Source organism: Pholcus phalangioides, unplaced genomic scaffold, assembly GCF_987345545.1.
Source record: "Pholcus phalangioides strain wild (caught in Gottingen) unplaced genomic scaffold, Ppha-v1.0 ptg000004l_1, whole genome shotgun sequence".
NCBI lineage: Eukaryota > Metazoa > Arthropoda > Arachnida > Araneae > Pholcidae > Pholcus > Pholcus phalangioides.
This window is the reverse complement of record NW_028301597.1, coordinates 28,740,839-29,317,554: the sequence shown is the minus strand read 5'-3', so window position 1 is coordinate 29,317,554 and position 576,716 is coordinate 28,740,839. Positions and strand designations below refer to the sequence as shown.

The following is a 576,716-nucleotide window of genomic DNA, read 5'->3' as shown; positions in this document are numbered from 1 at the left end:
CCAGTCAGCCAAGGGCTTGCTGCAGAACAATGCAAAACATTCTGCTTTGGTCTTCTCATATGCTTTTCTCACACATGCAGATGGACAAGATAAGCTCCTAGAATGTCCAGTTTGATGCAGGCACATGGTAAGCATCTTGTATTGAAAAAAAGCTGCCTATTAGCTGTCTTTCATTTTACATGAAATGATTCAAAAACTTTCAGAAAGCAAAGTGTGGGCCCAAATCAAAATGTTTTGAATTGTTCTGCAGTAAACTGATTATTTTATGACGTACATCACAGATTTCAGCATATTCTGCTTTGGGGGAGTGAGGTAAATCTGAAAAAAAATTTGGAAATGGATATGAGTTGATTGGGCTCGAGTGCTGTTTTTTAAAATTCTGATGATGTACAAATTATAAGAGGCACCTCATTATATCTATGGTCTGTATTTGCACTGTTAAATGTGCTACCATTGGAATGATGACTTATATCTAAGGTTGCATATATGATTTCATTTTTGCTCAATGTTTAGGGCTATTGATGGCTTAGCAACATTGGACGAGTTGGAAAAGCTGCAAGTGAATCCAAAGAACTTCAGGCCTTTGAAAGACATAAAACTGAATTATGTGACCATACATGCAAATCCCTTAGCAAAGTAGTCATTTGTTCTTAGAAAATGTAAATAAAAGTTTATTTTAATCATATGCATGTCATGAAATTGTTTCAGTTACAAAAAAATACAATTTGTGTTAATTAAACAGTGGCACCTCAAATTACTTGTATTTCAAAGCAAAATTTTCCCAATCTGAAATTATTGGGAATATAATTTTTTTCATATCCTAACAATACTACAGCTGTTCATGTACTGGAAGCTACCATGGTTGATAGGAAGTCACAAAGTGTAGTCATTAAAAATTTCTGTCGGGATAGAAAAATAATTTTGTATTTACTACTTCTCATAGTCTTGTACATTGCACAGTAACTAGCATTCATCATTCAAAATTATAGTGCACATTTTGTGTAACAAAGCAGTTGGATACATAGAATTCCCAAACCCAGAATAGGTCTAACTCTACAAAATAGCATTCAATAGTCTTCTGTATTTTTAGGACATGCAGAGGCATAAACAATATTTACAAGCCTCTGCAAAGAGCTAGAAATGAATGTGTTTCAGTAGTCAAAAACGATGACACTGGCATTGAACAGTAAAATGTAAACAAATCCCTTAAAAAAAGGATGGACGGCAGTAAAACCATCCGGTTGACCTTGACTTATTTTCATTCCACCTTGGAGTTGACGTTGACATACTGGACTTTGGAAGACTACAAAAAAGAATAAAATATTTTGAGAATAGACGTAACAGAATTATCTGTGGTTGCTAGTACAATGTTTTTGTTACCAAGTTGTTGTTTTTCTGCATAGGCGGAGATAGACTTGAAAGTCTGGGGTGGGCACGACACGATGATGATCTCAATTCATATATACATTAGATCAGATGATGTAACCTTTGACGCTGCAGGGCAATAGCCCTCCTCTGCCCATGTTTTCCTGTCATTTTGTTGTGGCTTGAATCAATCTTATAGGATATTGAAATAGTGCTATATATATATATATATATATATATATATATATATATATATATATATATAAAATTTAAATTAATTTTTTTGAAGGATTTAAATATGCCATGATTATGTTGTCTAATGGAGGTACCCCCCATCCTAACTTTTTGATTGGGAGCCCTATATAGATAATAGCTGATGACTGCTATAATATTCGGCACGTTTTGCTCAGATTATAGAAAAATCAGTGTAATGTATTAGATTCCAAATAAAAAAAGTGTTGTCCTCTGAGCTTCTCTTGATTTCCTTCCCATCATTAATTAATCAAAAGTTTTAGGAACTGTCAGTTGTAGAACAAGTTAAAAAGACTGATTTCAAGTTGATTTTTACTGATCCAACTGATTTCACCTTTCATTTTAAAACTGGATTTTTAAAAACCCACTGTATATTTGCAATTCTGCAATTTTAATTCATATTTTTTTAAAATTTTGAATCACTTTAAAATTATATAATTTTCACAATATTGTGCATTAAAACCGATGCTGCTTTGCTTATGCCATCATAATTTCTCGATAATGTGAGTCACAACGTAACAAGGTTTTATTGTACATCATTATACAGTGGCACTTGGTTAATTCGAATTTAGGATTATTCGGTTTTTATGAACACCCCTTGAGTTTTCTAATTTAATGTTAAAATTTGTTTAATTCAAATTTTTTTCAAATATTTTGGATAATTCAAAATTGGCAGGCAGAAAAAAGTTCACGATTTTAATTTGAGTAAGTTATACAGTTGGGGTAAAATTCACAAGAGCAGAGGTTCCTTCTCTCAATTAATTTGTTCCATTTTTATTATCCAGGGCTATTAGCTGCTGACAAATTTGTTAAATAGTAAATCGTTAGAAATAAAAGTTAAAAATTGTGATGTTTCTGAATTGAGACCTTCAATATAGGTGTCATTTTTTCTACCACCTTTCTCGAACAGCCATGTTAATTAGCATTCTGTTTGCTGAGTAACACCCAAGGAATCGTCGAGCCAGTTCTAAAGATAACCCTAGGCTTTGACAACTTGTAATAAAAAAACTAGCACTTCTTCCTTTGAAAACAGCAACCTTTGTATGCCAAAATGCCGTAATTCAATTTGCTTTTCAAGTTGGATTTATTATTTAGCAACCCAGTTCTCGAAATTTTTTTTTAAAAATGACTGGTTTCGATTAGAAACTGGTGAAAAAAACTACAATCTAAATTCGTAAAAAAATTATCCAGTCTGAATCTACCAAAAGGGTTTAGGATGACCAGTGGGCGATTTCAGAAATGACTTTAAATGCTAATTTGTAAATTTTTAGTTTGTTTTAATTTGATGCCTATTTCAACGTTTTTCAGTCAAAATGCATTAAAATTGTGTACCGCTTGATACGAGTTATGTTGTTTAACACCTGAAAATCTATTTCTTCCATAAAATTCTAATGAAAATAGATTTCCCTAATACACCATATAAATGATCAACATTTTGGAAACATTTTTGTAACTGGTGATCAGTAACTATTTCAGTAAATCCGGTTTTGATCATGATCAAGAAATTGTACAATGATGCTGATTCTGGAATAATGTAGTAGCTAAAATTAATTATTCAGCCTATTGTTGATTAATTTTGCAATTTGTAGCTAGTTTACATATCCAGTATAGATTAATTGGATAATTTGAACTTTTTTGCCTTTTCCTAAACCAGGGGTTTCCAACGTAGAGTTTCTCGTAACCCTTGATGGTTAAAAGGCTGTTTAGCCCAACCCTTGATGATAATGAGGCAGAGTTCTACGAAACTCAAGTTTTTGAATATTTATCCCAAAAAAGCGTTTCCCTGTACTGCTGTCTAAACAGCATCGTAGCCCCCAAAGCAGAATGAAAGAGGGCTTTGTCACCACCACCTCTTAATCAGGATCGACCTTTGGAGGGGAGAGGTGCACAAAAGGCATAGAGGGATACAAAAATTACTTTCCCTAGAAAATTTGAGAAATCAAAAACTCGCCCTTAAAAAATTAAAATTAACAGAAATTGCCAAAATATATAAAATATAAAAGGTTTTTACATTATAAATTCACTATAGAAAAAAATCCACTAAAGATCTAAGGGGAATCCTTGTTCCAGTATTGGGGGAGAGGGCATGATGAGCACCAAGATGCTCGTGGGGAAAGGAAAAATATTATTCCTGCATAAAAATGTGTTTTCTCTTTCAGATGGGAGGGGGTGCACATTGTGCTTTATTTCACATGCACTGATCTGTTTCTCTGATCACAAAATTTTGATATCTATGAAAAATGACAAAAAATAACATGCCTTATATAATGTAGGGAATCTTTTTCTACGCTGCAATAAACTATGCACACTGAAACATTCTCAAACCCTAAATGTGTAATTTGTAAACTTATTAACTATGAAAAAATTGCGAGTTATGAACAGAAATAACTAAAACTAACGGGTGAAAATATTTTCTCAGCCAAAAACACCCTTTTAGAAAAATACTATACAGTACAGGATGCATTATATATTGAGAAACAATTTAAACTAGATCCCCTTCTGCCACCTATCGAATAAAAAAACTATTACGATTCTTCAAAGAGAATCGGCGACTGGTTTTTGATTAGTGTGCCCCATAAAAAAATTATATTAGTAAATAACTTTTGAGTAATATAGATTTTGAATTAAGTTTGCTGCAATATTTAAACAGTTGATACTTGCATATAGTAAATATTAACTTCCTGTCATTGTAATCAAATTGATTCCAGTTGTGATTTTTCATTACAATGATAGGATGCTAAGAATGTCACTCTGTGAGTGTTACTAACATTATTCTACTACACACAAATCAACTGTTAAAACTTTTCAGGAAACTAATTTATATTGCTCAAAAATATATTTACTAATGTACTATATTTTTTTCCATGTGGCATACTAATCAAAAACCGATCACCAATCACAGAATCATAACAGCCATGTTTTTTATTGGATATGTGGCAGAAGGGGGTTCTAGTTAAATGTTTCTAAAAAAATCCGATGCATCCTGTACTGTATTTTCTAAAAGGCGTTTTGGTGGATAATTTTTTTTTTCAATTTTATCTTGTTTTTATAGCCATTTGTTTTGACGCAGTTTGACCTAATTGGTCCTCGTGTCAATAGAGCCAAAATCCAATCAAAAAAATTTTTTAAGAGACAATTTTTTCATGGTTAATAAGTTTACAAATTACACGTTTAAGAATGACTGAGAATGTTCCTGTGTGTACAGAGTTTTCTACTACACAAAAAAAATTACCTACATTGTATAAGGTAGCACATTATTTTTGTCATTCTTCTCAGACATCGAAATTCTGAGAGCAGAGAAACATCAGGGATGTGTAGGTGAAATTAAAGAGAATGTGCCCACTATCTAGAGAATAAAAAGGATCCTTAGTATCGCGCGCGCCGAAAAAAAAAAGTATTCAGCTCAGCAGGATTTTTTAAACTGGCAGGGGTTTCAATGCGTAGCCAGACCAGGCGTAACCAGACCAGACCAGACTTAGAATTTTTCGGTGGTGACTGGCCCTTAAAGCGGGCCATTAGCCATCATAAAGGCTGGGGCCCCTTGGGGACCCCCGGTGAAGGGAAAGACAAGTGAGTAATGTATGTGTAGTTGTGAAAGTGCATGTATGAGAAGGGAAGGTTTGGGAAAAAAATTCCTCTTTTCGAAAATTTATGGTCACTAATGGTCTGTCGACTATTAAAAAAATTTTTACGTTGAAAAAATGCCGCCACTGCCTTACGTTATTAGTATTATTATTATTAGCTTCGCTTGTGAAGAAGCCCGGTCGGGCGACGCTTTGATGTCGTCCTTGGCGTTTCTCATTGGTTGAGACGCTAACTCAGTTCCCTATTGGCTGGAACCTGTAAAAATACATATTTCATGCACAAAAATAAATGTTAGAAGGCAATGATGAAAAAAAGAGAAAGTATTAGTACGGTTATGCATGAAAGCTGGGAAAAAATATAGAAACAACGATTAAGAGAAGAAAAATTTACGAACACGATTTTTTTTTTTTTTTTTTTTTGAAGTCACGAAAACATTTTTAAAAGTTTTTTTGAAGAACGATTTTTTGGTTTTTTGGACAGAACAAAAAGATGGGGAAAGGAAAAAGAAAAAAGATCAAGAAAAACCCGATTAAATAGTGAATTTACGAGAAATTCAGAAGGAGGCCTAATCTTTTTTTTCTAGAATATTTCCTGCTTCCGCGAGAAATCTCTCAAAGACGGCTTGCCCCTCTTTTTTTTTTTTCAGTTTTAAAATGTCCTCGAAGCATATTTTCGCGAATTCGAAGACGTAATATGTCGAATTTGAGCATTCTGCCGAGTCATCCGTCGAAGGTCCAGAAAGTTCAGCGCGGCTGATCGCTGATGGTGCCGGCGAGGGTGCGGCATCTCTTGACTGCTGCTCGGTGACTGGGCTGCTTTCGGCTATAGGCTTCGGGAAATTTTCTAAGTTTTTTCGTAAGTCCGTAGATCGAGTAGGTGAGCGGAAGTCCGTAGAGATTGGACTTGTGTTTCTGCTGGGCCCACTTTTCACGTTGGACTTGTCGATTTTCGCCGGTGTTGTTTGGCTCGATTTTTCAAAGTTCGGTTGATTTATCGATGGAGCTGATATTCTTTTCCGCGGGGTTGATTTTACACCAGTACTGCTGTCTTTATTCAGGACACTCCTGGGGATGAAGTCGGTGCTTTTTGCCGTCGGCTTTGCGTTCTGTGGTGACGAACGGTTTATTGAACGGGTGGTGTTCAATTTTTCCGGGCTTGTGTTTCCCGATTTTAATTTCCGGAGTTCGGCTAAAAATGCACTGCATTTTTTAAAATTCGCTGGGTGTCCTTCTGAATTGCAATTTACGCAGAATGGCTGATCTTTTCCGCGAACTTTCGGGCACGGCTGACCATTATGTTGTCCCGTACATTTGATGCACCTTTCTTCGAACGTGCAGGTGTCCGCTCGGTGAGTCCAGCGCTGGCATCGGGTACACCTTTTGGGGTTCGGCCGATTTGGGTTTCGTCTAAAGGGTGCGAAACTTACTGAGATGTATTTCAGCACTTTGAGATCGGTGATTTGGCGGGACGAATGGTCACGGGGGAGAGTGATTTTTCCAGAGCGGAATTTTCTTTCCTCGCGCCGATTTTCGCCTTGATTTGAGTTGGGAGATGCCAACGACGTTGTATCCGAGTTTTTCGAGTTCGGTTTGTATGTCTTTTGTCGGCGTATGGGTGCTAAGGCCTTTTAGCACGACACTAAAGTTCTCGTTATTGCGGTTGGAGAAATGCACAATTTCGACTTGTTGTTTGCGAAGAAAATTTACGGCTAGGTCGTAATCCGTTTTGCTGTGAAACTTAATCTTGTAGGATTCGCCTTCAAGTTTCACTGAAAAATTTTCCGCACAAATTTCGCGAAGGGGATCCGCGATCTGAAACCATCGGTCGTTGCCCGAAGCGCATACGGCTAGGCAGAGCGTTTCCTCCGTCGGCACCGGCTGGCTGTCACTCACCATGGGAGGCGTGGTGGCTTGCTCTGGGACGCTTTTTGATTGGTCCTTTTTCGCCGTTTCGTTTGAAGGAACGCTGCCTGTCGCGGTGGATTCTGGGTCTTTTCCTGAAGTTGAATTTGTGAATACGACCGTTGGGATAAATTCTTGAGCAATTCCGGAATCCACTTTTCCTGGAGAAATCTTGGGGGTTGAGATTCCCGATTCAGTTCTGGATGAATAAGTTTCGTCAAGTGTTACGAATCCAGCTGGGTTATTTGGGCCAGTGGTGTTTTGGCTTTCGCTGTACGAGGTGAATGACAGCTTTTTTGTCCCAAGGTTTTCCAGGTTTTTCCTGATTTCGTTTCTTTTCATCTTAGCCAGTCCAGGGTACTCATCGTAGAAACATGGGCTTGGGAAGTTGATGAGATATTTTATACCTCCTTCCGTGAGATACTGCAGTCGTTTGATCTCTTTTGGCTCCGCTGTTTCCTTGATTTTCCCGAAGTCAATGAAGGCGTTCTGAAAGGTTAGACCCTTGTTACACGCTTTGGATGACGTGTTGTTAGCTTTTAGTAGAGAGCTATAGTCGTCTCCGATGCTTTCGAAGAAATTTTTCATTGACTGGACATGTTCTGCTATGGTCTTCTGCGATTTGAATTCCTCCACCAGTTTGTCTGGTTTTGCCACTATATCGTGAAAGAAACAAACTGGGATAATATCCATATCGTTTGAGTGGGCCATAACGCGAAAAAGTTAAGAACTGCTAAAGTTGAGGGTAGAAAAATTTACATGGGTCCGACTGGGTACGGCCCGTAGAGCTAGGGTTGTGCTAGCATGGGGAGCAAAAGATTTGCGTGACCGTCACCATGGGTGTCTGGCGGCGTCTGATTGAGATGATGACCAGGCGTAACGAGATTTACGTACTTAGTTATACGAGAGAAAGCATTACCAGGTTCCTAAACTTGGACGTGAGGTCGCATGCGCGCGCTGCATCTTTGCTTTACATACGTTTACTAGAGATGGCGCCACTACAACAAAGAACAATTATTTTCGAACCAAAACACCTCCAGCGCTTTTCGACTCAGGGTATTATCGAGCAACCCGAGCGCCGTTTCACTCATTTTGTTTGTATCTGAATTGAAGATATTGCCCGATTCTTTAATAAAGTGCCTAGGCATGGCCCGGAGGAGACACTGGTGCATAGGAGGTACTCCACGGTAAAGGGATCAGGTGCTACGATAAGTAGCAGGGCCATTTGGGCAAATGCCTCATTTTTCCACGTGGAAATTTGAGCAATTTACAGAGATCACAATTTTTAGGGCTCTCCGATAAAATCTTTTTCGGCCCCCCCCCCCCCTGATGCGGATTCATCATCTTATGGCCTGTGGACTATTCAAATTTTGCCGCCATTCACCCACATTCTAGCCTAGTTTTCTTGACTACTCATTCCTCAAAATCAGCCACCCTGGACCACAGCCCGCTTAGTCTTCCCCCACCGTAAAAAATATGCCTGTGTCTACGTCAAGCTTTTGTCATCATTCTCATGCTTTCATACCCTCTAGGTCGCTGTTTTCGTCCCTCGCTCACATGCTTGCACACTAAGTGGTCTAGATCTTTTTCAAACGACGCTACCTCGTTAACCCATTCACGATCAGGGACGCCAGTGGAATAAATTCCATGGAGCTGACTCTTTCTTCCTGATTGTGAAGGTATATGTATTAGTTTTAACCCTACGAAAAAGTATTTTCTCCCACCACAACAGTGATATCTCAACGCGATAACGATGGTGCCGGTTCTCCTCAGCTTTATCCCTCCACCACAGACACAGATAATGTATCTTCTCAGAACTAATCCGTCCATTATATACTGTACACAGAAGGGAACACAAAAAAAAAAAAGTTAAGAAAACTACAAAACAAGTTTGTAGGTGTGGGCGAAAAAGCAATGTAGTGTGTACTGACTTATTCAATATCTCTACTGTTCTCCTCTCTCTCCACCCTTATTTTTCTTTATTTCCTTCAACGTAGAACAAGGCTTCTCTCTATCGCCTATACAGGTCATTCAAATTTACCGCCAACAGCTTGCACTCCAAATGGTTAAAATTCAAAATAAAAAGTATCAGAAATAAAGTTTTCTTTGAAAGCTTTTTCCGGAATCCGTGATTTTTAAGAGTTCCGTGGCGTTTGAGCATGTGGAACCCCCAAAAAGCTGTCATGGAAAGCCAGAGTTCCGCGGAACACCAGTTGGAAACCCGTGTCCTAGACAGACCCACCTGACAAGTACGGTGGCACCGGACCCCCGTACTTAGTAATCATGAATTATGGAATCCCGCATTATTTCTGCAACTATTTCTTGCATCCACTCTGAATTTCAATTGGCACGCTGGAATTATTTCTTCCATTTATTCTGAATTTTCACGATTTCCATTTCTGAATTTTCGATTCTCCTCACAGAATATTCTCCCGATATATAATTCGGGGCCAAGGCCCCCGAAATGATCAAGACGTCTCTAGCCCCGCTATTTCTTTCGCACCGGGTCTCGCGTCTCGAAAAAGCGTCCCTGGAGCTTTGAATTAACAAGTTCGACTGTATTGGTTAACATATGTAGTTATCTTGATATTAAACACCTTCAAAAGCATTCAAAGCATTTCCCAATGTGTGACAGCACCATGAGATTATTGCATTACTAGGATTTTAGGTCTAATCTTCAGCGAATAATTTTGGTTTCATTCGAACAAAAAACAAATTCCATCAGATATAAGTTGGTATAACACATTGAACTTTATTTCATCTCAAACATGAGGATAAACACCAGCAAGCAAGAAAAGCATTAAAAATGTTAAAACGGCAATTTATACATTGCAAAAAGGGGGGGAAAAAAACTTGATTTAAAGTCTTTTGGCAAAATATTTACATACACAGTGGACGAAAAAGCCAGGGAGGGAATCGAGCTTTTTTTGGTATGTGGACTAGATATGAACGCATCACATTAAATGCATGCGTTGTGATGTTATTTTTGAGGATGGCTACGTCGAATACAAAGACAATGCCTGAACAATCTTTGGATCCTGTTTGGAACCTTCCTTGAACTCTTCGAGTGTAAGCTTGTTATCATGGTTCTACGAGAGAAATCATTGCATAATTAGTATAGGGCTATGATTTTCATGCTCTAAAATTCATTTATGCTCTATAAAACGAAAAAAATATGCCCTAAAATTTTTTTTCATTCCTTTCTTAAATAACATTAGTTTTAGCAAAATAATATGGAAATGAGAAGTGTTGATGCTGTCTAAACTATTTTGAACCATTACTTATTGTATGAACAGAAATTCTTGGTTTTACTAACTGATCTCATCGAGCCAAAATTTCCCTTTTGAGCAAGTTTTTCCAAATCCATAATGTGCTGCCATCTATAGGTAAAAATACCTAGCCAAGTAGTGTATTCAGCTTTAAAAAAGTACAAATTTAATAATTATTTTTATTTGATAAAAACTCAATTTTCCGCAAACGTTAAAAAACTTCCTTCACTAATTTTAGCCAATTTTTCCCACGAGTCACCGATTCAGATGATTAATCTATTTACAGCCACACTCCAGTGTCGTTGAAGGGCTAGTACTTTTATGCTGTAACAATTCAATGTCATTGCCGATTGAAAAACCTGAATTACGATTTTTACCAATCGGCAACGACGTTCCATTTTTAGTGCATAAAAATAGCCCTATAACAGCTCTCGCCAGAGTCGAGAACCGCAACCGTATATAGCGAGAAAAAAATTAAATTTTTTATCGAAAATCATTGAAGTATGCAAAATTTGCCTTAAATTTTGGAAATATGTTCTATCACGTGAAAATAGCGAAATATGCAAAAAAATATGCAGACAAATCCGAGCGCTAATAATTAGGATTTAAAATTCACAGTAAACTTACAAGCCAGTGTATGTTATAGCCAAAGCTCGAAATTCGCGAAATGGTCGGTTAGTTAGTGAATTGTCCAATTGTGTTGTGAATTGACCCGGCCAATGCCCGAATTTCGTGCTTTGGCCAGCCAGTTCGCGAAATAGCTGTAGATGATCTCTGGCCGAAGTCGGTAAATGAAAAAGCATGATTTGGGGGTCATAGCCGTTAGACGAATTTTGTGATAATTTGTGTCCACGCATCATCCCAATTCGGTAATAACTTTCAAAATTTGACAAAAACTTTTATCAAGTTTCTTTTCTCCCAAATTTCTTTTCTTTCTCGCGTCACATGGAGCTAATCCAATACAGGTACTATACATGGTATCCCGTAAGTGCTAATGCGGCCTTTTTCTTACCAACCGCCCACTGCAGACGTACGATTCCAATTTAAAAAATCCAAAAAGACGTTCAAAAATTACTCCGTACCCAGTGTCCCAAAATATAAAAATCTAAATTTTTATACGGTACCCCTGTCCTCTAACCTCCAATTAGAAAATTTTTGCTCCGTCTTTTCTGAGGCCCCAACAAAAGAAATCCTATGTTTCTAAGGGCAATATTCGGTAAGCTATTTGAATTCAAAAATCACAGAAAAGTTATAAAAGAACCGCAAAAACTAACGGACACGCTCCTTTCCCAACATTTCTCAGATTTTTCAATTCGAATATCTCAGCGAATATTCCATTTAGATAGTTTTTTTTTTTTTTTTGGCCTCAGGAGACAGAGCAACAACTTTCTAATTGGAAGTTACAAAGGAACCATATAAAAGTTTAAACTTTATTTTATGACACAATGTATTTTCAATCTGAAAACTGGTGCAGGGTACATTTTCAACGCCTTTTGAACATTTTTTAAATTGGAATCGTACCTCTACGACGGACAGTTGATGAGATGGCAGCATTAGCACTTACAGGACACCCTGTATATGACCATGTATCTCGTTGGCGATGAAAAAGTCGATTTGGGCCCACCAAACCATCTTTCATCAGTACATCGAATCTTCAAGCCATTTCGCGAATTTACCGGCCAAAACCCGAATCATTTCTGCAAATCAGTCTTTGATCAAAACTCTCAGCAAATTCGTGACTCGGCCTCACTTCGTGCGCTTTGGCAGTAACATATACACTGAAAGCGGAAAATTATATCGGTATAGGAATTAATACCTTGTCAAGTTGTTGGAATATTTTGTCCACACGCTCCTGTGGAGTATCGCCACCTTCACTCACTTCGCTACTCTGATTGCCCTGCATTAAAATTACACGAATCAGAATTTTATAGGAAAATGTTAAAATGATTCATATTACTCTGTAATCTCTACAAATCCAAATATAAATTAGTCTAATTAATACGCAAAAGATTCAACAAATAATTAGGAAAAAGTAAAAGTAATCTTACTAGCATCTGATAAATAGAATCCACTATGCTATACATCTCTTCTCTAGTGATGTAGCCATCATTATCGACATCATACAACTTGAATGCCCCTGTACACAAGAAAATTATTAACAGTCGTAGAATTTCAATATTTTTACTGTTCGAAATAAGAGGCTCCAGAGAAAAATATATAAACGTTTTTACGGATTCGGATTGATTTTCATTAGTTCTGCTGATCTTTTGACTCATTTGAGTACAGCATAACAAGAAAACGTATGTGTTGCAATTTTTTTAGGGGACGGGGAGTTCATGGACACCCAAATTGGTTATATTGGTATATAAACGAATATATTTCAGCTAAGTTTGAATTATCACATTTTAATAGGGGGAAAAACAATTATATGTGCTTTCAGTAACGAAATATATTTTTTCTTAAGCAATAGAACTGACGGGGTTCCAAATTGGAAACGTTAATAATGTTCAGTCTTGCTCATTGACATAACCCCAAAAACGGAACATTCCCGTAATTTCGCCCTACCCGAAGTGTTTGTAAAAATGCCTCGTTTTATTCATCAAAACTTAGTTTAATCCACAATTTACCTAACTTGTTCAATCTCGCTCCCTTCTTTAAATTTTTTCCCTTCTCATCAGCAAGCTCAAGACAGCCCATTAGGTCTTGCTAAACCTATACTTAATCCAAAGCTGCTACCGGACCCTTCTATTGCCCCCTGCCAGGGGGCGATATTGCTCACTTTTTTAGAAACATTCCATCTTTAGTAGAATCAGGAATGAAGACAATTTTAATAATTTTCAAATTGAATATTTGTACTTACAAGACATTACCACAACACATTTCACATGTTAAAAATGCATTTCATGGAAAAAATAAATATTGCAGGCAGGCTTGCTGGAGCAATGTTTCTCGTCAAGTTATTTATAAACATTATTTTGGCAATTTCGCCAACAGCTCGCAGCGTTTTTATTGCTAATTCTCAATGTCATGTATATATGAAGGGCTGCGGTAGCCCAGGTTGATGAGATACTCGCCTAAAGTATGAAATATATGTTTAGGTGTCGCGAGATATCCGAATTCGTCCCTATCAGAAACTTTCCTCAGCGGGGGTACGACAGAAACGGTAACATGACCACAGAAAACGATTGCTACCGCAGGGTGTCCCACACTGAGAGGTTAGCCCACCAACCTGTCAGTGTATAAAAATGCCAAATGCCGCCGTTCAGCATCGGCAATAAATGGTAGGTCCGGTCCAATTAGCCCTCGTGTGCTGAAAATGATCGTGGTACGACAAATGAATGCGCAGGACCACCACCAGATGCTTGTTCAGCCTAGGAAAGTACGCATTTTGGGGAGAGGTTAAAGGGTGAAATTTGCACCCTTTTGTCCGGCGCTCGGGTCACGAGACCCACCTGCTTCCCCAGTTGCGGCTCTGTATACACGATTCTGGCCACCTTAACCAGTATTGACGAGATAACTTGTCTCTTTAAAGATCTTATTTTGTCAATGGCATGCTCAGATATTTTACGAAATTTATCAATGAAACACTTTTTCCTTATTCAGTTTGCATTGGCAGACAATAGGAAGAAAGCCTATTAAATTGAAAAAAGACATTTTAAAAAGGGCTGTAGTAATTTATACTATGCCGTGGAAAGGGTAAATCAAATAAATAAATCTATGCATAGCGTTTAATTGCATCTGATGAAAATTTCATGAACGTTGAATTTCATGAAAAAATGTTAAAGAATGTCAATCTTGGTTATAACCAACATCTAAATGCGTATTGATGAACACTGGACCGCACAATTAAAAAACCTTTACACACAAAAATAAACGAAGCACGGCATCCTTAAGGGAATTGCGAAGTACAGAATGATTTTTGCATCGTCAAAAACAAAGACCAGCCACAAAAGTATGATGAAATCGCTCAGATCCCCGTGGAAACGCTAGTTCATCTTGTTCGTTTCTTCCATCAATTTATTGCATCTGCAAAGCCCTAGGCGACGTCTAATTCAGCTGCATATAAATCTGTTGCCGTCCCTTCCCCAGGATAGGTACCTCTATACTACGATAACGAGTTCTTCAACCAGGCGAAATTCGAGATACACAGTATACGTATATCAATATACAAAAACCCATCACCTTCCCACATCACCAAAACAGTTCTCGGATCGATCACCAGACACACACAATACACGAGCTCATGCTAAAGAAAGCCTCGACAAGATGCAATATGCTAATCAACCATTCATGAAAGATATCGATCAGCGTCGGTATTTCGAAGACATTGAACTTCCTTGGCAGTAATAACACAGAAAGCTCTATCCAACATCTTTGATATGAAAAATAAAAAATCCTGAACGTGATTTGAAAGAACCAGTGAAGAATAAAATAAAATTCTTCTATAAAAGCAGTGCCCGTTTTCTTCATGGGAAGTACAAAGTGAAAATGCCAGAAGCCATTCCTCCAATCGATGGGCCGTATATACACGACGGGAACTATTCTCTCCCAGAGGTTTCATCGAAGCCTCGGGGAGAAAGAACAGAAAATATATATATCTCCAAAAAACTAGAAGAGATGACATAGGGTTCGAGGCTACCACCAGCTGAAAGAAGCGATTTCAATTTTTCATGAAATCGGATCCACAGTAGGCGAGAGATGGTGTTAGGATAGGAAATGAAAAATGGATATATAAAAAAAGAATACGGAGTGGACGCTGGGAACCATTTCCTATTCTCTCCCGACGTACATCTCCTCTGGGTGTAAACAAGCTCTGTATTCCTTACTTGCCTAGTGAGATGAAACACGATGTATCAAATCTGTTCTAGAACCATTTTGAAGGAGGGAAAGGAAATAAACCAGAGTCGATTGAAATTGTTTTTATTTTAGAAACTCCAAAGCAATTGAATTTTGTGGATTTAGAGAAACAAAAGACTTTCCAGGAAAAAAAAAATGAATTGGACCAGTTTTAAAAACCCTACTTTGATGCATTGGGGAAAAATAAGGCCAGTTTTAGTATTTAGCTCGATTCTTCTATTGAATAGCTCATTTGAAATATTCCAAAATATCTTTGAAATTTTGGAAAAAGTTTTTGGAATTTTGTTTCGCGAAACGATATTATCTTAGCGTGATATTTTCAGACTTTCAATCAATGTGTTTTAGAAAATATGAATTTTTTTCTTGGCCTATTGAAAAGTCATTTTTTAGTAAATGAAATATCGCAACGAAATAAGCATGATGAAACGTTGAATCACAGGAAAGTTCGCCAAAACCTTTAAAATTAATTAGGAATAAAAATTTTTAATTTATACGAATGGGATGAAAGGAGATCGGCTTTGAGGACACGTTTTCCTTAAAAAACGATAAAAGATGACACTTATATGCAATTTTTCAAACAGACTATGAAGCGCGGTAGCCCATTTCAATGAGGTACTCACCTAAAGTACCTTTGAAGACCGGCTACACCCCGCTTCCCATCTCATAGATATCGAAGCGTTCCCGAAGGATGGGTGTATCCGGAAAGTTTTATTATAAACAACATTATCAGATGAAGGCAACAAAAAAAAAAAAAAATATATATATATATATATATATAAAATTTTTTTTTTTTTTTTTTTTTTTTGTTGCCTTCATCTGACAATGTTGACATTGTCAATCATCTGACATCTAGCAATCGTCAGTTAATCGAATGATTGTCAATAATAAATATAAAATTTAGAATCGCAGTGAATTGACTAATCACAGTCAAATGTTTTTACATTGTCCAGCTTCCAGATATCAGTACGATTGTCGACATCGGTTTTCAGTAGTCGTAGGTCCACCATCGTCTAGGCCGCAAGTTGTATATCCTCGCCCGACTGCTGCACTCTCGCGAGACCATAAGTACCAAAGGACGTTAAGGTGGCACGAGTTCGATATCCGATTTGTTAGAAACTTTTCTGACACGGATACAATAGAGACTGCAATATGCCGCAGGAAAAGATTGCTACCTAATTAGCACGGAAATAAATTGAAAAGATTGCTACCGCAGTAAGGCCTACACCGAGAGAGGTTGGTGCGCTTCTCGATCTACCACTAATACCATTCGTGCAAACCACAATATGAACATTTATTACACGGACAAATGGCAAAAAGTTTTATTGAACTTTTGACGGACCCTGTATTGTTTCACGAACCTAAAAGGTAACTACTGTATTGAAATTTTCATACTTTAGAAACTCAAAAGCAATTGAATTTTGTGGATTTAGAGAAACGAAAGACTACTGACAAAGAAAACAGAAAAACGATTACAAAAACCCTACTTTGATGCATCGAATAAAGCCAGTTTTTTTCGGTGTTTGACTCAATTCTTTTAGTTAGTAGCTCATTTGAAATATTGCACATATCCCTTTGAAATTTTGGAAAAGATTTGAATCTGAATTTTTTTTTCGAAACGATATCTTTGTGTGATACAGTATCTGTATTTTAAGGCTTTCAAATGGGTTTTCTACGAAAAGATAAAATTTTTCTTGGCTTTTGAAATTATTTTCTTAGTGAATAACATATGGCAAAAAAATAAACAAGCTTGATAAAACGCCACATTAAAGGGTGCGTCAAAAGCTCGTTAAAACCTTGAAAAACAAATATGCGGCAAAAAAAAAAATTAATTTGCACGAATGGGATGAAAAGAAATCCGGCTTTTTGAAGTTCCGAAAAACGACAAAAGATGCCACTAATACGCAATTTTTCAAGCAGTTTATGCAAATTTGTTTTTATGCAGTTTATGCAAGCTGCCGGCACCGAATGAAGAATGCACGTCCATCCAAATCGACGGCCTTATGTGTGTGAAAGTTGAAGTTAGAGTTTAATCTCAGCTTCATCTATTAGTGACTTCTGAAAGTAATTTTTTTGGTTAAAAAAATTCCATCTTTTTATCTACAAACTTTCTATTTCCCCCTAGATTAATAGAGTTTAATATTACCCATATTGGGTTATATTAAACTCTAAGTAGTTTAAAAATAAAACATATACAACCATGGCGAAAATCGCACTACTAGTCCAGGATGGCTAAGAAATGACTCAGGGGTATGCACTGTGTGCCAATTTCAGTCGGAACCCACAGGCCACTGTCATATTTAGGATTATCTACAACAACATTCGGGCAAACCACAATTTTTTATCGTTCTTTCAAGAAATTGTAAAATTAATCAACTTTTGTTGCACCCTGTATTGTTTTTTTCGAACGAAAAAGACAACGTATTGAAATTTTCATAATTTAGGAATTCAAAAGTAGACTACTAACTATATATCAGTAAACTAATATTGTATTGTAGTAGTGAGAATATTTTATGAAGGGTTTAAAAAAATTCGCCGATGTTTTAAAGCAACCATTTTGCCATTGTGTGTGTGACTATAATTATCTCTACCTAGTAGAGAAACGAAGACGATGAGAGCTCAGCGCTCGATACTTCGCACCAACTAGCAACGGCAACGAATTCAAAAGCAAATGAATTTTGCGGATTTAAAAGAAACGAAATAAGACTTTCTAAAAAAATAAATCGATTTCAAAAGCCTTACTTTGTTTGATACACGGAAAAAAGCCAATTGTTTCAGTATTTGGCTCAATTCCTTTATTGATTAGCTCATTTGAAAAATATTCCACATCATAACTTTAATATTTTGGGAATGTTTTGAATTTGAAATATTTTTTCGAAACATCTTTGTTTATTAATATATTTCGCTTCATACAAAACACATTTGAAAGTCTATACAAAATTTTTCTAGGCTTTTGAAAGTTATTTTTAGTGAATAAAATATGGCAACGAAATAAACAGGCACGGAAGGTCTTATTACAAGGGTGCGTCTACAAGTTCGCTAAAACTTTAGTCAATTTTTAACGATTAGGGAAAAAGAATTGTTTGCATGAATAGGATAAGACGGAGTTTGAAACTTTATTCCTTATAAAAAAGAGCCGAACAACGACAAAATATGGCACTAGTTTGCAATTTTCGAAGCAGGTTATGCTAATCAGTGTTATGGCACCGAATGAAGAATGCACGTGCATCGATAATTGGCAGAATGATTTGCATAAATCTTCGAATTTAATTTTAGTTCCATCTGTAGGTGGTTTTTGAAAGTTTTATTAGAAAAATTCTACCTGAATTGATCCCATTCGTGCAAACTAATTTTTTGTCATTTGTTCCTTTTTAACAAATTTTTGAAGTTTAATGAATTTTTGATACTTGTTTTTGTTTTGAGGACAAAAATATTACATTGTGACCACCAGATGCCACTATGTGCGTAAAAATGAAAAGTTCAAAATATTGAGAAAATACTCTTTGTAAAAATTTACATATGCGTAGTTTGCCAATGTACGTAGCGCTATCACGAAAACGTTATTTTCACTTCCTTGGTTATAAATGGAACCAGACGTTACGTCAATGTTTCTCAAAGTGTGAGCCACGGTTCCTAGGGGCGTCTCCACGAGTTGGAGATACTGATTTACATGCCTATTTATGCTTTGAAGTGGTTTTTTTATAAGAGCAAATATCTTAAACTATTTTAGGGAGACGTGGGTGAATCATGAATTGGACAAAGGAAGTCATGTGTGACAAAAAATTTGAGAACTACCACGTTGTGTCATTCGTGTCCGTGCTTATTTCGTTGCTATGTTTATTGAAACACTTTTTAATTGGCTACTTCTGGTACACGTATATTTCCCCGAGTGGGAAAAAAAATTGGATATTTAGGCATAATCCTCATAGTGCGGTTGCATTTCTTATACAAGTTGAGTCCTCATCGGGTTACGAAATATTAAGGGTATAAACAGGATTAAAATGCATTGATTACGAGCTTCATCTTGCTTTTACACTAGAACGGCAGAAACGGTCATTTTGATCGAAAAGCTACTCTGACATACGATTACATCCAGATGGTTTATTTCAGGTTGCTGAAATTTTATGACTTTTCTCATCTTGTTATAAGGCTGCTAAATTCTTAAAATACAAAATGCTCTAGGTTTCTTAGTTTAGTGGTAAAATGAAGATCTACTTAGAACGACGGTAGAGTTTATTTTGACAGCTATAGAGATATTTAATTCTATTAAAAATCGTGCTTAAATGGACAGCCTTATGTGAACAGAAGGTCATCCCTCGTACGTTATTCTACTCATTTAGCGTTTCTATGGATCTTTGTACCAGCAAATGCAATGCAATAAAAGCACGATGTCGCACGACAAAAAGAATTTTTCACGAATTTACCCATGGACAGGGCTGAAACCCAGGGTCCGACATGATTATCATTGTTTCTTTACACTACAACTACTGAACCAGACATGAACCTCGTCCGTATTCCTCTGCAGAACTTCTAACGAATTGGTACATGTTGGAATGTGTGTGCATGTGTAGTGACATGACGAAGTTTGTTTTTGTGTAAATGCTTGTTATGAGTAGTGCTGCCATCTGCCATCATTTTTTTCTATGGGTGAAGTGTAATGATTAAATAATTTTATTGTTGTTGGCCTGTTGCTCTCTGTGGCGAGACTTTACCGTTCAAAATCAATGGAATCAAACGGGGCTTAAAATAAGAGCCTAATTTTTCGGGGTTTCTAAGCTGCAGTGGGAGCAGAAACTGCTTTTGGGCAACTTCAGAATGGAAACGATTCATCCCCGGTAGATTTCGCCTGCCCTGACCGAGTGACTATATGAGAGAGTGACCGTATGAGCGAGTACACTCACTTGGTTTCATACTGTCACTCACCCTTCAATCGGTCACTCATCATAAACATTTGGTCAGTCTTACTATCATTCATTCATCCATATGTAACACTGACCGAGTGAGTAACCAGTCTTTCATTCACTCGCACTCATTTTCTCACTCACGTTGTCAGGGCAAGTGAAATTTCCGGGAGCGAAATGTCGGAGACGAAATTTCAGTAAACCTGGGGGAGTTATCTCCCATGAATTTTTTATATCTCATCTAAAAGATGAATGACCTAAAACCCATGTTCATTACCTAGGGTCACAGGAGCCGAGATGGGTCATTCAAATCCACTCACAGGGTCTCTTGAGCTATGGGTCCCGACCCAAACTTGATTCACAGGCGCTTCCAAGGGTCGTACGAATTCCATTACACTCCTGTTATAAATGAATGTGCTTATCGCATCACTGATTTCGAAAAACAGTGTCCCATGGGTCGCGGAGCTGATTATTTTGAGCTGAAAAAGGTTAAGAACCCCTGCCCTAAGAGATCGTAGGTTGATTTAAAGAATCTAGTTTATTGTAATGAAACCACTGTAAACAAATTTTTATTAGTATAACATTTGCAATAATTTAAATTTGCTCTAATGATTCATGCTAATAATATTTGCATGGATCGTTAAAACAAGCCTTTAAAATATCCGGCCGATTAGAAAGTGCTAGATAATTTTACCCAATTAGTAGAGCGCGTTGAAAAATTACCACGTTATTTCCTTTAAGCCGGATTTTCCAATTAGTCCACGATAGATAAACACAATACAAACTAATAAATAATAATTAGTGTGGAAAATAATTTCCACAATGCAAACCACCCCTGAACTAATGTTGGAATTATTGAAGAGCTAATGCCAATTTAATTTCCCCGACAACCCAATTCATTTCTGATCAATGCGAATCCCTGTATTTAAAATTCAAGCATTCACAGGTATTTAACGGAATTTGAGTAGACGATCTAGCAAACAGAGGATGGGGATGCCTCGCTCAGGGGTGCACAATCTTTTCAATCCGCGCGGGCCAGAAACAGCCAGGGTGAGCATTTGACCCCGCATTTTACGGGGAATACCTCTAATTTTTGTCGTCCTAAATTTTTCATTATATGTCCCGTTTTTCCTTTTAGAATAAGCCTCGTTGGAAATAAGTTTTCAAATCAAGAATTGAAACTACGTTGACTTATAAATTATTGCCAATTTTTTTGGACGTAATTGGCTACTTTACGCATACTTTAATTTTTTTTTTGTCAAATAAAGCCAAAAAATGTTGTGAAAGGTAAATTAACATGCCCTTGAAAACATTTTTCGCTGCATCCGGCACGTTTATTTGCATTTTACAAATTTTTAACTTAAATTGACAACTTTGTACTTGCCCATGACAATTTTTTTTTGGCTGTAATTAACAACTTTATTTGCCTTTGACAATGTTTTGGCTGAACTTGGCTATTTTTTGTGATATGTGGAGATATACCGTATGGATTCTGATTTCATGCATTTTTATGAATGAACTGTGGTTAGCCTAGGCATGTAGTGTGTGTGTGTTGTCAGTTTTGTACCGGAATACTTTTCGCAGGCCGGATGGAACTTCTTGGGGGGCAGGTTGTTCACCTATGACCTAGCCCATTAGTTAAAAAATTTGCTATTGCGTTGAAATAGATGTAATACTATGGCTACCAGAGATTAACTGAATTTTTCTTGAACCGCTATTGACAGACAAACCATGTATTGATGGCAGCACTATAACAAGCATTACACAGAAACAAACCTCACATTAGGTTCACAACACGTACCAATTTCGTTGGAAATTCCGCAGAGGAATGAAGAGGTGCATGTGTAATTTAGTAGTTGACAAAACATGTGAATGCACTTTGTAGCCAGTCCATATCTCCAAGGGGAAGTAGGATTGCATGCAGGGTGCCCAATAAATTCGTAAAGTTTAAAAATTCATAAAAATGGAAGGAATTTGTATATTTTAATGCGGTTTGCAAAAGAGTAATTCTCAGCAGGGGGCGATTCCTTTTCGGAATAGAAAAAAACATTAGTTCAAATTTCGTTGATAGAGGGTGCTTCACGAAAGCAAATCGCCCGAAATATGAAAGTTCTACAAAACGCAGGGTGCACGAAACGGCTCATTTCTTAATTTTCCTGTTACTGACATTTACATTATGATGTTGAGATTGGTGATTAAAACAATATTGGTGAAGTTGTTTTATCTCAGCCACGAATCACTGGCTGAAGCTTTACGAACATTTAGGACACAGAAGAGATTGAATTAAGCTTCAGATCCAACTACTCCGGTGGGACTGCCAGCACCCTCTATCACCGGAAATTTGAACTAAAAATATTTTTCTACACCATAAAATCCCTCTCCGTGAGATTTTTTTTCGCAAACCGCATTGAAAATCAAAGGAATCGTTACATTTCAAACTATTTACAAATTTATTAGACACCCTTTACTAATGTGATCAAATTTTCTCGTGCATTCCTGGCAAAATACTATGATCAGTCTATCAGAAATTAACCGGATTTTGCGTGGACCTCTGCGGGTGTCAGACAAAATATCTGCATGAACCTTGTAGATTGAGCTCATTTTAATCCACTAAAGCAAAACCCAAAATAGAGGATTGCAAACTTCAAAGCGCTTCAGAACTAAAATCCTCGATATACTTCAATAATTTGAAACCGACTTGATTAAACAGGATTAAGGACTACCCAAATATTTGACGCACCGACATGATTTAATACGCATGCATAAAATTAATACTTAAGAGAAATATTGATTTTATATTAAAAAAAAAAAAAAAAAGCACTAAACTTTGAAGGGAGAAAAATTAAAATTTGCGTAACTTTTTCAAAAACTATTCAAACACCTGAGATCCCATCATAAATACACATTATCCCGACAGAGAAAAATTATTGATTGCATGCATATGCGAAAGTGTTTGCGTTTTGAGTTCAAGTGTTAGAACATGAATTTTTAAAGGTAATAACATGCCGTGGAGAAGTAAAAAGAAAAATGCCAACGGTGGGCGAAATGCCAAAATGAGAAGAGAGAGAATTAAACTTAATTTGATGCCCTGGGAGCAGATGTTCGAAGTGGAAATATTGCAGCTCATCATTTAGAAAAGAATTCAATGTTTTTCTTCCTTTTATCTTAAATAAGCCTTTTAAATATTCACGAGCTCATGTCGAATGAAAAACAAAAAAAAAAAAGCCAAAATGTGACGCCAAATACATGTAACTATAGTTTTAAAAGATATTAAATGCACTTTCAGCTCAGAAAAAAAATGCTTGGAAAAATGCCAGAATAATTATTTTTGTGACTTAAAAACAGCAATATGAATTATTTCTCACCTGAATAAAAAATAGTCATTATTCATTCACATTTAGGCGTAACTCAGGAAAATATTTTGACATTACGTTATTGACTTTTTGTTTCACATTTTGTATTAAAAGGCATTTTGATTGACAACTGGAGCTGGATGCCAATCAAGGACAAGCTCAAACAGGAATTCAACGATGGAAATGACTCGATAAATAATGCTATCGTTTTTAAGTTAAAATGCACTTACAGTTCAGTTTTTCATCGACGTTGCCTTTAGACGTGACTGACAAAGCTCTGATGAATTCTTCAAACTCAATAGCACCATCCTATAATACAGAATTATACAAACATATATTTTTTATCGAGTTCATTTTCTTTCACTGTGCACTTGAGAGAAGCTATAATCGAAAGCAGTTAAATCTTGAACTTGATAAATTAAGTAAATTTAATTTCCGCTATTAATTACTGCATCGACGTACAGGGTGGATGAGAAGTCCTGGAAATCTCATCGTTCCACTTAAAAAAATTTCTAAGAAAATTCATTAAACAGAAATTTGTGAAATTCACACACAGTCAGTGCCCCGTATTCGCGGTTTTTCCCCTTAATTGGAATTTTTTTTGCAACTCAGAAATTGCCATTCAAGTGTTTTGTTAACCAAATTTGAGTTGTGCATGTATATATATAGAATGGCTCGCTAATGACATTACTATCATCACTAGAGCAGTGGCAGCTCCCAAGAGAAAGTTACCTCGGGTTGGATTGACCTTTGGCCATAATGCCGCTAAAGGACAAATATTTCTACAAATCCAACTGAAGAGACTTAAACCACACGCACCTCGTCCATATTCCTCTGCTGAACCTCTAACGAATTAGTACATGTTGGAATGTACGTGTAGTGAAACTCGATGTGTAGTTTGTTTCTGTGTAATGCTGCCATCTGCCACCGATTTTTCTAACTATGCGTGAAATGTAATAATTGAATAATTTATCGTTGTAGGCCTGTTGCTCTGTGGCGAGACTTTTAATGGGGAAATCGGCTCGCATTTTCAGAAGTGGCAATGGTTTGCCACTTCAATTCTGCCAGTATTATGTATAATATGTAGCCCTCTGGTGGCTCGTCGTCCATGAGCTATTAGCTGATCGGTTTCACCGTCCATTGCACGGTTCCGTTCGGCATATATACGCTCTAGCGAAGGGAAATCTCTATCTTCTCTGTAGCTTAGTGGTCAGAGCACTCGTCCGGCAATCGAGGGACCCGGATTCGACTTCCGGTAGAGGCAGAGATGAGTTTTTTCCTTCCTTAAAAAATTAACATCTCAAATAATAAATATCTTCACAACATCCAGTCTTCTGTATATCTTGTATTATGTATAATATGTTATTTATTTATAATGGTTTGTCACTTTTTCAATTCTCAGTAAATCGAGAAAACTCAACTAGCGATAATACTCAGCGCTGCCCAAGTTATAAACACGAAACATTCGCTCGAATGTAGCCGATGCGCTCATTAGTTGAATTTTTTAAGTTTTATAAAAGAACTTTTATCAAACTTTTCCAGTTTAACTCCGGCCTTAAGAAAATAGTCTTAAGGCCGTGGCTTAAAAACGTGGCAATTTTTGTATAAATTAAAACCAGTTACTCAGTTTTGTGATGAAATAGTTCTATTGTGCTGAAAACTCACCTTATTTTCATCGAATACCCTGAAGAGCAGTGAAGTGAATTTAGATGGATCTCCCTGCGGAAAGAACAACTTGTAGATTCGGAGGAAACCTTCCTCGGTTAAGCGGCCATTCGGACAATCTTTACGAAAACCCTTGTACCTAGTCAAAGTATTCAATATTTGTCGTCACTTCTTTGAAACTCGAATATATATCACTTTTACCGGCGAATATGCATGATATCTAAACATCGTTGGTAAATTTGATAATTGAAATTTACTGCCTTTATTTTTGATTACGCATAATACGCTAATTGGTGAATACTTGATGAATTATTATGTATAGTATATCATAGTACGATTAATTATGTTTGCAAACGACGCGACGCTTGAGTATGCATAACCAACGGCGAAAATAAATCCAGGGAAATTTATCAAACTTGCCAAAATTTTCGGCGAATATGCATAATATCCTATAAGCATAATATCCTTGCATAATATCCTTGTATTACGTATTATAACCACATTAATCACATTTAGCGCAATATATATATCTTTTAGATTCAATCCTGAGAGAGATAAAAAGTATTTGCTTATAATACCTACAGTGAAACCTGTAAGAGAAGCAACTTTTTTTAAGAAAACCGACCCCTCAGAGAGAGTCGTCCCTTTAATAAGGTACTAATATTTGTGTAAAAGGGAAGGTATTCCAGACAAGAAAAAATTGGAAAGAGGCGACCTCTACGTGTTCAATTAAAGCACCAATAAAGGAGAGCGGGCTCGCCATCTATGTTCAAGATAATAGCAAGTTTGTCACTCTTGAAAATCGTTTGAAAAAAAGCAGGATAGGGAACAGTGATTGGACGTCAAACTTTTGCTCAATGGTAACACATACGTCAGCCTAGTATTTCAAGCAACTTTAGGTGTCAATAACGCGTGATTAATGGGTTCGCATCCGTATTCTGCTCCAATACAGTAGTCGATGTATAAGGCAACCTACTTTGAATCAGGAAACTGATTTCTATCAGCACCTTTTAAAATAAAGATTTAATATTTGTATCCAGAAAAAAATTCCCGACTGGAAATTGGTTCATCTCCGAAGAGTAGCAACTCTTTCAGAGAGGTTTCACTATAATTCACAAAAAGAATTCGTTACTGAAGTTATTCTGTTCTCTGCTATCTAGAGCTTTCTTACAAGTGCGCCCCCCTCACCCATTTGTATCTATTGTATAATTTTATTTTATCTGCATACTTTGGTGTCATCCCCCATCATGCATTGGTATGTTCTACTTCTATAGTCACTATCTGTGTGCGTTGTTTCATTTTATTTCGTATTTTGTATTATTTTCGCTACGGTCCAGCCCCATCAGGGATATGCTAAAATTGCCCGACGGTGATAGAGCACGTTCAGTGTTCGGTTTGAAAGAAAACTAGAGCAGTGACTATCAAAAAGGCTAAAAAACGTGTGAAATATCTTTATGAAAGGGGTGAGAAGGCATCGAGAAAGAAAAGCTGTTCATTCACCACCATGGGGATGTCAATGTAAATCGTACTGCACATGCTGAAAAAAAACGACCAAACTGCTGAAGTTTCACGCGGCAGAGAATTATTTCTATCATACACTTCGGTGAAGAAAATAGGAAAGTCCTTTCAAGAACCTACTTTGCGGGTGAAATTATTTTACGAGCTGCTGGTTCTGCACAAAAGATATGCAGAGATTTTTGATCTTTGAAGAGTATCAAAAAAAATTTCCCACATCCCTGATCGTCGGGACATTCCTAAATTTTCACAATTTTCTGATGGAAATTTGTGATTTCTTGCAGAAAGCCTGGAAATAGAACTTTGCTTATGTACCTAGGTATATCCTGTAAATGACAAAGAATGAAAATGTTATTGATCTGCACATGTGCCGATCGGGGTTGGCAATACAAAAAAACTGTTTGGAAAGGTTTTCACACGAGGAAAAATAAACACACATACCATAACTCGAAGAGGAAACGGAGGAACGAAAAATACTAGAATAGGAAAAAAAAGGGGTGGAACCAGATAAATATAGGTAACGAATTTAAGCACCAAACTTTAATTTTAGGATATACATTGAATGAGACTTATGATCTCGGATGTATCTTCGGCGAACTAATAGTTCTTTTTTTCACACTAATAATTTTTGTCACACCACTGCCATTTTCTGCACATGAGGGCCAATTAGACCGGGACCTACAATTTATCGCCAATTTCGAACGGCAGCGTTCGATATTTTGCCTTTTTTAATACTCACCGAGGGGGTTGGCATGCCAACTCCTTGGCGTTGAACTCCCAGCGGTACTAATCGTTTCTCGGCCACGTTATTACCGTTTGTTGTGTCGCGGCGTCAGGAAAGTTTCTGACAAGAACAAACCGGCTATCGAAGTCGCGACGCCTCTAAACATCCTTTGGTACTTTAGGAAAGTATCTTAACCTGGGCTACCGCACCCGCGAATACAGAGCGAAGCATAATTTTTCTGTGGGGTTCTTGAGCGAAGAGGGCAAAGTTGTTTGAGCAGAATTTGAGTAGGAATTTTGACTGATATTTGTGTGTCTGGAGAGTAAGAAAGGCGCACTCCAAGATAATGTGGAAAAGGTCATTTCTGCTATTACTACTTCAAACACAAACTTTGGCTATATTGCAATTCACTGCCATTAATGAGATGGGTTGGAAATGAACGCTGTCTATCGGTGGTGCCTCAAGCTCGTTAGGGAAAATATCTACATCCTACCACGGGTTTGAACCGGGGACCGTGACAGCAACATTCACGGTGGTAGAAGAGCATCTTACCACAACGCCACTAGGGCGCTTTCTGCTATTACTGGAGTTGAAGTAAAAGAACCACGATATATCTCGTGAGAATTTGAACAAATCGGTACTATTGGAATGCAAGATAGATTGGTATCGACGCAGTCTGGTCATATTTTCTCCGACTGGAATGTTGTACAAAATGTACGGTTAAACCAGGATACTGAAATCAAAGTTACATGAGTATTTGGAGGAGGACGTTACACACGTGGGTTATGTCATGCTGCAATACATTATATAAAGTATAAAACTTACCACTGCTTGATTTCTTTCTCGCTAACTGAAAAAAGGAAAGAAAAATGTAAATGTATCAAGAGATGACATATCACAACATTATTGCATTTAAGTAACCGCTAGAACATGGGAAAAAATCCAAAAATAGTTAATATATTCCAAAATTCAGGGCATCTCAAATTCGGAAATTGGAAAATTTTAATGTGGTTTGCAAAAAGTTATTTTTATTAAGAGGGATTTTTTTGGTTAGAAAAAACTTAATATTTTGTCGATATAGGCATGCTACATGCTAGTTCAGCCGGATCTGAACCTTTCTTCAATCACTTGTGTTTGAAACTTTCGTAAGGCTTCAGCCGGCGATTCTTGGAGATGAAACAGCACTAATAGTGCGTTTTCCACCGATGTTATATTGAAAACCTCATGTAAGCGCCAGTAACAGGGCAATTCAGACACGAGCTGTTAATTACACAACCCTGCATCTTATAAAACTACATATTTCCAGTGATTTGCTTTCCTGCAGCGCCCTTCACTTTTATTTCTGCGCCAAAAAAAAGCATTCCCCTCCGCGATAATAACTTTTTTGCAAACCGATACACCAATTCCTTCAATTTTTATGAATTTTTTAACTATTTACAACTTTATTGGACATCCTGTACACAATTCATCAAAAAATGATAGTCTAATTACGGCATGTTCACGATCCTACTTAGTCATTGAGTATCTTGAACGCATAGCTCCGTTCTTCGCATTCACTAGCAACGGCACAACACAAATTGGAATACCGACACACACCCCTGTTGTTTAGTTTCTTTACAGTAATACTATATATGCCAAGAAACAACTTTCAAGAAAGGTCTGAGTGGCCTTTATCGTTGGTTTTGGAATTGACATGCTTTCTTTATGAGCCCTGAATTATGTTATTCGTGACAGGAACCAACTTATGAGAAATGTAATTAGGGAATTTCAGAAGAAACATGTTTTACGTGCATCCATATTGAAATAGCTTGTCATTTATTTCATGAGAAAACGAAATCTTTCGAGAAAATCGACGTTTGACGTCATTCTGGAACATTAAATTTTCAGAGATGAGGCATAATTTTCCAGCATTCACGGTCATTTCTGGGTTTTATTTATTCAGTCTTATATATTCATGAACTGAACCAATATTTGTATTGAGTGTAAATATACTCTAGTGAGTGGCACGGTAAGGTATATTTTACGAGACGAAAAATGGCAAACGTTCACAAGAATTGAGATAATTTCTTCGTTTTATCAGCGAGGATACCGCGCGTGTTTGCGGCTCATTATTTTCTCATGACACCGCCAACTGATGAATGAGGCTAGCGTCAATGGATTCGGAGGTCTATTTTGGGCAACATATGATGCCCTATTAAAACGGCAATCGATAGGATGTTGGGATTGCCTCGTTCCTTATACTTCTCCTGGCTCCTTGGCATTTCTTAGGTGAACATCTGTTAGTGACGGGCATAAGATATTTTAGGAAATTTCTATAAGCGAGTTATTTCATGACAACGCACGAAACTGACATTTATAGTCCCATTTACTGGGAAGTGCATGTTGTACTAATTTCATTTATAATATTAAGCTTTACAGCTCTTTCGGGTACATTAAAACATTTCTCACAATTTCGGGTGCAAATTATTCCATATATATACGTATTAGAGTTGTACTTAACATTTCCCGTAATGTATTTATATAAAGTACTCTTAGTCTAACTGATAAGTTAAAATTTCGGCAACATAAAATACAACATTCTTATTCTTGTTATTCGTCCGATGTTTATAAGTTATTCGTGTAAGGCATGCATACTCGGCCCGCGGGTCAAATGTGGCCCTTGGAGTCATTGTACGTAGCCTGCGACCTCAAATGTAATTTTGTAAAACTAAGCGGCACATTTAACAAATTACTTAAACAACCCACTGTGCAGTTCCACTCTGAGTGGTCAGTGAACACAGTTCTAGAGCATTAAATAACTTATGAATGCACCGGGAGCCACTGAGGTGATCTGCGCTGTAATTCAACATCACTTAAGTGACACGTAGCACATTCTAGATCATTTGAGTAACGTGCGACACATTAACAGATCACTTGAGTGACCTGCGCTTCAGATCACTTGAGTGACCTGCTGTGCTGCTTCAGATCACTTGAGTGGCCCTCAACGTTTTCAAACCAATGAAGTGGTCCGCACTCTTCTAAATGTTTAGCACCCTTAGTGTAAAACAATATATGTATGAATTAAGATTTTTCGCTCTATATAATATAATTTCCCCACTGGTTATATTTGATTTCCACAAGTACTGATTTTCGGGCTTTGTTAGTACAGATAAGAAGTTCTGCTGTAGTGCCGCGTTGGGCTGGAAAGCTGCGATGCGTTCCAATAAGTATATTTTCTAATTAAAGAATTAAAGAGTTTACTAAAACGAAAAATCTCAGTAAATGGCATCAGAAATTAAATTAAAAACATGGAGGTCCATGTCAGGGCTGGACTAATTGATTGCCCAAAGCATGTAAAAATGTTGAATGGACATGCATTCTTTTCAATCACAATCCCGATGTTCGTATTATAAAATACGGATTCGGGCATATGCTATTTCAAGTTTCTCGAACGGGCATGTAAAGTCCTCCTCACACGGCGATATTGAACTCTGGCGACTGATACGAGAGACTGTACCAAAGTAATCAAACATGGATATTGCTATGGTGCTCCTTTTCGTGAGGATATTAGTGTATTCGCGATGAGACATCCTACGCGACTTGGCGTGCTAGTCGAACGAAGCCTACCAGACCATCTTACATCAGCACATCGAACTTTGGCCAGTTATCTTCAGCCGCTTTACGAATTGGATGGCCAAAGCTTGAATCATTTCTAAAAGTCGGACTGCAGCAAAACTCTGCTACTTCACGAATTAGCCGCACTTCGGCCCTAAGTAAGCGATGTGAAAGGAATGGGTAAGCATTTTTGAAACCAGAAAACTCAATCACATAAATATATCGAAATTTAAAATTTAATTTTTTTTCAGATAATGTTTTGAGATTTGAACACGAAACGTTAAGTATGCCTGCTTCGAAAGCTTGTAAAATTCACGCATGATTATGAACTGTCATGCATACGAATTTCTGCATATTAAAGTAGAAAACAAGTTAGACTGGAATTCGTCGAGACATTGAACAGAATGATGCTTTTACGCCTCTCGAGGGTGTACTTTGTATGATCCGTGACCATGCAATAAAACTGAAATGATCGATTCTCTTTCCCCTTAGACTTTTAGTCAACGTATATACTGTGCAAGAGAAATCGATCCTCAACACAAGAGAGTAAAACACGCATGGCACACCTATTCTTCCACATCCCTAATTCAATAGCAAACGTAAAAATTTGCATTGGAAATGTAATTGAGGACAAGGCTTCTCTTCAAAAACTCTAAATCTTCGAAATAAACAAAAATTGCAATATTCAATTACAATGGGGTATTCGAGAATGTTTTATTTTGGAAAATTGAAGATAGTTTGAATACGTATTCGATGACGTCTACAAAAAATTAAAAAGGAAAAAAAATTCAAAGTGTGATTTAAAATATGCAAATTATAAGTGAAAAAGTTAACTTCATATTTGATATTCTTCATTCTTTAAAAGCTAATGATGATTCTTGAATATTAATAACAGTTTCAAGGCTGATCGAAATTAAACTTATTTCAAAATTGAAGATGTGTAATGGCGAGAATGTGTAAAACACATCGATTGGATATTCTTAAGTTAACGTAACTTCATCCCGAAGAGAAAAACAGAAGATTAAAAAATTTTAAACCAGAAGGAGACAAGGTGTTTAACCCTTTCAGCGGCGCCGCATAAATCAATGAATTCCCCTTAAAAAATACATCTTTTTCAATGAAGGCTTTCTTTTGATCTTCAGCAACTGTAGACTAAGGGGTACACAGGAAGTGTCTTCATTGAGATATCGACAAAATATCTCTGCCTGTTAATAGTAAAATAAAATGCTTCTAAAGAGATGAATCGCAACAATGTCTCTTAAAAGGGTTAATCACGGCCGAAAATAATGCAAAAAAGTTAAAACAGAAATGACTGAATTTTAATCATCATGAATTTTTTCTCAAAGTCCTCCGATTTCCGATAACGTATGTTTTGGCCTAACCGTTATGGCGATTAAATTTCAACCTTTTCGGCTTTCGAGGTGGACTCGACATAGGTCCGCATTAGTCGTCATAAAGCAACGATTTTTCTACAAGTATTGTTCGGTACGCAGCTACGTGACGGTTCATTTTACGTTGAATAAACTTTCTTATACCGATATACTTTTTCAGATTGCAGTGTTTAGATTATACGAGCAATACTATATTAGCATTTGCGAAAGAAATCTGGGTGTTTCTGTTAGTGCAACGAATGTAGTTGGTACGGATTCTGAAATTTAGCGTAAATTCTCTTTATTGAAAATTTCTTACTCACGTTTTATTATAAATACTCAAAGTTTTTGGGGGAAAAAAAAATCAAATATTCTAAATTAAATTATTTCCACTAGTACAAAAGTCTATTACATCACGAGCTATCACTGAAAATTAAAAACATTAATAACCACCCACATAATTTTGAAAAATAACCCTGAATTTAGATCAATATTATTCAGAATGAATTTAATCATTCCATATGGAAAGAATGGAAGTTAATTCCTTTTTTGAATGCAGTAGTTCGCTAGTCGTTTAGGATTGTTATGAGAAAACAGAAATCTAGTCTAAAGAATATTTAAAACTACCAGACATCATAGTTCTACAAAATTCTCTCGGTGACATTTTAAAACTCCGAAACTTTTGCAGTTCAAACACATAATGCCGTATTTTAGTTCCGCGAGTTTTCTCGTGGAAAATATTTCTGAAAGGATGGACACACAACCCGTACAATACAAGGTAATGTTAGCATCCTTTCATCGGCGAGTTTTATCTCACAACCCGTTATATCTTACTTTTACGACTGCTGTTAGTCCATAAATATTGTTAGTGAACAGAAAGCGGCTTTTATTCGGATATTTATGGTACCGGAGTAATAATTGAGTTTTTACGACTTACTTAGGCAGCATTGGTCGTTTTCCCGAGACGGATTCGCTATAATGATATTGTTTGTACGTAATGCTTAACTGTGATCCCTATTTCTGAAGGTTCTCGCTTTATTTTAGCGCAAAGGTTCGCAGATTACTTATAACAAAACAAAGCAAGCTATGGATCCAGTAATGTTCAACTTTTCGATTTTTACGGAATTGTTAACGAGTCGGATTTCTTTACTTGCTATAGAGAGTAGCACCTCAATCAAGGAAGATTCGTTAAAAAGCTGGTAAAATATGAACGTATAATATTTCACTTCATGATCTTGGTTCTGACAAAGATGTGTCACTGATATTCTGGGGGGGGGGCGTGATTAATGTAGTGCTGGTTTAGGCGGACGTATTTCGTTGAAACTTGGTATATAGGTTATAATATATGTACCACGGGGGAAAATAAGCTACAGTTAAAAAAAATAGTTCAACTTTCAAACATCAGGTGAAAAATTAGCGCTTTTTATTGCAGTTTTCTTTTTCTCCATGGTCCTTATAGCGTATATATCTAGTTTCAACGAAATACGTCCGCCTGAACAGGCGCTACATTGGTCTGAGTAATGTGTTTATAATTATATCCCCCCTCTGTATGTACTATATAGTGTCTCCCATAAATTTGTAAATACAGTAGTTTAAAAATTAAGAAAATGGAGGAATAGTGTTAGTTATAGAGAAATTCGAACTAATTTTTGTCGATAGAAGGCTTGCTATAAAAGTCCGACAGGAGTGATTGAACTTAAACGTCTCTTCGGAGTCCGAATCGTTCGTGAAGCTTCAATCAACTATTTGTGGCTGAGGTATAACTTCATCAATAGTGCTTTACTCAACATCACTATGAAACCCTTATTTAGGCGCCAGTAACAGGAAAATTTACAAATTAACTGTTAATTGTACACCTTTAATTTTATGGGACTGACTTGTATATTTCCAGCGATTTACTTTTTGTAAGTTGCCCTCTATTGACAAAAGCTAGAATTTTTTCTGCGCCAAAAAGAACATCGAGAAAAACTTTTTCGCAAACTGCACTCAAACATACCAATTCCTTCAGTTTTTATGAATTTTCAAACTTTACGAATTTGTGGGACACCCTGTATAATAAAGGATAGCATATATATTTTCAGGGTTGATCGTTACTGAAAGGGTTGAGGAGCACTCGCACCTGCGCAAAACTGGAAGAAAGTAAAATGACGCGTTTTTCGAGCCTTTGATTTCTACTATGAATCTATCCTGGCAAAGACGCCTTGAACAATCAAAAGCGGACGCTTCGAGGGTGGAAAAGCTAAATTTTCTATTCAATGTGACGCCTAATCATTAAAAAAAAAACTACATAGGGACATCTATTGACTGCAGTGATAAAACTAATGTCACGATGCGCATTAAATGGAAGACTCGTTGGCCTGGTTTTATCCAGTGGATGTAATCCATGCCATTCCTACTGCGAATCAGTAAAATGAATTGTTCCTCTTAAAAAGAGTTTAAAAAGCACCCGATAGTTTTCTTTAAGCACAGAAATAGAATAAAATATACAATTTCATATTCCGTAACTTTCAGCGAACTACTCAATGTTTGCTATTGAACATTTATGCCATCTGAATGCGATCAACTGTATGCTCAATCGTGCACAGGGAGTGATCAACAGTCGATGTTTTGCACGTGTGATACAATGTTTTAGTTCTTCGGATATAGCAATTGTTCCACGATACACATCTTGTCGGCATATCCAATGGCCAAATGTAACATTGATGAATGGAGGAAATGCAACCGATTACTCAATCATTAGTCAGATGTTGACTCAAAACTTTTCCCAACATCATGACGTCAAGCACCATCCTGCATTTAAAAAAAGGTAGGATCGAGGCACCTAGCTGAGATGGCGAGAAAGTTTCAGCGCATGTTACGATTCTTGCTGTAGTCGCACGACTGAAGACCACTGACAGCAATTTCTTCTAGAAAATATTAGATTCCAGGATAGATGTAGATAATTCACAGGCATAAAATTCTCTCAATCTATTTTTATAGCAGAATCGATGAACCCATCTTGTGTACTTATTTAGGTATCTATCCGACTATTGGTATAGGAGCTGTGCAGTGCTTTAAACCCTTCACGTACAAGGTTTTGGCACAAAATTTGTGATTTCTATTTTACGAATCGGTGATAAATCTGATAACTTTCTCCTAACCTAACCACACGAAGAAAAGGGGGAAAGGAAAAACAGCATAATAGATAAGCGTATGAAGATTTCTTTTCACCCTAGATGTTATTTCGCTTTTACACAGATGTGTATAGTAGAAAGATACATTATATTTAGCGGAGAGGATCACTAACAGCAGTATAGAAAACACGAGACGGAAAAACATTGGCTCATAGGGGTTACAACAAGGCTTCGCGATGAGGAGAGGAAATAAAACAAAAAACTGGATTGGATTGAATTTATACCACGCGCGTTTGGACGAAATATTTCGTCCGTGATCGTAAAGGGGCTGAATAAATAGATAGCTTCATCTTATGCATTCCTTGAACTGTACTTAATGATAATTACCAGTAAACTTTTGTAAACTATTTGACGTCTGAGACACTAACGATGTTGTGAACTATTTGCTTGAATCGATGTTCCGCTTAAAGCGGTAGATATACGATGTTGGGATATACGATGCTTTTGGGTTTATTATTCGGGATCATCGGTTTCGGTTACTTGCATCGCGTTACTCCTCAGTTTGGATGACAGTGATGTTCCGCGACAATTACATTAGAGTTAATGAACCTGAATCAACTTGACGATTTATGTGTCTAACATTAGATAAGCGCACGTATTACAAAAATTATCTTTGCGCCGAGTAATTCAGCAAAGCATTGGAATTTGTGCTGCTGTATGTTTTGTGGAAATATATTTACTTTAATACGGCTATAACGTCACTAATTGGTGGTTCAGGCAGATCCCTAGAGAATAATGTTAATGGTTTTATCATTTGATCATTTTTGTCACACCACGGTCATTTTCTGCACACCAGGGCTAATTAGAACGGGACCTACAATTTTTTGCCGATTCCGAACGGCAGGCTTATTTTTTATACTCATCGAGAGGTTGGTGCGCTAACCCTTCGATGGAGGACTTCCTGCGGCAGCAATTTTTTCTGTAGTCATGTCGCCGTTTCTGTTGTATTCCTGTGTCAGGAAAGTTTTCTGACAAGTACAAACCGGGTATCGAACTCGCGACACCTCTAAACATCGTTTGGTACTTTAGGCGAGTATCTTATCGACCTGGGCTACCGCGCCCCATAATGTTAATGGACCTATAGATTATAACATAGATGAAAATGCTATCATCTCGGATATAACAGAATTTTCTTCACTTGTTTCCGTTTCGAGACGTTTTCCCCAAGGAATTCTCAAGCCTAGAGCTAATCACATTCAGAGAATACTCTGTCGTTCTGTTTATACCATAACGTTGAAGAGAGAAAATACTACATGTGTGACACGCGGACTTAATCATTGACACGACCAATACACAAAACATTCCAGTATATATGTTACCGCTAAAGTATACAGAAATCAGTTATTCTACAGATTATTTAGGTATCAAATCAGTTAATCTGCAGATTAGCTAGGTTAACGGCTTTCGAGCTTTAGCAGTTTTTTTTCAGTGAACCCCCCACCAAAATTCCTAATCTTCAATAGAATCTGAGATGAAATTTGAAAAATTTCTAAATTGTGCAATAATGAATATATATGGCGATAGATGAATATGGCGTCTACCATCGTGAAGGTTGTTGTCAGGGTCCCGGGTTCAAACCCAAGGGAGGATATAGATAAGATATTTTCCCTAACGAACTCGAGGCGACCACCGATAGACAGCGCCTTCACTTCCAACCCATCTCACTAATGGCAGTAAATTGCAATATAGCGATATGGCCAGAATTGGTGTTTGGTGAAGTAGTAGATGAATTTCCCATTTTTGACATGTAAATTTTTTTCCCGTGAAATACATTTTAGCAGACTTACTGCAACACTATATTTTTCACCAATTCTTATTTATAAGCAATGTTCGTCAACTTCGCCAACAAGTTTGGTGAGAATCGGCGATGACATTAAATCTCAATTTTCAGTTTGTTTTCGATCAAATACGAGATATATATTTTTCGTTAATAAAGGCGTAATACTACAATGCAAAACACAAACTCGATCACATCATTACTTAATTGTATCGCATCAGATTCCAAGAAATTGTTAGTTATTACCACGAGGCTAACCTTTTTAAAACCATTATTAACGAAAAATATCTCGTATTTGAACGAGAAAACACTGAAAATTGAGATTTAATGTCATCGCCGATTCTCAAACTTGTTGTCAATTGTTGGCGAAGTTGACAAACATTGCTTATAAATAAGAATTGGTGAAAAATAGTGTTGCAGTAAGTCTGCTAAAATGTATTTCACGGGAAAAGAATACACATGTCAAAAATGTTTGCGTAATAACGAACAATTTCGTAGAATCTGATGTGATCCAATCGAGTAATGATGTGATCGAGTTTGACTGTGTTTGGCATTGCAGCATACGCATTTTCAGGCCAAACTTTATCACCAGTTTTCAGTTAAACGACGAACATCTGAGGTAGGACCAGAAGTCAACCTACCCAATCAAGTATGGTCCAGGGTAAAAACTCTCCCACAGAACACGGCCCACTGTTAATATATCTGAAAAAGATTTCACATCACCAAAAATAAATTTAGCAGTTGTGGCGAGGGTTTTTGGTGATCTTTTACATTACTTCGTCAGGTGTGCCAATACACTCATCATTTCGCATCGATAGATCCCAATCTGAAAAATACTTGGAAGAAACGAATTATCCGTTCCCAATTTCTGTCAATTCAAGCGAAAACGATCATCAGAACACTTGAGAAAGGACTACACCATTAGCACAACAAGCATCAGACTCAATTAGCGTTAACTAATGATTCAACATTCACGACAGACATTGATTCAGATTCCTCGCTAGTTACTCGCAGTAATAGTCAAAATCAATAACTATTATACTAGAAACATGAACAGGGGCACTCTTACCCCCGCGTCTGGTAAGGGCGTCATGATAAATTCCGGGGGCCCCCTACAACCACAACTTTATATATTCTGTGGAACCGGCGAATCAGCATCCAAAAATTCACACATTAAAAATATACAGGTGCTGAAAACATCCATACAAAAAAAAACAATTAAATTGAAATTTTCGTTACTTTTGTTAATTTACAACTGAAATTTTTTTTAAATTGGTGGTAGAAATAATTTTAAAACCAATTAAAATCAGGACCTTATGAAATAAATTTTCTGAGAACTAATAAAAAATCAGATTCGATGAACGAAAAATAATTAACGGATAGTTCCAGATAAAGGTGCCGAAATGGAGAAAATATCGAGGGAACTGAAGGTTGTCCCGTATATACGGGATTCAAGCCCTTACGCAAGAGGTGCGTTACATTATTTGGGGGGCTCAGCCCTCGTAAAGTCTATTTGGGGAGAGTGGCTCAAACAGCTTCAGCCCCCCCCGGTTCTAGAATTTTTGAATCTACTAAAATTTTGAATTTACGAAAGAAATAATATAAGAATATTATTTCTTTCTCTATGAAAATGCCACGCAGTCATGTGGAAATTGAGCCCGTGGAATTCTGAGGATATATCTGCTCTCGTCATGGCAAAGTCAGTGGGATGGAAATATGAGCAAGGATGCCACGCCTATAAGCTCCAACGGCAAATACGTTGGGCAAGTTTGGTAGAGAGAAAAATATTACATTAACAGAACATGGCCCTTTTCCTAGGTACGTATTTAGGTTTGGAATACCATTCTCAGAATGACCGTTATCTTTGCAGTTGTAAAGGTTCGCTATGGCATTTTGTCACTATCTGCCCTCAAATAATCATGTATATTTCGGACTAGTGGCGGAAGTTCACATTAATCTTTTGAAGAAAGAAACGCCGAAAAGCCCTGTCAACGTCAAATTGAAAAAGCTTGTGTGTTTAATTGAAAAGAACCTACACCTATTTCATAACAAGCAGATCATGGTTGTCGGAAGTTAATGGAGCAAAAAACCAGTCGGATCCTGACTGTACATCCGCAAATGAGGCGGGGGCAGCCACGTGAGTGGGGGAGCTTCTCCATAGACGCGATCATGATCGCAAAGAAATCGAGAACGATACACGAACACCCTAGCAGTTAATAGTGACTCTAAGAAGATAAACTCAGCTACGCATAAGTGACTCTTTTCCTCAACGTTGAAAAGTATTGGAATAGAAAAAGTGATTTTCGACAAATGATGTCATGCGCCGTTTCTCATAGATCCGATCAATGGCGTGAATTCATGGAATTCATTCACATCACCATAAGCAGTGAATATTCTGTTAATCTGTCTAGCGAGATGAGTGGAGAGCTGAGATTCATGTACTACTAACATTGTCAATAAAAGGAGAAGATGTTCCGCCAATGTGCTTATTGATTGATAATTCAAAATCGGTAAAAATGTGAATTATTGACGATTTCTAAATTTTTCATGATTTATATATTGATGATTCAAAATGATTTATTAATTATTATCCCCTGGAATATAGACTGGGTCTCCGTTCGGTTACTTTCCAGTCTAATATTTTATGCGCTCTAACGCCAACCCAATATGAGGGAGGTTCAAGTTAAGGTAACCTATATTTTCATCAGAAAGCTTACGCTTACCCTCAAAATTTACCACCCCGTGTTTCATGGCATACACACGCACACTCACGTAAATGAAACCATTAGGTTTATTAGTTGAAGTGAAATTTCTTTAGCGACATAAGAGTGAAATTTTGGGAGAGGGGGGGGGGAATCCGTCACAAAGTGTGTGGAACGCTTTCTTTTTAATCAAAACGTGTTCCGTATAATGACTGATGAAGAAACGAAAGATGGGTTCCTGGGAGGATGCCAAAAGAGATTCTGCCGTGTAAGAAAAAATTGGGTGGGAAAGGGGGGGGGGTTGCTTTCGATGCTTTGTCGGACAAAGACAGTTTATTATATTTCCCTATTACATTACTGTTAACATGTTGCATCACCAGCATCTTATGGCGACTATCATTTCATATTACATCATATTATCTGACATTTTATATGGTCATCAATATATGATATCCATTAGTTCCTTTGTAAGTGTCCGGTAACACTCAGGGTAAAAAGATGTGCTTCCAGCCACATTTCCAAGTTTTTTCGTCATTTTAGAGATGGTTTGAGATGACTTAAAATTGTTATCCCTATTCTCTTATACCAACCATGGCTTCAATGCACTGCTGCATTAAATTGGCAAAGCGATTAGGGGGTTATGAGCTGTTGAAGTCTCATCTACGGCACCCCGATATACAAGTGAAGCTTCAAGGTTTGGAAAAGAAAATTAGGTTATGGTGGAGTGGGAAGGAGTATGTTCCTACACTATTCCCACAGCTCTAGGGTTAAATCTAGAAATTTCACTTCTATATATCAAGCGAGATTCTCACTCATATTTTCAAATTTTGTAAAACATATTTTATCAAACTTTTATAGTGTAATCCCGGCTTATTTACCGGTACTATCGGGTGAATTCAAAATTATTTATGTATCGAATGAGTTCAATATCCTGCTGTTATTTAGATATCGATTACTTACGACTTCTGATCTGAAGCGGATCTTTCAATCTAAAAATAAAACTTTTGATTTGATGGCTATACGATGAGTATCTTTGAACACGTCTTAGGAATGCTCGAGTAGATTGAATTTCTCTTAAAAGTGGAGGATTCTGGCTCTACTAGAACGCTCTATGGATGGAGGTCAATTTCTTTAAAAATTTACCGACGGGTAGAACGTGAAATCGCTGTTAGTATGCGATATCTCGTTCCGTGACATCGTTTGGAATATCTCTTCGTGGCTTTATAGATAGCTACACGCGGAAAAGACATCGAGACGAAAGGAATGACTGGTTTTAGTATTTATATGCAGGAAAAATTGCTACGACTATACAGTAGTCAGATTCAGAAAGTCTCAGTTATAAGGTTGAAATATCACTAATGCGAACGAAATTTCCATATTACAGCTGAGGGTTCAAGTTATATAGCCGGATATTTTTTGAGTGATTGATTCCATGATCAAAAGGAATATACAGATGATCATTGCTGGTACAGTCGACGCACACGCCACTTATTAAAATCATGGATAATGTTATGATTTGGGTATTATCACTTTTTCCAAGAACGGAATGGGCCAATATAATATGGAAAAAATGCGTTTGTAGTTATCGGGACTTCGGATAAGAATTTTTTTTTTGCTCATATTTTGAAGCTAAGGTTTATCCAAACTTTTTTCCCGCGAGGTAATCTCATCAGGCTTCAAGACTGTAGGAGGCTAGATTTTCTCTCCTCCCTCCCTTATTGACCAAGATTTCCGTGCTCCATAATCGGTTCGTGGTAATTCATGTACGTGTGAAGCTGCTCTTTTGCAATAGCCTTCCTATACTGAAGGCAAATGTATGAAGAAAAATTAAGCCCTTTCCTCCAGTTCTTGATCAGTTCCAGACTATGCTACAATCTTGCTGCGGAAATATTCATTCAATAGCTTTGAAGACAAATGAAACTGTAGATCATGTTCATTTGTTTGCTCTGATGAATTGAGTCGTATACTAATTCATTTTTGAGAACATAGTATACCTGAAAATCTACATCAATAAATCCTAAATATTTAATAAAATCCAAAATTTGATATGCTATTGTAATTTATTGTGCTATAAATTCGAGACTGCGACTCACTTTAGAATAAATATTATTCATGCGCCAGTGGTCAATTTCTAAAGTATGTGTGGGTTTTTTTCATTTTTGGTGCATTCTATCAATACATTTGTCATACTATGTTAAATGGTATTGCTCTTTCAAATAAATTGACCCGTTATACAAATAGATTCGAGAGAGAGCTTGCTATTCTTATTTCCTGCATTTAATTTGCGAATATATTTAGAAGGCAATATTAAACATCTGATTTTGAAATGTAAAAGGTGGTGCTAGCTAGACTGCGTTTTATCTATTTATAGCGAGACAGACTGCCAAGTAACGTTAGTTTCAAATTGCAATTGCCCTCTATTCCGTAGCACAGTTGTTTCCAATCTTGAGACCACGGCGATGTTGATTAAATTTCCGAGTCGAGCGCCCGGTCTCGTTAAAGCTTACTTCAGTTCATAAGCGAAATAAACACAATTAACTGTTTAAATGTTAGTAAATAGAACTGATCAACTAATGGAATGTATTACTATGCAACGGGTTCTAGTTATTAATAAAAATGAAGTTTAGTTATCGCTAAAATCTGTAGCATAAATGGAATTTATTATCGTAACATCTTCGTACCTTCAAAACTGATTAGAAGACATTTTAATTGATTTGTGTTCATTGTATGTCCAGATGCTTTTTAAAAAGGAAAAAATATATTAGGGTTGATGTCAGTACTAGGTTGATATCAGTGAGGTACACATTTAAGCACCTCAGGTCTTAACTTGAGAAAATAACCATTTAAACCCATTGAAAATGAACTGCACACATGGGTGTCTCTGGAGCGAAGAGGATAATACGTATTTTTATCGATTAATACATTGAATTTCTGCTACGATTTTTAATGTTCCATGGGTTATAACGCGCAGCAATCAAAACATAGCAAGGCGTTTTACCTGTAACTGCGGCAACATCATTAGAGAATATAATTTATCACGTATCAAAAACTTATTCAAATGCTACAGAATATTATTGCATAGTTTTTATAAATGCGAAGCTTTTGGTCAAAGTGGGCGAAACAAATCTTAGCATAATATACCGTAAATAAACGCAATTAAATACTTATATTAATTTTATAGATAGTTATATTGGGCTGAGAAAAACCGTCTATCAAGGAACCATATTTCCTGGATATCATGCCGAAAGAACTTGGAAAGAGTCATCTGGTCTCCACTGGGACTCTAAACAAGGCTCTTGCATTTCGGGTAAGCACGCTACCATCCACACCACTGAAGACACGACCCTGCCTTTCTTATTTCACGCACTGTGCCGTGACGACTTTTCTTTCAGAGTTCACCTCAGCATAATATCCAAAAAATGTGTTTCCCTTCATGTATTGGGCTGAGAAAAATCCATCTATTCCGTCCAACCAAAAGTTGAGAGGCTACTAATGATTGTCACAGTGCATGAAATAAGGAAGGCAGGGTCGTGTCACCAGTGGTGTAGATGGTAGAACGCTTGCCCCGAATGCAAGAGGACCTGGCTTCGAGTCTCAGTGAAGACCAGATGAATTTTCTTTCCGAGTTCAACCTCGACATAATATCCAGAAAATATATTTCCATGATTATTAATTTATGTTACTTTAAAATCTTGACGCAACTCATTCCGATCATCGAAAGTCAATGTAAAATTTATTTTATCATTTAGTTTTTAGTCTTAAGCTGGGATTACAGTATGAAAGTTTTATCAAAGTTCTTTTATAAACTTTTATTGGGTAATACCGGCCTTAGGCTAGAAAAAAGCTTGGTTCTAGGGCACTAAAATAGTAAGAGAAAATAAACTTCCTAATCCTTAAAATCACTAAATTATTTCATTTGGCATAAAAAGGCAACTCAAAATGATCACCAAGACAAAAGAAAGGATTATGAATAATATAATCTCGTAGCTCGACAGTTGACGAAAAACACTGGTATAATACAGGGTGATTCAAAAGTCAATCAACATTAGAAAGTTCAGTAATTCACGTAGAGGGATAAAAATTGATACATATGCTGGAAACACGTTTTATTGAAACCTTACAATAATTACAAAAACAGCCAACAGGGGCGATACTAGACAGATTTTCAATCTATCTTTGATTAATACGTTGATTAATAATTGTTAACAGATACATCGTAATGTTATTTTTCGTTTTTGTTAGATGAAGAGTCATCTGTTGGTCATTATTGTAGCTATTTTTGGAGGGTTCAATAAAATCCCCATATCGTTTCCAGCATGTGCCAATTGTTTTAATAAAATTATCCTCACGTATCCAGAAGACATCTGTATGGGAGCTCATGTTGAAGTATGGTAGTTTTATGTAACGCAAATTATAATAAACATTAAAATTATGTTACAAACATTAATTATACATGGCGTTGTATTTTATGTGTTATGTCGAATTTTTCATGTTACAGCTTCACCCACGAGCGAAAAATTTAACATTTTAATGTATTTAAAAAAAACTCGGCCATGATAAATATTTAGTGAATACCCCACTTTTCATGTCATTGATTTGCTACTAGTTTTAAAAATGTGTGACGAGGATTTCTCGTTCAACTTTTAAAACTGACTTTTTTGCACAATGAAATTTCCCTTTGCGTTGAATTTATGAATATCGAGGATATTCGAAGGTTTCAACAGCTGGCTGATGCGAAAATGGGTTTAGGAGAAAGAAAATTCAACTGTCTGCGGAGAATGAACCCACTTGCCGGGTGAACGCCCTTGAACAGTGGTACGAAAACTGTGGGTAGCGACCCCACGGGAGATCGCGAGAGTCCCCAAAATCTTATTTGGGAATTTTTTAATTCATTTTTATTTAAAGATATGTCAACATTGAACAATGCCTTTATTCAGCTGAGCTGAAAACCACGTATCGCACAATGATTATTGTACAAATTCGTTAAAATTAGAATGCTTTCGGCTCCGTCATGCCAGAATCACGAATGTGCAATGCCCTTGTAAAAAAGAGAAATGGCGTTGGAATGTTTTCTCTACTCACGTTAATCCACGGAAGTTATTTTCCTAAAATGTTTTGTAACGTGTTTCAATAGGGTATTATTGAAACACGTGTTACATTCGCGTTTCAGGCACAACTTCGATAGCAAAACAAGATGCCCAAACAGCTGATAAAAAAAAAAGCAAAATTTGTACATTCGTGCTTCTGGCATGCGGCGGACGATATAAAGTTACTTTTACAGGGTGATTTGAAGAGAATAACTCGTTTTCGAAATTGTATATTTCTTAAAAATACAGAAAAACAATAGAATAAGTGATATTTGCGGGGGAAAATGTGTCTACATTGTATGACAAAAAATTTTGGTCGTTTCAAGTGTAGAATCATTTTGAAATCTGATTATTCTTAATCACACTGTATACGAAAATCAAGGACCATACACCTCGCTACACTTCGATCTTGCATAAGGGACACTGAGTACATTAAAAACAAAGTAAATATTTATACGATATTAAAAAAATTGAATATCTTTGGAAGTTAATATCGCCTAATTATAAATCGAAACAAGCATTCCGAAAAGCTTTCAGGACAGTACATTTACGGGCCAAAAATTGGGATGTAGCGGAAAACCGGTTTATATGGTCAGCCCATGTAGGGGTCGCATATAAATTTTTTGGTCAAAAGGGGGGGGGGTCACGCTTCAAAAAGATTACGCACCTCTGCCCTTGACTAAAAAGACAACGAATACCTCAATCTGTCTGAAAGGACGTGGGTTGGATTCCTCGCAAGAGCAGTTGAATTTTCTATCCTGAATTCATCTTCGCATCAACCAGCTGTTAAAAATCTTCGTATGATTGACCACCGCATGAGAAACATTCGTATGAATAGCGGAGACACACATCAGTCCCACTGTTTATCAAATGTAAAATCTGAAATCATTTCACATCTCGTAAGAGATTTTTCAAAGAACATTAAATCAACTAAAATGTGTCTCTGCATTTAGAAAGAATAAACAAAAGCACGGCATGCAAACGTACCCTTTGCTTTGCTATTGAAAAGGAGGGAAAAAAAAAACTCATTAAAAGCTTGTGAAGAGGGAAAAACAAGTCAAGAGCAAAACTGATTTTAATCTCGTAAAGAAACTCTTAATCTTTTTTTCCCCTCTTGATTCTCGCAGTTCAAAAGACCAAATGAATTACCGGCGAGTTGCTTGGAGGACGGAACGTTAATTTACTTGGCGATGGACGTGAAGTGCATTAGTGGCGAATCCAACGGATGTCTCGACGGGTAATTTCATTAATTTACTTGAAGGACTTGTTCAAGCAAAATCTGTCAATAAAAACTTGTGTTGAAACATCGTATTTTGGCATGGAGGGAAGTGGAGAGAGAGAAAAAACCGTAGAAAGTCTAGCTTGGAAAATTTCCATCATCGCAAGCTGTCGCTTCGACATGGGAGGAGAAAAAAATATTTCGTGCTTGGAGGATATAATATACATAGGGAAATATTTCCTGAATTTCGCTTCTGCGAAAACTAGAACGAACATTAAAAAAAAAAAATTGATTTTTCTTCTTTGGAAAAAAAACACGAAAAAAATCTCATTTAATGCTAATATCCTGGAATATAGCAAGTGCATTTCCATATCTCTTGTAGAGCGCCGATTTTTTTTTTTGAAAGTGACAATTTTGGAACTTGAATATTTAGCGGAAGGTACAAAATATATATTCAAGTACAGATATTTACAAAATTCCAACGTCAATGTTTATTTTGACACAAAAAATCCTGAACAATTCTGTTACATTGCATTTCTCTCACCTGGCATAAGAACTTATGTATTTTTTATCTAAAAATTCTTCTACCAAATTATCTTCCGCATTTGAATCGAACGTATTTTCCAGCACCTAAAAAATGAAAACGCTTCAAGCAAGAATACGTTAGTGACACATTCCGCTAAATTCTTAAAGCAACTACGTGGTTAATAAGCAGCACTTTAAGTAGTGAAGTTGCTTTAAAAATTTGTTAATACGAAAAAAATTGTTCACACGTGTTTGTATTTAGTCTTCTAAAAACGCGTTTAGGTTGTTTTTATACAAATACAATGCCACAACAGGCAAAATGCCAAACGAGGTGACTGAGAAAAAGATGCCCATAAAAATATGGATGTCATTTCAAAAAAACAGCAACCCAATTAAAAGTGCAATTAATAAAAATTATAAATATATACACGTGATAAAATATTACACAATGCCCATAAAGAATACTTATGGTTGTCTTATTCTAAGAATGGATAGCTTCTCGATTTACCCCAACATGTTTATCGTACTTCTTTTTAAACGTGTCAATTGTGTTACAATTAACCTCCGGGGGTAAGCTATTCCATTTATTAACAACCCTATTAGAGAAAAATTCCCTGCGACACCATAGCCTTGCATTGTCCCTCACCAATCGATACTGGTGTCCCCTTTAGCAGTCGATTGGCGGTGTATTAAAAGTTCATGGTCCATCTTATCCATCCCATTGAAAATTTTGAACACTTCGATCATATTTTTTTACTGTAAAACATGTTTCCCATCTCCCCCTCCCCATCAATAAACTGTCAGTAGGCGGAGTCAGCTCTTGTTCAAGGTTAGATAAGAGGAAAGTAGTATATGCTTAGTGTGTAAATACGAAACGATTTTTTTTCCGAAAAAGTAATATCTTCCTAGAAAGCCCCACACGTCATGGCAGGTGTTTTTGTATCATAATGAAGGAAATAAAAGCAATGGGCGGAGTAAATTTTACTGTTGGTGTGGCAGGAGCAGTTATCAACTCGCAATCCGAAAAAAAAAGAATTCTGGAAAATAGATGGCAAATTGTGGAATGTTTCGTCATTTCTAGTGTGACAGTTGTAATGTGGATCAAGAAAATTTTATAAATCTCTTGAAGGGTTAAAAACATGGGACAATGAAAATATTAATAACAGAATAATATGCCAGAACGATAAATTATGTTGCCTAGAACATTGATGAATGAGCACGAATTTTATTCGCTTTCCCGTTCCGATATTTTTGTACAGAATAGAAATGAACATAAACATTGAAATACAGAAACTTTGCATTGGAACCTCTGCTGCCCCCTATTAAATAACAAATTCTCAGTAAAATTTACTGTTAGCGTGATACCGTGTTCAGTGTAAAAATAAATAGTACATCGTATGATTCTTATATTGCTTATCTTTATGCTGCATACCGACGTAAATCTGACGCATCACAACACCGGTTACTATATTTTTGTTTGTCCCAACATTTTGGGGTAAACAAAAATATTAACCGGTTTTTGGTGCACGGGATATTTACACCGGTATGCACAAAATAAGGAAAAATAACAGCAGAAAAATAAGTGCAGGGTATTGTACCACATGTACGACCTATTTTCATGCTGCACACCGGTTTAAAAAAACCAACGACCAATTTCACTTGAAGTAAAAAAAAAAACTTGTTTGACAGGTGGCAGCAGGGGTCCCAACCGAACGATTTTTCTCAAAATATATGTTAATAGGAGTACAAATTTCCTTATCTTTGTTTCTTCGCCAGTTCGAAAATTATTTCTCCTGTTTATGCCGGTTCACGCAATTGCGAATTACTTTCAATCGAAATTCACGAAATTTAAATTCCTTAATTTCACTAGTCCGCAAATAGAGATTGAAAAAAGAGGGGAGTGGGATATATAATCTTCGGGAAATTATGTACAGTTAGTACTGCCAATCATCGATCGGTAGGATGGTAAAAAGGTATTTAAAATAGAAAATTAGGTCACATACTCTCTACAACAAATTTTTATTCAATGGAGCACTTGGTCACAGGAAAAGTCGGCAATTATTGGATCATATTTTAAGTACACGCTGCACTTTTTGTTTTGAACCAAGATTTTTCTTGTCTCTCCTGAAGTCTATGCCGATAACATGGTTGAGAATGTTATGGTTTTTGGTTCATGATATGTGGTCACGCACCGAAGTCATTTACGAATTCGAATATATTACCGAACAAGGTATAATCATTGCTGGTAATAGTATTAAAAACATTTGATACTATATTGATTAATCGAAGTACAGATCAAAACAAGATTCTTATAAAATTTGACATACATCAGCGTTTCCTTAACCTGGGGCCATATAGCCGCTGCCCTCCGTGCTTCCAGGATATTCTAAGGGGCCACATGTGAAAATCAAATGAAAGTAACCATGACAGGTGTACAAGGAGGGTGCTGTACACAGCCGTGAAAAGAAAATGCAGAAGTTTAGAATTTTCATCGAGATGGACCACGAGTAATTAGTATACCGTCAATCGACTGCTTCGACACAGACGTCAATACCGTTTAATAAGGGGACAACTCCAGCTTGTGGTGTGTCGCAAAGAGGTTTTCCTCTAGCAGGGTTGTGAGTAAACGGGAATAAAGCAAAACCTGCATTTAACGGAACCTGTATTAAGGTATCCGACTACGTTGAAAACATCATTTTGGAAGAAAATATAGAATTTAATTTTTTTACTTTTTTATAAAAGTCCTATTTGTTGCGATTCTAAAACAGTCCTTGTTTTGTTTATATGACGCTTGAAATCAAAGTTACGTTCACTTTAGTGCTGCGTTTTTACATACAACTAATACCCAAATAAAGACTAAACGTGCTATTTTTGACATTTTACTTGAGTTTGTGACATGATTTGTAAAAATTGATTCATTGCATCCTTACGAAATTTTAATGTGATATTTTTCTATAAATTGTTGAAGTTATGAACCAAAATCTAAGGTCTACCACACATATTTTTCGAATTATAGTGTTTTATAGACAAAATGTAGGATGAAATTTCAAAAAATTCAAACATACATAAACATATTTTGGTGTAACTTATCAGCATATCGTGCAATCCTTTAAATTTTGGTTCATGACCTGCAACATTACAAGATAAATTTACTGTGAAAATTATAAAGCATTTCATTAAAAAAATTTTTGCAATCGTGTTTTGAGTATCACATGAATTATGCGTAAAATTTGACATAAAAACGACTTTTTCATAGAAAATGTAATAGGTAGACCAATATTTATCACTGTTTTCACCATTTTGAGACACTTTCTATCAAAAAATGTTATTAAAGTTCACTCTAGTACTATTTGGAAGGAAAGTGACAAGAAAGGTAGTGGGATACCTTAAGCGGGAACCTGTCTTCAACGGAAAACAATCGTGGTTCGTGATTTCAATGCCAAAATACACACTGAAAAACCTGAATTAAACGGGACCTGTTTAAAACGGAAATTGTACACTATAACGGGGAATTTCACACAAATGCTGCGAGGTTTGGTGACCAATAGACCAAAGGATCATACAAAATTTTTAAGGTGTCCATGAAATTTTGTACGCAATCTACGCTCGCAAATGAGAGTTCGTTTCTGAGCTTGATGCCGTGGATTTGATAAACCAAATGTAGTAAAGCAATTGCTTTCTGAAATTGTAACAATTTTTTCAGAAAAGCAGGCTTTTCCACGGGAGAAATCAGTATAACAGTTGAATTTTAAAATGATATGCAAGAGTTACAAAATTGTATGCATGCTGTGTACATTTCGTGATAGCAAGGCTGAGCCAGGCCAGGATTAATTAGAAAGGCAACGGACAACTGTCCTGGTTACAAAAATGTTAGGTGGTGACAAAGTTATAAAATCATCGCATTTTACAGTGGTAGGGGCGGCTAAATCATGTTTCCCTCACAAAATCCTAGTTACGGCTCTGATGTTGAGGATTACATAGACGATAATGTACAAACCGCTCCCGACACGACAGATATTGGCACCTTTATAGAAAATTTGAAGTTAGAACGTAAATGTCATTATTTCAGAAGAAAAACAGTGTAGGGCGAAATTTTGTAGAGATGCTGTTGAAACTTAGTCTATAATTACTAAATACTGTATTTATTTTTAAATTATTTACTTTATCTTCAATTAATTTTTAGTTTATTTCAATCACACGAGATCGTTACATAATTTTACACATTATATCAAGTGAACCTTTATTAAGCGGAAACCTGTGTTCAACGGAAAATAATCTCGGTCCCTTGCGATTCCATTTAAGACAGGTTTTACTGTAGCCCACAATCGGGTGTCGCGAGTTCTACAATTGACACGTTTAAAAAAAAGAAATAAGATGTCAATATCGGGAAGAATCGAAAATCTATTCATATTTAGATGAACGAAACTGATTTCAGTTCAGTTTTTTTCTGAAGTGTTTCTATTTTGGGTTTTAATTTTTATTTGACATCCGTACTTTTTTTTAATGGGCATCTATTTCAGTCAGCTCGTTGAGAAGTTTTCTTGAAGTTATCAACATACTTGTGATATTCCAGCTAAGTATGAGGCTCGATTGTCTATGACAGCGATTCCCAACGTGGGCGATGGAATGTTCCAGGGGGCGGTAGAAGCACACACACAGCTAGTATAACATAAGATCTTATAGGTTAGATTGCTTTGGGGGGCGATGGGACAAAAAAAGATTGGGGAAACTATGGTCTATGATGTTGAAAACGCCCTGCATAGAACCCCTACTATGCAGGGGATCGGGGGAGATTGTGAACAAAATTCTTTTTTAAGCAATGCCAAAGATTCTACTCTAAAATGTTTAAGTGGATAGAGCGTCCCTCATAATACACTTAGGTCACGAAAAGGAAATGTGGTCCAAAGGCGGCTATGGATGAAAAGACTTGATAAACACTTATGTATCTTAATATTTCTGAACTAAACGCTGACTATCTTGAATCTATAAGTAACCTACAGAATTTTAATTATCAAATTTGCCGAACCGAGTTACCTCCTGATAAGATCTGACACGTTTGAATATCTCACTGTATGCCAAGTACAGTTGAACCCCGATTTAACGCCACCATTTACTTTTCAGAATTCTGGCAATGAGTTGCGTCGTATCGAATCTCTAACTCGTGTAATCCCTGGAAATAGGATTTGTTCACTGAAACTTTCTGGCGCTAAACGGGTTTGGTGTGACATTGGGCGGGGGCGCACTGTAACGGGGTTCGACTGTACCGTTATATTTTGTTATTTAACAAATACAAGAAATGTTACATAAATATAATACACAAATACCAATGTACATAAAGCATGTTCTGATTCAACATCGCCGAGCCGAAAAACCACTGAAGCTATAAATATCAAATTTGGCCAATTTTATTGGTCAATTTATTTTTAATTTTCAGTTTATTTTTTATTTGATCAGTTTTATTTCACCACGTAAAAACTCACTAAGTTTTTTTGAAATTCTACCCTTAAGAGGGTGGTAATGATATTATAAGCGGGTTCAAAGGTGACAAATTACGCCGAGCCTGAAGCTACAAATATGAAATTTGGTCAGTATTTTTATATTTTAGTGTACACTCACTGAAAAGGGATTTTTCAAGTTGATTTTCAATGTGAAAAAATGTTTAACATATCAGGAACAATGTAGGCAAAGCTCTTTTTATACAATGTTTTATAGGTTTTGGATATATGATAAACTCGATTATATCTATTTGTGGCTCTATTTTGATTCTTCGTTAAATATTTTTCATTTAATTGCTAAAATTTAACTCCGTACAAAAAGTTTTATCTTAAGGATAATGACATAACTTTGGAACTACAGTAAAACCTCGATAAATCGTCTTTCCGGTCTCAGTTTCTTCCACCCATCCCATCTAGCTTTCATAGATAATGCTATTAAACCATCGTTGACTCGTCACTATCGTAAAGTTTTAAAAGAAAATAACAGATGATTTCTATGGTTCTCTTTAAAGAAAGAACTTGATTAAACGCATTGTTTTATGTTCCAAAGCAACCATTGATGCAAATGTATCAAAAAGGAAAAGCTCGAGTGATGAAAGATACAAAAGAAGTTCATTTACTGACTAAAAAACAAAAGTTCTTGAAGCGTTAGGGACTTTACAAGCTGGACATGATTTCTGCAAGGGTGGCATTTTCCAAAAGCCTAAACTTTTTTGGGGATTCAAATTTTAGCAAAATATATTTGACGACGAAACAGACATTTTTCCCCAAGTGGAGGAGACCTATGCTCCTGCTGCCGAATGTTTTCGTAATATGCTCATCCCCAAGCATTGATTGCATAATTAATGATTAATTTTACGTATGGATATATTCAATCTTTTAAAACCATTCCATCTGTCAAGTTTCATTTTAGAAAATATGCAGTGATGTATTTACAAACTCTTAATAAAAATATCGCACTGAGAGTTTCACATTTAATATCGACAATCCACAAGTCTTCAACTCTAGCGTTTGAAAATCAAGTTGATAAATGATGTTCTACGTACTTCACAGTAAATAAAAGTTAGCTTTTGACGTGTCACCGTTTCGAAAGTCTTTTCCAAACACGCAGCTGTTTATTTCCCAGAAAAACTATATGAAATAAACTCCATGGCCACACCGATTTCACGAATAGCACGCATTCTAGACACCTAAAAATAAAATTTTGATATTGATTTTAGAAGTTCTTAAAGAAAAGTTACGATGGAATTCCGAAACTTGGCGCGAGTTTACTTTATTGAACCAATTTTTCCTCAAAACTTTCCGTCAAACTTAAAATTCAGTTTTTCTTACTTATGAGAGAGAAAAAAATTCCGGAGAAAATTCATGCAAAACTCTTCCTTCTCAAGTTTCGAGAAAACTAATAAACTTTTTGATCAGAGATACCTGAGCTTCCCAGAGTTTTTATATGTAACAAACAAATATATGATTTTGTTTTCGATAGCAAAAATAAAATCCATCGCGCAACTTTTCTAAAAACATCTACACGCGATGCACCGAATGCATAATGTGATCTGGAAATTTCAGACGTTTTTCCAAGTAAAATAACTTTCGCTTAAAATATTTCTCTGAATAAATTTTTTGGGAGACGTTTACAAGGAGAAATTTCAAGGAAAGGTATTTCTCTCCATGAAGCTGCTGAAACCGAGAAATTATTCTGCAGATCGTCTTCGAATATTTCGAAAAATTTGAAGAATTTTGAATTAGACTTAGATATCTCCAGGTCTTGTCAGTATGTCAATCTTTGGCATCAAGAGTATACTACTATGCTATTAGCCGTCAAAAGAAAAATCTTTATATGGAGGACTACTATCCTATTAGCCATCAGCATACCGACTTTTACTAAGTTATTGTATATTCGCATTAGGGGTGCTATGCTATTAGCCAAGTATATCAATATTTGCATCAGAATGTGTGTAATTATTTGCCTATAAACCGCGGACTATATACTATAAGAAAATCTGAATTTCTACAAACACAGCTGCAGCTTTTGCAGTGGAATAAAAATATTAAAAAAATAATGTAATATAAAATAATTTTGAAAGATGAAAAAAGGGTGCGAGATGTGAAAAGTATAACATTTGTTCTTAACACTTGACCAATACCATTTTCCATTCCTTAGGCCGGTATTTTACACTATAGAAGTTTGATAAAATCCCTCTTATAAAACTTAAAATATCAAACCAATAAAGCGCATAGGTTACATTCGAGCAAATGTAATCGATAAGCTTATTAGTTTATTTTTTCATGTTTTATAAAATGGCTGTAATAAAACTTTTATACAGTAATCCCGGCCTTACACTAAATACCATAACTTGACGTGTCGATTACATGCCGCTAAGAATAATAGGATGCATTTTTTAACCCTGTAAGCGGCATCGACGAAATATCTCGTCTCCATAAGACAAGCTTTAGCATTAACAAGTCCAGATACAGTGTAAAGTTTATTTCTCAGTGGAACTCATTCTACAACACGATACTGACATAGCATGAAAAACTCAAGCATTCCCCTATCTTTACTTCAGAAAATGAAAGGCAGATGGCAGCATGAACGCGCAACTCAGCAACTTAAATACGTTAGGGTCACATACATGCCGGAATGTGTTCCGAGTGTAACGATTCGTTAGAAATTCCGTAGAGGAATGTGTACAAAGGTGCATGTACGGTTAAGTAGTAGTGGTGGAACACATTTTTCTGCTATCCTTTGAAAGCCAGAAGAAAGCCTACCTCATTGAAAAGATGACAGTTTAGAGGGGGGATTCAGGGATTTCTGCTACGCGGTTTAAAGGGTTAGAGCTAAATTTGCATGGCCAGCATATAGGCAAAAAACTTCGGTATATCGAAATTTAATAAGGACAAACTATAATAATTGACGATCTAAACTGCAATCCAATTCAATTTAAATCTTTATTCAAGTAAGAAAGCATTGGGACTTGGATTGCTGCTTATAGTTATTAAATTTTCGGAAATCACATTGTGGCATATTAGAAATAAATTTTTCATCAGAATGCTACTCTCATCATTAAAGGATGAAAGGAAATCCGGAAATTTGAAACAAATTATGTTCGGTTGAAGGAAAAATTTGAATAAGGTGGAAATCGTTAATAGAGACGTCGATTCTTCGATGGGCTTTTCTATTCACGAGAAAACGAGTTCGGGTATAATCACAGATGCCATAAAAACTGATATAAATTACTGTAAATGAAAAATATTTTCCCGAATTCCTTATTACCCTTAAAGAACGAATCGAACTAAATTACGCCACTAAATTACTTTCCTGGTGACAGAACAGCTCTTGCAGTTTCAATTTCAGCAGTTTGATCGAAGAAAAATTCATGAAATAATGGTTTAAGTTCGATCGTAAATACCCTAAAAAAATTCAACCTTTTTTCTAACAAAATTACAAGTATTAGAAAAACCGAAAGTAGTGGCATTTCTTCATTTTTAAGCTTTAATTTGCAATATTGATAAATTTAGATACTTTTATTCCGATTTATCGCTCAACTTTCTATGTTCCAGCGTAAATCTGAATATACACGGCAAATACATATGGTCATTATATAAATTTCTTTTCAATTTTTTTGGCGTTTTAGAAAGTACATCTTTTAGTGTCATTTCAGTACAAAATACGGCTATATCTCAGTGCAACTCTTCTTTTATATCTAAAAAGAGTCGATAAATTTTCGGTGTAATTTTTTTGAGAGCTCTTGAAATTTTAGGTGTTCAGAGATTAATAAAATAGCACCAAAGTGAAGGAAAGTGAAATAAAATTCAACTTTGCTAAGAGCAACATTGTGTTCAGAGACATCAGTAAAACGAAGTCAAACATTATATTTCGCTCTTAATTAACCGTTTCAGCTAATTGAAAATCCATTCAGTTAAATTGCTGTGCTGATACATTATTTGAATCTTAAATTGGTGTTACTGGCATATTTTTAACCTTTTTACCACAAAAAATATTTTTACTTTTTTCTGGGTGTGAACCAGACAATTGAGGATATAAGAATAACTTGAATTAAAAGATGGAAATTGTTAGTTTAGTGGATATTTCCGAGTAGTTTTTCAATTGGTGAGAAAATGAGTTCGAGCAGTCACAGATAATCCGTAAAAATTGACAAATTTCTTGAAATGATAAAAATAATTTTCCCGAATTTATTTCCTGTGAAGAACTGAACTTGATTACTCAGATAATGGAGAGATGATTACTTTTCTGGTGACAGCTTGTTAAGCGAAAATGTACAACAGCACATCTTTCGATTCCAGCAATGTAATGTAATCGACAAAAAAGATTCATAAAATGATTTAGATTTAATTTCGATCTTAAAATCGCCTAAAAATTCAGCCTTCCTTGTCAAGAATCAAATAAGAAAACAAACTGGTGGTATTTCTGCATTTTCTAGCTTAAATTTGAAAAATTGATCATTTAAGATAGTTTATTGGAATTTTTTCGCTCATCTGAAACTATCAATATTCCAAATTTAGGCTTAAAGAAAATCGAAAAATGTCACTAGTTTCTGTTCCATTTTTATTGATTTAGATTAAACTTTAATATAAATCAATCTAAATCACTTGCATGGAAATAACAATATAATGACGATAATAAAAGATAAAAGAAAACAAAAGTACCCACGAAATAAATACACCAACTTCAAAAGTTAATTTCTGAACCAGTTTCGAGAGTTTTTTCGATGGCTATCTCCGAATACGGTTGTCATCTACACGTGCTAAAATATTCAACATCTAGCTTCAAGGCTGAAAATATTATACAGAGCCAAATACTCACAGCACTTAAATGAGTACAGTGGGCTTTAATTGGTTTAAGAACGAAATTTAATCTAAACCACAACTTTGAATTTTTTTCGTCGATTATATTGCTGAAATCGAGACTAAGCTGTGCTCCGTCTCATGTTTTCACTTCTTTACTAGCTGTCATCAGGAAAGTAATTAACTCTGCATTAGCTGAGTAATTAAACTTGAAAACTGAATTTAATAAGAATCTCTGAATATATTTTTTTATTTCAAGAAATTTGCATCAATTTTCACAGTATCTGACTACCCGAGCCAGTTTTCCCATCAAATTGTGTTCGTAAATAAAATTCTTATTCGGAGCGATTAAATGTCAAATACAGTGAAATACCCTCTTAACCGACACCCCTATTTTACGGCCAAACAATAATTTCCCCTTGTATAATAAAAGTATACATTCCAAACCCCCCTCCATTAACGGTCATCATTCTTTTACGATTTTTTTTTTTCGTCCCACCGGTGTCCGCAAAATGTTTTACTGTATAAAGTTTTTTTTACTTAATTTTTGGCATTTAATCGCTCCGAATAAGAATTTTATCTGCAGTCAAGCCAATATGATGGAAAAACGAGCTCGGGTAGCCACATATACAGTGAAAATTGATACACATTTATTAAAATTTTAAAAAAAAGGTATTCTTAGGGATTTCTTATTAAACTTGTATAAAGAACCGAACTTAATTACTCTGCTAATGCAGAGTTAATTACTTTCCTGGTGACAGCTTGTAAAGAAGTGAAAACATGCGATAGCGTAGCTCTTGAAGTTTCAATTTCAGTAATATAATCGAAAAAATTCATAAAACAATGGTTCGATCTTGATAATATAAAAAATTCATTCCATCTAATCAAGGATCACAAATATTTAAAAGAAATCGAAACTGATGTCTGCGTAGAAATATGAAAATTACGATCTTAAAGTTAGTTAAAATAATTTTGAAAAATAAGCTTCCACACTAAAGAAATTATGAATTTTTAAACACTTCCTAACAAGCTGAAAAATCTTTGAACTATTTTGAAAGCTCTCAAATGTTACTTGTGGCCTCCTTCAAATACTCAGAAACGGTCATAAAAAAACTACTATCGAAGTTTTTCTTTGTTAATTTTCCGAAGATTGTTTCTTACTGGATGGCGTAACTACTTGGAATAAATTAGTACGTTATTAAAGAAAGTACTTGACGTTGAAGCTGGCATTTAAAACTCGTTAAAATTTTCTTTCGAAATTCCCTGGTTTGCAAGAGATCCTATCTGTTGAGTGAAAATTTATTATGTAATGCTATGGCTATAAATTTGTTATTAAAAGGTCGGTACCAAAAAATTCTAGTAATCAATGTCGAGAAGAGATAAGTTACTGCTTAAACTGGTATATTAAAATGGTTTACGGAAACATGGCGTCCCACTTTTCGACCAGGTACATTTCAGTCAGGACGGGGCCAAGGATCTCCAAAGATCAAATAAATGTGCCGACTGAATAAGGACTGAAAACAAAAACAACTCGGGGCCAAGACAGTAGGCGAGTGACCATTAAGCTTAACCAAATGAGTAGGAGAGTAACCAAGTGAGTAGGAGAGTTTCCGACCGAGTAGATGAGTTACAGACGGAGTGACTACATTAGTGAGTCAGCGTTTAGTGAGTGGCCTTTTGTGTTACCAAGTTAGTAACAGTTGAATGATTGTGAGATTCATTCCTCATATGAGTAACAGAATGACCGAGTATGCGATAGTGACTAGGTGTGTGAGTGACCGTTTAAGTGACCTTATGTGACCAAGTGAGTGATGGTATGAATGACCGATTGAGTGGGTGAGTTATTGATGAGAGCGGTTGAGAGGATGACTAATGAGACTAATCAGCCCATTCACGCGTAGTCATTCACACGATCACTAACTCAATTTTTAGTCATTAATGCTCTTCATTCAACTCATATGGTAACTCATCCACTCACCTGCCCATTCATACGGTCACTCGAACGTCCACACAACTTCATAGAACTGATACGATCACTCACCCACTCATTTGGCTCCCGGCGGGGACGATACGTCCAGGGGCAAAATGTACTTGGGGCGAAACAGGTGAATTTTCAAGATCCCATTAAATTCTACCAAGTTTCTAGATTGACTAGATGTAACTAAAATCTATGCGATAAAATAGGCATTTCCATGTGAACAGTCGATTAATTGCGAGAGCTTGAACAGACTTCCCAGAGAAAACAGGAAAATAATCTTCTTTGATTCTTTGCAGGACGTCCGTCCAATTACATTCTATTGGAAATAACGAATGTCAGACGCAATAACGTCAGCTATTCATTCGACGACAATAACGCGTGGACGCGGTTACGACACGAACAGCTGACGTAATTGAAGTCTTGGACACCAGTATAAGAAGCGAAAATACGATACGAGACAATGAAAAGCAGAGAGATTTAGTAACGTCTTTTCGGTGGCCATTCGTCTGGTCAATATTTGCAGCATCTCCTTCCGGTATCTTCCAAAGAAAGTCAACATATAATACTGTATACCATATGCAATATCGCATTCATACTCATATGCGAATATTTCACTATTAGAAAAATATCGCTAGATAAATCTTCAATCTAATTCACTTCCAAGAAAAACCATAATGAAATGACCACTGCTAAATCGTACATCGGGGGAAGGGGGGGGGGGTTATTAAAGTATGGGTCGCAGGGTTTTCGAGATGGGTCACACAAAATCCACTCGAATTCTTGAGCTATGGGTCACGATTTGATTCGTACAGGATTCTGAGATCGCTCGGTCTGGTTTCAGTTAATTCGAAAAACAAATATTTCCCCATGGGTCGCGAAATTGATCATCTTTGTTGATTTTGGGTCGCATCTGTAAGGGGTCATTAAAGTATTACGTCAGCATCGAGGGGGAAGGGGGTTTCGGATTTGCTGGCTTTTGATGACAAGGGGGAAGTGGGTTTTGAAGGTTGCTTACGTCATCAACCACCCCTTTTTGAAGATATAAAATATTCTAAGCTGCTGGCGAATTTTTGCTGACGGGGGGGGGGGAGGGGAGGGGGTTAGTGTTTCGCTGACAAGTGGGGGGAGGGGATCAAAAATGGCTGAAAATCTGCTTACGTAATACTTGAATGGCCCCCTAAAAGGTTAAGAACCCCCGTCGTACATGAACCTCGTAAACTTTCATTAAAAAGCATCGTGAACTTGAGGGATTTCTAACGACCAGTACAAGCTGGAATTTGTTGGGTGAATACGCGTGGCCCTAACGTATTTATGATGTCCGAGTTATCCCTGTTTCGTGTTGTAATGGTGCTGCCATCTGGCTTCTATATTTTGAATTGGACATGGCAAATGTCTGAATTTTGTGTTTTGCAAGTATGTATAGTATGCAGGTCTGCCTACTCGTTGTAGAGAGGCTTCATCGAATAAGGAAGCGGCTCGCATTCGCTTCTCGAAATTTGAAAACTACGAAAGCAAATACAGCAGACCACCACTGGTGCCACTTACGCAATTCACACCAAGATCATCACGATTGACTTGATCTTTTATTCTGAAGATATATATTTAGTCTTGTCCAAAAAGTTCACCGACAACAGGTCGGCAAGGGCGAATGAAAGAACGAACAACATTGAGCTTACGAATGTAAAAGCAATACTGAGGCAATGAGCTATGGTGAGCAAACGAGTGATCATACGAGAGTGGGTGAATGAGCAAATCACTAACCGAATGAGTAGGGGGAAAATGAGCAAATGAGTTGGTGAACGAGCAAATCAGCGACCAAATGAGTGGGTGAATAGGTCGCTTAGTGTTTGTCAAAAACTCATTAGATAGCTCACTCATATAGTCAATTGCTCATCCACAGACTTATTTGATAAATTCTCGCTTTCTAGTTGCCAAACTGTTGTCCGTGAATTATCCGTCAATGATTAGTTTGGCGGTGAATTTCATGAACGAGAATTTTTTGGAAGTGAAGTTCCAATTTCTGTGAATTGCATATATGGCGGTGAATTTTCTATAAATCATTTTACAGAAAAGGTACAGAGTTACCGTCACGTTCAACAATTCTCTTGATAGTAATCCTATTAGCATAGATGCATCCAACTCACAGATCAAATAACACGAGTAGTTAATGCAATAAGAGGATTGATTCCAAAGCTCCGAAAGTAGTATAGGAAAGGAAAATGAAAGACTTATTTATCTCTCATCACAAAGAAGTACCTTAAGCCTCAAACATCCATTGAGCAAGAATAACGAGATGGAAAACAAACAATAAGATGGAAAATAGATCCAAATTCTTTCCGATACCGTAACGCTAAGTAATATAATGCAGATGAAATAAGCGCCAGTTGTCATTTCTCCCATTGGCTTGTAACAGATAGTAGTTGCTTGTTCGCTCCGCTAACAAGAAAAAAAACAAAAGAAAGCACGAACGAAAACGTTTTGGAGCGGCATCCAACAAGAGAAGATACAAATGATCATGTGTCGAGGAGGAGAAAAGATAGTAAATGATGTTTGGCAAAAGAGAGAAAACGAATTTGATCCTTTGCAAAAGAAAACAAGCATCCGAAAGAGAGATGGAGGTGGTAGCTGGCTATTTGAGTTGAGAGTTGAAGATAATGGAGTTTCTGGAAAAGCATCGATATTTGATACTCGACATGACAAGAAAATTTTTTGTCGTCGTCGTCGTTGTTGCAGACAGCACTGATTTTCGTGCTACGGACGTGTTAACGTCGGCGTTTCGAAAAGAAATAGCTTCGGAAACACAAAATTGGCTCGACACCGACGTCACCAGATAAAGAGATCTTGTGTGAATTCGGGATAAAGTTTATATTTCTGTCAGTTTTGTATGTCTGAAAAGTGGTTGGAAAATTGTTTTATGGGTTTATTCAACACTAGGTTTACCAAGGGGTCATTCTGACCCTTCTGAGAACTTTTCGTTAATTTTCTTCAATTTGTAAAGCATGATTTACGTTAAAATATCAAAAATTATAACTGATGTAATTCAAAATCCGATCGTTTTTTCTACTTTAACTTCATAATAGATTAGGTCAATTTACATTTTTCTAATTAAATACCGAAAGGGGGTATTGACCCCTTTGGTAGAAATAGGTATATGTCAAATCATGGTAAACCTAGTGTTAAAATCTTCTCTTACTAGCTATTAATAAGAAATTCTGGTAATATATATTTGAGGAATCGGATATAAATATTATAACCTTGTCCTAGCCTAACTGCACGTTATAAAAATGAAAAGCGATAAAAAATGATAACCAATGAGAGGAAAACCAGCAATTTATAAGCAAATAATAGAGTATGTGTGCGAAGTTGATTTCTCTTTTCACTCAGTTTTCTTTTGCTCTTATGTATATAATAGGAGTATACATCAAATGTGAAAAAAAAATCACCAAGAGGAGTTTGAAAACAAACCGATAACAGGGTTGCAACAAAGCTTCGTGATGATGACGAAAGACGAAAGAAAACAATTTGAATTTATTTCACTGGTGTTTGGGCAATATTACGTCCTTGATCGTAAATTAGTTAAATTTAAAAAAAAAATTCGATTTCTAGACATTTTCATTCTAAGATTTTATATGGCATTCCATTTTGACATACCGGATACGCTGTTTGCTCCCTCAGACTATTCCAAATTCGATTGTTTCTGATAAGAAAAAGTCAAAATTCTCGCCTATAGGTGGCAATGTGCATAGCGTTTTTATTGATAAGCGATTTAAATGCCTTCGGAAGATGGGAATGAACAACTAGCCTATGAATGAGTCCTGCATATTGCGAGAATACGAATTGAATTACGGCTCTGTTGTACTGTCAGAGACTACAATGGTGGCACAGTTCAACACAGAGATAGAGGTGGTTGATAGCTGTTTGAGTTAAGATTTCAAGATAATGAAGTTTCTGGAGAGCATCGATATTTAATACTCGCATGAAAAGGAATTGTTTTTGTAGACAGCACCGATTTTCGTGCTAACGTCAGCGTTTCGTTAAAGAATAGCTTCGGAAACACAATTGACCTGACACCGACGTCACCAGATAAGATCTTTCATTCAGGAGAAAGATTATACAGTTGACGCTCGTTATAGCGACCGTATAATGACTGGTCCAAATATTTTCTTATTTCTGCCATGTTATTTTTTATCCAATATAACGACTAGTAAATATTCAATCCAATCGAAGTCATCTCTGCTTCCTGTTTTTTTTAATGGTTGTTTGTGAAGATATGAACAAAATACGTCGTTGAGTGTGTTTAACTTTGCACCATTTCTTAAAGAAATGGTGCGAAACAGATGATTTAAAAATAAAGCGTCACTTCTAGGGAAACCCGGTAGTTAATTAGCCCCATCACTGGAAACGGGATGAACCATAGCAAGGTGCAGTGCACTGGCACAAGTTGATTGAATGGTGCCGGTGTTTCTTCCCTTCTATTTTGCAGGCTTGCTAAATTTTGTCATGAATAAAATTATTCATTTAACATGACTGTCTTAAACGGAATGAAATATTTTTTGGGATCTGAAATTCAAAATTTTTTTAGCAAAAGTTGACAAGAAATTTGAAGTCGAAAGCTAAAATGGCCAAATTATTGAATATTTATGGCAACATTATAACAATGAAAAAGTTTTCGATCCCATCAATAAATACAATTTTCCATTAAAACGTCCTAAATAACATCCCAATATAATGTCTGTTTTCCGTGGAATGATGGGGGTCGTTATAACGAGTGTCAACTGTATTTCCATCCGTACTGTAAGTTTGAAAATTGGTGGGAAGGGTTTTTCTGAAGAACTTTAGATCACTTCATTCTGAAATTCGATTTTTTTTTTTCATTTTTAAATTTCGATAACAATCAGACCAGAATTAAATTTTGGCCGATTCCCAGCCCTATGGGCCGTCTGTCAGCATACAAGCTGGCCATGAAGGCCTATGAAACCGATAACAATTCTTAATATTGAATCGTATACTTTTAAATGTGTAAATGAACGTCATGAATTACAGGATGTCTTATACAGGTATAAATTCACAAAAATTGACGAATTTTGCACATTTGAATGGCTTACTAGAAAGTTATTCTTATCAGGAAAAGGTTTATTTTAATTTCTTTATATGAAAAAATAGTTCAAATTTTTGTCGATAGTAGGAACTGCGCAAAAGCAAATCAGTCCTAAAAAATACAAATCAATCATAAAATGCAGGGTGTTCAAATAACAGCTGTGTTTCTGAATTTTCTTGTTATTGGTAATTACTTAAGGTTTTCATTGGGATGTTGACATTGGTGAACGAGGCACTATAAGTGAAGTTTTACCTCAGCTACGAATCGTCGGCTTAAGCTGCACGAATGTTTCGGACACAGAAGGGACGGAAGGAAGTTTCGGGTCCAATCACTATTGCCGATCTGGTTTCCCGCACCCTCTGAACAATTTTTTTCTGTAGCAAAAAAAATTTCCCTTCGTGAGAATAACTTTCTCGCTAACCGCATTCAAATATACCAATATTCCTTCAATTTTTATGAATTTTTCACCTATTTACAAATTTCTGGGAAACCCTGTTTTGTGACGACGTACCAGAAATTTTTTCACGTACGTGCCTACTTTTCCACAAACTTATGAAGCATTGACGAGAATTTTTTTTGGAATATCGTATTTTTCTTGATAATAAGCAAATTAAAATGCCTTTAAATGACGATGGGAAATCAACTGGCTTATGGAAAAATTCCTGAATAATAGTGAATGCAAACTCAATTACGGCTTTGTTATACTGTTGTCCCTTTGAAAGACAGACAACACGACAGATGGAGGTGGTAACTGGCTATTTGAGTTGAGAGTTGAAGATAATGGAGTTTCTGTCAAAGCATCACGATACACGATTCGCCACATGACAAGAAACTTTTTGCAAACAGCAGTTATTTTCGTGCGATGGATGGTGTTAACGTCGGCGTTTCGAAAAAGAAATAGCTTTGGAAACAAAATTAACCCGATACCCACCGTCACCAGATAGAGATCTCTCTCAAAATTCGGAGCAAAGTTTATATTTCTATCCCTTTGTGTATGTCTGATAATTGTTGCAGCATCTCGGGGTTTAGTTGCGTCGTAGATTTAATTCCTACCTATATCAAGTCGAAAAATTGTGTAAATTAACACCAAATTACACGGCGTTCCATATACATACCATATATATATATATATATATATTCCTAAATAGTTTAAAAATTCATTAAATTTGGTGCATTTGAATGCAGGCGGCAAAAACGTTACTCTTACGAAGGGGTTTTTTTTTTCGTCAAGTAAAAATTAGTTGAAATTTTTGTCGATAGATGGTGTTGTGCGATTATTGCAAGCAGGAGCGATTGGCCGCGAATTTTTCTTCAATCAACTTCTGAAACTTATCAAGCTTTTCAAACACAGAAGGTATTCGTGGCTGAAGCAAAACAACTTCACGATTGTGCTTCATGTACTAACGCCAGCAGAGCAACGGAAACCTTATGCGAGTGCCAGTTACAAAACAAAGAATTGGGAAATGAGATGTTAATCGTACACCCTGTTCTATAAGTACAGTAAAACTTCGATTAACAGTCAGTTTGTTATCAGCCATCGTCTAAAAAAAATGCGAGCGCGCGAGAGTTTCTTGCTCAACTTTTCTTGCTTAATGCTTAACACACACACATCTTTAAAATTGCCCACGTGTTACTTTTACACGCTACTGTATGAAGCCATAAGTGACTCATCGTCGGTGGTGGAGGAGTTAGGTTTGTAGCACCCCAAATCAAGCTCATCAACTAATCACTATTGCCTTACATACTGGTATCAGTCGTTACAGAGTAGCCTGTGTGTTAGAAAGAATGTTTCGTTTCATAGTGCCCCGATTAACTTTTATGGCATAACGTTATGAGAGTGCTACTATTCTGTATTTTTAAGATGTGTTTCGATTTCGCCGCTTGTATGTAGGTATAAAAAGTAAGGCCTAATCTTTGATTTTATTCTGTGAAATTGTTTTAAAATGACGGAAACGTGTAGTGCTAGGTTTTAAGCAGGAACGTGAAGACCTAAAGCATTACAATACATTTCTGTACATTACTACTCTTATATTGCCGCTGTGGTGGTCGAGTGGTTATAGTGACGGACTCGCGATGCGAGGATCCGGGTTCGAACCCCACAGTGATGGTCGGCTGAAGTTGGCTTTCTGTGGTTCCCAACTTCAAGGCGCGAATGCGAGCCGATCTCCCCGTTAAAAAGTCGCCACAGAGAGCAACAGTCCTACAACGATAAATCATTCAATCATAACACTTCACTCATAGTTAGAAAAACTGGTGGCAGATGACAGCACTACACATAACAAGCATTACAGAGAAACAAAAACTTCACGTCAGGTTTCACTACACGTACATTCCCGCAAGCACCGATTCGTTGGGGGTTCCGCAGAGGGGTGTGGGCGGGGTGCATGTGTGGTGTAGCATTTCATTTCGTGCACCGCCCAGGCTCTATCGACCATTGTCAATTTTAGCCATTGCCCGGATGAGGGGCTGGGCGATGTCGGGTGCTTTATCTATTCTATAATATAAAATCACAAGAAAACTCGAAAAGGGCCTGTTGCTAAGCAACCGAGTGACGGAAGTGGGTGAAATTTTTGAGTGACGGAAATCTGTTACGGAAGTGGGTTCGATTCATATATCGATATTCACATTCACATATCGTACATTCATATTCATATATTCATATATCGATATTGGGTCGATATTCACATATCGGGACCCATTTGACCCATCGGGACCATGTTATGTGCATGTACCAATAGGCTCCTACATCCTACAGCACAGCCCTTAGGCTGGAATTTAGATTTCGAGCCCCCCCCCAAACCAGCTTTTCAGGGGCCCCTGTGATTAATTTATAGTGTGAAAAATCAAAAAGTGATAAGAATCGTTGTGGCCCCTGTCAGCCCTTCCTTTGTGGGGGGGGGGAGGTCCATGCCGAGAGGTATATATATGTATAATACACACACACAACAGCAGTGCTCCCAACACAGGGTCGGGGTACCCGCGGAAGATTTCACGTATAAGTAAAAAGTTTTCATTTCCAGGGGCCCTTGATGGATCTCATTGTTTTCTTGCTGCTTTAACGTTGAAAAATTTCGATAGCGGAAGCAAAAGATATATCCAGTCTGGGGCCCCACCAAAAGTATGCGAATTGGTGTCCCGGGTAATTGGTTGGGGGGCCCTGGATTTTATTCGTTGGTAAAACGAATACAAATGAAAATTTTTCATAGCACTCGCACCGGGGGATGACCGACAAGCTTCCAAGTCGGGGGCCCCATGTTTAAAGGTTTCATTTTGGGGCCCTGGACGAATCTCATTCTTTTCTGTTGTAGAATTCGCAACAGCGGAAGCCCGAGATAAAGCCAGTCTGGGGCCCCACCAAAAGTATGCGAATTGGTGTCCCGGGTAATTGTTTGGGGGCCCTGGATTTTATTCGTTCGTAAAACGAATACAAATGAAAATTTTTCATGGCACTCGCACCGGGGGATGACCGACAAGCTTCCAAGTCGGGGGCCCCATGTTTACAGGTTTGATTTTGGGGGCCCTGGGTGAATCTCATTCTTTTCTGTTGTAGAATTTGCCACAGCCGAAACCCGAGATATAGCCAGTCTGGGGCCCCACTAAAAATCTGCGTATTGTGTCCCCGCTACTGGATGTGGGGCCCTGGATTTCATCCGTTGTAAAATTGATAAAAATGAAAAATTCTCACAGGGGGGTGTCCGACAAGCTTGCAGGTCAGGGCTTCATGGAAATGTTGGCAGGTTGTAATTCGGTGCCCCTGAATGTATCTCATTGATTTTTGTGGTTTAACATTGTAAAATTTGCAACACAGCGGTAGCCCAAGATATCCAGTGTGGGGCCCCACTGAAATTCAGCGAATTGAATCTGGGGACCCCCATGGGGAAGTTTTCTGGGGATACTTGATGAATCTCATTTGTTTTTTGTTGCTTTATTATTATTTTCATTAAAATTCGCTTCTTCAGTAGGCTGGTGCTTTCACACGTCCCTTTCCCCTTTTCCATAGCACGCTGTTGAAGTGGGACGAAATAAACAAGATATGTCCGGGAGAGAAGTGGGGGGGGGGGGGTTGGCCGCCAAAGGCGGCAGGGGGGCAGAGCCCCCCTAGTTATGCATATAAAATACATGAACATTGAATATAAAAACACATTAAAGAAAAAAGTATATACAGATTTAAATATTTCTATTATACAATATACAATTTATTCCGATGAGCTCTTCTGATGTCCTCTTCTGAGGGCTCGGGGAGGGCCAGGCCAGGGCCTGGACCATGTCTTCCCTCGTTGGCTTGTTGGCTAGTGTGAGCCCTTCGTGTCACATTGGTCCGACCAGGTGCCAGGTCCTTCAGCATGAGGGGAGGGGGGTTGTTCGATTATTCAAAAGCTCCTCAGCTTTTGGTTGGGTGCTTCACAGTTTAAACACTGATCATTGGGACTTTGTTTCTTGATCACTCTTTCACTGGATCATCCTATTTGAAGTCAGTCAGAGTCTTCCCATATTTCGACCGCTTCTCTCTCTGATTGCTCTCCCTCTGTGTCGTATTCTTCGTCTTCTAATTCTTCTATTTCCTGGGAGAGTACCCTATCGACGCTGTCCTCGGCTTCTGCCCTTGCTCTCTTGTGTGGTGTAGCAGTAGTAGGTAGGGCCTCCAAAAAATGGCTCGGGGATCCATGATGTTCTTAAATCCACCACCTCGTTGGGCAATTTGCCTGTTGTGGCGTTGTATTTGTATATTGAAGTTTATATTGATCATTTTGTAAAATTTAATTACAATATGTATGCATTATTCACCTTTAAAGGATTTTATTTTCGTCCCAAGCCCGAAGTGAAATCACTTTCTGTACGTATGTATTAAAAGATTTTTGTTATTCGTTTATCCGTCACAGCCCTGGTCCGGACGGTGGCGATTAATAGTAGTTTTACTGTATCATAATTCCAGTGTAGTCTATTGCAAACATTTGAACTAAATTTTTTCTGTAATTAAAAAAATATCCTTTCGTGAGAACTTTTCGGGAAATTCAAATTTCCAAGAGTTCCTCAAATTTTTCTAAATTTTCACCGCATTAGCGAATTTATGGGATACCCTGTATATTCGGTGAACACGCACTTATTTAATGGTTTCTGACACGGCGCTGCCTGTTTTAAAAGAAATAGCTAATGTTATCTGGGATAAGAGCTTGGATTATGTTTGGAACACAATTACAGCCTTTTCACAACACTCCAAAACACTTATGTATTTTACCCCTTCACTTACAAGCTATGAGCATATTGACAAGAAATTCGGATTATCTTCATTTCACGAATCGGCGATAAATGTGGTAACCTTGTCCTTGTCTAACAGGACGTTAGAAAAAGCACAAGGGAAAAAAGTGGATGTCGATTTCTGGTAAAATGAAGTATATTATTAAACGTCAACAGAGGAAATATGTTGGGGGGAAAACAAGTCGCCAGAAAAACACGCGCATGCACGTTCTGACAATGTTCTGACAATACTTCAGCGAGCAGCTTCTAAAAGGTCTTATTTTTCTTAGGGTTACAATAAGGCTTCGCAATAAGAGAGGAAAGAAAACAGAACTTATTTAATTTATTCCACTGGCATTCAGACTCAATCATAATATTACGTCCTTGATCTTAAAGTGGTTAATGGATTGATTACTTTTTACTATCTTTACTGTTTCAAAAGCCTAAATTAATGTTTTGCATTTTTATAATTGATTTTCCTGACAATGATCAAATTCCTAAAATTCAAATTTTAATGAAGGTTTCAAAATCGGTATTCCGTGATGAAATGAGTTCCAACATTGATGTAGTCGAACGTTCGAAACGCATTTCATGAGAATTATAAATGTACATAACATACGAGTCACGAAGCATAAAGATGGAAATAAACCGAACAGTTCAATTAAGAATTCGATGTCTTCCGTGTCCGTGCTCCTTCCGTCTCGTTTCCAGCACATAAAGGGTTTCATTTTGATGCAATTTTATAAGTACATTCCTCCAGATGACGACTTCTTTGTGAAACGATGGTAAGCAACTTGCCTAGGAGAATTCATCCAAGCTTAATCATTTGCAATTAAGCATCCGAACGCCCTCTATACACAATCATCCTCTAGAATCTGAATTAATGAAAATGTGTCTGGCGCAGATTATATAATTCATACGCTTCACACGAGATTCAGGGATCGACTGAAAAGTACGGACTAATTCAATTCACGGTCTTAACGGCACAGACTGCGGAATAAAGCCAAAGACATGGCTTTTACACGCAAATCCGATTTCGGTTCCAAAGCATTCCAAAAAACACCAAAATTTGCTGAAATTTTGTAAGAATGTCATCTCATTCGTCCTTTGAGTATAAAAATAAATTTGCTGTATAATTATTGACCAATGGGATTTGATTCAAAAAATTTTAAAATTCATAAAATTAACAAATGCTCGGATATAAACAATAGAGATCCATTTTAGTGACATGCCAAATAAAAATTTATACAAAATTTCAATTTTTTTTTGTGATGCAGTTTCCGTTAAAACTTACCGATGCGCAGCAAAAGAAAATTGATCTGAGAAAAGCGCGTTCAAAGTTCGTTTCTCAGATACTTTCAAACTATCTCTCTATTTAAAAAAAACTACCAAACGAGTGACACGAAAATTTTTACATTTGATTTATAATTTAGTCGAATAGTTTGAGGATATTTTTGAAAAATTGACTTTTTGAAGTCTCTTAATGCCTTGATTGAAATAATGTTGAATCATAAGCTTTCATGCTGAAAAATGCAATAGCGTGATTTGTTAAAAACCAAATACCTACGTATTCTACAAAAGTGAAAAAAAAATTAGAATTGACGATCATAGTTTTTGCAATTTTATGCTCCTGACAGCTATGCTCATGGACATGTCAACAACACATCAAGATATTATGCCAAGGTAAGCCTGGAAAAGGCATCTGATCTCTTCAATTGAACCCAGGTCCTTTTTTAATCTTTATAAGTGCGCTACCATATGTACACCACTGCAGGCACGACACTGTCTTTCTTATTTAACGCACTGTGGCGTGAGGCGCTGAAATAGAAGCATTAGTAACCGTCTAAGTTTCAAACATTCAGAAAAGCATGCGTCGCATTGGAATTTGACTCAAACTTAAACTGGGGAATAATTGTTCAAACGGCTTGGCTGCATTAGTTATGAGAATTTGTACATTCGAGGCAATCATGAAGTATTAAAGATGAATTTGCTTCGATTGAAAAATTTGTGATCGTGAACAGTGATGCAGAACGCTAGACCAAATACAATTTTTTTTAAATAACGTAATCACTTATTCCCAAGGGATCAGCATGATCCGTCCAGGGATTAATTTAGGGTCACCATCTCTTTCATCATGGAGACCACTATTGGCGTGATCACTTAGAACTTTTAAAGGATGTCCCTCAATAATAAATAAATTTTGTTTTTCCAATTACTCTATTTTCTGCCATTTGCAGACTCCCAGGAAAAGAATGAAGTATTTATTATTTATCCTTATTTTCTGTGCTTTTATCCTCTTTTGATTTTTTGTTTTTCTCTTTGCACACTCAGTCATTACACGTAGAAAACCGATTTCATCCTTTCATTTTTCTGACTTTTGACAAATGCCCTATAACTCCATTTTTTTGGAAAGAATTTATTATTCTTATTCAACTTTTTTTCTCTCTGTATGTTTCTTTTTGATAACCACCACTTGTAAATTATCTTGTGAAAATGCAATTTTGCCTTTCCTAAAAAATTTTGCATTTCTCTCTTTACCACCCCTTACATATTGTTATTTTAGTAAATATTACAATATTCTATTTACAATCTTCCACTTTTATGATTAAATAGGTTCCAATATTCTATTTTCTCTAGAATCATTTCCCAATATAAAAACATATATAATGCATTCTTGCATTTTAAGATAAATACGAAAATTCGAAAATGAATGATAAATAGGTTCCAAGATTCTATTTTTCTATTTAGAATCAATTACAGTATAAGAATATGTTAATGCACTTTTGCATTTTTAGAAAAAATATATCAAAATACAAAAAAATTATAAATAGGTTGAAAAATTTGTAATTATATTTCCAGAAAAAAAATTGTGCTGCGGTTGGAAAAAATATTTTTATAGAGGAAATACACACGCATTACTTGAAATCAATAGTGAAAATATCCATGAAAATGAGATCCGATATGAAAAAAAGTGGGGCGGAAATTTGATCTAATATAGAAAACTTAATCTTAATGAAGTTCCCGTAACTTCAGCAAATGACAGACGTCTAACAGTTTCAAACATTCAGAAAAGCATGCTTTAATGCCTCTCACTGGAACTTGACCCAAACATTACCGAACTGGAAATAATTATGCCAACGATTTTGCTGTATTAGTTACGAGATTTCGTACATTCGACGTATTCGTGAAGTATTAACTTCACGAATACGTCGGTTACAAGCGATTGGCAGGAAGTTTGGATGCTCTCTATATGAAGATTAACTTTGTTCTCACCTAGCCACACGTTAAAAAAAATAAAAATAAAGACAGTATAATAGATAAGGTGATAAGAACGTAGGTGCAAAGTAGGTTTCTCTTTTCACCCCTCACCCAAACCGCTCTCTTTCAATCTTATAAGATACATCATATGTAAGGAAAAAATTATCGGTATACAAAAATACCAAGAGGAAAAAAAAACTAAGGTTGCAACAAAGCTTCAGGATGATCAGGAGAGAGGAAAGAAAACAGAACTTGTTTAAATTTATTCCCCTGGCCTTTGAACGCCATGTTAATAAAGATGAATTTGTTTCTATTGAAAAATTTGTAATGTCATAAAAATTGTGATATAACAATCATTGTTATATTTCCGGAGAAAAATGTAGTGAAGTGGTTAAAAAGTAATATTTTGATAGAGGAAATACGCATTATTCAGAATCAATAAAATTTGCATGAAATTTTGAGATCCGATATGGGAAAAAAGCATTGAAAATTCGATTCAATATAGAAAATTTAATCTTATACTGCTTTTCAAACGTCAGCGAACCATCGATCATGTTCATCCATCGATTTTCAGTCACCGAATATGATCAGAACGGAAGTAAAATGTTCCTCATTCGAGAACAGGAGAGAATGGCAAGTATTTCATGCCAAAAATTGTAATAGATCCGAAGAGTTTTTTTTTTACTAACCGTATTAAGAGAATTGCATCAGGGATTTCAATGGTTTCTTTCGTAGTTTCAGAAATTTAAGACCTGCGACTAAATGCATGGGATAAACTTTTAAGGTGTGATATAAGACTCCTAAAAAAATCACTTATGATTATAGAATGTGCGGCCGAATCACAATAGCGAAGGTGGTAGAGGGTGTTTTTTAGTGTATAGAACAGCACTTCACCAAAAGTAAACATTTTTCTGATGGATTTTCCGCGATAAGTGCAACCAACCATTCGCGGGTGCAGGGTGGTAGGCCCTCCGGCAGTAAAACTTGAGTAACGCAAGTCATTGTGCAACTTGATCATTGTTTGGCGATGCATAACCTTGATGGTGCTTGCGCCAAAATAAAAACTCCGATCCGAAGGCGCATATGCACCCTCGAATGGTTGATAGTACATATCGCAGCAAATCCGTTGAAAAAATATATTTGTAATTGGTAAAAAAGCCGTTGTGCACTCTAAAAACATCTTCCACCACCTTTGCTATTGCGATTTGACCGCACATTCAATGATCAAAAATGCTTGTTTAGGTGTCTTAAAGTTTGCTCCATGAATTTAGAATCACCCTGTATAAAACACTACAGAATAGGTTTTTTTTTTAAAAAAAATCTTATCTTGATTAAATAAAATTGGCATCTGAAGTTTTCTTTGTATAGTTACTAAATTGCAGGCTGAGAGCAGCACATGTTTGGAATTTACAGCAGCATATCTGCCAACATGAAAGAGGGTCACAGTATGCCCCCTGAAAAAGGCGAAAGCAGCATTTTGACCTTTTTCTTCGAATAATTTTTTTTGGCGCCTAAAAAAATTTTTCAGGTGCCTAGATTTTGCTGCGATTTGTCCAGCCCTGCCTATAAGGTCTTTCGAAAATCGAGATTAGTATATATTAGGACAACAGGGATTGTCTTGAACAAGAATGTTATATTGGATTACGAGTAGGTCATCGAGTCGAGAACTCCTCGGTAACATCACTATACGAGGTCTCGGTTGCAAGTTATCTCGAAATGATAATTTTCAGGATGTGCCGAGTCCAAGGAATACGGAAATAGGTTTCCTCCCTTATGGACTCGCGTTATGCTTCGCCTGGCGTGTATTGAATTGAAATGTGTAATCTCGTAATAATTGGATTTCTCTGCTTAGCTGATATTTCGCTCCACAGCAAGAGATTGCGGGATAAGTAACTAGCAGGATGCCACAGCTTAAGCCAATGGGGAAAATTACTGGAAAATTTAGAAATCTGCAGAATATTTTTACCACAACAGATAGAGGTCGAATTCGGTTATAACGAGGTGGAAGATTCTGCGAAATTTTGCCATTATAACCGAGTTCGACGTTTCTAAAACTTTATGTGTGCGAAATAGGAGTTCACGCTTTCAAGACTTGATGCAAAATGAGATTCAATCAAATACGAAATGATTTAGGTGTTCATGTTTGGAGAAAAAATAAGGGAAATATGAAAAGTAAATACGAGATGACAATTGTCGCCACAAAAATATTGAAACGTTGCCAATTGTCTGCGGAATTGCTAAATATTGCTTGTATAAATTACCCTTATGGCGAGGAATAGTTCTATAAGTCTGCAGTAAATTAAAGTGTTTTTACATGTTAGATACACGAAATGAATATGCATACAGAACGATTCCGTAACTCTGGTTGCTGCATTCGAGTTTAGTTAAACACGTTATTTGGATACTTTTTAAACGAAGTGTGTCTGAAATACGCCATTCATGTTGCAAGGGGTTGTTTTAGTTTTATATTAAGAGAAATTAACTATTTTATACGGGCACCGTCCTCACAACCCAATCAGAAAGTTTTTGCCGTGTCTCTCCTGAGGCCAAGAAAAAATACCTTCCACGTTTCTAACTGAAATGTTCAAATTGGGAACGAAGAGAAAAATTATGGGCAACGCTTCTCTCCCCGATTTATGCTGTTTTCCAAAACTTTCCTCCGATTTTGAATTTGAATATCTCAGCGAATGTTGCACTTAGAAACGTGGAATTTCCTCTGTTAGCCTCAGAGGAGACACACTGTAACAAATTTGTAATTGGATTTTTGAGGACAGGGTGTCCGTATTGAAATTAAAAAACTTTTTATAACTATACAATCTCTTGCATCATGAATGATGTATATCCGAGGTCCACACGTTATTTGAATATTTTTTCTAGCTAGACATGTGTCCAGGATCAACAGTCCACCAGTAAAATGCGACAACGGGAATTAAGTAATCACCCTGCATATTTGTAGTTATATTCATTAAAATTCATAAATTACGCAAATTATCTTCATTTCCGATTTTAGCAAAGATTGCAAATGAAGCAGATTCATTGTAGAAACAAAACATTTTTATAAAGTCGGGAAGAGCAAAATTATAAGAATGCCCTGAATACGTTGTGATATATGATCACCCATAAAGACCAGACAAAATAAACGACGACGTGTGACCGTTGAATCCGAGAGGTCACCGCGTTATAAGCAATGTTGATTAATATTTTCTATGGGAATCAGCCGGGATCGCCATTAACGTTAAAACGAATGTTTTATTATTAACAAGGTCATTAAAGACTTTCACGATCTTTCAAACCAAGCACAACTCCGGTCTAGGCAATTTGCTACCGAATGATTGTGTCGGAAGTTTGGACGTGTACCTAAGTGTTTGTGAATTACAGTGCTGCCATCTATTTATCAAACGTTTGTCAAATGTTTCGATGAATATTTGTACCGTTGTAGGTTTTTTGGCCTCTGGCGACACTAACGGTGAAATCGGCTCGTATTAATACCTTTATTTAAAATTTCTAAACTTCACCAATTCTTTCTTGTTGCAACATGGTTACTCGAACATAGACATTGAACTCTGTTTAGACAGATTCCAAATGGCTGTAGAACGATTTCCGTACTCCCAGACCTGCATAGATGAAACTAGGGTCTCAATCGTGTAGCATAGCTCACAATGCGTTTCGAAGTTTGTCATGCCCAAGTAGTGCGGTTAAGACGCCTTGAAAAAAAAGCAGCCCTAGCGTACTCGTCGAGGGTAGAAAACAAGTTTTCGGTTCAGTGTGACGTTTAGAAAAACAGGGGATGGCCATTGACTAACGGTATTACTGAGGTCACACAGCACATTAAAGGCGAATGAATGATGAAAGGCGTTCATTGATTCCAAGACCATCAGCGAACGCAATTTCTTGACTTCGTTCATCTGTTACCCGATTCCACAACTTGATAAATCTGATCCGGTTTTGTTCACAAAATATTGCATCAAAACCCTAATTTAAACCCAAGCGTATCAATTGTGGAGATTGTTATCGCGAAAAACTCAAATATAAAAATTTAATTTGCAGTTCAATACAAAAAAAAAATTTTGAAAAATGATTTTCTGCATGGAAATGAATATCAAACTAATGAAAATTGAACAAATTTCAAGAATTTTTCTCGCACGGGAATTAAATTTATTATTGAGATTTGAAAAGCAAAATAATTCAATAGATAAATTTAAACATGAAAAAAACCCCCATCATGATTACAATTAAACTTTGTTCAATTTAAAATTAATGTATTTTCTGTATGTATTAATAATTTCTCTTAATAATTAATATTTTTTTATAAAGGGTGGTATTCACCGACAGGGTTCAAAATGCAGTCAATATTTGCAAAGGAGATCGACACGGATTGGTTTAAAACATGAATTTGATCAATTCGTGTCTCGATCTCCTATCCAAAAATTGTGACTAGTTTAAACTATGCCAGTTAGCACCACCCTAAGTATCCAATATGACCGAAGTTCAGATGTACGCTAATTATAAAAACATTAAAGCTTTTCAATCGTCAAAAAAAGACCAGCCGATAAGGATTTCTGGAATATACAAGTTTTACTTAGTCACCTGAAAACCAGACATTTAAAACGCATGGGCACACGCGGGAATTGCCCCGGGAGCTTCTTAATACAAGGGGAGCCGTGATAATCTCTCATTGCAATCATCAATTATTGCGATAGGCTCGAAGGAAACAACCCTTTACTTTCCTGTGGCGCAGATTAGGACTACATTTCGGAAGAAAATGGTTTGCTGTCTGTCTGCCATGGAGTCCAATGTGGCAGTTAAAATTACCTTAACCCATTGCAGGCTCACCACCCATTACAAAAATAAAATTATAGCTGAATATACGTAATTGATATTAATATAGCTTCATACGATTAATATATATCGGTGGGATACGGGCTTCATCGAAATTCTCCATGTTGCCGCACTTGAAAGTTTGAGGACCCCTGATCCTCAACAGTGTTTTTTTTTCAAAAATTCAGAGAAAAATATCCTTTTGAAATTATTTATTCTTTACTGAGGCCTTAATAACGCTCCGAATACGATTTTAAGAATTCCCGGAAAGCACCGAACATTTATGAAAGTTTATTTAATAACCAAATAATTTTTAAACTTAAGAAAATTAATCTTGCATTCCAAAAAAAAAAAATCCTTCTGCTGAGGAGAAATGTGAAGAGGATGCTGAAATGCAGATTTTTCGTATTTTTCCAAACTTTTAACATCAGATTCATCTAAAATTTAACGTGCACGAATTTCATGCAATTATTTTTGCATTTCTATAAACACATTCAAACATAGACCATTTTGAAAATACATTTTGTGCATAGATGATCAACGGGGAAAAAAAAGTATAATAAAACAATTCTGTTAGAGAATTAGATTATTCAGGTAAGAAAAAAAAATCCGTATTAGATCGAATTAGAAGCAATTAATATATGAAAATATTCACAACTCACAATATGTTTCTTCAGTAAGTTTGGTAAGCGTTTCCTTCTTGAGTTTGCTGTTTCTTTTGCCCATCGTGATTATAGTTTGTTTTTTTCCCCTGTTATCAACCGAAGACAATAAATGATGAAATAACTTAGAGATATCTAATCCATACGATTCTAAAAAACAAACCTTAATAAAACAAGAGCCACAGGCAGCGAAAGAGACACTCAATGCATTCAAATGCAAAAAAAATAATATAAGGGCCGGGAGCCGCGGTTGAGCAACAACCTCTTCGCTGCGTGCGGATGGAAAACGGGAACTGATAAATTTTTAGCCCTAGTAAACGAGCAAAAAAAAAACCGCGTTGGTAGGTGGCGCAGCAAACTTCGCATGTGTGAGAGATCCCGGTTAAATTGAGGGGGGGGGGATGCGAGGTGAGAGAGAGAGACCAAACGGTGGCCGTGGAAACTGGTTAAAGAGATATACCGAAAAAGCTTAACATTAAATTTTCCTTATATACTGGGTGTCCCATAAATACAGTCAAATCTCGATAAGTCGAATGAATTCGAACAAGAAAACTTCGAGTTATCGAATTAATATAAATAATTAATTAATTAGTAATGATAAATGAATAAATAATTATAAATTCCACTTATCGGAAATTCCGGTTTCAGAGTGGGGGGGGGGGAAGGAAAAATTCATTAAAATAACAGCGCTGTATTCGAATATCGTTTTAGTAAACCATGTCAAACTACTGTAAATTCGAAAAGATAAGAAGCTCTACTATAATTTTGATCCGTGTCCGGAAAATTCATCACTACGAAAATTCACCGACTAACAATTTACCGACAACAGTTCGATGCGAGTCAGTTAGCGTGGGAGTGAGCGATTGAGTGACTGAGTCAGTGAGAGAGGAGTGAGTGAGTGACCTAGTGAGTATATGAGTGAGTGAGTGACCTAGTGAGTATGTGAGTGAGTGAGTGATCTAGTGAGTATGTGAGTGAGTGAGTGATCTAGTGAGTATGTGAGTGAGTGAGTGATTAAGTGAGTGATTAAGTGAGTGATTAAGTGATTGAGCGAGTGACCTAGTGAGTATGTGAGTGAGTGATTAAGTGATTGAGCGAGTGACCTAGTGAGTATGTGAGTGAGTGAGTGATTAAGTGAGTGATTAAGTGATTGAGCGAGTGACCTAGTGAGTATGTGAGTGAGTGAATTAGTTAGTTTTAATCTAGTAGTGTCACAAATGATTAAAAAATCGGATTGTTCTATCTTATATTGTATATATTACAATATCGACCTAATGGCATATTTATAGCTTCAGCGGTTTCGGCTCGGCGTGATTCCAACATATGACCCCTTCCATTATTGAACCCCCCTTAGGAGTCGAATATGGAAAAACCTTTCTTAGTCAGTTCACGTCGTGAAACAAAACTATTCACAAAATTTGATATCAGCGGTTTTGGTTCGGCGATGACGACTCAGTCAGGACATTTTATTTTATATACAGTATATAGATGTAGACACGCACTAAAACGGGATTTCTGAAAGTTCATCACCCATGGGGATCCTGAGGTGTTAAAGTAGTATGGGGGGGGGGAATCTTTGCTGAGTAAATCTGAGATTGCAGAATCCACACCAATGAAGTCGCTGGTAACAGCTAGTTCATCATGAAAAAATAATCCATTGCTTACTGATGATCAACAATGTTTATTATAATATCAAAGTGATAACAGCAGATGATTTTAAGCATTTTAGGAGGTTAATTCATCGCGCGTATCCACTTACTTTATTATCTTTTAATTCTCTGTTATTATTCCTTTAAAAGTTTCGTTAGAAGATTCTGAGTAAAATATACAGTTAATGGAATTATTGAATATATTCTCTTGTGCAACAACAATTTGTAATTTCTTCCGTATCATCTCAATTTCTTCTAATAAAGTCATTATTAAAACTTTCCGCCATATCTTTAGCATCCCTGACTAGGTCACTCACTCACTTACTCACTGGGTCACTCGTCCACTCAGTAGCTCACTCACTCACTGGGTCACTCATCCACTCAGTAGCTCACTCACTCACTCAAGAATTCAGTAGCTCACTCACTCACTCAAGGATTCAGTAGCTCGCTCACTCATTCACTCAAGGATTCAGTAGCTCACTCACTCACCCACTCAGTAGCTCGCTCACTGACTCAGTAATTCAATTTCTCACTCCCTCGCTCACTGACTCAGTAACTCAATCGCTCACTCACTCGCTTTCTGACTCTCATCGAACTGTTGTACATGAATTTTCCGGCGGTGAATTTTCCTAGCGATGAATTTTCCTCGTGGTGAATTGCATGGCGGTGAATTCTTGTCGGTGAATTTTCCGTAAATCATTTTGATCATACTCAATTATTGAATGAGAATATTTAGAAATTAGATGCACATACTGTATTATGGACGGACGCATACATGATACTCGTATGAATGAAACGAACGATAAATAAATTGTATGGAAAATGTGTAATATTTATTTATAATTCTGTTATTTATAATTCTATTATGTGTCGAAAAATTGCAGTAATTTTTGATTGTGTCTCTGTTTTCTTTGTCCTTCTTCCGTGAGAAAGTTATTCACATTTTGCAAGCGGACAAATGTGTGAATCCGCTAAAGGAATCCGCTAATTCTATTGTTAAATGCTGTGAATTCTGTTGGTAAAATATTAAATTCTGATGCTTTTATATATCTAGAATTTATAATTGCTGTAAATGCTAATTGTTAAATTATATTTCAAAACGCTAAATTATATTTCAAACTGCTAAATTATATTTTAAAATGATAAATTATATATACATATTGCTGAATGCTAAATTCTATCTCTAATTGCTAAATTTTATTCCAAAATTATATTTTGTCAGATTTCTGTCATTCCGGAAAGCTTCGACTTAGAAGAAGAAAACTTCGAGTTACGGGGAAGTTTTAGCACTAAAATATGGAAAAAGTTGTGGGGCTGAATGAAAACTTCGACTTTAACAGATATCTGAGTTATCGGAGTTCGACTTACCGTGAATTGACTGTACATTGAAATGTTCGCTACAACGATAAATCACTCTACAACATACATGTTCGCCGCATGGTGCACAGGACAAACGTTACACTCGGAGTCATCAAATGTGACCAAGTGATGGGTACGGCCAAAATGACAGATAACTTAACTACATAAGTGGCTCACCGTAGAACATAAAAGCACTCAAGTTTCTCGCAGCACATTTCTAGATTCATTTAAGCTGCCAACGGCGCATATCCAGATCCCTAAAGCGACCCGCGGCACCCCCCCCCCACCCAGTTCATTTAAGTGACACGTGATGCGTTCGCTGACGGCACATTTCCAGAGCTCTCGAGGGTTCCGTGGCTCGCTTCGAGACCATTTAAATGACTTGCAGCACACACAGATCATTTAAGCGGCCCTCGACATGAGAACAGTTCATTTGAGTGACCTGCTGCATTTTTATGGATCATTAAAGTGGATCTTAGCAATTTCTGATCACTTAAACTGGAGGCACATTTTCAGATAATTCACAGATAACTCAAATGGACCGCGGAACTTTTTAAGATGACTTAAATGGCTCGGGGCATATTTACAGATGACTCAAGTGGCTCGAAACTCGTCTCTAAACTAATGTAGTGGCCCGCATTCCTTAAAAACTGGGCACCCTTGCTCTGCATTCTGCAACGATATTTTTTTCAAATCTCGTTTGGACTCGTCCAAGTACTAATGTTAAAAACTCCTCTCGATAGAACAATATCCTTTACTACGATAAATCCCTCTACAACGATTTAACTTTTAGGAGATTTCGAAACTCCTACAACAATATTTTTCATATTTTGCTCAAAATCACCTTCAATGTATTTTTAAATTCCTCACCAGTTTTTGTTCTTTCGAAGGTGTCTAATCACATCAGTGTTTTGCACTACCTTTTGCAAGTGTTAATGAAGTTGCCTAGAAACTATTTTGTCTGTAGTATACAAAAGTATTGAGCAGTAAAATACTTTACTGCGTTAAGCCACTCTGAATTTTATTCGTCATCAAATGGATTCCAATTTTTTGCTGTGAATAAACGCCCACTAAAATGTATTTTAAGGTGGTACTAACAACGCCAATTCAGAAGAGTTGCCAACAACAGCATATATTTGGCAGCATCTAATTATAATTCTACCTCTCGATATAACGATAACTCAAATAACGATAACCTCTACAAAGCTATTTTTTCTTGGACCGCACAGTATCGTTGTATCAAGATTTCACTGCAGTTTGAAAATTCATAAAAATTGAAAGTATTGAGAAATTTGAATGCAGTTTGCAAAGAAGTTAATTTTCACGTAGAAGAATAATTTTTTTTTTGGTACATAAAAAAAGATTTCAAATTTTTGTCGATAGAGGACGCTGCAGAAAGAAAATCACTAGAAATATGCAAATCAGAGTCCTATATAATAACGCAGGGTATACGATTAACAGCTCATTTCTGGTAATCCCGTTACTGGTTCTTGCACGAGGTTTTCATTTTGATGTTGACGTGGGCGGAATAAAGCACTATTGGTGAAGTTGTTTTTTACCTGACCTACGAATTGCTGACTGAAGCCTGATGAATGTTTCGGACACAAGAGATTGAAAAAAGGTTCGGGTAAAGAGACTACATGACTTGATTTAGTGCAGCGCCAGCTATTGACAAAAATTTGAACCAAACGTTTTCCTGTTTGCCAAGGGGGAAAAATATACCCTAGTCAGATGAACGTTTTTCCGCAAACAGCATTGAAAGTTTTGTCACTATAAAATCTTAACATTTAATTTCCTATACATAGTGTATCCCATAAATTCGTAAATTCATTTATTTCGTTCAATTCATTTTAATTGATGCATTTTTCGGTCACTGATTTCAATTATCATATTCACGTCAGGATTTTCCAAACAAACGAATTTAAATGTGAAAAAAAATCTCAAAAATTCATTATTAATGTTTAAAGCTGTTTTACCAAAAAAAATTGAATGTCAAACCAAAAGTTATGGGACATCAAAAAATAAAATCATAACAAAATTAGCAATGATCAAAAGCAATACAGTAATGAAAAAATTTGTAGAAATCATGGTGAAAAAAATATAGTCAAGATTTATTGTGCTCAAAAATTTTGAAATAATTTAAAAATTGTTAGCTTCTCTATCAGGGTGGTGAATGTTGCGAGTCGTCCTGTATATACGGGACTCAAGCGCGTACGCAGGAAAGGGAGGGTGCATTGCATTGTTTTTCAGAAATTATTGGGGGGAACTGAGCTCCCTTACAAAAAGTACTGCGTGAGGCTAAAATGTCCTCAGCCCCCTAGGTTCCGACACGTATAGCTTCTATTCACACGCATGTCAGGTTTTTGCCTTGAAGATGGCCTTTGCCAGTTTATACGGATAATATTACGATTCGTAACGACGAGAGAGAGAGAAACTGATGAATAATTCTTTGTTTTCAGGTGACTTACAGATGCTAAGGGGTCATTCAAGTATTACGTCGAGGGGAGGAGGGGGGGGGGTTTCGGATTTGCTGACTTTGGATGAAAAGGGGGGGGGAAGGGGTTTGAAGGTTTCTCACGTCATCAACCACCCCTTTTTAAAGATATGAAATATTCTAAGCTGCTGACGAAATTTTGCTGACGGGAGGGTCAAAAATGGCTGAAAATCTGCTTACGTAATACTTGAATGGCCCCTAATTTCAGAAATTTAATTTATTGCCATCGAGTACTGTTGCCATATTCAAGCGATATTTCATTCGAAATTCAATAATTACAAGTACTATAAGTAAACGAAGGGTTAAGTAAAGTTATAATGACTAAAACTGTCCGTAGATATTTTTGGAGCGAAATTAGTGGACATACTTAGTTTAGATCGTTCAAGAAATGTACAGTCTACACTGAGAGTTATATTTCCTTGTTTTCTTTCCTCATCATGCCTTATTCATGCAAATGAGACTCGAATTAGCTATCTGCACATAATTTTATGTTCATTCCGTTCATTAAATAAACTGTCTACTATTGCGCTTCGTCACAGTGTGTATGTGTGTGTAAAAATTACTTTCGTAAAAATTATTTTCCAACTTCGTTACCATATACACTTTTTGTTTACTTCGCTAAGGCATTCATATAACTACTTTGTCGGCAAGTAATGGAGAATGTGCAAAAGTATACGATTTCTAAGAAAAAGGTAAGATCTGAGTTTTTCAAGATATAATGGCGGGATTGAATTTTCTTATGATTTCTCCTGTGAAATTAGATCCTTGAAATATATATGAATCAACTAGTGGGATGCAGAATTATGCAAGTATGTTTGAGACTATTAAATTATAGATCGTAAAGCAAGTTGTAATTATGTGTATACTATACATGCACATAATAAATATGTGAATCTTTATAATTAAAGAAATGTTTATAATTAATCAATGTTTATAATTAATCAATGTTTATAATTAATCAATGTTTATAATTAATCAATGTTTATAATTAATCAATGTTTATAATTAATTAAAATGAATTGAAATTTATTTTTCACAAACACTTATGTATATTTCAACATTACCGGAACCCAGCAATTAAATTAATTAGAGTTGATATTTTTTTCAACAGACAACAAGGGTAAAATATATAGTTTTTCTTTATTTCATAGAGTTAATTTTTAAACAGATAGTTGGAAATAGTTGTTTCCTTGAATTTTATTTCCGATTCCCTTAATTTGACGCGATTTTATAACGAAATTTAACGTATAATCTAATAAACGATTTATATATATCCGAGCATGTAAAATTTAAGCAGCTCTTAAAACATGACAACTAGAAATCAACTCTTTTTCTAGTTATAAAAAGTATCCTTAAATAGCCGTATTTTGTACTGAAATGGCACTAAAAGATACTTTCTAAAATGCCAAAAAAAATTGAGCAAAGAAGTTGGAATAATGGTTTTTTTTTTTTACTACACATTTGCTATGTATATTCAAATATATATCGAACCGAGTTATGGAATAGATCCCTCATATTGTCAGTTTATTTTGAATGGCTCCCTATTTTATAAGAGGATATATTAAATTTGATCAGGGAAATTGAATTATATTTTCAGAGGAGAAACAAAATAGTATTAGAATTCAAAACAAATATTATAATCAGAAAGATACAGTAAATTTTATAACTCTACGAACTTCTGTGTAACGAAGTTTCAACTGGAACGCTCATATTTTCGTAAATTTACTCTACACTATAACTAATTTTTCGCTTTTTCGATAGAAAATATAAATACAAAAATATAAGATTTTACTTATTCCATCGAATAAATATGACTTCATTATAGAAAGACTCGGTACCTATGCGTATATATTTTACACGTTCATTATATTTATTTAATCCGTTTTTTTGGAGAAGACGTCAATAGAACTAGTGGTTTTTTTTTTGGGTTCATTTTCAAGGTTTCCCAACAGTAGTGGATCGCATCCTTCACAGATATTTGCAGGCTTTCAACCAGGCTAAAAGTTATAAATACACGCTATGAGCTACACTTCACACCAGTGTTCTAATAATGGCGGACTGGTAAAATATCAAGTGAACAATATTAATATTTGGACGGAATAAAAAGTTATTATACATATTTTTTTAATGGTATAAGCAGTTGAAATGAAAATGCATGCAATTATGTCCCAGGTTCTCAAATATCAAAGGTCAAGAAAGGTGAAAAACACAGGATTTTGTTCATTTGAGGTGGCTTTCGGAATCGGTTCTCATCCTTATGGTATAAACATAGTACACGCTGGTGTCTGATTCTGCAAATCGGCACCGTTGCTGATCGGTTAAAGACCACTTGAATTTTAGAGTTTTTTCAACAGATCCGTAACGGCGCCTAATTGTACGAACGTATTGGTAAAAAACCGCTACATATTGGTTAAAAAACCCCGAAAACAAGCAGCAACGGCGCCGACTTGTAGAATCGGAAACCAGCGTGCACTATGTTCGTACCCTTATACGCGAAAAACAGCTTTGAGCTGGACTCCTGCTGCCATCTATCAAAAATGAAAACGGAACTGTCTAATTCTGTAAGTCATATGTGGATTGTTTCTTTAAAACCGGAATGTGGCATCAATTTGAAACAACAAATAGTATGATGTCGTGCATTATTCCTTTTTATGTTTTGCACTATTGTAAATTTCATTTGACAAAATACCGGTTAATATGTTTTCATGTGTTTGCAAAAGAGCTTCATTTTATTATTTCATTATTGTATTCTTATGCCATGTTATATATTATTAAATGAAAAACGATTTTATGCTTTTTTGGTGTGTGTATAAATACAGTTGAAACTATCAGACCAATAGAGTAAAAGAATTCACACTTTTCAGGCTGTTATGTCGTATTCGAAGCTTTTTGCAAGCAGACGTTTCGTCCACTCCTGCAGTGGAAATCATCGATGCAAATAGCGGCAAGTAAGTAGAATAGGTGACCTCCTTGGAAGACCTTTCTAAGGCTTTGGCTGAAGACATGGATGAAAAAAATAGAATATTTTGTGATGCATTTTTTTTTACTTCTTTTATGTGGTATCAGTGATTCCAGTGTTGCAATAATATGCTCCATCATTATGTACGAGCAAAACCTCGAAAAAGCGTGGACTTCCCCCCCCCCCTCGGTGCCACCTATCAAATGAAAATAGAACTATCTCCAAACACTCTGGAAGTAAAATTGGTTGAACGTATAAAACCGGTGTGCAGCTTCAAAATTAACAATATATGGTATGATACTAAAAATTGTGTGTTTTAGTCACTTTACGATCAAAGACTAATATTGCGACCAAACGCCAGTAGAACAAATTCAAACAAGTTCTGATTTCCTTCCTCTTATCGTTACGAAACCCTGCTCTGTAACCCTTTTTTTTTTTCTTTTTTTTTTTAACACCCTGATAGTGATTTTTTTACACATATATGTATCTTTCTATCTATATATATATATAATTGATTTTCTATCTGTCTGTTTCTGTTCTTTATACAAATCTATAATTTTAGATCAAATTTTGCACATATACCAAATGGGACCCGACTTGAACGATAGGCTACTTTAAAATTTCGTCAGAGCAGGGAAATGCCCCAAATGGGCAAAAAACTGTCGGGCAAAATAGTTATGGGCCTCAGCAATCACTTTCGGAACGTTTACTTTAGTTACCGTGGTTCCCCTAGCAATGCGTTTCAGACGTGTATATGCCTTTACAATGGTTTGCCACTTCTTTAATACAAATACAACGCCACAACAGGGAAAATGCCCATCGAGGTGGCTGAAGGAAAACTTTCGCGAGTTGGACTCGAACCTTGGTCTTTAGGTTCGCACTCCGATACACTATCACCTACACTAATGCTGCCAGTATATTTACAATAGTTTACAAGGACTTTATAATGGTTTGCCACTTTTTCAATAGTCAGAATTATCATCAGCATCACTTTGAGGGACAGGCAAAGGATGATCCCCATAGAAATCAGTGTTAAAATTACCGATTTTACTGTAGAAATATGGGAATTTGGTCGGGTTTCCTGCCACATCAATAATTTAAAAAATTGTATTGAATTCTAAATTTTTGAAGTATTGAGTTCGCTTAGGATACAAAGCCCAGAAAATAAAATATGCAGTAATCAGCCGGACCTACTTTTGAGTTGGATATCCATGAAATAACATTGATTTCAACTTTTTATTTGTACCTTTTCAAGCATGAAAACGAATGTATCCGTATTTTCTTTTAATATTCAACTGCATAAATTCATATAGTTCAGGTGGTTTTAAAATTAATTATGGGTCCGTAAAGTACATCGGAGAATTCAACAGCTTTAATCAAGCATTTTTTCAAGCAGAATGAACAGGCAGGTGGATAACTTGAAGGGGGGGGGGATCCAACCCTTTAAAAAAAGGAAAATATATTCATTTCTACGTTTCTTTCAATCTAGATTTCTTTAGTTCATGATTCACGCAGGAAGTCGCCATATTGGTTAACTTAGACACGGTTTGCATGCCCCTCAAAGAAAAAGGGAGATATCACGTGATCCAAAAAGGCTTATTGAAGAAAACCCGGGCAGCGCCGGATGTTATAGCTAGTAGACATATAAAAGTGAAAAGTAAGAGGTAGGATGAGGGTGAAATGAAAAATCTATATTATACCGTTTCACTCTTTCCTTTTTTTTTTCCTTTTCTCTTCTACTTTTTTTCCCTTCAATTTTTGCTAATGTGCGGTTAGGTTAGGACGAGGTTGCCATATTTATCGCCGATTCGTCAAAGCGAAGAGGTAAATGCTGCTCATGGTGTAACTTTTTACCGGTTGCTATGTGTTTATATTTTTTTATACTTCCAATGTGCCGCAGCTTCACACAGGCAGGTGTAAATATTATGCCCCTAATATGTGGTTACTATATTTTTATATTTGTTGCAGAATTGTAGCGATTAATTTTTGTTATTCAAAATTACAATCTTTCAATAAAAGGACATTCGCTTTTTCTTTGTGAAAAAAGTTAACATACGTTATTTTTGAGATATACAGCGCTGCATCGATTTCTGTTTTCTGTTTATATTACCTCCATCGAAACTCTCCATCGAATATTATTCATCTATTCGATGGAAATATTTGTCTTTAATATTTGCTAAATCTTTGCCGGGGAATAATAGAATTTCTCAAAACAATTTGCTCCCGTATAAAACGAGAAAGGGCTTATATTTAAATTGGATTTGTAGAAAACGGGGATTGAAAAAAAAATTCCGTAAATAAGTATTTGGACTGCGATTGGATCATGAAACATAATGGAAGGCAACAGTTGACGGAAAAGACATTTCGAGGAGCATATTTTTCAAAAAACAATCCTTTCCAACCCAAATATTTACAGTTTTTTCTCTATTTTTGTCCCGAGGCGATGAAAATCCCTGATCCAAACTCGTCAAAACGTCGCCGTCGAATAAAAATCTCTCCAAAAAAAATCGTTTCTCCAACTTTTCGTAATGATAATGATAGGCGAGAGAGGGAAAATAACTTTTCGCTTTTGCTCGTGTATCACGGAAATGAGCCATTTTGACCTAGACCCAACTAACAGTGTTTCGCCTTAATGTCCGCTCAAGTGAATACATATTTCAAATGCATCAGGAAATCGCAAGATTTTACGTTGAAAGCAGTTTAATGCTCGCCCATCTCCGAGAAATTCAAAGCGAGGTTTTGGGAAACGGAGATGTTTTCGCGGCTCTTGAATTCTGTAGTGTCTGGGTGGGATCGAGTCGTCGTATAACGGAAAGAGCCATTCTACATACTACGCATATATATATCCACAGAATCTTGCGATTCTCATGAATAAATATGGAACTAAACTGATTTTCCAACGATTCACGTCACTTTTCAAACACAATTCAGCTCTTCTCATATCCTAATGTTTTCATGAAGAATTTTTTTTCAGAATTTTAAGAACAGAGTAACTTTATTTCAATATTTTGTGCCTATATTGTAAACCTTATATCAGCATTATATGTTATTTATGAGTAGTAAGGTGAGGGGAATAAGTTTAAGGACAACCCAAAAATTGCCTCGAAAACCTGTGGATATAAATATATGAAAATTTCGGGGCGATAACTACAAGTACTAATCACATTCCAGTGAAAATTATTTTGATAAGTGCTGCACTGCTCCAGAAAAGAAATGGTTTAATACAAATACAAATACAACGCCACAACAGGCAAAATGCCCAACGAGGTGGCTGAGAATTGGTGGCTAATCATAGTAAAAGTCAAAAGAAAAAAATATAAAGGCAATTGAAAATTTATGGGCAAAAATTTTGTTTCAATCAAGAAAAACAACTTTTTTCTTTATGATATTTTATCATTTGGGTCAGTCATTGATAGAGGTAAGCTATAAATAACTATTTGTGCAACCGTCTTGAACTATTTTTCGATGTCTGCAATAAGATCGTGCTTGTTTTCGTACCGAGTACGTTTGCTATACCATTCATAAGTCAAAATGCAACACAAGGGGGCTCCACGGTATTAAGAAAAATAATTCTTAAAGGCCACTAATGACCACTCGAGTTTGTCCTCTTGAACTGGCTTCAAACCAACGTCTTTTAGAGTTTGAAACACGTGCAGGAGCATTGTCCAGTTGAAACAAAATTGTCTAAAAGTTATGAGAAGTGCCTTAGAAAATAGTAATTCTGCTCAAACTTTCTTAATGTGTCTATATTTCGAAACCATGGGGGTTCTATCATTGCATATGTCAGTAATATTTAAAATCCATCCAGTCCATCTAAATTGCTTCTCGTCGGAGAAAGCATCCTCATCCCCCTTTGGCATGGAAAGATACATGTTGTTTGCTCCAATTCACATCGGTTTTGTCTGTGTTATTTTATAAAGCGGGGTTGCACTTCGGTTTCACACAGAAATTTGAATTTTTTTCATCAAATTAGGAACAGTTTCATGTGTGCAAAGCAAATTGCATTCCTTCTAAATTACACAGTGAGATTTTTTTTCACGTAAAAACTAAACAATCGTCTTTATTTTTTGTTCACGAATTTTAAGAGAAAAAGTCTTTTTGTGCAAGCTTTCAGTCAACGATTTTCGGGTTCATTTACGATACTCTAACAAAAAAACACGTCAATCTTTTAATTATTCTAGAAATTTCATCACTAGGGATCGCAGTTTCTCTGAGAGCAAGTATTTTTCCTTTTTAAAGTCCAATAAATACGTTGTCTTTGACCATCCTGTCACTTCATCCTTCAGATTCCACACCGCATTACTAATCAAAACAGTCTCGGCTGACAATATGCTACACGCCAACATGAGAAAAATATAAATTTCTTTCTCCGACGTCAGAAAACATGCGTATACTTATTTATACCTTTTTCCAGGTTTTTGACCTTCACTATAATTTTAACAATTTTTTTCTGGAACATGTTTTATTTTCACTAGAAAATATTCATTTCCCATTTTTAATGTACGCTCTGAAATTTGCATATATTTACATTTATAAGTGTTCGAGATATATATGAGGATTTTTCGGTTTTCTTTAAACTTTTTGCCACCACTTTAGGGCAGCGGTTCTCAAAATTTTCTCAACTGCAACTCCCTTACCCAATTCATGGTTCTTCTGCGGCTCCCAACAATAGTTTAGCACATATTTTAGCATATAAAAAAATCACTCCAAAGCGCAAATAGGCACACAAATTAATATCTCCAACTCACCGCGACTCCTCGACATAGGTTGGCAATGCCTCTGGGAGACCCGACGCACACTTTGAGAAACTGAGGATAATATTTACTTCTTCAAGGGTGTTTTGTGTAAGAGTTCCTTTTTTTGCACATTCATACATTGATTAGAAATAGCAGAAAAATCGACTATTTCTCTTTAACAATATTTTAATGCATAATACACAACCAGGCAAAATACCCTGCCGTGTTGTTTGCGTCCGATTTTGAGTGAAAGACGGCAGCACTACTTGAACGCATATAACAGGCATTCCTACTTGGTACGTTTGACTGATATTCCACAAGGGGAACCTTCCGGTTGGAAAAGAAAAAAAAATTAAAAATATATTTTATCACATTCAATTTTCAATCAAGAGAATAAGTCAAGTACGATTACGATAATTCGATATAATGACAAAAATTTACATTTTTAATTTCGAAATTAACACATTAAGTTGGAAAAAATTTAATAATTGTTTGATCTAAAATCAAAAAGTTTTCTTATTTGAAAAACATTTGTTTAACGTATTTTTATTCCCGATTTTAGTTTTTTAATAATTTATTTTATTTCAAAACAAACAATAATTCGAAGAATTTATTGTAACTACAATTTATTATTTCGTAAATGTTCAGCTTTTTTGAGAGGTGATCATTTTTAAATATTTCTTATAGTTAAATACAAACCTATCTTTAGTACACATTTCAACCGATTTAGTGCATATTGCAGCGTTTTACAGTACACTAGCAAAAATACCTGGCAATGCGCGGGTTGTCTTCAATTACTGGGAGGATTAAAAAGTGACAAACCATTACAATAACGTATTATACATATTACTGGCAGCACAAAAAGAAGTGACAAACCATTGTAAAGGCATGTGCATGTGTGAAACGCATTATTTGGGAACCACGGTAATCAAAGTAAACATTCCGAAAGAGTGACTGTTGGGGCCCAGAAACCATTTTTGGCGGACGGTTTCTCACCCATTTCGGGCATTTGCCTTTCAAGTAACCTACGGTTCAATCCCGGGCCTGTTTGGTATATGTAAAAAATTTAGGACGATCGGTCTAAAATTGTAGATTTGTATAAAGAACAAACAAACAAACGTACATGCATGCATACATACTTTCACATTGATATATAAGGTATTTGAATGTTTTATAACGCATATTTCAGCGTTTTATAACGCATATTTCAGCGTTTTATAACGCATATTTCAGCGTTTTATAACGCATATTTCAGTGTTTTATAACGCATATTTCAGTGTTTTTAGTGCATATTTTCCCCACTTTTTTTTATAACGCATGTAACCCAGGCTCCAATTATGCTTGTTGGTTTGTTCCGTTTTTTGGAAAAATTATTATCCGTGATTTGAATATCCCACGTCCGCATCAAACATGCAAATAAAAGTAATATTTTCTGATAAAATATCACACAAATAGTGAATGAAAATAATTCAAAAATACGTCCCGGGATTCCACTCCGTTTCAAGAACTTTACAGAAAGACGTTTTCGGTATATATCCGTTCTCTCTAATTGCTTCGAGAAGTGACAGTGACCTTTGACCTTTCTCACCGGTGATACTGGAAACATCTCCGGTATTTGGTGTGTGTTTGTTACTTCTATTTTTATCTCTCCGATCCCGATCCTGAATGTTTGTGTAATTTCGGGTAAACGAGTTGAACTTCCCTGATGTGTATCATTTATCAAGGAAGGAAGGAATACTCTCGCTCCAGGCACACATCCTTTACATACGTCATTAATATGCAAATTACTTCTCCGTTCGTTTACTATTTCTCCATTTGAAAATATAAAATAAAAACACCTCAGATTTATCCTAACTTGACATTATTCTGAAAAAAAGTTTTTAAAATTTCTTGGATGTCACATTTTTTGAGAAAAATATGTATAATATTCAAATTATATTATGCAAATTTATAAGCTGATTTACATCAAGTGCAGAAACGGTATTCCTGTTATGTTGTAAGGCTCAAATATCATGCTTTGATGACCATGTCAAGAAAATCATACCAATAAGAAATTAGCATGATATGAATAATTAAAAAATACTGATAACGATAAGCTAGAAACAATATATCAGTATGATTTTCAGTAAAACAGAGTAAGAAGTTTTGAGACATAAATTAAGAACATGCAAGTTTTAATAAAAAAATTGAAAAAAAAGCCTCATTTTTTTAAAATTCAATTCACTTACGGGAATCGAGGGACTTCCTAAAAGTTTTATTGCTCTATTATATAAAGTGTCCAATAAATTCGTAAATAGTTTCAAAAATCATGAAAACTGAAGGAACAGAATTGGTTATATATATACAGTCGAATCCTGTTATAACGAACGCCAAGAGACCGGAAGAATCACTTCGTTATAACGAAATTTTGTTATAAAGGAATTCTAGGTTACCTAGCATTGTTCCTTTGTAAACTTATTTGAAGGGTTAGAAAAGTGTTTGTTAAAACGAGATTTTCGCTATAACGGTATTCGTTAAAACGGGATTCAACTGTATATATATAAGTGGGAATCCGACCTATTCTGCCAAATAGACGAGCGCAAGTGGGTCATGAAACACATACCAGCCCTGTCTTAACTCAAACCGTTTTTGAGTTATGGTAGATAATCGATTATGGGAAAAAAATGCGTGAAGTCTAAAAAAAACCCGGATTTGCGAAGTTTCTGAGAGACCTTTCTCTCTCTCTTTCTTTTAAATAGAGCGCAACTCAGGTCTATCACCATCTATGGGCAATTTATTACCTATCGAGTTGTGCCGGAAGTGTAAGCGTGTGTGTACCTAACAGTCTGAGTGCGTATCTAGTGTTGTGTCATTGCTGCCATCTATATTTCAGAAGTAATGTGAAGGATTGAATGACATTTGTAACCTCAGTTGCTCTCTGTGATGAGACTTTTTAAAAGGGAGATTGGCTCTCATTCACGCCTCGAAGTTGGGAACCACAGCATACCAACTTCAGCCGACCACCACTGTGGCGACGGTTGGGTTCGAACCCGGTACCTCGCGATGCGAGTATGTCACTATGAGGACTCGACCACCACAGCGACTCTGAGCACATAGTTTGCTACACGCAAACTAAGCACATTTGAAAAGAACGGAAAAAACCCTATAAGCTCACATCGATTTCATTGAAATATCTTGATGTAATGGCAAGGTACGAGCGCTGAAAGATTGGCAAAATTTAAAATCGAATTGTCACCAAAATTTTTAATCACCAATTTTTCAAACCCCCTTCTATAGCTACAATCGATCAAATTTCTCCTGAACTAGACGACCAATTTGATTTATTGTAGGCTCTTTCGAAATCTGAGGGAATGGACAAGTTTTTGGCAAATTTGACCGATTGTAGCTAGAAGGTTTTTTGTGTAATTGGCAATTAAAATTATTTGGCGACAATTCGATTTTGAACTTTGCCATTCTTTCACCACTAAATTTAGGTCATCATCAACAACCATTTTCAATCCACTGCTGGGCGAAAGTATCCTCTAAATTTTTCCATTCTGCTATATCTGATACTTTAGCCATCCAGTTGACTTCTGCCACTTTCCTGATCTCGTCAATCCATCTTGCGTAGGGACGCCTTCTCGGACGTTTAACACCACGGGGGTACCCCTCTAGAATACTTGTGCTCCATTTATTGTCCTGTCTTCTTGCAATATGCCCAGCCCATTTCCATTTCAAGCGTTTAGTTCTTTTCATGATATCATACACCTTTGTGTGGTTCCTTATCCAAGTGATTCGTTTTCTGTCTCTCCTTGCGATGCCTAAGATTCATCTTTCCATGCTCCTTTGTATCGTCTTGCTTGTGTGTCCATGTTTCAGCTCCATAAGGCAGAGCTGGTAGCACACACTGGTTAAACACTTTTCTTTTCAGGCATAATGGCATGTGACTCTTCAGAATTACATAGTTTTTGCCGAAAGTGCTCCATCAAATCGTGGTCCTTCTGTTTATTTCATTAATGATTCTGTTTTCCACGGTGATTTCTTGTCCCAGGTATACACTTAGCTTTCTACTTCTATTTTTGTGTTGTTGAATAAGATTGTCATCTTCAACGCAAATGGGTTGAACATAACTTAAGTCTTTTGCAGATGCATTTTCAAACCCACCTGAATACTTGGCTTCGCCGGTTCTTGTATCATCTCTTCTAGTTCGTCTGGATTACTGCTGATAATAGCAATGTCGTCGGCAAAACGCAAATGGTTGAGAAATTTCATTTAAATCATGGTATTTCAATGAAATCAGTGTTACCTTATGGGATTTTTTCTGCGCTTAGTTTACGTGTAGGTCTCTCAGAAACTTCAAAAATCTGGGGGTTTTTCAGACCACGCATTTTTTCTTATAATCGGTTATCCACCATAACTCGAAAACGGTTCGGGATAAGACAGGGTTGATAGGTTGTTACATGATCCACTTGGGCTCGTCTATCACCACCTTTCGTTTGGCTGAAAATGGCCCCTGAATTTATTCAAACAAATCGAATCTATTTATTTTCACAAATCCAGAAAGATTTAGAATTAATTTTTGTAAAACATATTTATCATCCATAGGCAATAATGTCTGCACGGATGATTGAAAACACATAGAAATTAACGAATAGAATAAAAAATACGACATGAATGGCAGGTTCAACTGCTCAACTTTTTTTTTCACCCATGCCTCTGTATGGACAATATGGTCAATCATGAGGTGGTCAATGTGATGACCCATTTGCTGAGCTATGTGAAAGTACAGTCTCATTCAGCATATATGTGCTCCAAGAAAGGAAAGGAACAGTAGTTCTGTAGTATGTTGGTTCCCGTACTCGCTCGGAATACGAGAGGAGTGTGGTTGGATTCCCGGCAGAAGCCTGAAAAATAAATTTGCTACTAAAAACCACAATATTTTTTTGTAATTTGCAATCAGCCGTATTTAATTTTCGTGCAGTTTTATGGGAACAACACAAGGAACGGCAAAGAACTCCTTATATACAACATACTACTTTGATATTCCACTTCACAATGTTTTATTCAGAACGAATTTCTCCTCTACCGTTCGAGACTACACTGTTTGACCTAGCATGCTTAAAAATTCATAAGATACACGTAAATTTACAAAAACGTCACAGTCACAAATACACACCGCAGGTCCCAATAGATATGAATTTTATATCAGAAGTACATTATTTAATCGTACCGGTACAAAATCCTTTTCATGGGCAACGTATTATAATTTTATCACATACATACAGGATAAACATATATTTCATCATATATACAGGCAACTGCACGATTGCGGGAGCTGCACTATCGCGGGGACGGGAAAATGCTTTTGAAACTTCTATTCATGAGGAAAAAATATTATTCATCCACGTCAGCGATAAAAACCCAAGAGGGAAATCGAATGGAAGTTCATGCAGCTCTTGATGTCACAGACAACGCTGAATCCACGTATACAGGTTGTCCTGTAGGTCTTAATTAGGCATTTATCTTATCAACCGTTCGTCGTACAGGCATGCTTCTAATTTTAAAAAAAAAAACCCTTCAAAATGCGTTCAGCAATTAGTCTGTATCAGTTTTAAGAGTGAAAATACAGCATGGGATAAAATAAAAAAATATAAATTTTTGTATGGTCCCCATGTGTCTTCTAACTTGCAATTAGAAAGTTGTTGCCCTGTTTCCTGAGGACAAGGAAAAAAAATGCAATGTTTTTTATTTTTTCCAAGTCCGATATTTTCTGAGATATTAGAATTTAAAAATTGGAGGAAGGTTAGGAAAAAACAGCATAAACTAATGGCATAAGACTGTGCAGCAATTTTTGAATTAGAAGTTAGATGATAGGAGGGGGGGGGGCGTAAAAAAATAGATTTCTTATTTTATGACACATTATATTTTCACTCTTGAGACTGGTAGAGAATGATTTTTGACGACCGACATTCTGAGCATTTTTTAAATTAGAACCATACCTCTACGGTGAACGGCCGAATCCGGACTTACAGGGCACCCTGTATAGTTTCTCTAGTTTATTCAAAAGAATTATTTTTATTTTGAACTGTGAGTTCCCAAATTTTTATTTAACATCCATATTTTCATAAGCAATTTTTTGTATCTTTCAGCCGCTTCGTTGGGCAATTTGCCTGCTGGGGCCTTTGTATCTGATTGGTATAAACAATTGGGGGGGGGGGGGATTCGGTTCAGTGGGGGTGTCAGTAAAGTTATTGTTTATTGTGTTTACTTGTGTGATTCCATAACTATCAGCTATTTTTGAACCCTTCGGACCCGGGATCCAGAAATTTCGCATTCGACATGACATTTTGTACCCAGGACGTTTCGCCCCTGACATTTGGTCCTGGGTGAGGCCAAGTGAGAGGGGTGAGTCACCAAGTGAGAGTGTGAGTGACTGGTGATCGAGTGAGTCATACAAGTACTCCCTCGCTTGGTATCTCACCTGTCACTTGGTCACTCAATCGAATACTGAGTCGGTCATTCTTACTAGAACTCACCCACTCACTATTTTGAACGGGTGATATGGTCACTCACTTTGCCATTCGACTTTGTCACTCAAACGGTCACTCAACTACTCAGTTAGCCCAGTCCGGGGCGAAATGTCGATGAGTTTCTGTAAACTCATCGGACCCCCAGGTTGCATTACACCATGGTTTTTTTTAAGTGTGATCTATCACCCCTTATTGTTCATATCATGAGTTCAGAATCGCCGCGTATAATAAATAAAATATTGATCAAGTCGCCTATGGAATTCTATGCCGGGGAATATATTTATCATCTACGAACAAGTAGTAAATATTCCGAATATATAAGAGAAATCAATTAACGTACAACGAAATGAGGTGAAAGGCACATCGGCAGTGTCGATGTCAGTCGACGGGGCGTAAATTGATGAATCGATATTGTCCCAAGAAGAACAACATTTCGCATGTCTAGCCTTTTCTTCTTGTTTCATCAAGACGAGACGATAGCCGAATAAAAGAATACAGTTGTACCTCGGACAACGAACGCCTCGGCTTACGAACTGTTTGGTTAACGAAGATTTTTTGTCGTGATTTTTTTCTGCCTCCGCTAAAGAAAATTTTTATTGATATTGATGCAGGAGTTTTTGTATTTTTCGTGTATTTATCTTATTTGTTGGTGGGAATCTTAATATGGAAGCTCATGCTAACCTAACACAGCGAGTTTGTGAGCTGAATTTTCGCAGCAGTCATCATCATCAGAATTTCAGTCAATTAAGCACGACTAACTCATATCAGAGGATGATGCCACTCTCTGCTATCCATACGAAGGTTTTTAACAGCTGGCTGATGCAACGGTATATTTAGGAAAGAGAGTTAGAAACCTTCGTTAAAAACCTTCGTATGGATAGCGGAAAGTGACATCATCCTTCGATAAGTCGCCATCTGGTAGCAGTGTCAGCAATTGTGAGCTTTGGCTTGAGTTAGGTCCGACCGTCCATTTACGGTCCCATTCAGTGCACAGGAGCTCCAAGGACAGATCGAGATATTCGTAGCTTTTGTAGTCTAGGGCATTCACCCCGAAAGTGAAAGGGCGTGGGTTCGATTCTCCGCAATGGCACACAGTTGAACTTCCTCTCTTTCCTAAATATATCTTCGCATCAGCCAGCGGTAAAAAGCCTTCGTAACTCATATCAACCTCGGAAAATTTCCTACCAGATGTAACTCCACTTCTTTTTTTTTTTTTGGAAGTTTCGTGTGAAATGAAAGATTTTGTTAGTAGAAAATGAATTGAAAAATAAGAGTCAAGTGAATGTTTTTATTGCATTCCTTTTTTTCATTGCCAGAATCTTCATTCATCATTGCAAGCATCTCAAACTGAACACTCCGGACAATCCAGGAGCTTATCTTTTCCATCTGCATGCATCAGACGTAGAAATGAGCTCACCAAATCACAAATGAATGGGGACACCTACTGATTCGACTGACTTGCGTCGTCACCACTATCTTTAGTCTACTGAAGTTGGTGTTGGTTGTGTATGAGCATGAGTGTTAGATAAATTAACCTTCAGTATCTGATTTTCCTATAAATTCCTATAAATTATCATTTATCCAATTCCGAAGCTGTTGATTTTAGCCTTCAATCGGTTTCGTCTTTTCTTATAGAGCTTCTTGCTGTTTTGAAAAACTTATCTTTCAACTTTGGCCAGTATCTTGAACGAATTGAACTATTTTTGATAGAAACCTATGGAAAATCTCGTTTCGGCTACCGAAGATATCGGTTAACGAACGTGATTCCGGAACGAACTACCTTCGTTATCCGAGTAATCTCTGTACGCGAAACAAACAAACAAACAAAAAAATAGTAGAGAGGCTTTATGCCAAGCAAATCATGGAAAACGGGATCTTACAACGAATCCCTAGACGTTTGTAGTTCCCGAAACATGAGATAATCATGTTCATGAACCTTGAGAAATAAAATAAAGCCTATATGAGGAAAAAGAACTATATGAGGAATTATAACAAAATCCAATAATAATAACCTTTTCCGTGTTCATGCTACCGTTAATTGTTCATGCCCCGCGTAATTGATTACCGTAACATTTATTGAGTGTTTTGTCTATTACTCATAATTTGGGTTTGCGCACGAAAAAAAAACCGATTTTCTTCCCATATTTCATATTAAAGGAATAAATCTTGTCATTCAGAATTATTTTGTTCGGGTAAATAAATTACGATAGTAGAATATAATACATAATTTTATGCTATAATTCTTGTTGCAATTAATAGGGTTCAGCAAGTATTATGTCTGGTTCACAGCGGTCTTCCATTAACATTTAATTATATTCGTATACTATGAATTGGAAATAAAACACGCTACAATCGCAATAATAATATTAATAATATACATGGTGGAAGAGAAGTCCTGGATATATTTAAAAAACTAATAACAAATAAATCAATCGACATAAAAAGTACGATTTACACTAAAATAATTAACGTGGCCTAGAGGTTTTTTTTTCTTTGATAAATTTTTAAAAGTAAAAATTTCTTTCACAAGTGCCGCCGTGAAACGAAAAACTCGATATAACACATAAAATGCAACATGAATAGTGTATCATTGATGTTTCTGACAATTTTGTGTTGCGCAAAACTACATTTCAACACGAACACAGTTTATCAGTTTAGATGTAGCCCCGATATATTGATAGTTAGTTGTATGTAACGCAAAGAGCCATAAACATTAATTATGTATTGTTTCTGTTACATTTTATGTGCTATGTTGAGTCTTATTTTACGGCGCCACCATTTTAGGCCATGGTGTAAGTATCTCGGTGAAAACCACACCCAGAAGCTGCGAAGAAGAGATCTCGGCAACGGAGAAAGTACAGTGACAGAGTCTTGGCATTCGCATTCACTACTAACCGCACTTTTTATCTCAATTGGTTGATTTTTGAAAAAAATTTTAAATGTGTCCAAGACTTCTCGTCCACCTTTATATCGTCTTCTATAGCAGACGTGATGATGATGACATTCAAGTACCACTGACTGTAGAGCCTGAAAAGTATTTTGAAGTACTTACTTCATCCCTGTTCCACCTGGCAACAATACGTACGACGGAAGCATTCATTTTTTGCTCAATACTCTCTATACCCAACTATTCCATAAAATCCAAACTTTATTCATGCATATTATTCGTGGCACCATAAAAAAAATCCCCATACCATGAGAATTTATGTAAGCCTCCAGAGAAAAAGTATCTGTAGACGGATATATCATTTCCACGTGAATATAATTGCAGCATGTCATTTTCGGAAATTTCTGTTATTCGGTATTGAATAACCTAATCACAAGCAATCAATATAACTCCATTGAAATTTGCAGTGCAACCTCTGAGAAATTTGGCTCTTTTTAATCGATTTTGACCTTTTTTTCAATTTTTATTCGTTCAAAAAAGTCTAGTCCATAATAAGTATTTCAGATCAAAAACTGCACCATTCTATGTCAATTGGTTGATTTGTTATTAATTTTTTTTAATGTGTCCCGGGCTTCTCGTCTACCCCGTACATTTGTACTATTTGTATATAGGCCATTGGTCCGTTACAAAGGTCGACAACACCATAATTGTTCAGAAAAAGAAATCGTAATAATCATAATATGTTAAACGAAGGAGGGTGGGGATTTAAGAAAAAAAGTCAAGTTCATTTTTTTTGTGTCGGGTGAAGAAAACCTGTCCGCAAGCCGGAATTGACCTGGACTTTTCTTCAATCTGTATCTGTGTCTGAAACATTCGTAAAGCTTCCTCCCGGTGATTCGTAGCAAAAATAAAAATAAACTTCGAATTGAATTTTTTTTTGTATCAAAACCCCGTCGTGTGGATAACTTTTTCACAAACCGCATTAACCAATTCCTTCAATTTTTATGAATTTGTATACTATTTACGAATTTATGGGGACACCCTCTACATACAACTAGAGTAAGAGCGACTAGTGTTAGCCGTGGTGATTTCAATAGGCATGTTAACCTACATTGTGCTGGCCGAACATTATACCATGGTTTGAAGTTGTGCTAAAAAATTCGATACCTGAATTTCCCCGTAGAGCTTACACATATGTCCTAGTTGCACTGACGAAGAAAAGGCGGCGTATAAATTTTATTTTTATCCAAACATAATTTTTAATGATAGACGAATGTTGAATATTATATCAAATAACACCGTAATTGCAGTAATTTTTAAGTATATCGTTTAAGATGAAATGTATTGTGTCTGAGCATATTTTATCACCGCACCTTCATAAATCAGGAAAATATTAATTTTTCGAATGTAAAATAACATTTGAAAATATTTATTCGTTAATTTATAAATTCAGAAACTTCAACGCGATTCATCGAACACTCATTCTATCAAAAAACCATATCAGTGAACCTGATTAAATTAGTAACCATGGTGTTTAATTTTAACTAGTTGAGTGAAAATATAAAAACAAATCCCGCTTTTAAAAGTATTGCTGTATTCGTATTTCGCAGTGGCGATAAATAATACACCCGTGAGTAATATCCAGCTCCAAATTCCAATTTCCAGTTCACAAAATCGAAATAGAAGTAACACGAGAAATCTAGGAAATCCATGAACAAGATATTAAACATGCAAAAGGTGAGAAAACATGGAAAATCTCCTTGCGTTAAACTAAAAGAATAAAAGTAGAATTTGAATTTAAAAATAGGAAAAGAATAAAATATAGTTTTTCGTGAAAACGAATTCCAAAAAGCTGTTGTTCGGAGAGAATGAGAATTTTAAACGCTGTTTTCTCAAGACAACGGAGATAAGCCAGACAACTTGGAAGTTAATTAAAATTATATAAAGAACCGGCGGCGGCAGTTCTTCCAATTCATGTCTTTTATAAGCTCTTTCAGGCGAAATTCTTTCAACATATCAACCATCCACTTTTATCGCTTGGTTAACATAGAGTTATAAATCCTTCAGGGATGACAACAGTCTGATTATTTATTCACGTTTCTTTTTTCTCGCGCTGAAATTGCTTCAATCGATTCAAAAATCTTTGAATAACTTCTAACGTTGTGATAACAGTAAAACCAAACAATCTAATAACACGTGTCTTACTCAATATTTCATTGCGTTTTTATCCTTACGCTTTTTCCGTATCTTAAGAATTTCGTTGAACAAGATATGATAGAATATATTAGAATATAATTAGAATATATCAAAGAAAATTAGCCAATAACCGAGAAATTCACAGACATCAGTTGAAGATGTTTTAAAGCAAGGGTGCTCAACCTTTGGGAATGAACGTGTGTCGAGGGCCACTTAACACTCCGATTGTGGCTGTGGATCTGAGAGATCCACACTTGCATTTTTTTATGACCGTTCTATGAGCTTAATTGTGCTGGAGCTCTCCCTAATACTATCTTCCTATCGGAACGATAATATTGTAAATGCTGTTTCATCTCTTCGGTGTTGCGCTTGCCGCCTTGGCTCAGTGTGTGTGTGTGGTCTCGTAGCTGCTGTGTGACGTCACGGCCCTACTACTTTTTTCTGACAGACGACATCAGCTTACAAAACGTACCATATTGAAGATAATTATTTTTGATTTTATATGATTATTTTACAGTTTCAAGTGAGTGACCTCTTGTTTATGGTTTTGTTTTAGTGTCACTGGTATGCGCTGGTGGCATTTTTATATTATCTTTGTGATTCTTGTGTAAATCAGAAAAAAAAAAAAATATGAGTTCTTGTACGATTGCAACGTACAAGAACAATTCTCGGAAGACACAGAAACTTGGGATTCAAGTAACTTATCATACAATTTAAAAGAACTTGCAAAATATTTGTGTCTATATGTAAGATTATTTATTATTAATTTTACTATTTTTGCAACTTTTATTATATTTCACTTTATTTATTTATTTATTTTTAAATGGGGTTTATTGTAGTGCATGTAATACATTTTAGTTTTTATATGCGTGATAAAGCACCCGTTACCACTCAGTCCTTCATCCGGGGCAATAGTTAAAATTGGCAATTGTCGATAGAGCCTGGGCGGTGCACGTTATGAAATGAAAAAGAAAAAAAGTTCAGTGGTTGTGCAGACTACCGTTCCGTATCTTGATTTTAAGAATTTTAATGAACAAGATATGATGGAATGTATTAGAATATACGTCAAAGAAAATTAATCAAAAACCCAGAAATACGCAGACGGCAGTTCAAGATGTTTTAAAGCAAGTTGCTCAATCTTTGAGAGAGTGCGGAACACTTCATTGGTTTGAAACCGTGTCGAGGGCCCTTTAAGAGATCTGGAACAACACCGCAGGTTACTTAAAATGATCTGGAACGATGCTGCGGTAACTCAAGTGATTAGTAAATATGCGGCGGGTCACTTGATTGATCTGGGAATGTGCCACTTGGTTCATTTTTACAAAATTAGGATTGAGGACGCGGGCTACATCAGATGGCTTCGAGGGCCACATTTGGTTCTTTATTATTACTTTGAAGATTTAAAATGCATTATCATGCTGAAATTTTTGCCCCGTGTACAAAGACTCTTCGGTTGTTGGGGTCTGGCGTAAATCTGGAATTATATTACGCTGATATCAAAATAACTCTATGTGGAGAAATGTTTCAGAGACTGTGGTTTGCATTAAAAATTGCTTGGAATGATCAATAATTAAAAATCAGTAGTTTATATTATTTTTCTCTTTGTTCATTTATTTCTTCACAGGCTTTATTTGTTTTTTTTTTAATTTCATTTATTTCTTAGAGGCTTTATTTATTTACTTTATAGACTTTATTTATTCATCTCATTTTCACAGTCTTAATTTATTTACTTTTCTTAGACATTATTTATTTCTGATTTTTTATTTCTTTACACTATTCCAAAGCAGTCGCTGGTCATAGCAAACTACAAACCATATTCGCATCCACCTATTTTATACCAGTTTTTGAGATGTATCATATAGATTTCATTTCATTCCGTATAATTATCAAAAAATATTTATAAATGAAAAATATAATTTTAGGAATAAAATCGGTATTAATTAAAATCTTTTTTTGAAACTAAGAGGAAACCACCACATTTGTTTTTTTTCCTTGAGTGAATAAGCTTAATATTATAAAATGCTTAAGGGCCTTTTTCTTTCACTTCATGACCAAACAAAAAGCAAGCAGCTGTATTTTTGCTCGATTTAATAACGATCGTTAAGTGTTCAGACAATGACTGATGAAGAAGATCGTGAAAAACGAGTGATTTAAGATCATTGCATTCGGATGCAAATACTCGAAGCGTGTTATTGGGAGAGGAAACTAAGAAGAACACTATCCTTTCCCTCGGGCAATGTCTTCCTCATTATAAGGAGACTGATGTTAGCGGCTCGAGAAGGGAAGAAGAAATAAAACATCGCCTTCAGATACCAGAGGATCCATGAATATTTCAACACGCAAAGCATTTGGTGAGCATTAATCACTTCGGTTCAAGAAGAGCGAGAGGAAAGATTTAGGAACATCTCTCTATCTCTCTCTTTCTTGTTTTTCTACGGAATTATACGAAGAAAGAACGTTACTTATATACAAACTTGGCATTGTTATCTTTAGATGGGTGAATATATTTGGTATCAAATCTTTAGAAAGAAATTATGACAAACAGAGAGGCGTGTGACCACTCGGGGCACCACTTTAGGAGGTGCGCCAAATCTGATTTGAAAGGGTGGGAAAAAAGCTTGTCGATTCTGTTGGTCGGCAACCTTTTTTTTTTTTTTCTCGTAACAAAAACGTGGTCAAGGTCACCAAAAATAAGATGGTGAAAAAGTTTGAGGACAACTGTACAAGAGTCCTAACTAGAAAACTAGTGAATTTAAATGTATGAAATTTAAGAACGATTACAAGTGGAATAAAACATTTTCCAATGAAAATTACCGTGATTATTGCTGCACCGCTCGATAAAAAAAATTGTTTAATTTTAATAAAGGTCAAGACCTTGAAAGTAATATAAGCATACGTGTGTTTTATGACGTCGAGAAAAAAAATCTGCAATTTTCTCATATTAGCACAACAGCCATAATGTCAACGTATGGTACGTAATTAAAGAAGGGCTCAAGAATTATAGACTGAAAGCTTACACAAGAAGGCTTTCTCTTACTATTCGTCAAAAAAAAAAACGATTATTCGCAGTTTTTACATGAAAAAAAAAAATCGCTGTGTAATTCACAAGAAATACAACTTGTCTTGAAACAACGTCAAACTGTGCCGAATGTCTGTCTGGTATGTAAAACCGAGGTACAATCCCGTTTTAATAACACGACATAGACAAAAGAGATGTGAATTGGACAAATAGCATGTATGTTTCGGTGCCAAGTGGGATGAGGATGTTTTCTCCGATGAGAAATGAATTTGGAACCCAACTCCATGGGTTTTAAATATTACTGACCTGAATGATAGAGCCGTGGTTTGGAAATATAGGCACATCAAGACAGTTCCAGCTGAATGTTTTGAGGCACCTCTCATAACTTTTAAACAGCTTTTGTTCAGACATGACAATGCTCTTGCACCTGTTTCAAAGTCTAAAAGATGTTGGTTTAAAGCCAGCTCAGGTGGACACTCTCGATTGGTCATTGAGAACTCCTTTTCTTAACTAATCGTGTCGAGCCAACACTCCCCTCGTCTATAGGAAGTTTTGGCAGAGCAGGGGTTGTCAACCTGTTCGCCGCGGTGCTCTGTTGCACCTCCAACCTTTTTCGAAAATGGTTTCTCCAAGGTTTTCCGAAAATATTCTTTGTTAAACAGCTCTGGGGAGCTTGCGAATAAACATTGAATATGGGAATGGGGTTCCACGGGTGGAAAAAGTTTGAGAATCTTTGGTGTAGAGCATTTGTGCAGCATTTTGACTCATGACTCATGGAAGGTATAGAAACGATACGCAATATGACAGCAAACATAATCTTATTGCAGCCATCAAACAATCTTGTGCGAAGGATTGTAGTCATACAAAAAAAAAATTTTAGTTATACAAATTGTTATTAATTGCTTATCTATCTCAACGACATCGCAGATGATAAAATATTACAAAAGAAAAAAGTCGTCTTTCTTGATTGAAACAAAATTTTTGTTCATAATTTTCAATTTTATGTGTGTGTCCTTATACAGAACTAATTTTAAACGCGGCTTTTGATGAATACAATGTCGGGATAGGTGGCCGGATAGTGAGAACGATTAAGTTTGCAGATGACCTTGCTCTATTGCCGGGACGCCCGGCAACGTTGATGAGACTACTCTCGTGCACTAACTGCAAGGTCCAGAGTACGAGAGAAAAATAAATATAAGCAAAATGAACAACGTCACAATAGGCAAGAAAGCTCATCGCTTCACAACAAAATTAGAGGTCAACAACTACAACAAGTAACATTGTTTAAGTAGCTTGTCGAGCTTGATTACGGAAGATGGCTACTGCAGCAATGACAAAAGATCTAGAATGTATATATACCCCATGCGATCAAGGATGATTGTTAACGAAGGAAAACTTACCGATTATACTACGGAAACGCGTGATTAATGTAAACAGTATGCGTGGTTTACAGCAGTGGTTCTCAACCTTTTTGAAAGCCTGCGGCCCACTTCCATTTACTTTTGTGAGTGGAAAGCCCGGTCATACACATGACACGGAAAATAAATGAGGAAAATGAAAGGTGAATCACTCACGGCCCGGTTTGACTCGTGTCAGGGCCTGGTATCGGCCAGCGGCCCAGCGGTTGAAAAACACTGATCTACAGCACTATACGGATCTGAGACCATAAACAAGAGAGCCGCGAAACGATTGGAAGCACTAGAGGTATGGTGCTTGAGGCACATAGATTAAGGCACAAAGCTGGACATTGAAAAGGTAAAATTCACAAGTATTAAAATTCACAGTTGAGAGAAAATCACCAAATCCTGGGAAAGATTAAATACAGAGGCCTACGCTAGTTGGGACGTGTTCTCCGGTACGGAGGATTACTACTAGTGGCGATGGAAGGCAGGATTGAAGGGAGTCACCTGGATCTATAAATGACGCAGAATGCACAAGCTATAACCAATTACTACTACTAAACCACGCATGTACCTCGTCCATATTCCTCTGCGGAACTTCTAACGAATTGGCACAAGTTGGAATGTTCGTGTCCGTGTTGTGAACCTAACATGAAGCTCGTTTCTGTGTAATGCTTGTTATAGTGCTGCCATCTACCACATATTTTTCAAACTATGAATAAAGTGCAATGTTTGAAGATATGACCGTTGTAGGCCTGTTGCTCTCTGCGGCGCTATAACCAACTAAAGAACAAAGCATATAAGACAGCGATTGACGGCGGCGGTTCAACAAGAGATGGGGAGAACTAATCTAAGGACTACTACTACTTAACTGTACATCACCTCGTACACATTCCTCTAAAGCAGCGGTTCTCAACCGGTGCTCCGCGGAACCCCAAGGGCTCCGTGTGCAACTTCCAGGGGCTCCGCGGCGACTCGAGGAAAATAAAATGAATCAGTAAATTTGATAGATAAGTAAATAAGAGAGGCCTACAAGGTTATGCTATAAAAATTATGTACAAAAAAGGGCTCCGCGAGTCAAATAAGGTTGAGAACCGCTGCTCTAAGGAATTTCTAACGAATCGGCACATGCCGGAGAATGTGTGTTCTGAGTTTATGCTTGGCCCTAACGTATTTATGTTGTCGAGTTGCGCTTGTTTTGTGTTAGTGCTGCCATCTGTCTTCCATTTTCTGAAGTAAAGGTGGTAATGCTTGACTTTTCATGCTATGTCAGTATCGTGTTGTTGGTCTGCCTGCTCTGGGCGGAGAGACTTTTTCAAATGGGAGTCTAAGGACTGATGTACCATTACTGATGGTGATCAATTAAGTAATGACAACATTTCAGAATTCCAAATTACCAAAAATACGTTCTGAACTGGGAGAAAATTAATCCACACTATAAACTAAATTTAATGGAGCTCTCACGGATGCAGTCAAAGTCATTATCGTGTCCCCAGATGTACAAAAACAAACTCAAAAAAGAAAAAGAATGGTTGAAGAAGGATAATTAATCATTTTGATGACGCGTAACGGTGATTGATGAACAAAGTCAACAGCAAAGTCAAGTAATAATAGTCACAAAAAAAATATATATATATATTACTAATACTGTACCCAGTATTAGCTCAATTGAGTTTTCAAGATGAGAGGTGCTGTTGTTTCAGAATTACTAGAAAATTTTCGCTTCTGTGATTGAAAAGAAAAACTAAAATTAAGAAGATTACTTCATATTTATTCTTCAAAAAAATTATTTAATATTTGTTTTTGCTTATTAATGCCAAGAAATTGTGACTAATAAGCTCGAAGAACAAAAAACCGTACAAATAATGTAACAAAAAAGCTTAAAAACCGTGTTTTTTGTCCTTTTGATAATTTTCTTGGAAGAAAAATGTATGAAAAAAATTTTAGTGCAAATATTTAGTATAATAAAATATATGAAACCGTTAATTCTCAATGTATAAATCTTTTTCTCTTGAAATCTGAGTTCTCATTAACTAAATTATTTATTTTATAAAATTTATAATTCTGGTTGTTATAAAATATAATGCGATTTATATAGTATAAAATATAATGCTATTTATTATAAAATATAACGTAATTTAAATGTTAATGTTATTTTAAATATATTTATACCTGTTGGGGCGATATACTTCGTTCTTTTTATCTTTCTTTCAGGTCGAAACAAATAACGAGATACGTACGCGTCACCTACAGAGATGTCGTCATAGGGTAGAGAACATTTTACTAGCTTTTAGCTTTTTCTCTTCCTTGTCCCAGCTTTCTTCATCACATTGTGAATTAACTGTTCTACCGTGTTCATTCAAATGAAATTTTTCTCTTTCCTTCTTTGTATTTTCTTTCAAATATTGTAAAACATGTAATTTAATTGTAAACTCTAATTTGCACATTTTTATCGTAATTGGCTACTTCACCAAACACCAACTCTGGCCACATCGCTATTTACTGCCATTAGTGAGATGGATTGGAAGTGAAGGTGCTGTCTATCGGTGGTCGCCTCGAGTTCGTTTGGGAAAATATCTTATCTATATCCTCCCTTGGGTTCGAACCCGGGACCCTGACAACAACCTTCACGATGGTAGACGAGCATCTTACCACCATGCCACTCGGGCACTATCGTAATTGGCTGGGACAAGTAAATTATCTTATGTTATGTTATTTAATATATCAAATATACACTGCTGGCCACCGTAAATGCAACACCCTGAAGGAAGCATGCAAATTATATGAAATTTACAACATGCATTAGCGGAGGTGAGATATGCAAATGATTAGAATTTCAGCGCAGACGCACATCACGCGCGCCTGTGGCGCCACTTCAAAGCGCTATTTAAGGCTTGGAGATTTCGACGATTTGAAGTACGGCAATTGTGTTTTTCTTGTGGTTTTTTCAAAAAAAGATCAATTATGCCTCGTAGAAAACAGCGATCATCTTTTGATCAAGTATCCGAGTTCGACAGAGGAAGGATAGTGGCCTACCGAGATTGTGGATTATCTTTCAGGGAAATCGGTAGTCGTGTTGGACGAAACCAAACAACTGTAATGCGGATATGTGATCGTTGGATGCAGGAGGGTACGACGGACCGACGTGTTCGATCGCATCCACCTCAGTGCACCACTTCACGTGATGACAGGCGTATTGTGCGTATGGCGGTGACGGATCGCTCAGCCACATCACGAACCATAGCACAGCACATTCAGTCTGTACCGCATCATCCAGTGTCTGCGCGTACCATTCGACGCCGTTTACAGCAGAGTGGTCTGTCCGCAAGACGTCCATTGCTTCGTCTACCCTTGACGCAGAACCACAGACGTCTCCGCCGCCAGTGGTGCGATGAAAGAAGGATGTGGACGGCACAATGGAATGAAATTGTCTTTACTGACGAGTCACGCTTCTGTCTGCAACACCACGATGGTCGGATTCGAGTCTGGAGACACCGTGGAGAGAGGATGCTGAACAGCTGCGTTATGCACCGCCACACTGGTCCTGCGCCGGGTATTATGATATGGGGCGGTATTGGATATCACTCTCGCACTCCTCTATTACGCACTGCCGGTACTTTAAAAAGCCAGCGCTACATCTCCGAGGTGTTGGAGCCAGTTGTCCTTCCTTACCTTCAGGGCTTGCCCACAGTCATATTTCAACAGGATAATGCGCGACCACACGTGGTACGCATTGTCCAAAGGTTCTTCGTCAATCGCCAGATTGAATTGCTTCCCTGGCCAGCTCGCTCTCCGGATCTTTCGCCGATAGAAAACATGTGGTCCATGGTTGCTCAACGATTGACCCAGATTACATCCCCAGCTGCCACACCAGATCAACTTTGGCAACGCGTGGAAGCTGCTTGGTCTGCTGTACCCCAAGAACACATCCAAAGTCTCTTTGAATCAATGCCGAGGCGTGTGGCAGCGGTGATCTCCAACAATGGCGGCTACTCTGGCGACTGATTTTGGCAGGAACCACACTTCACAGAAGTCTATAAATTTAATCATTTGATGCTTGGTTAACATGTTATCTACAAAATAAATATTGTTGCGATATCTCTTGTCTTTCTTGGTGTTGCAATTTGGGTGGCCAGCAGTGTATAACATTATTTAGTGTATAAAGTATACAAGGTGTTACGTCAAGTCCGTAGATACACTTTATCTTTCCAACCAATAGCTGTAGAAGCATACTTTTAATTAGAAAAAGTATCCAAATAACATGTTTATGTCAGATATATCATTTATTTCATTGGGGGCCGTATATATATGCATCGAGATACGAAATTTAATTTTTTATACGGCCCCCCGTCCTCTAACTTCCAATTAGAAAAATGTTGTTGCCCTGTCTTTCTTATGATCCCAACAAAAGAAATTTCACATTTCTAAGTACAATATTCACTTCATTTGCTGTTTTTTTTTTCTTGTTTTTTTTTTTTTTGTATTTTTGCATTTTTTTTGTATTCTTTGCAATGTTTTGTTTTTTTTATTGTTTTACTGTTTTTATATTTTTGCATTACCTTTTGCTGTTTGGGTGTTCTCGCGTTTCTTTATTGTTTTTGTGTTTTCGTATTTCTTCAGTATTTCTGTGTTTTCGCATTTCTTCGGTGTTTCTGTGTTTTCGCAGTTCTTCAGTGTTTTTGTATATTTGTTGTTTTTGTACTGTTTTTGTAAAAACTCTAGCCTCTCTCCAGTTATGGGATTTCTACAGTAAAATAAATTTGCATCACTTTTTTTACTATTTTTAAATATTATGAGCTCAGGAGTAAAATCAAGAAAGCTGACTTTTTAGTAACATTGAATATTATTTTTTTTAATTACAGATTTTTGTAGAAATAATAATAATGTAATAATAATAATAATGTAATAATAATAATAATGTAATAATAATAATAATGTAATAATAATAATAATGTAATAATAATAATAATGTAATAATAATAATAATAATAATGTAAAAAGAATAATAATGTAAAAATAATCAACTGTAATATCATTCTCTATTCTGCGTAGTTCGAATTTTCTCTTAGTTAAAAAGTAATTTTCACGAACGGGGTTTTTTTTCTTGGTACAAAAAAAAAGTTCAAATTTTTGTCGATAGAGGGGATCTGCACAAAAGAAAATCACTGGAAATAGATGAATCGCACTTCTATAAATTTCAGATATAAAATAAACACGGCTCATTTCTGAAGTTTTTGGTTACTGGTACTCAACTAAGTTTTTCATCCAGATTTCATTAGTGGATGAAGCACTATTGGGTTTAACTTTATCCACAAATAAATCAAATGAAGCTTTGCGAACGTTTTGGACACAGAAGAGATTAGAGAAAGGTTCAGGTCCAGTCACTCTTGCTTTGCTTTCTTGCAGCGTCTTCTATCGACAAAATTTAAATCAATTTTTTTTCTGTAACAAAAAAAAATCCCCTCCGTGCGTGATAATAACTTTTTTTTATAATTCGCATTTAAGTATACTGATTCCTTCAATTTTTATGATATTTCAAACTTTTTACGAATTTATGAAATACCTTTTATAATCACTCCAACGGTTAGGAAATTTTCCTGGTGTTATTTTTCTCCTCAAGTTTATAAATTACTCCCTTTAAGGCGCCAAGTAACCTCCAGGATTTAACCAAAAATGTCGAAAGATGTAATTCATACAACAATGCCAAGTTTAATGCGAGAAAAAGTGTGGTGATATGGCTCACAAACCGAGGTATACCATCATACACGAACATCATCATAGAGCGACAAGATATCGTGCCATCCACTCAAACTAAAGACCTGGGTGTCACCCTGGGTGAAAGACTCAATTTCATGAGCCGTACCAAGAACAGAATCAAAAAAGCTCAGATCCTCTTGGAGAAACCATTAAGATTCTGTTATCCGAAGACCAAACTCGGTTTGTGGAACAAAGCTTTCATGTGCGAACAAATAATTCGCCCAGTGTTAACACACGATGCCTTAGCTAGGGATTTTCCATCTATGAGCAGCATGTACAAACTACAACTATTCCGGAATCGCTCAGGTATTTCACTGGAGCACCACAATTTTTCCGCCTCACCGATGTGCACAAAAATTTGAAGGTGTCGTCTATGTATTCCCACATCAAGGAACAGTCTCGAAACTACTTCGAAAAACAAGATAGATAGATAGAACCGCTCACAATCCCGGACTGATGCAAAGCACTTTACTTCCGTTACCTCGAAAGAGTCAAAGTTGTGAAAAAACAAAAAAGGTCGTATCACCAACATCTGAGAGATATCTCCAATTACATTATGATGCTCGAGAGTTTTTGAAACAACTGAGGCCTAAAAACATGCTCCATACAAATTATGTGTCAAAATTTTGAAAAAAAAAATGTATGTGCACTTCTGTACACACATATGCATATATATATTTTTGTAAACATTCAGATATTCATTAGTTTATCTTTCAAGACAATGTTTGAGGCAGTCTTACGAACGAAGACATCAAATATGTGACGAACTGGAGGATAAGGCGATTTTCCACAACAAAATGTTCTTTATTATATTTCCTCTATTTTTTTCCTTTAAATATTATCATTTTATGGCATATTTTACGCCAGTGTAATATTGTGTTACTCCAAGATTATGGGGAATATGGCTGTTTTGAGCTCGACGCTTATAACGGTCACGATAAAATTATTCCTCTCGTCGGTCCGCAAAATTGCCCACTCAACTTCACCGGTCCGCTAATAGGAAACGGTTGAATGACGCTGCTCTAGGATGCTCAAGCCTCATCATAGACACCCAATGGGATTATTTTAGTTAATCTACACCTGAAGAAGAAGATTATAACCCCGACAGAGATTAGGGGTTAGTTAGCGTTTGTATACTCATCTTCCCGCGACTGTTTCATTACAGTCATCCTCGATGGTCTTTGCATCTTTGAAACTGAAGATGAACCTCAGTGTTTGTGGATGCGTGGATCGATATTACCGTAGCAACGAGGGATGGCGATGTGGGTATGATAATAATAACTTCTCGTATCGCCTCATTTTGTCAATTTTATACTTCGGGAGAATCTTTTAGATCGAAGATAAGATGATTCTTTTCATATAAGTGTATGATCACTTCAACGACAAAATAAGCCGCTTGGAAAGCAAAAAAAGACGAGGAGTAAATTGCCTTTTTTGTCTCTTCTACGACGGGAGTGAGAAATTGCGGAACGCAACAAAATTTTTATAAGAAAATACGAGAACGGAAATCACGTTCAATAAGGTTGTTTGCACATATTTAATGATAGAAAAATTTCTATGAAAATGAAAATTTTTCGTTCATTCTGCGTTTTTGGTTTCGACATTCATGTTGAGATATTAAACGTATTATTAGCTTTTTGTTCTCCCGTGCCTAAATTTCTTGTCATATAAAAATTGGCAAAGTATTGCAAAAATGAAATTTTTAATAATAAGTATACAGTAAAGAATCGATATAACAATACTCTGTGCACCGAGAGAAAATATCGTTGTAGAGGTGTTATTGTTATATCGAGAGGCAACATTATCATTATACGTCATCAAACTTATGCTGTTGTTGTTATCTTATCTAAATCCGCATTTCTAGTACCACTGGGAAATGTGCTTTTGTGCCTTTTTTGCGATGGAAAAAAAATTGTAATTGATCAGTTGATTAATAAAATTGTCAGATGCATTACTGCTGTTAAGTTGTTTACCGCGTTGCACTTTTGTGTCATACACAGAAAAAACTTTAGTAATTAGTACTTCCCCTTAGCGCTTCCGTCGATTTTATGGTTAAGAATACGGGTGTAATAAGATGCATTCAGAAGACCGGCAACAAGTTACAATCAAATTCAAAACAATTTTGAGCAAATCATCAAAACAATATCGTTGGAACGGTTTTAGAAAACCTTAACATATATCGTTATATCGGGATTTATCGTATGAAAGGACACGAAAATGATCAATCGCGATTCTGGCTGACTATTGTTGGGCAATCGTAAGAGATGCCTCTTATGTCGATTTCAAGTGCAATGCAAAATGTAGTACGCCTACGTGTCAGACGCAGATAAATAGTGATACTGTGCTGTAATACAATTGCGTTTCTATACATTTCTGCTCTGTTTCTATGTATTGGTGTTGTGTTTTTATGTATATTAATGTTATTTCTCTATATATGGAGGTTTCTATATATTTGTGTTTTTTCTGCATATTCATTTTGTTCCCTTTATGCATATTCTGTGTTTCATTCTATTGTATTGCGTTTTTTATATGTGTATTGAAGTGCGATTTCAGAAAAAAAACGGTAACCAAAACAACTTTTTTTTTATTGCCAAATTCGTGTTCAGTGAAACGAATTACATAAAAGAAATCACTTTTTTTTTATTTTGGACGCAGAAATTTTGCCAAACTTTGTTAGTCGGTTTTATTAATTGTCATTATTAATTATTGTATAGTGATAATTTCATCAATGTAATTTATTAGATATAAAGTTTTTACAGGGTATTATATCAAATAAACTAAATGAAAATCAACTGAATCATAGCGAATAACAGTGCCTTGTGTGATGTGAACTGCATTCATCATAACAAATTTTGTCAATATTGGACTTTTCATGTTTTATTTGATATCCACTATATTCACACAAATCTGGACGACTTTTTTCCCGATCTTTTTTGCTACTTTTCAATGCTGAATTAAGCTAAGCTCGTGTGAAGTTACTAATAACAATAATTATGTGATAAGTAGCACACAAAAGTATTTTCTGTGTGAAGTGAAGATCTGGCTGCTTCATTCCCGATTATTCGGTGTATGAGTGAATGTATCATGAGAACCAGGTTGAGCGTCCTGATGGCATGTAAGGCAATTCGTTGTTCTTGGCATCATTGAAAACGAAAGGAAATCTGCAGGCTATCTCCAATATAACTAGCGCATTGTTTTTTTGGACAGGTAGAAAGATGGGTGAAGGAAAAGGATTGAGAAATTACCAATTAAGTAGTGAATTTCAGAGAAATTCGGCTGGAGGCCTAGTCTTTTTTTAGAATGTTTCCTGCTTCGGCGAGAAACTTGTCGAAAAGACAGCTTGCCTCTCTTTTTTTGTTTTCCTTTTTAAAATGTCCTCGAAGCATAACGTCTTCGAGTACGCGAAGTTATGCTAAAATTTTTGTGCAAAAAAAAAAATCGTATTTTTAAATTCTCGTAGAAAAATCTCCTGGCTTTCAAAATAATCGTACTAATCCTGTCTCTATTTTTCACACACAATGTCTTGCCACTAACTTTTGTGTATGAAATATGTATTTTCCACGTTCCAGCCAATGGGCAAACCTATGTCTCACCCAATATAGGAGACGACCAGGCCAACATCTTACGTTGCCCGACCGGACTTCTTCACAGCGAAGCAAATAATAATTATACTAATCACGTAAGGCAGTGGCGGCATTATTACCATCGTTAAAATTAAATTAATCGCCAAGACCATTTTATTTGACCAAAACGATAACGACAAAAAGAGGATTTTCCCAAACCTTCCCAATTCCTACACGCACTTACACAACTTTACATACATTACTCACTTGTCTTTCCCTTCTACGGGGGTCCCCAACCTGTTTGTTGGTTTATGTCCCCCCCCCCCTTTAAGGGCCAGGCACCATCGTAAAATTCCGAGTCTGGTCTGGAATATAGTTGACGCTTGATTTTACGAACCTCCAGTTTACAAAACGCACGTTTTTACAAACTAATTTTCTGGTTCTAAACAATATGCACGATCCCTTTCCTCCGTGTCTACGTCTTTCCCATTCGTGTACGTAAAACGTGTTCGTAAAAACAGCGTCGACTGTGACACGACTGTTTGATGTTTTTCCTGAATTTTTTTTAATGATCAACAGATGGCAGCACAAGCAGTATGTATTTCTCAATATTATTTTAAGGGAAGCCTTAAAAACATGTTGATACCTTAGTAACATGCTGAAAATCTGTACTCAAGATTATAGAAATACTTATCATTAAAAAAATTATTTATTCATTGATTTATTCCGAATTCCGTAGTCTATATATATAATTTTGATTGAATAAGCTGTCCTATGCTAATAGGCTCTGCTTTTCGATGTTATTTATAAGACTCTCAACTTTATGTTATCTGACAACTGATATTTTTTTCCGCTCCCTTTTGCTTAAAAATGAATTACCTTTTGGGTTTGATAATACAATTGAATAATCCGACGTAGATTTACCCAAAATTCAAAAAAAAAACCACGGCTATACGCGTTTCGGAACGACATGAAGTTCCTTCATCGGTGGCAGAAACAAAGAAGAAAGAAAAATATTGAAAAAAAAACTCCTTGTACAGCGGGAGTCACTCGCTTTTGTAGACAAAAGAGTCAAATTCAAAATGAACCGGCAAACAAAAGAGTAGAGGAGGAGGATGGAAAAAGAAAAATGGCGGAACGAATCGCCAACGATAACGTGATAGTGATGCTGATGGAGAAGAATAATTATTGTAGAAACTGTTGTTTGCCAGATTTCTGAGAAAGGTGGTGTGCTAGTTTGGTCGTTGACCAACTGGTTTGTGTTTTTGTTGATGTGGTATGATTCGAAGAAGTCCAAGTCAGACGGTGAGGGGCATTCTTTCGATATCATTCGGAAAAAGTTTCGAACGATGAATACTCCATATTCTACGCGAGTGTTTGGACTTAGTGCTCTCAAAAAATATTTTTTATTTTATGGAGGTGTGAAAAACAATTTTTTTTCATTACTCTTCATTTTAGTGCCTTTATATCCGTGATTGAACGAATATTTGTACCATAATTATTTCAAACGATGTGTCACAAAGCAATTGTTTGTGACGGCAATTTCATCAATTTAGAAAAAACATATAAGAATTTTCCGTCGAACATTTGCAGTGTTTCATAATTTTGCTTCATTTTGCAATTCCCCAATCTTATATATAAATGTGAAAGTATGTATGTATGTATGTATGTATGTATGTATGTATGCTCTTTATACAAATCTACAGTTTTAGACCGATCGTCGCCAGATTTTGCATATATACCAAACAGGTCCGGGATTGAACCGTAGGCTACTTTAAAAGTTCGTCAGAGCTGGGCAAATGCCCGAAATGGGCAAAAAACTGTCGGGCAACAATGGTTTTGGGGGCCTCAACAATCACTTTCGGAACGTTTACTTTGGTTACCGTGGTTTCCAACAAGGCGTTTCAGACGTGTATATATGCCTTTAGAATGGTTTGTCACGCCTTTAACGCTGCCATCATTACAGTTTATTCCTTTATAATGGTTTGGCTCTTTTCCAATACTCCCAGTAATTGAAGAAAACCCTGGAAGCGCCAGATATTTTTGCTTGCATGCATACAGGGTGTCCTGTATGCATATGTGGCCTTTATCTCATCAACCACCCATCGTTGAGATATAGTTTCAATTTAAAAAGTGCTTAAAAGGAGTTTGAACAATATTCGCTGCAGAAGCTGGACATCTGACGTCACTAACAACGGAGAACAACAACTACGACGATAAAACAGGGAATAAAAATGTTCAACGCCAGCTGATGAACTCAATGCTTGCCTCAAATCATCAGCACTCTACTTCACCAAACACCAACTCTGGCCATATTGCTACATTGCAATTTACTGCCATTAGTGAGATGGGTTGGAAGTGAAGGTTCTGTCTATCGGTGGTCGCCTCGAGTTTGTTAGGACATCAACACTCTGGCACGAAGCTAAAAAATTATTATTATCCACCAACATGCGAGTTCAACTGCAAAATGACTCAGCACTGCTATCGTTTTCACATCAGTTGATCAAACTTGGCAATGGAAGAATTCCCGTAGACCCAAGCACTGGACTGATAACGTTCCCAAATGGATTTTGCCAGTTCTTATATATATAAACTCAGTTCAAGAACTTGCAGACAAAGTCTTCCCAAACATTCAACAAAATCACCGAAACCATGAGTGGCTTTGTGAGAGTGCGATTCTGGCACCGAAAAATGAGTGTGAACAAGATCAACGGAAAAATCCTAAAAATTATTCCGGGAGACTCCACATCTTACAAATCGGTTAACACTGTCACAGACACAGCGCAGACAGTTCTGTATCCTGCAGAATTTTTGAACTCCTTTGGATATTCCGGGTGTGCCACCACACAATTTGACCCTCAAAGTCGGAGCACCTGTAATGCTTTTAAGAAATTTGGAGACACCGATACTCTGCTATGCCAACAGACTCTGCGTGAAGAAATTGCACAATTACATCATTGAAGCAACGATTCTAACTGGATGTTACAAAGAAAAAGAAGTCTTCATTCCACGTATCCCACTCATCACCGAAGAAATGCCATTCACTTTCAAGCGGTTACAGTTCCCGATTCGTTTAGCTTTTGCCATGACAATAAACAAAGTGCAAGGCCAGTTGTTAGCAGTGGCAGGTATCAAGCTACTTGAGCCCTCGGACACCTTTTCGTCACCTGTTCGTGTGTTGGTAATAGCAAAAATTTGTACATCTACACACCAGATGGAAAAAGAAAAAATATTGTGTATCCACAAGCGATTGCCTGAAGATTTTAATTAAAATATTTAAAAATAAAAGTAATTTTTTCTTACTTGATGCAGAAATTTTTTTGATTAAGAAGTAATTAATAAGCTATACATATATAAATTTTTTACGGGGCGGGCAACGTCGCCGGGTATCAGCTAGTTTTTAATAATGCTGAAAATAAATACGGATGAAACGAAATGCCGTGGTTTTAGCAGAGAAGACTCCCCCGATAGCCACTACCCTAAACTTGGCACGCACTAAGATGATTCACGCTATTGGGAGAACCGCTATTTATTGATTATTATCTCCATAAATATTAACATCAATATAATTGTATAGTATTAATTTGTGAATTCTTTGCACATTCTTATATTTACCATTTCAGCTCATGAATGTTGTCTAAGGAATGAAACGAATTTCTGAAATAGTGAAAAATTGCAAAATTTCGTTGTTTATTTGTTTACTTGAATACATAAAAAAAAGTGTTTGAAAAACTGGATGGATGACTTATTTATCGTATCACCGTATACTTAAAACAATAATTGCCCATTTCAGTAAAGTTATGATCTTCATATTTAAACATCTTCGCATAATTTGTCACGAGAAAGTTTTCAATGAGTTTCAAATTTATATCTAGTATATTGTCCCTAAATGTGGCCATTTTGATATAATCACTCATATCTCGCGAAATAGAGGTCAGATTGGAATGAAAATTGATTCAGTTGGGTTTTCGACTGTGCTGATTTGAATGAAGTAAAAATTAATGTATGCTTCTATTTTCATAATTTTTTTAAATATGTTTTAATATTTCAAAACTCATATTTTAAAAAAAAGCCAAATTAAAATGAATAGTAAAATTATGTTTGGTCCGTTAGAATCCATCATTTAAAAAAAAAAGTAATGAGATACCTATATTATTTCAGCAATTATGCTCAAAAACAAGTTTTTCTGTTTAACATTATGACATTAGTTTATCAATAATTTATATTTCACTAGCTGTTCACGTTAAAAATTGGAGAAATTTGGCATTTCGGCATTTCGTGAGATACTAAATCCAAATATGGAAGAAAAAAGGGGGTTGCTATTGAACTTTCAAAAGATTTATCTAGTTTTAACATCTAGATGACCCCTTAAGAAAAAATAAGCTTATACACTTACGGGAGATCTGAAACGAAGAAGAATGGTGCCTTTCTTTTACAATAAATAGAACCCAAGATATCGAGATCGTTCGGTTAAAAGTTGTGTGGACTGTACATCACCGTTCTTGCCTGCCCGAAAGCTGCGTCACCGATATAAGCGCTACAGTGCAGGAGTGTTATTAACCCCTTGAACCAAAGCCGCTGGAAAGTTAACTCTTAATGCAGCTTTGTCTTGAACAGAAATCTTTTTTCAGGCAGCACTGCTCAGACAATTTCATGGCGAGCTGGACTCGACATCTCAATTTAATTGGATAAACACAATGAAAAAATAACGATAGTAAAAAAAAACACATGTAACAAAACGGTTATAAAAGTAATCATAGTGTATGAACAGTTTGGAAATTGAAGTTTTTTAAAAACATATACACACACATTTTAAATTTTTTTTAATATTTTTTTATATATTTTTCATACCTTAATCAGCTGGATAAATTAAAATGTTACATGTTTTCCCTGACACGTTTAACTTGAACGATAGATGGCAGCACACACTTGCGTACATAGCGATAGTTATGAATTTAGCAATATTTATTCAATGTTGCTTACGTCACAGTCTGTGAGGGATAGAGAACCCCTAGGATAACTGAACTTCCTGCTGTTTTCCGGATCTGATTTTCTTTTGGTAGCACTAGAGTCCCGATGAGTCTTTCATAGACTAAATTTAACCATCTGATTTGCCATCTTTCGACCGAAAGTGCACATTTTTTTTCTTAATCTGACATTATTTACGCTTCATGAGACAATTTTTGTTTCTCTATCGTTGACTTCAATTTATTTAATTTGGTTTAAGAAAAAAGGATCAAATATTTCGAACTTCTATAAAATGCTTTTATAATTTAAAATATTGTTTTATATATTACCTTCAAATATAAAATTATTTCAATTTTCCCCTTTCAATTAGACCTGCTTGATTCAGCACATGCCAAAATTTACAACAAATGTTACCAAAGATCATGTTTTGGGAGTTTGATTATTTTCGCATTTATTTTAAGCATTGTTTCCAATAAATTAGCAATTCATATTAAAATGGAATAGAAGAGCAACTCCGAAAGAATGGAATACAAATCAATCTTTTTATTGCTATTATTATTATACACTCAATTCTGCGTAAAATACAGTAAAGCGCGTATTTTTGCGATGACTAGAAGTAATTTAAAATCTTTGTTAGAAGCGGGGATGTCAACATGTTCTAAACCAAGTTGCATTTCAGTTTTTTGGCTCTCCTGTAAAACTTTTTACTGTATTTCTAAACAAATGCCCCTTTTTTTTCAAAACCATAAAAGATATCTGGATAATGTTTTTCACTTTTATGTTGGTAACGCATAGAAATGATGGAGATTAAAAATCAAAGCTCTTAAAAAATTATATACAATCAGTACTACTAGAAGTACTACTTTCCAAAATGTTTACGAAAATTATGTATGCATATAATTAAAAAAAGCTCATGTCTCATTAAAAAGCTCAATGCATTTAAAGGTGCTCCCCTTACATTAGTATGGGATACAAGATAACATAAACTTCTCGTGTCATGCTGCCATCTAGAATTTTATATCTTCGATATAAGATTCGAAGAAACTAACAGAAAGGTTAAATAATAAATTTATTTTATTATTCTGTTATTTTAGCATTTATTCAGTTATGCGATTTATGAGAAAAATTCTGATTCGTCGAATGTCATAAAGCCTTTTTGTTAGTTTCTTTCCAGTAATACTATCTATGCAAAGAAACAGAAAGTAGAACTTTCATTTCATTCAATAAAACATTATTACTTCGAAAATAAAATTAATGAGAACTAAAAATTATCAAAAAATGTTTGCAGTTGTCACATATCTTACTCGTTTATCAATTGAATTTGCTTTTAACCAATTATTTATCTCAGTTAATGAATCGAGCATAGCATAATAACTATTATTTTACGATAGCCACCCCACGCAAGAAATTTTCATTTTAATTTCCTTCATTACTATTACACTGTATGGGATGGCATAAAAAAATTTAATTTTGAATAAATTTGTTAGGTCTCATCCACAAGTTGATTGAAATTAATTATTGATCACCGAGTATTAATAATTTTCTTTTTCTTCTTTTTTACATTCGAGGCTTTGGAATTCGAATTTTCTGGTGTTTTTGAATCATATTATCAGAAATCAACTGTTGGTAAATCCAATATAGATATTGTTATAAGTTCGAATCTCGATCTGCATAAATATATTAATTTCATATCCGTGAAGACTAAGAAAAAAAGAACTTGAATTCGTCGTATAAAACCTAGATGGCAGTAGCATAAGATGTGTCTCCTTGGTTGCCCATTGCCACTTTTCAAATGGATTCTCCTCACTGAAAGAATTTTTTTATCCAACTCGATTTGCAATGAATTGCTTTTTGAAGAATAATTTTTGAAAATAATAATTTCATGCTGCGTCTAAACACGTATTTTCTTTTATTTTTGGGTATTTTATAAAAGGAATAATTTTTCCATTCAAAATTTTATAAATGGAGTAAAAACTGCGAAAGATGTTTTAATTTACCTCTTACTCATCACGAATAATTGCAACTTATTACCCGTTCAAAATTAATTAATTATATACATGTTCTTTCCAAAAAAGCATATATATATATATATATATATGTATATACAGTTGTATATACAGATATATATATACAGTTGTATATATATCACATGATGCTATTTTTGTTTTAATATTTTAAGTAATTTTTGATATACATATTTCAAGAGCTTCATTCAATTAGTTCAGTCACAAAGATCTGGTTCATATATGAAATCGTCATATGAACGTATGACGTTTTATATGAAAACGTCATACTTGCCAATATTTTATGTTATTCAAATTGAACTTGGAATTTATAAGTGACGTAAATGGATTTCCCCAGTGGGATTTTTCAATCTCATATATTTCCCTATAACTCAAAGTATACCAGTTATAGAAACAAAATTTTCTCACCGAATCTAACCAGGGAAACGTAAGTTATTAAATATGTATTTCTCATGTGATCTTCTCTCGCATGTTTCAAAAGGGTCTCGTATATCATCACTCATTATCATTAATGTCCTCGAGAGATATTCTCTCACGAGCATGCTTGATTATGATGGAAGATTCGGTTCATGTGATATCAGTCGACATATTCGAAGGTTCTTCGCGGTGATTAATCCTCATAGTTGAGACCAATGATGTTTTTTACATATATTATGATGATTAAAATTGTTTGTGTATAGGACGGTGAATAAAATTGTTTGCATATAGGACTATCTCGATGACCGTTGACTTTAGAAATATACTTTCAGTTACGAAGAGTTTTTTAAATTACAGGTGGTTTCTTAAAATGTCATAATTTATTTCAGCGGTCGTATACATAAAAAATTAACTTTTTATACAGCCACCGTATGCTAAAATCCCAATTAGGATTTTGATTCTCTATTTCTTCTGAGTCCGAAAAAACAATCCACGTTTCCAAGTGCAATATTCGCTGAAATATTTGGGATTGAAAAAAATGCTAAAATTGCAGAAAATTTGGGAAAGAACAGCATAAATGATGGGAAAGAAGCGTTGTCCGTTAATTTATGCGGCTCTCTCCCAGTTTTCCTCGGATTTTTCAAAAATCTCAATGATTAGAAATGTTGATTTATTTTTTTTTTCCTGGCCTCAAGAGGGACAGGGCAACGAGTCTAATTGAGTTTTTCAAAACAGGATCACCGAATAAAAAAATAATTTCTTATTAATTAATTTCTTTATTTTTTTATGCATACGATACCTCAAATAAGTAATGACATTTTAAGAAACCACATGTCATTTGAAAATTTTTCGTAACTGAAACTATACTTCTAAAGTCAACGGTTGCAGAGTTTGTCCTATGGACAAACAATTTGAATCCCCCGTCTATTAATGTAGATCTCTGCATGTATAATGCTCGTATTTGCATGCATTTTAGTGTTGACTCATTCATATCTGTTTTAGTAGTTGCCAGCTTAGTTTGTGAAGCGAATAAAATTCACGGAAGTAATCGGAATCTGCGGAAATAATTCTAATTAATAATTAATAAATGATATGATTATTTATTTTTTGCTTCCAAATATATTAAATATGACCTATAAATATACAATTTAACTTCATTGAAGCACGATATAAACATGGAAAATGTGAAAATATAAGAAATAAATTTTATTATCATATTAATTTTGATATTCAAATAACCATATCGATTCAACAGTAAAAAATTCATTAATTTGATCCTTAGAAGTGTTCTAATTGAAGTATTCCTATTCAGAGACCCCTGGAGAGAGGAAGCCAGTGTGTGAAACAGCACCAAGCTATGGTGTAAAATAATTTTGGCTAAAAATGAATAATAGGGACAATTATGTCGCAGTCAAAAGTTCGCGAAATAATTCAAGAAAATGGTTATGAATTTTTTTACTGCAGTCTGGAGCTCGTACATGTTCAGTTATACTCAGTTAATATCATAGCGCTTTACTGCAATCGTCGAATAATGCTAACCCCAACTACGTCACAAGTTCAACAAGTTGTGCAAATTTTATCAGACGTCCAATGCACTTGCATACACAGCAGCATATTATCCCTAATCAGCAATATTTAAACTAATTTGTTTTTTTATTTTCCTGAAAAAATCTTTTGTCGTGGACGAAACTTCATTTCCAGTTTTTCCACTGATTTTTTACTCAAGAATGCTCTGAATAAGGATAATTTAAAGCTTCTGCTACCTTTTAACATGATGAAAACCATGTGCTCTAGTAAAAATATCATTAAAATATTATTTAATCATTGATTTATTTGAAATTTGGTGCACATATGTTTGATTGTATATGTTTTCCTATGCTATGACGATAAGGTGTTTTACGTATTTTAGTACTTTATTTTTGACAATTTAAAAAAAAACATTACTACATTCTTCAGCACATGATAAAATAGCATAACATCAATATAATCGAATGCAAATCAATTCAAAATTAAGAAAACTATTTAGTTCATAAAATAATGGGAAACATTAACGCTTCATTGATTCAATCTTATTTAAAATTAAAGTTTAAAACTAAAAAAATAGAATATTGTTTTATAACCCAAGTATTTATGAATGGATCTCAAATCTATTTCGTTATTTCATAAACTCGGCAGTTTTCTTCCTTTTGAATCTCTTTTTTAAAGTTAGATTGATGTCATGATATTTTGTCATATGTGCAAGGTGTCAATGAATTTCTTTCAAAATTTTCAAAACCTCAAGTATCGGAAGTATGTAAAACATTTTATTGGTATAGGATAACATGCATCATAACATCTCTCTTTCTCATGTTCTCATTAAAATATCCTAAAAATTTTGTTGTATTCGGATAAGTAGTCTTTTAGGAAAAATTACTCAGAGTATGGGAACCTTAATTATAATCACCTTGCACAATCAACGATAAGTGTACCAAATTTGAAATAAATCAATTGTAAAATAAAATTTTTAATGATATTTCTACTAGAGCATAGTTTTCACCATGTTAATAGGTAGGAGACTCCTTCATTCAACCTTTTCAGGTACAAGCAAATTGGTTGGTCGGCGGTAAATTTGACGAATTGGTTTAACCTTGTCTGAACCTAACCACTCGTAAGAAAAAGTAAGAAGAAGGGGGAAAGATAAAAATTATATAGAAGAAAAAGTAGAAAAAATATAAGAAAAATAATAGAAAAGGAAGAAAAGACGAAAAATATAGGAAAAATAATAGAAAAGGAAGAAAAAAAATAAATGGAAAATGTGTGAAATAAACTGTACAACAGATAAGGGGTCATTCAAGTATTACGTCAGCATCAAGGAGGGGGGAGGGGGTTTCGGATTTGCTTACTTTTGATGACAAGGGGGGAGGGGGGGGGTTTGAAGGTTGCTTAAATCATCAAACACTCTTTTTAAAGATATGAAATATTCTAAGCTGCCGACGAAATTTTGCTGACAAGGGGAGGAGGGGGGGTCAGTGTTTTGCTGAAAAGGGGGGGGGTCAAAAATGGCTAAAAATCTGTTTACGTAATACTTGAATGGCCCCTAAAAGTACACAGTAGATTTCTCTTTTCACCCTCACCCTATATGTTCTTATCCGGTCGAACACGCATATAGTAGAAAAATACATTATAGGTAAAGGAAAATCACTGTCAGGATTATAGAAAGACGGGGGAGGGAAAAAAACACCTTTGGTTCACAGGGTTACAAAAAAGCTTCGCGCTTGTGAGCGCGGGAAGGAAGAAATCACAGAGAATTGAATATTAAATTTGTTCTACTGACATTTGTACGAAATATCTCATCCATGATCGTGAAGGTGTTAAAAAAATCAGACAAAATAACTACGCAAATAAACTAACCACCACATTTTTTTTTATGAAAGGATTTTTATTTTTTTTTATATATATAATATTAAAAGGCGTAACTTTCACATATGACAAAAAACAGTGTGGAAAATAAAAACCGACAAACAACCAGAGAAAAAACAGGAAGATTATATTTATATGTATATATATATGTGTGTTTTCTTTTTCCGTACACATTTTTTCGGGATCACAAACGATTATTACGTTAAAGCAATGGAAACGTTTCGAACTGAGATCTCCACGCTATGATTTTCCATTTTTGAAATCAGTCCAGAAACAAAGATTTAAATTCCATCACAAAGATGGCGCTAACGGTATCATGAAACGATCCGAATGGAAGATCGATATCGATACTCGTCTTCTCATTTGTGGGTCTGATTTTCCGCTGACGGAGCTGAAACAATACAGTAATATCGAAAGCGGAAATATTTCAGGGTATATCGGCCCCCAAAAAACACAAAAAAAACGCGATATAGTCATTAATATTAGTTAATCAATTCGGAAAAAATGTAATTTCTGTAAATATCGCCATTACATTGAAATAAGTAAAAGAAATTTTATATATATTATTTTTTTAAAGAAAAACACAGCGTGAAGATGAATAACTATTAAATATAAGAGAACACATGAACGATATAATAACCACACTCATAACATACATTTAAAACGTAAATAACACATCAAACTATAATATGCAGATGTAGAATATCTAATCGGTGAGAAATTTGGGGCAGGGGAGAGAATTACATACAGGGAAGTGAATTCCGTGAGGCAATATGCAAATTCAAAAAAATCTACATTTCAAGGAAAAAAAATTAACTAAAAATTCATGTTCGATTTCCAACACATCTTGATTCAGACATGCAATGAAAAAAATTGCACTTTATTCGTAATACGATTTTTTTTTTATCCCTTTTCATCGAATCTATGCATATACAGTCCGAAATGACGCTCTTCGAGACAAAAATATTGCATAGTTTTTTGTTTTTTTTTGGTTTTTATTCCTCGCGTAATCTAATTATTAAAGCACTTAATGAGATTTTGAACATGAATTACTTATGTTTTCTACATTAAGCAACGATGTACAGATGAAATCAGATTAAAATTTCTCGACGATTATGAGAATTTCGAAAAAATTAGTTTCGTTATCTATCATTAGTCAATGTTTATTTTTTTTTTTCCTTCTATGTGTACGATGTTGATTGTGCGAAGAGATTAAAATGACATTATCATTATTATTTATTTATTTTCAAAGCCAAAAGATCCGGACGGTATTGGCAACCATCATTCGTAAATATTAGAGACTAATTAATGCTGGTTTTTTTTTTTTTGGGGGGGGGGCTGTTGTAGAATGTATAACAAAGTTGAGATGAAGATTAAATAGCATGATATTATTTTGCATACTTGCTGAGTGTTGTAGCAAACATTCGAAAGCATACTAGGTTGTTAATAATCTTGTTATTAGAATCTGATCACTAAATTTTATATAAAAATCCTGTAAAAATAAAACTGTTTATAATCACCAAGACAGATCAGGTAATTTAAGGGAGTCGACGCACGATCTTGGTACACTATGCTTTCCCACGGGGAAAAAATCACCTGCAAAGAATATTTAAAATATTTAAATTTTTTCTATTCACTTCTCAGGCTCTCGATTTTATGTCCTTAAACTTTGTACATATTTTTATACAATTTAATGATAGTTTCCAGAATTTTATTTTTATTTTTTGAATTTTAACTCTAACTGAACATGCAACGTTTTCAAAAATCAACAGTTTTATGCCATAAAATTGCTCTAAATTATTTTAATGAGAAATACTCTCGTTATAGTATACAACACTTTAGTGTCAGGAGACCTACAAAGTTTCAAGACATTTGAACAACTAAATGTTTAAAGAAAATGTTCTTTATCTGGCAAAAAAAATAGTTTTGGAAAGGAACATATTGTGATTGGAAAACCTCAGCACAAATAATGCTTACCACCAGCTTATATAAGGATATATTAAAAATACTATTGGACTAAAAATTGAAATGCAGATATACCGAAAGTTCATTGAATTTTAAAATTTAGAAATGCTCGTTTTTGGGAAAACGTCGTGCACCGAACCCCTTAAATATTTTTGATACCCACTTCTTTTCCAATTTCGGCACTGATTTGGAAAATAATGGAATTTTTATTTTAATTGGATCAATGTTATTACTTGATCAATTGACAGATATCACCATTACGTCCCGCTTTAAGATAAACAGAAAATAGTGTTTGAAAATAGACTGACAAGTTATTAAATACTAGTTTTTCTAGCATGTAATGATAGTTGTCTCAAGTATTCGTCTCTTGAAATGAATCTTGGAGCTTTCTACTTCTCTCCCAAGTTTATGACCATTCCGGAAAGGTGTAGAAAGTTCTAAGGAAGTTTGTAGAGAGTGGGATAAAATCCACCATGAGCTGGCATAAAATACGATTACATCATTCTCAGATAAGCCATCCTAGAAAATGCATCTGCGGAGATTTCAGAGACACATAATTGTGATCAGTTTTTGATTCCAAATTTAAGTCTAGCCTACAAATTACCTTTCAAAATCAGTGTATAATGAGGAGCATCAAACTCATATAAGAAAGAAAAAGGGGATATAATTAATATCACAATACTCATCCAGAATGTCATTGTATGATGTTGAGATGCTTTGACACTGTCTTCCATTTCATCTGAATTTATTCATTTATATAGAACCACATCATTCGTTATTCTCCTTAGAAAAATTATTTTTTTATTATTTCCGTATATTTAAAAATAATAATTTCCATTAATATTTTTTTTTTAATGAGGATAGCAAACGTGGGTTTTTCCTTCAAATGCCTAATTGTACCTAAGAACATCAAGCGTGCAATGAGCAGGAAAATGTGAACGCGCACATGAAACGACTTCGTGTTTTTAATATGTTCATCATCCAATATCACACAATATATATCAACACTGTATATATCCGTGTGCATTTCTAATATATGCATGTTTTTTAACCTATTAAACTCCTCTCTCACACTATATATTTCTTTGTATCAATTTATTTTTTTTTATTACATTATACATATATATTATATATATATATTTTTACAACCTTGTAATATCGAAATCTACAATACACTTCCTTGATCACTGGCTTACGATTCAGTTTTACAAAGTTTCGAGACAAAAAAATCTTTTCCCACTATATTTATTAGAAAAACTAAAAAGATCCACGTTCCTGGCGAATGAAAGACATAATTCTGGTGTTATCCTGGTGCAGAGTTTCAACAACAACAATTATTGTAACAATAGTTCAACATCAATGTATTACCGATGTCAACATAAATAATCTGTGTGCCGTTCTATTGAGAATAAAATTCCAATCTAACGAACATAAATCGAATACCTGGAATTCATAAATGCAATATATTCATTTATGTACAATTAAACGCATGATTATATCACCTGAATCACGCCAAGGTATTTCTGTAAAATATGAATAAACTGTAGAATGCATTGCGTAATGTAACACATTAAGACACCTATATTATTATGCAGTTAATTAATGTTCATTGATTTGTGACTAGAGATAATCATGATTCCAGTGGAAATACTTCACAACATGCTTCTGGATTTGTTTTAAAAATTTCACTTTTTCCAAGATATAAATTTTAGTTTGTTTTTGGTTTGTTCAGTCACAACTTTAAGGTTATGGGATGAAGCCAACTTTACATATTCTGGTACACCATACTGTTATGGCCAATCAAAACAATTTAGACTCAAAAAGTACCATTTAATCACGTGTATTATCCACAAAATGTAATCTTATTTCCTGGCATAGTCGGAATTGTGGTGATTTTCCACAAAAAAAAAAAATTAATAATGATAATTTTATAATAAAAAATTCAATGATATACGACGAACTCGTTGAGTTAAATTCCAGATTTTACTTTTACCCCGTATAAAAAGCTCCTAAACAAATTAATTTTTTGAACAATAAATCTCATTTTAACTGTCTGCTGTACGGCAAGGGGCATTAGTTTAAGAATCCTGTGGCAGTTATATTTAAAAGAATTAAATTTTGTTTAACGTATCATCAGAAATGGATTTTGTAACAGCTCTGTTGGAAATCCGAATTGATCCGATCTCTATCAGCTCAGTTAGTAATATTATTGTTTCTGCCGTTTATATATATATGTATTATTTTTGATGTATAATGTTCAACTGATTCACTACATACAAAAAAAGTATCAGAGGGGGGAATTTCATTAATCTCAAGATTTTTTGGTTACGATTCTAAAATTACCGAAAAGAAATTGTCGATTTTATAATGTACTGGGTGTTTTATAAAGAGTGCCCGAGTGTCCGAAAAAAATGTGAAATCCACGGCTGAAAATAGAAAAATTTACCAGCGAAATAAAGAAAATTTTAATTCCGTAAGTACTAATTAAGATAATTTAAAATTACAATTCCTATACGGCTGCAAATCGAAAAAAATGACAATAAGTAAAATTAGTATTTGAACTTGGAATTTACGTTACATTTAGATTGAAATCCACCGAGAAATAGGTGATTGAAATTATTTTTTTTCTATTTTTTTACTTTATGAAATAGATGAATCTCAAAATTTATCAAGACCCATCCAATACCTTAAAAAACATAAAAACTGGAAACAAAATCAATCAATAATTTCAATCACTTATATCTCGGTGAATTCTAATCCAATTGTTACTATAAGTTAATTTTTTTTCACTACTAACTTATGAATAAAGGCGCATATTCTACGTATTAGTTGATATTTTTTCATTCACTGCCGAAAAATAGAATTTTTTTCAATATTTCACAACAGTGATGCACAACCTCCGGCCCGTGGGCCAAATTCGGATTGCGGGAGTTTTTTCGATAGAGAAGTATATATATATATATATATATATATATATATATATACATGCAACACGACTAAATCCCACTGACTGTATTTCTTTCCTAAAAATACGTGAAATCGGGATCCATACTGGGTATGGCCAATTTCGAAAAAAAAAACTGCCAAAGGCAAGTAAAGTTGCAAATTACAGCCCAAAAAATTGTCAAAAGCATACATATATTTATAAGTTCAAGTAAGCCTGATTGAAAATAAGAGGAAAAAATGAGATAGTTTATAAAACAAATTGAGGGACGATACCAAAATTACGGTAAGTGTCCCGTAAAATACAGGTCATATGGTCACCCTATGTACACAAGCTTCTGGCCCACAACAGGCAGAAACACAGTATATCCGCTCCGTGAAATGAAAAAGTTGTACAGACACCCCTGTTTTACAAAATTAATATGTGATGGAGATGCGCTATCAAACTCAATCAGATTTTCATTACTAATTATTTATCATGTTTCACATTAGTTTTGTATCAATCGTATTAGTATTACTTTTTTCCGGCCATGCTTTTTTGAGACACCTTGTTTGTTACACAACACCTGGGTAACACCTATGTGCCGATAGCTTAATTATAAAACATTATACTGCATTATTGTACATACTTTCGTGAATTCGGATTGACAATGATAAGAATTTCAGATCTTCCTTAAGAATCAATGCAAGTGTAAAATTATGTGAACTCCAATGTAAATTAATTCATGAATTAAAGAAAATCCTGAATTTCCAATAATAACTTAAATTTTTAGCAATGTAACTAAAAATGTACGTAATGCACAATGTACGTAAAATTTTGATTTCATCAACGCAAATCGTACAATAATAACAGTGAATAAAATCAAATCATTAAGCATGATGTGCGTCATGTGTGAGGGAAGGGTTAATGCATGAGGAAGTGTTCGGAATAATATGGTGAGTTTTTTGGTCGATGAAATTTGGTGTTCGAAATTACATAACAACAGAGGATATAGAGGGGGGAACAACTAAAACATTTACATACATTGGTAGTACGTTCGAAAAATAATAAAAGGGTGTAATGAATATATTAATTCACACAGCTTCGAATCGATTTTTTTTTTCATATAATATATTTATATGTATGTAATTCAAGCCAATAAACGAGAAGAGAGAAGTAGTAATAGTAGTAATAGAAGAAGAAGTAAGGTTTTTTTTTTCTGGAATTTGGGAGTGGGGGATTCAAGATGGACGTCCTGCGGGATGTTTCACAATTGGGCTACGGAGCGTAGAGTGTAAGAGCTTGGACTATCTTTGGATCGTGCTTAGAGCCTTCTTTGAATTCTTCTAAAGATAGCTGGTTATCGTGGTTCTGTAAAATAGAAAGATACAAAATATGTGAGAAAAATTGATTTAAAAAAAAACTTTCTAATAATATAAATATTCCTATGAACCAAAAAAAAAGTTTAAAAAATTTTAGCAAAATATTATTTAAAAAATTTTTAAATTAAAATTCGTATGTGGTCCTAATCAGAAAATATCGAGGAATAACATTTTTTCTTATATGAACAAGAACAAAATTACACGGCAAATTTCTGATAGAAATCTGTCGAGATATAGGTGATAGGATTTCTGATCTGATATAGATAGATAGATAGAACCGCTCACAACCCTGGATTAATGCAAAGCAACTTACTTCCGTTACCTCAAAAAAGACAGGGTTGTGTCGGAAAAATTAGCAAAGATTAATAGTAGTGGCCCCCTTGCCCCGTGTATCAATCACTCGCGTCGTTCTTCCTATGAAGACAGCTATCAAGCCGATGTAACCTACAAGCCATTTGACTAAAAATGGATGGCTGAACCCAATGATCAGGGAGAGAAATTGCACGTGCGCCCAGTGACACACAAGGGCTAGAGACCGTAGCTTGGGATTTCAAAAGAAATTAGGAGAAGACTCGTGGAGCAAAGTAAGAAGATGAAGTTATCATGTTGAGGTGGAAGATTCGAATGATCTAAATACACAATACATGCAAAATATATACAACGCCTCCACTGTGACTGGAAACGAGGAAGCAAAGCCTCCGTCCACAGTGCTGAGCAGTTTTGTTTCCCTTTCTTTTTACAGAATACGCAATATACACACACAGAGAGCCTCCACTGCGACGGGAATAACCAAACAGAGCCTCCGTTCACAGTGCTGGGCATTCACATTTGAATTACTCAATATAAATTAGATGACTAATTTTAAAATGTACGACTACCTCAAAATTATACAAAAAGTTCGGGGGGGAGGGGGGAGCAATAGTTTCACTAATCCTTGCAAGTTCTAATCTATATGCCAATACTACTGTACTAAAAACATGCACCTCGTCCACATTCTTCTGCAGAATTGGCACATGTTTGAATGTACTTGTACGTGCTGTGAACCTAACATGAAATGTGTTACATGGGAATACTTACTTCATCAAACATCAACTCAGGACATATCGCAATTTACTGTCATTAATGAGACGCTTTGGAAATGAAGGTGCTATCTATCGGTGATCGCCTCAAGTACTCGTTAGGGAAAATGGCTTATCTATATCCTCCCTCGTGTTTGAACCTGGGACAGTGATTGCAACCTTCGCGGTGGTAGACGAGCATCTTACTACCACGCCAATCGGGTGCTTAAAGTGTGTGTGCATCAACCGCGTCCGATGCTGCTTAACATCGGTGATCGGACGAGAAACGGTGTTTTCAGCATGGTATGTCCGTTGGCGTTGAAGGACTGGACGCACCCTACTTCCCATCTCAGAGAGATATCGGAGCGCTCCCAGAGGAGTGTATCCGGAAATTTGTTACTGTGAAGTTTGTTACAGTGTAATGCTTGTTATGTGTAATGCTGTCATCCACCATCAACTTTTCTAACTACGAGTGAAGTGCAGTGATTGAATAATTGTACCGTTGTAGGACTGTTGCTCTCTGTGGCTAGACTTTTTAAATGGGAGATCTACTCGCATTCGTGCCTCGAAGTTGAGAACCACAGAAAACCAATTTTACAGGCACCCTGTATATTGACTGACTAAAAAATAAGTTATAGCTTCGAAAGTTTTAGCGGGGACGTCAGCGATTGTTCGACTGAATTAGAGTCAACAATGAAAAGTGTGTCAGGTATTTCGATAACGAGTCAGTAACGGTAACCCTATCCATACAAAATTGAAGCTTTTAAAAACCATCACATACATTTGTAACATAATCCATGTTACCACCATAAGTGTTGAAAAGAGCTCTAAATATATTTATGTACTAGCTATAATACCCGGTGCTGCCCGAGTTTTCTTCAATGAGACTTTTTGGATCACGTGATATATCCCTCTTTCTTTGAGGGACATAGAAACCGTGTCTAAGTTAACCAATATGGTGCCTTCCTGCGCGAATCATGAAAGAAACAAATCTAAATTTAAAGAAACATAAAAATGAATGTACAAGGTGTAACAAAAACAATCACCCGATTTAAAAAAATCATTACTATTCAGCTCTTAATCCGTTTTGATCGAATAATGTATAGGTAGAAAGAGGGAAATCTCAAGTTTCGCGTAGTTGCCGACCGGCAGCGCTAACGCCCACACACACACACACAGAAAATAAATTTTGTATACATCGATTTTTCGAACAATTGTTAAAATAATGCTGAAATATATTTAAAAAATTTACTTTGATCGATTTTTTGCAATCGATCGCAATGATTGTTCGGTGATTGGTCGATCAGTGTTTCTGATCGGCAATATTTTCTTATGTAGAAATATGCATTTCATATATAATTCTTTATATATGAAATATAATGAATTTAGTTATGTCATTATATATTTCATTTTGAGATGGAAAGGTTCGTTGGGCCAGCGGTCCGTAGAGGATTGTCAATGATCCGAGGTATAAATATTGTTTACGATCGGAGTCATACGCGACTGCTGTATTATCACTTTGTTAGACCATTATCTCTCTGTAATCATGAGAAGTTTAACATAACATTTGACCCTTTAGTCGTTAAAGTCAGGATTAAGATGAAATAATAAATTAGGTTGTGTCTTAGTGCACTAATTGCCGGCGAAGGTCCGGTCTCACCAAATTTACGATGATTCGTCGGGCTATCTCATTACTGTCTTCACCATTCGTCACTTGGCCCATTTCCACAAGTTGTTTCCGTACTCATGTTTCTCACTGGGGAGAAAGCGATCGTCCTGACTTGAGCTGGACGTCGTGCTTTGATTCTTGGAGGTATTCGTCGGAATGGAGGATCGTCCGATAAACCGACTGTGCGAACTGATCGTTTGTATTGTGCAGTGATGGACTTGCTCTGGATATTTGAACTTGATTGGGACTGATTTGAACGTGCGGCTAAAATCGATAACCGACGGATACTTCATGTTGGTGAGATAATCATTGCCCACAAAAAATAACAATTAACTGAGCTGTTTTGTGATTCATAGTTTATGATCATTGAGTTTCATGTTTGAAATGTAAACAAAAAAAGGAAAGGGAAATTTCTGTGGTGTTTGGTCAGAACATGATATCTCCAAAACATAACTTTTTGATTTAAAAGTAAGTCTTGCTAATTATAACTAATCAGAAGTGAGATAAATCCATAAGTACGTGCATACAGCTAAACAACATGCTGATGTACAATATTTTCATTTGTATTTGTGTGTATGCTTAATTTTTGATTTTTAAATGACAATGAAAATGCTTATATCTCTAAACTGTGATTTTGGAGTTATCACGTTCTGACCAAACAAAACAGAGATTTCATTGTTAAAAATAAATATATTTTTTTTCTTCTGGCCGAAAATGTTTTTTTATCAATTTGTTGTCTGTGGGTCATAAAAAGAATCTGGGAATACAACATATTGATTGGTTGCACTGGAACGCGTTATTTACATTGAATTTTTATTTTTTTAAACTGAATTTATAATGAAGCAATTAGTCTCTCATTGATCATACATACTCGACCGCAGAAATGTTTTTTCAAAAGTTCAATGTAAACATCTACATCCTAATGATATGGTAGATCCGTAAAAACAAAACACAGACATGGATAAGTCCGTGAAAACCATCTCTCTTCCAGAATTTACTCAAATACAAAAATAAAAGTTAATTCTGTCGATGGCTTATTGAAATATTCATATAATGTGTCGCTGTTAATTCATTCAAATGAAATCAATGATGAAAAGACATACGGAAGAGAAAAATGTGACAAACATTGACTCGAAATTTATCGCGTGACAATAACAGACCTTTTTAATGATCGATGATGTCTAGACTTCATAATGAGTTCGTAATATGAATGTTTATATTTTTCTGAGAATGAAATAATCTAAGCTATCCAATGGAATATCAGAGATTTCGGTTGTTTCAGAATGAAAATCGTAATGCTAGAAATTCGAGCAATTATTTCAAGGTGCAGTCTTATCTAATGAATGCTGAGCGAACCGAATCTCATATACGTATTATTGACCAGCTTGAATTCAATTCACATTAAGTTTTGAAAAGAAAATCCAAGACTTCAAGAAAGAATTTATCGTACAGTTCATTTTGTTTAGAACGTACGGAATGTTTCCGAGAATATGAGACAAAAATTTACGTTTACACAATATTCTAATGATTTTTCGTAATATATATCACTCACTTTGTCCAACTGCTCAAAAATCCTGTCTACTCTTCTTTTTGGGTCATCCTCGGAATCTTCGGGTTTGGCTTGACTACCCTAAAATTGTACATTATATATTTTAGCTACCTATATATATTTTGAGGTAAGTGAGGGTAATATGGCTATGCAAATCTTCATTAGTGATTTTTCGCTGAGGCATGTATGATAAATTGATATTGATATGATGATATCGAAAAACAGATAATGTTAAGAAATACTTTGAAGAGTTGTTGAAAGAAAAAATAAATAAGGATCCACACGGACATGATCTCAATGGAAAATATGAAAAATAGTTTTTTCTCCCTCTCGGTCATGTTCCCAACAGGTGAAGTTCTCAACGAACAAATGAACAGACATTTTTACGAGAACTTACGTAAGGAAAATAAATTTCGTGGGTTTTAAGGAAATTAAAATAATGAATCAAAAACTGAATTTTTTTAAGGGGATTATAAGAGACATTTCGGACACATACAAATCCTTTTTCTTCTTACTCGGTGAATTGAAATTAAGGTGGACGGAACCTAGAGACTTGGTCACACATGAAATTTCTGGCGAAAAAAGGTACTCGCGAAATTAGTACTCGCAGTGAAAATAGCATATTTGGTTATAGCCAACATGTCAAATAATCTAAATAACGCTGCATGACAAAGGAATTTTATACAGATTGAAATAACAATGAATGTAGTTTAAAAAGCACCGAAAACTGTCATGATTAATAAACTAAAGTCGTGGGGAATAATGGAGTCTGTGACGAAATACACACACAAATGTGTCCTAACAAAATAACACTGTGATTTTTGAATGACACTTTCGGCGCCATATGGTGAATTGGCGCAAAACTACGCATCACCCAAGCAAAATGAATTAGGTCACGCGTCCAAACAAATAGCTACACAGCATAACATTCCGATCGAAACATAAAAACAAATACAAAAAAATTACCATATTACCATGCCAGATACCGTTACTATTAAGTTGTTAAATCATGCTCTTACTATTGCGTATCGACTGGATACAATTCAAATAGTGGGTATAAATGACACGGAGATTAATTTCAAAAACATAATTTCCTAGAATTTTTATTTTCCGGCATGTCAAAGTTTCCTACTCACCAGCATTTGGTAGATTGCATCCACAATACTGTACATCTCTTCTCTGGTTATGTATCCGTCATTATCAACATCATATAACTTGAAAGCCCCTTTATAAGGCAAAAAAGAATTAGTTTGAATTACCTTCCAAGCACTTCAAAATAAACATGGTCAGTAATGATAACGTACTAAAATAGACTGAAAATAATTTAATTTCATAGTATTCAAATTATACCCAGTCCCAGTTATTTTCAATGACTCTTAACATCGGAACGTTCGGAAAAATTATCGAACAATATTGTAAAAAACTTTTATACATAATAAATCAAGGAAATTTTTTGATAGGAACGAATGAAGGGTATTGTGTAATTTGCATCCGTAAAACATCATGTTATCACATGTTCAGATACTTTTTTCAGATAATGAATGCGATAAATAAACAAAATGAATAAATCTTGCTATAACTATATGAAGTCTAGATTGCCATATTTTTTATTTCATTTTCATGAGATAAATTCCAAGAAATATTTTTAAATTCATTGCAAAATTATTAATTTATTTATTTGCTATATTTTACGTGTTTCCGTCTGATCTAATCGAAAAAGAAAACCAAAGTGTTGGTCTGAATCGGGTAATCAGTGCCGTGTAGACGAATAATATGAGTTCATTTTGATTTAGACGGATCTGAGTGATGCCAGTGTCTACTATATTTTATTATATCTTTTTGAATCTGTATATATGAATAACAAAATGTAAGTAATGAAAAAGCTAAATTTTATTTTTCATAAACGTGTTCAACTCACAAACAAGTTTCTCTTCCAGACTTCCTCGAGATGTTACTGAAAGAGCTCGGATGAATTCTTCGAATTCAATGGCACCATCCTGTAATGAAAATAATCAACAGCAATATAGATTATCCTGTAATTTCATATTATATATAATGCATCATTAAATCAGTTTCCTAAAGTGGGCATTATCACCCCCTGGTTGGGGATGGAATGGCCCAAGGGGGCGATGGAAGCTATGAGTACAACCTAGGATACTATGGGTTGGTTTGAGTCGGGGAGGGGGCGATGGAGCGACTGCAAAGAAGTGGCCCAGCACCTGGGCTGGCCACACTGAGGGACGGGTTCATCCGAGCCACTCAGCAAGAAATGGGACTGTGAGACAGGAAAAACCGTGGCCCAGCATCTGGGCAGGCCACGAAGAACCAACGTGCTCACCAGGGATACCTAGCCAACACCTGGGCTGGCCACATAGAGACATATCGTACTGGGGAAAGACCTGCAAAATAACAGCATAGAAAACACCAACCGCTCCCCCATACGGGAATCTGTCGCGTGGCGGAAAACTGTAAATACGAAAGCCGCGCCCCGTGGTGGGACATGTCGCGTCGGCGGCCACGAAGCATCACATTATCAACGACATGCTGTAAATATTCTCAAAATAAATAAAAGCCCCCCCAGGAGATTTTTGAGATTGGGTCTCGGGGGGTCTGGTTGGGGACCCCCTTGGCCGTCGCTCGGATTTGTGTGCCCGTCCCCTTGGCTGGCTGCCTGGGGTGGGGGCTGCTGCCTCCGCCTCTTGAGGACACCCTAAAAGACTGGGCTTCGCGCTTGCAGCTAAGATTTAGACAGATGGTCGGAGGTGCCGGGACGGGGCGCCTTCTGGTGATTCCCCGGCTCTCCCCATCACGACCCAACCCACACGGGTAAAAGGCTTACATCCCGAAAGGGACAGAGACGGTCATGTCTGGTTTGACGGGGGGGGGGGGCAAATAGTTTGGGAAACTATATACTATCCTTGATTACATGTCTGTATATTAAGTTTCTTTCATCATTAGAAACTACATGCTGGGCATTGTAAGTCAGCTTAGGTCGAGTTTATCTTCAATAATTCATCTTGGATGGGATACGCCGATTTAAATCACGTGATTTAAAAAAAGTCATTGACTTAAATCGCGAAATTTAAAATTCATTTTTCCTTTGTTCAACTTTAATGATATTGAAGTAAAAGTAGCTTGGTATGGTATTCGTGTTACTCAAACCGTGCATTTCTGGATTATGTGCAGTTGTTACGTACAATTCTCTTGATTAAAAGAAGTACAGAAAATCTGTTAAATATAGACTTGAAGGTAAATCCTAAATACATTGCAGAAAAATGGCTATTATATTCCTAGATTTCGTTGCATGGAGAAAATGTCAAAAAAAAACTATTCTAGAATTTATTATTTTCATTTATTCCGAAAGTATTTCTTTAATTAATTCTTGAAATGAACGTTTTTTAGCGTTTTCAACACTCTCAAAAATTTTTCTCAAATAATCAGTGGTCCACGACAAAAAGCTGCGAGTGATAAATAGGCCACGTGGGCCATGCGTTGAAGACCCCTGGATTAAGCATTAAAAAAAAAAAATCTGAAGTTTTTCTTAATTCGGATTCTGTATTTACTATGGGTATTGGGTATTATCTGCAGCTTTCTTCTGAAATTGGAATTGAAATATATATTTTTTTAATTAATTTATATGAAAAAAAATTTCAGGAAAATTGATAATGTAAAGATGCGAGTAGAAAAATCAACACTTTTTCTAAAAAACCGCGACCAACAAACTATTCTATCTATTGATTCTATTATAATGGAAATGAAAGGGGATTTCAACAATTATGATTTTTTTTGTAGATTTCAATACTGTGTTGTTGAAATGAAAGAGGGTCAAGATTCCAATGTGTGCTGATGAAATTTTAAGTAATGGAAGGGATTGAGGTTTCAGTATTGGTGAATGAAATTTGCATACTAAAATTAGGGCCTTTTCACACGGAGCGGATGCGGATATGAGTGGGGGTGTGGATCTGCATAACTTTTCATAGGAGCACATATTTGCGGACGTTTCGCCCTCATCTGGAGTCCGATTTTGTTTTCATTTAGTGAACACAGTACGTGGATAGCGTTGTTTAATAAAAGTATTTAGTTTTTCAAAATTTGTTTTAATTATTATTCAAGTATAAAATTGCAAAGTATGAACAAAAAGAAATTACGGTTGCGACATCTCCTTTTTCTTAGAAGAAAACGGGGATAGATGCATGTGGGTACATCCTATTAACCAACAGAGACCTTCATATGGTGTTTTTAAGGGTATTTAGGGTAGGCTTAGGTAGGACACAGTGGCAAGCTCTTCAACTTTTTTCTCAAGTCGGTTGACACATTTGACGATCAGAGCCATCTGAAAAACAACAGATCAACTACTACAGCTTGACTTCAATCTACCGAGCGAGTACCGCCAAAGCCTCCTAGAAGTAGTATCTAGGAGGCTTTGGTACCGCACGGAGACGGCATCGCGTGAATACCCCGCATTCAACCTAATACACAAAACCTGCTTGTGCGGACGCAGTAAGTTTTGGCATTAAGGACGCCATGGGGGCCCTGACGAACACTTGTATTCCGCATCGTCTGAAAGGCTTCATATGTAACCCATTGGTTTGTGGACGCGCGTGAAAGTATTTCTTATATGCAGAGAAAACAGTAATTGATTAATCATAAAAAAATTTGAAATTAATATACCGTGTTTCCCTGCGTATAGTCCGCGGCAGGGTTTAACCCGCAGATGCGAATTTCGTTAAGTCGAGGGGGGAAAATGGCACCGTACACTTTGCGGTGGTGTAAAAATTTAAAATAGATAAATAGCAAATAATATTTATAAAATAAATATTTCCCTCAAACACTTCGAAAATCATTGACTATGATTATATCCATCAGGGAGTTAAGCCCTGACTAAGAGGATTGTGTAAGTTTTGAGTTAGAAATATGACGAACATGAACTTTCGGGGGCTCTCATCAGAGAACAGCACCTAAAGTTTAACTTTCAGAGGGTTTTTAAGATAGCTTAAAGTGTCTCCAGGAAAAAAGTGTGTTTAGTACATAAAATGTAGCAATAAAATTCTGGAAAGAAAAATATGTGAAGTTAAATATACCCTGCATCTTCTTGGTTGAAACCTTTGAAAGAAATGAATTATTTCATTACAAAAAATACTTAAAAAATTGAAAATTGAAAAAAAAAAATTCTGATATTTTAAATGCATTTTTTCAGTATCCAAAACGCAAAAACATTTTGAAAATTCCAAAAAAAATAAATGCTCGGGTCTAAAAAGGTTAACTGCCAGAAAAGAAAAACTGCAGATAATAGACGCAGCTGCATATAAAATCCGCAACAAGAAATTTCGGTGTTTTATTAATGTATGACTACGGGGATTGTGTAAGCTAGAAAATTCGGTATTCACACCATAATTCTTAATGGTGCCGATTCTTAAACCGATGTCCATATTCACAAGTTCAGTTTCTCTCATCAAATAAACATTATGATTTCCCCGGTAATTATTTTTCCTCTCGTAGGAAAAATTACCATGGCGTCGAAAATAAATAAATAAACCTTGTTCTATTTTCCCCTAGTTCATATAAACTGACAACGTGAAAGTGTATTCTCGCTAACGATACAAAGTTACAAAAAGAAAGAAAGTATCTTGTAAGCGTTCTCTCTTCTTGCCCCAAAACACACACACACACTAAACTTTCTCTACAGAATAACCTCAGAAGCTTCTCTTCGAAGCAGCACGGAACATAAATGATGCAAAGCAGCAATCGGCCATCATCCCTCCTGGGACGTGGCGCCAGAATGGATGTCATGTATACCGCGTGCCTTGTTACAACTTAACAACAGAACTACACAAAAATCTCTCTCTCTCTCTCTCTCTCTCTGTATGTCATGTTGACCTTCTCTTCAGCTTGCAACGGAGAGAGAAACAAAAGTCTTTTAATTTCACCACAAGTTTAGAAAGAAAAAAATGGCAACTTTGGCGACACGTTGACTTTAATCACGTAAAAGTTACCACTAGAGGACACGTTTAAACATGCTGAGCTCGTAGCTCCTTTAATTAAGCGGAAAAAACACTGATTTTCTGGGTCCGAAACTAACAATTTCCACATTTTCAGGCAACAAAACGTAAAATAAAAGTTTAATGTTGAGTTCTATTAAAAGATTTGCTAATGTTTTGCTTATGCACAACGACAAATAATGACTCAAGGACGTGATCCGAGTCTAAATTTTTAATGCAATAAGTGCATCGAGGTGTCGATAATGACCATTTTTGCGTTTAGGTAATGAATCGAGAGAGGAAAACTCGGAGCGGAATACAATTTGTATTCATCGCACATTGTGAATGATTTATGTATAAGGGCTTACATATCAGAAAGAACTCAAAATAACGATACTTTAGACTAAACCGATTATACGAACAAACAACTTGCTTGTTGAAAAGTAGTGTTAATAGGATATTGCGTTGACGATAAACTAAAACTACCTTAAAGAAGTCTTTTGAATGCATTTTTAAAACGACAATGAATTACAATGTTCATCAAATATGTTTCTCCGAAAAATCAGGGCCTTGAAACATTTATTTGATGTTAATTAAGTAATAAAAATATCTTTATTTGAATGTCTTTTATAGATAGTCTTCTCACATTTACACTGTAGGCCTACAGAGTGTTTTAATGAGAGTGTCTACTGCTCCCACTAACACCGGTCATATCGCTATACGCAATTTACTGTCGTTAACGATTTGGGTTGGAAATGGAGGCGCCATCTATCGGTGGTAGCCTAAAACTCGCTAGGGAATAAACGGAGATTGTCTGGATTCTAAGGTTGATTCTATAAATTGTAACTTAAAATAATTAATAATTTTGAAGTGAAGTAAAAAATGAGCAGCAAGAAAATGGAAACTCAATAATACCTCAGCTAACGAAGATGATTCGTTCCGGAATCACGTTCGTTAGTCGAAACGCAGTTTTCCATAGAGTTCTATGAAAAATCGTTTGATTCGTTCCAGACACTGCCCAAAATCCAAAAGTAAGTTTTTTTTAAAACGGCAAGAAGCACCATAGAAAAGATAAAACTACCGAAGGCTAAAATGAATTTCAAAATTGGATAAATGACAACTTACAGGAAAATGAGAGAGACTGGAGATCTTTTTATTTTACACTATGTACACAACCAACACTAGCGTCGGTAGTCTGCTAAAGCTGGTGTTGACAAAACCCTGTCGAGTTCATGGGTGTTCTCATCCATTTTTGATTTAATCAGCTCATTTATTTGTCTGATACATGCAGATGGAAAATAAACTCCGAGAATGTCCATACCAAAGCTTTGGTCCAGACTGCTTAGTTTGATGCCGTGTACTGTGAAAGAACGCAGGCTCTAAAAACCACAGGCTCCCCATTTTTTTAATGTAAAGTATTTTCTATGAGCTGAATCCTTCATTTTCATGAAATGGTTCGAAAACATTCAGAAAGAAAAGTAGAGGTACATCTGGAAAAATATTTCGAGATGGGCATGAGTTTATTGTGATTGAATGACTGTAATTCTAATTATGATTGATGCTAATAGTTAGGTCACGATGCGGCTGTTATTGTCGAGGCAGGAAAAAAAAAACCAAAAAAAATCTTCGTTAGCTGAGGTATCACTGTAGATCTATGAGACAAGTTTAACTCAGTAGAATCATAATTTGATGCATATTCAGAAATTAAACTTTTATACTGCTCTAAATCAACAAATCGTAAACTCGTAAACTGTTCAACTTTACTTTGATGCACCGGAAAGTGACAAATGGCTGTACAAAGTGGGAGAAAAATCACGAATTTTAACAACCAATAATGCCTCGATGGATTTTTCTTCAAATGTAACGTGGATGAAAATTTTTCATAGGGAATAATGATAATTAATCATTTAAAAATAAAAAAGTTATCAAGGAGGGGGTAATGGGGCAATTTCCCCCTAGTGGCAGTCTTTTTGTGGAAAACTTTTGTGAGAAATAAAAAATCCCGTTATAAAATCAAGTGGAAGGAGAAGGCACAAAATTACGTTTGCCCAAACCCGAGAAAATCCTCATTACGACCCTCATTGATGGTAATACCGTAAATATCATCGTATATACCGTGATATTATCATGAAGAGCAGGTTTTACTAAATGAGATTTTTGAATTGGAGGCAGTAAACATTTTTCATACAGAGTGTTCTGTAAGTCCTAACTCGACCTTTTATTGCATCAACCGCTCGTCGTAGAGAAATAGTTCCAATTTGAAAAATGCTCAAAATGTGTTCAAAAATTACCCTGTACCAATTTTAGGAATGAAAATATAGTGTGTCACAAAATGAAAACATACATTTTCATATGTACTTCTTATCATAAAATCCCTAACTATAGAGAAACTTGTTGCCCTGTCTCTTCCGAGGCCAACAAGACAATCACGTTTCTAAATGTAATATTCACAGAGATATATTAGTTGAAAATCGGAGGAACGTTGACAAAGAAAGTATAAATGAGGGAAAGGAGCGTTGTCCGTTAATTTTTCCGTTGTTTTTTCCCAACTTTCTTCCGATTTTCAATTAAAAAATTTCTGTGAATATTACACTTATGGCCGTATTCACCGACAGCGTTTAATCTACAATCGCAGGTAAAAGGATTAGCGATCGACACGGATTGGTTAAAGTCGTCAATTTAACCAATCCGTTTCGATCTTCAATCCTTTCATCTGCGATTGTAGTGTTGGTGAATGCGGCCGTTAGTGTTGCAAAGTTACACTTAGAGTAGTTAGTCTGTGAATATTACACTTAGTGAATTTTTTTTGGTTGTTGCTCTCGGAAGAGAAAGGGCAACAACTTTGTCTCTCTCTCCCTAATTTGGTTCTTTAGGAAATGGGGGTCCATATGAAAGTGTTGATTTTTTATTTTGAGACACACTGTATTTTCACTCTCAATATTGATACAGCATGATTTTTGAACATATTTTGAGCATTTTGTAAATTTGAACTATGTACTAATATACGCACACCTCTACGAGGATCGGTTGATGAGATAAAGGCCGAGTTAGGACTTCCCAGGACAAAATTATTACAGCGTGAAAAAAAGCCCAATCTTTTATTTCTTTTCCTTTGTTGGTTGGTCGTTGTTCATAATTCACTCTAATTTCAGAATGAATCTTAGAATTTTTCGGACACTCTTCATAAAACATCTATACTGTATACACTGTCCACGCAGAGATATGATCTGATCTAAATATGTAGAAATCGCAATATTAAACTACATACGGGACTATTAAAGTTTTCTCGTAGCCAAAACTTAACTCCCGCTGGAGAAAGCACGATGTCACATTCATTTCACATATAATGGTATAGTTTATGTTTATCACGTCAAAACATATGATTTTGCAAAGTTAAGAAACAAATACACGTGCCACAAGCGGAGGGAAAGACTAAATATTTTTTTTGTAATAAAAAAATTAATTTTTTTTTTTGACGTTTTCTTGATGAAAGTAACACCAGCAGTGGACGAAATGTGCTACTTAATTATACACGGTGATTCCTTCATTCCCTTAACGGCATTTGACTGGTGAACCGTTGATCCAAGACGCATACTTCCAAATAAAGAAAATATTCAAATAACGTGTAAACTTCCCATAATTTGCAAAAGGTTGTGCAGTTATTAAAATTAACAAAATAACTTCTTATAAAGACACATTTTCCTTAAAAACCTGATTTGAAAGTTGTTGCCTTGTCTCACTTGAGTCCAACCAAAAATAATTTCACGTTTCTAAGTGCAATATTCACAGAGCTGTTAAAATTCAAAACTAGTAGAAAAGTTGGGGAAGAACAGCATAGACAAGGGAAAGAAGCGTTGTCCGCTCGTTCATGTTGGTATTTTCAAAGTCGTCGTCCCCCCCCCGATGATTTGGGAATCCAAATATCTCATCTAATATTGCACTTAGGAGCATGGAATGTTTTTGTTGAACTCAGGAGAAACAGTGTAGCAACTTGTTATTTGGGTTTATAGGACAGGATGAGCATATAAAAAAATAAAATTTTTATTTCAATAACTCGACAACAACTTCGAACATGAATCGCGCATATGAAGTTTACATGCTGTCCTGATACTTTTTCTAACTGCACGCCAGAAAATGCGGCCAAGGGAATTAAAGTGTCACCCTGTATATTTCTATACAATACTTTCCATCCTAGAAACCTCTGATTTATACACCTGTAATTCACAGCGTTTCACTGGAAGAATAGAAATCTGAATTCATCAAATTTTTACCGTGAAATCTATAAATTGCCTTTCGTGAAATGCAGTTGATCAAATATTACAACAAGAAAACTTCAAATGCTAAACGACTTTGAAATACAAATTCATATATAGTCATTTTTTTCCTCTAAACCTTAATTTGAATTTTTCTCGTTTTCTCCAAAACGTTCTTTTCTTATCCCATCGAATCCAAATTAAGTAACAATTTGTAACTTTTCAATCATTCTTTTTTTTTCTTTAATCGCATAATATGATAAAAAAAAAAAAAGTTTCATAAAAAAAATCTAATTTATACAAATTATTGAATTATCTGATTTTTCCCTTTCATTTTTTTTCACAAAATTCAATAACTCATTTCCATTACCGAAAAATTGAATTCTAGATCTTGCTACGGAAAGATAATAAAAGAAAGAGTTTTTTTTTGAAAGCTTTCTGTTAATATGCGCAAAAAGTTGAATATTTCTATTGGGGTACCTAAAAAAAACATATTTTTTTGGGAATACACATGTAAAAAAGAAATAGAGAACTTATAAAAAATTATTCTTCCATGAATAATAGCGTTTTTTCGAAATAAATGCGTTCCGAGAAAATAAACTTTACGATCGTTGATGCCTTAAGGGTTTCGATTAGGTCCTTGAAAAATGCATATTTTTTCGTATATATCACTGTTTTTATACGAAAGCAGTTAAAAACTAGCAAAAAAAATCTTATGTTCCAGCAGCCATCTCTCTCCGCCTCCCCACATAAACACCGTTTATGACTATTTTTCTATGCATACATTTTTAGTATCCTCACTAGAATACTTTTTATGGCTCCAAACACTATTTTATTATTCATAAATAATAGTTTAGGATCATGAGAGAATTTATTTCATGTCCGTGTAATGAAAAAAAAACGAAGAATAACACGATATGGAAATCAAAAATAGAATGTTTAGCATTAAATTAAATATATATATACGTATTTAACGCTTGCATGAAAGTTGATAGTTTTCATGGGAAATTGCTCCGAATAATTTTTTTTTCTTTGTTTTTATGCGTGAACATATTTTAAATTTCGCGTCAGGAGTTGAGCTACGAAAAATATTCATGAAAATTCAGGTATCCTTAAATACCTTCATGTCCGTATGGAGAGATATGATGCGAGAGTGGCAGCAAGCATGGGATACCGTTGACAAACCAGGGCGGTCAACACACGAGATACTACCGAGGGTCAGAAACAAGGGGAATAAATGGAGAAGGGAAAGTATCATGTTCGTTACAGGGCATGGCCCCTTTGCCGCCAACTTGCGAAGGTTTAAGGTGGTACCGTCAGAGACAGGTGCGGGTGCGGCCAGATAGGGACGAAAATGTACTTCGCAATAGCCTGCCCGCACGCGCCACACCTTCATTTCAACGCGCCAGACGAGATGTGGATCGCAGCTTGGACGAAGAACATCCTGGACAGACCCGAGCTGTCGTGGAAATTGGCAGATCTTGTTGCATTCCTAGGGAACAACCCAGAAAAAGATAGGTATATGGGTCCAGAGGGACAGGAAACCGAGCAGATGCAACAAGAACCGACACCGCTAAGGCGATCGACGAGACTATTTGTCAGGCGCCGAATTATCTTCACGGAATTACCTACCTCCGCGTCGGAGTGAGAAGATAGCGAACCATCTGCCGCCGGACCAGCGAACCCAAGGCATACAACCACCCACGTGAAGAGAAAATCTTCAAAATGGGAAAAGAGGCACGGTGCCCACCAGTTAGCCCAATAAAAGAGTTGACAAGCCTACACAGCATATGCATCAAAAGAGGCCTAGAGCCCATGATCAGCTTATGCCACAATGGTAAAAAGGGAAAAGAGGCTAAAAGCCGACTAGTTTTCTCTTACCCGGCCGGACTGCCAGTTGGAGTCTTTCCGGTACGACCGCGCCCCCCGGGGTACAGAGCTTATATCGCTGGTGCAACAGAGCCTGGTCATGATCGGTTCGTTTAGTTTAGGTATCCTTAAATAGGCATAATTCCATGGAATGCCTGAAATAAATTAGCTCGTTTGATTAATAAAATGTTGAATGGATAAAAATCTTGTTTTTTACATGATTAGCTATTGTCATTAGTCGTAATTCGAGCCTAAGTAAAAGCGATAAAATCGATAGATAATCACATTTTCATCTTTCAAATTTATCAAAATAGTCGATATATGCCAGGGGTTGTTAACCTTTTTCGTCCGTGACCCAAAATCAACAAGATCAGCTCCGCGATCCATGGGACTGTGTTTTTCAAAATTGGTGCATAAATAACAGGACTACAAGTCTACATACGACTCATCTAAAAAGCCTCGGTGAACCAAGTTTGGGTTGGAGCTCAGAAACATTTGGCTATAAGTGGACTCATACGATCCTTCCCGGAAACCCCTGCGAATAAAGTTGTGGTGTGGACACATAGCTCAAGAGGGCCCCTGTGTGTAAGTGGATTTGTACAACCCACCTTGGAAGCCCCTGCGAATGAAATTTAGGTTGAGACGCATAGCTGAAGAGTCCCCTGGCCGTTAATGGATTTTTGCGACCCTTCTCAGAAGCCCTTGAGACCAACGTTTGAGTCGTGACCCATAGGTTAAGAATCCCTGATATATACAGTTGAATCTCCCATGTTCAAAAACGACAGCTAAATCTGTTTCAGATATGAAATATCTAAATAGAGCTGACGATGGGGACTTGACGATAATAAGACTTGTAAGTTAATAAAAAAAATAAAATTCGGTAAAGCTAGTTATAACCCTTTGCATTCAAGTTCCGAGAGGTCAGTATCTATTGTATATGTTAGTAAAAAAATTTATTTATTTATTTGAAAAACCTTTTAAAAATCTTTGAATTTTGAACGGGTAAAAAATTATTTTGGTTCTTCGATTAAAGTTTCATCGCGTGTTGTGTGTTCATATAATTAATACTTTAAGCGGCACAGCAGAAATAACTAAACGCATTTCAAAATGCCGTATCTTTTTTTTTTAATGGAGTAGGCTTTCTTCTTGTTTTCAGCAGGAGTAAACTAAGGGATGAAGGGAAGGTATTTTTTTTTTTAATTGAAAAATCAACTTTTTTTTCGCAAAATATCTGGGTTTCGATAATTCTAAAATAAGAAGCCTTCAATTAGGTGAGATAGCTCGTCAATGCCGCTCAAGGGATAAAAAATTATTATTGATCATTTTATAAATTCACTACAAATGAGAGATTTTGACATTGAAACTTTGACACTGAAACTTTGACACTTTGTGACATTGAAACTTTGGCACCTTTTTGACATTGAAACTTTGACACTGAAACTTTGACACTTTGTGACATTGAAACTTTGACACTTTGTGACATTGAAACTTTGACACATTTTTGACATTGAAACTTTGACACCTTTTTGACATTGAAACTTTGACAAATTTTTGACATTGAAACTTTGCCACTTTTTGACACTTTTGACACTGAAACTTTGACACTTTTGACATTGAAACTTTGACTTATTTTTGACATTGAAACTTTGACTTATTTTTGACATTGAAACTTTGACTTATTTTTGACATTGAAACTTTGACTTATTTTTGACATTGAAACTGACTTATTTTTGACATTGAAACTGGCTTATTTTTGACATTGAAACTGACTTATTTTTGACATTGAAACTTAGATATGGTGTTTATTCATTGGACATATGACATTTTACACATTGAAACAATCATATTTTACACATTGCTTGTTTACACACAGGTTGTCCCATAAATTCGTAAACAATTCAAAAATTCATTAAAAAATAAAAAGAATTGGTATATTTGAATGTGGTTTGTGCGGAAAAGTTATTCTCACGAAATGGGATTTTTTTCTCGGTACGGGAAAAAAATAAATTACTTCAAATTTTTGTCAACAGAGTGCTTTACGAAAACAAATTGGAATTCCAGACAAAACTGAACCTGAACCTTTCTTCAATCTCTTCTGTGTCCAAAAGGATACAAGTAGGGTCCGCCAGTGACAGAAAAAATTCAGAAATGATCTCTGAATAGTACACCCTGCATTATTTGTGTATTTCTAATAATTAGTTTTCGTGCGGTGTCCCCTACCAACAAAAATGTGAACTCATTGATTTTCCTGTACCCCCCCCCCCCCACTCCCACGTTCTCCTCCACAGTGAGAATTGTTTGACAATCCACAGACAACTTGTTTGCAAATGTAGCATTTCCTTCGATTTTTACGAATTTTTTACACTATTTACTAATTTATGGGACATACATTTACATACATTAACATACTACATTATGAAACACGATTGTTTTATGCAAATGTTTCATTACTCACCTTATTTTCATCAAACACCCTGAACACTAATGACGCAAATTTTGAAGGGTCTCCTTGAGGGAAAAACTGTTTATATATCCGAAGAAATCCCTAGTAATGAAAAATAACAATAATTTATTACTACTGATTCTCATTACAAAATCAAAAATTGAAACATCAATATTTTCTATAACTGTGTGATTATAATCAAGGTACCAAAATTTTCTACTTGTTTTCCAATGACTGTAAAATTCATAGAGACAGACCACTTTCAAATGATCACTCGCTAGAGAATGGTTTCTTTAATGTTCTAAATATGGTTTGCGAAAAATTCACCGCTAGGAGAAAATTCACCGTCTCATTAAAATTCTCCGAACAACAATTCATCGACGGCAAATTCGTCGCTAGGAAAATTCCCCGACAACAGTTTGACACGAGCAAGTAAGCGAGGAATGGCAGAATTAGTGAAAGAGCTAATGGACAGATCCAGCGATCAGGTGATTGAGTGTGTAACAGAGTGAGCAACCTAGTTAGCTGATGATATAATGAGTGACCAGGTGAGTGAGTTACCTAGGAAGTAAATGAGCGACCTGGAGATCAAGTGGGTGACCAGCCTACTGAGACAGGGATCGAGTGACATTTTGAGTGAGTGCCCTAGGAAGTAAATGAGCGACCTGGAGATCAAGTGGGTGACCAGCCTACTGAGAGAGGGATCGAGTGACATTTTGAGTGAGTGACCGGCCTTTTGAGTGATCGAGCGACATTGTGAGTGAGTAGTTACTTGGTGAATAAGTGAATGGCCTACGGAGTAAGTGAGTGAGTGATGTAAATAGCGACCTTGTGAGTGAGTGATATAATGAGCGACCTAGTGAGTGAGTGGGATAATGAGCAACCTAGTGAGTGAGTGGGATAATGAGCAACCTAGTGAGTGAGTAACAGAGAGAGAGAGAAACCCCAGTGAGTGAGTGATAGAATGAACTACCTAGTGACTGACTGAGTGACTTGGTCAGTGAGCGAGAGCAAGCTAGCTTCAGCGACAGGCAGGTTTCACTCATTCATTCACTCACTTGCTCTCTCATTCATTGACTTACTCGTTCACTTGCTCATTCATTCCATCACTTGCTCTCTCATTCATTCCATCACTTGCTCTCTCATTCATTGACTTACTCGTTCACTTGCTCATTCATTTCCTCATTGCTCTCTCATTCATGGACTTACTCGTTCACTTGCTCATTCATTGACTTACTCGTTCACTTGCTCATTCATTCCCTCGTTCATTTACTCTTGTAGAACTGAGATTAGGGTATGGTCGGTGAATTTTCCTAGCGGTGTATTGCATGGTGGTGAACTGTTGTCGGTGAATTTTCCAGACACGTCCAAATATTAATGACTGTCTATCACTGTGAGTCAAAAATAAAAAAAATTCAAACATTTTCGTAAAACTCAAATAATTTTTGAGTTTTCAATTATATTGGGAATAAGAAACCATGTATTTTCAATAGCGCTTTGTCATCAATTTTTCAGTCAAACTAAAATGAAAGAAATATTCAGCAATGTTCTCAACACGGATATCTTTCAAAAATGTATATTATTACGGATGGATATCACCATTTTAAAATGACGGTTCCCACGAATAGTTTCCTCTTTCGAATAGCCGGAAAGTATTTCACGCAGGACTGAATTCAAATCGAGTGGCATTAAAATGAACGAAATGATCCAGAAAATTTAACCGTTATTTCTCCCTGACAGCATGCTTTCGACGAAACAACCATGATAAAATTCTGGAATTTTAATCCCTATGGAACTCTGTATTATATAATAGAGAACTAGAGTGTGTGGGCTTGGAAATATTTAAAAAGAAAAGTCTAGAATGTAACGATTGAAGTCTTAATGGCCCGTGTAAAATCGTGAATTTTTGCTGGCTTTTTAGTCAAATAATTCAGGTACAAAACATGAATGTCTGAATTGAGGAACTCCTGCATGTGCTTAATTATGACAACGTGAGATATTAAAATACCTTGTTTTTGATTTATTATTTATTACGCATCAAGAAAGTATATGGAATTTTACTTTTCAGGCATTCAGTTAATTTCGAAACAATGTTAAAGGGTTCATTCTTCTTTTTATGGGAAAAATTACGTCTGGTGGTTATTCGGAAATTTCGCCCCGGTACGTTTCGTCCCCGTTGCATTTCACCTGCCCTGGCCGTATGAATGGCGGCCGAGTGAATGTCCAAGTAAGTAACTGACTGTGTGAGTGAGTAACTCATTGCCGTATGAGTAAATGAGTGTCCAAGTGAGTGTGCGATTGACTGTATGAGTGACCAAGTTAATGTCCGTATGAGGATCGAGTTTGTGACAGTATGAGGATCGAGTTTGTGACAGTATGATGATCGAGCTAGTGACCGCATGAGTCACCAAGGGAATGACCGTATGAGTGATCAAATTAGTGACCGTTAAACCAACATTATAAAACTGATAATGTTATTATTGGCTGATTATGATTATGTTGTTATTAATTGATTTATTTATCAGACTTTTTCCAACTTTATTTGGGAATTATGCATAATCACCTGTGAAAGTGATAATGTCGTGAAACTCTATCAAGATGATTGGTGATTATATGCATAACCACAGAGGTGTATATTTTTTCAGTAAGTTATACATTTTCAACAGGAACCGATTGCGACAGAAGACAAACGTGGTATAAATGTAAAAATCGTATAAACGAGATTCACTGGACACCGTACCTCTTCATTAGCAGACACTCTCCATTACCGGACAACATTTTTGGTACCATGGGTGTCCGTTATCGAGAGTTTCTACTGTATTATCTGCCTTGGGGTATATATATATATATTTTTTTGGTGTATATAGCCTATATGTTACTGCCGAAGTGCGGCCAATTTGCGAAGTGGCTGGCCTTGTCGCGAATTGGCCAAGGGTTTTAACCGAAGTCCGAATTTCAGAAATGATTCAGACTTTAGCCGGCCATTTCATGAAGTGGCCACAGATCCCTGGCCAAAGCTCGATGTGCTGGTGTAAGACGGACGGGAGGAGCCAAATCCATTTCTTTTAATCGCCAACGTACGATACATGTCTATATATAGCAGCTATATTTGATTAGCTTCCTGCGACGAGAGAGAAAAAGTGAAATTTGAGAGAAAAAACTATAAAAATGATTATTTAAACATAGTTTTTCTTCCAAATTTTGGAGGAAAAAATGATTATCGCATCGTAACTATGGTTTGTCATAACTAAACACGATAAAATACACCAACTTGAAGATGATACCGAATCAAATCTTTTGTTATCGGCCAGGGATCACGGGCCACTTCACGAACTGGCCGGCCAATGTCCGAAATTCAGACATCGGCTGGGTCAATATTTAATGAAATTGACCAATTCGGGAAGTGGCCGGCCTCGTCGCAAATTGGATAATTTCGGGCTTTGGCAGTAACAAATATGCCGTATATATTTTACATCAAAAGTTTCGGTTTTCTAATCCCCCACCCAATTAACAGTTTCCGTTAAAACCCACCACAAGTTTGTAAAGCAGCGTTTAATATTTTGTCATTGATGGAGCGTTTCCAGTTGAGCTTAATCACAAAATCGATGAGAAACTCTCTTCGTATCTCATAAATTTAATTGTTTTTTATTATAGCTTTTCGATTTCGTTCTTTACTTTGTCCCATTATCTTTTTATCTTCCATCAGATCACAAAGAAAGTTACTAAACAATATAAAAATAGTAGGAAAAAACTACAACAAATATTTCCATGATTTTCAAGATATAAAGTTTTTCTATGGATTCTCGATGGGCTTCTTTGCATTAATTAATTGAGTTAATTTTTTTTCAAACTCATTAAATTTTGAATCTTTTTCTACTTGCAGATATATTTCAAGCTGGCTTCCATTTCATTATTAAATAGTTTCTCGATAACACATTTTCCTTTGTTTCCTTGAATGAAGAAAAAAATTTACACTATCAAATATATTCAATTTTTTCATTCAGTTATCTCTATAATACTTTTGCACACATGAGCGATAATATTTCTTTAATTAATGAATAATATAATTAGTATAATTTTTTAAAATAATTATACGAACTGCTATGGAAATATTTAAATAACACGAACTGCACTATGTTTTTTTAAAAATAAATTCAGAAAACGCGATTATTACCATTCAACTGATTTTATGAATTTCTTGCTACAAAAATTACCCCCTATGAAATAAGAGATGAGTGACAAGTACGTTGAGCTACCATTTCCTATATCCAGTTCTACGATGTTATTAATCCTCCAACAGGCATAGCATAAGCCTCTCAATCCCCCTTTAACATTCCAAATAATATTCCAATATCTTTTTTTCATGGAGTACGCTTTCTTCTGATTTTCACCAGATTCATGATAGAAGGGATAGAAAAATGGGTTCCATTGAAGGAATCAGCTTTTCAAAATGTCTAGGCTTGTCATTGTTAAAATAAAAGACTGCTCAGAAAGTGAAGTATCTCGTCAATGACGGTGAGAGTGTTAAAAACGTGGATTATTTTCTCTCTACTCATGATAGTTCCCTTTCTGTATCAATCTTTGAGTTGAAATACTAGAAAGAAGAACGTGATTGCTAGTGATCAACCATTGCCAAAATCTCCGAATTGTTTTTTCCTATTCATTAAATTTTAATTATTTTTTTTAGGTATATGGGTATTTTTTTTCAAAGCGCCTTTCGTGTCATAATCAAATATTTTTCCTATATAGCACTTTTTTTCGTTCATTAAAAGCAAATATTTGAAAATATATATATATATATATATATATATACTGTATTTTATACGTTTAAACCATACATCTTATTTTTTGTTTCATTATCTCCATAAAACTTTCAAATGAAAAATAATTTTTCCCTAATTAATGAAGAATATAATAGATAAGTACACATCGAAAAAAAAAAAACTTCCACAAAATATTTAAATAATATTACGCTAGGATTTCTAAATTAATTGAAAAAGCATTTTCATAACCTTTCAAATGATTTTTCTGAATTTCTTTGCTAAAAAAATTAATCTCTGTACCATAATTAAAGGGAAATATGAAGGGTACGTTGAGCAATCGTTTTCAATTATCCATTTCTGCGATGTTATTACAGAACGTGAACTATTTTGTCTCTATTCATGACAGTACACGTTCTATATTTCAGTTATACGTAATAAAAAAATATATAATTGCTAGTGATTTATCATTGCCCTAATCCTCCAAATTATTTTTCGCTACGCTACTCATTAATTTTTTTCCCAGGTATATTTCCAAGATAGCCGTCATTTCGTTGTTAAATTGTTTCTCTCTCTATAACATATTTCTTTTGTTTGTCTCTAAATATTTGAATGAAGAAAAATTAATTTCACATTGAATCATAAAATATATTCTTTTTTTTTATTCTGTTATATCTCTATTAAACAATAATATTTCCGTTATTTAACAAATTTAATCATTATAATTTGAAAAAAAATTATATAAGAACTCATGTGTGTGTTATACTATGGTTTATCAATTAGACTTAAAAAAAAGTATCGAATCAAAGGGCATTTATTAATTTATTTCTACAAAAATGAACCTCTTGATATCATGATTAAAGAGGCGTATAAGGAGTAGGTTTAGCTACCATTTACATTTTCTATATCCAATTCAGCGATGTTATTACAGAATGTGGATTATTTAGTCTCTACCCATGATAATTCACGCTTCGTATCAATCTTTGAGCCTCACTAGGAAATGAAAAAAACGTAATTTGTAGTGATTAAGCATTGCCAAAATCTTCCGAATAATTTTTTATACCCATTTTGCTCCTGGTATATTTCAAAACGGCTGTCGTATTCATCAAATTTTATCAGATATACAGTATATTGAAGCTGCCTTATTTCATTATCAAACAGCTTTTCTATAATACATTTCTTTTGTATCGTCGATGAAGTACTTGGAGTAAAGGAAAAAAAATTACAAATTGAAATCTCTCTCATTAAATACATTCTATTATTTTTTAATTTTATTATTCCTATTAAACTTTAAAATGAATAATAATATTCCTGTCATTAATGAAGAATATAATTAGTAAATTTAAAAATGAAAACAAGGGATCTCGCATAAAATCAGTGAGAACGATTCTTTATGAATTTGTGAATACAAAAATGAGAAATTTCATATCTTGAGTAAAGAGGCGTCTGACAAGTACGTTCAGCGTCCATTTTCTTTATCCACTTTCACGATGTTATTAGAGAACATGGATTATTTTTGATCTATTCATGATGATTCACGTTTTGTATCAAACTTTGAGCTGTGCTAAGAAACGAAAAACGTAATTGCGAGTGATTAATCATTGCCAAAATCCTCTGCGAATTATTTTTTTTCCTACGTACAATTCAAGATGGCTGTCATTTCGTTGTCAAATAATTAATTTCTTTTTCTTTTGTGTTTTCAATAAAATATTTGAGTACAGAAAAAGTTAATTACACATTGAAATTATAATTATATATATATATATGTATATATAATTTGAAAAAAAAAATTATATACTAACTAAATTTTACACTATTGCTTATCAGTTAAATTAAAAAAGAAAAACATTATCGCAACTATAGAATGCTTTTATGAATTTGTCGCTACAAAAATTAACCCTTGCATTTTACATATTTGAAGATGTCTTTAATTCACTTATCGAATAATTTCTCATTGACACATATATTTTGTTTCTTAAAAGAAATATTTGAGTGAACGAAAAATGTTACGCTTAAAAAAATCATTGAATATATACTATTTTTCATTATTCTAAATCATCGCTATCAAACACTGATATTTCCGTTATTAATCAAAATTATATAATTCGTATAATTTGAAATATATATATATGTTATGAGTAAATGTGATAAATCCAGTGATTATGTATATAATCGCTGATTATTATTCATAATCACCTACCATTTTGGTAAGTTTGATAAATTTGGAATTTTTGAATATTTTAATTCATCACATATTTTACCGGTAATTGTGTATAACCCCCAGCTCGTATTGTTAAATGTGTTTAATCGCCAATTAGTTACTTTAATTTACAGAATAATTTGCTTAAATTCAGTCTAGGATGATGGATTTGATCGGTGATGTTGATACTTTATACATTTTTTTTTATCATTATAACACTTATTTTTATTTTATTTTATTTTTATGAAAAAATATGGATACTTAACGCATCACGTACAGGAAAAGAATTTAAATGATATGACGCGCATGATGTCTTTCATATTTATCCTACTTACCAACTTCATTCTTACCGACTTCATTATGCATAATCACTGGTAAAAGTGATAAATGTTTTAAAGTTTATCAAACCTATCGAGACTGTTATGATGATATTATGCATAATAATCAGTGATTATAGGTAATCACCGATTTATCATATTGACCGTAACATACACACAAGAACTGTATATGTAGATAGAACGCGGACGAATTATGTTACGGTTCCAAAATTAATTGAAAAACATGATCACATAACCGTCAAAATGGTTCTTATGAACTTGTTGCTATAAAAATGAACTTCCTTTATGTTATGATTAAAGAGGCGTATGACAAGTACGTTGAGCTACCATTTACATTTTCTATATCCAGTTCAACGATGCTATCACAGAACGTGGATTATTTTGTCTCTACCCTTGATAATTCACGTTTTGTATCAATCTTTGAGCCATACTAGGCAATAAAAAAAACGTAATTGCTAGTGATTAATCATTGCCAAAATCCTCCGAACTTGACACATCACTTACATACAACATAGTCATTTTGGACGTGTCATCATCACCGCCTGTCGCTTGGAGCATATAAGAAAAGCTAAAAATATAAGTCATTCTTTTAAATTGTACGCGGCTCCCTCTCTCATCATCACTTCATTAGCGAGGCAGATCCGGTTGATCCGACAACGTCCTTCTAATGACCAATTTCTTCAACCCCGAACAATGACGCTTCTCTAAGAACCAACCTCACAAGGGAAGCATTTCTCTCTTAACGTCTTAAAAGTTTTAATGACGTTGACTTCTTTTGTGTCACACGTTAACACGATCCAGTTAATTTTAAACCCGGTAGCACACGTTGTGAATCAGTTTCGCCTTTTTTTTTCTCTCTCTACAATCTTTTATTCCAACGAATTCTTATATAAGCAATTTTGTAAGGACGTAGAAAAAGAATCGAGAATGTGTTGCAACATAAAGATCCGTTGGAATTCGTTCATTTAATGAGATACGACAGAGAGTGAATTATTATTATTTTTTTTTCTGTTCAGCTTTGTACTTCTTCATTAGCGTTTTTCGTATCTAAAATCAACACCGTAATAGCCACGAATAGAGAGAGAGAGAATTTCGTATATTTGATCCGTATTAATCTTATGAGTTACCGTTCGGAATGGAAGTCATTATTCACAATTAAAAGAGGGGGGAAGCTTCGAACTAGACGTGAACCGAACAAAAGACTGAGAGAATCTTGCCAAGAATTGGTACTGCGGAAAGTTGACCTCATTAAACGTATTACCTTGAACGAGGAATACTTTATGCATTGGATGGATGCCTGGAAATGAACGTTACGAAATATTGATGATAGGGGGAAATGATAAAAATGCTATTTTGAAAACAACTCGCAATTCATGTTATGTTGTGATCCCATTAATATAATCATGTGATAATGGTGATATTACACAGCAGTTTCAAACGTGAGAACAAGTATCTCTGACAAAGCAATACAGATCTTTTTTTCTCTAACTTCTGTCTCTACTATCTTTTATTTCAACAAATTCTTACATAAGCAATTTCGCAAAGGACGTTAAAGAAGAATCGCAGGCGTGTTGCAAGTTGAAGCTCAGTTGGAATTTGTCTATTTAATCAGATACATAGGAGAATAAATAATTATTATTATTGTTATTTATGTTCAACTTTGTACTTCTTCATTAGCGTTTTTCGTATCTAAAATCAGCACCGTAATTACCACTTGAGAGAAAAAGTTTCGTATATTTGATCCATATTAATCTCATGAATTACTGTTTGGACTGGAAGTCATTATTCACAATTAAAAGGGTGGGGTGGGGGGGGGAGCTTCGAACTAGACGTCAACCGAACAAAAGACTGAGAGGATCTTGCCAAGAATTTGTACTGAGCAAAGTTGACCTCGTTATACATATTACCTTCGACGAGGAATATTTTATGCATTCGATGGATGTCTGGAAATGTACGTTACGAAATATTGATGATACGAGGAGATGATAAAAATGCTACTTTTGAAAACAACTCACTCTATATGTTATGTGGTGATTCCGCCATCATTAATATAGTCATAATAATGATGTTATTATACCGCAGTTTCCAAGGTTAGAACAAATATATTCCTGACAAGCAATACAGACTTTACACGAGTATTAATGTGAAATATTTTAGTATCCTTCCATTAGATGGGATCATAAGAAACTATTATGGTCATTATACTTGTACATGCTGAAAGTCTAAATATCATGTTTCAAGAACGACAACATTTCACCTGCAGCAAGATGAAGCCAATTAAGCAGAAGAAATACGTATGCCTGGGTATGTCTCCCTTAAACGCGCGCTGGAATTTCTTAAATTTCAACTTAGGCTTTTGCATGTTAAATTACAGAGATTTGGTGAAGACTTTTGTTGATATCGTATGTATTATAACAGTAGTTACTAGAAGTCATTAGATCAAAATTCCTACCGGAAAAGACCTGCTGTAGCAGTAGCAGCGTCCGGAAAAATGCAATGGAAATTTTCCTATCAGGTAATTCGATAGACTATTGCATTTTTAAAGAAAAGGGAATATCAAAAGATGCATCTGTGTGGAGAAATGATTTTAAAAAATGTAGAGTTTGAGCCCCGTAATTATTGAAAATGAATTTTATACAGTGGAACCTCTCGATAATAGACACTCTCAGTTAGCTGACACTTTTTTTTAATTCCGTCAACGGGCCTCAATGAATTTACTACCTGTTAACGGATACTCCCCGTGAGCAGATAAAATATTCCGTCCAAGTGCCCGTTATCGAGAAGTTCTACTGTATGCTTCTATCGCGATCCCACTGTAAGTTACACAACCATTCTATCATCCATCAAACAATAATGGCGTTATGTTATAGTTGAAAGGGTTTAGCGCCCGAACTGTGCTCGAATTTTAGTTCTGTCTGCACGGTAAATATTTTTCCTGTACAATATTTCATTACATGGTGCTGACATGCATGGATTATTCTAATTTGTTTTCACGAAATTGATCTTTCTTAAACCAATATTTTTCGGCAGATTAAAAATTTTTTCATTCGGACATTACGTGTTGAAGTGAAATAACTCAAACTGGAAACTCTGACTCTGTGATATTACATTCATTAAAGAAAGAATTAATTATCAAAATTACTTCAAAGAATTTTATGGCATTAAACTAAAGGTGAATTTTGTGAGTTTTTTTTTTAAACATTGCCTGTTGTGTAGTTGGTACTTGAGAAAAAAAAAACCGAAAAATGAAATCCTGAAATCTTCAATCCTGAAATCATCCTGACCAAACAGTCACAAAGTTTAAGGGAAAAGGTTTAGTTTCCTTTTCCTTAGGAAAGAATGAAAAATTAGTTATTGTGTGCCTTTAACATGCGAATTTTTTCGTCCCGAGGGTGTCTGTTATATGTTATATTGTATAATTCCATAGTGAATTCACTATAAGTTGAACCGTTCTATCAACTACCTTAACTTATGTTAATCCCGATTGTTTCGTGCTCAATGTTTCCTGATGAATTGTTTCCATAGAGCGTATATAATAGTTCATAGCTAATTAAAATGTTAATTGCAAATAAGCGTGTATTTGATCTTTTTTCTTTGTTATATATATTTAATTATTATTTCATTTTTCTCTTATGTTAATCCTGATTGTATCGTGATCAATGTTTTCTGATGGATTTTTTCCATAGAGCAGGAGTGGCCAACAGCTGGCCCGTGGTAAGAGTTGGCCCCCAAGGTAAAAGTACCGTGAAAAAAATAAATTTATGATCATTATTTGAACTATCGGTTCCAACAGCAGATTTCTTGATTAACAAACTTATTTCTAATGACGAAATTAATTTAAAAACTAACTAATTAATTCAATTAATAATATATTTAAATACTTACTAATTAATTCAATTAGTAATGGAGAGGCTTATACACCGAAGTTGCACCACTGATGCGGCCCGCGACGCTATAGCTGATCATTATGTTGGCCCGCGAACAGAAAGAAGCTGGCCACGCCTGCCATAGAGTGTATGTATATAATTGTTGCATTTGTTGAATAAATAGAAGATGTTCTCCGACACGACCCAGCTTTCTAGGATGTGAAGAGAGGAAGTTGTCTTGCACAACAGCTCTGGGTGTGAGCGGTCATCAATCAATCTATCGATCAACTACCAAACAATAAAGAGTTTATGGTGCTGTTGATAGGATTTCGTGCACGAACTGTGTTGGAATTTTGGTTCTATTTGCACTATAAATATTTTTAATATGCGATATTTTAATACAGTACATGGCGCTAGCACAAACATTGATTATTCTCACTTCCATTATTTTCATCATTTTTTCATTCACAAATGCTCTTTTCTACAAACCATGTATGTTTTTGCATAACCTGTTTAAATAAAATACACTGCTGGCCATCTAAATTGCAACACCAAGAAAGACAAGAGATATCGCAACAATATTTATTTTGTAGATAACATGTTGACCAAGCATCAAATGATTAAATTTATAGACTTCTGTGAAGTGTGGTTCCTGCCAAAATCAGTAGCCAGAGTAGCCGCCATTGTTGGAGATCACCGCTGCCACACGCCTCGGCATTGATTCAAAGAGACTTTGGATGTGTTCTTGGAGTACAGCAGACCAAGCAGCTTCCACGCGTAGCCAAAGTTGATCTGGTGTGGCAGCTGGGGATGTAATCTGGGTCAATCGTTGAGCAACCATGGACCACATGTTTTCTATCGGCGAAAGATCCGGAGAGCGAGCTGGCCAGGGAAGCAATTCAATCTGGCGATTGACGAAGAACCTTTGGACAATGCGTGCCACGTGTGGTCGCGCATTATCCTGTTGAAATATGGCTGTGGGCAAGCCCTGAAGGTAAGGAAGGACAACTGGCTCCAACACCTCGGAGATGTAGCGCTGGCTTTTTAAAGTACCGGCAATGCGTACTAGAGGAGTGCGAGAGTGATATCCAATACCGCCCCATACCATAATACCCGGTGCAGGACCAGTGTGGCGGTGCATGACGCAGCTGTTCAGCATCCTCTCTCCACGGTGTCTCCAGACTCGAATCCGACCATCGTGGTGTTGCAGACAGAAGCGTGACTCGTCAGTAAAGACAATTTCATTCATTGTGCCGTCCACATCCTTCTTTCATCGCACCATTGGCGGCGGAGACGTCTGTGGTTCTGCGTCAAGGGTAGACGAAGCAATGGACGTCTTGCGGACAGACCACTCTGCTGTAAACGGCGTCGAATGGTACGCGCAGACACTGGATGATGCGGTACAGACTGAATGTGCCGTGCTATGGTTCGTGATGTGGCTGAGCGATCCGTCACTGCCATACGCACAATACGCCTGCCATCACTTGAAGTGGTGCACTGAGATGGATGCGATCGAACACGTCGGTCCGTCGTACCCTCCTGCATCCAACGATCACATATCCGCATTACAGTTGTTTGGTTTCGTCCAACACGACTACCGGTTTCCCTGAAAGATAATCCACAATCTCGGTAGGCCACTATCCTTCCTCTGTCGAACTCGGATACTTGATCAAAAGATGATCGCTGTTTTCTACGAGGCATAATTGATCGTTTTTTTGAAAAAACCACAAGAAAAACACAATTGCCGTACTTCAAATCTTCGAAATCTCCAAGCCTTAAATAGCGCTTTGAAGTGGCGCCACAGGCGCGCGTGATGTGCGTCTGCGCTGAAATTATAATCATTTGCATATCTCACCTCCGCTAATGCATGTTGTAAATTTCATATTATTTGCATGCTTCCTTCAGGGTGTTGCATTTACGGTGGCCAGAAGTGTAATTTAGACACAAAACTTAAAACTCTCCTTTTTTCTTGACACTGGTATTACAGACTTGAAAGAAAAAACTCCCTGTGGTGATTATTTCCACGAATTTCATGACAAATATGGGTGAAATTTGTGATTTTTGAAATTGGAATGTGTTGTTGAAGTTGATACTTATGAAAAATGACCTACAAATAAAATTTTAAAAGTTCTCATTAAATTATTTAAAAGAAATCGCATCTTTTTCCCCCGGAAATGTATAGGAAACGAAATGTTAAGATTTACCAGCCCTTTTTTTTTTTTAATAATACAGACTGTAACTTTGATTGAATCATATGACTGATTGAAATTACTCATTTATTTTATCATCTATAAGATGGAAAAATAAAATTTATTAATAAAATAATTAAATTTCCCTTTCACACTATTTTTCATTTATGCCTTATTTAATTTTTGCTTACCAAGCACAAGCTAAGAAAATCGGGAACGTAGATTTTCTTTTTTATGGGGAGGCGTACCTATATTTCTGTGAAAGTAAATTTCGTCGACTTTTATCTTCGGCGTGTGAAAAATGAGTGCCTATTACCTGTGTGGGAGTGCTAAGATGTATTGCCGGGGCATTAGAACGGGGAAACCTCTTCCATCATTCGTTAACTTCACTCCCTCTCTCTCTTCTAAGCAGAAGGAAAACACTGATCAATGCGTTGGCATCCATTCAGCCTTTATGACACATTCTTTGGAAGAATCTCCAGTGGATTGGGGGAAATAGACCTGGACGATTCTGGTAGAGAAATTCACTTATTTCTCGTAGAAATTGAACAAATACGCAATTACGTTCGGTGGCAATAAAATAAAGAATATTACCTCTATTATATCTAAATATATCGTACATAGAGTTGGAGGAAACGAATTTATTTCCTGCGATATGTACGACTAAAAATAATCGTTTTTGTGAAGTTATAACGGATAATGCAGATAACCAGGTAGCCTGCTAAAAAAAAACTAAATACGGGGTGTCCCATAAATTTGTAAATGTTTCAAAAATTCATAAAACAATGAAGGAATTGGTGTATTTGAATGTGGTTTGTGTGAAAAAGTTATTCTCACGAAAGGGGAATTTTCTTTTTCTTTTTTGGTGAAGAGAATTTAGTTCAAATTTTTGTCGTTAAAGGACACTGCATAAAAGAAATTCATTCGAAAGATGCAAATCAGAGTCCTATAAAATGGAGGGTATAGGATTGACAGCTCGTTTCTGAATTGTTCCTGCTACTGGATCAAATACAAATACAACGCCACAACTGGCAAAATGCCCAACGAGGTGGCTGAGAAAAAGATGCCCATAACAAATATGTATGTGAGTGGCATGATCTTGAATAAGGTTTTCATTTTTTGATGTTGACATTATAATTTTCATGTCTTAAGTACTACTGGTGAAATTTTTTCCCCTCAGCCACGAACTGCTGACTGAAGCTTTAGGAACACTTTAGACACAAGAGATCGGGTCCAGATATTCTGTGACTTGCTTTAATTCAGAGTCGTCTATTGACAAATATTCGAACTAAACTTTTTTTGTGCTAAGGGAAAAAACTCCTACGTGAGAATAGTTTCTCCGCAAAAAGGATTGGATTGAAAGTATTGTCGCGAAAAGAGCTTAACATTTAATTTTCTATGTACATTGTATCCCACAAATTCGTGAATTTATGGAGTTTTTTTTGTTACTGGGACATGAGGTTTTCATTGGGATTTTGACATTGACGGGGATAAAGCACTCAGTATTGATAAAAATGGTTTACCTCAGCCATGATTCAGCGGCTACGAACGTTTCGGACACGGAAGGAATTTAAAAAAAGTTCAGATCCAATCACTCATTATTTGCTTTTGAGCAGTGTCCTCTATCAATAAAAAATGTAAGCAATTCTTTTTTTTTCTGTGTGAAAAAATTACCTTTCGTGAGAATACTTTTTTCGTAACCGCATTCAGATATGCAAATTCCTTCAATTTTTATGAGTTTTTGAACTATATACTAATTTATGGGACATCCTTTATTCCTCTCTATATGCATAGCACAAAATCAAGGAGAACATAATGCGATAATTACTTTGAAGCCACCTTTAGCGTCGAGAGCATATAAGGGATTGCTCATATCAAAGACTAATGTACCTAATCCAATAAATAGAACCGTTTGTCAGAAAAACTAAACCTACAGTATTGGGTTTTTGAGATAATGACAAAAAAACCGGTTTATATTTAGAAGCATAGGACGTCCATAATTAAAAGACACTATTTTAAAGTAGCTTACAGGGGCAATCAGTCATCAGAAAAGTATGAAATTTTGTGGAGGAAATCATGGAGTGATGGGAATTTGTTGCAGGGGGTATTAGTTGCAGATGTTACCACCAGAGGGCAATTAACTTTGAATACCTGTAGTAAACATGTAAATTTATGTGACGTCACGCAGCAGCTGTTATAAAACCTAGGAACATTCGCGGAGATCTTGTTTCTCAATGCGTTTGCTGCTCACAATGACGATAAGTTTACGAGATCGCGCTTTCTTGGTCGAATTGTTTTACCAAAACAGCAATTCCGCAGTAACTGCTCTACAGAAATGTCGAAATATTGGAAGAGGATTCGAAAAGGTCCAATGAATAATAAAAATCTTCGGAGTATGATAACGAAATTTGTAACCACAAGATCGTTGACTGTTCGTCCTGGAAGAGGACGGAGCTTCAAATTCTCGTGCTCTAGTGTCAGGCGTGCAGCACAGGCGTTGGATAGGCCACGTTCAACTGTCCATAAGATCATGCGGAATATCCTCCGATATTATCCGTACAAACTTTCACTTGCGCAACGATTGCTTCCACATGATTATGACGTTCGACTCCGGTTCTCACTACAGTTTTTCTAGCTCGCGTTGAGGTCGATTCAGAATCGGAAACCGGAAAATCCGCACGCTATCTTAGAAGTTCCGCTGCATTCACCAAAAGTGACGGTATGGTGTGGATTTACTGCATCATTTATTCTCGTCGGTCCCTACTTCTACGAGGAGTTACGTTCTACAGGTCCAGTGACATGTTCGATCACCGCCAAGCGATGTGCATTGCTGAACGAAATTGTTCCGGCTTTAAAAGCACGTCATTGCCTTGCAGACACACTCTTTATGCAAGATGGAGCTCCTCCACAAATTCCAGCATGGGCATTTGAAACGTCTGGTAAATCGTGATGATCCAAGAACTTTACCTGACCTTAACGGCAGCATTTTACGCCACGTGCTGAACATTTCCCCGCATACACTTCGGTCAGTTGTGTAACATGCCATCTTGCGATTTCACATGGTATCTGAAAATGATGGCCATCACGTGGAATATACTTTGTTGCTGTAACAATTGTCAAAGTGTTTAACAATTGTTAAAATTGTAAACATTTGCCGAATGTGTCATTTCATAATAAAGCACCTTGCAACTAATTTTTTTTCCACTGAAACAAATTCCCATTACTTCATGAAGTTTCATCAACACGAGAGTTCTGAACGTTTGTCTGGCAATGAGGATGTTTCTGCTGGCATGGACTTGACCAATACAGTGTCATATTGTAAAAAAAAAATATCGGCAATTCTGCTCTACTCTTTACAACAGTTCAGTGAAAACGCGTTCATGTTTCCACATGATCAAGCACCAGCCTCTACTGCTTGTGCTATTTTCTTGAAATGAGTGATCAGTAATTAAACTGGTGCACAGAGTCCTTATCTTAATCTTATTGAGAACCTTAGAGATGAATTGAAGGATAAAGAGCGAACCAAAACACAGTGATTGAAATCTGTGCCATGTCTGGTCCTTCCTTTCCTGCAATTACATCTACTACAGCTTTACCGCACATGTACCTCGTATACATTCTTCTGAGGAATTTCTAACGAATCGGTACATGCCGGAATATATGTTCTGAGTGTATGTGTGGCTCCAACGTTTTTATAGTGTCAGAGTAGTGCTTGTTTCGTGTTCTTGGTCGTGCTGCCATCTGTCTTAAATATTTTAAGGTCAAGATGGTAAATGCTCGAATTATCATATAATGTAATTATCATGTTTCTTGCTCTCTGTGGGGAGAGATTTTTTTAAAATGAGAGACCGACTCTCGTGTCTGTGACTTGAATTTAGAAAACCGCAGAAAAAAAATAAATCTGCTATAAATAAGACATCGATATTCACGGGTTGCTTGTCATAAGGTCGTGTATTTTTCATGCGAAAATTTGATTACTTCTTCTGTTCTTACGTTTCACCCAAATGTAAATGTTTCTTCGATTTCATTAGAATTTTGCGTCATTAAACTGCAACATGAATATTTTCTTTTATTTACAAATTTATAAACCACTTTATGTCTGAACTGTCTATTAAGTGAGTAACGATATTATTGATACGTGAATCTTCATGTTCACGTATCAATAATATCGTTACTCACTTAATAGACAGTTCAGACATAAAGTGGTTTATAAATTTGTAAATAAAAGAATTTAAAGTACTTAATGTACATTCTTGATTTGTGTAAAAGGCGGCATTTGTATGGATCTGAAAGCGAAACATCAAAAAATGCCGATTTCCGTTTCTTACGGTGGAAATATAAAAATGGCAACTTCATCATTTATTAATTGTCATCTGCGGTGATTTCTTTCCAGGAGAATGGTTCAAAGAGCATTTCCAATGCCAATGAAACCGTCAAAATAATCATTCACTTTCGTAAAAATTCGAAGCAGAAATTCACAAATATATCAAATTACATTTATGGGTTCGTATGTGCGTGTAGAGCTGCAAACACATGGCACGAAATCGTCAACGAATTTATAAATTTGTTATGAGAGAGCTCGTGAACTCACCTGTTCTGTTAATTGACCGTTCGGGCAGTCTTTGAGGAAACCTTTGTACCTGGAGACAAAATAAAATATCGTGAGCATTAGGTTCGTCTTCTGAAACTAACTACGTCATATCAGTTTGAAAATCAGTACAGTCAACACCATGTATAGCATCTTCTATAGATGGTGTTGGTATAGTCAGCTCAGCTTAATCGGATATCAAGGCTTCCAGCACACAATACCCAATTAAGCCGGGAACTATTCAATCGCCATTTTACAACGTTAGTATAGTTTGTATGTCGGAAACTGGATGGATCGCTATTTATAAAGCTTCTCGAATAAATCAGACATCAAAAATATTAATGAAATTGTATTTAATAGATCATCGATCACACGCACTTTTGTCGCACCACGGTCATTTCTGCACACGAGGTCTAATTTTAGACCGGGACCTGCAATTTATTGCCGATTCCGAACGGCAGGCTTTTTTTTATACTCATCGAGAGTTTGGTGCGCTAACCCCTCGATAGGGGACTCCTGCGGTAGCAATTCTTTCGGCGGTCATGTCGCTGTTTCTGTTGTACCCCTGTGTCAGGAAAATTTTCTGACGAGGACGAACCGGGTATCAAACTCGCGAACCTCTAAACATCCTTTGGTACTTTAGGCAAATATCGACCTGGGCTACCGCGCCCCATTGTATTTAATTACAATGATCACAATACCAATGAAAGATTTTACTTTTCATTGGAAAAGGTTGCGTCCTTTATTGGCTCAACAGAGAACAAAATACGGGCGCGGTAGCCCAGGTCGATAGAATACTCGCCTAAAGTACCAAAGGATGTTTAGAGGTGTCGCGAGTTCGATACCTGGTTCGTCCTTGTCAGAAAACTTTCCTGACAAAGGGGTACAACAGAAACGGCAACATGACCACAGAAAACATTGCTACCGCAGGGAGTCCCAATCGAGGAGTTAGCGCAACCCCTCGAAGAGTATAAAAAATAAGCCTGCCGTTCGGAATCGGCAATAAATTGTAGGTCCCGGTCCAATTAGCCCTCGTGCAGAAAATGACCATGGTGCGACAAAAATGAACAGAGAACAAAATATTGAAATGAACTATTGAAGACAACTTGAATATTTGGCAGCCGGCACCTACTCTCTAATGTATTTTTTTATATATTTGACTTGGTAACATATTAATTAGTTTTTCATTAATTCCAAATATTTCATTCAATAAAAACATTATATGTATAGTGGTTGATGTGTACCAACAGTTGACGTGTGGAGAGTAATTTTCGATTAAGCGGGAAAATTTCGTTGAAATTATCATATTAAGCGGGGAACTTTAACATTGTAGTGGAGAAATTTAGGTGCCAGAAGATTTTATCCGTTTAAGCGTGGTACCCGTTCACCCGGAAGATAAATGTCGAAAGCTGCCGTTCGGAATCAGAAATAAATTCTGTTTCTCCCCCCCCCCCCCTGTTCTCGAATGAATGTATATTGTTCGCTTTACGAAAATTTCACTTTTACGGTTAAGAAATATTTGGATACAGTAAAAAATAATCAAGGCTTAATTAATGTCCGATTACAGCCTCTACATTGTTGATAATCAAATGTTCTGAATCGTTTATCATAAATGATTCGAGGTCATTTTCTCTACTCCACTCCATAAAATAATTGCTAATTTTCTCAAACCCAAAATACTGCCCGAATTGAACCTTGTAAGGTTCCTTTAAGGATTCCATATCCCGAGTTACAATCAAGGTTACGGAATCCGATTAATGTAAGTTTAATGCGTTTCATGGGTTCCGGTACGACAATTAGGTAATTCGTCAGTCATGTCCCGGGAATAATTTCCGACTAGCATAGAGAATTAGAACGCGCGGAATTCCTTGCCGGGAATCAATATCCGTTTACCATTTATATGTATTCCATCCTGTGAGCGAGCAAAGACTTCAAATTTCGGTAAGAGCTGTAGCGCAGAATGAATTAGATGCATGTTTCGATCAATCAGCAGAGGAACGTTCCACATCTTCAGCTGCTTTTGAAAGATCATATATCACTAATGTGCGTCTAATGCTTAAATATTACGATAATGATTCATTCAAAAAATTAATGCATACGATATATATCTCGGATAACTCTAATTACAAAGTTACGGCTCTGCGTAAACAAATCAACATCAGAAATTTGAAAAATGAATATGATATTCAAATGGTATTTTTCAAGTAATTTTAATGAATACGGTATTTTGAATGCATTCGCACTATGCCGTGCTTTCTTGGCATATCATACAATAATTCAAAATATCATAGAATTTATAATTTAATTACTATTTTAATCCTGTAGAAATGTTTTAAAATCCGGCTTTTTTAAAATGAACCTAAATAAAAGCAGGCTGTTTGAGCAATCAATTGCCAATTCTTCTAATTAGCTAGAGGTGTATGGGCACATTGCAATAAGCTAAACGCACATCAGACCTTGATAATATCAAGACCAGAAAGTGATAATTTTCCACTCAGCCGGGCGCATCGCAAAATGACCAGGCTCGTAGCAATTAAGCCGGATTATGCTCGTAAGAAGAATTCTCCAATAAACCAACGCCTATACATCATGAAGATTATTATGCATTTTTGAAAACAAATATTGTATAATGAATTGTTCCATGAATGATCATCATTTGATAATTTTTGTCGCACCACATTGATACCGGGTCCTACAATTTATTGCCGATTCCGAATGGCAGACTTTTTTTTTTATACTCATCGAGGGGTTGGTGCGCCAACTCCTCGATGGGGGACTCCCTGCGGTCATGTCACCGTTTTTGTTGTACCTCTGTGTCACCAAATTTTGGATGGATGTGAAATTAAAATGGAAGTTTTTAAGCCTTATCCACTTTTCATTAGGGTTCTTCCGTTCCTTGCAATTAATGAAAATATATTGTAAAAGTATAGTATCCGCCGTATATATTCGGCACATATTATAGTATAATATGTGCCGAAAGTCACTAAACTCTTCGAAAATTCATAAAAATTGATGTCATTGCGTATGACTTGTATCAATTTTTCATTGTCTTTTTTATAAAAATACAAACGTCACAGCATGCAAAATGTCCAACGAAGTGACTTAAAAAAAAGTCCATTGCCCATAAAAAATACGGATGTCAATTATATCAAAATACAACAACTCAAAATAACAACAATTGCCGCAGAAAAAACTAATATAATTATAATAAAATATGATATACTGCCCATAAAATTTTTTATGAAGTTGTCCGTTCATATTTTTTCTATATTTTTGAACGAATTTTTGCATTTTAACAACTCTTTCTGAATTGCAACTTGATGCTTATCTGCTTGTGTTTGCGAAATTCAACCCCACCCTAAGTAATTTTATCTTTGTTTTGGCTGTTGGCCATCCTCAATGAATAAATGAGCGAAAATATGAAATTCATGTCGGGATTCGGATTTTATTTTACAAGAATAAAACTTATTTTAAGTTTTCCCGTTGAAGGAATGGATTGAGAATGGATCTCAAATCATACACATGATTCAAAGGACAATAATATTTCACACTATCAAATATTTTCAATGAGTTTTCTACCGAAGTAAATCACATTCCGAGCAAGAACTGATCATTAAAGTCGACGAACATAAACTGAAACAAAACACGTTTTGTTTGTATGGATAAAAAATAGTATTTAAAGGTAATTTCATTTGCGTATGCTGTATATGCTTATTAAATAGGTAGAATTTTCTAATCTCCTTTCCATATCATTAAATTTTTTCTTCAAATCTTTTAAAGTATTTTCTATATCCATATACGTCATACCTAAGATTTTAACTACTCAAGTAAACAATATATATACTCGTGAAATAAAAAAATACTTTCTTTTCGCACCAAGCATTAACATTATAATATACATACTGTAATGGTAAGAAAAGTGCTATCCTTCCTGTAGGTGTTAATAGGTTATTTAAACTTATCTGTAGGTGAACAATTTTTAAAATAAATGATATGAATTCTAATAAAAACCGAATTTTCTGTCGATTTCTATAATTGGCTTAGGGCCGTATTCACCGACATGGTTTAAACTGTAGTCACAATTTGGATAAGAGATCAACATAGATTGGTTAAAAACCTAAATTTAACCAATCCGTGTCGATCTCTTAACAAAAAATTGTGACTATAGTTTGAACCATGTCGGTGAATACCGCCCTCAGTCAATTATATGAAGTAAAAGTCACGTGACTTATAATTCACACAGTATTTCTGACCTCAGTTGAAATGTTAATTGAAACTAATATAATCATTTGAGTTTATTAATTTTAATTACATAATGATTCCATCAGCAATTGAAACCATAATTGCAGATGAAAGTTATTATTTTCACAGCCCAAGTCTAAGCGATTCTTTTTTAAACACCTCTATTTTTTTTTTTTGACTGAACACAACACATAAAACATACAATCAAAACAACTGAAAAAAATGGCATTACAATGACACAGACACTCCGTGACCCCAAGGGACTACAAGACCTTCCAGTGGGTCAATATAAATTATATTCAAGAGATAATTGGATTATGCAACAGCCTTGTTAATGTACTACTTGGTTAAATATTTTATAACGTCTTATTTATATATTTTTAGTATTTTTCCCGTTTTTTTCCTTTTTAGCTGAACAAAGAAAACATACATATAACTGTATGTGTGTAAATACAAACATAAAAATTATTCAGTTGGCATACACGTATGGTCATATAATCACATGTATTTTTCAGTTGATAGCAGAAATGGTTATATTTTTTAATCCCCCCCCCTTTTTTCAGAATGATTTATTTTGTGTTGTTTTATAATCTATTATATTGTTGTAGTATGGATTCAAGACAAGTGTTTATTGAGAATATAAATATATTGTGATTGGATCTTATGTTATTATTTGTCTGATTAATAGCATGGTATATGTTCATTATTTTTGGGGAGGTATATCTATAACTCTTTTGCAATAACGTTTTATTTGTTTTCGGCACTTGATATATGTTATTCAATCCAGATGAGGTTCTATTTTGTTTTGTTTCTAGCCATTTATTGTTTAAGAATGAAAATTTTATTAGTCTATAAATATAGTTTTGTCTTATAGTTAGTTTGTGACATTCTGTTGCATTGTTGTTTGCTGGGGTGTTTGTAATTAGGGACCTTATTTTATTATATATATATATTATGAAGCTTTTGTATATCTGTTTGATAAGCACCTCCCCAGGCAGTAATTATATATGTTACTATTGAGTAAATCCACGCATGAAATAAATATTTTAGAAAGTTATTGTCAATTTTGTTTTTTAATCTATATAAAATGGCGGCATATGTTCTTAGTTTTTTTATTATTTTCTCACATTGCGAGTTTCATTTTAGGTTATCTTGTATTATTATTCCTAGGCAGTTGTATTCCTGAACTCTCTCAATCTCGTGACAGTTGCATTGTGAAATATATTGTCATGGACAGTGATCGTGGATTTTATTTTTTATGTTAGTTAACTTTATTATTATTTATATTTCTTGTTTTTTAAGCAAATGTATTTTGTCTTTTGTATATTTAGCTTAAGTTTATTTTTCTTAAGCCAATTGTTGATTTTGAATAGGTCCTCTTCGACTTTGTTTAGTAAATCTGTAATTTCTGTATCGTTAATATACAATATTGTGTCGTCAACGAAAGAAATTAATTAACCATTCATGTTCACTTTTAATATGTCATTTATATAAACAAGAAACAAAATTGGCCCGAGAACCGATCCCTGGGGTACTAATTTTTTTACTTCTAGAAATGTACTGACTTCTTCACCTATTTTAACTGCTTGTTTTCTATTAAAACAATATGTTTTAATTAGTTTAATGTGTTACCTCGTGTACCAGCTAATGACAATTTCTCTGTTAATATCATTAGATCCACATAGTCAAAAGCTCTTTTTAAATCCAGAAAAACCGTTATTGAATATTTATTATAGTTAAACCCGGTGTTCAAATAATTACTTAGTTCTAAAATGGCCATTTCTGTGTTTTGTTTTTATTTCCTTTTTTGAAACCCATATTGGTTAGCTGCTAGGTATTTCTGATAATTTAAGAAACTAAGTACATCCTTAGATTTTAATTTTTTATTGCGATGAAAATTCTAAGAAGAAATTCTTTAGAGATTATTCCATGCCAAAAAAAAAGGAGGAGAAAATATGCAGTGAGGGGAAAATGAACTGAGTAAGTTCACCCTTGTAACACACGCTGGCCCTTTTACTTAGCGTGAGAACCACAAACCATTTCATCCATCTATGTCAGGAAATGTAAGAACAATAAAAACTGGCAAAAAATATACGATTTTTCTCCCTCAAGTTCCTGGAAATTCCCATTTGGCATTGCTTTAGCCCTTTCTATCTCAAATGAGACAAAATTCTCTATCTGTAGTAAATAGAAGAGAAAAAGCTTGTATGAAATTGCAGTACGAAAAAAAGATATATTCAGTTTAAAAATGAAATAAAGACATGGAAAATGCCTTTCTTTTCGTGATTAGAAGTCGAGATTAAGCGATTTTTAGTTCACACGTTATTACTGACGTCAGCCTAAATGCTGAATTGAAACTAGTATAATCATTCGAGTGTATTAATTTCTATTGCATAATAACTTCATCAGCACTTAAAACCGAGATTGCAGATGGAAATTATATACTCAGCGTGATCCTGTAACTCTAACAGATGCTTTCTTACACACCTCTCTCTCTCTCCCTCTGTCTTAATGTTATGAGTTATAATGAACAGTTTAATTTAACAGTCCATAAAATTAAGTACATCCTTAAATTTTATTTTTTATGGCATCAAAATTCTAGAAGAATCTCTTTAGAAATAATTCCATGCATACAAACGAAAGAGAAGGACGAAAATACACTGCGAGAGAGGAAAATGAACTGAGTAAGTGCATCCAACAACACACACTAGGCTCTTTTCCTTGTGACGTGAGAACCACAAACCGTTCCATCCATCTATGTCAGGAAACACCAGAAAAATAAAAACTAGGGGAAAAAAGGAGGGTTTCCCTCTTAACTCTACGGAAATTCCCATTTGCAATTACTTTGGTATTTCCTATCTCAAATGAGATGAATTTTCTGTCTGCAGTAGATAGGAGAGAAAAAGCTTGCATGACATTGTATTGGTGTAAATATTATATATATATATATATATATATATATATATATATATATATATATATATATATATATATATATACTGCACATACTGTATTCAATTTTAATGAATAGTGTATAAAATTGTATATTCTTGAGTTGGATAGAATGGTTTGGGGTTTTCATGCCAAGAAAAAGAGCCAGTGTATTACACGAGTTCACTTCTCTGAAATTGTATTGACAAAAATATTATATGCATATATATACTGTATTCAATTTTAAAATGAAGAGAAAGAAGTAGGGAATCTCTTTCTTTCATTGATTAAAAGTCGATTGGGAGCGATTTTCGGATCACACGTTATTTCTGACGTCAGCCTAAATGCTAAATTAAAACTAGTATAACCATTCGAATTTATTAATTTTAATTGCATAATAATTTCATCAGCACTTAAAACCGAGATTGCAGATGGAAATTTTTATTTTCTCAGGCTAATCCTCCAAGACATGCTTTCGTACACTTCTCTCTCTCAGTCTCATACGTTATGAGTTTTAATGAGCAGTAATATAACGGTCCTTAAATTTAAGTACATCCTTAAATTTTTACTTTTTAGGGCCATCAAAATTCTACGCAGAATCTCTTTAGAAATCATTCCATGCAACAAAAAAAAGTGAGAAGGCGAAAATACACTGCCAAAAGAAAATGAACTGAGTATAAGTGAACCCGTGTAATACACTGGCTCTTTTCCTTGGCGTGAAAACCACAAACCATTCCATCCATCTCAAGAAATACCAGGAAAATAAAAACTTGGAAAAAAAGGGGATTTTCCCCTTAAGTCTCCGGAAATTCCCATTTGTCACTGCTTTTGCCTTTCCTATCTCAAATGAGGTAAAATTCTCTATTTTAATAGAAATTAATTCTCTTTATAAATACTATATCGTGGAGAGATACAAGAGAAAAAAATGCATGAAATATTTCAGTAGAAGAAAAGATATAAATTCAAATTAAAAATCAAAGAAAGAGACGTGGACAATGTATTTCTTTCAGTGATTAGCGGTCGGTTGAAAGCGATTTTTGGTTCACGCGTTATTTCTGATGTCAGCCAAAATGCTAAATTGAAGCTAGTATAATCATTCGAGTTTATTAATTTTAATTACATGATAACTTCACCAGTACTTGAAACCGAGATTGCAACTGGGAGTTATTATATACTCAACCTAATAATTTAACAGATGCTTCTCACGCACCTCGCTCTCATAACGTTATGGGTTTTAATGAATAGTTTAATTTAACGGTTCATAAAATTAAGTGCATCCTTAAATTTTAATTTTTTGGGCCATCAAAAATCCTAGGAAGATTCTCATTAGAAATCATCCCATACAAGCAAAAGAGAAAATGCACTTCTAGATGAAAACAAACTGAGTAAGTGCACCCTTGTGAAACACTGGCGTGGGAACCACAAACCATTCCATCTATCTACGTCAGGAAGTACAAGAAAAATAAAAACTAGGGAAAAAAAGGAATAATTTTCTCCCTTAAGTCTCCGGAAATTCCCATTTGGCATTGCTTTGGCCTTTTCTATCTCAAATGAGATAAAAGTCTCTGTCTGCAGTAAATAGGAGAGAAAAAGCTTGTATGTGAAATTGCAGTAGGAACAAAAAAGATATATTCAATTTAAAATGAAAAAGAAAGATATTTTCCATGTCTTTTCTTTCAGATGTAAGCACCATGTGTTTTCATTAAAATGCGCATATCCGCATTCTTACATATTATCCAGGAATCTACATTTATCAAAAGTTCTTATCAGTTTAATGCTCCATTTTGTTCATTCAATGTGTCTAGAGTACCCTACGGAAAAGCTCTATCACTTCCACGAGACTGATTTAATTAGTTTTCTAGAGAGATTATTGGCTTTCTTCATGTCTCTTCTAATGGAATATATTTTCACGTACACTATCTGTCGAAATATTTATAAATACTTGAACAATTCACGGGAAGCTGGATGGCATTTGACATTTTCACCAGGAGAAATGTACTCATTTTAATCCTTATCTTTCGAATGTGTGTTTCAGCTTTTTAATAGCTCTAGTTTGTTTAGTTCACTATTATTTATTAAGAACCCTCGTAATATTACAAATGCAAACAGAAGTCCACGACAGGTGAATTTCACAATGAGGTCTGTGTAAAACGGAAAATAATTCATATATAATAAATATGGATTTTATTTAATGGATCAACCCAAAAAAATTTTAATTTTAATTATTTATATGAATCAACTCTACGCTGGGTATGTAAAACTACACATAAACCATGTAAAAATTCATATAGATAAAAGCAGCGAATATTCATGTACATAAAAGCAGTAAAAAATTCATGTAAATAAAAGCACAAAAAATTCATGTAAATAAAAGCAGCAAAAGTTCTTGTAAATAAAAGCAAAAAAATACAAATTCGCAATTACAGTAAAAAGTACGGACAGAAATAAATAACTGAAAAATAATAAAACAAATAAGCAAGTGAAAAATACTAAGATAAATAAGTGAGAAAAGTACTGAAATAAATTAATTCAAAATAATAAGAAAAATACTCAAGTGAAAAAAATCTTAAATGAGTAGAAAAATGGGTAGTAGCCCAAGTAAAAATTAAAAAAGTCAAAAGATGATAAAATAAATGAAAATTTAAAAGTTCATTCTTTGAAGAATCACATTTTTTGAAGAAAATTTTCAAAATAAATATTATTTCAAATTATACTTATCAGACCTCGAGCATTCATTTTTTGGAATTTTCAAAATGCTTTTGCATCTTTCGTACTCAAAATATGCATTAAAAACAAAAACGTCCGAAGATTTTTCTTTTTTTTGAATTTTCAATTATTTATTTTTTTTGTGAACAAATAATTCATTTCGTTCAAAGGTTTTCAACCAAGAAGATGCAGGGTATATTCAATTTCACATATTTTTTAACAGATTTTTATTGCTAAATTGTATGTAATAAATCACGCTTTTCTCTGATGCTCTTTCTTCTGGAGGCTATCTTAATAATCCCCTGAAAGTTCAACTTCTAGTGCTGCCCTCTGATGAGAGTTCATATTCACTATATTCCTAACTCAAGACTTACACAATAATTCAAGTCAGAGGTTCACTCTCTGAAGTCAAAAGAAAAAATTCTACAGTGAGAAAAACCAGCCCAGAGATATGTCGCATAAGGGTCTGAATGAGTTATAACCAATTATTCGATGTTTGAAGGAAATACTACACAAATATTCATCTCCTTCGTGATACCGCTGTTGGTTTTATGAGTAGAAGATGTATATTTTTTTCACTCTGTTAAAAGATTGATTATTGCTATGAAAATGTAAAAAAATTTTCCCCTTTTTTAAAATAATCACACTAAAATCTTTTTTTTTTCACTTGTACTGAAAGAAGTCAGATCTTAATGTATTACGATTTAATTTTTTCAGTTTTTTCAAAGTTTTTTTTTTGTCAGTTGTTTCTAAATAATGTGCAGGAAATCTTAATTCTCCCCCATATATTCGGCTACTTTAATTATAGATACTGGAATGCAATGTATCCTAAAATTAACGAAATGATGATAAAGAAACTAGACTTTTTAATGTCTCTGTCATGGTATAATTGATTATAAATCGAGGCCTTCCCCCCATACCATATTTAACTGCTCACGCCCCAAATGTTCCATGTTGACAAAGGTGATGGTATTGTTTTACACAGTAAATGTTATTTGTATTATCACGGGGGGGGGGCCCATAAAATTCCCTGAATAATGTTTTGCTGTTATTAAAATATCTGGATTTAAATTTCTTTTGTGTCTAGTGTTTATTGAGATCTATGGTTGATAATGATAAATGTCTGACTGTGCGGTGTATCATCCTGGGTGTTTTGGTAGGAAACTTTCCTCTTCTCTTCACGGCCGCCCCTAGTACAAAGTCTTAAATTATTACTCAGCCGCGCGCGTTTTGAGAGCAACATTTTTGCGACAACTAGAAATAGCGCGCTTTCTTTGAAAATTAAATTACTGGATGAACAATCATCCCCGAAAAATGATCAAATCCATTTTTTTCAAAATCCAATAAATGATTCCGTGTCGATATCTATATTTCTCCTTTAATAATACAATATTTCCTGATGTCATTATCGTGCATTCAACGATATAAAAGAAAAAACATGACAATAATAGAATTTCACAAGCAAACGATCATCGTCCGAAATTTCGGCTAACTTGATTAATCGAGGCGGTGAAAATAACCCGTAATCAAATCAACACAAGATCTGTCCATTCCACAATTTGTTGATAATGTGATCATGATTAACTCTTGAAGAAAGCTATTAAGGCAGTGTAAACGGATGTGTTGCCGAACAAAAGAAAATGGTAACGTTAAAACACGAAAGTGTTCTTTTAGGAGTCACCCTAAGTAAAAATCAAGCGTTATTTCCAGCGCAAATCAAATTACATTCTAACGATATGGCGACGTTGCAAACAAGGAATTTAAAAAAAAAAATCCGGAGAATTTTCGTGCGAAGGGGGATGATTACGAATTTCCAGTCCCGTGAGAATGAAGCCACGGGATGTTAATCGAATTTAAATAACCTTTTCTTGAGATTTGCGTACATTTTTCCCGCTATCTCAGAGTAATTAATAAATTAATTCTCTCCGTCAAAGGAATATTCATACACACACATATACGCACATTTGATTCGCGGCAATCGGGGCATTTGGAGAATTTCTGAAGATTTAGTTATACACGCAAACTTTTCTCTCATCCGGAATCTGTTTCCCAATTTCGAGTGAAGTATTTAATTTTGAAGTATATTGGTGTTTTTGGCACGGGAATATTCAAATTAGCTTTTACTGTCATGGTGTTTGTTACTCCAAAGTCCTAACGCCATCGATTCGGAAGTTTTCTCCATCAGTCCCAGACTTGATTGGTTTAAATCTAATAAGAAAGACTTGAGGAGCTTATATTTACATAAGGGAACATTTCCACTTTTTTTGCGAAATGCACTTGTTAACGGTTCGTGAATCTTTGAGATAAGCTCTGTTAGATTCTGCAACGGGGATTATTCAAACGTGAATATTTTTTGGTGTAAATTACAATGTAAAAGTTAGTCGTTTCTATCAGAAGGGAACACACATATCCACCTTTTTCATACACTTCAGCATTTTTCATCTCTCGATAATGGACACCCATGGGACCGAAAATGCGACCACCGCGGGCCGCTCAAGTGCTCTAGAACTGCGTCTCTTAAGTAATCCGTAAATATGTCGCAGGTGACTTGAGTGATCCGTCAATGTGCTGCGTGCCACTTGAGTGATGGGGAATTGTGGCTCGGGTCAATTAAGTTATCTGTAAATGTGCCGCGGGCTGATGAAGTTCTCTGGAACTGTGCCGTTTCTCAATTAAGTGCTCTGTGGATGTGTCACGGCCCGTTTAAATGCTCTGGTACCGTGTGGTGGGGGCAATCAAGTGATCTGTAAATGTGCCGTTTAGTTAATTTTTAAAAATTAAATTTGAGGTCGCGGATCAAATCAGATGACTCTGAGGGCCACATTTGGCCCGCTGGCCATAGGTTGAACTCGGTAATATATTTTCGTATTTTGTCTATTTTGCCACGAAGCGCACTTTAAAAGATAGTGCTTTAGACCTAGTGCTTTATGCCAATTAATTGGATAGTTTGATAGTTTCGTAAAGTTTTAAATCCGGGAATTTTTCAGTCAAGAAAATGAGGATCACAGTGAATGACTTGTTGCAGGCAAAGGCGGAAATCAAAGATGTACGAAAATCAACCACTCAAAATCCAGCTAAAATTCTAACAAGAAACGTACAGTTCACGAGAATTTCGTAAAACTAAACGGAGGAAAAACTAAAGATGGATCGATATTCAATGTGTAGCATCCCTCTTGAACATCCAAGTAAAAAAAAAAACTCATTCTTATGGTTCCATTCATTTCCTTTGATAATCGAAAAAATCTCCATGAGACAGGAGCTGGATGTTTTGTCACATCCATCATACTGACCAGACATAGCATTATCTAATTTTTTCTTTGTTTCGACAGAACCAAAATTCCTTATTCGAAAAAAGTTCTTTGACGCCTCATTTGTATCAAAAGCCACACTAGTGATTGCTTTTCGTTTTTGCGCCTAAACAAACCGAAAAAGAATTAAATTTTAAACATGCCCGAAAAATAATTTGAAGTTTATGAGAAAAAAAATGAAAATATCCTCTCGAACAATAGATATAGTCTCAAAAAATTCACTCAGTATCATAGGAGTAAGAAATCAAGACTTTTTGGGATGATCTAGTAATATTTGTCTCGAGTAATTCGATTACTGTATTCCTTGTAATAACTATTGAGTAAGACGGTGAGGCGAGAGAGAGATAATTACCTGCTATGAAAAGCTGCTTTGAATATTGACAATTACAATTAACAGTGTTAAAACTGACAAGTAGTAATTAGGATGAAATATTTTGTTATTTCCTAAGTACTATGTGATGCTCTTTAGATAATGGAAAATGAATATGGTGAGTAATAGCCATACGCAGTGTAAATGTCCTGCAATAAAATTGCCTTTTATCTATCTAATAATTTAAATAAAGAAACGAGTTCACGTTTCTACGCCTCATTTGTATCGAAAGCCATACTAGTGATTTCTTTTTGTTTTTGCGCCTGAACAAACCGAGAAAGAATGAATGAACATATGATGTATTCAAAATTCGGACCTTCTCCCATACAATTTTAAATAGGATCACATATCTTTAAAAATTTTCATTTCTCAGCTAAGTCTTTCAAGAATCAAGATTTACGCTTATAGTGCGTGTCCCATATAGTGACCAGAAGAAAATTATATATTAGATATATAAGAGTATATATTAATGAAATATAGCACAGAAAAAATATGTATTGAGAAGACGGCAGGTGGGAGAGAGCTGCGGATTCTCCATCTCTCGCGTGTGTGAGTCCCGATTCTTGACAGGGATAGAATGGTATCGATCACTCGACGATTCTACTCACGGCTAGAGGATGCGGACACCATAAATATTTGAGGACACTGGAGAGTGTTCTTCTGAAGGATGGCGAATAATAATAATAAAAAAAACCGTCGAGGAAAAGAATAATAATATATCGTATAAAAAATGATAGACGGATAAAGTAGTATTACCGCTCAAGACTAATCTTTTATGTTATTTCTTCCTCTCTCTTTCCATTATAACGCTCTGCGCTCACCGAATGTGACTTTAGTGAAGACTATAATCCGTATCAGAGAAAGGATTTGCTGTAATCAGTCGCATACAGAGTCCGAAAACAGTATTGTTATTTTTCTGAGTTTCTTTTCCCATCCATAACTAAAATACCACTATTGTTGTTTTCAAATTTTAACCAAGTTGGGGAAATTTCTAGAAATGGAAAATTTTATTTAGACTCAAATAATTTTTTTGATTAACCCACTAAGATATTCTTATATAGGTGGGTGGCATTATTCCTTTCATTTACACTGGTGCGTAAAAATTAAGGACGGGGACGGTTTTTCCTATGTAACGTCGTGCGTAAAATTTGCAACACCGGTAGCCCAAGATAAAGCCAGTCTCGGGCCCTCACTAAAATTATACGAATTGGGTCCGAGGAAATTGGTTGGGGCCATGGATTTTATTCGTTGTTAACATGAATACAAATTAAAATCACAGAGGTGATGTTTGACAAGCTTCCAGGTTTGCCCCCCCCCCTCCCATGTGGAAGTTGACAGGTTTCATTTTGGGGGGCCCTGGATGAATTGCAACCTAAAATTCTGCGAATTGGGTCCAGGGTCATTGATTGGGGGTCCTGGAATTTATTTGTTGGTAAAATGAATACAGGTGAACATTTTTCGTGGTCCAACAGGATTACAAGCATGTGAATGACTAGAAGAGTGAGCTACAGAGCGTGGGACCTAGTCAGTGAGTGGCCTAGAGTGTGTGCAAGCATGTGAATGACCAAAAAAATGACATAGAACATATGTAAGCTTATAAATAATCAAAAGTGTAGCCTATGAAACAAAGAACCCTGTCAGTGAGCGACCAAAAGAGTGATCTAGAGCTGGTGCTAGTATGTGAATGACAAAAACAGTGACTTAGAGAGAGTGTTAGCATGGGAGTGATCAAAATAGTAGCTTAGAGACACGGGTGTACTTGCAGAAGTGGGAAGGGGGAAGGCCAAGTGAGTTGTAGCGAATTCGGGGAAAGAGTAGTGAAAGAAATTGGACTATAATGGGAGAAGGGCGGCAAAACTTTGAATGCGCCTGTGCTTGTGCTTTCTCATTTGCGCTTCCATGATGACTCCTGAATTCCGTGATGGCACCTAAACAGAAAAAGGACAGAGAAGTCTATCAAGAGAATTTTCGATGATGACCGACTACTATTTTACCAAGAACGAAAGCCTGCATAATCAAGCGAAGATGAAGTTGGGAAAGAAAATTCCCATTCCCCACAGAGGATATACACATGCATCAGTAAGAGGGCGTGTGGTATTTCACTGGCGAACCGTTGATTTTAAACGCATACTTCCAGTTAGAAAAAATAACGTGTAGTACTCAGACATGTCACTCATGTTTCAATTGGTTGTCTAGTTATTAAAATTAATATGTTAATTTTTTATAACTTTTGAACGCGGATAAAACGATTTACCCGTATTTAATGCTGTCTTTACACAGCTTTGCTCCATCTTTTAGAACTGAAAGTGTTAATATCGCACTTGGAAACGGGGAAGGTCTTCTTTTTTTTTTTTTGTTGGCATCGGGAGAGACATGGCTACAACTTTATAACTGGGTTCTTGAGCACAGGCTATCCGTATAAAAAGTTAGCATATTTATTTTAATAACTATACAACCCCCTTGCAACATGAATGACGTGACTGAGTACTGCACGTTATTTGGATAGTTTTAATTGTGTTAATGTTTTAATTGGAAGTATGCCTCTAGGATCAACGGTTTGCCAGTAAAATGTCGTACGCCCTGTCACCTATGCACCCTGTATATCCTCTGTGGGGAATGTAAATTCTCTTTCCAAACTTTTCACTGGGTTACCCAGGCTTTAGTACTTCGTATGAACAGCTGAGAGTGACATCGTTTCTCTCTTTATACTACAGGGTGAGTAAAAAGTCCGCGTGGAAACTTCAAAAATTCATAAAAACCGAAATAAAAAACGGTTTGCAGGGTTAGTATCGCTAGGTCACGGGAATTTTTTCAAGACGGGAAAAAACTAAAAACAACCGATAGGTGGCGCTAGTACGAGAGACTTCGGTGGAAATATGTAAATGAGACGGTTATAAGAACTTGCGCTCCTAATCCACAAGTAGTTCACCGTTGTAAAGCGCGTATGTGGACCTGCTGCACTTCATGTCATGTTGTTTTTAATAAAACTTTCCGGACACACCTATCCTTCGGGAACGCTTCGATATCTCTCTGAGATGGGAAGCGGGGTGTGCCCTATCTTCAAAGGTCAAAGGAGCTGCTGCACTTTGCCGTTGCTGGATTCGTGACTCTCCAGCGGAATTTGTAACGAATTGGTGCATGCAGGAACGTGATACGCACGTGTGTGTTTGTTCCACACTTTCGCAAATAGCTCAAAATATCCCACATTTGTCTATTGATTAGGCTGCAAGAAAGCAAATCGCTGTAAATATGCAAATCGGAGTCCTATGAAACGTAATGTGAACGGTACGATAAACAGCTCATTTATAAATTTTCCTGTTACTGGCGCTTGCATAAAGTTTTCATTATGATGTCGACATTGGTGGATAGCACTATTGGTGAGGTTATGTTACCTCATCCACACTAATCGTCAGCTGAACTTTTTACAAACGTTTCGGACACACAAGAGATTGAAGAAAGAATCTGGTGGAACCACTCCTGCCGGACGTCGTGCAGCATCTTCTATGGACAAAAAATTTAAGCAAATGTTTTTTGTATCACCCCCCCCCCCACTTTGGGAAAATTCCGCAAACCGCATTCAAATACGCCAATTCCATCAATTTATAAGACTTTTTCAACTATTAACGAATTTATGCGACACCGTGTAGATCGAATTCCAAAGACAATCTATTCTTTACTCATCATGTTCATTGTTGAAATTTGTCTTTCAAGCATGAAATAATGTGTCTAGGAAGTGTATTGTTATTTGAGTATTGTGATAGGTATCTCCAAGAAATATCACAATGCCAAAAATATTTCTTTGAAACAGTATCTTAAAAAGTAGTCCAACATTTGCATTTGTATAATGGCTTCAGTGGAGAAGAAAGACAATGAGAAAGATAATTCCTCTTAAAAATTCAAAAAGAAAGGGGATATCGACTTGCGATCTATGTGTCCTCTCGGAACATAATGTTCTTTTGATGAAATAAAAATTGTCTTCCCTTTGTAAATATACAGTATATTAGGCGTGTGTACTTTGTTTTATGCTTGAAGTTTCAGCGTCTGTTTCGGATATAAGATAAACATCTTTTGAGATAAACAGAATGATAATGCGAATCGCGAAATCAGCATCGGAGAACGATATCGCAATCTTGATAAAATAGTGTCGAGAGAAATGTTCCTTTAACTCTGCCTTTGGATGTCCTCAAAACCGAAGAGGTAATGGGCTAAACAACATTAAACAAAGTGGCATCGGAACCGGAACGACTTTTACAACCAGCACTATCCTTCCAGGCGGATGGCAAAATAAGGAAACTTCCCCCCCCCCCCGTCGAAAACTCTTGGAAATTACGGCGATTGCTCGCAAATGTTGCCTTTTGTGTTCGTCAGTCATGATTCAAACTGAAGATAACGATGCGATACATCAGCGATTCCGGACTTCAAAGTAAGGCTAACTTTGTTTTTATACGAAATAGAGGATACAAACGAGCTTTTAGAAGCAATTTGTTACACATTGGATTCAATCACATTGGATTCAAGAGGCTTCTTCGGAGATTTTCGGCGTAAGATTGTAGCTAGAAACGTGAACTCGTTTCTTTATTTAAATTATTAGATAGATAAAAGGCAATTTTATTGCAGGACATTTACACTGCGTATGGCTATTACTCACCATATTCATTTTCCATTATCTAAAGAGCATCACATAGTACTTAGGAAATAACAAAATATTTCATCCTAATTACTACTTGTCAGTTTTAACACTGTTAATTGTAATTGTCAATATTCAAACAGCTTTTCATCGCATGTAATTATCTGTCTCTCGTCTCACCGGTCTTCCTCAATACTTACTACACGGAATACAGTAATCGAATTACTCTACAAATATTACTAGATCATCCCAAAAATTCTTGATGTTTACTCCTATGATACTGAGTGAATTGTTTGAGACTATATCAATTCTTCGAGGTTATCTTCATTTTTTTTTCTCATAAACTTATTTATTTAAGAACTTAACAAATTATTTTTCGGGTATGTTTAAAATGTCATTCTTATTCTGTTTGTTTAAGCGCAAAAACAAAAAGCAATCACTGGTGTGGCTTTTGATACAAATGAGGCTTCAAAGAATTTTTTTCGCATAAGAATTTTGGTTCTGTCGAAACAAAGAAAAAATTAGATAATGCTATGTCTGGTCAGTATGATGGATGTGACAAAACATCCAGTTCCTGTCTGATGCAGATTTTTTCTATTATCAAAGGAAATGGATGGAATCATTAAGAATTAGTTTTTTTTTATTTGGATGTTCAAGAGGAATGCTGCACATTGAATATCGATCCATCTTTAGTTTTTCCTCCGATTAGTTTTACGAAATTCTCGTGAACTGTACGTTTATTGTTAGAATTTTAGCTGGATTTTGAGTGGTTGGTTTTGGTATCTCTTCGATTTCCGCCTTTGCCTGCAACAAGTCATTCACTGTGATCCTCATTTTCTTGACTGAAAAATTCCCGGATTTAAAACTTTGCGAAACTATCAAACTATCCAATTGGCATAAAGCACTAGTTTGTAAAGTGCGCTTCGTGGCAAAATAGACAAAATACGAAAATATATTACCAACGGCGTCTTACTGGAGATAATTTTTCAGTCTAAATTGACCAACCAGTAGGAAATAGAATATACGACACTGTTCGAACAACTGCTATTTCCTGGAACCCGTAAGTATACGCCTATTACAATCTTGCCCTTGACAAGGGGCCAGTGGGTAAATGAGGAATTTTCCTAAGGAATGGAAAAATTTTAGTGCTCAGTACGATGGAAAAATAGGCGAATAATGGCGGACGTAAATGTCCCACGGGTATAAGATTATTAAGGCAAGAGAGTCGTGGATAAATGAGGACTAGGATGACGATGATCAAATACAAAAACCACAGCAGGGAAATGTCTCAACGAAATTACTTTAAAAAACAAAAATACACTGCTGGCCACCGTAAATGCAACACCCTGAAGGAAGCATGCAAATAATATGAAATTTACAACATGCATTAGCGGAGGTGAGATATGCAAATGATTAGAATTGCAGCGCAGACGCACATCACGCGCGCCTGTGGCGCCACTTCAAAGCGCTATTTAAGGCTTGGAGATTTCGACGATTTGAAGTACGGCAATTGTGTTTTTCTTGTGGTTTTTTCAAAAAAAACGATCAATTATGCCTCGTAGAAAACAGCGATCATCTTTTGATCAAGTATCCGAGTTCGACAGAGGAAGGATAGTGGCCTACCGAGATCGTGGATTGTCTTTCAGGGAAATCGGTAGTCGTGTTGGACGAAACCAAACAACTGTAATGCGAATATGTGATCGTTGGATGCAGGAGGGTACGACGGACCGACGTGTTCGATCGCATCCACCTCAGTGCACCACTTCACGTGATCACAGGCGTATTGTGCGTATGGCAGTGACGGATCGCTCAGCCACATCACGAACCATAGCACAGCACATTCAGTCTGTACCGCATCATCCAGTGTCTGCGCGTACCATTCGACGCCGTTTACAGCAGAGTGGTCTGTCCGCAAGACGTCCATTGCTTCGTCTACTCTTGACGCAGAACCACAGACGTCTCCGCCACCAATGGTGCGATGAAAGAAGGATGTGGACGGCACAATGGAATGAAATTGTCTTTACTGACGAGTCACGCTTCTGTCTGCAACACCACGATGGTCGGATTCGAGTCTGGAGACACCGTGGAGAGAGGATGCTGAACAGCTGCGTTATGCACCGCCACACTGGTCCTACACCGGGTATTATGGTATGGGGCGGTATTGGATATCACTCTCGCACTCCTCTAGTACGCATTGCCGGTACTTTAAAAAGCCAGCGCTACATCTCCGAGGTGTTGGAGCCAGTTGTCCTTCCTTACCTTCAGGGCTTGCCCACAGCCATATTTCAACAGTATAACACGACCACACGTGGCACGCATTGTCCAAAGGTTCTTCGTCAATCGCCAGATTGAATTGCTTCCCTGGCAAGCTCGCTCTCCGGAACTTTCGCCGATAGAAAACATGTGGTCCATGGTTGCTCAACGATTGACCCAGATTACATCCCCAGCTGCCACACCAAATCAACTTTGGCAACGCGTGGAAGCTGCTTGGTCTGCTGTACCCCAAGAACACATCCAAAGTCTCTTTGAATCAATGCCGAGGCGTGTGGCAGCGGTGATCTCCAACAATGGCGGCTACTCTGGCTATTGATTTTGGCAGGAACCACACTTCACAGAAGTCTATAAATTTAATCATTTGATGCTTGGTCAACATGTTATCTACAAAATAAATATTGTTGCGATATCTCTTGTCTTTCTTGGTGTTGCAATTTGGGTAGCCAGCAGTGTATGTTCAAAAGATAGAGAGGAAAAAATTCAAAAATTCAGCAGCACAAAATATAACAGTTTTCATGGGGAAAAATTTAACTAAAAGCTACAAAGAAAAATATTTTGCATCTGATGCATACAGCCCTTAAGAAATTGTGGTTATATATACATATATATCGTATTTCTAAACATGCCAATTATGATATAATTCATGATACCCGAGGACACGAAATTACATTTATTCATAGCTAGGGGCTATATAAATATTGGGGCGATAGTTCTGCGAGTGAATGATCGCTAAGGCGAGAAATCCGTGCGTAAATGAGGACTAAGGTCATTGGTTCACAGGTACAGGAGCATAACTGCTAGAGCACGCCGTTTACAATATAGCTAGGGCAAAGGAGCCACGGGTAAGTGATTTATGAGGCAAAGGCATATAGAAAATATCATCTTCAAAAACTTCATAAATCTTTATAACGGTTTTTGTGGGGCATTTATTCCATTTTTATTGCATTAATAGCACTATTTTTATATGCATTAATATAACCACAAATATTCAAAGTGCTTCGATTAGGTTGAAAATCTCAATAGACACCCAAATTCATTTTGCAACACAATATTTATTTTAATCCTATTTTTGTACCCATTGTACTCATTTGACTGAATGAATGAACGCCAGATACTCATTTGACTACAGGTTAACGAAGAACTGTACTCATTTGAGTAACAAGAAACGTAAACATGAAAACGCATGCGTTGCAAATTTTTTTAATTAAATACTTGTTGGCACAAATGGGTTGACGAAAAGACACGACAGTGCCTGAAACATGCACTTGAACTTTCAGAACATTCAAGACGACTTGAAATTCACTGAAATTCGAAATAAGAAACGTCACAAAAAAGGAATGACCTTGGTCAGGTTTTGAAAAAAATATTGGTGCAATTTCTTTTGCAAACAAAATGTTTTTTGGTATCTAAATATTTTAATGCATAAATTCATTCCCTTGCATGTAAGAAGTAAGAAACAAAATAAACGTCCCTTGAGGTGTTTTAAAATTGAATAATTCCATGAAGTTACAGTTATAAAAATGCAAATTTTCGAATTGCCGGGACTGAAATTCAAACGGAATCACTCCTCTGGGTGCATTTAAGAAAATGGCTGAAGTATATTATATTAGACCAGCTTCTCAAGACAAATGTTTCGTCGTCCTCGCATTTTTCTTATGGCTTTCAACCCAAATTTTCCGTCACCATAATTCAGAATTTGCTCCAAGACTATCAAAATGTGTCTTTTATTTTGAAAACATTTTATTTTCCAAGTTTGTTGTCTTACCAATTAAAATATTAAAGATTATGCTCAGCTTTTTGATCATTTATTAAAATATGACGGATAAAATAACAGTATATACAGTGGAACCTCCCCTGACGGACACTTTTCTTATTCCCATTCCTGTGGAATAGGACTTTAATGTATTTTACACCCCGTTAGCGGACGCTCGATAGCGGACAGTAAAATCAAGCAAACTCTAACCTATTAATTTTTGGTCATAAACCGAGAATTTATCATATTTATCTAAGATTACGTTTAATCCCAAGCTCATGTTGGAAAAATAATTAATTACTTAATTAACTGAGCATAACTATGGTCCAGGATGGTGAATTCAAATGGTGATGTGTTGGTTTTTTTTAACGTGTGAAGAAAGCCAACATTACAAGACTAATAATGTTGTTATGAATATTCTTTTTCTCACTGATTTTAATTTAATTTTTTACTGCAAAATATGCGTAGTGCACGTACCATGTTCGAGTAAAAGTAATTAGTTTCATGAAGAGAAGAAATTTCATCAATTTTTCCATATTTATCTGATTTCCCAACTTTATTTGGGAATTATACACAACCACCTTTTAAAGTAATAAATGTAGTGAAATTTAATCAAACATTTTTTTTATCGAGACGGTGCATCACTTTTATAGTAAAACATATACATAGGAACCAATCGCGACCGGACCCAGACGTGGTATAAATATGAACAAGTGTGGTACAAACGAGGTGTCTGCTAATTAGTGCACACTTCCCATTAGCGGACAAAAAATTTGGTCCCTTAGATCAAATCTAGTGTCCGTCATCGAGTGGTTCTTCTGTATTGTGAAAAAAAAATCAAGGTAAACATGAAAGCTACAATTGAATAGGTGTTCATATACCTATTTAATTGTAGCTAATTATATATTTAAATGCCATTAAAATTCAAACACGATATTCTCAAACTAATAATGTTTCTTTTTCTCATATTTTTATTGTAAGATACATATTTTTTGAATAATAATTAAATATTCTATTTGTGAAAAACCGAAACAGTATCATTTAACGAATTATACAATCCAATAGCCTGATATTGATATACGTATATCTAATCTGAACAACAATTTTAATGGAAAGTATAATGAAATCTACTCACCACTGCCGAACTTCTTTTTCAGTAACTAAAAAAATATAAGAAAAGGATCGTTATTACAAATTTTTGCTCATGAAATAAATTGTTTGTGTAATATTTTATTTCGAATTCGCAAAAATTTTTAAATACTCAATTCCCAAAATGATTAATATCGGATAAACAAAAGGAAATTCATTCTTGTTCACATAACTGAATCGAAAATATAATATTCTACCATGCACAAAAAATATTGATTCGAAAGCCTGAGAAATATTCAATTATAATTTCGAATAGAAAAATGTATTTTAATTATTGTAATGACACTACTTTAAGACAGAAATGTTTTAGGAAAAAAGAGAGGAATGTTAGAAAATAGGATGTTTAATTATTAGTTCAAGTGCTGGTATAAAATTAAGGAAATTTTGAAATCTTTAAAAACTAATTACTATTTTCTTCTTTTTTAAAAAATAACTTTCTAATGAATTGTGAAATTTCACCGCCTTTCCATTGAATTCCATCGGCCTTCACGACTGCAGCTGTTCTTCAAAAGACGCAAAATATATATAAAATCCAATGAATACCAGCGATTTAAAACGTAATTTCACGTAAGATATTGGACATTCCAAGAAGGGACTGGATAAGAAAATAGTCAAATAAATCTTAGAACGCCTCAAGGAAAATTACGTCAAAGAGAAATCACTAATTTCAACCCCCAATTGAAATTAATTTGCCGTTTCTTATACATTTTACAAGAATAAATAACAGAATAAATACCGAAATGAAACCGATGAAAAAATTTAACAAGTGATATTTACAGTGTAAATATTGAGTTTTTCGCATTTGGAAACAAATGAAATTAGATCAAAAACACTTATTCTCTAGAGTTTTATCAATTGAAAAATCCATCTGTAAGTAAGTAATTACTAATTATGTGATCAATAAAAAGAAATAGGAATCGGAGATTGTGCGTTTGATGTTGATAAACTAAAAATTCACTAAATCAATTGAAAAAAATTATTTTAGAAATATTCGAATTGCTCCTTTTTAAATGTGATCTTTCTATATAAGTGTGTAGACCAGTTACTTACGGACCGAATCTTTACAACGTTTCGGACACTAAAGAAATTGGAGAAAGGTATAGGTCCAAGGTTTCGTGACTTGCTTTCGTGTAGCAACTAAATGCTTTTCTGTGCCAAACAAATTCCCCTTGTGAGAACAACTTTTTCGCAAACTTCATTTAAATATACCGATTCCTCCAATTTTTATGAATTAGACTATTTACGAATTTATGGGATATTCTGCACAACGAAATATATTTAGTTGTTTTAAATATAACACTGCTCAATAAAAGATAATTAATGTTATTACGAAAATTTTTAATAGTTTTAGAGAATATTGGGGCTCTTGATTCCGAATTTGGCATTGATTTTTTCAGACAGTCTCTAGTTTTTGAGATAAAGTGAAAATTAAATTTCAATGATAATACATAAGCAATATGCAAATCACATTGAGTATGCATTTTCTCAAGAACTAGAGCCAGACTTAAAATCACTGAAGTATCTTTATCAATGTTTTACTGTATTTATTTATAACGCACAGTTTCAATGTGATTCGTACGCTTCTCATGGTATACTTAATTTTCACTTTATCTCCAAAACTAGAGCCGATCTGACAGAACGAATGCCGGATTCAAAATTAGCGTCCCGAAATCATCTTGAAATCACTGAAATAAATATCTTAAGAACAAAATCAATGTTGGGAGCAGTGTAATCAACATCTTCCAGCCCCCCAAAAAAATGCTGAAATAATGATTAAAAACACATTAAAAAGATGTTTTTCACCACCAAGAGGCGAATCGTCGTTTCTGCTTGTATTAATTAATCATTCTAATAAAAAAAACTGCCAAGGGCTTTTCTGATTTCAAATGTTGTCGTTGGTGAAAATAGCATAATTCAACAATGATATGGAGAATTTCAAATAAAATGGTCATTTCGGATCGAAGTAAAATAGAAAAATGCACGGTCTTGTTATTAGTTTTCCCTCTAAATGTTTACTTGATGGATCTATCCTTGGGGGGAAAAACTGTACTCTTTACAATGTAAATGTTTCGGAACCAAATAGTCCCAGGAGACATCTTATCTCATCCGGGTAACCATGACGACCGGTATGCTGATCATTGGAAAATTGGGGGAAGATTACCTGGATAAAAGAGAAAAGGTTAAAAAGAGTTTTTGTTTTTTCACCCAAAACTGGCATTAAGAAAATAATTACAATGGAGATCATTCTTTTGGCCATGGTTTTCTCTGTGTTGGAAAATAATTTTCATCTATACATTAAGCGTGGCTACACAGTATCATAATATTAAGGAATAAGCCTGAAGCTAATAGAGTAAAACCCTTCTAAATGATCTCCCCTGAGATCATTTAGAGGGGGTTACCCCTTTTTCACGGCCGAATAGTAATTTCTGTTATATGATAAAACTTTGCATTTCAAAGCCCCTGATTTGCTGCCATTGTCATTTCTTTTACGTACGATTTATTTTGTACCACCGGTGTCCGCAAAGGAGGGGTTTTACGGAGTACAATTATATTGTACTCTGTTAATAAAATAAACTCCCTGCTTTTAACGGTCACACCTCAGATGCGGTCACCCCTCTTATACGGCCAAATAATAATTTCCCTTTTGTATTATAAAATTATGCATTTCAAACTCCTAATTTACGGTCGACTCTCTTTTGCGGACGAATTTTCTTGTCCCGCAGTGTCCGCAAAAGAGGGATTTCTGCTGTATTGGGATAGACTGATATATCCATCTTTATTTTTAGAAATGATTCAGAAATATCATAATAAATACACAGCCTACCACAAACTTTTCGGACACCTACGTGCGCGTATCGGTAGTGGGTGGTATTTTCTACCACCATTAAGTTTTAAGCAACCACGTCATCTTTCATCCTTACACTCCAGCAGTACTCACAGAACTGAGATTGTCTTCACCACGATCACAATGCATCGCCCCACAAAAATTTAGAGTGATTTTTAGTGATAGCGGTGAAAAAACGTCAATTTTGATCTTCTCAAATTTCTCATATTAATCAAGAGGCGTTCACATGGAGAAGCACGTAAGTCACAGAAAAATCGAATTATTTATTCTCAGAGAAAATAGTAAGAATCAATGTCATAAATTGCATAGGAAGAAAACCTACCAAGTCTCTAGTCAAATTATTTTAGTTTCAGAAGCTAGCAAATGTATCAAAAGATATTTAAGTCAGACGTAAATACAGTCAAACCTCGTTAGGAGTTTTGGAAGTCCCAATTGTCCTCAGACAGGAGTTGGCATAGCTATGGCTTACCCCGTTTAACGAGTCAATCCGCTTACGAAGTCATATTTTTGCTCTTCCAAGAGTGACTCATTAACGAGGTTTGACTGTATACCTAAAAAGTGTGTTTTGCTTGTATTGTAAAATTTCTTTTTTTGGGTGTGACTTATATGCTTTCCATGTCAACACATGAAATATAGAACGAAATGAAACGTATATGGAAGTCCCGGAAAAAACGTCAAGATTTGAGCAGCACATAAATGCTGCTGTTGCACAGGCATGTGCAAATTGTGCTTAATCCTCGGAATGTTCGCATCATCCAGAGATGATCAGGGTTATAGAATGCTCAATCATGTGATGATCTGAATTTTTTATTTTTAACATGAAGTTCTTAATTCTTATTCACATGCTGTTCTTATTCTTGTTCTTTTTTTATATATAATATCAGTGCCTGCCTGATTTTTAATAAGAGTGTGACTGGCTGATTCATTTACATTTATATTCTTTCTTTTTATTTACTCAGTATATATGAAACTATTCATCGGCACATTGCGGATGAAACAGTATGAATGTCTCAGTTTTTAATATGCAGGGTGATTATAATTGTAGTTCTCCCGTACTCTTGAGTTTTTCTCAAAACTAACTCATCCGAATAACAGCCAAATTTTCAGGATATCTTAATTAGATCATGGGAGAGAGATTTATGCAATAAAAAAGTTCAATGTTTGACCACCGACTGAATAAGTGGCGCTTTATATTAAATGTTCCTTTTTTATATGGATCAATAACGCGTATATACCATGTTTCAATGGAATACGTCCTCTAGAACGGGCGCTATATAGGTATGAGCAGTTTCAGTACACTGACACTGCTCAGACCTGTGCAGCTTTCGTCAGTACTGACACTACTCAGACGAATACCTCCATGATCTGATGGAAGTATGACATCGAAACTTGGTACAGTAAAACATTTCTTTTGTGGACACCGACGGAACAAAAAAATTCGTCTGCAAAAGAGCGGTTGACAGTCAATCGGGAGAGGGGGAGTCGCTGTGCGGTCGTGTGGGCATCGTGCTGGACTCTCGTCCTTAGGATCCAGGTTCGAACCCCATTGACGGCACAGTGGTGATCGGCTGAAGTTGGTTTTCTGCGATTTTCCAGCTTCGAGTCATGAATGTGAGCCGGTCTCCCATTTGAAAAAAGTATCTCCGCAAAGAGAGCAGGCAGGCCTACACGATACTGAAAAACATGAAGATTCAAGTATCTCCATCTTTCAGGAAATGGAAGCCAGATGGCAGCATGAGCACGAAACATGCGCAACTCGACAGCATAGGACCAATCATACACTCAGAACACACACATTCCGACATGTGCCGATTCGCTAGAAATTCCGTAGAGGAATGTGTACGAGGTGCATGTTCGATTAAGTAGTAGTAATTAATCAGGGGTTGGAAATGAATACCTTGATTTTGCAAAGGCAAACTATTATTTGGGAGTAAAAGAGGGGTGACCGTATCTGAGGACTATTCACCATAGAAAAAAACTCATTACAAAATCACCACTTATTACCATGGTGGTCAAAAACTGAACTATTTTTTTCATTGCATAAATCTCTCTAACATGGGCTCATTAAGATATCCCGAAAATTTGACTGTATTTGGATGGGTAGTTTTAGAGGAAAGCTACTCAGAGTACGAGAACTTTAATTATAATCACACTGTATGTCCAGAAACATAATGCTGAGTTATCATCAGAGTTTATCTCAAGCTCACGTCACACTTAACTGCTGAAAAGTACCAACACTCTCTAACCTGCGCTATTTATCTACCTTCCATATATACGTGCTGTCTTATATCTGCACGCAACATTTTTATTCCGTCCATGTCTGGATCAAACTCTAAGTATGTTTCACACGAATTCCCATAAATAATTTCTCCAGAATCATTTACATATGTAGTGTGTATGTGCTTCCACATCTCATCATAGTACTTTTTCCTCACTTGAGTTCTGATTGAGGAGACGTGCTACTTGTGTGTAATCCGCAATTTAATTTGTAACTTACATAAATTGTTACGGTTTTTCTTTTAATCTACTCGGGAGGGAGAAAAAGAGTGACGACTACACTTGAATTTTACAATGGGATAAAAAATTATAGTATTGGATAATTCAGTTTAAAAAAATTAATAAATTAGATTACACCACACCAAATTTCATGTGATGCACAAGGAAAAATCTACATTCCTATTTTTTAAAAGGGACGCTAATTTAATTAATTTCTTCGAAGTCACTTATAGCATGCAAATTAGAGAGACTAAAAAGAAATTAAAGTGACTGATATATATTAGATTCTTGCTAAAGTTATGTAAAAAAAGAGTAATATTTTGAGCTGGGTAAGAAACATTATCATGTCACGCAATATAGGAAACTAGCTATAATACCCGGTGCTGCCAGGGTTTTCTTCAATTGCTGGGACGATTGAAAATGTGACAAACCATTATAATTCATATATACTATTATACATATACTGACAGGATTATATAAAGGAGTAACAAACAATTGTAAAGGCATATGCACGTCAGAAACGCATTGCCAGGGAACCACGGTAACCAAAGTAAACATTCCGAAAGTGATTGTCGAGGCCCAGAAATCATTGTTGCCCGACAGTTTGTTTTTTTGTTTTTTTTTTTGGCAGTTCCGAGCATTTGTCCTGCTCTGACAAACTTTTGATGTAGCCTATCGTTCAATCCAAACCCTGTTTGGTATAAATGCAAAATTTGGCGACGATCGATCTAAAATTGTATAGAGAACATACACACACATAGAAAATAAATTTTATACATATAGATATTATATAGCTCATCATAATTACTACTTCACCAAACACCAACTCTGGCCATATCGCTATTTACTGCCATTAATAAGATGAGTTGGAAATGAAGGCTTTGGCTATTGGTGGTCGACTCGAGTTCGTTAGGGAAAATATCTTATCTATATCCTCCCTCACGTTCGAACCCAGGACCGCGACCTTCACAGTCGTAGACGAGCATCTTATTAATATTGGTAATGATTTGATTATTGATTATTATCATTCACAAAATTTACAAAGTTTTAAATTTCACTCTCTTTCATAATCTTTCATAACTTCTTTCCGATTTTTGAATTCAAATATCTTAGCAAATATTGCACTTGGAAAATTGGATTTTTTGTGCTAAGATTAGGAGAGACAGGGACAACAATTTTCTAACTGTAGTTAGACAGAGGAACCGTATAAAAACTGGTACAGGGAAATTTTCGAATGCCTTTTGAGCATTTCTTAAACTGGAATCTTACCTCTACGACGGACCGTTGATGAGATTAAAGGTCTCATTATCACTTACAGGACGCCCTGTATATGAAATAAACAGCTTACAATGTTGTTCTAGGTATTCCTAATAGGATCTATCTATTCATATTCAACTACTATAATAAAATGATGTGGTATTTCAATGTTATATGATTCTCTTATTCTCTTAAAACTACATGCAAAAAAGATTCACAAAATAAATACGTAATTCCACTCTGAACCCAGAATCGAAACTATAACCACGAAACTTGAATTTCACGTTACATTTAAGCTTATTTCTCTTAAAACATGCAAAAATTAAGAGGGTCTCATGCCAGTTAACATTTTTAGAATGCCCAAGAAACTATGTTAAAAATATGTTAGAAATATCATTAAAAATGTTAATTAACCATTGATTTATTTTCAATTTTGCGCGCATGTTTTTAATTCTAAATAATATGCTACACATACACATGTCTTGCATATTTTGAGTACTTATTGTTTTGCAAATTTTCAAAAAACATTAAGAAATAAAATCTTTATTGACACATTGTATGCAAGATAAAATAGTATGAATTCAATGTAACTGAGTAAAAAATAATTCAAAATTAAGGAAAGAGTTCGGTTTATAAAATGAGGTAAAAAATATATATCCTTTCATGAATACCTGATTCACGAAAAGAAATGATTCAACTTTTTAATTTTTAAGAATTTGAACTTTAAATTCCATTTTATATAAGATTGAATAAAAGAAATCTAAATCTTTCACCTCATTTTACATGAGTTGAACATGAGTTCATACATAACATAAATGGAACAATGATTTCTCCTCCAGTTTTTTGTTTTTTTTTAGGATATATATTTATTTATTTTGTGTCGGGTTTATTTTATTCATTTTAGCGGGTGATTTATTCTTTGAGTTCTCTTTACTTTGAATAAATAAAATTTAATCTTAGGTAGTTACATTGATTTCATGTTATTTTATTATGTGCGCAAGTATTAATAATGCATTGTTTCCCCCTTCAATGCTTGAAAATTTACGAATGAATAAATAAGTATTGGAGATACGAAAAAAACTATGAGTGAAATATTTGAATCAAATAGTCAAATAATATTTTTAATGATGTTTTTGCTGGAGCATAGTTTTGAGGACGCTTTTGAAAATTTTAAAGAAATTTATATTAGTATCCAGGAATACAGTCATTATTAACCTTCGTAATGTCCATTTCCATTCATCTCCAATAATAGATAAGTAAATTAAAAAAAATATGCTTTAACGAAATGAATCACAATGACAGCAATTTCTTTATGATTGCATTTCCCAACCATCAAAGGAAAAAAAAAACATTGATAACTAACTCTTGTAATTCTCTGTAAGCAAATGTATACATAGCGATTGAGACAAAAAACGAAACAAAAAAGGCACATCCTAGCACAAAAGAAAGGGCAATTTCTTTCCAGTTTTTGCAGCAACTTTCATTTTTTTTTATGGCTTCATACATTATTTCTTGGCTTCTAACAGGGATGTACGTACCAGACTTTTTACGCAGCAAAGTTCGAAGGAGAGCTGTAATGGCTCTTACGTAGGGGGTAAGCTCAGCTGTAATATAAAAACAGGGAAGTAAGCTTAATGTACGCGCGTTACAGCACAGCTGGACGCCGGAACAGCAGCGGCAAGAAGTACTAACGTCGAAGCCTCATATCCATCCTCTAGGAAAATCGATATCCAGAAACTGGGAAAGGGGAGGGGGGCGAAAAACACAAAAATATCTTTCTCTTCTGTAGTATCTTCAAAGCAAACAACCCGTGATATATATACATTAACGACACTGATTTCTCTTTTGCTGAGGAATAACGCAGCCGCTATTTATTATGTACGAGCGAAACTTGCATCTTCCAAAGGGATTAATGTCGTGCAGCACACAGTGAGCCATAACGTTATATATACACCCCGCTCTTTCTTACCAAGAAATGCCATAATAGGGTTTTTTTTTCCTCCATTTTTTCGGTAATAAATTACCTTTAAAGTTCACCTCGTAATGTCTTTTTTTATGTAGGCTATATAATAAAATTATAAATTGACTATTCATGTACAGCGTAATATCTATTATATTAGAAGATGGAATCACCATTTATGCTTGAATTGATATTGGATTGAGAACTACCACCTCTATTTAAAATCAATGTTCTTTATACCGTTTAACGACTATCTCATTTTCTGATGTTTATTTCGTAGTAGCCGAATTTTAATGGAAACCGTTGGGCCGAGAGACGTATTGGTTCCAACTAGGGAACGTATCCAGATAACGTGTGGAACTCAGATTCGTCATTCATGATGCAAGGGGTTGTGGTTATTAAAATTGAAAGTTACTAAAATTAAAAAATTAACTTTTTATACGGACACCCTATCCTCAAAAACCCAACAAAAAGTTGATGTCCCATCTATTCCGAAGCCAATAAAAATTGTTCCACGTTTCTGAGTGCAATATTTCCTGAGATGGTATAATTCAAAAATCAAAGAGAAAAGTCGGGAAAGAACATCATAAATGTGAGAAAGAAACATTGCCCGTTAGTTTATACTGTTTTTCGAACTTTTCTCCTATATTTTTGGAATTAAAAAATATCACAGCGAAAATCACACTTAGGAACATCGATTTTTTTTTTGTTCTTATTTCACGACTCACTGTGTATTTTCGCTCCCGAAACTAGTATAGAGTGATCCCTCAACACATTCTGAACATTTCTTAACCCTGGATAACTGAACTTAAATCAGTGTTACTCAGTAACCAAACATTCGATTCATACACGTATATTAAAAACAAGTATATTTTTATACTTCATTTGGCACTGTAGCCCATTTCGGTAAGATACTCGTAGCAAGGATACTAAAGTAGCAAAGGATGTTCAGAGGTGTCGCGAGTTCGATACCCGAATCGTCCTTGTCAGAAACTTTCCTGACATAAGGATACAACAGAAACGGCGGCATAACCACAGAAGAAGATTACTACCGCAGGGAATCCCACATCGCGAATGGTACACGAACTTCTTGATGTGTATAAAAAAACTGACGTTCGGAATCGGCAATAAACTGTAGGTCCCGGTCTAGTTAGACCTCTGGTGTAGAAAATCACCGTGGTGCGACAAAAATTATCAAATTATATTTCCTTTATTTATTTCAAACAAATTAGTGTAACTTAAGAGAAGTATTTCAATTAAAAAATTTAAAAAAATAAATAAATATATGGCGTCAGTCTACGCTACCATACGAATTGTTAATTATATATACAAGGATAGAGATTGGGGATCCCATTTCGTAGATTTATACATTCGTTAATCATAATACATCGTATAATTCGTTGTACATACAATCGTTGTGGCAATATACATTCATTCGGGGATTCAAAAATATAATTCACGATATGTAAATGCAAAATTACAGAAATAAAAATCGGGAGCCGCAGGAGGGGGGGAACCTAACTTATGTATTAGCACTTGCAGTACATCCTGCATAAAAAACTCTAGATTTAATCTTAACCATTCTTCAACTAGAGAAACCAATTTAAAATGCACAAACGTTTGTCATCAAGGCACAATATTTTTACTTAAATAAAAAGAATCCGGGACTCTGATTATATAAATAAGCACGAGTCCAGCTTGAAGCTTGAGAGTCACTTCAAGAGTCATTCACACACCACAGTGCATATTACAATACACAGAAATCGTTCAGTCAAGTTCCGGATTTCCATAATGACTCTTTCATTGTTTGAGTCATTTATTCAAGAAATAGTGAGAGAGAGAGAGAGCCTTTTTCCCCCTCTTTCTCTCCTAATTCTACATAAGCTCTTTCATCTCTCATGTGTTTATGTGTATATACACCTGCTTATCTCACTCTCTCATTCCCCCCTTTATATCATTAAAGACGGATTATTAGAGTCATTAGGATCAGCGAATAAATTCAGAACTTATATGAGATGATCATTACGCTTCTTTTATGAATAACGATGTGATGCTCGAACTTTACGACCAGAGGATATTTCGTATCGACTAATTATTTACAGATATTATTATTCGGAGATATTTTGATAGCCATGTTATTGTCTCCTCGGCATTATCAAGGTTTGAGGTCCATGGATGCCCATTTGGCGTATTGGATGTCTGGAGCCATTGTTGGAAGGCTTTTTTGCAGCAATTTACGTGACCGTTGTCTTGTATGTGAGTGATATTAGGATATAGCTTAACTTTCTTTATTTCAAACCGAGCACAACTCCAGGCTATCGCCATGGGGAATTTACTTCAGAGTGAGTTGTGCCGGAATTGTGTGTACCAGATAGTCTGATGGCGTATACAGTGCTGATTCTTCAGTGATGCTATCCATATTTCAGAAGTGTAATGATTGAATATTTGTACTGTTTGTTGGTCTGTTGCTCTCTGTGGCGACACTTTTTAATGGAGAGGGCGGCTCTCGCATTCGCGCCTTTAAGTTGGAAACCGCAGGAAACCAACTTCAGCCGATCACCACTGTCGCGACAATGGGGTTCAAACCCGGGTCCTCGCGATGAACCCATCACACCGCAGTCAGGATGCGGTGACCAAAGTTTTTCTAAAAATTTCGCAGAAAAAAAATTATTATGTTTATATAATTCTTTTTATAGTTTTTCTCTCTTAACTTTCACATTTTTTTCTCTCGTTACATGGAGCTAATCCAGTACAGCTGCTATATATAGTCATGTATCACACATTGACGATTAAAAAAATGAATTTGACTCCTACCGGGTCGTCTTACATTAGCACATCGAGCTCTGGCCGGTTTGCGAATCATTTCTGTAATTCGAACTTTGGCCGGAACTCTTAACCGGTTCGTGAGATGGCCGGCTCCGTCACGGGTTGGCTGAACTTCTGGCTTTGGAAGTGACATATATAGGTTTTTATTCGTGGGCCCCCTCTACGAGGCCTGCTGGTGACGATCGTATCTTTTTACGCACCTGCCCAATGTAATCTCAATTTTGTGTCTTCTTGCGCGCCGGTGGTCTTTCGGTGCTTAGTGCTCCAGGTATCGCATCGCTCTTCCACCATGGCCCAAACCCTCCGAATGACCAGCTAATACCCCCTATAGAGACAGAGCGGGGTTCATAGTCGGTTTCGGGTCCTCGCGATGCGAGTCCATCACTATGACCCCTCGAACTTCGTGTGGTGCCGAACATCCCCCGTATAAAGAAGCAAACTAGAGCTCGAAAGAATACTTGTAATGCGCATGTGCTCCGGAAAAAGACACAAGTAGCCGTCTGTGGGACTGCAAAACCAGACGTGGAACAGGTTCGGTCCCATAGGGGGAATGGCAAGCACTGTGCCCGGAAGGGGTGGGTCATACTAGGGAACAAGACATTTACGGTAATGATGAAGCTCAACATCAATCCATATGTTTTAGCACAGCGGTTCCCAGATAATTTTGCCATGGATCCCCACCCCGCATCCGGAAATCTTGGTGTCTGCCAGGTCCTCCATTTATAGCAGCAGAAATTACAACCATCTATCAACGAGAATGTTCTTGAACAATGGAGGACATTTCTGTGTTCAGATGGCAAAATGTTATGGCACTTTCCTCTAAAAAATTTTGTGGTACTCATTCCAGAGTCTCGGTCGTTAAGATTTTGGAAGGTTTTGAAAGAAAAAGACGTAGCAAAATTACGTCTTTCTCTTTCAGTTTATGAGGAAACAACGGAGGCAAATTGAAATAAATCAAAAAACCCACAGCATCGCATATTGACAAAATATCATTTACGAATTTGCCCTCATGAAATTTAAAAAAAAAATGCATAACATTTTGCCTGTGCCTTAAGAGCACAGACTTTATCCAGTACTAGTCAATGTGATGCGATAGCAATGTCATCTACTGGACTGTGAAAGAACTAAAACAAAGTTTCATACTCTTATCAAGAGATGTCACCACAACTGCAATTTCATACAAATGTCAAATTATAACAATATTATTACTGCAATCTACCAAAGTTGCGGTTTGGTTTTTTGCGCTTTAAATTTATCAAAACTATTTTCTTAAACTAATATTTATTATCAAATTTTTCTCAATTTAATCAAATTATTTATGTTTACATGATTCCTTGTGTAATTGCGCCATGGACACAGTCCAGGCATCCTCATCTGGAGTGACTCTCCACAATGAGTATGCAGACTTGGAACGCTCAGAAAACAACTGCTTCAGAGTCATTGGGAATCAAAAAACAGTCTCTTCTTTTCTACCAACGAGAGATAAGGGTATCATTTATTCGAAGCCATTCTTTAAACAATCTGTGGTATCTGAGAATACCATCAACACGATATTTAAATAACAGAAAAATTCAGACATCTGTCCTTTTCAAACTAAGATATGGATGGTGGTTGTATCACTAGAACACGCCCACGCGATATAACTCTCACAACACAAATACTTCATCAGCCTCACGTAATTGCGCCATGGACCCTTAGGAGTCCAGGCATCCTCAACTGGAGTGACTCTCCACAATGACTATGAAGACTTGGAACACTCAGAAAATCACGTATATCCTCAGGATACGCATTCCGGAATGTACGGAGTATTTCAGAAAGGATTCCCTAACTTCAAAATGACAAAATTCGTAAACAGTGATTGATGGCAGGCCTGTATAAGGAAATTTAAATATTCCGTTTGAAAAACTAAACCAATATTTACTAATAGATACGCCATAATCGTTTTATTTCATAACTTCTTTCTGTGGGAGGCCATTTGAAGATCATTGTTTACAGTAAGAGTCCTCAAACGCTGTATCAGCTTGAATAGCTCATCTGTAAGGCAAACGCATCCATTGCAGTAAAGTGCAGGAAAATAAACTCGCATTTCCATTATTGTCACGTCATTGCTCGGCAAGGCGATCATTTCGAATTCATTGCTTCGCAATTCGACCCATGTTCACGAAATACAATTTCATCTATTGTTTAAAAGACATTTCACTTCAAAGTTAGGGGAGTCCTTTCCGTAACACATTGTACCAATTGGTTAGAAATTCACCAAAGGAATGTTTACGAGGTGCATGTGTGGTTTTGTAGACGCGTTATCTGAGAATAAAACCTTGTAACCCTGAAATACCTTGTAAAAGCTGGGGCTGAGCTTCTGCGACGACAAAAAAAAATGTTTTCTATTTTTACCACTGCAAACCTCAGAAAAACTATAGGGTCACTCACAAGATAGTAGACGATACGGATATTGAGCCCCCGACTGACTTGCATTATTCCAATGATGCAATATCTCTGTAAATAAGGTAACACCATTGGGTACATCGAAAAATATCCATAAATACGGCTTGAAATCTCAAAGTCGAAAATTCAGTTGAAATTTTTCCAAAACTTGTCATTTTCGAATTCAGTAAGACGGAAATTTAATAATACCAGAAACAGCATTTGTGTCGGAATTTCAATCATTTGCATAACATTCCAAACGGCATCTGCATTCCGATTTTTGTGGCTGTAGCTCAATTCTCATGGATCCATATAAGGTGCCTGTAAAGGAGAGAAGACTCTCCGACCTCCATCCTTGAATCAAAAACCTGGTTTGCCGCTCAGGGGGACGTCTAATGTTCGGAAAAAAGATCATCAGGATAAGAAACAACGATTGGCTTCAGGCAAAAAACATGTGACTACTGACGTCACAGGTTTGCCTGAAGATGGCGGAAGAGTCAGCCTGGCGTCAGCAAGGAGTCATAGGTCCATATACGTTTTGCAAAATAACACCATTGGGTATGCTAATATTGATTGATAGAAACGTCGTGTCTGACAGCAGTTGGTATCATTATTTTGACTTTAACTACTACAAAGTCAAGTTGAACATAAGCAAATCGTAAAAGATAGCAAGTATAATAGACAAATTGCATCTATTATCTACCATAATGGTGCGGTACATTCTGTTAGCGCGTGGTCCACCACACGTTAATGAACTAAATTGATTCATCATTTATAATATAGGTTATGAATTACCTAAATTGGTTCTGGGATAAGCTTAATAAATTATATAAGAGGTATATCACTTAAAATTTTCTTTATACATGGACGTGGTAATGAAACTCATCACAAAATTCACGTTGTCGTTAATTAAAACGAATTTCAGGAAACGATCGATAAACATGCGACGATTAAATGTATTGCACGCGAGAGGTTTTTTGTTTGTTGTGCGTTTCGCCTTGAAAATTATCGGGAAGCAATTTTCGTTGGGTCGTCTCTAGACGTGCTGATCGATTTTTGAGTTGTAAATTTCCAAAAAGTTTGCTCTTTTAATCGAAGAATTGATTAACGGGTTGCTCCGGAACTTTTAATTTAGAATGAAGAATTCCTTATACACATTAAACTGCCTATAGAAATTCAAATCGTTGCTCTACCGGGAAACCATTTTTGAGTTCCTTGACCTATTACCGAACAGATCATTTTCTTCTACCTAGATGCATCGTCCATGATATTTACATTCAAGAATTATGAGCGTATAACATACGATATAAGAGATATATATATTTAGATGAGTGATAGTTTTCGTTATTTGCATATGACCATTGTTTGCAGCGTGTATGTCCTGTGACCGAAATATAACCGGAATGTTAGCCGCTAATAATATTTTAACTTTAGCATCCTCAAGATGTGATCAATTTGGTTATTTGGCATTTTCGTTAAGTTTCAAATCTTTCCCCCATTACGATTTAAAAATTTCTATAAAAACCGAATTTCTTGGCATTTTTTTCATTTAATAATCTTTGCTTTCTTCATGCTTTGAAAAATAAGAAGAATTAACAATTTTTAAAAGTAGATTTTTAATAAATCAGTATAATTCTTAATTTTTAAAAGAAGAATTTAAAATATTATAATTATTCGCGTAATTTTTTAGTGCATACTTTGAAAACTTCCACCACTTCTCATTAAATTTGAGTTTCCGAAAATAGGGGGATCAGGCATTTATGCGTTTTCCATCAATATTTCAATCGAAATTGTAGCCTAAAATGCTTTTACTTTTCTAAAAATTACATTTTCTTTTTTTTTGAAAATCGGACAAATTTAAACTTTTTGAAAAATAACGCAAGGCTACTTTTTTTATGGTCTTTTTTATGCATTTAGAAAAACTTGGATGGTTATAATTTCAACTTTTTCCCCCAATAAATGTTGATTGCTCCATAGTGGTACATCATTTTTATTGGTACTGTACTTCTTTAGCCTAAAAACTATAAAAAAAATAATGTAATTCCATGCATCTTGAGCTTCTATTGAATTTCACTCAAAATCTTGGGATAGCAGGGGATGTATTATAATATATAATGTGCTGATAAATTGTACATTGCTGAGTCCCATGTGAGATTTCAGAGGCACAAAGATGAACGTTCAAAACATGCAAAACTCTAGAGTGTTGGCCGCAAATGTTCGAATGGGGCATAGCACAAATGAATCACAGTCCATTCCAGGCCTCTCGTATAATTAATAACTTGTTCAGATTCATTTCTCATTTCCTGCATTCACAACACGTCAATGACGCTCAAAAAAGATAAAACCAGACCGAAGGCTGAAGTAAATAACTTCACAATTGGATGAAGGAGCATTTTCAGGAAAATGAGATATTGAAGATCTTTTCATTTGACACTACGTACGAAACCAAAGCACACATCTAGAAGTTTAGTCGTTTAGTCTACTATAGCCACCACCAGCTTTAGTAGACTAAGACGGACGGCACAACTCAGCCGAGTTCGTAATGTTCCCATTCATTTCTGATTGGACCAGTTCATTTTTGTGTCTGATACAGACGCAAAAAATATATCCTAAAATGCGCAGAGTGTGTTTAGTTTGATCCTAAGAACCTTGAGAAAAGAACGCGTACTTCGAAAACATGGGCTTCTTTTTTTTCAAGGCATTTTCTATTGGAGAATCTTTCAGCTTACATGAAATTGTTCAAAACCTTCCAGAAATAGAAGTGGTGGTACATCTGGAAAAAGATTGCGATAGTGACATGGGTTAATCGCGCTCGAATGACAATTCTGATGATGATTGGCGCTAAAATTCCGCTCACGACGCCACTGTTTTAGGTAAGAGCGTGCATCCATGTCAACGAAAATGTTCGTTAGCCAAATCCGTATTCGTTAACGGAGGCAGAAAAACCACGGAAAAAATTTTTTTAAGCTGAAAAATTCGTACGCCGACGTATGACTATATTAAGTTTTAGTTCAGTAATTAAGAATAATTTGCAAGTTCTATAAAACGTCTGGGACTTTAATGAAGAAAGCAAAGTCTAGATGCTACGATGGAAAATTGAAACTTTGATGGAAAAAGTAAAGTCTGTATTGAAATTTGTCAAAGAAAATAAAAATTCTCAATCAATTTCCCAATACCAAACACAGCAACAGCATAAGAAACAAATAAAGAAATCATATAATCGATGAAAAAAACTTTTTTTTCTTCTATTTATATATCTTTTCCATTATCGTTCAACTTCGAACTCGAAAGTCTCATCGTTGAAGTGTTTTCTTTAATGACATCCTCCTCATATCTTTGTCCAACTCAAAGACTCCAACTTTACGACGGAAGAGAAAAGTCTTAAGCCATAGTTACGAAACAGTCCTCTTTTTACTTGGCCAAATGCTATTGGCCGTAATTTCGATTCCAGATTGCCCTAGATTTTTTTATATATTTCCTCGTCAGTTAAATGCAATCTGGAATATCCCTGTGTTCTCCTTTTTTTGCAGTTGAACCCGATAAAAAGAGAAAGTAATCCAAACACTTTTCTCTCACGCCGAATGGATCGATACAGTGCCATTCACTTAAACATCGTTCTTGGAAGAAAAAGCACGGACTAACGAAAACGAGGGAGGAGAAAGAATGTCTGTGTTTGATAGCCTTTAAAAAATCTTCATTTTTCTTTATTTTTTAGATACTATCCCTTTATTTATATACAGATCTTTTTTTTTTAAATCGTTTCTATTTTTCTTTGATTTTATGAAAAGTCTGAAGGCTTTTTCTTCAATGAAATCCATATAGGTCTGGAAGATAAATGTTTTCGGCATACGTCTATGGCACATATGTGAGACTGGTATATCTCTTAGAACATTATTTTTTGAACTTCTTTCTCTTATCAAGTATCTGTAGTAAATATTTCAATAAATTCGTTTTTAGTATCTGTATGCTGTATGAAACATTATATAAAATTTAAATTACATTTCTGTAGTAGTATAGCCCATGACATATGGATTTTTAGAGAGGACAAAAATTTATTCTAAGGCACAACATGGGTCGTGTACTTTCAAACATGTAATGTTGAACCTTGAGACAGGATAAAATTACAAAAAAAATACTAATATTATTGGGAAAAAATATGAGTATTTTTATTTATTATACAAAATTAATTACCAGAAGATGATATTCTAGTGAAATGTTTCTCAGGCATATTAAACAATGTAAAATGTGCAATATAATTTTCTATTCAATGATTTAATATGAGTTGTTAGGAGTCCTCTTCTCATGCATAAATTTGAATTGGTCTAAGTTATATTTGTGTCTCCGAAATAATTTTTGATAGAATCCCTTATTGATCAGCAAGAATACTGCTTTAACTTTTATATTAACTATAATTTAGCCAATATTTTAATTTTACAATATTTTCTTTTTACAAATCACTGTGTGAAGATTTTCTACATACATATGGAGAATGTGTAACCACATCTCCATGTGAACTAAATAAAAATAAAATTTCCTCACTTTTTCAGAGTTAACAAAATTTTTATTATAACGGCTTCTAGGGTCTTATCCAGCAACATTTGAAATATATTTCTTATAATTAAAACTTCTCTCTATTTCTAACGGTTTAAAAATATAAATATTGGACAGCAGCCATTCTCTTTATGTTATATAACTTTCCTGATTTCTCTGGTACTTTAGTTGGAATTGTCGGAAGGGATGAAAGATTACTGTCTTTTAAGGGACCATTCCTGAGTGTACGACAAATCACATGAAAATAAAAACTAAAAACTTTCAAATTATTATTTTTCTTCCCCTTCCGAATACCTCACGTAATACAGTTTGAGACACCAAAAATTATTTATATTTTTGAAGAAATTATTTATATCTTCAGAGAATTTCTGTCTGCATTTCCACGAAACTCTCATAATGTTTTATTGAAGATATGAAGATAGAAAAATAGATTGAAAATTAGTTACAAAATTGACGACTAGAGGGCCGTTTGCGGATGAAAAGTTGCTCTCTGACATGTTCAACAGAAAAAATTCATTTTTTCATGACAAATTGTTATTACAGTTGTGAATTGTGAGAGAATTTACTCCTAAAAAAGCATAACCACTGTCATTGTTAAAATAATGGCGAATGCAATTGCCAATAAATACAAAATTGATATGTCTAATTATCTGGGAATAACAGTGCAAAGTGAATTTAAAAGAAATTCAAACTGACATTTTAATTTTAAAAAATCAGCAAACATATGCAGTGATTATTTATAAAATAAAAAACTTAACTAATGAAAATTCTTTCATTAGTCAAGATTTGTTTTATACATGGATTTATTTTATTATTAATTACACAATTAATAGGGGGGAAGGTGCATATTATGACAATATTCGGGAAATGAAAAATGTTTCACAAAAAATCAAAATAGAACAACAACTAGATACAATTGACAATACAGAGTGTCAAAACCTAATAAAACACTGCAAAAAAAAGCTTCACTTATTTAACACTGAAAATTAATTTAGCAATAAAAAAACATGAATCATTTAATTTTTGACTTTATTAAAAATATTGATTACGAAACGATTTTGACAAATACATTGTAATTAGATAAAAAAAAAAGTACAAAAAAAAGAAAGAAAAATCTTACCGTGTTTAATGAATGTATACATGTGTGAATTATGTAGGAAAAGTGTAGATATTTTGTTTGTGTAAATATGCGTGTAATGTTTATACTGCATGTACAATGCAATATAAGGATGTTTGCAATTGGTAATTTAATTATATAACTATATCATCTTCCCAATGACTCATTTAACTATACAGAGCGTTCTGTATAGTTAAGTTAAGAGCGTTCTGTTTTTCCTAGTTCGGCCTTTATTTTTATCGATCGTTCGTCGTAGAGGTATGGTTCTACATTAGAAATTGCTCAAAATATGTTACGAACATGGATGTTTTTTTTCTGGCTTCAGGAGAGAGAGGGAACCGACTTTCCAATAGAAAGTTGGAAAATAGGGGATCGTATAAAAATTTAGACTTTTTTTATTTTATGACAACACTATTTTTTCACTCTCAAACTGGTACAGAATGATCCCTGAACATATTTTGAGCAATTTTTAACTTATAACCATACCTCTACGACGAATGGTTGATAAGATAACGGCCAGATATAAAGTAATGCAAAGATATAAAATATAAGTATAATTAAGATATAAGAATAAGTACAATTAAGATATAAGATATAAGTATAATTAAGATATAAGATATAAGTGTAATTGAGATATAAGATATAAGTATAATTAAGATATAAGATATAAGTATAATTGAGATATAAGATATAAGTATAATTAAGATATAAGATATAAGTATAATTAAGATATAAGATTAAGATATGAAGTTATAATTCCGAAATTATTGTTTCGAAAATTCGAAAATTATTTAATCAATTAATTCTGAGTTTGCCACAATTCGTTCCAGAGTTATTTCTTTCATTTATTCTAGAATTATTTCTTTTCATTTATTCTATAATTTTTTCTTTTCATCTATTCTAGAATTTTTTCTTTCATCAATTCCAAAAATATTTCCTTCATCAATTCCGAGATTATTTCTTTCTATAATAATATTATAGAATTAATCATTTTACAATTTTTCCAACAGTTCTCTGAAAATGATCGGCGAGTCACAACAAAAAAGCTCCAAGGGACAAATGTGGGCTCGTGGGCCATGCGTTTAAGACATCCTGGTTTAAGAATATGATATCGAACAACGATAATAGCGGTCACCCTGTATGTTAGATAACTTTCCTGATTTCTCTCATAATGTTATTTTAGTTGGAATTTTCGAAAGTGATGAAAGATTACTGTCTTTTACAGGAGCATTCCTAAGTGCAAGACAAATCACGTGAAAAAAAAGTTAGGAAGGAGAAAATCATTATGTTCTTCCCCTTCTCCAAATACCTTACGTAATATATTTTGAGTTTCACCAGAAATTATTTATATCTTTCGAGAAAAGTGTATCTGAAATTTCGCTTCTCCGCGTTTTTCTCATTTTTTTAAGGGTTATTTATTTTGCTTGGTACGGTTCTTCTTTTTTTTTCAATCTTTATTAATGTCAAAACTTTGAAGAAAAAATATTATTACGTGAAAACATTTTGTAACACATATGGTAGAGACTGTTGAAGATAGGGGATGGAACAAGGACACGTCGTAGATCTTACGTGGAAAACAAAAGCGTATATCACTACTTACTTTCCTCGGTTTTTCAGACTTGCTTTCCATTTAATAAATTTCGTTTTATGCCTGCCTCATATATTTTTGTTCACTCCTCTCACGTTTTTCATTCGGGTTTTTTTGAGAGGTTTCTTAAAACATCAAGGATAACTCAAGATTTCAACGCAGGACTATATAGGAACGTTAAATAAAACTGAATTAAATCGCTCGAGGTCCTGGATTGTATAGGAAGCTGGAAGTCCCAGCTTCCTATTCAATCTAGAATAAAAAAATATTTTCAATATTTCCTTGTGTGAAATATCACCCGATAGATGTAAATATCTACCGGAAAAATATTAAGCCTGTTTTAGACCGATATTACCAGATTATCTGATGAATTTTTTCGTAATTTTAACGTCATTTTTTTCAAAGACGGTAAAACGAAATATTTTTCGCTTGTTGAAATGAATGTTATTGTTTTTTTTATTTCCCCTTTATTTACTTCGCTATGAAGTACAATAATTAAAATTGACATATTCCAAATTTGCTACTGTTCCTACCCATAAAGTGATCAATACACACATTTTAACAAGAGATATGGTTGAGTTAAAGCACAGGATACATAGCTCGGCACAAAACCTGTTTCACTTTTCTTGCTTTTTTTCACGCCCAACTTTTATTCGTTTTTTTAAATTCAAAAATATCTTAGCGGATATTGCACTTAGAAACGTGGAAGCTTCATGGTTGGTCTCAGGAGAGACAGGGCAAAAATTTTCTTATTGGATTTCTGAGCACAAGATGTCCACATAAATATATACATTATTTTTAATTAAAATAACTATACAACCCCTTGCAATATGAAAGACATCCACGTGTTATTTGGATACACTTTCTAATTGGAAGTATGCCTCTGTGGGATCAACGGTGCTGTTAGCTATGCATAGTGCATATTCTAGAAGGAGGTTATGAAAAAAATATCCCGATAGAAAATTACACACTTGTATCTTGTTAAAAAAACTCTCTACACAGACCCAATTCACTAATTTATAATTAGAAAAAAAATTGAATCAATTTGGGAGTTTTTCACTTTTTTGTTACGAAATTTTGGATTTTCTTTATTGCAAGAAAAAAAGTTCAAATTTTCGTCGATAGAGGACACTGCATATCCGTCCGGCTGGAGTGATTTGACATGCACCTTTCTTCAATCTCTTGTGTTCAAAACGTTCGTAAAGCTTCACCCAGCGATTTATGGCTGACATACGAATGTCAACACCACAATGAAATACTTATGCAAACACCAGTACTAGGAAAAATTAAGAGATGAGCTCTTAAGCGTAACCCTGCAGTTTGATTGCCTTATTTTCAGTGATTTTCCCCCGTACAGCATCGTCCAATGACAAAAATTTCAACTATATTTTTTTCTGAACAGAAACCCCACCCCCACCTTTGTGAAGATAACTCTTAACTGCATTCGAATTCACCAAATCATTCAATTTTTATGAATTTTTAAACTATTTGCGAATTTGTGGGACACCCTGTATACTATTACACACAATCATATTCTGTAGCCATAAAGAAATTTACGAATTGAATTTATATTCTTTCAAAAGAGGTGGGAACATCTTTCACATACGCAATTATTGTTTTTCAGGTGCATATTATTATTTACAGCTGAATAATCATACTAGTATTTCAAAATCGCATACAATATTTCACAAATATGAAATAGATCGCATACGGAAAACAAAGCATTGTACTGCGTAAAAGACAAGTCACAGGGTGAGTATGTGTGTATTTTTACACAACCACTAACAAGAAACTCTCCTCCATCTGATGACAACCAGAACCACAAACGAAGAAATCACAGAAATTGCTTCGCTTACTCCAAGAAAAACAACAAAGAAATGGAATTGAAGAAAAACATGGATTCTCTTTTTTTTTTTGGTTTATTTTTCATCAGATGCCCCATACAAAAAGAAAAACGAAAATATGGTAGGAAAATACTTTCACCGAAAACGAGAGGACATCCTCCGTCTAGAGTTCAGCAATAAATGAGCGAAATCGAAGGATAAAAAGAAATTCAACCACAAAGGTACAGTATGTACCAGAATATTTGGCTTCGGTCAAAGTAAGAACTGTGTGTGTATTTTATTTTATACCTGTCTTTCAACCAAATCCTAAAAAAAATAACGAAAACAGGGTTCGGATGGATTTCATTTTTTTTTTTTTTTTGGCTCTACGTCTCTTCTGTAACGTCTGTTGTTTCCGGAAGGGTTAACCTACCCAACAATGTTTTCATCAATATTGATCACCAACAATGTTTTCATCAGAAATGATCACCAACAATGGTTTCATCAGAAATGATCACCAACAATGGTTTCATCAGAAATGATCACCAACAATGTTTTCATCAAAATTGATCAGAAATGATCACCACCAATGGTTTCATCAGAAATGATCACCAACAATGTTTTCATCAGAAATGATCACCAACAATGTTTTCATCAGAAATGATCACCAACAATGTTTTCATCAGAAATGATCACCAACAATGTTTTCATCAGAAATGATCACCAACAATGTTTTCATCAGAAATGATCACCAACAATGTTTTCATCAGAAATGATCACCAACAATGTTTTCATCAAAATTGATAAGAAATGATCACCAACAATGTTTTCATCAAAATTGATCAGAAATGATCACCAACAATGTTTTCATCAAAATTGATCAGAAATGATCACCAACAATGTTTTGCAAGAATTGATCACCAACAATGTTTTGCAAGAATTGATCACCAACAATGTTTTGCAAGAATTGATCACCAACAACGTTTTCATCAAAAAATTGATCAGAATTGATCACCAACAATGTTTTCATCAAAAAATTGATCAGAATTGATCACCAACAATGTTTCAATGTTTTTCAAGAATTGATCACCAACAATGTTTTTCAAGAATGATCGCCAACAATGTTTTTCGAGAATTGAGCAAAAAAATGATTTCATAAGAATTGGCAAAAAAATGCTCTCATAAGAATTTGTAAAATATGCTTTTTCATAAAAATTGATGATAAAAATTCTTTCATAAGAATTTATCAAAAAAATATTTCGTAACAATTGACACATAGCCAATATTTTCATAAAAATCTATGGGAGGCCAATAGTATCTCACAAAAACTAATTCAATCAACAATGTGTTTTTTAAGAACCGTCTGTCAACAATGTTTTTTAAGAATCGATTTATCAACAATGTTTTCTAAGAATCGATTTATCAACAATGAATTAATAAGAATCGATTTATCAACAATGAATTAATAAGAATCGATCCCGCCAAGGATAATTTCATCAAAATTAATTCAGCCAACAATGTTTTCCTGATAATTTATAAAGTCACCACCATTATCAAGACAATTCATCCAGCTAACCATATTTTCATCATCTACTCAATGGGCGCGTTAGTCCAGGTCGATAAAATACTCACCTATAGTACCGAAGGATATTTAAAGGTAGGGCGAGTTCGATACTCGGTCCGTCCTTGTCAGAAACATTTCTGACACGGGTACACCACAGAAATGGCGACACGAAATAAAGTTTGCTATCGCAGGGAGTCTCACATCGAGGGGTTAACACACCGGAATCTCGATGAGTATAAAAAAAAGGCTGACATTCAATATTGGCATTGAATTGTAGGTCCCGGTATAATTATCCCTTGTGTGCAGAAAAGGATCATCTACTCAACATTGTTGGAGAGCAGAATTTTCCATTTGCATTTATCTAGTCACAAGCTGATGGTAACCAGAACCGCAAACGAAGAAATCGTGGGAATCGCTTTGCTTTTTCAAACAATTGATTGGTCAGCAGTAAATGTGGGAAATCGAAGGATAAAAGAACTGTAACCACACAAAGCCATATGTGCCAGGATATTGGGCTTCAGCCAAATTAAGAACTATGTGTGTATTTTATTTTATACCTGCCTTTCAACCAAATTCTATAAAAACTAAGAAATACAAAAACAGGGTTAAGATGGATATCACCTTTTTTTTGGCTGCTTTTCGCCTTAACTGAGTGAAACGTCTGTTTCCGTAAGGGTTAACCCACCCAACAATGTTTTCATGAAAATTGATCACCAACAATGAATTCTTGAGAATTGATCACACACGAAAAAAAGATCCCACATTTTCGTAAAAATCTATGTGGCCAAAAGCAACTCACAAAAACTAATTCAATCAACAGAGTACTTTTCGTAAGATCCGATCCATCAGCAATGTCTTTTTAAGAACCGATCAACACAATGATATACACAATGGCTTAAGCCCTTTACGATCAAGGACGTGATATTGTGTCCAAACGCCAGTGGAATAAATTGAAATAAGTCCTCTCTATTTTCTTTCTTCTTTCCTCATCATCGCGAAACTTTGTTGTAACCCTATATTTTTTCGCTCTTCGTTTTTTTATATACCCTGACAGTTATTGTTTTTCTCCACTGATGATGTATCTTTCCACTACAGTATTGCTTCTTTTCCTTCCTTTTCTCTTCTACCTTTTTTCCCCTTCTCCTTCTTTTCCTTTTCATAACGTGTGGATAGGTTAGGACAAGGTTGCCATATTTATCACCAATTCGTCAAATAGAGATCATCTGAATTTGTTGTTAATCGCTTGTAAGCGAAGGTGTTAATAAAGAATCGATCCTGTCAACACCAGTTTCATAAAAATTAAGCCAACCAGCAATGTTTTCCTAATAATTTATCCAGCCATCGACATTGGCAAGACATTTATCCAGCTATCCGTAGTTTCATTGTCTACTCAACATTGTTGGTGAACAGAATTTTCATATTCATTGATCTAGTCACAAGCTGATGATAATCAGAACCACAAACGAAGTAAAAGCCAGAATTGCTTCACTTTTTCAAAAGGAACAACGGAAAATAGAACGAAATACATTGCTTTTACAGGCCTATTTTTCATGAGAAGTTACATAAAAAAATATAGCATCGAAAATATAATACAAAAATATTTTCAACAAAAAAAATGAGAGAAATTCTCTGTCTGGGTAGAGGTCAGCAATAAATGTGGAAAATCGAACGATGAAAGAACTGCACCAAAAAGGTACAGTATGTACCAGAATATTGGGCTTCGGCCAAATTAAGAACTGTATGTATTTTTTTTATATACCTGCTTTTCAAATAATTCCTATAAAAATAAGAAATAAAAGAAAAAAGAACATGGTTCAGATGGATTTCGCCTTTTTTTTGGCTCCACTTGCTCTGTGGAACGTCTCTCGATGCTCTGAATCGATCTGAGCTTCTGAAGCTCACCGCATCCATCTCTTTCTTACAGCCATCTATACAGACACACAGCGTTCCTCACGCCGCACCGGCGGCATTGCAATCTAATGGCGAGGAACAATGGATTTACAAAAGAACACGAAACAGTAAAATAGAAAAACATTCAGAAGGAAAGGGGGTATCCGAATGGTATAAACCTGGTGCATGCCATACAACTGTATGTTTCAACTCTGTTTTCTCTATTAAGCTATAAAATAGACATATGAAGGATTTCATAGAGAGCTGATTTTCTCTGTCTAAAATCCGTCCGTTCTCTTTCTTTCTATTTGGATTTCTTTAGCCATTTTATTTATATTCTGCTACTTCCTATTTTATTTATTTACCTACTTTTACTTAATACAGAATAAAGCCAAAAAAAAACTCTTTTATTTAGTTTTTGTGCAGCTTAGTGCTGTTACTGATTTTTCTTAAAGTTTAGTGGAATACAAAGCTTTGTTTTATTTTCCAGCAACAGTAGGATAAACTGTATAACGGGATTCGGAATTTTATTGTTTTATTTATTCATGTTAGAAAAATAATTGAATGTTATTTAAGTGAATGTGGTTAGAGATTTTCTTGATCTTCAACGTTTCTTGTTGTTAATTCCACTCGAATAAATATCTAATATAAAAATATGTTTTCATGGGTTTTTCCATTCTTTACCTTTTTACTAAATTTTTAATCTCAAACTCCAAAAGTAATTATCAAACGTATGAATAATATATAATGGCTCGATCAAATAACCTTTTCATTACAGAATTGATCTTGATTAATAATTTTTCGCCAAAAGGAAAAATCATGTTTGTAAGTTTATTTATAAAACAATATTTTTTCCATGCGACAACTTTCTCTTCCATACAAATCTATTTCGTTACCAATATAAAATTAGTTAATATATAAAGCTAGTCTAAAATATTTTGGTACAATTAGTTTAACTAACCTATATAACCAAATGCATATTTTTTTTAAATATTGATGTTGCCAATAATGTTTGCCTTACTAGTATATGCCCTACAGTGCATATACTAGTAGACAATCATTTTTTAAGAATAAACTCGGCCAGCCCCTAACATTTTTCTTTGAATTTATCTCGCACAACTGCGCGTATAACGCTTCCGTAAGAATGATATATCCAACTGATCTGTACTAATTTCTATAAGAACTGAGCTAGCAACTACGTTCTCAAAAGTATTGACCTCACCAACAACGTTTCCAAGTATATTGACATGGCTAACTATATTTTTGAAAGTGTTAAATGGCGCCAACCACAGTCGTAACTGGGATTTTTGTGTGTGTGTGTGTGGGGGGGGGGGGGGTGACAAACATGATTTTGCTGCCCAAAGACTCCCCTCTTCGGAGTACTTTTTTAAGCCCTTTTGGGTAAAACGCACGTGGTTTTGGTTTTCATGCGGTATAAAGTCAAGAAGTCAAGAAAATCAGTGTCATTTCACACATGAATATTTTGGCAAAAAAAATTAATATTGCTAATTATACAGGGTGTACTTCAAGTTCTAATGCGGCCTTCATCTCATCAACCGTCCGTCGTAGAAGGATGGTTTCAATTTAAAAAATGATTAAAAGGCGTTCAAAAATCCCCCTGTACCAGTTTGAGAATGTGTGCCCGAGTGGCGCAGTGTTAAAGATGCTCGTCTTCCACTATGAAGGTTTCCGTCAAGGTCCATGGGTTCGAATCCGGGCATAGAACATTAGAAGCAAGTTCTTTACCTACCGAGCCTAGGGCGACCACCGATGGATGGAGCCTTCATTTCCCACCCAACTCCACTGGTTGGAAATTGCCGTATGGCGATATATGACCGGAGTTGGTGTAGTAGTAGTTTGAGAATGTAAATATGTAACAAAATAAAAAGTCTAAAATTTTATATGGCCCTCCTGTCCTCTGACTTCGAATTAGAAAGTTGTTGCACTATCTCTCCTGAGTTCAACAGAAAAATCCCATGTTTCTAAGTGAAATATTCACTAAGGTATCTGAATTCAGAAATCGGAGCAAAGTTATGAAAGAGCACCAAAAATTAACGGACAATGCTCCTTTCCCTCGTTTATGCTGTCCTTTCCAAATTTTTCTCAGATTTTCAAATTCGAATGCCTCACCGAATATTCACTTGGAAAGTTTGAATTTTTTCTGTTGGCATCAGGAGATATAGGGCAACAACTTTCTTATTGGAAGTAGGAAGGCAAAAAAGGAAGACCGTATGAAAATTTGGATTGTTTTTATTTTGTTATAAATGGCATTTTCGCTCTCAAAGCTTATACAGGGTAATTTCTTTACGCCTTTTGAGAATTTTTAAAATCGAAACTATATTTCTACAAACATATTTCTTTGAACATATTGCACGGTTTTTACTCTATCGCAAGGTCAGAAAATTTTAAACCCCTTGAAGGGCGGTGGGACCTCATGCCCCACCTCTTGACATATTTTTTATGGGTTTTGAGAAAGTGTCTGTTCTTCAAAGGGAGAAAATACGGTAAGAAAGCTGCATACAAATATTTTGAAAAATTCTTGTGATAACAAGTTTTCGTAAAGAAGTAAAAAGCAAAAAAACACAAATTTTCAAATTTTCAGAAAACACATTCAAAGACTATTTTGAAACTAAGATCATTAAAGTCGTTTTACTTAATTGGCAATAACTTAACACCGCCTAATTATTATAGAGATTAAAATGAAGCAGTTTTGGATTCTAGAATAACTGCTATTTCAAAAGAATAAATGAAAACTATTTCGAAAATTCAGACGAAATTCATCATTTGAAGGAGAGCAGTCGCCTTAAACATTTGGAATAGAAAGGCCAGAAATGATTTCATAGGAAAAACAGATTGGGAAACAAATGCTTTTATGTCAAGTGATTCACCCAACAATGTTCTCAAAAATTTCCTAAAAAACGTTTGTACTCATTTTTTGTAGTTTTTATATAATAACGTAATTACGCATGTTAGACATTTATTTTATTTTAAAAAGTGATATGCCTTTAGAAAAACCCGCTAAAAACATTAAAATATGCCAGAAACGATGTTCGTGTTTGGCAGCATGTGATAGGTAATATATATAATAAAAGCTTTTCAGAACCCGAAATGCCTTTTGTCAAAATCCGACGTCAGAAGCTCGTCAATTTGCATTAGAACTGCAATATCACATTCTGCCTTAATAACATCGATCAGTGGTCTTCCATCATATTGATGTTTATGTGAATAAATCCAATACCTGCCTCCATTTGACATTCAATCACAAGAGTATCCTGATCCCGCAAATCTCTTGGAAGAGGAAAGCATTATTACTACAGGTACACGTCAAAATGGTGATTCGGGACGTATATTCAAACAATTATTACTCTCGTACGCTCATGGTTTAGTATATCGAAAGGACGGTAGAGCACGTTTATTCTAAATGCTGCTGCGAGAAAGTACTTGCAGCGGCCATGGTGATGTTGATGACGAAGCTATTCCATATTCTAGGGCACAACAAACTGGTGAGCTTCAAGCGAGTCCAGAACAGCTGCAGATGTCATTATAGAAAGGCAATGTTGAATATTGATTCGTGTTCTACGTCCCAGAAGCAACGGATTCACAAGTTTTACGCAGTTTGATAATGGAATCGGAGAGGGAGGTATACGAGGGTAGGTAGGTGTCCTCGCTTTTATTTCTAACAAGGCTTCCTAATCGAGTCTCGCTTTCAAGAATGAAACCATTAAAGGTTCCGCCATCACGACTTCCAATCATTCATCTCCTACATTGTGCTCGTGTGAGTTAACACATAGCCTTAATTTCAAAGTCTAGATAAACTCAATACGAGTTGATTGCACCTATAATTTCAGAGAGAAATTCCTTCATATATAGGGTGATTATGACTAAAGTTCCCGTAGTCTCTGAATAGTTTTCTCAAAACCTACTGAAGCGAATTCAGCCAAATTTTCAATTTATCTTAATGAGACCTTAGGAAACTGATTTATGCAATAAAAGTGATGCTTTTCTATTGCATTTTTTCCCATGGTTCATATAGCGTATATACAAAGTTTCAATGGAATACGTCCACTAGAACGGGATCTATATAGGTCTGAATATCGATAGTATACCTTCCACCTTTTTTCCGAATTGAGCATGTTATTTTGCTGTTTTATTAGTTTTATTAGCAAAGTTATCTTATCCAAAATGATGATGTCGCTATTCATGGGAAGAGTTTTCAACAGTTGTCTGATGTGAAGATGAATTTAGGAAGAAGAGAGAATTCAACTGCCTTTGCGGTTAATCGAACCCACGTCCTCTTCCTATCCTGGTGAGTTCCCAAGACCACTACACTACAAAGGAAACCAATATCGCAATCATTCCTTAGCGCCCGTTTGCACTGAACGGGACTTCATGGCCTGTCGAACCCAACTCAGGACAAAGCTCGATTCCCCGCAAAGGCAGTTGAATTTTCCCTCTTTCCTAAATTTCATCTTCGCATCAGCCAGCTGTTGAAAACCCTTCGTATGGGTAGCGAAGATTGACATCATCATTGGATAAGTCACCATCTGGTGGCAGTGTCAGCAATTATGAGCTTTGGCCTGAGTTAGGTCCGGCCGTCCATGAACGGTCGTGTTCAGCACACACGGGGTCTAAAGAATGATTGCGATATTCGTTGCTTTTTTTAGTGTAGTGGTCGGTCTAGATCGCTCATCCGCAACGGAAGAGGACGTGGGTTCGATTCCCTACAAAAGCAGTTGATTTTTCTTAAATTCATCTTCACATCAGCCAGCTGTTGAAAACTTTTCGTAAAGTTTTCTTAACAATAAAAATTTCTCATTCGATTAATATTCCCAAAAAGTGCATTTTCTACAGATACAGAGGCAGTTATATCTTCTTTTTTTTTAATGATTTTTCACTTCTTTAATAATCTAAGTATCGAGAGTAATGGATAAATGTGGTGATTCAATGCTCTACATGCTTTCACATTTCTCGTTCAATGATACGCATTTCCCATTTCGAGCACCTGAAGATTAAAATTAATAACATCGTTCTTTTTCGCTGAATTCATTACAAAAATTACAGTAAATGATAACCGAGTCTGGATAACTGCCAGAACGATCTCATCCTACTGGACCATTTAGTCGAGAGAGAGAGAGAGAGCACCGCAATGGGGGCCGGTTGTTAAACATTGCTAGTTATTGGAAAATGATTCGCCATGGCAGGAGAGATAATAACAGCAAAGAGAAAAAATGAAAAAAAAAACCATATAAATGTCTCAAATATTACTTCTTGGCAAGCTCAATGCTCTCTTTATCTAATGGGTTCGTAAACTCATAGAGATGTATATAGATGTGCAAACTCCCATTGGTTTTTATATTATACTGAGTCATTAGATGTAAAAACATCATAAAGTAGCTCAATGAATTTTCTTTCTGATATGTATGCTGCTTTTTTTTTAATCAAAACAGTTGAATTTTTGTAAAAATCTAAGAATCTACTAAGTTTATAACCCGAAACAAATTCAATTTCCACCACTCGCGGAAAATAAAAATTACCATATAATCAGAATTTATTTGTTTAATTTTTTTTACATACAATTACTACATTGATTTTTCCATTATGGGTTCAGAACTGTACCAGCGTGCATGCAATCATTTCCGTGGTCCAAGGTCACCCCGCGCGTCTCTGTTATTATTGATCTAGATCTTTCTGAAAGATAACACTGATCGCATCTTACTGTTCGAAAATTCACAAAACAAATTAATGATGAACAAGTTTTGAAGGGGGAAAAAAATCATTAAATCAAATGTAGTCGCAGTTTGTTGGTCATCTTTAATCGCATTCCGTACGTAGAGACATAACGATTTCCGATTATGCCATAGGAGGAAAAACGTATCATACATATTTCGCTACCAAGCTAATTACTGTTATTTTCTTTCCTCGTCGATTTTGAGCATGTAAATATCGTGTCTACCGAAATTAGGGCAGTGTGTTAGTTAGAGCAAAAAAAAAGTTTTAAAACTTTCCATTGAAAAATCTATATTACTCCATCCGGTAATAAATGAATAATGATAATGAACTTATCGTATCTTTTATGCATAATAAGTTGAAAAAAACAACTAAATTTTTTAATGTGGAAAATGAACCGCTACGTCAAGTTTTTGCCACCTTTTTTTGAGAGGTACATACAGAAATAAGTATTTTTAAGCATTTTAAAAATTGATTTGTGAAAAAAGCATTGTATTAAAGCTGAATAGAGAGCGCATGGATGAAAGTAGGAAAATATAATTTTCTTTACAACTGACCCACAATTTTCTATTCTTAAAAATTTCATTATTGATCAATGGAATTTTCATTCGTATTACAAGCCGCTTTGGATTATACTCTACTCAAAGTAGAGAAATTCCCATCTGCAGATTATACGCAGAAAATGTCGATAAGAATAATTTTTTACACCTGATCAACGCACGTCCTATATAAATTTAATTCATGAAAATAAAATTTTTACCTCGGTGTACAAAACAGTATTGCTCATTTCAACAGTGTTTTGACATAATATCTTCAGACTTGTTTATATTTTACTTGCCTACGTAATAATTAGTTATTAATTACAAAAAAATATGAAGAAAATCAAACATATACAGAGTGATTCCATAATTCACCTTGCAGCATTTTACTGGCGAACCTTCGATTCTAGATTCACAGTAGCAATTAGAAAAAGAACCAAATAACATGTATATTCAGGTACGCCATTTTTTTTTCATCTTGCAAGGGGTTTGTATAGCTATCAAAACGTAAAAGTTAACTTTTTATACGGACACCCTGTGCTCAAGAACCCAGTTACAAAGTTGTTGCGAAAAATTCCACGTTCCTAAGTCCCTAATATTCACGAAATATTTGAATTCGGAAATTCGAATTCGACAAAATTAAGAAAGAACAGCATAAACAACGGAAAGAAGTGTTGTCCATTAGAGTTCATGGTTCTTTCCCACATTTCTCTATAATTCGAATTAAAATATCTCAGCGAACATTACACTTGGAAACCTGGAATTTATAGTATGCATCAAGAGAGGCTGGGAAACAACTTTTTAAATGAGTTTTTGAGGACAGGGTGTTCGTATGAAAAGTTAGTTTTCATATTTTAATAGCTATACGACCCTATACAACATGGAATGGCATATCGGAGTTCTACATGTTGACTCGTTTTTCTAATTGAAGTATGCCCCTAGAACCAATGGTTTGTCATTAAAATGCGGCAAGGGTAATTATGAAATCACCCTTTGTAATCAAATACAGAAAAATACTAAAAAAATTAGATTCATTTTTATTACCAAAATTATTATGCCAATAAATTTTCGTTCAATATCTATCAACTAACAAAACAGAGAATGATTAAAAAATAAATGCTCAAAACATGATTCGGATAATTATATTAAATACTCAATGATGAGATTACTAGATACCAAAAGTTTTTCCTAATTTTTTTAGATTGAGAAACAGGAGATAATGCATGAAATTTTGCCTGTAAAACTGTTTTTACTGTATAAATATGTTTACTGGTATGAAGCTACCTTTACAGATTCTATTCGGATTTCGGTCTTGGTATGGAACTCCACGCTGTATACTTTATTTTTGCTGACCGTTCAAAACGGAGGTGCATGACTAGGGTTACCAACCGTCTTCCTTTAAGAAGACATGCCTTCCTTTTCGATGTCATTTCAAGCGTCCTCCTACGTTTCGGAAAATTCGCCTTTTTGTCCTCTTTTTCAGGTTTTTCCGGAATTATTTTTCATTTTTTCTGGGGAAATTTTTCTTTTCTCCACTTTGAGCATATATTTCTTCATTGATATGAGTGTTTTTGTGATTTTTTTCACACTCATCCAGAAATAGCCGTTGAAATTCCAAGAATTGTTTCTGTTTTTTTTAGTGATTCTGTTTTAGAGTTCGTAAAAAATTATTGTATTGTGACCGGTTTATATATATATATATATATATCGGTCGGACTAGTGGCGCCATCTATTGGGGAAAACTGGGATAAGTGACGTCACTAAGGATGCGTGAGCAGATGTCCTCCTTTCTCAGTCTTCGGATATGGTAACCCTATAGAGGGGTACTGCAAGTCGCAATGGGTGTAAAAATGTTATTCACCAGAAAAAAAAAAAACTCGGATAAATTTGGCACAATGTGATATGATTATACAGTGTTCCTATAGATAATTCGAGTCATAATATAACGTATAAGTCATGAAAATAATTTCAAAATTCTTAATTTCAATAATTCAACTTATCCTGGTTGAAAATAAGCGATAAAACGGGACATTTAAAAGAAAGTTGGGACGGCGAAATTATTGGAATGTCCCGTAAAATACAAGGCATACGGTCACTCTACGCATACAAGCTTCTGGCCCGAGAGCGGTAGAAATACTGCATATTTGGCCTGTTGACTCAAAAGGTTGTATTCCCCTGATCTACAGCATAAGGTCATCGTTCAAGAAATGAATCTATATATATTTATAACGCGATTGACATCTAAGAAATATTTTACAATTTTTTTTTCGAAATGCTTTGTCAATCAACGATACTTGGAGTACATTGTAACATTAAAACATGTATAACTTATGTAAAGATTCTATATTCCTTTTTTTTTTTTATTTAATGCCCCAAAAAAACTCAATAGAATAGCCGGAATGAGTATAAGAATGACGTATGGTTTTCTATTACGAGGCGTAATAAGGCAAGGCGAGCTCTCTCGTGGAAATTTTGGCAGGTGGCCACAAATCATGATTCGAGTCCCCGTTCCAGCAGTTGATGCTCATGAAAGTACCAATTACCACTTCATAATTCACTGCCGGAATGAAAAAAAATTATTCTAAGCACTTACCGTAAGGACAGTTCTTATACAGACTGTGTAAACGATTGACTGTAACTGTTGTAGTATTTTTTTTAACCTTGAGAGTATCTCTCCATTACACAAATGATTCACGATATTTTTTTTTTCAAAGCAAATCTTTCATGTTAATGGTATCATTTTTTAGTGTGTCTTGAGGTCAAGTTTAGTTTTACTACAGATTCAAAGATACAGCCCAAAAAAAAATGATTGCTAATACTAAAAACCCTAGAATGTTGTTTATTCAGAAAGATACTTCTTCGATTCAGGTACCAATTTTTTGTTAGAATAATCGCTTAGCAATCAGTGCATGGCGCCAGGAATAAAATTTACAAGTGTAAACTTAGCTCATTGCTCTCATACCATTATCACAAATATCTTTCGAACATGTTTAAAAATAATGTGCTCATTTACAGTATGTGCGTGTTCAAAAAACATTGACCGAACACTTTTTTTATGGAATAACTTCTGAAATAAGCTAGATACATCAATCTTTTCTGTTGTTGTTTGTCCTCCCTGTAAGCATGGCTGTATTAAAATAAAAAAGGTATAGATTGTATATCTAATCGAACAATGTTTTTTTTTTTCTTGTAAAAAGAAAAACGTGGTTTTAAACATACTCAAGGCCTGAACATTAGTCAACAGCTTACAAGAATCTTTGAAAATTATCCACGTTAGCAGTTTCAAGAAACTTGAGACAAGTGGTTCTTTTCTATCTTTTAAAACGAGTTTTTCTTCAGAAATTCACGTTTAGGATTGGATTATGGTTTGTTTTTTTTTGTTCATGCAAAATGGTGCCCCTTCATAGTATCCCACTCTGGATGTTTTTGGAAGCATAAAAGGCTAGTTTTAAAACCATTCGCTTGCTTTCAACAACGTCGATAATCAACCTACGCTGCGCTGCGTGATTTTTCATTCTCCGTTTTGCATATATATATATATTCTCCATATTTCATTCTGCGCGCGTGCGTGCGGGTTTTTTGATTATATAGGACTAACTTTGCAACCGCTGACGTTAGAGAAGTATGCTTTCAATCACAATTTTTTTTTTCGAATATCATGTGGTTTCTTCGTGTTACTTAAGCGCGTTTACAAGTGATGGAGATCGGGGGAAACTTGCTGAATTGGAAGAAATCGTGGTTAAAGAATAGGTCACTACTCATTATGGTGAACGGGGAATTCTGTCATTGGACAGGTGTGTTCTTCTCTATAGTGTTCTTCTCCAATATACTTTTTCCCATTTTTTTATCGATAAAATCGATCGGGGATTGTTAGCAAATTCGCAGATGACGTGAAGCTGATGGTGGGGGGGGGGGGGGGTAGTCGGGAAATGCGATAGGGAACTGCTCCGGACCTAAACAGGATTGATTGGAGCGTGGGGCAAATGAATGGAGAATGGCGTTTAGCGTTAACAAGTGCATGGTCTCTCAATTCGGTTCGAACAACCCACGTTTGTTTCACGAGTTGAATGGTGTCACTGTCCCGGATGCAACTAGGATCACCGATCTGGGTGTATTGTTATCTGGCTATTCTTAATCATGAGCGTCTTAAGCTTTTTGAACATTGTTCAGCGGTGATCAAAAAATCGAATATGATAATACTCGGTTTCATTCTCAAAAAATGTCTCTTCTCTTTCCCCTAAAGTGGTCCTTCCACTTTTCTGAGGCTTAGTTCGTCCTAGATTGGAGTATGCCGTCAGGTTGTGGAGATCTTACTTACAGAGGGACATTGACTTGGTCGAGTGGGTGTAGAGAAGAGCCACGCGTGTTCTTGATGGCACGCGGACCTTAAGCTATGAAGAGAGACTTGATTTTTTTGAAAATGTTTTCATTGGAGGAGCGCAGGTGAGATATGATTGAAGTGTTTAAATATTTCAACATCATGGATAACATGGCCATGGACCCTGAGTTATTAATACACAATAAATGGAATAGTTTACCTGCGGGAGTAATGAATTTTAACACGATTGACACGTTTGAAAAGAAATGCGATAAACATATACCGATAAATTGAGAAGCTATCCATACTTAGGTGAGACAACCATAATTTTGTATGGACATTATATTTCAATTTTTATCATAATTATAGGTTTTTTATTACTCCTACTGATATATTTCATATAGTTTAGATATATTTTTGTTTAGTAAAACCTCTCTTTTGCGGACATCGACAAAATAAGCAAATCTCGTCCGTAAAAGAGTGGTGACCGTTACTCAGGGGTTTGAAATGTACACATTTATTATACAAGAGGAAGTTATTATATTTCCGTAAGAGAGGGGTAACTGCATTTGAGGCGTGTCCGTTAAAAGGGGTTTTACTGTAATACAACAAATAAACCAGAATTATTCGTAACCCGTGGGAAACCGCGATTATATTCTTTACGGGTTTCGCGTCTGATAGCAGTGACATTACCTGGAATCTCCCTGATAATGAGGGGGGATCACAAACACTTTTTTTTGCATGTAATGAACTTATAATTACCGCATCATTACGCAAGTTAAACTATAATTGAAGCAGTAGACGTAGTAGGTGCGACCAATTTTTAGCCGATTTTCGGACCCTTAATCCCTTTACGCACAAGCTTTTGGCAACATATTTGGAAATCTCTATTTGACGTTCAGCGATAAATCATATAACCTTGTTCTAACCTTACTGCCATTAGAAAAAAAGGAAAAAGTAGGAAGAAAGAGAAAATAGAAGAAAAGAGGGTGGAAAATAAACAGAAATGTAAAAACAGTAAAATAGATAAGTAGATATTAGGATATACGGGAGACTTCTCATTTCACCCCTCCCCTCACGTGTTTTCTTTTGCTTTACACGTACGTATATAGTAGAAAGTTACTTTATATGTAGAGAAAAACATTTATGGCAGGAGTATAGAAAAAAAGTTCGGTTCATAGTGTTTCAATAAAGCTTCGCGATGATGAGGAGAGAGGAAAGGAAACACATAGAACTGAATTTAATTTATCCCCCTGGCGTTTGGAGGAAGTACTTCGTCCGCTATCATGAAGGAATTTATAACTTTTAAGCCCCGTTCACATAAGGAAAAGCGGGTTTAAAACCCGCTTCAAGAATTTTCACTAATGACTGCTCTCCATTTCTTTCCTTACGAAGGAAAAGAGTCGTCAAGCGGGTGCTAGAACTCCCAATGCTACCGTAATATTTGCACATGTGAACGGGGCTTAAGTCGCTTCTCCCTTTCTTTCATTAATTATAAATGCCCTTTGTTGACTAATTTAAGCATTTTGCCATTTTACCCGCTTATTTTGATCTTTTATAGTGCCTAAACTTCCGAACTCAATGTATTAATATTATTCGAGCTTTATATGATTTTTTATTGTAAATGTGCAAGCTTGAGAAAAACATCCGCTGCTGTAAAACTCCTAAAAATAACCTGGACATTTCACATGACTAACTGAAACCTATCCCAGAAGGGGGGAATAAAGAAGGTTCTCTCTCAAATCAACTCAATTCAGGTGACATTTTCATTCTACCTCCCACACATTCTGGGTTAATGTACCTTTTTCTGTGCTTCTTTTCCTTCTTCGTCAAGGAAAATCAAAGGGAGTGAAATACTGTCGACTAAGCAGTTGTGGGCGATGCGGAATTGGACGAAGCGGAGAGAGAGAGAGAGAGACCATCGTCAAGGACCAAGAAGTAAGGCACACGCGATTATTTGATGATGCGGCACTTACGTGAAAAATAAAAAAAAATTATAGAGAAGAAAAGAGTTCGGCTAACCCGGGAGAAAATGGCAAAAGGGGCTAAAGATGATGAAACAAAAAATGATAATAATTCAGACGGAGGTTGAAAAAAAAAATCAAAATGTCGCTTTAGATGATTTATGGCTGGCTCATTTGCACTCGCAGCTTCCGTGACGATATATTAAAAGAAAAAGAAAGGCCGGAGTCCGCTCTAATGACTCAAACAATCAGATTCCATTAAGAGCTTTTTGTAATCATCATGGATCAACTGAATGGGACTATAATGGCACTTCTGTAGTTCCACATCCCATCCCCTGAATGTTAAACTAACGCTAACGTTACACCCAATTATGTGGAACGCATTTTTTCTTTCAAATATAGTTTCAATCGATGATTGAATAAAATAAAAAAAAATACAAATATGAGAGGCGTTCAAAGTGGATCAAGTCCATAAATTATAGTTTTGAGATAATCAAGGTTGGAGTTTATTAACACTAGTTGAATCCTAAAATGAACTAGACAATTAGAGGATAATTTTCTTTTTATTGTTGTAGTATAAAGACTAACTTAAATATGGGTCACAATTTGAAACTTTAAAAACCATCATTGAGGTGGCAATTCAATTTTAAATCAGAATTTACTAGACTTGATCCACTTTGGCTCTGGAATGTTTTTTACATAAGGTCGATCAAATGAATACGCCACAGTGCAAAAATGGGAACATCTTATTACTTTTTTAGCACCTGTATCATAAAATAATCCAGAAAGTTTGAAATTAAGCTTTAAATGTGTGTGTGGCGTCATCAAAGAGAGATTCGTCATTATCTGACTCTGCAATTTCCTCATTCAGGGATGTTTGTGACCTAATTGCAGTTTCTGTCAGTAGGCTTTTGAAATGGGCGTGGGTGTTTGGGCGGAAGTAATGGTAAAAGTGAAAGTATATACTTTTTTTCTTTTTGCCTCAGTGACCCCTCTTGGAGTTTGGTGCAGTGGGTCTTGCTTCTCAACAAATTTACGAATTTTCGTAGACATAATTACTTTCGAGAAGCAGTCATCTGTTAGAAAATAGCAATAGCAGGGACTTGGTTCACTACGGCTCTGGAAATATAAACCATTAATAAATATTAATCCGCAACGAATAAATTTTTCCGTACTTTTGGACTTGATCCACTTTAGCTCTAAACGCCTCATATCTCTCTATAATATTTTTCAATATTTTCTCCACAATATTTATTATTTATAAATCTCCATAATATTGCCACGTAGTTTGTTGAATGAATCGATGCTTAACAAAATGAAATACCGTATTTCAAATATGGATTTCTATACAATCAAATATGGAATTGAAGTGGATTTATTCTTCAAACACTCGTGAAGGTAGCCATTACAGGAGAGAACCACTGAGTGCACTAGTAATCCTTCAGTGCCCGGTTATATACGGCTTTCGGAACATTCCCGAAACTAGTATGTGATTCAATGTCGCTAGGTCACTGGAATATTTTTCACAGGAAAAAAATAATTCATTAAAAGCCGATATATGGCACTGATACGAGCGACTTCGGTCGAAATATGCAAATCACACTGTTATAAGAACTTGCGCTCCTAATGCACTACCAGTTCACGGCTGTAAACCGTGTATGTGGAACTGCTGCACTCTGCTGGATTGTGATTCGCCTGCAATGTGTTATCCCCTGTGGTGGTGATGGTCATGTGGAACACATACTGCTGTAATAAACGATTTGCGGGCATTCTGTTCGCTATTTGCGTATCTTTGCTTTCACTTGTGTATGTCAGCGCCACCTATTGGCTGTTTTTTGAGTTTTTCCTTGTCAAAAAATTCCCACGACCTAGCAATGCTAACCCTGTGTAAACCGTTTTTATATAACACCACACCGTAATATACCACAGACACAACCGCTTGTTTAATTCACGTTTTCGTCTCCTCAGGGCATATCGCTGAGTCAAGGGAAGCGATTGTCTCATCTCAGAACATTATGCTTCTATATGAGTAATGAAGACAGAAACCGTTGTGTCTTTGTGGGGGTGTCACTTGTATATAAGTGCAAGTACGCTTCTTCGGACTGTGAGAGAACCAGGTTCGATTCTCAGGGAAGGCCTAAAACTTTTGTTTTCACAAAGCTCGACTCAACATTATTATTATTTTTTTTTGCTTTACTTTGAGCAGGTTGTGAATCCATTGTATGGCAGGAACTAAAAATCTCACGCTATGACCGAAATTGATTGTAGGATTGGCGTGAATGAAACAGTATCTCAAGTTTAGAATTCATGTAATGTTGATTTTCACTTCAAGATATGTGAGGCAGTTAGCAGCACCTGTAGAACGCGAAACACGCAAACTCTGACATTATATGTGCGTTACGGTAAATATGATAAATCCATAGTCACCAGATTATTGTGCGTAATTACTGACCATTTCGGTAAGTTTTGTAAATTTTGCTAATTTATCACATTTACCGGTGATTTATTCCCGATGTATTACTCCCAGCTCGTATTGGTAAACATGATAAATCGTCAATTCATTGCTTTACCTGGCATTTTGCTCAAACTTTGGCCTAGGATGATATATGGTGATTACATTTGAAAATGATGAAAAATATGAAGAAAGTGAACATTACAATGCTGATAATAATTTTATGACATCTTTATGACATTTATTTCAATTTAATTTAATTTGTATGGCAAAATATGAGTAATGCACCCATCAAGTACAGGAAAAACTGATAAGTGGATGAATCTGAAGTGATATTTCTGTATTTCTTCCATATTTATCATACTTACCAACTTTAATCGGGAGTTACGCATAATCACCGGTAAAAGGAATAAATTCAAGAAAATTTACAAAACTTACCGAGACGATTGATATATATTCATTCAGCCGGTAATTATGTTTATTTGCCGATTTATCACTTTTTCCGTAACATATGCATTAGGACTACACATACACTCAGAAGGACTACATAAATACACTCACATTCCAGCATATACCAGTTCGTTATAAATTCCCCCCGAGTTTTGGGGGAATATTACTATTACTACTTAACCGTACATGCTTTCTCGTAAGGGGCCGTTCAAGTAATACGTCATCATCGATGTGGGGGGGGGGGGGGGTATCCGATTTGCTGACTTTCGATGACAGGGGGGGGGGGTTTAGATAATGCTTACGTCATCAACCACCCTTTATGAAAACATGAGTTAGGATTTAGAGGGGCAGAGCTGATGACGAAATTTTGCTGACAAGGGGGGGGGGTCAAAAATGGCTAAAAATTTGCTTACGTAATACTTGAACGGCCCCTAATGATCCCCATTGCGAGAAGAGAGAGTTCGAAGTTTAGAGTTCAAACGCCTGATATAAACGACACAAAAAAAGGAATTGATCTCGATACATATTCCAGTACATTTGTTCCAGAGAAAAGATTAATGGATAGAAGTGAAATTTGAGATTTTTCACAACAGTTTCGTCCACAACTACAGAAAAGTAAATGATTATGGATGACTTGAGACGAAAATAGTTTTTCCTTCTCAATGTTTCTTCTTCCTCTTCTAATTCGAGCGTACGTCTTTATTTTCAGATCGAGTTACGTCCGTTTGAGAAATGAAACGGAGAAAAGGTGAAACACGTCACGTCCGTCAAACCCCGCTCCCATCTTATCTCTTTACTTTGCCTCTGTCTTTTCTTCAAGATTTGCCTCGTGGCCGTAAACTGCTATTAGCGACGTGAAGCTTATTGATTTTTCACTCGTTTCTACTTCTTCGAAGATTTCAGCATTGATTCCAGAGGTTTTCTTTTACTTTATTATTTCTTTCTACACGTTTTCTTCTTCTCTTTGACTACTTCATTGTTTTTTTCTGGGTTTTTTTTTTTTATCCTGTCTTTTTCTGGATCTTTTACGTACATTTCTTTTTATGGCGATACTTTGCTTGCTTTTTCTCTCTTTCTCTCAGTGGCGTCATCTCCTTGAGAGGTATAGCCTCGGAGCACTTTCGTTCCACTTTTTTTTTTTTTTTCTGTTTTCCGGCGTCAAGATAAATTGAATGAGGAAGAAGAGGAATAAAGAAAAATAACTTCAAAAAGGAGGGAATAATAAAAAAAAAAAGACTAAAATTTTTACGTGTGGATTCACGCGTTTCGAATAGAACTTATGCATGGATTGTGAATAAGAAAAGTTCGTGTTTGTTTGTACATTGGAGCAGATGTTCAAGGACTGATATTTAAAGCTACTCAAAGATAACGAAACGAACTTTAAGAATGCGTCGAAACAAATTTTTTGGATGTTTATCAAGTGTCGTCTCCATCATCAGATGTTTATAGAACCGTTCTCACGATGACTAATTTTAATGGGATATTTCCTGAAATAAATGTTATCATGTAGCAATCTTATAAGATAAAACTAGAATTATATTCTATAAATTTCATTATTTATTACATTTGAGTAACATTCGATGCATCATTTGTAGCATCTGTTCTATGAACACACATTCAGTCTGTTTCGTAGTAATTTTCATAAGTTTAACCCTTTCAGCGGCAATGACGAGATATCTCGTCTCCATCAAAACCTCTTATTTTAACAATAACAAGCTCAGATATTTTGTACGAATGATTTCTCAATGAAGAACTTTCCCCTATTCCCGTACATGTATCATACTCCTGACCAGGACCGTATTATTTGAGTTTCATATCACCGGCTAATCAGGTTTAAACGCTCAGACATTCTATCAAAGGAAGGACAAATGGGGCGTGCGTCCGGGTCGCTAAATATCTAAATGAGAGGACGTAGGCTGCATACGTCGTGGAAGTCGGGGTTAATTATTGCTAATTATTACTAGGGGCTTATTATACTATTTATTTAATGTTGCATGCACCAAAAAATCGAAAATTTCTGAAAGAAATAATTTTCGATTGGTTGAAATCCTTCAATAATATCAGAGCCCCGTTCGGTTCGGGGCCCTGTACGTAGGTGTTAACCCACTGTCCGCGAAGTGGACCCGCTTCTGGTTAAGGTCAAGTCATAATATTAGCGTAGAAACTGGTGGTTCGGCCGGTTTTTGTTCGAATCTCATAAGAGTATTTCTCAAAGTGTGCGTCACGATGAGCTGGAAATATTGATGTCTGTGCCTCTTTATGCTGTGAAATGGTCGTTTTAGGAATGCACAATATCTCACTTGACTATTGTAGGGAGTCGCAGATGAACCGTGGATAGGGCAAGGAAGCCGCGAGTGACAAAACTACTGCCATAAGGCCACGATTTGGAATAAGATGTGACCTTATGGGTGGGGGGGGGGGGGGTTCTCATTTACATGAAATGACGATTGTGAGAGAAAAACATAAATATGTCTAAACCCAAATCTATCATAATTAAGTTCTTATAATCTCTATCAAGATATTTTGCCTTACACACTTTGACATATTTATTTACAAATCTGATATCTCGTATCTTCACTTTATTATATTAATCCAGAACTCATCAGAAGTCAGAAAAGAAATGCAAATCCCATTTCGTATGTTAACTGGATTCTAGTTGTTATTAGTTGAACAAATGTTGTTCCCGTCGGAGAAAAGAATGAGAGATACAAAAACGACTTTACACGCTTCAATACGATTAACACAAACATGAGAATAGCAAAAAATAAACCGTTTTAATGAAATTCCTATGATTTGAAGCGTAAATATCTCGTTTAATAAAGATGACCACATGTTAGAGAGAGAGAGAAAAAAGATTTTATTTTCGCTTCATCAAAAACATTTGCATGACAATGAACTACGAGTTATTGAAGCTGTATTTGAACTTTTTTTTTTCCTTTTCCTTCCCTCATTTGCATAAATAAATTTTCCATTGCCTATACGTATAAGATATTTTAGATTTTTATTTTCTGTTCTCCTTGTCACAAAATATTTTTTTCTCGGTTTAGTAGAGTGTTTAACATGGCAAACTAAATATTTCTTGACTTTGTATCTCGGGAGATATGCACTGTCGATCACGATTTGCATATCTGCATAATTCACGGTCTTTAAAAAAAATTCGGTGTGTAAATATCATTTTTTTAAACATAAGTAGAGAGTATTTTCTGGTTTATTACAACGTATCTTCGTTATTTGGCTTACTCGCACGTTTCGTTTAAAATCTATTCATGCCCACAACATACATTATTTGTTGAAAAATATATTAAGTGATTCTGTTTCACATTGCTGATATATTTGAAAGAAATACTCTTTTTATGCTTGATTAATTTCAATATGGCTTTTTCACGAAGAATCTCCAAAAGCAATGAGAATTCTACGGTTGATCTTGGAATTAAAATATTAGTAAATAAGAAGGAATTCCAGCTGTTATAGATAACGCCTTTGTAAAATTATATGCGGTTTCCACAAATAAATAACATGATTTTAAAACTTCGTATTTTCAACCTATTGAACATAATATATTCTGTGATGCATAAAAATAAAGAAATTATTTTCAACTTTTTACTCATTTGTGTTGAGTATAATTTTGTATATTTTTTTTGTCCATTCTTGAAATTAATTCTGAATTTTTTCCATTCATTTTGAATTTTTTGTTCCAATTAATTCTGAATTGTTTGTTCTATTACTTCTGAATTTTTTCCCCATTATTTCTGGTTTTTTCCATCAATTCTGAATTTTTTCCCATCAATTCTGAATTTTTTCCCATTAGTTCTGAACTTTTCACAGATTAGTGGGAAGCATATTTTAGTGTAGGCAATTATTTTTCAGCAATCAAGAATAATTTCTTCTCATTTTCAAGAGGGGCTCATAAAATTATTTTGGCCACTGCTTCTGAACGCGAAACTATCCTGGCTCGCCTTGAGCTTCCTTCAAGTAGGGAGAACTTATTTTCTGAATCAGTTCTTGGAGGGACTCGCGGTCCCATATCACTATGAGTATTCGAGCACCAACGGTTCCGACACATGTAAGATCATTTCTGTTGTTGTTTTTTTAGAATAGCATGGAATAAAAATAAGAGTGTAAAATCATGTGATTATTCCCCCTTCATAAATAATTTAAATTTCCTATTAAATATCATGAATACGACATATTCGCATCAACATCAAATAAAGTTTCATGAAGTTGATTTCTTTTATTCAGTTAGGTGTCAGTCCATCGAAACATTTAAGTTCAAAACTTTCAAAGAGAGTGTGAAGTATTTTGGCACCCGAAAATGGGAGTGCAACATTTACCACTCTGGTCTAGGTTCTAGACAACAGTCACGTTATTGAAATGTGTCACCTTCCGCACTGGTTATGACGGTAACGTTATTACAGTGTTAGATATCTTAGCTATTTTTCGGAGCGGGCTAACGTAAGAAAAAGGGAGGCAAGGAGCTTTGCTATGATATAGCACGCGATCTGTCAACGTCCGAAAGCACGCAACGTGGTTATGACTACTTTTCTGCCCCCGGACCATCCAGATTGCCCCGCCCTTTTTTTATTTTCTCGTATTCCTTGCTAGTTTTTGATGACAAATGCACGTACTGGTCACTCGCGTGACTCGAAATCTTTGTTTCGTGAGCATATTTTATACATTTCCTGGTGGTAGGAGGGAACAACCCTTAGGGGGAGGGGGGGGAGAGAGGTTGGATATACCTGGTTAAACCTTTTCTCTTCTACTTCCGTAAGCACACCTACCTGAGAAGTAAGTAAACGATTGCCAACGTGTAAGAATTCAAATAGTTTAAGAAACACAAGCGAAATTTCTCCGAAATCTTTAACTCGGTTGCTTTCCTTCTTTCCTCGAAATTAATCGATTCAGGTCGAGATTTGGAAATTCTTTAGTATTTATACAGAAAACCTGGGAAATAACTGACAGGCACTTTTCCGGAAGTGTCTGTCAGACCTCTGCCATAGTAAATGACTTAAGAAAAGAAAAAGAAATAATTTTTTGGCATGAAACATCTGGTACATATTTCTGATCAATTGTTTGATTGGTTCAAGTTTTTATACAGGTTGGTTTTCTGCTAATGATACGAACTTGAAACGAATCATGGAGTGCAATAGAATAAACATTTTCCTTCTAAGAATGTATTGGCAAAAAGGACATATGCAGAAAAATTTCTTTTGAGGTCACCGGTGGGGAAAAAATCGTCCGTAAAAAAGAGGTGACCGTTAATCAAGAGTTCAAAATGCGTACTTTTATTATACAAGGGGAAAATATATTATTTGGCAGTACAAAAAGAGAGGAGTGACCGCATCTGAGGGAGTGTCAGTTTTTGTTCACATAATTATTAATGGCTCAAAATAGTTTAGACTGCATCAACACTTGTGATTATCATATTAATTTGCTAAAACTGATGTTATTTTATATAGGAATGAAAATTTTTTTAAAACATATTTAGTTTAATTCAACCATGTTTTGTTTAGTTTAACCATGAAAAAAGAAAAACATTCTGAATAAGAAATTTTACACTATACGACAATAAACGTGCGTCCGACATGAATTGCATGGCACAATTCAAATTACAGCGAAACTCCTCTTAACGGTCACTTCCTAAGATGCGGACACTCCCCCCCCCCCTCTCTCTCTCTTTTGCCATACCGTAGCCAATCCATATCTTTTATGATCGCATTCGTGTTCAGCATACCGAATTATATAAGAGATGACTATTTTTGTTTCCGACGCAGAAACTTTGCAAAATTTGTTGTTCAGAGTAACTCTTCAAATAAAGAATTTTGTAGTTCCTCAGCTGTTTTCACTTAACATAGTGTACCAATTCATTATTTAAAATATAATTGTCTGGATACCAAGCGAAGATTAATTTCGGAAAGAAACTTTTCACATTCCTCTGTGGGGAGTCGAACCACCAATCACTTACTGTCCGGTTGAGTGCTCTACCTCTACAAAGGATAGATGTTTTCTAACCTTAGACATAATCTAGGATAGTGAGGAGTTGTTGGTTCGATTCCCCACAGAGGAATGTGAATTTTCTTTCCGAAATTAATCTTTGTTTGGTATCCAGGCAATTATACTATGTATAATTATAGGAGTTCACCGCTTCTTAATTCCCTATTGCCTAAACGGATCGCTAGAGCCTGCAAGCGACACTTGTGCTAATGCCTTCTGTTACAAAATATTTTTGTTAAATCAAATTTCGTGTCGTGAGTTCAGAATCACCCTGTATGAAGTTGTAGAATGAACTGGGAAAAAAAATTGTGTTTGTGTTTTTCTGATAATAATAGCACCAGCCATCAGCGCTCCTGTACGCCAACATCTATAATTAATTCCTCAAAGCGTCATCTTAATAAATTCACTTAAGTCTTGCATTTGTATTATTAAGTAATTAATATTATGCGCTAGATCAATGCATCAAAGATCACTTTGTGAAAGTCCAAATAATGGAAGAAAAATAATAATAATAAAAAAAAGACAGACAAAGAAGACGGAAACGCTCCGATAACAAAGATTTCAGCAAATTCCCAATCGCAGGCTAATCCTCGTTCCCAAGTGAAGATAGCGCAAATAAGCTATTTTGCGTCCGTAAATGCCGTCGGTGGTCCATTGATGTACGATAACGGTTTCCAGGAATTCTACGAATCCCGGAAATGAGAACGTGTCGCAAGTTTTGGAGCGCATCGAGACATCGTTTCGGTAGTGGAATGCCATTAGGTTTTAAGAGACATTACCCATCGACCAGAAACAACTCTCGTCCAAAATACATATACGCTTTTGGACGTCGAGATAGAAAGTGCGGGATATCAGCATTATTCCGAATTTGAAAAATATGCATTTACACTGATTTTACGAATTTTAGTCTTTCTGAATAATAAATTATTACATTCGTTGTTTAAATCTATAAAAAAAAATATTCGGGTGGGCTATGTCGAGACACTGCAGCAAGTTTTTAACGTAAATACATTAATTAGTAAAGCATTAGTGACTGATTATTTTGGAATCCTCACATAGAGAACGCTCTTTCTCCCCTCTCAAATAGTTTTCGATGTTTCAAAAACAGTTTATTACTCATATATCACGCTATTTTGAGAAAAATAAAAGCATTCCCAATTTTAAGACGATAATTTTAAACTAATAATATAGTTTTAATGTCCCTTATTGGCTTTTATTCCTATACATTCTTATAGAAATTGTTGAGACGAATCCAATGGGCATCTCATCTACGGTGATAGCAGGCCAGGGTCCCAAGCTGTACCAGTTTTCGATGTGTGACATGACAGTTTCCGTACTTCATCTTTGCGACACCACTGTGTTATCCAATGATGTTATACCAAGAGTAAATTCTCAAAACTTTGTCTCTCCAACGAGATATTGAACGAATTTTTTTTTCGTGCGTGTTTTTCAGGCGTTATTTAGATTCAAAGTCTGGCGTATTTTTGTGATGCTCAAAAATCATACGATTTATAAGATGGATTCTGTTAAAACTCCAATTAATACATAATAACAACTGGTCAACAATTTTTAACATTTTTTTTATAACGAGTGAAATGAGTTTTTTTAGACTAATTTTCGGGTGCTGAATTCAAACATGATTGTAAAACATCGCCATCACACTTAGTTTTTTCTGTGCGCAGCACGATGGTTCTTTTTGAAATGCACATACACTATGACAACTTACAAATCTTGAAAATAAAGATAATCAGCTTATTCTTAATAACAATTTATAATATATTGATTGAGATAGTTATTTCATGATATCAATACATCGTTATATATGAAATAGCAAAAAATATATATTTTTCCTCATACACATACAGACAGACAGACATGACCGCTGACCGCCCAGACAGAGCATCATGGGATGGTTTGCGTTTTTTCCCAAAGGGATGGACGGTCTTGCAAAACCTGATATCAGACTCGATTATGGAGGGAAGAGAAAACAAATCCATCTATTTTACCTCAGGAAGCTCCATTAACATTTCTCGATAATACACATACATTTAATATCCATAGAGTGCACATGCATATACACAAAACGAAATATATACCAATTTTTTCCAGTATTTTAGGAAAGTAATTCATTTTTTTTCCTTATGTAATGTGTTGTCTTCTTTAGTCAAAAACCAACAGTAATCACTCATTACTGAAGGGCCCCACCTCCCCAGATTCCCTAAAAGCCCCCTTTATTGCAGATGTGAATGATTGTCATGCAAAGGGTTCTACGTGAAAGCAAAATCACGTGATAATTTCCTTATTTGAGCACTTACAAATACTTGTTTTAGAAATATTAGACGAAATTCTGATTTAATTCCAGAAAAAACTTTCTTTCTGGGTTAGATTTGTTCATAGCCTTCATAATGTTTTCCATCAGCCCCAGGGCCTAGGGCATATGCAGGATCGATTAAGGACGGGTCACAAAAGGTTTGGGAAAGTTTCGCAATGATTTTCTCCAACATTAATTATTAGTTATTAACCTTCAAAAACATGTAAATTAACAGAAATTGGTTAAAATGGCGGATAAAGGTATTTTATTAGTGTTTCATTATAAGTCTTCCGACATTTTATTTTTTACAAAAATATTTTAAATTTTTGATCGTCTTGGGAGGGGGGTATAAGCCCTCATGCTCTCCTTTACATACATCACTGATCAGTCTCAATTTAATATGACCGGGTGGCAACAAAACATATAGCAAAACTTATTTGGAACATTAATGCATCAGCGGTATTGACTTAGCTCCATTTTTCAACTAAAGGTTTGTGCATAAACATAAAGCTTGCGTTTCTCTTCCAATTAAAAAAACGGAGAATCCTGTTGCAATTAGAGACAACATCAGTGTTGCCATTCCCCTTAGTTCCAGATGGTAAAAAATACAAATATGATTTCTAGCATCATTTCACACGAATAGCCTAATAATATGTAAATTTTGAAAGTTATTCAAAATTAAATGCCACGTAACAAAAAAATTAGACGTGATGGCCATTTCTTAAGCTCAGATCTGGAATCAGCACCCAAAAATGAATTAAGAACTGCTAAATTTCTTCATGTAAGGAAAACCTTGTAGGCTAGTGTAATTAATTTGTATTATTGGAGTGTTTTCCGATGTTCTTAATCCAGCTTGACCCAAAGGTTCGTTAATAGTTTAAAAATTTATAAGAATTGAAGGAATTAGTGTATTTGAAAAAGTTTGCGAAAAAGTGAAGGGGGATTTTTTTAGGGAGCGGATACAAAAAAAGTTGGTTAAAATTTTTGTTCTATAAAGAGCGCATGCACAGTTTATCTGCCTGATTGGACCTGAACATTTCTTCAATCATTTCTGTGCCCGATATGTTCGCAAAGCTTTCAATATGCGGAGAGATTTTTAAAAACAAAAGTAGAATAAATAAAGTCAAGAAAATAATTAGATGGATTGAAGACAATGAAAACAAAGTGATCCCACGGACGCCTTATCAGCCTATAGCACAAGTACAAACTGCACCACCTCTCCGCTCACAAAGAAAAAAGAAACTGATCAACTACAAAGAAGACTGACTGATAGCACAAGACCAGTATAATGTCATGGAAATCGAACGATTTAAATTGAGGATGAAATCGATTATGAATTTTATCAGATTTATTATTGATTTCAATATGTGATTTAGGACTTTATATTCGAATTAAGATTTAATATGGAATATATAGGATTATATGCTTGATTTCCGATTGTATACGTAGATTTGTGATCTCGCAATTGATTTTATTCTTAGATTATGATTTTACACTTAGATTATGATTTTGATTTTTTAGATTATGATTTTACACTTAGATTATGATTTTATAGTTGTTATGATTGTAATGTATATTTTGTAATGTATGTTTTTTTATGAATAAATTGCCAGAGGTATCCAGTCCGTGTGGACAATGAGCCGATATTGCCATATGGCGATGTGGCCTGGGCATCTTTCGGTTTGACGGTGAAGTAAAGCAACTTCAAGTTTCATCCACCAATGTCAACATCACAATGAAAACCTTATGAAACGCCAGTAACAAGAGAATTCAGAAATGAGCTGTCAGTCGTACACCCTTCATTTTATAGGGCTCTGATTTGCATATTTCCAGTGATTTGCTTTCGAGCAGCGTCTTTTACTAACAAAAAGTTTGAGCTAATTTTCTTTATTTCAAAAACAAACTCGTATCCTAATTAAAAAATCGTCCAGTGTAAGCACCAAATCTTTCTTGAATAAAATTTACATCCACACAACCACTGCTTTTTTTTCTGTTGAAATATGTATTAGAAAATTCTTTTTAAATGCTCAAAACAAACTTTAAATTATTGATATTGTTTGAATAACTTTGTATATAATCCATTGATGTATGATATTTCCAGTGCGTTTACTTGGAGATACAAAAATTTAATGTAGGCTAAGCACTATGGGAAGCACCGCAAGCCTCAGAAATTGTTTATAAAACTGTAGTCGCGGCGACGGATAAATCAGGAATTAGAGTAATTTGTGAAATAGCGTCTTTTGTCCAAAAACGATTCATTTAAAACTAAATCAAACCTATAGTTTTTTAATCAGAATTTATTTAAAATTCAAATTTTTCAAACAATAGGTTTCTTTTCCTTATCCTGGTGTATAAAATATTCCTACATTCATAACATTTATATTTTTAAGTATAATATAAAACCAATAACTAAATTCAACAAAGATAAACACAAAATGTATAAATTTTTTGGAAAGTAAAAACTATGTAAAAAAAAGAATTTTTCCGTTTGTTTGAAGCAATCATCTTCATCCGTGGAAGAGAAATGAAGTTAATTACCGGAACTTCACTCGGTAGAAATTAAAGGGGGGATGGGGGGCTAAGAAACCTATAAACAAACTCACACAAATGAACACTGGACTGAAAAAGAAAAATGTAGAACAAAAAATTTCGGTTAAATGAAAGAAGTTTTTGCTGTTTATTTAAAAAATCCACGTTACTTCATTAATATTTAAATTTCCTCACTCTAAAAGTTGCTAGAAAAGATTCTAAAGCTTTTCAGTTTTTGTTTTTTCTTTATAATACAAAAAAAACGAGTAAAAAAATATCAGAATGTTTGATTCAATTACAGTAAAAACAATTACTTTCTGCGTCTAGTCCTTAACCCAGAATTATTCAGGAAGTATGCATATATACAACGCTACTTACTATACCGAGTTTTCGTTAAAGTTAACAAAGTATAAAGTTTCTTTCGGAAATAATAATTCTGACTTAATTAAAAAGAGCGCATTTTAGTCAGTTTTTCTCATGGATTATAAAAATACAAAATCGAATTTATAGCATGTATATATACAGCATAAGACTGAGAATATATTTTATATGAATATGTATATCAGCATGAAAAATTAATATTACTGGAATTTACGAGTAAAGGGAATACATATTGATGAATCTTCGAGTAACATTTTATTCAATATTTTAGATTTTATTTGTTGTTTATTTTGTTATGTGATATTAAGTGTTTTTTTCACATCATAATTTTTTTATAATCATTCACTTTCATCTTCAAATTGAAATGAACTGAAAAGATATTCGAGGCGACTCAGATAAATATTACATTAATATATGAACGCCAGTAGTTATTGGAGAGCGCCCGAGTGGTGAGCTGGTAAGATGCTCGTGTACCACCATGAAGGTTGCTGTCAGTTCGACCCTTGAAATAGAACGTACATAACGATTTTTTTTTTTCCATAAAACAGACTCGAGGCGACCACCAATAGATGGTGTCTTCATTTACGTCTCGACTTGATTGGTAGTAAATTGCAGTAAGGCGATATGACCAGAGTTGGTGTGCGGTAAAGTAACATTTACTGGAGTCCTTTTGCAGTAGATGCTAATTTTTCTAGATGGTGTTGCACAAATAAATACAAATACGATTCCACAACAGGCTAAACTTTCAACAAGTTTGCTGAGAAAAATATGCTCATAACAAACATGGACGTCATATATTTCTTAAATACAGCAACCCAATTAAAAATGTAATTATAAAAACTAAATATACACGATAAAATATAATACAGTGCCCATAAAATATATTTATGGTTGTCTTATTCTAAGTATGGATAGCTTCTCGATTTACCCCAACATGTGTTATCGTATTTCTTTTTGAGCGTATCAATTGTGTTAGAATTTACTACCCCGGGGGTAAGCTATTCCACTTATGTAAACCTAGTGCTGTTCCAATGGAACCAAAATCAGCATTTGCTAGTTTCATGAATGGGACTTTGTTTGAAGGACCGTACAGGGAGCTCATAGGTTCTCCCTCTGTTGTACCTGGCTCACGTTACTCGACCCGATATTCTGTTTGCTGTCAATTGTCTGAGTCAGCTCCAAGAGCATCTAACTAACGTTGCCTTTTGTGACTTGAAAAGGGTCCTCAGATATTTGAATGGAACGGTTAACATGAAAATTAAATGTGAAAGAAAGGATTCCCCTTTTTCGAAATTGTCAGTGTATGTCGATGCAGATTTGGGAGCAAATCCCAATGGTAGAAAATCAATCTCGGGTAATATTATTATGATAAATGACTATCCTATATCATGGTCGTGCAAGAAGCAAAACTGTATTGCTCTGTCTTTTACCGAAGCAGAAATTATTCCTATGGTATACGCAATTCGAGAACTTTTGTGGTTTAAGGACTATCTTCTGAAATAATTAATGTTGAAAATCTTGTTGCATATGAAGATAATCAGTCTCGCATTAAACGTGTAACAAATGAGAATAGTCATGGTAGGCTAAAACACTTGAACACTAAGCATAAGTTTTCACGTGATGTTATCAAAGAAAATAGTATTCAAATTAAATATGTTTGTACTAATTTGCAAATTGCTGATATGCGCACGAAGGCATTACCCAACTTTGTATTGTCTGAACTTATGCATTTGTGTTGTCTGCGTAGATGTGTGTGTGTGCTTGTATACTGCGTCCTCTCTGTATAATAGTCTTCTTCCTAACACGGACTCGTTCGCACCTCTCTCTCTCTTTAACAGTAATAACTGGTGATTATGCATCATCTCACTGAATTTATAGCATTTACCGTAGCAGATGCATCAAAAACTTTCAAATTGATTATTCTCAAGCTAGTATGTATTTCCGAGAAGCATAAAAAAACTGAAATCTATCTCTTTAATCAGTCTGAAATATTTATCTGATTTTTATTATAGCATATCTCATACGAGATTCACCGACGTAATCAAGTTCTACTTTATACGTAAATTTTCATATTTGAAATATAATATAAATATATTATAAGTATATAAATAATGCTCAAATTTTCACAAGTATCTTTTTAAATTTCTATTAAATATCTACATTTCAAAGTAACAATGTATCTTGTAAGTATCAAATTTTTTCCTCTTCTAAAAAAATTCAAAATTCCACAAAAAAAATACGACTTTTAATGAGAAAACTACAAACAACAAAAATTAATTACTACAACTACTTATTTTGGAAACATTTTTTTTTCCGGCAGCATACCCTTATGTACAAATTGCAGTTTTGGGAGGTCAAATTTATTTATTTTTTTCCTTAAAAAATATTTTTAATTAAAAAATAAGTCCAGGAATTCCTTTTAAAAATACTGGTTTTTCTCACTCAAACATCCAATCTCATTAAACGTAACTTTTCACTTTATCTACGAAGTTTATTTTGAAAAGTACAGAGAGTTATTCTCAACTTTCTAGGAATTTCCTCTTTTATACAAAATGTACTTCATCATCCCCCAGTCTAACTACAAAGGCGCTTTACTTCCTTGGACTTGACTTTGAGAGGGTTTTCCATTTTATTTCATTTTTCCTCCCTGGAAGCTCGCCATTTGAAACTCTCGTATGAGTTTTAAAACAAATTATTATGTCTGCAGAAAGGTTTTGCGACTCGACGTTTACGCTCCTAATATAATCGGACACGTGGCTTTTGGCTGACGTCCCAAAAACTGACCCAAGGCCAATGCTTGAAACTGGGGCTGAAATCTTAAAAGAGGTCTCCACCTTTAGTTTATATTAAATAACTATCGTTATCCTTCTACTTTTAAAGTAAACTGTGTTTTTGCATACAAAACAAGGCTTATCTGGATTTTCTCCGTTCGTTTTCAAAGGATTTATAAGGGGAGAAAAATGGAATTTTCTTATTCACCTTATCGGTCCATTTTTTTTTTCTGTGCGGAAAACTCACTTCCAATACTTCTTGAATATCAAAATCAGATATTTCTCTCTTTTTCTTGTCCTTATAGAATTCTGGCAATTCCTATTCACAACAGAATTCCGAGTTGGATTGAAGATTTACCAAGACCTGTTCAGACGTCGAAGAGATTGTATTGATAATGTAGATGTCATAGGAAATACTTTTCTCCCAGGGTATAGCTGTGACAAGGAGAATTCGAGATAAAAGCAGGCACGTGCCTAGTACAAAATCCAAACTGAAATTTGTTATTTCTTCTCCACACTTGGCAGAGAAGAATATTTTTCTCTCTATTTATTGTGGTTCAATTTAAAATTGTATCGAATTCTGAACACATTCAGGAATAACGAACTTGGTCGATTCACTTTTTTTTTATGGTAAACCGATGGACATGTAACCATATTGCTTGGTATGGAGAGAAGAGGCAACGTAAGAAGTTTGCGTGGTCTCATTTTGGTGGATATGTTACGGTAAATGTGATAAATCGGGTGGGAAAAAACCGGTTATTATTTGCATAATCGCCGACAATTTTGGTAAGTTCGATAAATTTCCATAAATCTGTCGCTTTTGCTGATGTGGAATGCAACCGATACGCTTATTGGTTCCAGTTTTCCAGTTTAAAAAAACTTTTATCTAGCATTTATGATATAATACCGGCCTTACTCTCATAATATTCATCTAGTGTGTATATCATATAGACCTGTGTGAACGTACTACTCCGAAACTCAGAATCTATCAATTGAAACTTTTCAATATATGAAAGGAAGAATTACAAGGATGTAAATTTTAATTATTGAGGATTCTCGGAATGAATAATAAAGTCAGACTCGGTAATAACAACATCGCAGATTCGCCAAATTTTTATCGTTGCAGCTGAGGTCGGGATTTTCGAAACATTTGTTGGCTGAAAGGCAATCAATTACTGTGCCTGAAGTTTTAGTTCTTGATGAACAGAGTGTCCAAAATTGATCGAGAAAAATACGGGATGGTGATTCTGACCAAATATGTAGCCAAATTGACGAAAGTGCCAATATTAACAGTCGAATCCCGTTTTAACCGACGCCAATAGACCGGAGGAATCACTTCGTTATAATGAAATTTCATTATAAAGGAATTCCAGGATACCTAGCATTGTTCCTGTGGAAACGTATTTGGGGGATTAAAAAGTGTTCGTTAAAACGAGATTTTTGCTATAACGGTATTCCTTAAAACGGGATTCGACTGTATTTATAAATTACTTTTTTCGTGAGTAATACAGCGCTACAGCAAGTCTGCTAAAATGTATTTCATAGGGAAAAAATAAATTCAGCAAATAAGTAGGATGAATATTTGTGGTCTCATATTATTATAACACAATTTATAAACTTATGCAAATTAACTTCATTCCTGATCCTAGTAAAGGATAGAAATTTAGAGCGAGCTTCATTGAAAAAAACTGGATATTTTTATAAAAAAAATTCCGGAAGGGCAAAATACGGAAATGTTTTGTGCAGTGGTCATGTCAATGAGAAGTTTAATGTTTAGATGTTTACATTGGAAGAGCGTAAGTGTCGGAAGATATGATCGCAGTGTTCAAAATTTTCAATGGTATGGATAGGATGGAACATGAATTTCTTCGACAAGAGGACACCAGTATCGATATATATACACTCATTGCCATAAAAATTTGCGCACCAAGAAATAATTGTGGGATCGAAACGAAAGTTGGCCTGAAGGTACATGTCGGGCAGATATGCAAATGATTAGAAATGCAGCGTGATTGCGCATTGCGTAATCCACTAGAGGGCGTTGAACTTCGTTCTCCTTGGAGTATAAAACAAGTAAGCAGAGTTTGCCGGAGTGTATTTAATCGTTTGCAAAGGAAATGCTGAGGTAGACATGCCGTTACGCCGCCGTCGAAGACCATATGAGCAGTTGTCAGAGTTCGATAGGGGAAGAATCATCGGGATGATGGAAGCTGGGTGGTCAGCTCGTCAACTAGGCCGTTCTGATTTTACTGTGAGGAGGTGTTGGGACCAGTGGACAGAAGAGACGTCATTTACACGGCGACCAGGTTCAGGACGCCCTCGACAGACCAGTCGTCGAGAAGACCGTCACATCATCCGAAACGCACGCGTAGAGCCAACTGCCTCATTGGCCGCTATCCAGACACAGGCAGCAGCTTCACTACGGGCCCCTGTGTCTTCCCGAACCATCGCAACATCTGGTATCGCGACGCCCATTACGTGTGCTACCAATGACACCCACCCACCAACGCCTCCGTTTGGAGTGGTGTCGATCACGACGGGATTGGACTGCAACGGAATGGAACCAGGTCGTCTTCAGCGACGAATCGAGATTCAACTTGAGCAGTGATGACAATCGTGTTCGTGTGTGGAGGCCCCGTGGTGAACGCTCCAATCCTGCCTTCGCTTTACAGCGACACACCGCTTCCACAGCTGGTGTCATGGTATGGGGTGCCATTGCTTACGATACACGGTCACCCCTAATATTGATCCATGGCACAATGACAGCCCAGCGGTACGTCCATAACATCCTTCAGCCACATGTGTTGCCACTCATGGCAGGGCTCCCAGGAGCCATTTTTCAACAAGACAATGCTAGGCCACACACAGCAAGGATGTCACAAGACTGCCTCCGCCACATTACCACCCTTCCCTGGCCTGCTCTATCCCATTGTCACCAACCGAGCATATCTGGGATCATTTGGGACGGCAAGTTGGACACCCTACGAGGTTGGTCGAACTAGAGGCGCATTTACAGCAACTGTGGAACGAGATGTCTCAGGACATCATACGGAACTTGTATGCCTCAATGCCCGCTCGTATCGCATCGTGCATTCGCGCTAGAGGAAGTCCAACAGAGTACTAAAACTTCTGTTCATCTGTACTTTTTTCTGCAATAAATGATCCTTTTTCTTGGATTTTCTAATCACTTACTTATATCAACGTAGTACTTACATGTGTAAAATTTCGTTTCATTTCGACGACTTCTGGGTGCGCAAATTTTTATGGCAATGAGTGTATAAGGGACAACACACTACAGGTTGTAGTGTCGCAGGGAATTTTTCTCTAATAGGGTTGTGAATAATTGGACTAGCTTACCCCCGGGGTAATAAATTCTAACACAATTGACACGTTTAAAAAGAAACGTGATAAACATGTTGGCGGGAAAATTTCTTGTTATAGCCGAGGTGTTTTTCATCGATGTTATAAGCAAAGTTCATTAACATTATTTTCTATGGGAATCAGTCCGGATTCCCAATTATTGACGTTATAGCTGAGGTGTCGTTACAACAGAGGTCGTTATAGCCGAGTTTGACTATAAGAAAATTCGAAAGAATTGAGTTTCGTTTTTAAATGAATCGCAGAACAAAAATAAATCTTCGGCAAACCGTCTAAATGGGCTCTAACGGCCGAATATTTGAACTGAACTTTGATATCAAAACTCTACAGAAATATGGATTCCCAACTGTAGGATATAGTGGAGATATGTCTCTAAGGGATTCAAATGCGGCAAACCACCATAAGATGGGTTTTTTTTTTAGCTGTTTATTTAGAGAAAATCTCATGAGATATATAAAATATCATAGAAACAGAATAACGCAGGTGTTATTCTGTCCACGGTAGAGTATTTCTCGCCTCCCTGAGGAAAAACAGTCATGCCTCAAGAATCCTCAGATTCTAGATGATTGGCATCCCTGGCTCCAGTTTCTCTCTCTCTCTCTCTCTCGATCCTTATATACATAAATCTCAAACATCGAAAAAAGATTTGGTTTTGGAAATTTCAAATGTAAACTTCAAACATAGGGGCTTAGATCTATAAACTTGAAATAGAAAGAAAAAAAAATTTTTTTCTCAAGGGAATATATTGTGTTTGGAACAGGAGTAGGCTATCCGGTTTATAAGTAAACAAAATATAGACCCTGGCATTTAGAGAAAAATGTTTTATAAATTCATAAATTTATCGAACTGTTTGAGGAATCAAATATATATATACTATTTCTATTTGAGCGTGTTTCCCAAATTGGGCAATATTGTTCCGTAGGTTGCGATGGAATTGTCCAGGAAGACTACAGATATGATCTAGCCAGCCGCTGTGGTGGCCGAGTGGTTATAGTGAAGGGCTCGCGATGCGAGGATCCGGGTTCGAACCCCACAGTGGTGGTCGGCATGTGTGGTGTAGCAGTAGTAGGTAGGGCCTCCAAAAAATGGCTCGGGGATCCATGATGTTCTTAAGTCAGCCACCTCGTTGGACAATTTGCCTGTTGTGGTGTTGTATTTGTATGTCTAGTATCCTGAAGTTGGCTTGAGAGAGAAAAAAATTCTGTGGAAGGGATGACGGGACAAAATGTTTAGGAAACTCTGCTTTATTCCTTAACGATCGCGGACGGGATATCTCATGCAAACGCAAGTGAAAGAAAGTCATTCTAGCTCTCCCTGGTTTTTTTACCTCTTTTTTTTCATAATCGCGAAACTTCACTGTAACCCGATGAACGGATATTGTATTTTGCCTCTTTCTTTCTATACTCCTGTTTATGATTCCCCCCCCCCCCACTATAATGTGTCTTTCTACTGCATATAAGAAGAGAAAGATAACGTATAAAGTAGGGTGAGAAAGAGAAGATGCGAGAGAGAAAACATTACTTTCTTATCTGCTGGGTACTGTTTATTCCCTTTTTTCTTTCTATCTCTTTTTTTTATTCTATGTCTTTCTTTCTCCTTTCTTCCTTTTTCTAACATGCGTGAACAAGAGGAAACCTTTCTTTTTTCAGAATCATTGCAAATATAGATCGTCCAAATTTGTTGGAAAAAAGCCTGTACGTGGAGGGGGTTTAAGCACTCGATCCATCGCCATTCAGACAATTTTCCCCCATTTTAATCCCGAGTGACACTCGGAGGGTGTGGAGAATGTCAAGTTTCACAGACAATTTGAACTTGACTTTGTCAATTTTTGAATTGTCCGAATTTTGTTTGTGAAACTCAACATCCTCCGAGTGTCCAGTGTTGTGCTTTCAAGTCTTGCCGCCGAGAGCAGACACACCTTCATCACGATATTTGCATAGAACGAAAACCTCAGGCACCTGCCACTTTCACTTCTAATACGTAAGCCTGATTAGAAAATAAAAGTAGTGGGATATCACTAGAAAATGGAACATTTATCAAATGAAAAACTTTTCCATTTGGAAATGGGAAAAATGAAAGGCTACTCAACATATTCCGGTATATACGATTTCGGTAGAAATTCTATAGTGGAATGTTTACAGGGTGCATGTGAGATTAAGTAGTAGCAGGGTTTCCAAAATCCATAACAGAAATGAGGACGCTTGCACGCGCACTCTAGGAAAAGTTACTTAACTATAGTATACGTATATAAAATTTATTTTGTCTGTGTGTGTATGTTCTTTATACAAATCTACAATTTCAGATCGATTGTTGCCAGATTTTGTATATATACCAAACCCAAACAGGTATATTGCGTATACCTATTTGATACATATATACAGGGTGCATATAAAATACAGGTATATACACATACCGACTTGAACGATAGGCTACTTCATCAAGTTCGTCAGAGCTGGGCAAAAAAATGTCGGGCAACGGTGGTTTCTGGGCTAGTGCGTTTCAGATATGTACAGTATATGCCTTTACAATGGTTTGTTACTTCTGCTGCCAGTATCCAGTACATGGGGAAAACCTTGGCAGCGCCGGGCATTTCTGCTAGTACAGTATACTACTGAAGATCCGTGAAATTACGGCACTAGAGACTATTGACATTGCCTCAATATGATAACTTGAACATTGTCCATAATTTGCATAGCCACTCTAATGGAATAATTTCTATGGAATAGGCCATAAAATTCCAACTATGTGCACATGAGAGATACAGTGCTTACATTGTTTATGAAACCCATTCATAAATCCACCCTTTCGTTCGCTGCAACAGTATTTACGGATCCATCAACGATTTTTATTTTTCCCATCAAAACAACGTATTACAAATTTCTTATAGAAATAAAAGTGATATATGTGCGTGTATTTTCACCAGTACAGCAAAGCATTTTCAGTGAAATATTCCGTCTAGCTCTCAACAAATGATGCGACTCGATACTCCAGAGGCTCATAAAGCTTGCAGTGGATTGCGTTATCACAGTTAGATAATTATATCTCCAGACGTTCGTTTCTCTTTTCGTCCATTCAATCCTCGAGTACCATTGCATGATCACGCAATCAGAATTTGCCTAGCACGAGGATTAAGGTAGGATTCTCGTAAAATACGTGACAGTATCGGTGTTTCACGAATTAAGAGTGTTATAGGTGATCTTCTGTAACCCATTAGGCTTCAAGTGCGAAAACGTATTCCTATGGTATTAAAGGTTTATATCAACGAAGCAGGTAGCCGTACATACTTATGAATTGGAAATATTTTATTCCATATTTTAAATGCAATTTTTTTAATAATATTTTTTGTCGTTTTCTAATATTACCCTGTAATTATTCTGTCATTATTTTTCAAGTACACACAAATTTTTCTTATTTAAACGTACCTAATTAGAATATTTTTTTATTGCTGTTGTTCTACTAATTATCAAAAAAAAATCTTGTTCATCAAGTGCAGGTAAAAACAAGTGATACGTTGCTTGAAAAAAATATTGTTAAGAAATCTAATTAGTATTTTTTTTTAATATAAAAAAAATGCGCACTGAGAAAAATTAGAAAGTGAAATGTTCCGTTCCGTAAAAGAATAAATGATTTATTATTCTTATATTTATTTTTTCCATCGCCTTTTTTTGGATTGTGTTTTTTTTTTACCCCTCCGAAATAATGTTTAATGAAACTGTAGTCTATTGCAGCTGTTCCCTTAGATGAATATCAAAAATTACTTGTTTTTTTTTTTTGTATATATTATTCCGAGTACTGAATCATTTTTTTTTTCCATTATTAAGAAAAACAACTTCAAGAGCTTTTTTTTTTAATTAAAAAATCAATTAATTTTTCGAAAGTGTTAGATAAAAATGTATATTCAGATAATTTTTTATATACATGCGTAGAAAAAATTCGAAAGATGCAAGAAGTAGCGAGAAATTTGACTTCCAACCACCTGATTGTCTGCTTGTCTAATATCTTGGTGAATATTCATCTGAATATTTCGGAGTACAGTAATTGTTTTTCCGTAAAACGGAAAAATGGTTGTAAAGTCTAATAGTCGACATTTTTTGATTGGTGGCTTGTAGAAATTCCAATTTCATATAATCATGGGTTTATATTTAATAATTCCAATATAATTTATTTCTTCACTATTAATTTTATACGAATATATTACGCCTCAATTTTTATCTACTTTTTAAAAAATAATTGTTTTCATATATTTCAATTATAAATCACCCGTAGGGAATTTCAGCTCTTTCTAGCACTTTCTACTAACAGCTGATTTTCATTGGGGATAAACCACTATTTGTGAAGTTGTTTTTCCTCAACTACGGCCGAAGCTTTACGGACGTTTCTGACACAGAAGACGTTGAAGAAAGGTCGAGGTCCACTAATCTGTGATTTGCTTTGGTGCAGCGTCCTCTATCAACGAAGATTTGAATAAAAGTTTCTTCTGTTCTAAAAGAGATCCCCTTAGTGAGAATGGATAACTTTCTGGCAAACAGCATTCAAATATACCAGTTCCTTTCATTTTTATGAATTTGTGCGACACCGCATGTATATTGATAAAAATTATTTTCGCATGACTAGTTTTTTTTTCCCAACCTGTGCAATGCAGTTCATATGTCTCTTGTTCAACATTACTATTGTGAAAGTTTTTTTCTCTCTTTTTTTAGGGTAATTTTTTTTATCACCTTACATTCCATGAAAATTACCAGATAATAAAGTAAAGTATTATCAAAACACATAGCCAGTTTTCTTCAACTATGCCCAATGGCATCCATTCATCTCAAACAGGTGTTTATCGAGATATGAGAAAACGATACGAAGAACACACAAAACGATTCTCGACCATGTGAATCGAGAATTCGAAAGAGAACGAATACGGAATTTTAATTAAAGCTGTCACTATCTAATTAACTCGTTAGCCTTTATCGCGTCGCCATTGTTGAAGTTGCTACGAATTCAAATTAGGCTCAAATTACGGAAGAGTTAAAACTTGCTATTCCACATAAAGACTGAAACACAGAAAACGTCAAAAAGTTCTTGTTTTCCCCCCTTTTGAGCTCGAAAACAAAAGCGGGAGAAACAGGATTAAAGCGCCATTACTTTTCCGCTTATTTAATTAATGTAAATCAAATTTTTGCAGAAAAATTACTTTTTTAAAAGCTCATTACGGTTTCCGATGTTGAACTCAACATTGAAACTCCTGGATAACATCAGAGTTTAGCTTAGGGATCATTCAAGTATTACGTCAGCAGATTTTTGACAATTTTTGAACACCCCCCCCCCTCCCCGTCAGCAAAATTTCGTCAGCTCTGCTCCCTCTCCTAACGCATATTGTGATCAGAGATGTAAGCATGGGGAGGGGCCATGAGTCCTTATGCATCCCCAGACAATGAAACAAAAAATTTATTTTTGATCGTCAAAAAAAAATATTTAAAAAAGGATGAAATAACGAAAGAAAATGCCTTTTTTGTTTCTTAATCAATTTCTATTAATTTCAATGTTATTTGAAGAACTCAAAATTTTTCTTGAAATTCTGTGCCCCCTCCAAAGTCTTACCTTGAATACGCCTCTGATTGGATTTGCCCTTCGAGGATATACATAGGGAGTTTGACCACCACCGTCTGACACTGCTGTAGTGAACTTTGCTATGTATGCACGGGGATTGAACGCACTATATTTTCAGCTTGTGTGTTTTATGTTTATTAATTACTGGTTCAAGTTAAGCATCAATTAATGGAGTAGTATAGATTGCCGTTGCTAGGTTTTTGGTGCAAATTACAGAACATTGAGCTCTCGTCTTCTCCACCATGGTTTCTCTAAATTCCTGCGATGTAGATCAGTTAAAGGCAAAATGGTTACTCGAAGACCAGCCATTGACCAACCAACAATTTGAGTGATTCAAAGTAGTCCCTTTCTATTTAGCTATCGATGCGATTAATAGAATTATTGTAGCTTGTTTTGTGGATGTGTGTCTGGTCTTCGCTAGCCAATGATTTCCAGTTTTTTTTTTCCGAACGCAAGGTGAGCCCACACCACACGTGATCAAGTATATTTATTATAATATCAAGTATTTGATGACATAAGCATTATTCAAAGCCACTCCCCTTGTCATAAAAAGTCAGCAAATCCGAAGCTCCCTCCTCACTTCCCTATCCATGCTGACGTAATATTAGAATGGCCCCTTATGACTGGAAAACTTTATATACAACTATATTGAAATTTTTTCACCGATTCATTGGAAAAATTGTATTCTTTATTTTTAGTGGGGAATGTTTCTCGTCGTTTCATACCAGTGATGGGCAAGCTTTCGGGCCAAAAAGCGAAATGAAATAAGTTTGGCGGGCCGAACATAATCTGACATTGATTTATAATTGCAATTTTCATGCTTAGAAGTGATGCGTCGGGATATGTTGTTTTCTCTGAACGCTGTCATAGTTTCATTGCAAATAAGACATAATGTGGTTTATCTCTTACAACTGAAAAAATAAACAAGTGTACTTTAATAACTTTATGCATATTCATTAGGACGCGTTCTAATTCCTTGCACATGCAAAGTTTTTATGTCCATTTCTATTTAAATTCTCACAGCCATATTTTACTTATGCAGACCTCTTCTCTTAAATTAATTTTTTTTAAAAACTAAAATTAAAAATTTCTACACTATTGTTTTAAAATCTGGTGTGTGCCGGATAGAACTTCTAAGCGAGCCGCATCTGGCCCACGGGCCGTAGTTTACTCATACTAGACTAAATATAACTAGAAGAATAAACGACAAAAACTCATTATTCAATGCAAATATGCAAGAGTTTAGGTGACATTTTGCTATTATTTAGCGTCACCGATGTTCAATAGATGGCGCAACAAAACATATCACCAGAAAGATAACCCAGGAATATTTTGCGTGGATGATATTGTTCAAAAATTAACTTATTTTATCCGATATGAGACATAATTTAGAAATTTCGCTTCAGTAATTCACTGACAAAAAAATTTTCCCCCCCACTATTTGTTTCGTATATGAGAGCAATATACGTACATAACGTAACAGTCTAAAAAAAGCAATGTAAAACAATTTGAAAATAATCATTCATAGGATATATGTAGAAATGTGTGTTGAATTTCCCCAATAATGAGAAAATGATTACAACTCTTCTGATTGAACTCCCTATGAATTTCATTTTCATCCATTTCAAGTCCATAAACGAGGACAAAATCTATGGATTTTGAATTTGAAAATTGCGTTTTCAATATAAATGAATAAAAATGGATATATATTCGATTCGAAATTTCTAAGACTTTTTTTTTTTTTGTCATTTTTTGCTTTATTCCAATCCTCTAAAAAGTACTATTTTCCCCTCAAAAACTTAATAAATTGTGGAAAATATCTTAGGAATTTTTCTCCTTCCCTCCCTTCCTTCCGCATATAACTTGTGATTCCAATGCTTTTCGCATCGAAAAGTGCAACTTGACAAGGGTTCCTTTTTTTATATTTTTTCAGTAAAATGGAGAAGACATTTTTTTTTTCAAACATCACCATCTTTTCCGTTTATGTCTTCGCCATTTCTTTTTTCGATGCGGAATCAGCAATTTCTATATCCTCTGTAATTCGATCACGTGGTTCGCCCCGGCAATTCCTTCAGACCAAAAACTTTCTTCGACATCTTTTATTATATTTTATTTTATTTCATTTCATTATTTTTCATCTTTGAAGTCGAAATTCAGTGGGGGAAAAAAAAAATATATATATATATATATATATATATACACACACACACACACACACGCACTCACACATACACATCTATAGAAAGAAAATAGGATAGAAGAAATAAAGGAGTATAGGATTTCAATTCCTTGATATTTTCCTTTAGTATTTGCATCACTCGGTTTCTTCGACGAATCTATGAAAATAATGCTCATCCATACAAAGTACATAAGTTACATAAGTAAGTGGTTTTAGCTCTGATTGTATTCTAACAAAACGGCTCTTGAATCTGTTTTTCGCAAATGGAAGGTGCAGGAATGAAACGTATTACTCACATATGCGATATTTGCATTTTACAGTAATATTTCTTTTGATACAATTTACTTTTTTTGTATACGTGTTATTTTAAAACATAGGATCTTATGGGTTAGATTGCGTTGGGGGCGATAGGAGAAAAAAGTTTCTGAAGAAGGGGGTGATGGGACAAAAAAAGGTTGGGAAACTATGCTATACATAAACTTTATCAAAACCAAATATCATATTTTTCGGACGGATTTGCTGCAGTAAGTGCAATAAACCATTCGGGGGTGCAGGGTATTGTAATGTGATAGACCTTCTCATGGTGCAACGTGGGTAACGCAAATTCTACCATAAGTCATTACGCCGCTTGATTATTGTTTGGTGAAGCATTATCTTGATGATCCTTGCACCAAATAAAAAAAAACAAACTCCAATCCACTCCGAAGGTGCACATGTGCACCCTTGAACGGTTGATGACACATATCGCAGCAAATCCGTCGGAAAAATATGAAAAATATGTTTTAGGTGAAGTGCTATTGAGCACTCTTTGGTAAGGGGTACAGCGGGTGGAAAATTTTCGAGAATCCCCTGGGATACATGATTTATCAACTGAAAGACTGGTTCCCGCCTAAAAAAACAAAACTAGTGTGCTTTATATATTTTGCCAAATTAGTTGTTCTTAACTTTTTTTTTTGCCCATCGCTCCCTTTGGATTATATTCTCTTCTCTTGGCTCCACTGTCTTATTCCAAGGTTCTTCCGTCTAAAAGCGAGACCCATTGCACTATTTGAACGCACATGCACCTCCCACACATTCCTCTGAGGAATTAGAGTTTCTATGCATTGCCGTCTCGACACCATGGGTTCCCGGACAAAACGATGTTCTAGAGCCCTGTACATAACTGAAAGCAACAACTTACATAGTTACAGACTCTTGGAAATCATAGTACGTGATCTCATAATACTTGCCCTATATCAGTGGTTCTTAACCAGGGATCCACGGACTTCTGGGGGGGGGGGTCCTTAAAGAGGTTTCATAGGAAACTTTTTAGCTTAGGTATAAAAAAAAACATTTAATTCCTCTAGGGTTACTCAAGGGTTTGTGGAACACAAAAGGTGAAGAACCTTGCCCCATAAGGATATGAGACCCACCCATGAGTTTAGATTTAGATGACCCTGATTCTATGGGTAGTTCTGCTGGATGCTGAAAGTAGTCGCAATGCAATTTTTCCCTACCATATTTCCTCTAGAAGCTTACTTTCTTCACATCCCAATTTTTTTCAAAGCTCTCTGTGCTCCCCTCCCCTTAAGCATCGGTCATGGCTCCCCTTCCACTGATATTTAATCCATACCCTCCCCCCAGAATATCTCAAATCCACTAAAGAGCCATAAAGTTCCAAGTTGAGATCTATTGGTCTAAATCAGGGATGGCCAACTCGATAGCAAACGAAGGTTTGTTACGAAACTTCTCAAAAATAAGAAATATTTGAAAATAGTGAAATGAAATTTTCATTTACCAGTATTATCACTTCATAATTCTTCTTATTAACTCAAGATTACGTTTTAAATATCAAAAAGAAATTCAAATTTTGAATTTGTTTAATATAAACTTTTCTCAAACAAATAAAATATTTTCAATTGAATTTCAAAATTTTTCATGTTGAATTTAGTTGAAATTTTTTCGGAATGTCGAGATTCTTTTTTAAATATGAGACCTCTAGCAACCCTAAAGGCCTCGTAACCTGATCATGGCCCGCCGCTGTCTCATTGAAGAGATTTTAGTAGGTGGTCGAAGGAGACTTTGCCCATGGTGGAAGCTGCGCACGTATGTGTTGTGAACCTAACGTGATGTCTGTTTCTGTGTAATGCTTATTATGGGTAGTGCTGCCATTTGCTGTGATTTTTTTCGAACTGTCAGTGGATTGTAATGATTAAGTAATTGTATCGTTGCAGGCCTGTTGCTCTCTGTGGTGAGACTTTTTCAACGGGGAAATCAGCTCGCATTCGCGTCTCAAAGTTGGAACCCTGAGTTAGAAACCCTAAACATCAGATAAATAAAACAAAATTAGTAGCGCGTGAGATTTGTGCGGCTTGATATTGGCATCACGCTTAAAAAAAATCACATCAGAATGAAAATCAATAAAATAGTTATTTATTCAAGCTTTGATTTCTGCCTCTTCCAAAAAACACTGTCAAATTAATTCCGCGAAATTATTTACATAAATCCTAACCATGTTTAACTTTAGTTCTTCATATGATAAATAAGAAAAATCCGTCTTTGACCACACAGTTAATCCGATTCTCTCTAATACGAATTTAATTAAAAGAATTTAAATAAGATCGAATATTTTTCAAAGTAAATTTTCTGAAGAAAGAATGAAAAACCGTTTATCGCTTCTTTCTTTCAAACTAAGATCTTAAATTTAATGATCCAAGATAGCTTGAAAAAAAAGGAAGCTTTCAATGCTTAACTGAAACGGATCATTTAATCAAATTAATTTATCTAACATTAAAAGAACATACACAAGAGTCCAAAACCCTGCAAAAAAAATTGCTAAAACTCTATAAAAACACATTTTCATTTACCCAAGCCTCTTATTCCACTTTTATGAATGGTGGCACTTCTTTTCTTCCTTTTTTTTTGGTGTTGAAACCAAGCAAAATGAACTCATTTGAATATTCAATCCCGATTTCTTTAATTGCTTTTTTGAAGTGATTTCACATACTTCGAGGAAAAAAAACTGCAAAATTTAATGAAACGGAAAAGGATTTTGTTTTTATATAGAATCACTCACCAGGTGGAAATTTTCAACAAGTTGAAGATGGAGTTACAAATTTGATTTTCTTCTAATCAATTGTGTGTGTGGGGGTTGAGGATCATCCGGTTTATAAAAAATTCGGATAAACGATAATTGAAACTAGGGTGAAATTGGTTATGTATGTGTTTAAAATGGGATGAATCGGTTATTATATATACTTATCAATCGGCTCTAGGTAGGTTTTTGTAATATAGAAACGTCCTCTCCACTTGTCAATACAAGATTCATCGAAAGACTGGTTATATGTGGAGATGAAGATTACAAGGAAGAAAATTCATCACTGCCCCCACGGGGACACGAACCCCGGTCTCTCGCTTGCCGGACGAGTGATCTACCATCTAAGCTATGGAAGCAGATAGAATATTTCAATCTTGGAGCGTATATATATGTGGAAAGGCACCGTATATTATAGGTTTTTGTAAGTTTATCACTTTTACCGGCAAGCATTCGACTCAAAAGTCGTTGGTGCATTTGATAAATGCCAAAAAAATTAATTCCACTTTCACCGGAAATTATGCATAATACCCAAGCGTCGCTGATAAATTCGATAAATACTGAAAACCTTATCACTTTTACCTGCTGTTATGAATAATAACTAAATGTTGTTGGTAAATTTGATAAATACTTGAAATACATCGCCTTTAATACAAATACAAATACGAATTCAACGCCACAACAGGCAAAATGCCCAACAAGGTGGCTGAGAAAAAGATTCCCATAAAAATATGGATGTCATATTTCAAAAATATAGCAACCCAATTAAAAATGCAATTAACAAAAATTTTAAACAATATATACACATGATAAAATATTATACAATGTCCATAAAGAATACTTATGGTTGTCTTATTCTAAGAATGGATAGCTCCTCGATTTACCCCAACATGTTTATCGTATTTCTTTTTAAACTTGTCAATTGTGTTACAATTTACTACCTCCGGTGTTAAGCTATTCCATTCATTAACAACCAACCCTATTAGAGAAAAAGTCCCTGCGACACCATAACCTTCCATTGTCCCTCACCAATCGATACTGATGTCCCCTTGTAAAAACAGTGGATTGGCGATGTACTAAAAGTTCATGGTCCATCCCATTGAAAATTTTGAACACTTCGATCATATCTCCTCGACACCTGCGTTCATCCAATGTAAACATATTCAAAAAATGAAGTCTTTCTTCATAACTCAAGCCCTGTGTGCCAATAAGGGCACGCGTAGCTCTTCTCTGCACCCCTTCAACCAAGTCTATGTCCCTCTGTAGGTATGGTCTCCAAAACCTTACAGCATACTCCATTCCAGGACGAACTAAGCCTCGAAAAAGCGGAAGAATGACTTTAGGAGAACGCGAAGAGACCTTTTTGAAAATGAGACCAAGCATTCTATTCGCTTTTTTGACCACCGCTGAACAATGTTCAGGAAACCTAAGTCGCTCGTCAATGAGAATTCCCAAATCGGTGACCCTAGTTGCATTCGGGATAGTGACACCATTCAACTCGTAACAGGACCGTGGGTTGTTCGAACCAAAATGAGTGACCATGCACTTATCAACGCTAAACATCACTCCATTCATTTGCCTATGCTGCAATCCTGTTTAAGTTGGTCTACATCAACTCCCTATCGCTTTGATTCCCGATTACCCCCATTAGCTTCATGTCATCTGAGAATTTGCTAACAATCCCATCGATACCCTGATCGAGTTTATCGACAAAAAGAGAAAAAAAGTATGGGGCCAAGGACACTTCCTTGAGGAACTCCACTTGTGACGCCTGTCGAACATTATTATGCATAATTCCCTAGTGTGACTGGGGAATTGAATTTGATAAATTTCAAATGAGTCTAGTAAGTGTGAGGAGTGTCGTCGGAGCCCGATATAATGATAAGCTGTGAAATCGTATCCCGACATATTGATAAATTTTACGATCGTATCCCGACATATTGATGAATTTTACGATCGTATCCCGACATATTGATGAATTTTACGATCGTATCCCGACATATTGATAAATTTTACGACAGTATCCCGATATAATGATAAATTTCACTATTTTATCCCGCTATAATGATAAATTTCACTATTTTATCCCGATATAATGATAAATTTCACTATTTTATCCCGATATAATGATAAATTTCACTATTTTATCCCGCTATAATGATAAATTTCACTATTTTATCCCGCTATAATGACGCAATTCGTGTATCAATAATCATGTATATCTTACAGTAGGATTTACCATGTTTACCAACGTCGTGACGCTTGGGTACTATGCATAATCGCCATTAAAAGTGATAAATTAAGTGAAATTTATCAAACTTACCGAAATGTTCGGCAATTATGTATAATAACCGTATTTATCACATTTACCGTTACATATGTATTGTAGAGTGGAACCTACCATAACAGACACTTTAAGGATGATTTTTAAAATCCCTATGGAACAGGATTTCAGTTGGTGGACAAAATTTTAAACCCTTAAGTATCTGTTATGTAGAGCTTGCACTGTATATCGTATCTTTTAGTGTCTTCATAGAAGAACACTGTATAACGCGAATATTTTTAAAAAATTAGGCTGGTAAATAACAATCGAAAATAAGAATGTGACACTACCCGTTGTATTGTCACCAAAGACCACCGAGACCGTCCTCCCCCCCCCCCACTTAACGATATTGCGTCCAAACGCCAGTGGAATAAGCTCAAAAAAAGTTCTCTACATTTTCTTTCCTCTCTTTCCATCATCGCGAAGCTTTGAGGCAACGCTGTGAAAAAAAAAATAGTTCTTTTTACTTCCATGATGTATCCTTGAACTACATACATGTAAGAACGAAAGAAAACCGGTTGGTGAGGGTGAGGAAAAAAAACCTACTTCTTACCTACTCTCTTACCTGTAAGTATTACAGAGTATAGTTTAATATAGACTAGTATATCTCTTTTATACTTATCTATCATACTGCTTTTTTCATTTGTTTTTCCTATTTTTCTACTTTTTTTTTTCCTTCCTTTTTCTAACATGTGGTTAGGTTAGGACAATGTTACCATATTTATTGCTGATTCGTCAAACAGAGATGATCCGAATTTCTTGCCAATCACTTGTAAGCGAAAGGGTCAAATCGTTAACTTTGATAGTTAACGGACCATTTTTTTTTTAACTCTCGATGCACTACGTGAATTATTGCAAACTAACAAACGAAAGCTGAGGGGAAAAAATCACTAGTTTCAGATTTCACTTCGAAAACTAGTGATAAATTAAGATGAAAACTCCCTCGCACATAAGTCCGAAAAAATTTGCTCGTATGAACCCATTTTCTTAACTTGAGAGCGCGCAAAAAAAGGCGTGAAACTTTTAAAGTAATTAAATATCGATCCAAAAATTAAAGGTTTTTAGAAATATTCCACTCACACTCGTTCCCAGTGAGTTCGAATGTATATAAACGCCATCTTCTAGTTAAAAACCTCATACTCCCATTATTTAAAGAAAATTAACCATGTGTATGGCTCAGCTAATTCAAATAACGGTTAGCACAAGTTGCTTATAATATCCAATTTCTTTCCGACCAAAGGCCATCTCATCCGTATTCTCAGAAAAATAATTACCTAATTGTGCCACCATCAACGTCATGAAAATTCAATTATTCCATCACGGGTAATTGTTTCAGAAAAATTCGGTTCGAGACCTTATAAGAAGGAAAAAGAAACAACCTGAGACTAGTCTTTGAAAGGGGGAGAAAAAAGGATAGAGTATTAATAAACTCCGGATAAAAAAAAAGTGGAAGACTAGCATCTTCTCGCCACTGCGGGAGGTTTTAGAGCAACTTATTATTCAAACGTTTTATTTCTTTTGCTGTAGCTCTTGGTGAAACGTTGATGCATCTGAGGATCAATTCCGAAACGGCAGTAGCAAACGTAAAAGGCACACACACACACACTCGCTGGCTCTCCCATTTTTCCCCTTGAAATCCGGATGCGTTGCCATGGAAACCAAGGTACGGAGCAGTATAAGCAAAAATAAAAGGGGCCAAGGGAGGTTTGACATGGAGGATACTGTTGCATCCTGTAACATTCTCTTGACGTCATGGAATACTACATACACACATAAGCATACGAGCGCGAGAGAGAGCGAGATAGAGCTAGAAAATCATCCTATCTATATAAACACCTTTCCTCTGTTATGTCTCTTCATTTCCTGAAATCATCTGCATCGGAATAACTTTGTCTTTTAATAAAAGGATCGAAGCGAATCTGATCATTTAATCTTGACTCTTTAGGTAAATTTGAATTCAAACGGATGATACAGGTGGAACCTCTCGATAACGAGCACCCATCGGACCAAAAACTTTGTCCGCTAACGGGGAGTGTCCGCTTATGCAGCTGAACCTCGTTTATACGACTTTCACATTTATACGGCGTTTTGATTCGGTCGCAATTAGTTTCTAAAGTTAAAATGTATGTTTCTGTGTGAATAAAAGTGTTACACCGGTGCTTATGCGTAATCACCAATCGTCTTGATGAAGAAAGTTTGATTAGACATTATTTATCATTTTTACCGGCGATTATGCGTAATTCCCAAATAAAGTTGGAAAGTTTGATATAAATATGGGAAAATCTATTTCTTTCTATTATTTCCTTCCATTGAACTGATTAATTATTTTTGCCCATACATGATACGCGCACTGCACAAATTTTGCAATAAAAATTAAATCGAACTAGAATAAGTGTGAAGAACATAGAAGCATTTTCACAGAACAACTATATCAGTTTAGTAATGTTGGTTTTCGTCATACGCATCAACAAACAAAACCAACATTCCCATTCATTCGGAATCACCATCCTGGACCATTGTTATGTTCAGTTAGTTAAGTGATTAATTGATGCATTATCATATTTACCAATACGAACTTGGGATCGTAAACGTTGGGAAACATAATCTTAGTTGAGTTTGATAAAATCTCGGTATATGACCAAAAATTAATAAATTGTTTGGAAAAAAATTAGATTTTGCCTGATTTTATTTTCCGCTATCAAGAGTGTCCGCTAACGGGAATGAAATACATTAAAGCCCTATTCCACGGGAACCATGATCAGAAAAGTGTCCGTTAACGGAGAATATCCGTTAGGAGAGGTTCCACTGTATATGATCAGTACTATTTGAATCAAATAAAAATAACGTTGGGGGAAAAATAGATTATGGAGTGTCATTATGAGCGTTTATTTTATGATAGAGCGTATGAATTTTATTATGGCAATTATTCATTCTGGAACGAGCTTTGTGAGGTCTAGAGGCTATAGTCATCTTATGTAGAGTAGAATTGCAAATTCCGAGAGACCTCGTATTGTCGTTAGCACCGCACTTACGGAAAGTTGCCTAAGTAGCTTAACAATAGTTAGAAATACTACTAAAGTTTAGAATCGTAGGAAAGTTACTAATGTTTAGGAATTCGTTAGAAATACTACTGAAGTTTTTTTCATTTCCTTACCATTTCGTGTTTTTCCGCCAACACTTTTCATTTCCGACCCCCCAAATTGCTATACAAAAAACTCTTTTTTTTTTTATGTGTATTTTACTTTCCCCTAAAGTTTGGCCCATGATTTTAGGGCCACCCTGTGCAAATAGTTTTTTACCCCTCGTCACACGTGGAGCTAATCCAATATACCCATACATACAGCCATGTCACACACATTAGCGATGAAAAAAAATTGATTTGAGGAGCCTGTCGGACCGCCTTTTATCAGCACATTGGACATTGGCCAGGAATCTCCAGGCACTTCGCGAATTGGCTGTTCAAAGCCTTAAAAATTTCTGTAAATCGTACTTTGACTAAAACTCGCGGCCGATTCGCGTACAAATTGCACTTTGTACTTTGATATTCACATTTATATTGGTTTTGATATTCCGTGAACACGACGAAATTTCCAAAGAATGTTTTCCCCATTTCTACACACAGTTATTAATTCTAATTTGAGATTTCTTTGTATTTTGTACATTGAAAAAATACAAACAGCGGCGCCAGCATCGACAAGGATAGATTTTCCTATAGCAGTATTTCCTGCTGATTAAATACTGGCGTTCCTCTCCAGCCATAGAACAGAGGTTCGAATGTGAATGGTCAGTAGAGAGCAATAACTACGATTCGTATAATGAGCGAATGAAACTCGATACCTGGAATCAGCTCTCCCTGAGGCATTTCTCCTAGATAGACTCTGGGCCAAATTTATCAACATCACTAAATTAGTGAAGCAAACGTTTTGCAGCTAAAGCATACAATATTATCTTACATTACAACCGTATTCTGGAACGCCGCATTAAAAGAAAATCCTTGTCACGCCTACCTGCAAAAAGCACTGAATGTATACGTTACGATAAACGCGTAATCGCCGACCATTTTGATGAGGTTGATAAATTTTCTAAATTCATCACTTTTGCCGGCGATTACGTACTACTCAAGCTACGTTGGAAAATTTCATAAATGCTGAAAAAAATTATCACTTTTACCGGTGATTGTGCATAATACCCAAGCGTCGTTGGTAGACATGGTGAATCGTACTAAATTCATCACATTTGCCTGTTATTATGCATAATATGATAAATCGATCCCATTGTCGTGATAAGGTATATTATTTAGATAACCGTACTTTTAAACCAGACTGAATTGGATATGATGAAGTCTGATTTAACGAATTTTTCCAACCATAACAGAAATAACTCCAGTAATTAACTCCTATTTGACAAATTCTGAAATGGAGACTCGATGTAACAAACCAGTATTTAACAAATTTTACTATCGCACCTCAATATAATATACTTCTATTTAATACATTTTACGATTGTACTCCGATATAATGAACTCCCGTTGAACAAATTCTTAGATTTAACGAATTTTTAATTATTAAATCACGATTTTAATAATAAAATCATCAAATTTATTAAACGGGAGTTCGTTGTATCGAGGTCCAATTATATTTATGAAACATACAGAACTCATTTGGATTTTTGTTTTTCATTTATCAGATTCACCAACTAAATTGGGATATTACGTATAATCACCGGTAAAAAAAGGATAAATTCGATAAACTTCAATATCGATCAAATTTAACAAGTGAGCTTATATAATCGCCTTTAAAAGTGATAAATTTATCAAACGTGCGGAGACGATTGGCGATTGTGCATAATAACCAATTTACCGTTACATATTGAATATAAATATTTTGCTTCGTTTTTTTAGTCAGTTTAATAGCTAATTGGCTAAATTCTACGACTTCTATACTGAACATATTGCTCTTAAAATTTACTTTCAGTTGGGTGCACTTTTTTGCCATTTTTCCTTCGGAAATTTATAGTTTATTTTCCCGCGTAAGTTCGCAACTTCTTTTGATGATGAATGCGTTTTTCACAAGCTTGTCAAAAACCAAGTTATTCATTTTCTCACCCTCTCTTGAAAATCTTTTTTCTTCTTCTTCTTCTTATAAGAGGAAAGCGAATTCCCGGGAATATATCTACATTTTTTCCTGAAACTTTATTTTTAGTTGCTTCGCGATATCCTCCCTTGCAATTATTTCTTGGAGAAAAATACTCTCGAAACAATGCTGAATGCGAATATAAATTTACATATTACGATGGTTTTCATTGTTAATAAGAAATTTCCTTAAAAATACCCTCATTTAAATAATTTCCAGATGAGAAAAATTAAACACTGTAATACATTTACTCAGCATTTCGTCATTAGCGTTATACGTATATTGCAATGAGCAAGCAAGTGTTAACATTTTGTAGTTCGGAGAAATGATATGATATTTATAATGTATGTATGAATTCAATTTGAAGTTTTTTGAACGGTAATTTGGTAATTCTATGATATTTTTATGGATATTTCTTAATTATTATTTTTTCTTCGTCTGTGTATGTCTTCCACAATTTCGTGTGTCGTATATATATAATGCGGATATGTTAATAATTATGTAATGTATGTGTTGGAATATTTGATTTCAAAAAGATTCATGTTTTTCGAATTAGAATAATTTAAAAAAATGGTTACGAATATTGGACGAAAGAAAGGGATTTGACCCAATAAGAAATTGGGCTAAAAGCGATCAAAAATAATTTATGTTTATGCGCCTGCCAGAGGAAAAAACCGTTTTTACTAGCGTCATCTGTTGAGTAGTTAAAAACATTAATTTCTGAATTCGTGTGTTTGTCTTTCGGAGAAGTTTATGTTCTAAGTTATTATTTCAATCATATTTATTACAGTTGTGTGTGTGAGAGAGCTCAATCATTGAGACATTTTATGCAGTCAAATACCAGTAAAAAAAATGTTTTAGTATTTTTTTTTGTGGGTAGGCAAATTTTGCTACATCATCGATAATTATGCGTGGCAAGGTAAATTAGTTTTGTTTTTTAGCGCATCTATCTTTTACTTTAGACAATACTTTCTGATTTTACACTTATAAATTTTGGCAATATCATGTTTCTATCATTTATTTTATCCGTAAAATCGATTGCTCAAAAATTTACAGAATACTTGATTATTTTAGTTAGTCCCATTATTTTTATAAGTGAAATAACGGTTAATATATATGATGTTTCTTCTGTATTTATGAGCCAGAACCATTGAAATAACGTTCCTACACAAACCTTCAGCTGACTTCACTAGAATATAATTTATGTCATAACCACGAGAACTATATATAATAAAAAAAAATCCCTTTGTCTGTTATTCTCATCCATCATCATATCGATTTCTATCGTGATATTTAAAGCAATATCGCATCGAATATCACAATAAAATCTCTCAATAAAACATCTGCAAAAAATTTATCGCTTGAACATGATGTATTCCGATAAGTGTTGCAACATTACATTGTTCACGTTTTTTACGTTCTGTGTGTATCAGTGAAGTCTAATAACAACTGATCACATACTGTTTAGAAGAAGAACTAACCCATAGAAAAGACTGTTGTTCTCTAGCAGGAAATGAAATCGAACCTTACCAGTTGATGAAGGCGAGGTTCTTGTGAATAATGAATGTTTGTTCAAGGATTTGTTGGTAGTATGTCTAAAGTTCCTAAATCCAGCGATGAAAATCCTGTAACTCTCGTTTGCTTCACAAACTTCACATTTACTCGGAAATAATTAATGAACGCCGAGCTTTTGTAAGACTCGCGGGAACACGAGAAATCTTCCAATCCGTTTAATCATTTCTGGATATAATCCATTGGATTTAATTATCCAACTCTAATTCACTTCCTATCTTTGAGGTCTGTCTCATAGGCGGCATCTTTGAAAAGCTTTGTGTGTGTGGAAACACTTCTATTTATAATCTAGTTATCATCAAAATTATTTTGGGCCTATCCTTTACTGTAATAAAAACAAAGTGTTCTGTAAGTTCAAGTATAGCATAAAATTCATAAAAATGAAAGCAACGGTATATGTGGATGCGGTTTGCAAAAAAAGGTTATTCTCACGAAGGTTTTTTTTTTTGGTGCAGAAAAGAACTGTTCAATTTTTGTTGATACAGGACCCTGTACGAAAGCAAATCACTGGAAATATGAGAGTAAAACAAATGTGTGCAAGGTGTGTAATTAACAGCTCAATTCCAAATTTTCCCGTTATTGCCGCTTACATAAGATTTCCATTGTGATGGGGGATAAAGCACTATTGGTGAAAGTTGTATTAGCTCCGCCACAAATCGCTGGCTGAAGTTTTACGAACGTTTAGGACACAGAATACATTGAAGAAAGGTTTATGTCCAATTACTCCCAATTTTCTTTCGTGCAGGGCCTATATCGACAAAAAATTTGAGCTAATTTTTTCCGGTATCAAAGAAAATTTCTTTTCGTGAGAATTTTTTTTTTTTGTAAACAGCATTCAAATACAGCAATTCCTTCAATTTTTAAGAACTTTTAAACCATTTACAAAATTATGGGACACCCTATAAAATAAATATTCTCAAAAATTTGCAAGTTTCCAGCGAAGTCGACATACGATTACACCCGAACGGTTTATCTCAACTTGTTGAAATTTCATGAATTTTTTCATCTTAATATGTCTCTTAAATTCATAAAATATAAATGTTCTTGGTTTCTTTCTTTAGTGGTGAAATTAAGAGGTAAGATTTACCTAGAACGACGGTAGCGGTCATTTTGACCGCTATAGAGATATTTCACTAATATGATTGAAAAACATGCTGGAATCAAAATTCTTATGCGAACATTAATACTGGGAGAACAGATATTCTATCATGGTACATATTTGTTTTTCTCCATTACCCATTTTGTATATTATTATTATTCTATTATTATTATTCTATTATTATTATTCTATTATTATTATTCTATTATTATTATTATTCTATTATTATTATTATTCTATTATTATTATTCTATTATTGTTATTCTATTATTATTATTCTATTATTATTATTCTATTATTATTATTCTATTATTATTATTCTATTATTATTATTCTATTATTATTATTCTATTATTATTATTATTCTATATTATTATTCTACATTTCATTATATATGCTTTCGAATGGGCAAGAAAATAATACCACAGTTGGTAAGCAAAGAAAATCTAGGTCTTGAGTACCACATGCACACAGAAAATTTAAATCACTGACAAAGGAAATTTCTGCCAGAAAGTATGAAATTTTATTGCTCTAGTAATAAGTGTTGTTGACGTTTTCGACAAAATGAATTCATTCAGCGCACAATGCGATCGGAATCGGAAAGCTGTCTTATGTAGAGTATTTTACTCTACTCGGGATTTCATGACTATTCACGGTTTTTCATTCAACACACGCAAATTTCCCAAAAGTATTGTACTTCAAACCTTTATTACTGCCTAGTGAAAATGAAGCAACGAAATACGAGAGCTTAAGAAATCATAGTCAAACCTCTTTTTAAAGTAACAAAACAATAGGTTAGTCTTTGCCATAACAAAGCCCTTTCGTTCAAAATTCCATAAATATAGTACATGAACAAGGGTATATTGCGAAAAGAAGTCAAAGAGAGTAAATAATAATTGTTTTAAGAAGTTTCAGTGAAGAAAAATAATTTATGCTGATTTTTTTTACTGTTTTCCTGTTGCGGTCAAAAGACAAAGACCGCTGCCGTCGTTCTAGCGTTGAGATTCTAGGATTTCAATCAATAATACCTCTGCGAATTTTTATCTTGATTTTTCTAGTATTTTTTTTTTCAAGTTCAATAAGAAAGTGTCGCAAATTCTAATGGTCAGTATTGTCAGGTTGACACCGTGTCAAAAAGTTTTATATTTCTACCAAAATTATATATTTATATTTATAAATTTATATTTCTACCAAAATTATATATTTATATTTATAAATTTATATTTCTACCAAAATTATATATTTATATTTATAAATTTATATTTCTACCCCAATTACTTTTCTATGGGGAAATCTCATGGCTCAGTTATCCTCTTCTTGCTAATAATTTCCTCTTTTGCATTATATCTTAATTTTAAATCAACCGTATAGAGGAAATTTTTTTAGCTTCTTACACGCTAAAGTAAGAAAACCACGAAATTTTCGAGATTGCAAAAAGATGCAGAAAAATAGCACACACAAGAATCTAAAATTTCAAGTACTAGTATCTTGGTCTATTTTCATTCCAAGAAAATATATTTTTCTCTGTATAATGAGAAAAGAGTCGCTGAGTGTAATGATCGATATTTTTTACTGATTGGTGCCTTGTAGAAATTTTAATATCTAATATTTCTTTTCCGTTACTTTCGTACGAAAATACCATGTCCCAATTTTTCTGTTCCTGTTGACAATTGTTTTCATATTAACATTCAGTTTTAAATCAACAGTAGGAAATTTTAGTTCTTTGGATCATTTTACGTTGAACAAGATGTACAAGGTGGCCCCATAAATATTTCAATAGTTTAAAAATTCATAAAAATTTAAGGAATTCCTATATTTGAATGCTGTTTGCGAAAAATTTATTCTCCGAAGAAGGATTTATTTTGTTCATAAAAAATGCTTTAAATTGTTGTTGGTAGAGGGCGCTGCACGAAATCAAATCATTTGAAATATTCAAATCAGGATCCTAGAATATGAAGGGTGGACGATTAGCAGGTCATTTCTAAAATCTCCTGTTACTGGCGATTGCAGAAGATTTTCATTGTGATCCTGACATTGGTGGATAAAGCTTTATTGTTGAAGTTGTTTTGCCTGAGTCCACACGAATCACCGGCTGAGGCTTTACGAACGTTTCGGACACAGAATAGATTGGTGAAAGGTTTATGTCTAATCACTTGTGATTTTCTTTCTTCCAGCGCCCTCTATCGACAAAAATGTGAGCTAATTTTTCCCCCCTCGTGAGAATAACCTATTTCCAAACCGCATTCAAATACACACAAATTCCTTAAATTTTTAAGAACTTTCAAACTACATACTTACGAACTTATGGGACAACACTGTCTAATTCGGAAATATCGAAATACATATAAAAAAATCAAATTCAATTCACACATGCGATATGTTTGAAAAGAATTATTATCACTAATTTTGAGCTCGGTAAAAACGAATTCTAACTTTACGTTCACTTTTGATCAACGTTAAAAGCTAATGGAAAGGAAAGAAAAAACCTACGGCGGGGATTTAAAGAAGAGAATGAAGGAAATGGACTATATTCTCCCAAGAAAAGCCTTTTTTTCTCCTCTTTTGCTCTGAAACAAAGCCTTTTGTCACATTATTTAACGAAGAACCGCTGACTCGATGCATTAACCTTTTAGTGGACAAGGTATCCTATCGGGAGCGGTGGATAGCTTAAAGTGACCGAAATTAATTTAGATAACGCAATTTATCATAGAATTTATCGGCTGCTCGTCTTCATTATTTTACTTGCTTCATCAGAGAGATAGCTTTTCCAAAATTTAATAATTCTCGCTCCCAAATAATTATTACGCGTCCACCGATCGTTAATTATTTATAACATCGTAATCGGATTATTCATTTTTTTTTTTATCGTTGCTGGTTCTTTGGATATTTGTAAGGTGCAGAAATGAATGCCACATAGTTTTTTATGTTCAGTCATGTTACTGAGTCACTACGTGGTCGTATGGGCATAACGGTGGACACTTATCGTGAGGATTTAGGTTCGATTCCATGTTCGTAGCAAAGAGGTGGTCGGCTAAACTTGGTTTTTTGTGGTTTTACAACTTTGGGGGAGCAAATACGACCCTACCAACATTTGAGAACGTCTTTTTCGGAGAAAACATGACAGCGTCCAACACGATACGTACTTACATAATACAGTCGGCACTCGTTATGACGCCCGTTCTTATTACCACCATTCCATTATAACAACCGGTACGACAGGTCTCATATATTTCCCTATTTCCACCATGTTATTTTCATCCAATATAACAACCGGACGATATCATTCAATCTATTACAACGACTGCGAACTCGGATCTTCCCAAAGTCTTTTTTCCATAGAAATTGACTTAATTCGTCATTGAATGAGTTTTATTTTGACCTTTGATGCTTGGAGATAGAGGGTAAGAAACAAAATGGTGTAAAGACAAGTTGCTGTGACTTCTATGGAAAACCCGGTGATTAAGTAGCACCACCACTGGAAAATTTGCTTGCCATTATCTTATACCGAAGTTTTTCTATTTTACTTCTGAATGCTATCGCATATAATTTTCCTTAATTTCGCAATAGAATAATATAGAGGTAAGTGAACTTATTTCGCTGTATGTAGTAGAAAATTGTAGGTTTTGGTCATAATATAGTATAGTATTTCCGCAAAACACATACTGTACTATGTATTTAAACTGCCAATTTTTTAAACATTTTATTGCAATATTATAGGAAAATGGGAGATTTTTTTTTTCAATCTCCCTTTTTAATACAATACAGTTTTCCGGAGAAGCGAAACTTTTATGATTTTTTTAAATATAACGACTTCTCGTTTTCCATGGAACGAAAGGCATCATTACAACGAGCGTCGCGATACATTTACCATTATCACTTGAAACTATGGGGCAGATGGCAGCACTAGTACAACACGGAAAAACAAGCATAGCTGCGATAACACATATACGTTATAGCTACGCATATACACACATACAGCACGTTTCGGCATGTAACCAATTCGAGGATGTGATGTCATGTGGTAATGAACTTAGAAAATAAAGAAAATTTAACTGTCCTTGCGGGGAATCGAACCTGCTTCCACTCACTTGCCGAGGGAGTGCCCCAGACCACTAGTCGCAATCTGGTGGCAGTGTCAACAGTTATGAACTGTGGTCTGATTTAGATCCGACCGGCCATGTACGATCCCGTTCAGTGCACACGAGCTCTATGGGAAGATTGAGATATTCGTTGCCTCTGTAGCCTAGTGGTATAGGGCACTCACCCGGGAAATGAGAGGACGTGGGTTTGATTCCCCCGCAAGAGCAGTTGAATTTTCTCTCTTTGCTAAATTCATCTTCGCATCAGTCAGCTGTTAATAACTTTTGTATGTATGATAAATTCTCCGGAAAATTCCCTAGAGGAATGTTCATAAGTTGTACGTACGATAAAGTAGTGATGTTATAGGTGTTTATGCCGTTTAGTCAATTTCAAATGGCTTGAAACGCTTGGTTCAGTTCACATAAATATAAACACGTGACCGAACGTTGCGTCTTTTGACCATTGCACTAGTTAAGCTAGGGCCACACTCGTGTCCAGCTTGGAACAACACCTTCCAAGGCAGGTTGTAGGCGGGTAGTGTGGCCGCTACACCATTGGAAATGATCGTCAAATGTTGTAGGCTGGAATGAAATCGAAGGCTGGTCGAAGAGAACGATCATGGGAACCATCCGGTTCCTACCTTGGATCAAAGGAGCCGCCTTCCTTACCTCCCAATATCCCAATCTGTAGAGCTACTACAACTGCAATGCTACTGTTGCAACGACTACCATTGTCTTCAAATTGTACTGCCATTTCGGGAGACACTTAATCGAAAATGTCGTGATGATGTGAAAATGAAATTGTTTTAATTCACTGTTTTTCGGCAGTTGCGGGTTTCGCATCACCATCTTCCGGCAAGGTTTTGTACCAAACATAACAGCCAGCTTCCCGAATGATCTTGATCCTTTCCTTTCTTTAGTTTATTTTACCTTTGATTCTAAATTGAAATCCTTTCACCCAGATTCGGATAAATATTACAGGACCAAGACAAGGTTAACCATTGCATAAGACGAAAGAGAACAACACAACACTTCAGTGAAATAATAATCAGTCAAAGTTTTAAGTTGAAAAATATTTAATTTTAACAATCAAAATAATACAGACAAAGGCGTAGGTAGCTACCGGATGATTATGCATAGATTACAAACTTCATTACAAGAGTTGACTTACATGTGGTTTTAATGTTCGAAGACGGTGACCAGTAGGTGGACGAATTCGGATTTAATGGAGGGTGATGGCAGCTGAGCGGGAAAGCACTGCGGAATCACAAGTTCGTCCACATTTTGAAGCCCTCTGTCTTTACACTGGTAGTCGTTGGCAGTGAACTTGTGGTAGCACCTCCATTAGAAGCCAGTGTGCGAAGAGGCAAGAACTGTCGACGTATCTTTGATAGGTGAAAATCAGACCTGAGCTATTCTACATGACTAGCTCAGAGATGGTGAGCTACATGAGATGGTCCGTGCCATCAAACAAGATGCCCCGTGGACGAACCCTCGGAAAGCTGTCATGTGGTCGCCGGTATACCATTGTACGCTAACTTCACACTGTTTACTTGTTATCGTTATTCTCAGAATTAGTGTAGTATTTCACATTATACTCTTTGCTTCCGCGACATCGGAGAGCTAAAACGAGAACAACTACATTGCCGGCCGCGTAAAAACAATCAAACTAGCACATTTTATAAATTCCAATTATCAGCGAGTGAAATATACAACTCGCCCGTCGTATGAAAAAGTATCAAAAGCCTACATCATTGACTCACATTCCAATTACAAGCCAGAGAAAAAACAGTAACGCAGAAATTATATCAAGTCACCGAATTTTCCTAGAAAGTATATTAAAAAGATCCCTTGGCGATACAAAACTATATTAAAATGTCCTGGGAACACGTCCTGAAGGGAATTATTCAGCATTTTAATTTAGAGTTGTCGGAGAAGGGAGAGGGGGGGGGATTGAGATATACAACAGAAAAAGGGGAAAATCTTAAGGGGACCGTCAAGACCTTCGGAGAATTTCTTCTTGCCAAGGACCCTTAATCATACCCCCTTAAAAACAAACATTACTTTATATGGCTCGATGACCATCTCCTTCACTCTCTTACAACCCTTTGTAATTTTAATTAATCCGTGTTTCTCATCTGGGGCACCAAGGCAGCACTACCGTGTACATTTGTATCTTAAGATACAAATTTCCATTATACAAGATTCCGCTGTACACATAAAATCCAACACTCCATAAGCCAATCTCTATTCAATATAATAATCTTTTCTTTTCTCTACAATTTAAAACTATTTTACTGTTTAGTTAATGTTATGTTATGAAATTTTTACAATTCACCATAACAAATTTTCAGACAAGTCCAACAAATCTGCTCGCTAGAATCGCGTTTCTAACGTCAAGTGTTTTCCTGACATTGCTTCCTTTAAAATCGCCAATCCATATCAAAACACCCTAAATCTACAAATTCAAATCTTTTACCAACAAACGATTGCTATTTGCAGTGTCGTTCAATATTTGAACAGCACTTCATGCGCGCATTAATTTCCATTCTTCGAGTTCACTGGGAAAATTCCATCCGAACGTAATCTTGTTCACAACACGCGCCATCGTTTACATTCCTACTCTATAGCAATATTTTCTTCGAGTTCGTCGTTTCGATTCATGTTCGAATTCACTTTGAACTACTAATATAAGAAAGAAAAATCGTAGTATATGAAACGATTAAAGAAATCTCTCCAAGGTGTTAGCCGTAGCTGGCGACTGAACTTCTCGACTGTCTTTGATCGAACTTTGGATCGGCGCCTTAAACGAAGGAAAGATTTCAAAAGAAACAGAAATTTCATTCTCCGAAAAGAAAAAAATTTTCTATTGATTTTTTTTTTTTTTTGGTAGTTTTGTGACCAAATATAAAATAATTTTTCTTAATGCAGTCTCCATAATCTCCTTTTAGTTGTTTGCATCGTACAGCTATATTTTTTGAGATCTGTTGTCTGATTTTATTGCACATTTGTTCAAAAAGATATTTAAATAGAGCCATTCTTTTTTTTAAACAACGTGATCATATCACGTATTCTCAAGGGATCTTTACGATATGCCCCAGGGAATTTCTTAGTGTGTTAGTAGACATCCATGCCCAATCCGGGATTCGAGCCCAGACCGGCAGTCAGAAGCTCGCTTCCTAATCACTGGACTGCCAGGCGGCAGTTCTTTTACGGTGGTGTTGTTCTCAACGTTTCGCCCGTGCGAATTGTGAGCGTCATCAGGAGTATTGTGATGTCTAGTGGGAAGATCACAAAGAGCTGATATTTGTGGATATGCTACTGCCAAATCCCGAAGTGCGTCCAATTCACGACGAAGCCGGCCACTTCGCGATTTGGCCAAGACTTTTGGCCGAAGTTCGAATTACCGAGATCATTCGGACTTTGACCGGTGATCCATGGTCAAAGCTCGATGTGCTGATGTAAGACGGTCCCGGTAGGAGCCAAATCCATTTTTTAAAATCGCTAACGTGCGATGCATGTCTATGTATCTCAGCTGTATTGGATTGGCTCCATGTGACGAGAGACAAACAAGTGAAATTTCAGAGAAAAATCTATAAAAATAATCATATGAACACATCGCATAGCATATGAACGTATAAATCCTGCCAAATTTTTAACAAGAAAATGATTACCGCATCGTGACTGTGGTTTGATGGGCTGCGGTAACAATATCCCGAAAAAATGCGTCCACTTGACGGTGATCCCGAATCGTGTTTTTTGTTATCGGACTTTGGCTAAGGATCACCGGCCTTTTCAGGAACTTTTTCCTTTTCCAAATTTCGGACATTGGCCGGATCAATATTTAACGTAATTGGCCGATTTCGGGCTTTGGCAGTGACAGATATATACTGTATATATGCTACTCAGTTCGCAATTGTACTCCACGCAGACGAGTGTGTTCATTATTAAAAACTAAAATATCTGAAAAATGGATCTAGAGGACCTAAATTTATCAAGTTCATATTTAATAAGACATCTGACACAATCTCGGAGAAGGCGTTCGTGTTGTGAATAAATAAATAAATATTCATTTTCCGTCTATCAATACTCACAATCACAACCCATGAACAGCAATAATCAAATTTCAGCTTCCATGATCATGCAGGAACGAAGACAATGAGATTAAAGGGGGGAAGGCACGAGTAGTGGAAGCAAAAAATAAACAACCACACTGCACCTGCGCAGAAACGGCAAGACGGGTAAAATCCCGATTCGGTCGGATCTGTCGCTAAACTGCTACTTTCGCCGCAAGTCACTCGAATCTCAAGGATCTGAATTCGAACCCCACCTTCACCACAATGGTGTTCAGCTGAAGGTAGGTTCCCACCTTCGAGGCTCGACCGTGACCCCGATCTCCCCCGTTAAAAAGTCTCACTAAAGAGAGCAACACGTCTACAACGGTATAAATATTCAATCTTTACACTTCCCTCACAATTTTAAGCATTTATGTGGTAGCACTGAAACATCAGACACAACACTAAATACGCACTGAGAAGACCGTTAGATACACACTCACACTTCCAGCACTACTCGGTAGTACATTGCCCATGGCTATAGGACCGGAGTTCTGCTATGCGTTTGTATTTGTATTTGTTAGATTGTAAGCCACATACAAATTTTGATTATATTTTTATTAAAAATATTGAATTATTATTTTATAGACAGCTCTCTTTTTTAATTGCGATTTATCGGACGTAGTCACTTCGTCCGGCCGCTGCGGCGGTCGAGTGGTCATAATGATGGATGATGGAATCGCATCGCGAGGATCCGGGTTCGAACCCCACCGTCACCGCAGTAGTGGTCAACTGAAGTTTGTCTCCTGTGGTTCCCAACTTCGAGGCGCAAATGCGAGCCGATCTCCCCATTAAAAAGTCTCGCCACAGAGACTAACAGACCTACAAAGATACAATTAATTATTCAATCATTACACTTCACTCATAGTTAGAAAAACTGATTGCAAATGGCAGCACTATACACATTACAAGCATTACACAGAAACAAACTTCACGCCAGGTTTCACTACACGTGAACGCACATTCCGCCATGTACCAATTCGTTAAAGGTTCGCAGAGGAATATGGACGAAGTGCATGTGGGGTTTAGTAGTAGTCACTTCGTCCGTTAAAGTCGCAAATTATTCTACGCTGAAAGGACTTTCCCATGAAACCCCTATGAGGGGTTTACTGATAAAATATAAATTTTTTTTTTTCAAAATAAGATTTGACTAGTTGTGATTTTTAAGAAAAATAGTTAATTTTTGAGCTTTGGCCTAAGTTAGTTCCGACCGTCCATGTACGGTCCCGTTCAGTGCACACGAGCTCCACGGATAGATTGATGTATCCGTTACCTTTGTAGTGTAGTGGTCTAAGGCGTTCTACCGGAAATTGCGAGGACGTGGGTTCGATTCCCCGCAAAGGCAGCTAAATTTTATTTCTTTCCAAAATATATCTTCGCATCAGCCAGCTGTTAAAAACCTTCGAAATAGTTAATTCTTCAGTTTTATAAAACTTGTTTTTTCATGTGGACGTTTTGTTTTCAAAAGCTTGCAATAATTGCAAAATTTAATTATCTAAATAGTTCCGAAGATATGAATGAAAAGGAAAGTAATAGCAAGGAATTCCTGCGTGAAACCTGATATAATCATTACGAAAGCTTTTAAAACTCTCAGAAGACAAGTCTTAAATGTTCTATAAAAGAAGAAAAGCTATGTTTGCGTTACTTCTTCTTTTCGGTCTCGACGATGTCTGGATTAAAAGACGACTAAAACATTCTTTTTCGGAAAATTGAGAAGAAAGTTTGAAATGTCTTCTAATAATTTGCAGCGCAGTCCTTCTCATTGTGAAACTTGCTTAAATTATAACTGAAAAAGACGTATAATGAAATGAAAATCATCCTTAATTCTAACGAAAAACCAGCGAATAGGCCACATTAAATTTCTTTGAATTAACCCCGCAGAAGTACTTTTTGACGGGATAAAAGGAAACTCAACCATTAAATTAAAGTGAAATTTATAAAAAGATCAGCGATTTTCTTTAAATTCTTTTGAAACTTAAATGTTATGTAAAAATTAAAATACCGTGAAATAAGATAAAATTTGCAAACAAATGATTTTTCAGAGAGGAAAATATTTATGAATAATTATAATTATATTATGATCTGAGTACAAGACAACCTCGTTCACTCAGAGTATCATTTTTAATCATTTTGTCTCAGTTTTACTATCTTTGAGCCACTATTTATTTGGTAAACTCCATTGTAACAACACTTCGGCTTCATGTCAATTGAAAGGCCGTTGCGACTGATTCCCATAGAGAATAATGGCAATGAACATTGCTTATAACGGTGATAAAATGCAACAGCCATTTTTTACTTCCCTTTCAATGGTTTATCCCGAGCAATCCGGGGAATTAAAACTCAGTACCTTAAAAGAATGTCTGCCTATTGTTCTATAATATCTAACGTTAGGAAAAGATTGCATGTTTCGTTAACTAACTTGATTATTGGTATGACTCATGTACGGGACATTCTTGCGTTATACCGTAATTTTGCCCGACTTTTAATAAAATTGCCCCGTTTTTTTTAATGAAGCTCACTTTAATTCAAAACCTTTATTAAATTCGTGGATGTGGATAATGTCCATAGTTTTTAAATTTCATTTCCCATATTGTCTTTTTCTTCGAGAGATAGATTTTGTTACTGCAGACTTGCTGTATGCAATTTCACGGAGGCAGCAATACCTCGCATTTATGATCCAAATCGCCACAAAAAAAAATATGGTCACCCTAATCATGATGAAACAACAATTTCGTAAACACAGTATTTGATTGCATCTGATTATACTTCTCTCACACACACTCAAATGGGGTTGAAAACGTCAATCTTGGTTGCAATGACATCTTGGTTTTTTCGACAAAATTTCGTGGAATCTTCGATGTCGTTTTAACCGAGTTTGACTGTATTTTTCCTTTTGAAACATCGAAGAAAGAATTCGGCTAGCGTTGGACCCACCAGATTCAAGCCGTTAATGTTGACGCTTTGAAAAAAAAAAGTGTTATAGTGATCATTTGATCTGATAATTTTTGTCGCACCACGGTCATTTTCTGCACACCAGGGCTAATTAGACCGGGACCTACACTTTATTGCCGATTCCGAACGGCAGTCTTATTTTTTATACTCATCGAGAGGTTGGTGCGATAACCCCTCGATGGGGGACTCCCTGCGGTAGCAACTTTTTGCTGCGGTCAAGTCGCCGTTTTTTGTTGTACCCCCGTGTCAGGAAAGTTTCCTGACAAGGACGAACCGGGTATCGAACTCGCGACACCTCTAAACATCCTTTGGTACTTTAGGTGAGCATCTTACCGACTGGGCTACCGCGCCCAAGTGTTACAGCGTCTGGAGATCATGTGTCTAGCACAAAGATCATTTTCATCATTCATTATTAGCAAGTTACGTTTCTTTTTTTAATCATCGAAGATAGCTTGAACATTTAAATGCCTATACCTATTTTCTCAATAGCTTTTCGGCAAACATTTAGGGGTCTATATAGTGAGATAATTACCGTATATATTTAGTGCACATACATTTAATTCATGGGTACAAATATATCGTACAGAATGAATCTAGGTACCCTTATTTGGTGATTCCACTATTGATTAAAAGCGTCATTTCTGTTCCGATGTACTATGACTTAATTACCACTACTGTAACCCTCCTGATCAATGTAACCTCTGAGCTCGATGATCTACACTCCACGGAAATGCTTCTGCTCACGCGAAATCGCTAAATATACAACCGATGTACCACGTGATGTCATTATGACAAAATACATTGTTACGTAACTAAACTATAAAATAACAGAAATAAATAATTTTTGAACATAACTTTTCGTATCTTAATTCATTTAAATTAAAAAAACGGCTTTCACATAGATGCCATATTTTCTAATCACGTTTTGGAAGATGAATATCATAAGCGGGAATTGTTCGTATCACTTGTTTTATTTTTAGTTTTCTCTAATTTGTTAAAACCTCTCATTTCATCAATTATCTCTACAATCGCTGTGATAATCATTACTCTCTCACGACTAAATAAGGATAATAAGATGCAAAACGTATCAAAGAAAATATCTCCATAATATGGAGCTATGCAGTGTAGATATAGGCAATTAAATACGTAAATAATGACATTTAATAATTGAAATTAATATAGTAAAATTTCAAAAATATCGTTAATCTTATTTATACCAATTGCCTTCGGTAAAAAATGATAATTGTTTGTTTTCCATAGTTTATGATAAATTGAATGGCCTTTCAAAGAGAGAGATGCGCACGATAACTGTTATCTATGTGGGAATGATTAATTTTCCACGACTATTTATATCTGAGAAATATTTATATATAATAACTATTTACATGATTACAAAAAAAACGAATTGTGGAAAACAGACATTTTAATCTTTTTCTCTCAAAACCAAACTAATTTCTCGTAGTAGAAATGTCATCTATATAATTTATTCAGGGTGTTCTGATAATGGACCGACAAACTCAGAGGGTTGATAGTAGGCATTAAGAGGAATAAAAATTACAATGTAACATGGTGTCGCAAACCACGTTGAAAGAGTGAAAATCGCGAAAACGCATGCAGGCTCTCAGTCCAAAAGAGACGAAAGGTGGATGTCAGTTGATCGCTGAATGCATTCGTGGGTTCGCTCACCATATCTGACGTAAGCAGCGTCACGAAACGCATGCGCTGGGGTAGGATCGGGCGCTGCGGAAGACGTAAATTAGCACTATTGAGGTAGTAAGCATACCTGTGGTATCTTCGAGTGCGTCCGGGAATTGTTTTTACGCCATTGTAGATTGTGCAATGACGTCAGTGGCTGCCACTTCCAACAACCCTTGTAATAATTCATCAAACGTCGAAACCTGCATGCATTTTTCGCGATTTTCACCCTCTCAACGTGGTTTGCGTCACCATGTTCCGTTGCAATTTTTGTTCCTCTTGATGTCTACTACCAACCCTCCGAGTTTGTCGGTCCATTAACAGAACACACTGTATCTATAAAATTGATTTTCTGTGTGTGTGTGTGTGTGTTCTGCAAATCTACAAGTTTGGATCTATCGTCGCCAAATTTTGCATATATAGCAAATGGGACCCGACTTGAAGGATAGGCCACTCTAAAAGTTCGTCAAATCAGGGAAAATGCCCGAAATGGGCAAAATAAACTGTCGGACAACAATGGTTTCTCAACTTCAACAATTACTTTTAGAATGTTTACTTTGGTAACTGCGTTTTCAAACAATGCGTTTCAGACATGTTTATTCCGTTGCAGTGGTTTTTCACTTGTTAAATGCTCCCGGTACATCAACTCATGTATTTGAGTTAGTGATGCATCTCTGCCATTTTAGGTATCATTTGCAGAACATATCTGTACTATAGAGAGAAACGATGTCACTCTTTACTGTTCATACGAAGTACGAAAGCCTGGATAACCAAGTGGAGATCGAGATGTAGTTCGGAAAGAAAATTCACATTCCTCTTGGGGAATCCAACCACCGGGCTAGGAGGCTGTCCATGCACAGTCCCGTTCAGCATTCATACATACGGTCTAAGGAAAGAAAATGTCTTTCCTCTATAGTTCAATGGTTAGAACACTCGCCCGGACAGTGAGAGATTGGTTGTTCGATTCCCCACAGAGGAATGTGAACTTTTTCTTTCCCAACTACCTCTCGATCTCCGCTTGGTTATCTAGGCTTTCATATATCTGTACTAGTTCATTCCACCTAAAATTTTTGGAACAAAAAGTTGCATTTTCCTATCGAAAAATGACTGATAATAAGTAGACGGTAAATGCTGTTTATTTATGTGTAGAAACTAAATGCGTCTTTTAAATCACACCTATAAAGTTGTAATTCACTGATTATTTATCATTATATGCTCAATAGTAATTTGATGGTAATGTTTCTAACAAAAATTGTAGCTAATTTGCACCACCAAAAAAATCGTTTAAAGTAGTCCCAAAGTTGTTTTTTTTACTTCGTTTTCCGCTTAATTCTGCTCAGTATCACTACTGTATCCTAATACAGTAAAACCCCTCTTAACGGACACACCTCTTTTATGGCTAAATAATTATTTTCCCTTGTATAATAAACGTATACATTTCACACCCCTAATTAACGGCCAAGCCTTTTTTACGGACGAATGTTTTTGTGCCACCTGTGACCGCAAAAGAGTACTTACTATATCTTCAAAATGAATATTGTTTGGGCCTTGTTTTTTGATAAAATATTAGAAATCTCATTCAGATTAGTGTGGCTTTTTTTACATGTAAAATGAGATGAGTAGCGCTTTTATGAATTTTGATAAAATTTTTTTCATTTAAGACCATAGAAATCCATTTCCTGTCGCTTTTCCGTAGTATTATGCGGTAACATAATAAATTTTAAGTGTTTCGACAGCGCTGCAAAACAATGTCTTGGTAAGAAATAGTCGATTTATAAAGTGGTGCAAAGTAACCCACTCCTACGTGTTTAAAAAACAACTGATGGTTTTTTTTTATGACGACACTCCTGTTCTCACATTGCCTTAGAATATATCAGCATCCTTTTCAAAAATCTGTTTGCATATTTGCTATGCCTAACATGAGTTTTCCTAGTAAAAACTCTCAAAAATGGTGCAAAGTAGTCCAGTGTTACATTATATAAGTGTGAATTTATATAATTCGAAGAATCTGGAAAATAACTGGGTTAGGGGGTATCAAAACTCTTGCACCTTGCGACAGTAACATTTTTACTTTCGATGTAACGGCTCCAGGCCCTGTCTGTTACCTCAAGTTTTCCAATATCTCCGTCGTTAAGATACAGCTAAAATTATTGATGTCATTGAATTTTTACTATTGGAATTTTTTAAAAAGTTTTGATGACCGAAGAAAGCCTAAGTTGCCGTCCGGGTACACAACACCCCTTAATTCCTCGCTTGCGCCACCCCTGTGAAAGTATTCAATTTTTTATGTAAAAAATCTTGTCACAGTGAATGAAATGTATTTCCAAGAAACAGTAAAATTGTTTTCACCCTTGGCAGGTTATTGGAATTTATCCAAATGCGCATTGACATTACTTTTTTTTAAGTAACTACGATTGACAAAAAATTGAAGATATTATATAATTTGTAAAACCATATGTTGAAATCAAAATAACTCATTTTCTTCTACTATATTTATATGTAATTAATACACCTAAAAAAAATCTCACGTAGAAAAATGCCGATATTGTTTGAAAGCTTTGGAGGGAAAAGTTGTATTTTTTGCTTATCCAGTTTAACTAAACTGTGATTGATTAAATCGATGAAGAGAGTATAGTTTCTATGACCATATGTTGGGATCGAAATGGTTGAAGTTAAATATTTTCTGCCATGTTTCCATTAGTTGATGCATTTAAAAGTTTGAAAACAAAACTGATAATATATTGATCAGAAGCTTTAGAAAAAAATAGAAAAACTTTCTACAAAATATCGTGATGAAAATTTTCCTGTAATATATAGAATTATAAAATATATTAATATACAATAAACTAGTAAAAGTAGACAATTTTTCGGTGAATCTTAAAAATTTCTCAATGATCCATACAAAACGGAAAAAAAAATTGGCATGTCGGAAATACTTTGAAATGCTAAAAAAGAGCTTAGCGGTTGAAAGTAAACAAGTTCTTACCTTACCAGGTATCCCTGACTTTCTAGTATTTCAGTGTATCAGAATAGAATACAAGAAACAATTTTCTTTAGAAAACAAGAGTTTTTAGAAATTTCACCATTAAAAAAAATTTATATGCCCTTTTTCAAATATCTTTGAGAAAATCATACATCGTTTGTAAGAATTCTATAAAAAACAATAAAATTTTTAAATTCCAAAGACATATCAAAGTGGGAATTACTCTTAACATTGTTAAAAATTAGTTTGAATAAAGATCAGTACATCAACTCATGTATTTGAGTTAGTGATGCATCTCTGCCATTTTAGGTATCATTTGCAGAACATATCTGTACTATAGAGAGAAACGATGTCACTCTTCACTGTTCATACGAAGTACGAAAGCCTGGATAACCAAGTGGAGATCGAGATGTAGTTCGGAAAGAAAATTCACATTCCTCTTGGGGAATCCAACCACCGGGCTAGGAGGCTGTCCATGCACAGTCCCGTTCAGCATTCATACATACGGTCTAAGGAAAGAAAATGTCTTTCCTCTATAGTTCAATGGTTAGAACACTCGCCCGGACAGTGAGAGATTGGTTGTTCGATTCCCCACAGAGGAATGTGAACTTTTTCTTTCCCAACTACCTCTCGATCTCCGCTTGGTTATCTAGGCTTTCATATATCTGTACTAGTTCATTCCACCTAGAATTTTTGGAACAAAAAGTTGCATTTTCCTATCGAAAAATGACTGATAATAAGTAGACGGTAAATGCTGTTTATTTATGTGTAGAAACTAAATGCGTCTTTTAAATCACACCTATAAAGTTGTAATTCACTGATTATTTATCATTATATGCTCAATAGTAATTTGATGGTAATGTTTCTAACAAAAATTGTAGCTAATTTGCACCACCAAAAAAATCGTTTAAAGTAGTCCCAAAGTTGTTTTTTTTACTTCGTTTTCCGCTTAATTCTGCTCAGTATCACTACTGTATCCTAATACAGTAAAACCCCTCTTAACGGACACACCTCTTTTATGGCTAAATAATTATTTTCCCTTGTATAATAAACGTATACATTTCACACCCCTAATTAACGGCCAAGCCTTTTTTACGGACGAATGTTTTTGTGCCACCTGTGACCGCAAAAGAGTACTTACTATATCTTCAAAATGAATATTGTTTGGGCCTTGTTTTTTGATAAAATATTAGAAATCTCATTCAGATTAGTGTGGCTTTTTTTACATGTAAAATGAGATGAGTAGCGCTTTTATGAATTTTGATAAAATTTTTTTCATTTAAGACCATAGAAATCCATTTCCTGTCGCTTTTCCGTAGTATTATGCGGTAACATAATAAATTTTAAGTGTTTCGACAGCGCTGCAAAACAATGTCTTGGTAAGAAATAGTCGATTTATAAAGTGGTGCAAAGTAACCCACTCCTACGTGTTTAAAAAACAACTGATGGTTTTTTTTTATGACGACACTCCTGTTCTCACATTGCCTTAGAATATATCAGCATCCTTTTCAAAAATCTGTTTGCATATTTGCTATGCCTAACATGAGTTTTCCTAGTAAAAACTCTCAAAAATGGTGCAAAGTAGTCCAGTGTTACAGTATGCAAATTTGTAAAAAGATAGGCATTGAAAAAGTGTAAAGCATCGCGTTGGCACATACCAGCAAAGCATATACAGTCGATATATGCGTACTAAATTTGATTTAAATCAGTGATTGAATAATATTTTTAATGGTATATATTTCTAGAGGAGCTTATTTTTTGAGGTTTTTTGAACACATCGAACGGTATGAGAAACCTTAAACCAAAAAAAATGTCGTACTTCACTCATGCAAATATTTCTTTCTCCACTTTCCACGCACTCATCTAAAATACTACGATTTGAAGAAAAAAGAAGAGCATATGATATATGTTCTACGATCCTTTCATATGCAAGGTATAAATATTTTTATGATAATGCTCGACAGCAATTCATTCACACTAAAAAAAAACCCCTTTCTCATTCTTGTCCTACTTAAGTCACTGAAAAATGAGTTCCCATTCCAACTCATACATGAAATCTTCCTCCCACAAAATACATAATTTTCCAGAGAATTTCAGAAATTCTAAGAATCTCGAGCGTGAAAACGAATGATTTTCGTTCCTCTCGACACACAGTCATATCTTTAACCTTTACTTTTACTTACTTAAACTGCCTCTGATTCCGTAGTCGTATCAAGCTCTTTGACTCCGTTTAAATGTCGGGTCAACGATGGAAATTTCTCGGGAAAGTTCGGATAAAATATATACGTACATTGGAACGGGTGGTCTATTTTTGGGAATGTGATGCAAGATGACGTCACAGAAAATTGACTCGAACCCCTTGACTGATCGTGCGAATAGCTATTTCGAGATAAATTTAAGGGCAAAAAAGGCGGGTTTCGGAATCATTCGCCTCTTGGCTTCAATAGGTTCACTAAGTATATCCATCTACCCCTCTCCCTGTTACAGGGACCTAATAATTCTAAATGATAGATATACCATTTTTTGGAGGGGGGGAATGTAAAAGGAAAAAGAAAATTACTGTTTGACATTGATTCTAGTTGCTAGGCTACCTGAAACGACATATCTTTACTTATACGTCGTATATGATGTTGAAACAAAAATTCCGACGTGTCGTTCTAGTCGAGATGAATTCTTTATATTCCTTCTAGGGGAAGGGGGGGGGGAAGGTTTTCCAATCAATTTTTCAAAATAAAAACATATTGACTGATGATATCACGCAAGCACCTGTGTACCTTCCAGTTGAATACATTCTTCGCACCTTACTTTAAAATAATTTTATTAGGATATCAAAACTCGAGTTTCATATGCGAGGTACGAGGCGGCTGGAGCTTATCTGCCGGGTGCAAAAACTCAAATACAAATACAAATACAAATACAACGCCACAACAGGCAAATTGCCCACCGAGGTGGCTGACTTAAGAACATCATGGATCCCCGAGCCCCTACCTACTACTGCTACACCCCCACCTGCACCCCCCACGGAACCCCCCAACGAATCGGTACATGCGGGAATGTGCGTGTACGTGTAGTGCAACCTGACGTAAAGTTTGTTTCTGTGTAATGCTTGTTATGTGTAGTGCTGTCATCTGTCCCCAGTTTTTACTAACTATGAGTGAAGTGTTATGGGTGAATGATTTATCGTTGTAGGACTGTTGCTCTCTGTGGCGAGACTTTTTAACGGGGAGATCGGCTCGCATTTGCGCCTTGAAGTTGGGAACCACAGAAAACCAACTTCAGCCGACCACCACTGTGGGTCGGCTGCCGCCCATAGTAAAAATGCCGCCCCTAAAGACGACTCTTGAAGGATGCCAACAGAGCTTTAGGCTAGGGAACCTTGGGATAAACCTGATTTTTTTTTTTTTAGTACAAAGTCGCACACCGTTATTTGCTTCACAAAATATGAGTGACCATACGTCCCGCTTTTAAAGAAACTATCTCGCTCTTTGAGCCACGATAGATTTATTGTTCTTAATCATACCAGATAACTTTATCCACATTACAGCTCTTATTTATGAACCGCCATTAGTTATAACTATTCTATGAAAGGTATATAACGTGGCCAGTTTTGTTAAGAGATTTATTCCAAAAGAGTTCCTCTGGTGCTCCAGAGACCAGCCTCGAATTTTTCTTTTTCCTTCATTTGACCGGTCCAGAAAAATTGATGGAGAAACCGCGACACACCCACGCTCTATCGCAAGAAGTAACGTAAGTACTTCACCCTCCCCCCCCCCTCCATGAGGGACCCGGGAATCTCCGACAAAACTAGAATTTATTGATATGTCAAAGATTACACATATAGTGCATCGTAACTGAAATTGTATAATTCGAAGAATCTGGAAAATAACTGGGTTAGGGGGTATCAAAACTCTTGCACCTTGCGACAGTAACATTTTTACTTTCGATGTAACGGCTCCAGGCCCTGTCTGTTACCTCAAGTTTTCTCAATATCTCCGTCGTTAAGATACAGCTAAAATTATTGATGTCATTGAATTTTTATTATTGGAATTTTTTAAAAAGTTTTGATGACCAATCAAAGCCTAAGTTGCCGCCCGGGTGCACAACACCCCTAAATTCCTCGCTTGCGCCACCCCTGTGAAGGTATTCAATTTTTTATGTAAAAAATCTTGTCACAGTGAATGGAATGTATTTCCAAGAAACAGTAAAATTGTTTTCACCCTTGGCAGGTTATTGGAATTTATCCAAATGCGCATTGACATTACTTTTTTTTAAGTAACTACGGTTGACAAAAAATTGAAGACATTATATAATTTGTAAAACCATATGTTGAAATCAAAATAACTCATTTTCTCCTACTATATTTATATGTAATTAATACACCTTAAAAAAAGCTCACGTAGAAAAATTCTGATATTGTTTGAAAGCTTTGGAAGGAAAAGTTGTATTTTTTGCTTATCCGGTTTAACTAAACTGTGATTGATTAAATCGATGAAGAGAGTATATTTTCTATGACCATATGTTGGGATCGAAATGGTTGAAGTTAAATATTTTCTGCCATGTTTCCATTAGTTGATGCATTTAAAAGTTTGAAAACAAAACTGATAATATATTGATCAGAAGCTTTAGAAAAAAATATAAAACATTTCTACAAAATATCGTGATGAAAATTTTCCTGTAATATATAGAATTATAAAATATATTAATATACAATAAACTAGTAAAAGTAGACAATTTTTCGGTGAATCTTAAAAATTTCTCAATGATCCATACAAAACGGGAAAAAAAATCGCATGTCGGAAATACTTTGAAATGCTAAAAAAGAGCTTAGCGGTTGAAAGTAAACAAGTTCTTACCTTACCAGGTATCCCTGACTTTCTAGTATTTCAGTGTATCAGAATAGAATACAAGAAACAATTTTCTTTAGAAAACAAGAGTTTTTAGAAATTTCACCATTAAAAAAAATTTATATGCCCTTTTTCAAATATCTTTGAGAAAATCATACATCGTTTGTAAGAATTCTATAAAAAACAATAAAATTTTTAAATTTCAAGGACATATCAAAGTAGGAATTACTCTTAACATTGTTAAAAATTAGTTTGAATAAAGATAAGAAGAATTGATTTTTTTTTTCTTTGGAAGAATTCTATTATAAAGCGGTCACTTCCCACATCCCAACATTCTTCTCTCCCCATTATCAAAAACCTCTTAAAAATTAATTGTTCAAACGAAGAAAAAACGATCATGTAATGTATCTTTCTATCTTTTTTTTTTTTTATTATCATTATTAATAGAAGAATTGTTCTTTTTTCTTTTTCCTGTTAAAACATTAATATCGAAATTCCATTTAAGAATATTATTAAAGCAAAAAAAATTAAAAGAATTTGTATATTCGTTAATGATCCTTTTAAATGAAACCAGAATCATTTTTAACGTTTCCATTTTCCTTTTTTTTTTTCATTTTCTTTAAAAACATATTTTATGTTACTTTTTTACATTATGTTTGTTTTTTTCAATGAAATAAATGTTGATGTTTCTTTTCGGGAAAGAGAAAAAAAAAAATGTTATGCAACGATAACCTTGAAAATCTGCTCAACCTTCAATGGAACGGATCCAAATGTCATTACCATTACCACTGACATCTCAGGACATTAATTCTGTTATTTATTTTTATTTTATTTTAATTCCATTTTTCTTTCCAGTTTGGGTTTAATAAGGAAGAACGAATATCAAAAAAATGATATGTTGTTTTTCCTATTTATTGTTTATTTTATTTCTTATTTATGTACCTAAATGTTTTCCCACGCCCATTTTTCACTGAAAATTGTCATTAGATATCGTTAATATGAAAATATTTATTTAAATCTTTTTTTTTATAAACTTCTGATAGTATCACTCGGTTTTCTTTTCCTTGAAATATTTGTTTAAAAATATTTTTTTCGTAACTACTAATATTATACAGGGGTGTCCTGTAAGTTCTGAAGCGACTTTGATTTCATCAACCGTTCTTCGTAGAGGTATGGTTCCAATTTAAAAAATGTTCTAAATGTATTCAAGAGCCAATCTATAACAGTTACAGGAGTTAACATAGTGTGCCATAAAATATAAAAGAATCTAAATTTTTATGTGGTCCCCCTTTGTTCTCTAACTTGCGGTTAGAAAGTTTTTACACTGTCTTTCCTGAGGCCACAAAAAAAGGTCCATGTTTCGAAGTACAATATTCGCTAACATTTGAATTCAAAAATCGGAGAAAAGTTATGAAAGAATAACAAAACCTAACGGACACGCCCAATGCTCCTTTCCCTCATTTATGAAGTATTTTCCTAACTTTTCACCGATTTCTGAATTCAAATATCTTAGATTATTATTATTATCACTAAGAAACATTACTTTTTTTTTTTTTGGCCTCGCGAGAGACAGGCAACAACTTTCTAATTTCAAGTTAGAGGACAGAAGGGATCGTATTAAAATTTAGGTTTTTATTTTATGACACATTATATATATTTTCATTCTTGAAACTGTTACAGAGCGATTTCAAAACACATTCCAAGCATTTTTTTAAAATTAGAACCATACCTCTATGACGAACGATTGATAAGATAAAGGCTGAATAAGACTTACAGGGCACCCTGTAAAATTCTATTTTAATTCATCCTTAACCTTTCCTTTTTGCTCTTTACTATAGTAAAAAGAATAAATAAAACCTATTGTTTATAAATACGTCACTGTATATCACCTTTTTATTACACAGAGCACAAGTACTATTTATTGTACAGATTACAAGTACTATTTATTGTACAGATTACAAGTACTATTTATTGTACAGATTACAAGTCCATAACAGTTTTCCCCAACCTACGCTACCCGTTACCAAGAGGGTACATGACAAGACATTCAGTGGTACGCGGAAAAAATCAGCAATGGTTTTAAAAAACGGGTAACTAATTAAAAAAAGTGCATCATATTGATTTTGAAACAATATAAAGAGGTTACGCATTTCGGGTAGGGGGCTTATCTTAGTAAGTTGAATACTTTCTAAAATTAGTACTAGAAGTATTGTTGATTACTTTGAACCCTCTACAATACTTTTCTGATTTCTTTTTAAGCCCACACTAGTTATATCTCGTCAAGTGCGTCATTTTTTGTAATCCAGTTGATTTTCCAAGTATTACTAAATGAAATATTGGTTTAATGGTTTTATTTTCTTTATTCCCAAACAATCAAACTGAATGTTATTATGAATATTAGTGGGTTATTTTGTTAACCCGTTTTCACAAAATATGTGTTTGCAGTATAAATTTATTATCTTTCCTCTGTGGAGAGACTCTTCCAAGTGGTCTTCCGTTTCAAAAAGACTTTCCACAGCGAGCAGGTAGGTATACATAAAATAGCATGTCCTGACTGACTGATTAACTGATTCATCATCGCCGAACCGAAACCGCTGAAGCTATAAACATGAAATTTTGTCAGTAGTTCCATTTCCTTGACGTAAAGACTCACCAACAACGGTTTTTTTTAAATTCGACCTCTAAGAGGGTCATAAAGGTATTCAAAGTAACGTAGAGAAATCCCGCCAAGCCGCAAACACTGAAGCTATAATTATGAAATTTGATCAGTGGTTTTCATGACGTAAAGACCAACTTAGAAGGAGTTTTTCGAAATTCTACCCCTAAGGGGGTCATAAGAATGTTCAAAGGTGGCATAGAGAAATCACGCCGAGTCGAAACCGCTGAAGCTATAAATATGAAATTCGGTCAGTATTTTTACTTTAGAATGTAGAGTCACTAAGAAGTGGTTTTTCTAAATTCAACATCTTTGGGTGTCATAAGGCGGTTCAAAAGTTGTATGGGGCATTCAGGGCCGAACAGTATTATATTTCATAATGTAGTTACCCATATAAAGACGGGATTTCTAGAAATTCAACCCTCAACTTGGTCATGAAGCCTTCAAATGTTATATGGGGGAATCATGACCGAGTAATTTTCAGATTACCTATTAAATCTAAGCGAGCGAAGCCACGGGTAACAGCTAGTTTTGTATAGAAATGTAAAAATTTATATCTTAACTTTTGGAAGAAAATTTATTATGCATGAAAATTATTATTGATCGTCGGATTTAAAAGCAAAGTTGATAAAAATTTGCAATATTTTCTGCAAAACCGGGTAGTCCATGTCACTTTTCTCTAAAAGTCTCTTCGAATAATATCAAAAATATACAGAAATAAACACAAAACTCGATCCGGGAATAAATTTGCTAGAGTAATCATATTAACCGAACTAAATTATATAAAACTATTTCTACGGACGGTAATAAATTCATCCGCAATTTTACCTACTTTCAGAACTTTTCCTGTGATATACGACATTGCGCATGTAATATACATAAAACGGATGTCCCGCTGCCTTTCCTTTGTCTTCGGATTTCGAACGTGAACTTGGACAGGCGCCCAGTTTCACATAAGGTTTGGAAAGCTGCCCAATATCCAATATTCTCTTATCAAGTTCTCAAACTTCGGTGGAACGTAATGTTGCGGGAGGTGTTTTAGGTGCTGGCGATAGAGGGAGAGGTTTCGGCCATTAGATTGCTTTCTGCTAACGAACGTTTAATTGGTTACACAGGGGTGAAATCGAACACCGCTCGCTGCTCGTTGCGGAACTTCACGAGCGGAAAGTTCGTCTCGGATGCTCGTCTAACATTAACAGTCGGTTGTTTAATCATCGCCATTTATACATACGTATACGTATGCATGCATGCAACTTTGTTGGGTACACGTGTCGACTGTTCGAGAAATATCTTTCACGTTAAAAGAGGAACCTTAAATGATTCTTAGAACATTTATGAATACAGTCGGCCCCGTTTATAAACGAATACCAGTGATTTCAGAATATAATATTCGATTATGCCGGAAGACTTTAATCACCATGACGCACCGTTAATATTTGAAAACCAATGAAGAATGCATATTATTTGGAAGAACATTTAAGTATCCGAGACTATGTTTGAACTTCATTTTGGAAGAAAATAACTGTTTTTATTTTTTACGGAGCCCCATTTGTTGTGATTCCAAAACAAGCCTTATTGTATGAAATCAATAGACCCTCTGGATATTATGCCTAGGACAGGAAAAATTGTCATTTATCTTCCCCCGGGAATCGAACCCAGGATCTCTTGCATACCGGGAAAAGTGCACGATCTTTTTCCTTTAAAACACGCACAGTAGCGTGACTGCTGAGTAGAGACATTGGAAACTCTTTCAACTTCAGCTAATGGCCTCCAGGCGTCGAGAGTAGAGATGGATGCTGCTGTTGTTGTTGTTTTTTTTTTTTTTATGTATCGTAGCCGAGAAAAACATAATCGTCCATCTCTACTGCCGCCACCTGGAGGTCATTAAATCAAGTTAAAAGAGTCTTCAATGTCTCTCCTCAGCAAGTTACGGTACTGTGCGTGTCTTAAGGAAAAAAGGATCATCGATCGTGTTGCAATGGTAAGTGCGCTAACCCGATATGCACGAGGTCCTGGATTTAGTCCCCGGTAGAGAGAGAGACGTTGCTTTTTTCCTGTTCACCTCGGCATAATGTGAGGAAAGCCGATCGATTTCATGTATCTTAACCAAAAATAAAATCATTATCCAATCCTTACTTTGTTTAGAGGACATTTGGAACCGAAGTTATGCCAACTTCGATGTTGTGTTTTTACATCAAGTAATCAAAACGCGAATAAGAGCTTTAAACACATTTTTTTTAATGCGAAGAATGCTATTTTTAACATTTGACTTGAATTTGAAAAATGATTTCCGAAAATAAATTGATTGTATCAATACAAAATTTTAATCCACTAAAACCCCTCTTTACTGACACCCCCTCAGATGCGGTCACCCCTCTTTTACGGCCAAATAATAATCTCCCCTTGTATAACAAAAGTATAAATTTCAAACCCTTGATTAACCGTCACCCCTCTTTTTACGGATGAATTTATTTGCGCCGCTGGTGTACACAAAAGAGAACTTAATCTATATTGTTAAGATTATCAAAGTGTAAGATTTATCATATGTATTTGTCTAATTTTATTGTTTTATACTAAACAAGATATGTAAGATATGTACAATGAAGTTTCCACACGTACATCAACAGATTTAGACCTAACTCATGAGCGTGCCATAGAATCATTTAAATTTTGGTTTAAAACCTGCATCATTACTGGCTGAACTGTACAAATAAAATACTCTCATACATATAATTTTTTGAAATCGTATTTCAAATTTTGCATCAATTTTTCTTAAAATCGGACATAAAAATGATTTTTTAAAAAAAAGTTGACATAGGTAGTCCAAAATTTATTATTTTTTTCACCATTTGGGGACACCATCTATCAAAAAATTACATTCACTGCAGTACAAGAGACTGCATAGACAAGAGACCTCGATGTGGGACTCTCTGTGGCAGCAATCTTTTTTTCTGTGGTCATGTCGCCGTTTCTGTTGTACCCCTGTGTCAGGAAACTTTCTGACGACCCTGGTACCGAACTCACAACACCTCTAAACATCCTTAGGTACTTTACGCGAGTATTTTATCGGCTACCGCGCCCACAGTTGGTTATTATATATAACCACCGGTTAAAGTGAAAAAACTTTCATAATTCATCAAATTTACCAACGACACTTGGGTGTAATGCATAACCGCCGGTAAAAGTGATAAATGTGTCAAACTTACTGAGACGATTGGCGATTATGCATAATAACCAACTTATCACATTTACCGTAACAAACATAATATGAAGAAGCTATATTTATATATAAGTATCATAAGTATAGGATAGAATCAATTTATTTCAAGTCTTTAATACCTAAAATAATATTTCAATAAGAACGAAACATTTTTAAAAATCCAAGAACATTATAAAGAATAAATACACAAAAGAATGTCTTATTTGCTATCTACCTTTTGTTATTCTCTCATCGAACTTCGGAGAATAAATCATAAAACTTCGAATAAAAAAGGCTTTTTCCTGAAAATATTTCCACAAAATTTCTTTATGAAGCTTCTATCGCCTTAACTTCATGTCTTGTTAACCCTCGTTCCCAAAGCTCAGGGAAAAAAAATGAAGTTAATCTTAAGAAAAGGTTTTAGAAAAATCGCATCCGACGTCCAGTTAATATGCTTTGAATAAATAAAGAATGGAATTCATGGGAATATATGCATACGTTTCTTTTCTTTTAAAGATTTTTTTTTCTCTTTATGTAGCCGGAAATTAAGGGAATTATAAGCGTTAAAAAAGTTTCTTCGTCAAAACCAATGTATTGTCAGTACTTTCAAATTTTAAACCGCAATATGAAATTTTCTTTCAAAGGAAAAAAAATGCTTTAAACAAAAATACAATGAAAAATGGAATTCTGATACAAAAATATCAAATTGAATTTACGATATTTGTTGCATTTCTTGGTTTCAAAGATATACAGGTTGTCCTGTAGCTCCCTTTATCTCTCATTAACCGTCTGTGTCGTAGTGGTATAGTTTCAATTTAAAAAGAATTCTCAGAAGGTGTTCAACAATTACTCTGTACTAGTTTTGAGAGTGAAAATACAGTGTATGCGAAAATATAAAAAAAAAATCTTAATTTTTATACGTTCTTCTTGTTTTCTAACTTCAAATCAAAAAGTTGTTGCCTTGTTTTTTCTGAGGCCAACAAAAAAAATTTCAAGTTCCAAAGTCCAATATTCGCTGCGATATTCGAATTCAAAAATTGGAAAAAGGTTGAGGGAAAATACATCATATATGAAGGAAAGAAGCGTTGTCCATTAGTGTTTTTGGTGTTCTTCCATTACTTTTCTCCGATTTCTGAAATCAAATATTATATCGAATATTACAGTTAAAAACATGGAATTTTTGCTGTTAGCCTCAAGAAAGACAGGGCGACAACTTTCTAATTGGAAGCTAGAATATAAGGAGACCGTATAAAAATTTAGATTTTTTTTTATTTTGTAACACACTGTATTTTCACTCTCAGCACTGGGTAATTTTTTAACACCTTTTGAGCATCTTTCAAACTGTATTCATACCACTACGAGAGGTGGTTGATGAGATGAAGACTGCATTTTCGCATTTACAGGACACTACATAGAAAAGTGATGATTTATACTAAATTGCTAAACAAGTCATCATATGCGTTGCCGTTGTTAGTGCGAAGTACCGAGCGCTAAGCGCTCGTCGTATTCGTCTTGGTTTCTCTACTTATGCAGAGATATTGATCAGTCAATGGCAAAATGGTTGCTTAAAAAGAACCATAGGTGATTTTTTTTAATATTATATAAAGACTTAAAATATATATAATATTATATAAATACATAAAATATTCTTACTACTACAAAACAATATTAGTATACTTATTTACCTTGTCACACACACAACAATTTGCAAGGGTTAAAACATCTTTTACTACATCAGATTATACATATTTTCAAAAATAAATCTCGAGAATATTGCAAATACTCTCAATATCTACAATATTAAACAATTTAATTTCACTAAAGTGACCCACTTTGCCACAAATTGCAACAATTACCAATCTTTTACAACATAAGTTTACATCATCTTTTACAGTACATTTCCATTCAGAGAAAAGTGATATGTGTATATACGCATGGAAACTCCAACAATGTCATCAGAACCACTGACTTTTAATCATTTTTGACAAACATATTTAAAAAATAAAATAAAATAGAGTGGAAGATTATATAAATGGTTATTAGAATCTACAGAACATTAATACACTCCCTTACAATACCATCAGAATCATTTGATGTTACTTTTGCACATCTGACAATTATATTAGATTAAAAAATCTATGCTGATAGGTCGCATAACAAATGATTATATAATTCACAAAGCGTTCATACCATATACCTTTCAATTATTACAATATAATCAATTTAGTGAATAACTGTATTTACATAAAATATTCTCACTCTATCATGTTAAAAATGAAATTGAGCGGTAAGGATTAGCGTATGCAACATTTTACAAAAAAACTGATGCAATTTATAGTAATATTTATCTATACTGTGTTGTGATACATTATTAATAAAAAATACATGTTCTTTTTAAAATCATAAATTCAGTATGATTAACCATTATTGCTTGTTCTATGACAATTAAAATTCCTTTCTAAAATCTGTAACCGAGATATTCCTTGGTCTCGGCTGTGCTAATTTCTGTTCAGCTAGGTAGTTGGATGCTGAGCTGATAACATCCACTTCTGAAGCATCTTGCTTCTCAAAGTACTCTTTTTTGACCAGTTTCTTTATTTTTTTATGGATGGACGGAATTTGAAGATTAGCGTGCAGGTCGGTTAGTCTGAAGTATTTTGGAGCACCTGTGAATCTCCTGAGAATATAATTTTGATGTTTCTGGAGGTTGTAAATATTGCTTTCTGAGCGAAAGCCCAAGCCGGTGCACACTATGTAAGAACAAGTCTCATAATTTGTTCATACATTATTTTCTTGTTCTTTAGTGATACATGTGACTTTGGGTAGCAAAAACGGAGGAGACTTTCGATTGCAATTTGTGATTTTTTTATCACTTGCTCGACATGATAGTTGAAATTCAAACGAGTATCTAAATTTAAATACTTTCTCGCTATGCTTGGGTCAATTACTTGATGTGCAATAAACAAGTTAGAATTTTGTAGAATCTCTTCATGTGTCAGCCACATAAAAACACACTTTGAAACCTTTAATTTGGCTCTATTTACTAAATTCCAGTATCCCACTTCTTCCATCAGTTTCTGGAGGTTGCTAAGAGCCTTAGAAACTCTCCTATCTTTGAATATCATGAGAAAATCATCAGTATATAAAGATATGATAAATTCCCTTAGGCACCTGCGGTTAATCATCCATAAAAATATTATGTAATATTGGTCCTAAATTTACGGTCCGGTTATAAATGCATTTACTAGGTCAATGGTTTCACTAATTCCCAAAAACAAAGATTTCCATGGGTCGCGAAGCTGATTCTGTGTTTTATATTGGGTCGCGGCTGAAGAAGGTCACGAACCCGCTGGCCTAAACTGAATTCAGAAGAATATCGAAATTGAGACGTTCGCACGGATTTCTGTGAACTTTATTCTGAGACCAAGGCATGTTGTTGCTGCAAATGGTAGATGTTTTTAAAATAATGTATGGTATTTTAGTTTTCCATGTTGCAGCGCTCTCTGTTGAAAAATTTTTAACTAATTTTTAAATTCTCTTTGTCTTAAAATTTGCCGTTTTCCCAAGTAAATATCGCAAATGATGCATTTCTCCCGCGTCTTTTCTGTTTTTTTTATTTGTTTTTCAAATGGACCCGTTAGCATTGTAACACCCTGTAATTATTATTTACCCAAGAATCCTTTGGGGCAGACGTGGAAAGAATTACGACTCCCTGTGCTATGCCCTGGTCCAGTGGTCTTCATCCCATGGCCCATCGGCCAAATGTGAGCCTCTGAGCTTTTTTGCGACCCGAAGTCCATTTTGAGGAAATGGTTACTTAACTTGAAAAAAACGATTACATTACGAAAAAGTCCGTTAAACAGACTCTAAATACTGCTGCATTTAGAAGTATGAGATACGCTTTTCCACATTCAATAGAGCTACTAGTGCTGTGTTCTCAGCCACCTCGTTGGGCATTTTGCCTGTTGTGGTGTTATATTTGTATTTGACGTATGAAAAGGGCCGCCGGTAGTGAATTCTGGGGATCCAGAGTTAAAACACTTTTTTGAGACATGATTTCATACATAGTATTTCGAGAGGCCAAATTCGGCATCTAAAAGGTATACATACTCGTAATTAGAGAATTTACAGGAAAGTGCTGAAAAGCACCCTAATCAAAGAAATAATTTGAGAATTATTGAGAAAGAATCATTTCATAATTGATGGAAATTTATAATTAATGATAAAATAGTTACAGAATTACGGTAAGAAATATCGTCAATCCCCAATGTAAAATTGCGCCGGTGAGCACTAATAGAATTGTTATATGTCTGAGGGTTTTGTGTATCAAGTGACCAGAAATGGCGCCATCCATCTTCCACATTAGAAATGACGATTTCCGACTTTAGATGTGTGAAAATCTTTTGTGCTACGAGACTGGTGATGTCTATGGCTACTTTTTTTTAAAAGGCAATTTGGCTCATCCTATATATTCACCTCCTATGTTGTCCATATGAGCCATGGACAACGCATTTCCACTTTTCCACTGTGGGGATCGAATCTGGACTTTACGTTGTGAAACCATTGTGATATCTAACACCAGTAGAACGTCTCGAATGTAAAAATTAGTTATCCTTTTTCCAAGCAAGCTCCACACAACAAATCACGTAATCATACAGGGTGATTACGATAAGTGAAATTAGTGTGAGCTGTCTACATCATTAACTACCCATCAGGAAGGTAATATAACTTTGGGAACATCTTAATGAAAGGATGGGAAAAAAATCAGTTCCAACCAGCGTTCGCCAATACGCATCTAGATGCGGGATTCACGCATCAAAATTCAATTTCATTCTCCCAAATTCTTCAAATTTTATGTAATTTTTTTTATAGTTCTTCTGTTTCTCATTAAAAAATTTTTTTTTTTAATTTTTAGTTATGAAGTTTCGCATTAAAAAACTTCTCTGTTTCTCATTAAAAATAAATAGCCCACTTTTTACAAGACTACTGCTTCAAATTTTTGGAGGAGTGAAATTAATTTTCAAAAAAATTTTTTTCGAATAACACTTTTTCTGACATTTAACACTAGAATAAGTTTCCGATGCAAATTGTGCTTTTACTAATTTTTTTGCAAACATGTGGCAAAACAATGTTTATCATGTGCATGTGTTTGATGAAAACAATGTTTATCATGTGCATGTGTTTGATGAAAACAATGTTTATCATGTGCATGTGTTTGATGAAAACAATGTTTATCATGTGCATGTGTTTGATGAAAACAATGTTTATCATGTGCATGTGTTTGATGAAAACAATGTTTATCATGTGCATGTGTTTGATGAAAACAATGTTTCTCATACATATGTGTTTGATGAAAACAATGTTTCTCATATATATGTGTTTGATGAAAACAATGTTTCTCATATATATATGTGTTTGATGAAAACAATTTTACAATAACTTAAAAATATCCTAACCAACACACTGTTGCATTGAAACAATTTCATTCAATTAATATCCTATCTAGACCTGATAGAAACATTTTGTAAAATCCCTACAGATTTGACCTTTGAAAACCGGGAACACCCCACTTTCCATCTTGGAGAGATATGGAAACGTTGCCGAAAGATGGGTGTATCCGGGAATTTTTATTAAAATTAAAGAGACACATTCACCTCAGACGAAGGCGACCAAATATTAAATGAATGAAAAATTGATACAATCATCTTAAAACATCAACAATCGGCAAACTGGAATCATATAACGGATAAATAAATACATAAACAATCTAAGCCAATGGGCAATCAAAATTATTAACAGGGTTAAATCGAGTAAATCACACTTGATTCGTGCTTGTCTTCGATGATCCAATCGTGGATGTCATATTTTGCCACTATGACAGGTATAGGTGTCTGTCCTCTACAGGATGAATTACACCCAAGGTTACAAGGTGTGCGTGTTTGTGTTTATTTATTACTCTTTTTACTTTTTTGTGTGGTCTACATAGTTGTTTTGTATGTGTACTATGCGGTTCACTATATTTTAGTGTTTTTGTCATATTACGTATATCTTTGAAATATAAATAAAACTGTTCAAGTTTCATTGTTGGGTATTTAAACACGTCCAGCAAATTCATTCCCATTCTCTTTTCTTCTTCTTTTTTCATTAAAGAGCATGATTTTGCTTGAACAAGAACGTGCTTCACTAGTCACAAACACGGTGATTCCGTGCCAATAGCTATGCTAAAATTGTCTTTAACGGGGCTTCAAAAATGCTGCCCCTTTTCATTGAGATCTTCCTAACGTTTCATAATTTTCTGATGGGTAGTTAAAGCTGACAAAGGCAAAAACCCACCAACTTTAATTATAGACACCCTGCATCTGGCCAAATTGAAATCACATATATACGTTGACATCAAGTACTCTCAAAACCATCTTCCGTGCAAAAGAAATTGACTGATCGTCACTGACAACAATAGCCTCTTTGATAGGAGAGAAAAAGACTTCAAAACCTGATACTTGAATTCAATTAAGTAGGTGTAATAAATATAAATACAGTCAAACTCTCGGTTACAATGACATCGATGATTCCACGGAAGTTTTGTCTTTATAACCGAAGTCTCGTTTCAACCGAAGCGGCCGAAGTTTTCTAGACCTTTTTTGACCAAAAATATAATCAGATGCAATCAAATACACTTTGCGTGAATTACATTATGATCAGAGTGACAATTTTGCGATCGACAAAAGATACGGGAAATCGCCCCGTATATATTGTTTTATGTACAGTGATTTGAAATTTATTTCACTGAAAAATGAATATAGCACGGCAAATCTATGAGAAAAATGTTTAATATTTCTAATCATTTGTAAAATAATTCATAAATTATGATAATTATCTTCAGTCCCGATTTTTGTAAATATCGTGGAGATAAATTTAGCTTCGTTGTAAAAAGATGATATTTTTTCCTTGAGCCCTAGAGCGGTAACGAGATATCTCGTCTAACTTCATCCATTTTATTTGGGCAATCCTGAGATATGTCGGGTTTTAAAACCCTCTCATTTCGACATTCACGATCCCGGCTAGCTCTGTGCAGCAATCTTCCCTTGTTAACATGTTTTCCAATCCCTCGCCGCCCTCAAATCTGTAATAAACTGCCAGTGGGCGTGGAGTCAGCTTTTGTTCAGAGTCTGGTAACAGAAGGGGAGAGAGAGAGCTGGTTTTCCTTTCCCTTGGAGGTATTATACGACTATGAGTACAGCATAAATAACAGAAAAAGATTGTTTTATTGCTTTTTCTCATTGTTCTTTTATTATTATTACTATTTTGTGTTGGAGGGATATCATTTATCAGTTCACGCAATTGGGAAAAATATTAATAATATTCTTTTTGAAAATAGGTAGGAATTTCTAGAACGTTTAGTGATTTCCACTGTGGTGGTTGCGATCAGGAATGTTGGTCAGGAAAATTTTAAAAGCCACTTAAAGGGTAGAAATGGAAATTTTCAAAAAGTTGAAAAAAGAAAAATTAATTAATGTGTGTCTCGTACATGGTAATATGTTTAATTTCCCGTAAGCGAGGTCAGCGCCAGCGTGACAACTTTTCTCTCCCAAAAATTGGCAACCCTAATATCCGGATTGTTATTTGCTAGTTTTGGCAACATTAACTCGGTAGATAAAAACTTCATTAATTAACCGCATATTTCGTTAATTCAATTTTTGTGCACAATATCTTCGTATTCCGCATATTCGATTAATTAATGTAATAAATTTCATTTTTTGTGCAATTGTATGTGTTCTTTGTCAGCCGTCTCGAATTGAATATCGAACAATTGCTTGGAGTGAAAGGAAAGTCGCCACGATGGCGAAGACCCACACTTATGGAAAATAAGCCGATAATATGATCACCCTAATTATGATCAAAAAATAAATAATACAAAATAACGATGACAATGTGTCCTTATATCCGAGAGGTCGTTGCTTTTCATTGACGTTGCAAGCAAAGGTTCATTAACAATGGATATTAACCGAGACATCCAATTATCGATGTTATAAACGAGGTGTCGTAATTTGGAGGTTTTTCATAATTGAGCTTGAATGTATACTAAATATACTAATATATGAATATACTGAAATAAAAAATAAGACTTCAAACATAAAAAACGAAAAATAATAAGTATCAAACTGATATTTTCATACATAAATTTTTAGATCCTCAATTCCATAAAACGTATCATATAATTTATGGATTTATGTATGTGTATAAAATTAATTTTCTGTGTGTCTGTGTGTGTGTGTATGTTCTTCACAAATCTACAATTTTAGATCGATCGACGCCAAATTTTTCATATATACCAAATGGGGCCCGACTGGAACGATAGGCTACTTTAAAATTTCGTCAGAGTGAGGCAAATGCCCCAAATGAGCAAAAAACTGTCGGGCAACAATGGTTTTTGGGCGTCAACAATCACTTTCTGAACGTTTACTTTGGTTGCCGTGGTTACCTAGCAATGCGTTTCAGACGTGTATATGCCTTTACAATGGTTTGTCACTTCTTTATAACGCTGCCAGTATATGTATAATACAAGATATACAGAAGACTGGATGTTGCGAAGATATTTATTATTTGAGATGTTAATTTTTTTTTTTTTTTTTTTTTTTTTTTTAAGGAAGGAAAAAACTCATCTCTGCCTCTACCGGGATTCGAACCCGGGTCCCTCGATTGCCGGACGAGTGCTCTGCCCACTAAGCTACAGAGGAGACAGAGATTTTCCTTCGCTAGAGCGTATATATGCCGAACGGAACCGTGCAATGGACGGTGAAACCGATCAGCTAATTGCTCATGGACGACGAGCCACCAGATGGCTATATATATGACATGAATGTCGCTCTCCACTTGTTAATACAAGATATACAGAAGACTGGATGTTGTGAAGATATTTATTATTTGAGATGTTAATTTTTTAAGGAAGGAAAAAGGATATTCATGTCATATATATAGCCCTCTGGTGGCTCGTCGTCCATGAGCTATTAGCTGATCGGTTTCACCGTCCATTGCACGGTTCCGTTCGGCATATATACGCTCTAGCGAAGGAAAATCTCTATCTCCTCTGTAGCTTCGGGGGCAGAGCACTCGTCCGGCAATCGAGGGACCCGGGTTCGACTCCCGGTAGAGGCAGAGATGAGTTTTTTCCTTCCTTAAAAAATTAACATCTCAAATAATAAATATCTTCACAACATCCCGTCTTCTGTATATCTTGTATTAACAAGTGGAGAGCGACATTCATGTCATATATGTATAATAGTTTACGCCTTTATAATGGTTTGCCACTTTTTCAATCCTCCCAGTAATGAGAGCTTTTTGAATAGACGTCAGAATCATCATCAGCATCACTTTGAGGGACAGGCAAAGGATGATCCCATAGAAATCAGTGTTAAAATTGCCTATTTTAACTGTACAAATGCGGGAATTTAGTGGGGTTTTCCGCCACATCAATAATTTAAAAAACTGTATAGAATTCTTCATTTTTGAAATATTGAGTTCGCATAGAGATATACGAAGCCCAGGAGAGATTAAATATGAAGTAATTAGCCGGACTTACTTTGAGTTGGATATCCATGCAACAACATTGATTTCAACTTTTTATTTATATCCTTTCAAGCATGAAAAATTAATGTCTTCGTATTGTCTTTTAATATTCAAATGCCTAAATTCATATAGTTCAGGATGTTTTAAAATTAATTATGGGCCCATAAAGTACATCGAAGAAATTCCACAGCTTCAATTAAGCATTTTTTGGGAGCTGAAACAGACAGATGGATAACTTGAAATTCAAGGAGGGGGAAATCAAAATACCTAGTGCCCCCTTGAAAAAGGAAAAAAATATTTTTCATTTCTACGTTTCTTTAAATCTGGATATGTTTATTTCATGAAGTCGCCATATTGGTTAACTTAGACACGGTTTGTATGTCCCTCAAAGAAATAGGGAGATATCACGTGATCCAAAAAGCCTCATTGAAGAAAACCCGGGCAGCGCCAAGTATTACAGCTAGTAACAAATAATTTTGAATAGAATTCTTTATAATTATCATTATTCTCCGATCTGTTTTATCAGCGTAGGTGTGGTTCAAAGATTGTAGTAGTCTGAGTCACAGAAAAACAAATCACGTTTATTATTATCCCCACTACATCGACCGATCTAAAAATAATGATCGCGAATAGAATGGGGAAAAGAATAGAGGTTTCTTTGTATTCTTCGTCTTTTGGAAAATGGATTCCATTCCTTATTATTGTTATTATTATTATTTTCATCCTCTCCTGTAGTTATTTCCTCAGCAAATATATCTCTCGTCTTTAATATTATAAAGGCCACCAGAACGGAAATTACTGCAAACTCAACATCTGTTGCTGACGATGATGTGAAATGAATGTACTTTGGGGGAAGATAGAAATATATAAATAGAAATATATATAGGAAAAAATTATCTAAATTCTTTCGACTATATTTTAAAAATAATAAAATATTTTATTTTTATATATATTTATTTTTTCTTTTAGTTTTTTTTTTTTCAATTTAAACGAACTAAGAATCAAGTATAGATAGGCATGCAATGAAATAAAAGAAAAAAAACAGTGATCTATTTTCAATTTACGAGCTTTGTTGAATGTAAGGTTGATAAAGGGTGTGGGAGCTGAATTTTTCACATGCATACAAATGCACCCACACAGTATTCACGTATTCAGCACTCCTGCGCATTTGTATTAAATATATTTGATCGTCATTTTTCTTGTGTTCTTCTCTATATTTTCAACTAGAGAATATAAAATGTACATATAATTGGAATTTCGATTAATCAGTTATTTTTGTATTCTAATCAGGTATTTTTAATTATCTAGTCATTTTTAAATCATAATCAGTCTTTTTAAACCCATCGCTTTATAACACATTCAGCTAATTATGAAAAATTCGGTTATTTTTAAATCATTCTCAGATATTTCAATGTTGTATTTAAAAATATTGAAAAAATTCTATGTAGGTCATTTTATTTTTTATCTATTAAATAATTAATCTAACAGATTTGAAACATTCAAATCTCAACAAAGAATAAATGATTAATTCACTGAATTGTAAGGTAATAGCTACATTTTACGTATTGCTTGTACAGGGTGCTTCTTCAAATCTCAACGTACAAACTTTTGGGGGGGGGGGATAGAAAACACAAAAACAAGACAGAATAGCATAAGAATGTATCACAATTTTTTCATTGTGCACGAACTGTGAATGCTAAGAACTTGGGAAACAACGTGTACACGTACTGACTACTACTTCACCAAACACCAACTCTGGCCATATCGCTATATTGCAATTTACTGCCATTAGTGAGATGGGTTGGAAGTGAAGGCACTGTCTATCGGTGGTCACCTCGAGTTCGTTAGGGAAAAATATCTTATCTATATCCTTCCTTGGGTTCGAACCCGGGACCCAGACAACAACTTTCAACTTCAACCTCTCTGATCACTAATGACCATCTTTGCATTATTTAGAAGCTTTCAGCGAATGCATGATACTTATAAAGCACTAATGCATCTAACTTTGTTCGTGATAATGTGTTCTGGTGTGTAATCCCATATCAGGACTTTATGTGGGGTAGAGCCGTATATATCACTTTCTTTCTCAAACGGAAATAGTGTGTATGTGCTAGTAGAAATGCTGACAAGAACTGATCATTCATCGTAAACTCATCTACTTCGTATTCATGGAACCTCGGAATGTACTTTGCCACACTAGACAAATTCTCTATCGACCTGAGCTACCACACCTGAGACATCCGATGGACTCTAAATTGAAAAACGGTAAAACTTCACGTTTTAGGAATTGAACACGGCATTTTAATATTTAAAATAAACTTGAAATATTAACAAAATTTCACATTTGTTGTAATTTAAAAGTAGGTATTAACTGAAGGTTCAGTAGGTACTCATTAATTAATGGGAAGGAAATTCTGTTTCCCATTGAGATTGATAATTATAGTCACTAATTAGTTATATCATAGATAACTATATAATTCATGGTAATACAAAAAGTCATTAACTACTTAATTTAGATTTCATTTCATAGCTTCAAAGATTTTAAATTTTCCATTGTTCTACTACTGTGAGCTCATTAGAAAATAAGCTCACGTATTCAAACAATTCAGTGATTTTAATTGAATGTTTATATCGCGAATAAATTTATAAAATGACTCACAATTTTGTACATCAGAGAGCCAAATACTATAAATCAATCTTCAAGTAAGAAATGATGAACAAGAATTTTAAATGGGAATAAAAAAATGCACCACAATATCTCAAAATCTAACTAACACTCTATCGCCTGGTGTATATTTGAATATATACATACCATGGTAAACTATATGGTTGAAAATAAACTATGGTATTATAATAATTTTTTTATTTTTTCTTTATTTCAGAAAGTACATAATTTCTTGGTGTCATTTTAGTACGAAATGCGTCTGTATACGAGTAAGTACAGTGGAACTCCGTTAGATCCCCCTCCCCACTAATCGATGTTGCGCCACACCCGCTTAACGCCAGGCATTTTCAGTGAAAAAATCTTCCAATTTAAGGCTTTACACGTGTTAAACCAAGAGTCGATATAACTCCAAAGTCCTTATACCGCCAGAATTCTGCGAAATAAATGGTGGTATTAAATCAGAGTTCGCGTGACTGTACAATAATGTTTTTATACAAAAGGAGTTTGTTCCTTGTAGGTGTCATTTTTGGTGAGCTCATGAAATTTTACTTGTTCGGAAATTTATATCATTGCTTCAAGTTGAGAGAATTGTAAATGAAATTCTCAAGATAAACTACTATTAAACTTTGCGCTAAGCAAGATTTTATTTGTTTATAGATAACAACAGTAAAATAAATGAAAACGCTATATTTCACCATTTCACCCTTAATTGTGAGTTGTACCTAATTTAGAAATCCACTTACGTTAATTAAATTGTTATGACGATGAATTGTTTCAATTAAAAATATGCTAACAAAACAAAAACGCGTTTACATTTATTACATTACATTACATTACGTTACATTACATTATTTACATTTATTATATAAGTGCTGTAGTGGCGGGTTGGTAAGATACAGAGTTAGAGATGGGAAGAGTTCAGGGTACACGGGTTCAAGTCCACCCACCTCCAAATAATTACACTTACATTCGTGTCTTCGCCGTCGTTGGGAACGGACGTGCTATTATCGCGCTCCGCTCACCGACACGCCAGTGCGCCATTTTGTGTCTTTCTTTGTGTTTTTCTTCGTTCTCGTGAGTTTTACTTAGCGTGTTGTTTATTGTTGGGTCATATTCTGCGGTGATTTTCTTTTTTTTTTAGCGCACGTTGGATTGTGAGATAAGTGTTTTTTTTTTTGTTTTTTTTTATATTGCTCTCATTTTTTTTTAAATTTTCGTTGTGTATTTTCGATCGACTTATATTTATTTTTCTCGTTCGCATTTCATTTTCGTTGTTTTTCCGCCAGGTTCGCTCGCTTCTTTGATATAAGTTCGTAGGTTTTTGGACGTTAGTGTTAGCAAACAGTGTATACTTTTTCCCGGGTACTCTCAATAACGTTGTTTTCCTTCCATTTGGGCCTATTGTTGTAGTGTTAGTGTTTTGAGATAGTTAGCTAATTCTAATAAGTATAAATTGTACTTCGTAGCTTAATACTTTTTTTAGAGGGTGTTGTATTCTTTATATACATATTTATTTTATTCTTCGTGATTTAGTGCTGAGCATTCTACTTTACGTAATTTTTTCGTATAATCTCTTACGTATATTTTGCATAGTAATGTATTTTACATTATTTTAAATTCCAGTTAACGTTTCTCATTTTCCTATTTTTAAGTATTATTATTATTATCTAGCTTTAGCAATAGTGTTAGTATGCCTCGACCTCGACTAGTGTTGTGTAGAGCTTGCGACGGGAGGTTTCCCTGGTCTAGGGGTATAGTAGCTGATAGTTTCAATTGTAAAGGGTGCTTGGTTAGGAAAAGGCTGGAACTCGAGGTCGAAGCTTTACGGGAAAAAGTTAGGGTGCTAGAGGGCCCGGTTATAACGGACCCTCTGGTCGTCGAGCCACCTGTTGATGAAGAAGCAATCTCCACGAACAACGACATTTTAGAGGGCGAATGGGTGGTCGTGGATGAGGTAGAGGGGGATAGTGATAGGGGTTTAATCATCGGCGATTCTATGGTTAGGGAACTTGGGAACCGAGTGTGTAGGGATTTTCGGGGTTTCGAGCGCTGTTGTCTTCCTGGGGGGAAGATTGGCAACGTTCGAGACGTTTTTCATCGCCGAAAGTTGCCCTTGCGGGTGATTCTGTGGGTGGGAACAAATCAGGTAGGAGCGAATATTAGTGAGTCTCTGTCAGAATACCGGGATTTACTATTATCCGCTAGGGAGGGGGGTTCAGATGTGGCAGTGATTCCAGTGCTGCCAAGGGGTAGTAGGGGATATAGGAGTAGGATCCACCAATTCAATATAGGCCTGAAGGACATTTGCTCCTCACTTGGGGTCACGTTCTTGGAGCTTCCCGCATTTACCGATAGGTGGCTTCGTTCGGATGGGATCCATCTAAATAAGAGAGGGGTCTGGGAGGTTTACGATAGTCTTAGGTCAGGTTTTTTACTCCCAGACCACGTAGTCGGGAATGCGGGTTAGTTAATGATAATCACAACAGTACTGACGGGGAATTACCCACCTCTGACTTGGATGGCTTCTCGATTGACAACAAACCACCGGGCAAATTAAAATGTGTGTTAATAAATGCCAGGAGCTTGGGTAATAAGAAAGATTTTTTAGAAACTATGATAGTTGTGGAGGACTTGGATCTTATAGCCATTACAGAATCTTGGGCAAACGATGGGGATGAATCTTTCTTACACATCTCCGGATACGATAATTTTTTGAGAAATAGATCTGATAGGAAAGGGGGTGGAGTGTTGATATACGTGAAATCATGTTTCAAGGCTAGAGAGTGTAACGTGCAGAGAAGTGATATTGAAACCATATGGGTTGAACTTGAGAACAAAAGACGTCATAAGCTTATTGTTGGGGTTTGTTACAATCCACCGAATAGGGATCAAAACTATATCGCCAAAATGCATGATGAAATTTCCTACAGGTGTAAGCGAAAGAGGGTTCTCATACTAGGGGATTTCAATTACCCGGGTATTGATTGGGAGAACCTTTCATCTGGAAATCAGTATGAAAGAGACTTTCTTAAGTTGGTGCTCGAAAATTTTTTGTATCAGCATGTATCAGAAGCCACTAGGGGTACTGCTATTTTGGATTTAGTTCTTACTAGTTCTGAGGATCTAGTTGAACATGTTTCGGTGGGGGAAGAGTTTTCTTCCAGTGATCATCGTATCGTCAGATTTCACTGTAACTTTTCCTCGGGTAAGGTTGATAACAAAAGACTGGTTCCTTGTTTTCGGAGAACTAACTTTGATGTTTTGCGAAGAAGGTTAGCGGAAGTTTTCAAAGACCGGTTGGAATCAGTAGGGGTGGTAAGTCAATGGGAAGAATTTAGTACGAAGCTGTCCTCTGTTTTGCACGACGTCATACCCTTTGTTCGAAAAAAGCGTGTTTGTACATCACAACCTCTATGGTTCACGGATAGCGTGCGGAACCTTTATCTTGAAAAGAAAAGAGCATTCAGAGAGTATAAAAGTGGACGAGGTGACCTATCATTGTTTACTGATAAAAGAAGACTGTTGAAGAAAGCGATAAGGGATAGTAAAAAGCAAGTTGAATCTAGGTTGGCAGATAACATTGGCTCTGACCCAAAATCATTTTTTCGATACGTCAATAATGGATGTAAGGGGACAGTTGGCCCCCTCTCGATAGGAGGCTCAAAAGTAGAGAGCAATGTAGGCATGTGTAGTGCTTTCAATGACTTTTTCGCGTCGGTTTTTAATGGAGATAATGATATTCGATATACGGGTGTTGCATGGGGTAATAAAACGCTCAACGATATTCAAGTTGAAGACGTGGAGGTCCTAAATCTTCTAAGAAATGTATGTGCAAGCAAAGCACCAGGACCAGATGATATCTATCCCAGGGTTCTCAGGGAAGGTGCTAATGAATTGTTGGGGCCAGTCGCACAGATATACAGGAGTAGTGTTGCTGAGGGTATCGTCCCGAGAGATTGGAAACTGGCTAACGTTGTTCCGATATTTAAGAAGGGTAGTAGAGAAGTGGTGTCTAATTATCGTCCAGTGAGTTTGACGAGCTCCCTCTCGAAAATTTTGGAAATTATCATCAAAAGGCAGTTTGTGAAGTGGATAGACGAGAATAATGTATTGTCGGATAATCAGCATGGGTTCAGGAAGGGGAAGTCATGTGTAACTAACCTCCTTTGCTTCTATGATTACGTGACTAAGGCTTTGGGTAAGAGCAAAAATGTCGACGTTGTTTACCTTGATTTCCAGAAGGCATTCGATCGGGTCCAACATGGCAAACTCTTGAAGCGTTTACACGAGATTGGAATAGGGGGCAACTTGCTGAATTGGATAGAATCGTGGTTAAGAGATAGGTCGCAACGAGTTATGGTGAACGGGGAATTCTCTGGTTGGACAGACGTCACAAGTGGAGTTCCTCAGGGAAGTGTCCTTGGCCCCATACTTTTTTCACTTTTTATCGACAAACTCGATCAGGGTATCGATGGAATTACTAGCAAATTCGCAGATGATGTGAAGCTAATGGGGGTAATCGGAAATGAAAGCGATAGGGAGTTGCTCCAGACCAACTTAAACAAGATTGCAGCATGGGCAAATGAATGGAGCATGACGTTTAGCGTAGATAAGTGCATGGTCGCTCATTTTGGTTCGAACAACCCACGGTTCTCTTACGAGTTGAATGGTGTCACTATCCCGGATGCAACTAGAGTCACCGATTTGGGAATTCTCATTGACGAGCGACTTAAGTTTTCTGAACATTGTTCAGCGGTTGTCAAAAAATCGAATAGAATGCTTGGTCTCATTTTCAAAAAGGTCTCTTCTCGTTCTCCTAAAGTCATTCTTCCGCTTTTTCGAGGCTTAGTTCGTCCTGGACTGGAGTATGCTGTAAGGTTTTGGAGACCATACCTACAGAGGGACATAGACTTGGTTGAAGGGGTGCAGAGAAGAGCTACGCGTGTCCTTATTGGCACACGGGGCTTGAGGTATGAAGAGAGACTTCATTTTTTGAATATGTTTACACTGGATGAACGCAGGTGTCGAGGAGATATGATCGAAGTGTTCAAAATTTTCAATGGGATGGATAGGATGGACCATGAACTTTTAGTACACCGCCAATCGACTGCTTTTACAAGGGGACACCAGTATCGATTGGTGAGGGACAATGCAAGGTTATGGTGTCGCAGGGAATTTTTCTCCAATAGGGTTGTTAATAAATGGAATAGCTTACCCCCGGAGGTAGTAAATTGTAACACAATTGACACGTTTAAAAAGAAATACGATAAACATGTTGGGGTAAATCGAGAAGCTATCCATTCTTAGAATAAGACAACCATAAGTATTCTTTATGGGCATTGTATAATATCTTATCATGTGTATATATTGTTTGTAATTTGTGTTAATTGCATTTTTAATTGGGTTGCTGTATTTTTGAAACATATGACAACCATATTTTTATGGGCATCTTTTTATCAGCCACCTCGTTGGGCATTTTGCCTGTTGCGGCGTTGTATTTGTATTTGTATTTGTATTTGTATTTGTATTTGTACATCGTATTCGTGAAACAATAATAATTTTCGATACGTTTTCATCAGGGTGAACCATGGAGGGTTAAAACATTCACTGATCAAGATAAAAATTGAATCGGATGAAATTTTGAAATAAATTATAATTTTATACATCACGTATGAAAACATTTCAAAGAGAAAGAGATGCTCAAAAAAATTTCTCGAAGAAAAACAAAATTAAAAATGTTTGTACTGGAAAATATGAATCATATACCATGGTACATGGCCATAATTTTTATGTGGGCTTTGTATTATATTTTATCATGTATATAACAGTAAAATCTCTCTTAACGGACACCCCTCGGATGCTGCCCCCCCCCCCTCTTTTCCGGTCAAATAATAATTTCACCTTGTATAATAAAAGTATTCATTTCAAATGCTTGGTTAACGGTCACCCCTCTTTTACGGACGAATTTTTTTGTCCCGACGGTGACCGCAAAAGAGAGTTTTACTGTATAGTCTTTAGTTTTTATAATTGCATTCTGAATTGGGTTGATGTATTTAAGAGAAATATATAACATCCATATTTGTTATCAGCATCTTTTTCTCAGCATCCTTGTTGGGCATTTTGCCTATTGTAGCCTTGTATTTGTACTGTATTTGCATGTAAGTTACAGAACGTGTATTTCATGTGGTAAAATATTTCCTATATTCTTTCACCATTAATAAAATTAAGTATTGTTTCAAATCGGAAAAAATTATAAAATCTCGAAAGGAACCCAAAATCGGAAACCACATAGAAATAATGAAACACATAGAATAACGGTAAAAAGTTTATGCTGAGCACATATTCTTCTATACAACAACATCAGCAAAAAATCATTTCCTCGCGCATAATCCAGTTTTTATAGCGGAATTTTTTTTTTTTTACTATCAGTTTTGTTACTCAGAATAACACTTCACAGCATATTCAATTTACTAAACCTAAAAAAAAATTTCCGAACACATAAATCAAACAACATATAGTTATCTCACTAGGGGCAATGGTAGACTCGAGAATATGTTTTCCAAAAGATGGTACAATGCTTCAGTGGCGTAACTATACACCATGTGCACGCGCATAATGTTTTTCCCTTCCGATCTCTCCATTCCCTTGGGTTTAAATACTGTCAACCCACCATCCTGTAGCCACAACAAAAGAAAATTATCTTAAAAGAGTTTTAAGAAAATTGCATTCGACTTCCGGTGGCTCTTAATATGGTTTTTTTTTTCTACTTTTGAAAGAAAAGAGAAATTCCCTAAGTGTGTTAAGACTTCCAGTTTTATGGAGATGGTCTGATGTGATAAGGAAATATTTTTAGAGAATATAATAGGGATAGGGAACATAAATTTCCTATTCTGAAAGGAAATAAAAAATAAATTTCAAAAAAAAATTGTTTTAGATTCTCTTTTCAGCTGAATATAAGCTCAAGAATATAGCTCGAAAAGCTTTGACTCATTACCATCTGATAAGTGTAGTTAGTTTCTTTCCCCCCCCCCCATTTTTTGCCGATTTCATTCTAAACAAAATGTTGATAGAAATGATGAAGAAAAAATGTGAAATGACACTATCATAAGATTGTGGCAACGATGATAAAGAACGCGTACGTATTTGGGGGATTTAAAAATACTTTCTTCTTCCATTTGGATTTATTTATTTATTTTAATTTTTTTTTTCAATAAATAATCCTTATCGTGTGACAATTTTTGGATAAGAATGCAGTTTGTTTAATTTTTTTCCATTATGGCAGCGATTCTCAACCGGTGCTCCGCGAAGTCCTTGGAGCTTCGTGTGCATTTCCCATAGCTCCCACATTTTGGAAAAGGGCGTTTATTCTAGGATCTTTGGCCAGCCCGCAAGCTGAATTTCTCACGGTTCCTTCTATAGTGGATTTATAGCATGAAAAACCAAAAATTATGGTAATTGTCCAGGGCTCCTAGGGCGGTTGGGCATTTTGCAAGTGTTTGTATAACTTATCATCAAAATAAGAAGGACAAATGAGAACTTTTCATCAAATAAAAACTTCACAGACATGCAAGTCAACGTCGGTTGGGTTTTGCAAGAAAAGGTGAATCTTTTTGTTGAATTTTTGTCTTTTATGGTCTTTATTAGTACATAGTATTTTAGTCTTTATTTCTCCACGTTTTTTGCCGATTTCATTCTGAACAAAACGCTGATGAAAAAATGTGAAATCGCATTATCATAATATTGCAGCAACGTTGATAAAGAAGTGGTAATAAATATTTAGTGATTTAAAAATGCTTTAAAAATACTTTCTTCTTCCGTTTGGATATATTTATTTATTTTTTCAATAAATAATCCTTATTATGTGACAGTTTTAAATTTGAATGATTTGTTTTATTTATTTATTTTCATTATGGTAAGGTTCTTGAAGAACGTTATCCGTTTATAAGGTTGACAATTTTGTAAGTGTCTATATAACTCATCATTAAAATGAAAACGATAAATGGAAGACTGAATAATGGGAAGTATAACTTATCATTAAAGGAAGGGTACACAGTTCGAAGTCATCGTCAGTGTGGTTTTTTTAACGGAAATATGCAGGAATTTTTGGAATTTATTTTTCTTGAAATTCTAAATTCATCTGACTAATTTGATAACTTGAAGTTTCGCTAATAAAATGCATAGGTGTAAGTTTTCGGTTTTCACCATAGCGTTAGATATAAAGTCTAAAATTCTAATTTAATACACGAATATATTTGTGAAGTCCTTTTACTTGCTATAATGTCAAATGTTGAATTTCATTCAACGTCATTCATACTAATAACATTTATGAACAATTTATCGTATATTTTTAGGAATTTGTATGAATTGACTCCAAATTTGAAAAGTAACTTTTCATTCGAATCAAATTCATAAGCATTTGGAAAAATATGTGATGAAAAATATGAGTAATGCTGACTGTTCTCATATTTCAAAAAAATGTTATCATCAATTTGTTTTATCCAAAAAAAAAGTTCTTTTCCTTCCTTTTCATTTATTATTAGAACAAATGGAAAAATTCGATATAAATTTGCGCACATTGTTTGTTTACTTTTATGCGAACCAAAAGGTCTGTATATAAAAATCATGAATCCCTTTCAATATATTATATTCTAATTGCATTTTACGGTAATTAGCTATAACTACAGTTGACAAGAAAATTATGTTTCCCATCAATCGGCTCATGTTGATATTTCCAAGCATATGTAAAATTTCCAAGAAGAAAAAAATATATGTTTTGGAAAACGGATATTTCCCAATTTTTAAACGTTTGTTGGTTTCGGTACCGTAGATTAGGTTACTACCTAGAAATTTTTATCATTTTTATCATTTGTTTCCACAAAAAAAATATTAATAATAAAATATTAATGTTTGTTCAATCTTTATAACTAGAAAAGTACACTGCGAACAGGAACAAGGAAAAATTTAGTAAAAAAATCAATCTTACATCTTTAAAACAAATATATTTTTCGTTTAAATTCCAGCTAGCATTACTATTTTGGGAGAAAATATATTTTTTTTATATTTTTTTATTGGTTAATAAATTTCGAAAGAAGACATGTTTATCTTGGTGCTTACTTTAAACTACTGGCGAAAATTGTTACTGAAACCATATTTAAATATTTGGAAGCGGGGAATGTAAAAACAAGATGGTATATATATAAACAGATGGTGCACGAAGTGTTTTTTTAGATTTTTCTATTGTATGAGACCAAACCAAGCCACACAAAAATTTCGAATAATTTTTTCTATCAGTATTGCGACTGGAACAGCATTGAAATATTTTAATGATACGGAATTTAAAAGAAAATAGTATTATATATTTATATATATGACGAAGATATTATATAGATGATTTATATGTGAAGCTGAGATGGGTGTTAGTCGGAAATCCAAGGTATAGGGGTGAGATACTCCTGACGAAATTGAATATGATTGCAGTATGGTTCATGACTTTCAGTGTTGATAAATGCATGATCGCTCATTTCGGTTCTAACAACCCACTTAATAGTTGCAGTCGCAAGTGAAACGTGGTCACTCGAGTTCACTTCATGTTTACTTCACAAAGAGATGCTCAAACAAGCGAATAGAATGCTCGATTCTTAAAAAAAGGTCTCTTCGCGTACTCTTTAAGTCGTTCTTCCGATTTTCTGAGCTTGATTCGTCCTGGACTAGAGTATGCCGAAAGGTTTCGTAGATCATCATACCTAAAAGGGATATAGACTTGGTTGAGGAGGTGTAGAGTGCATAAAAGAGTTAAGCTTGCTCTTGTTTGCACACAAAGCTTGAGCTATGACGAAAGACTTGATTTCGGGGAAATATGATCGAAGTGTTTAAAATTTTCAACGGGTTAAATAGGGTGGACCACATGAGTAATTTATGCATCGTCAATCAACTGCTACGATGAGGAGACACTAGTATCATTTGGTAAGAGACAATTCCAGGTTGTGGTGTCGCAGGAAGTTTCTCTCTAACAGGGTTGTGAGTAAAAGGAGCAGCTTATCTCTGGACTTCTAGCACAATTGACCTGTTTAAAAAGAAGTACGATAGGCACGTAGAGAAATAAATGAACAGATCGAGAAGCTACCCATACTTAAATAAGACATTCATAATTTTTTAAGGGCAGTGTAGCATATAGTATTAACTATTAGTCCTTTCTTTCGTGTTGCGTATATGCTTTTACATTGGGTTTCTGTAGTTTGGCTATATTTGACATCCATATTTTTATCAGCATCTTTTTTCAACCACCTCAAATACAAATGCAAATACAACGCCACAACAGGCAAAATGCCCAACGAGGTGGCTGATAAAAAGATGCCCATAAAAATATGGATGTCATATGTTTCAAAAATACAGCAACCCAATTAAAAATGCAATTAACACAAATTACAAACAATATATACACATGATAAAATATTATACAATGCCCATAAAGAATACTTATGGTTGTCTTATTCTAAGAATGGATAGCTTCTCGATTTACCCCAACATGTTTATCGTATTTCTTTTTAAACGTGTCAATTGTGTTACAATTTACTACCTCCGGGGGTAAGCTATTCCATTTATTAACAACCCTATTGGAGAAAAATTCCCTGCGACACCATAACCTTGCATTGTCCCTCACCAATCGATACTGGTGTCCCCTTGTAAAAGCAGTCGATTGGCGGTGTACTAAAAGTTCATGGTCCATCCTATCCATCCCATTGAAAATTTTGAACACTTCGATCATATCTCCTCGACACCTGCGTTCATCCAATGTAAACATATTCAAAAAATGAAGTCTTTCTTCATAACTCAAGCCCTGTGTGCCAATAAGGACACGCGTAGCTCTTCTCTGCACCCCTTCAACCAAGTCTATGTCCCTCTGTAGGTATGGTCTCCAAAACCTTACAGCATACTCCAGTCCAGGACGAACTAAGCCTCGAAAAAGCGGAAGAATGACTTTAGGAGAACGCGAAGAGACCTTTTTGAAAATGAGACCAAGCATTCTATTCGCTTTTTTGACAATCGCTGAACAATGTTCAGAAAACGTAAGTCGCTCGTCAATGAGAATTCCCAAATCGGTGACTCTAGTTGCATCCGGGATAGTGACACCATTCAACTCGTAAGAGAACCGTGGGTTGTTCGAACCAAAATGAGCGACCATGCACTTATCTACGCTAAACGTCATGCTCCATTCATTTGCCCATGCTGCAATCTTGTTTAAGTTGGTCTGGAGCAACTCCCTATCGCTTTCATTTCCGATTACCCCCATTAGCTTCACATCATCTGCGAATTTGCTAGTAATTCCATCATTACCCTGATCGAGTTTGTCGATAAAAAGTGAAAAAAGTATGGGGCCAAGGACACTTCCCTGAGGAACTCCACTTGTGACGTCTGTCCAACCAGAGAATTCCCCGTTCACCATAACTCGTTGCGACCTATCTCTTAACCACGATTCTATCCAATTCAGCAAGTTGCCCCCTATTCCAATCTCGTGTAAACGCTTCAAGAGTTTGCCATGTTGGACCCGATCGAATGCCTTCTGGAAATCAAGGTAAACAACGTCGACATTTTTGCTCTTACCCAAAGCCTTAGTCACGTAATCATAGAAGCAAAGGAGGTTAGTTACACATGACTTCCCCTTCCTGAACCCATGCTGATTATCCGACAATACATTATTCTCGTCTATCCACTTCACAAACTGCCTTTTGATGATAATTTCCAAAATTTTCGAGAGGGAGCTCGTCAAACTCACTGGACGATAATTAGACACCACTTCTCTACTACCCTTCTTAAATATCGAAACAACGTTAGCCAGTTTCCAATCTCTCGGGACGATACCCTCAGCAGCACTACTCCTGTATATCTGTGCGACTGGCCCCAACAATTCATTAGCACCTTCCCTGAGAACCCTGGGATAGATATCATCTGGTCCTGGTGCTTTGCTTGCACATACATTTCTTAGAAGATTTAGGACCTCCACGTCTTCCACTTGAATATCGTTGAGCGTTTTATTACCCCATGCAACACCCGTATATCGAATATCATTATCTCCATTAAAAACCGACGCGAAAAAGTCATTGAAAGCACTACACATGCCTACATTGCTCTCTACTTTTGAGCCTCCTATCGAGAGGGGGCCAACTGTCCCCTTACATCCATTATTGACGTATCGAAAAAATGATTTTGGGTCAGAGCCAATGTTATCTGCCAACCTAGATTCAACTTCCTTTTTACTATCCCTTATCGCTTTCTTCAACAGTCTTCTTTTATCAGTAAACAATGATAGGTCACCTCGTCCACTTTTATACTCTCTGAATGCTCTTTTCTTTTCAAGATAAAGGTTCCGCACGCTATCCGTGAACCACAGAGGGTGTGATGTACAAGCACGCTTTTTTCGAACAAAGGGTATGACGTCGTGCAAAACAGAGGACAGCTTCGTACTAAATTCTTCCCATTGACTTACCACCCCTACTGATTCCAACCGGTCTTTGAAAACTTCCGCTAACCTTCTTCGCAAAACATCAAAGTTAGTTCTCCGAAAACAAGGAACCAGTCTTTTGTTATCAACCTTACCCGAGGAAAAGTTACAGTGAAATCTGACGCTACGATGATCACTGGAAGAAAACTCTTCCCCCACCGAAACATGTTCAACTAGATCCTCAGAACTAGTAAGAACTAAATCCAAAATAGCAGTACCCCTAGTGGCTTCTGATACATGCTGATACAAAAAATTTTCGAGCACCAACTTAAGAAAGTCTCTTTCATACTGATTTCCAGATGAAAGGTTCTCCCAATCAATACCCGGGTAATTGAAATCCCCTAGTATGAGAACCCTCTTTCGCTTACACATGTAGGAAATTTCATCATGCATTTTGGCGATGTAGTTTTGATCCCTATTCGGTGGATTGTAACAAACCCCAACAATAAGCTTATGACGTCTTTTGTTCTCAAGTTCAACCCATATGGTTTCAATATCACTTCTCTGTACGTTACACTCTCTAGCCTTCAAACATGATTTCACGTATATCAACACTCCACCCCCTTTCCTATCAGATCTATTTCTCAAAAAAGTATCGTATCCGGAGATGTGTAAGAAAGATTCATCCCCATCGTTTGCCCAAGATTCTGTAACGGCTATAAGATCCAAGTCCTCCACAACTATCATAGTTTCTAAAAAATCTTTCTTGTTACCCAAGCTCCTGGCATTTATTAACACACATTTTAATTTGCCCGGTGGTTTGTTGTCAATCGAGAAGCCATCCAAGTCAGAGGTGGGTAATTCCCCGTCAGTACTGTTGTGATTATCATTAACTAACCCGCATTCCCGACTACGTGGTCTGGGAGTAAAAAACCTGACCTAAGACTACCTCGTTGGGTAATATGTCTGTTGTGGTTTTTGCATTTGTATTTGTATATGGACAGATGATACATGATCTCAACATGTCATACATGTTTGCTCTGAATTTGTATTCAATTTCTTTTTATGATTTGAAAATTATGACAATACATTTTGGATTTTATGGAAAAGTGGCGTCGAAATTCCCTTTCTAACACTACATGTGGTTCGCGTTGCACTGGCGTTCACTGCAGGGGGTTTGCACCATCAAAGAGGCAAGGAAGCACTGAATGGATAAGAAACAACAAACACAACTAAAGTAAGTAATATCCAAAAGTTTGAGGATGATACACAATGCAAAAGCGCCATCTGTAAACGATGACAGTGTGAGGACTGGTAATTCGGTTTTATAGAGTTTTCTCTAAAGAGTGATATCAGCTGTATAATTGTAAAATAAAGATATTTAGTTAAACTTATAGTACAAAAGTCTGAAATAGAATTTAAGTTATTTTGTTAATAGAATATTGAAATAAAAAATTAAATACTGTAACCTAAGTAAGAATTTTTAATGGCTTATGATTATATTAAGCAATGTGGAACATATGTCAGAGTGCATTGTGTTACTATTCATTTTCATCCACTCAATTTTAACTTATTTTCTGGACAATTTTTACTGTATGTGATAGGCTTTCTATTTCTATTGAAACACCCCTGAACAAAAATCGATACAAAAATACATACCCGTAGTATTAACAATTGAATCTACAAACGTACAGGCTTTTCATATCGATCTTGCGCAGATGCAAATCAACACAATGAAGATGGATACCCAATTTAATGGAACCTTCCTGGTAACTGGGGCTGTCCACGTACCCCGATAAATGTCTAGATCTATTAGTTTGCTCAATATATCTCTCTCATGCTGCAAAACATTATCTTTCTCTCTCTCTCTCGTTCGACAATGGCTGTGGCCCACGACATCGCGCAACAGTCATTTGCGACGAAAGCAATCAGAGAAATGACACTTGTTGAACTTCACCATTGAGGATTAAGTTGAAGGAAATCTTATGATGAGGCTCCGGAAATTCCTGGGGAAAGACGGGGAATTTGCTGTATAACAGAAATGATTGTACAAATCTAATCAGTCTTCTGCTTAGTTGGAGTTTCGCGCTGGGAGCAATTATTAATAATGAAACACATGTTGTAATACGGTCTTGTTATTGACGGGACTGCGTATCATGACCACAGTAATACAGAAAAAGCTAGCAAAATATTTTTAGATGCAGTAACGTATCGGATTTCATGTAATTATAGCGATTATTAATGGGAATGTGATATAAATGAATCATATTTTTGGTGTAGAAAACACCAGTTATTATTTATTCTCGGCGATTATGAGAAGTTTTGTGTCATCTGGCACAAATGCATGAGTCTGCCTTTCTTATTTGATAAAAAAAAACCCTTCTGATAGTTAATCCTATTCTAGGAAGAATAGTATTAACGTAATTATTGATTAAAATTAATTAGTAATTGTAGTTAGTTAATATTTTCTAGACATAATATAAGAATAGGACTACCTTAAATTATTTATAAAAAATAATTTGTCATTAAATGACTTTACGCATACACTGCCTGGCCAAAATTTACATAGTCCAACAGTATCTTGCTGAACCCCTTTCGCAATAATTTACATGCATTCGTTGTGACATTGCACTTTCTGAAAATTATGCAACTCAACACTTATTTCTAACTTGATTTACATTATTTATTCAGTGGATAAAGGAAGAAACAAATGACTCCTAAGATTACTCTCTGATAAATTCTCTCGCTTGGACTTTGGTTGAGGTGGTGGCCAATTCATCTGCAAGTGTTCCAATAATATAGTTAGTTTTTGTTTTTGTTTTTTTTTTTCAATCTTTTTTTTTTCTTAGTTCAATTAATTTTTGTCTTGCCATCCTGAATCAAGTCATCTATTTTTGAAGGTAAGTGTCTATTAATGGATATTTTATGAGAGGTCAAGTGTAAAATTGTTGGCCAGCCGCTATGCAGCGTTAGCACCGAGTCGCGTGGTGGTAAGATGCTCGTCTACCACCGCGAAGGTTGCTGTTACTGTTCCGAGGGAAGATATAGATAATATATATTCTTAATAATAAATTGCAATAAAGCGACATGGCTAGAGTTGGTGTTTTGTGAAGTAGCTGCTATGCAACATCGCGGCGATCCAGGATCGAATTCCACTGATGACATATTAGTGGTCGGCTGAAATTGGCTTTCTGTGATTTTCCTACTTTAAGGTGCGAACGCACACACACAAGCCGTCTCCCATTTAAAAAAAGTCTCTCATAAGAGAGCAATCACGTCTACAACATTTAAAAATTTACGCACAATACAGCAGGCAAAATAATCGGCTCAGTTGTTTACTTCCGAAATCTGAAGACGGATGGCAGCACTCCTTAACCACATAACAAGCATTCCTCTGATTTGGAGATTAAAGTTTTAAACAAATTTCACCAGATACACAATGCAGACACAGCACATTCCGACATGTACCAACTCATCCGAATTTCCGTGACGGAATATTTACGACTGCATTTGCGGTGTAGTAGCAAGAGAGGTATTGTTGATCCTAGTCCAGCCCAAAAGAAACAAGTCAGATCTTGGCATTCCCTCCCTTGTACAGTGGCACATTTCGATATATCAGAACTGTATTTTGGGCACTCAGTGTACCTTCTAAATATTTAGACAACCATCATTGTGTGTGCAGTGAATGGTGATAGCAAAATTATAAAGTTGTACAACTTATTCTTTCCCCATTGACTTCTTTTGACACCTTAAATGTAAACATACATTATCCACCTCATCATAAGTAACGATCTCGCCTCATTTCAAGTTCAAAGACAAAGGAAAGCATGTACTTAAGTTTTCTTTTATATATAGACACACACACTTCTGTATTTTTTCATTATTGTTTTCTTCATTTCCACTCAGCTTTACTCTTCAACCCAAAATGTCATTGACAAGCCTCATGTTTGTGCGTTGATGGTGGACATGTGTCTCATTGGAAATACCCCGACGGATATTGTCTTTTTCTTTTACTTTTCGAAAAACTGAAAGAAGGAAGCGGAGAAGAAAATGACGTGATTGCTTTCAACTTGACACAAACATCTGGTGGTATTTGTAGAAGTAGCAGCAGCATCACAAAGTACACTTCGTCCCACAAAATACCCAAGGAAAGAAAAAAGTAATATAAGAAAGAGCGATCGGTGGATCGAAACAGTCAAGAATTTTATGTTCTGAACGCTGTTCAAATAACATGAACAGGTCCATGTTCTTTGCTTTTATATCCCTTTTTTTTTACCTTCGCTTATCTCATCCCTATCTTTCCTTTCTTAGAAACACTCTGGTATAAGGCATTTTTTCTTATTCAAGGAACATGCTGGAAATTTGTTCCTCTCTAAGTTCTACTCCCGAGCGAAATAACCTTTTTTGAATGTTGAATATAACTCTATGAGATCACTCTGCCATATAAATGTTCGCGCCAGAGTAAGATTTTCTGCCAATGTCTTCATTTTATTTTTATATAGCAATTTTATGTGTTTCAGACGTAGTATTCGAAAATTTTATGACTTCTCATGAAAACAAATGTTTCTAGGAAAAATTGTGATCACACGCTGATTAAAAATTCGTATCATATATTCAGAATAGTTCAAGAAAAATCCACATTAGATATTAATAATATTTAGATATCTCATTCACTGGGACGTTGATGTATCCATGTAATTTGATTATCTATAATACAGGTGCACACTGCCCGAGAGCCAAATGCAGCACACCAAGGGGTTCCATCCGGCTCACGAAGGGTGTTCCGATAAAACTATCAACACACTCAGTACACTCAATACGGAAAACATTTCTATATGAAAATATGTATTCAACTACAGGGTGGGTATAAATGACCCGACACCACTCCGACGTATGTAGCATACATTCTGAGGGAGATATTTCGATGAAACTTGATATTTATAGGAATATGGGCCATGAGAGAGAGTAAAAGAAAAATCCAAAAACAAAATTGGAATTTTCGATCACTAGGTGAAAAAGTGGTGCTTTTTTATCGCAGTTATCTTTTTCTGCATAGTCCAAATAACGTATGTAACAAGTTTGAAGTGTCTACTATTATAGTTTACTATTTCAATGAAGTGATAATTCTCCGACCTACAGGGGGTGGACGAAATAGTATGAACACCTGTGAAATGAGATAAAATCTTTATTAATAGGCTGTTGGCCTTCCTTTTGCATTAATTACAGCCTGTGTCCGTCGTGGGATGGTCAAATACAAGTCATGCACAACAGTCGCAGGGATACGTAGCCACTCCTCCTGCAAAAGGGTCACTAATTCAGAACGTTTCTTTGGAGGTGGAAACTTACTACGCAGTTTGGCCTCCTAAATATCCTACAAAGGTTGAATTATATTAAGATCAGGGGACTGAGCGGGCCACACGAAGTGTTGCAGTTCATCATCGTGTTCATCAAGCCAGTCTCCGACAATTCCAGCAGTGTGAACGGGCGAATTACATCTTGGAACACAGGTCGAGAATCGGGGAACAAATATTGCACCATTGGATGAAGATGGTCGGCCAGAGAGCTGACATAAACCGCTGCATTAACCCGCCCATGCAAGACAACAAGTGGGCTGAGACCACGGTGAGACATCGCGCCCTACAGCATCACTGATCCCCCTCCATGCTTAACAGTAGAAAGGAGACAGTCAACATCATAAGCTTGTGCTGGCGTTCTCCAAACGTAAACACGTCCGTCTGGAATAATGTGAACGACGATTCGTCTGACCAGGTGGCATTCTTCCATTATTGTTGTGTCTAATTCTTATGTTCGTGACACCATGTTCGTCGTTTCAAGGCATTGCATGGTGTCACCAATGGTTTTGGAATAGCCGCTCTACCGTGTATGTTTGCTGCATGCAGTTCACGGCGGATAGTTTTTGTCGATACACCTTCCTGCAGATGTGTGTTCATCTTAGATGTTATCTGGGACGCTGTTGTCTTGTGCTTTCTGGCCACAATTCGCTTCAAAACCCTTCTGTCTCTATCACTCATCTTCGACTTTCCAGCACTGTTATGCTTGGCAGATGATGTCTTTCTCTGTTTGCTATAGGCTGTCATTACCATCGACACGGTACCTCTCCCGACACCAACAAGGCCGTTTTCGTTACTGTGGCCCCGGCAAGACGGGCTCCAACAATCATGCCTTTTTCGAAATCTGTGGAGTCAGCCATAACGAAGTTTTAACGCCCCAATATACATCGCATCCGAACGCTATCACTGCTAAGAGTAGACTGATGTGTGCACATTCTCGCCCACTAGGTGGCACTCTCCCACACGAGAGGGCGGGAGTATACGACAGGTTCCCTCGAATGTTGTTTTTTTCACAGGTTTTCGTATTATTTTGTCCAACCCCTGTATGTGGCGCCCGTTGGGGTGAACGTATTTCATTGAAACGTGATATATATTTTCTTTGGACCATAGGAAAAAGATAACTGAGATAAAAAATCATCTGTCGGTTAAATATGGAACAGTTTTTTTATCGGGTCTTTCTCTTCCCCCATAGTCCATATATACTATGTATATACCAAGTTTCATCAAAATACCTTCATCTTAATGGGCGCTACATACGTCTGAGTTGCGTCAGTTTATTACCACCCTGTATGTAGTTAAACATATTTCCTCCATAAAAAATGCGGGAAATCTAGAATCACAACGTAAAAATGTGCAGGAAATCGCCTGTTATGACCAAAAAAGATGTCAACGCCGCGATTCGTCACTAAAAAAAAGCCAGTGGGCTGGGAATGAAGCACTGCAGCAAATTGCAGTAAATTAAAATGTAATTCATGAAAAGAAAAGTTTTATTTGACAATTACGTGATGTAATGAGATGAATACTTATATGCAGTATGGAGTATAATTAGTTATAACAGTTTATGATTTATGAAAATTATCCAAGTCCTTGATTTCACACTTCAGAATCAAAAATTGAAATAAGTTTCGTTTCGGGAAAAAAACGGGACCTTTTTATAAAAAGTATTCAAGAAAGCCACAATTAAGGATATGCCCCCCGTAAAATGCTAGTCATAGAGTCACCTAAAATATTCAAGTTTCTGGCTGGTAGTATATTTCGCATATGGCTTGTACTGTATGTTAATAAGAATGTTAAGCATCCCTGATCTATATAGGTATACAATAAAACCCCCTCAGATGCGATCACCCCTCTTTCACAACCAAATATTAATTTTGACCCCTTTATAATAAAAGTATGCATTTCAAACCCCTAAATAACGGTCACCCGTCTTTTACGGATGATTTTTTGTCCCGCCGGTTCCGCAAAATAGAGGTTCTACTGTATAATGAATAAATGATGTATCTCCCTAACCAAGGAGAGCCTGGATTGTCTATTTATTCAATTATATATATTGATGAACTCACACAACAGGCATATGGCAAATTACAGTGGAGTAAAAAAAATGAACATAAACAGCACGTTGCAATACAGAAAGGTAAAGAATAGTAATAAAGTTCAATGCAAATAAACACAATACAGAAAATCTGTGATTTAGAATTTGTCGGTTCCATGATCACTTATGCCGATGATTCTGTATTAATGTATTCATGAGACCGTCTTAAGAATCATATTGACCACAATTTGATATTAATTAAAAAATGGTTCTATGCTAATGATTTAAAATTAAATTTACATGAAACAAAATACGTTAATTTCAATCTTATGCAAACTGATTTACATCTTAATCTTAAATTTCACACCCTCGCTTGTGATCTTCAACTTCATTAACATTGCGATTCAATTCAAGAAGTAAATAGCATCAAATACTTTGGTTTAAATGTAGACAGCAATTTAAAATGGAAATCCCATATTCATGAATTACTTAAAAAACTTCGTTCTGTTTTATATATTTTTTATTATATAAGTAAGAAAGTTTCCGCTAATTTTTTAAAATAACTGTACTATGCATGGTTTTCTTCACTTATAAATTATATGGGATGGTGATTAATGATTATAAAAATAATTTATTGCCTTTATTTTAAATCCAGAAAAGAGTTTCCAAAATTTTGAGTCGCGGTCAGTCTCATTCTTCTACAATTTTCAGAAATCTTAATCCTTTTGCGCCATATAATGCTCTTTTTCGTATTATTCTTTTCTTATACGGTAATAATGTATGTAGGTAATGTATCCGAGCGAAGATCTCATATGATTTACCGTATTTCTACTTTTAGGAAATAAATTTTTTGTGAACATTTTTATTATTAACTCCGAAATTATATACACTACCACTAGAAATGCAAAATATACCCACACACGCGGCATTTAAAAAATCATTATTCAAATTATTAATTTCAAAAGGCGATGTAGGCTCTTATTTTGATTTTTAAGAGGAACAAAAATAATGGTTATGTACTTTAGCTTTGCTACTTTAATTATGTATATTTTTCAATTAAAAAATTGTTCTTGTTTGTGTTGTCTATTGTATGTGCAAGATTCATTTTTTTCACATATTTTTTGTGTTTAATGCTTTGTTTATTTTACATTTCTCGTTATGCATTAAGAATTGTCTTTTTTTTTGTGTTGTTGTGTGTATGTTTTTTCGTTGTTAATTTTATCTTTACGTTTTTTTTTTATTTGACATTGATAATTTTGTATCGTTTATGTTGTATGTCTTTTTCTTAATGTTTCTGTTTATGAGGTGTTTTTTTTATATATGTTATTCATTAATTACCATGTAAATGTTCAATCATCCTCACATGCATCATAGCCTGTGGATGATAATTATGTTTTGTAAAATTAATGTTAAATCTCTGTATGTTGAAAATGAATAAATTTGATTTGATTTGATATGCATACATGTACGGAGGACAAAAAATCGTTTCAAAACCAAATTAGAACTTACACATCTGAGAAAATGAAAGGGCGGAGAATTTTTCAGCAAGCTAGTTCGGTATAGTGGGATATAGAAGAGTCTACGGTTACGAAGATTGGTGTTACTTTTTACTTTACCGCACACCAACTCCTGCCATGTATTCATTCTTTCATGAATGATGGCATCATCGCCAGATGGCAATTTCCAACTAGTGGAGGTGGGTGGAAAATTAAAGCACCCATCTATCAATGGTCGCCTCAGTAGGTCAAGTAACTTGTTTCTGATGTTCTTGCCCGGATTCGAACCCGTGGATCTTGAGGGTAACCTTCATGGTGGAAGACGAGCATCATACCACGGAGATTGATGTTAATGAGAGATGAGACAGTGAAAACTGATTTGTGCACTAAAATGGTACATCTAAGTCAATGTGCAGAATTTTGTACAAAAAAGGTTGTCAGTGCATTCTAACAGCGAGCTTCGAGTGATTCTAAGTTGAAAGCAGATCTGAGTATTTCGGCAGAAATTCGAATATCTGTTGCGGATTATAAAAAACCGATATTTCTTAATGTCATTTGAGACATTTTCATTGCTATGCCGGTTGAAATTAGAAGTCCTATGAAAAGTGACACCCAGGTCCTTCATATATGCTGTTCTCTCGAGCGTTTCACCATCGATATTATAATTACACAGAATAGGTCTATGTTTCTTACTGAAAGACAATCGTTTGCACTTGGCAATGTTTAGGTTTAACTTACTGATATTACACCATGGATAGATTTTGAAGAATTTGATAGATTTTTGTAGTGTCTCAGGGTCTTCGGTATTATTTATGACGTAGAAATTTTTGACACCATCAGCGTCTATCAAATAATCAGTATCAACGTAATTTTCCAAATCATGGATAAATATCATGTGATAAGTAATGTCTATGAAACAAAGTCACATCTTCCTAAATAAGGATAGCTTATATTGGACTTGTTTTGAACGAGACACGTTTTCAGTGTTATTATCTTCTACCTCGTGTTACAACACAATCGATGCAACAGCCATGATTCAAGATCATTTTTCACAGCCACGGAAAGAAGAAGTAAGAAAAAAAACCCTTAAAGGAAACACGACAAGGAATGATTAAAGCGAACACAAAAATATCCTTTTAAAAAAAATCGTCTTTATCCTCGAAACCAAAACTTTTTTTTTCCTTATTCCTTTGATCATCAAGAACTCAGCCATGAATCAAAGTGACATTCAGATGGGTTTTGGTTTCCAACTCCTCGTGGAGATCCTTCCAGTGCTGATTAATGCCGAGTGCTAAGAAGGACGAAAGAAAATAAAAGCATTTTTTTTTCTTATTATTCCCTGTCCTTTTTGTCCTCATCAAAAAGATTGGAATATATTTCCCACTATTTTTCATTTCCGTCTTATACATTTCTACTCGCGAGAGAATTAATTTCTTTTCAGCTAGTAGAGAGTCAGTTTTATATGCTTATTATATCCATAATCTTTGTGTAGTCGGATGTTTTGACATGTTGAGCTGAAAGTTTCTCTTATCTTAAAAATTAATCATTACTTTCTGAAATTGTGGTTCTCATCCTCAATAAAAATATGTCTATTATTTTTTATTAATTTTAAATATGTCTTGTATTCATCTATCATGTATGTTTCTTCCTCTTATAAAATTTTAATCATTGACGAAAAGAATAAAAATATTTTTTTTTGTCATATTATAAAACAGAAAACAAATACATTTTCATTTCCTTATCAAAAAAGGAAGTTAAATCAGTAAGGGAAAAAATAATAAAAATCCTTTTTACACCAAAAAAACTAAAAAAACGCGTTTTTCTTCTCATTTCGACATTATAGAATAGAAAAATCAATGTTAATACTATCATTCTTCCTTTCATTTTTGTTTTTTTAAAGGGTAAAACTTTTGTGACAGAAAATAGAAATAAGTTTCTGAGAAACTCATTTTTTTGCGCTTATTCCATTCAGAATCTCTGTGTAGTCGAATGTTCTCACATGTTGGACTGAAAGCTTTCATCTCGTCTGCAAAATTAATCACTATTTTCAAAAATTGGGCTTCTTATCTTCAATAAAAGAAATATCTAAAATATTTTAATAATTTTCAAAATGTATTTTATTCATCAATAATGTATGTTTCTTTCGTCGTATACAATTTTAATCATTAAAGAGAAGAATAAAAATATTTCTTAACTCATATTTAAAAAGACAGAAAACGAATACATCTTAATTTTCTATCGACAAACGATAGTTAAATCAGTAGGGAAAAATAATAAAATTTATTTTTACACCGAAAAAAACTGAAAAAAAAGATACTGAAAAACCACGTTTTTCCTCTTCTCATTTCGACATTACAGAACAGAAAAATCAATGATAATAACCATCATTCTTTTCTTCGAATTTTTGTTTTTTTAAGGAGGTAAATATTTTGTGAAAGAAAATAGGAATAAGTTTCTGAGAAATTCAGTTTCATATGCTTATTTCATGCGTAATCTTTACGTACGAATGTTGTCTCATGTTGGACTGAAAGCTTTTATCTTAAAAATAATCATTACTTTCTAAAACTGTGTGCGTGTGTGTGTGTGGTTCCCATCTTCAATAAAAATATCTACAACTTCTTAATAATTTTCAAAATGTCTTATATTAATCTGGCATACACGTTTCTTTTTCCCCCTTATAAAATTTTAATCATTAAAGAAGGGAACAAAAATATTTCTTAACTCATTTTATAAAACACTTTTTTGAAAAAAGTAATAAAAATCTCCTTTTTACATCAAAAAGACACTTCTAAAAAAAACACGTTTTTCTTCCTCTCATTTCAACATTACAGAACAAAAAAATCAATATTCATAACTATCATACTGAATTTTATTTTTGTTTTTTTTAAGGAGGTAAATATTTTGTAAAAGAAAATAGAAATAAAGTTTCTGAGAAACTCTGTTTTTTATACTTATTCCATTCATAATATTTGTATTGCGAATGTTTTCACATGCTGGACTTAAAAAGCTCTCATCTTAAAAAAATTAATCATTACTTTCTAGAATTGTGCTTCTATCTTCAATATGTCTATTATTTTTTAATAATTTTCAAAATATCTTATATTCATCTGTCATGTATGTTTCTTTCCTCTTATAAAGTTTTTATCATTAAAGAAGAGAATAAAAATATTTTTAACTCATTTTATAAAAGCAGAAAACAAATACATCTTCATTTCTTATCAACAAACGATAGTTAAGTCAGTTGGGGGAAAAAAATAATAAAAATCTTTTTTACACCGAAAAAAAAAATCTAAAAATACTAAAAAACACGTTTTTCCTCTTCTCATTTCGGCATTACAGAACAGAAAAATCAATGTTAATACCCATCATTCTTACTCTTATTTTTGTCTTTTTTTTAAGAGAAAAAAACTTTGCGGAAGAAAACAGAAAAATAAGTTTCTGAGAAACATTTCTCCAATATCGGAGCTGAAAAATATTGAGGTAAAAAAAAAATATATGCATTCGTGTTTATTTCGATGGAGATGAGACTCAAAAAATAAATAAATAAAAGATAAGTATAGTCGATATATCGAGTTTTTCCCTCTTTTTGGTAACAACCTCTTCGGACAAAGAAATTATAAGAGAGAAATTGGAAGGGGAAAAAAAAAACATTTTTGTTTTATCCGAATAAAAACGCACACTTGCCATACGCATTTTTACATTCGGGTTCATGCACGCAACAGCTTTGGATGTGGTTTTCGTTTTTTCCGTGAATGTGTGTTTTTAATACCAAAAAAAACAAAATAAGTACGCATTTTTTCGATGGAATTCATTCACATTAACGGTAAGTACTTTCAAGCATGATGCTTGTGCTCTCGGGTGAAAAATTTCATCATTTCTATTTAAATGAATTTTTTGATAAACCTTCATGTTATGTGTCGTGTGTGGTTATTAAACTAATGTATAATTAATATTGTAATGGCCAAAGTTTTATCTCGGGTTGTAATTACCTCGACTTGCGAGCATTCCAAGTTATTGGCACAGATTAATCATTGACTGGCACCGCAATGTGCTTACAAGTAATTTTCACGCAGATTTTTTGCAAGAAGCTATCATTTTTGGAAATTAAAAGTACGTATTATGCATATATGCTCATCCCATGACCCGCGGGCCAAATGTGGCCCATGTAATTAGCTAATGTGGCCCTTCAAACCTAATTTTATAAAAATGAACTAAACGACACTTTCCGGTCTTAAATAAACTGGGGGAAATTTATGTATCACTCAAGTCACCTGAGCGCCGTTCCAGATCAAGTAAGTGCCCCGCAGTATATTCCCAGATCACTCAAATGACCCGCAGCATACAGGTCACTCAAGTGACTTTAGGGCATATTTACAGATCATTCAATAAACCTAGAGTGCTTTTCCAGATCGCTTAAGTGGCCCGTTAAGTTAAACGCACATTCTCACTGCAATTAAGCGGCCTCGCGGTGCAGTCCCAGATCACTCGGGCAGCTCGCCATGAATCTACAGATTACGTAGGTGATCTGGGGCAGAGTTTCAGATAACTTAAGTGGCCCTCGACTCAGTTCCAGATCACTTAAGTGGCCAGCGACACAGTTCAAGATTACTTAAATAGCCCCCGCTACATTTAAAGGTCATTTCAGTGACCCGTGAAGCATTTCCAAATCACTTAAGTGTCCCGCGACGTGTTTCCAAGCTAATGAATTGGCCCTGCACACTCAAAAACGTTGAGCACTCTTGGATAATTTCTCATTAAAAGTTGTATTATTCTCTGCCACACTAATGGATATAAAATAATAATTTTTTAGTCATTTTCACCCATATAGCTATTGTTAAAAATCCATTTTTATTTATAGCTATTGCTGAAATTCATTGTTTTCGTAATTATTATGGACAATCCATTGTTACCTGTTGATCTGTTGATTCCATTTTATAGCTACTGTTGAACATAATTATCTGTCGCAGTTATTGCAAAGCCACTTCATCTATAGCTATTGTTGAATAACCGGTGTTTTATCTATAGCTATTGTTGAATAACCGGTGTTTTATCTATAGCTATTGTTGAATAACCGGTGTTTTATCTATAGCTATTGTTGAATAACCGTTGTTTTATCTATAGCTATTGTTGAATATCCGGTGTTTTATCTATAGCTATTGTTGAATAACCGGTGTTTTATCTATAGCTATTGTTGAATAACCGTTGTTTTATCTATAGCTATTGTTGAATATCCGGTGTTTTATCTATAGCAACTGTTGAATATCTATTGTTATCCATAGCAACTGTTGAAAATCGATTGTAATCTATAGCTATTGTTGAAAGAGCATTGTAATTTATAGCTATATATTAAAAATGCCACTGCTATCTGCGCTATTGTTGAAATTCATTGTTATTTACAGCTATTGTTGAAATCCACTGTTATTTACAGCTATTGTTGAAATCCACTGTTATTTACAGCTATTGTTGAAATCCACTGTTATTTACAGCTATTTTTGAAATTTACTGTTATCTATAGCTATGGGCTGCGTAAACAAGCTAGTGGGGTCGCGGAAGATTTTCCAAAATTTAAACGTCTTAATATAAATTTATTTCATTCTTTCGTAACATGAATAAATGTCAAACCTAAACTACACCTTAACTCGCAGCTTAGCTACTTATTATCCACGTATGCACTCACTGTAAGGCACACAACAAATAAATTAAAAACTACAGGGTGTCTGGAAAAGAAAACTTCCCCATTCAAACTGAATATCTTAAAAACGGTAAATAAAAATTGTCATTCCGTGCTTGCAGACAGCCTGTTGCTCTCTCTCCATTAAAATGTGTCCCCGCAGAGAGCAACAGACCTACTACAGTACAAATATGCAATCATTACACTTCACTCACAGTTCGCAAAAATATATGACAGATGGCAGCACTGTAACAAGCATTACACAGAAACAAATCCCAACGTTACATTCACAACACGTACATTTCAACATTACCAATTCGTAAGAAGTTCCGCAGAGGAACATGGACGAGGTGCATGTATGGGGATGGTCTGTGTTTGATTCCTGCGGTTGGTAGCATTGAGTACAAGTAAAATGGAATTGAGTGAAATAGTAAAATGGCACGCATATATTTAAATAATCCAGCAATATATTTATCAAACATGTCATAAGTTCATAAATAAAATGAATGAAAACCCGGCGAAAACCTTTTCTCGTCAACCAATCGAACACACACGAAGCAAAGCAAAATTCTTCCCGTATTGAATTTTAAATGAATACGTATTCGTAATGCATATTCTGTATTTTACATAAACCGTTATAAAGGTTCTAGCCCCCCAGAATGACCTTCCCTTTCTACGAAATGTATTTTGTGCTCGACCAGCACATATTTTTGCGTGCAAGAATATAGCAGTTGCGTGTACTGAGAAAAACATGTTTCGATCAAATTCTATCAGCTATTCTTTTCAACGAAAGTAAGATTTTCTCTTCATAAGAAAAAAGTGGAGGTAAGAGGGGGAAAAAATGGTTTTTCCTTATATATACTCTTGATTTAATAGATTTTATATTCATGAGATTTCGACTCTGTTTTTCTTTCTCTGGACTCCTTTTTCAATAAATTCCTAACCGTAACGGAGGAAGTGGAAAAAAGGGTGAAATATATATAAACATGGAGAAGAGAAAATATATAAAATGCTCAGAAATAAGTAATGCACATGCAATCGTAGATTTTTCAGATTTATGGAATATTATCTACAATAGCGATATGATAGTTCTTCCTTTATGTCGTTCAGCTAGTTTCGCTTCATTTTGATTTTTTTTTTCTAATAAATTGGGATTTAGGAATCGAATTAGATAACATTAATGAATTATGCAGGGTTCATGGGTCCCTGTTTTCTAGAATAACTCGCGTTTCTTTGATCCTAGAAGAATACTTCTAATTGTAAAAACTATCCAAATAATGTTTAGACCTAAGATACATCATACGTCAGTGATTGTGTAATATAAAAATAATAAAAACTTTCTGTTTTCTTACCCTGTGCTAGAAAAAACATAATTAGAAATTTGCTGTCTAGTCTCTTCTAAGTCCAACAAAAAGCATTCCATGTTTTTAGGAGTGATGTCCGATAAGATATTTTAATTTGAAAGTTTCTGGAAATAAAGAAAAGAACAGCGTGTGAATCGTAGAATCAGCTTGTCCGTTAGTTTATGTGGTTCTTTTGCTCATTTGAAGCGAATTCAAATATCTTAGCGAACATTACACCTAACAACAGGAAATGTTTTTTGTTGGAGACGGGGATTTTATATAGGAAGGGTGGCCAAAGAAAAAGTTAATTTATTTTTTTATTTACTAACTGTGCAACCCCTTGCAATATGAATGACGTATCTGAGGTTTACATGTTATTTGGATACTTTTTCCAATTCGAAATATGATTCTAGGATAAACGGTTCGCTAGTTATTCCAAGATAAAGAGACATTTTTATGCAACCTCTATATTCAGCCCCATACCTCATATGAAAGTGTTTAACAGCTGGTTAATACGAAGATGAATGTAGGAAAGACAATAAAAATTTCATTGCCCTTGCTGAGAACTGAACCCACCTCTTCTTACTTGCTGGGTGAGTGGCCTAGACCACTTAACTACAAAGGCAACAAATTGCAATCTTTCCTTAGAGCTCGTGTGCACTGAACCGGACCGTGCATGGACGGTCGGACCTAACTCGGACCAAGCTCACAATTGCTGACACTGCCACCAGATGGCGACTTATACAAGGAAGATGCCACTCTCCGCTTTCCATACGAAGGCAGTTGAATTTTCTTTCTTTCCTAAATTCATCTTCTCATCAACCAGCTGTTAAAAGCGGAGAGTGGCATCATCCTCGCATACGTCATATTCATTCTACTTACAATCATGAAGGCTGAAAATTTAGGGTAGTATCCAAGGTCGTTTCTTTATTTTGATCACACACTATACCGATTTCATGAACTTAAAAACACTATACCCATCACTTGAAAAATCACACACGTAAAAATTAAATACAATCTCGTCTTTTACCGATTTTCCACTCCATAAATGTTTTGTGAGATAAGTACTTCCAAAACACGTAGGACATACTGTTCTGGTATAAGTATAACATATACAGGTATACTGTTAGATCTCACGGAAATAGCGTTCTCTGACATGGTGTTATTCGTTAAAGGTTCCTCAGAAATGTTAACAAGCCTCATGTGCAGCCATAGTTTTTCCTAAATGCGGTGCTATCCGAACAGCTATACGTTCGTGCAAGTATTCGCCGATGTTATAACGTCAAAAAAATGTGTATTTTTGTTCGACTCTCGATGGTGGTTATCTTCACGAGATCATCAGAACAATTTACTGGAATCAAAGATTCAAAAAGATTTTATGATTTTCAGACAATATTCGTTGTAAGTTAAGAATTATTTTCAAACATTTTTTTTATTTTTTGTCCACCAAGTTATTTTTAAACGATATTCCTTTGGGCAATTATGAATTTAATGAATCATAATGACTCAAAAAATGCACAGAACAGACAAGCTTTGAATTTCATGATTATTCATAGCACGACGTTTTTGCGACGATACGAAATTTAAATGAACAACCCCCCCCCCCCCCCACTGCACAATACATGTACATAACTATAATTTTTTCTACATAAACCCAAGTAAAGTTGCGAAATTTAATAGATGACGATTATTATGTTTTTTATGTTGCTCATAGTTCAACAAAAAATATCACAATATTGAATCAGTTTAAAATATGTAGCAACTATAGACACATTTTCTTCATCCCATGCTTAGTTCGGCCTGGACTGGAGTATGCGGTAAGGTTGTGGAGACCATACTTACAGAGGGATATAAACTTGCTTGAGAGGGGTGCAGAGAAAAGCTACGTGAGCTCCTGTTGGCACACAAGGCTTGAGCTATGCAGAGAAACTTAATTTTTTGGAAATGTTTACATTGAACAAGTGCAGGTGTTGGGGCTTGGGGGGATATGATTGAAGAGTTTAAAATTTTCAATGGGATGGATAGGATAGACTATGAGAGTCTATAATTTAATATATCGTCAATCAACTGCTTCGACAAGGGGACACAATTATCGATTGGTGAGGTTGTGGTGTCACAGGTAGTTTTTCTCTAAAAAGGTTGTGAATAAATGGAATAGCTTACCTCCGGGGGAAGCGAATTCTAACACGATTGGCATGTTTAGAAAGAGAAATACGATAAACATACTGAGATAAATCGAGAGAACTAGCTATCCATACTTACATGAGACAACCATAATTTTTTATGGGCAATTAGGCAGTGTATTATGCATTACATCCATACTTTTTATAGGAATCTTTTTTAAGGCAACTCGATGGGCAATTACCTGTTGGGGCCTTTGTGTTTGTATTTCTTTTGCAAGACTCGAAATAGTTTTTATATATTATGCTCTCCACCATTATCTAAGTAAATATTGCAGGTATAACTTATGCGCCTCATATGTTTGCGTATGATTAATATTTCGTTTATATGCCATAAGATCTTGCTCGCGTATATTACACGAAATATACAAAAAGCTTGAAATATTAAGCATATAATTTTTTACCTTAATGAAATTTTTCGACGTTCCAGTAAGTCTTATAACTGCTTATTATTCATATAAGAAGAATATACTAGAAAAAATTTTAATATACAATGCTCAAATCCCTAAAGTAACGTAAAAACATTCTTAGATAATGAAATTTATTTATTATTTTATTAATTTATTCTGTTACTCGTTTTTTATGGACTGATCTGATTATTTTTCATTTCAAACATTTTTTCCATTCTTTATTAAAATCTAATAATTTGCTTATCTTAGTATTTTCAAATACAGTTAAACTTATGATAGATGAGGAAATAATTTCCCTTGATTCGTATGATATATCGAATATTAAAATTTCACAATAAATTCATTCGTCCGTTTATGATTATTTTTTTCCAAACATATTCTGTGAAAAATTCAACATCTGTAATAGTAAAAGTAAAATGTGCTTTTTTCTTATCAATTGTATTAATTTAATTTATTTAACATCATTCCCTCTGGAAAGTAAATTACGAATCAATTAAGTAATTGCTTTCATCCATTAAATTTTTCCGTCCCTGCAGATGTCTTTTAATCTGGTGAAGAAAAAACGGGAAACAATTATTGAAAAATTCAGGAATCGAAACATCAGCGAAAACTCGATGAAGCAATTTTTACCGTCGATTTACGAGTTTTATTTTTCGTTTACACGAAGGAACATTAGCGATCTACATTAATTAGAGGTTGTTATTAGCGTACGGTCACGTTTAGTAATTAGGAAGGAATAAAATTATTGAACCCTGAAGAAGAAGGCCATTTAAATAATTTTTGAGATTCCGGTATTCTTTAATTTAACAATATTTTCTTCTTCAATTCAGTTTGGTGAAATAAAACTGTTACTCATAATTATAGAAAATTGTATGTATCCTTGAATTTCAGTAATTATAATAATCGATATTGTCGTAAATCGTAATTTATATATTATTTTTAAACTCTTGCATAATTAGTTACAAACTTCTATTATTTGCTATTTATTAATTAGCATTTTCTCCGCCATTTCAGGGATGAAAAAATTCTGTTCTTAAAGCAGTAAGCTTCAAGTTTTGAAAACTGATCAGCATTTCAGAGAATATTTTACATTTAAACAACGATTTCAATAAATGCTATTTGAAAATTAAAATATTTATATTTGAGCTCTCCACCCCCTTAATCACAAAAAAAATTTGTTTATAAAATTTTCGTGGCTTCTTTTTTTTTCCGAAATAACTGTGCTTCACAAAATTCTGAAGAAAAATTGGCCGATTTATCTGAGATGGAAATTCATGATTTTCCGCACTTTTCACGTGCGAAAAATGTTTAGTACAGTCGAATACCGTTTTAACGAATACCATTATAGCGAAAATCTCGTTTTAACGAACACTTTTCCAATCCCCAGATAAGTTTACATGGGAACAATTCGGAGACCTGAAATTCCTTTATAACGAAGTATTTCTCTGGTCTCTTGGAGTTCGTTATAACGGAATTCGACTGTAGTACTGAATAGTACGAAAGTGTTTGCCACCACGGAAAAATAAATGTATGTTGTATACTCTTGATGGATCAAGCGATTCCTTGTGAGTAGAATATTGTGTGTATATTGTATTTTTTCTTTCTTTCTTTTTTTTCTTAATAAACTATTATTGTTTATTATTAAATGTGTGTGTGTGTGTGACCAAGAATGCTGAGATATTCATGAAATGCGACAAAAGTTAAACATTTCAATAAAATTTCTTTTCGTATAATAGATAAATCTCTAATTTTAATGACTGATAATTTTTGGATTGAAATCCATACAAACATTCTAATTTTTACATTTCTCCATTTGTCATTCACTCGTAGGTGATACTATCACAGCTGAATTACGGTGATCATTTTTCATATTTTACTGAATCATTGTTAATGATGTATAATGATAAAATTTTTTCTTCATATTTTTAAATGAATCAATGTCCACGTTACTTGGAATTTGGTGCCATCCGCAGAAACTGCTTCGAATGAGTGGGGAAGGAGCAGCATACCGGTGTATCAAAGAGTTGCTGGGGGCAGCAATTTCTCTTTCAGAGCAAAATTAAGTAGTAACTCTAGTTTTTCTTTCAGAGAAATTGAGTTAATAATCTTCAAAAAGCATCTTAAGTTAACAGAAATTGGATAAAACAGAATTTTTTTGAATATTTTTAATTTTTAATCTCCTTTGGAAGGGTAAAAATCTTCGGTCACTGTTTGCTTAATGAGGAACAAATGAAAGGGACCATAAAACAACCAACTAATATACAGGGTATCCTGTAAGTGCTAGTGCGACCTTTATCTCATCAACCGTCCGTCGTAGAGGTGTGATCCAAATTAAAAAATGCTCAAAAGTCGTTCAAAAATTACGAACTATCATATTTATGATAATTATGATAGTCATAATTATTATAATGTAATTTATAAGTCACAAATATAATCATAATTCTTAATTTCAAAAATTAAGCCTCGTTGGAAATAAGGGGAAAAACAGCACATTTTACAAAAAAGTTGGGACGACTGAAATTATGGGAATGCCCCCCAAAATATCCGAGTCATTTGGTCGCCCCGTGTAAACAATAAATATCGCAGGCAGAAATACCGCATATCTGTGCCGCGGGCTGAAAGATTGTGCACCACTGGTTTAATTAAAGCTAGTTTTGAACAGTTTCGTGAAAAGTTCGTCCTAACAAAGATTGGAACACAGACCACTCCACGTCCCACTTAATTAATATGCCAACTACTTAGTTGCACAGGTGGCATTCCCGTTTGCGTGTACCCCCGGGGTATGGATGAATCTATCTATCTATATACGGGGGTTGTTCAGGGGCACTCGAAAAATAATCAGTGTTGACAGAAAGAAGAACTATCAAAGTAATCAAAAATTGCAAAGCATTATTTATGGCACAATCATAGAAGGATCGCATACAAGCTCCAAACGCATTTCACCGGATACGCAAGGGATATGCAAAGTATACGCAAGTCTTGTATGTACGTCTAGCGGTGAGCATTAGCCTCCTGCTAATTTCAAGGTGTTAAAACCATATCTATTTTTATTAGAATTATTCAAGGCACCAACAACTCGAAAATTATTCGGACAGAACGCATTATCCATCAACATGCCCTAAATTCTACTAACGTCAACGAGTTTGAATTCAAATACAAAAATGCACGATACAAACACGATTTATCGCATTTCTTTTTATATCATAGTAAAACAAATTTTTCTTAAAAAATAAAAACACATTGGTATTTCCTAAATTTATCTTCCCGACCACGTACTGCGTCCAACATAAACTCACACGCACAATACAAAAATGGTAGAATTACGGGACATATCTTCCCATCCACTTGCCCAATAGCGTACAGTTAAAAAAAAAATCATGACCCTTCACCGGTAGGTACTTAGTTCGAATATCAGTCTCGAATGAAACAACGCGAACAAAATCAAACAAAATCTCTCTCGCAGAGTAATTCAACTCTCGGAAAAGAACTGTTTTTAACCAAAAAATAAAAAGAGAAATTGTTTACTTTTTATAGAGTGACATAACTCGCTCGTGGAATGGCCTACGATATGCTGAGATAGTGGAAGAAGTTAGGCACTTGACGCTTAGTTTATTAGGCATTTCTCGGCTCAGATTGGCTTTTATCGTCAACACTATAGCCGTGCCATAAAAAAAAATAGGGGGGAAAGGAAAAATCTCTCTTAAACGTGGTGAAGAATTTCAAATAGCACCAAACCTAACATGGAGAAAGAGAGGAAAGAAAATGGCTTTTCCTTTTGTGTCATCGTCTTGAATTATCGATCGCAACTTGGTATTATTTTTTTTTTTTCCTACCTCTTTCGAAATTCATTCGAATTATTATCCGGATTTGAAATACTTTCTTCGCTCCAGAGGCACACATAATTTGTACCTCCTTTTTAACGGTGTTAAATGGTTTTTAATAATTCTTTACTTGAAACCTGAGGTACACATATGTGTACCTAACTTAAATGGGTAAAAGATATTGGCCATAATTAATCACTTAATATGTTAATTTAAATTTTTTAACTGCATTTTGACGTACGATAAACTCAAATCACAATGGTAAAATAAATTTTTTCAAGTCAATTTTAGCTCAGGTGTGAAGTGGTTATAGTCGGTCTCACTTAATACAGTAACGGATAAACGGATGAACTTCCCAGGAACAAAAGTTTCTCCCATAGAGACAATGTTAAAGTTCCTCGCTTAATAGAATAACAACGACAACATTTCTCCGCTTCATCGAATATTGCTTTTCACATGACAACTGCTAATATTTATGTATCAATCACAATGTACATAATACTTTTATTGGATTATTGAAAATTGTGTCAAATATTTAAACAATTGGGAATTTAAGAAAAAAACCTGAACTGAGATGGCTTTAAAATGTCTAAGCTGTCTTCAGTACAAATAATTAATTTATTTTATTTTTAGTTAGAAAAATAGAAAAAGAATTTATGTTTGCGCAACCTTTCAAAAATTTTTAACGCAATTAAAAAAAAACTCAAACTGGAAATACCAAACAGTATGGAAATTCTCAATCTTTCAGGTGTCAAGCATTAAGAAAAATTTCTTATGAAATTCAAGAAAATTGGCAAAAGGCAGAAAATGGTAGAGAAAATCTAATTTCGATGGTGTCGACCTAGTACATGTGTATTGCAGTGATTTTATGCTAAAACAGGCAAAAATGCATTAATCAACGGCGTCATGATTAGACGAAAAGGAGGGGAAAATACCCAAACATTTTGAAAACTGAAAATTGTTCTGCTTCAAATAGGTGGTTACACAGATGGCAGCAAAGAAAAAATTTGACTATTACGACATTGCAAAATATATGACATTTCGCAAATTATACTAACGATGTGAAACGATAATTTAATTGTCCGACCCCCAACCCCCATAATCGAATACCCCGCTTAATCGGCTATTATGTGCTGGAGCCTTTGATATCTCCGCTTTTAACGGGAACGGCTGTCTGTTTACGCCAGGGGTGTTCAGACACGACGGTCCAAATTTAGACTTCTCACGAAGCTCACGGGCCACCAACTCATGCAATTTCGTAACATCTTAATAGAAGTGGCCGATGGGACCTCGAATCAATCAGAGACAAAATATTTGAAGACTTTTTGGAATTATTTCTTTCATTAATTATCATAGAATAGTACTAAAATAATTTTTTTCTGTAATACTGAATTTTTTTTTGATTAATTACTGATTAAACTAATTAATTCTCATTCTGTGATTGTTTATTTCGGTAATTCTGAAATTATTTGTTTCAAAAATTATGAAATTGTCTGTTTAAAAAATTCAAAAATTATATCTTTCATTAATTCTGAATTTTCATCAATTTGTTCCGAAGAATTATTTCTTCCATTCATTCTAGAGAGAGAGAGAACTACTTCATTCATTCTAGAATGATTTGTTTCATTCATTCTTGAATTATTTGTTTCATTCATTCTTGAATTATTTGTTTCATTCATTCTTGAATTATTTGTTTCATTCATTCTTGAATTATTTGTTTCATTCATTCTAGAATTATTTCATTCATTCTGGAATTATTTGTTTCATTCATTCTGGAATTATTTGTTTCATTCATTCTGGAATTATTTGTTTCATTCATTCTGGAATTATTTGTTTCATTCATTCTGGAATTATTTGTTTCATTCATTCTGGAATTATTTCATTCATTCTGGAATTATTTCATTCATTCTGGAATTATTTCATTCATTCTGGAATTATTTCATTCATTCTGGAATTATTTCATTCATTCTGGAATTATTTCATTCATTCTGGAATTATTGCATTCATTCTAGAATTATTTCATTCATTCTGAATTATTGCATTCATTCTAGAATTATTTCATTCATTCTGGAATTATTTCTTTCATTCATTCTAGAATTATTTCTTTCATTCATTCTAGAATTATTTCTTTCATTCATTCTAGAGAATTATTTCACTCATTCATTCCAGAATCAATCGTTTTTCGATGTTTTCAATTATTTTTTGAAAATAATTGGAAAGCCACGACAAAAAGCTCCGAGGAACAAACGTGGCCTACGGGCCATTCGTTGAAGGACCCCCCCCTCCTCCGGTAAAGGCATCTCTTTTGACAACTCGCTCGTGTAATGGCTCACAATATACTGAGATAGTCACTTGACGATTAGTTTATTAGGCATTTCTCGGCTTAGATTGGCTTTTATCATTAACACTATAGTCGTGACTTTAAAAGGAGGGGGGGGGAAGAAAAAATCTCTTACAAACGTGATGAGAAATTTCAAATAGCATCAAATATAACATTGAGAAAGAGATGAAAGATGAAGGAAAAGGGCTTCTTTTTTGTGTCATCGAGTGTCTTAAATTTTTTATCGCAGCGCTCCGCATTATTTTTTCTACCTCTAGTATTACGGAATTCATCCAAATCATTATTATTTATTTTTGTCTTGGATTTTATATATTTCTTCTTTTTTTTTGTTAGAATTGATTTTGCCTTTTTATAATACTATTTAATCAGTACTATTTAACTATTATGCAGTTAATTATTATACTATTTAAACAGTAAAAGTTGCTTCCAAAAATCTCTTCACTATCATTTGAATATCAACCTCGAATAGAAAAACAAAATCAGAAGAAATCTCTCTCACAGAATAATTTAACTCTCAGAAAAGAACTGTTTTTATCCACACAAAAAAAAAAACAAAAAAAAGCATTCACGTTTGACAACGACATAACTCGCTCGTGGAATGGTTCAAAGTATACTGAGATAGTGGGAAAATTTAGGCACCTGATGCTTAGATTATTAGGCATTTCTCGACTTTGATTGGCTTTTATCGTCAGCACTATAGCCGTGCCATTAATAAAAAAGACGGGATATTAAAAATCTCTAAAACGTGGTGAAGAATTTAAAAGGGCACCACACATAACATGGAGAAAGAAAAGAAAGATGAACATTTTTTTTGTTGTTTCTGTGTCGTTGAGTGTCTTGAATTGTCGATCCGTACAATTCTTTTCCTACATCTAATATTCCGAAATTCATCCGAATTATTACTATTTATTTTTCTTTTTTATTTGAAATATTTCTCTTTTTCTTTGTCGGGATTGTTTTTGCTTTTTTTTTTGTTACTTCACTATTGAATCATTTGATCAAGTAAAAGTTGCTTCCAAAAGGCTATTCTTCATCGTCTCTCATGGGATAAACTAACAAAACGAAGTTCGCTTTTTATGGCCTCGTTCAATTTCTCTTTTTTTCTTTTGTATAAATCTAAGAAAAATGAATTAGAAAGTTTCGTCTTTCCAATTCATCTTCTCGGGTTCTTCATCGATTTTATAACGACTTATTTTTTTTTTATTCTATCGATTCTTCTACTTTTCCTTTTTTTTATAGCAATTTAACTTTTCCTTTTTATAGTAATTTAACTTTTCTTTCTCTGATAACTAATTTTATTACTTTCACAGATGTTACAGTTCATTTTACTGTAGTAAAGAAAAATAAATTCAAAAAAATAAACATCCTTGTATTCGGTTTTTCTGCCGAAGGAGCAATATTCTAAAAATAATTCTGGTTAATGTCTTATTTTCATCCATCGGAATAGTTTTAATATCTCATGTGAATATTCTCAATTTATGTCTCGTAATTCGATAATAACCGTCAATGTTTAAGATAAATAAATTGTAATCATTTTCGAGAAAAGAAATAATTTTTAAATTCCGTATAAATATTTATCGATATTATGTTAGAAAAATAGAAGATTGAGAAGATAAATGCAATTAATTAATTAATTAATTAATTTTTTGTTCGACATACGTTTATTTATTTATTTATTTATTTATTTATACAATAATGTTGGCCGAGGCCTTAACATGAGAACAAAACATGAGTTAAGACGTAAACAAACACGTTTACTCGTTTAAGATATTATTAAATGCCTTTTCTCCCTAATTATGAAATTATTGCTCTCATTTGAGAAATTAAATTTGAAATCATTTCTTTCACCAATTCTGAAATACGTTTCTTCATTGAAATTTTTTTCAGTATTTCTATAAATTCCGTAACACTATGCAAACTTATTTATTTCATCGGTAGCCAACTGCTAAAAGTTTCGAAGGCCACATATGACTCATGGCCAAAAACAGTGTTCTAATATATAGTAATCTACGTCGCATTGACAAGTTCCAAACCCATACAATAAATCAATAACGATGTTTAAAGTCTGAAATCGCGCGAGTTCCTAAAAACAATTTTCGAAGGACAAAAATCACATTTACCAAATTTCAACGAAATCATAAAAATATCAAAACGTTCCAATAGATTAACTCGTATTCAATTCGATCTCTGTCTCTTGAACCAAAACTACTAGTACAAGATATAAAAAAAAAAAAAGACACGAACATGTCCATCAATATAAACCAACATTTACTCTCATGTTACAGGATAGTATGTGGAATGTCAGACTTATTGACGTAGAAATACTTTCGCAGGTAAGACAAACTTCAGGTCGGACCTATGTCATCAAGGATAGATATCATAGTTCTTGGTTCTTTTTCGTCTCCACATCGATATCTTCTTGACTATCTGCGTCGCATTTCTTGTAGCGTGAAAAATGAATGTCGGCGAGAGCATCGGAGAGAGAAAAAAGATACGCTGTCTGTGTCACCGAAGAAAATAGTTAAAGAACAGAAAAAATAATAAAAAAACAAAAAAAAGCTCTATCATACTTACTGTAACAATTCCACGCATTTCTAGAATTTCTCGAAGTGCCATATAAAGCAGCTGGTTGGAATTACAGGGAGGGGGGTTGACTGAGAAAGAAAGTAAAGAAAACTGTTCTTTTTACGTGAGAATACTTGCATATGATGGGTTCCCGGACCTAGAAAAACTTCCACGCGAGAAACGTCCTTTTTCCAATTTTTTTTTTCATTTACCATGGAAACGTTTCTCACGTCCAAGATATAGTAAAAATAATAATAACAATATTCTACAGAGAAAAGTATCCGTATAAATATGTATCGGTGTCGATTTTCCATCTAGCAAATATAGATTTATGTAGACTATAAAAACCAAGATCGTTTATAGAAGTATGGAGTATTTTATACATTTCCAAAAAGACACACTTCCGAGTTCACTCTAGAATTTCCTCATGTATCCTTTAGTGTCTTTATGAATTTGCTTTTTTTTATGAATTTTGAGTATTAAATATTTTTTATATTGATGAGAGAGAGAAATTTTAATTTGTTTTCTTCTTCGATGAAATATTTTTTGTGGTTTAAGAAAATATTTAAAAATATCAAAGGTATTTCTAATTGATAAGTGATCTTTACATGGGTTTACAACGTAACGAGTATTATTTTTCCATTTAAGGTGATAATTTTTGCTGTTTTTACGAGGAAAGTAAGTTTTTTAACTTTGAGGAGAGCCAAAGTGAAAATTTCAACTTATTTTCGTAAACATTTTTTATAAAAAAATGCCTCAGAAAACGATAGCGTCAAATAATGCTACAGCTAACAATGGCTTCAAATATTACTTCATCCAACAATGGCTTCAAATACTACTTCATCCAACAATGGCTTCAAATACTACTTCATCCAACAATGGCTTCAAATACTACTTCATCCAACAATGGTTTCAAGTACTGTTTCAGCCAAGAATTGCTTCATACGACGTATAATGATCCACCCAACAATTTCTTCAAACAATGCTTTAACCAACAAGGCTTCAATTAATAAAAAAGCAGCAATGGCTTCAAATAATGCTTCAGCCAAGAATTGTTTCAAATAATGATACAGACAACAGCCACCAAAATTTCAAATAATGCTTCAGCCAAGAAATCCTCAATATAATGATTCAGCCAAAAATTGCTTCAATAATGCTTCATCCAACAATTGCTTCAACAATGCTTCATCCAACAATTGCTTCAATAATGCTTCATCCAACAATGGCTTCAAATAATGCTTCATCCAACAATGGCTTCAAAGTATACAGAAGTAGTAATGACTCCAAAGAATGCTCCAGCCAACAATTTCTTTAGATAATGCTTTAGCCGATTGATGACTTCAAATAATTCTTCAGCCAACAACGGCTTCAAAAAAATAGCCAATATATCAGTTTTAAAAACTAATTCAGAAAGTATTGGTTTGTAAACATCAATTCAGTAGTTTCTATCATGTAATGCACACTACCCCTTAAAAAAAAGGCACGAGATAACGCAAATGGGGACGTAACGATAGGAACAAAAACTCAAACATCAAATAAACAAAATTATTTGATTCATTCTCCCTCCCTTTCCGATGGTATCTGTTACTAGAAAAATTCTGATCTTTCATTAAAACATCGGTGACAAACCCTCCCTTGAAAGGGGAAAACGCTTATAGAAAATCTCGGGTTACGGGTTCTCAAAGCAGTGTTTTTCAATTTTCTTTGTCTCACAGTATACTTGAATTGAGATTTAAAAAAAAAAAGTACAGTTGTAATGATTTAACTATCAATATACAGAATGTTATTACTTAATCCCCCCTCCCCGTCGCATTTTACCGGTGAACCATTGATCCTAATGGATCCTTTCAATTAGGAAAATTATCCAAATACCATATAGGACTGAGATAATTCCTTCCTGCTGCAAGCGATTTTATAGTTACTAAAATAGAAAAATCAACTTTTTATACGGACCCCCAAAGAAAATTCCACGTTCCCAAGTGCAATATTTGCTGAGATATTAGAATTCAAAATCGAAGGAAATGTGGGAAAGAACAGCATAAATAAGAGAAAGAAGTGTTGTCCATTAGTATTTCCTGTTTTTTCTCAATTTTGGTCAGATTTTTAAATTCAAATACCTCACCGGATATTGTCCCGGTCTCTCATGAATCCAAAAAAAATTTAAACGTGTCTAAGTGCAATATTCGCTGAAATATTTGAATTTAAAAACAGACGAAAGTTGAGAACGAGTAGTAAAGACTAATGAGCAACGCTTCTTTCCCTTATTTATGCTTTTCTTTCCCAACTTTCCGCTGAGTTTGGAATTCTAATATCTCAGTGCATATATTGCTTGAAACATGATATTTTCTTTATTGGCCTCAGGAGAAACAGGGGAAAAAACTTTCTCATTGGGTTTTTGAGGACAAAATGTCCGTATACATTTTTTTTAATAACCAAACAACCCCTTGCCCGTATGAATGACGCATCTGAGTTCCACGTGGCATTTGGATAATTTTCCTAATTGAAAGTATGCCTAAGATCAATTTTCCTAATTGAAAGTATGCCTAAGATCAATTTTCCTAATTGAAAGTATGCCTAAGATCAATTTTCCTGATTGAAAGTATGCCTAAGATCAATTTTCCTGATTGAAAGTACGCCTAAGATCAATTTTCCTGATTGAAAGTATGCCTAAGATCAATTTTCCTGATTGAAAGTATGCCTAAGATCAATTTTCCTGATTGAAAGTACGCCTAAGATCAATTTTCCTGATTGAAAGTATGCCTAAGATCAATGGTTCACCAGTAAACTGCGGCAAAGGGGAATTAAGTAATCACCCGGTACAATTAACTTTTGCAATTGGAAGTTTCATCTGTGATTAGAAAATAAGCAAAATTGCTGAAACGAAGCTTAATTAGATATCTCAGCTTAGGGTGGCCAGATGTCCCGATTTTCCCCTGTTTTTAGCACTGTCCCGAAAAAACAATTCGAGAAGATTTTTCCCGAAAATGACTTTCAAGGCGCCTGTTTTCCCCGGTTTTGTTTGTGCAATGAAATAGAATTGTTTCAATATTTCTTCCATTTTTACTTTTAACTACGTCAGATATTATGCTGGGAATTCATTATTTCACTGTTATATTTTTTTCATGTTATATTTTATGTAACCGAGGGACGCTGAACCCATGCAAGTGCAATTTTGGGGTGTAAAAGACACGCTCTGCTATCATACTATAAGTCATCACATGTCATTCAGGTCATTCTACAATACTGAACTCCACACTGTTTAATGATTCTCAGAGAGCAGAAAAAAAAAACATTAGGAAAAATTAAAACAGTATTAATAGTCAAAACAGTATTAGTACCTGGCACGACCAAGAAAATATGTGATGACCTTGTAGGTATTCACTAGTGCGGTATTTCTACCGATGGCAGTAATCATTAGGCTGAAAAAATATTTCCCTTAATCGTGCAATGTTTTACACCTAAGAATCGTATGACAGTAAAGTTACTTGAACTTGATTCCTTGCCAAATGAAACGTCTTCTGAAATAACAAAGTATTAATATTGATAAGCGTAGATGCATAGCGTTCGGTGGGAACAATGCTAATACTGTAGAACCCCTCTTAACAGACACCCCCTCAGATGCGGTCACCCCTCTTTTACAGCCAAATAATAATTTTTTCCATACAATAAAAGTATGCTTTTCAAACCGCTGATTAACGGCACCCCTCTTTTACGGATAAATTTTTTTTGTCACACCGGTGTCCGCAAAAGAGAAGTTTTACTGTATTAAAGAAACCCAACATGGCCCGACTTTGCTCCAATATGGGATATGAGCCCGTTATCTTCGTAAGGTTAGGGGCTGTCTCTTCTAGGAAAAAAGCTTTTTCTGTGTTAATCTAATGATTTCAATCTATTTTGCATTACGCACTTGAGCACAAAGCACTGCTGTGAAAGATCGCACTAAAAATATTCGGAGGCCTTGGAATGAATTAATAAATTTTAAATTGATTTCTATGGTTGGCAGGGAACTATTTCGGTTTCTGAACAGTTCAGTTTACAAACAGACTTCCAGAACGAATTGCACGTAGTTTATAAACCGAGGATCGATTGTTCGTTGAAGCATAGACGTTATGCTATGAGGCTATCAGTAATGTATACTGTAACGCATCTCACCCTTCATGGCTTACGCTCACCCTTCAATCACGTATATGCGGGACGACTGAGAATCATGGCTCCCATTCCAATGTTTTACTCGTTTTTTGCACATATGTGTAGATAATATTTTCGTAATACATTGTTAGTTTGAAATTTTGTATAATATTCTTTTTTTGCAAAGTCGAATTTTAGACGTGTGCATAGTCATAAGTTTTCTTCCAAATATCCCAGCTGTGTGATCGACTACTATATGTTTTTATATATTTAGTTTTTTTTATTAGCGGATGTTTCATAGTGTGAATTCAAAAAAAAGTGATTCGCATGAATGCATAGGCATAAAGTTATTGCAAATATTGGGGAGAGGGACTCAAAACCTGGCAGATATTGGGGGCTCGAAATCGTGGGCCGGATACAAGTTAACACTCATGCACAAATTTGAAGTTAATAGTATAAGTATTGCGCTGTTTTAATCAGTATTCAGAATTTCTAGACGAGTTATCAAAACTGAAGCAATTATATATCAAATTAAAATAATCTTGTGTCACTTGGGTGTTATTTAGAATAATCGGTAAATTAAAAAAATGTCAGGATGTCTCTGTAAACAAATTTACTGAATGCTTAAAAGCTAGGCTGTCGTTTTTTAGGGGAGATATTATTTGGTATTTCATGTATTTAAGTTAAATACTCAATACGCCGATATCATAAAGATCTTAGTTAAGGTTTTCACACTGGCTGTGATAAAATGTAAACTCATTATGTTTTGGACTTCATTAGAAAATAATGTGATTAACGTCGTGTATAGTTTTTCGCGGCACACCGGTTGAAAGACGCTGATTTTATATTAACGTTGAGAAGCATTACATAGAGCAATAATGGTTTGAAGTGATGAAACTTATCACGGGGAACCTAAATCCATCTGAGCAACATCACATATAACACATTATAGTAGTAGTGGTGTGTGTGGTGTTTACATGATTTAATTTAGTAATGACTCAATGAATATCATTTAAAAATCCGATTCAGATGATATTCCTTTATTGTTTTCATAATAAACACTGTTTTAACTTTTATTATTCGATATCGATAACAGAACTATCAAATTTTATTAATTATCATTATTTATACATTCTCTATTTGTGAGAAAGTCGTTAACACTCAGTCACATAAAAGCTTCCGGATCGATAACCACATGGATATTGCTACCAATATTGCGAACGAGTATAGCATCAGGGAAAGACCATTATTCTGGCTGCCAATAGTATCGTTGGAAGAAAAAGAATTGGAGCTATAAAATTTTATTGTTCTAATATTAGAGTGTAATCGGACCCCAGGGTAAGCTTTCTCTTTTATATATTACCAGTCATAGACTTGCACGAGTTTTAGGAAAATGCATTTATAGATCGATTTAATCCTATTTTAGTCATTTTTGTCGCACCCTACTCACAGAGAATTCATCAAACACTTAAAAAACAAAGAATAGAAAACTTAAATTTTGTAGTTTGCAATGAATAAATTTTGCATGTAATTCAGAGAATTCAAACAACACATCGATAATACAATACTATTTCTTGTACTCGCACAGGGTGTTTCTGGAAGGACTCCCTAAACCTTGAAATGGCGTTACTTGGAAACAGTGACAGATAGAAAGATAAAATGAGAATTGCGTTTGATTGAGAGGCCTGGAATCTCTCAAATGTTGTACGCCAGTTTGTAAAATTATTTTCAACTTTGGCTAATAGATGGCGTAATAGTGGTATAGGCTCGTTGGAGCGTGCGCAGTTATTGTCAGTTGAAGTTTGTTGTCTGACTTCGAGGTGCGAATGTGAACAGGTCTCCCATTTTTGAAGTAGCCTTTCTGTAGACTTTCATCACGATTCTGACATCGCATGAAAATTCAAGCGTTCACAATCTTCACTTCAAAATATGCAAGGCAGAGGGCAGCACCAACAACATAAATACAGTAGTGTCCCACATATGCATACGAAACGCGTTCCGGCATGTAACGATTAGCTAGAAATTCCGCAGAGAAATGCGCATGTGATGCATGGTGATTGTGTAGTTTTAGTAGTCTCAGTGTAATGTCATTTAAACAGTGTGTGATATTTTTCTTCACAAACATCGGTCTAAATCATGTTGTGATGCATTCGAAATGGTCACCATGTTTAACAAAATAGTGAAGACGGGAGTTCAAATCCACTTCCCTGAAATATCTCTATTTTATTTTATGAGTATTGCTGTAAACAATGACCAATCAAATGGCCCCACAGAAAGAATCATGAAGTAGTTTGACGTGGTGCCATCTATCAGTTAAAATTTTAATTAATCATGCAAACCAGTGTATTTAAAATTCCAAGCCTACCCATCAAATGTACCACTTTTTTCATGTTTCTGTTACTTTTTCAAGTTATACCATTACAAAGTTAGGGGGTTCATTCTGAAACACCCCGTAGAACTGCAGTATGAGATATTTCGTTTATTAAATTCAAGTTAGTGCCCTCATTTCGTAACTAAATGCATTAAAAAAAAATTTTATCCATTTACATTATAAATGTATATATATATATATATATGTATTCACCATCTGTATGTTTGTTCGGTTGTAAGTATACTATTATTGCAAGGAAACCAACTACAGTACAACATTCAAGTAAACCTGAATTAGTACTGAAAGGGAGCTGTAATTTTTAACATTGTTTGCATAATGTTTGTGTCTATAACCATAACAGAATGATTGCAATATATTTGATGCTGTACGGCTAAGATCGTAATTATATAAGAACAACTTGGAAAATGCCTAGGGACCCCAGCTTCTGACGGCAATTGAGCTTATTAGATGTAGTTAATGGATGTTTATCTGCTACGGACGCTTTGATCCTGAATATAAGTATGATTTTTTTATCGGTATCAAAAAGTAACTAATAGTGCTCATATAACCAACTTTTCAGAAATAGTAATGAGAAGGATGAAAAACCAGGTAACCTTTTTTTTCTTCCAAGTTATAAATAGCAATTTTAACTCGGCAAATATATGTTAAAAGAGGTACCGTAAATAAGTCGCTGGGGGTACATAAACCGGAGCCTGAAAAGTGACTAGAGAAGAAAAAACATTCATAGAAATGCCATTTCACATGACGAGCACTGAGTTTTTTTGTAAGCCCCCAGTAATTTTTACTCGGGAGTATAAAAAATATATAAAAATTTGAACAAAACTCAACTTTGTACGTTTAACTTACCTTCTGCACTCTTTAAAAATCCTAATAATTATCTGATATTACTGATAATCTTAATAGTACTGATAAAAAATTAAACATCATTCATATATTACATAAATGTTCGTTGATTCTGAAAATATTTTTCCTTGATCACATAACGAATCTCATTAATTGTGAAATAATTTTTCTAATATGAATTTCCGTCAAAATGCGGAACGTCGTTCTAGAAATATTTTCCATTAATTACGAGTTTTCTTAAATTGCAAAACACTTTATTCCATCAATTCTGAAATTATTGCTTTCAATAATTTTATAATAACTTCTTTCCAAGATTCTGAAGTGATTTCTTTCAATAATTTTAAAATCATTTCTTCGAATAATTCTGAGAGTATTTCTTATTAATGCTGAGAGTATTTCTTATTAATGCTGAGAGTACCTCTTATTAATGCTGAGAGTATCTCTTATTAATGCTGAGAGTATCTCTTATTAATGCTGAGAGTATCTCTTATTAATTCTGAAATGTTTTTTAAAAGTAATTTTGAAATGTCTTTTTTTCACCAAGCCTTTTTGTCGGTGGACCTTTGCAAAGAACTTTGTGTGGCCCGTGAGATGTAAAGACCCCCGGTCTACTTGCATAACTTTATAAATTTCTTTCGAATTTATTATGCACTAGTATTTTCTATGATTCACACTTTTTTCATTGATAGACATTCGAAGCAAAAAATACAAATTCAAAGCTCTAGAAATTTCTACACGTGATCTTATATCATTTCCGGAAAAAGAGTCCTAGAGTCCTTTCCCCCCCCCCCCATTTCCATTCGAATTTTGCTATTCACACAAACAAGTCTTCAAAATATTTCGATCTCTCTTGTACATATAAGAGAAGAAAATTTTCTGATGCAGTTCATCTTCACTATTACCACCACCAACTGGGGAAAATGGGATTTTTATACATGGAGAGTTCTTATTTGGTTTGAGATAAATTCCTATCCGTAAATTTATACCCAAAAAAGAAAAAAACGAAATTTCTTCCTTATCCTAACTTTTGCATTTTTCATTCGACAGAAGCAGATAACACAGAAAAACTAGAAAACGTGTTGAAACTTCTAGTCTGTTTGCAGTTCTGCCTAGAAACATTTTTTCTCTGTCTCTCTATCCAGAGATCATCAATTTTAAATTTTTCTTGACAGTCATATAAATTTTTTATATTTATTGACCCTACGACTCGTTCCGAAAATATATGTCAAAAAAAGTGTCAGTGCTCATATGTCCACGTGTCGCATATGTCAAAGATATGTAGTCTAAACGATTGGAGAATTTGACACTGGTGTAGCGTCTACGCAGTTTGTTTGATGTTTCTGCGGCCCTAAATTATAGTAACCAACAATTTTATGGGGAAAGATATCACTGATTTTCCTCGTAATTGTGTATAAACATTAATTTTTTTTCCCTCAAATATTTATGAGAAAATGGAGTTTTCACAGTGTTGGTGGAATGAATTAGAGGTGTTTAGAGCCCGATTGTAAGACACTATTTGAGTCTTTTGAAATTTATAAATAAATTTCTGATCTAAATGCAAAAATCTATATATTCTAATCTAAATACAATAATTTATATAATATTCTGATCCAAATATAAAATCTATATATATTCTAATCTGAATACAAAAATCTATATATTCTGTATATATTATGATCTAAATAAAAAATCTTATATTCTGTATATATTATGATCTAAATACAAAAGTCTATATATTCTGTATATATTATGATCTAAATACAAAATTTATGTATTCTAATCTCTATACAAAATCATATACTGTAAGGTAGAGGAACACAACCTCCAGTCCACGAAAGGTGTTCCGATAGAAAAGTATCAATGCACACAACATGATAAATCAGTCTAGGATTGATGGATTCGATTGGTAATGTTGATTATGTTTAACCCCTTCACGTACAGGCTTATTTCAACACATTTGAATGGGTCTCTATTTGGCGAATCGACATAAATCTGGTAACATTATCCAACCTAATCGGATAATGTTAGCACGTTGGAAAAAGGAAGAAGAAGGGGGAAAGAAAAAATTGAGAAGAAAAGGAAGAAAAATAAATGTTTTCTTCCATTTTTTCTTCCTTCCTATTATAAATGTAAAAGGAAAAAACAGTGTAATATATAAGTTGATAACAGAGTTTTCAGTAGGTTTCTCTTTTCAATATCACTCTATGTGTTACTATTTCGCTCTTACATGTATATCGTGGAAATATACATTATATGTGGGGAAAAAATCAGTAACACAGGAGTATAGAAAGAAAGGAGGAAAAGGAAAAGAAGCTTCTCCGTAGAAATAGAGTTACTACAAAGCTTCGCGATGGTGAAGCGAAAGGGAAAAAAAGAAAAAAAATTGAATATTGAATTTCTTCCACTGGCGTTTCAACGAAATATTTCGTCCGTGATCGCAAAGGAGTTAAAAATGTAGATAAATGTGAAGAAAGCGAACATCAAAAGACATAAAAATTTATACATTTTTATGCTCATGACGTTTATTTTCGTTTAATTCAATTTTTATTGCAAACTATGCATAGTGCACCTACCCCACGTACGTGACAAACTGATGAGTGGTTGAATTCAAGTGATATTTCCGCGTGATTTCTTCCATATTCGGAAAATGTGCATAATCACTAGTAATAGTGATAAATGTAGAAAAACGTAATTAAACTCAACGAGACGATTGGGGATTATGAATTAATATCAATTATAATAATTGTAATTAATAATAATTATAATTAATAGTAATTATAATTAATAATAATTATAATAATTACCGATGTATCCCTTCATCGCAACATATGCAGTATTTTTTAATGATAACTTTTATTTATATATTTTGAATACTTTTATATTCATCTGAAATATTTGTCATTACACATTTTCATTACACGCACATGTTTTACTTTCTATTGTTGTTTTTTTCTCTCTCTCTCTCTCTCTCGCTCTCTCCACAGTAACTGGATTTTCTGTTGTTGGAATGATAAATGGTCGATAAATAAATAACTTATTTTCATCTCGGTGATCACATTTTGCTTAAAATACCGTTTTGCCCCTGGTTGTGAAAACCTGATTCTTTTCTTTTTCAAGATATTTAATTCCCATTTACACTAAATTTGGTCAAGCTGTGACTGTTTACAATCAGGCTAATTTAACTCCATCTCTAATTTCAATAGGGTCACCGTGTATAAGTTGCGGACAAAAAAAAATATGAACCAGTAGGTATCAAATTTATTCATCGTGAGATAATGAGATATCGAGCTCATTATACTAATTAGCATGAACCCATTAACTCTAAGGACGTATTTTAAACTCATGAGTCAGCTTCATTAGAACGGAAACTAAGTTGGTCGATCAACATCGATATTTTGTCAGCGTTCTTGACTTGAAATCTTGAAATCATTGCATCAAATATTTTACGAAAGATTCACTTTATATGAATATTTTTCATGACTCTGCAACACGTCATTTTAATAACTCCAAAACCAATAAAAAACCTAAAATACGTAATTAAGAGAGCAATCATAGAGATCTATCTTGAGCAGTGATTCCCAACGTGGGCGTTAACGCCCCCTGGGGGGCGATGGAATGTTCCAGGGGGACCGTAGAGGCTACGGATATAATACAAATACAAATACAACGCCACAACAGGCAAATTGCCCAACGAGGTGGCTGACTTAAGAACATCATGGATCCCCGAGCCATTTTTTGGAGGCCCTACCTACTACTGCTACACCCCTCCGCCCGCCCGCGGAACCCCCAACGAATCGGTACATGCGGGAATGTGCGTGTACGTGTAGTGAAATCTGACGTGGTTTTTTTTTTTGTTTCTCTGTAATGCTTGTTATGTGTAGTGCTGCCATCTGCCACCAGTTTTTCTAACTATGAGTGAAGTGTTATGATTCAATGATTTATCGTTGTAGGACTGTTGCTCTCTGTGGCGAGACTTTTTAACGGGGAGATCGGCTCGCATTTGCGCCTTGAAGTTGGGAACCACAGAAAACCAACTTCAGCCGACCACCACTGTGGGGTCGAACCCGGATCCTCGCATCGCGAGTCCGTCACTATAACCACTCGACCACCACAGGGGCATTGACATAGAATTCTATAGGTTAGATTGCGTCGGGGGGGGGGACGATGGAAGAAAAAAAATTCTGAAGAAGGGGGCGATGGGACAAAAAAGTTTGGGAAACTATGATCTGGAGCAATGATTCTCCACATTTTTAGCTTTAAATACCCCCCACTCCGGAAATCGTAGGAGGTTTTCGTATTTCTATCCCATGTGCATGCATTCAGGGGGGGGGGGGGGTTCCCACATCTCAGATATTTGTTGAAGGTGTTCGTACATCATAAAATACATTTAGCTGGCTTCCCCCTTATTTATGCCTATGAGGCCTAGTGTACCCGTAGAAATACGTACACCTGTAAATGCGCAGGCTTGTGTACCTTTGGAAATGCGTCGAAGCCTTCCCCCTAGAAATACGTAGATGCTTTTCTCATCCCTAGAAATGTGTAGCAAGCATGCGAAACCCTGGAAATTTCGCCAGAAAATTCAGTAGGTACCTCCTTTACACCTAGAATTTCGTAGAAGGCATTCTAAACATTGAAATGATCAGACTTGCTTACTCCTAGACATGACTACAAAGATTGTGTACTCTTCGGAATGGTTAGAGGGTGTGAGTACCCCCCTCGAAGTACGTAATAAGCTCGTTTTTCTACATATTTTGCAGAAACTTTCTTTCAAACCGATCACAAATCAGGTCTATTGCTATATGGGCAATTTACTACCTAGTGCCGAAACTAATTTTTAGCCCGTTTTTATTACTTTCCGGTTTTTTTCCACACCATTACTAGTAATTTTTTGCCTTATGGCTCGTCACGTAAACACCCCACCCCATAGTTAGCTGGAAGTAACAGTCTATATACTATTCCCATATACTTACATTTTTGAAAATCATAATAACAGATCTCATCATGTAGGTTTTCCTATGGATATGATGCCCAAGTCAGGTTAACATGGACCCATGGTGTAAAGATGGACCTGGTTCTATGGACAGCTTTATTGGATTCCGAAAGCACATTTTCCCACCACCATATCTCACTTGAGAACTTTATTTATTTATTCACAACTCTCTGTGACCCCCTTCACATCACTTGTGTATATATATATATATAGTGGCTCCCCCTTTCATCTTATTTTCACCCGTGGTGCTCTCCCTAGAATATCTCAAGACCACGGGGGGCATATGACCCCCAGCTTGAGAACCTCTGGTCTAAAGGATAGTTAAATTTGGCTAAAATGACTTTTTTTCATTTCTTTTACAATTAAGTGTATTGCCGGAATTTATTTGTTTTACATTGCTGTGTTTGTGATCGCTGTGTCAACCCACCTTGCCGCATGCCTGTAGAAGTGGGAGGGCGCAGAACGTATTGGATAATAATGGCATGAGTGGCTGCATCGGAGAAAGTTCGAGAATATTTCCAAATTCCAGATACACAGACTTGTATGTCAACCAATGTCTATAAAGTGATAAAATATCCGATGAATTTCTTGGATGATGAAGACAAGTGCAACAGCCGCAAATCTGCACTTATAATCCCGCTCAGCCAACACCCCCCCCCCCCTCTGTTTCAAGGAGTGTTGTCTCAGCAATTATTTCCGACAACTGGTCTCTCCACGATCATTTCCAAAACTTAATCTGATCTAGATGGGAGTCTACGGCCACAAAAAAAAAGCTGATTTCTACTCTTTTAATCATCTGGTTAGTCTGACGGTAAGTTGTGAAAGTTTCATGGAGTTCTCTCTTCGTCAAGTCCTTCTCTAACTACTATTTGGACACGTTTTAGAAAATTCTAGCAAACTTCCAACAACCGTGAGATCGAAATTTGTTGTCAAAAAAAAAAAAAAGAGAGGAAACGCAATCGAGTTCCCTTTCAACGGGCTATCTTAATTAAATTTTCGGTGTTGAGTTATACGTGGCAGAGCAAAAGAAAAAGCGTATACTTATCTATGGGGGTAAACTGTACCAAGAAGATATTTTCTTCGACTTCCATCAGATTAAAGTTTAGATATACAGCACTGTATGTACACAGCTTTATCTGTTTTTTTTTCCTCAGCAAGTAATCGTTTGAACTTCGTTTCACCAAAGACGTTGGAGTCGAAAAGTATACAGTGACAGTCCGTTATAACGAGGACGGCTTATAATGAGTATCTCGAGTGATTTTTAAATAGCTAATGTTAAAGATACAAGGATGACGTCACTCTCCGCTACCATACGAAGGTTTTAACAACTGGCTGTTGCGAAGATATATTTCGGAAAGAGAGAAAATTCAACTGCCCCTGCGGGGAATCGAACCCACGTCCTTTCACTTTGAAAAACCTTCTTACCTTGTTAAACCTTGTTAAAACCTTCCTAATGTTAAAGATACAAAAAATATTCGGTTATAGGGAGTTGAAAATTAAGAAGCATTCGCTATATAAAGTCTAAAAAATTCTCAAATTGCCAGTTTTTCCTTCTCTCACTTCAAGAATCAAACATGACGCTTCTAATCATGGCACATGCCTATCGTAAAAATTGCTCCGAGTTGCTTCTAACAAAGAATGAACACAGACAGATAAGTCAAATTCTTTTTTACCGTTTCTTCTTATTTTCGAGAGTTTCCTAACTATATACATGGGTTATGTGATGGTTTCGTTCGACTTTTATCTCTTCCAGTGGCTAAGAGACCATGGGACCATAAATTGCAGTTTAAAGCTATTTCCGAATGACTACTACTAAACCAAACATGCACTTCGTCCACATTCCTCTGCGGAATTTCTAATTAATTGAGGCATGATGGAATGTGCATGTACGTGTTGTTAACCTAACATGAAGTTTGTTACTGTATAATGCTAGTTAAGCGTAGTGCTGCCAGCTGCCATCAATTTTTCCAAATGATTGAAATAATCGTGCTTGAAAATTTTACGATCAGCAGGAATATGTTGACGAGTCTATACAGTCATATGGGAGTGAGCAGTGATATAATAATTGCGAATTTTAAAGAATTTTAATTGTTCGGCTGGTCGACTAAATCACTTTGATTATACCAAATTCTATGCAAAAATATTTTAGACCTTAAAGATTTAACTGCTATGAAACCAAAAATTAATTTCACAGCTGGAGTTCTGCTCATTTGTTAATATCGGAACAAAATTACCTAAAAGACATTTTATAGCAGATAAAAAGTAGCAATTTTCTACAATTTTATAACCTGCCAGAGCAAAAAATGGATATTCGCTTATAATGTGAAGTCCGTTAAAAGACAATTTTCCTCGAGATTGTTAACTGTCGTTTTAATGCACTTTTACTGTATTTAAAATATGAAGTTGATTTAAAGAACATCTATTGAGAATTTTATCAGGCCATACAAAGCCATGATAATAAGTTAATAATGAAATGAACCATTTGAATGAAAGATTTGCACTCATCTCCGACATTTTTTTTTTCTTGTATCATTATCACAGGAACTTGATTACATTATAATAAGATGATAACTAATATGATTGGTTGATCCCATAACTCCCATAGCCGTATTTTACAAACGAACCGTTGATCCTAGAGACATACTTCCATTTTGAAAAGGTATCCAAATAACGTGCAGACCTCAGATACGTCATTCACGTTGCAATAACTATACAACCCCTTGCAACATGATTGGCGTATCTGAGGTCTACACTCAATATGGGTACTTTTTCTAATTGGAAATATGCCTCTAGGATCGACGGTTCGCCAGTAAAGTGAGTGAAGAGGAATCGTGGAATCACCCTCTACAGTCACGTTCTCAGCTATGAATTGAAATCAGTGACTGTGATAACGTTATTGGAAGTATGGGATCGAAATCAGAACAGCCGAGTAGTAATTCCCGACCTCGGGGAAGGTTGAGCACTTTTATGAATGCGTTAGAAGGTAACGCACTCCTACAAATGCGAAAAAAAACTTGCATCTTACAATTTGTTAAAAAAAAATAGATTGCGTACTCTCTCTCTCTCAATGTAAATTGTTCCATAACTAATATTTTTCACCTTTTATTGCTTCAATTGTTTTCTTCACCATCCCTGATTATTTTTCGTCTACCTCTCAACAGTCTGTCAACCACAGGTCGGGAAACACTGTTGTGAAGTGATTAAGTATCCAACTTCAATTCGATTCAATTCTATTCATCACATTAAACGTACATTATACAAAAGAAAGAAAATCTATCCGAGGGATTGTTGTTGATCCATTTTGCTGGACATAATCATTGGTAATTTTCAAAGTAATTTTCAAGCAATAAAATTTTGTATTATTCACACCACTTCATTACAATAACTAGCTGTGTAAACCGCATCTTTCTGACATCATTATCTGATGAATTATTGAATTTCAAAAATATTCTCTTCACTTTCTATGTATGTCGAGATGCTATTTATCTGCAAATTGATATTTTCGAGCAACTAGCTCAGGGGTGCACAACCTCCGGACCATTGGTCAGATGCAATCCGCCAAGGGATGGATTTCATCAGGTCCCCGACGGTTGTTTCGGTAGAAAAGTATCAATATACACAACACGATAAATACCTACGGTGACAATATTTTTTTCATAAAAATGCGGGATATCACAAATTTTTTTTTATGGCAAGTAAAGTTGCTATTTACAGCCAAAAAAATTGTCAAATGCGAATAAATTTGCCAACAAGTAAAATTGTTAAATATTGCTAAAATTGCAAATCGCGGAAAATGATGGGTACTGGAAGTGAAAATGTAATCAGCCTAAATAACGTATATTTTTGACAAACGTGTGAGATGAATGTATATTTATTTGATTATAATTAATTATGATAGTCTTAATTACCATAGTATAATTTATAAGTCATGAAAATATTCTTAATTCATGATTGCAAAAATTCGACTAAGCCGTATTGAAAATAGGGAAAAAACTGGGCATTTTATTATATAAACAAGTTGGGGTGACCAAATTTATGGGAATATCCAGCAAAATATGGGTCACATATGGTTACTCTTTATATACAAATTTCTCTCCCCCCCCCCCTCCCCCAAGTGTCAGAATACCGTATATTTGGAACGCGGACTGAAAATGTTGTGCACCCCCGAACTACACAGTATCACAAATAACGGAACTGATAACTAAGGCAGGCAACTAAGTACAACAAAAGAGCCTCGTGACATTGGATCGAACGCTAAAATCCCAGTTTCACTGAAGACACTTGAAGGAGACTCATTCATGATACGTTACGACTTGTCAAGGCTTGTACCCCATCAACGGCTCTAACAGCATGTCAATGGTTGTAAGGTGTATCAACATCGTAAAGACTCGCGAGAGGCTATTTAAACAGTGAAGATCCTTTCGCTACTTCGTTTCTCATCAATGCAATAACTGTTACATATAAGAGGATAGTTGTTTGCCAGATCATTAGTACAAAGACTCGAGATAGATAATTTCGATGAGACGATCCTGCTAAGACTGTGTGTTCCATCATCAAAATTTCAAATTGCATCAAAATTTTAATTATTTGCTAAAACTTTGTATACGAAGATATCTTTCTGTAGAATTTCAACGGAAGGATTGCGCTTTTACAGATTAACTGGGGCCCGCGGGTATATCTACAGGCATTTGCCGACGATCTGGTATATGTTATATCCGGCGAAGACCGTATAGCAATAACGGATGAAGCATAGACAGTGTTCGGAAAATTGAGCAATTGGCTGGCTAATAATAAACTACAAATGGAAGTAGAAAAAACCCGCTTCTTGTGGCTGCACCCAAAGAAAAAGATGAAACCTAAGATCTGCATTGAAGGTATACGAATTCAACCGTCTCAGATAATACGATACCTTGGTGTGTACTTTGATAGTAAATTGAACTTTATGGCGCGCATCCAAAAACAGGTCGACAAAGTAAATGGCACACTGCAATTACTGCGCAGATTGGCCGGATCGAAATGGGGAATGCAGCGAGCCTTTCGCAACATCTTGTATAAGACTATTGTACAAAGGCAACTTTCATACAGATGAGTCACTTGATATCAGCACCCAACTTAAAAACAAAAGAGAGCTCTGGATATCGCACAGCGTCTCTTTCTTCTATATGTTACAGGAGCATACGTTACAACCGCGAACGAAGTTCTGTATGTGGCTACAGGCAACCCAGCTTTGAGTATTTACATGGAGTACGAGGCTCTTAAGATCAGACTGCTACATCTTGAAAAGGACATAATATTGGACGAGCAGAGAATTTCGTCAAACCAATTTGAGCAGCGACATAAGCAATGGCTGTTTCACCCAAGCAGAGATCTCACCAAGTCTCAAATAATGCCATTTGGTATTGATAATATAGATTCCTTGGGCTCTAAGAAAATATTCACTGATGGCTCTAAAACAGAAACGGCTACTGGCTGCACGTATGTGGTTCTAGCGGAAGATGGTTCAATAGAGGAGCAATGGAGTCGAAGGTTAGCTGAAGAGAATAGCGTATTCCAAGCCGAGATTTTTGCGATACTCAATACTGTTAAACGTGCGGAGGAGATGCTTTGTCCAGTAACAATCTTGACAGATAGCGCATCTGGCCTCCTAGCCATACAAGATCCTCGTTCACCTAACCCTGACGTACGAAGTATTTGCCTTATCCTACGCACTCATGACAACATAAGGTTAGTCTGGGTCAAAGCGCACGTAGGTATTGCTGGAAATGAGAAAGCGGATCAACTTGCCAAGGAGGCGACAACATTGAAAGACTTGGTTGTTCTACCTTGGCCGAAGAGTCATGCCCGCTATATCTTGAAAGACAGAATGCTTCATCTTTGGCAAGTTGAATGGAACAAGAACTCAACGAAAGACACCTACAAGATACAACGTCGAGTGGCTTTGCGCAAGTGTGTATGGCCGCGAACAAAAACGATCCTTTTAACTGAGCATGGTCCATTTCCGACATACTTGCAGCGCTTTGAACGATTATCTCACAATGCTTGTAAGTGTGGTGCTACGGGCTCGCTATGGCATTACGTCTGCCAATGTCCCCACACATCAGCGTTTCATTTTGGTCAGATGTCCCAAAATCAGATGACGGCATTCAAAAGAAGAATACTAAGAAGTCCGATGAACTTCTCGCGCATTCAAAATTTGATTCAATTTTTAGACCGTAGCCTATATTTGCTGCACGACAAGAAGGGTGGACTACGGAAGAAACAGGATGAATTACAGCCTTCCAGACCAGTAAAGCTGATACCAGGGAGAGTCTACAACTTGCGGCCACGTAGGGGTACTGGAAATTCACGAAACTGATACGTCGTTGAACGGCGAACTTTATTGGAGAAACTATAAACACTTAACATGTTAACGTTGTGAATCAATACCACCCATAATTCAGCTAGCCAGCCGATGTAGCTTCGGGAATGATGAAAATCTCCGCATTGCCCAGGAGAATTAAGATGTAAGATACTTATGGAACAGGAATGTGTGCCTAGAATGAGCTAAAACATCTGGGTGTCCGAACATTGGCTGACTTGGACACTTGGACCAGGACATGTGACGCAAACATGACATCGATTCGTCGTTGTACGGCCTACACGACTAGTGACATCCAACAAACGCGGACGGACCGCCACCAACGGAATTTCATTATCGAGTCCGGACGTGCCAAGGACGCTATAATATCAATTTAGATTTCAATTCTTAGATCATGATTTATCATAATTATTCCATTGGTTTATACTCCTGTAATTGGACTTGTTATTCTGTTATAAAAATTTATATAGCTATATATACATATCCATATTTAATAAAATTCCGGATGCACCCATCTTTCTGGAACGCTTGTTCAACCCTTTTTGACTCGCGGAGCCCTTTTTGACGTATAATTTCTATGGCGGAGCCCCATAGGCATATTTTTTACTTATTCATCAGAGTAACTGATTTATTTTTATTATTTAAAAGTATTAATAATTATTTTTTTTCAAATTAACTTTTTTTTTTATTTTCCTTAAGCGGCCGCGGAGCCCCTGGGGAATGCATACGGAGCCCCAGGGGCCCAAGGGCTCCACGGAGCACCAGGTGAGATCCGCTGCCTTAGACACGTAAGACGCTTTCTTATCCCTAGACACGTAAGACGCTTTCTTATCCCTAGACACGTAAGACGCTTTCTTATCCCTAGACACGTAAGACGCTTTCTTATCCCTAGACACGTAAGACGCTTTCTTATCCCTAGACACGTAAGACGCTTTCTTATCCCTAGACACGTAAGACGCTTTCTTATCCCTAGACACGTAAGACGCTTTCTTATCCTCAGCCATGCACATGGCTTTCTTATTTCCAAACATGGATAAATAGCATATCCCTAGAAGTGAAGGCTTGCTTATATTTCTTACACCTAACAATGTATATCTTTGTAGAAGCCTTGACGTCTTGCTCTTCCCAGGCTTGCTACTTTTATGGAAAGGTATTAGACTCCTCTATAGGTTTATTTTACGTATATTCACTTAGAGAAGTTGAAAAGCAAATCAAAAATCAAAGAAAGATTCCGAGATACTGTTTTGTGAAGGAAAAATCTACTAAATCTCGTATATGCAAACTTCACCAGTAGACGTAACGACCCAATCCCATTAAATCGATTGTGAAGTACATAATAATATACAATCTTTTTTTTTATTATTACGCGAGAAGTCACATCATCACCGACTCTTTGCTTTCCAAATGACTCGAAGTAAACAGTCAAAAGCAATAGAGGAAGAAGGGAAGTCAAGAGCAAACTTTAAGAGAGGCTATATAATATAGGCGTCGCCTGTATCCTTGAATGGGTGACCGGTAATTACCTTAACCCAACCTCAAAACTCTCTTAAAACGTTATATATTTTTCTTTTCTTTTCTTTTTTTTCGTTCTCTATTCATTATTGTTATTTTATTCAGGTTTGACGTTTTTGACGATGGCCAACGCCCATCGGTGGGTCAAATCGTTTCTAAAGTGAGTCCCAGACGTCGGTGAAGGACGTAATCAAGCGTGTGTGAGTGAGTGTGAGTGTGTGTGTGAATAATCTCTTCTCTATTTTTGTGACAAGCGTTAACCTTTTCGATGTAGCTTACGGTAACTCTTATAATATCTTAAAATAAAAAGGAAGAAATTCTTGTAAAAAAACGTGCCAAATTCATGGGCAAATTAAATCTGAATATCAGGAATTCTTCAATTTTTTTCATCAACTCCCTTTTATAGTGAGAAACATTTTACACAGTCGTATTAAAGGATCAGAATATCCGAGAAACTTGGCTCGTGGCAAACTATTCAGGTGTATCAAAAAAAATAATCCGCAGTAGTGGGAAAAAATGAGTAAATTAGTAAAAATAATAGCAAAATCATTAGTAAATTTCCTATACATTTTCAAGGAATACACATATCTGTCACTTTTATCCGGAGACCTCCTAGGTATTTCTTCAAGTTACATACGTATGTCTAGAATCTAGGTAAATACGGATGATGCTTCTACAGCAGAGTTTCCCAAACTTTTTGTTCTACAGCCCCTCTCCTTCAGAAATTTTTTCTCCTCATCACCCCCTAATTTGAACCAACCCATAGGATTCTATGTTATACCAGAAGCTTTTAACGCTTACGAATGTCTAGAAATGAACAAGCCTTTTACGAAAGTCGAAAGTCTAGGGAAAAACAAGCATGTTGCGCATTCCTAGAGAAGCACAGAATCTATGCATTTTATGGAGGTAAGCACACCTCCTATTCATTTTTATGACTACGTATTTCTGGTGGGGGGGGGGGGTTCGTATAAGCTTCACACGCATTTATAAGGGCTCCGTGAGCATTTCTATGGGTATGTAAGCTCCGTGCGCATTTCTAAGGGTAAGTAAGCTTCGTACGAATTTTTAAGGGTAAATATATATACGCTTTTTTTTTTTTGTTACGCATTTCCTAGAGGTACTTAAAGTATGAAAATTTAGGAACTTCTGCATTAAAAGTCTAGTGTGAGTGAAAATGTACATATTGCTGTACATTTTCTGATTCTGAAAGTCGCAGACTTATTTGAAGATGGAAATTTCTGGGAAATGGGGGAAGCCACATTCTTGGAGACATGTTTGGAAATGCAGACTTCTTAAAGACTCATTAGGAGACGGCAATTTCTTGGAGATTAACTTAAGGATGGCAATTTCTTGGAGATTAACTTAAGAATGGCAATCTCTTGAAGACCAATTTGAAAAGATAGCAATTTTCCTCTCTCTCTCTCCCTCTCGGAGGCCTATTTGGAATAGGAGATAGTGATTTCTTGAGGACTTGAATGAAGATGGCAATTTTTCAGCGATTAAATTTAATATGGCAATTTTTCAGCGATTAAATTTAATATGGCAATTTTTCAGCGATTAAATTTAATATGGCAATTTCTCTTGGAGACTTATTTGACGACGACAATTTATACAAATAAAAGGCCACAACGGGCCTAACGAGGTGACTGATAAAAAGATGCCAATATAAAATATGAATGGCAAATGTATCTACCCAAAATAAGAGCAATTATCACGGAAAACAACTAATAATTATGATAAAATATAATGCACTGCATATAAAAACTATGGTTGTCTTATCTAAATATGGGTAGTTTCTCGATTTCTTGGGGACTCATTTGGAGATGGAAATATCTAGAACAAGAAATGATGATTCCTTGGTGATGTAGATCACAATTGATTGGAGTAGGAGATCACAATTTCTTAGAGGCCTATTCGAAAATAGCAATCTCAACCATAAAGATTTTGCCCACGCCCACAAAGCTGTATCAATGCTGCTGCTTCAATTCATCATCAAGATCAAAGATCGTACAAAACGCGTTTTCCCAAACAGTCAAAACACATACAAAAGTTTCCTGTTTTCGTGATTCTCAGATCGACGGATTCTAGATTCACACACATAAAAAATGAGCAGAAATACAATACTAAACGAAGAAACTGACGTTCATTTCATAGAAATATTTATGCAATAAATCGTTTTCCATTCGGATATATCTTTTTTTTTTCCAACAAAAGTGTAAATGTAGTTTTATTATATACTACTGGTATATTACTAAATTGACTGGAAACATTTATTTGATTTATCGAGGAAAAAGCAAAATAAACAGATAAATGTGGCTTCAAAGTATTGTCTATTACACAGAAACGTCGCAGTGATGGCACTCAACCGGAAACACATGGACCATATATTTACTCCGTTCATCCGCTCAATAGCTTTGCAGGTTTCCTCACCGATTAAAAACTGATCGATATATTTCCAGTGAGTCATCACACAAGAGATGGCGCCAGTGAAGAAGAAGATAAGACACACACAAAAAAATAGATAAAGAGAAGTAATAGTAACGCAAAAAATAAAATTATACAAGGGACGAAACATTCATAGATAGATCAACTCGTTCATTCTTTTCCGTTTTTAGATGTTGCAGGAAACATGGCGAGCTTTTCCTTGACCCTATAAAAAAGGAGTTTTTCCACAAATTTCAGACGTTAGTGCATGTTCCGTAATCCCGGAACCTCTGTAATTAGTTTCCTATAACTGCATTAATACTGTACTGGAAATATTATTATTCAGTATTTGTCTTTAATCATACCGTGGTCGTTTTTTTTCATATCGATAGCTATTAAAAAAGTCGATAAAATTATATTTGTTTTGGTAGACTGAATATGCCCATGATCTAGAAGTAAAATGCTTGAGCATTATTGATTGGTTTATTAAATCGTTTCTAATATATTTTTTGTGTTATTTGGTCATACGTAGCGTATCACCGTGTTATTCTCTATGCAAAGCTTTTTCTGCAACCCATAAAATTGCTAGCATCATACTACAATCGTCTAATAGGAATTGAGCGTGTAAAATGAATCGGAATATAATGTCAATAATTATGTCCAATAACATTGGGTATTTTTAATTCATCACGATGAATAGGACTGAAATTATGTCCTCGTCATTATGATTATAGTCACGATAGCATTGAGCAGAATATTTGATTTTATATTTTGTTTATAAAGAGAAGTATTTTTATTTACTATATTATATTAATATTTACTATATTATATTAATATTTACTATATTATATTAATATTTACTATATTATATTAATATTTACTTAAATATTAATATTATATAGTTAATATAATATTATATAGTTAATATAATATTATATAGTTAAATATTTCTCATTTTTGACAATAAGAATATTATAATATCAATAATCTCAGTTGAATACGAATTAATTTAACAAAGGATTTTTTTAATATTTTATGAAAAATCACGTTTATAAGATATAGCTTGATATCCCCTTATTGCGTGTATATTGAGCTCCAATATGCATTTTTTGTAACTATAGATACAATTAACCGTTACTTTATTTTCATTTACAAGTGGAAAACTCTATTTGAAAAAAGAAAAAAAAATCACGTAAATACAACTTTTTAACCTTTTTGTTACTTTTTCGGAATTTGTTTACTTCGTAATTAATAAAAATAAAATCGTTGATTTTCAAACGTCATCTTCGTGTTGTCAGCGTTTCATTTTAAAATTTTCGAACCGCACCATCCCCGTTACATTTTCTATTTTATATCTTTAAAGAGTTTTTCTTCAGGAAACAAGTAACTTTTCCCTTTATCTCCTATTAAACATATTATTACTGTTTTTTGTTGTTTTTTTATTGCAAAAATTGAAATCGCGGTATAGGTTTTCATGTTTTACAGATTAAGTATCCGATTTATGGCGCTATCTGTTTTTGAACAGTAAAAAAAGGAATTTACTTGTGCAAAAAAACTATGCTAAACTCACATATATATAACGTATTTCTATCTACCTTATAAATGTATTCTTATTTTAATTTTTTTAGATTAAATATAAAAAACTTTCTCGTGTGTAATCTCATATCAGAAAAAAACTTAAATCACAATAAAGTTACCTTAAATTATTCGTTAAATAAACCCACCACTTCATGCGAAATTAAAGAACAATGTACCTGATTTAAATTGTGATCAGTAACGTTCACTGACGATCGTGATGTGTTATTAAGCACATTTAATGCCATTGATTCCAATAAGGTAAATGAAATATTCGCGATGCAGATCAAACCAACAAATTACTAGTTAGTCTAATTAATATTTTTCATTTGCTTAAAACCCGTGGTTTTCCTATTCTCTCGACGTTTATCGCAATAGAACTTCGATAGCTAAGCATTCCATGTGACGATATAAACTCACCTGAAAAGCAGCTGAAATGTTAGAGCATTGATTACAAACTAAGAAAATTCCGTTTATGTAATAAATTTCACATACAATGCCACAAATTTTGAGTATACCATTACAAATCGAATCAAATGCATTATTATAAATCCAAGTTTCGAACAGTTTTGCGGGGGGAAAAAATATTGGGCGATTTTTTTTTTTCAGAATTCATTGGCATTACCTCTTGGAATCACAGTACCGTAATTTCTGACGTGTATAGCATATAGTCACTTATGAATTTAGCAAATTTGACATTCGAAGACGGACTGGAAGAGATTTCGACAACGAGATTAATTTAGACGGCAGAGTTCTTGCATTTATTCATTCAGCTACTACTTCAGCTACATGCGGATTATACACCGCAGTGGCGTATAATCCGCATAAGATATTTTAATTAACCAGTAATGAAATCTTAATGATTTTCTGTTGTGATATTCTCTTTGTCTAGAATTTGCGATTTACATATTCTGTCCTTATATATCATTCTTGCATAAACAAATAAAGTATTATTATCATAAAATCGTGAGGAATGAAAGAACACGGTTTTTTTTCCCCCTGAAATAATTTCGTTTCTTCTACTTCCATTCATCCGCCATCTATGAACGTTTAAGGAGTTATTTTTTCACAAATTTATTTCTCAAATATATATTTCTCTTCCAATTTTTCAGGGGCAAAAAAAAAAGGTACAGGTTATAACTAGCGATGTAAAATAAGCTCTGAGAAATTCAAAAAATTCTTTTACGGATAATCCACGAATTATACACAGGAAATTACAGTAACTTATTCTATCTTTTTAATACCATAAAATGATGTATTCTGTTTAGACTCTGTACGCCCTGAAAAAAATGTATCTTCCTCTGTCAGCCAGTCAGTAATGTATTCTGCAAGTCTTTTCCATCAACACTGAATGTTTATTGATAACATAATGATATAAATTTGATAATAAAAAATAAACATCTCAATATCTGAAATAAATAAATGCGCAGTAAAACCACTTTGAAGGGTCACGTCACTATGGGACATATCTACGGGCAGGACAAATCTAAAAAAAAAATTGCAGATTTAAAATAATACATGCCCGAAACAATACTTTATGATTGTTACGGTAAATGTGATAAATTTTGGATGCTATGCATACTTACCAATCGTCTTGGTAAGTTTGATAAATTTATCACTTTTACCGTAGATTATGCATAATACCCTAGTGTAATTGGTGAATTTGATGAATATGAAAAAAATTCCAAATGAGTCTAGTAGGTGTGATGAATATATATATAGTCGAACCCCGATATAATGACTACAAATTTTACGATTGTACACTGATATAATTTTACAATACATGTATGAATTATCGTGTATAGTACACACATCACATAATACGATTTATAATGTTCACCAGTGACGCTTGGGTATTATGCATAATCACCGGTAAAAGTGATAATTTTCTTTAGTACTTATAAAATTCACCAATGACGCTTGGGTAACTATGCATAATCACCGGTAAAAGTGATAAATTTAGGAAAATTTAACTTACTGAAATTATCAGCGATTATGCATAATTACCGGATATTATATATTATAATTTATTTGCTATCGTCGCGCGTGTGTTTGGAATAAAATACGCGTCAGCAATGGGTTTTTCCAATCCCTGTTATTAGACCTATTTTTTCTGGTTGTATATTATCACAGTTCGACCTCTTCTACATGCCAAATTTTGAAGAAACGGGAAAATTAGCCCTTTCAAGGAGGTTTTACTGCATTCAACATAATTTCATCAAATCAGGAAGTAATAAAATACTCAATTTGCTCGAAACACAAACAGTAAAGTTCACAGATACTAAATTACAGCATTCATTATATTCTCATTGGTTACAAATATAACGCAGCTAATGATAATCATGTATATAAGTATACACACACAAAATAATAATTAATAATTACTCACAATATGTCTCCTTTGCTAGTTTAGCCACGACTTCTCCTTTGAGTTTGCTATTTCCTTTTCCCATGTTTTCTTCTCTTTTATATCTTTTTCACAACACAAAAAACAAATCGGAAATGATAAGCAATATCAATGATGATAATAACTGTATTATAGTGGGAAATTGTCTCTCGAACGAGAGAGTTATTTTCTGAGTTATTATGGTTATTTTTCCTTTCTTTCCTTGGCTTTATTTTCTCTTTTTTTTTCGATTTTTGTCTTTAAATTAATAATTTTGAAACAAAATTAAAGAGAAAAGTGTCCGGGGGCCCCGAACCACAGCCAACGAAAAATAAAACACACACACAACACTGAAACACCAACCGTCTCTTGCTGTGTCTTTTTAACCAAAGATTCAACAGTCCTCGGCTATCGGATTCCGGTGACGCAAAGCGGTCGCTGAGTGGCGCCACCGTCGATACATTTTCCCGAGGATTTTTCTCCGGAAAATTGATAACATTGTGGAGGTTGTGGTGAGGGTATGGCGGTGTTGTTTTTCCCTATTGAAAATAGGGATAAATCTGGGAAGGGGGAAAAAATAATCTATAGGATATATTTATGCGTTACGGTAAATGTGTTAAATTAGTAATTATGCATACTTACCAATCTTCTTGTTAAATTAGGTAAATTTCTAGCATTTGCCGGCGAATATGCATAATACCCAAGCGTCGTTGGTAAATTTGATAAATACTGAAAAAATTATCACTTTGCGGGAAAACAGATATTTCCTGGAATTACACCGAGTTGAAATCGGAAAGAAAAGTCACCTGGTATCCGCCGGATGAGCAATATTCGCTAAGATATTTGAATTGGAAAATCGGATAAAAGTTATGAGAGAACAGCAAAAACTAGCGGACAACGCTCCTTTCCCTCATATATACTGTTCTGCCGCAACTTTTCTCAGATTTTTGAAATCGAATATCTCAGCGAATATTGCAATTAGAAACTTGGAGATCTTTTTTTTTTTGTTAGCCACAGGGCAACAACTTTCTATATGAAGGTTTTCAACAGCTGGCCGATGCTAAGATGAATTTAGGAAAGGGGGAGGATTCAATTGCCCTTGCACGGAATCGAATCCGTGTCCTGTCACTTGCCGGGTAAACGACCTAGCCCACTACACTGCAAAGGCAGCAATGAATTATCTCTCTTTCTTAAATTCATCTTCGCATCAGCCAGCTGAAAAAAACCTTCGTATGGCTCGTGCGGAGAGTGAAATCACATCCTCGAATTACTCCCTAATTAGAGGACAGAGGGACCGTATAAAAATTTAGGTTCTTTATTTTGTTGCACACTGTATTTTCACTGTCAAAACTTTGTAAAGGGTAATTTTTGAACGCCTTTTGAGCACTTTTTAAACTGAAACTATGCCTCTACAATGGACCGTTGATGAGATAACGGTCGCATTAGCACTTACAGGACACCCTCTTTAGTCTCAATGTATTATTAAACTAGCAAGAATTCCTAAAAAATAATCCTCCAAATTTTTCGAAACTAATTTTTTTTTAAATAAATCGTAAACTGTCGTGTCGTCATGAGATGAAATTGTTTCAATGATAGAGCGAGAATGTGGAGCATCGTGAAGGAAAATAATGAGATCTTTTCATTGTGATAGGCTTCGATTACGTCTCGATAGTGATAGGATAAATATACATGACATGGACTGCGATATGCATATTGGTACCAATTTCCGCCGTTGAGAAAACACTCATCAAATCACTCAAACCTGCAGGCACCGTGACGTTGCATGAGAAAAGCTGGATATGAGCAGTGCTGTGTCGTGTTTGCACTGCCACACTCTCCATTCTCTCACTACTTTTCCTTATATTACCTTTCCAATACTGTGTGTTGTGTGTTTGCCCACAATTCACTCATGGGTCGTCGTATCTTGTGTTTATCTCTTTTCCTCTCTTTTCTTAGTATTATACGATTTTATTTATATCCCCCCCCCCATACGCACGGTAAAATATAATATTTATACGTTAAGGAAGGGAAGGGGTTTAGTTTAAAAGAAATTTATAGAAATTTCACGATAAATTTTGAAAAATTTCTAATTTTTTTCTTAGTCTGTACAGTCAACTCTCGGTTCACGAACAATTTGATTTACGAATAATGATTCTGTTCACGAACAATGAAAAGTGATTCGGTTCACGAGCTATTCTTGGTTTACGAACATACGGAAAGGACTGAATCTCGAGTGAAGGGTATTTCAGAAGTCTGGTTATGCGGCAATTTTTTTTTTTATTTGAGAGAATAGCTACTTGAATTTGATCGATTTACAACGCAAATATAAGCCAGTGATATCATCTGATAGTCATATTTAAGACAAATCTAATGATGGCACTCTGGTTTTAATACCCCTTTCGGTCTGGGCCCCAGGCACGTGGCTCGAATGTGTAACGAAATTGTTTTACTCTACATCTTGACAAGTTCGCAACTCAAATAGACAAGATTGGTATCGTCGGTTAACTATTCCAAAGAAAAATCCGATGATACCAATTTCATTACCTATATTTCATTATATCTGTACCTATTACCAAAGGTACGCACGTCAAAACTTGCTACCGTGTCTACGACACAACCTACTCCATTTTTTTTTTTCAATTTATACTATGTTTAACTGATTTTTTACTATAATTTATACTATGACTGTACTGTAAACTAGAGATGGTGTGAATATTCGGTTACTATTCGGTATTTGGCCTATTCGGCTCTTTTGCCGAATATTCGGTTCGGCCGAATATCTAAATAAATCTAAGTACATCAAATCAATTCTACAAAATTATATTAATTGGAATTTTTAGCGAATAAATTTAAAATTTGCTGATTATATTTCATTGTGTGGTGTGTATATCTCCTTCGTGAGGTCAGGGTGTATTTCTGGGATAGGGAAAATATAAAACTTAAAACAGAACCCTACAGCAATAGGGTGAAAGTGAACATGAATTACAAGTTAAGTACACTACTGAAGGATGTATCCAGACAAGATACTCTGACACATCGCCTAAGCGTACGAATTTTTCGGATAGCAACGATTTTTTCAACAATTTTCTGCCTCAGCTAATGCATGTGGATTCGGCTAACAAACGTTTTAGTTGATATGGATGCATCATCTCTCATAAAACAGTTCGTCGTGAGCTAAATCTTCGTGCCAATCAAAATGAATGCAATGAGTAACTGTCACTTGAGCCAGATTAATATTTTTCCACCTCCGATTCGCTTCCTAGATAACCTTCTCTTTCAGAGAGATTTTAAGCCATTTGATGTATACTGAATGATTAAGCTAAAGGAAAATGCATTTTAAACAAAGCCTTAGACGTAATGGTTTCAGTGCACATACTGCAATTCTTAATGCCAATTAACAGCTGAACAGTGCGGACATTCTAGGAACTTATTTTTTCCATCTCCATAAGTGTGAGAGAGAAATGGGGTGACTGGGATTGCAAAGCACCACAGAGTAATAATACTATTTATATCTTAAGTCTATGCAAAGCACACTACCTCACACGCCCTTTTCTTTTTCAGTCACGCTGATTGCATAGCGTACATAATGTGTAGAATAAAAATACATGCTCAATTTTTCATCTTCCTTTAAATTTTGTTTATTCAATTGTGAAGTCTTTTATCTCAGCCTTCGGTCAGTATTCTCTTTTTTTTACAGTGCTTCTTCGTGTTTTATGAAAGTTGCTTTGAAATTTCGGGCAGTTCATAGAACGAATTAAACTGTTTCCCATAAAAACTTATGGAAAATGCGGTTTCAACTACTGAATGTGATCCTGGAATGAATTATCTTGTTATAATACGTATTAGCCCAGCCGAATATTAGCCGAAGTATCACTGTATTAAGTTATTGAAAAGGCATAAGAAAAAAGAACATCTAAAGAAGAAAAACAAGAAAATCAGTCCTAAATTTTATGACGCATTACTAGTTGAGAGTAAAAATAATGGTTAAACATTTTCTTAATTAGATGGGAAATGGTAACAAGTGTGTACAAAAAAAATTGATCCTTTAAAATACAATATTAATATATCATCGTTAAATTTGATTGTTTGTATCATGGCGAGCCGCTGTGGTGGTCGAGTGGTTATAGTGCCGGACTCGTGATGCGAGGATCCGGGTTCGAACCCCACAGTGGTGGTCGGCTGAAGTTGGTTTTCTGTGGTTCCCAACTTCAAGGCGCAAATGCGAGCCGATCTCCCCGTTAAAAAGTCTCGCCACAGAGATCAACAGTCCTACAACGGTAAATCATTCAACCATAACACTTCACTGATAGTTAGTAAAACTGGGGGCAGATGACAGCACTACACATAACAAGCATTACACAGGAACAAAATTTACGTCAGGTTGCACTACACGTACACGCACATTCCCGCATGTACCGATTCGTTGGGGGGTTCCGCGGTGGGGGTGGTGCATGTGTGGTGTAGCAGTAGTAGGTAGGGGCTCGGGGATCCATGATGTTCTTAAGTCAGCCACCTCGTTGGGCAATTTGCCTGTTGTGGCGTTGATTTGTATAAAAAACTTTCAATTGCATAAGTATAACTCAATTTCAATCATTTAAAATTTTCAATAACTTTTTTTTCAATTAAAAACTTCAATTTTTGGCCAAAGTAGCTCATACGTTTGGATAACTTTGCCTCACATCAAATATTTTTTGTTTAAGGCCGTGATTACACTATAAAATTTTTGTATAAACTCTTTGATAAAACTAGAAAAAATTCAACCGATAAGATCACAGGTTTCATTTGCTCGAATGTAACCAATGTGCTTATTGGTTAAATTTTCAAGTTTTATAAAAGATCTTTTATCAAACTTTTATAGTGTAATCCCGGCCTAAAACACTGTAAAAAAATGCTTGGAGCAAAGGAACCCACTGGTTTTGAAGAAAAAGTTCACTCACATGAATACAAAAATGCACTTTATTTATTATTTCCTTATGATTCCTGGACACGTGCCCTTTCGATAAAAAAAGACACTGTTTATCAATGCGTAATTTTTCCTAAAAGTAATAAAGATTATAGATACCATTTCAAGAGTTCCGCAAAGGGTAAGTTTTCCGGCCCAAGAAACGCTGTTTCAATGAACAACAATTTTACGAGGCCGTAACAAATCTCAAAATTATTTCACACAACCATAAAAATATTATCTAAAAACCTTGTTAATGCACTGATTGATTGATTTATCGAGATGCATTTCGAAATCAAGAAGAAAGATTCCCACGAAAATAAATAAATCATCGAGTGGAAGTGGTAAAAATCATGTAAGAGATGATTGTTTTTATGTTTTAAAAAAATTTTGCTGCGTTTTCATCTCATAAATGTATTCATCTAAAAGAAATATCGAAGAACTTTTCACTTAAACTCATTTCCAAAGACAGTCCGAATACCACCTACGGTATTTTTCGTGCGACGTTTCGGTTAAAATGATCCGAATCCCGTGAGATATGCGTGCTCTTGTTTACACACAAGGCTTGAGCTATGAAGAAAGACGATTTCTTGAATATATTTACAATAGGAACTCGGGTGTTGGGGGAGGCGTATTTGATCGAAACGTTCAAAATTTTCAACGGAATAGGTAGGATGGACTTCTTGAATTATTTATGCACCTTCAATCGACTGCTTCGACGAGGAGACACCAGTATCATTTAGTAAGAGACAATTGCAGGTTGTGGTGTAGCAGAGAGTTTTTCCTCTAACAGGATTGTGAGTAAATGGAATAACTTACCTCCGGAGGTCGTGACTTCTAGCACAATTGACACGTTCAAAAAGAGAAGTACGATAAACATAGTGGGATAAATCGAGAAGTTATCCATACTTAGATAAGACAACCATAATCTTTTTTGTACAGGCAGTGTATTATATATTATTAATTATTAGTGTTTTCTTTCGTGGTATATGCATTCATATTGGGTTGCTGTGTTTTGGTTATATTTGAATCCATATTTTTTATGGACATCTTTTTTCGACCACCTCATTGGAAAATTTGCATTGTTGTGGCCTTTGTGTTTTTTTTTTTTATTTCTTTGTGTGTTATCCAATACGACGTTGATTGATTGCATCCATATTATAACTTTAGACCGTGAACTCTGGGACACTGCTGTGACTCCTACTTCATTCACGTAGGCACTTCATTCAAAGAAAATCAGCAAAATGTATCATACATTTTTTTCGTTTTGAATGATAAGAAATAAATGGTAAATAAATAAAAATGGGAAAAAAAATTATAAAGGAAAAGAAGAATAGCATATTTTAAGCCGATGTTTTTCCTTTTATTATATTAGTATTCATTCTTCATCTCATAAAATCCACAAGTAGCAGTTTGATTTTTGGATAGAGAATTGAATGAACTACGTGTGCGGAGTAATTCTGAATTGATTATCGCATCAGTCACTCGACGAAACCTTTTTATGAATAGCGGAGAGTGACATCGCACACATCTTCGTATAGGTCGCCATCTGGCGGCAGTTTCAGCAATTATGAGCTCTGCACGGAGTTACGCATCACCCGGCCGGGCTGTGAGAGGACGTGGGTTCGATTCACTTATAGGGTGACCATATGACCTGTATTTTACGGGATATTCCCGTAATTTTGGTCGTCCCAACATTTTTATAAAACGTCCCGTTGTTTTGTTTTATTTTCAATGAAACTTATTTGAATTTTTGAAATCAAGAATTGAGATTATTGTCATGACTTATTAATTTTAATACCTTTGACAATATTTTCGACTGTTATTGGCAACATCACTCAACTTTGACCATTTTGTTTCGCTGTATTGTCAACTTCATTTGTCTCTGGCAGGCAATTTTTCGTCTGTTATTCGCAACCTCACTTGTCTTAGACAATTCTTTTTTGGTTGTAATTGGTAACATTACTGATATTTGATGGCGGTTTTTTTTCTTTTCATTTTACAATAATTGGTAATATTCCGTAAGAACCGTAGAGATTTTCCGTAATTTTATGAAGGAAATATGGAAACTGCTTCTCTTGCGGCCGTATTCACCAACACAGTTTAAACTACAATCGCAGGTTAAAGGATTAGTGATCGACACGGATTGGTTAAAATCCTCAATTCAACAAATCCGTTTCGATCTTCAATCCTTTCACCTGCGATTGCAGTTTAAACTGTGTTTGTGAATACGGCCGTAAGAACACCACACTAGAAATCTTTAGTGTGGTGTTGGCTGTAAACCACGGTATTTTACTGCAAACCGCGCCTTTTTATGTCTATCGGTCGATTTGTTATTAATTTTTAAAATGTATCCAGGACTTATCATCCACCATTTATTTCAGCTTCATTGTTTGCCTTGTAATTCGATGGTTATTCGGGATCGACTGCCATTCGCTGGAACTCAAAAAGTGGGGACTTGGAACCAGATACCGGAAGAGTCTCGTTCAGTGCACACCACTGCCGAGAATTTCCACATCCCTATTGGCAATTTCGATGTGATTCCGGAGCTTTGGTCTGCCTAGGAAAACGATATTTCTAGAGAAAAAACACCTCTCGCAAATAGGATTTCTAGATGGCATACATCGTTTTCCAGCCTTGTTCGTCGCTGTAAACACCCCCCCCCGCCTACCTCTATCGACGTGTCGGTCATCAGTTTATAGCCTACTTGAATGTACAACATTACCGACTTCCTTGAAAAGGTTCAACTGTCAGTAGGAGAGTACGACTTGACTCGACTCAAACAGTCTACCCTTTTCAGACCCGAGCATTCCTTTTTTTTGGAATTTTTAAAATGTTTTTTACATTTTTGATACTCAAGAAATGCATAAATGTCAGCAATTTTTTTTGTGAAGAAATAATTCATTTCGTTCAATATTTATTTTTTTTTGCCAAGATCATGCAGGGTACATTCATCTTCACACACAATTTTTTTTCAGAATTTTATTGCTAAATTTTATGAAATAAATCACACTTTTCCCAGTCACTTTCTCCTGGAAGCCATCTTATGAACCCCTGAAAGTTGTTTCAATTGCAGCCCTCTGATGAAAGACCCCTAATTTCATATTCACCGTATTTTCGACTCAAAACTTCTACAAAAATTCTGCAGTGGGAAACATCGACCCACACAGTTGTGGCACCAGGGTCTGAAAGAGTTATAGTATACGCCGTTTATTATAATTACGGATAATGTTATCATTTGGATATTCTTGTCATTTTCACAAAAAACGGAACGGACCAATACCATAACATGGGAAAAAATTCGTTTATAGTTATCAGAACTTTGGTTTATCTTATGATTTTTTTTTCCCCCGTTGAAAGTTTTTTTCTTTTTGCATACTATTTTGAAGCTAAGGTCGAACCTAGAGATGTGAGGTGAGAATATTCTCCGGGATGTAAAAATTGGAGAATAATCGAGAATATTCATTATTCTTTTAAATAATAAAAAGATTTTTTACTAGTTTTGTTTATATTATGAAATATAAATCAGTTTTCATTGAATGAAACATTTTTAAATAAACAATTTTTTGGCATAATCGCCTTCCAATGACAACTTTTAGTTTGAGAATATTCTCTTGATTGAGATGAGAGGTTATTGGTTATGAAGATTTTAGAAATCTTAAGATATTATATATATATATATTTCTTTTAAATCTTAAAAAATTATTTCAAAGTTAGATAAATTTTCAAAAATAAGTTCAAAACAAAAAATTAAACCAAAATTTGATCGATAAAGGAAGCTATTCTTATGTAATCACCTTCATTCAAAGATGATACAGAACTGTTGTTTTCCTCAATGTACATACACTTAAATTTTGTATCAATCGTAATTCTATACATAAATCAATATATTTTTTTGAGTTTCTTTAAAAGTTGTGAAATTCAGCCATGTTGGTTTCATTCTCTTGCTTTCAAACTATAATATTGTTGGCTACAAACCTCAATATTCCCCGTATTCGTGAATGGAAAGAGAGACGAAGAATATTCTCTCGAAGGACTACTATTATTAAATTACCGGAGAATATTCTTATAAAAAATAATAAGAATTAATCTCAAGTAATTCATGGAGATTATTTATTGTAATATGTGTTATTAGAAATATTCTTGAGAATACTCTTTGAGAAGGACTACTGTTATAAATAACTGAAGAATATTCTCTGGAAGAACTATAACTAACTTGAGAATAATTCTTAGTATTTTCGATAAGAATATTCCCCAGTAGTTCATAAAATTAGACCTTCCAGAGAATATTCTCTAAGATATTATATATAATTATATTATAAATAACAGGAGAATATTCTTATTAAGAATAATAATAATGTTCTCAAGTTATTTATATTAGTTTCCTCGATGACAATATTCTCAAGAGTATTCCCCTTAAGATTATTCTTGAGAATTTTACTTCTCTAGTCGAACCAGACTCATTTTTTCTCAATAAGTTATCATTATCAACCTGGAAGATTATGTAGGAGGCCTGAAGTCTCCCTTATCGACAAAAATGTCCGTATTCGGTTGACAATGCTCTAATCGGGGGTAATATTCGCTATGGTTCATGTATGTGCAGCGCTGCTTTTGCAATGAAATTCCTGTAGTTAAGGAATCGGTAAGGTAAAAAAAAAAATAGTCCCTTTCTTCACACCCACACAGTTCATGGTTAATTGCTTTGATCTGATCAATTCACAGTTTCTCGGCTGGAACATTTTTACCAGGAAATCTATATAACGTACCGTACGTCATAAATAGTATTGTAATTCGTAATACATATCAAACAGTTCTTAGGTTTCCCGCCTGGGAATTTTTTATAATTTCCCGTAGCCGAAATCCCGAGAAAAGTACTTGGGAAATCGAGAAAACCCCTGTTGTGGCACAATATAATACAACAGAATATAAAAAAGTTAAAAAAAATTAATAAATAATGATTGTTGAAAACTTTATTAATTTTACTCATTTTTATAACTATTTCATGGTTGAAGCACGACAGGTAAGCAAGCACGAGAGCCCAGAAAGGTACCCTTACACACACACACACTGTCCTCTTATCCTTAACATAAGAAACACGATCATTCTACAGTGGAACCTCCCATAACGGACACTCTTAGCGGACACGTCTATTGACGGACACTTTGTTCATTTTTATTTATTTGTGCAATATTGTTGGCCTGGAGAGCTATGCGAGGATGCGATTGATTTGCATATAAAAATTTTGTAACTTTGAACAAGAAATGAGAGATCATGTCTGTTGGAGACATAGGAAGGCTTAGTCAGAATACTAGATGTATCGACATTCAGATGGCCATGAGTAACCTTATAAAGCAGGGCCAATCGGGAGATTGGAGATTAAGTTCGAGTTTACGAATAACTTTTGAATGATTTTTAAGAATTACTTTTTTTAATTGCGTCGACGGGACTCGATGGAAGCCCGTAACTAGGCTGGGGCAACCGGGGCACTGTCCCAGGGCCCCAAGACGAATTGAGGCAAAGGGTCCCCCCCCCTCATTTGGCATAATAACCTTTTCAAGAGGGCCCCCAGAGGAAAAAGTCTGCCCCAGAGCAACGAGAAGGCACGCTACGGCCCTGACTCAATGTATTTTACTATCCATTAACGGACACCATTCGTTCGCGGACAAAATTTTAGATCCCACGGGTGACCGTTGTGGTAAGGTGCTACCAAAAAATACAGAAGTGAATGAACTAGTTTTGGTTACGTTCCCTTTTGGTAGAGAAAGGACTAACTTCGCATTGTAATTTTTACTAAAAATATTTCCATTGGAATAAACCCTGTTGCATAATCCGAAAGAGATCATCCCAAAGATTCAGAAACAGTTGGTAAAAGAAATTTGGAAAAAAAATGGGAATGTGTTCCCTTTGGAAAATATGGTTTTCTCATTATAGGATTTAAAATAAATTTAGGAATCAACGACAGAAGAAAAACATAGATCTATCGATGTGTGAAACTCTCAAAGCTTTTTAAAACACTTTATTAGCGACCTTGGGCAACAACAGCAGCAAGCCACCATTTCATGCCTACCGAAAAACTGTTAATCTCTTCAAACAGATTAAAATTTCCCACCATTAATCCTTCTTCACTTCACTTAAACAGAGTTGTGGGGGAGGGGCGGGACCGTCTTTTCATCTATTAAACGTCTCGAAGGAACTAAATAGCTTCTCCAAGACTAAATTTTTACTGCCGTTAAAGGAAATTTTCGAAGTTTTCAATAAAAGTTTGCTTTCTCTTTATAATGGAAAAGATTCGTGGAACCCTTCTAAGCTTTTTATCACTTTACTTACAACGCGATGGAGATACCAAGAGCAAAAAAATAATAATAATAATATGGCGCCGCTCTTTTAGAACATACGTACAAGTATAAAGTTGATAGCTTAATTACTTTCTTAATCAGAGAATTTACGCTGTACGTGAATGGGTTATAAAAAGTAAAATACTGACTACTCTGGGAAGGTTTCGGTTAAATATCTTGTTTGATTCACTATTGCTGTCATAGGTGCGGAAACCTAGTGAATGAGCCTATTTGAGCCTCCCTCCTTCCCCAATAAATTTTGTAAGGGAGGCTGAGCATTTGCTGAGCCTCCTCCCTTCCAATGCTCAATGAACATACTATGCAATGCACCCATCCTCCTCCTTCCCCCCCCCCCCCCGCGCATGAACTAGAGTCCCATATATACGGGACGACTTACAACTTTCGGCTCTTTCAATGAGGCTTTTTGAATAGACGTCATAATAATCATCAGCATCACTTTGAGGGTCAGGCAAAGGATGATCCCCATAGTCAACCTCAGATTTACCGATTTTAGCGTAGAAATAAGGAATTCAGTGGGGTTTCTCGCCACCTCAATAATTTTAAAAAATTGAACTGAATTCTTGATTTTTGATAGAGATACGAAGCCCAGAAAATTAAATATAAAATTTTTAGTCGGACCTATACTTTTGAGTTGGATATTCATGCAATAACATTGATTTCAACTTTTTATATATATATTCTCAAAAGCAAGAAAATGATAAAATTAATGTCTCCGCATTGTCTTATAATATCATATTTTTTAACAGGGGGATCGGTTCGCATACGCTCCTCAACGTTAGGAACCAGAAAACCAACTTCAGCCGACCACCACCACTGTGACGGTAGGATTTCAACCCGGGTCCTCGCGATGCGAGTCCCTCATTCTGACAACGCGATCACCACAGCGGATTTTCCTTTCTGCAGCAACTTTATTATCTCGCAGTTTGCAAAACTATATTGCTTCATTCGTACAGAACACTTCCATATTGAGAGACGAATTTTTTCAGTTTCTGTGAAGTCTTTTGCATGTTGAAAATGTATGCTCTTTGGGAATGTTGAAAATTTGATTTCGAATAATACACGAATCATTCACAATAGATGCAAAAATTATCTACAGTTACTGTAAAAACAACTTTCAAAAAATTTGAAAACACTAAGGTCCTATGGTTTTTATCTGGACTTGCTCGAACTTGATCAGATGCTGCGATGGTAATCTTATATATATATATATCCAAAATTTCCCAAAATTTGATAAAAACCCTCAAAATTTTCCACAAGCACTAACAGATTTCCCCCATGGAACCAATTGCAGCATGTTTTTTTCACATATTACCATCACCTATTCAGATGATTAATCTATTTACAGCCACACACCAGTGTCGTTGGGGGGGCTTCTTGTTTTGGTTGTTTTTAAGCAACCATTTTGCGATTGACAGATCAATATCTCTACCTATAAGTAGAGAAACCAAAAAGACGAAGAAGACAAGAGCTCGGTACTTCGCACCAACTGGCAAGGGCGTAGCGATGGGGAGGGGGGGGGGAGGGAATCGGGCTCGTCTGGTCCGTCCGTCCACCAAATGTGAGAAAATGACCGAAAAAGGGGAAAAAGATGGCCAAATCTATTGTTCTATCACTTTGGTCCTCCCCACCCCAACGAACGAAATTTCTGGCTACGCCCCTGCCAAATGGCAACGGCAACATTGAAGGGCTACTATTTTTATGCTCTAAAACTTCAACGTCATTGCTGATTGGTTGAAAAACCTGAATTTCAGGACTTTTTACCGATTAGCAACGATGTTTCATTTTTAGTGCATAAAAATGCTAGCCGTAAATGATACACTCTAAGCATTCACTGCGCTTGCGTGTGATTTTCAAAAAGGTGGCTCAGATTATTAGTTGGCGCGCATATTTCTGGTGTATGGTGGGAGTTTGGCCCTTTAATGAATGGTCGTAGATGTTTATCCACTGGGGGGATGGAAGGGGGAGGGCCACGGTTGGTCTGGAGGTCGTAGATGGCCTAGCTTGGTGGGGGAAAGTACGTTTCGGAGGCTATTGCGAGTAACGGGGAAGAAGAAAAAGAAAGCTCTCGTCAGAGGCGAGAACCAAATTGACAGCCTGAAGTGGAATGGGAATAGCGGGGAAAAGTTTACATTTTATCGCTAATTATGAAATAAGCGAAATATGCCTTAAATTTTTGAAAATATGGCTCTATCACGTAAAAATAGTGAAATTTTCCAAAAAAACCATACAAAGATATAAAAATCCGAGCCCTGGTGATAACAATCGTTCTACGGAAAACGGACGTTATATAGGGACTGTATGACGTTATATACGTCATTAGAGTCTAGCCCTGCTAATCCAAACGACCCTTAAAAAAAAGACGACGTGTGAAAATTGAAGAATCACAACAAAAAACAAACGAAGAAGCGACATATACAGGGTGGGCAAAAAGTCCGTATTTTACTTTAAAAAATCATAAAAATCGGAAAAATAACGGAAATAAAAAACGGTTGGCAGGGTTTGCATCGCTAGGTCACGGGATTTTTTTAAAAACACCAAAAAAATCGGTAGGTGGCGCTGACGTACACAATTCAAAGAAAAGATGCGCAAATAACGAACAAAATGCCTCCAAATCGTTTATTACAGCAGTATGTGTTCCACATGACCACCACCACAGGGGATTACACGTTGCAGGCGAGTCACAAATCCAGCAACGGCAGAGTGCAGCAGGTCCACGTGCACGTGTTGTGGATTAGGAGCGCAAGTTCTTATAACCGTCTCATTTGCATATTTCCACCGAAGTCGCTCGTACTAGCGCCACCTATCAGATGTTTTTTGAGTTATTATATTTTTTTTCCTGTCAAAAAAATTCTCGTGACCTAGAGATGCTAACCCTGCAAACTGTTTTTTATTTCCGTTATTTTTTCTATTTTTATGATTTTTTAAAGTAAAATACGGACTTTTTGCCCACCCTGTATATGTCGCTTCTTCGTTTGTTTTTTGTTGTTGTGATTCTTCAATTTTCACACGTCGTCTTTTTTTTACGAGTCGTTCGGATTTTTATGAATTTTTAAAGTTTTTTCTGCTGACTTTTTGCCCACCCTGTACCTAGCGGACAATACAGTTAGTCATCGTCTCAGAAACATCATATCTGCAGGGATTGCATTATCATTCCCCGTATGGAAGGGCAGTTTCAAAACCTTCCTCAGCTTCTGAACGAGTCTTCGGTAGTAGAGCATCGTGATCTACTTGTATCCCACAGTGGTTCTAAAATTTTTGCCATCCGTGGCTCCTTCACTACGACAACGTTTATCCGCGACGCCCCAGAGTACAGTAACAAAAAATTACTCCAAAGCACCGAATAAACAATCATCAATGTTCTCAGCTCACCGCGTCGCCTTTGACAAACGTTGGCGACAGAGCGTAACCAGAAACTTATTTCTGAATAGGATGACTAGTATTTCGGGGATAGAAAACAAATATAACCATGTTATTCCATAAAAATCAGTCATTTTCTTCTTATTGCCAGCTTATTCTCGGGAAGTTTGTTGGCATGGATAGTTTTATAAGTCAGGGAGTATCTCAATTATCCGTAGATTTCCAACGCATTAAAATTTTGAGTTGTGGTTAATTAACAATGTAAATTTTGACATTTATATTCCATAAATTTTGATATGGTAAAGAAAACTTGTACACTGTAACGCCTGGAGGAAAAAAAAATGTCTGAAAACATCTACGAACGAGTGATCATTCATTAAAAATATTTTGTGAAACTGGAAAAATCCCTAACGAAAAAATGTGTGATCACTATCTTGACATGAAATCAATATTATTTCAATCACGTCCATCCAATGTAATTTCTGTTCCTACAATGATTACTCGTGTGTTCAATGACCTCTCGGTGCGGTCTCTAAAAATGGATCACTCGTTACAGAATACTTTTTGTACAAAAACATTGACCGGCTTAAAATAGTACCAGAGGACTTCAACATAGAAAAAGAGCAAGGGTCTCTTCTTTTCTCCGGCGATTTGTCCGGCTAAGGTGACCCTGCCGGTAAACGAATAAGCTACGTACTACACAGCAGTGATCATAGGCACACGAAAACCAATAAAGTAGAAAAACACTTTTTAAAATGAATATGCTCCCTACAGCAGTGTTTCTCAAAGTGTGCGCCGCGGCAAGCTGGAGAAATTGATCTGTGTGCATTTTTCTGCTTTGAAGTGGTTCTTCTCTAATAAATGAAAAAATACCTAGATATTTCCACTTAGAGAAGAACCACTTTAAAGACATCAAAAACTTTATTTTACCACCACTTTATTAGCAATTAATAACACCAAAATATCTAGATATTTTCACTTAGAGGAGATCAATTATTTTAAATTAGAGTTTTTAATGGATACTAAACTCTTCTGGGGAGCCGCAGATGAACCGTGAATTTTGCAAGGAAGGAAGCCGCGGGTGACAAAATTTTTCACCCACTGCCCTATAGAATGCAAAATTACCACACAGGAAAGATATTAAATTATAATGGTACTCTTGATCATAAAATCCAATCGCAATTAAATTGAGAAACAAAATGAATGCAAAATAATCAAGTCAAATTTTTAATCACTTCAAAAGAAAGAGATTAGCTACAAAAATTTTTAAAATATGACAAAAAATTCAATAGAGATCGATCTTAAGTTTAATAACACATTCAAATCGTGGATACTGTATAACATCAGGGGATACACACAGGGCAAAATTGGGCCTCTGGAAAAAGCAATAGAGTGGTCTTACAAGTACGCCACGATTGATGTTAATTGCAATGTAAAGTTATCATGAGAGCACTTGATGCTTCGAGTGGTTAAATCCCACGTCACTTTAACTTCTACCCACCCGTCATTCAACTGGTCGGTTAACTGATGAACCGTGCATACGGCCGTCAGTGTTCCCATGCGATAAGATGCTAATCGCATCTGGGTATTTCTGGTATCGAATATGGGTATATTTAGCATCTGGGTTCCATGGGCGAAGATACGGGGGGCGTGCCCAGCGTCAAAGGTGAAGTCGACTGATCTAATGTATATATGAATTGACATCATAATCATCGTGCTCCCCCCCCCCCCTCAGACTTGCAAGTCTATCTCCGCCTATGCTGGGCCCGTAAACAAAAATTTCTTTCGGAACGGCGAAACTGGTATTTTAAGGGACGAGCTGATATTACAGTAAACTTGATTATGTAATTCCACATGTGTCAGTAATTTCCTCATATTTTGAGATAGAAAACCTCCCAGGCTAGTATCACTAGTACAGACTATTAGTTCAATGACCAAAATATCGTTTTTCCACTTGATTGCCTTCTTGGGGTAATATTTAACATGAGTAATAAATTGGTTGCTAAAACGTAAATAAAGCTTTCCAAAATATAAAAACATCCTGCAACGAAACAAAATAAATTTTATCTAACAATAACACAGTATCAATTAAACTGTTTCACCAAAGAAAAAAAAGAAAAGGTAATACTGTACAGCTCTGTTTCTCAACCTTTTTTTTACTTATGGGGCCTCCTTCGGACCATATTTTCTTCTCGTGGCCCCTATCTTATCCAGAAACAAAAGTGGATTTATATATATATATATATGGGTTTGCCTCTTTTCTCTTCCTTTTCCTCCTGTTTTAGTCTAATTTTCTTCACAATTTATTGCCCGAACATGCCACTTTTGGCCATGGTCCACTTAGCCCAAACAAAAAAAAACGCCTCTCTCCAACAGAGTAAGCTTTTCTATTAATTATTGGATCTTTTGAGTAAATTTATGAACAAGAATTTTATACATAAGGACCGCTTTCGGGTCCCTAGGCTTCAGCGAGCTTCCTTCTTAAGGAGCTTCTACACAGGGCTGTCTCAACATCACGGAACCCCTACAATAAGTAATGTTCAAGTGTCTCGTACTTAACTGTAAAGTGGCAGTTTACATATTCATTTACTTTCAAAAATCACATTACCAAGTCTCATAATGTTGGACATGAAGTTCCAGGCCATGCCGATAGGCCAATCCATTAAGATGGCCCTGGTTCTACTCGCAATTCCACTAGATTCTGAAAATAATCACTTTTTCACACCATATTGTACTTAAAAGCTTGATTTTTTTCACACCAGAATTAATTTTTTCATAACTACCTGTGCCCCCATCCTTAACCCCTTGCCATTGCCGCCCCTCCCCGCTTTTAACTTTCACCCGCGTGGCCTCCTTAGAATATCCATTACCGCATGAGGGGTGCCATATGGCCCCTGATCGAGAACCACTGCTGAACAGCAGAGCCACATTACAATTATGAGAGATTGAAGTTACACGTCCACATAGGTCTTTTGACAATAAAAAAAGTGAGATGCGGCCCGTCGTCGATTGATATGTGTGTACTATAATCACTTTTCTTTTTCTTTCTGAAACAGTACGAGTTCACAACTATATTTATAATTTGAATAGACAGATAAAATTATATGGATGATTAAATACATTAAAAAAAATAGTGACTAGATTTTATAAATATATTTTAACTCCCGAACTGGATAACTAAAATATACAATAAACGAAAATTGTTCACAAAATTTTTAACCAAAACTCACTTTATGGCCAAAAAATAATAATACTAGTGTTTCCCAACAGGGGCGATGGAATGATCTGGGGGGGGGGCGGTAGAAGCTATGGGTTCATAGAATAGCTATTATATGCTATGGGTTCGCTTACGTCGAGTAGGGGCGGGAGAAAAAAATTTCTGAAGAAAGGGAGCGATGGAACGAGAAAGGTTGGGACACTACCATAACTATTTTTTTTGGCCATGCAGTGTACGTACTCTATTTTGCTTTTTTTTGTAACAATATTTTCGTTGCGAAAAACAAAAATTTAATTGAAACATTCATGAAAAATAATAGAAGAGAAACATAGTTAGCATAGACTTTGTAAACCCCTAATAGCACCATATAACCAGCATCAAAAAAACAATATCATAATAGCACTAATAGTTTTTCCAGATAACACTAAATTTAAAAAATTATGACAAAGATATGAATTGGAAAACAAACCTAATCAAAAATTTGATAATTTCTTCAGAGTCATTAACATGTTTGATTATTTTGTCACATACTTTAGACTCATTTAGCCTTGTAACAGCTAATTGGACTAAGACTAATAGCTCAAAGTTTGACCTCAATGACTGGTCAAGTGCCTAGTCATGATGAGAGCCTACGCTTGTCTAACCACAAGGTACACAAATGACACAGGTACCAGGTAGCCAGCTATTGACAATACTTTTATTCATATGCATTCTTAGAGAGCACAGTCACCTGATGACCAGTGGCGTAGGAGTCAGGGGTGCTGTGGTAAGGTGGTGCAGGGGTAATTTGTAGCAAGGATCAGAGCACCCCCATAATTGATTCAGAAATTAAAATTTCTGATATAAAACTAAAGACGAGCACCCACAGTTTCGAAACACTTTAGACACATGAGCCTGACGCTTTCAGTTAGAATGGCATTTAAGCTCAGGTTTGAAAAATATCATCTCTATACACACATTTATACATTCAGAAATACTGAACCTCATTTTTTACTAAAACCAAACATGACTACCCTGCACGTCATCTTCACTTCATCTGAGTCTTACCATCCAACAAATTGCAAAGGCAAGATAATGAGCACAGATTAAGTGAAAGACTGCACAGCCCTAGATTACTTAGGGCGAAAATTGACTAAAGTTTGAATAAATTAACAATTATATCTCCAGTGAAGACCCAAATAAAAAATAATGCATACATATACAGTAAACTCTCAACTATCCGGCCTAATGTGGTGGAAGGATAGGCTGTTCTACAAATACTCTCTTCCTACCCTACCCATACAAAAAACTTATTACAGAAAAAGGAAGTCTGAAAATAAAAATATTGCTCAAATTTTAAGATAAATTTTATAATGTCCAACTTAATTGCATAAAAACGTAATTGCTAAAATCATATACACCAAGGTCATAGCGTAGGGGGGGGGGGACCTGGTCCATCCGTCCCCGAAATGTGAGAAAATGACCGGAAAAAGATGTTCAAATCTATTGTTCCATCACTTTAGTTCCCCCCTCTGAACGAAATTTCTGGCTACGGGCCTAATATACGCTGTACAGTATAAATACATACTCTTTTAACCCTCTCAGCAATATTGATGAGATATCTCGCCTCTTATTTTAGCATTGACAAGCTCAGGTATTTTATAAGTTGATTTCTTTTGATGAAACACTTTTCCCTATAACTTTTAGTTTGCACCTGCTGAAAATTGGAAGAAAGCCTAGTTCATTAAAAAAAGAAGATAGATATAACATTTTACAGGGGGTTTGCTGATTTTTATTGGGCCGAAGAAAGAGTTAAAGTAAACAAAATATTCACATTGATTCTTACAAAAATTATTTTAACGTATTTCATTGATAAATGATTACATTTTTAATGCCTCGGGAAAATAAATTATTCATCATTTTATTATGGAGCATTGTAATTATTTTTAAATGAGGCCAGACAGTACAGAGGTTGGATAATTGAGAGTCAACTTTACATGTTAATTCATCAATTACATTTTCAATAGTTGTATATTTCGATTTGGTCTCAATCAAAAATATCAATGTAAACCAAATAGAGTACAGTGATACTTTGGCTAAAGAATGCCTCAGCTTACAGATTTTTGAGCTAACAAAAATTTTTCCACGATTTTTTTTGTCTCAGCTAGTGAATATGGATTCGGCTAACAAACATTTTCATTGTATGAATGCACATGCTAACCTAACACACCCATGTTCTGAGCTGTATTTTCATGCTGATCATCATCAGAATTACTGTTACTTGAGTCTGATTAACTCATATCCATCTCAAATTTTTTTTCCAGATGTACCTCCACTTCTCTTTTGTGAAATTTTTTGAAACATTTCATGTGAAATGAAAGATTCGGATAACAGAAAATGCATTGAAAAAAATATGTCTATGTTTTCAAAGTACAGTTTCTTTCAGTGCAAGACTCAGAACTGAACATCCTGAACAATTCTAGGACATTATCCTTTCCAGCTGCATGTATCAGACACAGAAATGAGCTGACTAAATCACAAATGAATGAAGACACCTATGAACTTGACTGGAGTGTGTTAACACCAGCTTTGGTTGGATACATAGTGTAACATAAAAAGATTTTCGATATCTCATGTTTGTATCAAAATTCTCATTTATACAATTTTAGCTATCAATCAGTTTTTGTCTTTTTTTATATTGCTCCATGGTGTTTCAAAAAACTCGACTTTAAATTTTGTGCAGAACTTGGGACGAATTAAACAAATTTCCATAGAAAACTATGAGAAATCATGTTTCAACTAGCAAAGATTTTGACTAATGAACCTGATTGCAGAACAAATTATCTTTGTTAGCCAAGGTATCACTGTATATAATAACTCATATAATAAAATAGAACAAACAAACTTTTGCCATTTTTAGCATTTAAATAGATATCTCTCAACTTCATTCAAATTATTTCTGTCATTACACTGGATAATTGCATCTCTGCAATTAGCATCAACGAACTCAATGTCACAGCTGTTAACAAAAATATTTGATCGTAAAACATGGCACAGCCAGTGTTGAGCACCATATAAAAATAATAAACAAAATTATAAGAATACAAACACCAAACCAATAATGAAACAACTTTGAATAAATGACTTCAGACAAAAATGATTGGGACAATCATGTAAAATACAAGCGTAGTAAGGGACAATCATCAGACGCATACTGTGTATATATAGACTAGGATACATAAAATTTAAGGCATTTATTTCTGATGCTCTTATGAGTTCTATGTTCACAGACACGCATATTTAGATTACCATATTTATGGACGGCATCATATTAATAATATAGGCATGATACAATGTCTTTAATTTCTGATATAAATCAATCCTCAAGCAAGTTCTGATTTCATTAGAAACAACACGAGTATATAACATTATTTGCGTGTAAAAAGTCAGAGACCAAGTACCTGAATTCCTTACTTTTAGTTATCACATAACAAATTACAGTAGAACCTCATTATGATGGACTAAAAGAAGTTATAGGTTGTCTGTTTAAATGAATGTCCAGTTTATAACTAATAAAAGAGCCTTCAACATAGGCTGAATTGAAAAGATGTCTATATATATATGTGTACAATGCATTAATCTAAATTTTTCTTGCTAGTGAGCAGTACGAGTTGTACAGCGCATCCATGTTTATGCAAAGCATCACAATGACCTGTGTTTAGTCACTTGATTAGAAATGTTAAACTCGACAGATAAAATTAAGCACCATTTACTATTATTACAATTTTTTTTACTGTTGTCATAGGGTTCATAATAATAAGGTTCTACTGTAACTCCTGAATCTATGAAAGGTAGCTGCATATTCAAGTTTCATAACACTTTCATTATCATCAACACAAAAAAGTATCAAAATCAAACACATACTTCACTATTATAAGCTTAAAAATACAGCATCAAAAGATGGCTGGAAGAGATCTCGGCAACGGGATAAGTCCGGTGGCAAAGACCCTGGCGTTCATTCATTCAGCATCAAAAGATGATCTTGATCAACCAGAATCAATTAGCCACCATGAGAAACCGTAAACGCTAAAACTTTTTTGGTAGTAGTAATATATTTTCATACCTGAGAATAACAATTCGCACCATTTAACTAACTGGCCGAAACCTAGTAACAAAAACTGCTTCATTGATAATTGAAATATAAGTATGGATAAATTTATTAAATCCAAGACATGCATAAAACACAAAAATCATGAAACGACTAGACTATGTATCAAGTTATTTTTTAAGTGTGCATGAGAGAAAAAATGTGCTTTATAAATTAGGGATACATCAATTTGACTCTTTCTGAAAAATGTAAAAACACTTATCACAGTGAATGCGGCACTAATTAACATCATAACAGCACCAAACTTGATATGAAGTAAAAAAGTATTACACTAATATTCTGCGGCATAATTATAATGCCAAATCTTGGAGTAGAAATTTGCTACATGATACTGCATACAGTGCTATTTTTCTGACTAGGATTGACTTCAAGTGCTGTTGCTCTTCTTCGGTTAGCTGTAAAGAAAAGCAAATGTAAAAATCATGTTTAAAAATGGCTCAAATAAAAATTTAAAAATAAACATTTTTTAGTTTGAACATTTGATTTAGGTTTCTGACAATATGTATGTACTATTGTCTACTATTCTTTTTTAATTTGATGGTATTGTGATGTTTATATTACCACAGTGCTTCCTTCAATCATATAACCATAGCATAACGTAAATAATAAAATATTCATATACAAAGTTTCGAAGTATTGTAATCCAAAGTATTTAAATTTTTAAAATTGTAGTAGTTTTAAATTGTAAATTTAATTTTAATGATAAAAATTACTGTAAATCTTTAAATTTTGTAAGTCATTTTGAATCACAAGGATTGAAACATTTGTATAATTAAATTTTGTACAGATTTGGTAGCATTAATTTTAAAAAATCGATATTTTTGTGAGTAAAACTTATCAGTTTAATTCTCAATGAACTCATTCTTCAATGTTGAGATATAATGAGTAATTTAGTAGGAAAAAAGTCAATGGAAAGATTATGATCATAGCGTGCATAGCAAATATAATTAAATTTTACCTTCCAGATAAACCTCTCTTCTGAACATACCAGCTGCCAAAGGAATGCTGGAAACAAAATATTTATATTAATCCAATATAAAAATCCAGATAAAAATCTGAAAAATTAAATTATTTTAGTCTCTTCGTGCAGTTTCTGTTTTCATTTCAAGGGATATTTTTTGAGAAATGATTATTGCGAGACAAGTTGCTGTACATAATTTTTCATGTCACATTTTTTTATTATTATTTTAATTTATTTACTTAATTTAGACACAATATTGAGTTTATTGCTTACATATGATAGGAGTGGTTAATGAGCTAATGCATCTGTGCCATTCAACTCACAGTATATTACTTCTAATTGCATCAAAATAGCAGTTTTTGCTTTGTCATCCATACACATAACTTTGTTTTTTTTTATCATAACATTTTTAAACTAGTAAAAAACAAACATAGAGTCAAAACTGAATAAACAGAGAACTTTCACTCACTTATCTCGTCCTGCTCTAATATCTACATTGAAAACTGCATAAACTGGCTTGTGATCTGAAGTAACAATATCTGGAACAGTGCTATAAAGGGTACATGTGATAGATCCTTTCTGTTTACATCGATACAATACACGATCCTGAAAAGTAAATGATGAATTCAATTATTCTATTTCATAAAAACAATTCATTTGAACAGATTTTAATAACAGAAACAATTGTCAAAATTTGAAAAAAAAAAATGATTAAAAACATGTCATACAACTTACAGTATATGAAGGCACTCTCATCTTATTGGAACTGAAACAACTTGTCCCAATTCTGAACTTATAAGATGGTGGAAAAGTTATATCACTTTCTTCAAACCCGTGAAATGCAATTCCTGTAAAAAAAAATTATAGGTTAAAGTGATGAATATCACTTAATAAAAATATATATCTATTAAAAAGCCTCATGTATCATTTTCAGCATATGTCTGCATTTTGAAAAGACAGAGAGATATTTATTACCTTTATCCATTGCTTTATGCAACTGGTCATGTTTCTTAAGGAATTCAAATGTATCTATCGTTTTCATCAACTTGCTTTCAACAAAATTCAAAACAGATGGTCTGTCATGATCAAGTCTAAAATTGAGGTCACCACACCAAAAGACATTGTCAAACCGTGATGTGGCATCTGTGATATGAAAGAAGACAAAACAATAACAATCATCATCTTTTAATAACTAATCTTCATGTTTTTTTTATGATTTTATACAGCTTGAGAACACAAAATTTGCACAATTTTCTACAACGAAAATAAAATTTGAGGATTATCGCAGCATCAATAAAAATTAACTCTTAATTAACAATCTAAAATGGTCATGAAAAGCCATGACATCCAAAGTAATTTTGAAAAAAAAACACAAGATACAATAGCGGTGTCCTGAATAAGTAGAGTGACTAAATTACTCATATTGTAAGGGCATTCCTATATTTCCCCTAATTTTGACCATCCTGACGTTTTTGATTTTTTTAAATTTTTTGTTAAATAAAAATGTCCTCTTGAACAAAGCTTACTTGAATTTGTGATCTTCACTGAAATCATGGATAAAGAAAATAATTTTTTTTTTTTTTTGTATTTTTTCGTTAAAATATGGTCACCACATGAATAAATACATAGCAATGAGGAAATATGATGTATAATAAGCAATATTCATCTCACAAAAATTAATGAATATAATTGCTCTCATAATAATTTCACAAAAATAAAAACTCTAACCAACCTTTGCTTTGATAATGTTGCTTCAGAGGAAAATTAGTAGGAAGACTTATTGCACTACAAATCTTCTCATAATCTGCCAATCTTTCCTTCAGTTTTCTTTCATGAGCTAAAAGGAATTTACATAGAATGTACTTATTTATGATTCATAAATGAACTTCATACAACTATGAACAAATATATGGAACATTTGCCATACCTCGTTGGGCTACAGCCACCTCGTTGGGCATTTTGCCTGTTGTGGCGTTGTATTTGTATTTGTATTAATATTAAATAGTATTCAGTTAAATTGCCCTAATCAAATATGATTATCAAAATTGATATGCAACAAAAAAACAGTTGGTTTTTCATTTGAAATAAACCAGTTTTCAGTGTGTGATATTAAAAAATTTCTCATTCACCAATAAAGCATTCATGATCATTTACTTACCTTTTTATTTAAACTGGTTGTTAATAATCGTCACATTTGGTATTTAAGTCAGTCTCGCGAAATTGGGCAAAAAATGAAAAAAACTATGAAAAATGTCTAACAAAAAATCCCAAAAAAAATTCTTAGAGGCACTTCTTTACCTGCTAATGAATGAAATATAGTCAGCAAAGAAGTCTGTTAAAAATTTGTGAGGAAAAATATTAATTAAAATTTAACCAAGTGACAAGATAGGTAAATTCGATGAGGCATTTTGCTTGTTTCAGCACTTAATTTGACACATTAATGCTTGAAAATCGCAACATGTTCCATCTATTTTGGTAGATCACTTTCAACTTTGACAAACACTGATACTCAGAACAACTTTTTGTCAATTGCATTTTTTTAAAATATCAATTTTATGAGGGCTAGAGAACGAGTTACATTCTCGAAGCAGCCTTTAGCTGAAAAATTACTGCAGCTTGATGTTGCAATGAAGAAATTTGGAGTTTTATTTTACTTTTCCCCCTTAACTTATGATCAAACCATCCTTCTGGTTACCCAATGCCAGGAGAAACACATTTTTATATGTTTTGCAACACTGATCAAGAACTAAGTATGTTGAAAGTGTGTGCTTTTCAGAAATAATGGATGTCTTTGAATTGAAATATGTGGTAAAGTGAAAATATATATATAATTTCCAATTATATACTGCTCACAAAAAAAGTAGCCAGGTTGTCATGATCGCACTCTCCCCCCTCCCAACAAAACCACAATTCACACATATATACATTCGAAGCTACACATTTTGAGTTTCTTTCCTGGCTCAGGAATTTTATGACACATTATTCTTGTATAGGGATGCGTACAAGTTGCGCAACATGATCACATTTATTTCTCTCATCACTTGAGACAGACATGTCACATTTTCATGCACTTAACTGCGAGCCAATAAAAACCCTTGTTGGATGTCAGGAAATAGTGTTTAACCGGTAGGAGGAGTTTCCACCGACTTGGTGTGAATACACATGACAAGTTTTTCGTCAGACAGTGATCGGTTTTACATGGGGAAAGTCACGTTTCGAACTCACTCTCTCTGCATGGGGGAAGGATAAAGGTGAATCTGACGATATCGTCCAGGGCTGCGTAACCGAAAAGGGATGAGTGATAAAATTCTAAATGTTATTCTTTACTAAGTGAGAGTAGCCAAATGCTGTTATTACCTTGTACTAAGTTTGTGTAATGTACCACGATTAGGGATAACCATGAATAAATTTAACTTGTAATGCTAAAAGCTAAAAAAAAAAGTCAAGTATCTTGATTACTTTCGCAATGTCCTTTCATAATCTCAGTATCATATGTGTTGCATGAAATTACGACCAGGCCAAATAGTTCCGCGACAAGATGAAGGACATTTAATAAAGACACCCACTTTTTTTTCCATAGATAAACCTAATTTGCATGGGCGGCGATATGAAGTGGCATATCGTGCCCTCCCGCTCCAGACTTTCAAGTCTATCTCCGTCTATGCTAATTTGTGAACTAATTAACATTCGTAATTGATTTAAAAGGTGATTCAAGTGATGGCTATATTTTTCTCAGCCTTCTAAACAGAAAATTTGATAGGTGGCAACTGGTGTGTTGTAGGACTTCAACCAGTTTTCCAAATGTCATAATGGGAAAAAAAGCTGGAGAAAGTTTTTATTTGGCTATAAAATATTGATAATAAATATTTAAAATTATAAAAAAGATGAAATATCAAAGTATACAGGTCCTAAAAATATATATTATTGGGAAAAAGAATATATTTTAGTTTTAATAGAAAGTTATTATTTTAAAATTTAAAAAATGAGCTGGGGACAGCCAGAAGAAGAGCATTTCTTTAAAAATTTACAATTTTTTTTTGAGAAAATTTTGAAAATCTATTGATGGAAAAGTTAAAAATGAAATGATAACTTTTCAGAAACTGCAATATAAACAGAAAGTGACAAAAAAAGAATTCTGTACAAATATATTTTATATGAAGTGCTGGGGACACAATTTAGGCCAATTTCGTGAGAATGATTAATTTATAAAACCGTCATTATAAAACATCAAGCATTGCAAGCATTTTGAATTGGAAACATAGTAAATCTGTGATTACAATGGTACCTGTCAAATGTGAGTTTATGAACAAGAATGAAGTCCCAAAAAACATGAATGAGATAGCAACAGCTCCTTTGGTTTTGACCATAGAGCCTGGCCTTGTTGGTACATGAGCTTCTTCTGGTTCTGAAATCAATCAGACCAAGAAATTAAAATAATTGTTGAACAATATTTTTAAAATAATAATACTATATCCATTATAAAAAAATACAAATAAAAATAAAAATTTATTTAGTGAATGTGAAAGTTCTTCTAAATTCAATAAGTAGACTCACAATCCCCCCCCCCAACTCCCAACTAAAAACAGTTGCAACACAACATTAGAGGGAACAAGTCACTGCCTTGGGACCTCACACTTTTGAGAGGCCTCATAAATCTCGGGGCTGCTACTGAATAAAAATAGCGTATGTTTACTCTTCCCCGTGGATGTTACTTTTTGATTTATTGTACAGTAAGTAATCCTTCTTTGCAAATTTGCTGTTCCTTATTAGATAATTTATATGATTTGGAAATAAAATTTAACTTTTGGGGTGTTCATCTTTAGGAACCTTATTTATCTTGATATTCCCTATATATTAAATGATGGACGGCAAAAAAATCTTTTCCAACCAAATCTGGCCAACCTTTTCTTTCCCGTCCTAATTGAAAGACCAAAAATGTTACCCGTGTCACTTTACAACATAAGTGTGCCCCTCATATCTTATTTAAGATCGCCAGACCATTCCTCTTATTTAAGGTTGCCAAGCATCCTGTATTTTCAATAAATCATAAAAAATATACATTAAATTTGAAGTTTAAACATTTTTTTTACTTTTTTTTATATTTAGTATATGGCATCATCTATCATGACACACAATCACAAGAAGAAAATGTTTGAATTTCTGATGATCCTTTGCCAGGTTACAATCTTTGGCAAGGTGAAAAATGCTACAATGCAAAGCATGATGTCTAAGGACATCATCTATGATCACCCACTACAATGCTGTAGTGGCTGAAAACTGCGCTTGAAAATTGTTTTTATGAACTATATTTTACGACTTTGAAAAGTGTCTATTCATTGTATGGGCATGAAAAACTTGACAATATGAGTAGGCTACCTACCTACCATACAACAAATCGGATAGTCTTCATATATAACTGAGCAATTTTTTCTAAAGTAATAGTGCAATACCCAAAAAAATTCTGTAGTTTCAAATATTTCCCACCATTTTAAAACCTGTGTGGCAGGGGAGTCATTATATTATATTAATATTGAAAAATAAATTGATTAATTTTCATACCTGAACAAAACCATATGAGATCTCTCCTTATGAAAACAGCTAAATGCAAGAGGCCAAGACAAGTGGACATCAAAAGAACATGAGATGGACCTAAAGTAGTCTGCATCAAGACTTCCCATTCAGATCTGCAAATAAGTTGAGGTTCAGAATATTATTTTGTTTTCCCACAAACATAAACAACTGATCCTGCTATAGAAAAACCAGCTTATAACAGGGGGCATCTTAACCTTTGAAAGGGAGACTTTTTTTCCTCATTGTAAGCAGGTGTGTGTGTGTCCTAGGAACCCTCACCGAGTCGAAAAGGGTGAAGAGTCCCTCTACACTTGTGTCTTCCACTCCCTCAGCTGTGCTAGGGTAAAACAATGGGTTAAGTTGACACTGCTTAGAACATACAAATTTTTAGTCCTGTCTCACAGGATATTCTGTTATACGATTGGATATAGCAAGGCTTTAACAATATATCATGGTGTGTCTGGTCATTACTACAACTAGAAAATTGGTAAATGCACCTGAAAAAAAATTTCCTTGTGGAGTTACAAAATTGGAGTTCAAGAGCAGTACAAGTTTTTTTTTTTTCAATTTATACCTGCATATACATCAGCATCGAAGGTATGTAAACTATGTGCAGTGGCTTATTTACAGGGAGCTTAGCAGGTTATAGCCCAGAGCAGCAAGTCCAGAGGGGCGGCAAATTTGATGAATGATTGATCAAAGAAAATAGTAGAATGGGACAAGGGCAGCAAAATTTGTATAACACTTCATAAATCTTCCTCTCCCAGACAGCTAAGGGCTAGTTCAGTGAGTGACTTAGAAAGTCTTTCAAACATGTGAGTGAGCAAAAGAATGACTTAGAGCATGAGCAAGCATGTGAATGACCAAAAGAATAACCTAAAGCATGTGTAAATGATCAAAATCTTGCTGATATACCCAGCAAGGAACCATGTCAGTGAGCATTCAAAAGAGTGACCTAAAGGATGTGAATGACCAAAAGAGTGAGCTAAAGCATATGCAAGCTTGCGAATAACAAAAACAGTGACCTAGAGTGCATGTAAGCATATGAAAGACCAAAACAGTGACCTAGAGTGCGTGTAAGTATATGAATGACCAAAAGAATAACCTAGAGCATATAAATGTAACATTTAAATGATCAAAAGAGTGACCCAGCCAAAGAGCCATGTCAGTGAGCAACCCAAAGAGTCACCTAGAGCCTGTGCAAGCATATGAGTGATTGAAAGCGTGGCTTAGAAATGCAGGTGTTACACACAGGGCTGTCTTAAGAGCATCATGGGCATCCCATGCCTTAACAGCATCCCGGGTCAAGTGATTTTTCCGACGCCCTACCAGTAAATTCTTGAAAATTTCAACCAGATCTAGTTTTTGTGAGGCCCTTTTTCTCTTGAGGCCCGGTTGGGCCCATGCCTTAAGACGGCACTGGTTACACAGTTGTAAAAAGACTAACTTGCAATAGTGAAAGGAGGCTATGAGTGTTATAGCAAAAGGCAGCGAATTTGAGGAGAGAATAATCAAGAAAATTAGACCAGAATGGAAGAAAAGTGGGAAGAAATTTGTGTAGTCTGCCGGCAGCAAAACCATAAATGGGCCTCTTTCTATGTCCTGGAAAAGTCAAAATAAACATTATTTTGGACCTGTTTTTCTGGAGAAAAAAAATGTTTGAGTCTTGAAAATATTTCCTGACACCTACATTTTTCCATATTTGTCAAGCCTTGGGCATAGTGAACCTCCCAGGAGCTTCTATGATTATTTTCCAGCACTAAGCCCCCATGTCTGGCAAGGAATAATTGTTTACTGCCACCACCATCTCTGAAATGGTAAACGATTATGAAATAAGATGAATTTGGTTCAACTCCCAGGGCACCAGACATTCCCCCCCCCCCTTCCTCTGCAACACTTTCTTTACCAATTTGGCCCTGCTTTTCTTCAAAACTCCTTTTCCATTCCTTTGGATGAACTCTACCATTTTCAGGGGTGAACAAAAATGAAAGTGATAGCAACAAACAATATAGATAATCCAGCCATGTACTCAAGGCGTAGCGAGGGGGGTCTGGTCATCCCCCCCCCCGAACAAAATTTCTGGCTACGCCCCTGCATGTGCTAGTCGTGGCCATCCAGTAATCCAGTGTTTTAGGCAGGTTTTCTTTGAATGTGGAAGAGAAAAATATGTCACTGCATGTCTGTGAGCAGAAAGGCTTTTCGATTAACTTCCACTTATCCTGCGAATTGAGTAATCCGGCACACCCTGGTCTGATATGTGCCACATTAGGGAGGCCTAATATGTTTTAATCAGGCCCATAGCCAGAAAATTTCAAAGGGGGACAAGTGGTGTTTCCAGTGGGGACCAAAGCTATTGAACAATAGACTTAACTATATCATTCCATACATTGCATCCATTTTCTCATATTCTGAAGGAGAAGAGACCCACTAGTAGTAGTCATCATCCCCACTAAGCCTTGATTGTAATAATTTTGAATAAATCTGGTAATCAATACCTTGACTGGCTTCCTTCTTGAGTACCAACAGCATAAATATCAGGAACATAGGGAAGTCCAAGGGGAAGTAAAAAATCATCAATGCTCTTCGGTGGAGCCTGGGGGGAGAAAATGTGCACTCGCATGTATTATCACACAATTACAAATAAAATCAATTAACTATAGGCTATGCATTATGCATGTTAGATTTCTTTCGTCTGAATTATAAAATAATTTAATATTTAAAAGAAGTAAAGTTCAAAAGAATAGACTTAGCGGAATAAATGCATTAGTGGGGGGGTACATGATTTGCGATAAGAACTTACATGTTCATTCATATTCCATGTTCCAACAAATATTTTTGCTTTCTTCTCGGGAAAATAACGAGACAACTCCTCAACACCAAGCAACGATCCAGCAGCACGAACACTTCCCACAACGTAACTTCTAAAAAATCATAGAATTGGGGGAACTTTGAGATAATTTCAAAAACAACTGTAATGCATAATTTGATAAGAAATATGAACATCATTCTGCTAGAAAATTTTTGCTCAGGTTTGTTTGCTTAGAGCAGGGCTATAACTAGAATTTTTGCTACCCAGGGCAAACATTATTTTGCTGCCCTCACAACTTTCAAAATTTTATAATTCTATAGTGGTGTTCTTTGTTTCCACATAAAACTTCAACCCCTAAATTTCGCCCCCTCCCAGTTCCAAGTCTTGGCTTAGAATCACAATTACTATACAAAAGATATTTAAATCATTTGAACCCATGTTCTACATTTTCCCACATTTTAAGCATGCAAGTACGTTTTTTAGGGTTTCCTTGCACGGTAAGTTAATACCCCGATTTATGCTATCTATGCATTTACACATCGTCTCATCAAAAAAATTATATTTTTCAATTAGACCCATTTTGAGGTAAATATTGAAGGCTTTCGCTTTTGATGTCATGTGTGCTCAGAGGGTCACATCAACGCTATGAAGAGACAAGAAAAGAATAAAGAAAACCTACACAATTCTCTCTCTTATGAAGAGGAGGAAGGGGCATTAACAGTAAGAAAATGGAGCTCAACTTATCAGATTTCTGAAGGAATAAATCACTGTATGGGCAGAGATACAGGGGAGAGCATGGGGGCAGGGCTGTTTCAAGAGCATTGTGGGGCCCTGGGCCAAATGATTTTTATTAAGCCCTACATGGCACATTTTTGAGAGTTTTAACCAAATTTTTGTGAAGAAACCGGGCCACACCCAGGTAGGCAGATGCGTTAAAAAGACAATGTATGGGTGGCAACGCTACCCTTCCTCAGCATCAGACTGGGCCAACTGATCTAATGTCGATCAATTGAAATTGTAAAATTGTCAAATGTATAAATTGTTGGAAATCATTACAATAATGAGTTCTCATGTAATTGACATCATCATCCTGCACTCCTCACAGCCTCTGCAGTCTATCTCCACCTATGAATCACTGACATAAGTCGGAAGTATCACTTTTTAGGAATGAAGGTACAATCAGGGTTGTAACAAGAAGTGGGCAGTGCCATAACTCAGCTGGAGCAACCGGGGGCCCGAGCAAAATGGGTGCCCCCAAAGAAAAATATACACTTATTTTGCATAATAACCCCTGCAAGGGGCCTCCAAGGAAAAGTCTGTCCGAAAAGGTATGCCTCCAAAGCAGAATGTTTTGCGATGTTCTGCAACGAGCCCTCAGCTGACTAAAAATGTTCTGCGGTGAAAATTCACATATACATAATAGCGTTTTTCTACACTATTCTTAAAATTCTTCCAGATTGTTCTGCGACGTACGTCGCACATTTTGGCACATTCTGCTTTGGGAGGTATGCTAACGCTATGGCTCTGAAGTGCGTCATTTTTATCAAGGGCAAATATAATTTTGTTACCTAATTTTTACCAACTCTTACATGTGTTTCTCAAAGCACACGTCGGGGCTCTTAGGGTCAACTTTAGTCAAGGGCCTTGCGGTGAGATGAAGATATTGATTTGTGTATATTTATGCTTTAAAGTGGTTTTTTGAAACATGAAAATATCTACTAAACTATTCTAGGGAGTCTCAGATAAACCATGGTTTGGGTAAGGTAACCATGGTGACAAAAGTTTATAAACCATCCTGACACTATAAACTTTTATGATTTTAAAAGAAGTGGGTTTTTTTCGTTCCCTCTGTGCAATCCTCTAGAGTTTGGACCAGGGCAAGCAGCCCCTTTGAAATGCTGCTGGTTTCAGGGCTTTTCTCTATGGTCTATAAAAAATATGCTTGTCATATTATCTGTCATTCCACCTGCTCGTTACTTGCCAACCAGCTCAGCAAGACATGCGAGCCCAAGCAGTATTGCTAGGTGTGCATCAAATGCAATCTTAATACAATAAATGTTGTAAAGTATCACCATTATAAATAGCTTATAAACTTCACCTAAGTCTAGCTTCTCTAACAGTCACAGGCAGTAAAACACTCGAGAAACACGAACTTTGAGACAAATCACTGGGAGAACTCAAACAGCTTTTCAAGCATAACTCGGAGCATCCTTTACAACTAGATCTTTTAGAAGTTTCGGATCTGGTTGCATGCTTTTTATTTCTCTTGCTTGTTTTATCAAAGGAAGCTTCGGATGCAAATATTTTTGAGGACTTAAAACCTGTAAATGGAAAATACTCTGTAGGGTTCGAGTAACTTATTTGTCCAAAGTAACAAGGTAATGAAAGTGTTCTTTTCAAAATGCTTTTCTTTTCCCCATAACAGGCAGTGACATATCTTTTGTCCACAAAACTTCCATCCTCATTTCTGTTGAGATCGAAAGACTTCTGGCATGCAACATCTGCAGTTATTTTGAAATCGGGAACATCAACAGCTTGGTGTCGTTTCGTCACCACAATTTCTTTTTCAACTGTAATGTCACCGTGTGAACTTTCAGTAGCACTCACTTCACTACTTTTTTGTGAACACATTCCTGTATTATCATTCTCATCTAATTCTGAGTGAGAAGAAGTTGAACCACCGTTACTGTTGCTCTGTTTCGAATCATCGACCATGAAAATATCTTCAGTGTCATCCAAACTTTCAGTGCTGTATTCATTATAAATGTTTTTTGAATAACAACAATCACTATGGACGGACACGTCATCATCATCATCATTGTCACCATCACAATCGTTTGATTGATCGTTCACTTGAGGATCACTCTTGAGCTCATCAATGCTCTGTTCAGGTGGGATGACAGAGAAATCGTTTCGATCACCGTGACATTGATTTTCACCCTCTATAACACCTGGCACAGAGTCAGATTCTACTGTTTCACCTTCTTGCATACCAAATTTTTTCACATCATTTTCTATCACAGTTTCTCGATTCAACAGCGGTCCTTCAGGTACATTTCCATTCTCGATATCTCCATGAACCTGTATAGAGGACTGCGTTTCTTCAGCTTCGGTTTCATTGTTTAAAGTTTCAGCACCAATAGCATTCTCATCTATGCTGTTCCGAGGAGTATCACTCGACGAAATAACAATCACCGGAGGATCTTTGAAAGGATTTTTTATCACAGAGTCCTCGTCCGATGATATCAAGCTACTCGATGAGTCACTAACTACTCGACTCAGTTCAGGAGACTTGTCACAATGAACTTCGGCGGAGGTCACAACCATGTTATGCTTGGGAGTTTCTGATGCTTTTGAAAACTCGCTGTCATCATAATTATCATAATCGTGGACAGATTCATCTACATTATCATCATTGTCATCCTCTTGGGTATAAAACCTCACAATGTTACTTGTAACTGATTCATTCGCATCACTCTCATAGTCAGATTTTGTGGCACCGCTTTTCTTAGATTCTTGAATAAGAGTTGTCGTTGGTGCAGCGGCACCTATTGGTATGCTTGGCAAATGTTCATTTGGGAGGATTTTGGATTTCCTTCTCTTTTTCCTTGCATTACTTGATGGTGGCAATCCCCTCTGTTTAGTCTTGGTCGCCCCAGCCGCATACACTTTGCTTGCACTCGGTAATGAGCTGAACATTTCTTGTTTCTTTTTGTAATATTCAAACAATAATATACGTTCAGAAATACATAAGTAATTAAATATTATTAATCAATATTTTAAACAAAAATCGCGAAGAAAAATGTTAAAAATTTGGTTTTTTCCAGGAATTTTGTGTGGATGTGTAATGTGTTTTTAATTTGAAAGGACGGATTTGTTTACAAAATTACGTCATCGTAGTTTTCTGCGCTATTTGAACTAAATCATGGCTTACAAAAGTAATGTGTAAAAAACCAAACAAAATTTCATGGAGTTTTTTTTTTTATCATTTGCTGTACCAATCTTTGGCATCATTTTCGGCAAAAAGCTTTGATTTTCTTACTGTGTGGATTTTCCATCGAGCTTATATTGCGTAGTATAAGCTCGATGGGATTTTCCCATGGAGGAAAGAATAACAGGAGGTGACATCAGGCAGGAAAATTGAAGCCGTTGTGGCAACCCTATGGACTGACAAGAAAGCCCAAACAAACCGCTCTTTTCCCTATACTTAACATGTGTTTTGCCGGATCGAATTCTCTTAAAATATTAATATCTAAATAAATTTAAGCACCATGACTGTTTAATGCCTCTTCAGGTAATCTACATGATTCAATAATGGGAAAAGATAAAATTTTATCCTTGTATAAGGGGTTTTTATATTTTTAATTTATTTTTGAAAGGGGAAGATCATTTTTCACTCTCAACTCGTCATCAGTATTTAGTTCAGTGCCTTCAATATATTTTAAAAATTTGATGTATCATATTAATGTCTATAGGAATATGATTAATTAAAATAATATGAAGCTCCAATAAAATGCAATTTTCATAATTTTTTCTTTTAACTGTTTATTTTGCCTTTTTGTTTCGTTCATCATTATCATAGATCCGGGACATTTCGAAAGTGTTTGAGGCCCGTGGGCGCTCGTCTTAAGCTTTACATGAGGAATTTTGATTTCTGAATAAATCCTGAGGTGCTCGAGCACCTTCTGACGTTGACGTAGCTAGGATTTTTGCCACAAGGGGCCAAGAGCATTTTGCCGCCCCCGTGCCTCAAAGTACTGGAAGTGCTCGAGCGTCCTCCACCACAGTGTATTTATGGTTTTGCTGCCTGTAGGCTGTACAAATTTCGCCACCCTTCTTCCGTTCCACTCTCATATTCTTGAATACGTATGATTGAAATATATGCCGCCCATCCGAACCTTCCGCTATGTACAGTAGATGTAGTATTGAGAAAAAAAATATTAAAAATAAAAAAAACTTTTTTTACGAGCCGCGATAAGTCATCTTTCTGGCCTATAGTATTTAGGAAAATAATCACTTGGGCTGTTTCCCCCCCCCCCCCCCCTCTTCATTTTGTACCTATTACTTTGCTTTTAAAGTGGCATGTGTACGAAAACTTGAAAAAAAAAAAAAAACAGTTTCGAATTGAATTTGAAATCTAAAATTGTTGTTGTTCTACCTAGACTGGAAGTATTTCTACAATATTTTAATATGAACAGCTGAAAGGCATTATATATGCTAATGTTTTGCATATATAATTTTTTTCGCAAAAAAAAAAAGTCAGATTTTTTCAAACACCACTTGTTCAAGTGTCTTTAAACATCGTGTCACTCTCAGCACTGAGGTATTACATTATGCTTTGGCATAATTTTTTTAAAATTAAAATGCCGAGAAGGAATTTTAGGGCACAAGATATGGGTAAATTTTGGTTATTTTTGCAAAAGGTTCCATGTTGTTGAAGTTAATATTCGAAAACAAATTACAACTAAAATTGTAAAAGCTCTCGTTCAATTATGTAAATATATCCACAGAATTTGAGGGGGAAAAAATCGAGTTCCTGAAGTGAATAGTAAATTTTTAAATGATTTTTAAAAACGGGGATGTTTCTCATAGGAAAGCATGGGAAGCCACGGTTTGTTTGGGCTTACTTGGTCCCTTTAATAGATCGATCACTGGCTTCATCTGGCAACCCAGATTCCCCGTGCTTTCTCAACGGAGGCGCTGGTCGCGTCACCTCCTGTTATTCATTCCTCCATGGGATTTTCCCTTCTCAATGGATTTTCCACGTTTCTCTCTCTCCAGGAAATGTGATCCCGTATTTGTTTAGATAAAATATGGTCCGCCTTAAACGAAGGAACAAAATGACTAATGCTGTCATCTACTGATAGGTTGGTGTACTAGAGTTTCTCAAACTGGTCGCTAGCTGACAGCACGTGAACTGGTTTGAGAGAATAAACGATAATAAACGCGCTAAATTTAAATTAAAGAATTTTTAGTAAGTGGTTAGGCCGTAGCGTGATTTCTCGGGCAGACTTTTTCTTTGGCCTCTCCCCCTCCCCCTTTAAAGATATTATTATGCTAAACAAGAAAAAAAAAATTTCGGACCCCATTCGACTCGGGGTGGGTTGCTCTGAGGCTATGTCCCGAGTTGTGGCACGACCACCTAGATAACACCTAATAGTGTAATTTAGGTGGTCGTGGTTGTGGGCCTGTAACCAATGAAACTGATTCCGTAAATTTTTTTAAGGGTATATACAAAAAAAGCGTTTCTTTCACGATAGACAAGCAAGTTGCGAAGTTGGTGTTCTTCAAGTTGGTGTCTTCCCCCCCCCCCTCCTGCCATAAATAAAGGTCAACACAAACTGGGCCTGGGGACCATTCAAGTATTACGTTAGCAGATTTTCAGCCCTTTTTAAACCCTCGCCCCCGTCAGCAAAAGTAAGCAAAACTATGACCCCCTCGTCAGCTCTGCCCCTCCGACATCTCCTACTGCATATTATGGTCAGAGGCGTACACTTAGGACACATGGGAGAGTCATGTCTCCCTCACTGAGCTATAGTGAAACCTTTCCTTATAGCTCAGTGGTCCTCCCCCACCCCTAAAATGATCAAAAATTTATTTTTCATGCAAAAAAATATTTTCCAAAATAAATTAAAATATCGAAAGTAAATACCTTTTCGTTTGTTATAGTCAATTTATACTAATTTCAATGTTATTTGAAGACTGATAACTCAAAATTTTCTTTAATAAATTCATCGTGCCCCACCTGGTGAGCCTTTTGTGCCCCCTCCAATGTTCGATCCTGCGAACTCTCACCCTAGTAGCACATCGAAGGGCAATCCCAATCGAGATCGTGATTGGGATCGCCCTTCGAGACTGACCACCACTGTCTGGCACACTGTAGTGAACTTTGCTATGAAAATGTACAGGGATAATTTTTTACATAAACTGGACAACATCAGTGAACACACTATATTTTTTAGCTTTTTTGTTGTAAATTTTGAGCATCAATAAAGGGAGTGGTATACATTGACGTCATAGGCGCTGGGACCCAGGGAGCTGAGGCTGTTTGACCCCCCCCCCCCCCCACCTTCAATAAATTTTGTAAGAGGGCTGAGCCGTCACCATCGTTATCTCATCGTTTATATATATCTGAGATGTCAAGATGGTGATGCTAATGCCCTGTAAGTCACCAGGCAGGGTTTTTTAGGGCTTTTAAGTTCTTTAGGGCAGCACATGAGGCTTTGCAACCGGGCGGCAGGTAAGCTTTAGCCACCCCTGCATGGGCCACATACAAGTTCCCACTTATGCCTCTCAGTCAAAGTTGCACCCTGCCGACAGGACTATAACTCTGAGGCCCGGAATATATCCTATTATTTTTCGTACAGTGTTAAATTCACTATTGAGCGGCCTAGAAGTTAGAATTCTGGCCTATACCAAAATACACTGTATCATTTTTAACGAAAAATGTTGCAAAAAAAAAATAATTAATTTATGCAATGAATTATTACAATAAAATAAGCAAATATGAATTAGTTCGTATTTTTAGAACGTGCTCACAGCAAACTGCTACTACACTGCATTCTCAATAGAGGAAGATCTCGGACCTTGAACTTCCATTCAATTCGGAGCGCGTATATCCGTCTTATCTCTCTGGTAACAAGTGTGTCACTTGATACATTCAGCCTTGAGAGGAACTCTTTTATCTACAAAGGCCTTTTTTTTAACATTGCAACTGGCATATCTTATGTGCTAGAATGTTCGTAATCTAAAAAAATGTATCTCTTTCTTGTTTCTCCAAATGAATGTGTGTGTGTTTGTACAAAATTCATTGTATGTTAAAATGCATTGCCAAGTTTCAAAAAGAATATAGTATAACCATTGGCGTATACGCATGCGTTTTTTGGGGAAAGGGGGTTCAAAAAAAATTTTTTCTTCTGAAGTGGGGAGCTTCACGTTGTTTCCCTGCAAAATAACACTATAATTTCGGCTCAGGGAGTGGGGGTTAGAACCCATTCCCCTGCCCTCTTGCGTTCGCCAATGAGTAGAGCCCTCATCCGAACTAATCGGTTGAGGGGTAGTGGCATCGGAGCCGGGGGGGGGGGAAGGTGCTTGAGTAACTACGGAATTAACTACAGCTGGTGAGAGCAGGGCCGTCTTAAGAGTATCATGGGCCCCCGGGCCAAGTCGTTTTTCGGAGGTCCTACCTGATAAATCATTGAAAATTTCAACCGGATCTCATTTTTGTGAGGCCCCTCTTCTCTTGAGGCCCGCGGGCCGTGCCAGGGTGAGCCCATGCGTTAAGACGGCAATGGGTGCGAGCACCCCCCCCCCCCAGAATTGATTCAGGAATCAAAATTCAAGACGAGCACCTACGGGGTGGAACCACTTCCGACCAGGGCCGCAAATAGAAACGAAAACTTATGTCGCACGGGGCCAGTATTCATTTTGGCTCTCCCTTTTCCCATTATTCTGAACATTGAAGTACCGGACGCACTCCGCTTCCCATCTCAGAGAGATATAAAAGCGTTTGTTATTCTGAACAAGAAAAGCATGGCCCCCACATTCTGGAACAGGGCCCCCATAGACGGGCCCACCATGACATACTTTTCACTGGCTTTCTATAGTGAATTTATAGCATGAAAAACAAAAAATGATGGTAATTGTCCGAGAGCCGGGGCCATGAAGAAAAGAGTTAACTCGGCGCCCTTCCTGGGCTAGCATCCGGGATCCTCATGTCCTTCCCTAGTAGCGGCCCCGCTTCCGACGTCCCTGGACAGGAATCTGGTTGGATTATAGCCACTATAACAAGAGTATAATAAGATTCTAATCAAGTCACCTTATTTGGATTAGCGAAAAATTCAGCTTAACGGGGATTCATTTTTTGGCATTACAGAGGCCAAGTAATTCCGTTTCACCCGCCATCTTGCGAGTTCAAGGACCCACAATGGCTCAAAAACATTTTTTACCCATTTAACAACTCTTCTAAAAATACTTTTTAGCTTTCGATATACTTTTTTAGGTGAACGGAAGGGGGGAACGAATGTGCCTATTCATGACGCCCCTTGGTACGGTCCTGTCTGTGGTGGGGGGGGGGGGCAATGGCTAAATATGGTCATGCCACCACCCTCCCCAACAAGGGTGGGCTTGACAGGGCCCGGGACGCTTTTTTTTTCATTTTTTTACCCTGCCAAAGATTCCAGCCTAGAAGGCCCTACTGGCGGAAGGGGGGGGGGGCATGAAGATAGCCTTGTGCATATGCGCACTATAATGTGGTTCATTTCTAGTTTCTTTTCGGCAGGGGCTCCAGCTGTGACCTCCTAGATTATTGGTTATCTAGGAAGCCATGCTCCAGCCCAGAACGATTCTTGCCATTTATTTGCTTCTTCACACTATAAATGCGGAACAGGGCCGTTTTAAGAGCATGATGGGCCCCCGGGCCAAGGGATTTTTCTGATACCCTACGTAGCAAATTCTCGAAAAATGCAACTAGTTTTCATTTTTCTGAGGCCCTCTTCTCTTGAGGACCCTGGGCCGTGCCCGGGTGGGCCCTTGCGTTAAGACGGCGATGCTATAGAAAGCAATGAAAAGTTTGGTCTGAGGTAGCCCGCTAAAGATTTTAGCCCGGGGGGGGGGGGCTTCTAGCACCGTCTTAACAGCATCACAGGCCCCCTGGGCAATGCGATTTTTCTAGAGTCATCTACCTGGCTAGAAATGCAATACCCGCTGGCTTACAAATTTACAAACCTCACTGTCGAAAATTTAACCCAAGATCTCATTATCATGCCCTCCCCTCTTCTACACTTGAGGCCCACGTGTAAGACAGCACTGGGGCCAGTGAGGATTTTAATCATTTTTTTGTTTTTTCACGCTATAACTTCATCTTAAAGGGACCCCGTGAAAGTCTGGTCGGGGGGCCCGTAAAAGATCCCAGCCTAGGGGCCCTGCTTCAGGATGTGGGGGCCATGCTGCCTCCCCCACCCCTCCCTCGAGGTAGTTAAATACGAAATTTTCGCTAATTTTTAGATTGAAGAACATAATACATATCTTCCTTGGTAGGAACCGCTCCTCTCTGCACACATTGTCAGGGCCGTAACTAGGATTTTTACCGCCCGGGACAAACATTATTTTGCCGCCCCCCCCCCACAACTTTAAAATTCAATAATTTTATAACTGTGTTCTTTGTCCCCATATAAAATTGCCGCCCCCTAAATTTTTCTCCCTCCCTCCCTCTAGTTCCTGCTCTGCCCATTGTATTTTGTTTTGCTCCGGTTCTGCAGTGAACGAATAACACGCACACACCTCCAAAAGAGGGCGTTCTTCAAACAACAATTTTCTTTGTTTTCATATTCAACCTTCCTAAAACTCTCAGGAGCCGGTACGTACGCCAATGAAATAATCGTAGCGCCAAGCAAATGGTCGCCAATGAAGCTTTTGCCTCAAATATGGAACCAAAAACTAAGAGGAGGAGAAATAAATGGAGGAATTCATTCCTCCTCTAAGACTGCAACTGTCAAAAGATATATATTTACGGAATATTTATCATTCGAAATTTTTCATTGAAAGTGATAAAAGGGGAGTTTTTTTTTTTTGTTGTTGTTGTTTTTTTTTACTCATATATTTATAATCTCCAAAACTAGGATTAGATAGCAGCGCTACCTGTTCTTGAAAAGTGGCAACCCTGTCCACCGGCGCGATTCGGGTTTATCGTTGAACACGTGTGTACGTTTTATTTGCCCGGTTGATAAGGCTGATCTGTCAAGAGTATATAGGAGGATAAGTGGAATTAGATAAGCTCACTCTCTTTTTTTCTTTCTCATTAACGAGGCGTGTTTCTCAACTTTCTCCAGACAAAAATGAAGTTAGGAGACGTTTTCCCGAATTTCGTCGCCGAAACAACGGTCGGTAGGATTCAGTTCCATGACTGGCTCGGACAATCGTGAGTATACATTTCAAATACCATGGGGCCTTCGTGATATGGGGGCCCTCCGGCACTTACTTCCTCCCAACTCACTTAGAGTGCCCCAGTCTGGGCCGCAACTAGGGGTGAGCATGCGGCTATGGTGCCCCGGGCGCTGAACCGGAAGGTGGGAGGTGCCGAATTCACCCTTTAACTGCTGCGTCTACAATACAAGGAGCACCAAAATGCCAGCTTACCCCGGATGACAAAGTATCTAGTTGCGGCTCTGGCCCGGTCCCAGCACAGGCACCTCACTTAAGATGCCTAGGGGCCTCCCAAGATAATGGGGTCTGGTACTATGATTACTAAAAATTTTCATGTAAATTGGTGGACTGGTCAGGCCCGTAATTAGGCTCGGTGGCCGTAGCCCTATAAAAAATTTACTTATTTTGTATAATAACTCTTTTAAAGGGCCCTAAGAAGGCACGCTATGGCCCTGGGACTACTACTTCACCAAACGCCAACTCTGGCTATATTGCAATTTACATTAGTGAGATGGGTTGGAAATGAAGGCATTGCCTATTGGTTTTCGCCTGAAGTTTGTTAGGTAAAATATCTTATCCATATCTTCCCTTGGATACAAACCCAGGACCATGACAGCAACCTTCGCGATGGTAGATGAGCATCTTACAGCCATGCCACTCAGACGTCATTAAGGCCCTGGGACTGGTACTTTCATTTAGGTAATCATCCCTAGAACATTGTCTCTGGGCAACCCCCCTTCCCCAGAGCCTTCTTAAGATCATCATAAGGCCCACCAGGCTAAATGATTTTTCCCCCGAGGCCTCCTTCCAACCTGGATAGAAAAATCTACCAACTAGCTATCATAATTACTCGAAAATCGTAACTAGATCTAAAGTTTTAGTTATCATGAGACCCCCCAAGCCTGGCTGGGTCCATACTTTAGATGGTGAGGGGTCTATCATTAAAATTTCTCTACTACCCTAGGAGGAGGTAAACTTAAATGGCTGCGATGTGAATAGTGGTGGAGGCAAAATATAATGTTAATTCATATGCAGTCAAACTCGTTTGTAAAGAATATTACGGATATTACAAATTTTTACATATAATTAAGTTTTTCCGTGTCCCCCGTGAATTTTTCATTATTTATCAATAGTATTTCGATTGCTTATAACGAACTCAGGTTTCAGCAAGGCACACCTATAACAAATTTTCAACTAATTTTCTAACATGGAATTGTCACGAATTTTTGTAATATTATCTGTAAATTTATCTTTCTGCAACACAGGTAATGGCTTTTCTTTCGAAGCACAGGCATTGGGAGTGTTTCAGACCTGTGGGTACTCAGCTGCTGCTTTATGTGGGATTAATTCTGGAGGTGCTCAAACTTGTTTCTACAAAATACTGTTGGTGTTCGAGCACCCCGCAGCATTGGTATTCTATAGTAGGCCTGTTTTGAGTAATGTGAAGTCCTATTTTGTTTTTTTTTTCCCTCTAAATTCTTCTCAAGTTAAATTTGAATGTTGTTTGCGATGATTTCATTGTTTGAGAATGTCCAAGTGTGGGCGAATTCCCAATATAAGGTATGCTGTTTCGTTGCCAGATTTTTGTATGTGCCAAAGCAGCAATATATTGCCAGCATAATTCTTCCAGTCCTAAAATGTAGATGGCGCCACTGCTTTAGATTTTTCTTTTCCAGCTTATTGTTGCCATTTCGTTTCACTTATTCATTTTCCTTAAAGCTGGTTTTGCTTTTTCTGTGCCGTTTTTCATGGTTTTTTTTCTGCGCTATGGTTGATCGCGTAGATTTAATGTATCTGCACCTGCTATAATTTGAAGGGCTGAGAAGCGTTATCGACTTCTGTATGAAGATGGGACTGTGTTTGGACAGTAACATTGGCTGAGGAGCAAAGTGACATTTGAACATAGCAAGGTTGTAGAGTGCAACCATTCGTGGGGGTGGCAAAGCCATTTGCGTGCCACAGGCATACACTGTACAAAGTACGGTGTATAGGTGTTTATTGATTAAATAACAATTATTAATATATTTAATATATATATTTGTTTATTTATTTATTTTCCATATGTTTTTAATCGTTTTTTGGTGTTTGGGCAGTAACCTTAATGCCAAAGCGAGTTTGGCAATAAAAAAAGTCGCTGAATCGAGGTATACTGTATATTGGGAATTTACCCAAGTGAGAAACGCTGCTCATTGTTTCAAAGATAGTAGCTATACAGTTGGTTGAAAGCCAAAAAGGAAGCAAGGTGTCAAAAAAAATTGAGATTACTTTGCTATTCTTTCTTTTAAGCGATTTGAAAAAATGAGACTAAAAATTTTTCTGGTGTCCACGCTCTTACTGAAATTAAGAAGTTACATCTTGCATTTTTCCTCATTTGGCAAAAATGATTTATACATTGAAAATTTTCAAAGTCCACAAAATATCGGGGAAAAAAAAACTGGTGATCGACACATATTTTTTATTGATGTTATATGTATTCAATTACATGTGATTTTAATTAACGTTTTAATTATTGAAGCGATCTCGCTGCAGTGTTGAACATTGTCAGAACGCATGCTTTTTTCTGGCGACTGTTGGTTGGCACCAGCATATTTCCTGATGACATTTTGTGATGCATTTCATTAATTCTACAAGATTCCGACAGCCACAATCGGTACAGTGGTTAGAACATGGTGAAACACATAGCGAAGGTTGTGTGTTCATTTCCTCTCAAACCCAATTGAGATTTTTTCATTCCTTATTACCATCTTAGTTTTTTTAATATGTGTGATATCTTAAATTTAAAATTAATTTTTTTTTAGTTTTAATGAAATTTAATTTTTTTTTTAAACCATTGCACAGGTTAAATGGGATTCATTATGTCGCCACCAATCGCCAGATGCATGGAACTAGGGGAGGATTGTTTCCAAACAGCGAGTGTGTGTGTGTGGCGGGTCCCGTACAATAAATTATCATTTATTGATTCACTTGAAAATTCTTTTTTTTTCCCAATCTAATTTAAATGATATTCAACTGAATCAAGTTGACAATAATATAGCTTCTTACACAAATAACAATAATATAGCCGCAGACAAGCTTTTCTGGAAGAAATCGTCCCTTTTCATATCACACATTTCACGTTCTGACAATGTCCAATGACCTGCTCTGCACTGTAGCCATAGGTGGAGATAGACGAAGAAGTCTGGGAGGGGGGGGCACGATGATGTCAATTCATATATACATTAGATCAGTCGACTCCACCTTTGAAGCTGGGGGGGGGGGGTCACGTATAATGAATGGTTTCGCTATTTTTTCCGACTTTGCATATATAGTCAACCCTGTTTGTAACATATAACATTAGATCAGTCGGCTTCGTCGCTGGTGGAGCATTGTCCCTTCACACTACCTTATCTGGGACTTGGGGGGTCCGCCCCCTTCAAAATATGAGAAAATGATTGTCAAACCGAAAGATACTCTGGCAACATCACCACATATGGCAATATTAGCTCATTGTCCTCCCAGACTGGATACCTCAAGTAATTTATTTATAAAAAAACATATATTACAATCATAACTATGAAATCAGTTGCGAGATCACAATCTGTGTATACAATCGGAAATCAAGCATATAATTATATTCCATATTAAATCTTAATTCAAGTATTAAAACCTAAATTGCATATTGCAATCAATAATAAATCGGATGTGAAATACATAATTGATTTCCATGGCATTATACTGTTTGAGAAAATGACCAAAAAAAGGGGGGAAAGATGACCAGATCTATTGTTCTATCACTTTGTTCTGCCATCCGTGCTACCCCCCAAAGTCAATGATGACGCCGACTGATCTAATGTAAATGCATGAACAACATTACCATCATGCTCCCTCCCAGTCTTTCAAGTGTATCTTCATTTATGTAGTGATGTCATTACCAGGAGTGCTATGGGCGCTAGAGTATCCCCCCAGAATTGATTCAGAAATCAAAATTATAACTAAAGACGAGCACCCACAGGTTTCAAACAATTCCTAGGCCCTTGATGGGGGCCAGTTTCTCTTGAATCCCAATCGGTAAGGTGGAGAGACTCTGTGTAAGACTCTCCTTATTTTCAGTATTAACGTGAAATTCTTCTTTTGTTAGAAATTCCTCTATCATTTACTAAGTTATTTCTTAATTTATTTCTTTTACGCTTTGCAGGTGGGGGTTGTTTTTCTCTCATCCAGCTGATTTCACACCTGTTTGCACCACCGAACTTGGTAGAGCAGCGAAATTAGCTCCAGAATTCGAGAAGCGGGGCGTTAAGCTGATAGCTTTGTCTTGTGATGATGTCCTTAGCCACCAGAAATGGATTGAAGTGAGTTCTACTTTTTGCAAGTATCAATGCATTGCATGTTCTTAGAGCATTTTATTTCTTTTCTATTTGTAAATACCTAGATGCTGCATTTCTTTTTGACTTTTAAAGCTTCTTGTTATCATTTAGCTCACAGGTTCTGAAACCTTTTCCGCCCGTGGTGTTCCCCCCCCCTTTTCCCTAATCAATCAGTGCTTATCCGCGGCTCCCCAAAACTGTTTAACAAAGAGTTTCTTCTGCAAAATCTTTATCCGTTTTGCTTCACCCCTGACAATAGTTGAGGGCACTGCGGCGCACAGTTTGAGAATCCCTGATTTAACCTATTTTGTGAAAGGAATTCAGATAAGAAACTCACTGAAAATAAGAGCCTCTTGTAATTATGGGCCTGTTTGGCAACACATACAGCTGCAATTTAGCTTTATAATATTTGGCTGCCATAATCGATATTTTGTCTCTGGCTTGAAAATGGCTTAAAATTTTTATGTGACTGAGAACATAGTGTGGATATAGCATGTTTGTATTCTTTATTACAGCTATTGTTTAAATAACTCGTACAAGCAATCGTCTACTACTAAACCACGTATGCATCTCATCCATATTCCCCTTCGGAACTTCTAACAAATTAGTGCATATTTGAATGTGCGTGTTTGTGTTGTGATCCTAACATGGTTTCTGTGTAATACTTGTTATAGTGCTCCCATCTGCAATCTATTTCTGAACTATATGTGGAGTGTATTGATTGAAGATTTGTTCTGTTGTGTAGGCCTGTTGCTCTCTGTGATGAAACTCTTTAACGGGTAGATTGGCTCGCATTTGTGCATCAAAGTTGGGAATCACAGAAAACCAAATTCAGCCGATCACCGTTGTGGCACTGGTGGGGTTCGAACCGATTCCTCGCCATGCAAGTCTGTCACTATGACCACTGTACCTCTACAATCATCCACTGTTGACAAGAATATTTTGTATATCGCCAAATCTAAGTTAACTAGAATGGTGTTAATGAGAAAACATTGCCATGTCAGCAAGTCATACTTGTATTGTGATTGTTTCATGCAAACTTCAATGGACTTCTTGGATCTTGCAATTCTGCCCTATATCTTGAGGAGGGTGGTTCTTAAGCAGGGGTCCTTGTGGAAAGGTTTCAGGTGGTCAGTGAGCTTGTATAAGAAAACAACGTTTAAGAAAAAACAGGCTTTTATATGGCTGGAATTTATAACAGTATCCATATTTTGGGATACTGTGCACTGTTCAAGATTTTTAATTGGCAGCTATTTCGTCCACTACTGCTGTGAACATCACTAGTATTTCGGCTGAATACGCTGTTGAATCTGTATCATTGTGAGTATGGCAGCCTGTAATACAAAAGATAAAGACAGTTAAAAGAAAACCAATGCTCTCAATTTCTGATCTTTCATTCAAATTTAAAGACTCTGATCTCCACCCCACCCAATCAGAAGCCTCCACCTCACAATGTTGATGCAGATTCCTCAACATCTTCAGCCAAAATGGCATTAGTTCAGTCTTCCAAGAAGGTTGTTTTGTCTCCTTGCACAAGGCCACCTGCACCGATGATAGCCAACACAATTGTGGATGAAATGTTATGGCAGCTTTTAAGATAAAAAAAGCCTTTAATACTGCATAATAGCCAGAAGAGTATGGATAGCCCTACTCTTAATCAACTTATTGGTTCATCATCATATGCTGAATATTATTCAGCAAATGAGTTTGAGGATTTCATCTTATTAACACAAAGGGTCTGTAGAACGCAAAAAGTTGATACCTCTTGTCTTAAGGAGAAACTAAATTAGGTTTAAATTGTCTCCCATTGCAGTTGAAATGCAGTGTCAGGTCCTTGTTGTGAAATAATTCAGTGCTGAATTGTGAATAAGTTGAGCTTTGATTTTTATGTGAGTTTTGACATCAATTAATCTGCCATTGATTAGATATGATGTTGACAATAGGGTTACAAAACTAAATTCCTTACGATAGTGCTTCACAGTCAAAAAATATCTCTTCAGAGTATGAATTGATTTTATAATGTGATACAGCATTTCTGTTTTTTAGTTGTAATAAAAGTTTCTTTTAATACAATATGAAACATAATGCTAGTTCACTACAGACAAATTAAGTGCGAGTTGAAAGTTTGGCTATTTTCGAACACTTTTTTTAAAATAATGCATTATTTTATAGTTGAAGTAACTATTTTTCATTTTGCACTGCTTTCTAGGATATCAAGAACTTTGACTGTTTGTCTGGAGATGGATTCCCATTCCCAATCATTGCCGATGAGAAGAGGGAATTGGCAGTTAAGTTGAGCATGCTCGATCCCAAGGAGAAAGATGCTGAAGGCTTACCTCTTACTTGCCGTGCTGTAAGTTATCAAAAACTAATTCTGTCTGTCTGTTTCTCTGTGTGTGTGTTTTTTTTAGGTAAAATGCTAGACGTAAAAAAAGAGTAAAGTCAAAGTAAAAAAAAAGTAAAGTCTAGCATTTTATCTAAATAGTAAAAAAACATGTGTCTGCATAGATTTTTGTATTTAAAAGAATGAAATTGCTTGAAACAGCGATTTGCCATTTACAAAAATGGGTAATTGTTTTCAAACCACTTCGTCAATCATAAATTGATTTGTAAGTGAGGAACAATCTGGAAATGTTGTGGGGTAAAAATTCCCATAATATTACTTTCTAAACTTTTCTTAAAATTCTTCCAGATTGTTCTGTGATGTATGTTGCAGATTTTGACATATCCTGCTTTGGGGAGTTGATGAAAAGTGGTGGGGGGGGGGGGGATGCTGGGCACGTTTTAATCCTCAGAAAAACAAACATAACAATCACGAATTAATACTTTCATTTCGAAAAACATTCCTGTATTTGCTATGCGATTGGTTAGAGTACAGTGATACTTCGACTAACGAAGATAATTATTTCCAGAATAATGTTCATTAGCCGAATTGTGATTTCACATAGGTTTCTATGAGAAATTGTTTAATTTGTTCCAAGTATTGTCCAAAATTTAAAGATATGCTCTTTAAAAGACCAAGGAGGTGGTTAGGGAACTAGCCTCTGACTGTGCAGGTGTGGGTTCGAATCCTGGTTTGGGCAGGGATGTCTACTAACACTAACAAATTCCCTGGACGGATCATGCTGATCCCTTGGGAAAATATGTGTGGATCACGTTATTTAAAAAAACTGACAGGAGGTTAGAATGAACAGCTTCAAAATTAAATAAATGAGAATTTACTGGACCAGAGATACTGAAGATCTTTTTTTTATATTTTACACTATATGTACACAACCAACACCAGAGCAGGCTTTCATTCAGTGCAAGACTTAGCATCAAACTGAAGTCTGGGCATTGTAGGACCTTATCTGTATAATCTCTAAAGTGTGTGTAGACACAACCCAGTCAAGTTTGTGAGTGTTCCCCATTCATTCGTGATTTGGTCAGATTATTTTTGTGTCTGATATATGTAGATAGAAAAGATAAGTTCCTAGAATGTCCAGACTGTGTTCTGTTTGATGGTAAGTCTCGGACCAAAATAACGTGTGCTCTGACAACATATGCTTCTTTTTAATGCATTTTCTATTGGCTGAATCTTTCATTTTGCATGCATTGGTCCAAAAAGCTTTCAGAAAGAGTAGTGGAGGTACTCTGGAAGAAAATTCCGAGGTGGTACAAGTTAATTGGGATGGAGTGACAGTAATTTTGATGACTGGCGCTGAAATTCAGCTCATGACGCCGTTAGTTTGTTAGCTCGTGCATCCATATCAACAAATATGTTTGTTAGCTGTATTCATTAGTCAAGGGAGAAAAAATTTCACAAATCTTGCCATACAGTCCTGAAGGAAATCTTGAATTTTATGTTTTTTACAATTATTTTCAACTGGAACTGTTTAAAATTAGTTTCTGTCGACAGCTGAATAAGTTGACCAAATGTTTGTTACATCTAGGACTAATTTTGGGGGCTGTGTGAGCATTTCATTTGGCGAGACCATTTATTGAGGTTTTACTTTTATTTATTTATTTTTATGTATATATATATTTGTTAAAGAAGCTTTTAAATTTTCCCGATTTCAGGCCTTCATTGTTGGTCCTGACAAGACCCTGAAGCTGTCTATTCTGTATCCAGCATCAACTGGTAGGAACTTTGAGTAAGTATTCTTCTTCTGCCCTTTTCGGCATTTGGCTGGTTATTTTTTTATTGCATGATAGTTTAAGTATTTCAAATTCTAAAAAAATCTGAATGCAGACAAAATAATTATTTTACCCAATTGCCATTGTAGTATATCTTTAGTGAAATATGTTTGTCTTGATACAATACTTGCTTTGCAAACGCATTTAACACTAATATTGAAGGACCAGATACACCCCCCCCCCTTCACAACATGGTAGATCAAAGAGCTGCGAAAAAACAACACCCTGGGAATAACCCATCCATTCTACAACCGACATTCTTGAAATAAAGCCCAAGCTAGAAATGACACATCTGAATCTACTTTTTCGGTGATGACAGTAAAAGTATAGATATTGAAATGGAACCTGCATTATCTGGTGAATATCTCGCAAGGCTTGAAAGAAATAGAGCTGACTGTAGTGACAGGGTTTGCTAATGGACGATCTCAATAATTTGCTTCTTTAAACCCTGGAGCATTTATTTTTTATTTTTTTGCCAGAAAAAGTAGATTTACTGCATAACTAGTTATAATACCTGCCTGGCTTTTTTGGATGTACTGGGAGCATAAGAGAAGTTAAAAACCATTGTGAAGGACTAAACATGTCTGAAATTCATTATTTGGGAACCATGGTAACCAAAGTAAATGTTCTGAAAGTCATAATTGGGGCCAAAGAACCGTTGTTGCTTGACAGTTTTTTACCCAGCTTTGACAAACTTTTAAAGTAGCCTATCATTTAAATCGGTCCCGGTTTCATATATATTCAAAATTCGATGACAATTGTTTTAAAATTGTGGATTTGTATGGACAACATTCACAGACCGAAAATCAATTTTACATGTATATATTAATTATTTAAAGGGAAGATATTTTTTTCCCTTTAGTATAGCCTTTGTAAGAAAAACCCTATCCTCTCTCTCTCTTTCTCTCTTCATGAAAAAAAAATGAAAATAAGAGTAAATCCGCTTTCATCAAATACACTGCATAGCAAAAAACAAAATTGTACCTTCTAGCATATAGTGGTTCTCAATCTTTGAAAGGCTGCGGCCCGGTTGATTCCTTTTTTTTGCGAGGGGAAGACCCAGTTATACTCATGACTAATGGAAAATAAGTAAGGAAAAATGACACCATATGAATCACGAATCGCTCTCTGCCCAGTGGTTGAGAAACAATGCTCTAGCATTATTGCTTTTCATCAGGCTTGTGCAGTTGGTAAGTGTTACTTTTTTTTTTCTTCAGTCAAGAAATGGATTTATTATAGCAAGTATAAATGGTTTTTATGGTTTCAAATAAAAGGTGTTGCCAGTTTTTAGCTGGTTCATTAACGGACTGCATTATCATGAAACTCAGGTTTATAAACTCTGCACGCACACACACATGATTAAACTAGGCGAGGCATGCGATGGAAGCAACTTAATACAACTTTAATTTAACTAAAAGATCACGGACCAGCCGGAACAAATCATTGAAGAACAAAAAAACAGAAGTGTGTGGAACATAACAAAAAATCAACTATTTTGAGAACACTTTATGCATGCACATCATACGACACATGTCACTGCATAAGTGGTGACGTCGGATCATCTCCATATCTGCCACTGGATGCCTTTTAATCACCGAAGTAGCTATGGGAACTTGAGCAAAAAAATTCACATTCCGATGTAACTTAGCTGTAAATTCCATTGATGAATCAGTATTCGCAAAACAGCAATCAAATCGAATGCTGATGAAATCACTCATCCTATGCATAGGTTTCTGTCAGAACCCTCTTCCTTAGTGGAGAGGCCCTTGGATTCGAAATCGAACAGATCTTCTTGAGCGACTGATGTAAGGCAATGGTAAGTTCATAGGAGATTGGGTGGTATGTTCAAAAGCTTTCTCACTTTGAGGATACTACGGTTCTGTGTGAGAGGCACTTGAGGTAGACACTGGATCAGACAGCTGATGCCTCGACAGAGAAGTAACCTAGACGGCAATGCTGAATTACCTGATTACCCATTATTGTCTCTTAATTTTGTTACATGATAGCTTGAGTAAGAAATTCCACTGTTATTGTTGTACCTGAATGTGTAATATTACTTAACTTTGTAGTGAACTCTTGCGAGTAGTTGATGCTCTGCAGCTGACAGAAGAAAAACAGGTTGCGACACCAGCTGACTGGAAAGTGAGTATTAGGAAATGTTTGAATTATATTTTTCTATTAATGCAGTTATACCTCAATTTAAAGAATCGGAGGAAACCAACAATATTATTCGTTAAATCTGGGTTTTTTTCGGGCTGGAGGTACTCTGTGCCATGTTATTACTGAAAGTAAGTTCATGTCTTATTTATTGCAAGTTTTTTTAAATGTAAAGTTTTTTTTTATTAAAATTTCGAAAGAAAATCCCTTTATATGTATAATCATAATCTTATAATCAATTTCTGTTAATTTCAATGCTATTTGAATGCGAAGAATTCAAAATTTCTTTTTAAGAAATTCATTGTGACCCACCCTTTAAGACATATATGGCAAACCCTTGGCCTGCGGACCAAATATGGTCCTGAAGGTTATCTGATGTAGCCTGCCCCCCTCAAACCTAATTTTGTGAGAATGAACTAAGCTGCACATTTACCGATTGCTTAAATGATCCGTGGCACAATTCCTGAACATTTAAGCAGCCCGTGGTGCATTTTCAGATCACTGAAGTAGGCCCGTGATTCACAGATCACTTAAGTAACCCATGATACAGTTCCAGAACACCTTAAGCAATCTGTGGCACATTTAGAGATCCCTTGAGTGACACGTGGCATAGTTTTGGAGCACTTAAGCTGCCTCAGTGTAGTTCTATATCACTGAAGCTACCTCTACAGTACATTCCCTAATAACTTCAGTGATCTGCGGCGTGATTACGGATCATTTGAGTGATGTGTGGCGCTGTTCTTTCTCTCTCCAGAGCATTTAAGCGGCTTGGACACATTTCCAGAGCACTTGAAGGATCCGCAAAATATATAGAGATCACTAATGTGGATCTGTAGGGGACTTATTAGGGAGAATGTTAGTTCAGGTGCACACAAACTAGCGAAAGGTTTTTCTTGTTTTTGGCGCACCAAGTAAGATGCTATAAGAATATTTAATATTTTTATAAAGGTTGATTACGTAAGCATCATCCTACCCCCCCCCCCTCATCAAGTCAGCAAATTTGAACCCCCATCGATGCTGACAAAATACTTGAATGACCCCTAAGTCATAGTGAGGTGATACCTTCCCATTGTGGGGGGTGGACTAGAACACTGATTCTGAGAACTGTATAATTGCTATAAATAACATATAGGTTCCCTGAAGCCCGCTTAGAACCTGAATTCCCAGGAGTTGGTGGGAGGAGGGGGGTGTGCCATTTTACGGATTCAATTCCAAGTAGGCAGAAATTATTAAAATTTTCTTTGTCTGATTTGGCTCACAAAAACGATTCTAAAAATATTGGACTGTTTTGAAATATGATATAGGGCATTGAGTTAGATGGCATATATGTTACGGTAAATGTGATAAATTTAGTTCGCATACATAACCAATTTATTACATTTACCATGCTTAACACATATGTTACTGCCAAAGCCTGAAGTTGACCAGTTTGTAAACTGGTAGATCCCTGTATATGGATCATTAAGATATCTATATTCAGATTCCTTTGATTGGTTGCCATAGATAACCATATTAATTATGGGGGTGGTTAATTATATGGCTAATTATAAATGACCATAATTATCACACAGAAAATATGCTAAGATAGTGATAACCCTGTATCATTGGGATCAATATATAGGGGTCGGCCCCAAAGCCAGAATTCTAGACAATAGCCGGGTCAACAAATTCGGAACTGGCTTTGGGCTTTGGCAGTAACTTACACAAATGATAATTATGCAGAAAATATTTCTGCACCTATATTGACATGTGTTTTATGAATAAAACATACATGTCCCTTTATACATGATCCTTACATTTCCATGATCTTTGACGTGTTTTTTACAGCCAGGACAAGAATGCATGATTCTGCCCACTGTGAAGGACGAGGATGTTCCTAAACTCTTCCCAAAAGGTCATAGAGTGAGAGAAGTTCCATCTGGCAAGCGGTACCTCAGATTCGCTAAAGATCCATGAGCTTGTGGCACCACTCGATGTCTGCACAATCTCTTTGTTGTATAATCGCACCTTACAATATGACCGGTTAAATTTTAGTTCTTTTTACTTTTGCAATTCTAACGAAGTTGCCTGAAATTGCTTGAGCTAAGCATCATTGATCGAACTGAAATATTTTTGATAGCTATTTTTTTTCTCACTAATAGGTTCTCATCATGTAAGTAGGTGTTATTGAGAGCAAACACTACATAATTTCTTTTTCTGGAATAAATGTTATGTTTTTCAGATTTCAGTCTCTGCTATACTTTTTCTTATTACTAAAGATTAAGGGATCGAGAATCTTGTTGCGACAAACTCCCTTAATATGAATTAAATACTTTCCTATGTGATACACAATGAAACAGCTATACAGGGTGTCCTGTAAGTTTTTATGCAGCCTTTAGCTCATCATTTGTTCATCATAGAGGTGTAGTTTAAATTTAGAAAATGCTCAAAATGTGTTGAAAAAATAACCTGTACAAGAGTGAAAATTCAGTGCGTCACAAAATAAAAAAATAATTTCCATACGATCCCCGTTCTCTAACTTCCAATTAGAAAGTTGCCTTGCATCTCCCAAGGAAAACCAAAAAATTACAAGTTTCTAAATGCAATATTCGGTAAAGAGCGTTGTCCGTTAGTTCTTTCATCTTTCCTCCAATTTTTGAATTCAAATAATCTTAGCAAATATTGGAAACATTCTAATTGGAAGTTGGGGGGGGGGGGGACGTAGTATAAAAAATTGATTGAAAATACTGTGTAATAAAATACTCTTGAAACTGGTATAGAATAATTTTTTGAACATTTGTGCATTTTTTTAATGGGAGTCATACCTCTACAACAAATTGATGAGATAAAGGTCACATTAGCACTTACAGGACACACTGTATAATGGAACAGAGGTATCCATATAGTTGGAACATAAACACTATGAAAAGTGCATCTGGACCAGAGGATTTACACTGTAGTCTGCATTCACGGTTTTCATATATTTGTGCAGTCTCTTTTTTTTGGAAAACACTGTTGAAGTAATAATTCTTGTATCAGGACAAAATAAGTTTGACGTGTTGAATAAACATTTAAAAAAAATCACTCTTAAAAGATTTTCTGGTGCTTCTGAAATAATTTATGCGAGACTTGTTTAAATGTTTCAAAAATAAAAAACGCAAGGGAATCCGAAACATTGACAAAAGGTTTGCTTCATCAGTGTGGTTTCTCATTGTTTACAGCAGCGCACCCCCCATGGGAAAAGAAAATGGCAGCCACCCATCTAAAAAAGAACAGAATAATTTAAAAAGATTACCAACCTTTTTAAAATTATTTTTAGAGGTTTTTACTAATATTGTCAGTTGTAATATATATTGATCTTTCCCTATGAATAAAATCTATAACAGAGGTTCTGCCTTCCCTATTCCCGCCCAACCTATAATCGGAATTAGTGAACTTCCTCTCGGCTCACTTTTCTTCGCTGTTTTAGTTTGATTGTTGACAATGCCAGGCTGTGCATAAAAGCAAAGAATCAATTTGTGTTGTGTTTAACTTTTGTTGTGGATGTTTGTATTGAGGCGTGTGCATGTTATTCCCACAATTTTCTACTTCAACTTTTCTACCAAGCACCTACTACTCACATGATTTACACTATGGATCAGTGGTTAAAAACTGGATTTGTGGGGAAGCGAAAGTTGACTGAAACACAAAAATCAAATACTGTGCACCTGTAAACATCAAAACATATTTTGAATCTTCCAAAAGGCTATCATATTGCGAGACAAAAAAATCACACTATTGGTGGAAAGATACTGTCAGATGCATGTTTGCAGAGGAACGTGCTCTTACGAGTTTAATACGGTGTCTCGAATTATACCAGACGATGTTGAGAGCACAGTCATAAGTCACGTTAAAGGTTGTGAATTTTTTTTTCCCATCCAAGTCAATGAAAGTACCGACGTTGCACAATATTCTGTGCTACTTGTAATTGAATTCGACGTGTGTTTTTATTTGTCACCCATTGAAGGGGTCGTACGACTGTTAAAGATTTACTTGAAGCAATTAATCATTTCATTAAAAAAAAAATTCAATGGTCGAAATGCATTGGGCTCACAACAGATGGAGAGAAATCCTTGGAAGGTTGTTACTCAGACGGTCGTGCATGCGTGGCAGAAGTCGCTCCCAAAATGAAATGGACTCTCTGCTATATTCAGACAGAGCCCTGCATCGAAACCGTTGCCTCCAAATTTGCGAAGCGGTCAAAGTTGTCAACATGAATCCTACTAACAATAAATTGCTGTATGAAGACATGGACAGCCTTCATAACGCTTTGCTTTTGCACACTGAAGTTAGGTGGTTGTGCCAGGGTTAAATCCTGACATTGCTGTTTGAACTTCGGCACCAGGTAGCCCTTTTTTTAGGAAATGTTTAAAACAATTCACGATTTCTTGTCACAAGCTGAGCTAAATTTAACAGTCGGCCACTTGGAAGGATTAAAATCCTCGTTCGAAAATTATTTTTCAGAGACTGAAATGGGTGATCAGTGGATATTTAATCCTTTCAAAGAGTATTTTGAACCAGCTTCATATTGATTCTAGAAAAGTAGAAATTGCTAGAGCTCGCATCAGATACCCCTCTGAAGATCCTCTTCAATGGCAGAATGGTAAACCTAGTCAGTTTTTGGACTTTTCGCATACGTTGAACTTTCCGGAAAAGCTAGTTTTTTTGTTGCCGTTTGTTAGCACGGAGTGTGTGAATGGGCGTTTTCTTCATATATTTACATTAAAAAAATATATATAGAAGCAAATTGAACGCAGCTCCGGATTTGAGTTTGTATTTATCCTCTTTTTGAGCTTAATTTTTCAAAACTTTTATTCAATTTCAGTCCAAAAACATCACATTAATTTTTTCCCAATCTTTGTGTTAATTTGTTTGCTTACTTGAAAAATAAACCGAATTAATTAAAAAATAGACCATTTAATTCAATTCAACATGTACCTTTTTTTAAAGTTTTTCAAATACTGTAATGGGTGGAAAAGATCGGAGGGGGGAGGGTTGGGGGTACACAGAAAGGAACCGAGCCAGCTGGAGGTACGCTGCCTGAAAAAGGTTGGGAACATCTGGTTTACAGCATCAATAAGTCTAATTTATCAAGAAATAATGTAAAATTCAATAATACCACCTACTAGTGTGTGTAGCCCTAGTTCCACATCTCTCATAGAAAGTGGTTTTTCCATGGGTGCAATTAAAAGTATGCCAAGTTTTATTCATCATAGAACTCATTACAATCAGCTACATCATACTTGCCCACCATAGCCATTATTAATCTGCAAAATCCCTGAGAATTAGATAAAAGTTTATTATGCGCAGATTGGTAAAGGAAGCCTCATTATATTCTTTGAAATTAACTGGAATCGAGAAGAAACGACTAACAGACATTATGTAACCCCGGATACAGTGGGATACCTATATCAGAAAATATTTTTGAGCCACGGGAAAAAGAAATCCTGGTCAAAAATCACAGTTGCCTGTGTTCGTCCTCTTTAAAAAAATATCTATTTTTCTCTTCGAAATTTCTCAAGAAGCGATTCTGGAGTTAGGGGTCTTGCCAATGATATGGGTGACTCCTTTGAAACATTCCCACAATTAAACAATGCTTTACAATTGCCACCAAATTACATTTAGTAGTTTCTTACATCATCCCTCAAAGCCATGCAATTGTTTTTAGATCTAAAATTTAATCACGTCTATATATTGCAGATTGGCACGTAATAGAGACCACCTTTAGAAAGGATACATATGGATCAATCTGCAGGGTTAATTTTTTTTTTTTTGTGCCCTCTATTTCATTTTACTGTGTATAAAGAAAAGAACCCCTGGGTTTTTTTTAGGTTTAAAATTTGGGAAAAAGTTTTCAAAGATTTTAAGATATCATAGAACTCGTTAAATCCCTCACCATTACTCGATACATCACAATCAGCTACATCATAGTTACCCAAACATTGTACTTTATCACCCCCTTATACAGAAGTTCTCTCACCGCCAACCCCCCCCCCCCCACTGCAAAAAACTTTCTTCCGACATCTGTCATGCAATTTGTACAAGGTGTTTAATTGAAATGTTGAGCAAATGTTCACGAGCACTGCACCAGGTTAAAGATGCCTGATCATGCTGGTAACATTCTAATGTCATTTGTATGGTTTTTTCATTGCGGATCATTTTGAAATGCATAAAAAAAAAAGTGTTTTGCTGCTTGAATTTTTTTGAAATTCTGTTGCTGTAACCACAAGACTAGGTTTTTGTACCCATTCTCTAGAGCACAGTCTCCCAAACTTTTTGTTCCATCGCCCCCTTCATCAGAATGTTTTTTCCCTCATCGCCCCCCAACTCAAGTTAACCCATAGGATCCTATGTTAAATCAGTAGGTTCTATTGCCCCCTGGACCATTCCATCGCCCGCCAGGGGATGATATTGCTATAATTACTTGGTAAATGTAACAAAATTTATCAAACTTTATAGAGAATCTGATTTTATCACCATTACCAACGTGCTTATATACGTGCTGTATGCAGACTCCAACACTCCCCCCCATAACCTTTTGATAACTTAGAAAATTAGACAAATTCCTCATTTGGCAATAAAAATACATATCTAAAATACTTTTTTCATTTTTTAACTGATCGTAAAAAGAAAAATTTTACGTCATCTCACATGGAAGGAAAAAAATTGCTAAGAATCGAGCAAAGTGGGGTCACCCGATTCTTAACTACGGAAAGAAAACGATTTAGCTTAAAATGTTACCTCTTGATTCTTAACTAAAAATCAAATTCCGTAGTTAAGAATCAGGTGGTAAACCCCACCCCCAGTTTCTAATTTAAAAAAATTATATGTCGCAAAAATCTGTTTTCCACATCACTCAAATTTCATTTAAAAGGGGAGGGGGCTTAGATTTTTTTTCTCATTCAAAGATAAAAAATTCTTACATGCCGATTGTTATTCTGTAGTTATTAGTCTTCAATACAAAAATAATATTGACCCCCACCAGTTTTCAATATACAAACTATACCAATGTTGTAAAAAGGCTATTGAACTGTTCCCAGAATAAATCAGATATTCTATACTGGAATCATTGATATCTGATTAAAAACAGGGCCAACCGTACTTCCTCAAAATTTTATATCAATCTCTTAAATGAGTTATCTTCCAAGAAACTAAAACTACCGAAACGTCCCCACTTAATGAATGAAATAAACTTTCAGATAGAACTGAAATGTTTTAATGAAAGCATTTAAAAAATACAAAAAAAGTCATGCTACCAGAGCAACTGAAAAAAATTCTCTTGGAAAAATACTGTCTCTTAAAATTCTTCACCCTCATCATCAAGACCATCGACGGAATCCATGCCAACTTCTTCATAATCTTTCTCTAGGGCTGCAAGATCTTCCCTTGCTTCAGAGAATTCTCCTTCCTCCATACCTTCACCAACATACCAATGAACAAAGGCCCGCTTTGCATACATCAGATCAAATTTATGGTCGAGTCGTGCCCAAGCTTCGGCAATGGCAGTCGTGTTGGACAACATGCACACTGCACGTGGAACCTTGGCCAGATCACCTCCAGGAACCACAGTGGGTGGCTGATAGTTGATTCCAACCTGGAATAAGAGAAATTCCCTGGATTACTATAAAAGCTACATTTACGAAATATCACATGCAGAGATTTCAAAATGAAAAAAACAGTATTTGCAAGAGTATAAAACGGATTATAACAGCAATCTTTAACCTGCTGTTTGTGGAGCGCAGCCATGCTTTCTTGAAGCATTCAAGAGTGCTAGTTATCGATGGCTGATTCTTAATTTACAGACACTGATCAAACACCCTATTCAAATTGAATTGCTAAGGTTTTGCTCCATGTTGATCAGAGCATAAACTAGAGTTGTCATATAGTTACTCTTCCTGGAATCCAATAACGGCTGAGATACCTTACCCCAGCGGGTTCTGAACCAGAGTCCTTAAGATTTTATAAGGAGGGTTAAGTGAGCCACAGATTGCTAGGGTAAAAAAATTGACGTGAAGAAAAGGCATTTGAGTGGAATGTGATTTGGGAAGACTTTTCACAATCCAGAACTACGGTCATCTTAATTAGCCAATAACAGTGGTTCTCTTGCTCTTAATCAGGGTTCCTCGGAGAGACTTCACGGGTCTGAGCTTCGATTAGAAAACAATTAGTCATTTTTACATTGCTAAAAAACATTATTTTCAACCCTTTATATTCGACATTGTGAAAAATAGAATAAGAAAATCATAATAAATGTAATGATAATAATGAATAGCTATAGTATGAATTATTTGGTAGGTCATTTTAGTTCTAATTAAAGACAAAAACAATATTTTTGAAACAATTAGTTGGTTCGAAACAATTTATCTAACCAGGTACTTCATAGCAGTGTTTCTCAACCTCCAGGCCTTGACATCATTCATACTGGGCCGCGAGTGATCAGCAGTTTCATTTCTCCTCATTCATTTTGCATTGGTCTTGTGTTTGACCGGGCCTTCCACTCACAAAAATGAATGAAGCAGGTCTGCAGGCTTGCCAAAAAAGATTGAGAACCACTGCTTTATAGTACCATCAGGATATAAATGAGTTTGTGGCCTTCATTTTTTCTTCATTGGCACAGGGGTCCATGGACTTTACCTCACTGACACAAAACATTAAGAACCCTTAACAAACCCCTTTCCACTGAAAGGGAACAAAAAAAGAAAGAAATCAAGAAATTGTCTAAAAATTAAAAATTTCAACTGACATAAAAAAGGTAGAGCTCAAAAGGTTCAAGTCTTCATAGAAAACTCAAATTGTTCCTTTGTGGGATGTGGGCCACACACTATAGTTCGTTTCAGGTTAACTTTGCAGTGAAAGGGAAGCTACGAGGGAACCACATCACACGTTGCTATGACAACGAAAGCCTTTCAACCAATGTATCCATGTGCAGTCGCAGTAAGGTATAGCTGATTCTCGCCAATCTCACTGAGAAAAATCTTTTTTTTAAGCATAATGGTGATAAATTTTTTTTCTATTTTAAAATTCTTAAACGAATAAAGATCGATTCAGAACAATATTTTTTCAGTATTTTATTTTCAATCATTCAAAAAATTGAAATATTCTGCATAAATGATCATCGTAAGCCTCCGATATATGGGAACTATATTTTGCGGCAAAGAAATATACACTCTACCTTTCTCTGCACTGCAAAGTTAACCTGAAACGGACTATAGGAATCGCCACTCTAGACTAATATAGTAAGAAATGTCAAAAGACTTTACTTGGACAATTTTAAAAAAGAAATCTTACTTTGAATCCAGTGGGACACCAATCTACAAACTGGATGGTCCTCTTGGTCTTGATGGCAGCAATGGCAGCATTAACATCCTTCGGCACAACATCCCCTCTGTACAACATACAACAAGCCATGTACTTTCCGTGGCGAGGATCACATTTGACTAACTGATGAGCAGGCTCAAAACATGAATTAGTGATTTCTGCAACAGTGAGTTGTTCATGGTAAGCCTTCTCAGCAGATATAACCGGAGCGTAAGTTACCAACGGAAAGTGAATCCTGAAAAGGTAAAAATTAAAATTAAATTTCAAACAATACTATTTAACAATGTTATTTAGAAATTAGCAAAAAAATAATTTTTTTACCTAGGATAAGGTACCAAATTGGTCTGGAATTCTGTGAGATCGACATTCAAAGCTCCATCAAACCTCAACGACGCAGTTATGGAAGACACAATCTGGCTAATCAGCCTATTTAGATTCGTGTAAGAGGGTCGTTCGATATCTAAGTTACGACGGCAGATGTCGTAGATAGCTTCATTGTCCACCATGAAAGAACAGTCAGAATGTTCCAGAGTTGTGTGGGTTGTGAGGATGGAATTGTATGGCTCAACAACGGCAGTAGAAACCTAAGATTAAAGATGAAATCTTTTAAATGTCAGCCCAGATGAAAACAAACATTAAATCAAACAAGCATTGAGTGTATCGGATGTAATTTTCTTAAGAGAAACAAAATTCAGATTCAGGAGAAAAATTTCCTTATTAAATTACGGACTCACTATTTCGGCACATACCAGATCATTGTATGCCAAAATACTGGAAAGGGCCAGACAAATGCATGACCGGATTGTTGAGTCTACTGTACATAACATACCAAGGTTTAAGCTGCGGTTTTTCAAAAAATGCAAAAGAAAATCTTAGAATGTGAAAGTAATAGCCACTTTCGCAAAAATGCATACAGGAGATATGAAACGAGTAGACATCCTACCACCAATCATTAGCACTACAGCATTTTGCTAAAGCTTTTCCCCTCAATTGTTTTTTTATGAAAGGAATTTTTTGCCTAGCTTAAACCTTGGTACATACATGTCATAGATAACTTACATCATATATGCTTCGCCCATAAGCCAAATGTGGCCCAACCTCAAACTTAATTTTGCAAAAATGAACTAAGCAGCACATTTACAGATCACTTAAGAGAGTCATGGCATATTTGAAGACTACTTGAGCGATCCACTACACAGTTCCGGAGCACTCAAGTGGCTTGTAACACATTTAAAACCAATAAAGTAGGCCATACTCTCCTGAAAGTTTAACATTCCTGGCTTACATAATATTCACATATATCTTGGAGAATGAGAATTAAGAAAATTTTTCTGCGGAACCAAATTCTGTACAAACCCCACACACACACAGATATAGGCCAAAAGGGTTTCCCCTCTCTTAGGAATGTCGCAGCATGTTATCCAGCGCCAATAAGAGTGAAGCTGTCAATCATTATCAAACAGTGCCAAAATGCACCAATTTGTTGGAAATTCTTTAAATGGAAGAATGTTCGTAAGGTGCACAAGCAGTTTAAATTAAGAAAAAAAAATTACCCATAATTTCTACATGCAAATCAAATTACACCCACAAAAAAAAAAATCTTCATTGGATCCAAAAACAGGATGGATCAAAATTATAAGTCACCTCATAGATTATATACTATTGTGAGCCCGATCTGACTACTCTGCGAATTGTGTCTTTTACCGGCCAAAACCATTTTCTGTGACTAAACGCAATTCACATTATGCATGCAACACCATTTTTGTGGTGGGGGAAAACCAGATCTTTCTCGTGTGAATTCTTTGCGCGTGTGGGGGAATGCCAACTTTTCCAACTTTTTACAATTCTGTTTAAGATTTGGGCAATATACTCAAGAATTCAGGAACTAAAGTAGTTTGGAATTCTATCGAAAAATCTGGGAGACTGCATTAATATAAGAAGTCTTGTCGTTCTATATACTGGCCACCTAATCCAAGTTTAATGTATACAGTATATGCTCGACCCATGCTCCTCAAACCTAATTTTGTAAAAATGAAACTACACATTTCCGGATCGATCACCTGAATGAACCACAGCACAGTTCCAGAGTGTTTAAGTGCACCCCCCCCCCCCGCTTAATGGAAATATACTCGCAAGGTGCACTGCACAAGCAGTTTAATATTAACAAGAGAAGAAAAAAAACTACCTGCAATTACTGCACTCAAATCAAATCATGCCAACAAAAAAAAAAATCTTCACTAGAATCCCAAATCACTTGAGTAACCAATGGCACAGTTCCAGAGCACTCGAGTTACCTGAAAATGTGCTGCTGGCCACTTGTGCTTTGAAACTGTACTGCTGTTTACTCAAAAGATCAGGGATTATGCCATGGATCACTTAAGTGAACCCGGAATGTGCTGCAGTTACCTGAAACAGCACCACAAGTGATTTACGAGTCCTGCGGCACATTTACAGATCACTCAAGTAACCTGCTAGCGCTAATCCAGATTATTTAATTGAAGTTGCTAGTGACACATCAAATCAATGAAGTGATCTGCACTCTTCTAAAGCTAGAATACCCTTGATGTACATATGTCGAAAGACTATACATTTTTCAAAAACCAAATACAAAATTTTCCATTCATACAATAAGTGGCAAAATGATTTTACCTGTGGGGCAGGGTAGATTGAAAATTCCAATTTCGATTTCTTGCCGTAATCCACAGACAGTCTTTCCATGAGGAGTGAAGTGAAGCCAGATCCAGTGCCACCGCCAAAACTGTGGAAGATCAGAAAGCCTTGCAGCCCAGTGCAGTTATCAGCCAATTTCCTCATACGATCTAGAACGATGTCCACGATCTCCTTCCCGATGGTATAATGACCCCTGGCGTAATTATTGGCCGCATCTTCCTTGCCGGTGATGAGCTGTTCAGGATGATACAGCTGTCTGTAAGCACCGCTCCGAACTTCATCTGGAGAAATAAGAAATGCATCAAGTACACTGTTCATTGACAGTCAAAAGATACCAAATATTCTATACAGTTTACAAAGAATTGAGTCAAATGTTTAAAATTTTTATAACTTACCAACAACGGTAGGTTCAAGATCAACAAACACAGCTCTTGGCACATGCTTTCCGGACCCAGTCTCACTGAAGAAGGTATTGAACGAATCATCGCCAATGGCTTTGTCTTTCGTTACCTGACCGTCAGGTTGAATACCATGCTCGAGGCAGTAAAGCTCCCAACAGGCATTTCCAATCTGGACTCCGGCCTGACCAATGTGGACACTGATACATTCCCTCTGAAAATAAATGAAAAAACATGTTAATGAAATAAATTGTATTCAAGAAAATAAAGACAAAAAATTTTAATGGCCACCAAATTTCTGGGGAGAGATGAGCATTATCTTACGAAAAACTGTTCTAAATAACTTTATTTGAAGTGAAACTTCTTCAGCGACGTAAGTGAAATTCTGTAAGGAGAAAGAAAAACCCATCACAGACAAACACTTTTTCCTGAAAACCGATGATCAAGTTCCAACAAGCAAGACTGAGCCCAGTAAAAAAAAAAAATTGGAAGGGGACATGCAGCCCTACTTACCAGGATTTAAGCTAGGTAAAAAATTCTTTTCGCACAAAATCGAAAATGAGGGAAAAAGCTTTGGCAAAATTATATATCTTGTTTCGCACTTCCTGTACCCATTTTTGTGAAAGTGGCTACTACTTCTTTCGCATTTTGCAAAAAATGCGACTGTAGCTTAAACCCAGCTACTTACACAACCCAAAGTTAGGTGAACTTTGAACCGAGTTTCGCCATTTTTTTTCCAGGAGAAACACTTCTCAAATTCAAGTATGAATCGTAGAATTTAATACCAACAGGGTATAAAAAAAGCATTTAAATCAGTTTTTTTTTAAATTAAAATTGACTGCTTATTAATTAAAATAAATCTTGTTAATCATAAACAAGAATGCATATTTTCATATGACCTACCAATTTGTTTCTTAATCTCCCAAATTTAATTCAGCATCAATTAATAAACTACAAACAAAAGATATGGACACCAAAATTCTGTGTTTATGTAACATGCTGGGGGGGGGGGGGGGCAAAACATACCAATGAATGATGGGAGGAGGGGGTTATAATTTTTTTTGAGAGGGACCCACTTTCACTCAAGAACCCAGATTCTGCCAATAACAGTGGGTAAAGGGCCGTCATTTCAACTTTTTCCGGGTGGGGGGGGGGCGCAAAACATGTACTGCGTACACACACACACACACACACTTGTATATATATACCATTTTTAGTGTAGTTTCAAAAGACGGGCCCCCAATGACTGGCCTGCCTGGGTACAGTGGCATGTCTGATGAATCATCGTGCGTCCAGCCTGTGAAGTCTATGCCAGATGGAGCCTATTGGCGACCCGGAAGTTGTTCACCCCTGATATACAGGATTAAATACTGAGGAAGAATTCAGCATCCACCATAGCAACTAAATGTGAAAGCACTACTATGTCTTGTTCGAAACCATAATTTTGAATAATTGTAAGCAAACCCCTCCCCATAGAAACTGGGGGGGGGGATGGGCCACAACCAGATCTTATTTGATACCACACATCGATGTCAAATTATTTTCATGTGAAATGGTCGCCTTCATCAGAACGAGATTTGAAACATCATGAGCATGAATAATAAAAAGTCTTCTCAGTCCATTACACCTGATGATTGGCTCCTGCCCTAGTTAGGAAAGCAAGAGAAAAAAAAATTCTGGACTGAACGATCTGATTGCGACGCACATTTTAACCGGAAATGCAACGGATATACTTCCGGGATCTCGACTGCATCAGAACATAAAAACAAAAATGCCGGCAATAAAAACGCCCTATCGCAATACCGGGAAGCGGCGGGCAGTCTACAATCAACCCTTATCAAGTCGTAAAAATTTCATGAGCAGCCATGCTGACAGTCTGGTTGCAGAGACACGATCGAACTCCATCCATTTCTGTGACGCATCAACCATAGCATGATTCACTCACTCCACCAGTCCACACGGGAGCATCAAGATCGTATTTCGCCAGCACGAGAGAAAATTACATAAAGAACACATGCAACAATGATTCGGAACTCAGACCCAAAACGCGATTACTTCTAACAATTTAATTTTGATCGAACCCCACCTTGTTCTAGACATTCCAGATCAAAAGGTCTATTCTGGTGTCTACGCAGATTTTCAAGTAATCGGAAGGAAAATAATAGTCCTACGCGCCAGAAACAGATTTTTTTCCCCAATCGTTCCCCCCCCCCCAAATAGAATGAACTCTTAGGTTCCCAGGGCTTAACAAATCGAGGCTTATATAAATTTCAGTCACCATGGCGACCTGAGATTCGCCAAGCACTGGCATATCTAACTTCCACCCTCTCCCCCAGTGGGTGACATTACCCATTTTGGGAAATCGTATACACTGCTGTATACGATTTTGTCGTAATTAGGTTTGCATGTCCCGGTTTTAATTTGATTGATATCCGGTCATCCCCGCTAGTCTGTAAAAGCTTGTGTGCTCCTCCTGCTCTTGAGCAATGGTTTTCAAAAAGATGATCCCCCCGGGGATGTTTCTCAGAACATAAACCCCAAAGCAGAATGTTTTACATTGTTTTGCTAGGAGCTCTCAGAGGTGCGTGTGTTTTCAACACTTATTTGAATTCTTTTAGATTCTTCTGCGCAACAGCACGGACTGTTATGCGATCTACGTCAGTTTTCAGCATATTCTGCTTCGGGAGCATAAATAGCATTATGAGGCAAGTGACTGACGGACGAGGGAGGGGTTCCCTATAGCCCCCGCCTGACTTTTTTCCTTCGTAAGGAAAGAAATGGAGAGCAATCATTGGCGAAAATTCTTGTTTTAACCCGCTTTTTCTATTACCCATGTGAACGGGCTAAAGTGTTCGATTAAGGCAGTCGTTCTTAAACTTTGGTCACTCCTGGCTCAATTTGCCCAATTCCGTCTGTGGCTCCCCCAGAATATAATTTTATATATTTTCACCTATAAAAAGAACCATTTCAGAGCATAAATAGGCACGTAGATCAGTAAATCAGTATCTGCACAACGTCCCTAGGAGCCGCGGCGCACACTAAGAAACACTGGATTAAGGGGTCCTCGAGAAGTGCAAAATTGAATACTGCTAGTAGTGGTCCCAACTTCTCATGCTTCCGGAGTACAAATGACCTTTAAAGGCCGAAATAAGCCCAACTTATGCTGGCAGGAACCTTTAAAAACATTCATTATAGGCAAGAAAGCAGCCTAACAGACGTAATAACTAGGTTTGGTTGCCATATGCTGCTACTATATAAATCCCTCTACATTTTTTCTTCGTCTTTGGAAATGTCTATACTCTAATGTTAAAAACAGTTGCCTTTCCATATAACAATATTTATTTTTAGTCGGCAGAGTATTGTTATATTGAGGTATCATTGTATTTACACTTTTTGTTACTACATTCGTTTCTTCCTCTTACTGATAAATTTTTCGCATGCCAATCCACCCAATTTATGACTAAGTTTCCGGAAAACGGGGTGCTGTTACCATTGCCATAGAAAAACCATTATTCAAGAACATGCGTCAAGACCAACAATATGCAACACCAGGAACTCCACATTTCTTACAAAAAGAAAACGAATCCACTTCAGCTTAAGGAAAAAAAAAAATCGGGCTTCTCATCGTTAGAATTCGATATCAAAACAGCTCCTGACCCCAATGAATGTAGAACACTCCACATTGCTAAGATTCCGCCAGCAGCCCCTAAAACACGCACACTCGTGTCAAATATCAGTCCCATTGGGGCTTTCAGTCGTAATGAAAGCATCAGCTGGCCCTCAGTTCAAGCATCATAAACAACCTTTCACTAGAAAACCCCAGACGCTTATGAAAACATCTCAGAACCTCCACCCATAAACGCCAGTAACACATTTCAAGCACCACTTTATCATAAGGGCACATACACACAAAAACATTCTGATAATTCACTTTCCATGAGAGACACACAACGTAGGCCTAATAGGCAATATCTTTCACGCTCTACTCCAAGACCTACAAAGTAATAACGAGGCAGGAGCTTTTACCCCAGGAAATGGCAATGATTTTTTTTTTAGAGCATTTCCCTCATAGCATGGAACGAGAGGCCACAAGTGAGAAAACACGATGATAGACACAGATAGAAAACATAAGGTTGAAAAAGGGCACCCCGTGCTATATATAGGCCGGATACCGCAATGGGGCACTCGCAAAAGGGCGAAAAAATTCGCATTTCCACAGAGGTGTCGGTTGACTTCACGAGGTGCAACTTGAAAAATCTCGCGCTATAAAAGTGAAACTTTTATTGCCCTTGGAGGGGAAGAAAGATTAAGCTAAAAATAAGAAAAATCACACTTAAAAAGCTTCAACGGGAGTAGATCTTGTTTCTCGGATTCAAGCAGTCATTCTGATCATCACAATTTCACGCGCTTTAACGAGACTGTTGTCACTGGAACCCCCCGAAAAATCCATGAATTCAGATTAAGCCACGATTTCACTAGGACCCGTTCTTATCCAAGGCAGTGTTATCCGAAAAAATAATTTTGAAAAATAAATTACACTCCAAAATTTTAAGGAGTACTTAAAACAAACGTTTTATGTAAAACACACAGGAAAACAAAAAAAAAAAATTAACCTACAATTTGAAGTATTTTCACTCAAAAATTTGGAGTAAAATAGAGTTTCGATGCGTGAATCATGTATCCAGGATGCGTATTGGCGAACACTGATCCAAGGTCTATTGGAAATCGCCGCTAGAACCCTTCTGGGGCAGGGATTCCAACACATTTTAACGTTGGCGGCACTTTTGCCTGAATTCAATTCTGCGGCGGTATGAAAGCCCATGATACTTATTGGGAATCACAGTCAATGTCAGTACTTTCAATATAATTTCTCCCGAAATATCCCGCGGGACTCCTTAGGGGCCATTCAAGTATTACGTAAGCAGATTTTTAGCCATTTTTGACCCCCTACCCCCATCAGCAAAATTTCGTCAGCAGCTTAGAATATTTTATATCTTCAAAAAGGGTGGTTGATGACGTAAGCAACCTTCAAACACCCCCCCGATGCTGACGTAATACTTGAATGACCCCTTACCGGTCTCACGGCACCCTAGGGCAAGATTGAATTAGGAAGTGTTCACTTGAATAATTTAGAATAAAAACTCATCTCATTGAACAGAAAATATTTAAAACAGTGGTTCTCACATTTAATGGCCATGGCTCCCTTACCATGTGTTGAAATAAATAATTCTATGGGGATTGGGTAAAGCCTGTCTCCATTCAGCAACTGCGCACAAGCACACCAATATCCTCAGCTCGGCACGGCAAAGTTTACAGACGCCCCGGGAAGCCACGAAGCACACTTTGCGAGTCATTGCTATAATCCAACTGTCTTACGCGGCTCCCCAGAATAATCTAACAAAGAACCGCTTCATGGTATTGAATAGGCACACATAAATAAGGTCAGTTCACCGGCGCCCCAAGGACCCGCGGCACACTGAGAACCACTGCCATAACCCCTGAAGTTAGGCGTTTCAAGAAAAGTATAAGGTTGGCTGTGAAATCGACATTGCCTCCAGTTTAAACAAGCGTACGTTTCGATCCAATTTAAGGCACCAATACTAATTTTTTAGACGCCATTGCGAAGTGCACATGGGATTTGTCGAGCAACGCCAATTCAATGGTATTGCGAAGCAACGTCAATTCAATGGTATGTTCCAGTCAGGTAGCCGAGTTAAATGTCAGAAAATATTGCCACGTGTAGCCTCTCCAACGATCCCAACTCCCCACCTTCACAATTCGAAATAATTACGTATTCACTCGCAAAAGTACACAACACAGGCAACAGCGACGTTCCGTGATAACTTTATCGAAATCATACTGGAAGAGGAAGAAAAAACCAGGAACTAGACCTTTTCAAGGCTACTTCAAGCAACACAATTTGTCATTCTGTGATAAGTTATCAAAAAACAGGCCCTTCCCCCCCCCCCTCCATAACCGCACTTCACGGAATGGTTGAACAGACAATCGGAGTTATCTCGAGAAAAGGTCGAAAATTCAAACAAGATTTTTTTTTTTTTTATGTCACTTGACTTCAAGTCGAAACGCACGGAACGAAGCTCGTATAAAAAAAAAACGAAGTTTAAAATGGCAAATTATCCACAATTTATTTTCTAGGAAAACCCGATCACTAATGGCTTCGACCTTTAGCCATAACTTGAAACTAACAGCACGGGTCTGTTCTTGGGAAAAATCCAACAGGAGTGCATCAGCTTTTTTCACAGACTGGAAATCACCAGAAAATTTTCGGAATAAAATTAACATTGAAAATATCGATTGCGGCAATTGCAGTGAAGGCAATTTTTGAATTCTGATTCGAAGATAACAGTAAAAATCTGTGGAATATCGCTGATCCGAGTCCTAAGCCATGATGGGCCTTCAAAGCTTACCAGAATTGAATTTTGAGCCGATTGAGCCTAGCCCAGGAGGGCCAACTGAAGGCATAAAAACTGGCCAAGAAGGCCTGTGAAGATGCGTTAATGTTTGTGGATAGATATGTGTTTGCATGTACAGGGTGATCAGCGAATAAGCCCTTATTTCAAAATTAAATATCTCTACAACAAAGATCAATAGAATTATGCGATAAACGGTACGTTTATTAGCAAAACACTAAGAATGTTGTACAGAAATTTCGAAAATTTAGTTGTTTTTTTTTAATTTTTTGAAATTTAAAAAAAAAACTGGAGATTTTGGGGTTTCGAAAATCCTTATTTGTGTGAAGAGAAACCCCTGCATTCGCCTAAAGTTACTGCATGGGCTGCGGTATGCGCCAGAGGCATTATCGGCCCCTTCTTCGTGAGAGAAACAATTACTACTGAACGTTACGTTACAATTTTGGAACAATTTGTCAGCGCACATGGCGCATACCGCAGCCGATGCAGTAACTTTAGGCGAATGCAGTGGTTTCTCTTCACACAAATGAAAATTTTCGGAACCCCAAAATAAACGTACCGTTTACCGCATAATTCTATTGATCTTTGTTGTAGAGATATTTAATTTTGAAATAAGGGCTTATTCGCTGATCACCCTGTATGAGTTGTGTATGTAAATAGAACTGGTCAAAAGTCATGATCTGGCTATAAACAGGTAAATGCCACCAGTCCACAGAAGCAGGTCACACAATCTGCAGCTAGCAACATCTGTTCAAGGTGGAATAGGGGAAAAACACCTGGGAGTCGTGACGCAAAACACTCCTAGCAACATCAAAAATTAATGGGGATTTACATTGACAAAATTTATATGGGCTAAACAATCCAAAAATTCAAAAAGTCTTCTTACTCTTTTTTTTCACATGTACATTATATACAGCCAAAGCTTTCCAAGTCGGCAGCACTGTTGACGCACACTGGAGCGATACGACACTGGTTTCATGTTTCCAACCAATCCGTGACGATTTCATTCGAGTCACTTGTCGTATCGGTCCAATTGTGCACTCTGCCATGAGCTAGGGCCACTCGTGTCGAGGCTGGCCCAACAGTAAATCGCAAATATTTGCTTCTAATGTTTGCCTCCCCACTGCTGCAATAAAGCACCAACTAGTGGCGGGGGATAGGTTAGGCATGACACAAAGTTCCTTGGCGAATACAGTGAAACATCGATATAAAAGGTACTCCGTGAACCAAGAAAAAATACCGTTGTATCGAGAGGCAGCAGTTTGACATTTCCACACAAAACTTGAAAAATACCGTTGTGGGGGAAATTTAACGTTATATCGAATATCGTTGTAGCGAAGTTTCACTGTATTTGCTTCCAAAACACTGCAAGGATACTAATGCTCCAACGTGCACTCTGACTGTTGGCACCCTTCGACCAGTGTGTGGCTACGCCCGAGTGGCATGGTGGTAAGATGCTCGTCTACCACTATGTGGTGGGTGGAGGAACCGTGAAGGTTGCTGTCACGGTTCCGGGTTCAAATCCAAGGAAGGATATAGTTAAGATATTTTCCCAAATGAGCTTGAGGCGACCACCGATGGACAGCGCCTTCATTTCCAACCCATCTCATTAATGGCAGTAAATTGCAATATAGTGATATGGCCAGAGTTCGTGTTTGGTGAAGTAGCGTGTGGCGAGACGGATCGTGAAGGTAAAAAAGGTGGCTCCTTTGACTTAGGCTGGTCGTTATCTTCGACCAGCCTTTCAATACCTTCCAGCCTCCAACATTTCATGAGCACTGCCAATGATGGAACGGCCACACTACTAGCCCACGACCAACCTTGGAAAGAATTGGGCCAGGACTCCGCTTCACGCGAATTGTTAAAAGACAGCTGGAATAAGACGTATCAATCAAGCCAGCGTGAGGACGAAAATCGGTCACAAACACCCACCTCAAGTTTTTCGATGCTCGTGAGCACAGGGACATCTTAACGCATAGATCCAAGACATGGCCAGCCTCATAATATCTGGTAATTTTTCGAGAATATGTAAATTTGTAGATTGGTAATTTCAGCCGCATGTAGGTCTCAGAACATCACTCTAACGAGGCCCCGTGATCTTGAGGCAGCCCTGCTGAGCAAATAAGTTGACGCCTCTTGCAAGCTGTAAAATAAACGTTTCCGTCATATAAAATTGAGTGAATTGGTCCATCCATCGCAAACAAGCGATATTTCGAATTCCTCCGCATGGCAACAAGACATTTGAGAAATGGAAGAAAAAAAAAATCCCAGACAGTGTACATGGTCTTTTTTTGGCATTTTGAAAGCATCAGACCGGGGATGGATACCAGAGAAGAAAAAAAAAAACTACACACGTCACCGTAATTTCCCCACCAAAACACAAAAGCCAATGTCGTGACTCATGTCAGAACTGCCAGACATAACTATTAGGGTTTGGGAAAAAAAAAAATGGTTGTTCAATTTCTCCCAAAGAATTCTTTTAATGGAGGGAAAATGAATTAGTGTTCGCACGAGGTTCAAATATGTATCATTAGCCCGTGACTGGGATCGGACGCGAAGACGACATTGTACACTCCAAAATTTTGCGTTTCATTCACAGACAAGGACATATTCCGGGTGATTTTTGCTGCTTCACGCAATTTCAAGCAAGTGTCATAAATTCCCAGGACTTCATGACGGCAGTATTCAAGCCAAGGATGCGCTATATCGTGTCAAATACCCGAAAGAGAACACCAGGGCTCCAACTCAAAAAATTAGCAAAAGTAGGACCGCCCCCACAGACAACATAATCATAGCATAATAACAAAAACAAAATTTAAATTTAAAAATCATGGCACCATTTCAGTATAAGATCGACTCCGGCCAAAGCAGGAGGACAGAAATGACTTGGTAACAAAAACAATTTTTGGCCAAAGCAGTGTACACACCAGCAACCACAAATACAGCCGAATCCCGTTATAACGAACTCCTAAGAGACTGAATAAATCGCTTCGCTATAACGAAATTTCGTTGTAAAGGAACTTCCTGTTTTACAAATTTATCTAAAGAAAAAAATTTATTTGTGTTCTAGATATGAGAAAAAATGAAGTTAAATTTTAAAATTCAGAGCAATTCAAATCAATTAGGCTGAGATTATTTTTTTTTTGCACGTTAATATTTTTGAGGCAGTACAAGCAGGCCTATTGTGGAAACCGAGGGAACAAATTCCTAGGCTTGCTTAAATGATTTGGAAGGTTCTCTCGAACTGATTAATACTGCGAGTTTCCAAACTAAGGTTTCAGATGCTGTAGGTCCGGATTATGAAATTTTGCAATTTCTGACCAGGGGGGGAACTTGGAGATCTGGTTCCTGGAAATGAGAAAATGATCGGTAACAGATGGCCAAATTTATAATTCTTGCTTTTTACAGCGTTTTGAAATTTCCACTTTGATTATAATCACCCTGTATTTTGTTGATTTTTAGAAAGTTGTTTTCGTATTCGTTATAACGGATTTTTCATTTCGTAATATCGGAATTCGCAATGCATTGTTCCTATGTAAACTTATTTGGGGATCAGAAAAGTTCGTTACAACGAGATTTTCGCTATAACGGTATTCGTTAAAAAACGGGATTCGACAAATTCTTTTCCGTCTCTCCTCACAATATACATTACATTATTTTTTGGAGGCTTCCACAGTAAATTTCTAGGTCCAATGTATAAACCATTTATGGTTGAAGGGAATGGAATTTACTGCGTTTGTCCATCCTTTTTTTAAAAAAGGTATTTGTTTACATTTCACTGTTCAACTCTTCCACATTACACAGCCTTTTAATTTTAAGAATGACGCTGCTTTGGGACCACTTCCAAAAGCGCAGTACAAAATTTGTAAATTGTAAGGTCCAATGTAAACCAGTCATGGTGAACAAAATGGTTTATTGCTACTGCCTTGCCAATCCCTTTTTTTAAAAAGGGATTCCCTTCACATTTTGCTGTTCAATACCCGTGTAATGGTTTTTAAGAAATGAAGCAATTTCATTTTTCTAGCTCTAAAAATACTAGAGATCTGAGGTGAGAATATTCTCCTGGAAGTAAAAAAATAATCAGGAATATTCATTTGTCTTTTAAATACTTTTTAACTAATTTTGTTTATATTATGAAATATAAATCAGTTTTCATTGCCCGAAATATTCAAAACTAAGCAATTTTTGGCATAATCCCCCCCCCCCCAATGACAACTTTTAGTTTGAGAATACTCAGAATATTCTCTTGGTCATTATGAGGTTTTTAAAGTTTGATCACGAAGATTTTAGAAACGTTACAGATTAAAACCTTAAATTATTTTAAAATTTGATAAATTCTCAAAAGTTAAAAACAAAAAATTAAACCAAAACCAAGGTTGATTGATAAAAAGAAGCTACTCTTACATAACCACGATCATTCTAACACGATACAGAACTGTTTTCTTCTATATAAATACATTCAAATTCCGCCTTTAAAAGTTGTGCAATTCAGCCATGTTGGTTTAATTTTCTTGCTTTTACACTCCAATATTGTGGGCTAAAAACTAATATTCCTATCTTCTTGACAGGAAGAGGGACTGGAACAGTATTCTTGAGAATATTCTCTCGAAGGACTATTATAAATTACTAGGGAATATTCTTATAGAAAATAGGAATTTTTCTCAAGTTATTTATAGAGATTATATTTATTACAATACATGTATGTTATTACAAATATTCTTGAGAACACTCTCTGGAAGGACTTCTATAACCGAAGAATATTCTCATCACAGAATATTCAAGAATATTCTCTGGAAGTACTATTACTAATAACTTGAGAATAATTATTTTCAATATTTCCCGGTAATTTATAAAAGTAGTCCTTCCAGAGAATACTCTCAAGGATATTATATATAACAAGATTTTCATCCAGAATTAATAAGAATATTCTCAAGTTATTTATAATAGTCCGAGATCCTCGATTAGAATTTATTCTCTTAAAAAGATTATTCAAGAATTTTACATCCCTAAAAAATACAGAAGACACTGGGGCTTCTTGCACCACCAGAAACATTCAGATTTGCATATAAAAAGGGTGCAAATGCAATTTAACTCCAACAATAAAAAAATTTTCAGTCTTGAATTTCATTTCATCCCCTTAAATTATTTTGTCATTTCGAATTTTTTTTTCCCAGTTCAAATTAAAAATGTATGAAATAGTTCATAGCAGTGGAGAGGATGATGTATATACAGGTTTGAAAATGCTCGATGCTTGAAATGTTGTAAATCGTAAGCACTACAATACTTTATTCAATGTAATTTTAAACTATATTCCAGGTGGGACTTGACAAAAATCCCCCTTTTTCTCATATCTTGACCGTTAGTAGACACAAATTTAACAAAAAAAATTGTTGCCCTAAAATTACAATTCATACACGAAAAATTTCAAGTGCCAATTACATTTTTTTTGGTGGCCATGGAGCTAAAAAAGGGACCGACTGAAACCTACTATTATAGGAGCACCTGCAGAGGCAGGTTTATTATATTGCCAAAGTTCACTCATTCTACTCTTTTTCGACCACATTCCTGAAATTTGCCACCCTCTGACATTTAAACCCTCCCCTCCTGAAATATGCTTCTATTCTGAGGTTATTTTTTATACCACTCGCACGCTTACATACTCTCCAGGATCTAGAGCAGCCATCTTCAACCAGTTGCTTGCGAGCACTTGATTAATGCTACAATTAAACATTCAGTGAAAATCACACTTGAGGATTACAACTATACAGATTTCAGGCATACGTCTGTGGAAGTTGTCGTAAGGAGTGCTCTTCGTACTATGAAGGGCGTAGGCGGCACTCACCATTCGAGAACGATTGAAGACCCCCTGATCTAGAGACTAGGTCACTCCCATGCTCTCTCGCTCTATTAGTCACTGCCGTGGCCCCTCACTCACCAGGTCACTCTTGGTTTCTCACTGATGTGGTTCTCTGCTCTCTAGGTCCCTCACTGACCTGGCAAGTGATGGTAACCTTGAGCAAAATTACCTCAAACTTCCTTTGAGTAAATTTTTCCCACACATTAGTGGCCGTTCATTATTACGTAAATTTTTAGCCATTTTTGACCCTCTTATGCCCCCCCCCCTCCGTCAACAAAATTTTGTCATCCGCTCTGCCCCTCTGAATCCAACTCATATTTTCATAAAGGGTGGTTGATGACGTAAGCATTATCCACCGCCCCCCCCCCCCCCCGTCATCAAAAGTCAGCAAATCAGAAACCTCCTCCCCATCAATAATGGTGTATTACTAGAACAGCCCCTCATGGAAATGTGCTGCCAGTTGTTGAAATATGTATTCAAGTATTTAACAATAGAAAAGTACTGCACTGCATTTATAATTTTTTTCCAAAGAATTCTTTTGTTTCATGAACTCTCAAAATTTCCCACATGAGCCGATTTTGGCAAATTTTTCTCACGAATCTGGAAAATTTCACATCACTAAGTATCACTGGATCTGGCCACCTCCACTTCCTAGGTCACTCTTTTGTTTCTTCACTAACATGATTCCAGACTTTTACTCACTGACTGAAATGACCCCTCACTCACCAGGTCACTCTTCCAATCACTTACTGGCTCACTAAGTCATTTTTTCTGTCATTCACTCGCTTGCATACTCTAGGCTACTCTTGGTCGCTCACTAATGTGGTTCTCCACTCTATAGGTCACTCCCATACTTAAACTCTCTAGCAGAGGTGCTGTAATAGAGAAAACCTTGAAGGGACTGTAAATTCACTATAGGGGAAAGTGAAAGGTGAGGTCCTGGGCCCACCAAAGATTACAGCCTGGGAGAAATGCCTGCCCCGCCCTCACAGCAGAGCCCCTACACTGACTTTTAATGGGCTCTATCTTTTCAGTGAATTTATAACGTGAAAAAACAAACAAGAATTGTGTTGCGCTTCCAACAGCCCAGAAACGCATTAATGATTTTGCCAACAGGCTTAAAAAGGAAAAGGGTGGCAAAATTTGTTAAGTCCAATTCTCTCAACTACTCTTTCCTCGAACTATCACCCTGTGCGCTATAACCCACTTAACCTCCCGCCACTCCAGCAAGTACACTTATGTTTCTGGGTTCACCTGGGTTATTTATTCTTTTGCTCACTACCATGCTTGCAAAGGTCACTTTCTTAGTCACTCACTGTGACCTAGCCCATAGCTGTCCGAGCAGAGATGGATTTAATCCAGTTATATAAATTTCACTGCCCTTCTCCCATTCCACTTTTCTTGGCGACTCAGTTCTCAAATTTGCTGCCCCTATGAACTTGCCCGCCAAGGGCCCCCACCACAGGGCAGAGCGGTGTCAATCCCCAACCTTACAGAGGACCATGTATTCAACACCAGGACTCATATATTTTGAGGGATGGGTATTGTATTACAAGTAGGAAAATGCCCTATATCATGGATGCTTACAAAACTATGCAAGATTAATTCAAAACAATTTGATAATTAATAAACATTACCTAGCAGAATAATTTTCAAAAATTCGAAATCAACACAATTTCATTGCGGTAAGTTTAATATAAAAATTAGAGATCATGGGCAGAGATATGGGGGGGGGGGCATTGCCCCCAGAGTCAAAGGTAAAGTCCACTGATCTAATGTATATATGAGTTATCGCCGCGCCCCCCAGACTTCCAAGTCTATCTCCGCCTATGAAAGATTCTAGACAAACTTATCTTATTAATTTCATCTAGAGCAGCCTTAATAAGTCAGAGATAGGGACTCTGACATTTCCAAAGACCTCTTTGAGTCACATTCACATGGGCCCTTAGGGCCCCAGAGCTGGGATATTTGACACTCCTCCCCCATACATAGAGAATTTAGTGTAAAAAGACAAAAAAAACATATAAGTCAAGGCTGGAGCCCTGTAAGGAGGGCTACGCCCATTTACGTACATATTAAAATTCAAAATCCGTATTAAGTTACTCTGGGGGCCCCTACACTTGAATTCAAGTGTGGGGGGGGGGGCCTCGCCCTAAAAGCCACCACTGCAGTTATGACTGCTTTATTTGAACCGTGTAACACCTGTATAATAAAAACAAAACAAATGTACATCTGAATAAACACCATTTATATAAATATCTCGTAACTACTAAAATAACACAAAAATGTATAAAATGATGAAATACACAAGCAATGGGCGCGACCGTTCAAACATTTTTTGAAAGGAGGGGGGGGGGGGGAAACACCCACAAAATAGGGCATTAGCGGATATTATATAATAGACATTTAACTCACCATTATCGTTGATGGTAAATCGTAAATGTGGATTTATTAAATAGGCGTAAATTTACGTCTTGCAAGATAATTTGCCTCGTGGTGTGAGAGAGAGAGAGATGTTCGCAAGCTGATGAGCGTAACGGCTGCAGCACGAACAAAAGTGGGAAGAGGAAAATCCGTTGCGCCTTTTCGTATCTTCAAAAGAAAAGAAAAAAAACGGCCGGCAGAAGATTTCCGCTTGGGTTGCCACTTTCTGGCGTCAAGCGCCCGTAACGTTACGAGATTTATCGCATACATACGATTTGTATCGTTGGGACCCACGATAAGATGTAATAAGGGTTATAAGGGGAGTATTACGTCAGCATCGAGGGAGGGGGGGGGGGGGTTTCGGATTTGCTGACTTTTGATGGCAAGGGGGGAAGGGGGTGTTTTAAGATTGCTTAGCGTCATCAACCACCCCTTTTTGAAGATAGGAAATATTCTAAGCTGCTGACGGGGAGGGGGAGGGAGTCAGTGTTTTGCTGACTTTTGCTGACAAGGGGGGAGGGGGTTTTAAGGTTGCTTAGCGTCATCAACCACCCCTTTTTGAAGATATGAAATTTTTCTTTCTTAGAATATTTCATATCTGCTGACGAAATTTTGCTGACGGGGAGGGGGGGGGGAGTCAGTGTTTTGCTGACTTTTGCTGACAAGAGGGGGGGAGGGGGTTTTAAGGTTGTTAGAATATTTCATATAGCTGCTGACGAAATTTTGCTGACGGGGAGGGGGGGGGGGAGTCAGTGTTTTGCTGACTTTTGCTGACAAGAGGGGGGGAGGGGGTTTTAAGGTTGTTAGAATATTTCATATAGCTGCTGACGAAATTTTGCTGACGGGGAGGGGGGGGAGTCAGTGTTTTGCTGACTTTTGCTGACAAGGGGGGGGAGGGGGTTTTAAGGTTGTTAGAATATTTCATATAGCTGCTGACGAAATTTTGCTGACGGGGAGGGGGGGGAGTCAGTGTTTTGCTGACTTTTGCTGACAAGGGCGGGAGGGGGTTTTAAGGTTGCTTAGCGTCATCAACCACCCCTTTTTGAAGATATGAAATATTCTAAGCTGCTGACGGGGAGAGGGGGAGGAGTCAGTGTTTTGCTGACTGTTGCTGACAAGGGGGCGGTCAAAAATGGCTGAAAATCTGCTTACGTAATACTTGAATAGCCCCTTAATAAATGTGATAAATAAATTATAATAACCACAAAAAGAGTGGGTGACATCGCCCTCCCCTGGCAGTGGCGTCGATATGAAGAAAACATTGATGGAGGACTGGTCGTCCCGTATATGTGAGACTCGCGCGTACGGAGGAGAGATGGAGAGGATGCATTGCATTGTTTTTTCAGAAATTATGGGGGGGGGCCCCCTCCCCCTCACATTTTTTCAGAAATTATGGGGGGTCCCCTCCCCCTCACAAAATTTAATGGGGAGAGGGGCTAAAATAGCCGCAGCTCCCTCTAGGTTCTAGCACCTACACCCCCTGGTGGGCAATGGAATGATCCGGGGAGGGGATGATAGAAGCTATAGTATATTCTATGGGTTCGCTTGAGTTGAGGGCGATAACGGGAAAAAAAAAAAAACCCTGAAGAAAAGTGCGATGGGGAACAAAATGTTTGAGAAACTATGCATTAACCTATCAAATTTGTTTACGGGAACTTTTGGCCCCGACATTCGCCTCTGACAATTAGCCCAGTATAATTGACCCTTAACGTTCCTGACATTTCGTCCCGACATTTCATCTTGGATATTTTGCCCACTAACAATACTGAAGCAGGGAATGTAGGCTGGGATCTTTTGCGGGGGGGCCCCCGTCAGACTTTTTCACAGCCCACGCCACAGTTAATTTACAGCGTTAAAAGCATAAAATGATAACAATCGTCCCAGGGCTACAGTTTTGTCAGCCCCGCCCGTGTGGGGGCGTAAAACTCCAGATATCCCCACCCGATAACCACCCTCGGATATTTCACCCTGTAAATTTTGCCCCCGATATTTCGCCCTAGAAACTTTGCCCCGGATATTTCGTAGTTGACATTTCACCCCCCCCCCCTTTCGCTCGAACATTTCGCTTCCCGAACGTGGCAATTGATGGTATGAGTCACCAAGTAAATGTGTGAGTAACCGTATGAGTGACCGAGTGAATGAGTAAGTAACCATATATGAGTCACCAGCCTAAGTGAGTGAATGAACGACAGTATGAACGACCGAATGAATAGGCGAATGGGTGACCAAGTCAGTGGGTAAGTTATCGACTGAGTAAGAGATTGAGTGAGTATGTACACTGAAGAGCCAAAAAAGCTGGTAACATGCCTAATATCCTGTAGGGCCACTACCTCCTATATACATGTATATAGGAGGTAGTGCATGGACTCGACTAATGTCTGAAGTAGTGCTGGAGGTAATTGACACCATGAATCCTGCAGGGCTGTCCATAAATCCGTAGGAGTAAGAGGGGGGTGGAGATCTCTTCTGAACAGCACGTTGCAAGGCATCCCAGATATGTTCAATAATGTTCATGTCTTGGGATTTAGGTGGCCAGCGGAAGTGTCTAAAGTCAGAAGAGTGTTCCTGGAGCCACTTTGTAGCAATTCTGGACATGTCCTGCTGAAATTGTCCAAGTCCGTCGGAATGCACAATGCACATGAATGGCTGCAGGTGATCAGACAGGATGCTTACGTACCTGTCAGAGTCGTATCTAGACGTATCAGGGGTCCCATATCATGCCAACTGCACACGCCCCATACCATCACAGAGCCTCCACCAGCTTGAACAGTCCCCTGTTGACAAGAAGGGTCCATGGATTCATTAGGTTGTCTCCATACCCGTACAAGTCCATCAGCTCGAAGCAACTGGAACCGAGACTCGTCAGACCAGGCAACGTGTTTCCAGTCCTCAACAGTCCAATGTCGGTGTTGTCGGGCCCAGGCGAGGCATAAAGCTTTGTGTCGTGCAGTCATCAAGGGTACACGAGTGGGCCTTCGGCTCCGAAAGCCCATATCGATTACGTTTCGTTGAATGGTTCAACAGTGTTTATCACCCCCTTTTTATCTCTCCCGTCGTCTGGGAGGGGGGGGGGAGCACACATCAAGGAAGCCCATGGCCTCCGATTAGGTACACAACTCCCGCCCGTGGACCAGAGGTGGGTTTATGGTTTTGATACCTTGTGGGCTACACAAATTTTGCCGACCTTCTTCGTTCCCATTCTAGTCAAATTTTCTGCGATATTCATACCTCGCCACCCTAAGCTATGGTCCGTTTAGTGCTTCCCTCCCCACACCCCTTCTTGCTTTCAAGTCACTTTTTTGGCCACTCACATGCTTGCACATTTTCACTGGCGATTAAGTTACTCATTGACCTGGTCCCTTGCTCTCTAGATCACTCTTTTGGTCACTCACTGCAAGGCCGTAGCGGGAGGGGTGGGACTTGGGTGTCTACCCCCCCCCCCCCCGAAATGTAAGAAAATGCTTAAAAAGAGTGGAAAAGATGGTCAATATCTCTATATGGTCAATATGTCTATCTTCAGGTTATCAGTTGGGCGTTTTGCCTGTTGTGGCGTTATATTTGTATTTGTATTCGTATCACTTTGGTCCCCCACCCGAAATGCAAGTAGTCCCCCTCCGAACGAAATTTCTGGCTACGGGCCTGACTCACTGACGTATTTCTTCGCTCTCTACGAAGGGGTGGATTTATGATTAATTGACCAATCATTCCTCGAATTTTCCGCGCCCTGTATATTCTCTTCTGAAAGTGAGCAGCATTGGCCCCCATGGTCCCCCAATAGGGATAGCTGACGGGAGGAATCACTTTCTATTTTCTTACAGTATGCTCCTACTTATTTGCCATCGATGGGCAGGTGAAAAATCCTGGCCTGGGAACCCGCCAAAGTTCGCAGCTCCAGGATACGGGGTTCCCCCGAACATGAGAGTTAAAAGGATTTGATGATGATTTCCAAGCATTTATTTTACGATTGCATTCGGTACGATTGGCTGGAATGCTGAGTATTTTACTACTATTACAGTGCAGGCCCGTAGTGTGCCTTTTCGGGGCCCGACTTTTCCTTGGGGGCCTCTTCTTTAATTTCTTTACTAGGCTCTTCTTTAATTTCTTTACTAGGCTCTTCTTTAATTTATTCATTAGACCCTTCTTTAATTTCTTTACTAGGCCTTTCTTTGTTATCATGCAAAATACGTGTAGATTTTTTTTGGGGCCCTTGTTCGGCTCGGGGCAGAGGCGTAGCCAGAAATTTCGTTCGGGTGGGGGGGGGGCAAAGTGATAGAACAATAGATTTGTTCTATCTATTGGTAGATGAGCATTTTACCACTACGCCACTCGCAGGCGAGACTGGTGCCCTGGGTGCTAGACCAGAGGCGAAAATTTCACCGTTTAACCTCTCCTTCAACATCACAAGAGGACGTCAAAATGCGTGCTTGCCTCGGCTGACCAAGTATCTAGTTGTGGTCCCCTAGGGGTGCATTGCATTGCACTATATTCATTAATTATTGGAGGGGGGTGGCTCAATCCCTCTCACAAAATTTATTGACTTTCCTCTATAAATCAATTTCTAACGAATGTGATTGCAAAGCAATTTTCATCAAATGAAGGGGCTAAGACCTAAAGGATTAAACTCTGTAAAATGTTGTATCAAAGACATTTTTACAATAAAAATCATTGTTATTGAACTATATGTTGCGATATAAACCACTTTTATTGAATCATGTTACAACAAACCATTGTTATAGATCGAAGATCGCTGGATTGGAAAGTCATTATTATTATCGATGCGATTGTTATGTGGCAAAAAAATATTTTAATAGTAAGTCATACAAAATCATTGTTATTGTCATAGTATTATCATGAAGTCATTGTTATCGCATGTTTTATAATGAAGTCAATTTTATTGAACTTGCGGCAAAAACATCGTCACAGAATGCTTTTCAAATACAAGTCATTGTTTTCTAATCTTGATGCAAAACCAATTAAAGGAGAAATGCCGCAAATTTTTAAAGAATACAAAACCGACTAGTTATGGGCTTTAAGAGCATCATATGCTCCCGGGCCATGTGATTTTTCTGAGGCCCTACCAGGCAAATTTTTGAAAATTTCAACCAGATCTCATTTTTGTGAGGCCCCCGGCCCGTGCTCGGCGGGCCCAGGCCTTAAGACGGCACTGCTGATCATTTCATGTATACGGGACTCAAGCGCGTACGTAGTAGAGGGAAGGTGCATTGCTTTTTCAGAAATTATTGGGGGGGGGTGCAAGCCCCTTTACAGAATTTATTGAAGGGTAGCTCAAATGGCCTCATCCCTCAGGTTCTGGTGCCTACGTTCATGGCCTCGCCCCTCTAGCCCTGAGGCCCGGAACAATTGTCATCATTTTTTGCTTTTTCGCGCTATAAATTAACTAAATTATAACTTAGGGCCCGTGAAAAGTCTGACCGAGGAGCCCGCAAAAGAATCCAGCCTAGGGGGCCCTACTTCAGGATGTAGGGAAGGGGCGATGCCTCGTCAATGACAGAGAACAAACAATCCCTCTTTCGCTTACAATTTCCCAGCAGCTGTTATCTCCGAACCGCCGGGTAGAGTTACGACACTATTTACGACAACCGCCCAGCAACATGCTTCATTTACGATGAAAATCGTAGACGACGAATTGTGGCAAACCTTTCTCCCCCTCATCCAGAAGCCGGCTGAACAAACTTTGTGATTGGCTGTTTGATACAGTGACGTCACTCGATACTTGAGTCATAGCAATTGTGCGAGGAGGAGTTTTTTTCTCGAAAGGGGGTAGAGCGAGAGAGAGAGAGTGCGTTTTATCCATTTGAGTCATCTTCCATGAAAATTACGATTTTATATCTTTTTATTACGGGTTATTGTTTGTCTCAGAATTTTCAATAGCCATTCTGTTTTTATTCTTTCTCCCCATTTGTCTGATTCTAAATTGGCGACCATTTTTTGGCGAAAAATAAAAAATTCATTTTTTTGAACCTATTGTCTCTAGTATTGAAACACAATGATTAGGACAATGAAAGAGGTATATTATTGCTATATTTCGGGGATGGTGCTCTTTTTACCCCGTCCCCCCAACAAATAAGCAAGCCTATCTAAGATAGCAAGGATTCCCCATCCCCCCCCCCCCTTCTTACACCAAAAATAATGAGTGCCAATTTTACAATTGTGAAAATAAATAAATTGCATTTTATAATTCAAATTTCATTGTTAGCCGGAAAATTTGTTGTTTCAACTGGAACTTTTGTTACCATGAGTATTGTTCAAAATGTCATTGTTAACGCAGGAGTAATAATGTATGTGTGAAATATTGCTTTAACATCGGTTTTGGGAGGGGGGGGGGCTATACTATTGGATTATTTATTGTTGTTTATACAGAGCATTGTTTAAAAATATATTGTTATTCTTTCTTTCGAGATTCTTCCTTCTTTTTGCAGGATGAGCAATATGATGCTGCCATGGCAACCTCCCCCCCCACATCCTAAAGCAGGTCCCCTAGGCTGGGATATTTTACGGGCCCCCAACCAGACTTTCACGGGCCCCTTTATGATAAATTTATAGCGTGAAAAACAAAACAAAAAATTAAAATCATCCCGGGGCCCCAGGGCTGGAACCTTGTCAGCCCACCCCTTGTGGGGGCCATGGATGCTGCGTGCAAAGCCGCTTGAAATTGAAACTCTTAATGCAACTTTGGCTGTGTACAAAACAACAGCACGACCGCATTCAGTCATGATGTGTTAACAGCATCTTGTTGAGGCCCTGGGGAGGGGGATAGAAGATGCCATTAACAAATCCCCATAGGCGGAGATAGATTTGGAAGTTTGGGAAGGCACGATGATGATGATGTCAATTCATATATACAAGGGCATAGCGGGGGGGGGGCCTGAGGGTATTGCCCCCTCCCTCCGAAATGTGAGAAAATGACCGAAAAAAGAGAAAACATAGCCAAATCTAAATTTCTATCACTTTGGTCCTCCCGGAACGAAATTTCTGGCTACGCCCCTGCATACATACGTATATATATTAGATCAGTCGACTCCACCTTTGACGCTGGGGGCCAATGCCCTCCCCCCGTATCTTCGCCCATGCAAATCCCTTTTAATACGTGATGCTGTTTAGAGAGGTGGCCTTCTTAGGGCACGCCTCGGTGCGACAGGTGCGGTCGCACCGGGCCCCGCACTCACAGTAACAATAATTCCTTTCATAAATTAAGGAAAATTCTTCATTTTCATCTACAAAGAAATAATTCTAGAATTTTACGAACTTTCATAATTTTTTTTCTGAATATTGATTGGTGCTGGAATTATTTCTTTCATCCACCGAAGACCCCGACATACGGATCAAACCTCTTTTAGTCAGGGCCGTCTTAAGAGTATCGTGGGCCCCTGGGCCAATTGATTTTTCTGAGGCCGTACCAAACAACTCGAAAATTTCAACCAGATCTCATTTTTGTGAGGCCCCTCTCCACTTGAGGCCCCCGGGTCGTGCCCTGGTGGGCCCATGCCTTAAGACGGCATTTCTAGTTACGAACGGTGCGAGTCCTCTTCAAACCGAAACTACTGACATTCCTAGGAAAAATGAAACAAAAGACGTTCTTGACCAAAAATAGAAAGAGTGAGGGTTTTTTGAGAAGGAATTTCGAAAAAATTCTCAGAATACCTCGGATTATACGGATCCTTCAATTTTCGGGACTCGAATTATCGAGACTCTACTGTACCTTATTTTCCTTATTTTTGGTTAATTGGTACCACTGGGTACTTCTTTTTTTTCCAGATATATTTTCAGAGTTCGTTTGCAATGGTGGAGTTTCTCTTCTGCTTCTAAGGCGACTTTGATAAGGACCCCTTATTATAGTGGCTATAGGTGAAAATACATAGTTGATCCACTTATGATCCATATACGAGTATACCCGCAGATCTGCATGCTTTAAGTTCATGTTCTTATTCTGTATAACGGCTTACTCGGTGCCTTCTCGACGCAGGGGACCACCCGGACACGCCTCGAGGAAAGTGCTGAGAGGGCCTCTTAACAATTACATGTGGTTACAATTTTCGAGAGTAAGGGGCCATTCAAGTATTACTTAAGCAGATTTTCAGCCATTTTTGACACCCCTTCCCCTTGTCAGCAAAAGTCAGCAAAACACTGCCCCCCCCCCCCCGCCGTCAGCAGCAAAATAGCAAAATTTCGTCAGCAGCTTAGAATATTTCATATCTTCAAAAAGGGGTGGTTGTTGATGACGTAAGCAACCTTCAACCCCCCCCCCCCACGGCTTTTTAAAAAGTGGTACAAATATATATATACATACATCTAGTACTTTGTATGTGCTTTCCCCCGCCTCTTGGAAAATGTTTGCCACCCCACTGAAAAAAGTTGAATGATGGCCTTGAACTCCCCCCCCCCCACCCCCGATGTTGACGTAATACTTGAATGACCCCTAAGTATGGAAATTGGAAGGCAAGTATTTTCAGCTGGAAGGGGGTGGGGGGGGGGGGTTCTCGGAAAAAGCGTCCATCAAAAGCGTACACAGGACCAACCTTTCGAAGGGCACAAGGAATCCTTCCAGAGAAATTTTGAGTTATTAACCTTCAAAAAAGCATTTTAAATTAACCGATATTGATTTGGTAACATATAAAAGTATTTTCTTTTGCTATAATTCTTTTTACTCAAATATTTTTAATTTTTTAATCGTCATTTGGATGGTACAGGGCACCTGCGTAACTCTTTGGAGCCTATGATAGGAATGTCCTGGGAATTCCTTTATGGAAATTTTGTGACACATCTCATTCCCCAAAAACTCACCATTAACGTGAATTCTACTTTGCAATACATTATCAGTTTCTCTAGATTTCAGATTTCAATATTGTTGCTGTGGAAATGCGTCAAAGAGGAATTTTAAGATACTTTCATTTCCAATATGATCTTTGAGGATTTTCTACCGAATTGTTGATACTGTGAAAAGAAATTATACGTTAATTAAAAAATATAGTTTGATAACTTTTCGTGGGCCTCTTCTCTCCTGATGCCCTAAACACGTGCTTATTTTGCTTAATGGTTAATCCGGCCCTGTCCGCATCACTTGAGCGGCCCGCCACTTATTTGTGGATTGTCTTGATTGACCCGCAGCACATTTAGAGATCACTCAAGTGGACCGCGGCACATTCACAGGCCGTTCAAGACACCCGCGGTACATTAACAGATTACTCAAGTGACCCTTGGCGCAGCTTCATATCACTGACGCTGCCGACGGCACATTTATAAATCACTTAAGCGACCTGCGGTGCGGTTTCAGATCACTGAATTACGTGGCTCGGGACACGTTTCCAAACGAATAAAGCAAGGGCGTAGCGAGGGGGGGGGGGACTTGAGGGTATGGTCCCCCCGAAATGTGAGAAAATGGCCGAAAAAAAGGGGAAAAAGATGGCCAAATCTATTGTTCTATCACTTTGGTCCCCCCCCCCCCGAACGAAATTTTTGGCTACGCCCCTGGAATAAAGTGTCTGGCATTCTTATAAAGGTTGAGCACCCTCGTTCTAGGTCACTGTTTTGATCACTCGTATGCTATTTTGGTCACTCACTGAACAAGTCTTCCTCTCTCTAGACAGAAGCAGATTAGTATAGTTTTACCACCTTCCCCCATTCTAATGGTTTTTTTTGCTACTCATTTCTCAAATTTGCCGCTCATCTGAATTGGCTGCTCTGGGCAGGGCCGCAACTAGGGGATGCAGGCGAATCTGGTGCCGGTGGCACTGGACCAGAGGGAAGCAAACTTCAACCTCCTTTTTAGCATTACAAAGGGGGGTGCCAAAATCAGTGCTTGCCCCGACTGACCAATCATCTAGGTGCGGCCCTGGTCCTGGGCTAGGTACTCTGTAAATACGCCTATGTATGTATCCCACATGACATTTCTTATTAGATCTTGGCAATGTGACACGTACTCCCCCGACCTTGGCAGAGGTAAGCCTACTACCACAACATGCCAACGGATGTACTTTCAAGCTCAGCAGCAAGTCGTCTAGTCCAGCCAAGCAGAAAAGAACTGATTGTACCGGATTTTATTTCAGATGTAGAAAAGAACACCTTTCGCTGTCATTATTACGAGACACTCACTATCCAGAGGAAGTACTTAACGCACGCATCATTTAAGCACATGATAGTGATGAACGAGATCGTGTATATGTTCTTTTTTCAGAGGAAAACAACAATATACCTTTTTTTGCTCGATTTAAAAGAGAACAAGTTAACTATTGTGTTATTTTTTCTGTATTTTAATTCTCTGTAAATTGATGTCCGGCATCAAGAAAACAAATTGAGGGTCATGACCGGTTGAATCCAGTCACGTGATCGAATTACACCAATCAATAGCTTTAGTTTTTATTGTTTATGTTTGGTATTAGTTCATAGAGGAGATACGGTTTTCAATCGGATTAGTAGAGTATGAGGATTCGTGAAAAAGTCGCTGGAGAGTAATCGGATGAGAAAATTGCGCAACGTGATACCCAGGGATGCACTTTTCAGACTTGGTTTACTTATTTTTTTAACACATTGACAATGTATGCCGTCAGAATTACACTCGAAGAAAAACACATGTTTGCTGCCAGCAGGGCTGCAACCAGGCGGGTCTGGTGCTCCGGATGCTGGACCAGAATAGGCGCTGAATTCACCCTTTAACTGCTTCTTCTACATGCAAGGGGTGCCAAATATACATCTTGCCTCGGGTTACAAGTGTATATATATAGCATTGGATGTAGCAGGCCGACGCATGCGCCATCTTTACACTTTTTTGTAGTATATCCAGTGGCTATAGGCGAGATGACCTTCTTCAGTGACGTCACAAGCTTCTCGCGGTGGCCTTCTGCTACAGATGGTGTTGGTTCAAACCCTACCGAATGCGAGCCGATCTCCCCATCAAAACGTCTCACCACAGAGAGTAATAGGACTACAACTTCACAAACATTCGATCATTGCACTCCAGTCAAAATTTGAAATATAGGTGGCATCGCTAAAAAAAAATTCACACACAACACTCTTAGGTATACACACACACACTCACACTCACAATTCCTGCACAGCTCAATCGGTAGTAAATTGCCCACGGCGATAGACCGGAGTTGTGCTCGGTTTGAAAGAAAGAACTTCAAGTTCTGGCTTTTTAAAGCAGATATAGTTAAATGTAATATGTAATCCCCCCATGTAGAGAAGTTCAGTTTTACGGCCCGATGGGATCGCACCCTCCGCACCTGTCAAAGTCCGGCCCTGCCAGTCAGCACCACACTTGCTGTCTGCATAACTTTAATTTATCGCATCGTGGCCGTAAACTTTAACCCATTGAATACCAGCTGACGTTGTTTTTGCTTTCTTTCTATCCTCGAACCCGATACCTCGAGTTAAGGTATGGAAATTACTTGCTTTGTCTATTTTTCAGAAAATGTCTTCTTTCCCACTCTGGGGGAAATTACAACGACATCATTATGTCTCTTCTTCCAGAGCCAGATGTCGGAAGATACCGCAAGTGTGTCATTATCGCGGCGCCATATCATGCATAGGGAGGAGTGCGTCTGCGAGTCGAATTATCTATCACACACGCACACACAACAGCGGAAACGCAACATGATAATGAAGTACGGTTCTTTTTCAAAGTAAATTACGCTTACACACCAGAGCAAGGCAGTTGCAGAAACGGGGGGAAAACTCAGTTTATTTACCTATTGTCATACCCGGGGTTCCCAACGCGTACCCGGGTACGTCACGATTGTGACACCGGTTGAACGGCACCGTATTCTAGCAAGATATAAGCAGGCTTCTTAACAAATTTCTAGGAGTACGAAAATGATTTTTTTTCATCAATTTCGATTTTTCAATGCTTCTGAAGCTATTCTGAATTTTTACCAGTGCCGTCTTAACGAATGGGCCTACCCGGGCACGGCCCAGGGGCCTCACGAGAAGAGAGGCCTCACAAAAATGAGAACTGATTGAAATTTTCAAGAATTTTCTAGGTAGGGTCTCAGAAAAATCACTTGGCCCAGGGGCCCATGAAGCTCTTGAGGCGGCCCTGATTTTGACTACTTGTGAAATAATTTTTTATCAATTCTCGAATGATTTTTATTCGATTCTGGATTTCCATTGACTTCGAAACCATCTCTATCATTAATTACGAATTTTCCTTGATTCTGAAATAATTTCTTCCGTTTCTTTTTACTTTCCACCAATTTACTAATTAACTATTTTCCATTAAAAATTCGGATATAATTTTTCCATTGATTTCCATTGTTTCGTAAGTATTTCTTTCATTAACTTTTGATTTCCATTTACTCTGATATTAGTTTTTCAGGAATTCTGAATTCCATTTATTCTGAAACTATTTATTTCATTAATTCCGAATTTCATTTATTCTGTAATAATTTTTCATTAATTCTGAAAAACACATAAACTTTAACCCCTTTGCGATCACGGGCGAAATATTTCGTCCAAACGCCAGTGGGATAAATTCGATCCAATTTTCTGTGGTTTCTTTCCCCTCTCCTTACCACCGTGAATCTTTATTATAACCCTATGAACTGAAATTGTTTTTTTTCTTCTCCACATATAATGCATCTATTTGCAAAAAGCATGTGGTAGCGAAGAAGAACATGTAAGGTGAGGGTGAAAAAGAGAAATCAATTGTATACTGTCTTATCTACTTACTATTATACTGTTCTTCTTTTTTTTCAATTTTTTTTCTTTTCTCCCTCCTTTTTCTCACGTGCGGTTAGGTTAGGACAAGGTTGTCAGATTTATCGCCGATTCGTCGAATAGAGATCATCCAAATTTGGTGCCAAAAGCTTGTAAGTAAAGGCGTTAATTCGATCATGATTGACCAGATATCCAACGCCACGACCTGTCTTCACGAAAGCGGATCACCGAATCTTCAAAAACAACAACGTTCCAAAATGTGATTCGCGTGACAACGTGCCAATCTCGGGTGCGAGCGATATCTTTGACTAGCTATAATACCCGGCGCTGCCCGGGATATCTCCATAGAGGGTGTTCTGTTAATGGTCCGACAAACTCAGAGGGTTGTTAGTAGGCATCAAGAGGAACAAAAATTGTAATATAACATGGTGTCGCAAATCACGTTGAGAGGGTGAAAATCGCGAAAAACGCATGCAGGCTCTAAGTCCAGAGGAGACGAAAGGTGGATGTCAGTTGATCGCTGAATGCGTTCGTGGGTTCGCCCACCATATCTGACGTAAGCAGCGTCGCGAAACACATGCGCTGGGGTAGGATCACACATTGCGGACGACGTAAATTAGCGCTATTGTGGTAGTAAGCATACCTGTGTGTGGTATCACCCAATTTTTGATCTGGCCAGTTTCGGGCTTTGGCAGTAACATATATACAGGGCCGTCTTAAGAGCATCATAGGCCCCCGGGCCAAGCGATTTCTCTGAGGCTTTACCAGGCAAATTCCCGAAAAATTCAACTACTTCTCATTTTTCTGAGGCCCCTCTTCTCTCGAGGCCCCTGGGCCGCGCCCGGGTGGGCCCATGCGTTAAGACGGCACTGCATATATATATATTCATTAACTCCAAAATCAATTCTTTCATTAGTGTTTTGAGTTTTCATAAAAATTGGAAAACAATTTCTTTCAATAATTTTTAATTTTTACTGAGATTGAAAGAAATTTTTTCATTTATTCTTATATCGAATTGTGTGTGTTCGTATCGAAGTTTTTGTTTCATGTGGGGGTCATTGTTTATTCGTCGTGTCTGATGTAGGGGGAGGGGGTGCGAATTGATGGGATTAAGCTTCATACTGTGCCCATTCGTCCCGCAATTTACGGTACACAACCATTAAAAATTCCCAATATCATTCTAAACTCTCCGTTTCCCTGCGTCTGTTCCCCATTTACGGTTAGCTTTCTTACCGATGAACGGTTTTTGATGAATTTCTTTCTTCGATGATTTTTGTTGCATAGATTTGTTGTTGGTAGTGAACGTTCGGGACACGATTCTGTGAACCGAGTATGTTTTTTGAATGTAGGAAAAACAAATGTGCAGGGCATCGTCATGATCTTATATGTGCGTTCAACTATAAAGTTCGATTTTATCGATTTCTTTACATACCTTGAGACAAAAAAAAAATAATAATCTCTCAATGTAGACTAAATAATTGTAAAACCGTGCTACAAGTTTTCTTCTTCGACCAGGAAGATGAAATTTTGTTCGCGATTCAAATCTTTCTCTCTCTATCTCCAATCAACCGTTCTTTTTCAATGCCAGAGAAGTATTTCCTATCAAAAAAAAAAGAACTATTATTGTGTATTTGTCCTATCGCGATGTAAAAGTACATGACCTGACCCTTAGAGAAGCAACAACGACTACAAAAACAAGAAGAAAAAAAGAAGTTATAAGGCCGGCAATGACCTATAAAACATAATAAAAATCCTATGAGAATTGTATTTTCGAATCTTTTTACAGAGAAAGGGAATAACATTGAAGAGAAAAATACAAAAAAAAAAGATTGAAAAAAAAAAAATTCCCATTTTTTTCCACGTACGATTGTCTTTTTTCCTGATTTTCGGGGGATCATTCAGATAAAGTTAATCCCTCTTATAACGTTTTTTAATAAACCGTCATGAATAGAAGTCGTAAAGGGTGAAACGCTTTTAGCGGGAAATCTTTATAAGAATTACTTAGAGTTGAGACTATGAAAAAATAAGTCGTACTAAGCGTGAAAACGTTATAAGCGAGATCGACTGTGTTATAGTTGAATCCCGTTTTAACGAACACCGTTATAGAGAAAATATCTTTTTTATAACGAACACTTTTCTAATCTTCCATATTAGTTTACATTGAAAATAATGCAAAAACCTGCAATTCCTTTATAACGAAATTTCGTTATAACGAAGTGACTTATCCAGTCTCCATGAGTTCGTTATATCAGGATTCGACTGTATATGGATTTAATGGAATAATTTCGAGTTAAAATGAAGTGGGGGGGGGGGGGTTGGTGCACGAACTTGGCTTTCCATGGTTTCCTACGGGAAAACATCTCATTCCTTTAAGGAAAATTTAAAAATTTTCTATTCACTTCAGGCACTCAATTTTTTTTCTCTCTCAAATACTATAGATATTCTTATACAATTTTCCAGAGCGTTTAGGATCTTATAAAATTGTTGGTTTTTTTTTCTCGAATTTTAACTTCAACAACATGAAATGTTTTCGAAAAAATCACCAAAATTTACCCATATTTTGTGCCATAAAAATTTTTTTTTTAATAAATTTAATAAAAAATCATCGTGTTAAAGTATGTAACACCATTAGTGTTCAGAGGCACACAAAGTTTCAAGACACTTGAATGAGTGATGTTCGAAAAAATTTTCCTTATCTGACAAAAAACTGTTTTGAGAAAAGAACATATTAATGGAAAACATTAGCATAATATAACGCTTGCCATCAGTTTAAATTAGAATGTGTTAAAAATACTTCTAGTAGAGGTAAAAGAAAAACTTAAACACAGTGTGGCGCTGAAAATTTCATAATATTTAAAAATTAAAAAATTTGGAAATGTTTTTTTTAGAAAATTTTCGTGCACCATCCCCCCTTAAAATGGAATGCAATGTTTAATGGAATTCTCGGAAATATTTGCGTTTTCTTTTTGACTGAAAACTATATTTATATTCCAAATTTTCATAGTCGTATTCACAGCGGCGGGGGTGGGGGGCTTAGTTGGGGTCGCAACTAGAAACGAAAATTTACTAAGACACCGCAAGGCCACTGTTCATTTCGGCACCCTCATCTTCGTGATTTTTTGAACGGAAAAACAGTAAACTCAGCATCCTTTCTGATTCAGTCCCCGGACACCCCCCCCCTCCCTGCCCTCTCCTGGTTGTGGCCCTCCGCTTAGCGGACTATTGTCCAGGGCAGAAAATTTGAAGAATGAGTGGGTGAGAAAATTAGGGGAATGGGAGTAGGGCAGAAAAATTTGTATAGCCCACAGGCAGCGAAACCATAAATAAGCCTCCAAACGAACAAGCTACAGAGTTTGCAAGCATGAGAGTGACCTAAAGAGCAAGGGACCAGGTCGGTGAGCGATCGAAAGAATGACCTAGAGTGTGTGCAATCATGCGGGTAACAAAAATATTGACGTAAACAGCTATAGACCAGTTCAATGAGTGAACTAGAGAGCGTGAAATTATGAGTGACCTAGAGCGCGTGAAGGAAGTATGTATGGACCAAAAATAGTGGCGTAGAGCGTGTACAAGTATGTGAGTGGCCTCGAGAGCAAGCGACCAAAAGAGTGACAGAGAACAAGCGATCAGGTCGTTGAATGAACCGTCGTGTTAGTGACCAAAACAGTGAGCAAACATGTAAATGTTCAAGGTAGTGGCCTGGGGGTAATCGGGAATGAAAGCGATAGGGAGTTGCTCCAGACCAACTTAAACAAGATTGCAGCATGGGCAAATGAATGGAGCATGACGTTTAGCGTAGATAAGTGCATGGTCGCTCATTTTGGTTCGAACAACCAACGGTTCTCTTACGAGTTGAATGGTGTCACTATCCCGGATGCAACTAGAGTCACCGATTTGGGAATTCTCATTGACGAGCGACTTAAGTTTTCTGAACATTGTTCAGCGGTTGTCAAAAAATCGAATAGAATGCTTGGTCTCATTTTCAAAAAGGTCTCTTCGCGTTCTCCTAAAGTCATTCTTCCTCTTTTTCGAGGCTTAGTTCGTCCTGGACTGGAGTATGCTGTAAGGTTTTGGAGACCATACCTACAGAGGGACATAGACTTGGTTGAAGGGGTGCAGAGAAGAGCTACGCGTGTCCTTATTGGCACACAGGGCTTGAGTTATGAAGAAAGACTTCATTTTTTGAATATGTTTACATTGGATGAACGCAGGTGTCGAGGAGATATGATCGAAGTGTTCAAAATTTTCAATGGGATGGATAGGATGGACCATGAACTTTTAGTACACCGCCAATCGACTGCTTTTACAAGGGGACACCAGTATCGATTGGTGAGGGACAATGCAAGGTTATGGTGTCGCAGGGAATTTTTCTCCAATAGGGTTGTTAATAAATGGAATAGCTTACCCCCGGAGGTAGTAAATTGTAACACAATTGACACGTTTAAAAAGAAATACGATAAACATGTTGGGGTAAATCGAGAAGCTATCCATTCTTAGAATAAGACAACCATAAGTAATCTTTATGGGCATCGTATAATATTTTATCATGTGTATATATTGTTTGTAATTTGTGTTAATTGCATTTTTAATTGGGTTGCTGTATTTTTGAAACATATGACAACCATATTTTTATGGGCATCTTTTTATCAGCCACCTCGTTGGGCATTTTGCCTGTTGTGGCGTTGTATTTGTATTTGTATTTGTATTTGAGAGTGGGTTAGGGTTCCCAACTTCGAGGCGCAAATGCGAGCCGATCTCCCCATTGAGAAGTCTCGACACAGAGAGCAACAGGCCTACAACAATGCAATTATTCAATCATTGCACATCACTCATAGGTAGAAAAATTGATGGCAGATGGAAGCACAACACACAAAAAGCATTACACAGAAACAAACTTCACCTCAGGTTCACTACACATACACACACATTCCAACATGTACCAATTCATTAGAAGTTCCACAGAGGAATATGGACGAGGTGCATGCCTGGTTTAGTAGTAGGTCAGTGAGTGTCCTAGAGCAGGGGCGCGGACATGAAGTAAAAATTAGGGGACTGAAAGCTGCCAGTTGTCCCGGATATACTGACTAAAGCACGTGTGCGCAGAAAGGGGAAAGGATGCGTTACATTACACATTCCTTCAAACTAATGTGATAAATTTTGTGAGGGTCTGAGTCAGACCCCTCACAAAATTTATTGGAATAGGACTTCAAATAGCCTCAGGTCCCAGTTTCTGGTGCCTATGACCTAGAGCAGTGTTTCTCAACCGTCGGGCCGTGACGCGGTACCGGGTCCTGACATCAGTCAAACAGGGCCGCGAACAATTCACTGTCTCATTTTTTCCATTTATTTCCTATTAGTTGTGTGTATGTGACAGGGCCTTCTCACAAAAAAAGAAATCAACCGGGCCGTGGGCTTCCAAAGGTGGAAAACCACTGACCTAGAGAGTGTGCGTAAGTGTCAGATTCATGAATTTACTAACCATATTTCGATGGTACGAAAATGGGAGTGGCCAAAAGAATGACATAGAAACAGTGCCTTCTCGACGCATGGTCTCACCCGGGCACGGCCTGGGAAGCGTCAAAAGCAGAGGGCCCTCATAAAAATGAGATCTTATTGCAAAGTTCGAGAGTAAAAATGCACATTGGTAAGCGGGCATTTATAGCTGGGGGGGGGGGATTCATGATGCTCTTAGGACGACCCTACCTAAAGAAAGAGAAAGACCAAATTAGTGAGCAGCCGAAAGAGTGACCAAGAAAGTATGCAAGCACTTGAGAACTTGAGAGACCAAAACAAAGACAGAAACAAAGGTTTATATTGGGGTTATTTATTAGAGGAGCCAAGTGGGCCAGAGCGAAACATTTGAGGAATGAGTAGGTCAAGAAAATTAGACCTGTATCGGGGAAGGGCGGCAAAAACTATAAATCCACCTCCGAGGATCAGTATTTATATCTACCTAATACCTACTACAGTATAACAGTGTCAGATTCATGAATTTACTAACCATATTTCGATGGGATGAAAACGGGATATCAAGCTCACTAAAACAGGCAATTACTGGATATTGCCAATCTGGAGTGAAATGAAATGAATAGAAAAAAAAAATAAATAAATAAAATAAAAATTTTTACTTTTAAATGAAATTTCCAAAAAACTAAACTTTTAAGAGAAAATTTCTTCACCCCGGTAAATTAATTAGAATAAGGATTAACAAACAACTGAATAATCTCTAAAAATATAATTACAAGTTATAATTATAATTCCTTTCCTTTTTATTGGATTATAAACCATGATGTTTTATAAGAATATCGCGATCCTTCTTTTTTTTTTTGTGATGTTTTTTCATTACTTCTCAAGCTGTTTCAACCCTTCCGATTCGAAGTTCGTTGGCTTTATTTTCATGTCTAAAAGGTTGATAGGACATTCGGACATTTACTTCCTATTGATTCAAAAAAAAAAAAAGAGAGAGAGAGAGCTTTCTGAAAGGTCTTTTATCAGCTGCAGAGCAACGAAGGTTGAACGGAAAAGAAAACAAGGAGAAGAAAAGGAATACTCTCTGGCGCTTTTTTGGGGCTTCCTATCTCATATTAACGTCAATTAGTCTGCACCAGAAAAAAAAAGAAGAAAAAAATTATAATAAACTTAAAATTTCCTTAAGCTTCCCTCGTGCCCATAGAAAAAGGAAAAGCTTTATAAAAAAAAAAAATCCCATTCATTAACGTTATCTTCTTTGTTTGGCTCTATCTGATATGATAGACGGTGTTGTTTTTTGTGGTTCTTTCATGTCAAATTCGGCCTTCGAACATGCTTTCGACCAGACCTCAACGCAAACACAGCCGAAATGGTCTTCGGTCAAACGCTGAGATTGCATGGAGAGATTTTCGTCGAACAACATGTCCCGGAGCCAGTAATAACCTACTGGCAACTTCCGACTTCAAGGCATGGCGTCACACGTAACGTTTCGCAAGCCCTGACGACTTGTACACGCGTTTTCCGTTTTCGTTCGCCGTAAAGGATCAGTCCCACGAGAGTGGCTAGGAGACCCTTGGTAAGATAATTAAAGTTAATAAAAGTCTAAAGATAATAAAAGGCTTTGTTGAACATGAACCGCAAAAACCACGGCCGGCGTGAAGTAATCCGTACTTGTTCGTTCATTTCCAAAGGAAGACGCTCGTTCCGCTGCCTTTGTATTGAAAGCCATAAAAATGATTGCTTCCCCGAGGCCCGAGACGACCGCGGATCCTGACAAAGACCTTTATTATCTTTAACTTTAATTATCTTACCAAGGGTCCCCTAGCCCACTCTCGTGGGACTGAGGCCTTACGCTGTCCGACCTACGAAGGTCCCTTCGTGATCCTAAAAATTCTTCCGTGTACGTGTCAAGAACAGGGAGTCCGTGATACCGATCGACCGACTGAAACCGGCCTATCTCATCAACGACTGGTACCTGGACGGGCCGGACATTGAAGTTCCATCAACACCAGATCAGCAGATGAAACCGATTATTCCAGCCACCCGACAGGTGACGTTTGCACCTACTACACTCATGTCCATAAATTAAGGATAATTCAGAATCACACGGAAATCGGAATCTGAAGTAAAAATTTCACCTGTAGAATTATCACACACATCTGCAAGAATGATATGCAAATTTCAGGAAGACACCAGATGATGCCGATAGTACGTCACAATGACGAGAGTGTAAGAGGGGGGGGGGGTATGTAAAGAATGGTGGCAAAGAAGTGAAATTGTTCACAAGAGTTCTGTAAGGCGCTCAGTGCCATAAGCGAATAGTTATGATACAGAGGACGCATGTGGATGATTTTTTACGTGGTAGAATTAGCGGCCGCCTGGAATGTGGGCGTACTCAGATGGAAGTATCCGGGAACTTGGAATTGCCCAAAGTGTCATCTCTAGGCTTTGGCAACGATTCCAAGATCAGGGAAATGTCAGTAGACGTTACAGTACAGGTCGCCCCCGAGTTACAACGCCGAATGAAGACCGGTATTTGGCAGTAACTGCCAAAAGAAGCAGACGGAGCACAGCATCCGACCTGTCTCGTCAGCTATCTGCAGCCACGGGTACCACAGTTTCAAGGCAAACCGAGTACAGACGTTTGGGAGATATTGGTCTATATGCTCGCAGGCCTGTCAGATGTGTTCCGCTCACGGCAACTCACTGTTGGCAGCGATTAGCCTGGAGTAGAGAACATGCAATGTGGACATCGTCACAGTGGGCTTTGTGATGTTTTCCGACGAGTCCAGGTTTAGCTTGCAATCTGATTCACGTCGGACTTTCACATGGAGAACGCCAAGTACCCGTTACCACCAAGACAACATCATTGAACGACACCGTTACGGTAGTGCAGCATTGCTCGTTTGGGGGTGGAATTATACTGGGTTCCAGAACAGATCTGCGTGTTCAAACCGGAACCATGAAAGCCCAAATTTATCGGGACATCATTGTGGAACAACATGTACGTTTGTTTAGGGGTGCCATGGGCGCAGAATTTGTGTTTATGGATGACCTCACCGAGCAAACATCGTAAACGAATGCCTTGAATCTGAGGATATAACCCGTATGGAATGACCAGCATTCTCACCTGACTTGAATCCGATAGAGCATGTGTGGGACATGCTTGGCCGACGAGTTGCAGCCCGTCAACCACCTCCTACATGTGTACCGGAACTTCGGAGAGCATTGCTTGCTGAGTGGAGTGATCTTCCCCAAGATCAGATCGATAATTTGATACTCAGCATGCCTAGGCGTTGTACGGACTGTATTTCATCGCATGGGAGACATACAATGTATTAACCATCATACCAACCATGTAATAGAAAGTTTTTGTGAAGGAGATATTTTTTACAACTGCTCCAGGGAGCAAAAATCGTAGTTTTCATGAATGGCATCATACATACACCATCGTTTTTGTTCTTTATCTTTTGTTTAATAAATGGGTTTTATGAATAAGTAACGTTTGTTTTGTTTCTGAACCTTTATTTGCCGGAGCTGGCATTATCCTTAATTTATGGACATGAGTGTACATTGACACAGCACCAAAACTTACCACTGTCGATGTATGTGAAACCTTTTTTTCCCCGTCTTCGGCAAATTTCGAACACTGTCAACTGTAGTTGGCAATCGTACTATCATTTGGCATTGCTTTTTGGTGACAATTGGTAATGCCCTGAATTTTCCCGCTTTTCCGATCCTTAGAGGAATTTTCCGGATTTTTTTAAAATTTTTTTCTTGCTTTGCATCCTTAACGCTAAATTCGCACCAAATATCATGTTTCTAGGACCGCTAGAAATGCCTAGGATTTTTGATGATCGTGAGTCAGTCAGCGTCAAAATAATGAAATTTTGAGTTGAAATTTCTCAAGAACTACAGAGGAACAAACTCAGAGGTTTGATTGAACTTGCAAACTACTCTGAGTATGCAAAGTTTCAAGTTTCTGAAAAACTTCAATACGGAGATATAAGAGTTTCAAAAAGTTGCTTCCAGAACAGGATGTTACGGCCGTGGTTGTTTTGTTCGACTTTGCAGGGTCGAATTTCTGTGAGACTCTTCTTTTGAGCCATCACTCGGGCCGCGTCCGGGTGGGCCCATGCGTTCGGACGGCACTGTATCTATCTCGATGGAGTCCATAGCAGAAGGACCACTAGAACCATATATTATCACGATGTGTTCATAGCAGAGGGACCGCAGAAAAACCATACCATCACAAGATGCAGGGCAGCAAGTGTGGAGGGGAACCAGGCGGGTCTGGTGCCCCTGGCAGTGGATTAGAGGGGGAGGGGAATTGAATCCCTTTAACCTCTCTTTCAGCATTACAAGGTGGCGCCGAAATGCGTGCTGGCTCCCGGCTCACTAAACATGTAGTATAGCGGTCCTGATTCCATGGAACCCTAACATTCATGAATATTTCTTAGTGAAAATACATTTGTAACTCTCTCTGTCGTGACATCAATGAAAAATTTTACAGCTTTTCATACCGCGGATTCCCAGAGACGCTGCCATGGAACCCAGGAGTCTATGAAATACCAGTTGTGTGGAAATCTTCGGTCTTGTCATTCGGAATCTGTTTCAAACTGCATGTACTGGTCGAAGATTGCATGATAGAAAAAAATGACCCCAGACAAAAATGGAGGGCATGTGAGATTCTTCCAAGACAAGAGTTCTTAACCATTTGTGTTTCACGGACCCCCCCCCCCTACCTGTACTGATAAACTGAAATACAAATTTTTGTGACGATGGGCAAATATGATTTTGTCACCTCAAGCATAGCGATATGCGATTAGTTTAAAACGGTGCCCATTTTTCTCTTCTAAAATTTGCCACCCCTAAATTTTGCAGCCCGGGCTGTTGAACCCCCCTCCCCGCCTCCCTTCATAAAAAACAACAAATTAATCGTTATACCATTCGAGCTGACGTACTCCCTAAAATATCAACCGAAAACTTAGATGTCCATGGATCCCTGAAGGAGACCCGTATTTTTAAGACGTTCGTGTGTTCGTACCCCCACGCTGGAACAGTGATAGTGGGAGAAAGTTGATTTTTTTTGTGGTTTCTCAACTTAGAGGCATGGATGCGAGCCAATCTCTTTGTTAAAAAATTTCGCCAGAGTGAGCAAGAGAACCAAAACGGTACACATATTCAATCATTACATTCCACTTATAGTTTGAAAAATATATGGCAGCACTAAGAAATTGTCGTACAACACTGGATACGCAGCTAAACTGTTACGAACGCACACTTCCAGCATAACTCATTCGGTAGTAAATTGACTATGGCGATAGAACCAGAGTTGTGCTCGGTTTGAAACTAAACGAACCGACACGACCAGGCTCTGTCACACCAGTGATACAATCTCTTTGCCCAGGAGGACGCGGTCGACCAGGAGAAACATCTAGTGCCGTCTTAACGAATGGGCTCACATGGGGGCCCTCACAAAAACTAGATCTGATCGAAATTTTCGAAAATATGCCATGTAGGGCATCAGAAAAATCATTTGGCCCAAGAGCCCATAATGCTCTTAAGACGGCCTTGCAAACACCAGCTGGTAGTATTGCAGTGTAAGCGAGGCAACAAGAATAGGAGGGGGAAAAAAAGAAAATAATAACAAAAAAAAAAAAAAGAAGAAAATAACAATGTAGGAATAAATGTGGGCTCTTGGCCTCTTTTCTTGTGCAGGTAGTGGGCTTTTAGCCTATTTTTTCCTTTTCGCCGTGCGGTATAAGCAAATTATGCGCTCTCTGCCTTTCCTGCTATTCTGTCGTGTGGGCTCGTCCCCTGTTTTATTGGGCTAACTGGTGGACACCGTGTCCCTTTTCCTGTGGAGTCAGTTTTCTACTCACTCCTATACTTGCCAGCTTCAGATTCGCTGGTTCGGTGACAGATGAGCCGTTATTTTCTCACTCCAACGATGTAGGGATCGTGTTTCGGCTCCTTCTGGATAGTCTTATCGAGGGCCTTAGACTAACATCACACTAGAAATATCTTCAGTGTGGTGTTCCTTAGACTCGGTTTGACAGAAAGAAAGACATACTCTCAGCCGCTGTGCAGTCGTAGCGACGGACTCAATGAGGACCCAGGTTCGAACCCCCCATCGGTGGCACAGTTGGTGGTCGGCTGAAGTTGGTTTTCTGCTGTTCTCAACTTCGAGGCGTGAATGCTAGCCGATCTCCTTGTTAAAAAATCTCGCCACGGAGAGTAACAGGCCTACAACGATACAAATATTCAATCATTACACTTTACTTAATAGTTTGACAAATATATGGCAGCACTAAAAATGCCTATATAACACTAGACAGGTACTCAAATCGTTAGGTACACGCAGGGCCGCAAGGGCGAGTGAACAGGTGGGTCTGGTGCCACGGGTACTAGACCAGGAGGAGGCACCGTATTCACCCTTTTACTGCTTCTGCAAGCAAGGGGAGCCAAAATTCCTGCTTGTCCCGGTGACAAAGTATCCAGCAGCGGCGCTGGGTACACGTACTCACACTTGCGGCATAACCGGTTTTGTGGCAAGGAATTGCGCAAGGCGATCGACTGGAGTTGTGCTTACTTTGGAGTAAAAAAAGACATTGCTTCAAGCACTCAAGGCACGGTTAAGAAAACTAATTCCTTCAGGCACTCTAAAGCACGGTTACAAAAACCAAGTCCTTTCATGATGGAAAAAAAACAGACGAAGTTATAAATTTTAGGTTACTGAATTTTAAAAAAAATTTAAATTAGTGAAAAGATAATACTATGTATTGTAGAGAGAAATCTAATGAATAATTATTTAATTTCTCTCACGAGGATATTTCCTTTATTTTACGGACTTCCCTAAAGAAATATATTGATGTTCAGAGTTAAATCGATTTTTTGATTTTTAATACTTTATTTATCGTTTTTAATAAAACTTTTAAAGATTAATTTGAACAGGAATGGTTAAAATAATTAAAATTTCATATTCTGACGAAGTAACTAATAAAATGATATATGTTCCGAAGTCCGTAGAGAAAGAATCATCGATTCCTAGATATGCATTGTAAAGGTCAGACGTGAAAAACATTGTGGGGAGTACTTGGCTCACGTGACCACGCTATTTATTAGCTCAAGAGACGCCATTTTCGGAAGTTTCTGAGTGTGAGTGCGTGAATTGATCCAGATTGTGATTTTTTTTAAATTCCGCGATGGCATCCGAAGTCGCATCGTCGGATTTATCGTCTGAAAATAAATCGCCCAAGAAAGAAAGCACAGGAGGAGGATCTGCGAAGAAAGAAGTCAAGCTCAACGATCTCAGGGTCGCGGACTTGAAGACGGAACTTGAAAACCGAGGCCTGGACAAAAGCGGTGTCAAGGCCTCGTTGATGGAGAGGCTCAAAAAGGCTCTCGAGGATGAGGGCAAAAACCCCGAGGATTTCGTGTTCGAAATAACCACCGATACCCCGAGTAAGAAATCTAAGAGAGCGAAAGAATCGGTCGTCGAATCCAAGTCGAATGACGAGAGCGGCGCCGCCGATCAGGAATCAGACAATGACGAGGAAGAAGAAAAACAAAACGACTCTGTGATGGTGATCGAAAATGGCGAGATCCTACAGCTCAGAGTCGATGACAAAGAGGCGACTCTAGATGGCGGTAAGGAAAACACTGGTAAGGCCAGTGACAACGACGAAGAGGAGGAGGAAGAAGAGAATGCGAGCGACTCGGCCGGCGAATTGGGGGCCGCGACCGATGAAGCCGGTTCGGACCCCAAGATGGGAATCGTCATCGATGACAGCGAGGACACCGTCGAAAAGCCCGAAGAGAAATCCGAGGATGGAGAAATTACTAAGACTAGTGCTGCTGCTACCCCCGCCACCACTACCAGCTCTCAAAAAACCGAAAAGGCAGCAGCATCAGCGGGGGCGCCTAAAACTCAGACGAAACCAACTGAAGCGGTTGCTAAAAACGCCCCGGCTAGAAATATATGGATCACAGGACTGTCCTCTGCGACGAGAGCCGCTGATTTGAAAGGGCTGTTCAGCCAGCAGGGAAAAGTCGCTTCTGTTAAGATTGTCACCAACGCCAAGCAAGTTAGCGGTGAGAAGAAATATTATGGTTTCATAACGATGTCTGCCAGTAAAGATGCCGCCAAGGCTGTTGAAAGCCTTAAAGATACTGAGCTGTATGGTCAGTGTGTACATTTGGAACTTACCGCTCACCAGCCCGGTACACTGTTGAAAAGAACCACGGCAAAGCCTGCTGTGAAAAAACTGAAAACTATCACTGACACTACAAAGGCAGCCACTACTCAGAAAGTTAAGAAGGATTCAGAATCTAAGGAAGGAGAAGAAGGGTCTGAGAAAGAGAAGGAAGAAAGGAGACGAGAGAGAGATCGAGAGCGTCGATCCAGAGAGCCTAGGGATTATAGGCCTCCGTTCAGGCGACCTTTTGGCTTCCGGTTTAGAGGCCGTGGGCGCGGCGGATATGCATCCTTCAGAGAAAGGGTCCCAGCCGAATCATTCCATCGCCCGTTCACCAGGAAACCGTTTTTCAGTCGAATGCCCTTCAGGCCGCCAATGAAGTCTCGTTTCATGGGTTACAGAATGAGGGACGATAGAATGTCTCGTGACCGTTTTAGGGAGAGAGAGATCAGAGAGTCTGAACGGCGTCGTGAAGAGGCGTTCCGCCACAAGATGATTGAACGTAAGCAGCGTGAAGAAGCGTACCGTCTCGAGAGAGAGAAGGTGCAGCTGCGTATTGAAAGAGAGATGTTGGAACGTGAACGGGCGGAGATTCTGAAACTGGAAAGAGAGAAACAGAGGCTGGAGCGTGAGAGACTAGAAAGAGAGAAAGAAAAGCTAAGAAGGCAAACTCAAATGCGGGAAGGACAAAAACGTCCATACCCAGGCCCAACAGATGTTGAATCGGTATGGGAGAAGGAAAAACGTCCCAGACATTACGAAAGCAGTCGTTACCCTGGTTACTCACCAAAGCCACACTTGGAACCTCGTCAAGAATATCGAGAGTCGCCCCAAGTGTACAACAGACACAAATTCGAAGCACGTTCAGATCATTTCGAAAGAGATGCTGGTGGTCCATCTCGTCCTGATTTCAGCAAATACAAAGATAAACCAGAAGGACAACGAGATCACGACGAGCGTCGTGTCGGATACAAGCGGAATTATTTCAGAGAAGAGCCTAGCAGGCCAAGCTATCCTCAGAGAGAGCCTGACCGGGCTTATGCTCCAACAGCTTCACCCAGAGATGACAGATTCAAACCTCGCATTCACGATGTCAGCAGCAGCATGAGAGCGCCCAGAAGTCGCGGAGGTGGACGTCGCATGCCATATTATTGATTCCCATCAACACATATCAAGTGATAAATTTGTTGATGATTCTTCATGTTTTATATTATATCAGTAATAATGATAATTGTAAAGGATTAAAAAAAAATTTCAAATAACTGAAAAGTCACATGTATCCACTAAAGGATTTTGAGAATCAATTAGCATCAATATATTTTAATCCAGATCATTGTTTTGCGAAGAAAATAAAGTTTGAGATAAAACCGTTATAAAGAAGAAGGAGGAAAAACATTCAAGAAGTCCAGATAGTATTTAAAATCAATCGACATATTCATACACTTTTCTCCAAGAATTCTAGATAATTGAACCGTTCAGTATGTAATTCACATTGATTTTTCTTCGTTGATATGTTATTAAGAGTCGCCGATTTTGTTTGAAATCTGCGGATGAAGTCGGTGATTTATGGAAATGAAATTCTATAATGTGATAAGAGTCTACTTGTGATGCATTTCGAAAAAGTTAATCCCGACTCCATATTTCACAGACAGTGGTAAAAATGTTTATTATTTCTAGAATATATCTTTGCATTCATAAGCGTTGTGTTTAAAGCAATGTGCTTTAGTAATCCTGTCTCCCATTGAGGTATTGAACCTTTTTTTGTTATTTTAATGCTTATATATTTCATTGACTAGTATAGTATACAGTATATATTTTTCATTGCAGTTCAATATTAACTAGCTTGTGTGTCTTATAACCCTTATTGTGACGGATGTTCTTTGTTGTGTGTGTGTAACTTCATTTATTTCAGGGAATATTAAATTATGTGTGCATATGGTACTACTGTAAAAACGATACAGGGGCATAACCGGGAAAAGTTTCCTCTCCAAAAAGATGAAAGAAATGGTATATGTATATGTGGATGTTATTTGTATAACTGAGCTGTACGATTTAGCTAATGAAATGTAAAGATTTCTGGAGTTGAATGATAAGTACAAATTGACTGAAATGAAACTGGAACTGAAACAGCAAGTATGGAAGTACCGAATATTATATAATCTCTTGATGTGTGCAAGTAATCATTGAAGAGAACTCTATCCTATAGTGACTGCATCATTATAAATACATAAAACCTGCATGTGTTGAAACCATCTATGTGGTAATTTGAGTAACTCTTTAGCTCTGCTGTATATTCCCAATAGCGAATTACATTGACTCATCTGTAGTGCGAACATGTAGCTCTCTTAATCCAATAAAGTTTCTTTAAAACGTCATCTTTGTCGTCATCATCCTTTATTTTGGAGAGCGTCGGAATGGAAGTACTCATCTGGACAGAGTGAAGAAGTACCAGTATTGGGAAAATTAGATATAGTTTATTCAAGTATGATTATAATATGTTTGATTTGAGCAGTTTGATTGCAATAGCCAAATTCACGTGCGGGGAAACATCTGCTCGATGCTATTCATATATCTGTTAGTATATATTATGTTTGTGCTTTATGGAAGTGCTTGCAATGTAATTTGGTGCTATAATATTTGAACTGTAGAAAATTGTTTAGCTATGACGGAAAAGGTCTTTGTACATGATGTATGGTCATTTACATATAAATGGTATAGTTAGAGATCAAATGGAATTGGCGCTTAAAAAAACCTTTTATACCTATTGGAAAAAAGAGCTGTGATCTCGCTATCCCATTTAGATATACTTAAAGCGTGAAAACTGCTCTGAAGTGATGGAATTAGATGAGTTTTTTAAAAGTTTGAATGAAAAAAAAATTGGATAGGGTATATTTCCAAGTCAATTGGAAAACAATTATGGTGTCTACTACTGCTCCTTCAGTCAACTGATACATTTGACTAGGCTAGTTTATGAATTGCTAGTTCTTTTACAATTGGGGAATCATGACCACGAGGAAATAATATAGAAGCACAATGTGGGTGTGAAAATACATATATTTTTAGGTTTTTTTGAAATCCATTGTCATGATTATCAATGTTATATATGCATAGAAGGAGGTATGTAAACATAGAGAAGATTTTGGTCAAAATGCATTTCGAGCCATGCAAATAGTTTTATTTCTTCTGTTTTTTTTGAAAGCTTTTCTGTAAAGGGACAATTGCAGTCAAGATTTCAATAAACAAATTCAGTCAAGAATTTGATAGTAAAACTTGGCAGAGAAAATGGTATTGGACGAATATGCTGGAGCGTGAAAATTAATTCCTATAAATTTTCTTATTCTGGTGTTTACAGTCAACATTATCTGTCTTAATGGTGAAGAGTATGCAAAAGTGTATTTATCGGCTCATTGAATTTTATATATCCGTAGAAAGTGTAATGGAAATGATATAGGGTTACCAAATTTCCTAAAGACATAATCCTGCAGATAACGTTAGGCAATGCCATTTACCTATGTTTATGACAGATGGTGGCTACATTTTCTATTAGAAACCAACAACAGTTTTCTAACCAAAATAGAATTGTCTGCCTCCGACCACTGTACCTACCATGTCGTAATTGTATTGCTGACACATCACTGGACCAACCTAATTGATCTGAGGTTCCAGTTCCCCAAAGTAGAATATGCCAAAATCTGTGATGCACGTTGCAGAACAATTAGTGCGTCTGCAGAAACAAGAATTTTAAGAGAAAGTACAGAAAAGGCTATTATGGGGATTTCCACCGCAAAACATTTCCAGTCAGCCAAGGGCTTGTTGCAACAATACAAAACATTGTTTTAGGGGTGTTGAAGTAGATATAGATTTTGTTAGTCACGAATGATTTGTAAATAAGAATGAAAATTTTTTAAATTGTCGGGTATAGCATTTCATTCTATCCAAAACTGCATTTTCTGCATACTTCCTTATATCTTTTAATTCAAATGGTCATGATGCAATGGCAACATAGGTAGCAGCTGTTATCATTTGATCGGCAATGTAGGTTCTCATTTCCATAGAGATTGACCAGGGCATGTGCATATGTATGTGGAAAAATAATCTTGGAGCTAAACAGGTACCTACTTTGCTGTGCAATTTTATTTTCTTGAAAATGGAGAAGAAAAAATGTTCTAAAAACCTGGAAATGAAGATAAAGGGGGACAAATTATAAAAATGTACAAGGATGCCTGGTACTCCGAAAATGATTATTAAACCAAGATCCTACTGTCTGGCAACTAAGATAACACACAAAGCTCCAGTTGGGTAGATTTGGATTTATAAATTGGCTCGCACCAGGTTCCAGTCCAGTTCTGGAGTTCATGAAATAATCATAATGTAGAAGGGGGAAAAATGAAATGAAACTTAGGGTGCAGTGATACTCAAATTATCATAATCCCATGATTATTCGGGAGTCGTCATGGCTATCTGTGATGGTAAGCGATTATATTATCTAGGTGGTATGATATTTTTACTGCATCAGCAAGATATGGTAAGGAAGTTATGGAGTCCAAGTGAATAAAGATCCAAGTTTGCGGAGAAAGAATATTTTTAATCGTAGGTTTTTCCCCCTGAGCATCTCGTCTTCAAAATGATTAACCTCCTCCAAGAAGTAAATACTTCATAATTCTAGCTGTTCTCAATGGAATATTGAAGATATTTGGTAAGCATCCACGAGAAGCTCTACAATGTTTCAAGAGTTCGACTCAGAATGGTAACAGTTTATGCACATAATTTATTTCTATTTCCCAGTGTATTCCTTCCATTTTTACAATTTTTGCAACATTAATGCTAAGAATGTGTTTTGATGTATTTGTTTTTTTTCTTTCCCAGCATATTATTTCAGAGGTATGGAAATGAATTGCTTATTACAAGTTTTTTAAGTGTCATTGTTCAGGTAAGTTTATTTAAATATTATTATTAACATTTTCTCCGAAGAAGGTGACTATATTAGGCACAAGTGTCCTTGCCTTTTCTACGTTTCTGGAGAAGTAATTTAGTTGAGCAGAGTAAGTGAAGAACACAGATAAGAAATAATGTGAAACGAGCATTGATGAGATCACCAATTGGCCATCCTGCTTAATCTCATTGGACAAAATGAAATATGTTATTACACAAAAAATAACAATCAACTCTTGAAGCTTCCCAGAGATGTTGATACTTTTGCTTAAATTCAAGTCGTTTGTTACAAGAAAATGTCTTAAAATTGAAGATGCTGCACTATGCAATTCACCGAGCATATATTTATCAAATCCAATTTATGTTGGCTTCATTTTTCTAAAGATGAGATTTTTAAAGCGATTGAGATTTGGCAAGTAAGAGAAAAAAACGAGATGTTTTGGAGTTCATCAAACAAAAATTTGAGCTTGGTTTTGTTGTATTTCAGAGTGATGTTGCCACCTGCAAACTGAATTTTTCTTAGTGATATGTGTTTACTTACATGAAATGCAATTTCCTTACATAGAAATCATTATATCAGTATCACTTGGATGAAATCTAAAATATATCAATGTTAGAACACAACCGTGATAGCCCAAACATTTGTTTTGCGTTAATCCAGCTAGTAACAACTAACCCATTAGTTCTCTGATCTATCTACACCAATCTGCTAAATTCCATTACAGCATTAAAACTTCGTGTACCGAAACTATTTGGACCTACGTGAACTACATATGTTTTTAGTTGAAATGATGTAGATAGGCTGGCATATGACCATTCCCTCTCTGAAGTCTAAAAATGCACTAACAAAAACAGACTGATTAGGATTTTGCATATCATTTACATGAAGAACTTACATTCTTTCCACCAGCAGCAATGGAGAAATCTGGTTGCATCAGGAGTCTTAACTCCTCATCTGTTAGGGGCTTAGTTGAATGTAATGACCATGATGGTGTAGCATACTTTTATCAGGATCAATGCCTTTATATCATCTATATGAGAGTAATATGGGATAGTGTTAAAAGAAGGTGAACAGGATATATATTCATAGCAGCATATGAATGAGTTTCATAATGATTACCATAAAACCAGAATCGCATCTTATATTGACACTCATATGTGCCGGTAAATTACATCCACTTGTAAATGTTGGCTCTTCAGATTTTCAAAATATCATCCTGCGGGAGATTTTCTTGATGATTTAATGAATGAAAAGTTACTTTTCATCAGACTTAATTTCTAAAATTTATTGCACAAATACAATAAATGGAGAAATGGGATATTTTTTTCCGGATGATTTAATAAATGAAAAGTTACTTTTCATCACACTTTTAATCCCTGAAGTTTATCGGATGAATAATAGATAACATGGCGCAAGAGAGAAGGTATAGTATGTACAACAGAAATGCAAAATTTATGTCGAGAATGCCATCGTAAGTAGGATATTTATGAATAGCTTTTTTTTTTTCAAAAAAAATTGAACCATCTCAAAAATAAAGGCGAAATGGTCCTGGTTGGAACATTTGTTTCTGCTGTTGTGTTGGACTGTTAGGCTGTTAGCAATAGTTTGCTAATATATCTTGACCTGATGAATTATATCGCATGTAATGGAATTCGATTATTCTGTGCTGTAAACTTAGCAGATTTCCATCTGGTTAGGCTTGTGGGGCTGTTATTCAGATGATGTAAGGCTTAAAAGCTATAGAAGACACCAATATGTGAAGAGCAACACCAGTAATAAATAATAAATTTTCTGGATCAGTCTCTCTTCATTAAAGAATTAACGGCATGAAAAAGCTTATTCTTTAGATATCAGGGATATATAAATCTGTCAATATTTTTTCCCAAGCGATGTCTCTTGGGCTCAGAAGCTTTTTAATATGAAAGAATCAAGCAAAAAAACCGTTTGCGGAACAAGTATTTCTTCATTAAAGAGTCATAACTAAATTAGCAATGAAATCACAAGATCACACAAGATTACTACATTGTTTTCCCTCTCGCACATTATACTTGATATGTGAATTTTCTTTTATTCAATTAATTGTTTATTATCAGGTTTTTAGAAGAAAATTGAAGATCACATTGTGAAGTTTTTAGGAGTAACCAGTGTATGAAGATATTGAAGATCTACTGGTTCTTCAAATTTGCACATCCATCCTTTCCCTTCTTTTGGAAGTGAAATTTGTCCATAATGAGAAGTGTGCAATGAAGAAATTAGCCGATTGAAGACATTTCGATCTGCGACATCTCTCCAAGATAAAATGGTTGCCACACATGAATGGTTTCTTGAAGTGAAGTCTGTGTTTAAGTTACTTGGAAGTTCGTCCATCGAAAGAAGAGTACTATCCGAAAAGGCTGATTTCATGTTCAAATCACTGAGTGTACATCAAATACCAAACATGTTGAATGTTAAAACTCTTTTCTCTCTTTGCACATTTATAAATGCAGCACAGAAGTTACAACCTGATATTTCTAAGATGAAGTTGTTCAACGATTGCATAAGCTGTTGAAGATTTCACACAACTTTTTTTGCTGGGGAAGTTTTTTTAAAAAAAATAGATAATAGTGGTGGCTTGTGGACTGAATATCAGTTGCAGAGTAAAATTTTAAGAAAAATTATTTTATTTAAGTTTTTGAAATGATTTTTCAATTTAATTTGAGTTATTTCAGAAATGGTAGAATCCATTTAACAATAATCCCTGTGCTGATAATTAATCAAAGGTGATGCATTACGATACGAGATGAACAATGTTTTGAAAGTTTGGAAGTCTTTGAATATCTTTGCGATCATTATACATAAGAAGGAAACATAATCTTTTCAAAATTAAACTTTCTTATCTAAAAATGTATTAACCCTTTTGCATACCGGCTTTTGGCAGCAAATTTGGACAATGCACAGTTGAAGTAGCAGAGATGAATCTCAAAAACTAGTATTATTGTTAACATGGGAAATGAAGGGGGGGGGAAATGAATGAAGTGGGCTTTCTATTCTTTCTCCTACCACCTATCCTTTTCAGGGTTGCGAATGAAATACCTCAATAGGAGGAAGAGCTCAGATGTATTTCTTCTATCTGTTTTGAGAGAGCCAAAATATTATGTTCCTGTAAGTGAAGTGGTACAGTAACTTACCTAGGACTGAGTTTACCCCTTTGCTTACAAGCTGTTGGCGATAAATTTGAATGACCTGTATTAGACAAATAGGCGATAAATGGGGTAGTCTTGTTCGCATGTTAAAAAAGGAATAAAGGGTAAAAAAATCATTAAGGTTGGGGAGAAACAGTACAAACAGTAGGTAATAAATAAGAGTTACTGTGATAAAAAATGTACCGTACCTTGCTTTTTTGCCCTCAACTTAGTATTTTCTTTCTCACTTCCATGTGGGAACATATCTTTGCTTCATAGGGTTACAATAAGGTTCACGATGAGGAAAAAAAGAGGTTGAAGTAACAATCACTGGCATGTGGACGTGATATTGCATTCCTGGTCTTGAAGGGGTTAAGTTGACTAACGTAAAAACAAATTTAAAAATTAAAAAAAACTAAAGCAATGACGGGAAATGAATAAGTTCCTTGAGAAAGTCAAGGAATTACAAATCAGCAGATTGCACAAAACTTAAGGTGATTCATTATTGTGACAAAAATTGCTGACTATATTGATGATTTTGATATTATTTAGTAGGTGAAAGAAACCATGCCACAAATATTTGGGGAGCTATTGATGATAGTCCGGCATATATTTTTTGTTTGGGTTTGTGATTAAAACAGCAGCTCTATTTTTAACTGGCAGTACTCTTGTACTTAAAGCTTTCCTGCTTCTTTGCCAATTTGCAGTCTCATGGTAACAAACCAGTACTAATTCTCTCAATCTCCATGGTTGGTTAGATAAATTATATAGAGGTCTATATTCAGCGTTCCTAGTTGTCTGGGAAAACAGACTATGTAAAATATTTGGCAAAAACCAGTGAAATATGTGAATATTCTATAAAAGTTCCATACGGGGGGATTCTTTGAACACAAAAAAACTCATTGACATTTTAGAAGAAAGGTTCTGAATTTTTTCTTTTCTTCAGGGGAAATTTCTTGAGTTATTGTCAGAGAAATGATGCAGATTTTGCTGAGAACCCTAGTATTGTTTTTTTATTTAAAGCTTGATCGATTTTGGAGTTTTTATTTTTGGCACAAGGACTAATCAGGTCAAGCTACGCCACTCATTTTTTGCTCGCATACATGGGCAAAGTCTGGAAATTCCACGCTATAAGCTAGAAAGATCTGAGGGAAGGCGGTTCCAACAAATTTTTTGATGCTCACTCATATACAGATAGATGAATTGCAAAGAAAAAAAAACCGCTAGAAAAACATTTGCTTCAGAGAAGATTTTCTTGATTTCACATGCATTTATAAGATGCTTGAATTAATTTTAATAATTAATTTTACTGAATTGTTCAAGCAAAATCTACTGATTGTTTGAAAAATGAAACGCCTATTAAAAGCCATTAAATTTCCTTTTTTTCCCTCTCTGGAAACTGATTGCTACATAACACTGCAACATCACCATTAGCTGCCACTGATTAATATGCTCAGCCAAACAAAATTGGAGATAAGATTGTGTAAGATAAGATAATGTAGATAAGATTGCTAGCAGAAATATTGTTGAAAGAATATTGTTAAACAAAGATTCTTACCATAGAAATTACAACGAATTTATATTAGAAGCAATGTCGGCATTGTTCAGGAATTCTGTGACGCTGCAAAGATTGTTTTTGTGTGCTTCTTGTATTAAATCTTTATATGATATTTTTGTGATCTTGTATTTTTTTTTGTTCATTGAGTGGTGGTTTTCATATACCATATTAACTGAAATCTAACATGCCCATCTACTTCCAACCCCCCCTCGAAAAAAATATCAAACTTTTTCATTTTGGTAAGCCTTAAAATTTATGTATATACTGTAGAACAGGGCATGACAAATTTACCCTCAAATCAATGTAGAAAGACAGAGAACTTTGAAAGCCTTTTTAAAAACTTTGCAATGAAATCAGAAAATTTTGTTTCATCCTTAGAATTCAGTTTAGCGATCTCGTATAGAAAATTTTAGGTGTTAATACAGATTTTCTAGTTGCTCTTGGGATTAGTCATGCCCTGTGATAAAATCCTGATTATCAGAATTGTCTGTTTTCTTAGCGATTATTTTTCTTTCAGTGATGAGTAGAATAGTGACTGAGTATGTGATTTCATTGAATTAACAAGAAATAAGCATTTTTTTGCAGCTGAGAAGTAGGTGTTAAAAGTTCAGGTAAATATTGCAACAAGTACCACAGTGTGGAAAAAATAACATAAAACATCAAAATACATTTTTGAGCGTAGCACATCACAGACCAGTTTCTTAAGAAGCTCGCTCACTCATGTTGATGTAGCCAGAATTTGTTTAAAAAATTAAATGAAAGCTAATAGGATGCACCTAACTAAGATAGGTGCTAAGAAACTAAAGGCTAAAAAAAATTTTGTCAGAATGAGATGTATGTTTAAACTGTTTTTTAGTTTTAGTTTTTTTTTCTTGAAAATTTGGTAGTATAATGTGACAGACAATTTTTTTTTTTTTTTTTTGATTAAAAACAAATACTGTATATAGTCTGCAACTCCCTAACCTCAGGACCACTAAAACCGCAATAAATTGAAAACCTGTATATAAGCTGATCTTCAAAAATGTGTGCAATTTAGAGAGGTGAAAATTAGTACATTTCCATGCAATAAAAGTTACAATAAAAAAAAAATGATTGAAACTTTCGAAGTAATTTATTCCAATTCTCCAAGCTCTGCACTGAAAGCCTGGTAAGGCATCTTACAGTGTAGCATCTTAGTTTCCATCTTCAACTGTGTTGTCATTGGCATCGGCACTTTCAAAGAGGATGTCATCTTTGGTTCCGTCCATCGCGTTGCTGATACAACACTTCTTAAAGGATTTGATGATTTCTGTGGAAAAATAATTCCATGCTTCATGAACCCACTTTGTCAAACCAGATGCGACCCAGGCTCTGTCTCTTCCAGGATGTAAGCCTTCGTGAACCCACTGGTAAACTAGACAATGCCGGGTTACTTTGTGGCACCACTTTTTGTTTCTTTATCTTCAGAACTCATTCATCCATGCTATAAATTTCTTAAAAAATGTTTGAAAGGCTTGTTGATGCTCCAATCTAAAGGCTGAAAATCGACATTAGTCTACCAGGTTTCAGAGCCAATGATGTTTTTGATTTTTTTTGCTTTAACATCATCCGTTCCGTGGAATTTGAACATAGCTACAAAAATCACTATTGATTAGTAACGCCACCCAACGATGTCACATCTTGAAGATAGCCATTCAGAGGCCATGTAGCTATGATTTGGTAGAAGGGCTCGATATTTCGTCTTTAAAAACTGACCCGTGTATAGGCCAACCCCAAGAAAATTGAACAAATTTTTCAAAAAAAAAACTACTGATGCACAAGTATATACAATACATTAAAAATGCTTGTAAGAATTAATTAGAATCTCTTTTAACATCAGAAAAATACCGTTAAGTAGGTCACAGCTTTGAAGTAGCTGAAGATTAACTTTCAAAGCCATGTAAGCTGTCACTTTTTCATGGAAAATTATGGTACAATAGAATCTCACTATAACAGACTTCACTTATCATGGACAGCTAAAAAAATTGTAAAATTTTTAATTTATGAGTTTACGACTTGTTTGAATATCTAAAAAAACCCTAAAGTGAAACGAAACATCAAGAAACTGAAATATGTTTTAGACAAATTTGTTTTATTAAAGTGCAAATGAAAGCACTAATCATTGAACAGATTATATTTTGATTCTGTTTAAGACAGGTTTAATTCTATTAAAATATTAATGCTTTTAAAAAGGCATTTCCAAGCAAGCAATTAACCATCCATCCTTGTTTTGCATAAATATGGATGCTCTTCATAACTTATACTGCTCGCCAGCTAGAAAAATTACTATAGTGCATACGTACACATTTATTTCAATTGGTGAAGTTTTTTTTTATTTGCATAAGCATGGGTGTATGCAGACAAATTTTTTTACTGTTTTGAGATGATGGCTTAAGTTTTTCCTGCAGAATAACACTGTAATCTTGATTTGGGGTGATTAGAACCCTCCGCCCCTTCCCTGCATATACCAATGTGTATGATAAACAGTCTTTGCAGCTAACTAGTACTATTACTTAACCATACATGCACCTCTTATATATTCCTCTATGGAATTTCTAACAAATCTGCACATGCCGGAATGTGTTCTGGGTGTGTGGCCCTAACATATTTGTTGTTGGGTTGCCCTTGTTTCATGCCCATGATGCCATCTGCCTTACATTTTCTGAAGTAAAGATTGAAATGCTTGAATTTTCATGTTATGTCAATATTGCGTTGTAGGTCCGCCTGCTCTGTGGAGAGACTTTTTCCAATGCGGGACCGGCTCGCATTTGCGCCTCGAAGCAAACTACTGTCTGCCGGACAAACGCCAGGCCACCATGGTGACTAAAATGTTATTTGTGTCATTATGAAATTGCAGGCTGAAAGCAGCACATTGGCCAACACGAGAGAGGGGACACTGCCCTGCAAAAGTAAAAAAAAAATTTTTTTTTTTTGGCAAAATGTTTTTTGGTGCCTAAAAAATTGTTCTGATACTGCGATTTTTCCAGCCCTGATGTACACCCATGTTATAAATCAGAGTTTCATTAAAACGCCCATTAGTTCGTTCTAACAAGGTTCTACTGTATTTAAAAAATTTTATTCAGATGAGAATCCTGATAGTTGCCATCTTGATTATTAATCTGTTTCTATGATGAGCAATATTACTTCATAATAAATTGATAACATGACACTTTGTTTTTGCAGCAAACGTTAAACAAAGCTGAGAATTTTTATTTCAAACATCTCCAACATGTAATCGTAACAGACGATAAATTTTTTTAATGCATTGCACAGTCGATTGTTCTAACAGCAAAATACAAAACAACATGAAATATATATAGAAATTAACAAGAGTTATAAAACTAGTTCAAACCATACTCATTTTGGCACTAATAAAGCTATAAAAAAGAAATAGAAAAAACAATATATAAAGGGCAAAAAAATGACTTTCACTAGAATTCGTGGAGGATAATGTTGCATGTGGTTGTACTCAATTGCACATAGAATATCAAGCTTTTCTATTGATATTTGAAACCACAAATTGAGAAACACAAGTTCTAATAGAAAAGATGAATAATGGCTGCGAATTTAAATTGATATTGTGATAAATGCCTCGTTTAATAAGAATGTTTCTTGTGATTTAGTGAACTTAATCATTGCATTGGTCATGAAATCACATGCCTATTTTAATTGCCTATTTTAAGCCAGTTTATTTTGACACATTTGCTTCCAGAAGCAGAATAATCTACAAAATTGTAAGTACACCTCGTCATGGAAGCTGATTAATCTGCTTGTACTATTGTTTCTTCACCAATGCATATATATGGTGATATTAGGCAGGGAATTCAGGTGGAGGATGGAAATGGCTGAAAACACCACTAACTTCTTCTCCAGAGAGTTTCCTAGTTTTAAACATGTAAGAAGAAAATATTGAATTTCCATAAAGCACACACAAACAGCATGATAATTTGATTAACAGCCTTTTGTCTTGGATAAGCTAATTTTTCTATAATTTTTCAGAAACACCAAAATGATATGAACTAGGAAATCTTGTAACAGTATATTTTCTTGCATAGTGTATAGTGATTGGAAAAATACAACCATGTATATATATATAATTTAAATGACTTTCTAAATATCTCAAATATAAATTATTCAAATCTTGCAAAACTTGATTTTTTTTTTTTTTTTTTTTGAATCTGGATCGTATCCAACTTTATCACATAAAGCTTTTACAAGACAACCTTCTCTGTTAGCTTAGTACGTAATTTCAGACACCAAGAAGTGAAACTTTTCCACGTTGAGTAACAAACAACAGTGAAATGACATTGATTTCCATAATAAACAATTAATGTGGCGGCCTTGTCAATATGTGGGCTTTCTTCTGATTTTGGTTCCCGATGCCAGTTGGATTATTAGTGAGAAGGCGGTCTTGAATAGTTTGCACGATTAGTCCAATGGCAACTGAAAAAAAAAAAAAATATTTTTTTAGACATTTACCAAAAAAGTTGATTGCCAATGAATTTCTAACTTCAAAATAAGTTATTGGAACAAAACCTGAAAATTATATCGACAGCAGTTAATACATATACTCTTATCCAATTAATATATATTTTAAAAAAGGTATCTTTTCTTGATATTTGAAAATTGAATTATTTCCCGGTGTGATAGGGTATCTCCATGGTGGCCCAGTCCCGCCTGTACAAAAAGCTTGCCTGGGCATGGGCAGCAAAATCTGGGGGGGGGGGGCAGTGTTAATAGTGGCGTGGGCAGATCTAATGTATTTGTGTATATATGAATTGACATTATGCCCCCCAGACTTCCAAGTCTATCTCTGCCTATGAGCCTGGGTTGTGTCTGGTGTAATGGGGCACTGTTAGTATACAAATTATTGTGAACTACCCTTAACATAATATTCTTTCAAGTTTTATATAAATTTGTTTGGAAAATAAAAAGTATTGCTCGCAGTGGGAAATTTGGATAGAGATCTTATTACAGTGAAAATCCTGTTTAACGATTTTATTATAGTGTTAATTTATTTGATCTTCAGTGATATAATCCTGTATAAAGGTACTTTTTTTTGATCACTTGAACATAGATTGCCAAAGAGATTTGTTATACAATATAATTATAAAATAGTCAAACTATGATAAGCCATTGATTTTTTAAATATTGAGTTTTTCATTGCTTAGGTTTATCTAGGGAAGCAATATTTTGCCTTGTATACTTGATAAATTTTTGTTTATCCAATAAAAATATGTATTGCTAGAACAGTGATTCCTAAAAGACGTGTTGCCAGATAATTTCGGGGTATTTTAAAATTACATTGATCTTAGCTGCATTTCTCCCACCTAATGTGTCGTAGCAATTTGGGGATGTTGACAGAATGTCTCAAGATAGATCAGAAATGTCACAAACATGAGAAGTTTGTGGATCCGTCCTGCAGGAATTGGAATAGGGAAACATTACTGAGTTTTTTAAAACTAAACTTAGCGTATAGGCTGTTTCTGTCATTGAAATAATTTTTTTTTCAACTGGCCTTTCTTTGTTGTAAATATTAAAATAGAAATCATTTTAATGGTTTTTCCCCTTTTAACAGTTACGAGTTTTTTTCTTTGTGACCCTTATACAATTCCATTCATTTGGCTGACTGATAATTCAAGGTCGCATGCACCAAAATTAAAAACACCCAAAATCTTATGAAATTATACAGTAGTGTTTCCTAAAGTGGACAATAGCGATGAAATGGTCCAGGAGGGTGATGAAAGTTATGGGTTTAATATTGATACTATGTATTAGCAGGGCTGCAGAATTCATCCTTTAACTGCTTGTACCAAAACGCTGGCTCGCCCCTGTGTATTAGCTGTCTTAAGGATGAGAACACAAGTTTTTGAAAAAAATGATGGAACAATGTTTGGGAGACATGGTCTAGAGAAGTTTCCCAAAGTGGGCAATATCTTCCCGGGATGGGGAGTGGTAGCAGCTCTGGATATAACACAGGATCCTGCATTGATTGGAATGGAACGTGAGAACACAAAACTTTGTGAAGATGGGGATTAAAAAGGTTAAGAACCTCTGGTTTAGTCTTGTATGAATTTTTTAAATTGCATTGAAATGTATTTTTTCCCATGTATGATGCATATGTCTGTAGACCTATTTCAAATTATCAAAGAGGCGCTCTTCAAGCAGATTTTATTCCAGACTAGTTAAAATACCCAGTGCTGTGCCAAGGTTTTTCTCCATATACTGGGAGCATTGAAGTTGCAAGGCATTGTAAAGGAACAAATGTGTGAAATGCATTATAATCAAAGTAAACATTTGAAAAATCAGCAAATGGACCATGTCTCTTTGCTCTGACAAATTCAGCCTATTCAAGTTGAGTCCTGCTTGGCATGTGCGTAAAATTTTACAGAGATCAGTCTAAAATTGATTTGTACAAAGAATATTCAGAGAAAATTGTATATAGATTACAGGACTAATTTGAGAGCTATCAGGTAATTGAAGAAAAAAAAAAAAACATGCAAGTCTTAAGAGTTTTGTTTCACATGGGCTCACGATACTTTAATGTCCTATTCCTCAATATACATGTATAAATGATACGATTATATCTTGTATTTTTAGGCAGGCCAAGCAAGCTTTTTATGTAATTTTTCAACTTTCCAATAAGATGCAACAAGTGTCTTGTATAAAACAAATTTTACCCAACATAAATAGAATATTAATTATTAAAGATGCTGTTATGATTTGTGAATTATAAGAATGGAAAGAAAAATAGACTGAACAAGATCATTACAGAATTTATTTATCAATGAATGTTATACAAATTCATTTGGAGGTATATATAAAAGCATAGAAAAACAATATAAAACATTAAAGTTCAGGTATTCAACAATATTGTTCGGAGTACAACCAGTACCGCCAAATTATAAACTTTTTATCAAAGTGATTGACAAAACAAATATTTCAGTGCTGAAATATAAAGTAAAAGTCAGTCAAAAATTCAGTCCCCAAATATTTTATGATTAACCCTAGTAATTATTTTCATAGGGGCTCGGTTAATCTACTGTGCATAGAATCATCTTAGTTTTCAAACAATTCAAAATTCAGGGCGATCACTTAATTCCCCATTTTGCTGGCGAACTGTTGATCCTAGAGGTATGCTTCCAATTAGAAAAATTATCCAAATAACATGTTCTCGGGTAAATCATGTTGCAAGGGGTTGTATAGTTATTAAAATAAACATTTCCTTTTTTTATACGGACACTGTCTCTCTTGAGGCCAACAAAGTTCCACATTTCCAAAGATGATCAAATTAAAAGAAAATAGAGGTAAGAACAACATAAGTGACGAAAAGTGTTCTGTTATTATTTGCTGTTCTTTCCCAACTTTTGAATTCTAATATCTCTGCCAATACTGCCCTTGAAAACATGGATTTTTGTTGTTGTTGGTCTCCATTGGCAGGTAAATGGAAAAATCATTTTACCACCATTTAACATCGTTTTCCCTCCCAAATTTCCTCAGTCTTTTGCATTCAAATATCTCGGTGAACATTGCATTTAGAAATGAGGTTTTTTTTTTTTTTGACGTCCTCAAGGGAGACAGGGCAACCACTTTCTTAATTGAGTTTTTGAGCGCACACAGAAATGTATAAAAAAATTTCCTTATTTTTTCCAACCCTTAAATAAATTTTTAGATTTTAAGTAACCGTACATCATTTGAAAACTTTTTATAATTGAAAGTATGTTTCGAAAGTCAACAGTTACAGGCTCTACAAACCCCTTGCAACATGAATCACGAATCTGACTTCTACATGTTAATTGGATAGTTTTTTTAACTGGAAGTATGCCTTTAGGACCAACGGTTCGCCAGTAAAATTATGGGAGTTGAGTAATCACCCTGCATCTTTCTTAACATAGTGGTCGCTTAAATGAGGAAGTTAAGAAAACCCTTCTTTATCTTCACAGTTTGGAAAACCTGATTAAATTTTCGAACATTTCATGCTAGAATACCATGGAACCTATTTAACGATCACACATTTAATATCAGAATTCTATTCAAGAGATTTTTTCTTTCCTCCCATTGAATCAAATACATTAAGTGAATCTATAGACATTGCTATTTACTAGGTGTGAAAACACAAAGAATATCTTCTCAGTAATGCAGCCTGTGTTCGACAGTTTCCAGCAATGTTTGCCAATACTCTAAAATTTGAATTTTTATGAGAGATTACTCTTCAAAATCATTTCTTGGTTTCCAGTAAATGTCACAGTGGTGAGAAAACTGGGACAATTTCCACACACAAAATTTAGACAACACCCAAGTCTTAAAATAGCTCTTTGATTGACCATTTCAAAAAAAAAAGTGATGGCCCTGCAGAGTCAAGGTAACTATGGTGGGCTATATACTGAATGGTTGGTGCAAAAAAAAAAATAATTTATATATATATGCTTTGCTTCACTGTAAACCCCCATAGCGAAATGCAAAAAAATATAAGCTTCACTGCGTGTGTCATTAGAGGTTTCTGGGCTACAGATTTGTGGTTCCAGGAAAAATTAAACCTGTCTGTTCGCAGCTCGATCCATGGACAATCAGTTGCATGCAGAATTTTCAAGAGGTAGGGTAGTGGTCCTCAAACTTTTGTCACCTGCGGCTCTCTTGCTCAATTCATGGTTCGTGCATAGCTTAGTAGAGTTCACTCATAAGAGAACCACTTCAAAAGCATAGACATACAAATGAATGTTCCCAACTCGCCATGATACACACTGAGATAAGGGATTCTTTTTCCCCTTCTCAAAGGAGGTTTTCTTTTCCAAATTTTTTTTTTATCAACCACCACTGAAATCTGAACATAGAGAGAGGGGGGGGGGGGGATAACCCCAAAATTACCTTGAATATGCCAGTGCGAGTACCATACAATCTTATTTAAACTTTTAGTCGAGCTTAACTGGACCTCTTCTCAGTCTTCACTGAACAACCAAAGGGATAACTTTGTTGCCACTAAAGCAGGGCTGGACAAATCCTAGATGCCAAGTCGCCATGTCAACTAGAAAATCTATTTGGTGCATAAAATTTGTGCTAAATTGAAGTAAATTTCTAAAATCATAGTCTAAAGGTGCATATACACTAATGTGCCGATCTTGCAACATATGACTCCCCTGCAGCAGTTCTAATCCGTTCGTGGGTGCACAAACTTCCTTTGTGTTCGTTGAAAAAACTGATTCCAGGTGAGTCCAGTTTAAATAGCTCAAGAATCGTTCACAACACCGTATAAATTACTGAACAGCCAATTGCAAATGCTTCCATTGCATGATCCGCAAGTCTTAAGGGGTGACACAAAATTTTCTGATTTCATTACACCGTCTTTTAACAAAGGGGAAAAAGTAAAAGATAACATTATTTAGACTGATTTTCTTGAGCAATACACCATGCTTGACTTTTAAGAAATTGGGTTGACGCCTGAATATTTTTGATTTTTTTTTTAACCCCTGCACTAAAGAATTCTGCTACCCATACGTGTAAACAAAATGTTTTTTTATGGTGACTCATTTGATTTCGTGAAGACCACAACTCCATAGCTCAGAAACTTCTAAGTGAATTGGTTTCATCAATTCCATTTTTTTTTTTTTTTTGGTTTGTTCCCAATCTTAAATTTCTTATTACAAGAAAGGAATCATAATAATTCATTCAACATAATACCAACTTGAAATTCTCAAAGGGCAGAGAATACCTAAGAGTTTGCCTTAAGTTTTGATTCCATACATCTTGGTGGCAGAATACACTTCCCAGGAGGGATTGCAAATATTTAATTTCATGCACGAAGCTGATATGGCGTATGCCAGATTCGAATCACCATTCTAAGCGCAGGTAAAAAAAAAAAGAACAAATTTTAAATACGGAATTTTTTTTTCTATGGTGGAATGGCATAACCTTGCATGCACTACGCAAAAATTCACTTCCACGTCACGACTATTTTTTTGAAACATTTCCCCCCTAAACATATTGTTTTACTTATTTATTACTATTCAACTACCCTTGTTAAGAACAACATGCAAATTCAAGGAATGTTAAAATAGAGATAAGGTTAAATGCTACAGGAGTGGTTTTTCCTTTGTAACAGGATCGGAATCATTTTCCTTGTGTGAACCCAGCAGTGGAAATTCTTGGATGTGCTTGACGATCAGATCAATGGCAACTGGAAAAATGCAAAAAGGAGGAAAAACAGGAATAATGGAATTAGATTTTAAAAAAATTCCGAAATTATGAGATAGGAACTGGCAGGCAAATTGGAAGAAAAAAAAATTCAAGCGAGAGCTGGAAAAAAAAAAAAAAAAAAGACTAGCTGTATCATTATCTGAGGAAAAAAATTCTTTTGTTTTAAGTTTGTAGATGATTTATGATATGTTTAAGATTTCACACCTGCGAATACAAACTCTGCACAAAACTGTCTTACATCATGATAGTGATACCAAAAAGAAAAATCCAGCTCTTGTTTTGTTGAACTCAATGTTTAAATGTGGTCTTAAAATATGAAGGATACCATGACGTTTTCAAATCATGTACAAAACCAAATTTTCTTTTCTTACAGACCCCTCCAATCACGAAATTCATTCTGCTCAGTGAAGCATTTCATTTTTTAATGTACACAGTATCCATAATTAAAGAACTTTCTTTCAAAGCTGCCTACAGTCGAAACCAGTCATCATAAAATTGTGAAATTTCAGGGATGACTAAATAAAGGGATGGGAATTTCAGCCAAAAAAGAAATTAGTTCCAAATATCACAATCTAAAGGCGTATTACTTTGAAAACATGTAGTATACATGCAAATTTTTTAGACATCACACAACAGCAGCTATAAAACCTCGAAATATTCACAGAGATCTTGCTTTCAATAGACTTGTGACCTTAAGTTTACGCGATCACACTTTGCTAGTAAAATTGTTTTACCACTACACTGATTCCATCTTGTGATTTCAGATACTAGCTGAAAATGATGGCCATCATGTGGAACATATTTTGCTCTAATAAAAATTGTACAAGAAAAAGTGTGACTAAATATGTAATTTATTAATAGAACACCCTCCGATGGCAATATTTGGAACTATTTCTTTTCCACTGAAAGAAATTCCCATTCATTTATTAAGGTCGAAATTACACTATAAAAGTTTGACTAAAGTCCTTTTATAAAACTTGAAAAATGCAACCAATAAATGTATCTGTTACATTCAAGCGAATGTAACCAACAGGATTATTGATTGTTTTTCAAGTTTTGTAGATCTTTTATCTAACTTTTATAGTGTAATCCCAGCCTAAGTCATCCACAAAATTTTCGAATTTTCTGATGACTAGTTTTGGCTGTGGACAGCTTTGAAATATATGGTTCTTTATGAACCACACATTTTGGTGTCTGTGTATGGTTGTACCTTGCACAACTATACCGATGTTCAAACTTTTTTGCATAACCCCCCCCCCCCCCCCCATGGGCGGAGATTGGGGGGGGGCACAAACATCAGAAGTGGAGTTAACTGGTCTAATGTATATGTGTATATATGAATTGGCATCATCGTGCCCCCAGACTTTAAGGTCTATCTCCACCTATGTCCCGCCCCCACAAATCCATCAGAGAGGCTCTTACTACTTGTCAAATTGATTGAGTGAATTCATAGTATACAAAAGTTTCATAAACAGTTATAGCTCCAGATTCTCCACATTAGTCCTAGTCCATAAAGTCTTGTCAGGAATTCCTCTAGATTCTAAAGAAAACACACCTTTTTTCCTTTAAACACTTTATTTCTTCACATTTCTCTGTGGCACCCTTTAACCATTTTATATCATGGCTTCCCTTTCACTTAATTGTATCATAATCTGCAGATTGCTTAGCAAAGTCGTTCTTAACCTGGTGGCCCCAAGTCCTGGGATCAGTGACGTCAAAGCAGTGGGTACAATCTACAGTATTCTGTACCGCTACTCTCAGCACCCTCAGACATCATTCAGAAATCATATAAAGCTCAAGCTGAACTTCAGATGCCACTGCGTGGGACATTATGGGGGGAGGGGGCATAGGTGAAAGTTCAATGGAAGAGGAGCCATGATAGGCGGCCCAGAGAGGTGAGTAAAAAAAATCCAGATGTGAAGAAATAAGACTTTCAGGTGAAATATGGTAAAAAACGTGACTACTTTTAAGCCCTATTCACATGTGCAATATTGCGATAGCATTGGGAGTTCTGGCACCCGCTTGATGACTTTTTTCCCCCTTGCAAGAAAATAAATGGAGATCGAGAATTGGTGAAAATTCTTTAAGTGGGGTTTTAAAGCCGCTTTTTCCATTTCCCATGTAAATGGGGCCATAGAATCCAGAACCGACTGTGGAACCAGGACGCTCTTCACGCATAATATCATTCAGGCTTGGATGGGACCCTGATTCCAGAGGGGTCTACAAGGTGAAATCTGGTACTATGATTTTCAAGACTAAATAATATGTACCCTTTTACTCTCAGCTAAACTCAGGGAACAACAGCTTTCCCGAAAGCCTATGATGTTGAAACGGCCCTGAATAGAACCCAGACAAGAGTTGGAGCTCAATGAATTACCTTAACAGACACCTTGTTTATAAAACTTTTGTTCACCCATTTTTGTAAAATTAAACTCAAACTTGAATTTTGATACATTTTTTGAAGTAGAAGTCCTTTACAACAATAAAGAAAAGTTAACTGTAGAAGCAAATTGTTGGTCTTTTTTTTTTATTACAATAAAAAGATTCCCCCCTCCCTATCCACAGGATTCCTGTATATATCTGTAACAAAATTTTATGAAGACTGCCCCACAATGTTTACACAGCAGATATTTCCACAGCCATTGACCTTAGAAAAATACTTTCAACTACAAAACGTTTTCAAATGACAGGGTAGTTACTCAAATGTCTTAATTTTCCATTTCTTTTTAAAAAAGAAATGTTAAATTTTATATAAAGAAAAATTAAATTTTATATAAAGAAAAATTAAATTTTATATAAAGAAAAATTAAATTTTTATGTCCCCTCCGAGTAAAATGAATGTAAATGCCGCTCTGAGAAGTCATTTACAAAATTTGACCTTGGAGTCTTCAGCATTTGTCACTGATGATTGAGGTGTGATTCACGAATTTCAAAACATAAATTAAACTCAGTTTTAAAAATTCTGTAATTGTCAAAAAAATTTTAAATTGGTATTTATTGTGAATAAAAAAAATAAATATATGGTTCAGTTCATACTATTTGTGTAGAGTCCCTATGGCAACTTTAGTCAATGAAAACTTTCCAAACAGTGATAAGGTGTGAAAACAGTGATTTGATGTATTAAAATATCTTGAAAAGTATTGCATTTAAAAATTTGAAATTTTTTATGACTGACTTTTCAGAGCGGAAATCATTACTTCAGTAATTGGGATTTTTAGAACATGGAGACAATAAAAGAGAATTTATTTTTTTTTATATGGCCCCTCAAACAAATTTTTAGGATTTTAAGTAACCACATCATTTGATAAATTTTTGTAATTGAAAATATGTTTTGAAGTCAATCATTGCAGAGATATCTGTTGTGCAAACAATTTGGGACAGACTATATTTCAACACAACTACCTGATGTTAAAAAAAAATCAAAACATATCAGAAATATATAATCAGAATTGGATCCCAGGAAGCCATTCATCATGCAAAGATATTCCAAATTTCTTTTTTCCTAAGTTTTTTCGGAAGTTCCTTGTATTCTACATTCCTTACTGTAATCCAATAAAACCCATGTTTTAATACAATATATATATACATACGAAAAACAGGCTTATGAAGAGATTGATACTTAGGAAATGAAAAAATTCATCCATACCGCTCACTGGGACTCGAACCCCAGTCTTTCTGGGATTCAATTAGAGATACTGGGGTTTGAGCTTGTGAGGGGCAGAAATGAATTTTTCTTTCATAAACATCAATATATCTCTTCACGAGTCAATTTTCTGTATATATTGTATTAATAAGTGGAGAGGACGTCTTTCTCTATATATACCATCTTTTAATCTTTGCCACAGAAAATGTGTGTAAGGAACATGGTATTTTGATGCTGCTGATTTCTCATCTAAGGCTTTGACAAATTATTTAATGTGACAAATTTTAAGGATGATTTGTGGTTTATGGAGATCAGTCATGTGAAATTAGCATAATGCTAGTATTTTTAAAAAATTGTAGCACTGCATGACACAATGCCAAATAAGGAGAGGCTGTGATTATACCGTTGGATATACGGGGTGATTATAAAAAAAACTATCCCGACATATGGGCCCCTATCATACCATTCACAGAAACTGAATGAAATTTTGGCATAAGGTATTTTGAGGTATGCACTCAAGAATGATATGGAAAACAACAGTGTCACTCTAACAGTTACGGTTACAGTGAGAAAATTTCGAAAATATCAAATGGCAACACCAAGTTTTTTGTATTGGAATGCGATCTCCATACTGAAAAACACTAAGTAGCGTTGGAATGGCACCTGTAGCACGAAAATCCCCGGAGCTAGGCAAGGAAAATGTAAAAAGGACTTTGCCGTGCACCAGAGCATTAATGTTCGTTTCATTCGTCACACCGTTTCTTCGGCTGAGGTCCCAGCCTGATTAGTCCTCCACAAGGTCATGTGGAAAATTCGTGAAACACAATAAAATGCTTTATTTTATGCTGCTTCTCTGTCCTTATTGGTTGTCCTCACTTTTAGCCTATCTACCGGCGGTGATTTTCATGCTACAGTTGCCGTTCGAATGCTATTTAGGGTTTTTCACAATGGAGATCACATTCCAATACAAAAAACTTGGTGTTGCCATTTGATATTTTCGAAATTTTCTCACTGTAACCGTAACTGTTAGAGTGACACTGTTGTTTTCCATATCATTCTTGAGCGCATACATCAAAATACCTTATGCCAAAATTTCATTCAGTTTCTGTGAATGGTATGATAGGGGCCCATATGTCGGGATAGTTTTTTTTATAATCACCCTGTATGCCCACACTTTTTGGTTTCAAATCAGCTATATTTTTTGTTTTATGTAACATTGGCTTCAATAATGGCAAGCAATTCAGCCTTTTTGGTAATTGATTGACGATTGGCTGTAGGTCTTGCTTTCGTTTCAATGAAATACGGTCACCTTCCAGTATCCATGATTTGTGAGACCCGTAACTGGCAACCCTGGGATAAAACTGTCATTTATCACAAAATTTTTCATGATACTTCTTTACATCTAGCATGACTGAGCTTCTTAGGTATTTGACCTCCAAAAAAAAAAAAAAAAAAAAAAAAAAAAAAAAATTGCTCTCAAGTTCAAAAGCAGTTTAAACATAATTGTTATTTTCTGCTCTTTTTAGTTGCAAGACATTGGGAAATGAGGCTAGTTACAAAGGAATAGTGTTATTAAAATAATGTGTTTATCAAATAAAAAGACAACTGTAAAACAATTTAGAAATAAAATATAGTACATTTTACCTTCATTATCTGCTCCACGAGGTATAATAACATCAGCATACTTCTTTGTCTGTATTGAAATTTAAAGGATTAGTATGATATAGAAATGCATATTCAGTATAAGAAGAGTATTTGTATGTTACAGTCCATATTAAAAATGACGGTCTAGCCTCTGTGAAGTAGCCAGACTTCAGCCATAAAATGTAGGCTATGAACATGCTGATAAAACAAACTTTCTGGATGTTAATGGAAGTTTTCGAAGAAAAGTTTGTTGTCTCCACTAGGTATGAAACCTTGCCGTAGGCTTCAGAAGTGTTTCAGATCTGTGGGTGCGCAGATTGAGCTTTACACGGAAAATTGTCATTTACGATTTAATTTAGAAGGTGCCGAAATCTGTTCTACAAAATCCTGTGGGTAAGTACCCACAGAACCTCTGGCTCCAACACCACTGAACCTTGCATTCTGGATCCTTTTGCAAGCTAGGCAAGCTCACTAACCAGTATAAAACAAAGATAAATCTGTTTCTTTTCTTATGACAAACTTTTCTTTGCACAGTTTGCCTCAACATTAATATCCAGAAAGTTTTCTTTGAAGTGCTGGGAATAATATATCTGTCTCTATACTAAAGTAGTGTTTCCAAATCTATGGTTCTTGTACTAAAGGGGCAATGCAAGCATATGTAAAAAATTCAATTTATACATACTTATATTAAGATGAAATTAAATGCAATTCAATTGTATCCCGCAAATATTAATTAATGATACGCACATAAGTTCAAACGAAAGATTGGAACTATATGGCATAAGTTAATGACCCATTTATTTCAAACTTTTTCCTTAGGGGTGAGAAATGATGGATCAGTAGCATATTTCCCATTAATTGTTAGGCAGATATACTAGCCATAATATACATTAGGGCTGGATAAATCCCTGGCTAAGGCCGTCTGAGGAACACTATGGGCCAAGGGTGAATTGATTTTTCTGAGGCATTCTAGCTGACTAAAAATGTGTTCGGTTAACAATTTACATGCTCAGTCTCAAAAATCTTAACCAGATCTCATTATCATGAGGCCCCTAAGCTACTGAGATTCCCGGACCCATATGTTAAGACAGCACTTGGAGACTAGAAAATCTGTAATCTGTACTGAGCTTAATATTTTGTGTACATGATTCCTAAATCTGAGTCTAGGGATGGCTCCAAATTTTTCTGATTTCATGATAAACTGTCTTCCAACATGGGAAGGGGCCCATCAAGTCACAGAAAAAAAAGTCAGAAAAACATTATTAAAGACTTTTTCCTGCGAAAAAACCATGTTTGATTCCTATGAAATTTGAATGGAGTCCAAATGTTTTTTGACAAGCACAGATATATATAAATACACAACATAAAAATACATAAGCATCCATATTAATTTACAACTTCTTTCACTGTAACAGCAATAATTATAGCAACGACAAAAGAATAATTTCAATTGTAATGGGGTTACGAAATCTGAATACAGTGGATCTTGGTTATAACATTTTTTATAAACCATCATGAAAAAGGTGCAAGTGCAAAAATGCTCTAAACAAGAATTCTTAATGAGAATTAGAGTTGGCACAAGAAAAATAAATCATACTAAGCGGTGAAACGTTATAAGTGGGAATGTTATAAACAGGATTGACTGTACCTACGTGATTTTTGTAACTTTGTCAATAACAATCAATTTTCAGGTGTAAGAGATAAACATATTCAGACACTCGATGTGTTACAAACACAGAATCATTATCTTCCTGCAACTGCATTTATCAGAATAATTGTTGGTGCACTCATGTTTTTGTATAACACAGTTTTTTGAGTGGTAATATCTCGATGCTTGGCAATATTTCAATGCGATTCCCTTTTCATTTAAAAAACTACACAAATTTTGTTGATATACTTTTTTCCAAATCCTGTCAACAAAATTTGAGTAGTTTTTTTAAATGGAAAGGGAATCACATTGATATATTGCCAAGTAATATAGTAGATTGCGATTAATGATAGTGCCAAAGCAGAAGTTATCATTTTTTCAGGTTATTTGGGGGGGGGGGGAAATGTATGTGAGCCATGTGGTTTATTAATTTTTTTGCTTTGTCTGAGGGTCCAAAAACTCATTTTGTATCAGAAGGTTACAATGAATACTCAAAACATGATTTGGATAGAATTGTACTAGAATAGAATCTGGAATCATTGCACAGTAACTATCATTCAAAATTATGGTGTACATTTTGTGTATGGGTGAAACAAGTTTCCATAACAAAGTAGTTGGATGCATAGGCCTATTCTAGGTTTGGTGATTCTGATGCTACCCGATTGTCTTCTACATTTTTAAGACATGCAAAGGTATAAACATTGTTTACAAAGCTCTGTAAAGAGCTTGAAAAGAAAGTGCTTCGTTTGACAAAAAACGATCTCGCTGGCATTGAACAGTAAAATGTGAAAAAAATCCTTGAGTTTGCATTGGACCTTGTAATTTACAAATTTTGTACTGTGCTTTTGAAAGTTGTCTGGAAGGAGCATCATAATGTGCGTCTTCATAATGTGCTATGCATCAAGGAAAACAGGTGACAGACTGGACTTAGAAATTTTTTTTAGAGGGAGCCCTGTACTTATGTGCTGTTTAAGTAAATTTCAATTACGGAAGAAACAAAAAGTTTCTCAGAAGGAAATCCTGAAAATATCGATGTTATCACTTTGAATATAATATCTTGGTATTCTATCTCTATCCGTTAGCTCAATGAATCTACTGGACCAATCTGATTAGCTTGTTTAGGATTTATTTATACTGTCTAGTATTTGTTTTTGGAATGAAAGGAATCTTAAAAATCTTAAACTTAAATGCAGTCAAACTTTGTTTTAGGAGCATAATTTGTTCCATGATTGTACTTGTAACCCAAAACACTCGTATAATGAATCAAATTTTCTCATAGGAAATGATAGAAACTCAAATTATTCATTCCACAACCATTCTCATGCCAGTCACGATTATTTACAAAGATATAGCATAGATATCCCACTTGCATTCACATCCAATAAGAGAGAGTATCTATGGGCTAGTGCTCTTATTGGCACTCACGTAGTCAGTGACGTCTTAGGGAATGGGAAAAAAATCTAACAAGGGGGAGGAATACACATATGCATAATATATATTTTTCACAATTCAGTCTTTCATTAAGATCATAAAAAGGAGCCCAAAAAAATTCCTGAGCATGCCCCCCTCCAACTTGTTAAGATGGTTTTGCCCACATAAAAGGAAAACAATCCGTCTGCTTTTTAGTAAATTTTTTTGAAATTTTTGCTCAAATTGGGAAGCACTTGTAAACTGCAGTTCCAAGGTATGCGTACAGTTTTGGTAATAGAAGTCAGAGGATTTCCCCTTCCTAGATTTTCTTTAATTATTCTCAGAATTTGGGGGGGGGGGGGGGAGAGAACAACCAGCTGCACAAAATCAGAAAAATATATTCTTGAAAAAAAGTATGAATTCACAGAGGGTTTGGTGATTTCCACTGTGGCAGTTATAATGCAGATCAGTGAAATTTTAAAAACACTGCTTAAAGGGTAAAAATGAGACAAAAAGGACTTTGGTCAAATGCAATCCAAAGTCATTGAAAACCACGGGATATTAAGAAAATTGAATCGGTGAGAACAGTACTAGCCCAAAATTCTGAATTAAAGATAATCAAGTTAAGTTTTAAAATTGTGTAGCCTACAACCTATTGACTTTGAAAATGAGCTAACTTTACTAATGAAGAGGGACTGTTATAGTACTGTTCTTAAGCTCCATGTTTAAATCTACATTTATTGAACTAATTCATAAAAAAAAGTGGAATTAGGACTTGCACTGTTGTTGTTCTCACCAATTTGATTATAAAACGGAAATTTATACCAAAAAAAAAAATGTTTGTAAATTTCTTGATGAGGTAAAAAAAAACTTACAGGCAAGCAAAATTCTTCAAAAGCAGGCTTCACAAATGTTGTATATTGAGTGAGAATCTGATCGAGTTCCCGACCTCTTTCTTTGGTATCTCTAAGCACTAAAAATGAATTTAGGCAAAAAGTTATTATCAATATAAAAAAATTCCACACACATTTTATGCACTTAATGAGCAGACCACAACCTATACGAGCCTAATTTTCATGAAATAAAGGGCCACCAAAAAGTTTATAAGTAATAAAGCTCATCACAGTTTATAACAAATTTGTGATGTGATTTTGTCTATGATAGTGATTGAATAACTGAGCCACTGTTTATCAATGAGTCTTTTAGAAACAATATCATATCATCAAACAATTATCTATATGATATTAGTAAAAAATATCAATGTTGTCAAACACATGACATCTGTATCTCAGGTATGAAATATTCCAGGGCAGCATTTCTCACCCTTTCTGTACTCAAGGACCAGTGATATGTCTGAAAGAATTCGACAGACCACTTATTTCCAGAAAGAGTGACAGTGTGTCTAGTACTTTATGGGACATTCTCATATATTTTTGGTTTTTTTGACCTTCTCTATACAATTGCCCAATTTTTTCCAACAAAGCTCATTTGAAATCAATAAGCTATCTGGATATTATGCTAAGGTGAACTTGGAAAAAGTGTCAATCACTCCACTGGGAATCGAACCCAGGACCTCTTGCATACAGGACAAGTGCACTGTCCATTGTACCACAGAGAGAGAGATTAACTATTTTTTTACAAGTTCACCTTGGCATAATATCCAGATATGGAAGAGTAGATCAACTTTGCCCAAAAATATTAAGAAGTCACCAACTAATAATACAAATACACAAAAAATACCAAACTTCTAATGCATTTTGATGCACAGTGGGAGTCATCTTCAGAGGGAAAAATATTTAACCACTAATCACGCTGACTGAGGATCCCACTTGGGTTGAATACCAAATCTTAACTCTCGGTTGCTCAGCAGAAAAACATACATTTATTCACATCAAATGTCGTGGTCAGAATGAAATTCAGAGCTCATGTGTTATACTAATGGAACATCCTGATTGGACACTAGCAGAATGGAGCTACCAATTGGTCTATTAATAATCTTCCTCAGACCACTAATTCTCGGTCAGTGTGATTAGTGGTTAAACATTTTTTCCTCTGAAGATGACACCCACTGTGTGTCAAAATGCATTAGAAGTTTGTTTTTGTATTTTTCGTGTATTTGCCTTATTCGTTGATGACTTCTTAATATCCAGATAGCTAACTGATTTCAGGTATCTCAGCTGAGCAAAAATCATCATCAATCTACTGTCACCACCTGGAGGCTGTTAGCTGAAGTTAAGAGAAGGCTGCAATGTATCTACTTAGCAAGTCATGCCACTGTGCATGTTTTAAGGAAAAAGGATCGTCTCTTTGTAGTATAATGGTCAGTGCACTTGCCTGACATGCAAGAGGTCATGGGTTCGATTCTCAGAGAAGAGAACAACACTTTATTCAAAGTTCAAATCTAGGCATAATATCCCAGGTAAAAAAAAAATCCTATTGAATTCATTTATCTTAGCAGAGCAAAAATCATCAATCTCTAAAGCTGTTTTCAATTAATAATATTCACGTAAATCGTGAATAGAGATAATTTTCATAACTTATAAATCATATGATAGTTATGTACTATAGTTATATATATAATATCGTACATAAAAATCATACTATTACTGTTTATTGTTTATGATAATAGAACAATAATGAAGGTTGCTTGAAAAAAAGAAATTTAATATTACAAATTATTCGACCTTCTGGAAGGACAAGTAGTCCCTTGAGGGTCACAGAGTGGGTGTATATGTATGCCTATTTTTGTTCATGTCCTTTTATGTATTTTTGTCTTGTCATCTTTCTTTTGTATTTTGTAACGTGTTCTGCTTTGTCCAATTAAAAACAAATTATATATATATATATATATATATATATTTGTAGTGTTAAAGGATTTTTTCCTGAACCTCATTTCAAAATTCACCGCAATTTCCAATAGCCCTTCATCCCCCCCCCCAGTAAATTTTCACAAATTTTAGCAAAAAAATTTGTGATTTTACTGAGTTATGGCACAGTTTTTGATGGTAATTTTCGCCATGATTAAGATCCCAATTTTCAGTATTTTTCTGCGATAGAATATGGCCACCTTGACACGGAAGTTTTTCAGTGAATACAATTTTTTTTATGCCGATTTGATTCATTGCCGTGTGCTTTAGTAATTTTAGCAATAATTTGCAAATTTTTCAAGAATTGCATTTTTTTCGCTGCAATTAGTATTCAGGATCAAAATTTCTCTGAATTTTCTCGATCAGATATGGTTACACCTAAAAAAAAAAATATGAAGGTTAATTTTTTTGATAGGAACTCAATGTATTGCTAATGCCAATTATAACTGAATATTATTTCATTCAATTGGAATAAGCTTATCAAGTCTGCTTGCAGACCACCTGTGAAATCATTGTGGACAATAGGTTAAGAAACACCGTTCTGGGAAAAAAATGCTGTTCTACGCTGTTGTACAGGGTACAATTACTTCCTATCATTCATCAATTTGTTTACAATTACTCAGAGAAATTTTAATGAAATGCATGTGTGATTCAGTAATGATGCCCTTTACAATGTTTTTTCAAAAGATAACTTTTCATGTTGACTGACATATAATTACTATGGAGCCGTTCAAGTATTACATAAGCAAATTTTTATCCATTTTTGACCCCCCCCCCCCTTGTCAGTAAAATTTCGTCATCAGCTCTGCTCCTCTGAATCCTAACTCATATTTTCATAAGGGTGGTTGCTGACGTAAGCATTATCCAAACCCCCCCTCCCCCGCCATAAAAAGTCAGCAAATCGGAACCCCCTCGCCCATCGATGATGATGTAATACTTCAACGGCCCCTATCTCATAAATTTTTTTTAACAATCTTGTGCTTTCATCTTTTGAAAAGTAAGATTTTACCTCTTCGAGCCAAACGTGTGTCTGGATCAGTATCAACAAAAAGCTTCATATGAAACAGCTCTCGTATCTCTGGAAAGTAAAATGCCAGAATTCCTTCAAACAGCACCACATCGGCTGGATAAACATAGATAAATTCATTTTCTTCCCTGCAATAAAAATGTTAAAATGGCATTAATTTTACATACTTCATAAGGGGGAAAAAATGGAAGTACTACTGGCTTTTACGAAACAAAAATATTACAGTAATTCTGTGTATAACCCGAAGGCTACTTAAAAGAATGTTTAAGTCACCATGGAGACCAAAACAAAATCGAAATAGTGTAAAAAAATTTTAATGCATCAATTAAATTTTAATAAATGTGTAAAGGCAACACAAAATTGAAAGAAAAATAATAAAATTTTCAGAATTCACGTCAGTGTGTCTATTAACAGGAAAAAGGGCCACCAAGACGTCATAATTTGTGGGAAAAAATTGATCTGGGACATTTTTGCTCAAAGCGGGAAGAATGCTTGGCTATTAAGAAATCTAGCTGGTGCCTAAATTTCCTTTCAATTAGTCAGGTCCGGTCTTAGTTATTTCAATAGGGATTCACCCATCTCCAACCCTTACCTCCCATCGGAGGAAAATTAGGAAAAATAAGTGGTACGAACATGCAAGTGCTGGGTATATACCAATTTATTTTTAATATTTTGGTGGGGCACCTGTGGGCTATACAGTGTGCAAAGAATTCTGACACATACAGCACCATGCAATTCACTAAAAAAAAATTTGATATAGTGAGCAGTAAGTGGCTGAGTCGGTAAGTGAGCAAGTTGAATGGTTGAGCAAGTGAGTGATCAAGTGAGTCAGGGAGTTGATGAATGAAAAAGAAATGAGTCAGTCATTCATATGGTCACTCATTCAATTGATTACTCACATGGTCATTCATACTGTCACTCATTCAATTGATTACTCACATGGTCATTCATACTGTCACTCATTCAATTGATTACTCACATGGTCATTCATACTGTCACTCATTCAATTAATTACTCACATGGTCATTCATTCTTTCACTCATAAAGTTACTCACTTGATCACTTATTCACTACATTTTTTTGATAGTTCATTCACTCACTCAATAACTCACTCAGTGGTGGCAAACTATTGTCAATGAATTTTCCTGGCAATGATTTTTCACTGAATTTTCTGTAAATTCGGCTATAAGCAGGAAATTATGATAGTTTGATTAAAAAAAGGAAAGAAACAAAACAATTATATTACTGACAAAAAAAACCCCCCATAAGCAATCAAATTTGTAACGTCTTTAAATCAATCCTTGTGGTGCATATATGCATATTTTGTACCTTGCATTTGTCTTGAAATTATAAACAGGAACTTGGATCACTTTACCACCAAGAATTTGCTTGAGGACACTTAACATCAACTCATTATCGAATGCATCTGAATTAAAAAAAAAAAAATTATGAACATTAAAGAAATGTCAGATACAAAATTAAAAAAAACAAGAAGCTATTTAGTGAAAGATCTAAAAATATAAAACAAATAACAAGCTATAAAGAATTAAGAAAAACAACATAATCCCACTCTTATCTCTTTATCTGCGCAGTATGGTAACATAATAAAATGTCACTTCATACACAGTGTTCCCGAATGACAACTGTGCCCAACCCACAGAATCAAAAAATTACATTCTTTTTTATGTTACATTTGCTAGGCCATTTTATTGAAAACATATTTATTTCATAGTATATTCACCACTCCCTTACGAATTAAAGACACTAAGAATTTCTCAATACAAATTAATCCCAGAGTATTATCATGCTTTATTTTAGTAGGTCCCTTTACACTAGGGGTAGACAACCTTTTCCCAAATTGTGTCACAATTGGACGACTTTTATGTGAAAGGAACCAATTGGCATTTTTAACATTTTTGAGATATACCAACATCTGAACTATTGAAAGAGGTGGAATGTTTTTATTTAAATAGAACCAAGTAACACATAGGCTGTGATGCCATCTGTGTGTACTTGAACCAACTACCAAACTGAAGAGATAACCGAATTGAAGCTAACTTTAAATAGTTTTTTTTCAGTTTTGATTTAATGGCGCTTGGTTCTTTTTACATAAAAGCTGTTCAATTACGATTATTTTTGATGCATATGCCACTCAGTGCCCGGAGCACCAGACCCGCCTGCTCCCCTAGTTGTGGCCCTGCCCATGGGGGCAGAGATTAATTTTCTTCTTTGTAATCATCATCTCCAAAATATAACCAGTCTTTCAAGGAATCTTGAATTAAGAAGTGGAGAGGACATTTCTTCATACAAAATTCACAGTACCCTTCTTTCTTACTAACCATTCTAGTCTATCGCAAAAGAGGCAATTAACCCTACAATTTTCCTTTTTTTTGCAAAACCTGAAGCAGTAGGAATGTATGTGTTGAGTGTTCTTTAAAGTAATTTATTTATTTAACATTGTTTCTAATGAGAGGCCTATACAAGTGAATGCGTTTGATTGCGACATATTTTTTACATTGTACAGAATTTCAGTGTTCTTGGGGAATCGCTACTGTGGTGGTCTAGTGGTCATTTGTTCTAGTCAACTACAATATGAAGAAAAAGAAAAAATACGCTTTAATTTTCAGGAATAGTCAAGTCTGTTAGAGAAATAGAAAGGCTTAGATAAAATGCAAGTATCGAAACTTAGATGACCACGAAGAATCTTATATAGCACACATGGCTTAATTTTTGTAAATGATGTAAGGTTTTTAATTATTGCTGCAACATTTTTCTTCAAAGGGCTCACATTTCTGTCACAGAAAATCAACTTGATCTGATCACCACTGTGGCAACCGCTGTGATCGAACTAGATTCTCACAAGATCACACAGTGGCTTAATTTACACATACACAGTATCTCAAAATGGTTTTTTAATAAAAGAAAAATTTTGGAAAATATACCTGGGTGATCAAAATTGTATTTTCCCTTTGAAGCTTTAACTTTATCCTCGTTTTTGAGCTCCTTGTAAAAACTGTCTTGGCTTATGCAGATGACTTGTCTCTGTCTGTGATCAATAGAATACTGGCCAACCTTTAGCATTATTTTCTGACATACCGTTGACTGAAACAGAACCAAAACTTAGAGCAAAATCACTAAAAAATATAGGAAAAAAACCATATGTCTGGGTGAAACCATGGGCCGATTCCCTCCCCCCCCCCCCAGCATCAATGCTGAAGTCGACTGACAAGTCCAGGAAAATAAGCATCCAAAATATATTATGAACACCTTTTCTCTAGCTTCAGTTGGCAGCTGGAAAATCTCTTAACTAACTACCACATTAGAAATTTTATTAGCCATTGCTGCACTGATGGATGCCTTCATCTTATCCTCATATATAGCTTCTTTTAAAGAAAGACTAATATAAATTGTTAAATGCTTAGTGATTTTCAAGCACGAGAGATAGTAAATAACATCAATCCCAATATTGTTTTTTTGTTTTTGTGTGTGCACTTGTTTCTAATACAGAGTTGACATAAAATAACATGCCAATAAACCAGTCCCTAGTGGCAGCAAAAATGACAAATGCATATGAAATTAGAGGTATATGCATTTCAAAGTATGCACTCCAGAATGAGAATAAAAAGAAAATCCTAGCTCTCACAGTTATAGTCACAGCAACGAAAATTCAGATAGCAACACATCATTTTTTATATTGCTCAGTGAGTGATAAGATGAAAAACTATGAATGGCATTGAAACAGTATCTGTAGCACCACAAACTGCAGTGCAAGACACAAAGAAATCTTACTAAGGGGGGGGGGGGGTTTGTATGTTAATCTCTTGTGGGGTTGGGGGGACGGACTTCCTGTGGCAGTACTGTGATCTGCATTGATTGTTTCCCCATGTTTTTTTATCTGCATTTAAGACTAGTGTTTATCATGCTACAGATACCATTCCAATGACACTCATGGTTTTTCACTGTGCAGATCCCTCAGTAACACAAAATTATATCACTCTTTGTATAAATCAGAGAGAAACGACTGAAACATATAATCAGTAGAAAGATATATTTTCATTCAAATATAAGAAGGGTGTCATAAAATAACTTTGCTGATATACGAGTCCCTAGAGACCATAAAAATCAAAAAATGTAAATGAAATTTAAGATACAGCCAGCCCCCGTATTCGCGAAGGTTACGTTGCCGCTAATAAGGAAAATCCGCGAATAACCAAAACCATAATTTTTTCTTGTTTATTGAACAGCATGAGAAGAGTAGGGTAACACAGAGGTTGCCCTACAAAATTTTGAAAAATTTGAATGACATCTCACTTTTATGCATAGCATATTGATCAGTGCAGTAAAGAATCATAGATGGCATTGGAACAATACCTGGACTGGCATGATGTGCAGAAAAAGAAACATATGGTAACAACCAATTCAGATCTCATTACTACTATAAGAAGTCCTCCCCGAAAGGATAACCCATCACCTTGGTGAGATCTTTCTTTGTTGGCATCTAACACCATTCATGGTTTTCTCCTGTACAGATCAATCAGCCACGCATCAAAGGGGAGTGTTGCCATTTGGGAAATTTTTGTTGCTATGACCATTCCCGCGAAAGCTGGGGGGTGGGGGTTGTTTCTGTACTCATTCCTGGCTGCACACTTTGAAACACTTATACCTAGCTCAAATTTCTTCCGCATTTGTTCATTTTTGCAGCTGCTGGGATCTCAAATTTTGACAAAGTTAATTAAGGATCTTCTTATCAATGTGACTTTGTACAACCAGTTAATTCAGGTTTTACTGCATAATTCCACTATAAAATAATATTTTAACAAATGGCAGACAAAACACGCAAAACTAATAATTTTCTTTAATGAAGCCACATTTGGACAAAAAGAACCCATGAAAAATTATTTTTCGGAGCGAACAAGAAAATTTTTAACTATATCGAAGGTTGCAAAACTTATAGCATGTGATATCGGTCCTTTTATCCAGTTGATACTCAGCCCTTTGTAGAGACCTCTAAGAATTCCTTCACTAACAAGTTTTGCAACAGTATTTCGTATACTGTGATAACAGTTACTGATAATCATATCTGTCTGCATTCGTCTACGCACAACATCAAAAGGATACGAAATGAACTGAGACAGAGCACCCGAACATGCTCCGAAAAACATATTCTCACTTACAAGAGTTGGTCTATCAACATGTTCACTATGGTACATTTTAAAAAACTCATATGATGAAAACGCAGTTCCAGAATACAAAATCGAGCCAATCAAAGTAGGTATATAACCCCTATAGAGCATCAATGGTTTTTCTTCTTTCGAAATCTTCAGAAAAACTTGATACAAGTTACTATAAGTCCGCCTCGAAGAAACTGCCATTCTAGCCCTTGCTACATCCAGAGGATATGTAACCGTACTCGAAATAACACCAGCTAATGATCCAGCTACAACCGATACCACGACATTTCTTTTCATTTCTCTGTTTGCTTTGACTTCTAGGATATCTTTCCACTTCTCATTGGCAGCAAATCGGACAGCAGCAGTGGGCATGATACGCACCATCGTGGCGGTGTTTCCTCTCCACAGGCTTCGTAGACCACAGGAACTGCAGCTCTGCTTCAAGAAGTTCATAGCGTTTCTGACCGAATATGGTTTGTCAGTAATCTGGAAGATAATTCTTGTTCTATCGAGTGGCGCGATTGTTGTCTTAGCTAATGCACCGGCTACAGCTCCGGCGAATAACGACTCCAACACATAGCCATCATTCCCATCTATCATGGAATCCTTTCTTGGCATTAGTAGATCCAACATCAAATTTTGAGCTGCTTTTCAACTTTTACTCAGCAACTGAATTGCTGAGTTGAAAGGAACTATTCATACAAGATGAATCTCTTTTACACACTAATAATCACTATGTCGAGGAATTTTACATGACTCTAAATATTTAATAGTTCCAATTCAAGACACACAAATTCGCATTTGCTACAACTAGATTACTTATTCATGTAGGAAAAATAAACAAGTAACAATCCCATGGCTTACACCCAACTATAAAACAAATTTATAATTGCAAAATTATGCAAATTAAATGCCAAATAAATAATGTGATACCTTTCCCGAGGCTGTTCCTCCAGCAACTCCAATGAGAAAAGGAGTTTTTGAGTCGAAACCATTGTATATTTTGTGAGAATTACCATTGCACAGTGCCATACCTGTAATGGCATTTAAACCATATGGATATAGAGGAATCAAGTTCAGTTATTTTACATCAAACCAAGATGATGAGGACCTACTGCGACCTATGCCTCATTTAGGAAGTTACTCATTTAAATTAGACAGCGTAATTTTTACATGTTTTAAGCTATGGTTGTATATATATATTCACGAAAAGAACTGTTTTATGTAATTTTACTGCATTGGGGTTGGACTAAAATAAACACGTTCAAGAATTTCTGTGGTCAAAGCCGTACATTACTTGCTTAAAAGTAAACAAACGTTTGTTTACCTTTCAAGTGAAACCAAAGCCGTAGATTGGTACGAAAGGACGTAAAGCAAGCCAAGTCGAGTGAAACCAATTCTGATGATATTTTGACCACGAGTTTTATATATTTTTTTGTTACGTTTCTTTCGGAGAAAAATCGGTGTGTTGTCAAAGTAAATTGTATTTGTAAATCTATTTTTAAATTTCCATGAAATATTCCAAGAAGTAATTCAAATGTTTGAAAATGCAGTAAAACCTCTCTTATGCCGACTCGACGAAAAAAAAAATTTGTGCATAAAAGAGGGGTGACCATTAACTAGGGGTTTGAAATATATACATTTATTATACAAGGGGAAAATTATTATTTGGCCGTGAAAGAGGGGTGTCCGCTGAGAGGGGTTTTACTGTATTTCTCCTAAACTGACTCTCTCCAGTGACTGGTTGAAATGTTCCTACCTAATAAATTGCCAAATTTGGCGCAATATTAACCCTTAACTGCCGGTGTGAAAATTCTGTGCATTAGTGACGTAAATCAACAAAAAAAGTCTTCATGAAAGCAATGGGTTTTTTACATGACTTCATTCATCTGCCAGTTAATTCACTAAATTAATTAGTTCCGAATTTCTCTAATTATCTTCTCAAAATTTTCTTTTATTAAAAGCTCAATTACATTGGGCGAGTTTACTAGATATTTTTCGGTGAGTAAAGTAGCTGGTAAGCGAACTGGTTTCAACTAGTGCAGCAAATTTCAGTTACACAGGACTATAGTAAAATCGCTCATTAAATGAGCGAGCAACTCTTTTTCTTTCCCTTCTTTTTTTGTGCACTGGCAGAGCAAGCAGTGAGTTTACTTGATAACGTTATTACATAGGTAACTTTAGTAGCAGCGAGTAAAACCGCAAATGAGTAGCTAGTAAACTCGCCCAATGTAATCAAGCCTTGAGACACATTCTTTTGAAATTTTTTTAAAATTATATATTACATTTTTAAACATAATTTTCACGATTAAAAAATGAACCGATATGATTAAAATGTACTCAGAAAATAAAATTTGCAAATTAAAATAGCATTTACTGTATTTTCACAACCACCAAAATTAGTCAGAAATACTGTGAGACAAAAAAAGACTTATTCAAGTGGTGTGGTGGCAACTTTGATCAATGATATAGATGGTAGAGGGTAGAAAAAGTAGAATAACATCATAAATTTGTCAAATATGAGTAAACAACTAGCTTGAAAGATACTGAAAATAAGATAGTCCAGATTATTTCTTTTCTAGGGGTGGCAATTTAGTTGAAACTGTTACTGGCTTCCAGCCCAGAAATTAAGAACGGCAATCAGCCTCATTTGCTTACCTACAAGGTGTTAAGTAAGTTGATTCGTTCCGCTGAACATTTTACATTATACAAATAAGGAGTTTTTAGATGTATTCCATGTATATCTCTTTTGCAGACACCAGTAGGACAAGAAAATTTGTTCTTAAAAGACGGGGGTGACTGTTAATAGGGGGTTTGAAAAGCATAATTTTATTATACACTGGGCAATTATTATTTGGCCGTAAAAGAAAAGTGGTCACATCTGAGGGGTATCTATTTCACCGATATGGTTTAAACTGTAATCACAATTTTTGGATAATAGATTGACACGAATTGGTTAAAAACCTGAATTTAACCAATCTGTGTCCATCTCCTATCCAGAAATTATGACTAAGCTGTATTTTTAGCCAGTGTTTCCCAAAGTGAGCATTATTGCTCATGGGGGAGGGGATATGGAAGGGTCCAAGAGGGGCGGTAGAAGCTATGGATGTAACATAGGATCCTATGGGTTGGCTTGAGTTGGGGGGGGGGAGGGTGGTGTGATGAGGAAAAAAAATTACTGAAGAAGGAAGCAATAGAGCAAAAAGTTTGGGGAACTCTGGTTTAAACTACGCTTGTGATATGCTATACATATAAAAGGCTTGTGAACAGCCGAATAGATGAAATGACATGCGCCTTCCAGTTGCTTCTAACATAATAGTCCCCAAAGCAGAATATGAGGAAATCTGTGACGTAAGTCGTGGAATAATCAGTGCTACTGCATAGAATCTGGAAGAGTTTTAAGAAGAGATGTAGAAAACGCTATTATGGAGATTTTTACAGCAGAACATTTCCACTCAACATTTTGCTTTGGAGATAATAGTACATTCATTCTTCTTAATGTGACCCCTAACTTTTCTCCTATAAATCCCAACCCCCATCACCACAAAATTTGTTACGACAGTACCTAGTTACCCAGGGGAAATATACTGTCATAATTTTGTATATTTCCAATTTTTGTACATTATTATTATTATTTTAGTTTTTTATTCACTAATGAAGTGTTCTGGACTCTGCCACAAAGCTTGAAAAGATCTTGGCAATGTGATGAGTGTGGCGGCAGAGCTCTGGCATTTATTAATTAAGCCAAATTTGGGTATAGCCAAATATTTATTTATGTAATGTATGAAAATGCAGTGAATCACTTCTTAACAATCACGGTGAACATACAGTCACCCCTTTTTCAAGGCCAAATGATGATCAAGTTTCATTTCAAAGGTTTCGACTAGAACCCATCTTTTTTTACAATTATCAATTTTTTACTGACAAACAATTTTTTTTGTCCAGCCAGTGTCCACAAAAGAGGGCTTTTATTGTGTCATCATCATATGGTTTATAAGTTAGGGGGTTGGCCCTCGAAGAATACAGTTGACCCTCTTGTTAATAGATACCCATTGGACCTAAATTTCTGTCAGCTAACAGGAAGTGTCAGTTAATATATAGTGAAGTATCTTGAAATCTCTCATTCATCATCCTCTTCAATAAGCATAATAAATGCTCATTAAAAACCATTCTTGTCAAAAGCTGTTACATTTAAATGATAAAAGATACAAACACACTAAGACAACGTAAACCACAATAGAAAAAATATTCTCAGTCACATTAAAATTTCCAACCATTTTCAAGAAAGAGATGCAAGACGAAATAGTGATTATGACCACCGGTACTCTTCCATTGTAATCATGCCACACATTTTTGACACTAAATTGGTGCATTTTGGCTTGTTTCTTTCTGCATTCCTTGTTGAAAAAAGGAAGAAATTATGGACAACTGAGGAAAATATTTGTCACTAAATGAGAGGCATAAATTCAAAAAAAAAAAAAAAAAAAAATTGCCAAGACAAAAAAGATGCCAAGTGGTACGGTTGTAATGGAAGAGTACCGGACCACCAAATCACTGTTCTTCGCAACATCTGTTGAAATCAGTGTCATCAATACTGCCAAATCATGAGCTGTACTTCTATTCTTTGTGGGTGCCCCCTAGCTAATTTTTGGTGGTACGTTAAATTATTTAGAAGAGGGATTTCCTTCATCCCTTTGAAAAACTAGAACTTTGAAGAAGTCAATCCTTAATGGAGAAAAAATTTATTCCATCTAGAATGGCTTTTTATAGAAGTCTTTTTCTGCATTTTATAACCATTTTAGTTTTGATTTTTTCATAAATTTCAAATGGTATAGTGTGGGATTGCGTAATTGAGGTAACTGAAAAGCTTTTTGTCTCAATTATGAACTCCCTGGAATCCAAGGTCTCATTGTACAAACCTCCTATTCAATAAGTGTAATGAACCATCACCAGAAAATTTACCACTGTTTTTATCCCCTTAAGAAGTCAGTTGTGATGAAATATTTTCTCATTGAAACCTAACAGTGTGCATAAGTCTAGTTTTGTGTGTCTTCAGTTATGTGCCATGGTGGTTTACCCCTTCGAGGCATGAATGCGAGCTACTCTCCCAGTTGAAAGAAAAGTCTTATCACAGACAGCAACAGACATTACAACGATACAGATATTAAAAAATTACACTTCCTTTACGATATGAAATATGAATGAATGCCTTAACTCAACACTAGACAAGCACACACATAGACAGAAAAGATGCTGCACATGTTCAGGTTTACCTGTACAGGTGTATGTGTGCAGGGAAACTTGAACATGTGTAGGGGGCACTATCCATTATACTTGCATAGTGGATTGGCTCCTTCATTCAACATACACATAGGTGTACACATAAACCTGAATGTATGTGGCATGCAGATGTTGGCTTACCCATTGAAACACTAGAGATGTGAGGTGAGAATATTCTCCTGGATGTAAAAATTGTAGAATAATCGAGAATATACATTTTTCTTTTGAATAATTTAAATTTTTTTTACTAATTTTGTTTATATTGTGAAATATAAATCAGTTTTCATTGCCTGAAGCATTTACAACAAAACAATTTTTCGTATAATCACCCTCTAATGACAACTTTAGTTTGAGAATATTCTCAGAATATTCTCGATTTCATGATGAGAGGTTTTAAAAGTTTGGTTATAAAGATTTTAGAAACCATTAGATTAAAACCTTAAAAAATTATTTTAAAATTAGATAAATTTCCAGAAATAAGTTCACAACAAAAGAAATTAAATCGAAGTTGATTGATAAAGGAAGCAATATTATTATACAATCACCTTCATTCTAAGAAGATACAGAACTGTTGTTTTTTCAATGCACATAGACTTAAATATTCTGTATCATTCACATTTCTTTAAAAGAAGTGTAATTCAGCCATGTTGGTTTAATTTTTTTGCTTTCAAACTTTAATATTGTGGGTCTACAAACTTCAATATACATACCCATCTTCTTGAAGAAGATGGGAAGAGAGACAGGGACAGAGAATATTCTCTCACTATTATAAATTACTAGAGAATTTTCTTATCAAAAATAATAATTATTATTCTCAAGTTATTTATTGAGATTATTATAATACATATTATTACATATATTCTTGATAATACTCTCTGGAAAGATTTTGTTAACTGAAGAATATTCTCATTGAGGACAATAGTGGAGAATATTCTCAGTAAGGACTATTATTAATAACTTCAGAATAATTCTTATTATTTTCTATACATGTTCTATAAGACATATATTTTCTATAAGAATATTCCCCAGTAATTTATGAAAGTAGTCCTTCCAGAGAATATTCTCAAGGATATTGTATGTAACTATATTATAAATAAGAGGAGAATATTACAAGAACTTATTAGAATATTCTGAAGTTATTTATAATAGTAGTCCTAGCAGAGAATATTCTCGAGAATTTTACATCTCTATGAAACACTACTGCAGATGACAAGCTGTTTCAAGGGTGACCCATGAATATATAGGAATGGTGTGTCTTCCTATCACTCAAGTTGTTAATGTAATAGCCAGTGGTTTGACAATTCAGAGTTCTAACATCAAATTAATTCATGTTCTTAAATAACAAACTACAAAAATAAATTAATAATAAGTTACAACATGTATATGTATGTTTTTGCAATTCATTGTAGGCAAGATATGTTTCTTGCTAAAGAAGCTTGATGGAACTATATTGTTTTTCAGGAAAAACCATTCCCAAAACGCAATGGATTCTAAAGTCTTTGTCACTGTCGGTTCAACATCATTTGATCAACTCATATCTACAGTTTGTTCTACAGAAGTTTCTGATGCTCTCAAATTCAAGGGATATGATAAAATGACTCTCCAAATTGGCCGAGGGACATTCATACCTAGCGAGTCTTCTCCTTCTTATTTGGACTGGTATAGATATAAAGACAGTCTCTTGGATGATATGATTTCATCGTCTTTGATCATCTGTCACGCTGGTGCTGGCAGCATTATTCAAGCCCTTGAACTAAAGAAACCTTTGATTGTAGTTATTAATGATCAATTAATGGATAATCATCAGACTGAATTAGCAATGGAACTGGCCGAGAATGGCTACTTGGTGTACTGCTATTGTTCGAATCTGGCTACTACAATCACAGAACTAAACGTTAAAGATTTAAAGCAATATACCAGACCTGATCCGTTGCAATTCTTGAATTTTTTTGATCATATCATGGGTTATGGGGATTAAAGCATGACTTATAATTTAATTATATAATGGAGTGTTACGTATCTTATTTGTTACCTTATGTGTTATATTTTTAAAAAGTTGATGTTTTTTATTAAATATTGAGATCCATTAAAAATTTAAACAATGTATTTATGAAAACTGTATTTTATTAATTTTTTAATATTTTGTCTCCAGCACCCTTAAAACAATTTCAAAGTGCTTTAGTTTCATCCTGTAAGTTCATTCACATATTGATTCAATATTCTATGATACATAGATCAGGAATCATTGTTTCAAATGAGTCCTGTAAAGAATTATTGTTACGTAAATAATACATAATTTATGACATGATAGATATCAATGATTTGGCTGTAAAGGGCTTAAGGGCGACTCTTGGGCAGCACTCTGGGAGGGGTGCCAAATCCTAGATGTAAGGGCAAAAAAAACTTTGTCTACCACGACCACAAATGTAGTTGGGGGCACTAAAAATAGGTTAAAATTATGCCTGTGGCCCCACACACGTAGAGATTTTTTTCTTGAGTCTCATCCCTGAAAGTGCCTATATGCTGTTGTGAGAAATGTTAAAAAGAAAACCAAATAGAAAATTTGAAGTATATTTATTGAAAATATGGTCAAAATAAATGAAAGCTAACATTTCAAGCTTGTTCATGGTTCTGGCAATAAGATGATGCAAGATAAAAAAAATCAACATAGTATATACAAGGAAGAAGTACACATAAATGTAAAAGAAAAGGATAAAAAAACAATTATTTTTTAGACTCTTGATTCTTCATGCAATTGTTTCTTTTCTAGTTGATCGTTCTCATTTCATATTTATTAGTGGAGGCTCTTCTGAGAACATTGTCAGGAAAGCTACACGAGACTGGAAATATCAGAAAAAGTTTTTAAGTAGGAGCAAATTGGATATTTCAAGGTCATCTGTGTGTTATTCACACAAATTCCTAAATAGATATACAAGCATATTTTAACATTTTTAGAGTCGCGGCTGATAACAAAAATTCGGTCAAACTTTTAGCTCAGTATTTTGTGGCATACACACAGCAGTCATTCCTTTTCAGCAAAATAAGTAGAGGCTTGTGACAGTTGCATGAATACTGATGTGGATGATTAAGTAAATTTTACCTTCCAAAAACTCAGTATCAGAGAAACTCACTATGAACATGATCATTCAATATGCTAATATTAGGCCATATGCTGATTATTTAAATTTAATTTCAACTATTAAGCATTGGTACTGAGATATTTAGCCAGAATTTTAAATAAATATTTATGTGTACAAGAAAACAGTAGTTGCACAAAAGGTAAATTTTGGAAAGGTTAATTAAAATCCTGGAAAAAAAGGTTGAATTTTTTTTTCCAACGGTTGCAATTACTTTAAGAAATACAATCAAGTGTGGATGGGGGGGGGCGATGAGGGTGAAGGCGATTGCCCCTCCTAAAAGTCAAGTAATATGGGAGAAATTCCAGTGTCCTATAAAATAAGGGGTAATCCAAGGCACCTACACAATAAGTTGCTTCTCGGACACATTGCCTTGGATAAACCTGCCTCCATTTGCAGCTGAATATATCTGTCTGCACTCCATTCACAGCTGAAGATGTCTGCAACAGCTAACTTAGCAGCTCAATGCATCTGCTTAGGTTCATTTACAGTTGGAGTTGCCTGCCTCCATTCCAATTGCAGCTGAAGATGCCTGCCTTTGCTTCATTCTAATATGAAGATGTTTGCCTCTGCTCCATGCACAGCTAAAGATGTCCCAACTATTACTCTTCTCAAGAGCCAAATGATATGGGAAAAACTGTCCCGTAAAATATGGGAAGATACAACTAAATTTCATACTTTGCTCCTCCCGACACATCGTCCTGGATCCGCATCTGAATACAGTGGCACTTAGTTTGCTTAATTACTCTCCACACTTTAAGAAAAATAAACCTTTCAGTCCTGAGCATTCATTTTTTTTTTGGAATTTTCGAGATGTTTTCACATTTTTGATACTCAAAAAATACCTTTAAAACATAAATGTCATCAAATTTTTATTTTTTTTAAATTTTCAATTTTTTTTGTGAAGTAGTAACTCACTTTGGTCAAATTTTTTCAGCCAAAATACTGCAGGGTATATTCATCTTCACATACAAATTTTGTTCAGAATTTTATTGCTAAATTTTATGTAATCACACTTTTCCCGGAGGCATTTTCGCCTGGAAGCCATCTTAAAAAAATCCCTGACAGTCAACTTCAGACGCTGCCCTCTGATGAAAGCCCCGAAGTTCATATTCACCATATTTCTAACTCAAAACTTACACAATCCTTTGAAGGATTTAACTTCCTGAAGTTAGAAAAAAAATACTACAGTGAGAAAAAGCAACCCACACATTTGTGCATGCAGGGTCTGAAAGGGATAAATAAATAAACAACGAACTCAACTAAAATTTAATTTTGACTTAATGAAAGTGTGATTTGTGCTTTATTTTATTCCATAAAAATTTCTTGAATTATACTCGTAAAATAATAAGTGTCAATAATTATACATTGGAAATTTAGTCCATCAAGCTGATGTTTGAGAAAGATAAATAAGATAATGTCATTGATTTTCGAGGTGCATTAAATACAATCAAACCTTGTTAATGAGTCACTCTTGGGATAGCAAAAATATGACTTAGTAAGCGGAGCGACTCATTAAATGGAGTAAGAAATAGCTGTGCAAATTCGTACATGAGGACAATTGGGACTTCCAAAAAGTGATCCGGTAAGCGGAGTGACGCGTTAATCGGGTGACGCACTAACGAGGTTTGACTGTATCTGATAATTTAATTAAATGTGTCATTTAAATAATTTTTTTTCATTCATTTCTGTAACCCAGTGGGTGAAAATGTGCACCAAAGCTGCTAAGAGTGCTGCATTTGTTTGCAGTTTGCAAGCTTGCAATATTGATGGGTACATCATTCTGTTCAGAGCCTCACAAATGCCAGGTCATCAGAGCCATAATAAAATCTGTGTTGGTGCCTAAAAATGTCTGTGTATGTGGTTGCTAAATTGGAGTCTATGGATGACAAAAAAATTTATATTTTCATGACTGTGTGTCTTTTAACATAGGAAAAGGATAAGTTCCTGAAAAGTTGAAAAAATATTATCAAGAAAAATTTTTTTCTCGAGATTTTATTCATTCTCAGCTCCTAAGAAATCTGGCTGGCGCCTAATTTTTTTCTTTTGATTTGGCCCTGCATCTGTTTGATCATTAGTAAATGTTGACTAAGGCAAGGCAGCTGTTGGAGACTAAAGCTTGAGAACGACTGCTTTTGCCTCTATCTGGTGTGGTGGATTTGTGTGATTTAACTGGTATGGTTCAGGTTTTGTGCTGTGCAGTGATCTGATTCACACCATAGGCCTACCAGTTAAGTGTTAAAATTGTCTCTTTTAATATTGAAACTACTTTATGCTCTGCAAGCCTCTAAAATTATGTTTTTGAAATTAGCACTGTGGTACTTATTTGAAGAAAAACTATAATAATTTTTTGGCATTAAACATGAGAGCTATGCTTTAGGATTTTGTAGTGCTGTGTGCAAAATATTTTATAAAATGTCTCTGGAAATTTGTGAATTTGATCAAGGATATAATTATTAATCTATATGAATCCTGAATAACTTATTCTGCAAATCCAACCCAGATTGTTTTAAACTTTCGTATTTATTATTTTTTCAACATAACGGTGTAAAAACAAAATTTTATGTTAATTTTTATTTATTTTCTTGTCAAAATTATCATAGTACGTACAGGATACATCTTAGTGACTACTTAATTGCTTTGATGCTTGAACTTATAAAACATCAAAATTTTGAATTAAAATGCAAGTATAAAGCAGCTTAAGTTTTTGTATTTTGCTATGAAAGATTTCACATACTTGCTCTGACGGAAGTACTGGACCAAAGGCTTCAAGTAGCAAGTCATCCTCTGCAACAGCTTTTTTATAATCCTCGAAAGTCAGAATTCCTTTGTTGCTTTTAACCTGGAAGAAAAAGAATACAAAAAGTAATCAATCAAAAAATAATATTTCTATTTGCAATACCATGCAAAACAAAAATTTGGTTGCGAATAATATCTAAAATTGTTTTTCCCCCACTTGGAATATAGTTCAATACTTCCAGGTTTCTGCCATTGAACTGTGCGTTCATGTTAAAAATGCTTTAGTCAAGGATCAAGAACTTAAGGTTACAAGTCTGAGAACTTTTTTTATTCAAGAAATAAAGTAACAGCTTGTGTCTTCTAATAAGATTGAAGAAAGTGATCAGTGTAATTATATTTCAATTTGATTGCTACCACTGCAAGCATTTTTTTAACACGCTAACTGGTGGGGGTTTTGGTCCATTTGTCAATGATCGATTCCCGTCCAGTGTTTGCCATTATGCATCCAGATGCATGATTCATGCATAAGGATTCAGTTTTACTCCTCCATATTTCATCGAGAAGTGAAAATGTTCCTTCAAATTTCAGATAATTCTTTTAGTAGAGTTATTTCTTACTGATAAAAAATACTTTTTTTTTTTTTACCAAAACACCCCTTAAAAAATTTCGGGTGAGTGAAGTTATCCTTCAAGATTATATTTTTGTAAAACACTACTCCCGCCACACTGTTGAATGCCCTTTCTTAAAAGTACCTGCCAGTTGAAATTTCTTATAAAAATGGCATGTACCACTACCATCTTAACACATCAGCAATTCTAAGGGTAGGATGATCATGATTTTGCATTGCAATCAATATAAACTGAAGCCAGTTAGCGTGACCCATATCATTACTTTGTTCCTTTACTTATATCCACAATTATCTTGTGCAAGAGGGTGATGAAACATTAAGAGTGCTTTGATTCCCACAATAGGTGTTCAACATCTAGTGGCCTATACTTTTCCTGTACCACTTGCATATTTTTTATCACCACACTTTTTCTATTCTTCAACTGCAATAATACTAGTTCAAGTTGAGGCAAAATATAAATTATTGAAAGCTGATCAAACACTATGTTCCAACCCAGAAGTGGTTCAACTCTCAACTAAAATTTTCATCACTGTTTCTAGTAGATTTTCAGTGTTTTTAGTGAAAGTGAAAAAAATTTATAGCTCAAAAATTTTAGTACTTTTCTGGTCATGGGCTATATTTTGCAAGGATTACTTGTGCAGGTCATATAAGAGCTGATATTTTTTTCTTGAAGGCTAAATATCAATGAAGAACACTGATGAAATTAATTTAAATATGTTTTATTTGTGCTAACATATTTTTTTCCATACTTATCATTGCACAAAAATCAATTACACATTGTATAATTATGTCTCAAAATATGCTTTCGGATTTGCAATCAAATTTTTCTAAGATGGGCAGAAAAAATAATGCAAAAACAACCGATAGGTGGCGCTGACATACACAAGTCAAAGAAAAGATACATAAATAACAAACGGAATGCCTCTGAATCGTTTATTATAGCAGTATGTGTTCCACATGACCACAGGGAATAATACATTGCAGGCGAGTCACAAATCCAACAACGGCAGAGAGCAGCAGGTCCACATACATGGCTTATAACAGTGAACTGGTTGTGAATAAGGAGTGCAAGTTCTCATAATCATCTCATTTGCATATTTCCACCGAAGTCACTCGTACCAGCGCCATGTATCAGCTGTTTTTTTAGTTATTTTTATTAGTTATTGTTATTTTCTTTATTAAAAAAATTCTTGTGATCTAGCGATGCTAACCCTGCAAACAATTTTATTTCGGTTACATCTCTGGGTTTTTATGAATTTTTAAATTTTCTATGGACTTTTTGCCCACCCTGTATGTACATATTACTTAAATATTAATAATACAGAATCATTTCTGACACTTACTATTTTCTGCAAGAAAATTTCTACAATATCTAGGATACCTTCTGTCGGGTCCTCATCTTGAGACTGAAAAATATGAATGAACAATGCTATCACATAATTATAATAATATAGTGTTACATTCAAATTAATACTGCTCCTTTTTTTGACCGACAGAACTACTAAACCCCTCTCTCATAAGCGAGCCTTGTACAAAAAAGCAGCAGATATATATTTTCCTCTCAATAATTATTGAATATTATGTTTACTTGTGATGTGTGTGAAGAGATTTAATAGATTTTGGAATGTATTTCAAACATGAAGAGTTTCACCTAGAACAAACCTTGAAAAGAATATACATTTTGTTGTGGGAAGAAACTCTTAAGGCAAAGGGCTCTTGTTATAAATTGTCTCAACCGTATGTTTAGCTTCATTCTGCCTTGATGCTATAGATCAATTGCACAGGAGCCAAAAATAGCTTTGAAGATGCCAAATGAGAGAGAGAGTTAATTCACAGTTGATACACTAGTTTTGAGACTAATTTTTTATCATATCTTTTACCTAACTATAAAAAAGAATAGAATTGTCCAATTTGTCACATAATCTGCTTAAATAAGTGGTTCCCAACCAGGGGGTACAGAGCACCATTTGTGGGAGCGCCAGTTGGAAAAAAAATTTCATGTTGACTATTATGTCATGTTATTCAGGAAAATTAAAATGATGACTTTTGACAATTGACTTTCAAATCCTAATAAAATATGAACCATATCAATATTTTGATGCCTGATTTTGTGTTATAAAAGTTTCTTTTTCGATTAGTGATCGGACTTGTTTTCCAATTTCGGTTGAGAAAAAATACCATTACTTACTTAAACTACTTTGTGGTTTGTTTGCATTAATACCTCATATTGTTAGCATGCTGCGCTTAGATTTGTTACTGTCGTAAACACACATAACTCAGGAAAAACATTAAAAAATTCAGTCAAGTGTCAAAGAAACATTAATTTTTAGTTGTTGTGGTTGGAATCAATGGGTGAAGAACTATTCAATTAAACTTTTTTTTTTCCAAATCTCAAATTAAAAAAAAATAGTGTTTTTTTTAGTTTTTTTTTTGAATTGATTTAAAAAAATTAAGTTGAAATTAAATATTAGCCATATATAGCAGAAAAGATATTAAGCAATAAATAAAATAATGCATACAAATTAATTATTGGATAATCCATGTTACCAATTACAAAAGAAAAACTTGAACAATCTAGTAGATAAAAAACATTATCCAAGGTGGTGCGGGAAGGTAAGTTGCATTCTGGGGGTGCTGGAAGGAAAAAAGGTTGGGAACCTCTCACCTAAATCCATTCTAGTTCTCAGGGGGATTATACCATATTCTGTGTGTGCGTCTCTATTTTTTTTCAACAAATGGAGAAAGAAAAATGTGCTAGAGAAGATAAAATTTATGTCTCATCAATATTATTTCATTAGGGCAGCTGTGACACGTAGCAAGGCAATTGAATTGAGAGATCTCTGAATATTGAGTATTTCACATCAAAATATAGTATGATTATTGTTTACAGTTTCATACGTTTTAGCATTTTTAGAAAAATTAAGAATCAAAGAAGTCACTCACCACTGTCACCAGGGAACGCACCAACAATGAGCCAATCTCATCCCTGCTGAGTTGATTGTCATCTTTCAGGTCAAATGCAGAAAAACAGACTGAAATGATAAGACGAAAATAATCTAGAAGAAATTTAATAACTTTTGGGCAGATATGAGGCTTAATAGATACTTTTACATGTTCTTACTAAATAGGACCCGATTGCACACTAGTAACTCTGATGCAAAAGAAATGAAATGTTTGTACATAATTTCAATCAGCTATAAGAGATTCATCTATTGAACATGTTCTTGAAATGTTGCACAACTGGGGATTCACTTTTTTCAAACTCTCTACTCATGTTGCATACTTATTTGTATCATTCGTTTTTGTGTTAAGAATCAAACAATCAATCACGGTCATTTAATGACAAGTCCCTAAATTTGTAGAAAACAAAAGTAGAGAAAAGTACTTTATTTATGAAGCATCTAAATCAGGATACTAATTTTCTTCTATTGAGAGATACTGTGCACTGAATACTCAATTTGTATCAATGTGTTCATATAATATAAGCACAATAGAACCTAGATCATCTGACCCTTGTTTACTCAGAACTCTCTGATATTTTACATCAGTTTCCTCAGTGGTAATTAATGCTGAAGAATTTGATTAATTGAAATATATAGTTTATTAAGAAAAAAAACAATATATATAAATATATATAAATACAGTATTCTACTCAAGGGATCGCTTGATCCGTCCAGAGTATACAAACATAAATTTTTCTGTGGTGGCATACACTTTCATATAGGCTACTAACAAGTACTAAGCAAAATACAAGTATAGAGATAGACAAATATTTCAAAGGCCTAGGTGACACAACACTGTATACTGGGGGCCGAGAAGTACCTTCCTATTGTAGTAAAATATTAATATAATTGATAATTAATTGTTTGAAAGCTCTTAATTTATTTTCATATTTTATTTCATTTGGCAGGTTATTAAAATATAATGGAGCCAAATATATAAATTGCTTTTGGGTTAATGTTTTTTTAGGTTGTATAATATTATATTGAAAACCTCGACGGAGACGTGTGTTTGTTGGGCATTGCTTGATTTCAAACCAAGTAGGATTTTTATAAATAAACATTAGACTTCGGTACATATACAATTTTTCAATATTAAATCTATAGTCTGATTTATAATTATAGGCAGATGGTGTAGGGTTACGAGAGGAAATAATATTTATAGTTTTTTTCAGAGCACTTATTAAAACATTTAAATTGGACTCATAATCACCTCCCCAAACACATATAGCATACTGAATAAGTGAGTAGAACCAAGCAAAATAAAGTGTATGAATAAATTGAGGAGATATAATATTTTTAAGCAATATAAACGAACATTCATGTATTTTATTTTGTTACTAAGTGCAGTTGCATGAGAGTTCCATTTCAAATTTTTGTTTATAGTGACTCCTAAATATTTATACTCTTCAGTTTCCGAGACAATCGGACAAAAACATTGGTCATCAGAACATCCCAACTCATGGCATCGAATTATAAGTGTTTCAATATTTCTATTGTATAATTGAAAATTTATGTATTTAGTTTTGTTGAGATTCAAGGTTAACTTATTATGCCTCAACCAAGTGTTAATTTTTGTTCAATCTTCTTCAGTATCAGATTTCAGCATGGTATACGTTTGTTCTGACAAAACAATAGCTGTGTCATCGGCATAGCTAATCAAATCACCATGTAGATCCAGGTTATTGATATCATTAACAAAGATTAGAAATAAAATCGGTCCAAGAACAGAACCCTGTGGGACGCCAGTTTTAATAATCCTGTATGTACCTATTGTATCATTTATTTTAACTGCTTGCATTCTATTTGACAGATAAGTTTTAAACCAGTGATAAGTGTTGCCTCTCAGACCTGAACAATATAACTTATGCATAAGAATTGGATGATCGACACTATCAAAGGCTTTTTTTAAATCTAAAAACATAGCAAGGGTTCTTTTGCTCTCGTTAATACTTTCATATACTTTTGCTGAAAATTTCAAAATTGCCATCTCGGTATTCTTATTTTCAAGAAAACCGAACTGATTGCTCGAGAAAAAATTAAATTGATTTAGAAAATTTATAATTTTGTGTTTCATTATCTTTTCCAAAATTTTCGAAAAAACGGGCAAAATAGAGATCAGACGATAGTTTTTGAAATCATTGACATTACCTGATTTATGAATGGGTATGACAAGAGCACATTTTAATTTATCAATAAAAATTCCATTGAGAATTAATTAATTAATTAATTAATTTATTTATTTTAAATGCTGAAATTTATTGCTGAAGTCCCAAATTCACCTACTGATAGAAAGAAAGGTGTAAAAAGGTTTTTCAAGTGCAAAACAACAATAGCAATGCTTTTGAGGGTCTCGCTAAAAGGCAATGTTTGGTTAGGGAAGCAAAAACATTGCAATTCATCAAAAATAATTTTAAAACAACTTTGTGCAACCTTGTTAAAACAACATCTGCAAAGCAGAGGACGATCAAACTGTATATGCTAGTTAAATGTATAATATACAGGTATAGGTATTCAATTGCAACACGTACAGTTGATACTGGACCTTTGAATTGATGCATATCCTATTATGGGGATATTTTGATTTATCATGTCAGATAATCGGAGTGCTACTGTTAATTTCTTTTTCAATTTTTATGAATCCCAACTCTAGAAGTGTAATTATATGTGATAGAATAACAACACAATCGAAAAAACTTACATGGAATTTTTTCCTCTAGTGTTCCACGAAGCATTATGGACATCGTTTGTATGAATTCCTTCATTGATATTGCGCCACTCCTGCTAAGATCAGAGGCTTGGAATACTGAAAAGAAAATTAATGGAAACTTCAGTTTCTCTACTTATCAGTATCAATGATTCATCTTAAATGGAATTTTATTGCAAAAAAGTAGGTTTCTTTCATTATTTTTACCCTTAATCATATTTTGATTGTGCTTTTTATCAGGGATACTAGTTCCATTGGTTGTAAGTATAGCATGATTTTTGTGGTACATTACCTCTCCATATTTTTAATGGAATTCACAGGAAATTTTACAGTTCTTTTTGACATCTGTATTTTAATTGCTAATTTTTTTAATTCATATTTTAAATTTGCTCAAAGGTTTACACAACTCCAATACAAAATTCATTTTCATAAAAAATAAGGACAATCTTAGGCCAGTATTACACTATAAAAGTTCTTTGATAATCTTTTATAAAACTTTTATTCGAATTTATTTTATAAAATGTATTGTAAGACAGTAAATAGATCATATTACACTGTATAAAAGATTTATAAAATATTTTTTTAAAGTTTTGGTTAGTTTTTGAGTTTGCTTGTGTCATTATCATAGCTATATTGATCAGTGTTCCAACGTTGAGGTGTAAATACGAGTCAGGTTCCTATTTGAAAAAGTCTGTCTGCAGAGAGCAGGCAGACCTTTAACATGGTACTTACATAATGTAAAAATTTACTATCTTTACTTCAAAATACAGAAGGGAGATGTCAGCACCAGCAAGAACATGAAACAAGCATAACTGACAACAGAAATACATTAGGGTTATGCATATACATACACTCACTGAACATGTTCTGATATGTACCGATTCATTACAAATTCCACAGAGCAATGTGTACAAGGTGGATGTATGATTAAGTATTAGTAATAGCTATGGATTGAGTATTTTTACTAATTGCTGTAGAGCAAATTTATCATTTGTGTTCATTGTAATGGCTTATATTTTAAAGAATGGGGGGGGGGGGGAAAGAGGGAGAAAGCATGTGTGGATAAGAGACCATGGATACTCATGAAGAAATTTAAATCAGTCTGATATTTATATATTAAGATCTTAGAAGCTCCCACTGACCACACATCACTCGTTTTTTAATTATTTGATCAAAATCACAAAGTATATATAAGTATTCAGCAGTTTGTACTGCAGCATAGAACATCAATATAAATCTTTTATCAAACATTAGATGAGGACACTAACTCTAATAAAATAAACTGACTAAATTCATGTCTTTTATCAAAGTTGACAATTAAGCCTGGATTACATTATACAAGTTTGAATTTTTTTTTTTACAAAACTTGAAAAAAACCCCCAAAAATAACCAATAAGCTTGATTACAATAGTTCAAATGTAACATGCCCCTGCTGGTGGCATTTTCATGTTTTATAAAAGCACTTTTCTGAAACTTTTATAGTTCAAGGCCGGTATTAGGTTGGCTAACATATTTGTATACTATCATATTTCTTAGGCTAACTTACTTTATAAAAGATCTTTGTTAAAGAATCTTTATAGTGTAATACTGGCCTTAATGCATATGACTAGGACATTGGGTGCACCACAAAATTTCACTCATTCAAGCTGAATAAGAGATGAACTACTTCTTTCAGGGCCAAATGTGCATTATCGTATTTGTGACTAGTGCTGAAATCTTTTCTGCTTAATTGTCATTAATTTTTACATATATCTCATGTATATCGTATTTTATTCAGTATTCTTAAAATTGCTTTGGGAGGTCTGATAAAATTCTCAAAAGGTGCAGAGTTTGTACACCCATAGATTAAGGTGATCATATTTCTTCCAGACTATGCTTTTTAAGGACACACACACAAGTAGCGTCAAGATGAAAAATTTATAAAGATGAAAGATAAATGAAAAACGACTGAAAATGAAAATTTTTTACCAACATGACAATTGAACTGAATGAAAAAAGTTCTATAAAAGACAGATCACATGGTAATCTTAGAAAGGATAAATAAATGCTAACACTGTTCGTGAAATTAATTGTAACAAAAAATATTCTAACCCCTTTCCATGAAGAATTCTTCTCTCATGCCTAAGCAGTTGTGCAGGAAGTCCATGTATTTCAGTCTGTCCAGAACCTTTGATCCACAGGAAAATTTCTTGAATATTTCCATCAAGCTGGCTACCTCATGTTCTGTAACTGATATATCAATGAATATTAAACACTTTTCCATTTCTGAATAACAATTAATAAAAAACTTTTATTAGACAATTTGATGGATTGAAACAAAAGTTTTTACCCAGTGATAATAATAAGCCGTGGAAAAAAAAGAAGCTTACAGTGAGTCTCTTTGACCAAATTCCGGGCAAGTTCTTTTTCTTCAATAACACTGAATTGATATTTTTCTTTAGTTTTTCTCTTTGCCATGGTATGGATCAGGCTATCAAAAGATATTTGAATTTTATTATTCTTTATAAATAAAGGGCAGTGGAAGAAAAAAAAATTACTATTTATTATTTATCTTTACATTTTTGAGTTATTAAAGCCCAGAATTTTTAAGATATCTGACTATGTTCAAAGCATCATTTTGGAAGAAAATATCAGTTGTCCTGTTTTTATTTTTTGTAAAATTGACATTTCTTGTAAGGGGCCTTTCAAGTATTACGTCATCATCGATGGGGGGGGGGGGAAGGGGGGTTTCCAATTTGCTGACTTTTGATGACAAGGGGGGGGGGGTTTGGATAATGCTTACGTCATCAAGCACCCTTTATGGAAATATGAGTTAGGATTCAGAGGGGCAGAGCTGATGACGAAATTTTGCTGACGGGGGGGGGGGGGGTGGTCAAAATGGCTAAAAATTTGTTTACTTTGTTTAATACTTGAATGGCCCCTAATTCCAAAACAGGCCTTGTTTTGCTCTTATAATATGGAAAGCTCATTTTGTTCCCCCCCCTCTAATTTTGAACAGAAAAACAGTAAATTTGGTGCCCTTCCTGATCAAGCGTCTCCGTTCACCAGACCCCAACTCCAACCTCCTCTAGTTGTGGCCTTCCCTGAGATTTCTTTTATAAAAGTGGGTGGACAAATGACTTGAGAATTCACACATTGTTAACTAGTTTAATAAATTATTAATGTATGTGGCACAACTGTAATATAAGTAGAAGAAGGTTTACCGATAGGTGGCTTCGTTTACCGATAGGTGGCTTCGTTCGGATGGGATCCATCTAAATAAGAGAGGGGTCTGGGAGGTTTACGATAGTCTTAGGTCAGGTTTTTTACTCCCAGACCACGTAGGCGGGAATGCGGGTTAGTTAATGATAATCACAACAGTACTGACGGGGAATTACCCACCTCTGACTTGGATGGCTTCTCGATTGACAACAAACCACCGGGCAAATTAAAATGTGTGTTAATAAATGCCAGGAGCTTGGGTAACAAGAAAGATTTTTTAGAAACTATGATAGTTGTGGAGGACTTGGATCTTATAGTCATTACAGAATCTTGGGCAAACAATGGTTATGAATCTTTCTTACACATCTCCGGATACGATACTTTTTTGAGAAATAGATCTGATAGGAAAGGGGGTGGAGTGTTGATATACGTGAAATCATGTTTGAAGGCTAGAGAGTGTAACGTGCAGAGAAGTGATATTGAAACCATATGGGTTGAACTTGAGAACAAAAGACGTCATAAGCTTATTGTTGGGGTTTGTTACAATCCACCGAATAGGGATCAAAACTATATCGCCAAAATGCATGATGAAATTTCCTACATGTGTAAGCGAAAGAGGGTTCTCATACTAGGGGATTTCAATTACCCGGGTATTGATTGGGAGAACCTTTCATCTGGAAATCAGTATGAAAGAGACTTTCTTAAGTTGGTGCTCGAAAATTTTTTGTATCAGCTTGTATCAGAAGCCACTAGGGGTAATGCTATTTTGGATTTAGTTCTTACTAGTTCTGAGGATCTAGTTGAACATGTTTCGGTGGGGGAAGAGTTTTCTTCCAGTGATCACCGTATCGTCAGATTTCTCTGTAACTTTTCCTCGGGTAAGGTTGATAACAAAAGACTGGTTCCTTGTTTTCGGAGAACTAACTTTGATGTTTTGCGAAGAAGGTTAGCGGAAGTTTTCAAAGACCGGTTGGAATCAGTAGGGGTGGTAAGTCAATGGGAAGAATTTAGTACGAAGCTGTCCTCTGTTTTGCACGACGTCATACCCTTTGTTCGAAAAAAGCGTGTTTGTACATCACACCCTCTATGGTTCACGGATAGCGTGCGGAACCTTTATCTTGAAAAGAAAAGAGCATTCAGAGAGTATAAAAGTGGACGAGGTGACCTATCATTGTTTACTGATAAAAGAAGACTGTTGAAGAAAGCGATAAGGGATAGTAAAAAGCAAGTTGAATCTAGGTTGGCAGATAACATTGGCTCTGACCCAAAATCATTTTTTCGATACGTCAATAATGGATGTAAGGGGACAGTTGGCCCCCTCTCGATAGGAGGCTCAAAAGTAGAGAGCAATGTAGGCATGTGTAGTGCTTTGAATGACTTTTTTGCGTCGGTTTTTAATGGAGATAATGATATTCGATATACGGGTGTTGCATGGGGTAATAAAACGCTCAACGATATTCAAGTGGAAGACGTGGAGGTCCTAAATCTTCTAAGAAATGTATGTGCAAGCAAAGCACCAGGACCAGATGATATCTATCCCAGGGTTCTCAGGGAAGGTGCTAATGAATTGTTGGGGCCAGTCGCACAGATATACAGGAGTAGTGTTGCTGAGGGTATCGTCCCGAGAGATTGGAAACTGGCTAACGTTGTTCCGATATTTAAGAAGGGTAGTAGAGAAATGGTGTCTAATTATCGTCCAGTGAGTTTGACGAGCTCCCTCTCGAAAATTTTGGAAATTATCATCAAAAGGCAGTTTGTGAAGTGGCATTTTGGTTCGAACAACCCACGGTTCTCTTATGAGTTGAATGGTGTCACTATCCCGGATGCAACTAGAGTCACCGATTTGGGAATTCTCATTGACGAGCGACTTAAGTTTTCTGAACATTGTTCAGCGGTTGTCAAAAAATCGAATAGAATGCTTGGTCTCATTTTCAAAAAGGTCTCTTCGCGTTCTCCTAAAGTCATTCTTCCGCTTTTTCGAGGCTTAGTTCGTCCTGGACTGGAGTATGCTGTAAGGTTTTGGAGACCATACCTACAGAGGGACATAGACTTGGTTGAAGGGGTGCAGAGAAGAGCTACGCGTGTCCTTATTGGCACACAGGGCTTGAGTTATGAAGAAAGACTTCATTTTTTGAATATGTTTACATTGGATGAACGCAGGTGTCGAGGAGATATGATCGAAGTGTTCAAAATTTTCAATGGGATGGATAGGATGGACCATGAACTTTTAGTACACCGCCAATCGACTGCTTTTACAAGGGGACACCAGTATCGATTGGTGAGGGACAATGCAAGGTTATGGTGTCGCAGGGAATTTTTCTCCAATAGGGTTGTTAATAAATGGAATAGCTTACCCCCGGAGGTAGTAAATTGTAACACAATTGACACGTTTAAAAAGAAATACGATAAACATGTTGGGGTAAATCGAGAAGCTATCCATTCTTAGAATAAGACAACCATAAGTATTCTTTATGGGCATTGTATAATATCTTATCATGTGTATATATTGTTTGTAATTTGTGTTAATTGCATTTTTAATTGGGTTGCTGTATTTTTGAAACATATGACAACCATATTTTTATGGGCATCTTTTTATCAGCCACCTCGTTGGGCATTTTGCCTGTTGTGGCGTTGTATTTGTATTTGTATTTGTATTTGTATAAGAATATATTATTTTAGCTTGAGGGTTCACAAGTAAAATGAACATTGTGAACCTTCAGCAAGAGAATTTGTTTCACCCATAATTAAAAGGAGAAAGATCAAGTTTAACAAATTATTACAGATTAAAAGATTTTTTAAAATTTAAATTCCATTTTAAAGTAAAAAAAAAAACAATCATATTAAATGCTTGGGAATTACCTTGCTAAAGTTTCTCAATCCTATTAAACGCACCGATAGAGCTGAAATATTTTGAAAAAAGGGGCATGTTTTAGTTTATACTGAAGCTATACTGTTGCTATGGTGATGCTGTACAATAAATTTCTGATGAGAAAATAATTGAAAAATTTTCATGTTCAGGGTTTTAGTTTTTTGAACAAAAAATTCAAATATTTACAAATTTTTTTCATCTTAAAAAAAAAAAACCCAAAAAACTGAAATACACAATGTCCCGAGAAATACGGGTTAAATAGTCAATAGCATTTCGTGGATGAATTTCTCATCATCCAAAACAAAGAAAACAGGAAAAAACTACTCTTGCACTGAAGTTTTATTTATTTAATTGGCAAAAAATATACAATTTGAATCCAGTTTGAAATTTTGTCATAAATATTTTCAATGTAGATTTCACATGAAATCATCTCAGCTGAGGTATATCGAAATGTAGCAGCTCCTTTATACGAATGAAGTAAACATTGTACTTGAACTGTATTTTCATTTGCTGCTTGTCCTCCTACAAATTGAATCCAACAATTTTTCCATTAAAAAGGTATGAAATAAATGTTCATTGTCATTTACGTATTTTAATTTTGTTTCATTATTTTCATTCCATGAAACATTAATTGTCCAATTTCACGAAGTTTGTCAATCCAATGCTTGTGTGTTCATTATAATTTTTTACTTAGCTGATTCACGTGATTAGATTTTGAATGCTTGGTTTGCACTACACAGTATAACATAGGGCCATATGTAATGGTAAACAGTCAGCATTCATATATAGCCTACATATTTGCAAAATATGGAAAATATAAAAAAAAATAATACTTGATAATTATAGAAAAATGGGAACAGCTTTGGTATACCCCCCCCCCCCACTTGGCGACTTTTTTTAACCGCCAAACACGTCTGATGCCCCGACAAAAACTTGCCAAGGCCGTCTACTGATGCTATGGATGGCGAAAAAAAAAAAAAATCGGCAGCCTAGAAAACGTAACAGCATAGGCGGAGATTGACTTGGAAGTCTCTGGGGGCAAGGTCATTATTGCTGGGGGGGGGGGGGGGCACGATGTTGATGATGCCAATTCATCTATACATATATACATTAGATCAGTCGACTCCACGTTTGACTCTGGGGGCCCCCCCCGTATCTCCGCCCATGCGTAACAGTAATAAAAACCAACGAGAATATCTAGAGAAAACTCAAGAAAAATATAACAGTATGATCATAAATAACCTGTGGATTATAAATAATTCCCTGGGTAAAAAAAATATTCTCAGATTTCGGGGTTAATAAATAAATATTTACATATATATACAAACAAAAAGACGTATATATATGTTTCTGCCAAAACCCGAAATTGGCCAATTCACAAATTTGCCAGTTTCGTTGAAAATTGACCTGGCCAAGGCCAAAATTGATAACAAAAGACATGATTCGGAATCATTGTCAAGTTGGTGTATTTTTTCGTGATAATTATGTCCATGTTAGTTATGGCAACCCGTCATATTACGGTCAAAATGCTGTAATAATTTTTTCCTTCAAAACGAGACAAAAACTATATCTTCATATTATTAATTTTAAAGTTTTTTGTCTCAAATTTCCTTTTTCCTCTCTCTCATCACATGGAGCTAATCCAATACAGCTACTATATATACAGGCATGTATCACACGTTGGTGATGAAAGAAATGAATTTGGCTCTTGCTGGGCCATCTTCCATCAGCACATTAAGCTTTGGTCAGGGATCTCTGGTTACTTTGGGAAATTGCCTGCCAAAGTTCGAATAATTTCTGTAATTAAGACTTTGGTTTTGGCCATTCGCAAATTGGTCACACTTCTGCTTTAGCAGTAACATATACAAAGATCGCTGGAAAGCCTATAAACCTCCATTAGGGCTATGTGCCCAGTTCAAATTATCCAATTATGGCAGGTAGCAAGGAAAAGCTTTTTTTTCACTTCAGTTACTTTGCTACATTTTATGAAGTTAGCATTTTACATTAACAATTAATTTTTTGATTCAGTTTGATACAATTTTCAATGAACTTCAAAACTTCAATTCAGGATGGGGTCATAGAGTCACATTAAATTAGAAATCCCCCGCCCCCCCCCATTGATTTTTAAAGGAGAGGTTCTCTCTAGGCAAAAAGCTGTCATTGATATGAGTTCATTTTCTCAATGTTTCTGTAACACTTGTACTGATGTTAGCCTCTTGCCCCCGCAGCGAAAACCTTATCAGTTACTTTCATTTAGGACTGTTTTGTTTATGAAATAAAGGAGAGAAAAAAAAAACCATGCTTGGTACCTAAGAAATTTGGCTTGCGATTGTTTTTTTTCTTTAAACTCATCAAGCCATGTAGTATAATAATTTTCTCTTTTCTCGAGGAAAAAGTTTTGCCAAGATTATAATAAATAGCCATTCTTTAGTGTGTAGACAAGAAGAGAATGTCATGTGAATAACAAATGACACTATAAATTTAGGTTGGTTTTCCTCTAAAGTTTTTGGTCATGATGGAAAAAAAGTGTATAATTTTTTTAAAAATTGTTTAAATACAATTTTTTCTCCTGTTTGTAAACCAATAGCAGCCATGTTTGACATGTTCCAAAATGTTTTTGGGAAAAAGAAGACAACAGAGCCAGAGAAGACTGGAGCTGAGGTAGAAGATTTCGTTGTCCTTGAAAAGGGGCAAGAGGGGAAAGAAGACGACACAAACTCTGTAGCTGTAAGTTTTTGTGAATTATAGTTTTTTTTGGCTGAGTTTTTTTACCCCCAATGGTAAAAGTCATGTAATACCATTACAAAATCCCAAATCCCAGGTTCCTATGGTGACTATAAAACCTGTATTGGTGCCTAAAATTTTCTATATGTGATTACTAAAATTTTTGAAAAGTATGCTAGTGACAAAGTACAGAAGACTGGATATAATAAGAAGATGCCAATTATACATCGTATCCAATCTTTTGTAGGCCTACTGCGTACTAAAAGCTAAAATATGATGAGTGATATCATCGTCTCTCTCTCTCTCTCCTGTGTTACGTCTGTATATCTACCAAAATGGAAAAGAATCATTAAATCTAGGAGAATCTGAACTCATTAATTTTCATTATTTCTTACTTTTCTGGGCCATTTTTTTCATTATGAAAAGAAAATTTAATTGCAGTTTTTTGTTCTGTGCTCCAAAATCTTTGAGACTGTTGCATTATGGTGACCCATGTTTTTGCTTACACTGAGGGTGAAAGACAAATCTTTGAAAAAATCTGCACCATCAGTCAATATTCATGTATGCCAATTCCACTTGCAGACAGTAAATACAGTATACAAAAATACAGTAGATACAGCTGTACTAGTATGTTGGAGGAAAAATTGAATCATCAGGCTTAAGAAGGGGATGAAGACCAAAATTTACAAAACCGTATTTTTTACTCGAAAGCAGTGGTGCACAACATTCCAGCACACGGGCTAAATGTAGCCTGCCAAATTGTTCCTCTAGAAACGCATGAATATATGCAATACAAGGAATGCCTAGGTTGACCATATTTCCTTCATAAAAATACAAGGTAGGGAGAGATGCTGATCCATACAGGATATCATCAATTATCACAAAAAAAATTGCCAAATGTTAGTGGAATTTGCCAATTACAGTGAAATCTTGGTAACTCGTCATCTATTATTCCCTTCGTTGGCGCAACGCTAATTTCAATGTAAGGAAAACTGTTCTGTTGGCTGACTTGTCATTTTAGTGGCGTTTCCAGGAAAAGTCTTTTATTCTTTTCATGGTGAAAAAGTGTGGATATTGTTAATATTCAATATGGATAAAAATCTTATCTATTGGGAGTTATGATATTGTCTGTTAATGGAGAATGTTTTTGACAGAACTCAGTTTTACGATTTCTTGGAAAAGGAGTAAAAGAGAAAAAGGTAAAGCCTAAAAGACATGTATGGCATCATAGATTTTTGAACAATGATTGAGGAAGCTAGATTCACTCACTCATTTTCAAGTGAGAAGAGAAAAGTTTTATTTATATTGGATAATTGCACCGCCCATCCAAAAATAACATATCTTTTGGCAATCAAATCATGCTTTTTACCACCTAATTCACCCACAATTTCACAACCACGGTATCGAAAAATTATCTGAAGTATGAAAAATGTTTACAGAAAATTACAGACCAAAAAATATTGTGGATGTTGGAATGGATGAAAAAATTCCTAATTTAGATGCTGTTGAAATGATTGATTCTGCATGGAAGTCAGTCATGAGTGTCACGATTCGGAACTGCTTCCGTCATGTTGGTTTTTTTGTTCTGAGTCTTTGGAAAATGATAATTTCTCCGAGAATTCCTCTCACATTACATGTGGAGAAAGCATTAAATAGCACTATGGGTAATTCTAATGAGGATAAAGTTGTGGGCATTTACTCTGATCTTGTAACTTCAGAACTTTTAGAAGACAATGATATTGCAGAATCAATCAATCGAAGAGTTCTTCATGTTTCGAAGAAATATAATCAGAAAGTTCAGGTGAAGAAGTGTGTGCATCATCTCGCCATGATGCATTTAAAGCTGTAGATGTGATACGTCACTTCATACACACTTGGAAGAAAGCCGAACAATCCTGGAATAAACTGAATAGTGTAGAAGAATTTTTGTTTTCTCTTCAGAAAGAAAAACAAACAAATGTACCTAATTATTTTTCACAAAGTAAATTTTTTTTTAATGTTTTGATTCTATGATGAAGCAACCTCAAATTAAAATGAATGAGAATTAGTATCTTATTTAATGGATTTGTTCAAATGTATATAAATACATACGCAAAAACAAACTGGAATTTTCAAATGTGAATCTAATGAGATGGCCATGCATATAACCCCCACAAGAAGGAAGCTTACTGAACTGTCGGTACGTCCAACAGTTCAGTTTGGATTGTTCACTGAATTTCACACAGACCCATATAATTAGGCTCTTGTGACAAATGATCACCCACCTTCTTGATCCATGCTTGGCCCAAGATTCCATCAATCATGTTTATAAAATTCAGTTTTCATTAAACTAAATTTGCTTATTATAAATTTAGTTTTCATTAAATTCAATTTGATAAGCAGAAAGAGTGAGGGTAGGGCCCTGGATAAGATGGGGCTAAAAAAGGTTGAGAAACACTGCTCTAAAGTATCTTCGTCTTCACTGCACGTGTGAGTGGTAAGAAAGAAACAAAAACCAGTCCCTAGAGGCAGACACAGGACCAAAAAATTTGGTGGTTGCTGAATGTGGAAACTCTACAACACTAACAGTTTTATTTTTATTTCTCAAAAACTTGATTTTGAGCATATTCCCTTCTTAAACGTGATGATTCGATCCCATATATTGATGATATATATATATCAATGCTTTATGAGTATGTTGTTTCTGACCTCATTCATTCAAATGATCAGTACACATGTGATGAAACATACAAAAAAATCTTTATAAATGAGACATTGTTTTCTTCCAGTCGAATCCTTATCAAGACTTGCTTAGAAACCTGCCTCCAGTGCCTTCAGAATCCAGTGCCAAGAGGTCGACAGATATACAGTCATCAAATCAACAGCCAAACTCTTTGACTATTCAGGATGTGCCATTTGTTTTGAATACAGCTTTAGTGACACCCGATGTTCTAGATCGAGTCTGGTTGAGCATTGCCCCTTGCCTGGCGCGAATTTCAAAACCAAGCTCTTTGCAGCTGGAGTACGATTTTAGTCTTGAAAACTCTGTTGTTGAAGAATACCTCAAGTAAAATTTCATTCTAAAAATCAAAATTGTTTGCATATGTGACGAGCTTTTTTCCCCCAGCATCAAATTTTTTAAAATTCTGTTTTCACATACTCATTCATATATGTATTGTTATTGTTGTTGAAAAAAAAGAAAGAAAGAGATGTTTCATTGAAATATTATACGTGCTACAGGTTTCTGTTTTATTAAAATGAGTGTCATCGTTAAGTTCTTGTTTTAATTTCATTTCTCTTAGAAGACTTTTTCTTGTGACTTTTGGATGCATATAAGTTTTAGAGCATAATCATCAACTTATAGCAGGGTTCTTTGATGCATGGCCTGCAGGCCACACATGGCCCTTGGATCGTTTTGTAGTGGCCTGCCGATCATTTTTAGAAAATGGTTGAAAACATTGAAAAATTATTAATCCAAATTAATGGAAGAAATAATTTCCGGATACATTGGATAAAAAGAGTCATTTTAGAATTTTTGAATCAAGTAATTTCAGAATTAGTGAAAAAAGTAATATATATCAATGAGAGAAATAATTTCGTAAATTCTGATAGGAATTTTTTCACAATCAATGGAAGAACAATTCCATAATCATTGAAAGAAATGATTTCAAGATATATTGAGAAGGAAAATATTTTTTTCATAATTGCCAAAATATATAATTAAAGAATAATTTAAAGTCATTTCAGACTGAAATTAATCTCAGAATTAATTAATTTAATCAGTGATTAATCAATAACTTTGTCAATTAGTGAAAAAATTATTTCGGAACTAATTAAAATTGACAGTAAAAAAAAGAAATAATTTCAAAATAAATAAAAGTCTTCAATTATTTTTGTCCATGTATAACTTTAACCTGGTCCCCTTCTATTAAGATGACATTAAATGATATGAGGTGGTGGCCTGCAGACTTTGTGGAAAGTTTCAATTTGGCCAACATTTCTTTATGAGCCCCTTACCTTAAATTATTAGAAAATGAAAATTGTATTTGTTGAAGACAAAAATACATCCGTGTACTATAGCATTATGTACAAATTGCAGAATGATAAGGTTGGACTTGAAGCTTAACAGTGTGGAAGAGAAATGTGTATTAAAAATTTTTTTTTGTGTGCACTGAACTGTTTATACCTGTCTGATTAGCCAGTGCGATTATATGAGTGGCGTTTCAAACGTATGTTTTGATTGGTTAGGAAAAAATAGAAAGTTAGAGGAAGGAAATATGTAAATAATTCTGAGCACTTACATATCCCCGCTATTTTTTGATACACATTTTTTATGCCTTAGTAAATTTTTTTTTCAAACCCTGTGCATACAATCATATGCCAGTTATGTAGGGGTTCTTGAATTGCATAGCTTGATTTTTTTCAGTGTACTTCCGGAATGAAGGTCGTTATTAATTTTATGAAGTCCACCAAAAAAAAAATATTTTTCTCTTTTGGATCAAAATGTGATTGTCACAGGCTCGAGAAAAAATCTGTACTGGTGCAGAACCTATTTTTAGCGCTGCCCGGCCCACATTTTGTTGTAGACAAAGGGTTTTTTCACCCTTTGAATTAATTTTCACCCTTATTTGGTGACCCTCCTAAAATGGTGCCCTATCTGCAGCTTCATAGCCACCCCTGGATTGTCGTTAGCTTTGAGTTTAGAATGATTTGCTTGAGCTGTGTCATTTTCCATCACAAAATCTGATCAGTGAACAGCCATTTCAAATGACTGAAGAATATCTAATTTCCACACCATTCATAATTGTCAGTTACACGAACATTAGCTATGATATACTGCTGAAATTATCTCAATTACATAACTGAAGAACCAGTCAAAATTACTGTGAATGGCACAAATCAATTAAACAAACTAGCCATTGTTTTTTGTATAGGCCTAGCCAAATGACTCTGATTTTTAAAATGCCTCTTGAAAAAAATGTGTAATAAGAGTGTCATATTCCATAATAGTTGTGAGGAGCTCAGCCGTGAAATAAACGAATTGTGATTTAGGATTGATGACATTTAAGTGTCATGTCATCAATTCTGTCAATCACAAACCTCCATGCACCTTCAATAATACTCTTATACTTCGAGATCAACTTTTGGTACTATCTCATGCGAAATGGTTTCTAGCAGGATATAGCAGTTTCATTTCATTAGCTGCTGGTTAGGGCATCTGCCTTCAGCTTTGTGCTAAGATTTTGATTTCATCATGTATGTGTTGCCATTCATAATAAGTTTGAATCATATTGTTATTTGTCTGATTATTCCCATTTCAATGCATAATGATAGTCAGGATTAAAGTGTGACAAAAGGAATCAAAATATGCTAATTTGTATTGGTAACATTTTTACAAACAATGCACATACATAAAAAAAATTTATTTGTATGAATTGTTACAATTTTTTTATGAAACTGGCTTGACAAATGAAAAATTAGAATCTCACACACACACAAGTAATCATAAAATACAATTTGAGCATTTCCTCAGGTGTTTGAATAATTTTATACACAAATGTAATCATAAAATAAATATCTCTATATGAATGATTTTTCAATATGACTAGCTTTTTAAAACTCGGGTTTTTGTTTTACTCATCTTAAAAATTTCTCGAGTTTTGTTTTAGGAATGTATGAGAAATATTTCTCAACTTCAGGATGTGTTTACTTCACCATTCTAGTTAGTATTTGCTTCCTCTGGGTATGAATTGTTTATATGATTTTAGTGTTTTTCCCTAAAAGTGCATTGACAAAGCATTTATCTTGCCCAGTTCTCTTGACAGAACTGCATATTAGAGAAAATAGTAGCATGCGTTTCAGAGATGTTTGCCTTCTACCAAACTTTATCCTTATGTTTTAAGCATGATTTTCGATATGGCTTTATGAAGTGGGAATTTCGTTGAGTTGTCACAACTTCCTGCCCAATCATCATCATTTAAATTGAATGTCATGATTCCACCAAAGCCTTCTTCCTTCACATATTGACTCTAGAAATAAAACCAAAATTTTGTCATGAAAAATCTCTCCTGTAGATGAGTGCATGTAAAGTAGATATTTAATAATAGATCAAGAGGGGATGGTATCCCATACCTTAAATGAAACGCTGTGCTCATTGTCGAAGGCAATCCAGTCATATGCTAGAACTGCATAAGGAACTTTGGTTGATATGTCAAAAATTTGCATGGCTCCCGACTTCAAAAATTTGCATACCTGGAACATAAGAAGCAATACATTTGAAATATTATTCATTGTTTTTAAAATGTATATCATTTTTCTACTTTAATTACTTAAGTTTTATTTATTTTTATTTTAAATATTTTTATTATTTGGAAAATTATGAGCTACAGCATACATTACCTGTGTATATGTTATCATCCCCTTTCCTATACCCGGTCCACTCACTGGAGAGTCCATTCCATGAGATGTTGGGTATTTGAGTTTATAGGTATGAGCATGCATAGGTATACCCAGCATAATCTTTTTCCTTGGCATTCCTCTTGCTTCCCAGAAACCTGCTGCCCAAGCCTTTTTTTGCAAAAATAAATAAGAAAGAAAAAAAAAACCATACAATCACTAAATTGTCTTTTGTAAATCTTAATAAAAACCATATACATGTATGAAAAGCTCTTATTTTCATTCACGAGAGCTATTGATCTTTATTAGGCTAGTAGATGGCGTTTTCCGTATGATTTCATTTAAATATATATTTTATTACTTTGACCTGTTGTGGCTTATCTAGCTTTAATTTTTAGCTCTTGCCACAAATTCAATGCCCTGGTCTATCCACTAATTTTTTTTAAAACTTTATTTTACTTTGAAGGATTTTAATTATTCTCATGCAATTTTTTTAATGCATTTCTTTTTAATGTGTAAGGTAATTATTATTAATATATGACATCATATTATTATTAATAATAATAATATTAATAATAATAATAATAATAATAATATGGTTATTAATTATTATGTATTATAATTATTAATTATTATTAATTATTATAATTATTAATTATTATTAATTATTATAATTATTAATTATTATTATTATATATTATTAATATATGATATATATTATTTAATATATGACATCCATATTTTTATGGGCATCTTTTTATCAACCACCTCGTTGGGCATTTAGCCTGTTGTGGCGTTGTATTTGTATTTGTAAATTTTTTTTCTTTAGAATAATGTCCATGGATTCAGTAATATCATAAATGTCTCAAAGAAAACTTGGAAAGCATTATAAGCACAAAATTTAGTTTTAATTCAAATTATTAGCATTTAAAAAAAAAATATTTTTATGGATGAAAATCATGTCCGGCATATATGAAGATGTAATATGTTGAAAGCCACGGCGTTTCTATGAAAACTTTTTCTTTCTCCGGTCATTTTTCTGGATGCGGCTTACACATCCCGGTGACTCATTGTTTTTGTTCTATTAAATACTTTAACCGATACAAAATATTACAATCCAAAACTATGATCTACACCAGCGACTCTCAACCTTTATTGACCAGATTGGATCCCTTCTTAGTACAGTAAAACCCCTCTTAACGATCACCCCTCCTTTACGGCCAAACAAAATATTCCGGCAAAAAAAAAGCTTATTTAAATAATGTATTTTGAACCCCTGCTTAACAGTCACCCTGATACGGGCACGGACACCATTTTCATGACTTTTTCATTGGATTAAAACCCCAGTACGGACACCAATAGTTGAAATTTAATATCAACTTATGATCACTAGATGGCAGCACAAGTTCTAATATTCTATCCACTTTTTAGCTACTTTTAAAGGAAATTTTGACGAAGTTTTTTTTTATTAATGTTTGACGAGATGATGATGTCAGTTTTCTAGTTGTGCTCCTATATTTTACATCGTTTCGGATGTTTAATATGGCCATCTGTAGTAATCTTCGCTCTCTATTGCTGAGAGAAGAGATTAAGAAGAGAAAAAAATTGATGCCATCGAATAACAATGAAAAACGTAGAATGGAAGTTCCTGTGGTCTTGCAAATGCATTCAATGTTGGAAGGACAACAAATATGCTCCATTTTGAAGCAAAAGGAACAGTGGCAAGAAGAATTTTTGAAAAACATAAATCACACTAGGAAAAGCAAATGTTTGAAGACAAAAAGACTTGCCATAGACGCAGTTGTGTACGATTGGCATGTTTCAGCAAGAAACAAATATTTACGGGTTTCCGACCCGATTCCACAAGAAAAACATCGAGAAAGCTGCAGAGAAACTCGATATCGTCAACTTCAAATGGCCGGTTGGAAAATTTTCGTGTGCGTCATGAAATAAAGATGCATAATAAATTGTAGTTCTGATGTCAATGACGAAATGTGAGAAGAAAGAGGTAAAAAACTGCCGAAAAATTATCGAGGGATATTCAGTCAATGATATACACTAGGGTTAGTCAACAGCTGGGCCGCATGCGATCAATGTTTGAGCAGTTACAATATTCAGCAAAATCCATCAAACATCGATTAATATTTTGGGAAAAGATTTAAATGTGTACAGTATGTACATTTCGCACAGCATTTCTTATTTAATCTCAATTGTATATCTGAGCAGTAATTATGTACTTTCATGACTTTGAATACACCTTATATTGTGAGAATTTCGTTCATATGCAAACAGAACCATTTCAGTTACTGTTGATACCATATTTTACAGTTTTAATGGGAACACCCCTCTAATGCGGTCACCCCCTCGTTTACGGACGAACATTTCTGTCCCTCGAGTGTCCGCAAAAGAGGCGTTTTACTGTGAATAACTTCTATGTCGGAACCCCGTAGGCTTCTTTCTATTTATTTATCAAATTTACTGATTTATTTTATTGTCCTTGTATGGCCGCGGGACCCTTGGGAATCGTACATGGAGCACAGGTTGAGAACCCCGGTTCTATAAAATACAAGAGGGTAAAAAAAAATGTAACCTACCCCGTTTAAGTAGAAATTCGCACCCTTTTCACTATTTCTGGAAAACAGCGCACTATGATGAGCAGTGAAAGGCCATTCAGGGTTGTACATGCGAAAATCATAAGACATCAAGTTCACGAAATCAACGTACCTGAAATAAATGCAATTAACAAAGTTACTTTCTTCTAAAAATCGTTATATTTCATCATTATGCTGAAAAACTATTCTTTCATTAAAAAAATATTATAAAAAGAATATTTAACATCTGTGTGTGACACGGCTTCCAGTGGAAATATTAAATGAAATTAGTTTTTAAAATACTATTTGGTAATTATGGTACATAAAAACTTACTTTGCAATCTCCGGGACATTATAAGAGGTGTCAATTATCGCAACGTGAGCAGCAACAGCGGCACTAATTAAGAATTTCTTTTTGGTCTGATCGATGACGTAACGAAGTTCCTGTAAAAAGAACAAAAACTCATTATTCATGAGTACTTTTTCTAATGCTAATAATCACGCTTCATTTTGACTGATTAAAAAATAGTTGAAGATGTGAATGTTTGACCTTTAGTAACTGAGTGAAATGAAGGCGATCGAAAGGATTTGCCCCATTCCAGGCTGGAAATTCCCAGTCTAAATCTACGCCATCGAAATTGTACTTATCCAAGAAATGCAGCAGTGATAATATGAACCTAGAGAGAGAGAGAAAGAAAAGGGGAAAATATAAATGTGAGAATATACAGGGGTGTAAAAAAGCAAATTGCAACAAATTATTGTAAGAAAGGGTAAAATTTTTCTGATTCCGTCCTTAAGAAAGATCTTTTATTGCTAAGAAATCGATCAAAAGAACCATCCGTATACTGACTGTTCTCTTCCGATCCAAGTAGCAGCCATTTTAGAAAACGCCTTCCCGCTTTTGGCTCCGACGGAAAGCAAAACTTTGATTTTCTTGTCTTTATTCTTCAGGGCCGTAGTCCTGTTGAATCCGTCGAGATCTTGAATAGTTTTCGGGATGATGAAGTCGTATCGGACTTCGACGAAACCCACGATCAGGTGCGTGCAGAGCTTCGTGTCTATGTCTTCCGGCTGAAGTCGGCCAGTTTCATTTCGTTCGACTTTGTAGTAGCAAACAACGTTTTGGGAAGTGGCTTTTTCAGCTGAAAAAATTCGAAGATTTCAGTGTTACTATTTAATAATAGGGTATCCCATAAGTAATAGTTCAAAAATTCATAAAACGTTCATTCGAATTATTATCATTAGTTCTGGAATTATTTTTAATTTCTTTTCCAATTTTTTAAAACTCTCAATGTTTGTTAATATTGAATTCTACTTGATTCTTCAGTTATTATAAGTCTGAGTTTTCATTAATTCTGGAATTATATCTCTTTCATTAATTTAAGATTTTCTTCAGCAATGTGAAGAAAAATTTTTCCTATAAATTGCCTTCAATTATGAAAAAAAAATTGATTCTGAAAAGCAATTCTCGAAATTTAATTAATAAAACTACATTAATTATTTATTGTCTGTTATCAATTCTCATAAATTCGTAAACACTACTTTGAAAATTCATGAAAATCAAAGGAATTGGTATATTTAAATGTGGTCAAAATTTTGTCAATAAAGCACGTTGCACGGAAACAAATCACAGAATTCGAGACCGGAACCTTTCTTCAATCTCTTCTGTGTATGAAACGTTCGTAAAGATTCATCTGGTCATTTGTGGCTGAGGTACAATAACTTCACCAATAGTCCTTCATCCACCAATGTCAACATCCCAATGAAAAACCTTAACGTCCCTCTCATGCTAGAAGCACAAATGTGAAAATTTTCACTTTTTGTTTTATCAGCTGGTTGGACTGGTTGGATACCTTATTTCGCTATCTATGTTTTTAGCCTGAATGTGCATCCCTATTGAAACACATATTACAAAACATTTTTGGAAAATGACTTCCATAGAAGTAACATGGGCAGAATAAGCATTAAAACGGGATTTCCCTCGTTCTTTCCCCCCCCCCCAAGGACATTGTAAATTCGTGTTCATAGCATGGGGGGGGGGATTCGTTATGTAAAAGCGCCAGTAACTAGAGCCGTCTTAATAGCATCATGGGCCCCCGGGCCAAGTGATTTTTCTGAGACCCTACCAGGCAAATTCTTGAAAATTTTAACCAGATTTCATTTTTGTGAGGCCCCTTTTCTCTTGAGGCCTCCGGGCCGTGCCCGGGTGGGCCCATGCCTTAAGACGGCACTGCCAGTAACAGAAAAATTTTAAAAATGAGTAAATTATTAATCGTACACCCTGCATTTAGGTCTCTGATTTGTATATTTCCAGTGATTTTCTTTCGCGAAGCGCCTTCTATCGACAAAAATTTGGAGTAATTTTTTTCCTGTGAAAAAAAATTCCTTCGTGAGAATATTTTTTCCGTAAACCCATTCAAATTCGCCATTTTCTTCAATTTTTGTGTAATTTTAAACTATTTGCGAATTTATGGGATACCCTGTAGTTCGCAACGATTTGCAGCACATATAAAGCGATAATATCAGAGGCGTCGGTAAACATTTTGGTCCTGTCGTGCTTGACTTGGTCTTTATACAGGGGATTTCGATTTGTGAATTAATTCTGGGGGTGCTCAATCTGGTGATACAAAATACTGTGGGTGCTCGAATACCCATTGCAAACCCGTCTCCGACACTACTACTGCTACTTAACCGTCTAATGCAACTCGTAAACATTTCTTTGTTTTTGGAATAAGGAATCGGTTACATGCGCTAAGGCGACTGGATAGGGGCCCTTATTCTAGTGGCTATAACATGCGCTACCCTATGTATTTACGTTGTTGGAGTTAGGCCATTTTGTGTTAAACCGGTTAAACCGGCACTGTAACCTGCATTTCATATGTTGAAATGAGTGACAAATGCTTTGTGAAGTGACGGCTCACATTCGCACCTCGAAGTTGGAAAACCCACAAAAAACCCAAATTCATCCGATCACCACTGCGCCGCCAACAAGGGTTCGAACCGCGATGACAATCCAGCATGATGCCCACACGACCGCACTGTGGCAACGACGCTAGTGGATAATATACATGTATTCAGGTCCCGATGGGCAACATTAGCATTGTGATCAGGGTTTTAGAGGGAGCCAAAAATTTTTCATTGCATATATTTTACTGAAATTTTTATAAATTTTAAACGATAAAAGTTTGGAAGAATTTTCCTTAAATCACGTCATACTATTTCCAAAGTGCCCTCTGTTAGCAAATCCTATTAAATATCAATTTTAATATTATACCAATCATTAATAGACTTTACACAGCATGCTCGAGTTGCACTCTATGGAAAAATTGGCTGAGGGGAATCGTGTGGTGACACAAGCAAAATTATGAAACTCTTTCGAGCAAAGAGTAAAGTCCCAGAAATACTGAATGCAACAGAAGCAATATCAACTCTTCGAAACAAATATGTTTCAGTGTGTCACAATGTTGAATGTGACTTTTTAATATTTGACATCTTTTTTACCGTAAAATGATTTATGAAACGATAACAAGAAAGTTTGCATGTTTGATCGACATGAAAGAAAGCCTCAAATCTTCATGAAGATTCTGTGTATTTGTAGAACTTGGCCTTCACATCCTGCACCGGGGTCCTATAGGTTCGGGTCTCTTGCTTGCCACAAGGCCGGATTTTTCACGGGCCTCTCTGTAATGAATTTATAGTGTTAAAATATGAAAAAAATGATCAGAAAATCCACCCAAGGTGATGGGCTGAAGCATTTGTCAGCGCCCAACTTTGTGAGGGGCAATGTTCCCAAAACGTTTTGCTTGAAGATATTGATCAAGATTGTAAACGATCTTGAAGATATTTTCTCAGACGATCAGCAAAAATTTTCATCATTTCCAATAATTTTAGGTTTGCGACGCAATGCCACAAATTTTAAATAAGGCTATAGGTTTAGAAGGGACGTTTCCGCCCGAGGCAAACATTAGTTTGCTGCCCCCCACAACTTTGAAATTCGATAATTTTGCAATGGTGTTCTTTGTTCCCACCTAAAACTGCCGCCCCCCAAATTTTCCCGCCCGGGGACGTTGTCCTTTTCTGCTTCCGGCCCTGTCTTTAGCTTATTGCATATTCAAGATAAAGAAACTAAAAAATTCGATTTTTTTTTATGACATTATCAATGAGTTCATTAATATGAGAGTGCGAAAAAGCACTTATTCTAAGATATTTCAAAACAAATTTATTACCATATTTTTAATTTAAAATAGTGCATATCTTTTTTATATGTTTAGAAATAACATGTAACGTACTGTACTTGCTGACGTATCAAACATCTCCGACCATAGTTGAAAGGGGACATCAAATCAAAGTCAGCTCGTGCATGTATTACCTTGAAATTAAATTGACTGAACGTCCTTATCAAAAATGAGAATTTTATTTTATTTTTAAATAATTTTTGCCATCCATAAGGGGCCATTCAAGTATTACGTAAGCAGATTTTCAGCCATTTTTGATCCCCTCTCCCGTTGTCAGCAAAACACTGACTCCCCTCCCCCCGTCAGCTGCTTAGAATATTTCATATCTTCAAAAAGGGGGTGGTTGATGACGTAAGCAACCTTCAAACCCCCACTCCCCCTTGTCATCAAAAGTCATCAAATCCGAAACACCCCCCCCCATCCCCCCGTCGATGCTGACGTAATACTTGAATGATCCCCTAACCATAAAGATAGGTTCTTAGAAATCCTCGCAAATATTTTGTCGAGAAGTGTAGAAGTTGGTGCACAAACAAAATTTCACTCTATTGATTTAAAAATAGATCGTTTATATTAAGGCTTCCTGGTATTATGACTTGAGATGAAGACTCCACCATCCATTGGCTGAAACTTTCAAACTTTCCTCGTATACCGTTAGTAGAGAGATTATAGATTTTTTTTCTATCATAAACTTGTTCTTTTGAAGGTCGGCGGCGGCGGTGTTCTTGACCTTCAATCAAGGACGTTAAAACCCACAGTATTATGGACGTTCTCACCACCACCAGAAAAGGCAATGGCAAAAAAAAAAAGCAGAAGAAAGAAATGAAACACAAACCCGAATTATAACACTATTAACGCGAAATCTTAGCTGGAAGAAGAAAGAGAGCATTTTGATGGTTATTAAACGGTATCCCTTCCAGCAAAATGGAGAGAAAAAATGATATCTAATAAATATTGCATATGGGAAAATGATCAGTTTCTTTCATTTCCTGCTTCTTCTTCACAATTCGTATCCGCCTTTATAATTACATCTGTGTTAAAGATTGTTTGGACCACACCAAAAAAAAAAAAAAAAAAAAAAAAAAAATTGGCCGTGATACCCAGAGTTTTTTTTCCAGGGAATCATTACTGTAAAGGTCAATGTTGTGTAAGCTGATCAAAAAAAAAAAAAGTGTGATTAGCGTTCGTGTTCTGTATCGATAATAATAAGTAGAGCTGGGAAACACCGCGACAATTTTTTGATAACAATCGAGGCATGTATATTTAAAGATATGCCTTGGACCAGCATTACACTATAAAAGTTTGATAAAAATTATTTTATAAAACTTGAAAAATGCAACCAATAGGCGGATCAGGTAAGTTCACTCGAATGTAACAGATGTGCTTATTGGTTACATTTTTCCAGTTTTATAAAAGAATTTTTATCAAACTTTTATAGTGTAATACCGGCCTAAGCATGTGACCATTTTTGTATGTGACCATTAGACCATTTAGCATGTGACCATTTTTGAGCAGGCTTGAATTTTATTTGTATTTTCTGCAGTGGTTTTCCGGACTGTCAAATATATGTATGTAAATTTTGAGCATTTGTGCTTTCCGCCTTCTTGAAAAATTCATATTCGCCCACGAGAAACAGAGGTTAGGATTAAATTATAATGTATAATTTGTATTAGGGCTAATTTTTTTAATTAATTACCACTTGTAATAGAGTAGCTAGATTTGATGTACCAGTTTGCTTTTATCCCAGAAAATCTGATCCAGCGCTCATGGTGTTGGCTTATTCACTTGACTTGGGAATTGTTTTTCTGAGGCTACGCATTCTACGGGGCTGAAAGCCTGAGCTTACAAACACCGTCCTGGGTGGGGGAGGGGGGGGGATTGCTCATGAGAAAGATATTTAGCACTATTTTTACCCGGAGGCTACGCTCTTACGGATTTTAAATCTCATCCAACACAAAGACTGCAGAGCCATGATAAAATCTAGTATCACAGCTGACATCAACTTTTTTTCCCATTTTGTGAAGTTTTTGACGCAGCGTTTTACAAAATCTCGCTGCCACTGGACAGTGAAAGATTTTTGACCCATCTTCAGATCGGAAAAATCATTGCTTGAAATGTATATTGCTGATTGTGCAGAAATAGAAATATGCAAACCATTTGAAAGAAATTTTTTTTGCGTAATTGACAGTAAAACTATGTACTGTGTATTCAATAACTATTTAACCATGAAAAAATTCCGTCACGTTTTTCCTGGAGGTCACTCGAAGTCAGTCAGTCAATCAATAAGAAATATACTTCAAATTTCTAGTCTGACCTTGATGCAGGATGTGGTAAAAATTCTGGGAAGAACAAAAAAAAAGTATCACAGTAATCAGACTCATTAAATTGACCAAGAGACCGAAATCATTCACTCACATATAATGTCTGTAATGGGTGGGGTTGACCATGATACGGACAAAAAAGAAAAAAAATGAAGACACTAAATAAATAGAAATAAATGACAGACACACAACCGCAAACATCCTGTTTTGCGGTGATAACTGATAATGAAATAAGAGGAGAAACACAAACTCTCTTGGTTCAGTAGGAACTCTGTAATGGTTTTTCTGTATTTTATTTCACTCATCTTCCATTTTTTTTCTAATACTACATAAAATAAAAGGACGGAATCCGTTTCCCATTTGCTCTAGATTCAGTCCGAGCGGGGTCATCAATTTACCATCATGATATCCCATCATTCATCCCTCAAGCTGATGATTATCAATTAGGGGCGAGTCCACAATCGACCGAAGCTTGACTGCTGTTGCACCCAAACTCGTTTCATTACTTTACCGAGACGCTTCATAAACGTGATTTTTAATGACCAGGTGTCGGTCGCTCTTTAACCGTAACTGAGATATAATTTATATTCATGCCGAGACTGGTATAAGATGAGCAGAGGAAAGAATAAATCTCGAGCAGTAAATGATTAGGAAATCAAGAAGTTTGTGTGTATACATTGAAGATTCAAATCTAGATCTTCAAACTAGTACACGTATTTTTTTGTCTTCCATCAGGTCGAATTAGAAATGACACAGGATGTTTCATTTTCCAGCTAAATTCAATTGAAGTTTGAATACTATTACTATATCACCAGTGTTGACAAAAACCCGGGTTTTTTTTTGGTTTTAATGATACTGAAGCACGAAGGAGCAAGTTATGTTGTAGCCTACATAAACATAATAGACCTAGGTATTCACCGACATGGTTTAAACCAGTGATTCTCAACGTGGGCGTTAACGCCCCTGGGGGGCGACGTAATGTTCCGGGGGGGGGGGTCGGTAGAAGCTACGAGTATAACATAGGATTGCGTTGGGGGGTGATGGGAGAAAAAGGTTGGGAAACTATGGTTTAAAGTATAGTCACAATTTTTTTGATAAGAGATCGACTCGGATTGGTTGAATTCAGGTTTTTAACCAATCTATGTTGATCGATTATTCAAAAATTGCGACTACAGTTTAAACCATGCCGATGAATACGGCCCTTAGTAATTATATATCACTTTTTACCGCACCCCCAACTCAAGTCATATATCGCCATACGGCAATTTCCAACCCGTGGAGTTGGGTGGGAAATGGAGGTGCCATCTGTCGGTGGTCGTCCCCGGCTTGGTTCGGTAAAGAACTTGCTTCTGACGTTCTATTCTCGGATTCGAACCCGTGGACCTTGACGGGTAACCTTCATAGTGAGGGGACAATGCTGCCAGTATTATGTATGATAGTTCATGCCTTTGTAATGGTTTGTCCCTTTTTCAATGCTCAATTGAAAAGTGAATGCAATTTAAGAAAACCCGGGGAGCGCCGGGTATTATAGCTAGTTATTTATATAATTTTTATGTCAGCAGCAGCAGCTTATTACAGAAAACTTGGGTGGGGAGAGATGGAGGTGCTAAAATCTCGTTTTGCGTTTTATTATGATAACGGGTTTTTTTCCAATGGTTTTTCTCTAACTTTTATAATCTATAATAGTATTGAATACAATACAATTATAGATTTATTAAGAGTAGTGGTACCATACCATAGATTTATTAATGTATTTCTCTTTAGATAGAGTAAGACAATACAATAACACTATTAGAGTTTTTTTGCGAGTCGAGTTTTTCCTCCAGAGTTCTTCCGGAGTGGGCAAAATCAGACCAACTTTATAAACCACACATGCATCTCTCGTCCATGTTTCTCTTTTGAATATCTAATGAATGAGTATACATGTTGGAATGTTGTAAACTTAACGTGAAGTTCGTTTCTTAGGTATTGTTTTTACGTGTTCGAATAATGCTGCAATCTGCCTTCCGAATTCGGAAGCAGACAACTCGGCAGGTTAAGTTTTTTGCTTCTGGTGTCATTGAGTGGAATTTTTTTTCTATGTTACAGGCCTAGTTGCCCTCTGGGGGAGCGACTTTTTTTAAATAGGTGATTGGCTTGCATTCACTCCTTAAAGTTTGAAAATCACAAAAAACCAACTCCACCTGACCACCACTATCCCGTCATTTCGGCGGGGTTCGAAAACTGTTCCTGGTGATGCGAGTCCATCACGATGCCCGCACTAGCGCATAGCAGCGAAGTCTGAATACTGGAGTGATCAGTTAAATATCAGATTTCTGTAATGAATACATACCTTTTTCATCATGTTCTAAGAGTTTGGCGAATTTTTCTGACCTTTCTTGATCCTGTCTCTCCATTTTCTGGATCTTAGACAAGGCCCCGACGGTCAGCATCAGGGCCATCGCCTTGTAGAAGTATTCGGAAATCATTTCTTACATATTAATGGTCTGAGTTTTCTATCCCAAAGTTTAAGCCATATTCTGAAAAGAAGAAAACACCATTGAGAAAATATTTCCCACTGATAAATATTTTTTTTTTCTCCAAATTATAGTCGCCAAAAATTCTGAAAGTTTTTCGGAGCCGCATAATTCATCTGCGTTTTTCCATCGTATTGCACAAATAATTTCATCGCAACACGGGTAAGTTGATGGTCTTATGAGATGTGTACTGTGTAGTGCCCCTCCTACCCATGGCCCTCATCCTGGAATAGGGCCCTCCCATAGGCTGGGATCTTTGACGAGCCCCCATACCAAACATTTCACGGGTCATCACGAAATTAGGAACGTCTCGATGAAAGAATGAGGTGAATTTTCAAAGCCATTTCAAAGACCGAAAATTTCCGTATATTTTTTGGTACAGGATCACCGTGTTAAAGCACGTCCGTGAAAAGTCAAAGCCATAATCTTCAGTGAAGAAAATAGAATTTAAATGATTCTGGAGATGTTTGGATACCCGACCAGGAAACTTGAGAAATTCGGTCATGTGTTTGTTAAGAAATTAGCATGACGTATACCGATTTAAATGGAAAACACTCTCTAGCGTAGAAGAATCTATTGATTTCAATCTTAATTTTCTTTCCATTCCATCGTAATTTAAGTAGCTTTCTGATGAATAGCTGTAGACAGCTCAGAACCAGACAAGAATCAAAGTTTTACGTTGGTTCCTTGCCCCTTGGGAGCGAACTGCCAACTTAAGGGCTGCCCGTATGGGTCTATGAAGGGCCAGACCAGGCTATGCGCGCGCTTCCGGGAAGGAAGAAAAGAATTCATTGGTCTTTCTACCCGCGCTCGACAAGGTTGTACCACCACCGTATGAATAAATTTCTCGTTATCTATTTTTACTACACATGAAACGGTGCATCACACCGAAACTACAGGAGTACCGGTTCACGCGAGAGCCCGGGGAGGGGTACTGTGGCGCTTTCTCGTGACGATCGCAGCGCCACAATGTCTTATGTAGTGCATGAATGAGTCAAAGATGAGAAAAATTTTGACCTGACGGGAATTAAGAAAAAACTCAACATGTCGGACGTGTAGTAGATATCTAAATTCGTAGATTTCTTTGACATACACTCCGATAACCCGAGCAGGCCTTATTCCCTTGACCATTTCTATCATGTTAGTACACGCTTTGTATCACAAAAATCAGTCCTATCCGCATCTGAACAAGCTCAGAACAAGAGATCTTGAATCATGTGCACCCCATAGTTCACGCGAGTTTCAGGGAGTTTTAAATCCGGGAATTTCAGTCAAGAAGAGTTGATTATAGGAATGAATAATCCTTGCAGTGGATGACGATATCATGAAAATATGGATATCGAACCCAAACAGATCATTCGCAACATCAGTGGAGATCATGAAAGTTCTTAAAAGTGCAATCGAAAGATATTTCGTTAAAATTAGTCGCTGGACATCTAATTTGGATAGATATTTAGTGAGTGATATACTGCTGAAACTCATCTTGTTTCAGACTTATTTTTCAAGACCCGTTTCTCTTTGATCACTCAAAACAAACTGTATGAAATTGACATATATCACATCCATCATACTTAGCAGACATCCCACCATTTTAACTTGATTTATGTCGTTCCTTCTGAAAATTTTAATGTGGGAAAATATTCGCTAATGTAGGTACTGTGAATTGTCACATAGATGGCTTTCATGTCTTCTAAATAGCTGAATTACACAAGGACGAAATTTTGAGAGTACTTGGAAAGCATCTTAAGGTCGTGAAGGGGACGTAACACGTGCACATAATAATATTCGTTGACTAAAATTAGCCTTCATTTGCTCCAAACATAAGAAAAACGCACAACCTTTTCGTTACCAGGGTCGGGCTTAGGTATTTAGCGACCCGGTGCGAAAACAGCTTTGCGGCCCTCTAAAACGGGGTTTTCTCAATGCCCCAGTGTCCATGAACATCATGGTGCATGTCAGGTTTACATTTGGCACCTGAGAATGAATATCAAACTGCTATTCATGGTCATAAAAAAGCAAAAAAAAAGCAAAAAAAAAAAACCTTTGACAATAAATTTGGAAGATAGTTGCTGTTGCTCAGCTAAAAAATTACAAATTTACACCTAGGCATTTGAAGTTAGGGGATGGTAGAGAACCGATTATCTACCCATGGGTGACAACCCCCCGGTACAGCTCTCGTAGTATTAGATCCACCTGCATTATTCTCCTGGCTTGGATTATTTGAAAGCCCTAGGCCAGAAGGTTCGATGCCTGAATTTTAGAAGTCTTGGTATGACCCCCACATCCTGCAGCAAAACCCCTAGGGTAAGATCTTTGGGAGGCCCCACCATAGTAAATATATAGTATGAAAAACAAAAAATTATAAGAATCTTCCCGGGCTGGACCCCTGCTAGCTCCACCCTTGTAGGGCCCGTGGGTCTTGGACAGAATTTTAAGCTGTTTTGTTAACTTTAAACTTTTTTTTTAAGTTTAACTCTTTTTGTTAACGTCAAATCAAACATTAAGAATGTTAAAGTCAAATGTAATCAAGCCAGTTTTTTGGCCCCTAATATTTTTTGGCCAGGTACAGCCGCACCCTTCGCACCTGCCCAATTCCGGTCCCGGTGACGATCCAACTTAAAAATATCTGTGACGTTTGAAACGCTAGGAGTTGGTCTAAACATGGCCAATTTTTGCTGGATGATATGTTATGGATGTAAATTGGCTCTTCAAGGCAGTACATGCATCCAGAATTGTCCCACGGGATTGTTTTCGACGACGGTACTCAATGAGGAAACAAAACCGATCCAAACCTACACAATCACATTCACTTTCTTCTAATAAAAAACCGACTCTTCTTCATTCATGGATTTATTGCGTAGGATTTCTACTACGATTTGACCCGGCACAGTGACCCGGCTGGGCGAAAAGTTATGAACCCTTTTGACCTTTCTTGCTGTTCAACCCTTTTCACGCCCTGTCTGACTATTTTTTTTTTTTCGATATGTCTGTCAGCGGGTGTGATTCATTCATATCTTTTTTCTTGTTCGATCTTTATCGACTTAATGAGTTTCTTTCCGGCGAAGAAATAGCATCCATAGTGAATTAGCATACACGCGTAAAAATATTCGAATTTTTCCAATAATTGTTTGCTCCACGACTGCAATTGCAATGTAATTCGTGAAGCAGTCTGATATATATCATTTTATTTACCGTGATAAATATTTTGAAGAGTATTATGACTACTCTGAGGTTTCAGAAAAGTCGATTTCTCAAAAGTGATTAAAGAAAATATTTTCCTCGATCACAAATTGAATGCAAAAAATTTTGCGTCAATCAATCTAATTAAGAGATAGTGTTTTTCGGAACGAAATATACCCACAAATTGTTCGGACTGAAAAACTCTGGTGTATTGGGTAGCGCACTTTCCCGGTATGCAAGGGGACCCAGGTTCGATTCCCGGAGGAGACAAATCACTTTTATTTCCAAATACATATTCGTTTTGGCAAAAACATCCAGAAAATTCAATTTCTTAATCATCCAATTGTTTCTTTCTAAAGAAAAACAAAAGGAATGAAAGTATTGAGGAAACAAAGAGCGAGCGTCCTTTTCATAGATGGAGTTTCTGCAGCCCAACCGGTAAGAAAAAAGAAATTACTGCACCAAAAATGCAAAAATTTTGTACAAATGTTTGACACGTGTTCGGCATGTGTTATTTGACTTCTACGATTTAGCTATTGATCAATGGAATTCTTTAAAAAAAAAGGTTAACTCACATTTTTGAAATTAATATATTTTTTTAACTTTTAAAATTCTGAAAATTTCAACAAATGGTCAGATACCCACAATTCAAATGTCATTTTAATATTTCTACAAAATTTCAGCAATTTTTTAAAGTTTTTTTTTTTAAATTCAGGCACTTTCCATTTTCACTTCGAAATATGAAAGCCAGATGGCAGCAACAGCATAACATGAAACAAGCATAACTCCAGAAACAAAAATACGTCAGCGTCACACATACACTCTGGACACATATACAAATACAAATACAAATACAACGCCACAACAGGCAAATTGCCCAACGAGGTGGCTGACTTAAGAACATTATGGATCCCCGAGCCCCTACCTACTACTGCTACACCACCCATGAACCCCCCCGCGGAACCCCCCAACGAATCGGTACATGCGGGAATGTGCGTGTACGTGCAGTGCAACCTGACGTAAAGTTTGTTTCTGTGTAATGCTTGTTATGTGTAGTACTGTCATCTGCCCCCAGTTTTACTAACTATGAGTGAAGTGTTATGGTTGAATGATTTACCGTTGTAGGACTGTTGCTCTCTGTGGCGAGACTTTTTAACGGGGAGATCGGCTCGCATTTGCGCCTTGAAGTTGGGAACCACAGAAAACCAACTTCAGCCGACCACCACTGTGGGGTTCGAACCCGGATCCTCGCATCACGAGTCCGGCACCTCGACGAGTTCCTGCATGTATCGATTCGCTAAAAATCCCCCAGTTTATAAAGTGCACGTACGGTTAAGTACTAGTATTTTCTAAAATATTTATTACGCGGACATATTTTTTCAAGTTCCACACACTGCAGTCTGACAAAACCGCATTTAAAGTTAACTTCCCTTAGATATGCTTTTAAACTATCATTCACTTCTTATTTCGTTTATTTTGGAAGACTCAATTAACACGGAATTTTATGCATTTGATTTGCAATTAAGGAAAATTTTTTGTCATTTTTGAAAAGTCCCGTTTTTGAAGCATTAGAGGTCATGACTCCCCGTTCGAAACTTAAATCATTTTAAGGGGTTCAGTGCTAGTCTATTATTACTATGGTAATATTACTTCTGACTTAAAAAATATGCGTTTTTTTTTAATTTCAGTAATTATAGCTTATTAGGGAAGTGGTATGTGAAATTAAATTACAGTATTTGCCGGCGTATAAAAATTGCCCCCATATTTCCTAGTCCATATCAATTTCTTAAAGCCGGCGTATTTTTGATGCACCTGTTGCCGCAGACCTACTTTTAACGAGAGAACTACACATCTAACCCAACAAATATGACATCCACATCGATCATTTTTTTAATATTTATGGTTAGTACGTGGTATTAGGAGCATGTACGTGGGACATAGCGTCCCCATATCCTGAAGTGGATTTCAGGTCAGAATTTTTAGTGAACATACTAAATTGATTTTCTAATGAATCTATAGTAAAAAATCCAGAAAAAATTCGATTGATTAGGCATTAGCCCTGTCATTCTTTCCATTATGAAGGGACTCGTGACTTTGTATTTATTTGTAGTTTTTCTCAAAAATTACTTATTCAAATACAGCCAAATTTTTAGGATATCTTAATGAAACCATGAGAGATATTTATGAAAAAAAAGGTTCTCAATTTTGGACCATAAGGTGAAAAGTTGACACTTTTTCATTGAATTTTTCTTTTTCCCATGGACCATGTACCATTTATACCAAGTTTCAATGGAATGCGTCCCCCAGAATTGCTGCTACATAGGTCGGAGTAGTGTCAGTATATTGAAACTATTCAGACCTATATAGCTCCCGTTCTGGTAGACGTTTTCCATTGAAGCTTGGCATATACGTTAGATGGATTATGGGCAAATTGTAAAATGCAATAAAAAGCGCCACTTTTCCACCGGGTAGTCGAAAGTTGAAATATTTTTTTTATTTCATAAATGTGTGTGTCTTTCTCGTGGTCTCATTAAGATATCCTAAAAATTTGGTTTTATTCGGATAAGCAGTTTTTGAGAAAAACTACTCAGAGTACGGGAACTATAATTATAATCTGTACATCAGATATAGATTACTAAAATAGTTTATGCTTTCGTCTTGCAATAAATTAAGAGAAACGGGAACCTTATTAAACCTGCTCGTCCACTATAAGGCACCCAATGACCTCCATTCACAATGATATACGCTACACGCGACGGTTGACCTCCTAAAGAAATGTCAAGGACACCTTGAGCACCTGGATTACTTTTTCAATCCTTATAGAAATGATACAAATACGAACTCCTAAGTTTTTAGTATACATTTCAAACGTGAGTTTTTGTTTGATATAAATTCGAGAAGTTGGATTTTGAAACGCATGGATAAATCAACAATTTTTAAAACTCCGATTTTTCCTAATTATGAAGGAAACAAAAATTAAAAACATTGTTTTTTCACGGAAATTCATGTTATAAAATATTAAATACAATGAAACCTCTCAATAAAGGATTCCCATGAGACCAGACTTTAATGTCCTTTAAATAGAAGTGTCCATTGTTCTGAGTGCTCATTAAACCGAGGTTTAAGGGGCTGTATACATATCAAAACTGGATGATCTGATATGAACAGAAGTAGGTAATAAAAGTACAGAAGTATTTTTTTGATAAATAAAGAAATAGTTCACAGAGATTTATTGTATTTTTCTGCTTATAATTGACGGATTATACCATAAAACAAACATCGGAATGTCTTGGCGAGGATTATGCAAGGTGTTTCTAAATTCATGGGCCAAACTTTAAGAGGTGATATGAGACTCCTATTTTTTGGTCATAGAATGCATGGTCGAATCGCAACCGCAGAAGGGTATTTTTGGAGAATGCACATCAGAAGTAAGTATCATATTTTTCCGACGGATTTGCTGCAATAAGTGCAATCAAACATTCGAGGGTGAAGTTCATTGTAATGTAGTCAAACTTGCTAAGACAAATTCTACCACAAGTACCGCTGGATCATTGTTTGGCGTAGCATCTATAAAGACAAATTACAATCCAACCCAAAGGTGCATATGCACCCTCGAATGGGTGATAGCACATATCGCAGCAAATCCGGAAACATATGATACGTATTTGTTTTTGGTGAAGTGTTGTTGTGCACTCTCTAAAAACACCTTCTACAGACTTCGCATTCTATGACCAAAAGTGCTTTTAGGTATTTTATATCACCGCTTAAATTTTGTCCCATGAGTTTAAAGTCACTTACATGTGAGAAACATTAATGAAGTAGAACCCCTTCCGCCACCTATGAAATAAAACTGTTACAATTCCTCCGATCAAAATCAACGACCTGATTTTGATCAATGTGCTGCATGAAAAAAAAACAATATGATATTTTTCTACATAGTTTTTGAAAAAAAAAATTAATGATAATACGATTTCTTATTATCTACAAAAAAACGGCGTTTGACAAATAACTTCTTTCATTTCAGTTATTGATGAGAATGAAGTTTTCCCATGTGCATTTATACGCCACTGCGGACTATACGATAATAATTTTTTTTACAAACTTGTAAAATTTGCATCTGCCGATTATACGCATGAAAAATGACGGCAACTACAATATTTTCTTTGTGAAGTTGGCATCTGAACCGATGTAATTTTGAATGAAATAATTTAAGTAATTTAATAATAATAAATTATTAAATTATACAGTCAGTTTTTGTAAAATTACTGCATTCGGTTGGGGGGGGGGTACAAGAAATAACTAAAAACTCTATGATTCACTTGAAATTTATTAATGGTTATCGGACAAAATAAAAAAAAAGAAAAGAAAATATTTTGAAAGAGGTTTAATTGAGAGAGAGAGAGAAAAATATTCAAACATAACATATTAAAAAAAAACAGTTCTCATATAAAAATTACACGATATTACGTGAAAGTATGATGAATACTATGAATACTAAACATCAAAATCATTAGATTGACATTGATTTATGTTAATGAAAACCTAATTTAATTTGTTATTGCAATGATAATGAACTAAATTGAAATTTCAATGAAATAATGGGAAAAATTAAATTGAAATAATAATGAATTAAATTGAAATGACAATTAACTTTCAATGATATCATGTAATTGAAATGATAATGAATTAAATTGAAATGATAATGAATTAAATTGAAATGATAATGAATTAAATTGAAATGATAATGAATTAAATTGAAATGATAATGAATTAAATTGAAATGATAATGAATTAAATTGAAATGATAATGAATTAAATTGAAATGATAATGAATTAAATTGAAATGATAATGAATTAAATTGAAATGATAATGAAATAATGAGTGGAAAATTATAAATTTGAAATGACCGAGTTGACTTTGAATGATAATGAATTAAATTGGAAAATTGAATTTGCACATGAAATAAATTATGCTTCGAACAGCATCGAGTTAAAAATGTATCTAAGTAATTATATTCTAGTGAAATAATTTTTCTTCCATTTTGGTGTTTCAGGACCGTCATAACCCGTTCGAGGGGATTCAGCGCATAAGCATTTTATGAATTTTTTTTTTTTTTCATTTCCTTAAACAAAGTCTTTAGCAGGGAAGAATTGAATAGAATTGCGGATAAAAGAATAAACCAAAATACTGACGTAAACAATAAAATAAGAAAAATTAAAAATAAATTACAGAAAAATTCATGCACACATTTCTTAGTCTGACATCATGTAAACGCGTTTGTTGGGGGCATGGGAACAAAAAAAAAATTAATTCAAAAAAATATAAATTCTATAAAAAAAAATACTTTATACTGCAAAATACAAAATCGAATTGCCATTGACAAAATAAAATAAAAAAGTAAAAAACAATAATAATAAAAAAATTCAGAATAAGTGAAAGAGGATTTAAGGCCAGTTTTTTGGTCATGCTCTGGTCCTATCCGTCAAAAACCCCCACTGATAAAATCTAAATTTTCTTGACATTTCAAGTCGCGAATCCATCCATTATTACACAATCAGTCATTACGATAAAGAAGTGAAAATATTTTAACACTTACCTCTTTAAACCACCTTCAAACAAAAGGCAATATAGACAAACACCTCCTCTCTCTCTCTCTCTCTCTCTCTCTTTCTTTCTGTGTGTTATTATATAACAGAAGTGATGAGCCTTATTCACAACTCGTTAAATGGCCACCGATATCTACCACGACCGAGTTCTACTACCATAAAAAGCGAGCTCATCTACTTCTGGAACTCTCCAGAAAGAGACTACAGTAGTAGGGGGAAAAATAATAACAGGGGAAAAGAGAAAAGACAAAAATTAACAACACAAGAAGCCTAGATGGAAGCAGGATCTGCCCATGAAATACGAAAAAAAAAAAAAAGGCATCAAACTCACTGGCAGGCAGGCAGGCAGGCAAAGGCGGCCTTTTTTTTTCCCTGTACGTTGCCTTGCCCTTGGCCTCAACGAGATGTGATGCCGTAACGTATATATCATGTCTAGGTTAAACGCTCAAGGCTTTATAATGTCACATTTTATTTTATTTTTTTTTCTACTACCTAGAACTAGAGCCACGACTAAAAATGTCGTCTTCCATTGAAAAAACCGCAACTTGTTGAAAAAAGAAAAGAAACCGAAAAATATTCATTATTCTTATGATGACTGAAACTAAAATTCATGTATAATATTAAGTAACTTTTCTTGTTTTTCTTATTGAATTAATTCGTCAGTTTGACAGCTCGGTTTGGTCAATCGGGTAAAGTGGTTATTTAAATTTATGTATTCAAAACATGTCTTGCATCCATGTCTATAAAAACTGAAACAAACTTGTCTCGTATGACACTCGAATGAACTTCCTGGTGGTTAATAATTTCAAAATTCGCTCTACATAATATTGAAAAGTTGTCTATTAGTGGTTTGGTGTGTTATGATTACCTGATTGATG

General features: G+C 35.7%; 12 protein-coding genes and 1 pseudogene across 17 annotated transcripts in view; 5 read left to right on the top strand and 8 right to left on the bottom strand.

Moving 5' to 3' along the window:
• Positions 1–689, top strand: part of LOC149087057 (peptidyl-prolyl cis-trans isomerase-like 3) — a 19,427-nt gene extending 18,738 nt beyond the window's left edge. For both annotated transcript variants that reach the window (XM_089231283.1, XM_089231282.1), the window contains exon 6: positions 514–689. In XM_089231283.1, coding sequence (XP_089087409.1) covers positions 514–640 — 127 coding nt within the window. In that variant the 3' untranslated portion in view covers positions 641–689. The remainder of the gene's footprint in view (positions 1–513) is intronic.
• Positions 690–9,831: 9,142 nt separating this feature from the next.
• Positions 9,832–78,511, bottom strand: LOC149087056 (frequenin-1-like). The gene is made up of 7 exons (XM_089231281.1): positions 78,179–78,511; positions 28,210–28,234; positions 25,146–25,284; positions 23,711–23,789; positions 12,421–12,509; positions 12,189–12,269; positions 9,832–10,192 (listed from the first exon to the last, which is right to left on the bottom strand). Exons 1-7 carry the CDS (start codon positions 78,240–78,242, stop codon positions 10,100–10,102), a joined length of 570 nt encoding a protein of 189 aa, XP_089087407.1. The 5' UTR covers positions 78,243–78,511; the 3' UTR covers positions 9,832–10,099.
• A 50,455-nt stretch (positions 78,512–128,966) lies between these two features.
• LOC149087055 (frequenin-2-like) lies at positions 128,967–379,441 on the bottom strand. The gene is made up of 8 exons (XM_089231280.1): positions 379,045–379,441; positions 193,891–193,915; positions 170,548–170,596; positions 152,616–152,705; positions 139,979–140,057; positions 139,197–139,285; positions 138,064–138,141; positions 128,967–133,773 (listed from the first exon to the last, which is right to left on the bottom strand). Exons 1-8 carry the CDS (start codon positions 379,106–379,108, stop codon positions 133,681–133,683), a joined length of 567 nt encoding a protein of 188 aa, XP_089087406.1. The 5' UTR covers positions 379,109–379,441; the 3' UTR covers positions 128,967–133,680.
• Positions 379,442–400,873: 21,432 nt separating this feature from the next.
• Positions 400,874–414,299, bottom strand: INPP5E (Inositol-3-phosphate synthase). Its single transcript, XM_089231279.1, has 11 exons — positions 412,500–414,299; positions 410,393–410,513; positions 410,088–410,185; positions 407,581–407,705; positions 406,307–406,426; positions 403,754–403,858; positions 402,997–403,164; positions 402,757–402,869; positions 402,491–402,627; positions 402,019–402,065; positions 400,874–401,455 (listed from the first exon to the last, which is right to left on the bottom strand). Exons 1-11 carry the CDS (start codon positions 414,098–414,100, stop codon positions 401,382–401,384), a joined length of 2,709 nt encoding a protein of 902 aa, XP_089087405.1. The 5' UTR covers positions 414,101–414,299; the 3' UTR covers positions 400,874–401,381.
• Positions 414,300–421,192: 6,893 nt separating this feature from the next.
• Positions 421,193–434,225, top strand: LOC149087053 (peroxiredoxin-6-like). Its single transcript, XM_089231277.1, has 6 exons — positions 421,193–421,319; positions 425,499–425,655; positions 427,880–428,023; positions 429,730–429,803; positions 431,916–431,988; positions 433,831–434,225. The coding sequence occupies exons 1-6, from the start codon at positions 421,237–421,239 to the stop codon at positions 433,957–433,959; spliced, it is 660 nt and encodes a 219-aa protein (XP_089087403.1). The 5' UTR covers positions 421,193–421,236; the 3' UTR covers positions 433,960–434,225.
• Positions 434,226–439,221: 4,996 nt separating this feature from the next.
• On the bottom strand, positions 439,222–459,292 carry LOC149087052 (tubulin alpha-1C chain-like). Its single transcript, XM_089231276.1, has 6 exons — positions 459,111–459,292; positions 444,405–444,621; positions 443,989–444,290; positions 441,661–441,923; positions 441,310–441,574; positions 439,222–439,615 (listed from the first exon to the last, which is right to left on the bottom strand). Exons 1-6 carry the CDS (start codon positions 459,111–459,113, stop codon positions 439,319–439,321), a joined length of 1,347 nt encoding a protein of 448 aa, XP_089087402.1. The 5' UTR covers positions 459,114–459,292; the 3' UTR covers positions 439,222–439,318.
• A 25,054-nt stretch (positions 459,293–484,346) lies between these two features.
• On the top strand, positions 484,347–487,836 carry LOC149087051 (uncharacterized). The gene has a single exon (XM_089231275.1). It carries the CDS (start codon positions 484,469–484,471, stop codon positions 486,614–486,616), a length of 2,148 nt encoding a protein of 715 aa, XP_089087401.1. The 5' UTR covers positions 484,347–484,468; the 3' UTR covers positions 486,617–487,836.
• Positions 487,837–498,310: 10,474 nt separating this feature from the next.
• Positions 498,311–523,822, bottom strand: Uck (Uridine-cytidine kinase). 2 transcript variants are annotated; one of them, XM_089231273.1, is made up of 7 exons: positions 523,666–523,822; positions 520,504–520,663; positions 518,891–518,987; positions 517,544–517,689; positions 514,543–514,640; positions 510,610–510,658; positions 498,311–499,574 (listed from the first exon to the last, which is right to left on the bottom strand). In XM_089231273.1, the coding sequence occupies exons 1-7, from the start codon at positions 523,762–523,764 to the stop codon at positions 499,459–499,461; spliced, it is 765 nt and encodes a 254-aa protein (XP_089087399.1). In that variant the 5' UTR covers positions 523,765–523,822; the 3' UTR covers positions 498,311–499,458. The 2 variants fall into 2 exon arrangements, with proteins under 2 accessions (XP_089087399.1, XP_089087400.1); XM_089231274.1 differs by lacking the exon at positions 498,311–499,574 and adding an exon at positions 501,888–505,302.
• Positions 522,450–523,486, bottom strand: LOC149087050 (mitochondrial coenzyme A transporter SLC25A42 pseudogene; annotated as a pseudogene).
• A 199-nt stretch (positions 523,823–524,021) lies between the features above and the next one.
• On the top strand, positions 524,022–530,117 carry Alg13 (Alg13 UDP-N-acetylglucosaminyltransferase subunit). Of its 3 annotated transcripts, XM_089231271.1 has the most exons (3): positions 524,134–524,208; positions 525,315–525,404; positions 529,474–530,106. In XM_089231271.1, exon 3 carries the CDS (start codon positions 529,496–529,498, stop codon positions 529,988–529,990), a length of 495 nt encoding a protein of 164 aa, XP_089087397.1. In that variant the 5' UTR covers positions 524,134–524,208; positions 525,315–525,404; positions 529,474–529,495; the 3' UTR covers positions 529,991–530,106. The 3 variants fall into 3 exon arrangements, with proteins under 3 accessions (XP_089087395.1, XP_089087396.1, XP_089087397.1); XM_089231269.1 differs by lacking the exon at positions 525,315–525,404 and having other exon boundaries at positions 524,022–524,208; positions 529,474–530,117; XM_089231270.1 differs by lacking the exon at positions 525,315–525,404 and having other exon boundaries at positions 524,060–524,195; positions 529,474–530,117.
• Positions 530,118–530,567: 450 nt separating this feature from the next.
• On the bottom strand, positions 530,568–546,394 carry LOC149087047 (calaxin-like). 2 transcript variants are annotated; one of them, XM_089231267.1, is made up of 8 exons: positions 546,283–546,386; positions 542,592–542,692; positions 542,314–542,451; positions 540,217–540,321; positions 537,460–537,548; positions 535,860–535,922; positions 533,887–533,991; positions 530,570–530,852 (listed from the first exon to the last, which is right to left on the bottom strand). In XM_089231267.1, the coding sequence occupies exons 2-8, from the start codon at positions 542,677–542,679 to the stop codon at positions 530,793–530,795; spliced, it is 648 nt and encodes a 215-aa protein (XP_089087393.1). In that variant the 5' UTR covers positions 542,680–542,692; positions 546,283–546,386; the 3' UTR covers positions 530,570–530,792. The 2 variants fall into 2 exon arrangements, with proteins under 2 accessions (XP_089087394.1, XP_089087393.1); XM_089231268.1 differs by lacking the exon at positions 542,592–542,692 and having other exon boundaries at positions 530,568–530,852; positions 546,283–546,394.
• LOC149087046 (uncharacterized) lies at positions 540,289–552,269 on the top strand. The gene is made up of 4 exons (XM_089231272.1): positions 540,289–540,405; positions 546,706–546,850; positions 548,880–549,019; positions 551,785–552,269. Exons 3-4 carry the CDS (start codon positions 548,885–548,887, stop codon positions 552,064–552,066), a joined length of 417 nt encoding a protein of 138 aa, XP_089087398.1. The 5' UTR covers positions 540,289–540,405; positions 546,706–546,850; positions 548,880–548,884; the 3' UTR covers positions 552,067–552,269.
• Positions 552,270–554,403: 2,134 nt separating this feature from the next.
• On the bottom strand, positions 554,404–576,041 carry LOC149087045 (acidic mammalian chitinase-like). Its single transcript, XM_089231265.1, has 9 exons — positions 575,829–576,041; positions 566,868–567,054; positions 558,833–559,124; positions 558,533–558,659; positions 558,317–558,426; positions 557,986–558,115; positions 555,395–555,562; positions 555,128–555,247; positions 554,404–555,024 (listed from the first exon to the last, which is right to left on the bottom strand). The coding sequence occupies exons 2-9, from the start codon at positions 567,001–567,003 to the stop codon at positions 554,887–554,889; spliced, it is 1,221 nt and encodes a 406-aa protein (XP_089087391.1). The 5' UTR covers positions 567,004–567,054; positions 575,829–576,041; the 3' UTR covers positions 554,404–554,886.
• Positions 576,042–576,716: the final 675 nt, after the last annotated feature.

Coding starts and splice junctions, on each gene's coding strand:
- LOC149087056 (XM_089231281.1), bottom strand. CDS start 78,242: ATGGGCAAAAGAAACAGCAAACTCAAGAAGGAAACGCTTACCAAACTT. Junction 23,790..25,145: donor GGGTATTCGATGAAAATAAG/GTGAGTTTTCAG, acceptor TCTGTATTATAG/GATGGTGCTATTGAGTTTGA. Junction 12,270..12,420: donor ATTCTATTTATCAGATGCTA/GTAAGATTACTT, acceptor ATTTTAATGCAG/GGCAATCAGAGTAGCGAAGT.
- LOC149087055 (XM_089231280.1), bottom strand. CDS start 379,108: ATGGGAAAAGGAAATAGCAAACTCAAAGGAGAAGTCGTGGCTAAACTA. Junction 152,706..170,547: donor ACGGTCAATTAACAGAACAG/GTGAGTTCACGA, acceptor TTTCATTACTAG/GGATTTCTTCGGATATATAA. Junction 139,286..139,978: donor TCTGGAAGAGAAACTTGTTT/GTGAGTTGAACA, acceptor TGCCTTATAAAG/GGGCTTTCAAGTTATATGAT.
- INPP5E (XM_089231279.1), bottom strand. CDS start 414,100: ATGTTCAGCTCATTACCGAGTGCAAGCAAAGTGTATGCGGCTGGGGCG. Junction 410,514..412,499: donor GTTAGAGAAGCTAGACTTAG/GTGAAGTTTATA, acceptor ATGATTTTTTAG/AAGTTACGTTGTGGGAAGTG. Junction 406,427..407,580: donor TCTCATATGGTTTTGTTCAG/GTATGAAAATTA, acceptor GATTGATTTCAG/AACCAGAAGAAGCTCATGTA.
- LOC149087053 (XM_089231277.1), top strand. CDS start 421,237: ATGAAGTTAGGAGACGTTTTCCCGAATTTCGTCGCCGAAACAACGGTC. Junction 421,320..425,498: donor CATGACTGGCTCGGACAATC/GTGAGTATACAT, acceptor TACGCTTTGCAG/GTGGGGGTTGTTTTTCTCTC. Junction 428,024..429,729: donor TACCTCTTACTTGCCGTGCT/GTAAGTTATCAA, acceptor TCCCGATTTCAG/GCCTTCATTGTTGGTCCTGA.
- LOC149087052 (XM_089231276.1), bottom strand. Junction 444,291..444,404: donor TCTTGAACCTACCGTTGTTG/GTAAGTTATAAA, acceptor TTATTTCTCCAG/ATGAAGTTCGGAGCGGTGCT. Junction 441,575..441,660: donor AATTTGGTACCTTATCCTAG/GTAAAAAAATTA, acceptor TTACCTTTTCAG/GATTCACTTTCCGTTGGTAA.
- LOC149087051 (XM_089231275.1), top strand. CDS start 484,469: ATGGCATCCGAAGTCGCATCGTCGGATTTATCGTCTGAAAATAAATCG.
- Uck (XM_089231273.1), bottom strand. CDS start 523,764: ATGGCACTGTGCAATGGTAATTCTCACAAAATATACAATGGTTTCGAC. Junction 518,988..520,503: donor ATACAATTTTGATCACCCAG/GTATATTTTCCA, acceptor TTTTTAATTCAG/ATGCATTCGATAATGAGTTG. Junction 517,690..518,890: donor AATTTCAAGACAAATGCAAG/GTACAAAATATG, acceptor TTTTTATTGCAG/GGAAGAAAATGAATTTATCT.
- Alg13 (XM_089231269.1), top strand. CDS start 529,496: ATGGATTCTAAAGTCTTTGTCACTGTCGGTTCAACATCATTTGATCAA.
- LOC149087047 (XM_089231267.1), bottom strand. CDS start 542,679: ATGGCAAAGAGAAAAACTAAAGAAAAATATCAATTCAGTGTTATTGAA. Junction 540,322..542,313: donor AGAATTCTTCATGGAAAGGG/GTTAGAATATTT, acceptor TTTTCTTTTCAG/TATTCCAAGCCTCTGATCTT. Junction 535,923..537,459: donor TGCGTTCCCTGGTGACAGTG/GTGAGTGACTTC, acceptor CATATTTTTCAG/TCTCAAGATGAGGACCCGAC.
- LOC149087046 (XM_089231272.1), top strand. CDS start 548,885: ATGTTTGACATGTTCCAAAATGTTTTTGGGAAAAAGAAGACAACAGAG. Junction 549,020..551,784: donor ACGACACAAACTCTGTAGCT/GTAAGTTTTTGT, acceptor GTTTTCTTCCAG/TCGAATCCTTATCAAGACTT.
- LOC149087045 (XM_089231265.1), bottom strand. CDS start 567,003: ATGATTTCCGAATACTTCTACAAGGCGATGGCCCTGATGCTGACCGTC. Junction 559,125..566,867: donor CTTAGAACATGATGAAAAAG/GTATGTATTCAT, acceptor GAATTTTTTCAG/CTGAAAAAGCCACTTCCCAA. Junction 555,563..557,985: donor CGAATTTCTACTTAAACGGG/GTAGGTTACATT, acceptor TTGCAAAAAAAG/GCTTGGGCAGCAGGTTTCTG.